The sequence below is a fragment of the Eretmochelys imbricata genome, chromosome 5, assembly GCF_965152235.1.
Source record: "Eretmochelys imbricata isolate rEreImb1 chromosome 5, rEreImb1.hap1, whole genome shotgun sequence".
Taxonomy (NCBI): domain Eukaryota; kingdom Metazoa; phylum Chordata; order Testudines; family Cheloniidae; genus Eretmochelys; species Eretmochelys imbricata.
The window spans coordinates 90,896,955-91,473,670 of NC_135576.1; the positions used below are offsets into that span (position 1 = coordinate 90,896,955).

Here is a 576,716-nt window from a genome sequence, read left to right on the forward strand (position 1 = left end):
CCAGAGTGGATAAGCTGGGAGGCGGAGATTTATGAAGGGCTTTGAAGGGGAGCGTAAGAAGCTAAAGGTAATGCAGTAGTGGAGAGAGAACCAGTGGAGCAATTCAAAGGAGGCGAAAGGAAATATGGTCAGAGTCAGGCAAGATAAATAACGTAGTACTTGTACTTTGTACAGTCTGGAGAGCTGATGGGGGGTATCAAGGAGAAGCTCCCATTGACATCGGGGAATTACTGAATTCTTCATACTTTTGAAAACCAGGCCACTTACTAAGTACCCAAATAGGGTCTGAAGAGCCTAATTTCAGGCACCCATTTTTTTAAAAATCTTGGTTGTGCTCAGAAACTCTATAGTAGACAATATTTACCATTAGATTTCATTGTATCTTTAAAAACATATTGTATAACCATGAACAATATATTTAAGGGCAGCTAGGGGGAAGAGCCTGGGACTGGAAGAGCCAGTTCTGCCAGTGACTTGCTATGTGACCCCAGGAAAGATGTTTAACCTGTGTGTTTGTTCCTCATCCATTAATAATGGTTTTCCGACTTTGAGGTCTACAGATGAAACCTCTAGAGAACTGCAATGTATTAGTATAGTCCGAGCCCTACAGTTAGTTGCCTTAGTGTTTCAAAAAGAAACCCCAGTTTTGATTCATTCATAACTTTCTGTAATTCTGACATACCAGACTGAAATTTTAGACTAGGTCTCTGCCCAATGTGGATTATTTTTTAGAGGTTGAGTGAAAATGGTTACGCTATTTTTGAGTGTAAAGAGAGGTGTGTGTGTGTGTGGGGAAATACATTGTCCCCATTATATAAAATGAAAAATGGGGTCTTTCTGATTAAACAGTTAGAGGTCACAGGCTGAAGTTCTGCAGACAGAGAAGACTGAGTGTTCCAGTGAAAGCTGGCTACATTTTGATCAAATTATGAGCCTTTGAGACCATAGTTTTCAGTAGTTCCAACCTTAATGGTGCTTTTCATCATGATCCACCAACATTCCAGGCGCAGGCCGGCTGCACTGCACATGTCTGTGTGGCTAATTTGGCTGTATAATAAAAAATATGGAAAAATTAAGACAATTGTCCATTAATTCAAAAACTTCTTGCTGTTCTAATTTTGGCCCTGGTGCTACAAATGACCTGAGACCTATTTACTGTAAATTACAATAGGATTGCTTATGTGAGTAAAGTTATGTAAAGTAGTGTTACAGCATTAAAAGTTTAATGATTAAAATAATTTAGTTTATTATTTATAATGTGTGCAGTTTATCTATGATACCAAGGAAATGTCTCTGATTTTAGAACAAAAGTGACGACACTTCCCTTTCACCTCAGACCACAGGGCTCTAATCATGGAGGGCCAGCGTTATCTGATTTGGACTGAACATGAAAAGGCAAGATCCTGTCTGTGGGCCAAATTGTATCCTTGGATGCACACACAGAATTTGTCGTGACTTCAATAGGATACTCATTTGTGTATCGAAAGGCAGAATGCTGTCCTCATGTTTTTGGTTAGATTTCCATGGTGGTATGCGATGAAGGAAAAGTGTATCTCCTTTATGGTTCAGAGATGCCCAGAAATCAGCCACCCAACCACATGCTGAAAATTTCACCTCTGTGCTTCCAGATTTGTATGGAAAGCAGTGCTTCATAATCTCTGATTGTTTTAGTCAAATTACGAAGGAGGGGAAAAGTTCCTTTTTAATTGTCTTGCTTATGTTCCAGTTTTTCATAAACCCAGTCCTTCAAAAGTCTTCTAAGAAATGTTTACTTCAAGTTACTGAGAGGCATAATTTCAGTGCTTCTGTAAGGCACCAGCTTGATATCCCAGGAAACTGCAATCCTTGCTCATGGAACAAGTACACAGTAGGTACGGTGTCAATGCAAGCTTCCCCATGCGGACACACACCCGAATACTGGATTCTTCTCTGAACTCAACCTCTTTTGAAGTTCCCCCATCTCTGATCAGGACATTTTACTATCAGGGAAAGGTCTAGTCAATATGAAACATTTTAAATGCCAGTTTTTATTTTTGAAATAGTGTGGTGTCTGAACAAATAGATGTGAAACAATGAAAAGTTCCAGACAGCTGTGCTAACGTGTATTTTAAAAATTTTTTTAAAGTCAGGATGAAAATGACAAGAGCATTGTTTATTTTTTTTTAAACCTTTCCCCCTCTTTGAAGTCTCACTTCCAGTGATTGTAAAATATTATACAATACTCATTTATCAGAGTCTTGCTCTTTGGGGTCTTTTTGGAAATCTAGTTGAAAAACAAAGATTAAAATATTTAGTTTGTGGGGGGAATACTATGATTTCATTTTATTACGTCTTCATTTGAGCTGTGCTGGCAACAGTGTGAAAGATGCTCATGGAAAATATTCTACTAATGCACAATTATGTTGTCCTAGTAAGGAGAAAATCCAGAGTAACAGCATTTAGTTCAGAAATTACTCTGGATTTACATTGGTCTATGTCAGGATTCCTTCCCCACTCTGAACTCTAGGGTATAGATGTGGGGACCCGCATGAAAGACCCCCTAAGCTTATTCTTACAAGCTTAGGTTAAAAACTTCCCCCAGGTACAAACTTTGCCTTGGCTTTGAATGGTATGCTGCCACCACCAAGCATTTTAAACAAAGAACAGGGAAAGAGACCACTTTGAGACATTTTCTCCCAAAATATCCCCCCAAGCCCTACACCCCCTTTCCTGGGAAAGGCTTGATAAGAATCCTCACCCATTTGTACAGGTGAACACAGATCCAAACCCTTAAATCTTAAGAACAATAAAAAATCCATCAGGTTCTTAAAAGAAGAATTTTAATTAAAGAAAAGGTAAAAGAATCACCTCTGTAAATCAGGATGGAAAATACTTTACAGGGTATTCAGATTCAAAACACAGAGGATCCCCCTCTGGGCAAAACCTCAAAGTTACAGAAAACAGGAATAAACCTCCCTCTTAACACAGGAAAAATTCACATAAAATAAAGAGAGAACAAAAACTTAAACAAAGAGCACAAACAAAAGCCTTTCCGCTCCCCAAGATTTGAAAGTATCTTGTTCCCTTATTGGTCCTTTGGGTCAGGTGCCAGCCAGGTTAGCTGAGCTTCTTAACCCTTTACAGGTAACAGGATGTTGCCTCTGGCCAGGAGGGATTTTATAGCACTGTATACAGAAAGGTGGTTACCCTTCCCTTTATATTTATGACAGTCTAACTGACCGTAGAACTTGTCCTGAAATATTTTAATGTTTATTTCAGGCTGCAGTTATAAACCAGATACTGCCTGGGTTATTGCCTGGATGCAACCGAGGCAGAGTTTGGCCCTGTATTTTTATCACTCCGTGTCAAAGGGACACAATTCTGTTTCCTCCATGAGAAAAGTTCTTGTGGTAAGAATTTCCATGTCAGTCAAAGAATATATTTACTTAACTTTCTGTCATCTTTGCTTTCTCTTTGAGGCCCAAAAGCTGTCTTTTCCCAAAGACAGGGATGGGAGTGTGGTTTTGATAGTACATTACTGAAAAAAGATGGCTTTCTTGTATGAAATCTGTTGCTCTGTTCAGAAGAAATGTAGCCTGAATAGTGGCAGGTCAGGTCAAGTTGCATTTTTCAGCACTTCTGGTGCTTTGTGATTTTAATGGTGCAGGGAATAGAGGTGGCTTCCCCACCCTCTCATTTTAAGGAGCAGAGCCAATGCTGAGCAGCAGTTTGGGAAGCAAGAGAGTTGAGGAGCTACTGCCTAGGATTCCTTAAGGAAGATTACTCTTTGGAGTCTGCATTTGGCTTAATTTGAGGTTGTGAGCACGAGGACTAGGAGTGAGACTGAGAGAGAGGGTACTGGGATTTGTTGAAGAGAGGATTAAGAAGTAAATTTCAAGTCAGCTCTGCATCTGGCAAGACCAGATTTATAGTAGAAAAGAGGAAAAAAGAACTCAGAGCATCTGACTGAATGGGTATCTCACAAGCAGCAAGATTTCACAATCCCATAGTGCAGTTTGTAAATTCTAGCACACCTCTGAAGTTTTAAAGATGCAAAACAGATAGCAAATGTATCCATCAAATTATTCATAGAATATGGTACCTGATTCCAGCTCTCAAGATATTAGAGTAGGGAAAGCAGAGCCCACAAAAGACACCCTGAAGCGCAGACCCCAGGTCTGGAGGTGTCCTGACTACCTCCTCAAGGGGACAACACAACATGTAGGGGAAGAGGCTTATTGTAGGAGAAGGGGTTATGTGGTGTGAAGAGGTCATGAGGGCCTGCTGGAATGAGTGGATGGGAAGGTTCAGAGATTCAGAAAATTTGGGTGAGCTTTGGATCAGCATCAGAGAGCGAGAACAAGTGTGTGAATATGTGAGAGATTTTGGTATTGTCTGGCAGAGAAAAATGTTGACGACACTGGAAATATCTGCCTGGTTTGAAAGGGATTATAGTGACTCTCTGAGCCAGCATGCTGTGGCTCTGCTTACCGTCTCCGACCTCCCAAGAGTTTTTAGAGGGATTTTTGTGAGATTTTTTTTGCACGTGTTTGGTATCCAGCGGACTATGGAGAAGTTCTTATTGTTTGTTTAAAAAGCAGCCAAATGTGCTTGTCAGGCAAGTTTTTGGGGAGTTCTACCATCTGTAGTGAAAATCTTCCACGCTGTAAGCTTTGAAACACGCACACCTTACAGGCTGCTGCTGCTGCTCTTGTTGTTTATTTTATTTATTGACACTGGAGCCAAAACACAATTAGGAGAGCCTTGACTGACTATAATGATCATCACTTTACATGATGCTCTGTCACTCTCTATGTGGCTACTTGGTGAGGAGAAAAAATTTTTTTTGGTCCAGACTGGGGAGTACATGAGAAGTCACACTATCGTTTAGGCATCTTTATTATTGGTGTGACAGTAGCACTTGGAGGCCCAAACCAAGACCGGGATGCCATTGTGCTAGACACCAATGAACAGAGTGTGAGGCAGTAACTATCTTGAAGAGCTTACAATCCAAATACACAAAGTGTATGTGTGTGGGAAACAGAGGCACAGAGAGGTGAATAAACTTGCTCAAAGTCACACAGTGGGGTAGCGACAGAGCTAGGAATGGAACCCAGGTCTCCTAACTAACAACCCAAAGCCCTATATGCTAGGTCACACATCGGGCCTCTTTTTGCAGTAGTGTCCTTGGTTCATAACATTTGTGAAGCTGTTTGTTTATTTTTATATGTGCAAGAGGCAGAGGTGCACAGAGTTAAACTACATACTAATATTTGTCTCTCCTAACTTGCCATATGATCAGGTTAGATGTAGACTGTGTTAAACAGCACTACAGCATGTTGCATGCATTCTATCACATGGAATTGAATTCTATTGAAAGTGAATTTGGGGGGTACTCACCACCATGCATAGATTTCAGCAAGGAGATGATCAGCACGTTACCGGATCAGGCCCAAAGACACAAAGCAGCCTTGTGTGGTACAGAGACGTGCCTGGGTGTCTCTCCTTCTCTCCCCACCTTTGGTTGGTCATAAAAGCCCTGAAAGACTCTTGGTTACAAAGGCATCTCTGCCTGATGGATGCTTCAAATACTGTGATAGAAGCAGCATTGCAGACCATATGGAAAGTGCTCTGTGGACCACTAGTGGTCCCTAGATCACTCCTTAAGAACCTCTGAGGTATTATTTGGTGAACTATGTGGAATAAATTAAATAGACATCCTAATTTAAAGGGACATAGTCAACTTAACACACTTCTCTCTGAAAGTTTTGTAGCTACTGTTACAAGTAATTCCTTAGATCGCTAGAACTTTAAGAGATCAGAAACAAAATGAGGGTTTCTCTTTATTTTTCCTCAGATTGGTTAGTACATTTCAAAGTCAATTTAACTGTTTCCACTTAATTGCCAGTTAATAAATCATTTCCCTATGCTGCTGGGCAGGTTTTTCATACACCAACAGGGGAATGAGATGTAGTTTTAGAAACGGGAGAATGTGATGGTAAAAAAATTTACACAAAAATTGTCAAAGAAACTAAGGGGCAGTACTAGTAACTACTTTTATGAAACTAAGCAGATCACAATTTAACTGTGTCACTTTAAAGCATCTGTACGGAGGGACAAAATTAAGGTTTAGCCTTCAATACTAACTCTGTATTTAATGATTTTTGAGTGTTTGATTTTTCAGCTTCCATGCTTGTTCTTTTTTCATTGAATTTGACTGTTAAATAATTGATTCATGTTAGATGGTCATCCTTTCTACAACAGCAAAGTGGGTGGGGGACCCCAAAGGTAAAGAAATTGTTTGGAATCTGGAAACTATGAAGCTTAGTTTTTGTGTAAACCTAATGAGGGCAGATCCGTTAATAAAAAGTAGGACATGAAAAAATCTGTGGGAAGCACACACAAGGAATCACTGTATTAAATTCTTACTCCTGAACAAAGACTATATTCCCTGAAGTAGATTTGGAATAACAAGTGATTCCATATGATTTTCTGGAAGTGACTTTCTGTTCAAGACCTTCTATCCTGAAATCAATTTCCATGAATGGAGCTGCCCTGCAACTTCTGTTCATTATTAAGGGAAAAAAGGGACATAATCAGGTGCCTGCTTTATCAGTTTGGAATGAATGGCAGAATATTCCAAACAGATTTGATATTTAGAAAGAGACATCTTCCAAGCACTTGGTCTGCTTCTATCTTTTGAGTCCTACCTCTATGCTAATCAAAAAGTAAAGGGCCAAACTTATCTACAGTGAGCACAATGCTCCTTGGTTTCCACTGGGATTTGATGGTGCTCAGAACCATGCAGAATCAAATTCAAACTTAGTAGACGTGTGAAATGGGGTTTCTTTCTAGCATCAATGGACAAAGCAGGAATTTGACTTAACACTATAGGCCAGAGGTGGGTAAACTACGGCCTGTGGGACCCTCCTGCCTGGCCCCTGAGCTCCTGGCCTGGGAGGCTCGCCCCGGCCCCTCCCCTGCTGTTCCCCCCTCCCCTGCAGCCTCAGCTCATTGCCCTGCTGGTGCAATGCTCTGGGCGCCCGCACAGCTGCAGACTGCGGCCTGTCCCGGTGCTCTGTGCTGCACGGTGGTGTGGCTGTCTCCAGCCGGGTAGCGCGACTGCATGTCCTGGTGCTCTGGGTGGCGTGGCTGCAGTGCCACCAGCCACCGGTGCTCCAGGAAGCATGGTAAGGGGGCAGGGAGCAGAGAGGTTGGATAGAGAGCAAGGGAGTTGGGGGTGGGGGGCGGTCAGAGGCAGGGAACAGGGGAGTTGAATGGGGGCAGGGGTCCCAGGGGGGCAGTCAGGAAGGAGGGGGGGTTGGATGGAGCGGTGGGGGGGGGGGAACAGTCACAGGCAGGGGTTCTGGGGGTGGTCAGGGGACAGGGAGAAGGGGTGGTTGGATGGGGCAGGAATCCCAGGGGGCAGTCAGGAATGAGAGGAGGGGTTGGATGGGGCAGTGGAGGGCGGTCAGGGGACAGGGAGACGGGGGTGGTGGATGGGGCAGGAGTCCCGGGGGGGCTGTCAGGGGCGAGAAGCCGGGGGGGTCAGATAGGAGGCGGGGGCCCTGCCACTCCTGGCTGTTTGGGGAGACACAGCCTCCCCTAACCGGCCCTCCATACAATTTTGGAAACCCGATGTGGCCCTCAGTCCAAAAAGTTTGCCCGCCCCTGCTATAGGCAGTCAGGAATTTTTCATCAGAATGATTTTCTGATAGCAAATGCTATTTTTACAAAATCTCAGAAATGTTTCCATTTTCTATTGGGAAAAATGAAATGAAATAGTTTTGTTTCTGGGGCATTTGACCCAAATTCAATGGAATATTTTGGTTTATTGAACTGACCCAAAATGTTTTGATTAAATTGCATTTCAATATTGTGGTAAATTGCCTCATGGGAGTTGTGGTTTGGTCCCCCCATTCTCTTCCATCATCTGGGAGTTCTGACTAGACTACATCTCTCATGATGCAAAGCACTCTTCCCACTGAGTCCGCAGTGTGCTGCATCATTGGAGTCACATTACTGCAAGTGCTTGATGGAGATGTAGTCCAGCCAGGGAGCCAGGACGATAGGTTAGAATGGGGCCTTTAGGCAACCCAAACTACAACTTCCATGAACAGCTGTGCCCCACAAAGGAAAATACCGTAAGTGTTGTCTGTTTCAGGTCAGTTCAACAAACAACCCCTGCAATAAACAAATTCAGTTCTTGAAATTGAAGAATACTAACATATTTTATTTTGATGGAATACACCAAAATGAATTGCGTAGGCATTTCCAAACAGAAATACTTCTGAACTTTGTGTTCCATGAAAATTTTCAGAATTCAGGACTGAAATACCAATTTTGCTCCTCTCTAGTTAGCATTTCTTAACTGACAAATGGAGAAAGATAGTAGCCAAATGTACTGTAGGTTTCTCATATGATAAAATAGTTATTAAGACTGGGTCAATAGTTGCCCAACATTTTTCATGAAAAATGGGTCTAAATCCTTCACTACTGAGTAAACTATTCCACAAATATCTTGCACCCCTGAAATGTTTCTGTTACTGGGATATTCTTGAAAATTGGTCATTTTCAGTAACAAAACCTTGCTTTTACACATGCAAGAAGATTGGAAGAAAATATTTGTATTTGCTTTACCTTCCCAAATTGTTTGGACATATTGCAGCGTGTCAACCACAAATCCAGACTCCACTCCTGTAATCTCAATTTGAGGCCCATGTATACAATGTTACTGTGTGGGTGGTTACGTGTGCAAGTGTGGGCAGGATCAGAACCTTATTTCTAATAAACCTTATTATTAGAAGTTCTTCTGTGAGACCTATGTCACTATTAGTGGATTTCCCTATATTTACAGTGATGTATAAACCTAATAATAAATTTGTAGAATTAAAGTACATGGTGGAAACAGTGGGGATTATTTTAGGCAATAACTATAAAATACTGCTGGTACTGAGCATGCAATTACAATACTTAATTGCTGAGATTAATCCAGTGTTTCTTTAAGAAATGTAGAGAATAAGTTGCTGAAGATAAGGAAATCTAAGCTTGCTTTCTTCTACAGTTATCTGAGAGGTCAGATTTAGCCTGGCTCGTTTGTCCACCAGTGGTCAGTGGTTGTGCTGTTCAGTTGAGTTGGAGAAATACAGCAGCACCAGGTTTTCTTACTGGGATGGCTGCATTATCAACATTGTATATTTGATCAATCAAATATGACAGTTTTCCAGTTTGCAAAAAGAAATAGGAAACAACTCCAGGAGGCTCCCTCTACAATAACACAAATAATGCAGAGAAATGGAGATTTATGCTATGCACAGATTACTGACTGCAGCTGGCTGTCACTTTTACAGTGGGTTTCAGAAGAGGAGAGGTGGAAGGTTCCTGTGGGTTTGCAGTGACCATTAGCATGCAAGAATGGCATCCATTTTCTGTTGCCATTGCCACTTTTGTATTTAAAATGGGGTGGAGTGCTGCACATCTGTGAAAGCCTAGCAAAGGGGAGGGTGGACCTGTTTAAATATTCAGTAAATATCAAAAAAGTCCATTATATTTTTCCTATTTAGGGATTAATCCTGCCCTCTGAAGCACAGGTAGGCAAGGGATGGGGGCAGGGCCTTCAGGGAGACACTACTCGTTGCAGAAGAAGCAGAGACCTATCCCTCCATAGCATGCAAGAGAAGAGGTAGAAAGATGGCTGGTTAGCTTGCTGGCCAGGCTGGGGAGTCAGAAAGAGACACTGTGAGCCTCCTCACCAAGCCACTTAGCAGTAAGCAGCAAGGCTAGTTGATGGTGGAATTTACTCTTGCTCAGAGCAGCAACAAAATGCTGGGCATTCCCTGGCAGACACTGAGCAACTCTCCCTTTGTTGGCATGATTTGCACAGGAGATGGTACACTGGAAAGTAGCATCTGCTCATCAGTTTGTGTTGGTCATAGTTGGATTTGGCCCGTCTGCAGCATAACCCACTTGTGAATGTGTGTTGCAAATTCTCCTCTGTGCCCAAGCCACAGAGGACATGAGTCTGTTACAGCCCCAATTACAGAGGCATGGCTGTTAAGCTCAGGATATAGCTGTTTATGCTTTGGAGGGCCCTGCTTCAGTCTCTGGTGAGGTAGCCAAGATAGTGTCAATTACATAAAATACCATGGACTTCCAGATCCGAAAGCATGAACTCCCTCAGCATCAGCTAAATCTCTCTCTCTCTCTCTCTCTCTCACACACACACACACACACACACACACACACACACACACACACACACACAGATAATGAATATAATGGGTGACATCAACTGGCATATGGGAATATGTCACATTGTGTATAAGTTGTTATGCACTGCAAATATCTTCCTGATTCCAGCTCTTTAACAGTAGAGTGCTTTCAAAAATATAATAGAGGGTCCTAAATTCTCATAGCTGCACAGAGTTTAGCCACAGAGTCACACTGGTTAAAGTCTGTGGGGATTGTGTCGCCAAATTCCATTATCACTTGAAAATGCAGAAGAGAGAGTCAACCCAATTTGCTATTCAGCAATAAGGGACTTAGAGTGTTTTCATAGGACCTCTCACACTGACTTGTTCAGCCCAGGTCTCTGCAAATTTTAGATGTCCCGTTCATATGATCTAATACCACCTACCAAATCCACCACTTTCTGGCTCACCATAACTTTTTCTTATCAATTGTTCCCATCACCTTTCTTTCAACACTATACTCACTTGTGCCTAATAGGACTGGCTGAATAAAGGTAACGTGTTTACAGGTACTTTATCAATGGAAAAACTTGCCAAAAATCATCAGCAAATCATGCCTCAGATGCAGCACCTGTTTGAAACAACTCACTGACTTAGAAATGAATTTGCCATCAATTCACTCGCACCAAGTACTCATGTCACTTTACGCTGCAGTTACACATGAAGGTCAGGTTACCATCCATCACTGGAGAAGTTAAAGTCTAAACATTTGGGAGTCATTCCAACAGAGCCATGTAGCTGGTAGCCACATGTCTAGTTAGCCATGGAAAAGCTAAAAGAGCGGTCTTTCTGATCAAAAAGAGCATTGCTGTACCTTCTGTTACCAGGTGTCAAATGCTGTGAAGCTAAAACTATACTGCAAATTACAGGAAATACTCTAAGATAATTAAAAACAAACTCATTGGAATATTTCTCCATTGTGTGCTTGTCGCACTTCACTCAGCTTGGATGATGAAACTAGATGGATCACGTCTAGCCCTCCCCGCCCCCCCCCAATTACTGAGGGTTCAATAGATCATTATTCCATTTTGGAATTTTTTATTCCAAGGAAATATTTGTGCCCCATAATTGAATACCATCAAATTCTGAAACCAGTCCCCCACCCCTCACCATCACTTCTGTAGCCAAGGGTTCCCTGATCATCTGTGCAACCTTCTGGGGGAAGAAGACCCAGGTGGCCTTCTACTTTGTCCTTTAACTCTGTTCCCCTCTCATTTCCTCAAGAGTGTCTGGCTGGCCTGCCTATCCCCCCCACCCCCAATATCTTTCAAGAGTAGCCAGATAGCACAGTCCCTGTGGTTCTAGGCCTCCTCCCTGTGTAAATTTAGGGTTCAGGTAACTTTTGGGTCAAATAGTATATGCTATGACCCTTTTCCATCCCCCACCTGCAGCAATGGCACCAGAAATGCCTCCTGCCTTTAAGTACACTCGTGGGCTCAGGCAGCTCAGAGTCCACTGGGCTAAAGAATAACGTGTTGCATTATAAACTTCTGAATTGCAAAAATACTTTGTTTATATGGAAGGCATTTCTCTAGCACTCCTCACCACAGTGTATGAGATCCATGTCCCATGGCAATCACATACACTAGCTATCATGGACCAACAGGGCTTATATTTACATATAGCCATCAAGTAGTGGTATGGATGCAAAGATCTAATGCAGTATAAATATGTGCAATAAGAAGTATTGTTACAATCCTCATTAATTTCATAGCAATATCAATGGCATCCAGGCTTATGGCCTCAGCAGAAAATATAAGATAACAGGTGTAGCATCATTTCTTGTCATTCTACAGTGTATAACAAACAAAGCTTCTTCATTTTTACCTTCATTTCTGAATTCAGATCAGATGGCCGGGTCCTTTATGCTTCTATAGTTTCAAACTGCTGTATTTTTGTTCAGAGCCTCTAAAGCACTTTTAACATAAATTTGCTATTATGACTAATTCTTCAGGTGGTTACCAGAGTTGTGTGGTTTTAGTGTGGCTGCCCTCTTTCTTTCCAACATTTATTATAGGACTGTAGAGAGAGAGGTTTTTTTCCCTTAAAAAGCTGCTAGTCTGTTTTAAAAATACACTGTATTCTTTGTGAACATTACTGACCTCATGCTTCTGATATGGGAGGTAATGAGTTAAAGGAAGCAGCCTGAAGTCTGAAACAGTCAATCAAAAATCTGTGAGCTCAATCAGAAAAACATTCACAGAGAGAAGGGGTTTATTTCCAGTCTGAAGTGACGTTCACACCTTGTTTGCTTGGAAACATCTTGCTCTTTCAATGGCACACTTCAGTTGGTAAACAACTATTAAAATTCGGAGCAGATCTGCAAAGCTTGCAGGAAAACCTCAAAACAGCTGCAGTCTCCTTTCAGCAGATGGTAGTTAATAATAGTCTTTGTTCTGCAGGTTCTTCCATTTGCAACTACAAAATACAATAAACCCCACTTTTACCAGACCTTTCAGGCATAGGAAAAGGTGCAGATCTGACCCATGGGGAGCAAGTTGCATGGTAACAAAAAGCTGTTTTTTTAAAAAGGCCATATAGTGAAATTTCCTCCCTAACCCATCTTCTTATTAACCATGTGTATGTTTTTTCAGTAGTCTGAGATAATTTTGCTGCCTAAACATAAATCCTGTATAATTACAGATGGATTAACTGTGGTGTATTACCTTTGTATAGTTTGTTCATCATGCCAGCATTTTCAGGGTGCAGAAGTTGTGCTACAAATCCTGTTGATGTCAGAAAAGGATATCATAGGCAATGCATCTGGGATTTCTGATTGAAAGAACAGTTCTATGTATGGCTCAATCCACTGACTGTGGGAAAGCTTTAAGGTCAGTGAGTTTATGTGAACACTGGTGCACACTAAAATGCTGACAATATTCCATAGCACACATATTGCATATCCCCCACACAGGCAAAAAAGCTGCTTTTGACATTGTCTGGCAGTCACTGAATGTGAGGAATTAAGTGGCTCTCCTTTCTGCTGAGCACCAGTGAATATGCTGTCCTGAAGAGCTGATAATCTAAACAGACAAGACAGACACGGGTGCGGGAAAGGGTAGAACTCACAAGCAGAGTGAACAATGTGATAGCAGCAAATGGCATGTTACTGCCCCAATTTTTTTGTTTGGTGGGCTTGGTCAAAAGGCGATTAACTAAATGGGACGAAAAGGGAAGGGAGAGGGCACATTGAAGGGAAGAGGGATAGTAGGCGGCAGGAACAGGGAAAGGCAAAGAGAGGAAGGGTATGTCTATGTTTCAGCCATGGGGTGTGAATGGGACGCTCGCGTAGGCATACCTGCACTGGCTATGCTCTTGCTACATACAAGCAATTATGTAGCCAGGAGTTTCAGGTGGGTTTGTACAGCCAGAGCTGAAAACAGCAGCACAGCACCCTTGCTTCTATTTTTAGCAGTCTAGCTAGAGAACAGCTAGGACAGGTATGTCTACATGAGCTGCCATCCTCACCCTCTCTGCTAACAGGGACAGAGATGGGGTGAAGCTAAGGTGAAGAGACTGAGGGGGAGGTTTGGCGCAAACAGCCAATCAGTGCAGGGCAGAGAAAGTCCAGTCAAAACAGTAAAAAGTTCTCAATGTCCAAAGGTCCCAGCTTTGGTTGATTCTGTTCCTACTGGCTTGAGTCTTTGGCTGGCTCCTCTCTGCAGGTTTTTCTCTAGGGGTATGTACCTGGGGGGGGGCACTACCTGTGTCCTAGAGCCCCCCGAGTGTGTGTGTGTGTGGGGGGGGTCTCCCCTACACAATTCTGGGCCGGGGATATTGTGGGGAAGCGTGGCCCATTTTGCTCTGTCCCCCACACTGCTGCTGTCCTTTGTTTGGCTGCTTCTGTAGTTGGTAATACAAGCTTCAATCTGTAGCAGGTTCCGCCCAGCAAGTAGCTATCTCCACACTGCCCTCTGGTGTTTTCTGATGGAAGGCCAGGGAAATTCACCAGCAAAGGCTATTGTTTTCAAAGTTTGCTGTTTACCGGCCCTTGATGCTTCCAGCACACTATTCTTATTGCATTCCTCAGCAGGTTGAGCTACTCAGAGCGTCTCATGTCTGTGCTCCACACTCTCTGAATGCCAATTTTAGGCCCTGCTCTTGATCTTCAAAGCCAGCAATAGATCAGGACGCATTTACATCAGAAACTGCCTGACCCATCCATGACGCTCAAGATAGCTGCACTCCTCTGGGACGATGCAGCTGAAAAGAAAACAAGAGGGAAGCCTATGAGAGTCGGAAACAAAATGTTCTTGGCTGAAGAGGCTGGTTTGTGGATTGAGTTACTAGAAAAGATTAGATTGAGCCAAAGTCTCACAGAGGTTAGAACGCCCTGCAAGATCTCCCTGTTTTAGTAAAGCTTTCCCACCGTAACTAAATGGTCAGATGAATAAATATGGCCTAATAGAGAAGGGCAGAGAATAGAATACTCAATGGAGCCTATTTTGGACACTGGTGTGCAGATCCAATTTGCCTAATTGCTGCTTAGATAGCACGGTGGTTGGGTAGGAACACCAAAGAGAGATTTTGTATCTACTTGTATTACTGCTGATTGTGTTGTTTAAAGAGCATTTTAATTAAAATCTGCAGCACAAAAAATAATGTAGGATTAAATTTTTTTTGTTCTCCATTAGAGGGTGCTGCTGTGCAATTATTCCCTGGTGCAGACGGCTACCTTTAAGCATAAGAATCCAAGCTGAAGCACTATTCTTCTGATTGATCTCTCCACGAGTTGTAAATTCTAAACCCTATAATTCTGTATATTAATTGCCTCGGTCTCTCTTTTGTTTATCATCAGGATAAATAAAGTCCCTTTTAATGAGTTTTCATGTGCACCAAATATTGTCTATTTACATTACCGTATGTTTAATATGTATTTTGGAGCATAAGAGTAGTGTTTATATGTTTTGTCTCTGGCAATCTTGTCCCTAAAAATGTTATTACGCAATAAAACAAAATACCGAATACATTAGTGAGCAATAATTTATCCTTTGTGTGGACTGTTAAGGTATGTTGGTTTTCTTTCATGTTGCTGTTTGACATTTCCCAGTCCTTTTACATTTCAGTAAACTTGCTTTGCATTGTGCTGTATTACTAGGGTTTTATTATTTGTTATGTATCTCTACATCAGCTGTGTTTTGAAATCCTCTCAGACCAACATTACTGGATGCATGGTTATACCAAAATAGGAGCTTTCAACTTGGCACCATATGCATTTGTACTAGAGAAGCATTTTTAAATAGTGCTGTCTCATTGAATTTGATTTTTCTGCTTTATGTACCACCTCTATACTGGTCTATATATCTACAATGTTGTATTTATTCCCATGCTAAACAAGCTAATATAAAATACCATGGAACATGGGAAGTCAGTGCTTTCTTGTAATACAGACCGATGTCTATATCCCACCCCCACAGGTGCACGCACTGAAAGTTATTAAATAAGAACATGTGAGATGGGCAGGGTGCTCTCCACCCCAAATGCCAAATGTTGTTCTCAAGACGTAAAGTTGTGAAGAATCTGTGAGTGCATACTGAGCAATTCAATGTAGTGTAAGCCTTAGGGCCAGTCTACACTACTGCGCTACCTCAGTGCAGCTGCATTGCTGTAGTGCATCTGGTGAAGATATGCTATGCTGACAGGAGAGAGCTCTTCCATCGGCATAATTACTTCACTTCAATGAGAGGTGGACACCGCTTTAAATCGATGTAAGTTACGTCACTCGGGGGGGCTTTTTCACACCCCTGTGCAACATAAATTGTATCAATTTAAAGCAATGTCCACATTGCGCTATACGTCAACTTAAATGAAAACAGCAAACAACTGCACACCTCTGTTGTTCGTTTCTGATGACTCACATTCTGTATTCTTGTTGGACTCTAGATGGACTCTAGAGGGTACAGACAATACATCAGAGAAAAAGAGAGTAGAAGTAATTTATAATTTCTTCCATTTTTCAAAAATAATCTCTGCAGGAGGAGGTGCAAACTTCAAGCAGGTTACCATTGGATCCAGTAAGGTATATCATCTTCCCATTAGACTAAAGATGAGCCCAACATGTAAAGGTCAGATCCGGATCCCAACTTTTTGGCAGTGTTTGGATCCAAGGTTGTAGTCTGGACACATCTCTTCATTAAACACGCTGTAAACTAAGAGTTAGAAATCATAGAAACCTACTATAACTGTTAGAGCTCTGAGTCACACTGTGACTAGGAAAAAGGGTTCATCTGAGTTTTTCATCAGTTTTTTGGAAGAAAAAAAATACATGCCTTTTCTGCAGACATACAGTACCTATCCTGCCAAGCACAGAGAAGGGGAACTTTACTCAGTGGGACTAATTGTGAGTAAAATTATTCATGTGCATAAGTATTTCCAGTATAAGTCCCCTATAATTTATCTCAGAAAAAAACATCACAAATTATTGCAAAAATCTATGCAAACTGTAGGAAAAAGTTTGAGAGAAACGAGACATTATCACAAATGTTGGTGAAACTGGGTAAAAAACACCAAAAAACCCCCAAAAAACCAACAACCCAAAACCCCACCCCAAACAAACCCCCCAAATGCAGCAAAATTGTATTTTCTGTTCTATCATGAGAATAAAGCAAATTATGAAAATTTCCATGGAGGGTTGCTAACAATAATTTTGGATTTCATAAGGTCTCAAGAGTCAAGATTTAAAATATAAAAAACACACAATCAGACCCCCCGGACCTGGAAATGAAGAGGAAGGCAATCAATTAAAAATGCTTGAGCAGTCCAGGCTTTCAGAGACAGAAGAAGGGCAGCTAAAAAGCAAAATGAGTTATTGCTATTGCCAAAACAGTTGAGTGGAATAAGTAGGGCTTTTATAACTATACTGGGGAAATCGCAATACTAGTGAGAAAGTCAGTCCATTAGAAGAAAAAAAAAAAGATGGGGGATGACATTAATGTTGACTCAAATGACTGAGGCACTAAACTTGCTTCTGAATCTGCTTCAACAAGGAAAATATAGAAAAGCCAATGGAACAAATAGTAAGTACAGACAAGACCCTGCAAGGATAAGTACTGATTTTAAAAAAAGGCAAAATAATATCTGGAAAAGCTGAATATATACAGGTCAGTTAGTCAGGATGATGTGCATCCTTGGGTATAAAGGGAATTATTTCATGAATTTACTGATAACAGGTTTGTTTCTTTGAAAAATCATGCACAACGCGGAAGGTGCTGACAGACAGAAGAAAAGGAAATGTAATGTCAGTTTTCCAAAAAGGAAAACATCCTGATTGTAGTAGTGGCCACCCCATAAATCTATCTTCTGTCTTTTGTAAAAGCATAGAATAGATTCTGACCCCCATTCAAGGAAAGCATCCATATTTAGGAAAGTACTTAAGCATGAGCGTAAGTCCCATAGAAATCAAGCATGGACATAAGTGCTTTCCCAGATCTGAGCCAGAGAGAGGAAAATAATATCTAGACCCAAGTCCTTGGCAATGGCTGAGGAACACACAGAAGCTCAGGAGGTGTCAGAGACCAAGATGACCATGATGTCAATGTTGTAAATGGACAGACAGAATCAAATTCGTGATCTTAATAATCATGGATTAATATTTCAAAGCGCAGGTGATTAGAAAACCCTTACAGTGACACCAGGGTAGATAAAAAATGCTAATTATTCCTTTGTTTAACAAATCAGTTCATTTTAAGTGCAAAACATGTTTTGATAAACTCTTTACACTTATTTTCTTGTGTAGCTACAACATTTAAGGTAGTTTTATTTAATAAAAAATATAATAAAATGCTGTTTTGGGCACGTTTAATTGAATTTGAATTTCCATCCAACCAGAGTTTGACACACACTGCATCTAAAAAATTAATCTTCATCAGCTAACAAATAAGAATTGAATCGTTCACCATTTTATAACATAACCAAACATGTAAAAATTGAGCTGGAATAAATGTATATTAAGCTATACATTTGCTTAAATAAATGAGTATACACTACATCCTCCAAATTAGCAAAAAAAAATCATATTTAGTGTATATGTAGTTGCAAATCAATGTTTTAATGGTTAATGGCCTGTTTAAAGAGAGAGCTCATATCTGGTGGGAATGTATATATACTCTCTGCACCTTTATTAAAGGGTTTCATAAACAAAGCCTCATTAAAGGGAAGCTCTTCTGCATTCCATCATGCCCCTATCATCCAGTCCTTGGCCTTAAGCTTCTGATACTTAGGCCTTGTCTGCACTACAAAATTAAGTCAACTTAAGTTAGTCAACATACAGCCACTACAGTAATTACTATGGTGGTTCATGTGCACACTATGCCCCCCTCTCAGTGGTGCACGTCCTCCCCAGGAGCTTGTCTATTGACTTAACTGTGCGGAGTATTGTGGGGCACTTAGAGCTGCCCTCAGCCCTGGGGCTGACAGCTTGGGCTGTGAGCGCCATGCTGGGCTGACCGCTTGGGCTATGGGCCCCGGGGTGGGGCACGGGGAAGGGCCTCCAGCTGTCAGCCTCGCACCAGGCTGTCTGCCAACAGACAATGTAAGTAATGCAGTGTCTACACAGACACTGCGTCACCCTAACTACATCGACATAAGCACTACACCACTCGCAGAGGTAGTGTTATTAGGTAGGTGGGGTGGATGACACATGGGTGGGAGCAACACAGTAGTGTAGACACTTACGTCGACCTAACTCTGTAGTGTAGACCAGGCCTCAGTATGGTCCTGATTCAAGAAAGCCCGTATAGTTAGGAAGGGCACTTAGGCCTTGTCTACACTACGAAATTAGGTCAAATTTATAGAAGTCGGTTTTGTAGAAAGCATTTTTATACAGTCGATTGTGTAAAAAGAAAAGGAGTACTTGTGGCACCTTAGAGACTAACCAATTTATCTGAGCATAAGCTTTCGTGAGCTACAGCTCACTTCATCGGATGCATACTGTGGAAAGTATAGAAGATCTCTTTATACGCACAAAGCATGAAAAATGGGTGTTTGCCACTTGTCAAGGTTCCTCCCTCACTCTGAACTCTAGGGTACAGATGTGGGGACCTGCATGAAAAACCTCCTAAGCTTATCTTTACCAGCTTAGGTCAAAACTTCCCCAAGGTACAAAATATTCCACCCTTTGTCCTTGGATTGGCTGCTACCACCACCAAACAAATACTGGTTACTGTGGAAGAGCTGTTTGGAAATGTCTTTCCCCCCAAAATACTTCCCAAAACCTTGCACCCCACTTCCTGGACAAGGTTTGGTAAAAAGCCTCACCAATTTGCCTAGGTGACTACAGACCCAGACCCTTGCATCTTAAGAACAATGCACAATCCTCCCAACACTTGCACCCCCCCTTTCCTGGGAAATGTTGGATAAAAAGCCTCACCAATTTGCATAGGTGACCACAGACCCAAACCCTTGGATCTGAGAACAATGAAAAAACATTCAGTTTTCTTACAAGAAGACTTTTAATAGAAATAGAAGTAAATAGAAGTAAAGAAATCACCTCTGTAAAATCAGGATAGCAGATACCTTACAGGGTAATTAGATTCAAAACATAGAGAACCCCTCTAGGCAAAACCTTAAGTTACAAAAAAGATACACAGACAGAAATAGTTATTCTATTCAGCACAATTCTTTTCTCAGCCATTTAAAGAAATCATAATCTAACGCATACCTAGCTAGATTACTTACTAAAAGTTCTAAGACTCCATTCCTGGTCTATCCCCGGCAGAAACAGCATATAGACAGACAGAGACCCTTTGTTTCTCTCCCTCCTCCCAGCTTTTGAAAGTATCTTGTCTCCTCATTGGTCATTTTGGTCAGGTGCCAGCGAGGTTACCTTTAGCTTCTTAACCCTTTACAGGTGAGAGGAGAATTCCCCTGGCCAGGAGGGATTTCAAATTTATATTCCTTCCCTTTATATTTATGACACCACTACAAAAGGTTTTCTCTCCCCCTACCCCACTCTCCTGCTGGTAATAGCTAATCTAAAGTGATCACTCTCCTTACAATGTGTATGATAATCAAGGTGGGCCATTTCCAGCACAAATCCAGGGTTTAAGAAGAATGTCTGAGGATTTGGGTGGGGGGGATAGGAAAAAACAAGGGGAAATAGGTTACCTTGCATAATAACTTAGCCACTCCCAGTCTCTATTCAACCTAAGTTAATTGTATCCAATTTGCAAATGAATTCCAATTCAACAGTCTCTCGCTGGAGTCTGGTTTTGAAGTTTTTTTGTTGTAATATCGCAACTTTCATGTCTGTAATCGCGTGACCAGAGAGATTGAAGTGTTCTCCGACTGGTTTATGAATGTTATAATTCTTGACATCTGATTTGTGTCCATTTATTCTTTTACGTAGAGACTGTCCAGTTTGACCAATGTACGTGGCAGAGGGGCATTGCTGGCACATGATGGCATAAATCACATTGGTGGATGTGCAGGTGAACGAGCCTCTGATAGTGTGGCTGATGTGATTAGGCCCTGTGATGGTGTCCCCTGAATAGATATGTGGGCACAGTTGGCAACGGGCTTTGTTGCAAGGATAGGTTCCTGGGTTAGTGGTTCTGTTGTGTGGTATGTGGTTGCTGGTGAGTATTTGCTTCAGGTTGGGGGGCTGTCTGTAGGCAAGGACTGGCCTGTCTCCCAAGATTTGTGAGAGTGTTGGGTCATCCTTCAGGATAGGTTGTAGGTCCTTAATAATGCGTTGGAGGGGTTTTAGTTGGGGGCTGAAGGTGACGGCTAGTGGCGTTCTGTTATTTTCTTTGTTAGGCCTGTCCTGTAGTAGGTCCCCACACAAATGCTCTAAGTCCATGTAGTCGGTGGAGCGTGCCCACAGTACTGAGGCAACCGTCGACTTCTGGAGTGTTGCACTGTGGGTAGCTATCCCACATTTCCTGCAGTCTCTGCTGCCCATTTGAATTCTGGGTAGAAATCCCAGTGCCTGATGGGGTTAAAACATTGTCGCGGGTGGTTCTGGGTACATATCGTCAGGCCCCCCCTTCCCTCTCTCCCTCCATGAAAGCAAGGGCAGACAATCGTTTTGCACCTTTTTTCTTGAGTTACCTCTGCGGACGCCATACCACAGCAACCATGGAGCCCGCTCAGCTCACTGTTACTGTATGTCTCCTGGGTTCTGGCAGACACAGTACTGCATTGCTACACAGCAACAGTTTATTGCCTTTTGGCAGCAGACAGTGCAGTATGACTTGTAGCCGTGGTCAATGTAGTCCACGGTGCTCTTTTAACCGCCTTGATGAGGTCAGAGGCGCCTGGGCAAACATGGGAGTGACTCAGCCAGGTCATTACCCTTTTAAGTTTCGTTTCATGGCGATTCAGTCCTACCGGACTTTTAATTTGCAGCCAGCAGAAGATGATGGCCAGCAGTCATACTGCACCGTCTTCTGCTGAGCACTCAGGTGATGACGATGGCTAGCGGTCGTACTGGACAGTCTACTGCCAGCAAGATGTATAAAGATGGATGAAGTGGATCAAAGCAAGAAATAGACCAGATTTGTTTTGTATTCATTTTCTCCTCCCTCCCTCTGTGAAATCAACGGCCTGCTAAACCCAGTTTTGAGTTCTATCCTTGAGGGGGCCATTCTGTTTCTCACAAAGCCACCCCCTTTGTTGATTTTAATTCCCTGTAAGCCAACCCTGTAAGCCATGTTGTCAGTCGCCCCTCCCTCCGCTAGAGCAATAGCAAACAATCGTTTCGTGCCCTTTTCCCTGGATTGCCTGAGCAGGAGCAGACGCCATAGCAAAGCAAGCATGGAGCCCGTTCAGCTCACCCCAGCAGTTATGACCATTGTAAACACCTCGCGCATTATCATGCAGTGTATGCAGAACCAGCACCTAAAAAACCAGGTGAGGAGGCGACGGCAGCGCGGTGATGAGGCCCTGAACACACTTTTCTCTAAAACCGCGTTCCCCTGCAATTTGGAGATCATGGTGTTAATGGGGCAGGCTCATGCCATGGAACGCCAATTCTGGGCTCAGGAAACAAGCACAGAGTGGTGGGACCACATAGTCCTGCAGGTCTGGGATGTTTCCCAGTGGCTCGGAAACTTTTGCATGCGTAAGGACACTTTCATGGAACTTTGTGACTTGCTTTCCCCTGCCCTGAAGCGCAAGAATACCAAGATGAGAGCAGCCCTCACAGTTCACAAACGAGTGGCAATAGCCCTGTGGAAGCTTGCAACGCCAGACAGCTACCGGTCAGCTGGGAATCAATTTGGAGTGGGTAAATCTACTGTGGGGTTTGCTGTGATCCAAGTAGAATCATAGAATCATAGAATATCAGGGTTGGAAGGGACCTCAGGAGGTCATCTAGTCCAACCCCCTGCTCAAAGCAGGACCAATCCCCAATTAAATCATCCCAGCCAGGGCTTTGTCAAGCCTGACCTTAAAAACTTCTAAGGAAGGAGATTCCACCACCTCCCTAGGTAACGCATTCCAGTGTTTCACCACCCTCCTAGTGAAAAAGTTTTTCCTAATATCCAACCTAAACCTCCCCCACTGCAACTTGAGACCATTACTCCTTGTCCTGTCCTCTTCTACCACTGAGAATAGTCTAGAACCATCCTCTCTGGAAGGATGTTGAAAGCATCTATCAAATCCCCCCTCATTCTTCTCTTCTGCAGACTAAACAATCCCAGTTCCCTCAGCCTCTCCTCATAAGTCATGTGTTCCAGACCCCTAATCATTTTTGTTGCCCTTCGCTGGACTCTCTCCAATTTATCCACATCCTTCTTGTAGTGTGGGGCCCAAAACTGGACACAGTACTCCAGATGAGGCCTCACCAATGCCAAATAGAGGGGGACGATCACGTCCCTCGATCTGCTCGCTATGCCCCTACTTATACATCCCAAAATGCCATTGGCCTTCTTGGCAACAAGGGCACACTGCTGACTCATATCCAGTTCTCGTCCACTGTCACCCCTAGGTCCTTTTCCGCAGAATTGCTGCCTAGCCATTCGGTCCTTAGTCTGTAGCGGTGCATTGGGTTCTTCCGTCCTAAGTGCAGGACCCTGCATTTATCCTTATTGAACCTCATCAGATTTCTTTTGGCCCAATCCTCCAATTTGTCTAGGTCCCTCTGTATCCTATCCCTGCCCTCCAGCATATCTGCCACTCCTCCTAGTTTAGTATCATCCGCAAATTTGCTGAGAGTGCAATCTACACCATCCTCCAGACCATTTATGAAGATATTGAACAAAACCGGCCCCAGGACCGACCCCTGGGGCACTCCACTTGACACCGGCTGCCAACTAGACATGGGGCCATTGATCACTACCTGTTGAGCCCAACAATCTAGCCAACTTTCTACCCACCTTATAGTGCATTCATCCAGCCCATACTTCTTTAACTTACTGACAAGAATACTGTGGGAGACCGTGTCAAAAGCTTTGCTAAAGTCAAGAAACAATACATCCACTGCTTTCCCTTCATCCACAGAACCAGTAATCTCATCATAGAAGACGATTAGATAAGTCAGGCATGACCTTCCCTTGGTGAATCCATGCTGACTGTTCCTGATCACTTTCCTCCCATGTAAGTGCTTCAGGATTGATTCCTTGAGGACCTGCTCCATGATTTTTCCGGGGACTGAGGTGAGGCTGACTGGCCTGTAGTTCCCAGGATCCTCGTTCTTCCCTTTTTTAAAGATTGGCACTACATTAGCCTTTTTCCAGTCATCTGGGACTTCCCCCGTTCGCCACAAGTTTTCAAAGATAATGGCCAATGGCTCTGCAATCACAGCCGCCAATTCCTTTAGCACTCTCGGATGCAACTCGTCCGGCCCCATGGACTTGTGCACGTCCAGCTTTTCTAAATAGTCCCTAACCACCTCTTTCTCCACAGAGGGCTGGCCATCTACTCTCCATGCTGTGATGCCCAGCGCAGCAGTCTGGGAGCTGACCTTGTTAGTGAAGACAGAGGCAAAAAAAAAAAAAAAAAAAAAAAAAAGTAGCCAACGCAATCACTGAGCTGCTGCTATCAAAGGTAGTGACTTTGGGAAATGTGCAGGTCATACTAGATAGCTTTGCTGCAATGGGATTCCCTAACTGTGGTGGGGCTATAGACGGAACGCATATCCCTATCTTGGGACCGGACTACGCAGCCAGTACATAAACCGCAAGGGGTACTTTTCAATGGCGCTGCAAGCACTGGTGGATCACAAGGGACGTTTCAGCAACATCAATGTGGGATGGCCAGGAAAGGTTCATGACGCTCGCATATTCAGGAACTCTGGTTTGTTTAAATGGCTGCAGGAAGGGATTTACTTCCCAGAGCAGAAAATAAATGTTGGGGATGTTGAAATGCCAATATTTATCCTTGGGGACCCAGCCTACCCCTTAATGTCCTGGCTCATGAAGCTGTACACAGGCACCCTGGACAGTAGTCAGGAGCTGTTCAACTATAGGCTGAGCAAGTGCAGAATGGTGGTAGAGTGTACATTTGGACGTTCAAAGGGTTGCTGGAGCAGTTTACTGACTCGCTCAGACCTCCGCGAAACCAGTATTCCCATTGTTATTGATGCTTGTTGTGTGCTCCACAATCTTTGTGAGAGTAAGGGGGAGACGTTTATGGCAGAGTGGGAGGTTGATGGAAATCGCCTGGCCGCTGAATACACACAGCCAGACACCAGGGTGGTTAGAAGAGCACAGCAGGAAGCAGTGCGCATCAGAGAAGCTTTGAAAATCAGTTTCATGACTGGCCAGGGTACTGTGTGACACTTCTGTTTGTTTCTCCTTGATGAAAACCCACCCCCTTGATTGACTCTAATTCCCTGTAAGCCACCCGCCCTCCCGCCTTCGATCACAGTTTGCTTGCAAAGGAAATAGAGTCACTATCATTTAAAAAACATGTATTCTTTATTAATTGATTATAAAATTAGGGAGATAACTCACAAGGTAGCCTGGGTGAAGTGTGGGAGGAGGGGGCGGAGGGAAGGAAAAGGCCACTTTAAAACTTGTTGAATGCTAGCCTTCTGTTGCTTGGGCTGTCCACTGGGGTGAAGTGGTTGGGTGCCCAGAGCCTCCCACCCTGCGTTTTTGGGTGTCTGGGTGAGGATGCTATGGAACTTGGGGAGGAGGGAGGGCGGTTAAACAGGGGCTGCAGCGGCAGTCTGTGATCCTGCTGCCGTTCATGAACCTCCACCAGACGTCGGAGCATGTCCGTTTGATCCCGCAGTATCCCCAGCGTTTCCTCATGCCTTCTCTGATCTTCCTGCCACCACCTCTCCTCACATTCATCGGCCACCATCCTGTACTCTGCTATTGTGTCCCTTCACACAGCTCTGTCAGTGCCGGACGACTGCATGAGCTCAGAGAACATGTCATTGTGCGTACCTTTTTTTCACCCCCTTATCTGAGATAGCTTCAGGGATGGAGGAGGGAGGCTTGAAACATTTGCAGCTGCTGGAGGGAAAAAAAGGGAGTGAAGTGTTTAAAAAGATACATTTTACAGAACAATGGCTGTACTCTTTCATGGTGAACAACACTATTCACGTTACGCAGCACATGTGATTTCGGTACAAGGTCGCATTTTGCATCTTATATTGAGTGCCTGTGGCTTTGGTGTTAGAGATCGCACACGCAGGGCCGGGCAACAGAATTCGGCTTGCAGGCAGCCATGGTAAGCCGTAGTCTTTCGGCTTCTGCGACCTTCATAACAGCAGCCCCCTCCTTTCCCATACCAAGCAAAGCCCGTTGAGTTGGCCATTTAGTGCTACGGTTTTCCTGTTAACGTGTAGCAGCAGAAACCAAACAAACCCCCTCCCCCCATCCAATTCTCTGGGATGATTGCTTTTCCCCTCCCCGCACCGCGTGGCTGGTATCAGGGAATTAGATGCTAGCCAAACGCGAACAGCTCAGCACCAAGGGCCCCCCTCCCACCGCGTGGCTACCTGTGGGGAGGATTTCTTTTCAGCCACAGGCAAACAGCCCAGTAGGAACGGACACCTCTGAATGTCCCCTTAATTAAATTCCCCTATTTCAACCAGTTTACCATGAACGATATCAGTCTCCTGAGGATAACACAGAGAGATAAAGAACGGATGTTGCTTGAATGCCAGCAAACACCGGGACCATATGCTGCCAGGCTTTGTCATGCAATGATACCAGATTACTTGCTACTAGCATGGCGTTGTAAAATGTCCTACCATGGAGGACGGAATAAGGCTGCTTTCCCCAGAAACCTTCTGCAAAGGCTTTTAGAGTACCTCCAGGAGAGCTTCATGGAGATGTCCCTGGAGGATTTCCGCTCCATCCCCAGACACGTTAACAGACTTTTCCAGTAGCAGTACTGGCCTCGAATGCATCCCAAGTCCTCAGGGTTACTTAATCATTAAAAAACGTTGGCTTTTATAACATGTATTATATTTAAAAAGGTACACTCACCAGAGGTCCCTTCTCCGGCTTCATTGGGTTGGGAGGGTATTTCAGTCAGGGTGATAAAAAGACCCTAGGGAAAACAGTGTGTTGTTGTGTGCTCTCCCCAAGCTCGTTGTCCTCCTCATCTTCCCCATCTGCAAAATCCTCAGCCATGGTGGAGAGTATCCCATCCTCGGAGTCCACGGACAGGGGTGGGGTAGTGGTGGCGGCCCCCCCGTAGAATTGCATGCACCTCAGCGTAGAAGCGGCATGTCTGGGGCTCTGTCCTGGAGCGTCCGTTTTGATTCTTTGGTTTTCTGGTACGCTTGTCTGAGCTCCTTAAGTTTCACGCGGCACTGTGTTGCGTCCCTGATGTAGCCTCTGTCCCTCATGGCCTCTGAGATTTTTTGAAATGTTTTGGCATTTCATCTTTTGGAACGTAGTTCTGATAGCACGGATTCCTCTCCCCATACAGCAATCAGATCCAGTACCTCCCGTTCGGTCCATGCTGGAGCTCTTTTTCGATTCTGGGACTGCATGGTCACCTGTGCTGATGAGCTCGTCTGGCCAAACAGGAAATGAGATTCAAAAGTTCCCGGGGCTTTTCCTGTACACCTGGCCAGTGCATCTGAGTTCAGAGTGCTGTCCAGAGCGGTCACAATGGTGCACTGTGGGATAGCTCCTGGAGGCTAATACCTTCAAATTGCATCCACACTAACCCTAATTTGAAACGGTGATGTCGATTTCAGTGCTAATCCCCTCGTTGGGGAGGAGTACAGAACTCGGTTTTAAGAGCCCTTTATGTCCAAAAAATGGCTTCGTTGTGTGGACAGGTGCAGGGTTAATTCGGATTTAATGCTACTAAATCCGACATAAACTCGTAGTGTAGACCAGGCCTTAGAGAGAAGCATATGGCTTAAGTGTTTTCCAGAATGGGACCTGTCTTTGAATGCTGACCATAGTCATTTCTAGTATTACAAGGGAGAAACAGGTATGTCTATAATTGTTCAAGTCTGAACTCTGAGGGAATATTTTGCAGCATCTCTTTTAATTAAGATGGGCAATCCTATTTTGTCTATTTCTGAACTCACTTAAGTATCATGGCTTTGCAAGTTTGGCTCAGATTCTAATGTTGTTGGGTTTGATTTCTCCTTTGGATAGACCATAAAAACAAAGACAAATTCTCTGTCAAAGAGAACTGAATCTCTCTCTCTCTCTCTCTCTCTCTCTCTCAGAATAAGACTTTGATACAGTGAGTCTCCTCTCAGTTACACTGGAGTAAATCAGAAGTAACTCAGTTGAAGTCAGTGGGTCTGATCTTACGCTCAGTGAAATCAATGGCAAACTCCCATTGATTCCAATGTTCTAGGATCAGAGCCATAGGATTTATACTGCACCTTGCATTTATCATGCTGCTAAGTGAGATTTTTGTTTTTGTTTTTGCCTTGTATTGTTCTGGTTCTCAGAGTGCTATAATTGTTTGTTTCCTTTTGGTCTGTTGTATTACAACACAGTTGGTTTAGTTTCTTTGTGGTTGTTTCATTTTGCAAAAATGTACTAGGAAAGAAATTTAAAAATACCCACTTTAAAATGATTTCCAGATCAAATCCTTGCTAATTGGCCTGGGAGGAAATGAGAGCACAGTGTCTAAATGGAATGCTTTTTCATAAATCAGCATTATGTGGGAAAGCATGTGGCAGAGGCTGCATAGTCTAATGGTTAAGGCATTGGACTGGGAGCCAGGAGAGCTGGTTCTATTCCCAGCTCTGTCTCTGGCCTGCTTTCTGACTTTGAGCAAGTTACTTTACTCTTCTGTTTTCCCTCTGATCCTTTGCCTGTCATGTCTCTTAAGATTACAGACTTTTTTGGGCAGAGACTTTTAAGCCTTGTTTACGTTAGGGACATATTCACGTTTACCTCTCTTGCTGTTCTGTCCCAAGGCTGGGAACAATTCTAATAGCTACAGTACTTAAAATAGTCTGAGATAGGCTTTTGAATGTTGCTGGTGTTGAGGGCAGGTTTTATCCAATGCAAATGCAATTGCCAGTTTCACCCATGCCACATAGGACAATGTCTTTGAATATTTAGCTTAACATGTTTGTTCACTTGCAAGAGAAAAATCCTCCCCTATTTCCCGTCTTATTTCTGCTTTTTCTTATCCTTTCTGATCTAAGCGCTACTTTCCCTGTGAAAATAAAGGCTTAATTTATACCCCCATGTCCTGGCTTGTATATTCCACATGTAAAATTTAGGATAACAAATGGCTCTGTAATGATAACCAGACTGTAATTCACTGAAGTAGCTCACTGATGTCATACAACCAATGCTCAGCATTTCTTGAGTGGCTGTTTATTAGAGCGACTTAGTAGCTCAAGGGAATGGTAATGGGATATGGAGTCTTTCACCTCTAGATCATTGTGTCTAACCCAGTCCAGGCTGATAGTTACTGGAAGTTGTTGTTGTCTGATTTCTGTTTGGCTGCCAGGGCGTTCTGGTCCTCAGTTCTGTTGAAGCAGCCCCTCCTGTTCATGACTAACAGGAATCAGGTTAAAGGGGGTGTGGTGCTGTAGAGTCCTCCAAGCTCCACAGTGTGATATTTGATGGGGACAACCCGAACTCTGAGTGGTTAAAGGCTCTGTCCCCCATTAACTATTCATTAATGCGGCCTTTAAAGGAAGTGAAGGCCATTGGAAGGGCAGCTCTGCAGGGCAATTGGTTGACTAGGGGTAGGTCTGATTCTGCGTGGTACACTGGTGTGTAAATCAGGTATAACTGCATATAATTTGCTGGATTTACACTACTGTAAAATTGGTGTAAGGAAGAGGAGAATCAATCCTATCAACTAGATTAGTGCCTGGAGGGTGAGGAGAGAGAAAGGGTAACTTCCGATTCCTGCATTTGGATTCCTCATTTTTTTCCTTTCTGTTCTCCCTTTTCTTGCCATCCCTGGAAATGCCTCTCCCTCCACCCCCGCAACTCAACAGGAAACAACACCCACTCTCTCTATTTTTGCCTTCTGAAGTGTGGGCAGGTATACCTGCCCTGTGTGCCTTAGACATCTCAGCACTGCATCACACACTGAGTACTTTTGTTCAGACATCTTTTTAAAGCTCTTTTTAAAAAAAGAAATGCACGCAATATGAAGCCTGAATAGCAGCATTTCTATCATCTGTTGTCATGACACACAGCTGACGTGGGAACACTCCTCAGCAACAAGGCTGATTGTTAGATGGATTTAATTTTGGTGCAGAATTCTGTTAGAAGAGGCTTTCAAAAATATATCTGGGTGGGAGGGTAACAGGTGGGCACAGGTTATGTGTATGAAAGAGGAGGAAGTAGCTGGTTAATTGTTAGTCCTGCCTATGCACCACTCCTTATCCACAAGCCCCTTGGTACCCTCACCATTTGACGGGAGATTTCTGATACCTTCTTTCTCTCTCCCCTACCCCTTTATTTCTGGGGCAGGCACTTGTGGATCACACAATGCAAGGAGCACTGAGCATTGGATACCTGGATAGTACCATGACTTAGCTGTTTAATTTGTGCTCCGCTCAAGTGGTTGCATTACAGACATTTCTTTTCTGACACAGGAAGGTGATGTCACCATTGTCCATTGAAGGTCAGGTGAAAGAAGAAACCACCCGAGAAAGAACCCTGTGTGGACAGATATTAAAATGACGAGTATAATTTGAGAGCATGTTGGATTGGTTTGCTTCTCAGAGGTAATGAGACCAGGCAGCAAAACTTGGGGCTCTTTCCCCAGCTTTCCCAGGGCAAGCCATACATAAAAATCTAGTTTTCAAAGGTGCTTGAGCACTCATGGCTCCCACAGAAGTTGCTTCAGTAGAAGTTATGTATCTTTGAAAATCAGGCTGCTAACCCCTCTTTTCTTCATCCACAAAGCATTCTATATTAAACCTTTGCTTATCTACATTAGTCATCTTTACCAATGATTTTACTCATCTATGCTAGTTCACTCATCTATTTTAATCCTTTCCTAGATCACAGGGATGTTATGAGATAATTAGTCATCAGTTAAAGGCTCAGAATTCCTTGAATGACAAGTACTATGCACTATGAGGGAAAAGTATGGCTTCTGGAAAATGTAATTCAGTAGATGGAACTCTTCTTTCTTCTAAATTGGCCATTTTATTACCTGTGGGATAGTGGCAAATCTGGGGTTTCAGAAGCCCACCGACGATATTGAAATATTTGAAAAGGGTGTAGGGGGAAAATGTTGGTGCTTAACATCATAGGTGCGCCATCTTGGAATGCCCAAACAACAACTTGGGATTCATCTTGGCTGCCCTTCTTCCCCCTCCTCAGGTGTAGTTTCCTGCCCTTTCTACCGAAAGGCAGCAAACCAAGCAAACCACGTGACCTGTAATCTGCCCAGTAACAGCAGGACATATAAGGCCGAGCACATCAGAAGGAAACAGCTGCCCTTCTGAGTAACAGAGTCTGGAGGTGCTGCTGCTTCTGCAACTGTTGGAATGACAGCAGACACCTCAGCTCTCTACCTTGCTTCAGAGGAGTTCGCTGAACACCATGCTCATTCATCTGCTTGCAGGAGGGTAATTCTCATTTGCATTCAGAGAGTGTGTCACACCAGCTACCACTCTTTCACTGAGGACAAACACACACCCATGACATGGCAGGGGGAGTACAAGCCGAGTCATCGCTGGGGTAGAGCTGTCATTGCCTGATCCTGCGGTCCACTCCTTACCTGTGGGTTCCACCTATCTGGACGGAGTCCGGAGCTCTCTGTCATCGTGAGGGTCCTCAGAGCTGCAGGACACGGTAGTGGTCCATTGATCCTGCATCCTCTTACCTGGGTCCTGTCCTAGGGGAGGGAACTTATCCTCAGTCGCAGTCAGCATACTGTCGGTCCTTTACTTACCTTATATCACCTGTTGTGAGGGTCCTTGCTTTACCTGTGTTCCTATTTATTGGGTTTACCTCTGATTTACCTTGTTTAGATCTTTTGATGGTTTAATAAATACCTTGGTTGTTTACACCCTGTCAAGGTTCCTCCCCCACTCTGAACTCTAGGGTACAGATGTGGGGACCTGCATGAAAAACCTCCTAAGCTTATCTTTACCAGCTTAGGTCAAAACTTCCCCAAGGTACAAAGTATTCCACCCGTGGTCCTTGGAATGGCCGCTACCACCACCAAACTAATACTGGTTACTGGGGAAGAGCTGTTTGGACGCGTCTTTCCCCCCAAAATACTTCCCAAAACCCTGCACCCCACTTCCTGGACAAGGTTTGGTAAAAAGCCTCACCAATTTGCCTAGGTGACTACAGACCCAGACCCTTGCATCTTAAGAACAATGAACAATCCTCCCAACACTTGCACCCCCCCCTTTCCTGGGAAATGTTGGATAAAAAGCCTCACCAATTTGCATAGGTGACCACAGACCCAAACCCTTGGATCTGAGAACAATGAAAAAACATTCAGTTTTTTACAAGAAGACTTTTAATAGAAAATAGAAGTAAATAGAAATGAAGAAATCCCCCCTGTAAAATCAGGATGGTAGATATCTTACAGGGTAATTAGATTCAAAAACATAGAGAACCCCTCTAGGCAAAACCTTAAGTTACAAAAAAGATACACAGACAGAAATAGTTATTCTATTCAGCACAATTCTTTTCTCAGCCATTTAAAGAAATCATAATCTAACACATACCTAGCTAGATTACTTACTAAAAGTTCTAAGACTCCATTCCTGGTCTATCCCTGGCCAAGCACAGCATACAGACAGGCACAGACCCTTTGTTTCTCTCCCTCCTCCCAGCTTTTGAAAGTATCTTGTCCCCTCATTGGTCATTTTGGTCAGGTGCCAGCGAGGTTACCTTTAGCTTCTTAACCCTTTACAGGTGAGAGGAGCTTTCCCCTGGCCAGGAGGGATTTCAAAGGGGTTTACCCTTCCCTTTATATTTATGACACACCCACACATCCCTCTTGGTTTACCCTTTTTTTAAGGGGTTAACTACAAACTCCGATGATGGCTGCGGATAGAGGGACGTTCCTCTAGATTGGTTCAAGAAGGGAAGTACAAATATTGGGGGTAAGTGGATTCAGAATAAAATAGGAGCAGAGAAGGGGGAAGAGAGATGTCAGTGGAAGGAGGTAACTTTGCTGATAGCTTGAATCTGAACTCAAAGGGGATGGGATGCTTTCAGAGGTCCTCCTGCAGAGTATTTCTGCTGAGTTAATGTGATCACAAAGCATGTTCATGCCACAGGAAATGTGTCACTTTCCCACTCTTATTTCATATTTCCTTAGTTCAGTCAGGTGAGTTGGCTTTTCCTATCCAATTCCTGCTAATTCTCTAATGATTGAAAAGTTCTCTTTTAACAGTGTTTCTGGTTTGCAACCTAAATGATGGTCTCTCTCTGGTTGGAGGGGTTTTACCCATTATTTAATTGTTTTTATTTACAGGACATCCCTTCATAGGTGCTGAAACTAGGAATGCTTGAAGTGGTTCCCATCATACGCCGGGTTTACAGTTTGGTTCAATGGCTCTCAGCACCCGCACTATACAAATTCTTCCAGCACCTCTGCATCCCTTCCTCTGCTAACTTCCTGTTTCTCTTTTGTTTTCTATTTCTTCTCCTCACCCACTGACTCCTCCTATGTCCCCATCTAGAACTACATCAAAAGCATCAAATATACGTAATCACATGTAATATGAGCTGTTTCTGCTGACTTGTATTAGATCATCATGGTTTACTGGCCCAAGTATGTTATAGTGTAACCATTATTCCTTTAAACAAACTTCCACTGAGTCATTGCCTACCAAAATATTTCACAAATGTGGCCTGATTCAGCAGGCAAGCTCTGTATATATCCCCTGGGAACATGCATATTATTGGCTCTATATGTAGCTGAGCTGTCAGCAGTCACTTTGGCACTGGCTACAGTAACTGTTAATTCCAAGACCACTGGCTGTTGTCTAGTAAAGAGCAGCTTATATGAACCTTCTCTTCCCACTCAACAGTATTTCCATCTGATTCAAGGGAACTGAGACAAATTAGATGACGTTCCTAATGCTAAAATTTACTTCAGCAGAAGATTTAGCTTGTTTTGCAAACAAAGACAAGATTTGTGCATGATATAGAACATTAAGTATAAGGGATGGGGATATAATTAATTTCATGATGCCCATCAGTTGTCTTTCATAAGAAACAGATCTATGTAATAGTAATACAGGGGAAAAATTCTCTAGATTATCCATTCCTTTGGTTTTCACAATGCAATTATTCAGTAAGTTTTATGGGGCAGGGAAAATGTTTTGTGCTTTGTATAGTCCTGAGCACTATACAATAATCATTCGAAACAGGGGGAAAGTTAAACTAACACAGCATTTATTTATTTATTTTTTAGCAAAATCCACTTGGAAGTGCCAAGTAAAGGCATTGACTTCCCCTTCCTCCTAATGAACAGGTTTGAATTAATTTTTCTGAGCCATCTTTAGGCAGGTAACCTGAGTTACCCTACTTCCTCTGTAGGCCGCACTGCCTTTAGCAGATGGTATGTGTTCAGTGATTTTCTGTACACAAATAGCAACCATTTACTTTCACTCAGCATCTTGCACTCAGAATGACCTAACCAAGAAAGAACACAATTAAATCGTTTAGGCAACACATATTCTGTGTATAAGTCTCTTCGGTAACAGTCTGCTCCGAACTGAGCACAAAATGGCTGCCTGTCTTTGAAGACAAAAAAATCTTTGAGATTTAAAAGTGCAGTGTGGGGAAAAGTACCTTTAACAGGCTCTGGCAAGAACATCTGGAACCCGTTATGTTACTCAGAGCCTCATGTTAAGCAATGCTGATCAGTTAGAACAGAAAGAAGCAGACCTTGTCAGACTCCTTGGCTTAGAGTGATTACTGAACATCACAATACAATGCCCAAAAAACAAAGGCATAGCAATTGCATAGTTAAATACATAACTGTGTATATAAAATGATGAATGTTTTTGTGTGTTTGATTTTTTGTAGGGATTTGGGGGTGGGGGTGGGGTGGCAGTGGCTAAACATAATTTTGGAGCCATTACAAGATACTGTATAAATATGGTAATATCTCCTAAATAAGTATACATGAAATACACATTTGCTTATCAGGATCTAACAGTTCCGGAGGAGGCCTTGCAGTCTGTCAGGTGAATTACATAATCACCAGAATTAATGTATTTAACTGGGTAAATAAGATGCTTTTGAGAAATGTCTAAATAAACATTTCCCTGAGAGAGCTCTTCCAACCTCTAGGGTAAATAAATCATGTTTTATACTAAGCCTCCATGAAGATTGTTCTTTTATTTAAAATGTATGCTTGCTAGAGTAAATAGTGTGTTACAAGCATGTGTAGCACACACCTAAATGTGTATTTACTTCCACAAATACTGTCTTTTCAAAATGCCTAATCTCAAACTGCATCAGCCCCTCAGGATTTAATAACCTGTTATGATTTTTCCCCCATTAGAAAAAAATGCAAAAAGAAAACAGATAAAAATTTCAGTCAACAATATTGCCTTCGCAGTTAAGAATGTTCAAGTTGTGACACAAACTGCCAAAAGCCAGGAAATTAAACTGTGAAACCAGCACTCTATCCTTAACTCACCCTGTTGTGCGTTCCCCTATTATTATGCAGAAGAGCTGCTTTTAGTACTGTTGTGAATCTTTGAAACACGGAAATTCTCCGTTCCATTTGGGATGAAATTTTCTGGCTGTTAAATAACCATAGATCTATTACAGTGGGTCATCTTAGTCCATCTCTGTCAATGCATGATTAGTCCCTACTGCACATTTACTAGTGATTTTTCTGGTCTAATTTTAAATGTCCCAAGCGACCTGGCTTCCTTCTTAACTCTAGGTTGCCATTTAGCTGAGTTTTCAGTCCTGAAACTGTACCATAAAGTCATATTTTGTCAAGGCCTTAGTATTGATTTAGTTAATTTCAATAAAAACAAGTCCAACTCACTTCCTACACACAAATAAACTAGTGATTCATTGCTAAACTCTCGCTCTCTCTCTCACTGGTAGTGGTGCTGGCAGGGTAAGAGGAGGGGAGAATGTAAGAAAGCCAGGAAGCATTATTTGCAAAAATATTATGCTGAGCTACATAAATGTTGTAACATGAATATGGCTTAAAACACTGATGCAAATACATTTATTACAGAAGTGTAAGTGAGCACTGCTACTGAATTCAGTCAAGTACCACAACACAAATGGCCTTGCATTGTAAATATCCTATAGACTCTGTATTTTTGAAGTTGTTGCATTTTCCATTTGATTGGAGTACATTGCGTTATCTGCCAATGCCATTTGACATTTCATGTTTTATTTCCTTAACGTTTGACTCTCTTGTAAAATGACCAGGAAGGAACTGGTCCTTGAGCCTTCCAGAGCATAGTGGTTCTTGGAGGCTTCAAGTGGGGTTTTGCTGCTGTTTGGGGCACTGAATTGGGGACCTGAATGGTTTCTCTGAGAACAGGGTGGAGCTGAGCAAAGTTGCAACTTCTGTATGTTTCCTGGTCCTGAAATCTAGCAGCTGCATCACAGATAATTGTTTATTTGAGATTTATGGGGGATTTTCCCTTCATGGATTTGAATTTGAAAAGGAAGTAGAGCCCCAGAATCAGCATCAATATTTTAATACCAAATGCACATATTTATGCACTTTTACATAATGCAAGGAGGAAAGGAAAACTGATTAGTTTAATTAGCTTTTTACCCCTAAATTGGACAGGATTTTATGCCTATTTATCTTGCACTTAACATCTTTCATCAGAGCATCCTAAAGTAATTCACAAACCTTACCTCATGACTTATCCATATGAGATAAGGAACATTATTATTCCCTTTTACAGATGAGGAAACTGAGACACTTACCTGATTGGTCCAAGATCACACAAAGTCATGCCAGAGTCAGCTACATAACTCCGTATCCCCAACTTCCAACCATATATTCTATTACTAGGTCATGATCGACCTGAGATGTCCAAGTCTGAAAAATGGACTCTTCATATCAATTCTCTTCTCTCTGCCTTTCAATGAGGTTCCTTAGTTTTGTTCTTTCTATACTGCTTCACAACACTGTCATCAAAATGCAGACTTAAAATCACTGTATTTTCAGTGCATGGTTAACAGCTCCATTGTGCTATACACTTGTTTGTTAAATGCTGATGCTCAAAAAGAAATAGAATGAGAGCAAAGACATACAGGAGGTAGAATGTTAATTTAGAAAGACAGAGGGGAAATGAGATTAAAATTATAGGTGAAACTGCCAAAAAAGTCTCAAAGTTAATACACTTGCCCAGGGAGCCATTGGTAGTTGTATTAAACTGAGAAAAAGAAGGGCAAGCATCTATGATGGACTGTTTTTTAGTTCACAATTTATTGAATGCCTAGATGGGTTTATCACTTGGTGGCAGTGCTCTCCAGCTCTGCCAGCAGCTATTTCACCTCCATGCTGCCTTTACCCGCTGCTCTAGCTGCAGATATAGCTTTTCTAGCCTGCAGGAAAAGAAGGGGACGGGGGAAGGGAATGATGAATCTAGAGAATCTGAGCCTTATTATCTGTGTAGCATTGTTTTCTTCCTTCAATTTAAACACCATTCCTCCTCTCTGATAGAGCTCAGCTGTGTTAGAGTATTGATTCTTATCTTAGCCCTGTGAGCCCCTCAAAATAAAAGAGGGAAAGAGGGTGTAGTGGCAATGCATAGCATTGTTCACTTTTCAAGACAGTGAGTGCCCCTCTTAGTCAAATAGAAATAGAAAGGGAGAGAGAAAAATATTTTAAAAAGATGCATTCCACCAGGCACCCCTTGTACCCTTCATAGACCATGCTTATTAATGTATTTTCTACTATACTAATATCATGGCGAACAGGCTGGTGGCACTTTTGGGATCCAGCAGATTGGGAAAAAAATGTCTAAGTGCAGGAACTCACTGACCTTCTCAGTCCTGGTTGTGATATGTGTGGAGAGCCAAAACAAGCAGAGGCCAGCATCCAGGTAAGCCCCTCTTGGCTGGAATTTATTAACAGTCCCTCAGATCCCTTCTCATAGACTTTAAGGTCAGAAGGGACCATGATGATCATCTAGTCTGACCTCCTGCACATTGCAGGCCATAGAACTTCACCCACTCCTGAAATAGATCCCTAACCTTTGGCTGAATTACTGAAGTCCCCAAATCATGGTTTAAAGACTTCAAGTTACAGTCTTGAAGTCACCATTTACACTAGTTTAAACCTGCAGGTGATCCATGCCCCATGCTACAGAGGAAGGCGAAAAAACCCCAGGGTCTCTGCCAATCTGACCCGAGGAAAATTCCTTCCCGAGCCCACATATAGCAATCAGTTAGATCCTGAGCATGTGGGCAAGACCTGCCAGGCAGATACCTGGGAAAGAATTCTCTGTAGTAACTCAGAGTCTCCCCATCATCAGAGCATCCTTTTGTGAGTCATCCTTTTGTGATTTTGTGAGTCTGGCAATCATCTCCAGCACTTGAGGATTTTTGCTACTGCTTCTGACAATGTCCATTCAAAGGCTGGGGCAACAGATTGGCACTGAGGACTGTCCTGATCAATGCAGATAGCTGTTCATTAAAACCGCCAGACTCCATGAATGGGCCTCAAATTAGACACTGGTACTTGTTGGAATCAACAAAATCTGGCTGAATGAATGCCTCGACACAGTGTTGGCTCATCTCATTTCAAGAAATTATCATTATAGCATAAGCCCAGAGAGGGAAAGGGAAATGAAGTGGCTATACTATATGAATCCAGCTTCCACTGCAGAAGAGGCCTCACCTGAAGACAAACTTATTGAGTCAAGGGACAAGACCAGTGTATGAATCTTGCAGTTAGATAGACCACTCCCCAGCTCCTGTTGACTTACTCCCTCCTGGTAACACACTATACCATCTGTTAGCCCTTATAACCTGGGCTCACTAATGAGCTAGTAATATATTAGAATATGTAACAGAGCAGTGATGCTTCTGTATATATTTGTTACAGGATGCTCTTGTGTGTTGTTATTTGGTAAGGGGTTGCAGGAAAGTTGAGGAAATGCAGTGTTGTCAACTCTGATGATTTTGTGAGTCTGGCAATATTTGATGCTTTTCTTAAAGCCCCAGTTCTTGGATTCATGTGGTTATGTAAGAATTTAAGTTTTCCCTTTTTAAAAAAAATAAATTTCTAGTCCTCATTGTTGTAGATAAAAACTTGAAAACATGAATCCTAAAGGTTATGGTACCAGAAGACATATAAAGACATCCCCAAAATCTCATGATTTTGGGCATCTTGACTCATAAGTTTTGAATCCTTGGACTTGGCAATATTGGGGATGTCTCCTGAGGCCAAGGGGTAGAAGGAACTTTTTACTTGCTTTGACTTACAAGCTGGATCAGTTCATCTGTCAGTTTGGTTGTTAAATTCAGCCCAGCAGCAGCATTAATCTGTTATTCATATATGATTTTTTAATGCTGGTGGTCTTTATATATTAGCAACAGAGTAATTCTTCTGATCTACTCCATGCTGATTAAGTCTCAACTGGAGTATTGTGTCCAGTTCTGGGTGCCACATTTCCATATGTGGACAAATTGGAGAAAGTCCAGAGAAGAGCAACAAAAATTATTAAAGGTCTAGAAAACATGACCTGTGAGGGAAGATTTAAAAAATTGGGTTTGTTTAGTCTGGAGAAGAGAAGACTGAGAGGGGACATAACAGTTTTCAAGTACATAAAAGGTTGTTACAAGGAGGAGAGAGAAAAATTGTTCTCCTTAACCTCTGAGGATAGGACAAGAAGCCATGGACTTAAATTGCAGCAAGGGCAGTTTAGGTTGGACATTAGGAAAATCTTTCTAACTGTCAGGGTGATCAAGCATTGGAATAAATTGCCTAGGGAGCTTATGGAAACTCTATCAATGGAGATTTTTAAGAGCAGGTTAGACAAACACCTGTCAGGTATGGTCTAGATAATACTTTGTCCTACCATGAGTGCAAGGGCCTGGACTAGATGACCTCTCGAGGTCCCTTCCAGTCCTATGATTCTATGATTATGTTGTAGCGAGATGAACTGTTAGGGCACATAGAGGGTTTTTTTTATTGGTGGGGCTTTATTTTTTATTTTTATTGTTTACATTTAAATAATGAAATAAATAAATTGTTCCTCCCATTTATTGTTAATAAAGTTCTTTAGTGCACACTGCACAAGAAAGCCTAAGAAGCCAGCACTTACATAGGATGATGTGTGAAGACAAAGGAAGAGAACATCAAGGGCACAAACCCCTATTCAAATCTAATTGGCTGTAGCAAAAGAAGTTGATGCAATACAAGGTTATGGGTGTGAGAGATTTTTGTCCCTAATAGCAGCTGCAAAATCTTGACCAACAGAACTGTTTAAATATTAGGCCAACTAACCCTTTATTGCCTTCAGTTAGTCTCAGAAGCAAATACCTCCTGCTGTATACGACTATGCAGAAAACAGCACTCAGAACCAAGTCAATTTATTGAGACCAAAGGTAATGGAACTACAGCAGAACAGGGCAAACACTACAGCTTCCTTGACCGAGTGTGCTTCAGTCATGCAGCAAGTTAGTCCTGAAAGCCTATAAATAAGTCCATGCTGGCACATTGACAGGGAACTGCTGTTATTGGTTAGAAAAAGCCAGACATTACTTTTTCTATCTTCAGCTGACTAGAAAGCAACCCATGGACCTCGTTATGGTTACCTATTCTCCCACCTCCTCCTAATGGGATGCAGTCTACCTGGGATTTACTGAAAAGGCTACTGGTACAACCTGCTAGTTCTCACTTACTAGGCCAAAAGGACTGGGGAGAGCACCTCAGACTGGTACTTTGTGCATTATAGTAGCTCATCATCCAATTCTGGATTCATTTCCATGTCCATGTATGAGGGATTGCTCTGTCTACATCAGAGTCTGCCTCTCTGTCAATGATCCACAACAATAGTTGAGGCTGATCTGGATGCTGTGGCTGACTGGGACTGGTCATTGCAGCAGCCTTGTGGCTGCGGAATTATCCAACGGAGATGAGCCTGAGTCTTGCTATCTTTAGGATTCAGTGTGTCCCTCAGTAATGATGGGTGGAGAATAACTGGTAATCTCTATTTGAAAAAAAAAAAAAAAAACCAAGCAAGAACAACACCACTTAAGGAAGCAGTATAAATAATGGATGAAAGCAGAAGTATGGTCCTCTCTGACAGAAATTATGCTGTTTTTAATTTGTGCTTATGGCACCTAAGTAATGGGCACATGAAAAATGCATGGATAGATAGAACCAGGAATAAAAATCCCCACAGAACCAAATAACACATACTACCTAGATTCTAGTGAACCAAAGGATGAGAAAGAAACATCTCTCTCCTACTTAGTAAGAAAAAATAAACAAACATTTATTAAAGAAGAGAAGAAACTTTTTTTTCCTTTCTAAAATATATAGCATTTCTACAAAACCAGAATATTATGTAGGAAGAGAATTTCAATAGTAAAATCTTCCAGGCCAAGACATTGTTTGTAGAGTGCTCAGCACAATAGGGTCGAATTCTGACTGGGGGATTTGGGGTATTACTTCAATATAACTAATTAATAATATGAATCACAGCCAAATTTAAAATTCCAATTGCTCATTTCAGAATTCGATCAGGGAAGAGTGTCCCTTTAACTTCCCCAAGACTTTGTACAATTGATCGTATTAAAATAACTAATGAAAGTATCACCCTTCATCTCCCCCTGTAATTTAGTTAGGATTAAGCTTGACTTTACAGCATTACCTACTCACAGGAATATCTTAAATACATAGAAATGCTTCAGTCTGTCTTGTGCCAGATGGGTAAAATGCTGAAAAGCAAGAATCTCCAAGAATATTTATAATTTGAGTCCTTCACCATTTTTCAGCTGTAACCTGGTCGTTATCCTCTAGGAGCATAGAGTAGAATTTCAGAGTTATGAACACCTTAGGAATGGAGGTTGTTCATAGCCCTGAAATGTTTGTAATGCTAACCAAAATGTTATGGTTCTTTCAAAAGTTTACAACTGAACATTGACTTAATAAAGCTTTGAAACTTTACTATGTAGAAGAAAAATGCTGCTTTCAACCATCTTAATTTAAATGAGGCAAGCATAGAAACAATTTCCTTACCTTGTCAAATCTTTTTAAAATGGTCCCTGTTTTTTAGTAGTTTATGTATAACATTGCTGTACTGTACAGTATTTCCTTTTTTTTTGTCTCTGCTGCCTGATTGCATACTTCCAGTTCCAAATCAGGTGTGAAGTTGACTGGTCAGTTTGTAACTCTGATGTTCATAACTCTAGGTTCTATTGTATTTTTAAGCCTGGTGAAATAAGGGTTAATGTGATTTTTGACTGAGGTAGTTGAAATTAGTTTCTCCCTGGACTTGGAAGGGAATAAAGTGGAGCTTGTTTTTCTAAAGTAAGGAATGTGTCAGGGTGAATAGATATGACACAGCCATTTGCTAAAGCTATCCACAGAACACAAAAGAATGTCCTATAAGAATCTTTGGGCCAAATCCCCAGTCAGTGTAGATAAGGGCCAGATCCTAGGCTGATGCAAGTCAGCATAATTCAAGAGTCCTGCACATAGGAAGGAAGAATCCCATGCACCGCTACAGGCTGGGGACCAATTGGCTAAGCAGCAGTTCTGCTGAAAAGGACCTGATGGATGAGAAGCTGGTTATGAGTCAACAGTGTGCCCTTGTTGCCAAGAAGGCCAACGGCATATTGGGCTTTATTAGTAGGAGCATTGCCAGAAGATCAAGGGAAGTGATTATTCCATTCTATTCGGCACTGGTGAGGCCACACCTGGAGTATTGTGTCCAGTTTTGGTTCCCCCACTACAGAAGGGATGTGGACAAATTGGAGAGAGTCCAGCAGAGGACAATGAAAATGATTAGGGGGCTGGGGCACATGACTTAGGAAGAGAAGCTGAGGGAACTCGGGTTATTTAGTTTGCAGAAGAGAAGAGTGAGGGGGGATTTGATAGCAGTCTTCAACTACATGAAGGGGGGTTCCAAAGAGGATGGAGCTAGGCTGTTCTCAGTGGTGGCAGATGACAGAACAAGAAGCAATGGTCTCAATTTGCAGTGGGGGAGGTCTAGGTTGGATATTAGGAAACACTATTTCACTAGGAGGGTGGTGAAGCAAGGGAATGGGATACCTAGGGAGGTGGTTGAATCTCCATCCTTAGAGGTTTTTAAGGCCCGCCTTGAAACAAAGCCTTGGCTGGGATGATTTAGTTGGTGTTGGTCCTGCTTTGAGCAGGGGATTGGACTAGATGGCCTCCTGAGGTCTCTTCCAACCCTAATATTCTGTGATTCTATGATTCTATTAAATGAAGTTTGCTTCCTTCTAACTCAGTCTTTCTTTTTCTTGAACCTTTCTGAGACTCTTTGAACTTTCTTCCTTCCTTTTTTGCACATGGGTTGACAGACAAATATAGGAATGCCTTAGCCAGCATATAGGTAAAAGATAAAGGACCAGGGGTTCAGTTGGTATAAATCAGTGTAGCTCCCTGACTTCAAGCATATCATAAAGGCACTAACTGGGCTGCACAATAAACGAGGGATTTGTGAGGGGTCCAGCTACACTGCGGTAGGGCACTTCTCTGCTGTTCCTATTTCCTAGCTCTCCCTGCCCCCAAAACCTCATCATCTGACTCCCTTCTGAGCCATTCACCAGGTGCTGGCAATGTTGCAATATATCTCACACGAGGATTATTGCTGTACTGCCTGCGGCCATAACAAACCTGCAGCAACTGATGGTGGTGCTGCCACAAGAAACCAGAGATCTACTTCATTGCTTCTGAAGGCTGGGAAAGGGCCTTGAGGATTCAGGGACTCAAACCTGAGCCCTCAAACCTGGCGAGTCAGGTACTCTGACCAAAGGCCTGAACATTGTAGACAGGACTGTCTGCTGTCTATATGACACACGTGCATACTCCTCCTCCTCCTCCTCCTCTCTCTCTCTATTTTTGAGGCCATAGTGAGCAGAAAGCTGCATTGAGGGAAAATGTCAAATTCACAGTAAAATTTTATGAGCTGACTAAGTTCTTTGAGAACGTCCCTGAACAGCCAGCACAGATCAAACCTTACTAAGAGTGATATACATCATGCAAACATATAGATGTCAGTATCTTTTGGTCTGAAAAATTTGACAACTAGGTTGCATTTGAATGTCCTTGAATACAGCACACTCCTACTATGTGCTGCAGGAAGCTTGAACTTAAAGATGGAGAACTGTGGTTACAGCAAATCTCAGTTTGACAATAAAATATACAAAACTAAGGAACAGAAAGACAAATACAGCTATCGCTGCAAAACTGGTAACGTTTCCGAAAGAAAGCAGCTTTAGTTTGTCCCCAGGTTTTTGCTTTCATATAAAATTTGAAATACTTGGCCTGTAATGTTAACATCAAGATGTAGTGTAGTTCCTCCCTGTCTGGAGAACAATTTAACTAATACTGCTGTACAATAGAGGCAGTTGGAGGCCTGGAGCAACGTTGCCAGCTCCAAATACTGTTGAACTGGCATGAGGGAGGGTTGACAATCTACTTCTCAGAGGAGATTATGGGATTTGAAGGAGGGGGCAGTGGACTGATTTGCCTTCACCACTAAAAATGTAAGTTGAGGGGCCAATCAGCTGTCTCTAAAGATGTTGGGCTGGCAAGTCCCCTGGGCCTCCCCAGAAGACATCTAAACAATAATACTGGGCCAGTCCTGAACTGGTACAAATCAGAATAGTTCCACTGAAGTCAGTGGAGCTTGCTGATTTTCACTAGTTGAGAATCTGGTTGTGCATGGTGTGGGGTCAAGCCTGTTGGGGCGGGGAAAGAGTCTGTTGGTAGAGAGGGGGAGTCCTAGCCTGAACTGGCCCAAATTCTTGAGCTTTGTTTTCACACCACCCTACTTGGAATGTCCTTGTGCGAGGGGAACAGAACTGTTTTACAAAAACAGGCTTCTGAAGGATGAGATTCAGAGTCTGAGAAGTGCTGGCAGATCATGTACATGTATACACCCATTGAAAAGCATTTGGACTTCTTCCTCTTTTTGTGTTTAAAGTACTTCAATGGGTGTACATGTATACAATGCTCAAATCTGACACATAGATCAAAACACATACTTAAGCAAATGTTCAAAGATCCACAACCTCAGTGTCATAAGAAAACCAACTGGGGCAGAGCTCTTCTTGACCTCAGTGTCATAAGAAAACCAACTAGGAGCAGAGCTCTTCTTGACCTGCTGCTCAAGTTCCTCCAGCACTTGCACCAGGAAATTGTTCCCTACACTTTCCAAAAACTTTCTGGATTGTCTGTGCACTACTGTATTGCTCTCCCAGCAGATATCAGGGTGATTGAAGTCTCCCATGAGAACCAGGGCCTGTGATCTAGTAACTTCCGTGAGTTGCCGGAAGAAAGCCTCATCCACCTCATCCCCCCGGTCCGGTGGTCTGTAGCAGACTCCCACCACGACATCACCCTTGTTGCTCACACTTCTAAACTTAATCCAGAGACTCTCAGGTTTTTCTGCAGTTTCATACTTGAGCTCTGAGCAGTCATACTGCTCCCTTACATACAATGCAACTCCCCCACCTTTTCTGCCCTGCCTGTCCTTCCTGAACAGTTTATATCAATCCATGACAGTACTCCAGTCATGTGAGTTATCCCACCAAATCTCTGTTATTCCAGTAACATCATAATTCCTTGACTGTGCCAGTCACATAATATAGTGATGAGCATTGTAGAAAATCTAAGAACTACAGATCAGGGAATATCAAGAATTTCTGCTCACTGAGTTTTAAACCTTTATTACTAGCCAAGATAAAGATTCTTTCTGCATTATATAGATCCAGCAGGTGAGATATCTCTGCTCCTCCCCCATTTGTGTGCTAGAAATACCAGATGTGCTAGGAAGAAATATGGAAGCTGACCTGGAACTTAGTGGAAATATGGAACTTAGTGAAGGGACATGTCACATAGCAATCAGACTGGTGCCAATTGAGGTGTTGGTTTTTGTGATGTGGCCATCAGTTGGCTATGAACTAGATTTAGAGCCCCAAACCCATTTCACATATAGGCCACTGAGATATTGTGAGGGACTGGAGTCGTATCCATGTGATTGCAGAGGGTATGAACTGTATAAACTGCCAATTCATTCAGGCCTCCTTTCTGGAAACCTCTTTGGCAATAGAAAGCTTAAGGATATTAAATATTTATCATATTGACAAAGGATAAAGGAAGGATTGACTGATGGCTTTTATGGCAGAATCTGACATTCCAATATACCACTGAAAAGAGCAGTTAGGATGTTTGACAATCAAGGTGAACATTTCACAGGTGCCTTGGGGAAAGTAACTTCACTGTCCTGTGTCTTCCTTATGATTAGATTTATTTATATATTTTTCACGTTACAATGTGCCCATTTTAAAGCTTGCGGTGTAAAGACTAAAAGAAACTAAGAAATAAAAATATGTAACCTGCAGCAAAAACAAGCCCCGCCTCACTCATCCTCCTGCTCTCCTGGTAAAAGTTGGCTGAGAGGAGAGGTTAGCCATTCATGTGGCAGACCAATGAGAGAAGCAATTGCACAGGTAAGGCACCTTCACTGAGAATAGTCTGATCATAGCCCCTAGACATTCAAATCTAGCGACTATTAGCATAAGGGCTTCAGCTGTCCTCTGCTATAATGGAAGAACATGGGGTGGGAGGTGGTCTCTCAGATATCCTGGACCCTAACAATATGGAGCATTTTAGACCAATGTTAACACCTTGATTTGCACTCAGACAAGAAGTCAGTGCGATCTTGAGAGCAGTAGTATTCTATGATTCCTGAGACTACAGCCATCAAGCAGGCGGCTGGCTGCATTCTAGACCAGTTGTGACTTTTGAGTGGCCTTCCAGCATAGTCCAGTTTCCAGCGTTTTTGGCGTCTGGCTGGGTGAGAAATACCATGAGGATAGTCTTGTGTGTGTTTGGTATTTGGGGGCTAAATCCACAAAGAGATTTAGGCATTGTAATGCTGTGTGTTGCGGTGCCTAACTCTTCGGTGCCCTGCCACCTAGTGGCCTCCTTAGCCATGAGTTAGTACCCAGGTTCCCGATTCAATGCCTAGGGAGAGTGAGGTGCTGAAGAGCAGGATTCTCAAAAGCCAGCATAGTGAGCAGGGAATCACCTCGGCTAGCCAGTAGGAAATGCTGGGGAGAGAGCTTGGGCCTGCCCCCTGCCCCTGAAAGGAAGTTAGGTGCCTATCTCTAAACAGCATTACCAGCCATGAACCCTTTCCTGGAGTTAAGCACCTAAGTCAGGTCAGCCCTATCTCATGAAAAAACAAAGAAAGAGAGAGACCCCATGCTATAGCCAGTAGTCCAGTGGTTGGAGCTCTCACCTATTTTCAAATCCGTGCTTTGGAGCAGGAACTTGACCTTGGGCTCCTGGATATTCTGACACAAGGCTCCTGGAGATAGATATATACATATACACCCACTCTCGAATCTCAGCGCCCAAATTACCGATCCGGTTGCCCAGTCTTCTGTGTGGGGCCTGAACCAGCAGGCATACTCTGAGAACGCCTACTAGGTTAGGCCCCGCAGGCAAGGTAGGTGGGGGAACACCAGGTTTGAGGATCCTGCTGAGGATTATGTGTAGGTAGGGCACCGAGCATCTTGCTAGTTTCAGGACTTAGTCAGCTTTGTGCATGCCTGCTGGCATAAACATAGGCATCTGGGGGACTTTACCAGCAGGAACGTAGATGCCATGGGAATTTAGGCACCCACAAGGTTAGGCGGCAGCTGAGCAAGGCATTTTGTGGGTCTCACTGTGCCTAAATGTTGAACTAAGGTGTCTAACTTTTAGCAGTTAAGTGCCTAAGTCTCATTGTGGATGTAGCCGTGGGTGCTTCCACTTCTGATTCTGGCTAATACCAAATGCATGGGGGTGGGGTAAGATGCAGAAAATTAACCAAACTTTTATCAAATCACAAAGTCTAATTAAAATTTTGGGTGAAAGGTTGGATCAGTTCTTTGTTTGTCTAAACTGGATTATTCTGTTCCATCTGAACAATTCCTTAATTCGTTCAACCAGATCCTGCTGATGTGATCTCAACACCTATTGAATGGAGTATCTGGGAAACAGCATGGTGTAAGAAACTGGGAGTCTGGAACCATGGAATTCTAAATCTGGCTGTGCCACTAACTTCTGAAGTGGCTTTCCGCAGGTGAACTAACCTTTCTGTGCCTCAATTTGCCAATTCATAGATTTAGATTTAATATTTTAGACTGAAGATTTTAGATGTAATGTTTAAAGGTATATAATATATAAAAAATCATGAAAATAACAATGAGCCAATATGAATGACTAAGAAGGTTACTTTTCTGAAATGCTGACTACCATTATAAGGGTCTCTTCCTCTACAGCTCAGCCACTCCTGTCTGTCCCATGGCAGTCATTGGTAAAGCTTCCGTTCATTAAAAATCAGTTTTCAGGGGAGTTTTGAGTTATCTGCTGCCAAAGACAAGTTTATGAGGCAACACGTTTATATTTATTAAGCCTGTGAAAACACTGATTTTGAGTCCTGTGGTTTTGGGGATCTTTAAGTTTTGGGTTCATTTTAACTCAGTCTAGTTAAGGCAAAGTACAAAATGATACAAAGAGTCCTATGTATTGCTTCTGAGTTACACAAGCTTCCACCCAGAAGATCTACCCAGTGGCAAACTGTCCCAAGTTTTCTTACAAAGCCAGAATAAAATTCAAAATTCAGTCCAAAAAAATTCATTCCTATTTAGCATCAGGTAGCATACGTACCCCTCCTCTTGAAAGTAGGTTCCCATTTTTGCAGGGTATGGGACTGCTTTAACTTCAACATTAGTTCCATATGGAGAAACCTCAAAGGTTTGGGCCTAAGTGTTGTGTAAACGTGGACAACAAGTCATTTATGTCTCCATGTCTTGTTGTGTGTAATTCCCATCCTTACTCATAATACATTATTGTACAAAGGTCCCATCTCTCTCTGTAACATAGATTGCTGGTATTTTAAAAAAACACCCCTCTAAGAATGGTTTTTGTTACTGAGAAGTGACGAGCTGACTGACAGCTGATTGAGTGGTTATCGTTTTGAACTAGCAGGTGTGATTCACTCTGAGAAAACAGCACAGAAACATATGGGGTTTTCTGTATGTGTTTGTTCATCCTGAACTTCTTTTGCGATTAGTTTGGCTGCCTGTCAAGTACATTTTCTCAACCTGACACTGACCTTCTATTTTAAACTCCTTCCCTGATTTGGATGGAGTATGTCCCCAACAGCAAAGCATGCTGATTCTAGTTAAAGCATTTTCAGATGTGCCAGGTATTGCTGAATCCTCCTGGTTGCCCTGTGTGCATACATCTAACTGCACTAAAGACTGAGATCCTGATTAATGGGCCTAAGTGCATCTCTATTTAAAAAAGCATTTATGCATGTACTTAAATTTAAGGATCTACTTAAGTCCCATTGACTAACAATGTGAGTAAAGCACATGAGTTAAATGCATGCTTAAGTGCGTTCCTGAATAGGGATATTTTCTTGAACTGGTGTCCGAATAACTTTTAAATGACCAACTCTTTCCAGAATTAGATGATACCGTAGTAGATGTAATCCACCCCTTTGCAAGCCTGAAAATCTTGTATTCTGCTTCTTTAGACTGCAGCACATCCACAAGCAGTTAACTAAAAGTTTTCATTTCACTTTATAGTTTACAGCTTCCCCCACCCTTTTTTAAATAAGAAATAATTCCAAATAAATAATATAATAACTAAACAAATTCAAGGGGAAAAATGATCAGGTGATGGGTCCACTATGATTGATTATACGATAACTCAGTGTGTTAGTTAAACATGCAGTTTCCTTTCTTTTAGTTAGGTGTTTCCAGTAATTTAAATGAGGCAATTTCAGATCACTTCCAAATCATTTGTGTGCAAATTAAAATAGTTTCTGCTTTTGTTTTGTCCAGGGAGTTAAGAGGGAAGAAGTAGTGGAGGTGCGCTACTCTCCAGATACACATGCCATGGCCACACTCCCAGAATTCTAGTCCACCCTTGCTGCCCTACTTTCCTAATAAACCTGCTTCTCTGTTCCAAATGCATGTGGATCAGCAAAGTGAAATTGGCAAGATCTCTGACAGGCACTTCAAGGAAAACCACCCCAGGAGTATGTATGAAAGTTCACAGGGTAAGAAACACTTCTTGTTTTGACTAAACGATTAATTTTATTGTAAAGCTTTGCATTAAAATTAAAGAGGAAGAATAGTCTCATGGTTAAGCAGTGGACTGGTATTCAGGATAGCCAGGTTCCATCTTCCAGGCTCTGCCATAGACTTTCTACGTGATCTTGGGCAAATCACTTCAGTTGTCCGATTTGTAAAATAGTGACTATCTGACAGGGAGGTATTACTATCTCAAAGGAGTGCTGGGAGGATAGAAAAATTAATGATGGTGAGTTGCTTAGATACTAATGATGGGGGTCCATACTTATGGATAATTGGGATTTCTGAGCCTAATGCTGGAGGAAGCCACCTTGCTAGAAAGTAATGTTGTTATTGACACAGTCAGTGCATGTGAGAACCTTATGGAAGAGAATGTAATACAGTTTAGTGTCAACTTTAATATGTAAAAAATCAATTATCTTTTTTATGATCAGAGGTGCCATTAGACTCTGCTGGACTCTGCTAACTCATGCTTCTGTAATGCAGGAATTGGGTAAAAATCGAGGTTTGAGGTTTTTGGATTCTGTTATGGAGCACAACACCACCAGAAAATCCCCACAAACCAGATGTGTATAAACATATTTACAGCAGTGCAGCATTTGTCAGGCATCCCAGGTCTGCTTCCTTTACATTTATTTATTGTAATTGAATCAGTGGTTTAAAACCCTTGAACTTCATATTCCATTTAAAACTAACTCATTTGCTGGCAAATGGGATGCCTCCTGGAAGAGAGCATACCAATATGGGAGAGAGAGAGAAAAAAAAATAAATAAAAGAAAGGAACAAAAAGCTTTTAACTTGTGCTGTACATGATAATGATAGCCTTCCTTCAAAGAGCACTGGGGCTTTCAAAAATCACAGGAGTGCAGAGAGGTCATTCATAGATATTTGAATTATTAACACATGTTTAACCATTAAAGAAAGATGTATTGATAGAATATCAATGTGATTAATTATTTAGTTACACAAAGTAAAGCATTGAAGAGAAATTAACTATTCACCACCTCTTGGTGAAGCCAAGGCTTGAAGAAATGCATCATAAAAGGGTTTGTTACTATGAGGCTTGTTAATAGCTTCCAGAGCAAAAAACTTTAAAGTACCATGGAAGACGTGTACATGTTATTTGTATTTATCTTGGATACAACGTGGGCCTTCATGATTTGATCTGCAATGAGATGGAATGGAGAAAATTATGAAGAGCCAACTTTGTGTTTGAAGAGCCAACTTTGTGTTTGTGATAGCTATTTCACGTGTGGGGACCTATTAAAAACAAATAGGTTTTTAAAGCAAATTTGTACAGATATTAAAAAAAAAACCCAAATCTATCCAGTAAGACATTTTGCACATGGAGTTTTCCACATCTGTACAAAGCACCTCCTTTGAGGTAGGGAGGTCTTACTGTTGCCAATATGGATTCTGTGGGAAGGGGTAAAAGTCCCTTTGTTAATATGTTCTGGCAGGGGGGAAAATGGTCTGCCACTGAAACTTGTAACTCAGTGTTTGTCAACTGTTACAAAGAAAATCTTAGTGCCTTGCACACTCGTGTTTGAATAAACTCATGTCTGAAATTCCTCAGAAGCGTTGACATAAATATATTAAATTACACTACAGTTTCCTGAGTCCCTGACTAACCATTCATATAATCCAACTAGATTTTTTAAAACACAGTCCCCATCTGTAGTATAAATAGCCTAACATGCTCACTTCTGTATGTAGCTTATACAATATGGGAGGGTTAATAGGAATAGTAAGGGGTAAAGTTCAGAAGGTTTGAAATTTGGCTTTTGTTGTGGATAATTACTACAGATGGGAGGAATATGAAGTTTTCTGAATAATACAGTGGTAAGGGCTGAGCTCATAAATGCTCCCTCACCTATCTTTTATGTTTCAGGCCCTGCTGTGGCAGGGCAATGCTGGCTGGGCACTTGCCCTCCTCTTGACCAGAGAGATGCAAAATAAAGAACACTGATGTATGTATCTCCCCTGGCCTCTGTGGTGAGGAGAGAGAGAAACACCTTTGCCCCATTTCAGACTCTCTCTCTGGCCTCAGAAGGGAGAGTGGAGAAGAGAATCCGCAGTGATGGTATTTGGAGGCTTCCCTTTCCCAGGACTCAGAGAGGGGACTGAAGATCCCTGTCAAGACCCTCTCAACCACAGATGGGCTGAAGCACTGAAAAGCAAAGGGTCACCAGGACGCACCGCTATCCTCCCCCACTACCCCACAACTCCCTTCTCCCTCCATCAAACCTCCCCCTGTTTCTCTGCTGCTGATTTCTGGGTGAAGCCAAGAATTCTCTCATTTCAATTCTGCTGCTGGTGCTGCAGATTAGACAGGAAGACAACCTACCTGCTAGCTGGGAGGGTGTGTTGAGAAAATAGGTAGACTCCCATCAAGGATCCGTTCCATTAAATCCACCCTTAGAAGGCCAAGAGGTGGAGTTGGGCTAGCAAACCATCATCTGAAAATATTGAGAAGGGACAAGGAAGATGTCAAAGGCCATTGCACCTCCCAACCATAGACAGCACCAGATAAGATTAATCCAAGAGCTGCTGGAGAGACAAGGGTCTTGTGTCCTATTCTGGGAAGTGTGGTAGCAGGTTTAGTTGAGTATAAATCTCAAAAATAAAGAGCATCTGAATATGAATATTGAGTTATTCACCCATCCTTACTAAGCTTCCCAACATGAGCTCACCTCAACTATCTGAACTTTCTGCATAATATTTCTGCTTCTATTAAGGTAAAAAATCCTGTGTGAAGAGAGACTATTTTATGGCACTTCTGCTATGGCACTTGTTCTGGCCAGGACTGGGAAGACAGGGACGTGAAAAGAGTGGAGGGTTGGTGGGTTTTTTTTTCAGAGGGGGCGGAAAACACTTTCATTCCAAAATGGCTAATTTTCTCCTTGTGTAAATGTGTGAAAATAATGTTACTCATAGCCAGATGTGCAATTCATCTGGAAAAAAGGAAAATTTGCATGCAAAAAATCAGGAACAGAAAAATCAATAGTTTTATACATCTCCAGTCAGGAATTGTGCATATAATTCTTATGGGCCACAGAAAAAATGGAAAACTAAAAAGCAAAGCAGCATATGGCTTCCAGGCTCTGTGGAGGCTGGAACTGTATTGCAAGGGTTTTTTGGTTTGCCAGCTAGACATTTTCAGTTTGTCAGGCTTGCACATACCATATATTGTAAGTCACACATCAATTCATTAATCCACACTGCCAGTTAAAGGGGACTTGCAGAGGTAAGGTAGCACATTATAGCAGCTTTAGCATTAGGTGCTGAATGCCCTAAACAGCCAAACAAGAAAGAGCATTTGGTACAGCTCCCCAGACTGTTACTTTCAGGCCTACTTTTTGTCTACCATGGGTAATCAGCTCATGTTGTAAGGAGACACTCCAACCTGGATCTAACAGCTACCAAGAGCTTCATGTTCCTATTGGTTTACAGGGTCAGGTGGGTCCTACTTTTTTTCTTTAATACATTGTGTGTTTTTCTTTTTTTATTTGTATTTGATACCAACAGAGAAGGCAGCCAGATTATTAGTATACTTGCTAATTAGTCATGGGTGAATCTCAGAAGCTTCTGGGGTTTGGTTTAGATACTTATCCAAAGCTCACTCATGTTACCAGGATCTTCTGAAGCTCCCTCTTTCTTTGATCTTCCCTCCCTAATGCCTCCCTTTAAGGCACCACGGACAGTGCAATTACGCAACTGTGGCCACATACCTCAACTCATAACTCAACACATATATTAATAAATGTGAAGCTTATAAGGTGCAGAAGAGCTCAGTCAGAGAGCCAATGGGGCAGGCTGGATGGGGGAATGAGGGTGGAGTCAAGGCAGGCTAGCTTGTGGCAACTGCTGAGGGAGATGGGTCTCCTCTGAATCAGACTGGGATAGGGAGAGGCTTGGGAAATGAGTATTGGTCAGGGAGCCAATCATGCTGTAACTGGTTCATATGGAAAATTTTAAGTTTGGTGTCTAGGATTTTTTGAATGGCACCAAGTTTTTGTCACTGTGCAAACTGGTTTACCCTTCAATGGCTCCTTGGCTCACCTTCAGACCACTTCTCAGGCCTTCCCGTATCCAGGACCCCACCCTTTTGAGATCCCCTTCTCCTCCATTCACTCTTATAAGATGGCTTCAAATTTTAACCCAGCTGGTCATGGCACTCACTGCACCCCCTAGTCAGCCTGGACTATCTACTCTGAGGTAGAACCCCTTAGGTTTCAGTAGGCCATCTTGTTGCTGTGAAGGTTAGGAGCCTGCCCTGTTTAGTTCCTTAGCTGTAGCAGAACTTAGGAGCATCAGAGGGTAGGAAGCTCTTGCTGTGAACCACATGCTGCTCAGTTTTAACCGTAACTACTCCCTGACTCCAGCTCCCCTACTCAGGCCTGTCACTCAGAAGTCTTCCCATATTCCTGGATGGTTTTGCATATGTCCTGGGGAAGGAGGCTTATGGCACTGGGATAAAGGACTGGGGACATTTTTGAGCTGTAGTAGGCGGTATGGAAAGCAGGGAGGTTTGTGGGAACTAGCTAGAACTGTGTATGAGGGTGTTCTCCACAATGCTTTGCTACATAACTTTGCGAAACTTGCTGCATACTTTAGGTCTAGTGTACAACACAGTATGCGGGCAGGGGCAGCTCTAGGTTTTTTGCCGCCCCAAACTCAGGTGGGGCTGGGGCTCACAGGCGGCGCTGGAAGCGGAGGAAGTGATTTCACCTTCTCCCAGCGCTTGCAGGGGCTTTACCCCCTCCCTCACCCGGGTGTGCAGAGAAGCCCCGATATAAGGGGTGGCACAAGGCGGCGGCGCAGCCCCGGCTCCCGGCAGGACTCGCCCTCTCCTCCCCAGGTAGCGGCGGGGCCCTGGCCGCTCAACATCCAGGGGGCTGGGGCTTCCCCTTCCCGCTGCAGCCGGGGGCGCGGCGCCCTCGCCCCGTCTAAGTGGCACAGCTCCGAGGGTGCAACTGCCCTGAAAAAAAAGGATGGCCAGAACGCCGCTCCTGGAAATGTGCCACCCCAAGCACGACTTGCTTTGCTGGTGCCTAGAGCCGGTCCTGGATATGGGGGACAGGAGACATCTAGTGTGGAGTCGAGGAGGCTCTAGGCCCATTTGCTCTGACCATCAGCAAGGGTCTTCTAAAAGTTTATTACTTACACTGCACTTTACATCTTTGAAGCACTCTACAAACATTAACTAATTAAGCCTCACAACACCCCTGCGCAGTAGGTATAAGTTACTATCTTTAAGTAAGGAAGGCTCTGGACTCTCTTCCCTGCAGAAGTAGAAGCTGCCATAGGAAATTCTAACCCTGCAGGCTGCAACCCCTTGTCTTTGGCTTTCTCTTGTAAATCTCATTCACAGACTCAATTTAAAACTGAGGAGCTGTGAAAGTCCCTGTACCTCTCCTATGAATTTCTGAGTACTCTAAGATTTGTTACCCATTGCACCTATCGCTAGTGTCAGCATGAAGTTATTAGTCTTCTTTCTGCCCTGTATGGAAGTTCTGTGGTTCTACTCTCTTTCCTTCATTAGCTTCCTCTTTTGTCAAAAATTCAGATTCTAGTGGGCCTGCTGGCAGTGTAATAAGTGCCAACAATATTTTGTAATGGCTTCGGGAAAGTCAGTTATAAAGCACCTTCCAAACCAGAGCATGGGGAAAGACCGATGCATATGTTACTTAGCAATGAAGGAATGAGGGGAAAGCAAGAGAGCATCTGTTTGTTTGGGGTTTGTTTTAGTCTGATCTTGCTTTCAGGGAAATCAATGGTAAAAATCCCATTGACTTTAATGGCCTTTATTACAGGAATCTGAAACCCTTAAATTTTCAAAGAGATGTAAAGGATATGGGTACATTAGTCCCCATGAAGGTCAACGTGCCTAAAGCCTGCACCTCTGTCTGAAAGGTGGCGGTGTTTTATTTATAGAGTGGAATAAATGACTGGAATGGGGAGCACAATCCCAAAATGCATTGCAAGGCAAACTATATGGCTGTGTCAAAGATTATCCCATAACAAGAGAATTTCCTACAAAGCTTGGACCAATTTGTCTGCTTGTGTTGAAGTGCCTGGTAAGTATTTCTGTAAGGAAGCTGCACTAAGAAGAATCAAAAGCACTTGTAGCATTGGCTGCTGAGAAATGAACCTTTGGCTAGCCCATGTCAGAAGTGGAGACCACCCGCTCCTTTACTCCTGATAGGGGAATTCTCTGTAGCACTAATGGCAGCCCCATTAATGGTTCAGATCCCCCGGAATTCAAATTGCTGCTCAATAGAGCCCCTTGAGAGGCTCTGGGTTTAATTTTTATAGTCATTATAGGGCTGTTAATATGCCACATTAAAGAGACTCTTTGTAGCTGAGAAAAGCAGAGTGAGAGAAAACAGAATGACAGCTGTTCTGTCAGTCACTTGCTATTCTATGCAAGGCAGCTGGTTATTATTATCGTTTATTATTTATCATTTAAGCTAGTCACTTCAGCAAAAAAATAAAAAATAAAAAGTCTTACATGGCCACAAAAAAGACAAAACTAGTCTTTGGGGCTTTGGAAACTTTTTTGTGGTCAGATACACATTTAAGTTGATACTTTTAAATAAATCACATTACTTTCTCCTGCTCCCACCTCAGCTGCCATATTAAAGTGATCAAGCTGACCACAGATTTAGTAAATGGAAATATGCAGCCCACTTAGCCTTTAAACCACATACATATCTAAGAGGGATTTCTGAGTTCCAACGTTTATCATGAAACTACTGATTAAGCTTAATCAGCTAGACTTCAGGCTGTGTTTTCAATCCATGATCAAGCATACAAAAACCCAGCCATCTTTCACTGGAAGGAAAAGGAGTATCCATTGCATGTACTAAATATTGAACAAATCTTTTATCAATGCTGAGAGAATCTCAAAAGTTTTATAGAGGTTTTGTTTGAATAAACACAAAACATTCCAGAAACTTGTATGAATTTTTGGAGGCTACACTCTCCCTCATACCTGCCCTTACCAGGTGACCACTTTATTAAGGAACATACTGTAGTGCAGGTGCACAAGGAGGCAGAGTTAGGGTTGTGTGCTTAACCTTAACTAGGGCATTTCCTGACTTTGGCATCCTTAACTGTGTAAACTTAACATTCTCTTCTCTGTTATTTGCATTTAATTACCTAGGCTTTTTAAAGGGAAAAAAGAAGGAATAAAAAAATTCACTTTTCAGAACAAAGACCTTCAGTATTGAAGGACTCCAAAATGTTCTTATCTCCCCGCAAAAAACTGCTGTGAGAGTGTGAAGTTTGTACTAAGCTTCAATTGATGGAGGACATCAGGACCAAGCCACTGAGGAAGAGGAGAAGGCAAACAACTTTGCACTTTCTCCCATGTTGCCCTTTATATCCAGGAAGAGCTCCCTGTAAAAACCTGCATTGTCCTCCTTCGAATCCATCCTTAGAATTCTTCTCTGACAGGATCCCTACAAAATACGTGACAGTGGCTAGACAGCTAGTGTAGTGGTACCACTGCTTATTGTGCTGATCAGCATAGTCCCATTGTTGCCTTGTCCTGCTCCCATCTGTTTGTTGTATGCACCTGCGGGGGGGGGGGGGCGGAAGGGGGTCATCGGGAGAAAATCTCCTATTGACTTATCTTTCTCTTCTTGTTGGGGGTAGAGTACAGGGGTCAACTGGAGAGCGATCTGCAGTCAATCTGGTGGGTCTTTACTAGACCCGCTAAATCGACCGCTGGTGGATCAATCTCAGAGCGTCGATCCCTGCTGTAGTGTAGACCTGCCCTGACAAACTGGGAGGAATTGGTTGAGAATCTGAAGGTGGAAGGCAATTTCATTTGAGGGAAAGAAAGAAGTGAGAGCAACAGAATCAGGAAAATGGTATTGAGAAAAAGCAGCTTTGACAAACTGGTAAGTTAGGTTCCACGGGAAAAAAAATCTAAGAGAAAAAGGAGTTCAGGAGAGCTGTCAGTTTCTCAAAAAGACAGTATTAAGACACAACTGCAAACTTTCCAAATGCAAAGGAAAAACAGGAAGAATAGTAAGAGGCCAATATGGCTTCATCAGGAGCTCTTTATGACCTGCAAATCAAAAAGGAAGCCTACAAAAAGTGGAATCATGGACAATTTGCTAAGGAAGAGTACAAAAGAAGAACAGATAGGGACAAAAATCAAAAAGTCATGTAGGGATGAGATCAGAAAGGCTAAGGTACAAAATGAGTTAAGGCCTAGCAAGGGACATAAAAGGCAATAAGAAGAGGTTTTATAAATACATTAGGAGCAAGAGAAAGACAAAGGAAAGTGTAGGTCCTCTACTTAGCAGGAAAAGAGTGGTAATAACAGATGAGATGAAGAAGAATGAGGTGTTTAATGACTATTCTGCCTCAGTCTTCACTAAAAATTTTGGTATTAATACCACAGTTAATATTAAGAAGAAGGAAGGAACATGGGCCAGAATAGGGAAAGAACAGGTTAAAGAATATTTAGGTAAGTTAGATGTATTCAAGGTAGCAGGGCCTGATGAAATTCATCCTAGGGTATTTAAAGAACTAGTTGAAGCAATCTCTGAACCGTTAGTGGTTATCTTTAAGATCTCATGGAGGGGATGGCTGAGGTCCCAGGTGACTGGAGAAGGGCAAACACAGTACCTATCTTTAAAAAGGGGAACGAAGGGGACCTGAGTAATTTATAGATTCATAATTTAATTTGGCACTGAAGGATCTCCCCCCACACCGCAATGCCACCTAAGACCGGAGCGAGTGAAGGACCCGATGCTGAAGTGCTGCTGAAGACCCAGAGCGTCGCCGGGTGAGTACGGGGGCATGGCGTCTTTTTTTTTATCTCTGCTCCCTGACCCGCCGCCGAAGACCCGGAGCACCGCCAGGTGAGTAAAAATTTAAAATGCACCAAAGAATTAAAAAGGCGCCACTTCTGCTCGGTGGGGGAGCGGCCGCTGCCGCACTCCCCCCCTAGCTACGCTACTGCATATCATGCCGATCCAACCTAATTTCCCTCTTTGGCGGGGTTACTGGTTTAGTGAATAAGGGGAAGCAGTAGACATATATTGATTTTAGTAAGATTTTTGACACAGTCCCACATGACATTCTTATAAGCAAACTATGGAAATGTGTTCTTGATTAAATTACTGTAAGGTGGATGTATAACTGGTTGAAAGACCAAACTCAAAGAGTATTTATTAACGGTTCACTGTCAAACAGGGAAGGTATATCTAGTGTGGTCCCACAGGGGTCAGTCCTGGGTCTGGTACTATTCAATATTTTCATTAATGACTTGGATAATGAACATAATAGAACATAAGAACGGCCATACTGCATCAGACCAAAGGTTCATCTAGCCCAACATCCTGTCTTTTGACAGTGGCCAATGCCAGGTGCTCCAGAGGGCATGAACAGAACAGGTAATCATCAAGTGATCCATTCCCTGTTGCTCATTTCCAGCTTCTGGCAAACAGAGGCTAAGGACACCATCCCTGCCCATCCTGGAATGGAGAGTATGCACATAAAATCTGTGGATGACACCAAGCTCAAAGGGGTTGCAAGAACTTTGTAGAACATGTTAGAATTCAAAACAGCCTTGACAAATTGAAGAATTGGTCTGAAATCAACAAGATGAAATTCAATAAAGACAAGTGCAAAGTACTACATTTAGAGAAGAAAAAATCAAATGCGCAAATACAAAATGTAGAATAACTGTCTAGGCAGTAGTACTGCTGAAAAAGCTCTGGAGATTATAGTGGACTACAAACTGAATATGAGCCAGCAATCTGATGCAATTGCAAAAAAGGCTAATACTATTTTGAGGTCTATTAACAGGAGTAAGACATGGGAGGTAATTATCCTCCTCTCGTCGAACCTGGTGAGGCCTCAGCTGAAGTACTTTGCTTAGTTCTGGGCACCACCATTTAGGAAAGATGAAGACAAATTGGAGAGACTCCAGAGGAAAGCAACTAAAATGATTAAAGATTTAGGAAATATGACCCAGAAAGAACGGTTAAAAAATCTGGGCAAGTGTAGTCTTGAGAAAAGCAGACTGAGGGGGAATCTGATAACAGTCTTCAAATATGTCAAGGGATGTTATAAAGAGGATAGCAATCAATTGTTCTCCTTGTCAATAGGACAAGAAGTAATCTGTTTAATCTGCAGCAAGAGAGATTTAGATTAGGTATTAGAAAAAACTTTTCAACTATATGGATAATTAAACATTAGGAAAGGCTTCTGTGATCATTGCCTTGAGTGGTATACAGCTGAGAATGCCAAACTCAGGACAGACTGGTAAAGATAGGGCAGACACACCCCAAACTGGTGGTTATTCTAACATTAGATTTACCAAACCAGTAACAAAATAGGCTTCTGTATTACCACAGTGGTTAACAAGAAGCTACACACAGTCTCTCTTAGGTAATCCAGCCCTTCTCAGTACCCAGACACCTGGTCTTTATGATGAGAGGTTACTGAAAACCAGATTCATCATAGTAAAATTCTTCCAATCCCAAATGGAAGCCACTTCCCCATGTCAATATATAACTCAGATCCTACCCAAAAAATCACACTTGTAGCCAGTCCTTTGGTAAAAAGAAAAGAAGAGTTATTAAATGGTTAAGGAATCAGATACCTTACAACTGATTTTTAGAGTTTGCAGGTCAGGATCACAGCAGTGATGTTAAATCTGCTAATTTGTGAAAAGTCTCTCTGTTTTACCCAAGCAGATTGGGAGTCATTCAGTTCCTTGTTCAAAGCCTCCTTAGAAAATTACAGTCCAGAGATGAGAAGTAGAAATGAAGACCAAGCAGTGATGTGACAGGTTCCACTTATATACCTTCAGCTCAGGTGTATGGAAAGTTACTGGCCCAAGATGGAGTCCAGGGTCACATGAGTATGGAAAGTTACTGATAAAAGATGAGGAATACTTGTGGCACCTTAGAGACTAACAAATTTATTTGAGTCTCTAAGGTGCCACAAGTACTCCTTTTCTTTTTGCGGATACAGACTAACATGGCTGCTACTCTGAAACCTGATAAAAGATGGTGTTTTAGATCACATGTCCTCATTGCATGTCCTTAGCTCCAGGCTATCTGAGGCATGCAAGAAGACTCATTGAAGAGCTGATTTCCCTTAATGGCCCATCATCACATGGATGACACACCAACCAGTAATGGCTAGTCTGAATGTAAATTTGTCTGAGGGATGTCAGCCAGGAACACAACACATTTGAGATACCAATACATAGCAAATATTCATAACTTCAGAGACAAAGATGCTACATACATACAAACAAGATTATTGTACTTAGATCACAACTTTTCCACTGATATCTTACATGACATACTTTATATAGGGTTTAGTGCAGTTGTGCAACAATGATATAATGTTCATATAAAACATCACAGCTTCCAAAAGAGGTTGTGGAATCCCCATCACTGGAGGTTTTTAAGCATAGGTTAGACAGACACCTGTCAGGTGTGGTCTAGGAATACTTGATCCTGCCTCAGCACAGGGGACTGGACTCGATATCCTCTCAAGTGCCCTTCCAGACCTGCATTTCTACGTTTCTAAGATTCTATTCCCAGCTATAATTCTATGATGTGTTAATTAAGCCTCCAGCACTGTATCTAATGCTGCACCTTGAGAGCATGGTTCTCAAAGACATATCCATTTCCTTTTGTTTATTAAAAAGAGATCATCCATCACTCCTTGTTGTTTTTGTCATTCATTTCCTTGTTTGCTGAACTAACATCATTATTATGCCCATTCCATTTTTCACAAGAAAATAAGAGACTAAATTTTGAAAACACTCTGTCCTTTTGGGTCAATTTCCAACCCCAAATGTATGCATCTGACTCCCATTGACTTCAGTAGGAGTTGTGTCTGCATATCTTAGGGAATAATAGGGCCCTTGTTGTGTCTTTCTGTGTCTGTCTGCGTGTGAAGGAGAGTGTGTGAATGTGGTTATAAAAGTAAATTATCTCAATTAATACAGGGTTGGAGCACATCACATATATTCTGCAGACTGCTGTAACTATTAACATTTTCCACAAGAGTGTGGTAGTAAATAACACACCTTCCTTTTTCTGTGAATTTGTCTTTTTAGGTGGGATTTTAAATATTTATGAATGACTACTAGTGATAGCCTTTTTCCACAGACTTTGCGAATTCTTCCTCTGCTTATCACCTGTAACGGCAGATGCCCAGCTACTGTGCATGCAATAAAGAGGGGAAAATTCAAACATGCAGTTTAGATTTGGGTGATTCCAAATCATCACAGACTGGCTTACTCAGTCCTGGAAGTATCCGATATTTTAACAGATTCTCTATATAAAACATTTTCTTTAGGTTTCAGAATTAATCCATTGCGTTGAAAAGGGTAGAGTTCATGTGTGTTGGGCCAGCAGAAGTAGGTGAGTTTTTACTAGAGAGCTAACACACAAAATCCTAGTGTAGCTAGGAAAAACTGTATGTAGCTGGTCAAAGGGACCCTGAGCAGGGAACCATTCTCCCATGCGTGGAAGGGAGTCTAGGCTTCACCTCAATGGCCAGCTATATTGAGGTAAAACTACAATTCATCCTGTTTATGCTAGGATTTTACAATGTGTTTGTTATGTTGTAAAATCACACCTACTTTTCCTAGATTTAGATGTAGTCTACTGGGGAGTCTGTGCCCTCCACAGATCATCTGAGTCTACTACAGCCCCAGCCAGAGAGCCAGGGCTCTTTAGCTCATGGTGCAGAAGTTTATGCTTTCAGACTTGGAGGTCTCCGTTTCTACCTTTGCCGTGTCAACCAGGATCTTGCCAATTGCATAGGCATGGCCTTGGAACCATTGTTACAAACCATCTGCACGTTTAGGAATGCACTGCTTTACACTTAGTTCTCATTGCAGCCATAATGAAAATAAATCTTTTTTTGTTTTAAATGAAAGCTAAATACTATTATTATGAAAAAAAAATAAAAAATAAAAGCAGCACAATTCTGCAGCATTGGTAGATTCTCCAGCAAATTCTTTGGCTGCATAATTTAGGATCAGTTAAGAAGAGTTAAGCCTCAAGAATTCTGTATTAATTCTGTGGCCTCATAGCCTTTAAGAGTGTCAGGAATCTAGAATTCCTTCCTAAGTTACTGATTTTGTGTGAGGTATCAAGACAGTTGGAGAGCTAGGAAGAACAAGAGCATTGTGCCCTAGGAGAGCATACATACAGCACAACACAAGACTTAGATTGTGTATGTGGTCCACTTAAAGTATGAAGTGACGGGATATTGAAGCTTTTGAGTATATAATACTAAAAGCAGTTCCATTAATCTTGTCCTGAAATGGATAAAATATCAGGTTGCTAAAAAGTTTGGCCTCTCAACAGTGTTATTCCAAGCTAACTCCCTCATACATGCAAGTTGCCAACCAGGTTGTTGTTAAAGGCTTCTCTTCAGTTCCTGGAACCAAGAGGGAGGAAAGCACTGGCTGAGATGAATGTCAGAATGCTCAAAATATATGTTTTGGCCATGATTTACCAGTCAAATACAGACTTCCAGACTCAGCAGAAATAGCCTTGCTGGCCAGTCAGATTCTAAATTTCAGGGTCGGGCAGGTTGATGGAGGACGGCAAATGAAATGAAAATAGCCATGTGTTAAAGGACTGAGAAGCACGTATAGTCTCCAGCCAGTCAGCTTGTCAGGAGCACTCAGCGCTCATCCACTCTCCCTGAAGATGATGTTCTTAAGCCTTTCAGCTCGTAAAAGGCTAGCGAGACTGCGTATCAGGTTAATCACGGCACTGTAAATCACCTCATCTTAAAGGAATGCTTTTGGGTAGGAGTTCATAAGTGAAGGAAATATATTTGATAAGTAAGACACAGCCAGTGATGGAGCCAGATTTTACAAGCAAAGGGGAACAGTGATGCCTCCATATTCAATGGATTCACTCCTCCATCTCCACTGCTGTCGCCTCCTCTTCTTTCTTGTCCTGGTGCAGCAGCAACAACTACCCACAGCAGCACCATCTGCCCCATCACCACAATTCAAATCCTGGCCCAATGTGGAGGCTCAGCTCAGGAGGTAGGGGGCTGGAGAGTGAGCCCGCCCTGTGTTCACCTGGCAGCGGCAGCTCCTGGCCCACGGATCTGGGCCCAGTTCCCCACTCCAGGTGTTGCAACCTGGTGCATGGGGCCATTCTGGTTTCCTCAGGACAAAGAGGCGGCTGGACCAGATTTGAGTGAGTGGTGTTGCAACATGGAGTCACAGTGCCACGCCACCCTTTGCACCATGTTGTAATGCCCAGTGGGGAGCTGGATCCCGCCCCAGAGGACAGGAGCCCCTGCTGCTGGGTGAGCACAGTACAGGTTCACTGCCCAGCCCCATGTGAAAATTTGTGTTGTACACTTCCTTTTGTCAATTGTATAATATGTTTGAAAAGGCACCACACATATACCTAAATGCTGCCGGCAGGGGGAGGTCTCCCCCTCAACCTTTTAGTACCTCTACCACTGGATACAGCTCCTGACATTCATTGCAGAAACACAGTACGATTGCAGGCAATATGGCTATAATAAATACTATGCTAAGGAGCTCATGCTCTAGAAGAGAACAGAAACAGTGTGTACTGGACACTGGCTAGGGACCCAAGAGACTGGGATAATGTTCCAAGTTTGGCCTTTGAGCTGCTGTGTGACTTTGAGCAAGTCACTTCATTTCTTTGTGCCTCTGATTCTCTTCTTACCCTTTGTCTCTCTTGTCTATTTAGAGTGTAAGTTTTCCAGGGGGGGACTGTCTTTTGCCATGTGTTTTTACAGTGCATTGCACGGTGGAGCTATGATTTTTGGGGTCTTTAGACACTATTACTATTTAAATAATAATTACGCACCATTTTTACTGAAACTCTCCAAAATAATTTAGCTGGAGGCAGACACCCAGCATGGAAAATTTCACCCAGGATGGTTAAAATTTGGCAATGTTATAAGCAACTAAAAACAGGGTCTTATTAATGGGAAGTGGAAAGCAACCTTAATGACAAATGAGGCTTCCAGCCCTCCCTCTTCCCAATAATAACAACACGAGGCTGAACATTGACAGAGGAGGGACACATTGTTATCTAAAACTTTTTGAAACCTGGTCATCACCAAAGTTGGAAAAGGAATAATTTAGAACAGTCAATTTATCTAGGAAAACCAATATAAAACTTGTAAGGGAAAATCAGGCTGAATATCACACACACACACACTCTTAACGGAGGCCTCTTAAATTGAGGAATTGTCTCCCAAAAGAGGTGATGGAAGCCCTGTAACTTGAGTAATTTGAAATGAAACTGGACAATATCCTGGACAAAACCCTAACCCCGAAAATATCCTACACTGAGAACATTCCTACACTGGCAGGGGAATGGAAGGGGAAGATCTAAAATGTCTTTTCCATCTTTGACTTCTAGTTATACAGTTGCAGTTTGCAGTGAACCTGAAATAACAGAATTACAAAGGGAAAAATATTGCCATGGCAACAAAATATTTCTATTTAAAGGGAATGAGGTCTCAAAAAAAGTAATGCTAGAATTTAAACAGAAACAGACTTTATAAAATAAGGTACAAAATAACTATTTTTAAAAAATCATAACTTAACCTAACTTGTGATGAAGCACATACCCAGAACTCCCCCCCCATCCAGTTATTCTTAGAGTTTGAAGGAAATATCTTAAAAATGTAGACCAATATTTTACACATCTGGAGACTTAGAGACAGAGAGTAGGCTTCACTGCCTGGGTTCCAGTCTAAGCTGCAGCCTCAAAGCACTGTCTACACAGTATCTTTAGAGTAATAGCATGAGTCCCAATAGCCTGAGTCTATTGACCCAGGCTGAGAGCCTTGCTCCAAAATACATGTAGACATATCCAGAGAGGTTAAGCAACTTGCTCAAGGCCATATGACAACTCAGTGTCAGAGCCGGAAATAGAATTTAAATAATCTTGGCTCCAAGTTCAGTCCACTAGACCATGTTGCCTCTCAGTATACACCTAAACTGTGTAAGTCACTATAAATCATTTCCATTTTTCCTTTACCCTGCTCCATGAAAAACTGCAGTGTATTGAATTATCTGGCCTCTTCTCTAACTACAGTAATCAATGTTCTCTACTAGGGATTCCATTTGAGTTAGCCCTTCTGCTAACTACACCCCAAATTGTAGGGTAAAAATCAACCTCTTGTCTTAATCTCTGATCTCCAATAGCTTTTCCAGCTGCCATTTCAAGAGCAGGAAGCTAGAAAGGAACTCATTTTTCCTCCCCCGTCTCTTATTGGGAGAGTTCTGATCGTTGTTCTCTAAGAGAACATAACCCATTTTCCAGGAAATGACTATTGACATGCATATTTTGTATTGTAAATATATCTGATTCTTTCGCACCACAATCTCTGTGATTCTTTTGACAGAGTGGCTCTTTGGCTGTTGAAGGCTGACTGCCAAAGCTCTAGAGAACGAGATCTTCTTCCAAAAACTCCACTCTTAAAGATAACACAGAAAGAAACATTTAAGCAGATAATTAAAATGATTAATTTTTCTGGAGAATGCTAAGTGCAGCTGTTAGCTCTTAAATTACTCTTTTTTATTTTATTTTTAAAAGAAAAGGCTCAGAGATGAGGCACAACCAAAAACCCTGGATCTGCACGAACAAGATTTTTTTGGGTGTGCAAAAACTTGTCCAAAATGACGTGTCCCTCAACGCAGGTGCACAATTCTGTCTCAACAACTTTAGGACCCTAACCTCTGATATGCTAGGTGACTCTTGCAAAATCTTAAATGCCCTCATCTTCCACTGAAGACAGCAGGAATTAAAAGTGTGGAACACCTCACCAAATTACGCCATTAGTGCCCAGTTGGCACTCCTGAAAACTGGTGTTTGAGACAGGGTGTACAAATTCTGCACCAGGCAAGAAGGAGTTAAACTGCAGCTTTGGGCTCATGTGCCCCCGCCCTGCCACACCTGCAAGGCATGCCAATCTTGGAGAAGGAGCCTTAAAAAGAGAGAAGCTCAATTCAGAAGGTCCCAGCCTGGTGAGGTGGATAGACCTCTTGCCCCCATGCTCTCAGAGAGGACTGTCACAGAGAACCAAGCTTCCTTAGGTTGACTGTGAGAGCAGAGCAGCAGGACAGACAGCTGAAGGATCTAGGTGGGACAGAGAAGCTGAAGCCACTCCTTATTACTGTTAATTTAGTTTCTTTTCCTTTATTACCTTGAGAACTGAATCTAGGAGCTGGGCCCTGGAGCAGACTCTGGCTGAGAATATGAGCCCCATTGAGGAGAAGATGGCTGTGCTGTAGGAAGAGTTACTTACTGCAGGGTTCTTGGGCTGGAACCAGCATAGAGGGAGGTACTGCATTCCCCTACAGCCTTACCAGGAGGACTAGCCAGAAGATCCCAGACACAAGGGACCAGAAAAGACAACTGAGCCTAGGACTATGGGGTGAAAACCCTGGCTAACCCTGCAAGGGGTGAGGCCGAAGATGACTCACCTGGAGGGCCAAATCATAAGGCAAAAGGGGACTACTAGTGGACAAAATGCTGCAACACTGCTTCTAGTCAAAAGGGGGTGCTCTGTCTGGTGAGTCATTTTGTCACAGGGTTATACCGAAAGTTCCCTTAAAATACAGCATTTGCCCTGCAGCAGTGGTCATGGTACCTCAGTGTCTCCTGTTGAAAGTACAAGCTGGGAAAAATCCCAGTGCCCAGGACAAGCCCAAGCGCTAATTGGGCAATTTCCTACCAGACAGACAATAAAGGGGGCAGCTTGACCAGCAATACTGAGTGTCCAGTCAGAGAGAAGGGTCTGGAAGGAAGAGGAGCTGAGCAATAGAACAGACTTGGCTGCTATTCAGAAGGGAGTAGGAATGATCTAGCTGATGTTAGTCATGCAGTAGGAGAAAAGAATGGGACTACGAAAAAGAGCACTTCTGAGCATGAAGCTGAGCTCCTTTTGAACTTGTCTGTCAGTGATCAGAGGTCTGAAGTGACTAAACAAGGGGTAGATTAGATGTTGGCTTTTCAGGTACACTTAAATAGTTCAAAGGCACTTTCTTTTCCAGCCAAGTTGGAGTAAATTTAATAGCAACTTTTAGAGTCTTGCAATCCTAGCACCAATCAGATGCTTCAAAGACAATTATTTTTGCCACAAAGGAGAGTGATAGGTTAATTGGGCAACCAAGTCAGAGTAGGTTTTTTAGTAGAATAAACTATAACTTAATTATTTGCTGTTGCTGCAAAACACAATTTGGGTTGCCTTTAAGAGGGTGGATTTTCTCTAATACTTTTTTTACAGCCTTGTGATTGCATGTATCCAGGGGAAAGCAGATCACTGAAATATTATGACTTCTCCAGATTGAACCGTAACACCTTTAAGACTTGTTAAAAGATTAAGTGACTTTTGCATCCAAATTGGATGATTTAAGATAAAGGATATGGGATCTAGAAAAAATTGAAATTAGACAGAAGGTGGATGACTCCTCCTAGTGGATGGGGCGCATTTTGAGAAATGCTGAAACAATAAGATCCTCTGACTCTGACACATGAGGGAAATTCATCTGTCACTTTCTTGCTCACAGGCCAGAGCTCTTGAAACAGCCCTCCTGAGCTTCACTTTGAGAAGGCTAGAAAAGAAATTCTGCTGCTGGTAAGAATGGAAAACGCATGTGCAGAAATACATAATTGTAATCAAACAAACCTGCTGATCAGGCAGCTTGAGAGGATGTTGCTTTTTTGGGTTAACATTGAGCTTTGAGTCAGGAACATCTGCCTTTTGGTCCCATTATATCCCAGGTTCTTGAGAACTCCTTTGAATCTAATCACTGAGACTATATTGAGATATGTGATGCTTTATTGACCACTTACATTGCATGCATTGCCTTGCCACTACTAACTAAACTCACAAGGTCAAGTCTAATTATGCAGGGACTTGCTGTAAAAACTGAGATGGATTCTGGTAGGGAGGGATTCTTCTTTGATAGTTGCGTGTGCAAGGAGGACTTATTTGCTGCTCTCTGGGGAGTGCAGGTCCTGCATTGGTGCCCCACTGCTGTGCAGGGACATAAAGGCAGGGTCAGAGGAGGAAGACCTTGTGCCCCTGTGGGACACAGTCAAGAGCATGCAAAAAAAGAATGTGGGGACCTGACTCAATGAGAACAGTGTGACAGAATGGTGGTGGTTTTCACACAACTTATTAGTTCCAGAACTTTTGTTTTGATTTTCAGAAATATAGCTAAATTTTCAGTCATCCAATTACTGAACATTTCTCAAGTGTTTCTAGGACTTTTGGAGGAATCATATTTCATCTCTTTTACAGTATGTATGAGAAACTGTTTCTCATCTGGTAAATCATTTCATGTTTTTTAAAATTTTCATTTATCACAGTCTGGAGAGTAAAACTAAACCCTTGAATTATACCCTACACTACAGAGTAGAATGATCACAGCAACACAAGGGTTCTTTGCCTTACCAAAAAAAATCTGGTGCTCCATTTAAAGTATATTTATTAAGTTTTCTTTCGTAACCTGTCTCCCCCGCCTCCCTTTTTTTGAGGGAGTTTCTTTGATTGACTACTGCAATTTGTCATACACCAGTAGAACCAGTGATTATGTTTCCAATGTGTCTACAATGAGAGATTCACCTAAATAAATATACTGTTCTGAATCACACATGATTTGTATTTACCACATTTAATTTAAGAGAGCCATATATTTTAAAGCCAGAAGGGACCAGTATGATCATGTGGTCTGACCTTTCCTACAGACGACAGCTTTTCACTTGCGTAGAGTAAAATAACTTGTGATTGAAGTAAAGCATATGTTTTCGGCAGAAATCTGATCTTAATTTAAAGAGGTCCCGTACATTTGGTTATCTACAATGACCCCAGAGTCCTTCCCAGAGTCACTGCTTTCCAGAAATATAACCCCCCATCCTGTAAGTATGGTCTGCATTCCTTGTTCCTTAATGTATGCCTTTACATTTGACTGTATTAAAACCCATGTTTCATTGCGCCCAGTTTACCTAGAAATCTCACTCTTTACAGAGACCTGTGCTCAATGTTAGTTACCACCCCACCATTCTTTACACCATTTTCAAACTCTATCAGTAATGGCTTTATATTTTCTTCCATAGCATTAGTAAATATATTGAATGGCACTGATACAAGAACCAGCCCCTGTAAGAACTAGCTAGAAACACTATTAATAACCCTCCATTAACACTTACATGGAGATCTATTGTTTAGCCAGTTTTTGATTCATTTAATATGCGCCATATTCCTGTTGTATACTGTTAATGTCTAAAATAAGAACCTCATGCAGTTTTACAGAAATCTAAGTATATAATATCACAGCTATCTTTATCAGCATACTTGGAATCTTGTCAAAGAACGCTATCAAGTTTGTTGAGACCATGTTGATTTCAAAGTCTGGGGCTCAAAGGTGCTAGATGTTGAGTCACTTCTGAAACTCACTGCCTGCATGAATGGAAGCCAGTAGAAAACAGTGCACTTCACAGAAATATTGGGTGAGTTTCATCCCTGATGCAAGCCTATTTAAGTCAATGGAGTTATACTAGTGATGAATTTAACCCTTCAGAACTGCTTTAGTTGAGAGCCATTGGATACTGCAGTGTTCAGAAGGATCTGAATTTTTTCTAAACTATTCAGTATTGCTGTGTTGTAGAAATATGCAGCAATATCCCCTAACTTGAAAAGCATTAAGGAAATCTGGTAAAACAGCATCTTACAGTAAAGGCTCTCATATAGCAGCTGTTTTCAAGTTGAAAAATTCATGTCACACCATATTCATGTCATTCTTACCAACTGTCACTTTTAATGTACTTTTGACATAAAAATCATCTCCTAAAGATAGGCGAGGTTTGAGAGTAGCACTCCAGAGCTGAAGTTAATGGACAGTAAGGTCAATCATATAAAAAGGAATGGTGAAGGCAATTGATTCATTATGAATAATAAAGAAAGATGGACCCAGGGGTTATAATCCTAAAATCATAACATGGATTTTTTTTAATGAGCTCATTACCTGAGAATCTTGCATCTGATGTCTGGTTCCCATGCATGCACACATATTATCACATTAGACATTGACAAATACAATATTTAAATATTATTTGTTTTCTAGGGATTGCTTTAGTGAAGGGTAGGGACACGAGTGGCTTGAGAACTGTCATACTGTGTCTTCTACATTCTGCTTCAAGAATCTTGGTCTGTAGAACATCTTAGTTGGAAACGATGCCAAGTTCTCTGCTATGGAGTGTGGCGTGAACATGGAGTAGTGGAACACAGCCATTACCAGCCTAGGAGAAAACCTCTGTGCTCTTGGAACTCATCCTCAGAGTGTTGGGTAGCGGGATAGGGATAGTGCTGGCCAAGGAGGACCTCCGCCCTTCATTTTCTGAAAGCTCATCTCCAGCAAGCAAAAGGACAAAGCCATTTCACAAGAGCCTTCCATGATACAAAGGCTCTTCCCCATAGCACAGGCAGAGGGACAGAAGTTGTGCCTGAGCAAAAGAACCCCCTTACGCATGCTCCCCTGGCTCCCAAGTTTCACATACGTATTAGGCAGCTTCTAAGACAGGAACTAGGAGATGGCAGAACATCAAGGAAGGTGGATTGCAGTATCCACACTGAAATTTCAGAAAAGCTTCTACATAGACTTTTGTGTAGTGCTGGGGAGGAGCCGGTGGTTGTGGTACATGTAGGTACCAATGACATAGGGAAGGGTAGGAGAGGCATCCTGAAGGCCAAATTTAGGCTGCTAGGAAAGAGACTGAAATCCAGGACCTCTATGGTGGCATTCTCAGAAATGCTTCCGGTTCCACGCGCAGGGCCAGGTAGGCAGGCAGAGCTTCAGAGTCTCAATGCGTGGATGAGACAATGGTGTAGAGAGGAAGGGTTTAGATTTATTAGGAACTGGGGAAACTTTTGGGATAGGGGGAGCCTATACAGGAAGGATGGGCTCCACCTAAACCAAAGTGGATCCAGGCTGCTGGCACTTAACATTAAAAAGGTTGCAGAGCAGTTTTTAAATTAAGAGATGGGGGAAAGCCAATTGCTGCAGAGGTGCACATGGATCATACAGAGACTTCTCTTAGAGGAGAGTCGATTGATAGAGAGTCTCTAGTTTTAGTCAGGAGTGGGGGATGGAAGAGGATAAAGTATGGGCCAGATCAATGAGAAATATTCACATAAAGAATCTGACACATCAGAAAAGGGCAGACAAATAAACAGTGACAAGTTTTTAAAGTGCTTGTACACAAATGCTAGAAGTCTAAATCATAAGATGGGTGAACTTGAGTGCCTCGTGTTAAAGGAGGATATTGATATAATAGGCATCACAGAAACCTGGTGGAGTGAGGACAATCAATGGGACACAATCATTCCGGGGTACAAAATATATTGGAAGGACAGAACAGGTCGTGCGGGGGGTGGGGAGTGGCACTATATGTGAAAGAAAATGTAGAATCAAATGAAATAAAAATCTTAAATGAATCTACATTTTCCATAGAATCTCTATGGACAGTAATTCCATGCTCTAATAAGAGTATAACAGTAGGGCTCTATTATCAACCACCTGACCAGGACAGTGATAGTGATGATGAAATGCTAAGGGAGATTAGAGAAGCTATCAAACTAAAAAACTCAATAATCATGGGGGATTTCAATTATCCCCATATTGACTGAGTACATGTCACCTCAGGATGAAATGCAGAGACAAAATTTCTCGATACTTTAAATGACTGCTTCTTGGAGCAGCTGGTACAGGAACCCACAAGGGGAGAAGCAACTCTCGATCTAGTCCTGAGTGGAGCACAGGATCTGGTCCAAGAGGTAACTATAACAGAACAGCTTGGAAATAGTGACCATAATGTAATAACATTTAACATTCCTGTGGTGGGAGGAACACTTCAACAGCCCAACACTGTGGCATTTAATTTTAGAAAGGGGAACTATGCAAAAATGAGGACGTTAGTTAAATAGAAATTAAAAGGTACAGTGACGAGAGTGAAATCCCTGCAAGCTGCATGGACACTTTTCAAAGACACCATAATAGAGGCTCAACTTAAATGTATACCCCAAACTATAAAACACAGTAAAGAACTAAAAAAGAGCCACTGTGGCTTAACAACCATTTAAAAGAAGCAGTGAGAAATTGTCAAGGTTCCTTCCCCACTCTGAACTCTAGGGTACAGATGTAGGGCATGAAAAAACCCCTAAGCTTATTTTTACCAGCTAAGGTTAAAACTTCCCCAAGGTACAAACTATTTCACCTTTTGCCCTTTGACTTTACTGCTGCCACCACCAAGCGTCTAATAAATATATAACAGGGAAAGAGCCCGCTTGGAAATGTCTTCCCCCCTAAAAAAATCCTCCCAAACTCTACACCCCCTTTCCTGGGGAAGGCTTGATAAAAATCCTCACCAATTTGTACAGGGGAACACAGACCCAAACCCTTGGATCTTAAGAACAATGAAAAATCAATCAGGTTCTTAAAAGAAGAATTTTAATTAAAGAAAAGATAAAAGAATCACCTCTGTAAAATCAGGATGGTAAATACCTTACAGCGTAATCAGATTCAAAACATAAAGAATCCCTCTAGGCAAAACCTTAAGTTACAAAAAGACACAAAAACAGGAATATACATTCCATTCAGCACAGCTTATTTTATCAGCCATTTAAACAAAACAGAATCTAACACATATCTAGCTAGATTATTTACTAAGTTCTAAGACTCCATTCCTGTTCTGTTCACGGCAAAAGCATCACACAAACAGAACGAACCTTTGTTTCTCTCCCCCTCCAGCTTTTAAAGTATCTTGTCTCCTCATTGGTCATTTTGGTCAGGTGCCAGTGAGGTTATCCTAACTTCTTAACCCTTTACAGGTGAAAGGATTTTTCCTCTGGCCAGGAGGGATTTTAAAGGTGTTTACCCTTCCCTTTATATTTATGACAATAAAAAGGCATCTTTTGAAAAGTGGAAGTCAAATCGTAGTGAGGTAAATAGAAAGGAGCATAAACACTGCCAAATTAAATGTAAAAATGTAATAAGAAAAGCCAAAAAGGAGTCTGAAGAACAGCTAGCCAAAACCTCAAAAGGTAATGACAAAATGTTTTTTTAAGTACATCAGAAGCAGGAAGCCTGCTAAACAGCCAGTGGGGCCACTGGACAATCGAGATACAAAAGGAGCACTTAAAGATGATGAAGTCATTGCAAAGAAACTAAACGAATTCTTTGCTTCAGTGGCCTCTTCATGGCTGAGGATGTTAGGGAGATTCCCAGACCTGAGCCGTCTTTTGTAGGTGACAAATCTGAGGAATTGTCACAGATTGAAGTGTCACTAGAGGAGGTTTTGGAATTAATTGAGAAACTTAACAGTAACAAGTCACTGGGACCAGGTGGCATTCACCCAAGAGTTCTGAAAGAACTCAAATGTGAAATTGCGGAACTATTAACTATGGTTTGTAACCTGTCCTTTAAATCAGCTACTGTACCCAATGACTGGATGATATCTAATGTAATGCCAATATTTAAGAAGGGCTCTAGAGGTGATCCTGGCAATTACAGTCCAGTAAGTCTAACATCAGCACCAGGCAAATTAGTTGAAACAATAGTAAAGAATAAAATTGTCAGACACATAGAAGAACATAAATTGTTGCACAAAAGTCAACATGATTTCTGTAAAGGGAGATCATGTCTTACTAATCTATTAGAATTCTTTGAGGGGGGTCAACAAACATGTGGACAAGGGGGATCTAGTGGACACCGTGTACTTAGATTTCCAGAAAGCCTTTGACAAGGTCCCTCACCAAAGGCTCTTACATAAATTAAGTTGTCATGGGATAAGAGGGAAGATCCTTTCATACGTTGAGAACTGGTTAAAAGACAGGGAACAAAGGGTAGAAATAAATGGTAAATTTTCAGAATGGAGAGGGGTAACTAGTGGTGTTCCTCAAGGGTCAGTCCTAGGACCAATCGTATTCAACTTATTCATAAATGATCTGGAGAAAGGGTAAACAGTGAGGTGGCAAAGTTTGCAGATGATACTAAACTGCTCAAGATAGTTAAGACCAAAGCAGACTGTGAAGAACTTCAAAAAGATCTCACAAAACTAAGTGACTGGGCAACAAAATGGCAAATGAAATTTAATGTGGATAATGTAATGTAAAGTAATGCACATTGGAAAAAATAACCCCAATTATACATACAATATGATGGGGGCTAATTTAGCTACAACTAATCAGGAGAAAGATCTTGGAGTCATCATGGATAGTTCTCTGAAGACGTCCACACAACATGCAACAGCAGTCAAAAAAGCAAACAGGAATCATTAAAAAAGGGATAGAGAATAAGATGGTTATTGCCCTTATATAAATCCATAGTACGCCCACATCTTGAATACTGTGTACAGATGTGGTCCCCTCATTTCAAAAAAGGTATACTGGCATTAGAAAAGGTTCAGAAAAAGGCAACTAAAATGATTAAGGGTTTGGAACGAGTCCCATAAGGAGAGATTAAAGAGGCTAGGACTTTTCAGCTTGGAAAAGAGGAGACTAAGGGGGGATATGATAGAGGTATATAAAATCATGAGTGGTGTGGAAAAAGTGAATAAGGAAAAGTTATTTACTTGTTCCCATAATATAAGAACTAGGGGCCACCAAATGAAATCAATGGGCAGCAGGTTTAAGACAAATAAAAGGAAGTTCTTCTTCACACAGCGCACAGTCAACCTGTGGAACTCCTTGCCAGAGGAGGTTGGGAAGGCTAGGACTATAACAGATGGAGATGGTATGATGGGATAACATGATTTTGGCAATTAATTGATCTTTAAATATTCATGGTAAATAGGCCCAATGGCCTGTGATGGGATGTTAGATGGGGTGGGATCTGAGTTACTACAGAGAATTCTTTCCTGGGTATCTGGCTGGTGAATCTTGCCCATATGCTCAGGGTTTAGCTGATCACCATATTTGGGGTCAGGAAGAAATTTTCCTCCAGGCAGATTGGAAGAGGTCCTGGAGGTTTTTTGCCTTCCTCTGTAACATGGGGCACGAGGACTTCACGATTTGAGGACTTCAATAGCTCAGACATAGGTGAGAGGTTTTTTGCAGGAGTGGGTGGGTGAGATTCTGTGGCCTGTGTTGTGCAGGAGGTCAGACTAGATGATCATAATGGTCCCTTCTGACCTTAATATCTATGAATCTATGAATCAATGAACAGGGTTTAAAAGAGAACTGGATAAATTCATGGAGATTAAGTCCATTAATGGCTATTAGCCAGGATGGGTAAGGAATGGTGTCCCTAGCCTCTGTTTGTCAGATGGTGGAGATAGATGGCAGGAGAGAGATCACTTGATCATTATCTGTTAGGTTCACTCCCTCTGGGGCACCTGATATTGGTCACTGTCGGTAGACAGGTTTCAGAGTAACAGCTGTGTTAGTCTGTATTCGCAAAAAGAAAAGGAGTACTTGTGGCACCTTAGAGACTAACCAATAGACAGGATACTGGGCTGGAAGGACCTTTGGTCTGACCCAGTATGGCCATTCTTATGTTCTTATATTCTTCCCCTGGACACTAAGCTGCCTATTGTGATGTAGACAGGATGTTCTAAATTGTCAGTTCTGTGATGTTTATCTTTCTCCTATTGTCCCTGTAAAGCACACCCTTCAGGCCCTTCCCAAAACTCAGCATGATTTTTTGTGTGGGAGTGGGGAAAAAAGAAGTAAAAAGGGGACAATATATTCAGTAATATTAATTATTCAGTAGGAAGAAGGTTAGTCAAAGCAAATAAATTGACAAGGTACAAAATCTCCAAATACTCGGACTTCTCGATCCATGGCTCCAGCAGGGAGTCTGCCAGCAGCTGGAGCTCAGGCTAGAGCCAGAATACTAGAAATTTAGTTAAATCTGTAATAGAGTCATTGAAATATTTTAGGTCACAGAATCTGCATTTGTTGACCAGGTCTAGAATTAACTCAATCTATGCACACAGTAGATGACGTAATAACTGGCCAACACACCGTATTAATAAATTATTGCAGGCAATTCCAAATCTGTTGCGGAAGAAATTTCCAGCTGTTGTATTATCTCACATGTGAGATTCTGAAACAGTCAAATAAAATGAAGACTGGTTTAACTTATATTGTAACATACATGCTCTGAATCATCTTGAATCACCCATTAAGTGAAGATGATCCATATTATATCAGTCTCAGATGAAAATACATGCTGCAAAGAGAACAGTATGAGCTACTTATTGGGGTATGGAATGAAATTCCTCCAGGGAGTGACACTCATCAAACATGATTGATCCAGGGATCTCTTTGTGCCAACTGGCAGAGGGCAAAGGCTACATAAGGGTTATGGGGCTCCCCTGGGTTTGGGCTCTACATATTAGTTTGCCAAAGAATGTCATGTAAGGTCTCTAAAGAAAGCTTGTGTCACGCTGGTCATCACAATCATTGCAAGATGTAAGAATGGAAAAAGTGAAGATATGCCCTCTTCCTTTGGGAACAGCAGGCCTAGTAATTCTGTGAGTGTCAAATGGGTACAGGGCTGGACATTATGGGGAATGCTTGGAGGACTCAGGAGTTGGGTGGTGTCTATCATTAACCAGTGCTTAATTTGTAATGAAAGAGGTGATGGGGCTCAAGCAATTAGGCGCCAGGGCTCAAGCAATTTTTTTACTTTCATAAGAGGTCCTGGGGCTATGAACTGTCAAGCCTAAAGGTGCCGGTGTAACCCACACACCTCCTGGGTGTGGTGTTCTGTCTCATCTAGTGGCAGTGAGACCACTTAGGGAGAGATTAATGAGTCTGCTCTACAGCCTTAGCTAACAGCCACGTGGCTTTTAGCTCATGCAGGAGAGGCTCATGCACTAAGCTTCAGAGGTCCCAGGTTTGCTCTTGCCTGCTGACATCTGGGGTCTGTCGGTGTCACACCAGGCTCAGCCCTGGCACAAATTAAGCACCGTTGCTAACCTGTCGAGAGAAAGCAAGGCCTGCGAAAGCCTGGAATGCAGGGCTTGTGTTGCCAGAGGCTGGTGGAGTCAGGGAGCTGATGCACAGCAGGCACAGACAAGACCTCCTCATGTTAAGGGCAGGAGGTAGCGAGGTACCTCACAAATCTGGGTACCACCAAGGAGCGTCACAATGATAGCCCAAAGTGCTTGTGTATGCTTTGGCTCTCTTTCATTAAAATATGTGAAATTGCATGTAGATAGTCGGGTCCCAATTCAATATATATGATGACCACCATCTTGGCCAACACATCTTGCATAGAATGAGGGGCATGAACTGCTACAGCCTGAGCTAAAAAGACAAGGTTTTGTAGCTGGGGTCTATAACAACTCATGTCCGCTGCGGATCAGTACAGAGGTGGGGACCCATAGCACACATTCACTGCTGGGTTACATATCCATCTATGGAGACTTGTTAATGCCTTCAAGGTCTTAAATGAATTACATTCAATACATTTGTTCTCAGTGTGCTTTTAGATTATAGCATACAAATAAGTATTTGTGTGGCCTACCTAACTACTCCTGAAGTCAAAAGCAAAACTCCCAGTGACTTTGGTGGAGGCCAAGATTTTACGCTAGGAGTTTTGACTGAATACAGTAACTCACCAGGTAATGTAATGGCTGTATCCCTGCTCACTGTATGTCTACCCAGAAATGGATAAATCCTCTCAAAGTATCTTGTTCCATTATTTATTTGATATAAAACTGGGTGGATTCTTTGGGGGCTGTCTCTTCTGCAGTGGTTCACAATTGCCTAGATACTAATGGTACTTGAGGTTAAAATTAGGGTGGTTGAAAATCAATATATTATTCTTAAATCATTATGAAATATTATTTAACATTTGGTAACTAATCGTTTTGGACAAACACACCACCATAAAATGATTATAAATTAAAAAAGTAAATAGTATGACAAAGTTCCTCCTCTGCCTTGGTGGGGTCTTGCACTTATTGGCGAATTTGCTCGCCTCAGAGATTCATGGCAGCCCTCAGTCTGGCCACTTTTGCTAGGGCTCAAATCTGCCATTCACTCAGCTAACTTCATCACTGGCCAGCATGCGGAAAGGGTGGAGAACAATCCCCACAGTCTCTGCTGAACCACCCAGTGGGTCGGGGGATAGGCCAGGGACCTTCCCCTCTGGTGGGACCCACAGTCCAAGTCACCTCCTCTTGTATCAGATAGTGAGTTGAAAGGATGGGGGGGACCTGGGCCCACCATCTACTCCGGGTTCCAGCCCAGGGCCCCGTGGATCGCAGCTGTCTACAGTGTTTCCTGTAACAGCAGCATGACAGCTACAACTCCCTGGGCTACGTCCCCATGGCCTCCTCCCAACACCTTCTTTATCCTTACCGTAGGACCTTCCTCCTGATGAAACTTGTACTCCTCAGTCCTCCAGCAGTACACTGTCTCACTCTCAGCTCCTTGTGAGCCTCTTGCTCCCAGGTCCTCACACGCACCTCACTCATTGAAGTGAGGTCCTTTTTAAACCAGGTGTCTTAATTAGCCTGCCTGCCATAATTGGTTCCAGCAATTTCCTGATTGTTCTGGAACAGCCCATTATTTTACTCAGGGAAAGGGACCTGCTTAATATGGGGCTAATGTATCTACCTTCTAGCACTCTCCTGTAGCCCTCTGGCCTGACCCTGTCACAATAGATATTAGAACAGTATGGTGTCACTGACATAAAACATCACTTTAAAAGGATAGTTTTAATTACTACTAGCAAGGTGGGGGAAAAAAAACTAAAGTATGAATGAAAATGAGAAATTAGAATGTAGAGGAATTAAAAAGAAGTCCAGGACATGTTACCACGGATGCATATATCTGTAAGATCGGTCACTGAAATTGGACTTTCAGGGTAACCATTCGCTGCAGTGAACAGAATGCTTTCTTGCTCTGATAGCTCACAGCTGTTCCATCCGGGATGAACTTCAGTGATTACACTTGAAGGAAGGAGTTAGAGGAGGATGCAACTCCTGTGACTACCAGCCACTGAAGTTCTGTGTGAGCTATTGATTTAGCTAGTGCAAACGGAAGTGACTGTCAGGAAAGAAACGTGAATGAAGACACAGAAAGAACAGTGGAATATTGTACTGCTGTGGAGCATGCCTACGTTTCAGCTGTCCATTTCCTTCTACATAGCTGCGTTCATTCTTCTGTTTAAAACGCAGTTACTGAGTTATTGATTTCCTAGATATGTTTTTAAAAGCATTTAGAATTGGGCAATTAGTTACTGCTTAATGCAGAATGTCAAAACAGAACTATTGACCCAACTAAATGATCAATTGATTCATGATTTCTTTCACGTGGCTTGATGTGGATCAAGTAAAACAAAAAAATACAGCAAAAAGTTAGGATAAGACTTATTAGTTTTGAAAGGAAGTATGTTGGGTATGAAAGTGATTTTCCAGTAATTGCTTGTTTATTAAAGCAACCACTCAAAGAAAAAGCTCACAATAGGGCAATAGCAGTAAGAAATACAGTGCAGTGTAGAGTGTATTTATGGGAACCAGAATACAGTATATTCCTCTAACCAGTGTGTCATAAGACAATTTTAAAACATTATTCTTTCATCCTCACGTAACACAAAAACTTTAAAATAAAAAATAAATAAAATACTATCATCTGTGATAGACACACACTACGGACACGTTCTAGTGAAAATGGTGAATGGTTCAGAATGGTACAAGCAATTTGAAAATAGGCACTATAATGGAAACTATTTCTCACATTGTAACTATAGTGGATAGGAGAAACATCCATTATGATATTCCTGGTTTCTAGCACGCGTTTAGCTCAGAAAGTTAGCATGCTCGTATCTCCATATTTTTCAACTTAGAAACCTTGGGAGGGATTCTGGCCCCTCATCCAGCAACATAAAGGTGATGCTATGACTAGGTGGGAGAATTCCCCAGTGTTGAGCCAATGTAAGTGACCCTAGTCTGCTGCCAATGTAGGGAGCTGTTTACACATGCACTTCTGTGCCTCTAAAATGAATCACATATGCAATTCTTACTGTGCTGACAACTCTAGCTACTGGATTTATGGCTCTGATTGGGTAAATACAAATTGGAGTCTACAACTGAACTGGATGTTGTTTGCATATGCAATCTCCAAAAAAAGACTACCATTTTGAAAATATAATGCACAATGCCTCCCTGACTTGACCAAATTGCCTTCTGTACACATCAAAAGATTAAATAAAAAACCACAACGGTCGAGGTTCTTATTTCACCTCCAGGCTCAGGGCCCTTCGTCCCTGAATATTTGTTGTTCCTCAAAACAGTGAAGATGCACAGCTGCTGTACAAGAAGGCCAAGCAAAATACCATCGGAAATGGTTAATTAAATAATGATGGATGTTGTACATGAACCTTCACCTATTAACCAAAATATTCCACAAATGCTCAAGTAAGGAAATCTGATTTACAGAACATAGTTCAAAGAAACTGAAACCAGAACATGTTTAAACAGCTGGTGAAACAGGAGGTGCTGCTAATCATCCTGTTCACTGCATACTGTTAGTGGATTGAAAAATAAATTTGAAGAGATGATAAACATCTAGTTTAGTGGCATGGTATTAAATCAGGTTCTGGAGCCCCAAGTCTTCATTCACTTACACTGGTGGAAAATTGAATTAATGTTACTAACTTTTGTGATTACAGAAAGAATATCTAGCTAACAACAGGTTGAAAAACAGGCCCATTAAGCTTTGATGCTGTATCCACTGAAGTCAATTCAAGTGTTCTGTTGTCTTTGTGGGCTGCAGTAATACACCTATAATCACCATGCAGAGCAGTCAGGACTGCTTCTCCAAATCATGTCACCTAGGTCACACTGAACTCAATTTCTCTTCAGTCCATATTTACACAAACAGACCATGAACACACTGAAGGTAGCCAGAACAGTTTTCTGGTATTTTGGTAGTAGTACACATGCCACATATAGAGTTCATCAGTGTGTGGATTCCATTAGCATTCACAGTTGTTTGTGATGTGCCTCTTTGTCCTGCCATTTCTGCTGTAAATGTTACCACCTAAACTGATGCTGGTGGTCATAGTGTGTAAGGACAAATATGTAGAGCAGCACTTTAGTAGTCTTGCCATCTGGCTTATCAATACAACTAAATGGCGAATCAGAGGCAGCAATAATCATTTCAAAGAGAGACACTATAGCTCGGAAAACTTGGATTTTTCTGAGCAATTTAGATACAGCTGCAGATTTTCCAGCTGAATTGCAGAAACAGATGGAAGAAGCCTGCACTTTCAAGAAATTCTGTGACTTTTCAATACAAGGTGATTGCTTGGAAAGTTGCTCACTCCACCCACAGCATATATATCTTCATGCTCTTGTATACCACACAATGACTTTAAGCTAAAGTCAATTGCACACCTGTTTATCCCACTCAAGAGAGGAAATAAGCAAGTAAACTTAGAATAAATTGAAATTATGAAAAAAATGCTTTATTGAAATTGCTCAGAATGTTTTCCTCGACTTTCAAGTTGTTTCATTTGTGTTACTTAAGTATTTGAATACTGGCTCCTCCCTGCTTCCAGTATCAAATGCAGAAGTTTTAGAGTGAGAGTATAAAGTAACATGATAAAGTTACAGATTTCAGAAAGAAGGGAGAAAATGAACACTGTGTCCTATTACACTTTAATCTCCTATTATATAAACAGATGTGACATTAAAATCACTTAGCCATAGTCTTAATAGGAAGAAATCACTCATTACATTTTATGCAGCAATACAATGATGAAGACTGTATTATTTATCATTGTTATTATTTGTATCCCTGTAGTGTCTAGGAACCCTAACCATGAACCAGGACCCAATTGTGCTAGGTGCTGTACAAACATGAAACAAAAGGACAGTTCCTTCCTAAGAAGACATGAGGCAACAGCTGGATACAGACAGATGGGAGTACAAGGAAGCCATGAGACAATACTGGTGATCGGCAGTGGCCTCAGCACACCAGCATCCTAACTGTTGTCAAGTTTTTTTAGGCAGAGAGACAAGGGGGAGTTTTCAGGCGGGATATGAAGGAGGATAAGAAGGTAGCATTGTTGATGTTTACAGGGAGTGCCTCCCAACCACATGGGGAAGCATGAAGGAAAGCACAAAGGTGCTTGTTTGAAAATGTATCAGTGGCTGATGGAGGCTGGAATCATGGCTGATGGGAGGCAAGTGTCAACAGCTCAGTAGCAGCTGAAAGATGATAGGTAGGATGGAGATTGACTGTGAAGGGCCTTTAAAGTGAAGACGAGCAGTGGAGGGGTGCAAAGAGAGAGGTGACATGGTTAAAGTGACTGGCTAGGAAAATGATCTTTGTAGCAGCATTCTGTTATGGATATTTTTTTGCCATTTCCTCTTGAAAATATACCAATACTAATAAAAGTGTAACTTGCATGAACAGAGCAACTATCACATTATAGGATGCAAAACTCCCATTGTCCCATGCAAAATAAAAAAGTGCCAGATTTTGATGATCGATCAAGTATCTCCTACATGTCACCATCTTGGAATCAGACCCATAGATAGGACCAAGCATGTTTTCCCAGATATTTTTACCTTTTCTCATCACTATGAATCTATGTATCGACAAAATGGTGAATAACCATTGCCATATTTTAACATCAATATTGAATTGATAAATGACTTTTGAGGGAAAATTCATTAATAGCTCATGAAAGCATGACAAATATCAAAGTAATTTTGTAAGTGGACCTGTACTAGGAAAATTTCCTTTACAAAGTGCTGAGTCTCGTATTTTATTAGGCAAGTTTAGCACAAACTCTAGTCTTTGGCTAGGTAGAAAAAACCTCATGTCTTCTTCCACTTTGACACTAAATATATAGGGCTTACTTTCAATTAGGAATTATTTTTGGGGAAGTTCTATAGCCAATACAGGAGGCCAGACTAGATGATCACCATGATCACTTGGGGCCTTGGAATCTGACTCGAGGGTTAGTAGGACACCATAATATGAAGAACCCAAACTTTTTTTTTATTCCAGATGTCCCAGAGACAGCAGAAGTAATTATGTGCACAATTAAAAATGAACTAAACAAATCCACAAACAGTTCAAAAAATATTGTAGGTAAATCAATTTCAAACTCAAATCTGGCCTAAAGAACACAAAACTAGCATTGTCCCCTATGTCAAAACATGTTTTCTCCACCTATTCAGAGGCATGTCCTCACAGGTTCTCCAATATCACTCTCTATCCAACCATCAGCTAACAATGAACTTCCCAGAAGCTTGGGATTTTTGTCTTAGTGCAGCAGGACCGTAATCCTCCCTATGACTTTTAAAGATACAGATATTTTTTCCATACTGCCATCCAAATGAATGCTTATGCGTAAGTTTGCTGTAATTCACAAGGTTAAAGTAGATGGCTTTGCTAGTTCCTAGAATGGCTGAGGAATGCTAGTCTGCTCTCATTGGGACTGCCAAGACAGGATTTGGAAGTAACTAGCTGGAACCGGGCCAACTACTTTTTCAGTGATATCACAGGTTATTAGAGGGTCTTTCTCAGTTTACGAAAAACATTTATTGGAGAAGCCTTGAGATAAAAATCACTCTCATGTGCAGCAAATAATGGTGGGAAGCTGTTCAGGTTTTTCCATTCTATATGGCAATGGTGGACTCTCACTATTTGGGGATGACTCAAGGAAACAACACCCAATCATTGCAAGACTTTAAAATGCAATACAATATCATAGAGATATAGTCTGATGTATGTGGGGTTTACCTATGTCATGCTTATTAGTGTGAATGGAAGACAGATGTATAACCCCACCTGATTGAGATAAGAATAAGTATAGTTTTTTGCTGAATTTGTTTGGGTTTCTTTTGTTTGTTTTATATTCAGTAATGGAACAGGTGTTAAGTGCTAAGTAAGGGACTTAAATCAAGCAAATTATACATATTCAATCACCCAGTCACTTAAAAAATTTAGATTATAACATATTGCCTAAGAACTAAGAAAATAGGCTTGGACTGATGAATTTAAGTAACTCTAATAAAAACAATAACAAAATAATCTCCTGTCATGATAGGATTCAGATATGACATATTAGTAGGGACTGGTGAATGGAATAATATAAAATGGAAACCAGATCACTCTGAATATTGCTTTAAAAACTGATTTAGTTTAGCCAGAGCAAACTCTTGTGTGGACGCTCTCATTTTGGTTTAAGACTGGTTATATCAATTGAGCTCATGCTTGCCTGTAACTTTAGAGGCATAAATTAAACCAAAGTAAGCCAGGTTTAAACTGATATAAGAGTGTCCACACATGAAGTTGCATTGGCTTAACTAAATTGCTATAAAATCATATCCTTAGTTAAATTGGTGCAACTTTGTGTATAAAGCAGGACTACTTGATGTTAGTTAAACTGCAATAAGCCTGGTTTAAACTGAAATAAGAGTGTCTATACAGCCTTTTGCACTGATTTAACTAACCCAGTTTAAAATCACATCTTTACTTAAATTTGTTTAACTTTCTTATATAGGCAAGCCCTAAGAACAGGGAAATCATCAAGATAAGAAGACTGAAATTGGTTTCCATTGGCTTTGGATTACGAAGTCTATATGCTTAGCAAATTTCTGTATGCCAGGAAAACTGACAGCATATGATACAAGCTGTCAAGGTAGTACTTTCTTCAGGTTCATCAATTATTCCACCAGAACAAGGCATGTACAGTCCTTAGCATGGCAGAAGCTAGCCTAAATGTTCAGAAGTCACTAGAGATTTTAAGTGCCTTAATTTTGGGGAACTCAATTTGAGACACTTTTAGAGAGGCCTGATTTTCAGAAGGTGGATGCTTAGCATTTTCGGAGAATAAAGTTACTTTATTATGGCCAAAGGTGAGTACCCAAAAATGGAGGCACCCCAAATCATGAGTCATTTTTGAAAATGTCGGCATCTAAATGTAATCTCCATTGATGTGTGCATGTGCTTATTGGTCTGAAGGTTTGCATTTGTACTGTACATTTATTCATTTTCAAATGTGTGTGTGTATGCGTGTGAGTGAATGAACCCGTGTTCACACACTACACACTATTGTAATAAATTTTGTACAAGATACGCCTTGCGAGGTATCATTTGAAAACTAATAACTTGCTGGTCGGTAATATGGTGAAAAGTATGTAGCAACATTATATGTAAAGTTATGAACTCCCCCGGTGTGATGTTCTTAGCACATGTTCTAACCCAAGTAGCTCTGATTAGGCAGCAGTTATTAAACAGGTCTGTCCTAAAGAAAGAAATGTGTGTTTACTTATAAGTAGTAAATAGGGTCCTTGGGACAGCAAGAGGGGGTAAACTGGTTTCTCAAAGACAAAGGACAAGCCTTTAGCCAGTTGTCATCAAAGTTGATTGACAATCACCGGTCAAGTGGCTATTCTTTGCCAACGAAGGCAGATAGGAATAGACTGCATTTTAGCAAGCAACAACATGGAACCTCTTTCACCAGGAGATTCCATGTCTCCGTCCTCACAGCTGGAAGGAACTTTATCTATGTGTAACCTTCAGGAAAATGCATTTCAAAGGGTGACTGAAATATAAAAGGGAGGGGCAAAAACACCCCAAGTTATGTTTCCCTATCCATCTCTCTCTCTCTCTCTTTTACCTAAGAAGAGAAAGGAACCAGCCTTTTGACTTTGGGAGGGCTCCTGACATGAAAATTTGGTCAGTGATGTTGCTGGGAACATGGGGTAAGGATTTTAGCTTGAACCAAGTCTAGTTTGTTAAGTGTTAGCTACTAGAACAGGGGTGGGCAAACTTTTGGCCTGAGGGCCACATCGGGTTTCCAAAACTGTATGGAGGGCCCAGTAAGGAAGGCTCTGCCTCCCCAGACAGACCGGCCCCCACCCCCTATCTGACCCCTCCCACTGCCCACCCCCTACTACCCCCCTCAGAAACCCCCATCCATCCAACTCCCCTGCACCTTGTCCCCTGATCGCCCCCTCCTAGGACCCCCTGCCCCTAACCGCCCCCCCAGGACCCTACCCCCTATCCAACCCCCCCTCCTCCCTGTCTCCTGACTACCCCAACCCCTATCCACACCCCCGCCCCCTGACAGGCTCCCTGGAACTCCCACGTCCTATCCACCCCCCCAGATCCCCATCCTCTGATCCCCCCACCCCCAGAAACTTTGCCCTATCCAACTGCTCCCTGTTCCCTGACTGCGAACTGGGACCCCTGGCCCCTTATCCAACCACCCAGCCCCCTTACCATGCCACTCAGAGCAGCATGTCTGGCAGCCGTGCCACCCGGCCAGAGCCAGAAACTCTGCCACGCTGCCCTACATGAGTGCACAGCCCTGCCACCCAGAGCACTGCCCGCAAGATGACATGGGTGCGGGGGAGGGAAGACAGCAGGGGCGGGACTGGGGGCTAGCCTCCCAAGCCAGGAGCTCAGGGGCCAGGCAGGATGGTCCCGCAGGTCGAATGTGGCCCGTGGGCTGTAGTTTGCCCACCTCTGTACTAGAAAGTGTTTTATCTATGTCTCTTGTAACCATTTCTGACTTTAATACCTTATACGTGTACATACTTAAAATCTATGTTTTTGTCGTTAAATAAACTTGTTTTAGTTTTTAATCAAAACTAATTCATTCTTGTGTTTAAACTGAACTGTTTGAGTAACTCCAGTTTAAGTCACAAACTGATGCCTATGGACCCCTTACAGGGGCAACAGACTTCTAATATCTGAACTGCCCAGGACTGGACAGTGCAGACCACATATTTCTGGGAAAATTTGGGACTGGGGGTGTCTTGGGGTCAGGTAGTAACAAGGCTGCAGTAAGTCAGAGTGTGGCTGGTGTGCTGCTAACAAGCTGCTGGGGTCAGAGTTGCTGAAGTAGGGCTGTAGCTATACATAGATACTCAGGGCATGATCTGCATGCTGTTTGGCTGTCTGTGAGTGGCCCAGGTTGGGAGCTACAACAGCAAAGCATTGTGAGGCAAGGTTGCAGGGCAGGTGGGGTGAAACAGCCCCTCACTGGTCTGGATTGCATCCTAGAATGTGACAATATGTAAAATGAGCGTACGGAACAATCACAAAAGTTCAACCCAACAAATACACTGCACCCTCCAACAATAGCCAGTAGTACAGTATTAGCCATATAAATACCAAAGGTGAATCCTGACTCCACTAAAATCAATAGCAAAACTCCCATTGATTTCAGAAGGGCCAGGATTTCTCCCCAGATAGGTAGTTAGACAGAACATATTTGTGAGGATCAGGTTCATTCTCCTCTTGTCAAAGCTCTTTAAGTATCAGGCAGTAAGAAGACAAATTTGACAACTGACTGCTAGTTTGACATCTCTTCTTTTGCTCATCATGAAACTTACATTTCAAGTACTTCAGCTTTTGAGTGACACTCTCTTATTGTTCTCTGAACATTATCATTTTTAACTCTTGCACTACATAGATGTTCTCATTAGGCTGAGTGCTACTGATGTCTCCTGATATATAAAGATGAACATAATGTGTAGTTTACGTAATATTTTGGCACTACACTTCCTACAACATCTAAACAAGTTTAATACACTGTGTCATCCTTGCATATGGTTCTGTTCTCTCTCTTTGTCTCTCAGATTGTATTTTATTATTTTGTTTCTTTTTCCTCACTAACTTTTCTTTTCCATCCTTCTCTGCTCTAATTACTGCCCTGCACCAATCTCTCTCTTGCTTTATCTTTTCTCCACTACCCCACTACTTAGCCTCCTCTCATCCCCTGCAATGGGTGTCCCCTTCTGTCTTTCCTCTCTTGGGACTCTTTTCCCAATGCATCTTTTTAGCATCTCCCCTTTCTTGACATTGAGTTTCTTCCTGTTTTGATTCTCCCCTTAGGGGTTTCTTCCCCCCCTCTCTTTCTTTATTCCCCCTCCTCTAGTTTCTCTTCCCTCTCCAACATACATCCACTCACTTATTTATTTTTTATTTATATACAGACATTTCTATAGCATCTATCTGCATAAGAATGTGCTTAGTTCTTTCCCTCTATTTCTTTTTTTCCATTTTTACCCTAGTCTCTTGGACTGGCTGGACTGGCTGCTGAATCAGGGCACATGAGAGGACGTATGATATACAAACTAGGAGCAAAATTCTCTGCTCCTATATTAACTAAGGATTTCTACTGAGGATCTCCACACTCCATCCTGTGGATGGAAGTCCTGCTGACATCAATAATAGTTGCACATGAGGAGTGTAGTAAATGCCAAAGAGAATCCCATGGTGTGGTCTGTTATATATGTGTGGGGGTGGGGTGGGGGTGTGTGTGTAGATATTTTGCTATTAACTTTATTGAACGGATGCAAAACTTTCTGATAATTGGAAAAAACCCTAATTAGGATTTTTTAAAAAAAACACCAAGACTCTAGTTTTCTACCCATTGTGCGTCTTTTAGTAGAAGAGAAGCATGGGCAGAATAAAATTAAGCTAATAAACAGGGTGAACTATATAGTCACAAATATGCTGAGCACTGCAGTTCCTTGGGTTACATGTTGAGGACTGTTGTAATGGAGACGGCATCAAGGTAGAGACAACAACAAAACAAAACAAAAACACAGGAGGAAGCTTACGGTGCTCAGATGGCACTGAGAGCAAAAATCCATGTCAAAATGATTCCTTTCCCCATGTCCACCTCTGTAGCCCTTCTCTCACCCTGACTGCTTGTGGAGTAATTGTGTGCCTCAGGTTGCAGCAAAGGTGTAGTTCATCTTCCAGTAAACCTTGACAAAAGATGCATGTTTAAAGATACCACTCAATTTTAGTGCTATATATAGCGTACAGACTTCCGGTTACTGTGCTGATATTTTTCATGGCTCAGACTGAGAAGACAAGGCAGATAAAGAGTAAGGAAGTTCAATCAATGAATGGGAAATCTGTCCATGCCAGCTGATACAACAGACAAGGAATAGGAGTACTTGTGGCACCTTAGAGACTAACAAATTTATTTGAGCATAAGCTTTTGTGGGCTACAGTCCACTTCATCAGATGCATAGAATGGAACATATAGTAAGAAGATATATATACATTCAGAGAATATGAAAAGGTGGAAGTTGCCATACTAACTCTAAGAGGCTAATTAATTAAGATGAGCTATTATCAGCAGGAGAAAAAAAACGTTTGTAGTGATAATGAAGATGGCCCATTTCAGACAGTTAGCAAGAAGGTGTGAGGATACTTAACATGGAGAAATAGATTCAATTTGTGTAATGACCCAGACACTCCCAGTCTCTATTCCAGACCTCTATCCCCAGTCTCTATCCCTCACACCTTCTTGTCAAATGTCTGAAATGGGCCATCTTGATTATCACTACAAAAGTTTTTTTTTCTCCTGCTGATAATAGCTCATCTTAATTAATTAGCCTCTTAGAGTTGGTATGGCAACTTCCACCTTTTCATGTCCTCTCTCTCTCTCTCTCTCTCTCTATCTATCTGTCTATCTATCCATCTATATGTTCCATTCTATGCATCCGATGAAGTGGGCTGTAACCCACAAAAGCTTATGCTCAAATAAATTAGTTAGTTTCTAAGGTGCCAAAAGCACTCCTGTTCTTTTTGTGGATACAGACTAATATGACTGCTACGCTGAAAACAGACAAGGAATGTTTTTTCTTTCAGCCAGACTGAGTTACTTAACCTGTCGGAACACCTGAATTTAGCTAATTGTTTAATCCAACATCATTCTAAGGAAAGGTGTAATGATTGTTTTAATTAGCTGAAACAACGGGAAAAATGGGTCTCATTGGGGCTGCATGGATAGAGATTTATTACTGTGTAATGGTGAAATGTATACAGAAACATGCAATGCAGATGAATAATGCTCACTCTTTCTGCATTTATATCATGCTCATCATTGTGATGTCCGAGCATCTTGTTCATATTTCAATTTAGAAAACATAGGGATTAAAATCTTATCTGCTAGGGCATCAGATGGCACTGGGGAATAGTAGTGTGACACAGAGTAAATATGGCACAGGTCAGTCCTGACTGAAAGTATTACTAGAGCTGGTGAACATTTCTGAATACAAAGTTTTTCCTGTTGGAAAAAAAATGATTTTTTTGTGAAAAATTGTCAACATTGTTGAAATCCTTCTCTTTTTGGAAGAACTGTGTACCATTTTTGGTATGTTTCAATAATGCTTTTGAAGTTAATTAAAATTTGAAGAAAAAGAATCACAAAATTTTCCCGCAATGAAAAATGAGTCAGTTTTCAACATTTTGAAAAACAAAGACAATTTCAAACATTTGTATTTTTCAGAACACTAGTTTTTCATTTTTCAACCAGTTCTCATCATTACCCTGGTTACTAAAAATGAACATGTAGCATTGCACCGGCAGAAAGTCTTGCATTAAAACACACAGACCAAGTAACTAACAGTGCATGGAAATACATAACTTTAGCTGTGCAAATTGGGCATGCAAATGCCTGTATTTTATGCTAATGTGGGATGCACCGGGTACATCTGGAGGTACAAATGTAGCAGTGTCTTTTAAAAATGAGGGGCATATGGTCTTGGTTAGCTAATACCATAAGATGATATACTGTAGTTATGTAGAAAAGTAACACATATTCATGTCAGAGATGGTTTAGAATCTGGCTCTATTGCCACCTTTTGACATGGCTGAGATAAGTTAAGTTGTATAAACTTCACTCCTCCTACCAAATCTGTGAGTAACTGTAATGGTTTTGGAAATGGATACTTCTCCAGCTCACAAAGCCTTGCATTTCACGAGGTTTTGGAACTCAAACTGATGCAGCTCATTCGCTGAACTCTGTAGGTGAAATTATTCCCTGCAGTTACAATTCTAGGTGCCCTACTATAGTCGCTTGCAAGGCACAGTACTAGCTTTAAGACACTTAAGGTTTTAACTACATGGGTGAAATGTTGGCCCAGTTGAAAGTTTTGCCATTTACCTCATTGGGGCCAGGATTTCACACGTGGAGTTTTGCTTTTATGCATTTCACTAAACTCAGGTCTGTATCAAAATCAGACTTAAAAAACCCCGAAACTTTGCCACCAGATTTAACATGTGGTCTATGTTCTTCCAATCCAGCTTTTTATTATTAAGCTAATTTCTGCCCATTAGTGAAGGACCATTTCCTTCTATAACAATTAAGGGTACCAACAAAATACCCGTGACCTTTACATTGCCCTCCAGTCATCTTGGAACCTTTATCTCCTTTTGATTTTAGTTTTACTACAATACATCAGTTTCTTTTGGAGTTACAACAGCAATTTTGTTCTCAGGTGTCTCTTCAGAACTTACAGATATTGCAGTGCTTGTATCAGCTTCCAATCTCATATTTATATTATTCATAGCTACATGAATTTGTGCATTTGAGTCCTGTTTAGTCTGTTGTCTTTGACGGTTACCACAGTGACAGCTTGTGGATGACTTTTTAGGACTTTTCAGGAATTCAGGTGTATTTTTCCTTCCCTTTGGTTTCTTAAATGAGACATACTGATGTCTGAGCTAGGATGTTTGTACACGTCTGAGCTAGGATGTTTGTTTGGGGAACATGGCGCTTCCTAATCATGTCAATCGACTCCTCACAGTCCATCTCACCAGGTTCTTGAGGGAAACTGGGCTTTCTGGGCTATACAATTGGATTGACTCACTCTGCTACGTTGAGAAGAGGGCTCTGTGAAATGAAAAGAAGAAGGCAAAAATGTATACATGACCACATATGGAAAAATGGACAGTGCCCACTTTTGATGAAAATTAGGTGTTTTGAAATAACAGCAATATTTTTATATTGTCACTAATGAAGATGGTTCCAAGTCTGGCTTCCTACACTATGTGTGTCTGGTCTGCTTAGACTGCAAACTCTTTGGGGGCAGGGACTCTTTATTACTAGCTGCCTGCACAGTGCTTGGCACAATGGGACCCCAATCTTGGATGGGGTCTCTAGATGCTACTGTAATACAAATAATAAAGAAGAGGAAGTAAATATAATTTTCCTAGCCCACACTGGAAATGAGACATATACCGCCTCGAAAGACTTAACTTCCCCTTTGGAACCTGACAAGCTGGACAATGGGGAGTTGCCAGGACAGGCATTTCTTGAAGGAGCCATTTTGCCTTTTTTTCTCCTCAAAACCAATTCATCAAACAAATATGTCCATTAGATGTAATGGAAGGACTGACCACACATCTGGGAAGCCCTGTAAGCCAACATACTGTAAAGAGGGTTTATCTATCATTAAGAAAATATATAAATAAAAGTCCACCTACAGTAAACAGCCATAACAGGGTAAATCTCACAATCTAAGCAGCATCAGTTCTTGGAAGGGAAACCTCTAAAGAACAACTAGGTCCTGTAAGAAGTGATGCTGGTGATCCAGTAGGTGGCATTCCTTCCAAGCCAGTACTGAACCAAAGCCCTAACAGTATGATGTAATGGAGCCCTTTGCTATAGATGTCTTTTAGATGAGAAACAAAATCAAAACCCGGACACCTGTTGTCCCTAGACTCCTAGCAAATTCCTGTTTGGGTAAATGCATTATTCTACCTACCTAAACTTGCACTGTAATTTCAGTTGGATACCACCCTCTCCTTCATTGTAATCCTGGCAAATGTTGTGTATTGTTGCTGGACCCTGTTCAAAGCAGCTATGTGTCTTCACAGGGGTTGCTGTGTTTTAGTGATGAGTGAAGAGATCCCTAGTAGTTTAAACTTGTGCGAGAGAGATAGTATGGTCCAGTCGTCATGTAGGGGGTGAGAAGGAGCATGATTCCATCTTTCTCAAGTCCTGATTAATTCCTCACACACAGCCCATTTGTATAGACAGGAGTAGAACTGTTTGTGATGCTGCATGGTCCCCGTCACAAATCTTTTTTTTTTGTGTTTTGCTTTCATTTACAACATAGAGGACCCCTCATGTAAGAATTCTTGGATCACTGTATCACAGTCAAATGTGTTCTTCTCTCCAAACAGCTGCCCTATAGAAAAACAAAGTTCAGGTCAGGGGTACAGTTAGGACTGTGTATCTTTTCACTTTCAGTACTGTCCTCCTCAAGTACATTTTGTTTGTGTCTGTGGACCCTAGAATCAGGTCTAGTCATTTTGCCTGTCGCACATCACTCATGCTGTGTATTGGAACTTGAACAAAGTTCCATTTGGCAGCATGGAGTGGGGGTGGCAATACAACTGCCAGATTGTGCTGTGTCTCGTTCCCTTGCAGTGAGTAAACTCTTTACTGTACTTCTAAATGTTGCTTTCCTGACCTATATGTAGGAGGGCTACATTTGATAGGTTTTATCTGTATTTCCTAGAATATACAACTCAATCAATCAACAAAGAACTTACTGGTTGTCCGGGCAATGGTAATATATCACAAAGAGGGGAATGTGAATTTCAAGTGAGGGGGTGTTTCCTCCTTGTCTGCAGCCTTTAATACGGTGTTGCTAAGATGGTACCACCCATGCATAGAATGCATTCCCCATTTGCCAAGCTACCATCATTCAAGTCCCTCCTAGAGTTAGCTCTTCTGCCCCAAGAAATGACCAGATTACAACAACAATAATAAAAATAACCCCTTCCTCCAAGTTATTCCTTCCTCTGTGCTTTTCAGCACATCCTTACCTTTTTGTGTCTGTTTCTTAGGGTTTGTTCACACACAGCCAAGTGTGTTAACTTAAGATGTGATTTAAATCAATTTAGTTAGACTGGTGCAAAGGTCGTGTGTGGACACTTTATTTCAGTTTAAACCAGGCTTATTTGAGTTTAGCTTAAATCAGGTAGGAACAGGTTTAAGGTAAACTGAAATAAGTCACTCTTAAACTGAAAAAAAGAGTGTCCACATGGGGTTTGCACTGGTTTGAGGTCTTATCTGCACACAAACTTGCACCTAACTATATTGGGTTTTAATTCACATCTTCATTATTTTGATGCAAGTTTGTGTGTGGACACTCCTATTTAGAAATAAAAGTGTCTCATTCAATTTTGCTTAAGCCTGTAAAGAAATTAGTCAGGTTAAATCAAAATAGGAATTTTTTTCCACTGTAAATGTGACCACACTCTTTTTGTGAATTACAACCATGTAATATATTTTGGTGTAAGTTTGTGTGTAGACCAGCCCTAGCTAAACTGGTTCAATTAAACTGGTGCAAGTTTTTTGTAGAAAAGATCTCAGATGGAACTGTTTGTAAAATTTGCCTTAAGTAGACAGCTAAGAAAAGCTTTGAAGTAGAACAAAATTGCAAAGAAGTCTTGTTAAAGTAAAAACATGCTCTTCCCCTGACTTTCTTCTATTGTGATCTTCTGGAAGATTCCTGAGACACTTCAAAGGATTCAAACTGAGACATACTAAAAAAAAACCCCTCTTTTGTATAAATGTCTCTGTTGTGATATGGGTAAAGAGGGGGGTTGATTTAGATCCCAGTTCATTTGCATCTTACACCTACATACACAGTAATATGAAAAATGCTAAAATACATTAACCTTAATGAAACATCCTGCAGTACAGTACAGGTATTAGCCTAATACCTCAGGAGATATTGAATACATTGGAGTAATTTTCAGTATAACTCATAGGAATTTGGAGACAACATCAGGTTTCAGATCATAGGGAATTTCAGATAATAAAGGTTTAGACAATCAAGATTGTAGACGAAATGTTTCCAAGTTAGTTGCCAAAAATTAGGCATCTGAATCCATATTTAAGCACTGATGTAGATGGCCTAATTTTCAAAGGTGTTGATACCATCATCTCTCTATTGACTTAGTGGAAGCTGCTGGCTCTCAGCATCATTAAAATTCTTATTTAAGTGCTTAAATATGTAGGTATTTAATTTTAGTCATCCAAGTCTGAAAATAAGTACCTTAGTGTATTCTATATTAATGTTTTGAAACTTTAAACTGGAAATCAGAGTTATAGTCCTACTACAGTGATTGGGGACCATTACTGTAAACAAGGATAGGGGTTTTTAAAGGGAAAATTGGTGCTTTGTGCAAAAAGAATTTGTTTTTCCTAAGTAATTTTTTCTACACACTGTATCATCTCCAAATACTGTATTTCTGTAGCAAGCTCAGAAAGAGACTAATAGATCAGGGAAGGTCTCATGTGTTCTTTTATTTCATGCCTTCCCTCTGCACAGCCAGTATTTCTAGAAGGATCAGGTTATCCCTAGATAATTAGCAATGAGACTGCAGAGGGAACATGATACCCCTCTCAAGCCTTTTCCACCTCCCTCTCCCCTCCCTCCAAACTCACACATGTCTTTGGATCTGGTCACAATCTTAAGAGGTAGCAACCATAGCCCTGAACTATAGTAATGATATCTTGAGTTACGGATTAAATATTGTGACAATAATGATTGTGGCTGTAGTAATGTAAATAATCAGTCTTGAAATCTCTTTCATTGGAGACCATCTAAGTTTCACATCTGAGATATGAATAATCTAAGCATTTATTTTGTAATGGTACATTCAGAGGCAGCTGAGAGTTGCTCTGCCTGACCCTAATTCACACTAATAAATAAGTAATAAGACTTATGAAATATATTTTCCATTTGCACCGAGATTTCCATCTGAGGACCCCAACACATTTTACATACCTTAATGAACTAATGACAGGTTTCAGAGTAGCAGCTGTGTTAGTCTGTATTCGCAAAAAGAAAAGGAGGACTTGTGGCACCTTAGAGACTAACCAATTTATTTGAGCATAAGCTTTCGTGAGCTACAGCTCACTTCATCGGATGCATTCATCCACTGAATGCATCCGATGAAGTGAGCTGTAGCTCACGAAAGCTTATGCTCAAATAAATTGGTTAGTCTCTAAGGTGCCACAAGTCCTCCTTTTCTTTTTAATGAACTAAGCCTCCCGACCTTCCTAGTGAAATGTGTAAGTATTATTCTACCTATTTATAGATGTGTGAAATGGAGACACAGAGATTTACGTGACTTTCAAGCTGACTCAAGAAGTATGTGGAAGAGCTTTGGCCCCCAAGATCCCCATCCTTCATTTCATAGTCTGGAATTCCCTGGTATGAAGGAAAGGCAAGGTGCTCGCGGCTTCCTACTGCCTTGTGTACTTTACCTCAAGAGTTTCACAGATCTGCGCTACCACAGTTTAACACGGGGAGAGATGCAGTCTCTTACGTGAATGAGTCTCAAGCCCTTGAGGGGTCATTTATAAATAAACGTATTTGAAATTATTTTGTTACTGGGTTTAAATCATCCAGCAATAGAATGAAATAATCTCTCGTCATTCAAAGGTGAGGTCATATGAAAAGGGTTTTATTGGCACAAGTATTCAGAAAGTAATTGTTTTCTTTACCTTTCCATATATATATTTGAAACTGTCCAAAAGATTTTATTGGTTCATACTCTTATTGGCTTGCCAGCTAGCATGTATAGTAAGCTTGCCAACTTTCTACAATGAGAAAAATAAAAATATTCCTCAGAAAATCATGATTCTTATCCCATGGGACTAAATGGGGGAGTCACTCAGAAGACTCTAGATCCAAAAATGAGGATTCAATTCTATTTTATTAATAGCATGCAGAGCACTGGAGTAGAGTCATAAAACTTGAGCAAATCCCATGTTAAAGCCAACTGGCTGTTGTCTGTGTAAGAAGTGTTTCTCCCACTAATTTACAAAAAGACACAAGTCTCTATAATATCAGGTGTGAATTTTTGTAGCATGCACAAAACAGGTTCACTACCAATCTCACCTTTTCTCTTTCTATCTTACCCCTGTAGTCTCGAAGACACTTTGTAGGCTTTAGGTGAACAATCATTGAAGGAAACAAAATACTGGAACACAAACGAAGATTCAGATGATGTTGTCTTGACCTTTCGCTAAGGTTATTTAAATTAGATGCCATAAATAAGTGAAGAGTTCAGAGTATGGCTTTTCAGCCAAGAAAGATTTTGTATTTATGTATATAGAAATAAATTCTTCAGTCTGTATTCTATGTCTTCTCTTCTTTTCTTTACTTTTCTTTTCTTGACTCTCATTTGCTTTCTGTCTTTTTTTTTTTTTTTTTGCTGTTTAACTCCTGTGTCACCCCAGCTTACCCATGGGACTGGATAAATGTACATGTCCTCTCAATCAGCTCAGTTGTTCATAATAGAAGTTCAGCTGCTACAAATCTTTGGGCAGACAGTCAGCCGGCATGACCGGGTATAGTTTCATTGAAGTCAATGGCACTCAGTTGGTTTCCACCAGCTGAGGATCTGGCTAATTGTTTTGATCAATGAATTAAATGTAACAACATGGTTGAAAAGGAAAGTATTTTTTGCCACTGAAATGAATAACTGCATTCTTGAACCTTTGAGACCCTGCTTTGCCGTCCCCACCGTTTAAATGAAATTTAACCTCACCAACAGGGAATACAATTTTACTATTGAGATCTTGTTCATTGCTCATCTAACCTTCATCATAAAGATAGGAAATGATCTCAATAAAGAAGAAAAAAAGTGGAAAGAAACAGGTTTGCTGCCACTGCAAAGATTAGAAATTTAGGGCTTTTTTTTTTAAACCACTTTAATGTACAACCCCTCAAATGTGATGGTTAGGAAATTCTATACTTGTGCAGACACAGCTGCACAATTCTTTTCATTCATTCACTTTACTACTTGGTATTTCAAGGATAGTTTTCCCTTATAGTAGAAGAGGAGAAACAATCTGATATGCTGTCAGCAATGCAAGGTGCAATGACATTTTTTTTCTTCACCGCAGAGGAGTCTCCAGCACAAAAGAAACCCACTATGTGCCAGTGCCTATGGCTGGAGCAGTCTCTGCAGTTTGCAGTCTTCTCTGAACAGTGGAGGAAAATGTGGAGTAGCGAGTAGGCAGCTGTTTTGCGGATTCTGTACTTCTACGTGTAAAAAGTCTACTTGCTGGTCTTCTGGGGGGGAACAGGCTAAGAAAATGAAGGAACTTACAGAGCAAGAGACACACTCTGCTTTCTTGCTGATGGAAAGTTTGTCAGTGTGGCCATCTCTCCGGGTTTTATCCTGAATCTCTTTATATTTTGCATTTTTCTTAAGGCCCAAACACATGGAATTATGTTATTACTGTTTCCCCATCTGCAAAATGGAGATAATAGTACTTATCCATCTGTATAAAGTGCTTTGAAATGCACTAAAAGCACTAAATGAATGTAAAGTATTATTACCAATATTCAGGGACTTGAGGGTTGTTTCTATTAGGAGGAGAAATTGCTGATGAAGTCAGGTATTTCTTAGGTGCAAAGAATGTAGAATCCTGTTTCCCTGAACAGTAGGAATTCAACAGCAGCAGCAGACAGTTTCCTTGCTCAATATTCTAAGACTTTTTGTCTTGACAGCACTCTATGCAAAAACCTTTCTCTCTTAGCTTCCCTCACAGTCACTCTCTCTTATCTTTCCATCAAAGTCACACCACAAGTGCTTCTCTGGCTGTCCTTGACTTTCCGCTTCAGTGGTGTTTCTCTTGGGCTGTGTCTGCTCACACGCGCACACAGACTCTTCCTCCGAAGCAACATCCAGCCCTCTGCACTTGCCTTCAGCCTGCCGTGAAACAACTCTGTCCACATAGCTCTGCTTCTGAGGAGCCAGCTTCTGGCTGGCATCCCCGACCTGTGTTATGGGAGGTGGTTCCTATTGTTTCAGCTATCTTATTCCAAAAAGGACTTTAACTGCGTCTTACATTTATCCTGGCTATAGGATAGCTACTGAACAACAGCTTCGATAAGGTTTCACCCAACCCCCAGCATAACAGTTCTTGTTTTACATGAGAATCTCAGCTTTCATATTTTTTTCTAAAGGACATTTCTAGTCCTCCTGGTGGCAGAGGAAAGCTTGAAAATGTAAAGGCTCAAAACACAGAAGGCAAATAAAAATAACCCAACATTTATTATTTTTAAATCTCATGATTTTTAACCAGTCTCATGATATTTTGGGGGCTGACTCATGATTTATGAACCATGGAGACTGACACTATTGTTTTATATTTGTTCCTTCTCATTCGTTGTTTTTTCTTTAATCTGAACTAAAAGTAATCTTGAATGAAATACTATGTTTTTATTCTTTGGGTAAGGAAAGCATAACAGGAAAATCCACATTTGTCAGCATTAAGCTCACACTAATTTGGGGGACAAATTTTAGGATAAGCAGCCATTCATACAATATACACTGTATGCATTTGCCAAGAGGCAAGAGTCTTTGAAGGAGACATACAGTCACAAAAACAGACTGGCTGTGGTGATATGGATGGATGGCTGCTAATGATTCACTTAAACAAGTCCTCAGTCCTGACATTTGTCTCTAGCAGTAAATGTTGACAAACTTGAATTTACTCTCCCTTGTTATGGGAATGTTATATACAGGAAAAGCTGTCTTAAGCAATCACCCAAGGGACCAACGAAAATTGGTTGCTGAGTACAGATAGTCTTTAACTGAAGGTCAAGTCAAATTACAAAGGCAACCATAGAGTACTTTAAAATGGCCATTTAAGATAGGAGGTTGTCTTTAATACAGGTTTCATTGTTTATAATATCACAGAATATGATTATAGTCTGTATTGTTTTGCTTTGTTTTATGTTTTGATGCTCTACATTACAGATGGATAATCTCTTCTGGATGTTGCTACTTATACTTTATACAGAGAAAGTATGTTCCTCTGATTGTAGACTTTTGTTATTTCTGACCTGAGGTGCTCAGATGCTATGGTGTTGTGAACCACGTAAATACCTGGATTGATAGAGAGGTAGGTAGATGAATGCAAATATTATAATACTAAAATCTAGCAGTGATGCAATATTATATCAAAGGCAGCTGGGTGGAATAAACTGGTACATTGTCTCACAAAAAGGAGAGTCATGAGAAGTCCATGTCGAAATCATCTCTTGATATTTCTACTGCTCTTCAAGACACACTTTCTTCTGCATCAGCTGTTCCTGAAGGCCTCACTGAGACAATGCAGGGAAGTTGGGGTTTCCATTATAGTTAAAAAGACTAGCTTCCTGTCCTTATTATCTGTTGGGGCCATGTTCCTTTCACTCAGGACAGTGGGAAAACCAGCAACCTCACAAAAGCCAGCTTCAACTACTACTTTTTGAATTTCAACAGTGACTATCTGAATTTAATATAGCAGAGTATCCAGGGATTGAGTGAGGCCCAGAAAAGGAGAAGGCAACATAAAAATCATTTTTCTTCGCTCTGGAAAGAGTCTGAACCTCTTTTGGAAAGGAGACTGAGTCTGTCAAGTATGAAACAAAAACTTGGCCATCACCTCAACTGTTCTTCAGCTGTCTGGAGGGAAGGCTTAGCTCTTCTGTCCAAATACCAACGTTGGGTCCACTGCTGTTTCAGCCTTACATGTGATTTTCTGGTCTAGCATTCATGATCAACACATTCTCTCTTGCTCTTCTCCCTTCTAACTCTGTGCCCACTGGCTTCCTCAGGCTTACCAAACAAGCTAAGGTACAGTATATAAGGGCAATAGGCATAACCTTCTAAAGTTTGGATAACATTAATCATTTTCCACCCCAGTTACAATGAAATCAGTTAAATAAATGTGCCTAATGTTATTCATCAATATCTTTTAATACTTTGAGTCTAATATAGCGAAGTGTGATTAAATGCCTGTGTAATCTGGTGTTTCTCTTTATACATAGCCTTCCCTGTATTATAGGAAGTGCCACAAACTGTAAAGTATATTAGGTTCATAGAAGCTTCATGAATTTGTTGGGTGGGTCCTAAAGAATGCTCAGCTAAACATCTTTGAAATTCCGTAGATTACCTGCATCCTGTAGACTCATGCAGACCATGCAACAGAGCTCAAATACTTTCCCAGACAACCCTGTTCTATCTGTCTCTCTGTTCTCTCTCTCCAGCTTTCCATCTAAGGGCCCTGACTTCAGTTGGGTACAGGATCAGACCCAGACAGACTGTAGTCTGGCACTATTTAAATAGCTTCAGCAACTTTCTCAAGTAAGTGATTTGCCCTCATGATGATGTGTTTTCATGTAGAGCTTGATTAGTGGGCCTGGGAAGTATGCTGTACATTAAATGCATGAAGGGCAACATCTTCTCTCTGTGTGGCAGAATGTTCTCTTATTATGTGTTGTCTATGTTAAGATCACATTAAAAGATTCTAGGTCTGTTTGTCAGATATTAAGTGTTTGGGAGGCTTTTTTTTTCTTGATTTAATTGTTTTATGCATTTGCAAATGTATAACAGAAGAACACATAAAAGGGATCATATTGTTTTAGAATATGATTTCATGGACTTTAGTCACTGTTCATTATTTTATGGCATCTCAGTGCTGATAGAATAAAATCAGAGTGTGAATTATCTCACATTGTCAAAATCAGAGAGGGTCCTTCCTTTCTTGTTCTGTAATTTTCCACAGGAACTTGCTCTATAGCATGTGGATCTGTTAGCCCTGCTGAGGTTGACATGCTGGAGAGATAATTGTGTGGATAAGCTAGGGCCAAACTTTTCAAATGTTTTTGAAGATAGGCACCTAAATGCGCACGCACATGGCACCTACATAAATGCCTGATTGTCAGACATGCTGAGCACCAGGACTTCAACTGATTTCAAATAAGGGTGCTCTCACTTCTGAAAAATTAGACCATTTTTATGTAGGTGCCTAAAAATGGATTGAGGTACCTAATATTGGGTGGCCAAGTTTGAAATATTTGCCTAAGTGGACACCTTAAAGTGGAGCACAACAGCTTCCAATAGTGCTTCAGTGTTTTTAATGCCCTTGAAATTATGAAGGAACAGAACAGATAGAAACCAAAGCTTGCTCTCTTAAACCACAACCTCACGTTTTTGCATCATTTCTCCCTGCTGTTAACAAAGCACAACCCCTAATCACCCAGATGAATACCCCATTTTAAAAAGGAGAATATCAAACATGCATCATTTAAATAACAAGTCAGGTGAGATGTCTTCATTTACAGCAAATCCTGTGGCAAAGAACAGGAGAGACATGCCTCAATGTACAATGGACCATAAAGCATAAATGCCAATAATCCCTCTTAAGGTGAGAGAGTCTCTAATTTATTTAGCAAAACATCTACACATTTTCCACTCTGGCTGACTGAAATGCCGAGTTTTTGATAGAGTTATAAGGTGTTCCCAAAATGTTCTCCCCAAATTTCTTGATTTATAGCTTTCAAATGTTGGCCTGACTGCAAATGATTGGTTTTATTTTTAAACAGTGTAAACTGCTAAAACATTTCCAAACTGTTCTCCAGTGCCTGAGGTTTTGTAGAAGGCTATGCTAAAGGGACACAGTTCTGATAAAAAAAATACAGAATCATAGAAATGTAGGACTGGAAGGGACATCTACTTAAGGGGTCATCTAGTTTATCCCCTGGCACTGAGGGAGGACCAAGTATACCTAGACCAGCCCTGACCCTAGGCGCAGACTTCCCCTGTTTCCCGTGGGTGCTCGACCCCTCCTCTGCCCCCAGCCTCACCCCCATTCCACCCCTTCCATGAGGACCCGCCCCACCCCCTCCTAGCACTTCCGTGCCCCCATTCCAACTCCTTCCCCAAATCCACACCCCGGCCCTGCTTCTTCCCCTGAGTGCGCCCTGTTCCCACTCCTCCCCGCCCAGAGCATGCTAACACTACCAAACAGGTGTTTGGCAGTGGTTGGGCAGGAAATGCTGAGAGGTAGACGGAGGAGCGCAGACGTGGTGCTCTCAGGGGAAGAAGAGGTGGGGTGGGGGGTGAGGGGAGCTTGGTGCCGGTGGGTGCAGAGCACCCAATAACTTTTCCCTGTGGGTGCTCCAGCCCTGCATCACCAATGGAGTAGGCACCTATGGTCCTGACAGGTGTTTGTCCAACCTGTTCTTAAAAACCTTAAATGATGGGGATTCCACAACTCTCTCAGAAGCCTATACCAGTGCTTAACTACTCTTATAGTAAGAAAGTTTTTCCTAATATCTAGCCTAAGTCTCCCTTGCTGCACGTTAAGCCAATTGCTTCTCATCCCACCTTCAGCAGACACGGAGAACAACTGATCACCATCCTCTTAATATTGAACATATATATAAACAAACATTCCTAGGGTGAGATTCTGTACTTCACCTTCATGGGGAACAGCACAGAATTCACAGCCTGGCAGAGTGGTTCTCTCAGATCCCTTATGTTTCTCCCCTTTTGGATTTTTTGAAATGGCCCCCAGAGTAATTTTGGCACTGGTGAGAAACTGCCTAAGTTATGACAGTCTGTCCTCAGCTGCCTATACCTCCACTCAGAATCCCCTCAGCAACACTAGGTGCTGCAAACTTTCCCCATCCTGCCTCCTAGGCTGGAATCTGCAGAATCAGCCCATAATATGGTAGAAATCTTTAAAAGTACCAATTCCAGTGACATGGAACTGAAAACAAAACATGCTACAGGGAGGTGACGGTATATATATATATATCTATATATATCTATATATAGATATATATATCTTTTTTAATACTGTGAGGCAGATTCTTGGCCCCACCACAGCTGCTTTGCAATGCTCCGGCAGTGCAGAGGAACCATCCCAATGGGATCTGTGGCCCTCAAAGGTGTAGAAGATGAGTCCTTATCAGCAGAGAATGTAGCAGATCACTGTCTACCCACTGTTTAGCCTCCAGCCCAGGGGATGTTCCTGGGAGGAAAGGCATATGGCCAGGACTTCCCTATTCTGTGTCAATCTCCTCTGTGGGAATTGTCCCTTGGGGCTTTGGATAGTATGGTGCCTGGCTGTCCCCAGTATCAGAAGAACATAAAAGTGCCCTAAAGCCATCTTTGCCTCTTCCCTCCTCAGGGTTGTAAGCTGAACATAGCTCACCCAGGCTAAGAAATCTGGCCACTTAGCTTGGTTTTATGCTTTCAAAGCCTCAAATGAATATCAACCAACTGACCAGAGAGCAGTAAAAGCAATTGCAAAAAAGGCTAATATCATTCTGGGTTGTATTAACAGGAGTGCTGTATGTATGTATGTATTAACAGGAGTGCTGTATGTATGTATGTAAGACACCATTCTACTTGGTATGGGTGAGGCCTCAGCTGCTAATTGTCTTCAAATATGTTAAGGGCTGTTATAAAGAGGACTGGGATCAATTATTCCCAATATTCACTGAAGGTAGGACAAGAAATAATGGGCTTAATCTGCTGCAAGGGAGATTTAGTTTAGATATTAGGAAAAACTTTCTATCTATAAGTTCAGATAAGCACTGGAATAGACTTCCCTGGAAGGCTGTGGAATCCTAATCACTGGAAGTTTTTAAGAACAGGTTGGGCAAACTTCTGTCAGGGATGGTCTAGGTTTACTTGGCCCTGCTTCAGCACAGGGAGCTGGACTTGATGACTTCTTGTGGTCCCTTCCAGCCCTACATTTCTACAAGCAGAACATGTAGCATTTCCCATTACGTTGTAGGGCAAATTAGCACAACACAGAATTACCTTTAGGGCTCCACTTTACTCTTTATATTACTGGAGTCTGATAATACACTGATCTGGCATGTTGTATAGTTCATATTACTTCAAAGCACTTTGAAGCTCAAAGCACCATTAGAATGCATACAATGGGACCGCTCAACTCTGTACCTTGAAAATATATGGCTAATGTCACTCTGATGTGTTTACATGTTAGGACAAACTTCTTAGCGGTCATAGTGAATCTGGTGGATCTCAAGAGTCAGGTCTTTTCCCTAAGGGCCACTGGTCTCACGTTACATAAATGTTTTAGAGGTTTTGATCTGTAGACAAATTGCAGACAAAATAATGGATAGTGACCTCAAAGACCTGTTGACAAAAGTCAATGTAGTGGAATTGACTGGAGGTTAAGAATATTCATTACCTAACTCTCTCACAGGTAGATAACTAATGGACCACAGAAGTCTTGACCATTCAGGTGTCAGCTTAAATTATGAACAGGCCAAACTAGTTAAAGCCAAAAGTCATAAGGGGAATTCCTGATGAAATAGGTTTTGATGTGTAAACATAGTCTGAACTGTTTGCAAAATTTCTTCCTTCTAATTTAAGTTCTGCATAGAAATCTTTCCCTCCGTCCTCTCCTCCCAAGTTGACTTGGTACATGGTGAACATCCAAACAGTACTCTCTGAAATGAATTACTAGCAAATGTATTGACAGTATATAATAGTATGTAACCAAAGAGCTCTTTGCGGTGGATCTGAACTTTATACAAGTACCATATTTTCCATTTTAGAGATCATCAGAAGAACATTACAGAATTGGCCATTAAACGTGGATTCTGGTCACTTCTGTTCCTCATACTAGGAAGAAATAATGGCCATTTCTATACTAGGGTCTCTAATGGGGTGTTTTTTGGTGTCAATCTGTCTGAAGTTATTAACTTTGTGGTTGTCTCTTAGAAAAAACATTCAGGAGGTTTGGTGACCGTTATGTGCTGTGCAATCCGGATTTGTTAAATGATAGTACCAATTTCTAGACTATGCCAGGAGTTCTCTAGTGTTTTCATTTACTTTACAAGACAGAGATCCTCTGATGGACAGCTTTCCAACCTAATCCCCTTACCAATTGGTTCTCAAATAATTCATTCTGTGGCCCAAAAGGAAGGGCTCCATGGACCCCTGGCAAGCCACAGAGTGCCATCTGAAAACCTCTGCTTTATACCTCAGGAAGAATGAACACCACCACAAAAACACCCCCCTTGACAAAGCAGAGATGATAGAACACTAGTGATATTCAATAACTTGTAGAAGTTTTAGTAGCACCAATGCGCATAATTTGTATCATTTTGTTCAGTGATCTTGGGTCACTAAGAATCTCTCCTGCATAGAGATAATAACAAAGCAACACTTGCTCCTTGTATCCTCCAACCTCAGATTCTAGCCACGCTTCTGGCAGAAAATTATATTTAGAGAACAACTAGCCCCCTGCCGGCAATACCTGATGATGCTCTCTCTTTTCTGGAGGATGTTGGGCACTTCTTATGGTAACTCTCTCCATGGAAATTCCAAGATGGGCTGCAACTGAGCTGTGGATGAACAGAGAACACAGCCTTTGACATGCTGGGCAACCCTAGGCTGGGACAGCTGCAAGGAGCCAGCTCCTGCCTTTGGCCCCAGCTCTTTCTTTCAAAATAATGTAGGGAAGAAAATTAAATCTTCTGGTTTAAGAATTTCTGAAGCCTTTGGGTCCCCAAGATAATATTCAATGAACACAGTTCAAAGTGGATATGAAGATGTTCCGCGTGAGGGTTCCTGGTAAACAGGATTTTTTTTTTAAAGTTCGAACACAAAATACTCTCCAATTGTTAAAACTTATGACAAATCAAAACAGGAAGTTGTCTGTCCATTATCCAATAGCCATAATCCAAGTTAGAATTTGCCATTTCGCTTGATGAAAGATCTCATTGAAAAGAAATGCTCTGTGAATTTATATCTCTGAATGCCATGGCATTGACTCTCTCTCCCTGGAATATTGCTGAGTCTGTAATTTGTATATTCAGATCATTTGAAGAATTGAGAAGAAAAGATGAGTGTAGCTGAAGTCTGCATCTCTGTTGTTGTGCCAGATGTTTGTGCTTTGAACATGCACTTATGGAAGTTCCTGCAAAAGGCATAAATACAATGAAAGTCAAAATAATGAACTCTGATTCATCATGCTTCAGCCAGACTGAGTCAGAGCCAGGAGATGGAGTTGCTTGTGTCCTCATGTTAAATTAGATCATTGGAACTCAGATAACAACCTTTATGATGCCAAATCTGCCACTTAAACTTCACTGAGCAAATGCTCCTAAATCATGCCACTATCACTAGCTGTGATGGCAAAAATAAAGAAATGTCGCCAAGCAGTCCATCAACAAACCATGAGTGGCCAGTGCAAGCCTGTGGAGCTCCTGGGGCAACCCCTTAGAAGACCTGAAGTCACCACTTTCCTCCAGTTGTGTGGATACAGAGCTGTTATTTTATCTGTGAAAGCCACAGGGTATAGATTAGTGCAAGCAGAGTGCTATCAGGTTTAGCTATTGCAAAATTATCCCTTGGAGCCCCACCATGCAACATGCCCTCCAAGAAACTGATCAGTCCTCCTAAGGAGATCTACATGGATCATCGATTACTCCCCAAAATGCAGGCAGATGGGTGTTTTAAAATGAAATTTACTGATAATAAATGTGTGGCTGGTTGTGTTTGTAGTAGCTACAGAGTGATTGATTTAATCTAGAAACTATAGCAATTGCAAGCAGTTACATTGAATTTATACTGAAAATAACTAAAAAAAAATCCTTGTTTTTAATTATTTTATATATGATAGTTTCAAATGACTTCCATATTTACAGAGTAGATACTCCCAAGGTCATAAAGACACTGAACTTTGTGAAATGACAAACAGGACAGTAATGCCTTAGGATTTACTAAAATCTTAACGGATGATGCTCAGAAATTTCTTTTTGATATGTAATTCCCAAACCTAACAAAAGGCTGATTCCTCAGTAAGCACTATTTCCAGGCAGTGTGGAATGTCTGGCTGTGATTGTCACAGCAGTTAGATGTCAAACTTCTTTGAATTTCAATAGGAGTTGCGTGTCCGATTTCCTTAGACTCTGAAATTTTAGGCTTTTTGTTCAGATAGTTAAAGTTACTGGTGAGGAAAAAAACCAAAAACTAAAAACAATTTTTTTACTCTGCAATAATTAAACATTTTGTCAGAATGGAATTTCCACAATTAAAAAAAAAATCAATGTTGGGATCACAGCCGTCATAAAAAGTTTCAGCCTCAGATTAGAATTTTTTAGAAAGTTACCAGCATATGAGATCATAGTGACAATCCCAATGCAACTTTAACTATAGATTTCAATGTTGGGAAAGTTTGACTAAGAATTATCAATGTGAGAATACTAGGTACCCACAGCATGGAAGTTGGTAGGAAATGCTTCGCTTTGTCACAAGTTTAATAATTGGAGAATATTTTGCATTAGAACTTTTTAAAATACTAACACTATGAAAGTTGTGTGATACCAATGAGTAGTGTTCATTTTTTGTTTTTACTTAGAAGTAGGTAGGTATGTCCAGCATACCACATCCATTTCAGTTACTGCTCTTTTGTCCTCTCCTGGCTTTGCATTATCTCTTCTCCTCTTTTCATTGGCTGTATACTTTGACACTTCTTTTCTTCCTAGGGTGGCCCCAATTTTAACTTTAGCTGCATGGGCCCTATAGACCTTATGGTAGCTAGCTAGTAGCTGGGGTGTAGGAATGCTCTGGCTATGCCTCTTCCCAAACCCAAGCCCTCCTGTGCTCTAGGGATCCTGTAGACAGGGGGCAGTTTGGAGCCAGTGGACTGCTACATTGAGGAGGATCTTATTGTCCTGACATAGCCAGCATGAATTAGCTGCTTAAGTGTCTCTTTTTCCCTCTGAAAGAAGCAGACTGGATATGAATGACGTGGTGCTTGAGGCATAGGGCCCTGGCCATTCCAGTGCATATGTTCTTCCCCCTACACACATTTCTCTTCTTCTTCCCCTCCCTAGCTCCACCCTAGCTGCCACGCCCCATTTTGTGTCTCCTCTTTCCCCCCAAGTGAGCGTATTGAAGATGAATGAGGCAGCACTAAAGCCCAGGGTGATGCCCAACAATGATAGCATCATGAGAGCGGCTGTAGTGGCCTGATGTGAAAGGAGGCAGCTTTAAAACAGCCTTCTATTTGCATACCACTGATCCATTGATTTGTGGCATTTTAAATTCTAATGTTTCTTCCTGGTGCCAAAGGAAAAGCCCGTTACTGCTTAAACAAAGTTTTAGCCTGGCTTTACTTTGGCAAAGACTGTTGAGCTTATTAAAGCTAATTGTTTTTACAGATGCCACATTAAAAAGCAATGTAATGGCATACAATCTGGGCCATGGCATTTCCAGTTGAATGGGGCTTTTGGTTTGCATTACTTGCTGATTATGACATATTGTGATGAATGTTCTTAGCCAGAATCTCCAGGCATTCTCCCACTACATTTCCATTAGGAGAGCCAATGTGGTTAGTCCATCCTACAAAAGTAAAAACACAAAGAGATCAATAGCATTTACATTTTCCTGGTTGTAAGTATACGGACATCTCTATTCATACCGTCATATTTTTTGTAATGGTGGATGGGTTTTTGTGCCCATCCATTACGTCAATGATACTATTAATGTTGTCCTTGCTAGCACTGTGTTGGAACTGTTTATATCAATTTAGGGTATTTATGGGAGTAGTGACATTTATGCTGCCACCAGCATGAGTTTATGTCAGTGTTCATTACATTTCACATCCCATTGTTCTTGTCAGCATTCTCTCTGTCAATGTCACCAATGCATGTGAAAAAAACACATTTTATGCTGGTGTTGCCACATTTAAAAGATGGAGTGATAATAGGGAAACTCTCTACTGCAGGGATTTGGGATCTTTAAGCCACTGCCCTATTCCCCATCCAGCTCCCCCAAAGCTTTGTTTGTTTCACTCCAAGCATAAAACATCCCCCAAGCACGCTCAGGCAGGAATCTAAAACTCAGATCCTTCTTCTTTCCCCCCCAGCCTAGCATCTCCCAATTTCTCCAGTCCCAGACCAGCTTCTGAGAATCTCCTGAATCCCACCCTCACATACTTTACTTCCTTGTTTCCTGATGGTTCCCCTTTTTGCACTGGGGATTCCCCTCAATCTGATGGTGTCACGGGGCATCCCTAGGATCAGCCTCAGCAACAGAGTTCGGGCAGCTGACCACTTCTGCTCCTCTCTATCTCCTGTGCCCTTCTGCCTCATGTCTCTGCAGTCAGCACTGAGTGACCAGATGTCCCAATTTTACAGGGATAGTCCTGATTTTTGGGTCTTTTTCTTATATAGACTCCTATTACCTCCCACTCCCTGTCCCAATTTTTCACACTTGCTGTCTGGTCACCCTAAGTCAGCAGAGGGCAGGAAGTACCATCTGTAAAGGTGGGGTTCCTCTATGCCCACTTGAGGTGTCCTGCAGTGAGAGGGGAAAATCGCATGAGGTTGGGAAGGGATATAGAAATGCCCCTGTCTTCCAAGATAAGTGTCTGCTGAAGTGATTTTTCTGAGACAGAGCTGGTGGAAGAAAACTTCAGGGAATGAGAAATCTTGCCCCCTCACTACACCCTCTCCCCCACAGTGCAAATAAAACAGGTATGTATTCACTTATATTTTTAAACAGCCTGTAGCTACTCATGGTCATCATTAATTGCAACTTAAGTCCTATGTCCAATGGTTTTGCTCAAAACATATCTTTTAAAAGGACATTTTCCTTCCTTAAGTCTGTTGGATATAGTCTTTGTATAACCCACACACCTTTTGGGTGTGGTATTCTGTCCCATCTAGTGGCACCAAGACCACGTAGAGAGCAATTAATGAGTCTGCTCCACAGGCTTAGCTAACAGCCAGTTGGCTTTTAGCTCATGCTGTAGAGCAGTGGTTCTCAAACTTTTGTATTGGTGACCCCTTTCACATAGTAAGCCTCTGAGTGTGACTCCCCCCCCGATAAATTAAAAACATTTTTTATATATTTAACACCATTATAAATGCTGGAGGCAAAGTGGGGTTTGGGGTGGAGGCTGACAGCTTGCGACCCCCCCCCCCACGTAATAAGCTCACAACCCCCTGAGGGGTCCTGATCCCCAGTTTGAGAACCCCTACTGTAGAGGCTCATGCACTAAGCTTCAGAGGTCCCCAGTTCGAACCCGCCCACTGATGAGCAAGGTCTGTTGGCATTACATTTGCACAGGATGGAATTAAAAGGTTAAATTATCACTGAGTATCGCACATGGATTAGTTATCTTAGAACAGGGGTGGGCAAACCATGGCCCGCGGGCCGGATCCGGGCCCTCAGGTCTTTGGATCTGGCCCGTGGGATTGCCACCCCTGTGGTGCCACAGGCCCCGCGTCGCTCCCGGAAGTGGCCGGCACCACATCCCTGCGGCCCCTGGGGGTGGGGGGCCGAGGGCTCTGCGTGCTGCCCTTGCCTGCAGGCACCACCCTCCACAGCTCCCATTGGCCAGGAATGGGGAACCATGGCCAATGCGAGCTTCGGGGGAGGTACCCGCAGGTGAGGGCAGCACGCGGAGCCCTCTGGACCCCCCCTGCTGCCAGGGACCGCAGGGATGTGGTGCCGGCCTCTTCTAGGAGCTGCGCGGTGAGGGGTCAGGGCAGGCAGGGAGCCTGCCTTAGCCCCACTGTGTGCTGCTGCCACCCCGGAGCCACTCCAAGTAAGTGGCACTGGGCCAGACCTCACACCCTGAGCCCCTCCTGCACCCCAAACCCCTGCTGAACCGCTCTTGCACCCCAACCCCCTTCCACACCCCGCACTACTCCTGCACCTCAACCCCCGCCCTGAGCCCCCTGCCGCACCCCTCCTACACCCCAGCCCCCTGACCTGAGCCCCCTCGTACACACGCACCCCTCCTGCACCCCAACCCTTTGCCCTGAGCCCCTTCCTGCACATCACACCCCGCACTCCCTCCCGCATCCCTGCCCCAGCCCTACATTCATGGCCCTGCATGCAATTTCCCCACCTCGGGCCAAAAAGTTTGCCCACCCTGTTTTAGAATATATATGGACTAATCTGTGGACTACAGCCTACCTATTGGCTAGAACAGTGGTGGGCAACTTGCGGCCTGCGGGTCACATGCAACCCATCAGGGTAATCTGATTGCGGGTTGTGAGACATTTTGCTGACGTTGACCATCCACAGGCACAGCCCCTCACAGCTCCCAGTGGCCGCAGTTCTCTGTTCCCAGCCAATAGGAGCTGTGGGAAGCAGTGGTCAGCATACATCTCTGTGGTCTGCCACTTCCCGCAGCTCCCATTGGCCAGGAATGGCAAACTGCGGCCACTGGGAGCTGCGGGGGTCTGTGCCTGCGGACAGTCAATTACCCTGATGGGGGCAGGTTGCCCACCACTAGGCTAGAACATCATAAAATAAAAGAAGTTATACCTTGTTGCAACTGATGTTCTATGCTGTATTTGTGTTTCATTAGTCTACAGCTGGAGATGTGGAGGAGAACCTGAGGACTTACTAGAAGCTGGTTGGAACATTTTCAATGTGGTCATATCTACACTGTAATAAAGCCCATATTCAGGGACCCAATTGCAACACAGTAGTCCACTGACATGGTTAAAACAGTGTGATCATGTACTGTACACCAAGGGTTCATGATAGATTTATATAAAATAATGAATGGCAGCAAGAAAGTAAAGCAGATGATCCTGTTTGCTTTCTCATAATACACGAACAAGGAAACAAAAAACATTGAAAAGGGCTGTAAACCCTCATACTTCATGGCATAGGTCAAACACTGTCTGATGGGCTTACAATGAAACTTCCCCTATGAACAGGTTAGTCCATAGTTGCCCACTACACAGCTTCTTCAGTCTTCCTCTGGCCACTGTCACAGACAGGATATTGGACTACATGGACCTTGGGTCTGGTTTTTTTACTGTCATTCCTGTGTTGTGGGTCTGTCACTTTTGAAATACCATGTAACAGAACCAGAGAGTATTGAGAACCAGGACCAAGGTTTATGGTACTAAACATGATTGTTCCACTGTTAGCTGGCTGCCCGCCCCCCCTCCACCCCCCGCCATCTATTGTCTGCTATTGTAGTGTAAGACTGTAAGCTTTTCTAGGGCAGCAACTTTTTTAAAAAATGACATGTGGGTACAGTGCCTAGCACAATGAGACCTTGATCCTTGATTGTGGCTTCTAGATACTATCACAAAAGTATTAGTAGGCATTTATTAGTAATATTGGGACCTTTTGGGGTGAGCATAGTGGCTTACTGTTACTGGAAAAGACCTCAGTAGAAATTCACCAAGCCCAAAAGTGTGGTTGACAGTAGAGATGACATCATGGCCACATCATAATGGGAATTACACCATCCTGCTATCACCATAGTATCTCTCCCATCCATTATATAGGGGCTCAGACTATGAGAGACACAGAGTACAACTCAGTAGCCATAGACAAAAGGTTTTTAAATTTTTTTTTCAGTCCTGCTCCTTTTCCTTCCCGCTTTGCTGGTATGTACTTTGTACATACATGACAAACTTTGTAGTCATGTCCAGCAAGTTGTAAGACGCTAGGGTAGGTCTATACAGCACTAGAGTTTTTTGCCAGGTCTCCATTAGAGACCAAAACGGAAGTGAGAGCAATACTAGTGTGACGTTCCCTCTAAGCTTTGTTGTGTATTTTAAAAGCCACGGTGATTGGTTTGGATGATAGTAGGTTCAGAGGGACGGTGGCAGCATGAGGGAGAGATTGAAGAATGAAAGACTCATCCAGGCTGTGCTGGGTTAGGATATGTCTAGACTGTAAGGTAAGCCAAGGGTTAGTAGAATTTGAGTTAACAGGCCCTGGGTTTGTTAACCTAGTGCTTGAGCATCTACACTCATTAGTAACACCATGACTGGGGAGGGGGTGCTCAACTTGGGGCTCCAGCATCTGCACTGCATCATGGGGGCTCAAGTCCAACCACCGATCTCCCAGACATCCAAGCACTCTCCCCAAAAAAGAGAGTGGTGCAGTGTGGGAAAACTTGACTGTCCAGAGGACAAAGTCAGCCCAGGGGGTCGTGGAATACTTTTGGCGGCCTCCCAGAGCATGAGTCCAGTGGAACTGAATCTACACTGCACAGGACCTAAGGCTTGAACCTTGTGTCTTGGCTTGACTCGGTCTCAGACCCTCCACTGCTATGGAGTCCTGGGACCCTGGGTCCGAGCCTTGGATGTGTAGACAAAATGTGGGTTAGGCTTGAGCCTGAGTTCGAACCCTGGGCTAACATTGCAGTGTAGACATCCTAAGGGTATGTCTAGACTTCAATAAAAGACCCGCAGCTGGCCTGGTCATCTGACTCCGGCTCATGGGGCTCAGACTGCTGGGCTATAAAATCACAGGATAGACTTTTAGGTTTAGGCTGGAGCCTGAGCTCTGGGACCCCATGAGAGGGGAGGATCCCAGAGCCTGACTCCTCCAGCCCAAACCCACATGCAATTTTACAATTCCATAGCCTGAGCTCCATGAGCCCATGACAGCTGACATGGGCCAGCCGCAGGTGTTTAATTGCAGTGTAGGCATACCCTTGGAATCTGGCATCAGGGGGTAGCCATGTTAGTCTGTATCCACAAAAACAACAAGGAGTCTGGTGGCACCTTAAAGACAAACAGATTTATTTGGGTATAAGCTTTTGTGGGTAAAAAACTACTTCTTCAGATGCATGAGTCTAATTCTTCTAACAAGGGCTGACAGTGTGGAATTGCTCTGCACTCAGCACAGTCTGAGAACACAATTTACTACAGAATCCCACTCCACTTCAAGCACATGCAAAATGAAATAGCTGAATTGATCTCCTCTTTATGATGTTGCTACAATGAATGGAACATCTGAAAGGACTCACTTTTCACCATGTTTACTTTCACAGAATCATTTACCACCACATTGGATTCCTGTTGATTTTCTCGTTCGTTTCCAAAGCCCATCCTTTCTTCCTGATACCATTTGCTCTGTTCTGTGTTTTAGAAAGAGATCGAATGGCATGTAAACCCAACTCCATCGCAGCCTTCATAACTTCATTCCTAGGCATAGTAAGTGTTAATAGTAGGCAATGTATGTGGCAGGCACTAAATTATCCAAGGGAGCGCCTTGTCTACAAGTCCTTTCCACAATTATATAACCACTCAGTAACTACTGAAATTGCAGCTATCACCTAAAGGGTGCTTCTGGGATAGCTCTGGGCAGACTTTAAGGTTATCTTACCTCCCTGAGACCTTTCATTAGTTAGCCCTGGAGCAGTCATCTCCGGTTATTGATCTTTTGTGTGCTCCCACTGAATTTAATTGCAGCTAAATTACAGGAGCTTAACGATTGTATGAAGGGAGATTTTTTTCTTTGTGTGTGTGTGTGTGAGCAAGAGAGAGAGAGAAAGAATGAAATTACTATGGAAAGCCCCCATCAAGAAAATAACATCTAATAATAATACTAACTACTATTCCTGACATAGTCACTGGTCAGGAAAAGGCACAGCAACCTGTTCTCCCTCTACACACACTGGAACTTGGCTTCAGATTTGGCTTTGACACCAACCACCTCCCTTCTGCACAGGCACAGAGCTATAGTCCAGTGCACTAGTCCTCAAACATGGTACCTTGCCACCCCCCGCCCTTACACCTGTCTGAGGGGGGTATGTGGGCAGGGGTAAGGGGGCCAAGGCTGGGGCCACAGTTGGGGGTGGGGGGCAGAGCCAGGAGTGGCGCCTCGGCCAGGTGCCGAGTCTGGCAGCTGGGACCCCATGTGCAGGGCCAGCAGCAGGAGCGCCTGGCCTGGGGAGCTGGGGCCAGGAGCAGAGCTGGGTGATGCTTCCTCCCCACCCTCTGAGGGGGCTGGCCCAGGCCCCAGCCATGCCCTCCAAATGTTCCTTCATGCCCCCCTAGAGGGGTGCACCCCACAGTTTGGGGACCTCTGGTCTAGTGACATGGTTGGAGGCAGAAATGGCAACAGTAATATAATCAGAAGGGTAATTACGACAATCTGTAACCCACTGGCCTTCCCTCCCCCCTTTTTTCTCCTATGATTGCAGAGGTGTTAATGGGCCACTTCACCTTGAATGGTCCCTTAGAATATGTGTTACCTACTTATGCCAAACAATCTGTTCTACCCTGTATTTAGCAGTGACACTCTGAATACCTTTCCCAAACGTGAAGAAGAGCTGTGTTGGTTCTCAACCGTGAACCCTCGGGGGGTCATGACCTAGTTATGTGGGGGGTTGTGAGTTCCGACCCCATACACTGCAAGTTGCGAGCCCCCACCCCTGCGCCGGGCTGTGAGCCCTGACCGCGACACATGGCTGTGAGCCCCAACCCCTGTGTGGAGCTGCGGGGCTATAAGCCCTGACCTGGGCACGCGGCTTTGAGCTGTGAGCCCTGACCCCGGCGCGCGGCTGCGAGTCCCGACCCTGACCTCTGCGCTGGGCTGTGAGCCCCGACCGGGACCAGTGGCTGCAAGCCCTGACCCCAGTGCGCATCTGCGATCCCCGACTCCGGGCTGTGAGCCCCAACCTCGACAGGGATGTGTGGCTTCAAGCCCCAACCCCGGTGTGAGGCTGTGAGCCCCGACCCCGACAGGGACACGTGGCTGTAAGCCCCGACCCCAGTGCCGGGCTCTGAGCCCCAACCCCTGTACCAGACTGCAAGCCCCAACCCCGACGTTGGGCTGCGAGCCCCAACCCCGGCACACGGCTGTGAGCCCTAACCCTGACAGGGAAGCATGGCTGCGAGCTCTGATCCCGACCCTGGCTAGGAGTGAGGCTGTGAGCCCCAGCCAGGTGCGGGGCAGTGAGCCCCGACTCCGACCTCCACATGGGGCTGTGAGCCCTGACTCTGATCCCCCCATGGGGCTGCAAGCCCAGACCCCAACCCTGGCCAGGAGCAGGGCTGCGCGCTTCGGGCAGGTGTGGGGCTGTGATCCCTGAGTCCGACCACCACGCTGGGTTGTGAGTCCTGACCCCAACCAGGAGAGGGGCTGTGAGCCCTGAGCTGGGGCACCCAGGACGCTGTGAGCCCCGACCCCTGTACTGGGGTTGTCAGGTGGAGCCCGGCCATACTGAGGGTTATCAGCCGGGCGCTCCGCCGGGCACAAGGTTGCTAACCCCCAGCCCTGCCACACACAGGGTTGTCAGCCCCGAGCCCCGCCAGCCAGGTGCTTGGTTGTGAACCACCATCATCACCATGTGCCGACCTCAGAGCCCCAAGCTCCTCCAGCCTAGCTCCAGCCCCAACTCCACTCCACCTCCAGCGCTACTCTACCTCCAAAGAAAGGGCGCCATTTTTCCTATGGCTGGCCCTGGTACTGAGACTACATTAGAGGGCTTGATTCGCAGCTGAACAAGTACTTTATTAATTAACAGTCATACACACAAGTGCAAACTTTCTCCTGAAAATAAGGGCCACCTGTACTGCTAAAACCGCTAAAAAACTAAAGTATCTCGAGTCTTACATTAAACTTGGTTTTACCAGTATCATCACCTCGGGTACTGAAAAAATGCAATGTGTCATTGGCTGTGAAGTTTTGTCTGCTGAATCAATGAAACCATGCAAACTGCAGCGACATCCTGAAACTCAACATCCTGAGCTTAAAAATCGAAACGTGGATTTTTTCAAACGCAGAGAAGAAGCAACAAAGGCAGCCAGGCCTGGTGCTGATGGAAGTTTCCGACAGCAAATGTCCTCAGCTCTGGAGGCCTCTTATGTTGTGTCACTACGAACTGCCTGTACCAAAGCGCCACGTACAGTAGGTGAGGAGCTTATTCTGCCAGCAGGCAAAGAGATTGTGGCACTTATGGTTGGCAAGGATACTGCCAAAAAACTGAATATGCTCTCCATGTCTAATGATACCGTGAAACGCAGAATATGTGAGATGTCTGAAGATATCAAAAAACAAGTTGTGTATGAAATTAAACATTCTGCTTTCAGTATGTTCAGCCTGCAACTTGATGAAACGACTCATGTTACTCACTGCGCACACCAGATAGCATTCATACGGTATGTTAATGACGGGAATGTTAAGGAGGAGTTCTTATTCTGTGAACAAATTGAAACAACCACAACAGCACAGGCCATTTTCAATAAGGTGAATGCCTTTTTTCGAAAGCAATGGCATTGAATGGAAAAATCTTTGTGGTATCTGTACCAGTGGTGCTCCAGCAATGATGGGTGCATGGTCTGGTTTTCAGCAGAAGGTAAAGTGTGTCTCACCTAATGTGACTGTCACTCATTGTGGAATCCGTCGTCAAGTCCTAGCTGCAAAGATATTGCCAATATGCCTTAATGCTGTGGTGGATGTTGTTATACGAGCAGTGAACTACATTAGAGCTCATGCTCTGAATAGTCATCTCTTTTGAGAGCTCTGCAATGAAATGGGTGGTGAATATGAAGTTCTGCTTTTCCACACTCAAGTCCGATGGCTTTCTAGGGGATGCAAGTCTTGTCAGCAAGTTAAAGAAGTATGGGCTGGATGAATGCACTATAAGGTGGGTAGAAAGTTGGCTAGATTGTTGGGCTCAACAGGTAGTGATCAATGGCTCCATGTCTAGTTGGCAGCCGGTGTCAAGTGGAGTGCCCCAGGGGTCGGTCCTGGGGCCGGTTTTGTTCAATATCTTCATAAATGATCTGGAGGATGGTGTGGATTGCACTCTCAGCAAATTTGCGGATGATACTAAACTGGGAGGAGTGGTAGATACGCTGGAAGGCAGGGATAGGATACAGAGGGACCTAGACAAATTGGAGGATTGGGCCAAAAGAAATCTGATGAGGTTCAATAAGGATAAGTGCAGGGTCCTGCACTTAGGACGGAAGAACCCAATGCACAGCTACAGACTAGGGACAGAATGGCTAGGCAGCAGTTCTGCGGAAAAGGACCTGGGGTGACAGTGGACGAGAAGCTGGATATGAGTCAGCAGTGTGCCCTTGTTGCCAAGAAGGCCAATGGCATTTTGGGATGTATAAGTAGGGGCACAGCGAGCAGATCGAGGGACGTGATCGTTCCCCTCTATTCGACATTGGTGAGGCCTCATCTGGAGTACTGTGTCCAGTTTTGGGCCCCACACTACAAGAAGGATGTGAATAAATTGGAGAGAGTCCAGCGAAGGGCAACAAAAATTATTAGGGGTCTGGAACACATGACTTATGAGGAGAGACTGAGGGAACTGGGATTGTTTAGTCTGCAGAAGAGAAGAATGAGGGGGGATTTGATAGCTGCTTTCAACTACCTGAGAGGTGGTTCCAGAGAGGATGGTTCTAGACTATTCTCAGTGGTGGAAGAGGACAGGACAAGGAGTAATGGTCTCAAGTTGCAGTGGGGGAGGTTTAGGTTGGATATTAGGAAAAACTTTTTCACTAGGAGGGTGGTGAAACACTGGAATGTGTTACCTAGGGAGGTGGTAGAATCTCCTTCCTTAGAAGTTTTTAAGGTCAGGCTTGACAAAGTCCTGGCTGGGATGATTTAATTGGGGATTGGTCCTGCTTTGAGCAGGGGGTTGGACTAGATGACCTCCTGAGGTCCCTTCCAACCCTGATATTTTATGATTCTATGATTCTGTGCACATTAAAGTGCATTTTTATGCTTTGTGAAGAGATGGCAGAGGTTTTCCTATGAAAACAGAAACACGAGCTGAACAAAATGTTCAGTGACAAGAAATGGCTTCTCCGCTTGGCATACCTAGTTGATATCTTTGGTAGCCTTAATTATCTCAATCTGTCACTTCAGGGAAAACATTCAACATTAATAGACCTGACTAATAAAATCAAAGCCTTCCAGATGAAGTTGGATCTGTGGTGCAGGAAGCTGGACACAGACAGATGTGGCATGTTTCCCGACACTTTCCTGTGAGGAGGAGGAAGTTAACATTGATAGTGCTCTCAAGTCAGCGATCAGTGAACATTTGAGAGCCCTTCAGGAAGAGTTCTCACACTACTTCCCAGCTCTACCAGAAGCACTTTGTTCCCTGGTGAAGAACCCTTTCAGTGTGACAGATGAGCAGTTACCTACTGACAATATTCACACACAGGAACAGTTTGTCGACAGGTCAATGATGATGAAGTGAAAGCAAAATTCACACAGCTGCCTCCAAACCAGTTCTGGTGCTCAGTTGCAAGTGAATACCCACTGGTGTCTGAAATGGCCCTGAGAGTCTTTCTGCCATTTCCCACTACCTACGAATGCGAGAGTGGATTCTCCAGCTGTCTCACAATAAAGATGAAATCTAGAAACCGGCTTGATGTGAAGGATGACATCAGATTTGCCCTTTCTAAAACAACACCAGGAATAAAACCTCGTGTCAAATAAACAGCATCATCCATCTCAGATTTTTGGCTGCTTCAGGTCATTAATTGCTGTCAAGTATTAAAATAAATTCTACTTAAAAATAACTTTTCCACTTATATTTAATTCGATATAAATGTGTTTTAGTCTTAATTTAAAAGCAGTGAGAAAAGGTAAATTATTTTTAAGCAATAGGGTTTAAATTTAGTATTTAACATAGTGTTAAATATCAAAAATGGGTTTTTAATTTCTAAGGTCGCATTCAGAGGCTTGGTGTTCGAAAGAGGTCACCAATACAAAAAGTTTGAGAACCACTGGTGTAGCTCAAAAGCTTGTCTTGTTCTCCAGCAAAAGATGGCCCAATAAAAAATATTACCTCACCCACCTTGTCTCTCTAACTATTGTATATGTCTAACCTACACATATTTTCATAATACTCTCGATTCAAGGGGAAAGGAACCATGTAGGGATAACTACAGCATTTTTCATGAACTAGGATTTCACTCTTCTACCTCTCCCTCTGAAAGAATGTACAATGTGGAGATGCAGTGTATTCTAACTTGTGGAGTAAGGGGTTAGTAGGCAAGTAGTAGATATCACAGACTTGGTCGACTGAAAGTACCCTCTCCACACATGCACATCACACACCATTTGAAAGATTATTATGTGTACTTTAAAAGATACAAGGTGGAGCTGTCAAGTGGTGTCATTAACATAGAAACAGGAATAACAATGATACAATCAACATGTTAAAATGACCACTTTGAAATATCTGCATTCATTTCTGTTAGTTCAATGACTATGTATTATTTCAAGATATAAAATTGGATTTCTTTGTGATCTCAAAGGCATCACAACAACAACGTAGAGGGTAAAACAAAATCTAATAATAAATTTATATAGGTATCATCTAAAAGCAATAGCACTGTTGACATTTGTTGTCATCATTATCATCATCTTGTTCATCATTTTGATCCCGGTTGAGAGTGCATGGGTTACCACAGTCTTCATTGCCTTGGCATGCACACAGTTCTGTGCAGGGAAGAGTGTTCTGAATTTAGACACAGTTGCTTATGCTGGTACAGACACAGATAAGGTCTTGTAGAAGCTCAGATGCCATTAGGCCCTGGAAGAATACAGGAAGTAGTTCATAATCTACATTTTTGCACCCATGTTGCAATGGTGATCCTATATCTAGATTCCCTATGTGCAAAGCCATCCAAATCTTTGTTTACAAAGATGTTCTTTTGTCATGCTCTTCAAAACTGGTGGGAGTTTGGCCAGCGACTTGTTCTTTTTGATAGCTCTAGATTGAGGCACAAGCAATTCAGGTCTCTGTGGGTCTCCTTTTTTTCTTGCTGTAGTCATATAGCACTGCTTCCAACTTCCTTGCTGCAGAAATTGCGGCTTGTCTATCACTATCTCCCAATTTGGCAAGATTTCTGAAGCAGTGAGCTCCCTTTGTTTTGACAACAACATTAAACAGATTTTTTTGCCCAATACCAAATAGAACTGACAAAGAGTCACATCCTGTTAATGAGTGTTCAGAAGAAAGTATGTTGCAGAATTCAGGAGCGAGTGCATCACAATTTGCATGCACATATATGAAGCAACGCTTGTCAGTCGTGCTGCTAATGGTGCCTGTTTCAACCCATGTTATTTGTGTGATCTGTGTTTGGAAAGTAATGAACAGCAAGGACCAAAACATCTGTATCAGGTGACCTCAAACTATGGTTCCTTTGACACGAAGAGACCCAAAAGCCATATTGGCACATCCAGTATGCAGAAACATTCGTGTGTTTGTTTCCTCTTGAGTACTATACAACTCTCGGGTTTCTTCAACACCTCTACTGCTGATGGACTTTGCTACTTCACCACTGGAAAAGCCTCCAGCAAGAAGTACTTTTTGTGCTGGTGCACAGGTGCATTTTGAACCATATATTCAAAGAGAAATTAGACAAGTGACTTCTTGTTGGATGCCACATTTAGAAACTTTTTCTGGGGAGGCACAAGGTACCTACCAATCACCTGAGATTTCTTGAATCCAAACTAACATCCTGTCCCAGGCTGTCTTTCTGCAGTTTTCAGAATTACTGTTGCCATATCTGTCAAAGACTTTGATTACAGAATTAATTTTCTCAAATCCTTTTAGGAACTGCCTCAAGTACTCAGCAGCCAATTCATCGAATGTGTGGAATTTGTCTCTGGCCATCATTTCTATGACAGCCAGGACATGTCTGATATACACTGTGATTTCTTTGTTGTATGCTCTTAGCTCATGGATTCTTTCAGCTTGAGGTTCCAATTGATGCCCGAATTCAGTTTTGTCTGTTCTTCTCATTGTTCCATCAGCTTAGACAGAGGGACATAGGCACAGGTTCTAGTCAGTGACTAAGAACAGTTGCCATTGAAACATCGTTTCTGCATCTTGCTAAGGACAGAGCTCTCCAGAAAACAATTTAGCTGCTGTGATTGTTCCTCACTTGCGAGACTTAAATTTGGTTGTGGCCATGTCAGCACACGTTTTGATGCCAGATTTCTTGACTGGACTGAAGAAGCTATACATCCCATCAGAATCAAATGCACTTCTCACAAATCTCTCCATTTGTTCTTCACCAACATCTGCTGTTTTCAGTAGTTGCATGCAGGCTGGTAGATATGGTGATAATCACCTCTGGATGTGATTCAGGGTCCAATGGGTTTGTCATAGTATTGATGACATGGTTGGTAAGAGCTGTAACATGTTTGTCATTCCTCTTTAGTGCAGAGACAAGGATTTGTTTGTGGACTTTGTCTCCACTACTTCTTGTTAGGCCAGTTCTTTCTCTCATAGCTTTTGCATATTCATAATATGATGCAGTTGTCATCTCTAACACGAGTGTCATCTCTAACACGAATAGTGACTTGTGCACAAGTGTCACTGAATTAAAAAGCTACTTGCTAGTATAGTTCAAAATCTCGTTCTGCATCCACAGGCAATTACAATTTAAAACCTTTTATGAAGAAGATTAAATGAAAGTGTAGGTACAAAAGCTTACAAATGGAGAAGCATTACATTAGGAATTCATGTACATTTACATCTACACACTATGCAGTACAAACTATTGGCTTACAATCTACTGCTCCTGATGCACAACTTTCAGAGAGAGACTGATCGGGTCAGCAAATTTCAACTGAAAATACAGAACACTATTATAATCACTTGAGAGATACTTTGACAATTAAGAACATGATGTGAAAACACTTCATGTTGGTATATTTCAAAATGCTGATATTCCCCATTTTTGCCACATGCTAAACAGCCTCATCATTTCTGAAGAAGAAAAAAAAAAAAAGAAAAGAAATACTTGCCCTGGTAAAACCAATACAAATCTTTTAATACATTGTTGTTTGGTAGCTTTGACTAATAACCACCATGATAAGGTATTGAAATTAACTTAAACAGTAAAACTGTAAAGAGACAAGGTGAGTGAAGAAATATCTTTTATTGGATTAATATCTGTTGGTAAGAGAGACAAGCTTTTGAGCTTACACTGAGCTGTTCTTCAGCTCTGTGTAAACGCAAAAGCATGTCTCCCTCACCAATAGAAGCTGGTCCAATAAAAGATATTACCTCCCCCAACTTGTGTCTCTAATATCCTGGCACCAACATGGCACCAACAATACTGCATAGCAAAAACTGTAGTCATAGGCTTGTAGTATTTCTGGAACTGTGCAAAACTGAAATTTTGGGCACTATTGTTTCATCTTGCCTACAGGCTTACAGCGTCATTGACAGATTCACAGCATACCTCAACTAAACATGCATAAAATACGTTTTCAAATGATATATGATGAGGGTGTGTATAGGGTAGATACATTACATTCCAGAAATATTTGGAGAATTGCTGCATGCTTATAAGGAGAGAATGGAGACAGACAGTGACTGACCTATTTGCATTGTAGTTTATGCCATTTGCTACTTTCTTAGTGGTAGTAGGGGATGGGAACAGGTGCTTTTACCCATTTAAAATGTTTTTGATGAATGTAAGTTCACCTGCCTTTGTCCCATTACATGGCCTGTTGTTAATGCCTTTCATCATTCATAAAGTAAGATTGCTTTTCTGTTTAAAGATCCCCAGCCACCTCCACTCAGAAACTGCCATGACCTCATGTGTGTCATACTAGTGATGGGAAAGGTCACGCACCAACTATGCAGGCACAACACACCCTGTTGTTAAGCAATTTGGGTGCTCTCTGTGAATATATCATAATAGCATGGGAGCATGGTAAACAAACTTCAAATTCTGAATTTCTTTTATGCCTGTCACTGTGACTGTCATCAAAATTAAATGGTACACATGAAGGCTGGAGGCCATTTCACTGTGTCTAAGATGCTTTGGCTTTATTGGTAATAGGGATGTATCATTGAGAACTGGCCATGAGAGGGCTGAAGTAATCATTGGCCACCACCAGCTGGCTCTTTCTTGATCATCTTGCCCACATCAGAGACAAAGTCCCCGTGCTTTGAGCTCTGAAAATCGGACTTCAGGTCAGGAGTGGATACTGTCCAGCCACAGACTGGTTGGCAGTCACCCATAATTAACCTGTTTGCACCAGATCAGTAAAACCCTGTGGAGCTCTTACATGTCTGGAAGAAAACTATATAGTGTGGTCATGGACACGGGGCACTATGGACCCTGCTGTGTAAGTGCATTGTTGTTGTGGTAACTGCATGAATTCTGGACTGATACAACAGTCATTATGGGCCAGATTCTCCCACTCGTATGTCAGTCAATGGGACTGATAATGGAGCAAGGCCCTATGCAAAATAAGGGTAACAGAATTTCATTCCATGTAATTTTATTTGGGGATATTTAATTTTTAGAAGAAAGTTTCCTGATTCCTGTAAACAGCGTGCTATATTCAACCAGCAATGCTGACACTGGGGGAATGTGATGTGAATGGCCAAGCTGAGTTCTGTATGCAAGCAGGCCTTGGGGAAATGGTTACTCAGAAGCCAGCCCATGCTTGAGAGGTTTCTCCACTCTGGAGGATGCCATTATGGAAGTTTAATGTTGTCTCCTTTGGTTGTGTGATGGTCTTCAGCTATAATCGCTTATGAAAAGTCTTCTCATATGCTCTGTGCAGAGATTAGCATTTCTGACCATGAAAGAATATTTGAGGATAAATCACTGCAATAGATCCAATTACTCTTTGGAGTAGTATGAACACCAGGCTGACAACTGTGTTCTAATGTCATCAGTATAGATTTCTCACTCAACCATTATCGTCAAGGGAGCAATTTTTAGACTTTTTTTAATCATCAAAATGAGAATTTTAAATTGTAAAATATTATGGCTTGTTAAATAGGGATGTAAATGTCTGATTTAACAAAGCCAAAACATATTTCATTTTAAAGCCACAGTTGTAATTTACTGTATAATTACCTCCAAATGCAAAATTATATAATAAAAGTTAGGAGAAGATTTTTAAAGCAGTTTTCCACTTTTTTATAACTTCTATTTGCTTTGTGACAGGAATGGTCTATATTTGTACATATGTATATAGTTAGTTAATAGACAATGTGCCAATAAATGACTCTTGAGATTATGTAGCATAATTCCTCAATTTTTTAGGACCAATAAAATTTGTCATCATTAATGAAGTGCTTCATCAAGACTGCATTTCACAAACCAAACACTCTTCCACTCTTAAGTACAGAGAGGAAGCTGAGGATATATAATACTTTGGTGGTAAGTTTTCTGAGTTGTGGTGCTGAAACATGGCCCCTCACTGATAAGATTAAAAAGAAGTTGTGCACAATTCAAATGAAGCATTGCCAAATGATTAAAAGCATCAAATGGTACAAATTCAAGTCAAATGAAGAGCTCCATTTTCTAACTAAACAGGTCCCAGTCTCTCAAAAGGTCACCCAACACTCTTGAAGGGGGTATAGTTATCTGTTCCGAATGCCTACCAACTTCCCTGTGAGAATCATCTTCAACTTTGACCCAAGAGGGATGGAAGAGACACCCCCACCACCCCACCCCAGAAGACTAAAACACAACGTCTGGATGGTGTCAGGCATCCTGCCACATAGCGCACCAGATTCAGCTCAGGACAGAACATCATGGAGGCACATAACATGTTTGGTGGCCTCTACGTTGTTCAGATGACACAGCATGAGAACTAACCAACCAACTAACCAATAAAACTTGTAGTATATTGCAAATGGCTTCCTCTGGCTGCTCTTTACATAGCACTCAACAACATACCTTATTTTTAGGCTCTGATTCTGCAAATGTATACACATGTGCGTAATTTGAAGTCAATGGTGCTATTTACATGCATAAAGTTAAGCACATGCACGAACCTTTGCAGGACCAGGGCCTTAATGCTCAAGTGTAGAGGACTTCAAGGAAGTCAAATTGTCGCCTCATGACAGCAGCGTATGTTACTCATTCCCATATTAAGCTCCACCTTTCTGGGACTTATAACTCTGGCCTTTAGGCTCAGAATACAGGATGTCAGGCCAAATGCTTGTATCTTTTCTAGAAAAAAGAATTTAATACAGCTACACGTTCTTTACCTAAAGCTACAAAATAGCATCATTTTAAATTGAAATTTTGCAGCCATTTATAACAACACTTTGCACTATTATACACCATTTTTTCAAGGAACTCAGAGCGCTTTACAGATATTAAGAGCTAGTTGGTGGTTTTGCACTTTGCCCTGTGTAAGGAGTGATGCATAGCTGCACCATTTGAGGAACACCCCAAGGGAATGAATCATGCCTCAAAGACCTGTTCTACTCACACATAAAAATGGATGAACTCAAACTGTCTAATTTATTTTGGCATGGCTTCTCATTCGCTAAGAAGAAAATATCATCAAGACATAACCAAGATCACTCTTACCATGTTTCTCAGTGCGTTCCATGTAGTTTAATTAGCCACACCTATCAATCTGCTGTGGTTTATGTCTATATATCCCACGCAGCATGTGTATTTCTATAATCTCTCACACAGTTTTTAATTTTTTCTGTCATATTCTCAGCTGTGGTGCCAGTTATATGTGCATTCTCTTGGGTGCCGATTCAAGACAACACTTACGCCTATGCTTAAATCCCATTGACTTAAAGTGGCTTGGCTTCAATGTGCCAAAAGTGTATGTGTGTGTATAATATAATTTCTTAAGATTTTTCTTTTTACCTAATTATTCCTGCTCATTTTAATTGCTCAGTACTGCTCCCAATGTTGCTGATTTGAGGTTAGGAATACCAGCTATGAAAGAAATATTTCTTTGTAAGATTTGGAAGACATGAGGATGAAAGACAACATTTCCTTCTGCATTATTATTCTAGCCTACACTACTCAGTGCTCAAGCTGTGCTCGACCCCAATCTCTTTTCTTTTCTGTTTCCTCCCTTTCCTCCTTCTCCTTTCTTCCCTACTGTGCTAGTAGTAATTTGATGCCTATTGTGCAGGCATATCTCCCACCTCAGTGCATGCTTATCTTTCAAGTGGAGCAGATGTTCCCATATGTGTGCCTTCCTTTCCTCTACTGATGCGTTTTCTATGCAAACAGCAGATTGTATTTCTATTGCCCTTTGTATCTAAAGGGGAAAATATGGTTGCTTGTACTAGGAATTTTTTCAGGCTGATTATCATTGGACAACTGGACATACATTTCTCTCCTGCCTTCTCCCTACCCCACACCCCATCATTAGTTCTGGATCCAGGTGTCTTTTATTGCTCTTTCTTCTCTAGCTCCTGTCTTTTCCTGTGATTCTTACTCCTATTGTTTGCTGAACTATTTTCTACAACTTTTCAGTCTCACAATATTACAAGAACATGCATGAACACAGAAGAGATTTAGCCCATTTTTGTCCCATTTTACTTATTACATTTTCCTCTGTTCCCTGCATGGCCTCCTGCCACTGACAAGTTCTCCCTGCAGTAGGAAGGCTATGTGCAGCACATGAAGCCTAAGGAACAATACTCAAAGGGCCAGATTCTGCCTGGCCCTTAGATAGGTTTGTGGCAGGGAGATAGTGTATGGGCCTGCCATATTTACAGTTCATGTTCTCAGGTGAGCACAAGGGCTTGCTTCCTCAAGTGTGCCCTAAGGTCAGGGCTCTGGCTTCACATTGACCACAAAGCTGTCTGTGCTGCACTGCTTGGGGCAAGTGGTATCATCTTCAATCTCCCTACACACGATGTTGGGGAAGAAATTGTGTCACAATCTCTCCCAGAGCTCCCCAGTGGGTGAAACAGCTCTGCTCTGATCCCTACTTAGCTAAATGCTACAGTTTGCCCTTGAGCTGTTTCAGCTCTACCCCTCCAAACCCACTGTTAAGGCACACATTATAGCTTGAGAAGGCAAAAGACTGATTCCTGACAGCAAAAAGGACTCCTGCTTGTGGACCAATTAGCAAAATTGTCTGAGAAGAAAACAGATTGTTTTCCCTATCAACATGGATGGGCTCAATGGAACTGCTCATGTGAGTAAAGTTAAGCACATGATTAAGCTTTGTAGGACTAGGGCTTTAGTTTCTCACTGTTCTTATTTGTCATTACATTCTGTAACTGTATTATTTATCTCTGTAAAGCATTTTGGGATACAGTTTGCATAAGTACACTGGACAAACTAAAGATGTATTTGAGATTTAGAGACTTCTGTCTAAATTGGAACATGAACCCAATAACATTCACAACTGAGTTAAATTTCCATACCTATAGTATTCCAGTGGGTTCAGAATGACTTCCTCCACCCTTAGCTTTCATCTACTGAATACGATTAGCTGGTATGATCTCAGGACTGGCCACCCCATCTCAAAAAGGATACTGCAGAAGTAAAGGGAGTTCAGAGTAGGGCAAAGAAAATGATTAGGAGCATGGGAAAATAGTCATATAAAGATAAATTGAAAAGATTGTGAGTGTGTACTTTATAAAGGTGACAAGTAAGAGGGGACATGATAAAAGAATGAATGGGTTAGCGAATGTAGATAAGGAACTTCTCTTCTCCCTGTCTCATAACACAAGAACAAGTGGACATTCAATGTCCTTAAAAAGTGCTAAATTCAGAATTGATAAAAGGAAATATTTTCCCATACAAAGTGTAATTAGGCTGTGGAACTCATTGCCACAAGATGTCCTTGAGGGCAAGAATTTAATAAAATTCAAAGACAGATTGGATGTTTCTATGTATAACAAGAGTATCCAGTTATAATAGTTAATGAAACAAGAGATGTTTTGGAAGGGATATAAAACCTCATATTTCAGGGTTTGAGACAATCATGATCTATTAGAGTTTAGAATAAGATTTTAATGGGGACAGATTACCCCACAGCTGCCTTTAGCGGGGTTTTGTGCACCTTCCTCTGAAGCATCCAGAACTAGCGAATGTGAGAGATAGGATGTCGGACTAGATGGACCTCAGGTTTGATCCAGTCTGTTAATTCCTCTGTTCCTATAAAACGGCAGGCATTTAAATATGAAGTGTGAACAGAACACGTTCTGTTTTGCTTTTCTCTCTCTCACTGCGGACTACGCCTCTCACAAGCTATTTATCCACTTAGTCAATAGCCACTTCATACATATTTCAGAATAACACAGTGGTCTTCTCCACCCTTTTTTGCTGACCTCAGCTGAAGGAGAAGCAGAGTTGGTTTTTTTCACAGATTGGGATCCGTCAGTGCAAGGATACCTTAAAATAGTCTCTGGAACATCAAGACTGTATCCTTCTGCAGCTCAAGGACAGGGAACAGAGGTTAAGGTTTTTTTCCTCCCTTTTAGCTAATAGCTGTAGCAGAAATCATCTGAACACCACATCAGATAACAGCCACGGGTATTATGACATATTGCAATGATCTTGTAGATTTTTATTAACTGTGGATTAATGCGGCATTTTATAGCATACTATTATAATCTAGCAAAACCCATCAATAGCTCTGTGACTGCAGAAGAGAGAACATATATGTGCTTCCTTAGGTACTGGTGTTCTACCACTAATTGCAACTATTTCCAAGAAACAGAACTAGAGCATACGGGATTCAGCCACAATAGCCTGAAGTCACCTTTGCATGTGACAATAACAGTCAGGATTTGTGCTGCTCGTTAACTGATTTTTCATGGCTATGGAAAAAACTGTGGAATTCAGGCCGGGTTTTTTGGCTGAATTTGTTTTTGCTGAATTGAAGTAAGCGTCCCTTTGACCATTACTTATACTGCATGACTCAGAGTATGAGTGAGACTGTTATAAACACATCTGTCACAGGTTTCGGAGTAGCAGCCATGTTAGTCTATATCCACAAAAAGAAGAAGAGTACTTGTGGCACCTTAGAGACTAACAAATTTATTTGAGCGTAAGCTTTCGTGAGCTACAGCTCATTTCATCAGATGCATGCAATGGAAAATAAAGTGGGGAGATTTTAGATACACAGAGAACATGAAACAATGGGTGTTACCAAACAGACTGTAACAAGAGTTATCAGGTAAGGTGAACTATTACCTTACCTGATGACTCTTGTTACAGTCTGTATGGTAACACCCATTGTTTCATGTTCTCTGTCTATATAAAATCTCCCCACTTTATTTTCCACTGCATGCATCCGATGAAGTGAGCTGTAGCTCACGAAAGCTTACGCTCAAATAAATTTGTTAGTCTCTAAGGTGCCACAAGTACTTCTTTTCTTTTTACATCTGTCACAGAGGCCACTGAGAGAGCCAATTTTCCCCTGGCGCAGCATCAGATATTGAGGGGAGGCCTCTTGTGGCCCAGTTTCCTCTCTGAAAGAAAAAGGCTCATCAGAAAAGGCAGGCAGATTCCCCCCTCGAGAGCAACAGGAAGCCTTCAGGTATGGTAACTGGATCTCCCACATCCTGTGGGAGTGCTCTAACCATTAGGCTAATGGCTAGAAGGGGGCACCACCTCCTCCTCCTCAGTTTTTTGAGAGAAAGGGCTTCGTCACCACACTCAGGAGAGGGTTCACGGGTGTAAATCCCAAACAGAGGGAGGTGCTTCCCTCCAGCCTGGATTTAGGCACCTAAATTCCTTTGAGGAGTAGGGTGAGGACCCACCCCTCAGCATTTTCTATTGCGCTGGCTTCTGTGGATCCCATTCTTAGGCACCTAACTCCTTACATTGTATAGGGCTTGTTGGTTCCTAACTTAGGGCTGTGAATTCCACTAGGTGGCAGGGCACATAAACCTTAGGCATTGCAAAGGTGAGTCTAAGTCCTCTTTGTAGATCTAGCTCATTGGGCCTAAACTCTCAGAATGGGACCTAAATATCACCAGTAGACAACAGACCCTTGATATTATAACATGCAATACAGATTCTTTCTGAAGCTCTCAATACAGAATGTTTTGATTTTAAGACTGAGATTGTTAGTCAGGTGCCAGTCCACAGTACTTGTATTGGTGTTGTCTGGTGTGTGTAAGAAGTTTGAGCTAGGGTAGTATCCCATAACAGTAAGCTTGTTAATGGTAAAGAGTGAAACTCCTCTGAGGGTCTTTGAAAATAAAAATAGATGGGCTGAATTTTGTCATTGTTAAAAGAATGAAAAATGTCCCATGATTGGAGCAGTTTTGCCTGGCACCATCAGTGCCAATGATTCAGAAATGGACTGCCCCCGACCTGAGCACTCTGCAGGCAGTCAGAAGGAAGTTGCCCTCACCAGCAACGCTCCACCAGCCCCATGCCTGGCCCCAGGAACCCCCACAACTTTCACACCCAGCCACCAGTATCACCCCACCAGTACTTCTATTCAGAACCCACCAGGCCCAGCACTGCTTCCCTGCTTCCAGCAGTCTTGCCAGTCCCCCACACCTTACCAATCCAGCACTACTTAAAAAGCCCCAGGACCACTACCAGTAGTACCCACTAATTCAGCACCCTCCTCACCATCTTCTAGCAACCCCACCAGCACCCCCAGACTGACAATCCAGCAACTCTCACCAACTCTCATAACAGCTCTATCAGCATCCACAAGCCCCAACAACCCATTTCCACCTGCCTTTTCTTGCAATATGTGGCTGAAAAGGATTGTGGGGTTTGGGAAGGTGTGGCATAAAACAACGGGCCCTGAGTGGAAAAAAGGGCTATAGTAGGAGAGGAAGTAAGTCAGAACATTTAAGAAACGCTTTGTCTAGCTATTTTTTAGGTTGTATTTTAACAAAGATTTTCTATTGACCTCACTGAAGTTAAACTCATGTAAACCCTCAGTGTAAGTGAGATTATAATCAAGCCCAGTGAGACAGTTAATCTAAAACCAGTTTAGGGCTAGAAGCAGGGTCAGATATAGCCTCCTGATCCAATTGGTGCATTATACCAGGGAGAGGAGTAGGCCAGGGAGGCTCTGCCTTGCATGCCGCTATGGGCAATCCAGTCCCACATCTCTCTGAGCTCCGGCCCCTGGGCTGGTGGTTAGTGGTATTACCTATCCACTGCTATCTCTGGGCTCTTGGTCTGGTGGGCCTGGTATGATGATGCCAGGAGCAACAATGGTGGAATCTGAGCTTGGTCAGGGCAGGTGAATCGCTTTCAGCATTATCGATGGTGGGTGCCAAACCTGAGTGTTGCTGTGTGTGTTCTGATGGTGCAATTAAAACCATGAACCCATGCTGAAGCAGCCTATGGCTTGAAGTAAAGTGGAATAACAATAGGGTTAATAATTTTTTGCTTCTTCTCAAGTGGAGGCATTAATCAATTGTACAGTACCTTGATGCCACTCAAACTAAAGCTAGGGGCTGGTGTGTGCTGGGGTGGGAGTAGTGTAACAGTGCTTTACAACTACATTTGCTCCCAACCCTCCAGTCCTCCACAGAGTGAAATCCATCTGGATCAGAGAATCTGAGCTAGAACTGGACAGGAAATGGTTCTCCTGTCCTGTGAACATTTTCAAAATTTGAAATAAACTTCCCATTCTGCATCAAAATAAAACTAAGACCTTTTGAATTTTTTTTTTCAAAAAAGGAGAGGGCTCCCAGAATAGCCTGGTGGTTAGTGCATGCACTTGAGACAGGTCAGACCCACTTACAAGTACCTGCTTTCAATCAGGCAGAGCAGAGACTTGAACATGCACTCCCACATTCCAGCTGAGTGCCCTAACCGTCAGGATCTCTCTCTCTCTCTCTCTCTCTCTCTGATTTTGACTAGAAATTTCATCCCTTCTTGTCAAGTGTTGGGAATGGGCAACATCCACCCTAACTGAACTGGCCTCATTAGCACTGACCCCCCCCAATCTCCGGTAAGGCAACTCCCATCTTTTCATGTTATTTATACCTGCTCACTGTATTTTCCACTCCATGCATCTGATGAAGTGGGTTATAGCCCACAAAAGCTTATGCCCAAATAAATTGGTTAGTCTGTAAGGTGCCACAAGGACTCCTTATTGTTTTTATTGATACAGACAAACACGGCTACCAGTCTGAATCCTGGACCTGAGAACTTTTCCTGATGACAGCTTCATCATACTGATATGCTTCCATGAAAAGTTTTAGTTTTGACAAATCTGCATGAAAACACCGTTTTGATGAAGGCACGCCAGTGAATATAATAGGCTTCATCAGTGATCAAAAGGAAGACTACAAAATTTTTTAATTTTCATGTGTGAATCCTTAATGATTGGGGGGCCTAATCAGAGCTGGGATTTTTCCTTTCTGGAAACAGTAATAGACACCTTTGGGTTATTCTATATCATTCAACACATTTGAGTTTGGACAGCATTGATTTCACTGGAAGTGCTCTGGATTTACACCAGCATAACTGAGAGCAGAATTTGGTCCATTAACTTCCAACATACCTTAGGTCTGGTCTACATCTAAAAATTTGATCGACCTAGGTACCTCCCTCAGGGTTGTGAAAACACCCTGTGAACATAGTTAGGTTGGCCTAACCCCCACTGTAAGCGCAGCGAGGTTGATGAAACAGTTCTCCCATTAACCTAGCTGCCTCCTCTGGAAGATGTGGATTAACTACATCAGTGGAAAAACCCTTCTGTTGCTGTAGGAAGTGTCTACACTATGGTGCTACAGCAGCCCAGCTGCAGTACCAGAGCTGTGCTGCTGTAGTCATTGTAGTGTAGACATAATCTTTGCTTTGACTACAGCAGGTGCCTGCATTTTGGCCAATTTCCCACTCTTGAGTAGTTTCAGTGATGGCTAAATAATTGCTTTATAGATTTCATCTATTAAAAATCTATAAGGTTGTTACTGCCTTTAAAAATAAAAAAAAGCAATATATCTTTAAAAATCGTACTAAAACAGAAAACACTACTTCATTCATAACATTTAAGAGACAATTTGTTTATGCATTCCATCATTTTCTTTGCATGCCAGAAACATAAACCCATCTGAGTCTCTTGCTTGGCTCAAAAAGAGAGGTGAGTAGGCCAGGGAAAATTGGTCTCAGCCATATGGTATGGCATGGAAAAATAATTATTTTCCGAGCCAATCTAAGGAGATTAAGCTGGAATTCAGGCTGACAAAGTATAGGCTCAAATGAAGACGGAAGACTGCGTATTAAAATGCTGTTTCTTAGCAGAGACTCTGAGTGGCTGTTTTTTAATAATACTGTCTCTTTTAAAAATATATTTTAACATGATGGAAGAGTGTGCGCTATCCACTGTGTCATTTATGGTAAGTACAAATCAAATTTTCATTGCAAGAGTGGTGTTGACATGTTTTCTCACTAATGAACAATAAAGAGCTCTATAGGAGTTGAGCCTATGTAATGTTACTGAAAGTACTTAATGGTTGTTGCCCATGTTAATTCAAACAAGTCAGATTCTTGCATGCTGTAAGCTGTTTCATTGTTAAATTTTACTATATTAAATTGAGTCACGGTTTCCCATTTGGCCCCTTACTATCTGTCAACGTTATCAATATGTATATTTTTGCTGACATAATTCAAAACGGAATACACTTTATTTTAATTTTTAGAATATTTAGAATTTTTAGTATTTCCTTGTAATACAATAAGTAGGATGCATAAATGTGGTAAGGCTATAATTTCTAGCTCCAACACATTACCCATAGTTTCTTTTTTTAAAAAGTAATAAAAACACTTCTCTTAGTATCTTATCTCAAACTCGCATCTTTCCAAAACAAAATATAATGTTGGGCCTATGCCACGTGGCAGTGTCCTTTTAAAGAATCTTCAGAGTACATTTTCATACTCACCTGGAGAGATGGACTTCCTGGAACATTTTATCTGTTGCGCTATCAGTGTGAGGACAGAGTATAAAAGATACAGTCTTCTTTTAGCCAATTTCTTCTTGTTATAATCACATCATCTTTTAAGGAAAATAAAAAGCCCTTAGTTTCTGTTGACTCACATTCCTAGATTAGCTGCATAATTCAACATCAGTCTGCAAAAAGCCACCTCTCTCTGCAGACAAACACACACACACAGTGACAATCCACTGCAAGGCTGGGTGGCTGTCCTCTATTGTTATAACCTTTCAATAACTTTGGAAAAAGTTAGTATTGAATTAAGTCAGGAAATGACATGAAAGGAAGCCCATGCCCAGCAGCATGTCTGTGATTTCTTTCTTTCTTTCTTTCTTTCTTTCTTTCTTTCTTTCTTTCTTTCTTTCTTTCTTTCTTTCTTTCTGTTTCGGTGGCCAAAGCTATTAAAATAACATCAAGCATATAATTATAAACTTCAGTGAGAGATCTTTGACAATGGAATAGCACCTAAACCAATGAAATGTCATGGTAAAGTGCATATGTGCTCTGAAGTGCCATGAACAGTGGCTGCCTGCCAGCTGTGCAGAGAAAAGAAGACAATGGACCATCAATGAAACCGTTTCATACACTCAGAGTGGCCTCTTCACCTACGAATCATCGCAGACTCACACTCAGGGATAGACAGACAGACATTTTCATCAGACCAGAAGATTGCTCCCCAAAACTAGCAGTATAGTTTTACTGGGGGCAGACTGGGAAATAAAAAAGATTATGTGAAAATTTCACCTGGCAGCGCAGCTATTTACTTACAGATTTGGGTCACAACATTTTTCTCTTTTTATATGTAGGAGGCATTGAGAATATCTGAAACAAGCCAAACATTTTTTCCTTATTGTAGCTTAACATTTCAATATTGCTAGAGCAGCAGTACTTTGCTGTCTCCTTCTCAACAGTGTGACCTATAAGGTTTTCTTTGAATTTACCCGGTTTAACACATCATCAGAAATTCAGTAAAGTGCATAGGCCTATTGGCCCCATTCCTTATACATCTCTCTTCCTCCATCTTCCTGGTGAATTGTATGGATCTGCCCTGAATCTCCCTTGGCACACATGAGATATGAATTACCCCTGTGTGGGGTCTTTGGTGCTTTTGCTTTCCTGTGCAGAAGACATGCAGTTTTTAAACAGCTTTTGGATCTTAATTACTCACATAAAGATGCTTAGGATTGTCACCTGATACAGCAGCAAAAGCCATAGGTAAAAACCTAACAGAAGAGTGACTCCTCAGTTTAGTGTAAAACAACAGCATCAGCTAGACACTTCTTAATGGCTTCATTAATGGGGCACAAGTTTTCTGAAAAATCAACCAAAGCCTGACACCTATGGCAGGAAGTTCAAGCTTCTTGCCCTCACCTTCAAAACCCTTCATAAATCTATTCCTCCCTACCGGTTAGGTTTTTTGTATTATAATGCAACTCCCTCCCACCCCGCTTCCTCCAATCCACCAAGAATGTCAGCCTAGTCTGCCCATTTGTCAGCATCTCACACAAATATCTCCATGGCACTCCTTACACAGAGAACACCCTCTTTGAACTGATTCATAAGGCCATGACCTCCTTCAACTTTCTCCTCAAGACATACTCTGCAACATTGCCTAGAAAAAAAAAAGCCCACTCAATTAATGGTAGCTAGGTTATGGGGCATAAGGGGACAGTTGGCACTGAGTCTATAACAATAAAAAAATTGCATATGTATATATAGTTATAAACATTTTGTATATATTTGACTGTAGATCTCTCTTTCACCCATGATACAAACGTCTCCAGTTCTCTAAGTCTGTAAGCTCCCTGGGGCAGGGGTTATGTCATTTTTTGTGTTTATGCAGTGCTCAACACTGTAAGGTTCCAACACTGACTGGGGCTTTCAAGGCAACTGTAATATAAGGATGAGATTTTCAAAGTGCTCAGCATTGGTCTAACTCTTCTCCAATGGAAGGTGAGTCTAAATCCAGTTACTGACATCTGTATTATAGTGTATCCTTCTGTCCTGTTTCATTTTTGGTCTACTGTGAGCACATAGAGTCTTTCTAGCTCTAGGATTGCTGTCTGCATTTTTAATAGCCCTCCTCAGTTCAGAGTTCCAGAATGCTTCTCACATTTTTCCATACTGTTTCTCACATGAGAATAAGACTAGGGGTTGGAAGGAGAGTGCGTTGATAGGAGGGGTCTGGATTCTCTTTCTGCTGCTGATTGGTAACCGGCACCTTACTGGCTATTTTTATGGTATAGGAGAGATCTCATTTGCTCCAGGTATGACGCTAGTATTCCTGTTTCCCAAACATGTTAAGTTATAACAGTATAGTTAGCACAATCCCCAAAGAGTTTTATATGCATGTGAACTAGTAGATTAATTTCAATGGGGCATAGGCAATAAAACAGCCATAGTTTTACAAGTGTAACGAATTTGATGGGATTTGCCTAGTCCCATTACCAAGACTGCACTCTTTTGCATGTGGATCTCACAACTTGGAACGAGCTGCTGTATCTAATCAGGAAAGCCCAGCAGGGAAGATAGTTGGGTTGCTATGGCCCAAGACAGATGCTTCAGAAGAAGTGGGCAGGAAAATTCGCCCAGCCTCTGCTCTCCCTTAGAAAGGGCTGTCACTCTTTCACTTTCATAAGCAACAAAGTTGTGCCTAAATTTTAAAGCAATACAGTTGTATGAGAGAAAAGGAAAAGACATGTGGCATATAACAATACTATTGACTATGTAAGTAAATTTTCCTCTAATGTGGTCAAATAGCATTTACAGGAGGAACGCACAACTGAACCAACTAGTGACATTCATTGAGCTTTTGATTAGAACCAAACCACTCCTTAAGTTCCACACTCTCTAAAAGGCATTACGAAAATAAATATTCAAAGAGCACATTTGACCTGAGCTACAAATGTTACAGTCACACAGCAAATCGATCTTATGAAAAAGAGTTATCATTTCTGTCTAAAAACTGTTTGCTGGATTTGTATTGAACATGACACATAATTTGTTCATTTCTAAAGTCCTCCATTCAATAAACCAGCAGACATTTTGTGTTCCATGGTTTCATAACATGCTTTTGTGTTTCGGTAACCAGCATGTGAAATCTAAGAACACGGTCTTTAGAAAGAGGCCTGTTTTATATAAAAATTGAGGTGAGCAAAGCGGTTCATACCGAAGTTTCAGTTCACCCAAAACATTAGCTGTTTGGACGAATGTGAGCTAAAGCTACATTTGCTAAGTTTACTTTTTGTTGCATTATGGCTTTATCATATGTGATGGTATGTTGTTAAGCAACTGAATCTGTGACATAACTTTAGAAATTAATGCCAGGAAAAGGCTAAGAACAGGGGTGGGATTTCCCGTTTCTTCTGAGGGTACCCTGGCAAGTTTCTGCGCCACAAGTTATACCACTTTTATTAAAATGCTGGAATTAAACTGCTGTTGTGTGTCCACACTGTGCTCCTTGTGATGCTGGAGCGCATCCACATGAGCAGCTCTTGCAATGGCAAAGACAGCAGTGCATTGCAGTAGCTATCCCACTGTGCAACTGGCCGGAGGGTACTTTGGAAAGGGTTTGCAATGCCTCATGGGGCAGACACAGCATCACATGATGCAGGTTTCCCAATCCTATTGCTCCGTGGGCATCCTACTACATTGCCAGCTGCTTTTCAACTGACGTGGGGAGAGGGTGGAGGAGTGTATGATGGGGATTGTATGTGTGTCTGAAGTGGGGGAGAGAGACAGTGTTTTTGGGGGGACAGAGAATATGTCAGCATGCTGTCTTGTAAGTTCAGACAGCGGCAGAAAGCAACCAGTCCTGAGGCAGTGGGAGGGGGAAACCCGATCAACTCCCGCCTCCCTCCCTGGGCTCTCTGCACAGCAATCTCTCGCTCTCTCACACACACACATATACAGAGACACTGCCTCCACTCCACATTAATGGTTTGCTTTGTGTCTCGGAGCAGATCAGCGCACAAGGGCTGTCAGAAACGGTGCTTTGAAAGGGGAGGGGCGCATGTCTCCAGGGAAGCTGAGTTCAAAACAATGAGCAGAGCGGTCACTTGAGGCATTATGGGACAGCTCCGGAGGCCAATTACAGCACAGAAAGCAATCTAGTGTCTACACGGGCAATAGAGTGCTGGAGCCTCTGCGCAAATAGCCTTACGACTCTCGTCGAGGTGGGTTTTTTGCAGCGCTGCAACTGAGGAGTTTCTGTGCACAAAGTGGCTTGGCAGCGTGTACACGTCTGCAGTTTGAGCGCAAAAAGCTGCTTTACTGCGCAGAAACTTGCCAGTATAGACAAGCCCTTAGGATTTTGGTACTCACAAAGGAAACCAAGGTGAAAGATCCAGCCTGCAAATGTTCTCATCCAGGACAGATGTTCGGAATAATGTCCTTTAGGCACTATTCAAAGGCTCCTCACTGTTTTTCCATATAGTGGCCTTGAAGGTCGTATTGGAAGGATCATCTCAGTGTACGGCAATCCTCTGGAGGCACGGAGGTGGTGAATGGTTCCTACACCATTTGTGTTCTATGTAACTGGCAAAGGGTTTATGGATGGGTAAAAAATGGGGGTGTGGTAAAGGCTTCCCTGCATCCAAGCATTACCTTGAGGCCATTGGCAGGCAGAGTAATTTATATCAGCCTTCAGGCTGGTCTAACTTATGCCAGGAGACTAGCTGGGTGTCCAGACACCCCCAGAAGCCTACATTTGGCTTAAAAGCCACTTTTGCAAAAACCCTTTTTGGGTTGCACTGTATGCTCCTCAAGAATCTGGGCCAAACATTTTTGACTTGATCAAACTTAAAATGATCCCTTCTTCTTCTTTTTTTTTATAAGCAATCCTGTGTAGGAATGGTAATATAGAAAATTTCATACCATGCCATTTATTCTATGCTGCCAGGAATTTTAATGCCTGCTTCCAATTTATGAGTTAGTGTGATTAAATAGCCATGAGAGACACTATAAAGTAACAGCTTCAATAAGCTTTTTTTTTTTTTTGGACCCTTTGTTTGCACTGTCCCTGAATGTCTCTTCCAGAGTGACATTAGCTATTGCTGTAACTCAGATCCATCATTTGTGAACAGTGGAGGGAAGTAACACAAGGGCTGAGGGACAATCTCTTTTTTGCCTACCTAGATCTCTTTCTGTTCTAAGTAGAACTCACTGAAAAATTTCAACCGGTCCTAGTTCTCAGGCTACATCTCTAGCTTTCTACCAGACAAACACACCTGCACTACTGATTGGAAGGTCGAGAGCTAGTCAAGCAATAATTCCTCAGGCCTAATTCCTTATGCCATGTAGTTCCTCAGGATGCCGCCACCAGGTCTGCACTAACCACAGTTGCGTGAGAAAGATATTTAGTAAATAAGACCCTAACCCTGCAAAGTCTTACGCATTTGCTTACATATTTGCAGGAGTTGAACCTAATTTGGAGTAAAAAAAAATTTGGAAGCTGTAAGAAGGGCCCTGAGAGGATACATATCCTTAATGTCAATCTCAATAACTATTTTGCTAACATCTTAAATTGTGAAATACAGAAGTTATGCTATCAGTGGCCACAAGTTTCTTTTAGTTGTATGTCTTAGACTGCGAGATCAAACCTGGTGCCTTGGTAGAGGTGTATTTCTTTAAAAACAGTTCCTTTTATAAATAATCGGAAGGTCCCAGTCCTGCAAAGAGACACATACTTAATTTTACATACGAGTAGAATATTTGATGGAATTACAGACTTGCATTGTTAGGCACATTCATAAATCTTTGGAGGATGAGGGCATAAGGGACAGGAAGGATTGTCTAGTGGTTAAGACACTAGCCTAGGACTCAGGAAGACCTACGTTCAATTTCCTGCTCTATAGATTTCTTGTGTGATCTTGGGCAACTCCCCTTGGCTCAGATTTTTAAAGGGATTTAGGCAATGCTCTGCTTGGTGTTTACCACCTAACCGACTTAGGAGCATAAATCTCATTTTCAAGTGACTAAGGACTTAGGATCCTAAGTCCCATTGACTTTCAATGAGATTTAGGTTGCTAAATCAGTTAAGCATTGCAACACTGAATACCTTAACAATCTGAGCCTTAGTCTCTCTGTGCCTCAGTTCCTTATCGGTAAATGGGGACAATAGTATTTCCCTACCTGAGAGACAGAAAGGAAATATTGGCGACATCATGTCAGTACACATTTTACGTGGTTTCTACCAGCAGCAACCTCTGTATTATATGTTCAGTCCCTATTCTTTTTGTAAGGGTAACAAGTGTGGATATTATTCCAACCCCACTGAAGCATACAACCAAAATGAAACGATGTAATGCTTGGAATGACCTTTCTGTCTAAGCTTTCTCTTCTTGCTGACAGCAATAATTGGATTCACAATCGTAAAATAATATGTAATTGGAATTGATTTTAGCTTTTAATTTGTCTAATACACACCAGGAGCTAGCTGTGCTGTTCAATTCATTTCTTGGCATTTTATTCTCGGATCAGTTTATAAGGATTTTTCTCCATTGCTGTGGAAATACTTCTATGCCTCATTGCCAGCCTCTTCAGAGTTGACATTTTTGCTATTACTAATGATTTAGGTGAAAAACATAAATAATATCATCAGAGTAAAAAGTGCACTTGTTGATGCTATTCCAGCTGTATACACTGCAATTATGAATCATGGATTCCACTGGGTCTTCATGCTTCACAGACAGCCAAGAAAATGCTCATGTTTCTTTGTCTTTGGAATGGTGATTTCACAACATCTTCTACTTATCATTCGAAATTGGATAAAAATCCACCTTTTTTTCCAGGACACAAACTGAGTGGAATCTTGGCCCCATTGAAGTTGATGGAAGTTTTGCCATTGGCATAAATGGGGCAAGGATTTCATCCACTGTCTTGTGGAGAATTCTGTAAACTTTCTGTAACTATCTTTCTCTTCAAGACATTTTGTCCAAACTGCATCAATCCAAGTCTCAGTTGCAACCACAGGCAGTGAAAGTAAATGCGTATATATATATATTTGAAATCACTTAATAGTATGTATCAATAGTATGCTTGGAAAGTATCTTGCTTTACTCTACTGAAGTTTGTATGATTGCAGGGTCAAACTTTAACTGTTGGGATGGGTTTTACTGGTTATTCCAATGAGTATTGCTGAGGTTCAGAATGCCAAGTTTTTTATACCTTAAAACATTTAAGCCTTTCCTTTGAGGAACAAACATCCACAGTTCTGTCTATAAGTCTCCAGTGAACGTTTTTATTGGTCATTTTTTCTTTTCTTGAATCTTCAGATCTTTTCTTTTTCCTTTCCTTTTATGTCCTCTGCTGTGTTTTCTCACTCTCCATGGGAGTAAAAGGCACTTCTGTATATAGGGCTGGTATGAGTCCTAATCACTATTTAAATCCTATTTTCAGGTCTTAAGTGGGAGTTCAGTGGCACATAGGCCTTTTGCTGGCCCTCTTTACAGGGGTAAATTTCACCCTTAAGCAGTTTCTTCTGGCAGCCCCAAGACCAGAGAACAAATAGCAATCTAAACAACTTTTCAATGTTAACATTTTCTCTGTCCCTGTCTGTCTCCTCCTTCAGTTTCTGACTATAAATGAAAATACATTCTTCTGGCCGTGTACAGTATAGCCATTGGTGCCAAAAACCATTCTGCAGCAGAACCCACTCTAGACCCCAAATTTAGGCCCAGATTCAGCCAGGTACTTAAGTATATGCCTAACTTTAAACATGGGTAGTCTCATTGAAGTCAATGGGACTACTCCAATGCTTAAAGTTAGGCACATACTTAAGTACATTGCTGAATCACAGCTTTACTCCCGGATGAGTAGAGGCAACTTCCACTGAAGTATGGCAGCTGAATTTGGCCCTGTGTCACTGTAAGAATCTATCCCTACATCCCACTTTTAGTTTTGACTTCATGACATATCAGAAAGGGCAGAGTAGAGATTGGCAGTTTCAGAAAGGTATTGCATGGTAAAGGATCAATTTTTAATATTAAAGCTGCATTTGACAATACAGGGTTCTAAGACAGACCCCAGGATCCTTTTGCTCATACTTCGAGACACCACAGCACACAAACTTCTGGGGCCCTGGGAACACAGCAAAGTAGACCAGATAACGTCAAGACTGAAGTTAATGAAAATTTTCTCCTTCCATTTTGATCTATTTCATTAATATATACCAGGCACTGGTTTGAAGGCAGCCAAAAGATACGTTTATAAAAAACAAAATGTGCTCCTTCTGCTATTTTTAAAGAAGTGCTTTTCAACTGAAGTAAATAAATAGGATGCTACAATCCACTTGCTTCAGGAAGTCTATTAGTTCATCAGATATTAACTTTTTAGGGGGGCATAACTTACCTCCCATGCTTATAGTATTATGTTGTTCTGGACACCTGATACTATGGTAACAGAGAGACATAGTATCTGTCTATTACTATATACTTGGGCACTATAATTGGCTTTCTAAGGGTGGTACAGTGAGTTACCTTAAGCCACCAGTATTCACTCTCCTCTTCAGGGCAGTTTGCAAGGCCCACTTGTTTTCCATAGATGGGTAAGAATGGGAAGGTTCTGCTAGGAGTCCTTAAACATGTTTTTCTGCTGTTAGATTATTGGTTGATGTGGAAGGGAGATTACAGGAGTGGTCTGTCCAAGACTGTTTAAGAATTCTCAAGGAGCTCCTAGAACAAGGGACAGGTGCTCCTTTTCAATGATTTATATGTATAATCTGAAGAAATACCTAATGAGAAACCACAGCATCTTCTTAGATTCAGGTTAGGAGCTATAGTACCACTGTCACTAAAGAGTGGCAATGATGAATTATTAATGTTGTCCATTGTAGCTGATTTAGTACTCAAATTCACCTTCCTGGCTATGTAAAGAGACAATCTGAAACTCAATAAAAATCCGAAAGGAAATTAGGAAATTTTAAATGCATAAACAATATGAATGGGTTCAAAATTCTGTGATCAACAGAGGTTATGAACTGCACATATAATGGGCTGCATCAAAACTTAACTGAAACTTTCCTGTTACTGAAAAAACAAAATAGGCCAAGCCATCAAGAAATGCAAACTGCTTCAATTGTGGCAGCCATCAGAGCTTCAGAAATCATGGGATGACACTCAGCATGAAATCAACCCAGCTCTATCTCACTGGGCAGATAAAGTTATTATATGGGGTGTTTGCACATGTTTTAGAGTCTTTGGCCATTCATCAGAAGGAGAAAGAGAAGAAACAGGGAAAGCATTTGACCTTTCCAAACACAAGTCCCATAAAGACGACGTTATTTCTGGAACACAGTTCAGACTTTCAAGTTTAAAAACACATGCAAAAAGGGCTCCTTTGGGACTCATAAGGTTTGACACTAGTTTGAGACCAGATGGGCAGAAAGAGGGAGAGTACATTAATTTAACTCCAACTTTTACATTTTCTAGATGAGAAAAGAGCCAAATGCCAAGACGTTAGGCATTGTGTTTATTTCAAAACAGAGCAAATTGTAGATCCAACTGTATTACAGCGTCTGAGGAAAGTGTTATTGGTCCAGTCATTAAGCATGCATTTAAGCATTTTTCTTTTTCTCATCCCCCAAACTTTTTTGAGGCATTTTAATTCTAGATTTGAAGCTCAAGACTGTGAACCAGAACAAGTCAAGTACTGAAAAGTGTGGGCCCCTTACTGAATGAGGGAGGCAACCTAGTGACAGAGGATGTGGAAAAAGCTAATGTACTCAATGCTTTTTTTCCTTTGTCTTCACTAACAAGGTCAGCTCCCAGACTGCTGCGCTGGGCATCACAGCATGGGGAGTAGATGGCCAGCCCTCTGTAGAGAAAGAGGTGGTTAGGGACTATTTAGAAAAGCTGGACGTGCACAAGTCCATGGGGCCGGACGAGTTGCATCCGAGAGCGCTAAAGGAATTGGCGGCTGTGATTGCAGAGCCTTTGGCCATTATCTTTGAAAACTCGTGGCGAACGGGGGAAGTCCCAGATGACTGGAAAAAGGCTAATGTAGTGCCAATCTTTAAAAAAGGGAAGAAGGAGGATCCTGGGAACTACAGGCCAGTCAGCCTCACCTCAGTCCCCGGAAAAATCATGGAGCAGGTCCTCAAGGAATCAATCCTGAAGCACTTACATGAGAGGAAAGTGATCAGGAACAGTCAGCATGGATTCACCAAGGGAAGGTCATGCCTGACTAATCTAATCGCCTTCTATGATGAGATTACTGGTTCTGTGGATGAAGGGAAAGCAGTGGATGTATTGTTTCTTGACTTTAGCAAAGCTTTTGACATGGTCTCCCACAGTATTCTTGTCAGCCAGTTAAAGAAGTATGGGCTAGATGAATGCACTATAAGGTGGGTAGAAAGTTGGCTAGATTGTCGGGCTCAACGGGTAGTGATCAATGGCTCCATGTCTAGTTGGCAACCGGTGTCAAGTGGAGTGCCCCAGGGGTCGGTCCTGGGGCCAGTTTTGTTCAATATCTTCATAAATGATCTGGAGGATGGTGTGGATTGCACTCTTAGCAAATTTGCGGATGATACTAAACTAGGAGGAGTGGTAGATACACTGGAGGGCAGGGATAGGATACAGAGGGACCTAGACAAATTGGAGGATTGGGCCAAAAGAAATCTGATGAGGTTCAATAAGGATAAGTGCAGGGTCCTGCACTTAGGATGGAGGAACCCAATTCACCGCTACAGACTAGGGACCGAATGGCTAGGCAGCAGTTCTGCGGAAAAGGACCTAGGGGTGACAGTGGACGAGAAGCTGGATATGAGCCAGCAGTGTGCCTTTGTTGCCAAGAAGGCCAATGGCATTTTGGGATGTATAAGTAGGGGCATAGCGAGCAGATCGAGGGACGTGATCGTCCCCCTCTATTCGGCATTGGTGAGGCCTCATCTGGAGTACTGTGTCCAGTTTTGGGCCCCACACTACAAGAAGGATGTGGATAAATTGGAGAGAGTCCAGCGAAGGGCAACAAAAATGATTAGGGGTCTGGAACACATGACTTATGAGGAGAGGCTGAGGGAACTGGGATTGTTTAGTCTGCAGAAAAGAAGAATGAGGGGGGATTTGATAGCTGCTTTCAACTACCTGAGAGGTGGTTCCAGAGAGGATGGTTCTAGACTATTCTCAGTGGTAGAAGAGGACAGGACAAGGAGTAATGGTCTCAAGTTGCAGTGGGGGAGGTTTAGGTTGGATATTAGGAAAAACTTTTTCACTAGGAGGGTGGTGAAACACTGGAATGCGTTACCTAGGGAGGTGGTAGAATCTCCTTCCTTAGAAGTTTTTAAGGTCAGGCTTGACAAAGCCCTGGCTGGGATGATTTAATTGGGGATTGGTCCTGCTTTGAGCAGGGGGTTGGACTAGATGACCTCCTGAGGTCCCTTCCAACCCTGATATTCTATGATTCTATGAAGTGGTAGAGCAATACTGAGAAGGGCTCAAAGTAAGGCTGGTCTTTCTTTGCTGGTAAGAGTTATATCATCCATCTCAGTCCAACACAAAATAGGCATTATGAAAGAAGAAGAGCATAAAATGAATAGGAAAGTACATCTTAGATGGCCCAAAGTTCCCAAATACTGGCCTTCAAAGAGATGAATCTATGCCCTTGTATTTCCCTTTTTACATCAGAGAGGGAGAGACTGAAATGAATCTGGGCAATTATGGTCTCATGTCAAAATCTTTTTGGAACCTGCACAATGCCAAATCAGTATGACAATGTATCCAATTTATTAAAACAAGCAGGAAACCACCAATTTAACAAGCCAGAGCAATCACAATGTGTCCACTTAATTACTCTTTTTCATACAACATAAAAAGCACTTAACAATGAGTCTTACAACAACTCAGCAGGTGTCTTTTGAGGGGGAAAAAGAGGAACACCCACCTCAGGCATTGGCAATAATTTTTGAAAACAAGCTGCACTTTTTGCCTCTCTCCATTTAATAAAACTTACTCAGCATCTCACATGAAAGCTTAAGGGACAAGTAATTGCATGGTTTACCTCCTAGGGTCACTCTCATTGTTTTATCACTAGTGAAAGAGCCAAACTGATAATAGCACCTTGAGATATCTAGTTCATTCATGTGCCATGATTTATACGATGTCAGGACCTGCTGATGTATGGATTTCCTGAAGACTCAGGCTAGTCATAAACATTTGGCAGAAGCTTGCAAAATATGCACTATTACTCACTTGGTGAAGTTAATAAAGGCTGATATTCAGAATGAATAAAGTAATCTAGTCCTTGCACATTTTGGGATGGAGGAGCTAACTCAATAGTATTCCACTCACAGAAAGTCTAGCAGAGCAGACAGTGTATACAAGGGCTTATACCAGGAGTGACCAAACTTATTGACCCTCCAAGCCACATATGACAATCTTCAGAAGTTCAAGAGCTGGGGCGCAGGGTTTCAGCCCCATGGGAGGCATCTACCAGGGCTCAGGGCTTCAGACCGCTCCTGCTGAAACCCTGAGATACCCCCCCCCCTTCCCACTGGGAAGAAGCCCTGAGACTCCCCTCCCCTCTGGGCAGAAGCCACTACCCACTACCTCACTGCAAGGCAGAGGTCCCGAGCTCCCCCCTCAGTCTGGTAGGTGGAGAATGGGGGCTCCACAAGCTGCACTTTAACAGTAAAAGAGCCACATGTGGCTTCCGATCCACAGTTTGGCCACTGCTGGCTTACACTAAGGGCAAAGAGAAGGTGATGGTCTAAATCTCTGGACTATAATTGTCAACTGAAAATTTATTACCAGGTTCAATTCCTTTGCAGAATGCAAGATGAGAGATGTTGTGAACTCTTCTGGTATTCATTAAATAATCTATCTAAATTCCCCCTCTCCCCTCACTGCCCCCCATGCATAGTGTCCTCCCAATTACTCTTTGGCTAGCCCTCATCCTCATCTCCTTGAAGCCCCCCACCCCCATTTCTTATGTCCAGAAATAAAAAAAATCATTTTTGCTAGATTTGCTAACATAAAAGGGAAAGTTAACTTAGAAGAATGTATTCACTTTAAGATTTAAATTTATTTAGTTACACTGCATATACCTGTTGCTCAGATGGGTTCTTCCACTAAATTAGACTTGGGGGAATCACATTTTTAAATGGACTGCAATTCAGTCCTTGGTTTAGCAAGTGCACAGTTAGAGAGCAACATGCTAGCATTTATATTTGCAGTTAATTGTAGGTTCTAAATTGGCATCTTTACACACGCAAAAAGCAACACAGGCCTGGAATATTATTCTATGTCACAGATGCAGAATAAGAAATTAAACAGAAAGATTTTTTTATGGAGATTTTGAACCTGATTTTGATATATTTCAGTAAAATACCCAAACTCTGCTAGGCTACCCTTGCTACAATGCAGGATTACAGAACACTTTCACCCTACCAGGAAGACATTTGAGTTCCAACATGCTGGATAGTATACCCACAGCTCGGGAAAAAATCAAATACTTATAATCAAGGAAAGCTGAGTGTTTGTATTTCCATTTGAGCTTTCTTGAGGAAATCATTAACAACACAACACTTACAAAGGAAGACACATTTAAGACGTTCTTTGTAAACGGAATAGTATTAATTTTAGCAATTCCACTGGCCTACACAGTGTTCTTTACTGGTGAACAAAGCCATGGGATTAGGCCAAATATTGTCATGGCAACAGAAAGAAAAAAATCATTCTAAAAGGGTTTCCAATAAGCAAGAACAGCTAGCATTCAGTAAGTAGCCTTCAATAGAAGTTGACATCTGTTATTCATTTGTTGTTTCTAGGTTTGAAGAAAAGCAGGATAACTGGAAATAGTACCATGTTCTGGGAACATATTGAGTGAAAGAGCTCTTGATCCTGTTTTAAATATTGGTCTATTTATCTTTAAAAACATTTAGCATGTATCTTTTTTGTCCATTTACAAACTGGACAAGCTAGGTGGAAGTTGTCTAGATTCACTTATTTTCAAGCAATGGAAGATCAAAGGAAGTTTCTTGTGTTTAATAAGGAGAAACTACCTCTCCAGGTGAGCAAGGAACACCTCTTTTTGGACACAGAGGGGTGAAGGAAGAGAAAAATGACAAGAAAAGAAATGCAATGTGCCAGTGGTAAACATTTAGTATTCTGATTATTATCCCCAATCCAATAAAGCAATTAAGCATTTGCTTACCTCCAAGCATATGAATAGTTCCATTGACTCCAAAGTCAGACTATTCATGTGCTTCAAGGTACGAACAGGCTTAAGTAGAGCTAGAGGACATTTTTTTGTTTGAAAGCTTTTTCCCACTCAAAAATGCAGAGATTCAGGTTAACCTAAACAATTCACTAATTCTAGTCAAATTCACAACAGTTTTGGTCAAAAAACAGAACATCCTGAGACACCCCCTCCAAAAGAAATTTAAACAATTCATTTCAACATTTTCAAAATGAAATGTATCAATTTTTCAATCCAAAACACCATTTTAGTTAAAATTTTATTGTGAATTTGTAGCGGGGGGGGGGGGGGGGGGGAGGATAATACCCATCCATCCCCCATGAAATTTAATATTGGGTTGAATTAACCATTTGGTTAAATCCAAAACAATTTTTAAAAACTTTTTCATATTGATAAAAATATGTGAAAAACATTGGTTTTGAGTCGACCTAAATATTTTTAGGTTTCAGAGTAACAGCCGTGTTACTAAATATTTTTAGTTTGTTTTCTGGTTTCGTGGCCAAACCAAAAAAGTTAGTTTTTTACACAGCTGTAGGCTTAAGAGTTTTGCAGGATCAGGTGCTTTAATAAATCTCCAAATGTCATCTATGAGAAAGGGACTGAAGAGGAAGGAAAATGGGGGACCATGCATAAATCCCCAAGGGACTCCTGGAAGCGTAAGATATGGAGTAGTATTACTGGGCTAAATCCTGAAGTCCCTGACTTAGTTTTCCAGGAGTAAAAACTCTCTTTGATTTCAATGGGTCAGATATTGAAAATGAACAAAGAAGTCAATAGACTTGTAGGATCTGGCCGTCTGAGAATTTTGTTGAATAAGTAAAAACTAAATGAAGACTTCGGAATTTGGTCCATCCCATGAAATGAATGAGTCCATTCAAGATACATATTAATAGTTTTAAAATAAAAATGATTGTGTCCAAAAACCTCTTATATATTATTATTTATATCAATCAAATTCAAGCCCCCATTGTGCAAGACACTGTACAAATTTACGGTGAGACACAGGGCCAGATTTGTAAAGGTATTTAGGAACTTAAAGATGCAGATTGGCACTTAATGGGATTTCTAAAAGTACCTAGGCACCTATCACCATTTTAGGCACTAAAATACCTTTAAAAATCTGGCCCACAGTCCCTGCCCCCATGGAGCCTACAATAGATACTGAATACCTAACATGAGTTGTTGGGTTTTTTGTTTCCGTTCTTCCCCACTTCCGTCAAAGAACCAGAAATTTTGTTTTTGAGTAAAATAAATTCCTTACAGTCTCACTTTCTAGTCTCACTAACTTAGCCCTAAAGACAACCAATAAAAGGTGCCAATAATTGTACATAACTATGTGGTGAAACATCTATTATTAATTGTTACATATTCTTTTTTTATAATATACAGAGATCAATAACTATTATCATGCAAAAATCTCCTATGGCATGTGATAGAGTGATTGATCAGTACAGCGGACTATAAATTGATATTTTTTCATTTGGTTGGCTCCTCTACTAAAATTAACAAAGGCATGGGACAGCCGACAAGGCAGTTAATAAGCCCCTGCAAAATAGCAAACACACACACACACACACGAAAAAAAAAGAAAGAGAGAGCATGAGCCAAACCCAAGGAATTAAAATGCTGATGGATCATGGGAAATAAGATGCAAGTATAAAAAGGTGGAGAGATTCTGCTCCATTTCCCCACCAACACGTTTCAACTGTTTAAATACCATGTTGCATTCAACATTAAACAGACATTTTGTAAGGATCAGTACAATAGGGTTACTTCTCTCCACCATTTTGTAAAGTTTTCATAAGAAGGCAATGGTATATTGATTTTCAACTCAGCTTCAGTCCAGATTTTAATGTTGGTGTTCAATTTTGCACCTGCAGTAACTATACCTTCAAAAAACTGCAGATGCAAGTGGTAGCACGTAGACATTTACCTACATATTTGCAACAATAAGTCCTTGGGATAGATTCCTGGCATGGCATGGGCCACTTTTCTGCTGCACTGAATTTGGTGCTAACCTGGTCTATAAATTATGCAGCCTAATGTTTTAACTTACAGTGGTTCGAGTGTTCCCCTAAGAACCACTATACTGGCCAGGGGTAAATGCAGCATAGAGCACTTCATACACCCCCTTTTCCTTCCAGCCAGGCCCCTGGGCCATACACAAACTCCCCCTGTGCCTGGTGAGGATAAGGTAGATTACAGCGAGCTAACAGCTTTTGACATCTGGGGAATCTTCTATATTAGGGCAGATGCCCTTCCTTTGTGACACAAAAGGGATGGAGCTGGGGGCCAGGATCTGTCCTACTGAGTCTGAATGCTACTATCTGAATGAAAAAGTGTGGACACCATATTTAAGGGTGCACATTTGCACTTGAAAAATTAGAGGCCATTACTAAAAATCAGATCCTATATATACAAAATATTTGTGCTCAATGTGCATTCAATTTTAATGGGTTTTAAAGGTTTACACTCAGTTTGTATGTAAGTAGTCTTGACAATTGATAGTACAAAGCCATGAATAAATGATTGTGTTCACAAAATTGTATGCATAGAAATACAGACAAATATGGCTCATAATTGTTTTTGTGACTCGTCTTATCATTGCAAGGTCAGATTTAAAATATTTCTGGTTTTGACATACTTCTGTTTCACTATTCTGCCTCATTGTATTTGTCAGTGTTTGGCTATATAGCAACTTGACATATAGGAAAAGAACCGTATTAAACAATTATTACTATCAACAAAGACCAAGTTCAAAGGCACTTAGGGTGGAATCCATAAAGCTGTTGCAGCACTGAAGATCAGAACATCTAACTTTTAGGTGCCTAGAAGTTCATAGGAACAACACTGAGATCCACAAAGCTGAGTTAAGTGCATAGGCTGCCTATACATTGAACAGCGAGAGAGCGGCACCTTAGAATGCAAGCCACAAAAGCCAGCATGCTAGGCGACTGCCAGCCTAAAGTAGCCAGTGGGAGATACCGATGTGTAAACCCTTTCCCTTTTTCAGGATTCGTTGCTGAAGGCTGCAAGAAGGCACTGAGCTCTGCTTGAGACATACAAACAGGAACTCATCTCCTAGCTTAGCCACCTATGGATTTTTTTATGGGAATGAGTTAGGCTCCTGTCTTGCTCCACATAAAATGATTGGAGAACGAGATGTCCATCTTATAACTTTTAGGCCAGTAGTTACAGTGGGAGAGCCAGGTTCAATTCCTTCCTCCCTGGCAGAAGAGGAGAAAGATTTGGAACTACAGTCACCCTTCCTCCTCTCAGGAGAGTGCTCTGACCTAACAGATGCTGGGATCCCTGTGTCTCTCCAGTTGAAGCTGTTCCACTGTGGATAAATAAAGACTGAATGGAGCAGGGGAATTGGCCCCAGAGTTTCCTGCCTCCTGTCCTCCCCCCCGCCAAATTTGGGTGCTCTAACTAGTGGATTACAGGATCATCCCCACTCTCTCTATAGATCTGGCCCAACTATTCAGCCACAGTGGAATATCTTCAACAGGAGACCTTGAGGGAGTCCTATGTCAGAATATCAGTGGTTAGAGCTCTCTCCTGAAAGGTGGGAGACCCCAGTTCTAATCCTTTCTCATCTGCTAATGAGGGAAGAATTGAACTTTGGTCTTCTACATCCCAGCTAAGTGCTCTAACCACTTAGCAAAAACTTGTAAACTGGGCAGTACCACCGCTGGGTTGGGCCCCTTGGGCAAGTCACCAGAGAATTTTTACTTTGAAAAATGTAGGCATCGTCTGAGTTTAGGAGCCCACAATGTTCGGTGGGAGTTTTATGGATTTCTATGGGCGACTTAAACACACAACTCTGGGTTTAGGAGCCTAAGTAGCTTTGTGGATTCCACCCTTAGTTTTCACTCAGTCAGAACTCTCATTGATGATCCTTACAGGCAGATGTTGTTTCTAGGACCGAAGCCAATATAGGCCATGCCTATTGTGGACTGACTCCAACTGCACAGTTAAGAGAGGTTGAGGAAAATGTAATATAATGGAAAACTGTAATTTAGAGAGAGTAAAAGTGAACGGTAGTTGTCTTTTTTTTTTAATCTGAAAGATTTCCCAGTTTTAATATGCAGCATAGAGGTGATTACCTTACACTGTGTGCTGTGGAAATCACCTCAGATAGCTATAGATCATATAATAGTGCTTGAAGTGAAATAGGAAGTTGATTTATCTTCATTGTCCATTACTGCAATTCAGTGCAATTTATTTAGGACCACTGTCTCTCACTCTGAGGGAAACAGAGTACAAACACATTAATCTTCGTTGCCTGTATCTTGGATACCAGTAATTGGGATAATTAGTTTGTTACTCTCTGCATGTACAATCTTTTCACAGAAAAGCGGCAAAGAGTCCTGTGGCACCTTATAGACTAACAGACGTATTGGAGCATAACCTTTCGTGGGTGAATACCCATTTCGTCGGATGCATGTAGTGGAAATTCCCAGAGGCAAGTATAAATATGCAAGCAAGAATCAGTCTAGGGATAACAAGGTTAGTTCAATCAGGGAGGATGAGGCCCTCTTCTAGCAGTTGAGGTGTGAACACTAGGGGAGGAAAAACTGCTTTTGTAGTTGGCTAGCCATTCATGCTCTTTGTTTAATCCTGAGCTGACAGTGTCAAATTTGCAAATGAACTGAAGCTTATGCAGTTTCTCTTTGAAGTCTGGTCCTGAAGTTTTTTTTTTTTTTTTTGCTGCAGGATGACTACCTTTTAAAGGACTTCAAAGAGAAACTGCTGAGCTTCAGTTCATTTGCAAATTTGACACCATCAGCTCAGGATTAAACAAAGAGCGTGAATGGCTAGCCAACTACAAAAGCAGTTTCTCGTCACTTAGTGTTCACACCTCAACTGCTAGAAGAGGGCCTCATCCTCCCTGATTGAACTAACCTCGTTATCCCTAGACTGATTCTTGCTTGCATATTTATACCTGCCTCTGGGAATTTCCACTACATGCATCCGACGAAGTGGGTATTCACCCACGAAAGCTTATGCTCCAATACGTCTGTTAGTCTATAAGGTGCCACGGGACTCTGCCGCTTTTACAGATCCAGACTAACACAGCTACCCCTCTGAACCTTTTCATGTGCAATGTGATAGATCTCAGTCTAATCATCTGTAGTGCACTACCTCATGAGCTATTCTGTAAGTGTGTAACAGCTTATTTGTGTCACATACTGTAAGCATGTGAAAGCTTGTTAAGGTTTGGAAATAAGTGACACCATAGGGCCTTCATTTAGGGCCAGATGGGGAGTTTGGTGTCACACCCCCTCTTTGAGGGCTCTGGAATCATGCTCCATATAAGTATTATACCTCCTACATTGCAGAAGGAGCACAGCTACTGTGATTCTCTTTAAAAGGATGCAGCTTATCATGTGACAAAGAATCACAGGAAAAGTCACTTCCTTCTAATGCTGAAGGAGGAATTTGATCAGAATAAAGAAAACCAGTCTTCCCTGAAGCTACTTTGTTCCTGTGTCTGCTTCATTATAGGGTTTTTGCTGAGAACCTTTTCCAAACCCTTCCTCTTCAGCTTTCTGAAATAGTTGTAAAGAAATAGCACACATCTTCACACATCAACTGCTCTCCTGTGCCCCCACAGGGCAAATTTAGCTGGCCTGCCCAAGGGACAGGGATTCCTGGCTGCTCCTTTTCCCTCCCCACCCTGCTCACTTCTCATGTAGTGCTTGTAAAGACTGAGATTAGGACAAATGTTTACTGAAGCTAAAATTCATGGGAGTTTTAACATGGTTTATTGTGACATTTTAGATCATTTATTTTCTGCTCTTTCCAGCTCCTGCTTGATCCTCTGGGTTAGTGGCAGGCATTGGAGGTGCTACTCTGCACTGGTGTTGTCAAAGCAGCAGGTGGAAGACAGGCTATTCAGGGACAAGAGGTCCACCCCAGTCCCTGAGTCCCCTAGAAGTGTTCCCCAGTGATATTCAGCCCCGGATACTGACTACTTATAGAAATCCCTGATCCTTTGCCTCCAAAGGAGCAGTGTTTCTCAGTTTCACCTTAAATCACCTCGGCTGTATAATGCACAGCACTCATAAAAAACAAAAGGTTTATTTAAGAAAGAATAGAGATACCATTAGAAACAAAAGAGTGTGACGGAAACAAATGCTCACAATAGAAAACAAAAATCATAAAATGCAATCTAGGATTTATATTTAATACTTACCTTTCCTAGCTAATAAAGTAGGTTCCCCTCCCCGCAAAGTTAATTCTGTTGCAGAGCTGGCTAGATTCACTGGAACCAGAATCCATTCTTTCATGAAAAACACCCCTGCTCCCCAAGATGTCTCCTCAGTGCATGGATGCAGACTGCCTCTCTCCACTCTGGGTTATCAAATCTCTTGACTTTATTCATACACAGAGTGTTCCCTTGTCTGTTATAATGTTCCTATTTACCTCCAAGTGGTTTTGATTGTTTGCCATTGTCTTTGGTGGTTTTCCATTGTCTGTTCATGATGGGGCAATGGTAGAGAATAGAACTTTGCATTACCTCGTCAGCTGACCAGGGAGGAGTGGCAACTCCCTCCTAAACAGATAGGCCATCACCAAGTAATATCACTCCCTGGTGACTCCTTTTAACCTTAAGACCATAAGGGCATAAAATGAAATATAGTTACATTGTTTCTTAAATATTACCCATACATATATCATACCATGATTATGAACTTTGATAGTTTGCAAGTTTTCAATAGATACATTACATGTTACCCTTTATGGGTAAATACCCTGTATGTATGTGTTTGCTGTAGGGAGTTTGTCAGGTCTGAGACAAGTTGTTTGCAAAGAAGAGGGGACTGCTTGCCAAGGGGCTCGTGTGTCACAAACCCAAGCATCTATCTACTGCCCATAGTAGGCTGAGAACCTACAGAGGCTCACTGCTGCCATCAAAATGAGCAGAGTGGGGAAAGGGACAGAGCAAAGAAGCAGCTGCCTGCAGCCATGAACTGTGAGAACCGGGTAAGTGCTTTTCTCCTCAACACTTTCTTCCCTGGTAGTTGACAGGTTTCAGAGTAACAGCCGTGTTAGTCTGTATTCGCAAAAAGAAAAGGAGTATTTGTGGCACCTTGGAGACTAACCAGTTTATTTGAGCATAAGCTTTCGTGAGCTACAGCTCACTTCATTGGATGCATACTGTGGAAAATACAGAAGATGTTTTTATACACACAAACCATGAAAAAATGGGTGTTTATCACTACAAAAGGTTTCCCCCCCCCCCCCCCCACTCTCCTGCTGGTAATAGCTTATCTAAAGTGATCAGTCTCCTTACAATGTGTATGTAATGGGAGACAGGCCAGTCCTTGCCTACAGACAGCCCCCCAACCTGAAGCGAATACTCACCAGCAACCACATACCACACAACAGAACCACTAACCCAGGAACCTATCCTTGCAACAAAGCCCGTTGCCAACTATTCAGGGGACACCATCACAGGGCCTAATAACATCAGCCACACTGTCAGAGGCTCGTTCACCTGCACATCTACCAATGTGATATATGCCATCATGTGCCAGCAATGCCCCTCTGCCATGTACATTGGTCAAACTGGACAGTCTCTACATAAAAGAATAAATGGACACAAATCAGATGTCAAGAATTATAACATTCATAAACCTGTCAGAGAACACTTCAATCTCTCTGGTCACGCGATTACAGACATGAAAGTTGCGATATTACAACAGAAAAACTTCAAAACCAGACTCCAGCGAGAGACTGCTGAATTGGAATTCATTTGCAAATTAGATACAATTAACTTAGGCTTGAATAGAGACTGGGAGTGGCTAAGTCATTATGCAAGGTAACCTATTTCCCCTTGTTTTTTCCTAGCCCCCCCCCCCAATTCCTCAGAGGTTCTTGTTAAACCCTGAATTTGTGCTGGAAATGGCATTATCACACACATTGTAAGGAGAGTGATCACTTTAGATAAGCTATTACCAGCAGGAGAGTGGGGTGGGGGGAGATAAAACCTTTTGTAGTGATAAACACCCATTTTTTCATGGTTTGTGTGTATAAAAACATCTTCTGTATTTTCTCACAGTATGCATCCGATGAAGTGAGCTGTAGCTCATGAAAGCTTATGCTCAAATAAATTGGTTAGTCTCTAAGGTGCCACAAGTACTCCTTTTCTTTTTCCCTGGTAGTTGTTACAGACTTTGATCATCTGCTCCTGGCCAGTCACAGCTGTTCTCATCAAGGTCCATTCTATCTGGGTCTCAGGTAAGGAAGGACAGGGACTCTTCACCAAGAACCTTTGTGAACATATAGGCAATTTCCACTCTTGAAGTCTTACTGAAATGAAAGGGTGATATCAGACTGTCACAGCAGGAGGGGTTTCCTCAGCTGCTGCAGATCGGTTTAGTCTCTCCCACCCACCTCCACTTGATTTGAAAAAGTAATTTTGTTTTACATGCAACATGAATCAGGTGGAGTGAAGTAGAAATTGACCATTCCTATCTTATGGTGTCACTGGTGCTAGAGGTAATTTCCATTGAACTTTAAGAGCCAGCAAGCAAGATTTAAAGTGAATCACATAGGGAGACTATTTGTAGATAGCAGCTTTATGTGTTAATGTGGCATAAGTAGCACAGACAGGACATTGTGCGCGAATGATCAAGAACCATATCATATAAAGGCATTTCTCTCCATGATGTATCTCACATCACATACAAAAAAGGCTAATTAACCTTGCCAATGTAATAAAATTAGAAACAGGATATTAATAATAATCTGGAGTAAGGGTCACTTCCCCTTATCTGCTATAGCCAACCTTTCTTAAGGCCTTAACCTGAAAGAAGTTGAGCACCTTCAACTCTCATTGCAGTCAAAGAGTGTAGAGGGTGCTTAGCACTTTGCAAGATCAGGCTTTTAGAATGGACTGCATTTCACATTCTAATCTTGGTCTGATCTGCCAACAGGATGAGAAAAACATGTTTTCAGGGACACCAAGGATATCTTATGTAACAGCATATGCTGAGTGACAGTCATTCCACTCCCCCCCCATTCCTACCTTTTAACCTTGCAAGTGTAAAGGATGCAACGGCTTTTGTTTGATTTAAATTAAGCCCCACTGCACTGGTTTCACACCAGGTCTCTAAACAGAACCATTTTAATATTTCATCATTCCCAACTGGCTGTCATTTCACAGTCTGTTGTTTATTCTCTAAGACAGTATGGAAGATTAATAGTTTTACTGTAAAAGGCTCACGATTGTAGTACAAGATCAGTAAAGCTCAACACCAGATTCTCTAATAGTCCCTTGTGAAACTTGAAAACACAGGACAAGAAAATGGGAAACCTGAGGTTAGATGTATACACATTTAGAACTTACACTTTGCCACAGCTCCTTTTCCTTTTATCTGTCTGTCTGCCCAGTCCTCCGTTGTCCTGAGTCCTCCTAATTCTCTTCAACCTTTAGAAACCAAAGAAAGAATCTGACTTGACTGATAGCATTACAGAGGGAACCAATAAATTGCAGACAGTGTTTGTAAAAAGCAGTAAGCTGAACTAATATGCACAGGGTAATAATAAAATAGTCGTTGTAATAATAATAATAATAATTTTCTGATTGAAGGACATCCTTTTTCATAATGTATCTATGTATCAACAGCAATGTTCATCTTAATAGTCTTTTTTTGGAATGACCCTATTTCTGGTTTATAATGATGCCTGGTTATAAAATAGAATAGCAGAGGCAAGAAGAGAAGACAATAAAAATTGCCATTCCTATTCCCTGTAGAAAATGCACAGATTTTGGGCCGGAAATCCCAATAGATCTTGTCTGTAAAATTCTACACGGAATATTGTTAAATGTTCATAAGGAATCTTTTCCATAAAACAAGAGCAGTGGTTTACTGTATGGTTTAAGGGTAGGCCCCACAGACAAAATATAATATGAAATTTTACTAAAAGCAAAAGGAAAACTAAGGCACAAAGAAATGTTTAGGTTTCATTTGATTTTTTTTAAGATTAATTCACCTGAACATTTTTCCAAAAGGCTGACTCTCACTGAGGCTTCTTCAATGTGATGATTACACATTTAGGCATACGATTCAGGATGTACTGCATCTGGTCTTGCTTAACAGGCACAGACTGAAACATGTAAATTAAGCTGTAGTCAAAGACCGGTGAGGTACTTTGCTTCTATCCCTAGCAAAGCAATGAAACAAAGATTAAGAAAACAAAACAGTAAGATCTAGATTTTTAGCATTGCAACCTGTTCTGAGTAAAAGGAAGCATGCAGTTGCACCATCCCTGGAGGCAAACAGTGCAACACTCTGTGAAGAGTCATAATTCCTTTGCTGGTTCTCCCTTTACTCTGGGGAGAAATAATTTGCTACTGGCCACTACCAGTTTAGGTATATGGGGACCTATACCAGCAGCGGAGTACTTCCTGTTTGTATCAGCTCAGCCTTACTGGCATGCACACTGGGGAAAATGGGGTGGAGACAAGGTTCTGCTTATTCCTCACCCTGAAAGGGGGCTGGGGGGAGTAGATGGCCCTACACAGGCAGCTCTTCCTTCATATGCTGTGAACCATAATGTGGGTATCCTGTTTGGAGGATTATGGAAATGCCTTATGCCGCCTTCTTACTCTATGAGCTGTCATAGAGGCAGGTTATAATCCCACTTTAAATACCTATGTATAGTTATATGGCCCCCATTACTGGAGTATCTGAGTGGTTCACCATCTTCACAGATGTATTTATCTTCATGTTTATCTGTGAAGTAGGGAAGTACTATTAGCCCCATTTTACAGATAGGGAATGAAGGCACAAAGAGACTAAGTGACTTGTCCAAGGTCACACAGGAATTCTGTGGTAGAAGAGGGAATTGAACCTTCATCTTTGGAGTCCCAGGATGGAGTGTAAGAGAACCACAAGTAATGAACTGCTGAAGTTTATAAAGAATACATTTTACCAGAAAAATCATGATTGCTTTCTCTCCCAGAATTATATAATTATTGGCCAAAGGGAACATAGTTCAAGTCATATTCTGGGATTTTAGTAAAACATTTCATCATGTGTCTGCAGAAGCCGGGCCCATTCAACAAAATACATTTTAATACAGCCAAATGCAAGGAATGTGGGGATTGTATCCCGGAAAGCAATGACTCTGAAAAGGACTCAGGGACCATAATAAGCAAACAACTCAACAGTGAGATGCTGGGGCAAAAACAACAAATGTGATTGTTGTATGTATAAACAGGGGAGTATTGAGTAGGAGTACAGGTGAGTTAACCTCTGTAAATGGCATCGGTGAGATCAGTACTGGAATATTGCATCTAGTTCAGGTGTTCACATTTTTTAAAAGATACTGAAAAAGTAAACAGTGCAGAGACGAGCCACCAAAAATTATTCAAAGGCTGGAGAGAATGCCTTACAACGAGAAACTTAACAAGCTCAATCACTTTTTCCTATCAAAAAGAAGATTGAGAGGTGATTTGATTACAGTATCTAAATACCCTAACTGGGAGAAAATAGCAGGTACTAAAGGGCTCTTTAATTTAATGGAGAAAGGCATAACACAAACCAGTGGTTGGAAGCTGTAACAAGGTACACATTTTAATGGTGAGGGTGATTAATCACTGGAACACTACCAAGGGAAGTAATTGATTATCCAACCTTTGATGTCTTCACATCAAGACTGGACACCTCCCTGGAAGATCTGCTTTAGCAAAACACAAGTTATTGATCTCAAAATGGGGGCAACTTGATGAAATTTAATGGTTCGTGATATGCAGGAGGTCAGACTAGATGATCTAGTAGTCCTTTCTAGCCTTAAAATCTAAGATTCATAAATTCAATTAATTGTTCTTCTCAAGCTGCACTAATGAGTCAATTTTCAGACGAGAGATGTCCCTGAGCTTTCCACATTGGCTCCACAGCGAACAGCAGAGATTGGGGCATTCTGTGGACAAAGAACAAGCCCTAGGATAAGGAAACCAAGGATCTATTCCTGACTGTCACAAAATTTGCTGTGTGACATTGGGTAAGTTACTTAACCTCTCTGTGCCTCAGTAATTCCATCTGTTAAAACTGAGGCTGCCAATTGGACTTTTGTTCCTAACTCACTTAGGTGCATCTGAAAATCCTACTCTATAATTACTCTAGGTTTTTTTGATAAGAGATTGTCCATTTAAGTTATTTTGTTTCATGAACAATTATGAAAGGGAAGTGTTTTCATTTTAGTCAGGCAAATACTCAGCACCTGAGGAATTTTCTGGGGTTCAGAATGAACTGGCCATTTTCCACCCTTTCTTCTTTCTACCAAGTTCCTTTGTACTTGTATTTCTGCGTAGAGCTGGCAGACTTGTTAAGAGATTCAGTTTCTCTGGGCATCGCAACAAAGACAGACGATCATCAAGTTTGTTAGAAATTAGCGGTTTCCTTTTCATTCAAATTTAATCACCAATGGAGTTTAACTTGCATTTGTGAGGGATGAGGCATTTAAAGATGGCTTTATGGTTACAAAAAACATATAATGATTTTGAAGCTGGAGCCAAAAGGATATCATCAGACAGGAAGAGAACTGTCTCCTTGGTAATATTTAAAATACTTTAAAATCTAAGTGCCTTGAATTGGAGCTTTCATTCCCAGCTCCTGAATGGAATATTTAGCCCTCTAATGTACTGGGAATTATATCTCTAAACATAATCAGCCTAGCAGATAATATAGTTTATTTTTAGATGAGCCTGTGTAATTCTGCACCCTTGTTCATATTGCTTAATTTCACTTCAGTCTCCCCCTCTCATTTATTTAAATAAATAAATCTTGTTTTCTATATAGATCAGGGGACAGCAGATGACTTAGTTATAGTCAAAATCAAAATTTTGAAAAAAAATTTACTGAAAAATAAACACCATTAAATCATTCTATTTGTGTACATATAGTATACACATATGTGCACACATGCACATACACAAACTCAAAATCAACCTTAACTATAGAACTTGCAGTAGACCTGAACATGAATTACATATACACACACACTTTCTAAATATAAATTTTCTGAGACAGTTTATAAAAAAGCAAATATTTCATTCCTTTTAGCTCCGTTAATTCGTTAAACTAAATGTTTTACTGCCATAAATTGTAGAAACTGTATATATGGTATACTTATGAGCACATATATGTGAATGTGTGTCTGTTCCTTTGCTTGTATAAATACACAGGAAGTTTGTCCCATTTCCAGTTTCCTGCAGTTTAACGTTTTAAAAAGCAAATAAGCTAAAAGTCACATAATATTTATTTTAAAAAATGCCTGAAAAAATAATTTATAATGCAGAGATACATGTAATATATGTTACAAATCCAAAATCTCACTCTCTCTATTAATTAACCATAAAACCACCTTCAAATATCTCATTTGATTTGAAGTATAAAGACTCCCATTGACTTCCCTGGGCTTTGGATCAAGCCATTAATGAACTAAAAACAATATTTTTTTAAAAAATGAGATAATATTATATATCTGCAATAATTAAGAATGTACAAGAAAAATATACATAAAAACAATTAAGGTAAAGTCTGATATTATATGGCTAAAGTAATGGGCAGGATATTTTCTCCTCTGACTTCCACTAGTGTAAATGACAAGATATACTGATACAACACCAGAGTAGGGAGGAGAATAAAAAAAATTAGCATCAATTAATGTGTTTTGGGGCTGAAGAAATAAGACTGGTGAGTGTATTACTGAAGCATGGTACACATGCTCACATGGTAAGGATAAGGTTGCGTTCTAATCCATTCTAAAGTCCTAGTCCTGCAATCAGATCCACATGTGTGCAATCTTATGGCTGAACAGAGCTGCACTAAAGAAAGGAATTAGATTAACATGCTTTGTTTTTCAAACAGAGTGAAATATTTTGGCAAGGTTTGAGCAAAAAAAAAAGGGGGAATTGGATTTTTAGTTATTCTTGCATGAAAAAAAGTTATATTCCTCCCTATATATTCTAATAATAAATTCTGCATATGGCTAACACCGAAACACTAGAAAATAAACACATCAAATGTGGGTTGTTTTATAGAGCTTACTGAGATCTACAGAATAAATTAAGTTCTAAGAAAATTGCTTCCGTAGTTTTAAAATATTGAACATTTAAAGTAAGATTTTCGTATATTTGTTCATGATTTTATGGTTTTTTGCAATATATATTTGTTATTAAAAAAATCAGTATCTTCATCAACATCTTCCTTCTCCTCTAAGGAGACTTGTGGTACTGTACTGACATAGAGGAGGTGAGGATGCGGCAAAAACAAAAGACACAAACAGAAAACAAAGATTTTCAAACTGTCCTAACATGAAATGCAGTTCCTAGTGACAATGTCTACAATACAGCTCCCTTCCCAAAATAGAGCCCTGTCTAAGAATTGCTGAGGTTACCAATCAAATCTGACTACTTCTGCTAATTCAGTGATTCTCAAACTTTTTCAAACTGTGGACCATGTGGTAAAATTTTTAACATGGATTGCTTCCCCTCTCAAACTTGATTTAACATCTCTCCTGTGGCAATTCTAGTGCTTCGTTAGATAGTATTAAGAAGTAAAGATTAAAATAAAGTCATCCCATTTGCTACTCAGGCTGCTAATTTTCTCTGAGCTTCACATTTATTAGTACCAAATCTTCCCTTGCTGTGTGCAGCACCTGCTACTCTAATTTCTTTAGGTCACTTTACACTGGTTTTGTCCACTTGTGTTTGCTGTGTTCCCAATTATGGTCTAACCTGTAATTTGGATCATGGTTGAATTTAAACCAAAGAAACAGCACAGACTAGGTAGCCATACAGTGTGCAGATATGTGCTTCATTTTATTATGTAACTTTTTAAAAAAATGTATTTGGTCAAAAAGATTCTTAAAACCCTAAGAGACTCCAGGACTGGGTAACAGATACAATTAACAGGAAGTGTTACCACTTGAGACAGACATATATATTATTATTGTGACAGACTTTGCTCCAGGGACAACCTAGAAGTGCAATAGGAGCCCACTTTGAGGACCACTGTGCTAATTTGTTCCAACAGTTTACATTGTATTGTTTTCTAATGAGCTATGTAAAGGTCTGTAGGGTGGCTCTGTATTTGTTACTCCTAATAAGGGTCATCCTGTTTTCTATTCCAATCAGCTCTTACTTGCTAGTGATGTTCAGAGGAGATAGAGTCAGAGGAATAAATAATAGTGCATAGCAGGCAAACATGAAATGTAGTATTTTTAGTCAGATTCTTGAGCTAACCAGACATTAGTTTTATCTAATTTTAGAGCATGACATAAAGGGAATGCACGTTGCCCTCCCATGATAAGTTTCATCATACCTGTTTATGTATTAAGGTGATACCTAAAATAGATTACCAGTTTTAAAATACCTGCACCCTGGGCATGGGGACACAGGTCAAATGCTGGATAAAAGGGGACTTGAGAAAGTGGTCCAAGTTTGGTCTGGAGGGTTAAGGAAGGCTAGAAGCAGCAGTTGTACCGGTGTCACTATGTAGGATCAGCTTGGAACCAAATGAGCCAGCCAAAGCAGGGTTAGTGGAACGGGGACAGGGTGAGAACTCAAGAGTAGGGCAGGGGACTAGGAACAAGGTGTCAGAAGCAAGGCCGGATTAAGGTTATGAGGGGCCTAAGGCTAATAGGAGGGAAGGGCCAAAGTATGAGTTACATATTGCAATAACAATTATGAAGTCATCAAACATTTATCTACATACATATTTACATATTATTTATTTATGTAAAATTAACAAATTTATTCTAGTCTCACAACACTCAATTCTTCAAACAAATAAATTTCCCCTCCATGACTTCAGCTGTGGCAAAGTCATGAATGATGTCATCATAATTCAAAGACCTGATGATTTCATTCTCAATGCTCAAGAGGGTCAAAGCACTGAGATGCTGTCGAGTCATAGTTGATCAGGGGACATTTTTGACCCTTGTTAGAAGAGAGAAGGAACATTCTCCACTGCAGTTAGTGATCATTAGTGACAAATACAGCTGTAATGCAGCTTCAACATTTGGGAAACATTCTACCACATTGAATTCAGTGATAACGCGGTACATCCAAATCGATTCGCTTTTGTCATCTTTTCTCTCTATATCTGAGAGTGAGGTGAATTCAACAAAATTGAAGAAATTCTTTAGTAAAATCTACTGGGAGATTGTCTGGATACTTCTGACACAGACTTTTGATACCTTCACTGACTTCAGAACTTGAAATGTTAGGCGAAAAATTTGCTGGAACACTGAAAGTTTTGTCAATATTTTCGCAAGCCTCGATCTGATGTTCTAATGAACTCTTCAGTTTGTCAATGACTGCAATAAAGGTATTAATTCTGAAGGCCTCGTTGTCACTGAATGAGAGGGTAGTTGCATTATCCCATGTCTTCTGTCTTTTGTGGCATTTGGCTGACTTATACTCATGGTTAGCAGTCCTTGCAGCCCCCTGAATTTCATACTCATCAAAACTATCCCACATTTGTTGAAGGACAGTTCCAAGACTCCTCATTATGCTTACAGCGGTGGAAAGGTCAATTTGAGCACTTTACAAGCTTAGACTGCACCTTCTGAATGGCTGAAGTATATCATTCCAGATTTACCAATTTCCAAAGTGTGCATTGCATCACTCAGGATCTTCTCTTCTTTTCTTTTCGCTTATTTTTGAGATTCATCAGCCTTGATGCTCTCTGGCACTTCAAGGATATTGGGTATCCCAGAACAACTGCATTCACAACTTCAGCATTGGCACTCCACCATGTCCCTGAGAGTGATTTGGGCACTGGGTATCCCTTTGGTAGTGAATCTCTAAGAATCATCCAATGACTAGTTGATGCAGAGAAAAAAATTGTACAATTCTCGGACAAATCCAAAAAAGAAACTGCTTCAACGCAACAATCCATGGAAGATTGGCCAACAAGGTTGAGTGAGTGCAGCACATGGTATGTAATCAACCAAAGCATTATGCTCATTTGGGTATCAATCCTGCCACTAACTTTCTTTCAGGCATGGTAGCTGCTACCTGATAATATATGTTGCTCACTCATTGCATGATTGGTAATGTATATAGTATTCTTCCAATCACTGAAGCCTTCTCAGAACATTCCCCATTTTTTGTATCAGAAAACAGGCGGTAATAAAAACAGTACACTTTCTTCTTAGAAGGCAAATAGATGAGCTATTCTCGCTTGCCAATCTGTTTGTTAGGCTTCACATATTCAAATACTGATTTGGTCAGATAACTATTCTGACTGGTGTACTCTCGCTTAGGGTATGTCTACACTATGAAATTAGGTCGATTTTATAGAGGTCGATTTTTAGAAATCGATTTTATACAGTCAATTGCATATGACAACACTAAGCACATTAAGTTGGTGGAGTGCGTCCTCACTACCGTGGCTAGCATCGACTTATGGAGCAGAGCACTGTGGGTAGCTATCCCACAGTTCCCACAATCTCTACCGCCCATTGGAATTCTGAGTTAAGCTCCCAATGCCTGATGGGGCAAAAAAATTGTCGCGGGTGGTTTTGGGTACATGTCGTCAGTCACCCTTCCCTCCATGAAAGCAATGGCAGACAATCATTTCGCACCTTTTTTCCGTGCAGATGCCATAACACGGCAAGCATGGAGCCCGCTAAGCTCAGCTCACCATCACAACTGCTGTTGTGTCCTGGGTGCTGCTGTCAGCAGATGGTGCAGTAGGACTGCTAATCGTCGTCATCTGCTGCAACTCTGCTCTCCTGCTTTTGTAAATGAGCTCAGTCTTAATAGCAAATTTCTCCATGTTGTTGTCATCCACCGCTTCCACTGCAACTCTGCTCTCCTGCTTTCCTGGTGCCATGAATCCATCTCGCAGGTCCTCTCGTTGTTCTGTATAAATATCTATTCTCATGGCCTCCATCGTCATCCACCGCTTCCGCTGCAACTCTGCTCTCCTGCTCTCCGGCAGACGCCATACCACGGCAAGCATGGAGCCCGCTCAGCTCACCACTGCTGTTGTGAGCATTGTAAACACCTCGCGCATTATCCTGCAGTATGTGCAGAACCTGCAAAAGCAGGCAAGGAGGTGACAACCGCGCGATCACGATGGTGATGAGGACATGGGCACAGACTTCTCTCAAAGCACAGGCCCAGGCAATTTGGACATCATGATGGTAATGGGGCAGTTTCCTGCCGTGGAATGCCAATGCTGGGTCTGGGAAACAAGCACAGACTGGTGGGACCGCATAGTGTTGTGGGTCTGGGATGATTCCCAGTGGCTGCGAAAATTTTGCATGCATAAGGGCACTTTCATGGAACTTTGTGACTTGCTTTCCCCTGCCCTGAAGCACAAGAATACCAAGATGAGAGCAGCCCTCACAGTTAAGAAGCGAATGGCAATAGCCCTCTGGAAGCTTGCAATGCCAGACAGCTACCGGTCAGCTGGGAATCAATTTGGAGTGGTTAAATCTACTGTGTGGGCTGCTGTGATCCAAGTAGCCAATGCAATCACTGAGCCCTTCCCCTTAATGCCATGGCTCATGAAGCCATACACAGGCATTCTGGACAGTAGTAAGGAGCAGTTCAACTATAGGCTGAGCAAGTGAAGAATGGTGGTAGAATGTGCATTTGGATGTTTAAAAGCTCACTGGCGCAGTTTACTGACTAGGTTAGACCTCAGCAAAACCAATATTCCCATTGTTATTGCTGCTTGCTGTGTGCTCCACAATATCTGTGAGAGTAAGGGGGAGATGTTTATGGCGGGGTCGAAGGTTGAGGCAAATCGCCTGGCAGCCAGACACCAGGGCGATTACTAGAGCACAGCTGGGTGCCCTGCGCATCAGAGAAGCTTTGAAAAACAGTTTCATGACTGGCCAGGCTACGGTGTGACAGTTCTGTTTGTTTCTCCTTGATGAAAACCCGCCCCCTTGGTTGACTCTACTTCCCTGTAAGCCAACCCACCTCCCCCCTTCGATCACTGCTTTCAGAGGCATTAAAGTCATTATTGTTTCAGAATCATGCATTCTTTATTAATCCACCACACAAATAGGGGGAAAACTCACAAGGTAGCCCGGGATGGGTGGTGAGGAGGAAAGCACCAGGTGGGGTGGTGGATGAGGGGAGGAGGGAACGACAAGGCCACACTACAGTTCAAAACTTATTGAATGCCAACCTTCTGTTGCTTGGGCAATCCTCTGGGGTGAAGTGGCTGGGTGCCAGTAGCCTCCCCCTCGCATTCTTGGGCATCTGGGTGAGGAGGATATAGAACTTGGAGGAGGGCAGGCAGTTATACAGGGGCTTCAGCAGCAGTCTGTGCTCCTGCTGCCTTTCCTGCAGCTCCACCAGACGCCTGAGCATGTCAGTTTGCTCTCCCATTAGCCTCAGCATTGCATCCTGCTTCCTCTCATCATGCTCCTCCCTCCTTTCATTGCATTCATTTAACGCTTTCCTGGACTCTGCCATTGTTTGCCTCCATGCATTCTGCTGAGCTCTTTCAGTGTGGGAGGACTGCATGAGCTCTGAGAATATGTCATCGCGAGTGTGTTTTTTTCGCCTTCTAATCTGTGCTAGCCTCTGGGACGGAGATGATGGGGGGAGCATAGAAACATTTGCAGCTGTGGGAGGGGAAAAAAGGGAGAGTAGTATTTAAAAAGATACATTTTAGAGAACAATGGGAAGACTATTTCACACTGAATAAAGCGATTCACATTACATAGCACATGTGCTTTCGGTACAAGGTTGCATTTTGCCTCTTATATTAAGTGCCTGCCGGTTTGGTGTGGGACATCACACTCACTCGGCTGGGCAACAGAATTCGGCTTGCAGGCAGCCATGGTAAGGCAAAGGGTTTCGGCTTCTTCAACCTTCATAACATGTGAGAATGGTTTCAAACAGCAGCACCCTCCTTTCCCATACCAAGCAAAGCCCGTTGGGTTGGCCATTTAAAAGGAGGGGCTGCGGTTTTAGGCTGAATGTGCAGCACAACTCAACCCACCGCCCCAATTCTCTGGGATGATTCACACACACACCCCCACTGCCTGGCTAGTATAAGGGAAGATCTCTGTCAGCCAAACATGAACAGCTCAGCATGAACGGACCTCCCCCCACTGTGTGGCTAACAGCGGGGATGATTTCTTTTCAGCCAAAGGCAAACAGCCCAGCAGAAACGGGCACCTCTGAATGTCCCCTTAGTGTGGTAAAGTGTCCTACCATGGAGGACGGAATGAGGCTGACCTCCCCAGAAACCTTCTGCAAAGGCTTTTAGAGTACCTCCAGGAAAGCTTCATGGAGATGTCCCTGGAGGATTTCCGCTCCATCCCCAGATATGTAAACAGACTTCCCCAGTAGCTATACTGGCCATGAATGCATCCCAAGTCTTCAGGGCAAATTACTCATTAAACACGCTTGCTTTTAAACCCTGTATTATATTTACAAAGGTACATTCACCAGAGGTGCCTTCTCTGGCTTCATGGTTCGGGAGCCCACCTTGGGAGGGTTGGGAGGGTATTGGCTCCAGGTTGATGAACAGTTCCTGGCTGCCAGGGAGAAGGGATTCTCCGCTTGCCTGCTGTGTGCTATCCTCAACCTCCTCCTCCTCATCTTCCTCATCCACAAAATCCTCATTCCTGCTGCGTGATACTCCCCCGTTGCAGGTGTCCACAGACAGTAGTGGGGTAGTGGTAGGGGCCCCCCCCTAGAATTGCATGCAGCTCATCATAGAAGCGGCATATATGGGGCTCTGACCCAGAGCGACCATTTTCCTCCTTTGTTTTTTGATAGGCTTGCCTGAGCTCCTTAATTTTCACGTGGCACTGCTGTAGCCTCTGTCCATCATGCCCTTGGAGATTTTAGCATATATATTGGCATTTCATCTTTTGGAATGGAGTTCTGCCTGCACGAATTCTTCTCCCCATACAGCAGTCAGATCCAGTACCTCCCGTTTGGTCCGTACTGGAGCTCTTTTGCGATTCTGGGACTGCATGGTCTCTTGTGCTGATCAGCTCACCACACTGGCCAAACAGGAAATGAAATTCAAAAGTTCCTAGGGCTTTTCCTGTGTACCTGGCCACTGCATCTGAGTTGAGAGTGCTGTCCAGAGCAGTCACAATGGAGCACTCTGGGATAGCTCCTGGAGGCCAATATCGTCGAATTGCGTCCACACTACCCCAAATTTGACCCAGCAAGGTCGATTTTAGCACTAATCCCCTCACCGGGGAGGAGTACAGAAATCAATTTTAAGAGCCCTTTAAGTCGACAAAACAGGCTTGGTCATATGGACGGGTGCAAGGTTAAATCTACCTAACACTGCTAAATTCGACCTAAACTCTTAGTGTAGACCAGGGCTTAGTCAATGAAAAGTCAGCATCTGGATTCTGGCATTTCTGTGGGCCCTTCTCAGTCCAATATGCAATGAGATCTTGAGAAATCATGTCCCACTCTCCTGGATCATTGGAGAAGGATATTTTTATATTACTGATCACTGGGAAAGTCTTCAAAGGAGTGCTGTGAGACTGCAGCTAGAGAAGTCATGGGAAGCTGCTCCTTTTCAACAGGTGCAGGGGCAGCAGGTTCACTTGGGCTGGTTTGCTTGGACTTCCTCACCACCAGATTTAGTAGGAGGGAAAAAAAAGTTAGGAGAGAAGGAGTACCTTTCAGCACTACATCTTGTCTTTGCCGTCTTTCTTTGGTCTCCTTCAATTTCTGCCGTCCTCGTTCTTTGACATGGTTTCTATTGTCCAGTGTAGACCTACTGTGTACAAAGCTCAGTATTGCTTGGGCCCACAAACACTTACTTAGCCCACAAAGACAAAATCACAACCATCATAAATTGACTTCATAATCTTGATGGATAAATTTGTACAAAGCAGTATCTAATGACACAAAAAAATTCTGATGGCCCTGTTACCATCGCTTTCCTGTTACTTCAATATGGAATGAAAGACCTACAGTAGGGCCAAAGGTTATAGCCTTATTAGCCTATGGGTTAATCTGGCCCTGGTCAGGAGCAGTGGAGGGGACCAGGAATCGGGATCAGGAGCAAGTCATCAGGAACAGTGCAGGAGACCAGGAATCAGGAGCCAGGCCAGATATCAGAAGCAGGGCTAAGGCCAAAACCCAGGAGTAAGGCAAGATATCAGGAATGTTGTCATAAATATAAAGGGAAGGGTAAACCCCTTTGAAATCCCTCCTGGGCAGGGGAAAGCTCCTCTCACCTGTAAAGGGTTAAGAAGCTAAAGGTAACCTCGCTGGCACCTGACCAAAATGACCAATGAGGAGACAAGATACTTTCAAAAGCTGGGAGGAGGGAGAGAAACAAAGGGTCTGTGTGTCTGTCTGTATGCTGGGTCTTGGCCGGGGATAGACCAGGAATGGAGTCTTAGAACTTTTAGTAAGTAATCTAGCTAGGTATGTGTTAGATTATGATTTCTTTAAATGGCTGAGAAAAGAATTGTGCTGAATAGAATAACTATTTCTGTCTGTGTATCTTTTTTGTAACTTAAGGTTTTGCCTAGAGGGGTCCTCTATGTTTTTGAATCTAATTACCCTGTAAGATATCTACCATCCTGATTTTACAGGGGGGATTTCTTTATTTCTATTCACTTCTATTTTTATTAAAAGTCTTCTTGTAAGAAAACTGAATGCTTTTTCATTGTTCTCAGATCCAAGGGTTTGGGTCTGTGGTCACCTATGCAAATTGGTGAGGCTTTTTATCCAACATTTCCCAGGAAAGGGGGGTGCAAGTGTTGGGAGGATTGTTCATTGTTCTTAAGATCCAAGGTCTGGGTCTGTAGTCACCTAGGCAAATTGGTGAGGCTTTTTACCAAACCTTGTCCAGGAAGTGGGGTGCAAGGGTTTGGGAAGTATTTTGGGGGGAAGGACGCGTCCAAACAGCTCTTCCCCAGTAACCAGTATTAGTTTGGTGGTGGTAGCGGCCAGTCCAAGGACAACGGGTGGAATATTTTGTACCTTGGGGAAGTTTTGACCTAAGCTGGTAAAGATAAGCTTAGGAGGTTTTTCATGCAGGTCCCCACATCTGTACCCTAGAGTTCAGAGTGGGGGAGGAACCTTGACAAATGTTCAGAAAGATCTGTTTCCAGCAGCAAACCAGGGGTCCACCTAGTTGCAGAGAGAGCATGCAGGTTTCCCCCCAGGCCTTAAATAGGGTGCCTGGGACAATTACGGAATGTGGTAGGCTCAGTCAGTCAGGACATCCAGTGATGCTTGAACACATGGGACTCATAGGCTGCTGTTCCCTATTTCACCAGATGTGGTGAGATGGACACGGCAGCCACCCAAGAGCCAGCAGACCCTGTTTCCAGACGTGCGGATCCTCACAGTACCTACTGCTCACAAATGTTCTTCTTAACCCTTAAAAGATTTTGGAGGGATTGATGACCACCACTTACATGAACTGATCTTTTTTCTCCAAAGTCATCTACAAACTTGTTAAAAACTGTGGAGATCAAAAACCAGTGGCAGCTCGGAGTTCACATCTGAGGTGGGGTCATGTAACTCCTTTCAACTACATATGCACTCATTTAAAGGCACTTAGAAAATGCCCATCATTCTTTCATGCCATGACTGCTGAGCTGCTCATGAGTGGATGTCTTCCTGAAGTTCTACGGTGGCTGCTTTGGAGCCCTCAGTAGAATGTTGTGCACTAGACAGTCTACAGCACCAGAGTAACTATCATACATGCATATCCAACATATGAAAATTACTCTGGTTGATTAACTAACAGCTGTCAGTGGCACCTGGAACTAGGATGAAGGTATCATTCTATTCTGAAGTTATTTTTCTTATTTATATGAATGGGATGGCCCTCCAAGTCAAAAACATGTGCCCTTTCCCTCCATTTTCTTTTACAAATGAGTGTATGGTAGGGTTTGAGAAGACAAAGAGCAGCTTCCTTGAAAATGGAGGTAAATTGATTCTCAGTGACATTCTCTTTCTCCATTAATCTCCAATCTCTCTTGGATTGAAAATTATGTTTTAGCTAACAGATTATGTGCAGTGTGGATTTACAGAATGTGATTCCAGCAATAGAGAATGAAGCTGCTTCCATTCCTGAATGACATATAGTGCTTCAAAAGAAACAGTGTGATAGTTCGGCCGCTGTGTTAATAGCAGTGCAGGGCTAAAAATTATATTACTATGCCACTGTGCTAAGAAAGGAAAAAGCTACATTGAAGCTCGGAGGGAGTACATCTGATATGGAGAATTTAAAGAATTTTACTTCACAGTGATGGTCAAGCCTGATATGTGCAGTTAGTTACTGCATGGATAGGACTCTTCATTATTGGTTTTTATTTTATTTAGTTTTTGTCCTGGAATTTATTGGTGTTTATTACTACAACAACAAAAACAAGTGAAAATTGATGGAAAAAACTATTAATAATTTTTCTGGATAAATATTGGGGTTTATTTTCATTGATGGAAGGACGGGAAAAACTATTCAGTAAATTAATGCTTTGATTAATGGAATTCAGTGTGGTTTGCTCCAGAACTAAAACAGAACTCAAAACAATGCCACCTCTGAGTTTAAGAAAACAATGTATCTCTAATCCGCAAATAAAACTTTTCGTTTGAATAAATAGTTTCCTGTTGTAGACTTAGAACTATTAGCCTATAAATATTTACATTTAATAATTAGGCCACACCATTTGCAGCACATACATTCAACTTCATCCTATTTTGGTTCTTTTTTTAAACTTTTGAATACTTTTTTGTGTTCTGAAATATATTCTGGTACAGATTTTCACTTTCTTTCCATTTTAGTGTGTCAAATCTTTAAACCAGTATCTGTTAACAACTTGAAATGTGTAAATGGTGGGCATGAGATTCATCAGTACATTCAGATGTGCACGCACTTCAGAGCTTGTGTGCGTGCCTGCTTGTTTATTGTGTGTATCTTCTAGACTAATACATAGCCTTGTTTCAAAGGCAGCTTTGCATATACACACAGACTAATGTATTATGGTAGTACATATATCTCATGTAATATATTGTATTTTCCTAATAAAACAAGTTATTTTTATATATTTGAAGGATACAAAAGTAGGGTGAAAATTGAAAACAAACCTGAATAATTCTTTGTAAAACCTGGGATTTTTTTTGGTAAAAATCGGTTTAAACTGAAAATGAACAGGCTTATGCATGGATTACTGTGAAAGGAATAATGAGACCATCAAAACGCATTCTGTTAATGAATTATGGCCCACCACAGCTCAAATGGGAATAAGGTCGTTCACTGCCATATTCTGAGCAGCCAATTGATAATTTATAAACCCAGCATACAGTCACAGAACTCCTAAGCAAAGTTATTTTCACAGTGATGGTATTTTCGGTGCATTTAATGTCACTTAGAGATACAAAGGGAGAGTGATGACTTTTTAAAACCATGAACAGATAAAGGTTGAACAAAAACATAAGTGTATTAACACTTACATTTCCTCCATTTACACTGAAAATTAATATACACTTTTCATAATTTCTAATTTGTTGCTGCCTAGAAATACAGTGACCATTTACTACTTTGCAAAAACAAACAAATCAAAAAGCCCAGTTCAGTGTATAGGTGGGCCAGTAATAGAAATATTTCCATTATTGTTTCTGGGAACACGCAACTTGTTAATATGACCAAGCCTGTGATTCTGACTTCTGATGCTGCTGATAGTTTTCTATCAAGAATGCTAGCTACTAGGGCAGCAGTTCTCAAACTGTGGGTTGGGACCCCAAAGTGGTCAACTATTTTGTTCCATCAAAGTGGAATAACTATTTTGTTACAACTATTTTGTTGGGAAGCTCTAGTACCTCTGTGCTTTGGAGCAGGGACTTGACATTTGGCCAGGGGAGGGTGTTTGGCTGTGGTGTCAGGAATGTGCCTTTTGATTTCTCCATGAAAAGACCCACATTTATCTGAGTTATAAGCTTTTGAAAAATCTCATTTCACACAGTCTCTTCAGAGACTGGATAGAGTTTGTCAGCTCAATTCTCCAAATATTCCATCTCCATCTGGCTACTATGACAATTAGCAGGCACAGGAGTTGAGGATAGGTAGATTGTGTCTCCCCTAGGCTCTCAATGCTCTTCCTGTGGACATCCAAGCAGTGTGGAGGAGAAGAAACCCACCTGATTTGAACACAAGGGGACAAAAATCAACTGGGAAGTGCGGAGGGAGTAGATTTAGATGAGACAGTGACTGGCTAAGCAAGGAGACAGGGCCTGGCAGCTGGGAGGGGAAGGAGAGGGGAAACAGGCAAGGAAGGAGAGATGACTAAGGTAGGATAAAAAGCCTAGTGGGGAGATAGGGGACTGTCTAGGCAGGGGGACTGGGGTGAACAATATATAGTGAGCCTGGGAGCTGAGGTAGGCAGAAGACTGGGATTCAGACAGATAGCCCCAAGAGGGAGATTGGGACTGGCTCAGCTCAGAGGTTGGGATTGAGACAAGAAGTTGGGATCAGGGGTGGCGGGGGGATTGAGATGAGTTTCTTCAGAGGTCATGAGGGAATAGGACAGGGACAAGCTAGAGGAGACATGGCAGAAGGGGTCAAGTTTGAGGTGGAACAGGGGCAGAAGGGAGCACACTCCCCCCCAGAACCTGGAATGGAACCCAAGATTCCCAAATCTCACTGTTCCTTTGTTGTCAGTAAATATTTGCGTAACCCACTGGCAAAGTACGTGTTCCCTCCCCACTAGTACTGAGCCTCATAGAGGATGCCAACCTACTATTGCTATCAGTACTTCAGTCACTCAAATAGCAGAGATCTGTGCTATGGATCTAAAGGTGCCAAACTTGCTGATGGCCACGTGGATATCAATATGGTGCTACATAATAAAATGTGTGTTTTTCAGTTTGCTTTTTTAAAAACCTAAGTAGTTACAAACTACATTATGAGAAGGAAGTAGAGTGGCGGTTGGTCCACCCTCAGTTCAGGAAGAGAGGAAAAGCACAGGTGCAGATTAACAGAAACTACTGGCAAGAATCTTTTGGTCTCAGGCACATGAAGAGAATGTGTACCCCACAGTGGAATACACAGATGGACCAGCACTCAAAGAACAACTGCTCTTTGAGTAAGGTCTTTCAACCAGGTATGCACCAACCTTATAGGAGTATTATATAGACCACATTTCTCAGGACAGCCCAGACAGTTGAAGGGTGGGACACAAACATACCTTAAGCAGACCGAGGCTTGTGGGGCAGGTTAACAGAGTTCTAGGCAGTTATTAGGGGGAGCAAATATAAAGAAAAACCATATGATGAGGAAAGAGAGCTGCATTACATAAGAATGGCCATACTGGGTCAGACCAAAAGTCCATCTAGCCCAGTATCCTGTCTTCCGAGAGCAGCCAATACAAGGTGCTTCAGAGGGAATGAGCAGAACAGGTAATCATCAAGTGATCTGTTCCCTGTGGCCCATTCCCAGCTTCTGGCAAACAGAGGCATTGGGATGATGGGTGCCTCCTGTACTTCTTTGTATCTGGGGAGCCATGACAGACTTGGAGTAACACAATTGTTACAAATAAATAAATAAATTAAATTAAATCATAGTTTTAATTACCACAACTCTAATAGAGTTCTTCCTCAATTCTAACCTGGCTGTGTCATTTACGGGAGTTTCAGGCAAGCAAAGCTTCACACAAGTGCGTATCTCACCTTGAGTGAATTTCCAGAATAGTCAGGGTCAAGAAAGTCTTTAGGCCATCTAGCCTCTTGGCTGTGTAGGAAGCAGACCTCAATATTGATGCAATAATGGCTATTAAAATTATAATTATTATTGTAATTTTAGGTTATTACAAATTTGCTTGCACCGTTACTAAATTTTGATGCTTGGGGAATATGGTAGCTCATATGTTTTTGCTACTGTTGTTGTTTATTATATGAAACGTTAAAGCTAATTAAGGAAATTCCTAGGAAATCTCTGCTTTCTGTAAACCAGTAACAAGCATCAAAAGTGTCAAAGAGGATGACACTTCCATAGTCATAAAACCATATGTATTACTTCCACATGTATTTACAATTTCTGGGATGCAGCTTTACAATGCTATGCTGGAAGCTATTAATAGCTACCAGCAAATACAGACCTCCTTGAAGCTGATGGGTCCATTAAGCACATTTCATTCAGGCTAAAGGAAGGAGCAATTCAATTTTCTTTTGTGTAGTGACAGCTGAAACAACTGAAGCCACTGCCCAAAAGACTAGACAGCTTGACAAAGCCTGAGCAAAAGCTAAGTCGTGTGCCAAGGAGGTTCCTTGGAGACTGATTGCAAATACAGAGGCTAGGGCATTGATTGGTTTCAGCAGTGTATGTCTGTGTGAAGAGACAGACGGGAGCAGAAAGCCAGCAGACAGTGAAAGAAGTAATTTTGAGTGTGGCCCTGAGGGAGAACAGAAACAGAACTGGCTGCAAAGGAGGACTTGGAAATTGTGAGCAAGGAAACTGCTTGTTGTTTCTTCTTACTGTGTTCAGGGAAATGGAACTTTGTGTAAAATTTTTGTAAATAAACAAGGAAGTAAACAAGGACAGAAATTAAGGATTGCCTCAAAGAAATAACTGACTCATGTCATCCATTTCTCCTTGTAACAGAGACAATCTGACAAGACACTCAATATTGGCTAACCATTTGGGCCAAAGGCAAGAATAACTCCTATTTTGCTCTATTTTCTTGTATAGTATGTTTTGAAAGATGTTTATGAGTGATAATTATTCATGCTTTGTATAGAATATTTGATGGGAGTCTTTAATTGCAGGTTGAAAATGTGCTACAAATGATAAGCTATAACTTTAGGAACCATTTTATCAAAATACAAACAACCAGCAAGAGTAGAGTGACCAGACAGCAAGAGTGAAAAATCGGGAAAGGGGGTGCGGGGTAATAGGCGCCTATATAAGATAAAGTCCCAAATACCGGGACTGTGCCTATAAAATCGGGACATCTGGTCACCCTAAGCAAGAGTGACTTCTCAGAGAACAGGGCGCAGCTTGGTACACACATAATCATTGCCTAATAAAACAAAACAACCTCCTCCCACCACAAGCTGCAAGCTATTTATGTTTTAGAAAAAGCCGGGTAGTGTAAAAGAATGTGAGGATATTCTTTAGAGAAGAGTGATGTTGTCAAAGCTGTAAACTAAGTCATAAAAGTATGTCTCTTTACCTCTCCTTGCAAAGAGAAACACCTTTAGTTTTAAACTTACAAAAAGAATTCTAGAAATATCCTTATTGAAACTGATTTCGATTCTTCAAATGTTAAGGATAATAATTGTGAAAATATTTTACAGAAAATATTTTATAGACTATATTAGATACTTCTAACTTATGTTTCCTCATAACAATTCCTTCATTGTCCCTCAAATGCTTAAGATAGCATATTTGAGTTTGTGGGTTTTTTGGATGTATATTTGCAAATATTTGGTATCTAAATACAAGCCCTTCATATAATAAATTTCCTGATGCCATTGTTCTGTGAATAGTAAGATTTTATGTACACATATAGCTGATTACTAATGTAAGGAGCTCTGAGTATAAAAATGTTTATACTAATTGGGGAATTAATTATCTGGTAATGTTTAAGCAACTCCTTATCAAATTCAGGAAGACAAGAAAAACCTCTCCATGGATTGCTAAAAAGAAAAAGACAATAAATTGAGGACCATTTCAGTTTAAAGTTTCTCTCTTTAAGAATCTCTTAAGATACGGCTGTTTGAGAGAGCTGAAAGACAGATAGGAATAGAAGTATCTAGACTAATTTGAAACAAAATTTCAACTCCTATTCTACCCTGATAAAATTAAAGGATTATTGCAGAAAATTAAGTTAATACAAGAAAAGAGTTTTAACTTTATCTTTAAAGATGCTTTGAGAATTTCCACCAAAAAAAGACAAAAGGAATATAACTATAAAATTAAAGGTACAATCCTGCCTGCATATTGTAGGCTGTAGGATAGTTTCCGTTAAGAAGTAAATAGAAATTAGGATTTGGCCTAAATTAGCCTAAGTGTAGAGGAGTATGAGAATTTAAAGCTGCCAATGTGAGACTGTTGGAGACAGTAAAATGCGGAAATTGAAGTTAGCAAGGACATGAGCCAAGATTATGTTGCTTCTATGTTTGGTTAAAACTGGTTTGAGTAAGGTTTTTAATAATTGTTTTAAGAATTTTGGAATGTTTTATTAAAATGTTATCCATAGACAGTATGGGAAGGATAATTGTGCTGTTAATTTAAATAACGTGTAATATAAAGAGTCAATAAAGAGATGGTGATAATATAATTATGATTATATGGTAATATATGGTTAATGTTAAGTAGTATTATAATGGATTATAAAAGGAGTAGCCTAGCTAAACTGCAGGGGAAGCTCTAACATCTAAAGGGTGCCATTAGGTTCCAGAATTATAAGGCTGTACTTCAGTCTGTTGTCAGTGGACTGATCTCCCACCCATTGATATACTCAAAGATGAAATAGTGTAAGTATAATTATGGTATTGTATAAATGGTAATGGTATGTCTATTTGCTTAACTAATCACTTTCCTTTTAAATAAAGTTTGGTTTTATCATTGAAAGTGTCATCTTATGGTCCTCTACTAAATATATTTTCTGAAACCGACCTAACAAGAACATCCTATGAGGTTGTAGAGCCAATGAAAGGTGACAGCAGCTGGTATTTTAATCCAGCCAAGTCCCTGAAAGAGGTAAGCCTTCCACCTTCAGTGAGACTATGGAAAAGGAAGAGTATAAATTCCTCTGAAACCTTTAAGCGCTCTTACACATGCTTGCTTTCTTATGATCTCAGAACTCTGCTTAGCCTGTTCATCTCACCAAGCAAGCAACAAGACAGCTAAGAAGAACCAAGAAGCCAAAACACAGCATCAGGAAGTTTCAACCTTCAGTCCTAGCACTGCTTCTGTTACATGGCAACATTGCTGAAACCTCAGCAGCAGTGGGGAGATGGAGTTTCTAGAAGCACTGCCAAAGGACTAGATTTAAATTTTTCTTATAACAATGTTAATTGGCTATTAAAATGTTTTTGCAATCTAGGATATTAACAGCTTCTCCTGTTAAACACCAGATTGTTTAGATTGTGTAGTCCTGGAAAGGAGACATAAGATAACCTTGATATACAGAGAAAAAATTGTGGGATTTGATATTCATTAATTTGCCTGTCTAAAGATTGCTCCTTGAATGGTTTCTTTTAAGTGAGTTAATTTTTTTTTCTTCTTTGAGTAAGATTACTTACCTCTGCCAATTTATAAACTGTTTGTGTTATCCATGGTAAACCAAACAGGGTTCACAAATCCTTTAACAAATTCTTTTGCCCATCTATAAACTGTTTTAATTATCTGTGATTCACTGAGACAGGACTCACTACTGATTTTGAGAAAAATATACTTTGGTCTTAATTTACCTAAAGAGGTGTCCCCATTAGTGAAGGAGCAACTCTTAAGGTATAATTTGCATTGAAAGCTTTCCACAGAGACATACCAAAGAGATTGTATCTGAAGTAATCATTTGTATGCTTATGTACTGCTTGGTTTTATTTATTTTTCTTTCTTTCTTCTCCCTTCTTTAATACTAAAATAGTCATTGTTAGGGAAATTATTTTGCTTTTCTTTAATTATGGTGTCCCCTTAGGCATTGCAAGAACCCAGGTGACCAAACATCGCTGAACTGGCATTAGGAGAGACAATTAAGATTTGGTGCCTCTTGTTCCCTGTCTCTCTAGACTAGAATGTATTTATTTTATTTTTTTCATAATTTGGGGGATAAAATTACTTGAAGCGTCTCTCTCTCTCTCTCTCTCTCTTTCACACACACACACACACACACACTAGAGCTTCACCTCTGGCTGGACACTCCCCAGACCGTAGTGTTTGCGGCCAACTTCACTGAAGCCTCCTGACTGTGCACAGACTCTAGACACTGTACATGGCTTGGGTCTTTAGACACACTCTTGGGGTGCAGTTCCTCTGTCTAGCACTCCCTTCTGAGACTCTGTGGACCAACTGCCTAGCCACTGGAACCACTACGGACCCCTCAGACTCCATCATAATTTAAGCACACCCTTTCCCAGAACTCTCCAACAATGTGGGCACTCTGGGTTTACAATTTAACTCTGACAGTGAAAGCAGACAGACAGACAGATTTTGCACAGGAATCTAAACACCATTACTCTTTACTTGTGTAGCGAGGTGCTGTGGTTCCCTGCCACCCCGGAGAAAGACGAGTCCCTCCAGAAACCAGAGTGGGCGGAGCCAGGGAACTCTGAGCCCGCCCCACAAATGGTCTGGCGCTGCCCTGGAAGTCTAAAGGCCCAACCTCAGGGCTCACTGGGGAAGCAGCTGCCAGGGAGGCCAGATGCCTCCAGCCTAGCTCGCGAGTGGGAAAGCCCAGCGGCCTGCGGAAGACCTGAGGACTGGACTGGCCTGCCCCGCGCCAGCTACCCGGAGGAGGTGCTGAGCCTGCCCCGCGCCAGCTATCCCGAGGAACCCATGGTGCTGGACCCCCCCTGAGGACACCACCCTGACCCAGGTACCTCAAGAGGGGGAGTCTGGAAGTAGCCCGGGGGCAGCCGACCCAAGTCTGGCTGCAGCACTGCCAGAACCCATATCCGTGTGTTGCGGACAGGATCCCGACTGACTGAACAGCGGGTCTTCTGCCGCTGCTAGGGCCCCAGGCTGGGACGCAGTGGATTGGGCGGGGCTGCGTTCCCCCTGCCACCCAACTTGTGGGTGGCAGCCTCCCCCTCTCCAAGACCCTTTGGAACCTCGGGCCTGGGCTCACTGTTACTATACTGTTGTCGCTCAGCCCCTGCCTGAGGGCTTGAACACCTGACTCACCAGTGCTCTGCCCTGACCCAGGGCCTGGGCTCACTGTGTTTATTTGGACCTGCACCAAGGCCATAGAGGAAGACTCCCGCAGCCGGACTAATTCCCCATAAGAGCTATTCCCAAAAGGAGTGAGGCGGTGTGGTTCCCTGCCGCCTCGGGGAGAGCTGAGCCCCAGTTAGCCTCTCTACACTTGTCAATAGAGAAGTACATCCGTATGCAAAATAAACACACCTGTTTGCCTTTTCGCTGTCTCGGTTTCCTCACCACTCTGCTCAAGCCCAAAGAACTCTCTAGAGTCTCCTGGAGGGTCCAAGATCCTTCTCTTGCAATTCGTACCTTCTTTTCAGAATCGTGGAGCCTCCAGAAGTCAGCTAGTCTTCTCTGACTTTGGCTGGTTCCTCTGTGAAAGCCAGGACATGACTGCTATAAAAGCAACCCTGTCTCTCCTGTCCAAAACTTTCTGAGTCCCTCAACTTTATATATCCCTATACCAACTCCTGGTTTATTTGTTCTGATGCTGGGGATTTTCCACTCTCTTCTACAGAGAAGCTGGAGGAATTAGCTTCTCCCACTTTAAGTTGATCCATTGCCCCAAGATATTTCCACTTGAATAGATGACCATTAAGGTTTAATGACTGACTATTACCCCTACTCTGGCAGAGATGCGCTAAAGTCCCTGCCAGCATATAGTGGATTTAGGGTGACCAGATTTCCTGCTTTTATAGGGACAGGCCCGATATTTGGGGCTTTTTCTTACATAGGCTCCTATTACCCTCCACCCCCGTCCCGATTTTTCACATTTGCTATCTGGTCACCCCAAGTGGATTCCACATCCACATGGAGGCATTCCATGATACAACAATTTCATAACAACTAAGGCTCTATTTGAATTGCAGGATGATTGTCAAAAAATTATGGCTGAGTTGTGGACAAGCCATGGAAAATCACAGAAAGGTAATAATGGACCTTATTATTTGTGGTAATAAAAAGTCCATTATTACTTTTCTGTGATTTTCTGCTGTTGGCCAGCCAGGGCTGAGAGCGGGAGCTCCCGTTGTTGGCTGCCCAGGGCTGACAATGGAGGCTTCCACTGTCCCACTGTCAGCCCCACACATGAGCAGGGCTCCATGTAGTTTATTTCAATGTAGCAATGCAAGGGTTGCATTCAGCATGCTCCTTTTAAGTGGAGTCTTAAGTGGAGTGACCAGGGAAAAATCCTTTGAAATAGTCTTCTGTATTGCTGTGTAGTCTGGGGAACTCATACTATAACTATCAATCAATATATACTGTTTTTTCAAAATATCTGACTTGGTTAAAAAGGGATCATACGCTTAAAGACACTCCTGTCTGATAACTTTTACCTGCCATTGTTACAATAAACACCTAAAAGCTGAGACTGTAAGTCACCTAGGGAATGGGAATTTGAAGTCCAAATCTCCTGGGTGGCTTTGAAAATCTCAGCTGAAATTACTACATGGTAACTGAAAGATTAACGTGTTTTCTCTCTTCTTTGTTTGTTTCCTTTGCATGCACTTGTCAGTACCCTGTGTACAGCCAAAATCAGTCTCTCACTATAGTCAGTTTCCCAAGTTGTTTGTGTGGGTCTTTCATACAGAAACACAGCTGAGAAAGACATTTAGAACAGGAAAACATGTATATTAAAAAAATCACAAAGATTGGTTAAAAAAAACCCAACAACTCAGTAGCAGCTGTAGTGATTGAAAATGCCTCTAAGTCCATTTTTAGGGGGTTGCATGTTTATTGTGTTTTAATGATTCCAATCCAGACCAAATTTACTCAGTGTACAAGCAACATTTTTACTCACTGCCAGCCCTGTAAACTCGACCTGGGATCTGAAAGTCAAGCTGGATTATTTCTGGATCACATATAATTGCAAAAATATGTATTCTATATTTAACTTAATTCTGTTAGAGAGTGTCAACATAAAGATTTTTTTTAAAGGTGGACATCCTTTACCATATTACTAACAACACCTTAAAATATCATTAAAACTCCTATTGTTGATTTGAGCCATAGTGGAATCCAACTCACTTTTTTTCCACTCCTAGCTGTATTGGCTCTACAATAGCTAACAGATGTAAAGAATAGTAAAATCTTAGTTCTGTATTTACTTCCAAGTCTTATTTTCTTAGAGAGCAGTTCTATGAAGTAGGTGCTGGATCGTGCAACAAATTCCTGGTCGGATGAATCCTGTACTCGCCTAGAGCTTGTTGTAGAATCAGAGCCATAGTAAGTACGGTCTTTACATGGACTGCAATTCAGAGCCCACTGTAGCCAACAGGAGTCTTCCTATTGACGTCAGTGAGTTCTGGACAAGGCCCTAAGTAATTTTTCGGGTCATATTCTGTCTTTGAGAAAACATCAGTGGGTTCTTTATGTATCTTCAATATTCAGCACTCATGAAACACCTGTTCTGTATGAAGAAAACTCACGTCATACAACTACGTAGGTTGGGTTGTAGCGACTCATGCAGCTTGAACACCAAACCATTTCTCACTGTAGTACATCATCCAACCCACCCAATGTGTGACAAAGTTGCGGAGGAGGATAGAAGAGACCAAAAATGTTAGCACCTCTTTTCTCAGACATATTGATATAATTTTAGTTGCCCCAATGTAATTAAAAAAAACAAACCATGATCACCTCAATCTTTTTGTTTTTCTCCTTTACCATCTCGAAAAATGTAATTAAAAAAAGGGAAAAGCCATTCATTCTATCAACCTCACTGGCCAAAAGTAAAAAGGGTTCAAGGAGAAAAGGGAAAACAAAAATCCAAAATTTCAAATATCATTTGGCTTTCAAAAACTGAAAATAAAATTTCAGTTTAATTTTGCTTCAAAGTTTTCAGTAGAAACATTTAGAAGAAAATGACATTTTCCCACAATAAAACAAACAAAATAAACCTATTGTTTTTGATGAAAATCTGTATTTTAGCAGGAAAAACGTTCAGCTGAAAATTTTTGGCCAAATCTAATGGTGAATGAGGATTGATTTCTTGCATGATAACTGTTATTGGAAATATGTTTGAAATGGTACAAAAAATCTGTCAAGGGCTGACAAATCCATAAATAAGAGTAGCAAGAAAATAATTTAACACCATATGTAATCAAGCATAAGGACAAAGCCATGCTATGACTTTTAATCAAGGGGTAATGCACTTTCCGTCTGTCTTCTCACTCCTGAATATGTAATCAGCTAGTATTCTAGCTATTCATTTGTTGTATTTCTCTGTTTGTATTGTTTGCTTATTTGCGTTTGCGTCCTTTTTTTGGTGTGACTGAGACTGCTAGCATTCCTATCATGAAAATAGGGCTTCATTATACACTAGCTGACAATAGGTAGCTTGAGCCTCACCCTACATAAAGATTGTATTATATATTTTAATATAGAAAACAGTGTTCTTCTCATGTCCCTAGCTCGTTTCAAATCTCAGTTACAACCCACTGGTTTACTGTGGAAGAGATTACAACTAGACACAATTCTATCACAGTAGCTCAGTGGCTGCAGGTCAGGACCAAAGAGTACTTGAAATAAGTAACTACGTTGAGGACTATCATGAAGAGGGCATTCACAGTTTCAAACACTACTTCTGATCCCTCCCACTGTCTTCTCCCTCAGGACACTATATGGACTCTTATTTAGGACTCCAGACTTCCACTCAAAGTCTATTGCTAGTCTGTTAACACTTTCCACTCAATTGAACCAGTGGCTTAGTCAGACTTGTGTTGCTATTTATTCAGTTTCTACTCCAATGTCTAGAAAAAGAAAAAGAATTTGAAGTGGATTTGAAACTGAAGGAGACACTGGTAGAATCACACTGGTCAAAAATCCATTCTCCTAGCTGTCCAAAACCAGGGGTTTCATATAAGTTTGAACTGACACCATACTTTCATCTCCCACATACGTAGTTCACTGAAAGAGTGCCCCTTATCATAATTATCCAAGAATAGCCGTGCTTTATCATTGTTCTGTCTTTATTCACACCACAGGGGTTACTAGGGAGTTGATAGCACTGCAACTACTGAACGACTAAGCTATAACTTTGTAAGGTAGCAGGAGTAGAAACGTGAGCAGGAAGTCTTTCCATTCTTCCCTGTGTTAATTGGAAAAGGAGAACATTAGGACTTACCATTGTGTCAGTGAATGTACAGAAGATGTGATCACTAAGGTTCTGACTTTTGGACCCTTACTCAAGGGGCTTACATGCATGAATGCTATTAAATGTGATTAAGGGCTGAAAAATTGGGTTCAAAAAGTACTATAATATAAATAATTCTACCTATCTAATTCAGGTGTAGTAGAATCAGTACAATAATACCTAACCAGGCATCAGCCAACTGACTACTTAATTTGTTGATCATCACAAATATCTGCAGTTTTCACTCATCTGAAGTAAAGCAAATTATTTAGAATGATATCAGAATGCCCACATTAATTTCACCCATCCTGGAACTAGGGTTGAAATCCTGACCCTACTGAACCGATAAAATTTTTGCCATTGACTTCACTGATGCCAGGATTTCACCCTAGAAATGTATGGTAAGTGTTACACTGATCACAATCAACCAGAAACAGTAAAGTACTGAGCAGTAGTAACCATTATTGCTGTAAGTGCCAGAGCATATTTTCTCTTTTTCACTCCAAACCAGGCAGGACTATTCCAACAAACTAATTCTGGTTTGGTGTTAGTGAGAGAACATTTCTATGAAAGACATACAGGTGCCTATATTGGGACTGTGGTGAGTGTGTTTCACATCATGTTTTGTTCTGAAACCCTACCAATGGTTGCAGAGATAGGACACTCCACATATCCTCTGTCACATACTGGACATGTTTGTCACTTTTTTTGTTTAATGATCTTTGAGCCTTTCCTACGTCTCCGAGGATCTCCTTGCTGAGCTAACTCCACCTGGAGTGCACCGATGGACTTGATGTAAGACACTGCATGTGCTCTGGGATGGTTGGTGAGACAAAGACTTGGTACTTTGACCCTGCATTTTGTTTTTCAGATTCAAATTAGCCTCAAATGGTTCATGCATCTCTGTGATGATGGGCCTAATCCAGCTCTCAGTGAAGACAAATGGAGCTGGATTAGCCCTTATAAGAAGAACAATTTATTAGTAGCTTTAATTTAGCAACAAGTGCTCTGTCGTGTTATTCACACAACTTCCCCTGCTCTGTTCCAACTCAAGCACAGAGCATTTCCGATTTGAAGAATTGCTTTCCCATAATTAAATGAAAAAGAGTTAGTTGCAGCCCTCTGCACAAATTACTACCCACTGAATGCAGAATAATGTATTATAAGTAGTACTAGTATATTCTATTTATTGTACAGGCATCGATGTGTATTGGATTTGTTCTATTTTAGAGACAGTGCCATGGTAACTCGTCTCTCTTGACAAAGGCCTTATGTCAGAGCAGAACAGGAGTACGCAGAAACTGAATTTCAGGTAGCCTGTGAAATCAAGGCTGCTAGCACGAGGCTCACCGCAGAATCACCAGAAAAAACAAGCTGGTGGTGTGTTGTGTCCTTTTGAATGTATTGCTCACTGGAGACTCATGGATTAGTTGTATGAGAACAAAGGCAAAGGGGGAATAACATTTTCTCATTCTAAGGCAGAACTGATCAAATCTTTGCTGCATTTGTTTGCAAGATAAGTGTGCATAATTTAACAAATTATGAGTCAAGAAGAGCGATTGTTGACATAGATTAGTTATTAACAAGGTTTTAAAGGGACAATATCCACATAACTTATTTTAAAAATTAATATCCTTAACCAACGTTGCCAATAACATCTGAGGTAATTAACAATGAGAGATGTGTAAAATTAAATATACTTTCCCACCTTTTGGAAAAAGAAAAGGAGTACTTGTGGCACCTTAGAGACTAACCAATTTATTTGAGCATGAGCTTTCGTGAGCTACAGCTCACTTCATCGGATGCATACCGTGGAAACTGCAGCAGACTTTATATACACACAGAGATCATGAAACAATACCTCCTCCCACCCCACTGTCCCACTGGTAATAGCTTATCTAAAGTGATCATCAAGTTGGGCCATTTCCAGCACAAATCCAGGTTTTCTCACCCTCCACCCCGCCACACACAAACTCACTCTCCTACTGGTAATAGCCCATCCAAAGTGGCAACTCTCTATACAATGTGCATGATAATCAAGGTGGGCCATTTCCTGCACAAATCCAGGTTCTCTCACCTCCTCACCCCCCTCCAAAAACCACACACACAAACTCACTATCCTGCTGGTAATAGGTCATCCAAAGTGACCACTCTCCCTACAATGTGCATGATAATCAAGGTGGGCCATTTCCAGCACAAATCCAGGTTTTCTCAGCCCCCCACCCCCATACACACACAAACTCACTCTCCTGCTGGTAATAGCTCATCCAAAGTGACCACTCTCCCTACAATATGCATGGTAATCAAGGTGGGCCTTGTCAGCACAAATCCAGGCTTTCTCACCTCCCCCCCTTTTTTTTTCCCGGGGACACACACACACAAACTCACTCTGCTGCTGGCAATAGCTCATCCAAACTGACCACTCTCCAAGTTTAAATCCAAGTTTAACCAGAACGTCTCGGGGGGGTGGGGGGAGGAGGAAAAAACAGGGGGAAATAGGCTACCTTGCATAATGACTTAGCCACTCCCAGTCTCTAGTTAAGCCTAAATTAACAGTATCCAGTTTGCAAATGAATTCCAATTCAGCAGTTTCTCGCTGGAGTCTGGATTTGAAGTTTTTTTGTTTTAAGATAGCAACCTTCATGTCTGTGATTGCGTGACCAGAGAGATTGAAGTGTTCTCCGACTGGTTTATGAATGTTATAATTCTTGACATCTGATTTGTGTCCATTTATTCTTTTACGTAGAGACTGACCAACCCTCCAACCCTATCCCTCCAACGCATTATTAAGGATCTACAACCTATCCTAAAGGATGACCCAACACTCTCACAAATCTTGGGAGACAGGCCAGTCCTTGCCTACAGACAGCCCCGCAACCTGAAGCAAATACTCACCAACAACCACATACCACACAACAGAACCACTAACCCAGGAACTTATCCTTGCAACAAAGCCCGTTGCCAACTGTGCCCACATATCTATTCAGGGGACACCATCACAGGGCCTAATAACATCAGCCACACTATCAGAGGCTCGTTCACCTGCACATCCACCAATGTGATATATGCCATCATGTGCCAGCAATGCCCCTCTGCCATTTACATTGGTCAAACTGCACAGTCTCTACGTAAAAGAATAAATGGACACAAATCAGATGTCAAGAATTATAACATTCATAAACCAGTCGGAGAACACTTCAATCTCTCTGGTCACGCAATCACAGACATGAAGGTTGCTATCTTAAAACAAAAAAACTTCAAATCCAGACTCCAGCGAGAAACTGCTGAATTGGAATTCATTTGCAAATTGGATACTATTAATTTAGGCTTAAATAGAGACTGGGAGTGGCTAAGTCATTATGCAAGGTAGCCTATTTCCCCTTGTTTTTTCCTCCTCCCCCCAACCCCCAGACGTTCTGGTTAAACTTGGATTTAAACTTAGAGAGTGGTCAGTTTGGATGAGCTATTGCCAGCAGGAGAGTGAGTTTGTGTGTGTGTTCCCGGGAAAAAAAAAAGGGGGGGGGGTGAGAAAGCCTGGATTTGTGCTGGACATGGCCCACCTTGATTACCATGCACATTGTAGGGAGAGTGGTCACTTTGGATGAGCTATTACCAGCAGGATAGTGAGTTTGTGTGTGTGGTTTTTGGAGGGGGGTGAGGGGGTGAGAGAACCTGGATTTGTGCAGGAAATGGCCCACTTTGATTATCATGCACATTGTATAGAGAGTTGCCACTTTGGATGGGCTATTACCAGTAGGAGAGTGAGTTTGTGTGGGGGGGGTGGAGGGTGAGAAAACCTGGATTTGTGCTGGAAATGGCCCAACTTGATGATCACTTTAGATAAGCTATTACCAGCAGGACAGTGGGGTGGGAGGAGGTATTGTTTCATGATCTCTGTGTGTATATAAAGTCTGCTGCAGTTTCCACGGTATGCATCCGATGAAGTGAGCTGTAGCTCACGAAAGCTCATGCTCAAATAAATTGGTTAGTCTCTAAGGTGCCACAAGTACTCCTTTTCTTTTTGCGAATACAGACTAACATGGCTGTTACTCTGAAACCTTTCCCACCTTTGTGTGGTTACAGCACTCAGTTTGGACATCAGTCAGTTTCATTAGTGTTTAAAACACTTTCTACTGACTTTCATTTCTGGTTGTCGTTCACTAGCACAGTTTGGATTTCACAACACTACAAGTGAATATTTACATAAGAATGGCCATAATGGGTCAGACCAATGGCCCATTTAGCTCAGTATCCTCTCTTCTGACAGTAACCAATGCCAGATGCTTCAGAGAGACTGAACAGAACAAGGCATGGGGTTGCATCCCTGAAATCTTGGCTAATGGCTATCAATGGACCCATGCTCCATGAACCTATCTAATTATTTTTTTGAACCCAGTTATACCTTTTGCCTTCAGAACATTCCCATGGCAGCAAGTTCCACTGGTTAACTGTTCATGGTTTACACACTGGACTAGGGCTCAGGAGAGTTGGCTCATGGACTGTTTGTGTGATTTTAGCAGAGTCATTTAAATTTCTCAGTGCCTGAGTTCCCCATCTGTAAAATGGGGATAATAATACTGCCCTTCCCCCACCTTGTGTCTTCTTGTATACGTAAACTGTTAACTCTGCTGAGCAAGGAACTGTATATTTGTACAGCAGTTAGCACAATGAGACTGATCTCAGTTTGGGCCGCTGGGTGTTACTGTCATACAAATAATGAATAATATTTATATACATTTTTTACATGTACCTCCTGCTTCTCAACCAAATTCTAAGTTCTGTGACTACAATTAAACCTCCCTTTCAAATGTGCTTTAGATGGGACAATCAGCCACACCCAGTTCAGTTTGTAGCCCTTTCCTCAGGGCATTGTTTTAACCTCCTCAACACACAATTAAAAGGCAATATGAAATAATACAAAAAAGCAACAATCCTATTCTTAATTGATTGTGGGGTCCTTTGGCCTCTGGTAGTGAACAGGTCTAGATCTTTCAGCTGAGAGGGTCCCCAGGGCCTGCTTGCCCTATCACAGCTTTCTTCTGAAACTATAGGAGGGAGTACTCTCATCTGTCTCCTGGTCCTAGGCTTCCTCAGGGCACCGGGGCCCTCATTTACATCCCCTAGCTGGGAATCAAACTCAAACACTAGATGATATCCAGCTGGGTCAACTGCCTGCTGGGCTTCTCTCTAGACCAGAGAAGGCTGCTCCAAGCCCACCCTGGCCCTCAAAGGGGAAGACTCCTGCATGAGTATTGCACTGTAACAGGGCAAACGTTTTTGAATGTCTACAGTTCACAAGTGAAAGGAAGTTTAATGGCATCAGCCTTGTTCCTGCTACAAAATTGCCACAGAATTCTGCACATCTTTGCTGTGGTTACAAAAAGCAGATATATTATAACTCGTGGGCAAGATTCACCACTGCTAAAGCCCCAAATAGCCTCCTTGTCTCCTAGCAAGAAAGCTGTGCCACATAAGCCAAAACGGAAGTGCACCAAAGCAGCTTGCACAATACCTAGCTCCAGGTAGGGATCTCAGTCCTTCACTTATAAAAACAACATTTACCACCCTTGTGTTGTTTTAAGGGAAAGAATGCAATGTTTACTTAACAGCCTCCCAGGGACCAGAGGCACTGTGTTTGCCTTCCATCTGCTTTCTCTCATTTAAGCAATTTTTAGTCTACTTTGTTAAATTACATTTGTTGACATTGTTTCCAAACACAGTAACCAACACAAAGACATAAATGGAGAGAGAGATGACCTGAACCTATGACGTTTTTGTTTGCAGAGTTATGTTCATAAGTAACAGTTTGGAAGGAATTAGAAAAACAGTCACCTGGTCCATTGAAACCCGTGTGGATGGAGGTAGGGAATATGAGCTTCATATGCTCATCCTATTTTGCCTTTTGAAAGCTCCCACTTCCAGGTTGTGATTGTTTGAAATGGTAATTATAGGATTCGGAATGTCAGCAGAGCGCTTACATGAATAACTGAGTGCAGAAAATATCACTTGAATTGAAAACCAGTTTTAGAAATAGCAATCAAATGCAACAAAAGCAAAATGCGCAAATGTCTTACATGCAGGAATACTGCTGGGCAACCAGGTCTCTGAGTTTCATTGTTACCCACTCTGTTGCTAGGAGACAGAAGGACTATACTTTTAACATCTCTGTAATTGCTGGGGGATCTAGTAATTGGTTTGTGTATGTGCGTGTGTGCCGATTCCCAAAATATCTCAAAAAAGTGACTGATGGCAGTGTAGTGAGTTGAGTAGGATGCTAGAGGAACCTGCAAATTGAGATGATTAAGCCTAGCTCAGCAACATAATTGGAGGTCGAGAGAGTAGGCATCTGGGGCAGCAGGGCTGAATTTGCATCTTTCTGTATGCTCGCACTGTCAGCTTGTTTGGTTACGATGGGCTAACCTCAGAGTGGGATAAATGAGTGAAAGGCGTGGTGGCTGTTTGTGCCTCTGAGTAGTGTTTAAATAGCATATGGAACAATGTAGATTAAATCTGTTCACAACACAAGAGCCAGTCAGTACAATAAAGCCAGGACAGATAGCTCTGTGTTTTAATCTCGCAATCATTAAAGTAACAAAAACCATGCCATGGTATGCTTTATTAACTGTCTTGTAGGAATGCTGTGCCTAGCAGAGGGGTGGATGTACAGGGAGCCTTTCCCTCCCCCCATTCTGTAGATGGCCAGTCACAATTTTGATTCTGGTATTCCCAGTAACCAGGCCTGGATGGAGTGCCAGCAGCCATGCTAGGAACCCTAATGAGGGCCTGGAGGAGTGAGGCTAAGACAAGAATACGAAGCCACCCCTCTCTGCACCAGCTGATGCAGCTGGACTGGTACAAGGGGGCTGAATGCTGCTGCACCCTGTTAGAGAAGGAAACAGATGCTGCTTGTATGGGTACCCCTCCCCAGCATTGCTGGAGGTATTGTGCCAGCTGCAGGCACAAGGTCTCTGAGAACAGCTACAGGTGTGCAGACCCTCTCCAGCACCCCCACTCGGGGCAATAGCATAAAGCAGCTCATCAGATACAGAAGGTGTAGCTACTGAGCTACTTTATCATCAGTGGGAAATCAGTGCCTTCAGAAACAAAGCTACTGTATGAAAGGCCAGCTGAAAATGTCATAACGTGCAACGAGAAGACAATACAGTGTTATCTATCACACGTCAGGACTGCCCTTCCCCTCTGTAAGTCAGGGAGGTATCTGGTGCTCCCAGGCATTCATGGGAGTTTGCAGGGTTTATTAGCATGCACTCCAAGATCAGTGCAGAGAGGGGGTGCTAACAGAGAGCACTCCTTACATTCATGTGACCTCTACTACTACAGTAGTGTTGGCAGTGCACAATGCTGAGGAGTCCCCATGCCCTACTCATCTGAGAGCATGCAGGTTTAAGATGGTCAGAACCACAGGTGTTAGGTAGAGAGCTTGTTCTCACTTGCCTGAGATAAAGTGGCTTCATGTGCAAGGTTGAGTGCTTTCATCTGGCTCAGTGAAAACTTAACTCTTTTCTCCCAGTTTCAAATGCCAAATCTTGATTCTCTCAGGAGACCATATAAAAGAATGTAAGAGCTTTTTATAACACAATTCACCAAAAAGCCACAGCCTGTCTGAGGGTGACATCAAGTCATGGCTCAATCCAAACCTAGCAGAGCTTGTCTAATGCCTGGTGATCCTGTAGCTGATAACCTGCAGGAGCCTCTTCATTCCTTCCATATTCTGTGGTTTGAGTAAAAGTAAAGCATCACATGATGTCCCAATGTGATAGTTACTCTGGTGAAACATGGCAATTTATAACATAACAACTGACAGACATACACACACACAGAGGAATCTGCCCTGATAACAAGCGGCAGGCCTTTTCAATTACCAAACATGAAATTTGTTTTATGAACGATGCTTTAATAACTATAGATCAAATCCAAATTAATGCAATAAATAGTTTGGATCGCAGCAAGAGCTCTGTCTTGTGTCCAGGCTCCTCTCCATGGAGATCCAGTGGACTGCTGAAGAGGAAGTTCCCTTCTAGCAGCAGCCGCTATGTTGCTGCTCTGCAGCTGCCCAGCTTTGCCTCTCCCAAGGAGACAAACAGTGAATCCACTCCTAAACTGCCATAGGATGGCATGGAGGACACTGGGGTAGGACATAGGAGAGAAGGTGGTACTTTCCCAACTTGAGGTGTGAAGTCTAAACTGAAAGACCAAAATCCTGGGACCTCAGACAGGGAGACAGCAAGCATCCACCTGGAGGCTCTGGAACTGACTGACCAGAACCTGAGTTGTTAAGCCCCTGCTACTGGACCCCGTTAGGACTGAAGGAATCCTCACACCCAGAGAAAGCAAATAGGAGGTGGATACTGCATAACACCCCTGGTCCTTTCCCCCCCACCAAGCACCTTCTTTGAGGGGCTGTCATTGAGGCCAGACTGTTACCCCACTGTTACCTCCAGGGCTAAAGGTGTCTCCAGGGTCTGTGTGTGGGGAAGACAGAGGTCAGGATCTATGGAAGCAGGGATATCACTGCAAGACACAGGCCTATGTGTACTGAGGACTGGTCATGCTGGGACGGAGCTTTGCTATGCAGGAATAAAGGGGCATGAGGAAGCTATAGGATTTGACTAGTTTGACTCCCAGTGATGAAAAAAATAGAATTCTGAAGAAAAAGCAGGTGGGTGGACTATATTGCATACTGTTTCCTCTCAAGGGGAGGGAATGTTATTTAGCAAGTAGGGTGCAGGACTTGGTGTCAAGCATTCTGGGTTCAATTTCTGGTTCCATTATTGCATACCTTAAGCTTACTCACTATATTATACTTTTCTGATAATTAATATGAGTGTAATATTACTTATCTACTTATAGAGGTGCTGTGAGAATATGCATCTCCTCAGTAATAAGAAGGGAGAAACATACCAAGAATTAAGAACACTTATCAGCTGAAAGAAAGAGCAAGCAGAAAGCAACAAAGTGGCCATTTGATGGCCACAACTGTTTGGCTCTGCCACATTTAAAGGTCCAGCCCTAGAACTGCATGCTGGGAAATATGTTCCAATTGGAAGACAACCCTGCACTGGGGGAATTAGCAGGGTCCAGACAGTCATGAAGGAAAGTATTCCTACCCAAAGGACTCTATCTCTATGGTCCACACCATCACAAGTGATGTTTGTAAATTGGTTTGAGGTTCTGAACTAAAAGGTACAAAATTGTTCATCCTTATTATTCCAGCCTCAGCAATTCTGATTTTGCAGGACAGCTTGTTTGAAGTCAATGAAGTTATTCTGTGTTTCCAGCAGTGTGACTGAGAAGAGAATCTGAACCCGTGGATTTTTGTTGGTAACTTGTCTTCTGATTTGTTTAATTCTTGGGTTTGTTGATATCACTATTTGCTGTTAGTCTTAGTTGTGTCACCAACCTCCCAAATCAGCCTCTACCCTGGCTGAGTGGCAGATTCAGATCACTTTTCACTCTGTAAATGCTATCTCATACGAAAATATATTTCCCTCTTTTCATCAGAGGAAACAGTAACTTTCTACATGTATTTAAACCAACAGAATTCCATCATCATGTAATGGCAAAGCTGGCTCATCTTTAAGAACAATATAAGCCCAGCCTCCAGAACCACTTTGGACTAGTAGGCGTCAGTCAGGGATAGGTACAGAACATCTTGCACAAGCATAAAATGCTTCTCCCCATAGACCTAGTAACATTGTAGTCTTGAATAAGAGGCACACAAAGTACATTGAAGTGGTTTGGCCCATCTCTGCTTTACTTGCATGTTCTTATTATTGCTTTGAGCTCACAAATTGGAGCAGTAAACATAAAGAAGTTGCCAAAAGATGTTAACATATATTTAGTTGTTTTACACTGTATTTTTAATTAAGGTGGTTTCTAATTGGAACATGACTTTGAGCTCTAATATCTCCTCATCCACCTCTTCCTCTCCCCTGTGTACACATATCATGCACTTTGTTAAGAGCTCATTCAGAATGCGCTCAAGACACAATGAGTTCCTTCTGATTTCAGCAGCCTTACTGGTTCCTTATCTTGGCTCAATTCTATTTTTTTTGTTGATGTGTTGTTGTTGGTATATTTTTATATGCATATCATGGTCAGCCCAAGAAGCTAACATTAGCAATCCCCTCTTTTATTCATTGCCTCACATCTAAAATACTGCAATACTTGAGATCACACACTACCCCACAGTAGCCAAAGGGGCTCCATACAGATACAAGGATCAGTCCATGCTCTACAAGTTGGAGGGTCAAAGCCTTAGATGGCAAACTCTTTGAAACAGTGATTGTGTCATGTCTTTTTATTTGCTATGTTTGCATAGATTCTAAGGCCAGAAAGGACCACTGTGATCTTCTAGTCTTATCTCCTGTATACCACAGGCCCTAGCAATTCCCCAAAACAATTCCTAGAGCAGAGCTTTTAGAAAAACATCCAATCTTGATTTAAAAATTGTCAGTGACAGAGAATCCCCCACAACCCTTGGTAAATTGTTCCAGTGGTTAATTACTCTCACCATTAAAAATGCACATCTTATTTCCTGTCTGAATTTGTCTAGCTTCAACTCCCAGACAATGTTATATTTTCTTGGCTAGATAGAAGAGCTCATTATTAAATATTAGTTCCATGTAGGAACTTAGAAACTGTAAGCAAATCACCTATTAATCTTCTCTTTGTTAAAATAAATAGATTGAGCTCCTTGAGTCAATCACTACAAGGCATGGTTTATAATCCTTTAATCATTCTCATGCCTCTTCTCTGAATGGTCACCAATCAATCAACATCTTTCTTGAATTGCGGGCACCAGAACTGGAAGCAATATTCCAGTAATGGTCACACTGTGTAACCAAATACAGAGGTAAAATAATTTCTCTACTCCTACTTGAGATTCCTATTTAGATTGCATTAGCTCTTTTGGCCACAGTGTCACATTGGGAGCTCATGTTCAGATGATTATTCACCCACACCCCAAATATTTTTCAGAGTCACTGCTCCCAAGGATAAAGTCCCCCATCCTGTTAATATGGCATACATTTTTTGTTCCCAGATGTATACATTTATATTTAGCCATGTTAGTGTTGCCAGTACCCAATTTACCAAGCAATCTAGATTGCTCTGAATCAGTGACCTGTCTTCTTCATTATTTACCACTCCCCCAATTTTTGTGTGAGCTGCAGACTTTATCAATGATGATTTCATGTTTTCTTCCAGGTCATTCATGAAGATGTTAAACAGCTAATGGCCAAGAACTGCGTCTAGAGGTACTCTGCTTGAAACAGACCAGCTCAGTGACGAATCCCGTTAACAGTGAAATTTTGAGACCTATCAGTTAGTCAGTTTTTAATCCATTGAATGTGTGCCATGTTAATTTTATATTTTTCAAGTTTTTTAGTCAAAATGTTGTGTGCTACCAAGTCAGTGTATTATGTCAACATAATTACCTTCATCAATCCAATTTGTAAACTCATCAAAAAAAAGCAAACAAGTTAGTGTGACAGGATCTAGTTTCATCAAACCCATGCTAATTTGCCTTAATTACATTATCCTCCTTTAGTTCATTATTAATCGAGCCCAGTATCAGCCTTTTCATTAGCATGCCTGGGATCGATGTCAGGCTGACAGGCCTATAATTACCAAGGTCATCCTGTTTACCCGTTTCTAAAATTAGCACAACATTCCTTGCAGTCTTCTGGAATTTCCTCAGTATTCCAAGACTTATTGAAAATCAACATTCGTGGTCCAGCGAGCTCCTCAGACAACTTTTTTAAACCTCTCGGAGGAAGTTATCTGGACCTGCTAATTTAAAAATGTCTAGCTTTAGTAGTGCCTGTTTACCATCCTCTAGACACACAGGTGGAATGGACAGGGTATTATCATCACCATATGATGAGATTATGTAATCTGTTTTTTCCCCAAACACAGAACAGAAATATTTATTGAACACCTCTGCCTTTTCGGCATTATTATTGATAATTCTGCCATTTCCATCTAGCAATGAACCAATACCATGGTCAGGATTCTTTTTGTTCCTAATATATTTTAAAAACTCCTTTTTATTGTCCTTAACTCTGCTGGTCATAATTTCTCCTTGTATCTTAAAGCTGCCTTCAAGTCCCCTCCACATCAGGCCCGCTTTTAAACCAGCACTGCTTTCTCATTGGTGGGATTGTGGCTTTTTGGCCATCTGGTAAGATGTTCTTCAATGATTCTCCATTATCGTTGAAATGTTTCTGATTAAAATCATCCTCCCAGTGGGTTTGGCTGTTAATTGTTTTCTGCTTTGTGAAACTGGCCTTATTTAAATATTTTGTGTGTGTGTGTAATTACTCATCTGGACTTTATTTTGCTTGCACATTATAAATATGATCAGGTCATGATCGCTGGTTCCTAAACTACCATTAACTTTTGATTTCTGTGAAAAACAGTTCCTCTTTATTTGTTAGGACAAGTCTAACATAGAATTCTCCTGTGTTGGCTGCAACATTTTTTGAGTTAGGAAATTGTCATCTATAACGTTTAAAAATTCCAAGGATGTTTTAGTATTGGCAGCATGAGACCTCCGGCATATGTCACTCAGATTGAAGTTCCCCATGATCACATTTTCCCTCTTTGTAGATAGGTGCGTAAGGAGATAATCATGCTTTTCTCTAGTGTGATTTTATGTTATATAGCTAGGGTGACCAGAAGTCCTGATAAAATCGGGACTGTCCCGATATTTAGTTGTTTGTCCCATGTCCTGACCGATGTATGGTCAGGATGCCATTTGTCCCGATATTTTGGCGCGGGGCTGGAGTGGATTGGTCACCCTAGCTGGCAGACTCCCATGCAGCTCCTGGGAAGTGGCTGGCAGGACCCTGCAGCCTGTAGGCACTGGGTAGCCAGCGGGGTCTCTGCATGCTGCGCCCACCACCAGCGCCAGCTCTGTCGCGGCCAATGGGAGCTGCAGCTGTAGGGCCTGCGGGGGTGCAGGCGTGGGCAGCGTGCAGAGTCCCCTGGCTGCCCCGACCCTAGAAGCCAGAAGGACCTGCTGGCCAGTTCTCCAGAGCTGCCCCAGGTAAGTGCTGCTGGGATCCCAACCCCACCCCAGGTAGGTCCCTCTGGCTTCTAGGGTCAGGGGCAGCGAGGGGGCTCTGCGTGCTGCCTGCACCATGCAAACCCTGCCCCCACAGCTCCCATTGGCAAGGTTCCAGCCAATGGGAGCAGCAGAGCTGGCACTTGTGGTGGGAGCAGCACATGGAGACCCCGCCCCCGCCCCAGCCACCCCTGACCCTAGGACTCAGAGGGACCTGCCGGCAGCTTCCCGGAAGCTGCCCCAGGTAGGCGCAGCTGGGACCATGCCCCTGCACTTCCTCCCCCTGCCCCAGCCCTCCAGTGAGGAGGCAAGCAGCAGGCAGGGGCCTGCCAGGGGCAATGGAGCATGCATGACATGGTCAGATGCACACTGGGCCACCTGGCCCTGTGCAGCCAGCGTGCCCCTTCCTGTATGGGTATGGGCCAATGCTGCACCACACAGCTCCCTCACCCGACCCTCCAGGATCTGCTATGCCCAATGTCCCCTGGACCCACTATGCTCAGCACGCCTCCCATAGCCCTTCCAATACAACACAAATGCACAGTGCACTGCACACCACCACTGCTGCCCAGCACTCTCCCTGCCCCCCACAGCCCCACCACAACTGCCCAGCACCCCACAGAACCCACCCACTCCCTAGTTCCCCAACACACACAGATCTCCCCCTCCCCCACTACCCTTCCCCACAGCCCCACCACCACAACTACATAGTGCCCCACACAGACCCCCACTACCTAGCACCCCAAAACACACAAATCTCCCCCACTGCCCAACGTCCTCCACCCCCTCACAGCCCAGTGCCCCACCGCCGACCTCCTAGCCACTCATTCCCCTATGACCTGCCCCCTCCCCTGGTCACACTCACTGGCCCTGCTGGGAGGTGAGGTGACTGTCAGCTGGGCTGAGCCAGCAGCGTAGCCAGGGCTGGAACTGGGATCATGCGCCCCTGCCCCATGGCTTCAACCGGGGGCTGGACCGGGGCCCTACGCCCCCACGCCATGGCTTCTGCCGGGAGCTGGAGCTGGGGCCATGAACCCCAAGCAGGGGCTGCAACAGAGGCCATATGCCCCTTCCCCCCCTTGCAGCTTCCTAGGGCTGTGTGTCCCCCTCCCCCATGGCTCTGGTCGGGGCTGTGTGCCTATGGCTGCCTCCACCCCCCCACCATTGTGTCCTGATACTTTACTCTTGTGATCTGGTCACCCTATATATAGCAGACATCAACTAGTACCCCATCTTGTGCTATATCTGTTAGGACATTAATCCATAAGCATTCAAAATCATTTTCCTTTGAGTTATCCGTGACTTGGAAACAGGTAATACCATTTTGACTTACAGTGGCACTCCCCCTCCCCTTTTACCCACCCGATCCTTCCTAAATACCATATAACCATTGATTTGAACATTCCAATTGTGTGAATCATCCCACCAGGTTTCCATAATATCACATAGATTGAATTTATGCTCATAAATGAGCAATTCCAATTCCTCTTGTTTGTTACCCAGGCTTCTAGTATTTGTGAATAGTCAATTTAAGAATTTCTTCTCTTTTTGTCGTTTGGTTCCTTGATTAATTTTGTTCTCAACATCTCAATTTTGTGCTCACTGAGTTCTCAGATCATCCCTCTTTTTACCCTTCCCTTTTGCTATTAATTTAACCCCCACCTGACTGCTCTACCAGCCTGTCCCTGAGGAAATTAGTCCCCCTTCTACTGAGGTGGAAGCCATCCAAACTATACAGCCCTCTCTCCCCAAAGAAGATGGACCAGTGTTCCACAAAACCATAGCCCCGCACCCTTCACCATTTACCTAGCCAGAATCTTCCAGAATCTTCTGCCTTCTGTCTTCCTTTGCTAGAGAGACAGGAAAACTCTCAGAGAAGGTTGCTTGGATGATAACTGCCTAGCACATATTTGGACCCAATGCATAATAAATTTATTTTTATAAGTGATCCTGGAGGATCTAGTTTGTCAGAGTATGATTGGTCCTCTTTTACTTATTCAAATATATTTTTATTATTTCACAGGCTTTTATTATTCTTTGTAACATGAACTTTTCCACTGACCTCAAAAGAAATTATGTCCATTGAAATACTAACAGGAGTAATCAATAAGAAACTGTGAATGATTTTTTAATACAGTTATCAAGATTATTGATCTTACAGGTATTTGAAGCATTTAATACTCAGGATTGACAGTCTTTTTCAGCACAAAATCAATTGTGAAAGTTTCTAAAACAATAACAGCCACAGCAATTGGGTTGAACATCCAATTTTTCCCCTACAACTTTTAAAATAAGTTTATGCTCTCTAAGAAGAAAGAAACTGGAAGTGTAAAGGGGTTTCTGAATACATTATTAATATGTCAAAGACACAGCTGACAATCTTTTGCAAACCATTATTATATAAAGTCACACATAGGTGAGTATTCTTGGCTAGCAGTTTGTGGTGGGGAGATAACAAAAGGCTTTAACAAACCATTACAGTTTGTCCATCACTCACTGAAAATATTGAGATGATCTGCATGCTTGTCAGCCTCTCTAAGGCATACCTATGTGCAGTCAAAACCAAATTTTATCATTACAGTTGTCGGGGCAAAGATGATAACAACAATGCCAGTAATACGAAAACCTTAAGGTAAACCCCTCATTTGTAGGGATACTCTAAGTGCTGTGCATTCAGTAGCAGTGCTCTTAGCCAAGTAGGTGCTACAGAACAACAGCTATGACAATTTCTTGCTTTAGCAGATGGTCCTGGATCAAACCTTCATGATCTTGAGTAAGAACCTCATCCAGTACTGCTGGCAAATCTCCCACTGATCAGGTTCTAAGGGCCCCATGGTCCCCTCCACCTGATTGGCAATAAGCAAGGGTGCAGCTCTTATGCTTTATTAATTCCTACTGCATGCCTGACACCACCATCCTTGAGAGGGGAACTGCATAAGCTGGGCGGCCCGCTGCTACATGGTACCTTGGGTTGCTGTGCTGCTAGAGAGGTGGAGGAGTCCTGTTAGCACAACTGTGTGAACTGTCACATTGGCCTGGTCTATACTAAAGAAATTAAACCAGTGATAACCCTTAGAATGTTTGCAGAATGCTGCATACACATAGAGAAATACCCCAACCAGCGTAATACTCAGCTAGAAGAGGTTATCTTTTAGCAGGGTTAATAACTAGTTAAAGCTTAAGTAGTTCAGTGTCAGTGTGGATACAGGCAAGCTGTAACAATTTAACTAGGCTTCCCACTAGTGTCTCACAGTGCACATGTGTGGCCTTGCAACGTCACCTAGAATGTATGGCCAGGTTTATGTGAAATGGTTTAAGATAGCACTAGTGTGGACGAGGGGAAAAACATAAACCCACTCAGCATGGGGAGTGTGGATACACTGAATCTTTTCCACTTCAAGTGGTTCAGTGTATCCAGTACAATCACAACCAAGTCAGTTCTCTAGTGGAGCCAAGGCCATAATAGCTAGGAGTTTCATTTCAGCAATCAAGATCTGAGAGTATGACATACTCCTGCTCTATCTGCATCCTGCATAGTCACCATGAAATGGTATAATATGACCCTAAGGGTATGTCTTTACAACCTATGGAAGCAAGTTTCCCTAGGCTTCAGAGGCCGAGCTTCAGCCTGAGCCACAACTTCAAAGTCTGTCTAGACAGCTCTTTGTAGAGTGCTAATGGGAGCCTTGCTGGCCCGAGTCTGTCAGCCCACACTAGGAGGCTCGCTTCCCACTGACTGAATGATACATTGACAACTAATTTACTAGCACAGATCTTCATGCTATTTTCATGGCATTAGACCAGTCTTGTGCTGGGCTGCTCTTTACCTGATAATTTCCCTTCAGACTTTTAGAATGACAGCAAGCTCCTGCAATCTCAAGCAGATCTCTTGGCAAAGCCAAACAGTTGTAGCCATACAGTGGCTTTCCTATTGGTATCCTTTAAACCTGAAGGCTTTGTGTAACGCCAACAGACCCCGGTCGTCAGTGGGCGGGATCGAATCTGGGACCTCTGGAGCTTCATGCATGAGCCTCTACCATCTGAGCTTAAAGCCAACTGGCTGGTAGCTAAAGCTGTAGTGCAAACTCATTAATCTCAGAAAGAAAAGGAGGACTTGTTGTTAGTCTCTAAGGTGCCACAAGTACTCCTTTTCTTTTTGTGGATACAGACTAGCACGGCTGCTACTCTGAAACCTGTCATTAAGTTCAGTGTCTCCCTCTCTCTCTAGGTGGTCTCAGTGCCACTAGATGGGAAAGAACACCACACCCAGAAGTTGTGGGGGTTACACTTGGGTAAATCAATAACCTACAGTGGGATCTTCAATTAGGCGGCTGAAGCCATGTTGAATGTATAAACACTGCTTTTATTATATATTACTATTTAGGAGTTTCAGCTACTATACAGGCTGGCCTTGAATTAATGCTACATTTGTTCACATCATTTTAATACTACATTGGGACAAGGAAGAAACCCAAACCCTAATCTTAGCTAGTTTATTAGTGGTGCTGTGGATTATGAGACACATTTTGAGAACATGCACATAAATTGTATCCAGAAAGTACTTTCACCTACTGATAAGCACCTTATTGCAGGACAACATATGCTATATGGATAGCTGTATGACAAACAAGTATTCACATGCACATGTACCCAAATTTTCGAGTGGGTTCACTTTAGGACTTTTTTAATAGCCCTAATTGTGTAAATACAGGTAGCAAATTTCATAAATATTTTGTATGTGATGCTTCTTTCATCTTATAGGAGTATAGTACCTGAATGTTTTTTATCATTATTTTAGACTGTAAATATGTCACATTTCCAAGCACATTTAGCCATTCATTATTTACCACGTTTTTTAAAACAGGATTTAAATAAAAGAAAATACCACACAATGTTTCATTAAAATTGTATACATTTTTAAAGTAATCATCATTGTATCACTTACAGTCTTTCTTTTGGATGACACTGTTTATTGAAAGACATCATTTGTATTAAATACACTGTAGTACAAGAGACTACCCATGTCATGTTGACAGAAGCTGGTCACATGATTCACAAACAAATCTTTTAACACTGATACTCAGGCATCACTTCAAAATCAGCCAAGATGCAATGGATCTTTTAAAGCAATGAATTTCTACAACAAACTGCAAAACAAGAACCACTAAATATCTGCACAGAGACATCACAGTGAAAAAGAAAAAGAAAGGAGAAAGATAGCTGTAAACACCAGGTCACAGTTTTAGTGACAAATATAGAGATTTATATTTATATGTAGGTATCTCCCTCTCTCTCTCTCACTCTCTCTCTCGAGAGTGGTATCTAGAAATACATATATATAAATATATATATGAAGTGTAGGTAGAGAGCAGGGCTGGGGCAAATATTTCATAATAACTTGAATCTTTCTCTATTGGTGATGTAATTAAATATCCATACTGAAGTGATTTACTTGTATATAAAATTCTCAGCTGCTTGTTCAACATTTGTTTTTCTTTAAGTTACAGAACAATACATATAAGCTGCAAGATATAGGCCTCTGAAAAGATTTGATTTGATTGTTGTTCTCTTATGCCTTCCTGTCCATCAGCCTTGCTAGAAGCAGCTTCTGCTATGCTTGCCCAAAGTATTCTGTGTTTATAAAATACATTTCAGCTAATCTTCACTCAGAACTTTTTACAAGCAAACAAAAAAAATCCATAGACCTGGCCTAGAATGCATAGACAAGAAAATAATATACCCATCATTTCCCATTTCTTCTCCTGAGACGTACTTTAAAAATATGGCAAAATAGTCACTTGGTTGCTGTTGTGAAATTCACAGTGTTTTCCCTGCAACATTGTAGACTTTTTTTTTTTTGCTTCATATTTGTGATGAATGTAGCAAAAAATAAAATAAAGTAAATTAACTAAGGCTCTTCAAGGACCTCTTGACTCAGAGCAGCAGTGGTTCATCCCAGCCCTGACAACAAGAAAATACAGCTTCCTGTGCTATCCAAACCTTTATCTTCAGCCAGAAACCCCAACCCCCCTTCCCACCCCCACATTCTTACAACAATATTTGAATTTCTTTTACAGGCTGTACCAACCTGGAGACAGTCTTGTTATTACGTATATGCACTGTAACTTAGTCAGCCAGTGTTTGCTTTATTGGGGTGTTTCTTTTATCTTTAAAGTGTTCTGTGAAAGTCTATATCAAGCGCAACAAAAATATCGCCAAAGAGCAGAGAGAGAGAGAGAGAGAGAGACAGAAGTAATTTATTGAACTGTAGACAATATATAAATATATTGGTTTATAAATTAAAATGAATGAACTCCTATGTAAAAAGAAGTTCCATCATGCATCATGGGGTACGGTTGCTTTACAAATACTGTTCGCTACAGCTGGTTGCTGAGTTCTGCAGCTTTACTGAGGGTAAAGGAGAGAATGTGGGAAATTCCCAATACTAGCTGCTGCTATTCTTACTGCAGGGTTTTGGAGTTCTCACCATGGGTCTACCAGTTGTGTTGCAGTCTGAAAATTCCAGCTCATTCTTGGAATTATTTTGTAACTGAAGAGAAGTGCAAAATGCCATTGGAGCTGTCGTGCTGCTGTTGAACAATACAACAATAATAGCACAAAAACAGAAATTATTTCAAACCAAACTTTCTTCTAGGAAGTTTGAAGCCAATCTGTTCATTTCTCTGTGAGAAATCAATGAATATTAGACACTAACGGAGGGGCTGCTTTTATACAATCATTTGGGAAAAAACGTTGATTGTTAAAAATATCTCTGGCATTTTAGTACTTCCTCCACCCATGCGGAACTGCATTCACATAAAAATCATTAAATCTTATAAACATAGAAAAAGAAATACCAAAGGAAAAAAAGATTTTGGTTATTTAGCGGACTTTATTAATAACACTGTACCCTAATTATCATGTTAGAATATATGTATATGTAAATTTATACATATACACACAATCACACATACTGTATACGTATGTCTGCATATGTATAAATCAAATATTTATAACACACATATACATATATGTATATACCATGTATATATACACACCCTATGTAAACACATATATATAATATATATTATATATATATGATCGGTTTGTAGCATAGTCCAGAAAGATTTTGTAATGAGCCTGATTGTCATATTTTCTCAGTGTACAAGATTTAGCTGAAGTTGCAAGCATGACAAATGTCTGTACATACACTCACCCCTCATTGCCATTTGAACATACTTCTTTTTCTCTTTTCCATTCATTTTGCTACACTTACGCACCTTCTTATGAATAAATGCAAAAATTGGTTTAGCTTTAGTTAATAGCTAATCTACACTAATTATAGCTTTTATGGACTACTGTTCACATGTGTGATATAGGCCAAGTTTATCCATATTTTTGGCTCTGTAGAACATTTGGTCCTTTAAGTTTGACATACTGATGTGCTGTTGCACAGTGTATTCTAACACACTATATTTCCCCCATACATGACTCTAGTATGCTCTTTTAGTAATGAAAAACGGATGCCACTAGATCAAATTGTATTTTTTTCCCTTCATTTTTAGTATACATTCCATCAGTTCTTGCAAAACCTACCTGTTTGCTTTCAGGTTCGGGTCATTGCTCAGAGAGAACAATATCTTGGAGACAAAAAGGATACATTTTTCTAAAGGGCATAAGGAACTATGACAGAATACAACAGGTAGGAATTTTGTACCTCCCTTCCCAAATACACAACCCTTCCCTCCTCACACTAAAAGGGTAGTCTCAGTGGATTTCAACACTTTACATTTTCTTTTCCACTTTCTGTTATATTGAAACTGAATTTCTTAAAAACATAAAACTCAGGCCCTCAGGAGAATGGGTTTCCCTGAATGTTCAATCTTTTTTTAACAGGGCTATTGCTATTCAAACTTCTAAGACAGCCCAGATAAAATCTTAAAGCCTATTTTGTATGAGTCCTCGTCTGGCTTTTTTTTTTTTTTTAATTTCCAGTTTTAGTGGTTCAGAAATAACATCTGGTTTATTAAAGAGATACTGCATATGGCTTTATAGTTACATTATTAAGTTTATTTTTAATGTTTTTTTTCACTGACACAAGGTGGGTTCAACTCCATCACTGCCAAGTCAATTGTTTTATTTCTGAAAATGTTCAAAATCTCTGTGAACTGGCTTTAAAAGCCACTGAAGGAAGAAAGAAAGTGCTTTAATAAATAATATATGCAAGCAAATTATATATTAAAATATTATGGGAACATTTACAAAAATAAAATGCTTAATGTATTAAATAAAATAACCACAACACAAAGATGAAGAACTACTACTACTCTTTGATCTGGCTCATAATATTTTTTTTTTAAAAAAAGGACAATTTTTTTGCAGCAAAGCCCCCTCACAGAGGGTGGCAAATGTTCTTGAGGAACAGGTAAGATTTATTTTCATTTGTAAGAGTTCATAAGAAAAATAATCCTAAATCTAAATTTTAAATCTTCAGCATCTGTTTGAAAAATAAACATAGATGCCCATGCACTTGCCATCAGCACAGTGGCCATGCATATATAGTATGCACACAATGCCTTTCCAACCAGATATAAATAAATTACAGAACAGTGGATGCTGGGAATGACACCACTATATCAACCAGAAATTGGTGCTGAACTCAGTGTCTGTATGCTATGAATGTCAAGTGATAACCGCAGGATCACATCTAGCTGTCTCCAGGGACTTAATTCTATCACCCCTGCCATGGCTCAAACATAATCTACTATTTCCATGTTTTAGATTATTTGCGTAGTATCATATCTGTAACAATGTAAAGACATCTGAATGTAGCTAATGACCTCCATTAGCTCCCTCTAATTAAATATATGTTATACCTTTATGGATTTGCTATTCCTATCAGGGTGTACAACAAGATGAGCAATAGTTTCTACACAAAGGGCATTAATCGACGAAGACCATGCACAATTTTGCTTGCACAGTGAAAAAATGGGAATGGAGAAGGAGAGCAGTAGGAATATGCTGCCTGACAAGCACAGTATCTACAGCTTGCCTCAGCATCTACAACTTGTCCTGTCTGATCAAAGTCCTCAGCTTCAACACTTGACCCTGAAATGCATACTGTACATTAATCAGCCTAGCTTCCGCCTGTATTACCAAAGGCTAGCTGGAGAACACTTTCATACCAGTGCTATCACAATATCCTACTCTAAGAGAAGCCGAGGGATTGTATTTAGCATATCGTAGTGTTGTGTAATCTAGTGCAATGCGGGCAGCATCTTTTTCTTTTTACCATAGACCATTGTACTGGATCTGGTGATGAAAAGTGCTAACCAAGCACACTCTTTAAACAATCCCTTTGCTCCTCAGACAGGCTCCCAGAGGAAAGCACAGAATCCTTTCCTTCCATTATATCATTTCAGTGTTTTTGAGCAGGGTTGGATGCCATCTGATCCCATGGTTCCTCCATATAGTGGAGCACACAGCACTGTTTTCTTTCTATCTGGCTTTATCTCAACTAGAAATAAGCTTCCAATAGAGAACACCAATCTTCTTTTTCCACCCACACGCCGAAGCAAAAAAAGTAGAGGTGAATCAAGAGAAACTCCCAGTATCTGTGCAGCAGAAGTCACAAAGTTCGAGTCAAATATTTTTTTCCCTTTTTTCATCCACATCAAAGGCATGAGTACAACAAGGCATTGTTAGTTGCGGGCAATCTGGAGTGTCTGCTGATATAACAGATCAGGTTTTTAAGGCCTTTGTCTATGCAGAGTTACAATAACGCAGAAGCCAGATTGAATAGAAGGAGAGAGAAAAAATGAGAGAAACAGAAAGAGAAAGAGAAAAGAGATACATTTCAACAATGTCAAAAAAGTCAATACTCTGTCTAAAGATGGAGAAGTGCACGTTGCTTGCCCTTTGAAAGCTTCTCCGCATCTTTGTCATTACTACTGTCAGAGTTAAGAACATATTTTGATGGAGTTCAGCGGCCGTTGAACACATTCATTCACGCAGCCCATAAGAGGAAATGCTAGGAGGCTCTAGCCTAGAATATCCAGGTAAACTGGAGAAGCCTTGGCCAAGTTCTGAAGGAGGGAATGGATTTCTTTGATGTTGAGCCTCATGTGAGGCTCCCGTTGCCAACAGCCCAGCATCAAGTCGTACACTTCCTTTGGGCACGTGCGAGGTCGCTGCAGAACTCGGCCCTGAGTGATGCACTCGATCACCTAGTGAGAGAGCAAAGAAAGAATCAATGGAGCAATAGCTAGGCACTAGCCTGCCTTAGCTGGGCAGCACCGCCGATGGGACTTTGAACGTCCCGGTTGGCAGTGCTGACCAGAGCTGCTAGGGTCCCTGGGTGCTGAGCAAAGCAACCCAGTGCCTTACATGGCATGACCTAGTACTGGGTCACAACCCGAATTCTGAAAAACACTGGCTTAAACCACTTCCAAAGTGACATCAGCTAAACCAGAAAAAGGCAATCTGGAATAAGAGGGTCCTCATGGGGTGTGGCACTGGTATAGCTATAGCAGTTTAAATTCATACTTTGCCTAATACTAGTACAATTTTCCTCTGTAGACAAGCCCTGAGTGTGAGTGAATTTATTTCTTATGAAAGGGGCTAAACTGGCAGCCCTGTAGACTGAAATTCTCTGTCTACAGAACTGGTAAATCACGGGCAACAATGGTATAAGCTTCCCAAATCTGTTCCATCAACCTCTCAAAATCCTAACTTAGAGGGACCAATGCCCTTCACCCTACTTAACAGGGTAATTCATTCTAAGGGTTTAAGTTCAGCTCCCACACCCACACAAGCCTCTGTTGAGACTGAGCACAAGTACCCTAACTATTGGCAATTGTGGTAGGGTTTGTGATACAGACTCCATACCCCTCTCTCACTCGGAACTATCCTCTCCCACATGCTCATAGAGGCATCACAGTGGCAGGTGGTCAGCGACTGGAGATACAAGGGGTCATTCCTGGCAGAGTTTTCCTGAGCTTCAGAGGACTTCCAGATCCCCTCAATTTGTTATAGACTGGGGTGGGACAGCAGCACTGTTCTTGAGTCACACACACTGGTTGATACCTGTAATAGAGACTGCCAGAGGTTGGGCTGAAGATACTCCAGCTCCTTTCCTTTGCACGACTGCAACACTTGTCACCTCAGTTTTTTCTCCATACTCCAGGCAGGTTCCAGCCTACCTCACAACTTTCTCATATTCTACTTGGATAACACCCTTCTCTCTTAGTGGGAAAAATTAAAAAAGCCAGAGAAAAATGGACCCAAAACATGACACTTGCGGTAATACCGTAAGTGTTGACAAGTGTGTAGTGATTTTTATAGTAAATAACATTGCAGCTTGTGTGCTATCCTTTCCAATCAGAGAGTGATTCCCTTGTGGCATCCATATCTTTAGTTAAACTCCACCATCTCAAGCACATTTTGTTATCCACAGTGCATTATACACACCTCATTGTTTGAGAGCTGATACCATGGCTGTTTGCCATAGGTGAAGATTTCCCATAAAACGACCCCCAAGCTCCAGACATCACTTTCTGTGGTGAACTTCCTGTACATGATACTCTCAGGAGGCATCCAACGAATGGGCAACATGGTGTGACCACCAACCTGATGGAAAAGAACAAACTTGTTTAAAATAATTCCTATGGGTTCCTTGTGAAGATGTGCACAATGGATGCCAAACTAAGGGAGTGGATATTGATATTTTGTATTTGTGCCCATTAACTTTAAAGAGCTCGTAAGAAAGAAATTAGCAAGATATTATTTCCTATTATCATAAATTCATCTCTTAATCAATTCAAATAGATGGCAATCACTACCAAGATTGATTTCTCAACATTGTGGTACCTTCAAAGAAATTATTTCTGAATTATATACTGATTTTTTGGACTTATTTAGCACCTTCTATTCAAGGGACTCAAAGCACTACAGAACAAAACCTAACACCACCCTAACACACTCATTTTACAACACAGAGAGACTAAGGTATCATGTAATGAGTTCTGTGCAGACATTGCCCCGTCCTGCACTGAACCCTATTGACTTCAAGTGAGCTCCACAGTGGTCTGTCCATATGGAGCTCATTGTAGAAGTAGGGCCAAAGTGATTCCCAATTCCTTGCCTGATCCACAAGACTTCTCCCTTTCTCCTATGAAGAACTGAACATGACCTGGGAGGGGAGAATTGATATTCACCTATAGAAATCTGCAATTATTCATATATTTGCTTTGACTGTGTTCATGACCTTTTTATGTTTACAGTTCATAGATATTCCAGTGAATAAGCTTTACTATTCTGATACCTGATATTCTGATATTCTGACAAATGAATTTTCCATGAATATTCTAGTGAAGAGTGCATTCCAGTCAACTAGACTTTGAGAATAATGAATTTTTAAGTTGAATATTTGCCAAAATTAGAATGTCAAAATGTATAAACAACAAACTGTGATTTTCAAATTGCATAAATAACTAAGCAACAATGTGAATTTCAGTTTGCAGATTTTACAATTGAATCTGCAATTCAAAACTCATTCTGGTGTTCTTTAACTACATCAGTCACCCAATCAATATCATATCACATATCTAATTATGACCTTCATTCTGCATCCACCCAGAGGTAATTGAAGGACTGGGGATTGACTAATGCCATGTGAATTTTTTAAATATTCACAGTGAATTGCTAATGAATTATTGCAGACCAAAATTTATGCACTGAAGAAATCTACAAATAATTTTCAATAATTAAAATATAAAAGAATTCTGCAGTCTGTTTTTAGATAATTTTCCAAGAGAAAAAGGTGCAAATTTTATTGAATGATTTTTTATTACAAATTATTCACTCTCTTCTAGATAGCCTAATCCCCCACCCCCACTCTTTTGGATTAACTAATCTGCTTAATAAAGATCTGTAACTACTGGAATCAGACCCTGATTCAGCAAAGTACTTAAGCACATGTTGAACTCCTTAGGAGTGCCTTTCTGAATCAAGGCCTGTATGAATATTCACAAAGCATTTTTTATTTTCTTAAACAGTTGCACTTTCTTAACACTAGGATCTTCTTTAACCTTGATTCTTTTTTAAAAAAGTTTTTATTTCCATTTTCCAATTTATTTATTGCCCCTTGATATGACATTTCAACTTGATCATACAAATTAACAAATCCACTCAAGTACCTTTACAAATGTAACCTAGTGAACTATCGTGATTTGACACTGACTGCTAGAAGCTGGGAGATGGATCACTCAGTAAATTGCCCTGTTCTATTCACTCCCTCTGAAGCATCTGGCATTAGCCACTGTTGGAAGACAGGAGACTGGGCTAGATGGACCATTAGTCTAATCCAGTATGACCATTTTATGACATTCTGATTATCTCTGAAATGGAGCTGTTGTAAAAGGCTCCAAGAATATTTTCTTTTTAAAGGATATATAATTTTTGATTAATATATTTTCTCCTGTCCGATTATTTAGTTTATGAAACCACATCAGGACAAATTTTTCACTTTTCAAGATTCCAGTCTTTCAAAAGATCATTCCTCCTTCTGGGACTTTACATAAGTTGTTATAAAAAATATTTTCCTTGTTCTGAAGTCAAAACAGCAAATGATATGTGAGCCTAATAAAAGTTCAGTCAGGGTTCAGATTACTTCTAAAGCAATTGGTAAATCTTTTCTCATGTATTTGTCATGCTTCAGTGTTAGTGCAGCACATCAGAAATACAATCATCACTGTTAGACAGCGCAATCATGCTGCATACATTGCCATAAAAGACCTACACCATTATTGATTCCATAAAAATACACAGAAGTGCCACAACCTACCTAAGCATGTGTTTTATTAATAGGCGCTCTTTTGCTGCCCCCAACCCAGATAATGTGGGTGGAGCATGTCCACAGTTGGTGCTCTCGCACCGACAGAGAGAGCACTGCACCGGGGGTAGCTAGCCCACTGTTCAAATCACCACCTTCTGACACTAGAAGTTCTGGGAATGGATAGCAGTGCATTATGGGGGTGGGGTCACTGCCCCCATGATGCAGTTTTCTCTGTCCCATCAATCCATGAGCTTCTGACGACGTTTTGTGCCGTTTTTCAACTTCCCCTGTAAACTTGGCATTCGCCATCTCTGCCTGAAAGCACAGATCCTGCGCTGCTCTTCAGATTTGTAATAAGCATTATGAACACAACACAGCTGATCCTGCAGTATTTCATGAACTGCAAATCTGAAAATGAATTGGTGGTGCCTGCCCTGTTATGTGCTGCCGAAAGAAACAATTCAAGATCACTGTTGGCATTCATGGAGCAGCTGCACACGGTGGACCATCATTACTGGGCTTGCGAAACAAGCACCAAGTAGTGGGATTTAATTGTGATGCACATATGGGATGATGAGCAGTGGCTGCAGAACTTTTGGATGTGCAAAACCACCTTCCTGGAACTGTCTGCGGAGCTTGCCCCTGCCCTGCGGCACAAGGACACCACAATGAGAGCTGCCCTCGCTGTGGAAAAGCGAGTGGAGATCGCTGTGTGGAAGCTGGCAACTCCAGACTGCTACCGGTCAGTCGCGAATCAGTTTGGAGTTGGGATGTTCACCATGGGTGTTGCGGCGATGCAAGTGTGCAGGGCCATTAATTGCCTCCTGCTACGAAGGACTGTGACTCTGGGTGGTGAATAGTGGATGGATTTGCCGCCATGGGATTCCCTAACTGCGGTGGGGGGATAGATGGCACGCATATCCCAATTTTGACCCCAGGTCATCTTGCGACAGAGTACATCAACAGAAAGGGCTACTTCTCTATGGTATTGCAGATGCTGGTAGATCGCCGGGGTCATTTCACTGACATCAGCATATGGTAGTCAGGGAAGGTGCATGACTAGGGCCCAACCAAATTCACAGCCTATTTTGCTCAATTTCATGGATGTAGGATTTTAAAAATCATAAATTTCATGATTTCAGCTATTTAAATCTGAAATTTCATGGTAACTGTAGGGGTTCTAATCCAAAAAGGGGTTGTGGGGAAGGGGTTGCAAGGTTATTGTAGGGAGGGTTGCGGTGCTGCTACCCTTATTTCTGCGCTGCTGCTGGCGGCGGTGCTGCCTTCAGGGATGGCAGCTGGGAAGCGTGACTGCTGGCTGGGAGCCCAGCTCTGAAGGCAGAGCCACCGCCAACAGCACCGCAGAAGTAAGGATGGCAAAGTATGGTATTGCCACCCTTAGTTCTGTGCTGCTGCCTGCAGAGCTGGGCCCGCAGTCAGCAGCTCCCACTCTCTGGCTGCGCAGCTCTGAAGGCAGCAGTGTGAAGTAAGGGTGGCATGGTATGGGGTATTGCCACCCTTACTTCTGCACTGTTGCTGGCGAGGCGCTGCCTTCAGAGCTGGGCTCCCGGGCACCAGCTGCCACTCTCCGGCCACTCAGCTCTGAAGGCAGCACAGAAGTAAGGGTGGCAATACTGTTACCCACCTAAAATAAGCTTGCGACCCCCCTGCATCTTCCTTTTGGGTCAGGACCTTCAGTTTAAGAAACACTGGTCTCCCCCGTGAAATCGGTATAGTATAGGGTAAAAGCACACAAAAGACCAGTTTTCACGGGGGGAGACCAGATTTCACAGTCCGTGATGAGTTTTTCATGGCTGTGAATTTGGTAGGCCCCTATGCATGACATGCACATCTTCAGGAACACTGGCCTGTATAGAAAGCTGCATGCAGAGACTTTCTTTCCAGACCAGAAGATTCCAACAGAGGTTGTGGAAATGCCCACAGTAATCCAGAATGACCAATGAATGTGCATTTAGCAGATTAAAGGCTCACTGATGCTGCCTTTTTGGCAGGTTAGACCTCAATGAGGAAAATATTCCCATGGTCATAGCAGCCTGTTGTGCTCTGTATAACATTTGTGAAGCCAAGGAGGAAAAGTTTCCCCAGGGTGGAGCATTGAGGTGGATTGCCTGGTGACTGATTTTGAGCAGCCAGACACCAGGGCTATCAGAGGGGCTCAAAGAGGGGCAGGGGTATTCGAATCGGGGATGCTTTGAGGCAGCATTTTGATAATGAGTCCCAATAATGTGTCTTTCTGTAATGCATTCAGCCAAGCATTGTTTACTTGTCACCTTGAATGATCCCTGTAATGATTCCTGCCTGCGCGTTAATTATAGTCTGTCAATTGCCACTGTGTATCAATTTCTGCTGCAACAACTGTGTGTAGGACACAAATAAAGAATCATTTAATTTTTAAGACTAAATTTTTATTAAACAGCAACACACAGATTTCCATTTCTTACACGGGACATGACACTGAGCAGCATTCTCTCAAATGAGGCTCTCACAGCTGTGTGTAAGTCCAGCTGTCATTATGGTACATGTCCTTAGGGGTGGAGTGTAAGGGGTACTGTGACAGGCAGGAAACATGTGAGGAATGTGTGTGGGGAGTTTGGGGAGGGCATGGAATACAGTTCTGTATGGCCTGCAGGGGGAGTCAAGCATGGATGTATTCCGACTGCAGTGCAATCAGGGACCTGAACATCTCTGTTTGGTCCTCCATGAGCTTTATCATCTGCTCCTGCTCCTCTATTATCAACACCTGCCCATTTCCTCTCCTGGCTATCCATTCTGAATTTTTTTATTCAGATATTTATTGTCTCTCTCCATGCTCTGTGCTCACTATCAGCATGATCAGATAATTGCAACACTTCTTGAAACATGTTCACCTCCTTATCTGATGGAGGTGCTCTGCTGGTGTGTAGGAGCTGGCCCTCAAGGGCACATCTGCAGAAGCAAAAACACCCAAACAATACACAGAGTCAATATTGTGAGTGCACTCACAGTCCTGAATCATAAAAGTTACATAAGCCTCTTTCTCACCTTCCCTTGGCAAGTATGCAGTACAGTGAGAGCACTAAATGTGGTGAGGGGGGAAGGTGCAAGAAGGGATAAAGGGTCTGGGTGGTTTCAGAAGGGGATCACTATATGTGCTTAGGGACACTATTGTGAATACTGGCACTGTTTTCCGCAGGCGGGGATGATTGAATCTGATATCTCACTGCTGAGGGTAACCGAGGATGCCAGGGTGCATCTCCTGCATATGTGCGGCTTCAGACTGGGTCTGTATGCCACTTGTCTGTTTGCTGCTTTGGTTCCTGCAGAAATAATTGCCCATTGGTGCGGCAAAGTTTCCTGCAATGGGAAAAATAAAAAAGCAGCTCTGCCAAGGAACCGTCGGCAGAGGATTGCAGAGTATCTTCAGGAAAGTTTTCTGGAGATCTCTATGGAAGATTCCTGGGAAATCCTGATGTGCATTAACAAACTTTTCTGCAGGGTCCCAACTATGTAGCTGCACTGTGGAATGAGAAGCAGATATAAACAGTACCTAGAGTGTTGTTAATTTCTATCCCTTCTCCCAGGTGCACCATCTAACAAAATAAAGGACACCTCTGCCTTATGTCACTGTGCAACATCAAAGCAAAATGAGTACTTACTGGAGCTCCCCTCTCCTGCTTCAGGTGTGCCAGAGCCAGAGTACTGGGATTGGCTAGACCCCTTCAGAGTCAAAAAGAGGTCATCGCTTGTCACGCCTCCGGATGACCCTCTCACCTGTCCCACATCCTCCCCCAACTTGATCTCCTAGTCCACCACTTCGTCATTGGGGTTGACTCTGCTAGCCACTGCCTCCAGTTCCCCCAAAGTATCCATGGGGCTTATGGCAGTGGAGGTGGGGTCGCGGCTGCTGACAGCGTGCAGCTCTTGGTAGAAGCAACATGTCTTCAGTGCTGCACTAGAGTGATGGTCGGCCTCCCTTGCCTTCTGGTATGCCTGCCTCAGCTCCTTAATCTTAGCACGGCATGTCCCTTGTTGCATGTCCCTTTCATGCTCTTTCGCCTCCATGCCATGAGCCATCTGCCTGTAGATATTAAAGTTCCTATGGCTGGAGCAGAGCTGCGACTGCACAGCTTCCTCTTCCCACAGACCCAGCAGATCCAACGAGTCTGGTGTAGTCCCGGCAGGAGCACGTTTTCTGTGGAAAGCCAGCATGGTCAGAGGGGAAGATCCTCTGTGAACTCTCCATGCCAAGCAAACAGGAAGTGGAATTTCAAAATTTCCAGGGCGCATGCCTGTGTACCTGGCTGCAGAGCAGTGGAGTTGAAACTGCTGACCAGAACGGTCATGATGGGCATTGTGGAACACCTTCTGGAGGCCACTTAGGGCAACATAAGCAAGTGCAGTGTCTATACTGACACTGCATCACTCTAACTTGGTCGCAAAATGCTCTATGCTGCTCCTCAAAGTGGTTTTATTATGTTGGCTAGCAGGAGAATTACATCGGTGGGAGGACCATTGCAGTGTGTACACCTCCACTGTTTTGTTGATGAAAACTGACTTCTGTCGACAAAACAGTGTAGTGTAGACAAGGCCTAGGAATCAACATATGCACATACTTCAGTGCACTGCTGAATCAGGGCCCATTCATTTCTGAGTCACAATATACCCATCTGGCAGTATAAGGCTGTTGTAAGGCTCAATTAATTAATACGAATAATCCTTGGCTGAAAAGGCACTATTAAATTAGGGGAAGTATTGTTTTAAGTACAAATATCATTAATATCAAGATATGTGAACAAAGATCTTGCTTCCTAAACTAAACTAATGAAGTAAACAGCTCCACCCTGCCACATTTACTTACTGTAAGAATGATAATTCATTAGAAAGACAAAAATGTTAGTCCCTTAGAAACACACAGTCACTTGCCAGGCCAAAGGGCAAGTGCCAGTAAAACATGATTAGTTGTAAGAGGTTTTTGGTCTCGTTAAATATTAAAGCGGCTCTTTGATCCTCTCATCATACAGCATCCATGATTGCTTTGTTTCAGCAATTTCTTTGACTTGTTCCTTAAAAATTAATGAAAGCTATAAACTGTGAAATATGGTTCTCTTATTTATTATTGTTTATTTATCTTATCAGTGATATGAAGTTTAAAAATCAAATTAAAAAAAGAACTTTCCCACTCTAATCCCCAGGGCTAGATGCCTCAAAACCACAGTATAGTTCTAGTAGGACTGTGCGCTGATTTTATCAGAATCAATCAGGAAAATAAATACCATTGGTACAATTATGATAGATGAGTGTAGTGCAATGACTATTTTGGTGACCAAAACTTGGCTGCCACAACTCTAGCTGTCTGCTTTATCAGTAAAAGTAAGACTGATTCATCAGTGATTACACTCGCAGAGAAGGCACTTCCTGAACTCATGCTATTCTTGCCAAGCTGCATTTGGATCAGATATGACCCAGGCTGTGAGATGTTCAGCACAGCCTCTGAGGAGCTGAGTGCCCTCCACTCCAGTTGGACCAAATCCGGAAAGGTATAGTGCACCTGCAACTCCCACTGAAATCAATGCTCAGCAAGGTACATGTTACCTGTCAGGTTTTGGCCCAGTGGTGCAATATATATACTTACTTCTTTATTAACTATCATGAATTAATGATTCAGCAATAAGTCCCCACTTCAGAAACACATCATGACCTAGGGCAGTACCTAAGTATGTGTTTTAGCACATGCATCAGTGCTTTCCTGAACTGAGACCTAAGAGCTACCACAGCAGCCCTTTATCAGCCCAGTAAGAATCACTGAGTGAGTCGCCATTGCCAAGAGAGCTTTAAGTCTTTATTTTCTTGGTAAGCTGAAGGGCCTTGTTATTGTTACACACTGTAAATGAAAAGAAGTAGAATGAATTTTTGTTATTGTTCCAAAACTATAAAAATATCCACGCTGCTTACAATGTAACAGGATTACTCTGGTGTCCTGCTAACTCCTCTCCTGTCCACAGGGAGAAGTGAGTTGGAGTTTTTCTGGGACTACAGGAGCTATTGAGTGACATCCTTGTCCAGCTCATAGGAACAGAGCAACCTTTGCAGAGGACTCCTGTGTCCTTACTCCTCCCTCTGGTCCTCTATCTGGGTAAGAGAGACTTTGTTTATATTTTTGGGTCTTGACTCAGGCCAATGTAAGCGGACTTCCATTGAGGACTCAGTGCCCTCCGTAGGGGAAAGTTGAGGAAAGGGGGTTGCGTCAGTGAGGGATGCCTACAAATCGCCCTCCTCTGGGAGCCTGTAACTGGCCAACAAACTGGGCAGTGCTGGCTTGGAAAGGAACATAACCAAAGCACCTGACAAATACAATTAATTAGCATAGTCTCAGGTAGGCTCCACTGATGGGGCTTCCCATGGAGGGACGAGGCCCATTTAAAGCTACCCTCCTCTGGTGAAATCCTAAAGGAAAGTGATGGTGAGAGAGCTGCCTAGTGTCCCATGGGGTGAATTGCCCTGGTGTGCAATAGCTCTCACTAGTGCAAGGGTGTTCGCTGTACATCGTGTTATATCAGAAGGGGTGAATTGAGCTCTTTGTATCCAAATTAATATATATATATATATATACACACACACACACATACCAATCAATATGATGCATATAGCTTAAAGTATTCCATTCATTTAATCATTAATAATCATTTACACAATGCAATACACAGTGCATTTCATTTAAGGATCTCAAAGCACCTTACTAACAATTTAAGTCACACAAAATTCCACACCCAAAGAGGTAAACTGGGGTACACAGCAGTGGTGTGACTTGCACACAATCCACAGTGATGGGTACATGACGGACAGATCACACACCCTGGCAGCCGCAGTACATTTTTAACTTACAGTCTTGATTCTACTCTTTGCACTGGTACAGGTTACAGTAATTATCAATCTTTTCCGTGCCATTCAGTAATCTAAGTAAATTTCATTTGCAACTTGTAATCAGAGCAAAAACTTTGTGTTCTGAGAAATAAATATGTGAACGCATCCTCTCTTTTCTGCCCACTCCCCTCACACATCCACACCTCCATGCCACAACACCCTTGGGTAACTCTAAACAAAATGAATTCGAGTTTCCCAAGAAGGATCAATGGGTAAAAATATTAGTATAGGGCCCATTCCTGCAAGGTGCTGAGTACTTCTATGAGGTGTTGAGAGCCCTTGGCTCCTGCCTTAGTAGCAGTAGTTGCAGGTGCTCAGCACCGTGCAGGATTGGGACCGTACTGCCTAAAGTATGATTATAATACTACTGTATATACATCACTTTAAAATAGTCATACATTCTGTAGACTAACATTTCAGGTAAAGACCATCTTTAGTGTTCACTGTAGCTAAGGTTATGACAGGTTTAAAAGCATTACAGTTTTAACTTAATAAGCTATCACTTAAATATCTGTTTTATAGCTGTAGCAGTACCACAAAAATGACAAATTTATGGATAAAATTATGGTGTATTTTCTTGGGGGCTTACTTGAAGACAGTTGCCTTATTATGGTTCATTTTTTATTTGAAATTGCACATCCATATAACCCCAATGAGACTGAAGACCTTGTTTCCAAGTCCTAGTATATGCAACTGAGAAGTCACTGGCACGACAGTGTTCTTATATTACAATTACTAGCATATTGGACTAGAACCTAAATCAAAATCTGCACTGTTTAGCTTCTGCGACATGCTACATACCTAAATATACCAAGCCACTAAACTGTGACGTCCTTCTCGAAAGAATCACCTCCAGAAGGAAATGCTGCCACATTTCAAATATGAAATGTCATATTTTAGACAATGCAATGTCATTCCACTGGTCACCGCTTTCATCACTCACCACTTACACTTTCAACAGGAACTTGGTTCTCCTGGAAGGTGCCAGATAAGCCATTCCTGGAAATTCCAGTCCTTTAATTATCCATAGAACAAATACCAGGCTTCGCACTGCCCCACCAATATGCCTCAACCTTGAACTATAAGGAACACTGCAAGAGTTGTGAAGTTAGTAAACATTTTATGCTTATGCGTTCCTTATCCTTTCTGCTGAGGTTGCCAAATGATGCTTTTTGTAATGCTTTTCTGTACTAGGAACTGAAAGTTGTGACACAGAGGCTACGGAACAGTCTTCACACAGTAAAAACGTTTGGATACTACCTACTTGGGCAGCATTGTTACCAGTTAGCTGTGAAGGGATTTATATCCTACCATGCATAGGTGCTGGAACTAGGGGTGCTGCTGCACCCCTTATCTTGACGATACCAAAAAACCACATCTTTTAAGCCTCCAGTTTGTTCGGCCCAGGGCACAGTTATTGTGAACAGGATGCACCCTCAAGTTGTTATTATTGGTATGACATTACAAAAAGCAATCTTTTAAAACTGGTTGTCTGAAGGACAAAATGGCAGATAAAATTCAATGTTGATAAGTGCAAAGTAATGCACCTTGGAAAAAATAATCCCAATTATACATACAATTTAGAAAGTGTCTAAATTCGCTGTTACTACTCAAGAAAGAGATCTTGGAGTCATTGCAGATAGTTCACTTAAAACATCTGTTCAGTGTACAGCAGCAGTCAAAAACACTAACAGAATGTTAGGAACCATTAGGAAAGGGTTATATAAGATGACAGAAAATATCACAATGCCACTATAGAAATCCATTGTACACTTACCCCTTGCATACTGCCTTCAGTTCGGTCGCCTCATCTCAAAGAAGATATATTAGAATTGGAAAAGGTGCAGAGATGAACAAGGATTAGGGATGTGGAACAGCTTCCACAGGAGAAGAGAATAAAAAAGAGTGGGACTGTTCATCTTAGAAAAGAGAAAACTAAGGGGGGATATGACGGAGGTCTATAAAATCATGACTGGTGTGGAGAAAGAGAACAGGGAAGTGTTATTTACCTCTCCCCATAACACAAGAACTAGGGATCACCTGATGAAATTAATAGGCAGCAGGTTTTAAAACAAAAGGAAGTATTTCTTCACACACAATGCACAATCAACCTGCAGAACTCGTTGCCATGGGATGTTGTGAAGGCCAAAAAGTATAACTGGGTTCAAAAAAGAATTACATAAATTCATGGAGGATAGGTCCATCAATGGCTATTAGCCAAGAGTGTCAGGGACACAACCCCATGCTCCAGGTGTCCCTTAACCTCCAACTGCCAGAATCTGGGACTGGACGACAGGAGTGACTCACTCGAAATTGCCTTTAACTGTCCATTCTCTCTGAAGCATCTGGCATTGCCCGCTGTCAGAAACAGGACACTGGGCTACATGGACCACTGATCTAACCCATTATGGTCATTCTTACGTTCTTATAAGTAGGCAGAATGATGTTACAATTGTGTTCACAGTTCTAAAGCTATTCAGAATTGTTTCCCTTTTTAAGCTTCCCTGCTTTTGTAAAAACAAACTGCTGTATCTATATTCTTTTTAAATCGCATTTCTGTGTTTTCATTAAAATACTATATTGCCATTACCCAATTCATTTTTTAAAGAACAGCATTATACTCACATTTTTTATATTGCATTGTCACTACAACACCTATAGCACAAGGGGGCTCTGAGCTGGTTGAAGTCTCTAAGTGCTACTGCAGTACAAATAATAAATAATGTCAGAAACTATATAGTTGCCATTAATGCTCCAAAATACTGACATTGTTAAATGAAAGGGAAGGAAAAATATTTCTTAAATTATTGGAAGATATATTGGATTTTTAAAAAGAAATTAAACCCCTTCCTGCCCTTCTTTACTCCCGTTCTATCATTTCCCATTCTTTTCCTACCCCTCCATCCCGTGCCCCGCCTTTTCTCCCTAGAGGCCAGCCATACTCTTCTCCCCAGAATAACTACTATATTTTGTTTACGTGTTGATTCTTCTGCACTGCCAGTGATCCACTGGATTTAGGCCCTCATTCTGCATTGGCATCTGTGTGGCTGGACCACAGCACCCATATGAAGCCACATGGATGGCAGTGGGGTTCTGCGTGGGTGCAGCTATTTGCTCACATGGACCACAATGCAGGATGGAGACCTAATTCAGAAAAGCAGTTAACCACATGGTTAGTTAAACTTTGATGAGACTTAAGCACATACATAGGTACTTTGCTGAACAAGGATGAGTTGAGCAGATGCCTAACTGCTTTGCTAAACCGGAGCCTTAGTTTCTCATGAGGCTAGTACTAATAGTCTTTTATTTATTTTGTCTTTTAATCTGAACTATTCACTCAACCCTAATAAAACATCCCAGGCAGTGTGCATCAGGATGGTTATAGTACTGCAGGGGTGGTTTGTGTCACACATCTTTTGGTCTTGTGTCTTATGCCCTCTCCTAAAGCATGCTATAATTGCAAAAAAATGTTTTGCCTGTCATACTTATTGCTTAAACTGTAAACCTCTTGTCTCTTGATGAGCCTATCCTCTTTCCTTCTCACAAAATGTTGGCAAATGTTTCTCTTAGCGCAAGAAAGATCAATAATTGTTGTTTTTTCTTCTTCCATACCCTGACCACGCAGACAAAGTCAAGGTCTCCTCCTGAAATATCATCATTCCTTCCATGTCCACTTGTGGAAGAGTAGTAGGTCACAATCCTGGTTAGAATTACAAACAACATTACTCCACAGTGGCCTTTAACCCTATTTGTACACATCTTTGTTCAATACAAGGCTCATTTGTAAAGCTCTTAATTAATTCTAACAATAATTGTCAGAAATCTGAAATGATGACTGGTCAACAGTTTATTGCACTCCATGAATTCTGTTTTCTACAGAATATCTGCATAACATCAGTTCAAAATCATGTGTCAATACTTTCTCTTAGGACAAAATTCTCCTCTCCATTTTGTGCTGTAGATGGGACATCCTCATTTGAAACAAGTACAGACTAGGGTCTAGGGATTGTCAGTGTGACTAAGTAATCCCTATTGAGGAGTGGAAATAATTTTGCCAATGGGGAGAATAAAGTTGAAGTCCTAAATGGAACAAAAATGTTTATGACCATTTAAATCTCTTAGTGCAAAAAACATCTACCAAAGATATTTTCAATGATTTTTAACCTCCCAGCTTTGCCCTATGTAACCTTAGAGATGTCTTTAACATCAGACCTTCAAGCAGAGGATACACCTGAGGTGAGGTGATCCATTAACAGTGTGATCCCAGGGTATTGTATTGCTTTCTAACAATCTTTCTAAAAGTTCTCCTTTTCAAAAGCAATAATACTTTGGATTCACACTATGATCCTATATACGGTGGTAAAAAAATGGCATCAAATTAAGTTTTGTCAATATGGTTGTGGTGGTGTAACCGAGTGCAGGATTTGGCCCTCTGAGGAAGGAAGAAAGTCCCTATAAAATATGGAGAGTTGAACTTCTGCTCCTAGACCACTGGAGACAAAGCACTGTACATTGTGGAAGGGTGAAATGTTTAGGATAAATGGAGAGAAGAAACGTTTAAACACATCCAGGCCACTCAGAATAACCATTCTTTCCACATTTAGATCCCTCCTGAAAAAAACACTTCTTCCATAATGCCCACGAGCAGAGTTCATTAATAAATATACCTTTAAAAGTAAGTTATTCCCTTTTCTGGATTTCCCAGTGTGTTTCAATCTTATCTATGCCTGCCTTTTATGTCACAGTCCTACAAGCTACTCTGGGCAGGCACAGAAGTCCTGGAGTAACTTGCAAGATCAGGGCCTTAAATTGTAAGCTGAGGGCAGAAGCTGTTTCTTGTACAGCACAAAACATGTGGTAACCTAAACAAATAATAAATCATAACTATAGTGGTAATAATGATATGTAGGGCCTACTCTTCCAAGGGACCAAGATGAGAGCCCTAAATAGTGGCATGAATAGACAGTAACTTTGAAAAAGGCCATGTGTTTCACCCTCCTGACTTAGAAGCAAGTTTCCATATCAGTCACAATAAGGCAGAAGAACTGAAGAAATGTTGAATGAAATGAAAAATGACAGTCCCACAAAGTAATATATATTGGTGCAATGGTCAGTATTTAGATGCCTCAGGGTTGAAGTGTCTGTCAACGAAAAAAAGAGGGATTTTTTTTAAATGACATCCATTTATAGTTTAGACTGTAGATCAGGGTCTAAGCCAAAACTAAATGTAATAACCATATGGTATAAATTACAGGGGAGGGCAGCTTCACCACAATATATAAACAAATTCTTGAGACACCTAGGTTTGTTTTTGGAGATAGAGGGGATTTATGGTGAAAAAGCAGGAAGACTGGATTAATATAACCCAGAAAATGGCTTTTGTATTGAACCATACAGCCTCTTTCTGTTCCTAACATGTCCTATGTTCTGTTAGCCTGTATCACTATGACATGTTGCCACTGATAACGTCAACACCAGCATCATGAGCTTTCAGACACAGACAGTTCTATACTTTTTTAACAAGCAACCACAGTGTCACTTGTACCTTACCAATTCCTCCATAAAAGCATCTGGAGGCCTGCTGGTTATACTTATAACACTACAGTTGAGAATGCTTATCATATAGCAGCCACCAAGCAGTTGAAACAATGCTTGTTAAAATTCAGCTGATCCTCATTAGGGTGAATGAGAGTCTAATAACAACATGTATTTTGCAAATTCAGCCTTTGCAGAGTCTATATTAGGGTCAAAACTCTAAATTATATTTGTTTTTATTTGTGGTTTTGGGTGTAATGTAATTTTATGCTAACTGTGATGTATTGTCAATATCTAAAAGTAACAGTTACTTTACTTCAGACTCTGAGAAGGCTAAGCAAAATGCCAAGCAAATCAGTTTGCATCAGTACAATTTAGAGGGAAATCTTTACTCCCAATGTCAAGTCTGAAAGCTGTCTTCAGAATTCTAGAGATCACAACCTCCCCCATGTTTTCTTTTACAGAAGACCATGTTTTATCAGATTTAATGCAGGTTAACATAGCATGTCTGACTCCATCGGTCATGTCAAGTTACATCATAGAAAAAGAGGGGAGGAAGGTCAAAGAGCTTGGTTCATAGCTTTACTATTCCCCTAGGAGTCACAAAAGCATTTCTATAACCTACACAGCATGGCAGCACTACAGTTTTCAGCTGTAATGCCTCATATGTTCTAGGCCTTGAAATTTAGCTTGATATTCTCAACCTATGTCTCTTAATGGTTAATTTGTGGTATGTCTTACAAAGAGTTTAGCAGAGCAGCCACTAGCTACATGAGGCAACAAAGTGAGACACTCAGGCCCTTAACTGCACAAATCTCTAAAAGATGGGGAATTGAAAAGAGATCTGCTGAGTCTCCATGTCTAGTAATGAAGGGAAAGGAATGGTCTTGTGCTTAAAGTACAGACTGGGGGGTTAGCAACATTACATCCTACTCTTGGCTCTGCCACAGCCTTCCAGTGTGACCTTGAGCATGTCACTTAGGGCCCAATTGCGACCTATAAACAACTGGCTGCATTGAGAATGCAGAAGTGCATCGCCTAAGTAGGCATTCCTGGAGGCAAGCACAATGCTTCATGGGACATAGAGGAAGCACAGCTACTATTACACTCTATGCTCACCATACCCTCTCCCCCATGCATGGTCAGCTCTGCTGGCCTGGTGAAAGAAGGGGAAGTCTTTGCCTGTCCTCCCTGCACACTTTGTCTAGGAATCCTAGGATTACTGACCCCTGTTCAAGCAAGCAAACAAGCAAGTTTCTTTGTGATTCAGTTTCTTGAGATGTAAAATGGAAAATACAAAGGGAAAAATCCCAAGGAAGAATGACCAGAAAAAATCCTAGTTGCCTTACACATATGAAAGTTTTTAACTCCTTATTTGTGTCATGACATTATGGCATGATTTGAAATAGATGTGTTAATTCCAAAATGACATGATCATCAAACATTGAATTCAATGCTTCAGAAATATAGATGCTGATTCTGTTGTTACAAGAGCCAGCCAAATACCATTCATGATTTCTTTCCTGTGAAGTTTAAAACATGCGGGTTAGTCCTGATCAAATTCATACATCTTATTATTCTTTAAACTGTGCTTAAAATATTGTATGTACCATAAGATGACAAAGTGTAGTCCAAACAACTGTAAGTATGTTTTACAGTTTGGGGGCAACATTGGAAATGGAACAGTGCAGAGTTTGGCTCCATGTTTATTTTTCCACTCAGTTTTAGTAATGCAGGCTTCTCCCATCAACTTTCTCATTTTCCGTTTGGCTGATGTTGCATTGTCTTGCATTTTCAATGGCACTGGAATTACCAAGACTGCTTTTGTTTAACACTAACACTGAGCTGAAAATTACATAGAGGACTGTAATGCCAAAACAACTTTTCTTTTGCCTCCAGAGTTGGCCAAATCTTTTCCTCATGAAAATTGGCAGGAAGGATTATTTTAGGAAGAAATCACCCCCAGATTTTCCTCATGGAGATTTCCCCACAGCATATAATTAGAGTGGGTGTTTGGCTTATGGAGTTTAAGACTGTACAATCTCCCCCAAAACTGGCAGACCTATGGGAGTTGCTGGGATACCAGAGCCAACTGTGCAGAGATTCTGGACTCTCATTTCATTCTCTGGCCTCCAGCAATCCTCCCAATTTCCTGACAGTGGTGCTGCATTAGAGCCAAGCTAAGGGCCCTCTCTGACCTCAGCTGACCCTGCTCTTTACCTCTCTCCACCTCTTTCTGTCCCCTTGGAGTGAGATGTTCTTTGGGGGAGCATCTCAGTGACATCTTTTTCCTCCTTCAAATGCAAGGTCTGCATATCTGATTAACCTTAACACTAGCTATGCAAAATGGAAGAGGTTTCTTACTCCCTTCCCATACTGTACACTGTATCAGCATCTGTACACTGTACACTGATCATGATCCACCCTACAGGAATAGGAATTCTATTAAGGAGAATGTCCACTGCTTGTGAAACTTTGTAATTATATAATTCATTCCAAAACTTAGTATTAATACAATGTTTAGGATGATAAATCACACTAAGGTAGGATATGTTAAAGCTGAAAACTCAATATTTAGAACTTCCCTCTTCTGTTTCTGCCTTGAAATATTGACTCCGAGTCTGAACCAAATTACATTACTTCAATTTTACACTAGAGTAATTAGGATCATCAATTAGTCCTTAGTCTCTCTCTCTCTCTCTCTGTAAAATGTGTGTGTCATTTAGTACCATTTTTAGTATAATACAAATGGGGATTTCTTACACAAATTTACATATAGTAAATTACAGCATTTGCAGTCTTCAGACTTGCTTGAATTTTAGATGTCGTTGATATCTACAAAACAAGCCAAGTTTGAAAAAAAACCCTGTTCAGTAATAGTTTGAAAGTTATGAATGTACCAGGCTGTCAAGATGAATTTTTTTTTCATTTTATTTTTAAGATCATCTCAAAACCTAGAGCACTTGAGCGCTGTAGGAATTAGGAAATAACTTGTAAATGCTGGTTGCAGATAATTTCTTGGAGAATTTCACACCAAAAGGAAATTAGATTGCAAGCTTTTTTGGCAGAGACAATCTTTTTGTTCTGTGTTTGTCCAGCACCTAGCACAATGGGGTATGGTTCATGACTAGGTCTCCTAGGTGCTACAGTAATAACAAATAAAAAATAACTAATTTATCTGAGCAACTGTAAAATGTGGGGAGAGTGCTTACAACAGAAATTGCGCTTTAACTTGCTTTCACTATAGTGGTTGGGATAATTCTAATGAAGTTTACATTACTTGTGTCCTTCAGAATATTTTTCAGTTGCTTTAGATGAAAACTTTTGAAATATGTTTCCATACAGTCTGCATTTCCTCTTAAAGTCATGCCACTTTATATTGCTCTTTAGACATGCTTACAGTCCATGTACAGTATTATCTAATGCACTCTATGTTTTTATTAATGTTCTACAGTTCCGCTCATGAGTAATCTTTGTTTTCTTGCCACGTAAGTATTATTTCCACTGTGTATTGGATTTTCACTATGGTATATTCTGGAGTTCTAGCCTATATTTCCCTTTAAAAATAATAATTCAAAGACAAAACAAACAAAAACAACAAACCATTGAAACTGGACTTTGTACAAAACTGGTGATTTTTCCTTATCTCGTCCACCCTATGCCAGCCAACTTATGGCACTGCTTGGGAATGGACACTCCCCCATCTTTGACAGTGTACTAAGGCTGAAAACCCCATTCATTTTGCCTCCTTCAGTGTCAAAGATCAGCTTCTTTCTGAGACACCAGTCAGTCACTCACCCATCCAAGAGACTCCAGTTCCAGCTGTCTTAAATAAAAGCAGATGTACTAGCAAATTATCAAAACAGATAGAAAAATCTCAACATAAAGGCATTTCATCAGATCCTACAGAAAATATCACTAAGAGCAGTGTAGCTGGGACTGAATTGTGACTGGGAGACTCACAGTTCGGTCTCTACTTTCCCCTTGTTCCACAGGGGAAATAAATTGCACCTGCCCTTTTCCTGGCACAGCTTACTTCCCCTCTCCGTTCTTTCTCAGTTGGGCTGGACACCGGGGTGAGATGGAGAACCAAGTCTCAGCCTATGCCCCACCTCTTCCCCCATTCTCTCATTCACCTGCACAGGAGGGAACAGGAACCCCCGTGTTGGCTACTCTCCCCACATTCTGCTGCCTGCAATATGGATAACCCATGCAGGAAAGTAAGGGAGCTCCTTACACCCTCTTGCTTCTATGTTCAGGAATGTAGCCAGGGTCACAATCTAGATTTAAGGGAGACAAAACTTGAGTTACAGAGTATGGATATTTTATCTACAGTACAGAAGAGAAAAGTCATTTTCCTTTCATAGCCTAAAACTGTGCCTGCAAGGCCTGCAGCCTATCTGTACCCCAAACTCCTTTCTCAGTTATTTGGCTCATTCAGTTTATATGAAACCTCTGATACTGTGGTTTTGAACCACCAGCAGTCTCTATTGACAGTCTTGGTATACCACAGAATGAAATATTTTAGGAACCAAGCTGAGGGAAGTTAAAGGTGGAGAAGAGGTGATCCATGAAATGATCTTTCTCTTATGTAGTGACCTAAAGGTCAGAGAACCACTGTACTAAACAAGGTCCTTTTTTGTTCCCAAACATGCCATGCATGGATATTCCAGCTTTCCATCATCCTCTGAAATCAGTTTTAGCTAACTCTTGATTCTACTTTATCTTTCATCTGTTTCACCTTTCACATAATTCCCAATACCAGTTCATGACAGGTGAGCTGAGATGGTCAAAGGAGTCTGATGAGTTAACATGATCGTTGTTTCTGAATGACGTTCATTTAAACAAGATTGGTTGGTTTGATATTTGACCTACTTTTTAACATATCTGCTTTTTAAATTCCATCGAAAACTTTATACAGTGAGACATCATCAATTTGTACAAAGCAGTAGGAGCCCTATTATAAGATTACTGTATTTTGTGAACTAGGAAGCAAAATAATAAAATAATAATAATAATAATAGGATGTAAAAAAGGGTCGTGAATACTCCATTACAAAATGCACCTCATTTTTTTGGACAAGTATAGCTTAGTTTTAACTTTTTGTGATAATATTTCATAGCCTAGTAGTAAATGTACTGTAGTATATTTTGTAAAAGTAATAAACTGTTAATGATATGAGACCTCGCTGTTGCTCTTTGCTATTAAATCTTTGCTGGAAAGTGAAATGAGGCTGCCAGTTTTTGTGTGAGAGTTATTGGGTATGGGAATTAGTGAAGTGAGAATTAACCACCTCAGATTCTACTGCCTGTGTGTAATTTTCTAAAACAAAAACTTTTAACACTCGTCATTTCCTATTGGCCAGAGTTTGAAAAGATGCTCAACAGTACAGTATATGACATAATATACCCAAAGCTTCTGCCCAGTATGAATTAATTCTGACAATTCAGGAGTGTAATGTTCCTTCTAAGGGGCTTCTTAACATGGCACCGACATAGACTCTCCAAACAGGGCAACGACATGGAAGTAGGAAAAGGGAAGCCAATAAGCCAGTGTTTTCCATCTTGGGAGTGGGGGTAAATCAGACTCCTTGAGGGTTCCAGATTAGCCTAGAAGAGGTGTGGGGCAGAGAAGAGGAACAGGGGACAGCAGGACAACACAGAAGGAAAGGAATGTGTTTTCCAGTGTGTATGAATGGCTGTGGTCAGTACTGAGTGCAAAATACTAATGAATAATTTGTAACAATCAGAGCTGCGCACATAAGTGATTTTCGTTTTGGTGGCAATTCCAAAAAAGTGGGGGGTGGGGGAATCATGTTGGGTCAATCACAACATGAACTTTTTCAGAATTTTCAGTGAATTAAAAAGTTTTTAAAAAATCTTTTCACGTGGAACAATGGGTTTCCTTGTGATCTTGAGTATTAAAAACTTTAAAAAAAAATAAAAGTGGAAGGAAATTTCTAAAAAGTTTTTCCAAATTAAAACTCAAAACGTCTTGTTTCAAAAATGTAGAAATGAAACCTTTTAATTTTTTTGGAGTTTTGTTTTTAGATGGGTTTTTTTTTTCTGAAACAATTCAGTGAATCTGATACAAATTCACAGAATGTTTCAGTTGCCCTGCATCTGCATTTTTCATTGAAAAGTAATAAGAAAGGAGCAGTAAGAATGGGGAAAGCTGTGTCTATTCTCTTTCCTCTCTGCAATTGTGCTGATCTGGGTATAGTGACAGGCAGCTTCTTGAAACCCACAGTCTTCTTGTGACAGGTTTCAGAGTAGCAAATTTAGTTTGCAAATTAATTCCAGTTCAGCAGTTTCCCGTTGGAGTCTGTTTTTGAAGCTTTTCTGTTGCAAAATTGCCAAAATTTAAGTCTGTTACTCAGTGACCAGAGAGTCCTCTTGTGATGGCCTCTAATATAATTAGCTAGAGAAGCCACTCGTGGACCCAGGAGTCTGTGTCCTGGTTCCACAGAGCCACCAGTGGTTGCCGTTAGTGGTAAATGAAGACAAGATTGTGGATTTCTTACTCCTACTGGTGAGCACTTACTTATTGGAAGAATCTCACTGAACTCTGCAGAACTGATTACTTTTGTGAGTAAACATATACAAGAGTAAGTAATGATTCTACAATCTGACCTTGGGGAATGAGCAGGGAGCAACAAACAAGAAAAAGGGTTAAAAATAAATAAAAACAGAAATCAATAAAAGAGAAAAAAACAAGATGAGAGAGGAAAAAGAATGGAGAGAAAGGGAGAGGAGAGAAAGCAAATGGGCAGAAAAAAGAAAAAGCATCTCTGTGCTATACCCTGGCACATGAGGACACAGTGGGATGGCCATCCGTCCATCCTTCTATCTACCACACAGAGGGGTGCCAACAGGCTGAGATCCACTGAGCTACACATTGCTGAGCATTGGATCCAACGTAACCCTCTCCTCCATTGTATTCTGTCCTCTTGTGGATAAGGGACGAAGGTGAGGACTTTCAAGTAGTAGTAAGCCAAGATGCACTCTGGGACTTTCAGTGCGCTGGGATACTACAGCATGGCAAGCTGGTGCACTGTAGATTCATGCTTTGGCTTGCCATGCAGTCATTTCCTGTGTAGACAAGTCCTCAGGCTGTGCACAAATATTTACCCCACCTCACATGCTCCCACTAACAGACATACAAAAATACAGTGCAGTGTTCTTGTTCAGGAACAGTGCCAAGGATTATTTATTTATTCTGGAGAGGAGACAAAGAGGAATCGAGTCTCTTCTTTACAAGAGCTCCTATAGGACACAAGTGAAAAATGGCATGCTGACCACAGTCCTGCAGGTCCCCCAAGGGCACTTAACTGCAGGAGACAATGTATTGCAAGGCCAATTTTCCTTGACTCTTTGGAGGATTTTGATGATTGTGAGTCCCTGTCAGAAGGCCCTGCAGGGATTTGTACATTTCAGCCATCTCCAATGGGATTCCTGAGAAAGTTAGCCTGTGTGAAACTCTCACAGACCTCCGGCGAGTGACTCTCAATGTCCACTACGAATGTAAATCCCAGGGGATATGTTGCTGCTGCTGCCGACGTGGGAGGAAGTAACGGACATAGCCTGCGTGTATCTGCAGTGCGCCTGTGTGGAATAGCTGCTGTGTTTGTGTCCGACCCTGTGCAGCAGAGCCACCGCTTTTAAGCAGCTTTTAGTCCTCTCCAAATAGCATGGGCCTCACGTTTACTAACACAGCATTTACAGTCCCTTATCATCATTATTACCTATGTACTGTGTGTTGAAACATCATTATTTAAAATTTACAAATAACAGACTTAACCTTTAATACAAATTATGTTATTTCTGTCTTAATCCTAAATTCTGTGAAAATTGACCCAGGCTACGCACCAAAGTGGAGATCCAGCTCTGTGCAGAGAGCCAGCACAAGGCCACAGCACTTAAATTCTACATAACCTCTTAAATTAAGGCATAGGGAGATTTAAGAGCGCCATATACCTTGTGCTAGTCTTCTGCACGGTGATGAATCTCACTCACTCAATAAAAGTTATTGTTCCTGGCATGCAGCCGAATAGCAATGAATGTGTTACAGTAATAATTAATTAATTAAATAAATAATCATAACAACAGTTATGCGTGCACATAGAGGAGGAACCATTTTAAATAAGTGACAGAACTGCACACTGCAAGTGGGAGCTAGGACTCAGATGACAGAACGAGAACCTTTCCACAGCATTATGAAGCAATGGTGACAGAGGATTCTAATTTCAATATTATTTGAAGGACATTCCGGGTACATAAAGCAGTCTGCAGGAAATCGAGCCTGCTACTGCATCTAGATCTATTTGTTTCATGTAGAAGCGTAAGGAAAAACAGCTAATAATACACTGTACAAATGCAGGGTGGAAGGGTGGGGAGTATTTAATATGTGAATGTATTAACAGAAGCTTCATAATGACTCTCTATTTAACATGCATACTATTTGTACTTTGAGACGTCTCAAACTAGATTGTAATGACAGGACAAAAAAGATGCATCAAGGGTACTAATGGGAGCTAACTACCCTAGGACTGGAAAGTAAATATCCTCCTCATGCCAAAACAGATTTAAACAAACTACTCTTGGACTAATCTATTCAACAAACAAGAGCTGTTCATAACACAAAATTTTCCTGTCATGAGAAATTTTGACATTTTGAAATTACTTTCCATTCTGAACTGGAACAAAAAGTCAAAATATTAATTTTTTTTCACAAAATGAAAAGTTTGAAAAGTTTGGAATTGAAATGCTAGACTGGAAAATTTCAAGATTTTCAATCAAAATGAAGTAACTGGACATTAAAAAGGTACTTTTTGTTTTGAATCAACATTTTGAAAAAAAAATTTTTTTGAATGGCCACCTTGAAATCAAAAATGTGGTTTTGATTTGAAACATCCATTTGAAAAAAAAAATGTAGTTCCAAAAAATAAAAAAATGGTCAGAACAATTCAGATGAAACCACATTTTTCAATGGAAATTTTTTGACCGTTTCTACAACAAACCACATTTTTAAAGCGACAGCAAGAAAATTGGACACCTGGCCACTTCTGCAGTTGTGGAGGTCTCAGTGGAAGCAGTATGATTCTGCAACACAGGAGGCTGGGTCATAATTTGGAGAGATCTCACATGGGGTGCACATCCCTGTATACTAAGGAGCACAGCTCTGGGGGGGACTCCCAGAGTGTTGTAACACGGGTAGTTTGGCAGTGTGGCTTGGGGAGGAGCTGGAATGGGGCTAGTGGATCAGCCACTACACAACTCCACAAGCTATTGTCCCCGAGAAGGAGGAGCACATGGGCCACAGGAGTTAATGCTATTAAGCATCTCTACAGCCTGGTGGGAAAGATGTCTTTCCCTGCTGAACCCATCAGCACGCAGACAAGCTCCTCAAGCTTTGGCTTAAGAAAGGATTTGCCTTATAGAGACTCAAGGGAAAAAAAAATCCTTCCATTCAGTGGGATCAATAATCCATGTCTTAAAACAGCTGGATATTTAATAAAGGACTGAAAGAATACTGTGGGGAATAATCCCGCATTAACAATCGGATGGATTATATGACATAACAAATACAAATAAACAATAATTATTAATTAACAAGACTTTTCCATCTCAAATGTCCTTGGGGCAGATTACTCTAACAATGAAAATAACGGGGAGGATTGGAACTTGATCAATCTATAAAGCAACCCAAGAACACAAATCTTGAGTGGTACCAACTGAGCCATCTAACATGGGTAGAAGGCACTATTTTTATAGATTCAATATTTTAGTAGATATTTATTACAACAGAATTAATTCTTGTAATTAATCTATAAAATTACTTACACTTATACAGCACCTTTCTTCCAGAAATACAACAAAGGGCTTACAAAATTTATACTTCTTTGTAAACTACATATAGATACCACTTCATCCATAACTGAAATGTAACCACTTTAGGGCGAAATGCTGCAGTTGCTTAACAGCGCAAAGAAAACCTGCCAACCACATAGGCCAATAAGTGTCCAGTGGAAAATGGGAGGGGAATTCAGGTTAGAATAACATAATTTATCAAACTGGAATCTGGCCAAGACGCTCGATCTTACACTTCTGCTCTCATGAAAAAGGGCCATGGGATCTTTAATGATTACAAGTGGCCATGATCTCAGTTTTGCATCTCATCTGAAAGCCATGGTCTGCTGCTCTCAATTACCTGGTTGGTTGCCAAGAAAATACAATTTCTTAATCTGAGTTTATTGCTTTACCAGGTAAATTTTGCTGCATTGTCTATGATATTGTCAAATATAACAATATCATTGGGTTTTCTTCATACTTTTGCCCTGTTCCTGCCTACTGGAAAACCAAAGAAATGTCTCCTTTTTTCTAACAGATTGAACTATTTTTGTGGTCTATTTTCAGATGGGGAGGGAGCGGGGGGAGACACAGTAAATACGTAGGATAGAAGGAGCATGTCCGGTGCGCCTGTCCAGCTCCTACCCTCTGTTATTGTGCATGCTAATGTTGGTATTATGGCTAACTGCCATTCAGCTTTGCTTGGATCTAGTTAAAAGCTAGAGAATCCATCTTCTCATTCATTCCAGCTCTGTGCTGCTGGGACACCACAAAACACTGCCTGCTTTTGTGAGAGCATACTACAAAGGCAGGGATGGCACTGCATACTAATTGACACACTTTAATGACTTCTCTCTCTTTCTCTCCCCCATCCCCTCCTGAAATGCCTGCCCCTAGCTGATGAGGTTTGCTACCATGGAAACTGAGTCTCCAAATGCGCAAAACCTGCCATATCAACATTTTGAGCAAATTCCACTGGTGAATCTTAAAAGTAGACGGTTGGAGGAAGGGCACAAAGAAAGGGGGAGGAGTGGGAGGTAGTGGCTGTGGCAGAAGTAGTGGTGTATGTGTGTAGGGGGGGTTGGCTGATATGTATTTATTTCTAGGACATCACACACACCATGACTATAGCATACAGAAACATTCACACATATCCAGAGTACAATAAATGGAAAACTATCAGATTCTTTCAGTGTCACACATATTGTTGTCTTTAAACAGCTGAGTTAAGCTTTTCTCCCCCTATTTATAATTTGGAGCTCGTAGCCTCATATTTTTACAGACACTACATTTCAGAGGGTGACTGCCAGTTTTTGAAAATATACTGCAGACCATTAGTATCATGCTTACAGGACTGGCGGTGGCTAGACTCCCATAAACAAACGGATTTCTATTGTTCTGAGACGCAAACTGAGCCATCATCTTGCAGGGAGAAGGGGGTTAAAGCACTTTTTTTTTAAACTCATGTTCAAAGGACTTTCTTCAACAGCCAAGGTCTGGGGCAACAGGAACCCTAGAGTGTGCTCATTTCTGTCTCCTTGGGATTCCTAAACATATTCGGGGGGTGGGGGGAGGAGGGGGTAGGGTGCTTTCACCTCTTCCTGAATAATTTCCAAAGGCTCTGCTTTCACAGGAAACTTTCCCGTGCTTCCTCTTTATTTGTTAGCTGTCATGAAAGCAATGTGCCATCTCTTTGGATGTAACCTTTTACGTCAGAATTCCACACAACATGACTCATTACTGCATTGAGCCTTCATGGAACATAATGTTGATAAACCTGTTTTGCTCACAAAACAAAACAAGAAAAAATGTTCTTCTAGGGGAATGTTCTTAAGAACTGAGACCAGTTCAGCACTTTTCTAAAGGCAAACCAGAGCTGATTATGTCCCAGGCAACCCCTCTCATGCACAGGGCTTAACAAATGTTTTAGCTCTTTTTTCTGTGTCTGGCATTACTGACAACTCAAACAAACCAGCTTAATGCTGGGAACTCATTTAAGATCCAAGTCAGAATACCTCGTGGAGTTAAGTGGTGTTTAGATTTGAAGCTGACGTACCAAAGGATACACAACAACAGGCCCTGCTTGGCATTCTGAGGAAGCAAAGAGCACAGAGAAGAGAGGGTTCTTACTCTACAGCACCAGGCTGAATACAACAATATTACAATTAGCAGGAAGGAGGTTCTTTGTTATGACAGATATAGAGAGTGCAACCCCATTCCCACTGTGATTCCCCTATTTATCTGGTACCAGCAAAATTAGCCTTTTACTTGGATTTTCACTTTCTGGGTGCTCTTCCATATGCCCCTTTAAACCTGATTTTGCACCCATTGAGGACACTGGAAAAATTCCCACTGGATTAAAAAGTAACAAGATTGGCCCCTCAAAAGACTGCAATACTCCAGGTTTGTCACAGCTATTGATAATACTGTGAAGATTACAGGAAATACAAAGGGAGGGATTTAGAGTCACTTACAGAAATATAACTTAACCTAGTTCCAGGTAACTGTTTTACAAAATCTACAGAATCCATGCACAGCAAAAAACAGAACAAATCAAATGAGAATCATGTTATCAAACAAGAAATTAAATTTGATGGCAGGCAGGAGCACATGCTGTCCCCAAAGTTTAGGCCATAAAACAATTTCCTATTCAATAGCATTATACATGTTTGAATTATTAATTTCTAGGGGGCAGAAATAAAGTGACTTTATTTTTATGTTCCCTCTTCTCTGTTGATAACTGTAGCACCTTTCATATACTAAACAGTGATTTAACTAGTATTTAAGGCTTTATGATATATGAACAAAGAAGGGGAAATATTTTCATAGTCTAATTATCTTTTTTTAAAAACCACATTTTCATCCAGCCCATAAAATGTAACTATGCTGATTTTGATCTGTAACTTGTATATAGGGTGGTCTTCAAATATTTGCAATGTCAGATATTTCAAATCATGGACCATCACATGGCTATTTTTTTTCAAGATGCTATGAAACCAATCCTGCAGCTTTTTCTTATCTAAGAAACCATATTGATTCCTCAGATGAGTGAGTGTGGCATGCCCTTGAAACTGGAAAACATAAAAAAACAACCTCAGCAACACTCTCTTAATAATCCCACATTTCGGAGTCAAGAATAGTAGGTTACAACTGAATCTGTTTTGAAGTCATTTCTGATTATAAAGAGAATGGAGGGTAATATTGATACTGAATTTGTGTGATACAATGTTACACTTAGGAGAGCTCTGGACAAAATTGTGCTTCATCAGAGGCAGTGGGACTGTGACTATGAAAAGTGTAATGTACCCACTGGCACTTTTGGGGTAGGGAGAGAGTATGCATAGGAAGTGGCTACAGCTAAATCTTTTAAGTGTGATGCTAGTGCAATTTTGCTGACCTCCCGGGGGAATGTGTCCAACCAATACATACATGGCCCATCTCGGTATGCTAATGTTAATGACACTACTAATTAGGGGGCTTTACCTGTGTTCTCCAACACCTGCTGCTAAATTACAGATGTCATTTTCCCACCTCTAGTGCATTTATGAGGGCCCTCATAATTTGACCATAAGCATGTGTCTGAGTGAAAATGTGAGAATGCTCACTTAAAAAAGAAAGGCCTTTCTGGCCTCTTGAATAAATATCTTGTTTGACAGACACTGTTAATGCATGAATACTGAAAGCACACACTTGGCTACACATAGCAATGACCTTCAAACAGTCAACTAGAGGTCACCTGGATATGTATTAGGAGCAAGGTTTCTAAAGTCCATCAAGCACGTGAATAAGTGGCCTGGTTTTCAGAAGTGCTCAGCACCAGCTGGTCCAGAATAGAATCTTATCCATCACGTGCCTCATAGTGGGGACATATGGTAGAAAATTCCACATTTTGGGGAAGAAGGAGAAAATGTTGCTCTCGCACACAGAATTAAAATAAAATAGGGCAGCTAGAAGCTGCTCAGGGGGATAGGAAGTTTAGAACAGGTCCAGGGAGATGGATTAGTGGGCAGGTGGTATAGTGGAAGGCAAGTGATAAATGAATAGACATATGATATATATATTTATCACATGCTAGTGCAATTTATCACACGATCACATGGATATTATGTCCACCTAAATGGTACATATATTATATGTATAATATTCAGATATAGTATATCTGTACAAGATGTGCATGAATAAGTAATTAGAATTATATATAATACAGTATATATATTACATTATGAATATAATACATAATGCAATATACTACCATTATATATATTACATTATGAATATAATACCATAATGCAATATAATTACGTACATAGTAAATACACTAAAAGAGCATCATTTCAGTTGCAAAATCGAGCACTGAAAAGTTAGGAAATGCCAGAATTTAGGTTGCCCGTTCAACCCTAACTCAGCCCCATTGTGCATGTGATTATGATACAGTCTCTAATTACATAATCACATACTATATTTTCAAAAGGACTCCAACTTCATTTTGTGCACAGGATGGACAGTGCACAGGAATAGAGAATATCTTCAATATTTCTTGTTATTCTCATCATTCAACATATGGCCCTGTGCCTTACTTACTGTATACCTTATTTTGTCCAAATGTAACCTGTCTGATCACACACCATCCTCATGATTTGATTCTGGAAGCTTCTACTACTTGAGCTACTGAACGAAATACATTAGCTTCTAGCAAGAGAAGGCTTTTATTCTGTGGGGGAGGCCTCTGGAGCCAAAAACTGGGTCTGGGTGGTGGTTGAGGGAGGAGTCCAGCTTGGCTATCTCACCTCCCATTCAGGAGATGGAAGGAGCTCCTGCCCCCTGTGGTGTCCCCAGAAGGAGTGATGGGCTTCATGATCATGTGTTGACACTGGGTTGGAGGGTTGGAGGATTTGAGCATAGCCAATGTCTGGTTCCTCCCTGCTCCATCCTCCCCAGGTGCTCAGGCAGGAGCTGAGCTGCTCCAGGTAGTGTCTGCGGCTGCTGCTTTAGCAGAATTGTGGGCCCAGCCTCAAATTAGGGGTTCATGTTCAGTTATTATTCTGTCATGTGGCCAAAACTTTGCTGATAATACAAGCCACCAAAGGGAAGTGGCAATTTTCAACAGCTAAACCTGAATGGAATGTCATTAGACAAAGAAAATGCACTTCTCTAGCCCCCAGGGTTTCTTCCTACTTAATTTCAAAGACCTGATACAAACCATGAAGATGTTACAACTTCTCAAAATAAGATTGCAAGAATCTTTTATAATGAAAAGTTGTAGGCAACCTAAATATAGGAGTGTCAACCAACTCACTCATAATACTGATTACACATGCATGTGAATACACTCTCACACACAAACACATACATGCACATATAAGTGTTTCACACACGCTAAATGGGCAGGGAAGGTTTATTTCAAACTGAAGCCTAGCATATTAACCAAATAGGTCACTGGAAGTAAAAGTTGTGAAGTAGAGCAATAGAACGAGTAAGTCAATTCTGCCTTTTAATTTCATGGGTTTAATATACTCTGGAAGTAGCAAAGACAGATTTTTTAAATAGAAGAAAGAGCAGTGGAGTGAAGCATTGGATCTTACAAATTATTAGCTGAATGCTAGGAAACTTTGGAATAACAAGCAAACATTTTGTTTTGTTTGTGTTTCATGGGGGGGTGGGAGATTTGCTATTCAGAGGCTAGTCATCTTTGATCTTTAAATAGCAGTCTGGTAATAACTATAATTCAGCCTGCCTATACCCAGCAGTCTCCAGATTCCTTTTAACTTTGGGTAGTTGCTCCGCAAAAGGCAGGGGAGTATCTCTATGTAATTAAAATTACAGCTGCAGAGACCTGCTCACTGGGATTTCAATCCTGGCACAAAAATACCACTACCACCTCGAGGTTTATGAAGCTTGATTCTCAAGTTTCCCAAAGTTCCCCTGTTAAGCTTGCAATGAAGACTGGTCCTAAAACATATACCCAGAGAAATGCAGGAAATCAAGCACCTGATCTGAGTTGGAATTCAAACTGTTCCAAGTCTGAGAACTAAGAAAAATGATAAAATTATGAGGCTGACTTCAAGATAAATGCCTGCATCATGACTTCATACAGGATAGCTTTTCTGGTTGTGGTAGGGAGAGGTGAACTGAGACGAAAACATCAACCTTTTGAATAAGATCAAAAGCAGTCTCAGTTTAATATCTGTTACATCCTCTGCCGGGTGTTTTATCCAGGAGAAGGATTGGTGCCAGGAACATCCCCTAAAATTTTTCACATGGGACACCTACGCACACACAACAGCCTGACACTCCTCTTCCCATCTGAGGCATTTTCCCCGCCATCAGCCTGAACCCCCCACCAGGGTCCATACACCCTTATATCAACCCCATCCCAGGACCCTCAGCCTAGGGAGCCTCCCTGCAATCCCCAGTCCCGGAAGCCCCTGCCTCCTCCACGCTAGTGTGATGGTGACCATCTTGGCCAATACACACGGGATTTGACTGGGGATCTCCAGAGCTAAAAGTATGAATCATCATAAATTGAGCTAGAGAGACAAACTCTGTAGCTACGGCTGCAACAGACTCACAGCCTCTATAGACCAAACCCAGAAGGAGACATGTAACACACTGAACAGTGCATTATGCTGCGCATTACTAGACTAGCTGGATCACTGGTCTGACCCAGTATGGTAATTCCTACATTCCTACCACATGATATTTCAAGAGCTGTGGCAGCATCTCTGTGAGATGAGTGGAAAGAGAACTCTCCCTAGCTGAGCTAGCGGGAATTGTGCCGACCCTGTCTCGGCTGGAAGCCATGCACACCTTTCAGGGAGGGAATGGATGGAAAAAATAAAGTTTAATTCTTCCCCCTGCTTGAAAGAAATGATAAGGTGAAGAAATCAGAAGTGAGATACAGACAGAGCATAAGAAGAGCTTTCCTACCTGTTTTCATCCTTTGACATTTTATATTGAATTTACAATATTTATGATATATCAGGGAGAGTGGAAAAAGATAAGGACTAAACAATGTTTGCTGTGTCTGACACTAATCAGGAAGAACCATAACAATACCATAGATGGCTTCTAGCTACACAATTGGGATCCAGAACTAGATCCCAACTCTCTCAGAGTATCAGGTCCAAGACATAAGAAGCAAGGTCTAGTGTTTGGAGCAGAAGTCAGAGTTGAGAGTCAAACAAGGGTCAGCACTGGATTTGAATACCAGGGCACCAGCTGCTCTGGTGAAAGCTAAGAAATTATTATTCTCCATGAGAATTTGTCTAGCTGTTCAGAGTAGTGGACAGACTGATAAATAGGGAATTTATCTCATGATCTGTCTTTATTTAAGTGGTCTTCCCCAAATTTTAAAATGTCTCACTCAAGTTTCCTTTTTAGAACTAAAGATGGAGCAAACAGATTCAGATAAAATACTTTACCCATTCTTGAAACTGCTCCCAAATATGATCCACACCTGAATCAAATCTTTTTTGAGTTTTAAAACAATGCAGTCAGCCTTTTAAAAATGCACTTCCAGGTACCAGTCAGAGTGTGCAAAATAATCTGACACATCAGGGAAAAAAATACTCAGAAGATTTGCTAGGTGGAACAAGTTTGGCATTTGTACCCAAATATCTGGATGCTAAATGAGCTGAAAATATAATGTGATGCTATTAATCAACAGAAGCCGAATAGATGCTGAACAAGGAGTTAATAAATTCTGTAAGCCAAAATGATCCAGATTTTTTCCTCTTCCTTTTTATTTGTACTGCTTTTTATTTAAAAAACTCCTATGAAATTAAATGTAAAATAATACAAGATTAAGACTGACTCGTTAAAATCACAAAAATTCAGAAAAAGCTATTAATTAAAATTCCAAAAGAAATGTAACTCAGATGCGTTGCATATAGCATTTGTATTCCTTTTTTCTGATTAAATGTGTACATTGATATATTACTGTTCATATCATAGACTATATCTCAGGATCTGCAGTATAACTGAGTAAACACTGCTGTGCATTTCCGATCTTTTTGTGATTTTAACGGTGCAATCTTAAAGTTGCACTAAAGTTTTTTATTGAACTTAATATAGTTGTATCTGTTATACAACCTCACTTTCCCCTTCCTATTTCTTCATCCTACATAATAAAGACAAGAAAGACAGAAAGCAGTAGGTTTAATAATGCATGGGATGGAGGAATAGGCAAAGACACTCAGATCCAAACTCACTATTTAGTTCAGCTCAAAACTACCACACAAACACTTGTTTTTCAAAACTCAGTTTTTCCAAACATGATTAATAGACCATAGTTTTGTCTGTATGCACATGTGAGTGTATGCAAATAGTAGGAGTTGTTACACTGGTCTCCTGCCAGTCATTTTGGGTGAAATTTACCCCTCTGCAGAGGGACAATGTAAGGCCCAGGCAACATATAAAATCCATTCAAGCCTTATTTTGTAGACATAAATTGAGTTTAGGCCTCATGCTGGCCTTCCATTTCATTCTCTGTGCACTGGCTTTCCTATAATACAAATATACTTCTCCCAAAGACTCTCTCAGCGCTAGATTCTCTTCTCCAATAAAGTCCTCCGTGGCAAAAGAGTTTGGCTCTAGAATATGTGAGGAAGTCAAAGTGGATATGGGAAATTCACCTGGCCTAAAAACTCAAAATAAAAAGACTCCCAGAAATCTAACTTTTTTACTGGTGCTTTAAAAGGTAGCAGATAAGACAAGCTATTCTGCCATACTGTGAAATGAAATATTTATATCTGTTCTGATCTCACTTTTTCTTTATGTCTTCTTGTGCTAAAGATTATTTAAAATGTTGCTTGAAAAATCCAAAACACAAACAGTTCATGCATATGATATAATGCCAAGAATTCAGGACCCTGCCTCTCATCTAACCCACGAGCAGAAAAAATCTTCTAAAGAGAGATCATCAACCAGTTACACTGGACTAAATCTCATCATATAAACTACTGCAAAAGAACTTTAAATAGAACAAACTCTGGAAGATAACTCAGCACATCATCTGCCCTTTACAAAATAATGTATGCACCAAAAATCATGTCAGGCATCTGTTAAACCATTTTGCAAAGATTTATTCTTAAGACAACATTGCATTTTACTTTGTGCAGTTAAGCAGAATCCTAAGAAAGGTTGATAGTACAGAGATACGGGCAAATAATATGTAATCAATCATTTATTTGATGTATGTTGTTTCTTTTTCTGTTTGTAAACTGTCTGTGAAACAATTGCAAACTTCAACCTGATTGATTCATTATTCGAGATTTTCAAATATCTTTAGTTAATTATTTTTTTTCTGCATAAAGTTCAACCACCAAAATGAAAGGAAAGCTGGGGTGATTTCCTTGCTCTAATGGAGTCCCCTTTCTCTGGATCCTGTTAAATCAAGCCTTCTAGCAATGAGTTATCCCTGCAGCTTATAAAAATAATTCTAAGGGGAAATTTTATTTTTTCTTTATGGGCCAAATGGAAGGTATTTTCAAAACATTCCCTGGGGGAAGATGTACTCATTTCAAATAATATATTAGCTGAAAACTGTGCTATCCATTAATATACAAAATATAGTTTTCAGAAAGAAAATCTAACCATTTCCAGCAAAGCTGGGTTGTTTTTTGTTTTTTTTTTTGGCCTTATGGGACTGTTGAGGGACTGTCTCCCTTCCTAGTTGGTTGTGGGAAAGTGTTTGTGTTTAAAATGGGAAAACACATGAATATGCTCCCCAGGGCCTCTTCCCCCTCCCTCTGCAAGTGCGTGGGTCCTGCAGCATGGAGATTTTACCACAGGCTGAAGGAGATTTTTTCCCCCCTTAAATGTATCTATTAAACTCACAGTTGTAGACAGAACTAATACCATCAAAAACAAAATTTTGTGATTCACAGGGTTTCTGGGTGAAATTCTGGCCCATTGAAATCAGTGGGAGTTTTGCCATGACTTCAACACTGGCCAGGATTGCCCTATGAGAATATACATGACTCTTTTTGCCTTTTAGCAGGAATTGTAAGGCTACACATCATATTCATTTTCAATATGTAAAGCGAGATCATAGTAAATATTTTGCATTTTAAACTGTTTCAGCTCCAAGGACCACTTATCTTCAAAAGTCTCTTTACTATGTAAAAATAATATGTAGTTTGTTTCCTGGATATAAACGGTGTTGTTAAAGAGATTCACAAAATGTTCATTGGAGCAGGTTACCAACACTCACTATATAATCATGAGTCTCACAATATTTGTATTTCCTAAAGTCCCTATTCCTAGAGTTGTGTGATTATGGGTAGGCCTACATTAAGGTTGCCGATTTTGGTTGGACGTATTCCTGGATATTCCATCATCTGACATAATCTTTAATTAAGATCAATCTTACATTCCTGGAGACTCCAGGACAATCCTTGAGGGTTGGCAACCCCAGCTACACTGCAAAACAAACAAACAAACAAAACCAGCAACAACCACCTGGCAGCAGAAAGTCTCAGAGCCTGGTTCAACTGTCTTGGGCTCACAGAGCTCACACTACAGTGCTAAAAATAGCAGGGTAGATGTTCCCTCTAGGGCTGGAGCCTGGCCTCTAAGATTCACTCTGTTCACATGGGTTCAGAGCTCCCTGAGCTCCAGCCCGATTGAAACATCTACATTATTTTTAGCATCGTAGTATGAGCCCCACAAGCCTGAGTCTGTAGCCTGGGGCCCTGACACTCGCTGTCATGGGTCTTTCTTTGCAGTGTAGATGTACCCTCAGGGAAAATCTTAACTTGCTTTTTTTTTTTTTTAAAGGCATTTCTAGCCCTCATAGTTATGGCTCAAGAAAGAGAAGGGGGGCTGGGGATTCCAAAATATATTCATTTTAAAATCTCATGATTTTTAAGCCAATCCAATGATTTTGGGGGTGCCTGACTCATGACTTTTGAGTGCTTGTGGATGACAATAATGTAGGAACCCCTTGTTAAAAAAATTGGCAGCACACAGCTGTCAAGAAGAACGTTTTCTATAATGGGGCTGAAGATGGTTTGGTCCTATCCACACTATCAATTATACAATTTTAGCACTAACAGGATACATATTGCTGAAAACTCTTGTCAGCCATTGTTCAGTTTCCCACTGTAGAATTGACATGGGGCCTTAGTGTGCTCATGACACAATTCTGAAACGATGGTACAGCCATAACTCTCTGAAAGGAGATTAGTCTCAAACACATTTCTGACTTCATACAATTTGCCATCTCTCTAGCTCAGATGCAATTCATTTTCACGTGGTTCTTGGCCCGGTAATACATATGAGAACGTAGGTTTGAAAACAATTCCAGGAGCAAAACCATATTCAAATCTGTTTTTCCTTACTACTTTCACAAACAGGTTAAAAATATCACAGTAGGTTAAAAAGGAATCCTTCTCAGTCACATCAAGAGTTAAAATACAACTTAAAAGCTAACCAGATCCCTCAGCGAAGGCAGCACTAGCAGAGTTATGCCTCCATAAACATAAAGCAAAAGTTAATCTACTCGGCATGTTAAACTTTTGACCCACACAAACATACTTGGGGGAATAGTTTGATAACTGGAAAGATAATATTTATATCTCATCAGAGAGCAGCACAAAGTTGCATTATTTAATAAAGAAATATTTTAAGGTGCTTCACTTGCATGATCTCTCAGGGCTGGTACCTCTGTGTTAACATTTCAGTTGGCCTGCTCCCACTGAAGTCAATGGCAAAACTGCAATTGACTTCAGTGGTTCAGAATTGGGCTCAATGTTAGTTGAACTTAAACATAGGGGCATAGCTTGGTTGTAAATCAAATTTCATATAGGTTCCTTTGGAATATAAACTACTCATGAACCTGAAGAGAAGCAGTTTTGTGTAGGATGCCACTAAGGGACAAACAGGTAGTAATTTCTGAGGGTAAAACTGAGGACACTGAAGTAGGTAATTAGATATTCTTCTTTAGAGTGTTTCTCTGCAATATGACATTATAAGAAAGAAAGAAAGAAAGAAAGAAAGAAAGAAAGAAAGAAAGAAAGAAAGAAAGAAAGAAAGAAAGCCTCCACTCCACAGGAGCTCACTGTGACTTTTTTCTGTGGATTTGCTCTTCTCCAGTCCACGGGAGGGAAGGGAGGAGCATAAGGGTCATTGATACTTTTTCACATTTTCTTTTGGCTACTGAAAAAGAAGAAACAATCTCAGAACCCTGTTGACACCTACATCTCTTCTAAAACAGTGTATGCAGAGTATTAAAAATAAGCAAAATTGAAGGGCTGAGGTGGGCAGATCCATATTACAAGTCTTTTGGAACACTGAGACCTGGATAGCAGTGTTTTCACTGATTGACTGGCAGTCTGATATGTAAGGACCACTAAATGTTCCAGAACAAGGGGGCAACAGTTGCTCTCCTAAAAGTTGTCACCTGGTAAAGAAAAACAGCAGGACAGGGCCTTCTTAAGGCCCCTGGGCAACTGGGTCGAACAGCAAGAGTTCAAGTAAAACAAAGTATACTTGGGTAGTAGGCCCTATTTACATGCAATTTGGGTACCTGTGACTTATTCTGCCAAGTGTAGTCCCACCAGATAAGAAGCAGGGGTTTGTTACAGGGTCCCTGCTCTTCCAGTGAGTCAAAAATTGTTACAGTGAAGAGAATAAGCCTAGTTTTATACAACACACCCTCTACTTCCTCTGTTAATAGCTTTTTTATACTCATGTATTAATCTACAGAGTCAGAATTGCAGGCTTTTGCTGTGTTACTCGCTGACACAGTTCCTTCACCACCTCCAGCCATCCCCTTTACATATTATATTTCAGTTTAATCATCACTGTTCCTTTTCCACACTTCTTCACTTCTGTTAGCAGAAATGTCCCCATTGTCCTTGGACCAGGAAAAAATGTTTGTTTAGGAAAACTGCTTAGCAACCGCTTTCCCTATTTCAAGAAGAGAGGCTATTTGCATAAAAAAGCCCCCCTGTTGGAGGCTAATGAAGATTCTGTTGAGAGCTGCTCAGTGACCACCTCTCAAAAGAAACCTCCCTTTCCTCCTGATCTCTCTGGATGGCCTTTCTTTGCAGTGTCCACTTCACTTGGAAGGCAATGCCAATTTCCCACAAGGTGCATCAGTGTTCTGCAGTAGTGATGAGCTAATTCCAGTTCCTGACTGTGGTGGAAAGGCTCAGAGAGGTTTGATCCCTCAGGAACGGATTTTATTACCACGCTGTTTCCAGATTTTTTTTCATGCTGTACAACACACAAAGTGAACAACTCTGACTGTTAACCCCCTAAATTCTGTCATTTTCCAGATTGCTAATCCAAATGAATGCTTATGGGAGTAAGTACATACATTCCTGTACAGTGTCTTTCTTTTGATATCGGTATTTATACCTTGCCCATCCCCACAATTACAAAATGCTATAAGTGGTGTGCATGTAGATCTAAGTTTTCTCTGTCTGTACTCTGTCCAGGAACAGGTACCATAGGAGTCACACCTCATAGCAATCTATGTCCACATCTTTACAATGAGAAGTAAATATTGATTGAAAATTTGCTTTGAAAGACCCTGGGTGAAATCCTGGCCCTACTGAAATCAGTGCAAAACTTCCATTGTCTTCAATAAGCAGAATATGAAAACAACTCCCTCTCCTATAAACTAATGTGCAGCAAGTTTTGGTTTGTGGTGAGAAGATTTCTGATCCAAGGCATAGTCCTGTCAGATGCTGAGGGCTTAAATAGGAGTGAAGGCCTTCCAGCACCCCCAAGGAAGTGCTGAGGACCTCCCAGGATCCGGCTCCTATTTACTGGCAGCAGGCAGACTTTCTGATCAGGATTTTCCAAGCCTCTCCAGCTCTAGGGTTCACAGAACTAATTTCAGGTTGTGAATCATTGCTTTGCTCCAATTTAGACCTATGTGTGTGCTTTTGTTTTTTTAAGGATGATTTAATTTTTTAAAAAGATACTCTAAGTAAATGGATATCTGTGCTAAGAATCCCCCAAAAGATAAGTTGACACAGGTGGATGTCCTACACACAGTATACATACTGGGTCTGATTCTTCTCTTATTTGTGTCAATTGGCTGTAGCTTCATTGAATGCTATGGTATTACACTGGTGCAAAACAGAACTGATCAAAACCGGAATCTATGTCCCTTGGGAAATTCTGATTTTGACATTTGTTTTCAAACAAAATTGGAACAAAAAGTAGAAATATCAAAACTTATAGTGGAAGAAAAAAGTTCCAAAATTTTTCAATTTGGGAATGTCACAATGTTTTGACATATTTGATCAAAACAAAATTCTTTTACATTTCCAAACATTATATAAACATTTTGCTTGGGTTGAGCTAACATTAGTCTCTGTACTTGCCCGCAGTGCCTCATTGGAATTGTAGTTTGGGTGTATCATGCCTCCCCCCTTTCCTGGCTACCCTATATCTCCCAAGACTGCTGTCTCTGCATAGCTGAGCCACTGTGGTGCCTCATGGACAACCAGGGAGATTTTCAAAGACACAGAGGGCAGTTAGGCACCCAACTCCAATGGAAAATCAAATACCTGGAAGCAGAATCAGGCCCACTGTATTTGCCACAATTACTTTAGAATTTTATGTTTATTACTCAGCCCTATATTTCACCCTATTTTTCTCTCTGCCGTCCCTCAACTTTTTTTTTAAGAGTCCTTAAGCAGAATATAAGCCCGTAAAGTTAGAGTTTGATTCAAATTTTCAAGTTCATAATGAGCTAGTGGTCTAAGAATTAAGCAAAACAAATTTGTTCATCATGATTTTTAAAAAACTTTCATTTGATGATCTATTTTGTCTAAACCAGGGGCCAAATGCATCCCTGAAGTGAAGTGAAGACAATGGAATTGTCCAGTGAAGACAATGGAATTACACCAAGGATGGATTTTGCTCTACCTGCCTAAACTGTGCCCACAAAATGCATGTTTGTCTGTGCACAAAAACCACTTTGTGCACACAAATGAATAACTGTGCAGGCAGGTAGCACTCAGACACAACACTCCCTATTACATTTGCAGTGGGTCATTTTATGTGCATTTTGCATGTGCCATTTTATGACTGGTTTTGAAAATGTGATGTGTCTTCTAAAATACTGCATATATATCATAATTACTCATTCAAAATCAGTTGTGTATCATATCAGCCTCACAGATGTCTGTCTATGGTTTCTCTTCCTTTTTAAATCAAAGGAATTGTGTGATAGAGTTCTTAAGCTCCTGAAATGACAAGTCACCAACATCATGAAATCCAAAACCCAGATCTCTCAAAATACAATAGGTCAAACTCAGATGATCAACACAAGCCCAGACAGAGATGAGTTTATTATTGTGTTCTCTTACTTTAGCATCCATAATATCTCTGTACATGGAGGATATATGTACTGTAATGGCCTGCCATTGTTAGATATAGCACATTAAAGGCTCTGGGCATGTGACACTCCTTCCTCTAGCCAACTGTGTTCAGTCAGGATTACGAGGCAAAAAGAGAGAAGCTCTCTGCAAAACAGTCTTGGGCTCTCCTCCTAGGATATACTGTGTATGGTCTGTGTCAATGGAGAACAGATGGAAACAGAAATAAAAACTAAGTCTATGAACCTGTTCAACCTATGCAAAGCTGACATGTAAACCAGTATTTGAGAAATTACCACATCTGTGAGTGAACAGAGATCCAAAACCAGATTCAGCCCTGGCACAAGTCAGTGCAGCTCCATGAATGGCAAGGGATCTGTGCCCAAGTGTGCCAGCTCTAAACCTGGCCACCAGGATATGACTCTACTCTGTTGTATATAAACTCCTAATAACAGTCATAGTGGTGACCTCCTGAAAGCTCACATTAATCATCTAAAATCTTCTAGGGCAAATTCTGGTCTTGGTTATACAAGTGTAAAACCAAAGTAACTATATTGACTTTAAGGGAGATACTCCAGATTTACACTAATTTAGCTGGCCCATTATTTACAGTATATAGGATTATCATCAGTTATGTGAAACCATCTGCACACTGGTGTGTATACTCCAGGGCTATCGGAGCCCTCTGTCACACTCTAGCTCTTTGCGCAATGCAATGTGTACGTTGGTCTATGACAGAGGAGCAAAGCTGAAAAGACCTTATAGGGAAGGAGATAATTTCATTTGAGCATTAGATGCTGAAATAGCAGCTAATAAAAAGCCTTCAAACTGTGACAATTCAATACACACACCTACGAAGATGCCTTGGCAAGCTGCTTGACTCACAGCTCTTTCTTGCTTTTCCTCTGTGCAGCCTCCGCCAAACTCACCCCCATGGGTAAACAGCTGTGTACTGACAGTAGGGAGGTGTCTGCCACTACTGCCATTTTCAAACAGAGAGACACTTGTCCCTGGCTGTAAACATTTGTGCTCTGTAATTGGCTAGTTACAGCTCAAATAGATATAAACCCCAACTTTGTCTTTTTTTTAGCATCTTGCTGTCATACATTAATTCTCTTTACAAACATGCACTTTGTCCTGGAAATAGGCTTAGTGAGATCACCCTTGGGTGATTATTTTACTAGCATTATCTTTTACAAATAGTTTGCATGTTGAGTCACCAGAAAGCATATAATGGGCAGTTGCCAGGAACTGAACACTGTACAATGCTAGGATCAGGCTCATATTCTAAGGAATAACTATACATAACTGGGCCAGATTCTGGTCTCCGTTTCACCAGTTTAAAACCAGCTTAACTCCACTGACTTCAAGGGTGTTGCGCTGGATTTAGACCTATATATCTGAGATCAGAATCTGGCCCATTCTTATAGTATTTGCTAAGAATTACAGGACTTTCAAGATTAAGATGACCTGCAAAGGATTTTTTGAATGGGATTTTATTTTTTGTTGTTTTTTCTATGATGTAGAGAGTTGTTGGGTTTTTAAAATCTGTTTGATTTTTACCACAGAAATATCAGGAATGTCAAGTCTGGTCATCTTTATCATTGTGGGAGAACTTTCTTGAGGTCTCAGAAGGGTACTGAGTTCTTGCACATTAACTGAAGGGGTAGGCAGTATTTAATCTTTAACAACGGTGTCCTTTGTCCAATGTGTTCATTTACCATAGGAGTTAAACAGGAGTTAACACAAAACAAATAGACAAAGCAAAACCCCAAATAATTCTATAGTTTTATTTAAAAATCGCTCCCATTTCCACTTGCTCAGCTTTTTGAGTCGTGATATCGTTTCACTAGTTCTCCAGTCACAACTAGGCTAGACAAGACCTGAATGTCAAATGAAAAATATCAAACAAGGGGAAAAAAACAGATTTTTTTTTTCCCAAAAAAGTCTTCCTGGCCCTCTTTAAACATCAAAAGAAACAAAAATGGCCCAAGCCCTGTTTTTTGGCCTTTGCAGATCACTTTTAAGTGACTCACTCAAAGTCAAGCCAGAGAAACCATGTCACCTGACAGATTTATTATTATTAAATATTATTGTTGTTGTTCTTGTTGTATTAAACACTAGATTATACTGTTAGCATGGAGCCTTTGAAGCTCCTCAGTGCTCAAGGGAGGGAGGAATTTGTGACATCCCTTTTCGAGTTTGTCTACACAGCAAAGAAAAACCTGTGGCCAGATCAGGCTTCTGGGGTTCAGGCTGAGAGGCTGTTTTATTGATCTGTAGATTTCCGGGCTTGGGCCAGAGCCCAGGCTATAGGACCTGCGGGGATGGGAGGGTCCTGGAGCTCAGGCTCCAGCTTGAGACTGGAAGTCTACACAGCAATGAAACAGCCCTGTGTCTTGAAACCCTGAGTTGGCTGGCACAGGCCAGCCGCGGGTTGTTCTTTGCTGTGTAGACATACCCTTAGAGTGTTGTATATGCTCCACTACATGGCCAGCCAGATTAGCTGCTATGGCTTTGAATAATTTCTGATCCTTCCCACCCTTTTTTGGGCAGGTGCTCCTGAGAAAGCATGAACAATTCAGTAACAGCTCCTGTTCTCTTTTGAACATGGGTCTGCAGTTCTGACTTGCTCTTTAGTGGGCGTGCAGGTGGGGAAGAGAAGTTCTTACTTCATTCCCTATGCCTTGTATGGTTGCAAAGGGCTAATCACAATCTAGCCTTTAATATTTTATTGATAGATGCCCAAATGAGGAACAAGGCCTGTCTGTGTACTGTGCTGTACAAGTACATATAAAGACAGAGGGTGAAATTCTGATCCCAGCGAAGTCAATGACATAACGCCTATGCTCAATGGATCTCAATGCAGTAAGGATTTCACCAGAGTCACTGTATCAATCCTGCAAAGCTCTGATTAGGTTGGAATGGCATTATATTTAAAACAAATCCATGTTAGCTTATTCCTGAAACTGTGAGAAGCTGACCTTCCTTGCTTATTTTCTTGTTTAGAATAAATAAAACAAAAAAGTATATTAAATGTAAGTACAGAGCAGGTACCTGCAAACTTGAAGTGGATGCATAAAATAGTTTGAAATAGTATCTCTGAGTACAGGAATGAATACGCAGAAAAGTGATTGTAACCATGATCCAATGTCACTACAGCATGTCACAGAGTAGTGCGGATGAGTCAAATGGATGTCAGAAAGAAAAACAGGAAACCCCAAGTCTTAAGGGATGAGAGCGTGAGCAACAAAAAATAGACATCAGCAAAATAAATAAAAGCCCCCAACCATTGTGAAATACAGACTCTTTCAAATCAATGCAAGGACGTGCTGCCATAAATGGAATGTAATTCTGCAGAGTGTCAGCAGAGCTCTTTAAAGCAGGTGACAAACTAATTGCTTGTTAGTCGTCCTATTTTGACTTGGGTGGGTGACGGCACTAGGGAGGAAAAGCCATTGCAATTTCATTGTGTCCTCAGGCTCATTTGGTCTGGCTTTAGAAAACTATTGCAGTTTCATTACACGTTAGCGTTTGTACTAGCGAATTAAATTATCTTGCTCCCCCCCACTCCACCAAGATTCCTGACAGACCCCGATTAATAAATAAATAAATAAAGGCCTGTGCAGCCAATGCCACGCTGCACACACACTAGCCAGTAGCTAACCGTTATTTCTCTCCACAGTCATCTCTGCAGTATCTCTGTATGACTGCACTGACACAGTGCAGAAGGCCATTAGCAATCTGACAGTGTGCAAGGGCTGAGGACCATCGTCATTTAACTAAACAAACATAAAACAATCCTCTCTGATCAAACCTAGAATCTCAGTTGATTGACCAATTGTCTCAGAGTAATACCCACTTGTGTGGATTTTGGCAAGCACCAAATCATTCCTTGCAGTGCATTTTGGAGCAGTATAAATCCCTCCAGTTCGCTGTCGATATAACTGTCAAGCGCAGGGGAAGAATCATCTCCCTACTTCGAATTAAACTTTAACTGTTAAAAAGACTTACCTGACTATAAACAGAGGTCAGAGGCACCCCAACGTCATCTACGGCAGCGTCACTATCCATCCCCGCCACTGCCATAATTCTTTGGGCAGCCCTCTGGCAAATCACTACTGACCTGATCCTTTCAGGACCCCATTATGACTAGCCCCCCCATGTCTCTGGGCAGGGCTGGCCAGAATCTTATTGGGGAACGTAGTCCCTGATCCTTACTAGCAGTGCCAGACGTGCTACCACAGTCTGAAAGGTGAGGTGAGAGGCAGGCCATGACCCTGTTCCTCTTCTGCATTTGCCCACAGACTGCTGGGTGTGGAGCAGTGGAGCTTCTTCTCAGTGTGCAGAAGGAATGACTGCCCAAGCTCAAGGGCAACATCTGTGTGTCCCACCCTAAGCTGATGTAAATTGGCATAGCTCATCGACATCAACAGGGCCATGCTGCTTTATACCAGCTGAGGATCCGGCCCATAGGCAGAATCTCTCCCTACCCTATCCCCCATTCGTTCTGCTGCCATCAACTTTTTGTCTGCCCTTTCAGTCACTCATCCCTCTCCACAGACTTACTTTCCCTCCTCATTCATTCCATACCCACATTTATTATTGCACAACTCACTCTTTTACTTTCACTTTTCCTCCTGACTCATCCAGAATTCCTCCTGTTAACTCCAATTGCTATGTGGGCTGTGCTCTCTGCAGGCCTGGGGCCATCCAGGGTGGGATCTTGCCCTTTGTGTAAACCCCCATTTACTTCAGTGGGAGTTTTGCCTGAGTACAGATATGGCAAGAATATGCACTGTGGGTCAAATTCAGACGTAGTGTAAGTGTGCAAAACTCTATCAAAGTCAATAAAGTTCCACCTAATTGTGCCAAGTCTGGATTTGCCCCATTTGAGGTTGATGGCATTAGATCCATGTTTCCAACCCTTTCCCATCTGCCCTTCTGCAGCTTGGAATCATCAATTTTTGTTCAAGAGCAAGTGTAAAACAAAGGTGCTTATAATAAAAAATGGCATTGAAAATATAGTACACCTTCTAGTTAAGATTGTTGATATGCTTTACAAACATACCTTATCAAGATTCACAATGGTTCTGTAAGGTAAATAAGTTCACTTATACCAATTTTACAGATGGGGTGATCCGAAGCACAGAGTGGTGATTTGCCTGAGTCACAGTAAGTAGTGTTGATATTTTAGATGTAAATAAGAACCTCCACAAATCCTGATTCTCAATCCCCTGCTGTAATCCTCTCTGATATAAAAAAAATACAGTAGAACCCTGTTTATCCAACTTTCCATTATCCGGCTCTCCATAGTAACTGAACATCCAGTGCATACATGTCCAGAAGCAGGCGATCTTTCCTCCGGCCGCTAGACAGCACTGCAGCCTCGCACTTTCCCATTTTCCGGATTATCTGAATTTTTGATCATCTGATCTGGCCCCGGTCCCAATTGGATCTGATAAACAGGGCTCTGCTGTATAGCCAACAACCACTACAGTACATGTTTTTTCAAGTTTTGAAATGATGTCATTTTTATATTACAATGTTCAAATAGCTTGAAATAGCAGATTCCCAAAGACAAAATGTGACAGGAATCTGGTTCATATGTTTACTAAACGCTAGGTTTCACCCACTGAAAAAAGGAAGAAATAAACAACAAAAACAAAAAGATTTGTGGTTCTCAGCTGTTAATTAAAACAACTCAGTAAATATAAATACTACACAGTATTTCCTGTGTGTAGCCTGCCCTGCCCCGCCCCACTCATATGTAAAAACAGTCTCTTCTCAGGCCTCTCACAAACAACTGTGCAGAATCAGCTCTGTCCTCTTATGGAATCAGCAGCTAAATTAAGGTGGAGATGACAGAGATATTTATCACATAACACCAATACTGATCATTAAAGTATACAGTACATTTTATCCATAAGGCTTTCAAAGTCCTTTGCAAATTTGAAAAATTAAACTCTTGAGATAAATTCTGACTCCCATGTATGTCAATGAAAATCATCTTGGACAGCGTATGGACATATATACCAGGATTGCTTCGCCCGCCACTGAAGTGCAACCATCATCAGAGTGAAACAAAGCAAACACAATCAGTTTAAGACAGGAAATGCTTATCGTCAGCTATGAGGCATTTCTTTTTGGATGCTGAGCATATCACCAGTAAAGGGTTCTGCCTTAGTCTTTGTCTCTTTCTGACTGAAATAATTTTCATAGGTACAGTGCTGTTGCCTACAGGTTATATCCATTCAAGCAATCCACCAGTCTTAGACATTTGTAAGAACACATTTTTATAATACCTAAGTGTTGGGCCAAATTTGACCAACTATCATCCCTTTAAAGATACCCTTTCTTTTTTGCAGACTAGTAAACTTGCCAAATTTCTGACCTCTGAAGGATTTTTTAAACCTTTTTAATAAGAAAACTAAAGCAGGCATACATAAACAAAAGGACTCTCCATCAACTCTTGCCAGGAGTTTCCAAATTTACCAAACTTTAAAACTCAGATTCACCGTCCATATCCAATTCTTTAAGGGTCCAGGATGTGCGAATAATCCAGTTTAAAAGTGGCATCAGTATGAGCAATGTGATAAGATGACTGAACAAGACCTCAGTTACTCCTGAAAGTGACAGTTCACTTACCCTATAGTAATCAGTACTGTACACGTCTCTGGACATTCCAAAATCTCCAATCTTCACCAGCAAGTTCTCACCAACCAGGCAATTCCGGGTGGCAAGATCACGATGCACAAAGTGTTGTGATGCCAAGTAAACCATGCCGGATGCAATCTGCTGGGCAATATGCAACATCTGGGACTGGGTCAGCTCAGCTAGAAGGTTGCCTTCTGCCATCAGTACTGCATCTGGTCCATGTGCCCTGCATTGAGCACACAAAAATACGGGCTCATGAAATAAGAGGTCACTTATAAACTTGAGTGACTGTGGAGTTGGCATTAGGGAATCTGAAAATGTAATAGTGGCTTATTTAAAGGTGATGGGCTAAAGTCATGTGTGGTAGGAATGAATTTGTCTCAGTGTTTTTTTCCTTCCCTGTTTTTTCTTTCTTTCAGGGTGAGGAGGAGAGGTGGTTGAATATATTGCTCATGAAAGTAAGGAACTGGGACTAATAACATTACATCCCATCCTAATCTGCTATGCCCCTGCTGTTCCAGCACAGGGGCCTTTCCTGGGCAAAGGCTGCCAGTTATTCTAAATGTATGGCAGCAGGAGAACATCAAAGACAGGATTTATACTTAGGTCTCTAGAGGTGAAAGGCCACTGCAGTAACATCATTTTGCTTCCCTCTTTCTAAAGCCTAATATCCCCTTCCACAGGGAGATGGGACATGACGCACGTGTTTTTATTATAATAATTATTATTATCATTTAATTTAAGGTGAGAGAGCTAACTTTACTCTGGGGAACAAAAAAAAGAAATAAGAGGAATGATTTCAGATTTTCACCCTTAATTTACCATCCACATGAAGTAGTTCCACCAATCCCAGGTGCCTTTTGTTGACTTTCCCATGGGTGGTGAATCCCACCTGATGCACAGGGGACAGTTCACAAAACTCATTCCAGTTGGCACAGCCATGCCAGATCAGAAAGCTGGGTTTCTTTCACTGGTTCTAGGTTAGCTTTGAAGTACAGCAAATCCTTAGCACAAACTGATCAGCCCATTCACATGAGAAATTACAAAGCTCTTTGGGGCAGGGATCATGCCCTTGATAGCTAGTTGTGGCACAACCAAATATACATATATATAATTTCTCTGTTGTAATTACTGACACTGTTTTAGGGCAAGCTTTACTCGCCATTCCCAAACAGTGAATTAAGGCAAGACTAAAGAGGTCAGTGGGCCCTGATCATCCCCCACCCTGATGTGCTTCAACATTCTGAATACCCTTCCTCCAATCTGCCCCATTATTTTATTCCACAGCAGCACCTTCCCTCCACATATGTAGGTTTGACCTTCCAAATGGGCCAACTTCTCCCCTCACTCCTCTTTTTTTTTAAACAACCCTCCCCCACTCAGTGATTTGATTTCCCATAGACCCCATTCCTCACCCCAAGCAAACGCTCTGGATCAATATGGGTTATGTTTAGCCTTAATTCATCCCTGGGAGGAGGGTATAGGAGCTTGGAAAAGGTTTGCAAATTAATCAAAATCCCCAAGATCAAATTATGATACTACCTACCAGAAGCATAATGTAAAAATTGCTGGGAGGGAGAAAAACTTCACAGGTGAAGTGACAGATCTGGAAGCTAAATGAAGGAAGGTTTGTTACATTCCTGGGACTGCAGCTGGCACTACAGAAAAGCTAGCTGCACATGTTTTGCCATGGAGCATGGACAGCTGTGCAACTGGTGGTAGTTAAAGGAGTAAAGGCAGGATGTGAAATCCCAGGCTAAAACCCAAATGTGAATTCATAATGAAAAGTATGGTACATCCTCATCACACAGATTTTTAATAGGCCTCCTCATGAAGGAAGCTGCAGATCTTTACTAATTTAGAAAACTATTTGCCTTTCACCACATATTTCTTTTCTAATTAAACTTCTGCATTTTTTAAATATTGAACCCATCTTGCTTATCTTCCTAGTTAATCATGAAATCCTTATCTCCAGCAATGCACAGCTGTAAGAGACAGTAGCATAGACTCCGGCTGATCTACATCATCCCTCCTATGCCACAACGGTACACACAGGGAAGCTTTTGACCTTCAGGATGCAGTCCTAGTCCTGAAACACGACATTATGCTGCAGGAAGCAGCAGTACTCAGTTTGGTCGTACATTGGTTAAACTCTGGATTCAGTTTCCCCTGACGGCCTTGGGTGGCGCTGCAGGGTAAGAAATAGATGCTCTTTTACAGACTGATTACAACTAACCTTTCATCTGCAGTACAAGCTGTAACAAATGTGAGAGGAATGACAAATTTAAGTTCAGATTAACCAGCTTGTCCCAACGTAATCATTTTATGTTCTAAATACGTCTTATTAATAAAACCGCCCCAATGTAGCACATATACTATCTGCTAAGCTGTATTACTTAAGATATTTCAAAACCAGAGTGCAGGAGTTATAAAACAATATCTAATCAGCAAATACATAAACAAATACATAAATATTTCAAATGATGACTAATAAGCAGCTACAATTCCAGCTTGTTTTAATGTTGAAATTTTACAAACAGGCAGTCAAGACTGGCATCATTTGCAGAGTGGAGGTGGCGTCAATGTCTCAGAAGAAGAGGTTATAGACAGGGTGGGGATAGGCAATGAAGGGCCATAAAAGTGAAGCAAGTAGCTTGCATATCTCCCCCAGAGAAAAAAATCTGATTTATAGTTCATATAGCCAGTCTCTAACTGTGGAACCAAAGGCTCCCGGGGCACTTTATACACTGGGGAAACCCTGTCAGATTTACCAGGGCTATCCCAACAGGGAAATGTGGGCAAGCTGCTGTGGTGGAAGGAGGCAGGATGGTAACATAGCGTCTATGCAGATGGCACTGGCTCCAGTAGATCCCTGGAACTGGTAGGGTCAGAAGGCCTAATGGTGGAACAAGGTGCTGGAAACTATCAGGAAGACTTTACAGAATTTGCTGTCCCCTATGCAAATGTTTTCACTTAAGAGCAAATTCTGTGCTTGTTTATTATTATGTGGGGCAGCACGTACTAGTGTATAGAGTACATGCACAAGGCCAACAGATTCTTGGGCTGGCCCATGAGTTATTTTTGGCAGCACCTATTAATTTATGATAGCAGCTCTACATAGTAAAGAGTTGATTTCAATCTTTGATACCCAGATGCACATCACTGCATATCCTTACAAATCTGCACACTGTGAGGCAAATCAAGAACGAGCAATATTACTCTACCATACTAGATCATTAGTATTATCTAATGCTTCCTTTGTGACAACACACAGGATTCAGCAATTGGCCCCTAATGGAACAATCCTTATTCATAACTGTATTATTATAGATAAAGGGTAAAATTTGCAAAAGCACTGAAATGAGTTATGGGTCAGATTTGCAAAGGTATTTAGGTGCCTAAAGATGCAGACAGGCACCAAGTGGGATTTCAAAAGCACCTCTGTGCACCATTAGGAGCTCATCTGCATCTTCATACACACCTAAATACCTTTGAAAGCTTGTCCTTGTGGGCCTAAGTCGCATTACACTTAATGGACTAAATCACTTTTGAAAAGGGAACGTAGGATCCTAAGTCACTTAGAGAGAGACCTGGGTGTTTTGATTGATCACAGGGTGACTATGAGTCACCAATGTGATCCAAACATGCATCCGGCAAGGCATTTCCAGTAGAGATACAGAGGTATTAATGCCATGGTGCAAGGCATTGGTAAGACCTCCTCTGGAATACTGCGTACAATTCTGGTCACACATTTTCAAGAACAATTCATTTAAACTGTAACAGGTGCAGGGAAGAGCTATTAGGATGATCAGGAAAATGGAGGGCCCATCTTATGAGAGGAGACAGGAAGAGCTTGGCTTGTTTAGTCTAGCAAAACAAAGGCTGAGAAGTGATATGATTACTCTCTATAAATACATCGGTGGTGGGAGGTAAACACCAGGAAGCGTGAAGAGCTATTTAACTTAAAGGTCAATGTTGGCACAAGAACAAATGGGTATAAATTGGGCATGAACAAATTCAGGCTGGAAATTAGAAGAAAGTTTCTAACCATCAGAGGAGTGAAATTCTGGAACAGCCTCCCAATAGGAGTTGTGAGGGCAAACAACTTAATTACTTTTAATAGAGAGGTGGACAAATTTATGAGTGGAATTGTATGGTTGGGTTGCTTGTGATGGCGGGTAGCAGGGCTCAACAGTCCCAGGGCTCCCTTCTGGTTTATGTCTTACATTTCTAAAAGCTCATTCTTCCTGGCTTAAACTGGTCACCTGACAGGGTCAGGAAGGGATTTCATTCACCCCCCCCCCCAATGTATTCTGGAATATTTTGGGGGGGTTATCTCCTTTCTCTGCAGCATCAGAGATGGCCACAGCTGGAGATGGGACACTGGATCGGGAGGGCCAGTCCTCTGAGTCAGCACAGAGCATTTTCTCATCAGGTGTTTGGTTGCCTGGTTTTTGCACCCATACTCAGCGTGTAACTGATTGCTATATGTGGTGTTGGGAAGGAATTTTCTCGGAGGTCAGACCGGAAGTGATCTTGAAGGTTTTCACCTTCCTCTGCAGCATGGAGTGTGGGTCACTTGCCGGTATTAGCTGGGTATATTAATCAATGCCCTTCCATTGCAGAGGCCTTGGGCATTGTTGCACCTCAGTCACACCTATTTTCTGCCTGGGGCACATAATAGTTTAGTCTCCTGGTGGCCCCTTTATGGCCTTAAACTCTATAACTCTATACATTTGAAACACAAAATATTCTTTCTTGTGTCCCCGCCCTTGCCCTCTCCCCCAGCCCCATACTGTGTAGTTAAGAATCAAGGGCAACAAAGAGCAACAGAATGACCTTTTCCAATTTTGAAAAACTTAATCAAGCTTAGGGTGACCTTGCTGGTTAGGATGAGATTCTTGTTTCTTAAAGGGACATTCATAGCTCATCGTGAAATATAGTCGCTGTTTATAAACTGGTGGATATGCAGAGAGTAGCAGCAGAATACAAAGTATGGTACTAAAATCATGTAAATGTTAAAAATGGTTATTATACTCTTCAAAATAAAAGAAATAGTTTGTTTACTGTAACTGAGTTTCACATTCTCAGTTCTACCATCCTCTCCTCGGACCCAATTTAAACCGGTGTAAAGGCACTGAAGCCTTTAGGTCTATATTTGAGTCATAACATCTATCCAGGAACACAAACATAAATAATAAATTCCAGAGATAGGCTGAATCTATGGATCTAGTTCTAGATTAGGTTTGCACTGGGGTTTGAGGTTTGCATTTGAGTTTAAATCAGGGATAATCTTTAAGGTCTGATTTCTGATTCAACAGCACCAAATTCTTGTGAGCTGTTCTCATGAGATTTCAGGCCCAAGAGGTAGAAATTTCATGAAAAAATGCTGTTGCAAATGTCTATTATCTTGTAAGATTTCGCCTACATCCAGTGTGGAACTCTCTAATCAAGAAACAAACCCAAACCCAATTCCTGGATCTAATCTGAAACAGAGCCATAAAATAGCTGTGGATTTTGAGAATAAACTTTCCTCTCTCTTGAAATTCTTGTAATTTTTTTCCATCTCAGATGTGGATCTGAGATTTCAGTTTTGGCTCATCTTTTATAAATTAAGAAATTACATGATGTGATTCTCTACCCTACACTACAAGACACAAGTACAGTAAAGAGTGATTTTTTTGAAATGTACTATTGACTGTCTTTTGCTCCTTAGATCTTTTATGCTCCAATACAAGAGATTTATTTTTGGAGTTTAATGTTTTCTTTCTGTTGTTACTGCATTTTCCTTTCCCCTTTGCTTGCCCCACCTAAAGTATTCTTTTGCAGAAGAAAAACTTGATCAAATGCCTTTCTGCAGCAAAAGAAGCGGTGAGAAATGCTGTAAAAAATACTGCAAGTTTACAATAGAGATTGAAAAGGGGATGGGCTGCAAAATGCAGATCTGGATCCAAACTGCCCCAAAGTTCAGGGGTGTTTCCATCCAGGGTCTTCATTTGGGCCCAGCACTAGAGAGAAATAAGAAACACAAGATAAGTTGGATTTTGCCAAACTTCATTAGGCAAGCTTTGGATTTGCAAAACCAAAGATGATTTGGAATCAGATACCATTTTAGCCAAGACCTCAAAGTTTTATAAACAAGCACCATCTGCAGAATTAGTCGTGGAAAACTATGGCCAAGGGAACTGGAATACAATCCATGTGGTACAATGTAAAAAATGTAAAGAAATGATTTAAAGATACTTCTAAATAGGTAAAACACTTGATGAGGCAAGACATAAAATCACAAAATGTGAATTAACTGGGTGTTTATCAGGTTTTCATTCTTACGGTATGTCTACATTGCAAAGAAAACACGGCACTGAGAGCCTCTGTCAACTGACGTGAGCTCATGGGGCTTGGGCTGCAGGGCTAAAAATAGCAGTGCAGAGGTTCTCACTTGGGCTGGAGCCCTTGCTCTGAGACACTTTCCCTCTCCCCAGGTTTCAGAAACACTGCCCACTATCACCTATGCAGAATGAAACACCTTCATGAATTTACCTGAGGAATTTATTCAGATCTCCGTGCTTCATGTACTCAAAAACCATGATGAGTGGATCACCTTCCACACACACACCATAAAACTTCACAATGTGCTCATGCTGTAGGTTAGTCAGCAATTCTGCCTCTCGATGGAAGTCTTTCCGAGCATTATCACTGGCATCTTTCAGTGTCTGGAGAAGAAATGGAAAGGGATACGTAAAACATAAAGAACGTGGTGGGGGTGGGGGGAGATGAGGGTGCAGTACTATGTCAGGGACAGAGAAAATACATTTTTGGTGTCACTGGTTATAAATATCAGATCTAGATCCAAGTAAAGTACAGATCTGTGATTTTATAGTATTTCCTCTGCTATATTTCATCACATATTTATTATTACAGTAGAACCTCAGAGTTATGAACACCAGAGTTACGAACTGACCAGTCAATCACTCACCTAATTTGGAACTGGAAGTACATAATCAAGAAGCAGCAGAAACCAAAAAAAGAAAGCAAATATAGTACAGTACTGTGTTAAACATAAACTACTAAAAAAATAAAGGAAAAGTTTTAAAAAACATGATTTGGCAAGGTAAGGAAACTGTTTCTGTGCTTGTTTCATTTAAATTAAGATTGTTAAAAGCAACATTTTTCTTCTGCATGATAAAGTTTCAAAGCTATATTAAGTCAATGTGCAATTGTAAAATTTTGAAAGAACAACCATTGTGTTTTGTTCAGAGTTCCGAACATTTCAGAGTTATGAACAACCTCCATTCCTGAGGTGTTCGTAACTCTGAGGTTCTACTGTATTAATTATTTCTATTGCAGTAACTTGTAGAAGCCCCAGTCATGGACCAGGACCCCATTGCTAGGTGCTGGACAAACATAGAACAAAAACACAGTCCCTGACTCGAAGATCTTAGCAGTAGACAAAGGGCCTGAGTTTCTTTTGCTTTACATTAGTGTAAAACCCCAATCTGGAATTGGTGCCTGTGAGTATTGTAAGTTCTTTGAAGTAAGAACTGGTCCTCCTAAAATACTTAGCATAATTGTAGGTGTTTTAATTAATTGTTTTATTGTTGTTTGGCATCAAAATTGAGTTAAGCATTTTGCAGACTTATAGGTGGTCATCTCTCTGCACAACAGCTTAAAAACTAAGGCCCCAATCAAAGACTCAGTTTGAGTTCAATGCATATACTTGCATGCTTAAAGTATAAAGGGCGATGTGGGATGGAAAGAGAAAGGCTGGACACCAGCCTGAAGGTTCTACAAAGTTGGGGGTTTTCTTCCCCATAAATCCCAGGATCTGCAGATTTTGGAGACCACTCCTCTACATCCGCTATGACCCCACAGACATTTCTTACCTGAGAGGAGCATTTCTGAACCTCATTGTGTTTTCTGAGACAAGTGTCCCTCTCCCACAGGTATTACCAGAAGAGGGTGATGTCACAGTTTCAGGGTAACTGCACCTGTATTTCCCCCTCTGTGGTCCCTCAAAGGCACCCACTTAAAAGTTTCTGGCTTCCCTGCCACCACTTCTCTTCAGTGGAGCCCCACATCTCACTCCCTTCTGACTAGGACTGTTAAGACTGCACAGCTCCCTGATCTACCTTGTGATAGCCCAAGCAAGCCAATCTGCCTAGAAGACCAATGCTCGCGCTTTGCTTTCTCTTCATTGAGCTTTGCACTATGTACTGCCAGCAGTTACAAATCACCACATACCTCCTTCTCAGCAAGCACATTTGTTCTTAAGGTGAAAGCATTACTGGGAAAACATACCAAAACAATCAAAAAACCTACGTGCATATTAAAAAGTTTAGCATAGATCACCCTAACTGCAGCATAGAGCTCTAGTAGGTGCTAGTCATTCAAACCCCACAATGGGGCTTTCCCTGTGGTTACAAGTTCATATCACTCTTTAGATCAGAAACCAGAAATGAAGGCCCCGAGTCAGTTTAAGATCAGGCTATTTATACAAGAGTCCCTTCTTTGCCTGTCGGTCTCTGGAGAATCCTTTGAACCTTTCTGGAGGTGTAATAACCTGAGTGATTTGCCTTAATCATCCTCTACTGTTTTCACTAATGGAAGAGCTGTGTTAATCCTCCCTTCACAGAATGTATACAATCCCTGGCTCACAGTGATACACAAGCCATTCATTTACACTTAAGACAATATTGTCCCCCGAAGATATTGCAGATAGTTGCCCTATCTCTCACAGGTGCAATATGGCTTTTAGCTGCTGCACTACCTACCCGTTATACAACATCATTATATGGAGCTAAGTCATCTAATAGCAACATAAACTCAGGTTCCATCTGCTGACACAGAACAGTCACATTATGGGACCAAGTTATAACACATTATGAGATTGTTCAGGACTTTAGAGTAGTACAGAAACAGAGCTAAGGTCCAATCTACAGCAAATAATGGAATTACAGGGGACAACTGCGTCACAATGTGGTTTCCTGTGATGATTTTATCTGTAATGTAGTTGGGCCCTCATTCAACTAATTGTCAATATAACAGCTCTCGAAAAATAATTAATTGTAGAAACAGTTTTTAAAAACAAGCAATTATGAGGACTAATTTAAAAAATAAAATTTGGGGGAAATATGTGCTTCCTCATCACACGTTTCCTTGGGAAGATTGTAAAAATGCTGACAGCTTTGTTCTATCAAGATGGCATATTGTGTGTTTCAGAAACTATTTTTTATCTCCAAGAAGCTGCAAAATTATCCTATGATGAAACAGTTGCTATAGCAACTACACATTTTCCGTCAACCAGCAGAATGAATAATGGCCTGAAACCTGGGTCGACTTGAGAGTTTCTGCTACCATGGGGGTTGCTTGAACTTCTCCCCAACTTGCCCCTCATGTTTCCCCCTATGTAGCATGCACAATAACTTTACTGCATTAGAGAGAGCTAACACTTGTGCATGGAGATACTGGTGGTGAGCAAAAATTAATAAGCAAACAGAATTTACATACAAATGACGCAGAATACTGCATTTGGCTGGTTCTCACTGTAGTGGGGAAACAGAAGAGTCTTAAAGAAATTGAGATAAAGATGAATTCATTATTAGTGACAAAGAGGCCAAATCTCTGCATGCAAAACTTCCCCTGAAGTCAACCGGGGAAGAAGGGATCTTTCCCCACAGACAGCAGAGCTGCTCCATGGCTGTTGCAAAAGCCCCACATCTGCTGCACCTTGAATTGTCACAGATAAGAGTCTGTTCAGTCATGGATCCACTGGCCACACTTTTCCCTTCCCCTAACCCAACCCAAGCCCTCATTCATGAAACATCTTGGAAATTGCCCTTCTGGGTCTGTGCTCCATGCACGGTGCAGAACCTGTTACAATGACTTCTGGTATCCTCCCCCACCCTGCATCACTATGCAGTGGAGCTGTAATGCATGCCCACAAAAGCAGGGGGAACAGGGGGAACAGTGGTTACCCATAAGCAAGGACTGGAGGGTTTGGCTATCATTATAATTATTATTACTACTAATGTTATTAATAACAAAATTCTATAGATATGTTTCCTTCACAGTGCACTGAGCTTTCACCATGAGATTCTTATCACTGTTAATTGGGTTCACCGTCCCTCCCTATGCCATGCAACAAGTTAAGTCGTGTATTTACTACAAAGTCTGGTTTGATTTAAAAACCTCTCTGAACTGGGGAGATCTGATGAGCTGAAAATCCTCACGTTTCTTTTGTGTTGTGTTTGTGGTTCTGTGTATTGTACAGGCAGAATTTCTCTAACTGGAACAAAAGTCTACAACCAAATTGCCATCTATATGATTCAATCCTGAGATCAGAAATAGCAGGAACTTGCGTCATAAAATCAGCTACTCCACTTACGCATGCCTGGCTATGCAAGTGAAGCAGCTGACTCTCTAAGGCTACATTTACACTACGAGCGAGGGGTGTGATTCCCCAGCTCATGTACACATACTTGTGCTAGCTTGTATAAATAGTAGGATAACCACGGTAGCGGCGGCAGAAACACAGCTTAGCCATTCCAAATACAAACCCACCTGAGTCTTAATGAGAGAGCACACAAGGACATGCACACAAACAGAGGAATCACACCACTAGCTCGCAGCCTAAAATATATGTGAGGTGCATCTGAGTTTCTGAGATCAGGATCAAGACTTAAACATCCAGCTGCTCAAAATAATATGAGGCACGTGTGCCCATTCCACCCCCATGGGTTCAGGAGGACCAGGAAGCAGCTGCAGACTTGTGCTCTACAGGAATTCCCTCCATCTGACTCTAGAGGACTCAAGTGAATCCAAGCCTATGCCCATGGATCTAGTCCCATGATAGTGGCTTAGGGAGGGTACTGCAACCCTAAGTCTGCAGTAGTGGTTTGGAGTGGCAATGTGGCATAGAGGGGCATGTGACTGTTCCTCCATCCACTCACCAAACCTGCTGGAACTGCCTTTCAGTGAATAGCCCCCCCATGTACAGAGGGCTCGTACAAGGCTTATGCACCATTTACATCTCACTTAAGTCTTTTGTGCATAGGATCTGGCACACAGAAAGAGATCCTGTACACAGTGCACTGTACAAAAAACCTAGAGGTCAAAATATATGAAACCTAACTGGCTCAAAAAATAGTACTATTTTCAACAGAAGAAGCATGGATATTTGGATGTGTATATGATTTTATCTACAACCAGATTTTTCTGAATCTCTGAGCTCTGAAATCATTTGCTGAATCAATATCAAACTTTAAAATATTTGTCCACCCACAAGGATAGTGCTGTATTTTGAGTCAGACCCAATTCCTTCTATAAGGCACAAGAACAGCTATTTCTTAACATGCATGCACAATGCTGTTATGGTTGCCCAGCAACCAGCAGAAGGCATGTCAAAGATCCAGAGGAGCCTCCAATGAATGAAAAGAAACTGTGACAACAATTTCACACAGGTGAGAAGATGCTCACCCCTGGGCCAACTTCCTCGGTTTCTTTGCTGCCTAAATCCTCCAGAGATAGACATATTTGTCACCAAATATGCACTTCAATTATGATGGTAGAAGCTTTTTCACAGGAACATTTTTAGTTTGTTCTCAGTCCCAAGGGGGTTTTCCTAGGTTTACTGGTTTGAAATCCTTCTAAATTATCCACAACTCTGAAAGGTAGAAATACCATAATTGTACTTTGAACCTTGCCTCAAGATACATTTCCCTCAGAGCCCAATTCTGCTCCCACTTAAATCAATGGGAGTTTTACCATTGACCTCAGTGGGAGCAGGACCTTGCTCTATCATATGCACAGAAGTAAAGGGAATGTAAACTCTAATAGGAACTCGGTAATTGCCATACTGGGTGAAAACTTTGGTCCCCCTAGTCCAACATTTTCTTTGACAGCAGGCAGTTTTGGATAATTCAGATTTAGGAGTAAGAACGCCCAAATGGGCAATTAGGGAATAGCCTGCCCAAAAAAAAATTTCTTCCTAATCGATTCAGTTAGATGGTAGCTTATGCCATGGAACATGGGGCTTAGATTCTTTCCTTGGTTATCAGTCATATGGCTAATAAGCACTACCCCAAGTATAGATTGTGATAAGGCCTTGTACCAGTCCTGGTGCTGTGAACTGACACAATTGTGTCCGTTAATCCATGGAGGCACCTGTCCCTCAAAGTCTTGGGTACTCTTCATTGTGAGCTGCAGTGAGAAAGAGCAGCAAAGAAGGGAGTGGGCAGGCAGCGTTTAAACAGCACCTGAAGTGACTTCCTTTTGGGCTCCATTCGTTCAGGATTGACAAAGGGAGTAAGAAAATGGAAAGGTGCTGATTATGCCACTGCACTGCTAAGTGAGTGAAAAGAGAGGAAATGTGGATTTATTAATCAATTGGTCAGAAAACAATCTCACCTCTTCCACAAAACAATGAATGAAAAGTGCTATATAAGAGCTATGCATTGTTGTTATTATTCACTTATCCTAAGGTTGTAATCTCTAACCCCTCACTTCCTCCCTCCCTCTGATATATCCTTTCAGGGCTACATTTTCTTTTTTTCTATCCATTTTATTAAACTACTGCAAAGACCTGCAAGCTTCCATAGACCCGTGAGCTTAACAAACTCAGAGAATGTTTGCAAGAAATTATTCATTTGACAAATCTAGCCTCCTTTCCTGCTTCCACACTGCAAGTTACTCAAATCTATTTGTTGTTTACATTTACATGAAGAAGATCTGCTGGGATGTTTTACTCTATGGACGGATAATGAATATTCAAAATTTGCACATAGTTGTTTCGTTGTGAATGGTCAAATGGGTCACATGGTATTGTTTCTGTTCCCTAACTCATGGCTCAGCTCTGCAAAAACTTACGTTCATGAATAGTCCCATTGACCTTAATGGGGCTTTTACTTTTCACATTCAAAACCTTGTGTGTTTTGGTAGAACAACGGTGGGGGTATAAGGAGAGGAACTGCCTTTTTCACAAGATGCCCCCAGCAGACTCCAAAATTTGGAGTGGAAATTAGTGAGGATTAGTTAACTATGTTTTCTACTGTACATCCACAGTTGGGATTGGGAACCATCCTCAGGAGCTCCGTCGCTTGGCAGGAGAGTGTCTGTGGAGTAGCCTAGCTACTGTACAGATGCCCCAAGATCAGTGGGGATGTCCCCTTATTCCCCTCTGGAGCACGGGGCTCTGCACAGTTCGGTCCTTTCTGTGATGGTGATAAACTCTTCCTCCCCTCTAAGGGGAGAATAATTCCAGATATCAGCGACTTCATAGTTATTGCTGTTTTTTCCTTAGTTTTCCTCCTCCCATTGGTTTTTCTTTGGAAGGGCAGAATGGAGACCTATAACCAAGAATTCCCCTTCCAGCACTGAAATGCAGTCACTTCTGGATTTCAACATAGCAGCAGCTTAAGAGCACACCACAATTCTACCCAAAAGTTTAGGCCAGGAAGTGATATTGTAAAATTTTGGCAGTTGACTAAGAACCACATGAACCTTTGTGAATAGCTCTTTGTTGACTAGCAGTTATATGTGTAACCTAGTCATGTAGCTGGTTACAGTTTAGGGTTTTTTTAGACATACGAACATGAGTCCCTATGTATTTTTAATGACACTTCTGCCATTATTTTTCACTCCTCGTATTTCAGATAGATCATAAAAGATTTTGCCCCATTGTGACACTGTCATTTCCCCCGCTTTTCTTTATGAAACTCAGCTCTCATTTTATAACCCACAGCAAGATCAAATATCATATTCTCTTGACATTCCATCAGCCTTGTGAGCCCTTGCACATATATCACGGGAGTTACACTGGGCTTACTGAACAGGCAAACAGGATCATTTACAAAAAAAACAGCATTAGTTGAAACCATGAATTAACAATGGAAATCCTAGACTCTCTTACCTTCACCGCCACCAAGATCTTGTCCTGCTCCGGAGAGAGGTTATAGCACTCGGCCAAGAAGACTTTCCCAAAGGCTCCTTCTCCCAGCTCTCTTTTTAGAACAATATTGTGTCGTTTGATGTGCTGAACAACTGTAAAGTGAACATAAAATGCATGTTAGAAGTGAATTTGGGGGAAAGGGTGGGAGGGTGCCCAGATGCATATGTACATTATGGAGGGGGAGGGTTTTCCTGTACAGTACTGTGCATATAGTGGAAAGACTGCCATAGATGTCATTAGAGATCAGCCAGATCACTGTAAGAAATGTGTGTTAATATATTTATAGAGAGGGTACAGTTTATTTGCTTTAAAAGACATGACACTGTGACCCTGGCAGTCATCAGGAGAGGGGTGATCATCAGTAGACTTGGATGACCCCTCTGAATACGAGAGTGAATATTGCTTTTCCACAAGTAAAAAAATGCAGGAAGTAGACCAAGCCTCTCTCATGTCAGTTCCATTTTTATTTCTCTAACGGCAGCTAATCCTTTTCATTCAGCTCCAAAGAAAAATTTGGGGAGGAGGGAGAAAGAGGAAACAAAATAAAGCATTCACATAATCCAAGAAGATAAAGTATGCCCTCTTTTAATTAAATCCAATCTACTCCATGGCTCTCTGCTTATCGCTTGTTCATCTTAAATTAAACTGCCACTTGCTCTGTCTGTTTCACGCTACAGCTGGGATAAGGCAGATATTTCATTCTCACAAATATGATTTACACTGTTGCTCGAAGGTAAAAGAAAAAAATAACACAAGATGGACCAAGGTTTTAGTCAATGTTGCTGATAGAACCTTTCAAATATCTGCTGAAAGAACTCACTACTAATGGACCAATTCATAAAGCCCTTAAGCATATTTTTTTACTCTTTCCTTTTGAACACAAACTTTAATTAAAGAATTTAATATTTAAAAATACTGGACCAGACTTACTGGTATACTCTGGCAACTTTGCACTGTGCTAGCTACATAAAGCAGCTGAAAGACCAGTTTAACTGGTCAATTAAGTTGCGTTTCCAGCTGCTTTGTGTTGCTGGAGCGGCACAAAGCAGCCAAAGTGTGCTGATGAATTAATTTGCCCCATTTATTTGGTTTCACAGACATTGACATTCACCCCTCTGTGGACAACCAGGACAAAGCCTATATACCACTTCAGTCCTAATTAAGACCTGAACAGTAAATGGGACCTAAGTGGTGCATACCTCTTGCAGGCTGTTTGCATAGGGGTGAATCTCATCTAAACTGTACATGTTTATTGAATCAATACATAGGAAAGCTACAGTGAGCTTTGGATAATTTAAGTTTACAGACCAATCTCTGACCCAGTGCCCGCCCATTCAGATGTTATAGAATGGGAGCAAGGTTCTCTAGAAAACAACCTATCTACACAGCCATAGGCTGCTCAGGAACGTGCTCCGATTGATACTAGTGAAAAAACCCACCTGCCCCTGTTCTTCCTCAGTGTTAGAACACTAGGAGAAAGCAGCCACAGCATGAGGGGAAATGGACATATATACCACATACCGCAGATGTTGACCCCTGCATACTGCATACAAATATTGTATTCATATTTCAATTTGATGCTGAAATAATCCAGCATAGAGCCCCAGGGCCTCCTGTGCCTCCTCTGGGGCTTGTCTGCCAGAGATCAGAGCAAGCCTGTGAAGAGTGTCTCCATGAGTGCTGGCTGCAACTCAGTAGGAAGCAAGAGAAGGAGCTCACAGTGGGGAAAAGAGCCTGTGATACTCATGCCCTGGCACTTCAAAAGTCCCAACTCCCATATATAAGGCAAGGAATGCAGGGAACTCCTGGCTACTCCTGCCCCACCACCAATAGGTTCCTACAAGCCAGTGGTGTCCAACCTTTTCTGCCTGAGCGCCAAATATGTTATTTCATAAAGGCAAGGGGCCCCAAATTAAGATTTTAGGACATATTCTCTCGCATGCTCCACTCCATTTGTGGTGCAAAGGGAAGAGAAGCCACTTACAAGTCCCCTGATGGGGATTCCCTCAGTATGGGGGAGACCCCAGTAGGCACAGAATAAGCATATTTGACTCCTTCACCTCCCTTCTGACAGCCCCTAGTGCATGGGTTATGTATAAGGATGATTGGTATGCTCTGCACTCCAGCTAGTCTCAGCTGGCATATGGTCTCTAAGGCACCATAGACAGCTGGGGCAAGTTAGAACAGTCCTTAGGCTGTACTGGAGCAGAGAATCTGGGACCCATAATTGGTTGTTGGTTCTCAGCTGTGACTCTTTTTCCTCCTCTCCTGGATTTCTTGGTGTGGGTGAGGAGAGCCATCCCCTGGGGTCAGGTAGTGCCAGTAAAGCACTCTCTTGGGCTTCCACAGCCTGTCAGGGAAGCAACAACGGAGTAGCCAAAACTACTTTCCTCTCATGCAGTATAGATGATGGCCAACAGGGAAACTGCTGAGCAACCAAAATAGGGAAGGAACAGTAGATGCTCAGATCTCTCTGGGCCCACACCAGGGCTGCTCCTAGAGCTGCGGGGAGGCAGTTGAGGAGGTGGTGTCCCCTCTTTCCGCCTCATATCAACAGGGCTGATTCAGACATTTCAGATTAAAAATCACTGGGTATGGCTCAAGGAGCACACTTCCCATTCATAATCAAATACACATGTTCTTCCTAACAGTCACCCTTGATAGACACCATGTCAGGCCTCTGGGGCCATGCCACAGGTTGGACACTGCTGCCGCAAGCTAGGAATGCCTCCCTGTTTTCTCATGATGGTAGTGCGTTGTACCAAAGGATTCCATTTCTATGAGACTCTGGTCTCAAATCCTTTTATCATTCCAGTCCTTTAAAGTGTGTTGTTACTGTTTGACGTAGATTTTTTTGGTCCTGGTCCTCAAGTGCTGTAAATTGGTATGTTGACACTGAAATTGTTGGAGCTATGACAATTTAAATCATCTGAGGATCTGGCCCTTTATTTTCATGTCCTCCCCAGCATTGGGATTTTTTTAAAAATAAAGGATGATAGAAAGTTATAACAAGAGCCAGGCCCAAATCCTCCCCTGACAGATGCAAATCTGTATTTACTGTCTTACATTCATCTCTATTCATATTATTAAGTATTCACCACAAAATAAATATCGAGTCTGGACTGCAGTCAAGTGTCTTGGAGAGAAGCCCAAATTCAGCAAATGTGGAGCATGTTTCAAATAGAAATTAAGCACCATGCTGAAATAGGGTGCACATTCCTGGGCCACTGGTGCATAACTTAGGCTTTGTGGCTCACAATAAGCCTGAGATGTGCAGCAATTGCCCAAGAGTTCACATCCTGTTAGATCTAATTGCTCTGCTTTCTTTGCCTTTTATTAATTGCTCCCATTCCAATTCATCTACTTCAAACTGGGCAATAATTGATTGAGTAAACAGTCCCTTGCCACTAACAGAAGTCTTCAATTACTGCTCATGATATAGGGATATTTTGGAAATGATGCAGTTCCAAACTCTTCAGTCATTACAATTTTTGTACAGTTCCCAATGGTTGGTATTCAAAAAGGGTGAGGAGAGTTAATAAATTGACATCATATAGGTTGATTGGGGGGTGGTCCAATTGTGGTCAGAGAGACCAGGCCACAGTCCCCTTTGTGATAGTGGATAAGAAGACTCTGAGGAGGCTGGGGAAGGGGTGATCTCAAGGAACATTTCAGTTATTGATAAGAGCCTGGATCTCTCTTCATCTGGGACATTGGGTCTTTTACTCCACACCACTTTTCTTGAATATTAGTATGGCAGTGACTAAGGTAGCATTGGAGGGATTTGAAGCACTCTAAGAGCTACTAGATGAACTAGAAAAGGCTCTTCCAAAGCTTTATCAGCTCAGGAATCTTGCATTTGCCAAATAATGATATTCTTGCCACATTCAGGACTCTGACCAGCTGCTCCATCTTTCATCGGGAAGGGGCTTGAAAATTCCTTATGCCATAGCATTGGTTCCGGGTCAACCATTTCACTTCCTTTTGGGGCTTCCTCTCCCTCTGCCCTGCCACATATCATTATGAAACTGTCTCATTTCCTTTCATGGATGAGAGGGACAGGTCAGATCCACTTACCACATATCATATTTTTTAAAATGAGTGTCTCACCTAGTAACTGTTAGGCAGAGAATGTGGGGGAAATCCTGGCCCCACTGAAGTTAACAGCAAAATATTAAAAGGAACACAGTGAAAGTTATCACAGAGGGATTGCTGATAAACAAATCAGACATTGTTCTTTTCATCTCCATTTGAAACACAGAGAAACATCAGTGTTTGTCCCAGTGGTGAAGAGATTTTATTGTCAAGTTTCTAAGAGGACATCACAATGGAGAGTAAAATAAATAAGAATTGTTAAATATTGCTTTACAGAGAACTCACAGCTACAACAAAATACTCTTATATAAAATAACTATTGGGTAAATAACTTGTCCAATAACAAATTGTCAAATGCAAAACACAGTATCCCATCATTCCAAAGCCCTGTATGTCAACAGCTGCAAAACAGATCTGCACAGAATACGTATTTGCAACTTGTCACATCGTATCTACCACAGTTACCTTTCTGCTCAAAACAGAGTGCTAAATAAATACAAAATGGCAGTGAATGTGACTAAACAGGCACAGATTAAATATAAGAACAACACACATAAATCAAATATATACAATATGATGTGACAGAAATATTAGTTGAGGAAAAATCCAGTTAGCAAATGCAGGGCCCAATCATGCTGCCATTGACTTGGGTGGAAGGAGACTCTAGAAGGAGATATACCAAAAAACTTTAGAGTCAAATTCTGCTCTTAGTGTGGTTACTCAGGAATTAGGTAGGGGTAGGTTTATAAAGGCACAGTTACTCAACTCCCATTGACTTTGAATGGGAGGTATGGCAGTTGTAAATTGGAGTAGGGTGTGGTGAGTTGGAGAAGAAACAGAGAGCTCCCATTGATATCAATAGAGAATTCTGCATGAAAGGACCTATTCTCATCTCCAAGCACATGTTTAACTCTCATTGACAATAGAGAGAATTAGGCCTCTTGCAGTTATTCAGCTAAATATGTTACACTCAAGAAGTCATATTTTAAAAGATGTATGAAGGCCTCACCCTATAAATACTCCCACTGAGCCTGGGGTTTTGTACCTCGGGTAGTCTATTCTTGGTAGTAAGAGTTTACAGAATCCTTACACAGCATCCTTCACACACTGTTATGAAATCCTGGCTTGATTGAAATCATGGACTTGAACTGGGTCAGGATTTCACCCATGCATTGCAGGACACTTTGCAATACAAAATATTAAAATTTAATAACATCTATTTTAACAGTCAAAAGCAACAGCAAATAAAAATGTCTTTTACTTAGGTTTTGCCGAGAGAGAGAGAGAGAGAGAGGTCCTGCTATATAGCTGTATAGATTTTAAGGTCAGAAGGAAGTCATTAGATTATCTAGTCTAACCCCTGTATTACACAGGCCACAGAATTTCTGTCAGTTTCCCCTGTATTGAACCCAATAACTTGCGTTTGACTAAATCATATCTTCTAGAAAGGCATCCAGTCTTGATCTGAAGACACCAAGAAATGGAAAATGCACCACTTCCCTTGGTAGTTTGTTCAATAGCTAATGACCCCTCACTGTTAAAAAATTGTGTGTTGTTTCTAATTTGACTTTGTCTGAATTTAACTTCCATCCATTGGTTCTTATTATGCCTTTCTCTGCTAAAGAGCCCTTTAAGCGGTCAGTATTTTCTCCCTGTGAAGGTACTTCACACATTATGATCAAGTCACCTGTCATTTTCTTTTTTGCTAAGCTAAAAAGGTTGACTTCTTTAAGTCTCTCACCATAAGGCAGTTTCTGCAGCCCTTGCATCATTCTGAAGCTCTTCTTTTTTTCAAAGTATGGGCACCAGAAGTGGATGCAGTATTTCCATATCAGTCTCGCCAAAGCTATATACAAAGGTACAATCACTTCTCTACTCCCATCCACTACTCACATTTTACATTCAAGGATCACATTAGCCCTTTTTGCCACATTGTTGTATTGGGAACTCATGTTAAATCGCTTGTCCTATTTGACCCTTATATCCTTTTTAGAGTCACTGCTTTCCAGGATACAGTCTCTCAAATTCTGCACCAGTGTAAATCTGTAGTTTTCCCAGTGAAATCAATTACATCTGTAATTAAGAACAGAATTTAGCCCTATAATGCTTTAAAATAACAGAGTTTGTTAAATGTTTTAACATATTTGGTGAAGACTATAAGTGGGAAACAATGGCTGATAAGAATGATTTTGTGACAGGCTATGCAATGGTTAGAAAGATATTTTACAAAAACTTTGCAACAACTATTGTTTAATGAGATATTTCAAGGCGCTGCCCTCAACCTTCTTTTGCCATTTGAAGCAGAGTCAGAGTTAGTAGGTATAAGTGACAGGATTGGATTGATTTGATCCAACAGCTTGCCAAACTTGAACAGCATGTGTCACTCACCAACAACATGGTTGGATTTCAGAGATAATCCTGTAATGAGGGGCTACAAAATCACTGTGGATAGGGTAGAGCATTTAACCTGATGACCTCCTGCTTCTGAGGCAGCACCACCTCTAGAGTTCTCACTGCTTTAGGCAAAGTGGAAGACTTAGCTCCACCCACAGTCACTCACACACCAAGTTAGTGTAGCTAAGCACTTTGCTGCACTTGGACATTGACTGGCTGTTTTACCTTTCTTTACAAAGCTAGCAGTGTCTTGAAGCAGAAACCTTAGCTCATCCCTGAGTTTGCATTTCTTTTCTTTCTATTTTTGTCCGCTCCACCTATTTATTATTTATCACCTGCACTAATTATTATTACTGTTAGTGTACTATTATTGTTTAATATTTATATTACCACTCAAGACACCAATCTGGATTGGAGCCCTGTTGTTCAAGGCATTGTACAAACACAGAGGTAAAAACAGTCTTTGTCCCAACAAGATTGCAATCTAATTTGAACCAAGATGCAACCAGGGCATGAGCCGTCACCAATGAAGTAAATGGGACTTTTGCCATTGATTACAATGGGAACCCAATCTAGTCTCCAATGAGCATAGATAATAATAGGAGGTGAGAGAGGCTGAAGGTAATGTTTTCACGGTCACATAGCTGGCTTAACACACAACTTGATGGAGGTATTATTTTGTGAAGAAATAAATAGTATCAGCTGCCCCAATTGACCATCATCTTGGCCCTCCTTAGTTGGCTGATTTCTTGTAGCCGTCACAGCAGAAGTGGGTCTTGGGGAGGGATTTTATGGCTTAGTTGAGGAAGGGTCTTCCATGAGTAATGGGCAGCATGGAAGAAGGTGCAGAGACATTTGTGGGAGAAGTGGACAAACAGGCTAGTGTCAGGACTGCCTCTGATCTGAATTTAAGTCTTTCCAATTGCTTTATTTATAAATAGACTTAAATCTTCCTGTGACCTTTCATTTAGAACCCACAGCTTCTACTGCCTTTACTGGCAGTTATGCTGGCATAGTGATGAAGCACTGCACTCTTTGAGAACGGTTCTTGATTATGGATCTTCACCTCTCAGTTTTTAGTGGGCTAGGCTCTTGACCTCTCTATTCAAGAGCAGACAGCTAAGGTAAAGACATTTACTAGAGTGGCAGTGACATCTCTCTAGGTGAGTGGCATATATCAGTGGCATCTCTCTAGGTGAGACTCAGTGGTTGTTTTCTTTTAAGGTTTATACCTGAGAGGTGTTGGATTAGTTACTGTTTCTTGCATGGGCTGTGTAAGATTTTGCATGTGTTCCTCCTCTGGTATTTATTTCATTTGGTCTATAGGGGCTGCAGGAAGCCGCGGCCAACACATCCCTCGGCCCACGCCGCTTCCTGCAGCCCCGGTTGGCCTGGAACAGCGAACCGCGGCCAGTGGGAGCTGCGATCAGCTGAATCTGTGGAGGCTGCAGGTAAACAAACCATCCTGGCCCGCTGGCAGATTTCCCTGACGGGCCACATGCCAAAGGTTACCGATCCTTGGTCTAATAAATACACTGGCTTCAAACTCTTAACTCTTTTCTCTCTTAGTTTTCAGAAGTGAGGATTCTCTCTTATATGTTTGGTCTCACTAAACACAGGCACCCCCAACTTTGAGGAGCAGGAGATGAAGACAGCTTCATAAATTCAGGAACACTGGGCCAAATTCAAGCCTGGTATAAGTGGGTGCTACTCTACAAGAGTCAGAAAGGCAGCTCCCTTTACAGTATAGTTGTCTCTGCTCTCTTTTTTCTCTTTGGTTTTGAAGGTACAGAGAACTGTTTTATGTACCTCCATATGAAGTAGGACAGCAGGATTTACTTCCAACCTTTAAAGATGACTTACAAAAGAAACTTGAAAACTGAATTTAGGCCCTGATCCAGTGAGGGATTTAAACATACTTAACTTGAAGTCAATCGGACTATGCACGTGCTTAAAATTAAGCGATGCTAAAGTGCTTTTCTGGATTGGCGCCACTGAGCACTATCAGCTAATCTGCTGCTAAACTTCTTTGAGCTATAGCTGCTATGTCTGCTGGCCAGTTCTGAGTTCACTGTTGCAGCCCTATGATGTCTCAATCTAAGAAATCTCAGATGTCAGAAAAGTCACAGTAAAAATCAACCCAGCCCATAGAACCCCAGATTAGTCTCTTACAGGTTACCTGTAAACAATATAATACACCACTACTCCTAATAATCTGTACCTCATTTCCCCGAAGGAACTCTTACAATTCCCATCCAACTAGCTAGGGTTAAATACGTCTCGGTCACTAGGCTGGCTGTTAGGTTAGTCCCTTTGCTGCCGAGTTGCTGCCTCCTATTAGGAAAATATAATATTATTCACACTTCATAACTCCATTTTCTTTGAGGTACTCCAAGCAAACTGTCATTGGATGGGTTGGTGTTTTTTTTACCTGCATTCCTTGTATTTTAACTGGATTATGGCTATTTGATTACTCATTCTTATCATTCTGTCCCTGTCCTTTCCCTGGGATGGATACTGTCACAGGTTGTAGTCAGGCACAGAAGAATGCTGGGAGGCAATGCTGATATTATCTGTTGACATTCTAACATGGGAGGGTGGGTTCTTCCTGAAGAAGAATTACAAGGAGGTTACACAGACAGACGTCATCTCCCTTGGCTAATGGTTGTTTTTCACTGCTTGGCCAGGGAAAAGAGAGCCCCATCAGGCTAACAGTTCCACACCCATCACACCGCAGCCCCTGTGACTGATAAATAATGGCAACTGCAAGGCAAGATCCCCCGCACCCCTCCCCCCCGACATACACTTCAACTGGTTGATCCCTCCCATACACCACAAGTGGGGGGGCTGCCCTTCCACCACCTCTAGTGATCAGTTTCAGGAGGAAGAGCTCCCCACAGTCATTCATCGACATGGAGTAAGAGAGGGAAAGACCTTCCAAAATACATGTGTGTTTCATTAAAAAGAAGACAGCTCAGTTTCCCCTTTTGGAGACAAACTAGGGTCCAACTCTAATGCTAGGACTGTAATAAAGACCTGAGCAGAAGGGATGATTGATGAAACCATAAAAAAAAAAAAAAATGCAGTGCCTGGGATGCAGGTTAAATGAGCTCTTCTCCCCGTCAGCAGTTAAACTCCCAGAGGCGGGTCTTTGTTTCTTTATCGTATTCCATTTTGCTTAGACCGGTTGGTTCATCTTTTCCGGATCATGCAGCCTACTGGAATGGGGAGCCAGGCCCAGCCCTACTGACAGGAGCCATGGGAGCTGCTGCTGTGGGGTGAGTTTCTCATTTTATGTCACTTTAATTGCTGTTTTTCATTTTATTTCATGTTATTCTGCATTTGCAAAAAAGACACACAGGGCTCTACCGATGTGCCCCAAGTAATAGCTTCTTCGGGGCCCTTCACGTACTTTCAGAATGCCACCGCTTACTGAAAACAAAAGCAGCTTCAACCGGCGGCTCGTACAAGGTACACACACACATTACACTCTCGATTATTGCTCTATTGCACCAGGTGAATCTAGCGCACACTGCAAAGCAGGCAGAGATTAATACAGTGTAACGGTTTAATTATCCTAGTGTATATGAAATCATAGGATCTTATCCTGCAACCCTTGCTTGTGTGATCCTGCAGCTGAAATCAAGAGAAGGTTAGCAGGATTGAACATGACTAAGGGTATGGCTACACTACAGTGATTATACTATCATAGTTAGGTCACCAGAGCTACGCCAGCCTAACCCCGTAGTGTAGATGCAGTCTATGCTGACTGAAGGGATTTTTCCATCAATATAGGAACACCACCTCCTTGAGCGACTGCGGCTACATCAATGGGCGTGTTCTTCCATCAGGAGAGCTGCTTCTACAGTGTTGGTAAGTCAGCATAGCTATGCCATTCAGGAGTGTGGGGTTTTTTTCAGGCTCCTGACCGATGCAGCTATGTTGACCTATTTTAATGTACTTACTGATTGCTTGTTTGTGATTTTGAACATACCCAGTAATAAAGATTTCCCTTCCATTTCCATATAAATGTAGTACATGCTCAGTCCTTCTCAATTAAAATAATACAGTGATATGTAAAAATTCAGCTGATGAATATTGCGCCATTGACTGCCGGTGTAGTTTTGTGGCTATGAATATCAGATACTGTAAAATGTTTAACTGTTTGCATAATAAAAACCTATAGGTTCTTTGTGGAAAAGGTGAGTAGATTTCTATGCCTAGGGTGACTTAAACTCATTGGAAGTTCTGAGATTGTTGAAGCAGTGTGGAGGGTCTGAAAAACCTCCCCAAAGCCTGAGCTTAGGCAGGTATGGTGGTGTAACACTGCACTTCCCCCTGACTGTGGAATTTGTGTAAATACACTACTGAGTCCTTGATTAGATCATGACTGGAAACTAAACCAAACTAGCACACAGCAGGATTTTAAAATACCTGAAAAGATTTCAAAGTCTCCATTGATAATATCTGGATAGGTAACTATTTTCATGACAATTCAAAGAGGAAACAAAACTTGGTCACATAGATGAAGACAGGAAACCCAGAGATGCAGTTTGACAAAGGGAATAGAAGGAAATTCCCACAGGTCTCTTTTGAGAAAATTCTAAGCTTTTTCCATTCTCTCCCCCAGCCCCTCAGGTTTAGCATATCGATGTAATACTAACCCTCTTCCCCTATAAAAGAGTTTTGGAAATCTGCTGTTCTCTCTAGCTCTGGCCACTGCTTCCTGAATCTTTGGCTGATGTTCTGATTTCCTGGTCATCAGACTTATAAAATGACTGCTGCCTGCTTCTTTATTTCACACTGAAATGCTTTATACATGGGGCACTTTAAAGACATTATGATTAAAGATTTGAGTGTTGATCCTGCAAAGACACACGTACAAAACTTTATACAGTATGAGTAGTCCACAATGGATACTAAAAGTGAAGTATTGTAGCAGAGGCAAAAGGCTTAGAAGGTCATGTACAGTGGTAAATGAAGTGTCCCACTCAGGTTCTGTGAACTCCAAAGTTGTCTTTTTGATTCATGAGGACATAGGCTTGGAAGGGACCTCCTTGGTCAGACAGTCCTGTCCCTTGCTATGTTAGACAACCCCATCATGATAATCCTGTTCATAAATGTATCAAGCGCCATCTTAAAACCAGTTAGGTTGTTTGCTCCCACTACTCCTATTGGAAGGTTGTTCCAGAACCTCACTTGTCTGGTGGTTAGAAACCTAATTTCCAGCCTAAATTTATTCATGGCTAGTTTATACCCATTTGTTCTTGTGCCAACATCAACCTTTAGCTTCCAAAGCTCTTCTCCCTCCTTGGTGTTTACCCTCATGATATATTTATAGAGAGAAATAATATCCCACGCAGCCTTCATTTTGCTAGCCTCAACAAGCCAAGCTCTTTTAGTCAGCTTTTGTAAGGGGAGGCTCATTAATCACTTATCCGCCACTTTCATTCACCGGGTCCCACAATGGGACTATCCACAGTGTGTGAGGTGTGATTTTGTGTGGGATCAAGCAAATAGTCTACTGGAGTTTTTCTTCAGACATATGATTAATAAGGTTTTTTTTAAATGTCTTTGACATGTATGATACATTTATCCTCCCTTAAAAAAAATGTTATTTTAGAAAAAGAGAATGAAAACAAATGCACCAACAAATGCCAGTTGTGTGGCAGCAGTTATATGTCAGCAGCTAACACATTACAAAAAGGTCCATTGCCTTTTCTGGGAATAGCAGCTCTCCAAAGGATCCAAAGTGCCGGCGACCTCCCACAGCCATGATGCCAACAGCCAACAATATAACCAACCCCTAAGCAGGGCTTTTGAAGCTGAGGCCCATGAGGAAGCTGAGGACATACTCAGTCACTGCCATTATGCTTTCAGCACCTATAAGCATCTCTTTTTTGAGTTGATAATTACAACATCCTGTGCCAAGCAGCTGTCACTAAGGAACAGGAGCTGCCCAAACACACCATAATGCAAGTTTACCGGCTGATTTATCACACTATAAGGAACTCAGTTACACTCTCCTGAAGCATGGGATAGAGAAAGAGAGAGACTGAGAGAAACAGCACTGAGCATTTTGTTCTGGACAGTTCAAAAGAAATGGGAAAATATCAGATTTTTTTATCTATGCATGCCCACCCACAGCTGCAGTCCACTGTTGCTGGAAAAGTGGCGAACACCCAAGGTGTGTATCCACGGAGGCACAGAGGCACAGAGATCCAGCCTCCATGTGGATATGAGACCTCCCTGAATGTCAGCATGCACACGTAACAGGGGGAAACATAAAGAGGAATGGTTGAATGAACTTTACTCGAGCTCTGACTTACTACGCCGGAATAATGGACACCTAAAGAAAAGTGTTACGCACATAGACAAGCTGAGTTGGCAGCTCTGATCAATTATGAACAGTTAATTTTATGGTGATAGCCAGAACACATGTATTATCTTCTATAAAAGCTTCATCGGTGTCACCATAAATCATAGTCACTTCTCTCCCTTTTAAGTTTCATTCCTGGAGAATAGTTGCACTTGAATCTTCTGTAACACTCAGTGTAGACTGAACTGAATGTAAATGCGACTCCTGGGTCTCTTCAAGCGAGCAAAATGTGTGAACCAGGGAAGACCTTCTCCTGCCTATCATCTATATGGCTGCTGTAGTTTTTAATACTTCCACTGCCTCACTACAACTGTTGTACGGCATGACATTGCAGTACACTTAACATTTCTGTAGTCAGGAAGCACAGCAAATGGGTACAGATGTAGGTCTTTCTCTCTTGGTCCTTTTGAATTTGAAACCTTTGCATACAGCAATATGTACCAGCTGGGTTCTTTTACCCTGTATTCAGTTACTTTGTTATGGCATCTTGTGAACCAGTAACTTCATAAACAGTAATAACTAGCTGTTATGTGTAACCAGTTAGGAGTAATGCAAGTCAATTAGGGGAGTTTATCACTAAAGAAAATATAAGGTACTGTAGTTTTTATTGGTACCACTAAAACAGGTGGATTTTTGGTATAATTCACTCTGAACTGGCACTTGCAGCTAAGGAAATGGAATCTGCATATTTATAGCGAACACAGACTGTACAAAGTCAAAACACTGAGGTAAATGAAGCACCTAGTTATTATTCAGTCTAACAGAGAGGTGTCATCATGGTAGATTAATAGAATCATTTACAGAGGTTTATAAGTGATTCAGGGCTCTCCTGTCCCCTTCAGATGTTACCAGGAGTAGAAAGGGGGAGTTTGAAGTTGGCCTCAGGAAAGGCTGCTCCATTTAGCATGCTTTTTGTGGCAGTGCATGATAAAGAATCAGGACGCTTGGTTTTATCTTTTATACTCCAACAACCAGAATGTACCTCAAACTATTTTTAGGCATGCTGTGCGTCTAGTCTGCATAACTTCCTGGAGGAGTTTTAAAGAGAATGGGAAGGAGTTAGACGCTAAAACAACAATTAACAGACCATTTAAAGTGGTCTCTGTAACGTCCTTCCATAAACATATCTTAAAATTGGACTACAATTTAGGGTATTGATATAATCATTGTTTTGGTCATACTGGCCCCCTTAAACATTTCCTTAGACGTGAGAATAGTACCTCGCTGCCTGTTCCAAAAATGCAAAATCCAAAAAAATTTACTAATTTAATTTTCCTTACTGACAAAATATAGAGAAGCTATACGGTTGACTGTGACTGTATAAAAGTCTATGGAAGCCTAGAGAAACACACAGAGCAGGGGATTCGGAGTCATAACTCCGAGATTCTATTACCAACTCTGCCAGTGACTCATATATAGCCTTGGGTGAATCCTTTAATCTTTCTACGTCCCATTTTCCCCATCTGGAAAATGGTGATGATAATAGTTGCTAACTTAGCTGACGGGAGGATGGTAGGGTTTTTTTGAGGGTTAATTAGACAATGTTTATACAGGGCTTTGAAGATATAAGTACTAAGTACTATAATAATATGAAGTTCTTATATAACATTCTGTTTTCAAAACAATGGTTTAAATTCCTTCCTGGGTAAAGTGCCACTAACTTCAATGCCTTCATAGAGAAGTCTGAACATATACTAAGCTACAGTATGTGGTTTCATTCATTTTTATGTTTCTAGATCTTCTGACCTCAGAGAGAAGTTTTAAATGTATTAAAATACATTCAGAAATAAGAACAAATGGAAGAACAAAATGTCTCTGACAAAAGGATTTTACAACACTGTTACCTTTTACGTTTCCATCACTGTTATCTGACACCCGATGGGGCCCAATCCTGTCCTCAATTACATGGGGCAAATCAGGAGTAATTTCCATTGAAATCTGGAGTTATTCCAGATTTACCTCCATGTCTGTGATAGGAGAATCTGGCCCAATATCTTGAAAGTATTAGAAAATTCAGAGTATTATACAAAAAAAACCCCTGCCATGCATCCAAAGAAAATCATGCTAAGTCTGTTACTTTGTTAACTGTGAAACATTATTCTCTTATTCCAGTATTCAGGTGTTGGTTTACAGTCTTTTATATATCATTCTGGGAAGAAATAAACAAGCCTTTGGGGATTAATATTATACATCCAGCACTCCAAAAACTGTTGATATATTTTCTCTTCCATGCCTTTATAAATGTAAACAAGTCAAGATTTCTGAATAGAAGTGCCTGGAATGCTTCTCTTTCACAGTATTCCAACGTGAGGTCTTCAGACTTCAGATTCTGAAAAAGTCCTGTTGTTACGGAAATTGGAGAGATGATAAATTACATTCCAATGCTGGCGATTCACACATTTCTTACAGGTGAGGTGAATCTTCTCAGTGGATGGACCTCTTCCTTTTCTTTCAACAAAATTATTGACCAGAGTTCTCTTAAAAGTAGTCTTGCTTCTCACAAGCAGAGTAGTTATAGGCAATCTGGGGAGAATGTATATATTTTTGTGCTACTGAGAAGAGAGTGATCTGATTCTAAGAACAGATGGGCAAGACTCAGAGCTCCAGCTCAGAATATCCCATAACTCTTCATCTCCAGAACAAGGTCTGGGCTTCTGTGGTTCAGGCCCATCTTTAGTAAGACAGCCTGATCCAATTTCCATTAAAATCAATGAGAACTTTCCATTGACCTCCATGGGAGTTGGATGAGACCCACAATGGCCAGTCTAACAAAGGATCACAAGAGGTGCAGCTTGCTGCAGACAAAATATCCTTATTACCTTGAGAAGTTATTTCTTTGAGCCAAAAGGAAATAATAGAAAGAAGGAATTAACCACATGTTATTGATATATGAGGTTTGTCACTGGTCAGGCAGGAAAGTGAGAAGTCTTTTCAGCACAGGGTTAGGGTCTGCACTGAGAAGTGTCAGTGTGAATTGCTGAAGGCTGATGGGGTTGAAAAAGGGAAGCAGGGGAAAGATTAAATATGGAAAGGGTGAAGTATCATGAACTCTGGATAAAAGGGAAAAGAGGATGACTAAGCCATTCCAGTTCAAAAGAAAGGAAATCTCTGGACCTCAGCAGATTTGTAGCACTATTCAGATTTCCTCCCATTTTCCCACTTAAGCATTTTAGGTACTGTTAATTTAGATTCATTAATCTTGAACAGCCTGTAACAGCTGTTCAGCAACTGGCCAAACATCTGTCTAGAGAAAGCTCCAATCACACCACTCTGATTAAATACTGTCCATAATTCAGCAAGTAATTGTCTATTTTCCTGCATCATAACCAATGCCATAGCTGCTTGTTGCAGCCTTGACCTTCTCTTTTACGCTGGGCAACCATTTGGGGGGGTGGGGGGGTGGTGAGAGGGTGTTGTAGAAAAAAAAGACAAACTTTTGCTAGCTTATTATTCACAACTCCTTAGTGACTATGCTTTATTTTTGACGTGACACATTGCACAACTGTCTGCCTGATGGAAACACTTCTGCGTCCCATTTGGTTATTGATCCTACATCTTCAAAAGTCTGTGACTCTTATTATGGAGGTTTGGGTGGTTCAGTTCCTTCACACCCGCCCACCCCGCTCAGCTGCAGCATGACAACACTTGCTAGTGCACAAGTGGTGGCTGTTGGCTTGGACATTAGATATGGATCTGGAAAGATTACAGAATTTTGCAATAAATTCATCATGATCAAGCAGTAACGGTTAAAGCATTCATTATCCTCGCCAAAGGAATAAGAAAAAACAGGTCTTCACATTTCTGATATCCTGTTGCATCAATGAACAGGCTGCAACAAGCAGAGAAAGTGTGAGCATGTGCTTCAAGGTCTTTTCAGTTGCTATGGTACAGTTTCTTATGGAAAAATCCTTGTTCTGTATGGTGTTTTTCCTGCCTCATTTGGGGATGGCAGAATCGTTCCTTGTGTCACCTGAGAAACCGGGATGTCAGTTTCCACCTATTGGTGAGAAAGAAACTGATCAACAGAAGAATTCAACTGAAAATCTCCTTGGGTAGAACTTTCTGCTTTTGAGGCCAATGGGAATGTCATACCAGAGAGGAATGATGGTTTTGGCTGAGGTGCTGGATTGCAAATCAGGAGATCTGGTTTCAATTCTTGGGTCTACCCCAGATTTCCTGTGTGACCTTGGGCAAGGCATTTAACCTCTACATGCCTCAGTTCCCCATCTATAAAATGGGGACAATAAATCTTCTTTCCCCCATCCTTTGTCTTGTCCATTCAGCCCTGATTCAGCAATTTGTTGCATGCAGGCTCAACAATCTACCAGAGGGCAAAGGACTGCAGGATCAGGGCCTTAGCTTTTAAGCTCTTTGAGGCAGGGACTAGCTGTTAGTATACACTAGTACAATGTCTAGCACAATGAGGTCCTGACCTTGGTTGGGGCCTCAAGGTGCTAATATAATGCAAACAAGGAGTAATAAATAATAATTAATTGTGCTTTCCTCTCCTTTTAAGGAAAAGAATGCCAACACAGACAAGAAGGAAAAAATCCAGCATTACTGAATAGTCAAGCACAAGAAAATATATTTGTCCCTTATAGCATAAGCGTAATCTATTTTCCTCATAGAGTGTACCAAATATATTGCACAGAGACTCAATATAAATACTGCATGTGAGAGTTATGATAATGGTAAAAGGATTTGGAGGGAAGGCATTTTCATTATGAGTCCTAATTTCAGGGATTACTTAAGAACATTTATATTTTGGGCTGACATTTCTCCTGATGAAATTCTACTCCTCCCCCCCATCCAAGTTATTTGTTGTTTGGTTTGGTTTATTTTGAAAATATGGTAAAATTCCATTTTGTTATTTTGTATTTATTGTAATGTAAAAAACAATAGTTATAGCATTTTTTGCTATTGGATAACTCAAAATTAGTTTCCTTAAAACTTCAAACTTGCCACAAGTTTAGGTTGTGATGATGGCAGATGCCTTATCTGAAGAAATTTAGTTTGAAGATAATAAATGTATAAGCACTTGAAAAAGACAGTCCCTCACTACCTTCTAACAACACGCTGGAATGCAGGGAGTTAACCCAGATACACACAGATGTGTGTGCATCCATTCCAATGTGCAATAGTGTGATCGCACTCAGTGGACCAAATTCTCTGCTGGTCTAAATGGGCACAGCTCCATCAACTTCAATGGAGGGTCATCCTTGAAAACCAAAAGATCTGGCCCCGTATGACATCACATGCAAATATATGCAACCGCATTTTTAATGGTTTCCCCTACCTCAACAAAAGAGCAAAGAAATTAAAGGAAAACAAGTGCAATAATGTGACACAATGTTTCATATTTTAAAAAGCAAAAATGTCAGGACATTCAAAGTTATGGTTTTCAGCATTAAGCCCTGTGTAATTTCCCACTGTAAAATGTAGCTTAATTGAAATAGAAATTCTCTGCAGGGAAATCTTGAGTTCAATTACACTTTTTGATTTTCCAGTTGAAAGAATCAAAACAAATTTTTGTATTTTGAATCAACATTTCAAAATGAAATAAGATTTTTGGTTAAAAAGTTGATTCGGAAGAAAGAAATCCATGTCATAATATTTATTTGAAATGAAAATTTCATTTAAAAATGGTGACTCATTTAAATTTTGTTGAAAATGTCAAATTTCCACGTCAACATTTCCAATTTGAAATTTCTGGGAATTTTTTATTTCATGAAAATGGCCAATGTTTTGACTTTTGTTCTGCTTTGAAATGGAAAGTAACTTTGAAATGTTGAAATTTCCCATGAAAGGAAAAGTTTGTGTTTTGAACAGCTTTACTTCTGTGCATTTAAAATCTCAACTGTAACATATAATTAACAAAGAGCTTTGGGATGGGGTTGTGCTGAATATGAAATAATAAAGTCTAGATTATCCTAGTCCTAGATGAATACACAAGGAGAAAAGAAGATACAAGGAGCCTACTTCCTCTATCTCTTTGCATTTTTATGTAGGAATCAAGCACTCAAGACTTCCAGCACATAAGGAGTGGTGCCAAGCCTGAAAAAAGAAGCATGCAGGCAGATCTCTACACCAGCATGGATTTCCACTAACTTCAATCAGAATGAGTTTTTCTCAATTTTATCCAGCAATCACTACCTTTAGACTGCTAATAAGCAGAGAAAATTTCATCTCTAAAGAACTTTGTTTGGAAAGTTATGTGCGACTGCAAAGAGCCTGAGAATGGAAGCCAGAACTCAGCATCAATTGTGCCAGGAATCAATAGCAAAAATTGTTAGCATGATTGGGTAAAAGCAAGAGAAGGGCTTGAACCAAAATCCAAGATTTGGAATACATCTGTACGCTGATAGACTTTGTATCCACATCTGAACAGTGTGACTCAAATACATCTCCAGTGAAAATCTGTTATTCTCCACAAGTGAAAACGGAAGCAGTCAAAAAAAACCCCAGCCCAGATTTTGAAGTTTAGCTTTTCATTACTGGACATATATATCAATATATAAGCCCTGCATGGTCTTCCCTTTCACTGAGACAGTACATGCGCCTGTTATTCCAATAAAATAACAGAACTTTGGTACAGAATAGTAACTTTTGGGTTAACTCCTCTCTTTTGGCTTATGATGAACACTGGGCCTTAGAGTTCCTCATTCAGTGATGCCACTGTTTTACACATACATTAATAAAACAAAGAAAATCTTGCAGCAGCTCTTATCTACATTTCTACTACTGCAGCAAGTCATGAATATTTTCTGAAATCCCAGCTAATTAATTTAAGCATCTGAACCAATGATTTTCCCTTTGTTGTTAAGTTTCTCTTGCTCCATGCCCCGTAAGCAGTCACCATTCTTTACTCACAGACATCTCCAGTGGCATAGCTGTGGGCAGAGGAACCCCTCCACCCCCAAAAAAACACTTAAGAGCATTTTGTTCCTCCGCTGTCCTGTATTTTATTGATCCTCACATACTCCTCAAAGATCAGAGACATTTTATAATCATGACCATAACTGAATGCCAACAGGGATTCAAGGGGACTTCCCTCTTTAACATTTAGAGAGATGATAAACTTCAGTTTAAAAGCTATAAAGCCATATCAACATGTGGCTGAAGCTACAGATATAAGGCCCTGCCACACTGACCTTCATTTCCCTTAATTGTGGCCAGAATTCTGGCTTGGCAGAAAAGTGGCTAGAATTTCCCTCATAACCTGACAAGCGCATTCAAGTATCTGGCTGTCAGGATGAAATGCAGGTGGGAAGGAAAGCAGCAATGAGCAAATTGTTCCAGTGAAATGCAATTAAAAAGACCTTTAATCAAACACTACAGCTGTTAACAAGTCAGGTAATCAAAAGCAATGGTAGCTCTCCCAAATTCTTTTGCTTCTGAACCCCAAATTCTGCAGTCACACTATCAGGGAGGGTAGAAAGCTATTTAGTAACTTCAATTTCCTGAAATTTGGAGTGGCACAGCGGCAAAGTATTGCCTTAATTGGAGACATAATGATATGAAGAGTAATTGACCAATGGGCCTGCCCTTTTGTCTTTCTTATCTTCAATATCCTGCCTTCCCCCCACCCTCTCCTTCCTTCTCTTTGTCTTGAAGAGGAAAATTTGTACACATCATTGTCTCATAGGGTGCCACTTATTGGAGACTTTTCTGGTTATTGCTTGTATACGTGCAAACCATGGGCTTTTGTATTTTTCCTGTAGTTTCCCCTATTGTCTGAGTGTGATTTATGTGTTTCAGCTTTGTGATGTCAGTCCACTTTTGTCCCATCTAATGATTTTTATTAGTGATTGTGCCTAAGAGTTTATATTTATTATGACAATTGCCATGAACATTGGTCACCCATAACAACATGCCAGTTGCCTTAGATAACACCTAGAGATCAAAATTACTCATTCTCTGAATTTGCAGTATTAAAATATATTCCTTATAGTAAAGCATGGGGAAGTACAGTGAATACTGTTAACACAGAGGTAATAGTATCTATTTATCAAAGCTAATTGGTAAACTTTTAAGAGTTTCCATAGTATATCCTTTGTTCTATATTTTCATTATTATGATAACTTATCATTTTAAGAGACTAGATGTATTAATTTCTCTGTATTTATGTGCTATGTTATAAGAACTCAATTTTTAAAATTCATACATTATTAATTTCAGATTTTTTTTTAAAGGTTCCTTTACCGCCTTATTTCATGAGGGGGAAAATAGAGCTCTTGTCCTAGATGAATCAAACCATCCCCTTCTGTGGATTACAATAATGGAATTATGTTGAATAAATCTCATCTCCCCAAAAGAATAATTTTATTCATGGTCACCCTGCAATTTTCCCTATCTAAACAATAATATGTAAAGGGAATTTCAATAATTCAGCGGCATCAGGCTGCAGAACCACTCAGCTGCACAATACTAAATGACTCTTTAATTTATAAAAACTAATTCCAAATAATCTGTTGTCAGAGACAAGCAGAGTTGCCACTGATCAGAGATGCAAAGAAAACAGCACAAGCTCTTTTTGGCTGGAATGGGTTCAAGCAGGTTTTGATATATGACTTTCTTAGCGTGATTAATGATGGTGTGTTTTTCAGACTATTAAAATACTGTGCACAGCTAGAAGTTCAGCTAATGCCTGCAACTGTGATGTGACTTATGAGAATTTGCTAAAATTAAGACTACAGAGTAGTTCAGGATGGAGACTTGGAGGGGATGAGGGACAGTTCATGACTGTGGCCTGAGTATGTTCATATTAAAGTTTCTAAATCAAGGGGTATACAGTATCCATTTCCTCACCACAAAAGCCTGAGCTTCTAGATGAGTGTTCAGTCTAAAAGTCATCCTCTCTTGTATTTTAGACTGCATTTCCTCCAAAATAACTGTCCCTCTCTCTTCTCAATAAGAATGCAACATCTTAGGATAGCAAGAAGCTCATGCAGAAAGACATTTTGTTCTCAATACTTCTCTGATTTTTCTCTCTCTCTCGCTGAGGAAAGTTTCAGGACACTCAGCTAACCTTTGTGTAGTCAGCTGAGGTTTTTTTCTGCTCCACTGGAGATCATGGAACAAGCAAACTGAGTTTCAAGAACTCAGCACTTGAGATGATTTAGCTGACAAACCACACAGATTCTGACTTGTATTTGTATATATTACATACACACACAGGAAACTCAGATACAGCATAGCAAAATGTTCCCTCAAAGACTTTTATGGCTGTTTGGAAGGAAATATACAGCTGATGAGGCCAAGAATTTACTGAGGGTGGGCATGATTTTGCAATAACAACCCTCTTTATATGGTGCAAAATAAGTATCATATTCTCGGGCAAAGCCCCCTTCTCTAAACCACACAAAAAAGCACCGGTAAAATTCCAAGGTTTCTCCATAAACTTACTTTGTATTATTAAAAATAACATCTAGTCCTTTTTACAAAAAGAATTGTATCCTTTTGATGCATCAAATTTGATTAATCTCCAACACATATTCAAGGTTGAGACGACAAAGCTTCCATTACACTGCTGCTGGTGCATTTTGTTCTGTTTTGACGCCCTCCTACATGACTCTGTACATTGCAATCCTTCATGCACATGAAACAAGAGCGTTTACCAGCCCAGCATAGACCTCCCACGGCAGCACAGCATGTAGAGCGAATGTACAGAATGTTTCATGGGGTTAGATTTATTAAGAATCACTGCACAAAACCCCAATATTGTAGGTTTATTTAACTCTGCAGTTTGCTGTTTGAAATGTTCTATTTTATGCACCTTGGGCCTGATTCAAATCACACTGAAATCAGTGGAACAGACAGACTTCTGTTGATTTTAATGGGAAATCAATTTTGGATCAAGCCATTGGAGAGAAGCCACTACTGCAAGGAAAAGTTGCAACTTTGTTCTTTCTCTTTAATTCTAAAAGACCTGCCTTGGTTTGCATTATGTTTATTCATCAGGCTGGCCCAACATCAGGCTTCTCAAGAATGCTGTGGCAAAAATGGGATAAACATAAAAATCATAAGCATAAAATCCTATACAAACTGGTAAGAAATATCCCCAGAAAGCACAACATTAGTTGCAGAGATGATTCCAGCTGGCAAACAAGTTGGCTCAGCTAGATAACACAAAAGACTTTTATTAGGTGGAAGAAGGTCACTTTCCAACAGAATAAGGATTATCAGCAACAGCTGAATTAAAGTTATTTCTCGGTGTACTGCACTGTGATTTCCTACATCTGCGTGCAAAGAAGCAGCGTGACACCTGTGTGATCTCCAGAGACAAAATGGTTCAGATATGAGCAAAGGGAAACGTGCTCTTAGGGCATGGGGGTGGGCACTTGCACACAACCCTTTGAATTACATGGCTTGATGAGGATTAAGTAAAAGTTTCTATCTCACATCTATAAGATTAAAACCAAAGGATACTGAGAATCCTTAGCCACATGTTCTAAAACTACAATGAATGCACCATTCATCAGTTGACACATTCATACTACTTTTCTTGCATCCACGGGCCAGGATTAACCACAAAGCCAAAGGTGGCATGGTCATGGGGTGAGTTAACGGCTAAGCCTTAGGGGCTAGTCCCAAAGCTCACCCTCATCCCTATCCTGCCAGTCTCACCTGGATAGCGCTATAGTAGTTTGGCTTCATTATCTGCAGAGAAGGAGGAATATAGATCATAAGAACATTCATAATTATGTTACATAGGATTACAATAAAAAAGGACATAAACCTTCATGCTTCATAGAATATACTAACCTTTATCAGTTGGGGGTTAGGAAGAAATTTTCTCTATGGGCAGGTTATTTTGTAAATGCTCTCTTCGGGTTTCTTGCACCTTCTTTTGTAGCATCTGGTTGCGGAAACTTTTAGGATACTGGAAGGACTACTCGTTTGATGCAGTAAGGCAATTTGTACATTCCTGTACTGTGTGGAGTCTACACAGCCAAGTATATTACACTACAAGCAGGTGCTGTGCAAGCTTCCCCACAAAACTCTTTCAATGCAGCCCAATCCTGGCCTGCAACCCCACTTTTGTTTCAGTCCCAAACCTCTCTTGAGCACAGACTGCCAATCATAGCAAAAGGTGTTGTATTTTTCTGATGTGAATGGGAATGACACCAATGAACTCCTCTTGCATGGTTCAGTCTGAATACATTGTTCATGTTATTTATTAAATGCAGGGATGGATATTTTTTTATTTTGTTTCTTTTTTGGTTTGGTTTTTTTTTCTGTTCTTTGTTGCTCTATTTGGAACATGTTATCCTTTGGTTAATATTGTTTTCAGTTATTTTTTATTAAGGCAGTCACAGGCCTTCAGGCTTTGGGCACAAAATATGAAAGCACATTCATGTTTGCTGTTCAAAACTCTCTATAATAAGTCAAAATTACACATTGAATCCAAACAACAGAATTTGGGAAAGATCACTCAAGAAAAAGATCTTGAACTATCGTTGTGGATAGTTCTCTGAAAACATTGACTCTATGTACAGCGGCAGTCAAAAAAGCAAACAGAATGGTGGGAATCATTAAGAAATGGACAGATATCATACTGCCTCTATATAAATCCTTGGTACGCCCACATCATGAATACTGCATGCAGATGTGATTGCCCCATCTCAAAAAAATATACTGGAATTGGAAAAGGTTCAGAAAAGGGCAACAAAAATTTTTAGGGATATGGAATGGCTTCCATATGAGGAGAGATTAATAAGACTGGGACTTTTCAACTTGGAAAAGAGATGACTAAGGGGAGATAGGACAGAGTTCTGTAAAATCATGACTGGTGTGGAGAAACTAATAAGCTATTTATTCCTTCTCATAACACAAGAACTAGGGGTCACAAAATGAAATTACTAGGTAGCAGGTTTAAAACAAACAAAAGGAAACATTTTTTCACACAATGCACAGTCAGTCCGCGGAACTCTTTGCCAAAAGATGTTATGAAGGCCAAGACTATAACAGGGTTCATAAAAGAACTAGATAAGTTCATAGACGATAGGTCCATCAATGGCTATAAGCCAGGATAGGCAGGGATGGTGTCCCTAGCCTCTGTTTGCCAGAAGCAAGGAATGGGCGACACGCGATGGATCACTTAATGATTACCTGTTCTGTTCACTCCCTCTGGGGCACCTGGCATTGGCCACTGTCAGAAGACAGGACACTGGGCTAGGGGACCTTTGGTCTGACCCAGTATGGCCGCTCTTATGTTCTTATGATACAGATTCCAAACACCCAAGTTTGAAAATAATTGGATCTGGAGGTTTGATATCGATAAAAGTTCAGATACTCTGTTCCTCCTTCTCAGTGCTGGGTTTAGGAAAGATTTTTAAAGTACGAGGGTGGAGCAAAGCTGGTTTTAATCCACCTTTACATCTCCTTAATTTGGATCTTGATCCTCAGATGCAACAAAAAGCAGTCCCATGGAGGCCTGTCCATTTGAATTTCATTGGGTCCTATTGTCTCACTGAATTATTGGCATTCAACAGCCTTTAGGCTTCCAAGGGCCAGATTTTCAAAGGTGCTAATGAGATTTTCAAAAGCACCAAGCAGATTAGGCATCTCACTTCCATTAATTTCAACAGGAGTTAAGCATCAAATGTTGTTAGGTGCTTTTGAAAATCCTAATAGCCACCTATCTGCATCTTTAGACACCTAAATTCTTTTGAAAACCGTGCTCTATAACAATTTAAGGCTGTGCCATAGAGTCTTGACCTAGGTTATTTGCTATTTCTTTCCCCTGTAGGGGTTTTGTACTTCAATTAAACTGACTCCCTAGGCATCTGCAGATAACAGACTTCAGTCATTGTTGGCATCAGTGTTAACTAAAGACAGGATCCAGTGAATGTTCATTTAATACAAAACCTGTATGTGTGGTGCCTTCATCCACCTAATAGCCTTAGAAAAGTCATACCCTGTCCACGTATGGTGTGTCCTGTTATACACATGGCCACACACCTATACATACTTACCAACCCTAAATGGCCTGGGAACTACTTATCTGGAAAACTGCCTGTCTCTCCCTGTGCAATACAGCCACAGTTGTGGTCAGCAGAAATGCCTGACTCATCTCAGAGGGAAGAAACGGCTTGTAGATTAATAGATTTTATGGCCAGAAGGGACCATTGTGATCATCTAGTCTCACTGGCTGTATACCACAAGCTATAGAACTTCCCCAAACTAATTCCCGGAGCAGATCTTTTAGAAAAACATACAAACTTGATTTAAAAATTGTCAGTGATGAAGAATCTACCATGACTCTTGGCAAATTGTTCCAGTGATTAATTACTCTCACCATTATGCCTTATTTATGCCTTATTTGCCAAATTTATGCCTTATTTGCAGTTTGAATTTGACTAGCTCCAACTCCCAGACACTGTATCATGTTACATTTTTCTCTGCTAGATTAAAGAGCCCATTATTAAATATTTGTTTCCCATGTAGATACTTACAGACAGTAAACAAGTCACCCCTTAATCTTCTCTTTGTTAAAATAAATAGATTGAGCTCTTTGAGTCTATCACTAAATGGTATATTTTTTATTCCTATAATAATTCTTGTGGCTCTTCTCTGAACCCTCTCCAATTTATCAACATCCTTCTTGAATTGTGGGTACCTGAATTGGACACTGTATTCCAACAGAGGTCACACCAATACAAAACACAGAGCGGTAAAATAACCTCTCTATTCCTACTTGAAATTCCCCTGTTTATGCATCCCAGGATTGCATTAGCACCCAGTTTATCAAGCAAACCAGATCACTCTGAATTAGTGACCTATCCTCTTCATTATTATCCACCCCCTCAATTTTTGTGTTACCTGCAAACATTATCAGTGATGGTTTTCTATTTTCTTCCAAGTCACTGCTAAAAATGTTAAATAGCGCAGGGCAAAGAACCTATAGCTCAGTGGTTTGAGCATTGGCCTGCTAAACCCAGGGTTGTGAGTTCAATCCTTGAGGGGGCCATTTAGGAATCTGGGGCAAAAATTGAGGATTGGTCCTGCTTTGAGCAGGGGGTTGGACTAGATGACCTCCTGAGGTCCCTTCCAACCCTGATATTCTATGATTTGAACCTATCCTTGCAGGAAGGCCCTGGAACCAGCTTGATGATGATTCCCCTTTTCAGTAACATTGTGAAACCTATCAGTTAGCTAAATTTAATCCATTGAAGGTGTGCCATGATAATTTTATATCATTCTGATTTTTTAATCAAAATGTTGTGCAGCACAAAGTAAACGCCTCACAGACATCTAAGTATATTATGTCAACATTACTATCTTTATTAACCAAACTTGCAATATCATTAAAAAAAGATATCAGGTTAGTTTGACAGGGCCTAATTTCTGTATATCCATTTAGGTTTGCATTAGTTACTTTACTCTTCTTTGGTTCTTTATTAACTGATCCCCAGATCAGCTGCTCCATTTTCTTACCCAGGATCAGTGTCAGGCTGACAGGTCTATAATTAGCCGGGTCATCCCATTTATCCTTTTTAAAAATTGGCACAACATTAGCTTTCTTACAGACATCTGAATCTTCCCCAGTTCTCCAAGACTTATTGAAAATCAAGATTAATGGTCCAGTAAGATCCTCAGGGCAGTTCTCTTAAAACTCTTGGACGCAAGTTATCCAGACCTGCTGATTTAAAAATGTCTAATTTCAGTAGCTTCTGTTTAAGGTCCTCCAGAGATACTAGTGATACAGAGTGTTATCATCACCATATGAGATTATGTAATCTGTTTTTCCACAAATACAGTACTGCAATATTTATTGAACATTTCTGCCTTTTCTGCATTATTGACAGTTCTCCCATTTCCTTCTTAAATTTGCAACACACACACACACACTTACTTTTTAAAGCTACCTTAACTTCCCCTCTACACCAGACCAGATTTTTAACCAGCACAGCTCTCTTATTGATTATGGAATTCTGAATTTTGGGCATCTAATAAGGTACTCCTAAATGATCCCCAATTATCATTCACGTTTTTTCTTATTAAATTCTTCCTCCTGGTAGATTTGGCTCATAATTGTTTTCAGCTTTGTGAAACTGGCCCTATTAAAGCACCTAGTATATATATATTACTAGTCTGGACTTTGATCTGCTTGCACATTACCCAGACTCCAGCGAGAAACTGTTGAATTGGAATTCATTTGCAAATTGGATACAATTAACTTAGGCTTGAATAGAGACTGGGAGTGGCTAAGTTATTATGCAAGGTAACCTATTTCCCCTTGTTTTCCTACCCCCCCCCCCCTTCCTCAGACATTCTTGTTAAACCCTGGATTTGTGCTGGAAATGGCCCACCTTGATTATCATACACATTGTAAGGAGAGTGATCACTTTACATAAGCTATTACCAGCAGGAAAGTGGGGTGAGGGGAGAGAAAACCTTTTGTAGTGATAAACATCCATTTTTCATGATTTGTGTGTATAAAAACAAACATCTTCTGTATTTTCCACTGAATGCATCCGATGAAGTGAGCTGTAGCTCATGAAAGCTTATGCTCAAATAAATTGATTAGTCTCTAAGGTGCCACAAGTACTCCTTTTCTTTTTGCGAATACAGACTAACACGGCTGTTACTCTGAAACCTGGAATAGACTATGTGTATAAATGTATTTTTAAAATGTGTCAAGGAATGCCTACATCAAAGGACTGGAGCTCCTTTATAAAGAATGTGTACACAAACTGAAATTAATTAATTAATTATATCAATTATGTGGAGGAGTACAGCATTATCATTCTGACTTAAGTACTGTTATGGGCAACGAGAAACTGGAGCGATATCAATAGGATTAATTAGTGTTTGCAAAGTGCTTTGAAGGTGCAAAGTATTCTGTAGGTGCTATATTTTTCTTTTTTTTTTTTTGCTGGCAACACTTTAAAGTTACCTTCCATTTTTTTCTATGACCCTCAGACTGCCCATAATTCAGGAGTGTATCCCAACCAAGCTTCATCTACGTCCTGCCCTGGGATTTATTCACATTTTAGCATAGTCTGGATTCCTCCTGAGGCTGCTGTATAATTGCCTCTTGAAAGCATTTTTCACAGGATCAGCAGAATCTCCTTTGTGCCGATGGGTATCAGAGTCACTGGCCCAAATTCCGTGCTGCAGTATAGCCCAGAAGGCATAGTTCAGAAGAGTTCCTGTTTGGATTCTGGACTGATGCAGCCCCTTGACATGCATCTCCACAGCTGACAAGGAGCTTTTCCATAGCCCAGAAGACTCTAGCCATTCCCCATCCCACTCCAATACTCCCCTTACACATCTTTCTTTCCTTTCTACACTGGAGAAATTCTGACCCTTTCAAGGCCCATTTGCACCCCCCTGTGGTACGGAATCTGCCCCACTCATCTTGATATTAATCATCATACAGTATTTGGCACTTCATTTTCTTTTAGGCATTTGTTTGATAAAAGGCACGAAAACTCTGCATAGCTTGGAAACAATGTCACTTCTACTGTAATTGCGAGAAATACAAGTGTTGTAATCAACATTTGCTGTGGATTATTGTACTAGCAATCAAACATTTTCTCCAAGCTGATCTTTGGAACACTTTTGTCTGAGACCAGGCACATCAAGCAAGCACAGACTTCTTAACTGTGATGCAATCACTGGTAATGAATGGGAGAGAATGTGATGTTTGATATAGTTATGAATCATTTTGGCTATGAGGTTTTTTTCATTTGTTTCTGATTCTCTTACTTTAAGATTTATTAGACTTTTTATGCCAAAAGAAAAATGTCTCAAAGTTGAATTCATTATGTGTTGAAATGTAAACTATATATTTTGGAATTTATTCTTTTCTTATTTTTCACTCATGTTCTCTGTGTCTACATATTATTATTTTTCCTCAGGACCTGCATTTCTGCAAAACTCCCACTGGGGCAAGGAATACCGAACCAGAGGTCTGCTCCTGCTCCCATTAACTTCTATAGGAGCAAGAATCACACCCTGGCTCTTAATAATGAAGTTCTTTTTATAAATTACATTTTTTTCCCTACAGATTTCACAGAGGGAATCTCCCTTTTAATCCACTTAAATTATTTTACAAAATGCTTTCAATATATATTAAAAAATGAACATCTCTTGAATTTCTCAGACACCATGGATTTATTCTTTTCTTATTTTTCACTCATGTTCTCTGTGTCTACATATTATTATTTTTCCTCAGGACCTGCATTTCTGCAAAACTCCCACTCGGGCAAGGAATACCGAACCAGAGGTCTGCTCCTGCTCCCATTAACTTCTATAGGAGCAAGAATCACACCCTGGCTCTTAATAATGAAGTTCTTTTTATAAATTACATTTTTTTCCTACAGATTTCACAGAGGGAATCTCCTTTTTAATCCACTTAAATTATTTTACAAAATGCTTTCAATATATATTAAAAAATGAACATCTCTTGAATTTCTCAGACACCATGGAGTTGGAGACAGGTCATTCAGTCACTGTAACATAGTGTGACTGTATGGTATTATTCGTCAGGTGCATGTCACTGATTTAGCTACATACTTTCAAGTCAAAGTGCTGTACAGATTTTTGACGGAGCTGAATAGTCAAATAACTGAGGCAAATGGCCCAGTTCAATGGTGTCATTGAAGTTACACTTGTTTAACAGTTTTTCTGCCTGTTTTATTGATCCAACAGTGTCCTTGGCTAAGGCCCCAATTCAGAAAACCTCTTAAGCACATCCATCCATTATTCCGCATTACATATGTGCTTAACTTTAAGCATGTACTTGGGTGCTTTGCTGAAGAGGGATGGTTTGCTTAATCAGAGCCTAATTGAGCTGCCAAATTTACTAATGAAGTATCTGCTTCAACTCCAGAGGCTGGCACTCTATATGCATTAGCCATTAGGCTGCACATTTCACGTTAGCTCGTTCCACACTGCTTTGCTAACCAAAATGCATACTTCAGTTCAGATCTTTTTCTTTTAACAAACATCCAAAAGCACGTTTCACTGGTTGAATTTGCATACAATAGGCTGGTCAAGCTACAAAGTTTACAAATTAAGGACCAGAACGTACAATGCTTTTTTTCATGTCCGTCGTCCCATTCACAGCAGTGGGCATCTTGGTGTGAGTAAGCAGTAATCACGCAAATAAGTAGTGCAAGATCACACACTGTTCTGAGTGGTGAAATGTAATTGGACCCAGAACATTTTGCTGAAAATGTAACAACTTTCTGCTTTTCTCTTTTACTAAGTGAAAATAATCAATTTTGTGCAGATCAGCACTGCTTCATGAATGTCAATCTGGATCATAGTGATCTTTTAGGTTCACTTCTACAAAAAAAATGGAAAGGAGATTAATTTCTTTTTGGTTTTGAACTTTCCAGGGGGCAAGGAAAACAAGCTCTTAAAGCTGAAGACTTCAGACTTTGAAAGCATTTATTTCATTTGGATAAAAACTAAAGAAATTAGTGGCCTGCTGAGAACCCAGATGAACAGCAGGTGATAAAGATTCTAATTTCTACCGAATTTATTTTGTGTTACATTTTGTGCGCTGGGCAAAGGAAATATGCAGCCAGATTATTAGCAAAATGTGTAGGACTCAAACTGCGATGGACTAAAATGCAAAAATCTGCTACCCAGCTGAAGAAAAGTGAAGCATAACTACTGGCGTGCGTAACATTTCCTTCATGGAAGTCTGCAGGACAATAAAAAGGTCATGCATCCTGTGTGGTAATGTATCCAACCAAATCAGCTGTATAAAATGCGCAGTTGAATCTGTAAATATCTAGCCTGACCAGTAAAATATATAAATATCTTCTGCATTAAACGCATGATTTGATTGGAAAAAATATAAATATGTTTCCTTCCTTATTATCCCACCATGATAGTTGAGGCTCACTGGAACATCTTGGCTGTCAGTGTCTGAACATGCTAATGTTGGCAGTGTGGTGTTCTCTGTTAAAGATTCCCACCTTTGGAACCACGTTGACCAGTTGAGTCCAAGTCTGACAGGTTCCGCTCATGCAGTGAGGCTTTTCCATTTAATTAGACTTTGACTGAATATGGTTTAGATTTCAGAGTAACAGCCGTGTTAGTCTGTATTCGCAAAAAGAAAAGGAGTACTTGTAGCTCACAAAAGCTTATGCTCAAATAAATTGGTTAGTCTCTAAGGTGCCACAAGTACTCCTTTTCTTATTGTTTAGATTGATTGCTATTTTGTTTTTTTGTTTAGTTGGAGGATTAGGCCAGGATAGGGTGACCAGACAGCAAGTGTGAAACACTGGGACAGGGCTTGGGGGGTAATAGGTGCCTATATAAGACAAAGCCCCAAATATCGGGACTGTCCCTGTCAAATCGGGACATCTGGTCATCCTAGGCCAGGATGACTTTTATGAAGGGCAAAACTGTTTATAAATTTTGAGCTCTGTGTTTCTAATAATTATTATTCTTTGGTGCCTGGACTTGGGGCCTAGCTTGATAAGAAACTGCCTCTCTCTTTGCAACAGCATCAACGCTGTGACCAATGGAGACCCTCAAGCTTCCTTATTTAAAATGGAGAAGACTGCTGGCATCTTATTTTCTACAAGGGGTTCTTGCTTCCCCACTTAGACCAACAGAGTTTGGATTTCTTAACCTGTAAGGGGTGTCAAGAAGCCTGTCTTTTCCTCAGACCTTTAGTGAGCAGGAGGGATGTTGGATATGGTGTAGCTAGACGTGGGAGGTTATTAATGATTATTCATCATTACTACTTTGGGCAGTATTGTTGGCTGCAGGTGGTTTGATCTGGACAGTCCACTCATTGGGGTTTGGTTTTGGTTTCATATTGGTGTGTGTGTTAAGTTTCGTAAACATGCCTAGAGCCATCAGTATGTGTGGGGATCTCTGCAAGAATGGAAGATGAGAACCATAGCAAATAGGTTTGCTGTTGTTATAGGTGCAGGATCGGGCCTAGATGAGACTAAGCATGATTTAGCCTTTGTTCAGTGCCCTAATCATGGAGGAAAAGCCTCAAGGAGGAACTGCAATTCTGAATCACCATTCCTTCTCTGCTCTCCCATTGCTCCAAGAGGGAGTAATTTGCTACAACCCTTTATTTGCTGTAGCATACTCCCCACTTCTTGTGCTGGTGTTCAGCTCTGCTGGCCAGCATGTTTGCTTATCTCCACCTCTCTGTGTGTCCTCCCTGCTCACCACTCGATCAGAATTGTACCAGTCAGGTAGCCCCAGAGTTGCCAACCTCAAACATTCAGCAGCCACGCCACCCAGAACCATGAGACTGGCTTTAAAATCCTGAGATTTAAAAAATAATAAATATTTAGATCTTTTCATTTGCCTTTCTCCACAACCAAGAGGGCTAGAAACTTGCTTTTTTTAACTTAAACCCGAAATGATGACTTGACTCCAGGAGTTAAGGCTTTAAGAAGAAACACCAAAAATCACAAGAGTTGGCAACACTCCTTGCTCTCTCTCCCTGATCCCAGACCCATGGCCCAGGAAGTCCTCACACTGCTTTGCAGGTTTCTGGGAAGAATGTGAGGTAGCAATGTCATGACAAGCCACAAACTGACTTTTAGCAAACTAACAAAATTTGTAACTGGAGGGCACAGAAAACTAAGCAAAATACTTGACTCAACTTTAATAAGATGGTGTGACTTTTTTTTTTTTTAGACATATATCTTAATGAAACTGTCAGTTTTCAAAATGGCATATAGGAGAGTTACTCTCAAAGTTCCTATTTTTTAAAAAAATCACCATCGTACGTGCAATTAGCAATACACTGTAGGACTGGAGCTACAGATTGTAAACTAATTTTTGCTAGTTTTGCAGATTTGCAAAATCAGTAGCAATCAGTTTACAGTAATTATTTCATAGGCCCATTTGCACCCTGCTGTGGTACAGAATCTGCCCCACTCATCTCGATATTAATTATCATATAGTATTAGGCACTTCATTTTCTTATAGGCATTTGTTTGACAAAAGGCATGAAAACTCTGCATTGCTTGGAAACAATGTCATTTCTACTGTAACTGAGAGAAATGCTAGTCTGTTTTAATCAACATTTGTTGTGGATTATTGTACTAGCAATCAATCATTTTCTCATTAATTCATAGCAAGGATGTGGACAGCTTCTTTTGCACTAAAACAAACTGTTCTAGTGTATTTTTCCAGTTTTATCTAGTAGAATCTGAATTAAGGCACTTACAGATAGGATAAATGTTACATTAATGACATTTGAGCTAAGTATCATAACTTATTATTTTTCACTAGAGTCTACCCTAACCCTGCCTTATTTTTCAACATTCTATTATCAAAAGAAGATGATATTTAATTTGTTAATTTCGGTTCAGATTAAACATTTCATTTTAATCTGATGAAGCACAAGCTCGTGTCATTATTTTATTTACAAATAAAAATGCATCCCATTATGTCACTCAGATTTTTGCCTAACATATACATCTAAACTTCCACACTCAGGCATGTGCGCTTCTATGTGCATACAGAGCAGTACACACCTACAAGAGGAAAATGATGATTGAGTGATTAAGAAAGACATCAGAAATATCCTGGTACACCAGGAGCTACCCATATGAAGGACACAGATTTCCTCACATTTTCTAAAGCAAACCTGGCTTTGTGTCTTAGCCAGTGGCACAAATATCCAGGGGATAAACCACACAGGAACTAGTTAACACCCCGGCCAAGAATGTCATTTCGCTATAGTAAGAACGTCTTTAAAAAAATAACTGGAGAAAGGAGGATTGTAACTACGAGCCTGTTGTAACTATAAGGCATTTGAATTAGCTAGTATGGGGTAACTCAAGTCAGTGGAATTACTTCAGATTTACACTGTTCTGACTGAGGCCAAGATTTGGTTCTTTACATAAGAAACCGAGAGCAAAGATCAAATTTTTCACAGTTTCATGGAAGCAACTACAGTGACATCCATGGAATTTTCCTGGGTGTAACTCATGGCAGAATTAGCCTCTTCCAGTCCCAAAGTTTACTTCAGAGCAGGTTCTTATCCAAGCAGTGGAATAATTCTGCCGTAAATCACAACCCTTGCAATCCCATTGATGTTTTATGCATCTCTGGTCCTGAACTTTTGTCCTTCACATTACTATCAACAAGGCAGTGTTATTTACTGTGAGAAGTTCCACCCTTAATCGTTAAAACATAACAGTAATGGTCTGATATATTCCAAGTACTGAGCAGCTCGCTGAGTGACGATTTAACAGATTCGATAGCTATGCACTACTGCATTTACAGGTTGCACCTTTTCAGTCCTATCTCAACAGCTTTGGTGTGTCAGTTTGGTAACTTTAGCAGCCAGGCCTGATTGTTGAATGCTAATCCTGGAAAAGTCCTGGTCTCAATGAAGGGGCCAATGAGATTGAAGCTTACAATGTCTCGCTAGAATTAGTAAAATTCACAAGACACAACAAGTGACCTTTACAGCATGGCTAGCCATTGTGCCTGTGAGGTTTTAGACACTATAGTTGGTGCCATGGGAGGATAATCTCTGGAAGGTTTGCCATCTTTGTGAGTGTCCTACACTGAAGATTACTTCACTTGAATGTCTGGCCTCATTTCTGATAGTGACATTTGAAAGTCCCATTCCCAAGTGAGAAGTCTACAGGCTGCTCCCAGTTCACTGCAACTTCGTTTAAAACAATCTCATACCAAATATCATTTTGTCATGTCCAGGCTCTGAGTGCTCTCACCCTTTTGAAACTAGATATGTCACAGTTACCCAGGTACCTACAAACAAAAACGGCTGACACTTGACTTTAGTTTAAGTAGAAGCAGGTAAACAAGCTTGGTGTGCCTTAAGTTACTCAGTGCATCACAGAATGCAAAAAGAAGTGGAAACCTTCAGGCCTTCTGCAGTGGCTGATCAGCCGAATAAAGGCAGGTCCACCTGGGATAGAGGAGTGGGGAGCAGTTTTCCCAGGCCCCCTGTTTGAGAGGGCCCCCAAACTGAGTGGCGTAACAACCTAGTGCACAGGGTCATGACAGAACAGCAGCAGGGCTTAAATTCAGCTGGAGCTGTCTGAAGCGAAGCTCCATTAAATATTTTTAAATTCTTGGGGCTGACTCCCTGAGTCGTAATGCCTCTGGCGGGGGGCTCCAGGAAATACTCTGAGTATTTAAGTCCTGAGCAGCAGCCAAGTCAAACCAGTTCATAATGCCTGGAGCAGAGAGCTGGGAGCTGGGTCCAGCCCTAACGGACAGGAGATGCTGCTGCAGGATTAGTGCCTCTCCAACCATCACTCCCACACAGCCTGCACGCCCAGTGGTAATTTCTTTGGAAGAATGGAGGCCCTGTGTCAGATATTGTCACAGGCCCTCCAAAATCTGTGTGTGACCCTGAATAGAAGGCAGAGGAACCTGAGGCCACCAGTAGGTGAGTGTTCATGCCATAGCAGGATGGGGGTGTGAGATGGGCAGGAGCCAGAGTAGAGTCCTGTGGGCTTGCTGGACAGCCAGAGGAAACTGGATGTTTAACCACCAGTGGCTGGAATGGGAAATATCACATAGGCATGGATGAGAGCAGGTGGGTCATTTTCAGTTGTCTATCAGTACATTCAGTGAATGTCTACGTAAGCATCCAGAATGAAATCGAGGTCAGGATTTCACCTCCACACTTTTGGGTGCTTATTGAAACTAAACCTCACCAGTTCTGATTTTTCATCTTGAGTGACTGTATCAAAAGAGGAAGGAAGCACTATCATGTTTAGTCTCCTCATTGCCAACTTTTAGATGCTGGTACTTCTCAGGAATAATTTTTTTCAGTGGCAGAAGTGCTGATTTTTTGGTGATGGAATTTCAAATGGGATTTATTATGATTGCTATTTTTATAAACACACACACACTTCTCAGAGTTGGTGTTGAAGCCTGGTGCTCTGTCTACAGGATTAGGTATTTGACAATAGGTTAAATGGAGAACGAAAAAACCAACTCCACTTGCTACTCACTGCAAACATGCTCCTTCAAATTCCATATAAATATAGCATTACTGTTGGAATGTGATTCCACTTAACCCCCAAAAAATGCAGCATAAAAAATATTAATCACATAGGGTCCTGCATGACAATCATTTTCCATCATGACAGTCATTGATGGGGTGTCTAATACTTAAGACGACAGCTGTATTTAGGCTGGATAGGAAGTAAACATAAATGTTAATTATTTTTACTTGAGATGAGAAACCAGATGACATTTTGAGCTGGTATTACCATAAACAGGAAAACTGTATGAGAGCTTACAGCTTATAAAAGCATCAAAAATACAATCAGGAGGAGGTTTGCAGATCGGAGAAGGACAAGTGCAACACTGTAATAAAAAGTGAGTGAATGAGACAGAGAGTGTGTGTGTGAAATTATTCACGGGAAGACCATTTTTGTCTCAGACAATTCAAATATCCTCTTTATTGGACATGCTCAATGTGATAGAAGAGACCAGATTTGTCTTGATTATATTGTGCTACAGTAGTTTATCTGGTTCTCTTTGTTTAAAATAATAAAGCCCCAAATATCTCAAACACTGAGATCATCAACACAGCGTAGCAGAACGTGGAATGACCTGATGTACAGATCTCCACCTTCCTCATCATTCAAATCATATCATGCATAGTAATGTGAAGACATAAACCCTCATTCTCTGCACATTTACACACATGTTTAATTTTATACACCGTGAATAATTTAATCAGAGTCAGTGGTATTACTCACAATGTGCAAAATCAAGTACACATTTAAGGGCACATCTACACAGTGGAGTTATGCATACTGGGATGCGGGATGTTTCAAATAGGCACTCTACTAAAGCATGCTGGGGAACTTCTAGTGTGCCAGCAGGGTCTACACAGAGCAATTAATGCACCACACGTCAGTGCACTTTAGAAATCACCCCTGCATAGTGCACATGGCTGCTCTAGTTAAGATCTGAGTAGAAAAGACCTGAGTCTTTTCAGGATCAGGACCTGAGAGTGTTGACTTACAACTTTTACTGTAGTTAGTGTTGTTCAATTGTGATGCAATGCTCCTACAGCTGAGCTCCAACCTCCTATTCAACTCAAGTGACCTCTTTGTTCTGGAACAGAGCACGTACATTTTTTAAACATTTTTGTTAAAGCCAGAGACTTTGCATGGAGAGAGGGAAAGGCGATAATAAGTGCCTATATAAGAAAAAGCCCCAAATATTGGGACTGTCCCTATAAGATTGGGGCATCTGGTCACCCTACCTGGTCTCCGCCTTTCCACATGTTAAAAAACACACAGCGATTGGAGGAGAGTTACTGTTACATTCTGTAAACTGTGCAAGCTTTAAGGCAAAAGCCTCAGCTTGTGCATCCACACTAAAATTTTTGCTGAATATTTAAATCAATCATGTACATCAATACCCAATGTAGCATTCCTCAATCACACACATGGGGCCCGATCCAAAGCCCAATGAAGTCAATGGGAGTCTTTCCACGGAATTCCTTGGGAAATGGATCAGGCAGCCTATGAATTTAAGGGAAAGCTTATACAAAATCTATTGGGGATGTGAAGTGTACAATGTATTAAGGCTCATAACTTGGTCAAATGAGAATAATTTTTATTGGAACACTTAAAGGCATTTGTCATCAATATGAGCCATTTCTACCACAACTTTCAACCTCTGGCTATTTAAGACTGTTCCAAAAACAAAAACAAAACCAAACAAACAAACAAAGATTGCATTTTTTTATAATGAAGAAAGTAATTTTTTCTCATTCTTCTCATGCTACAAAACCATTTTTTGATGAAGCATTAAAAACCCACTAGGGACCAAGCCACAACAATTTCAGTCCAAAAGGTAAAAGTTTGAGATAGTTACAAATGACTGAAAATTGTGAGTTAGAATGGAAACCGTTAAGAAACTCTGATTATAACAATTACTGCCTCAACTGCTATAATATGTTCATGTCAGTAGTTATCCAAAATATTTGTGGATGACCACAATATATTTCTTATTTGCTGTACTATTATATTTAATGTTTCAATAACAACCTCCCCCAACTTTAAAAATGTTCATGTGCAAAACTAATATTTGTTTTGGAGATCAGTAACAGAAGCCTGGCGTGCTTTTTTAACCGCTCACTTCGTATGCCTCCAACTTGATTGACTGAGAACATATATGTGACAATTAGACTTACTGTTCGTCTGAGGTGAAAACAAAACCTAGTGCTTCATCTTAAATATTAAACACCTTTTTAAAATATAAACTCTGAACTATACAAATAAAGCAGAAGAATAAAATTTGTCACCCTCTGTAATCTCAACACTATTTTAGTATTACTTTTAAATATATGTATATATTTCAAAGTGAATTTACAGTCATAGCCACAACACAAGTAATTTGATATCAGAATGTATATAACAATACAATGCAAATATTGACTTCTGGTTCTGGCCCAAAGCAAGATTAGTCTTTTCTTGAGAATACACGGGCTCAAATTCATATTAGGTGCAAGGGCCAAATCCAAAGGCCATTGAAATCAATGGAAAGTCTCTCAGTGACTTCAGTGAACTTTGGATAAGGCTTTCTGTGTAGCTGTCTTAACTGACTCCTCACAAGGGCTGAATTTGGCCTTTTGGCTTTGACAGATGTAAAGCAGTTCATCCCATGTACCTATGTCCTTAATGATTTGCATACATTTAACCCCCCGCCCACTACCCCTGCAAGTTACATCATTTCCCCGTTAGCTCTGGTAAAGAAACCCAGCTCATGGCTGAGAAAAATAAATGACCAAACTACATATAAACATCTGTACTTACATGTGTCTGGCTTGAGCTGACTGTTGGTGATTCCAAAGTACTGGGGGTTCTCAATGACAGGAATCTTTGTCATTCCAATGATGACAGCATCTGGGCCGCCCTCAGAAGAGGATGGAGTGTTACTCCCATTCGAAATGTGATGGAGGGGACTTGCCGAATCATCATCATTGCTGATAACTGAAGAAGGACCTAGAGTTAGAAACAAAGATTCCCCTGTAACATGACATTTTTTTCCCCTCCCTCAGTCACCTGCTTTGGCTGACCAGTCTGCCCTCACGCACGACTAGCTAGTAGCCTTCTTTTTGCTAGTTGGTGTTTTTGCCTCTGGGGTTTTGTATGTTTGTTGAGGGAGGTGAAGAACATATTTCATATGGGACTTAAAACAAAGGCTTCATTTGGTGACTCCTTTATATGCACAAGGATCATCGTTCCACAGAGGTAACCTCTAAAGCACTCAGATACTATGACTACGAGTGTATTATAAGTACCTATATTGGTAGATAACATAGACTTGATAGGACTACATCCAGTATAGTGGGAGAAATATCAAAAGTCAGTGAACTCTTCTGTTGTTTCCAGCAATAAGCTATAACCTGTATTCATTGCTTGTTTGCATTAGTCCCTACTCAGAACATACACAAGTAAGGCCTTTGAAAACAAAGCTGTGGGATGTTTTCCTTTGTCATGGCCTTATTGTGAGACAGGATATGTGTGTGAGATGCATTCTCCCTGAGGAGGGAGGTTGTCTGAATTCTGAAGGACTAAGAGGGTTAAGCCAACATTCAGAGCCCAGTGGACCTGTAGGATCAAGGCAGGTGCTGGGCAAACACGTAAGGAGGGCAGGTGGAAGGAATCCACCGAACTTCTACCCTATGCATCACTGTGCAAGAACTGTTCCAACCCAATGGAACATTTCATTCACCTTGGCAGCCTGTCAGAACCCAGTATTTGAGCGGCCACTTCTGTTTTGTTCTCTTTGCACTTTATTATTATTATTACAATTAAGCCACAGAAACAGGTGAGATAAAACATGGTCAGATTGATTAATTAATTAATGGTTATGCAAACTGTGCACTTCTCAAGTGGGTTTAAGGGGCTTTGATCTAATATCACAGCCTATGCAAGGTCAGAATAAGTAACCAAAGTAACCCAGGAGCTCTCATCGTTTACAGCTTAATTGCTCTCTTCCCTTTAATTCTGTGCAGGCAACACGAGCTCAGAAAGAAGATGCAAGTCACTGCTAAACCTTGGCAGCACTTTCCCTACTCTTCCCACTGAAGAAACCATTTTCATAATTTTCATTTTCATTGCATAAAACAAACCATTTTCACCTTTATCATTCCATGAGATGGCTCATATATAGGGGATGGATTTGGAGATCCCATTAGGAATTCCACCTTTAAATAATGTGACATGGCTATTTCGAGGGTTCAGCTGCAGGAACATCCCTGTTTCTCTCCCCTCCCCTCCCCCAATTAAAACGCTGAGTCTGGTTTAGTAGTCCATAAAGGAAACCTTTTTATTGTTTGAAAAAGTAGTTTTTCCCTAGCCTGAAACATCAGCGGTAATTTTTCAAATGCCTTTCGCTTTGCTGGGAAGTCACGGTTGACAACTTTAAGCAGTGCATCTAGATCTCTGCAATTTATCTAGTGAAGTATTAATACTGGTGCTGTTTTTTTCATTCCTGATTCCACAGATCCTTAGAAGATGAATACTACTAGCAAAGCTACAAGGATTATGCCTGTTTTTTGGTGAAGATTTTTACATAATGAAGTCCAGAACACAGCAAACAGTTGGGAGAAAACATTTCTTGAAACGGTATATTAGCTACACATATAACGTCACAACATTATTTGATGTGTGTTTGGGTTTGTGTGTGCATCTGTGCTACTATAGAACAGCATGGAAAATGTAGAGAAGAACAAGAAAAGCCTTGCTAAAGTTTTCTAGAAAAAAACGCTCCTTAGTCTCATGTCTCTGAACTTTCTGTGTCTCAAGTTGATGTTACAACTAAGCTGGCAGACAAATAAAAATTTTGCTGGTCAAAAATGCAGTCCTTTTTAGATTAATGTATCTTTAGTGTGAAGGGCCACATCTATTTTATTACAACAGCTTGTAAGCTTTCTTAGACATATAACTTAATAGAGGCACTTCTAAGTCCTCTGCAGCCTCTGATTAGCATGAGAAACAAATCCCTTTGTCATTTGTTCATTCCCCACACGTATACAGGATTGGAAGGAAGGGGTGTACATTACACATCTATAGGAATGTAAGCAGAATAGTTAAAAGGAAAGCAATCTGCTAATCACATCAATTTTGCACTGATCAGGACTCTGGCATCCAGTTTTATATGGTAAACCAGTTTGAATTATTTTTTAAATGCAAGGCATTGTGGTTAAAATGTGGCTGCTTTCTTCGTAAATGAGGTTACTAAACTAAGCCAACTAATTAAACTGGTCTTCTGTGTTATGCCAATTAGATTTCAAATAATTTCTGATTTATTTGAGCAACATCTGAAATATGAGGGTAAATGCTAGACCACAGTGATTTGTTATGGTCCACTTAATTTGTTATTAGTCCACTCAATCAAGGAAACCTTTTTAAACATTCAGTACAGGGAACTGACTGTAAGTTACATCTCCTAATAAGCGCACTATATTTACTAAATAGAAAAAAAGAGAAAACAATGGCCTTTGCTTAATTTTAAAATGCCCATTTCAGTTTTCTACATCTGTTATATAATTAAAACATCCACCATCCAAGAGATGGCAAGTTTTTTTTTACATATCAGGAGACAAATAAACTTACACCAATTCAAACATCCACTTCATCAGGGCCCACTGATAAATGTGAATAAACTGGTACACAAACAGTTTTGTTGCTTGCTTATTTGACAGACTACCCGTTTTACATGAAGTTACATTCCATTTCCGTAATGCACTGACTTAATTACATTACAGTCAAGGGTGAGCATTGCAGCTGACACTTCACTGTACCAGGTTTCGCTGTTGCATTTCCAGAATGCAATTTGAATGTGGCCACTCCAAGCTGGCAAGAAACTGGAATTGCTCTTTCATGAATCATTTATCCAGAGCACAAATCAAAGGGTAATTTCTTAAACAGTGTCTAAGTACTGTCTCATCCTGATTAAATGGTGTCACCTAAAATTACTTGTCAAAGGCAGAATGAGCAGGGCAACCATTTGCCGACACCTATTATTGACTTTGCTTTCTCAAATCCAACATTGGCTTCGTACAGAAAGAAAATTTTAAACAAAATGTCTCCAATGGAAATGAAATTCATTGGCTGTCAATAGCCACCACTTCAAGGGACAGTTGCAGCTTTTAAGAAAACTCCAAAGAAACAGGGGTTTTCTCCATCCCGAAATGTTCTGCCTAATATCCTCACTGGGTTTTTTTAAGAATATATTTCTTGTCTTAAGAAGATGGAAGCCGGAGCCAGATAAGAAACAGCTGTCTGCCTTGGAGACAAATGATGAGAAAATATATCTTACAGGAATGAGCTTCTCTCTCTTTATTCATTGTGTACTGTCTGTGCACAAGAGAAAAAATGTAGCATGGATGCGACCATGTTACCCATTTGCTCTGTGCACATCATTTCCAAGATGTAAGCATGTGGGAAGATTTAGGGAAAATAATTCTTTTCTAAGATGACATTCTGTAGGGGGGCAGGAGGGAAGAAAATGATCCAGATTGTGACTGCTCCTCATGAGACGCATGAGGGTGGGAGGGTACAAGGAGCTTCTCTGCTCCCTGCTGTGTACCCCACAGAAGGACCAGAGACAATCACATTATCAAAAATGGGGAGGGGAGGAAGCAGGGCCCTGGGTCACACCCACACATTCTGCATTGGCAACATGGGTAGAAGGTTGCACCATTCAGTGCAATCCTCTGGTACCCCATGGAGCTTCCTAATGCACAATCGCTCTCCAACTTCTCCTTGGGATAGTGCATTTCTGTGCTGTCCCTTACAGTGGCTAGTGCCTTACAGGAACAATTAGGTCCAGACTGGTAATTTTATCCTGATATTTTTTCTACAGGGTTGTAACTGCATTTTCCTTAGATTTAATATATTTTAAGTATTTTCGATATTTCTGACCAAGATACACACTTTCACGATCACACTATAAGAATAAAGAGATTTTTTTTCTGCTGCTCCATTGTTGTGAAGCAAAAGAGCGGTAGTGGATTTTTTTTATAGGAATTCCACTGGACTGTAGTCACACCATAATTTCTGGCTCTTTTCTTGCTCCATTTCTGACTTCCTGTGGTACTTAGCCTCTGGGCTTTGGAGATATGTCTGGCTATTGACTGCCATTGAACTAATGCATATTACCTTGCCACATGTTAGAAGATGAAAAGAAGTCCAAATTAAATAATGGCCTAAGATTGACTCAGCTGAGCATGCTCAGACAAGAACACTGATGGTAGCACACAGGAGGGGAGAAGCTCACAGAGGCTGAATTAGAAAAACACTGCAACAGATAAATCTCAAAGGCAAGAACATATGGTTTTGGTTTACACCTGGCATGGCCTTGCTGAAAGACATTTTCAGGCTTTGGATCAGATGGTCACAAACAATCCCTTATGTTCATCTACTTCTATCCATTGATTGTGGCTAGAAGACAAATGACATATGTTATGTGCACTTAAGGTAAGTCTACACAGCAATTGAACACCCGTCGTTGGCCCAGGTCAGCTGACTTGGGTTTGTGGGGCGCAGGCTGCAGCACTGTAAAATTGCTCTGTAGACATTCAGGCTTGGGCAGGAGCCCAAGCTGTGGAACTCCGCAAATGGGGAGGGTCTCAGAGCCCAGGCTCCAGCCTGACCCCGAATGTCTGCAGCCCGAGCCCCATTAGCCCAAGTCAGCTGACCCAGGCCAGCTGCGGTCATGTCACAGTGTAGATGTACCCTTGTTGTCTGCTGTGTTTCACAAGTGAGCAGGGATAGTGTGTTCAAAGCCCAGTGCTTCACTGTGTCCCACATGAAAGAGTATAACAGAACCCAGTGTTGACCATTTGGAGTTACATCCCTTTGACTGGTTCCTTACTTTAAAAGATCATTTTGTCTTGACCTCTTTAATATTCACTCTTTGTAGTTCAGTTTGTCTCCTGGCTTCATGCTGAACTGATATAGAATGGCCTACAGAAACAAGTCTGCAATAAGAACTTTTATGTTTTTTATATATATAAACACCAAAAGTAATCTCAATGGGCCACATTCTCTGCTGGTGTAAATGATTGCCATTTCATTGTTGCCTGTTGACACCAATAGAGAATTTGTCTCAATGGGCTTCCTTTATGACCACTACAAGGCAACCAATATTTTTGGCTCTGCAGCTAGAACTGCCTGAATTTTCCATGGATTTCTTTCCTCCTGTGTTCAGGTACTGGATCTCTTTGTCACATACATTAGTGTTCATGTCAGCAGGTGAGATCAAGTGTGAGGAAAAATGTTCTGTGGTGGGTCTGAGCTCCCTTTCTTTTTGGGGAAACTATAAACGTAAGGTAGGGGTGCTCAATGTGCAGGGCATGATCTGCAGAGGGATTGCAAACTAGTCCTTTTCCTTGCAGATAGCTTTGAAAATATTGTCGCATCAGGGACATCTAAAGGAATGAGGCCAGAACACATTATCAAAAAGAATCCAACACACTTAAATGCAGCCAGAGCTCTCCACCGATAGTGCCCGCCTCCCCTAGAGCTGGAGACCAGTGGCTCAAAAAAAACCCAAACAACCCAAGCAAACAAACAAAACTAACCCCACCACTACCACCACCACACCACCCTGCCCCATGCAGGGGTTTTACCCTGAGAAAGGAGAAGAGCTAGAGACTCTATGATGTCTGCTAGGGACTTTGCTTTTGCGACTAATTTGGCATGGAAGATGCTGAGATCCTACAGTGATGGGCAACTGTATGAAACTCTAAGGTAAAAGAGAAATAAAAAGAGAATGCTTTGTTTCAATGGCCATTCCCCAGCTTCTCTCAAATCACCCCACCTGCACCCCAGCTGTTGGGGAGGGGAAGCCTGTTACAATATAAAGCAATTGTCACTAATGTTGACATTTTGTCTTTGTGATATTTAAAAAAAAAAAAATCACAGGTTATTAACAGTCCTCCCTGGAATGCTGAGGGCTATTTTGGAGACCCATGACACTTCCAGCCAGGGGAAGCTTAAACAAAATATCCTAAATCAGAATGTAGGCTACAAGATAACATTGGCTTAACACATTTGAATATCAGATCACTTGTTCATTAGGCTGTCATGACTCTGTCTTCTCCTGTTATCTCTCCTACCTCTCTACTTGATCTTTCAGCATTTGTTTGGAGGATCCTCTTCCTCCCTTCATGGCTTAGCCCTCCCCTACCTGTTATCTTGTTCACCGTACACAGCTCTCAACACCTGCTCTGCCAAGGATGCCAGCCTTTATAGCCTATTTTGTCACATTTTCCAATAGGCACCTTTGTACTTTCTCCCATGCAACCCCCTCACCCCCAATACCTGGAAAGAGCTCTTGTAATAATCTGAAAAAACATACATTAGCCTCCTTTAAATCTCTCCTTAAAACTCCCCTGTGCTGTGATGCCTAATAATTATTAGAGCCAGTAAAGTATGACTTCATGGTTGAAGTCATGTTGTTACAACAGGGATGAATTTCGCCCATACAAGTATTATGAAGCATTCTCATGTGAAGAGAACAATTAATACAAATGAGAGAGAGGCGGTCATGCTTGCAAGTGATCCTTCTGACTCTTATGCTGATGCATCAACTCCATGGTTCCTTCATAAGATCTGGGGTGACTTCTCACCAGATCTTCCACTGGTATTGGCTCATGTTACTTCAAGCCCTTGTTTCCATAGGAAACGTAAGCAATGGCTTGCAGTCAAATCAACCTGTGTAGAGATGTATTAATGGTACTGCATTACCAGACAAGAGCAGGACATGAATGCACGTCACCACTGTAACGTTTAGCTTTTTCTTGCACTGATTTTGTTCCTCTATTGATTCTTCCCTTTTTTGTGTATTTTTAAGTATTTAAATACACGGCTGTCAAAAAGCACTTACTCGAGTTTCTTTTCCCCATGAGACCCATATTTGCTGTAGATTCTATGAAGTGCTTTTTTCTTCCTGATTAACAGGCAAGATTCATGCTTCACAGAGAGCAAAGCCTCAATATTTCCTGTTATTAAACTAGCACGCAAGCTCGCCAAAGCATATACCCCATGGCCGGCAGATTTACTAAACCAGTGTGCAAGCTTCTCACCAGAACATACACCCCATTTTCAGCTGACTTTTTGAATCCCTATCTCACCTTCTACTCCCTCTGTTCCATTATCCTGTAGTCACTGTTCAGCAAGGTTATCCACCCAGGTACTACACTCCCTATTCTGAATGTTCCCTCCACATATTTAAGTTCAACAAGTGCAGGCAAACTCTGAAGCAACAATGATCTCAAATAATGTTTAAGTAATTCTATTACAGTGAATAAGAGAAGAGAGCACAACAGAATACAAAGTAATAGAATTACATCAACATTATTTTATATGATTGCTGTCTTATATGCTGCACTTTGAATACAGGGAATTGAATTAAAAGGCATAAATAGACCAGAAAGAAAACTAGTGTTTAAGATACAAGACAAGTTGAACAGGTCACCCCAAATCAAACCTGTTTAGCACCACCTCAGAGGAGTGCAGCTACTTTCAGTGAATTCAGACACCATTAGAAGAAATCTGTTCAATGTGTGATTTCAGTGGAGCTTTTTCTGTATAGATGCTTAACCTTCTACTGTACTCATGGTACTGCTCAAAGTGCTACTCCATACCATATGGCTACCCCAGCATTTATGAGGCAGTGGCAGGCCTCCTTCCTTGCCCCCCCAGCCTAGGCTTGTATAATTCAGAATGTGTTTCCTATCCCCCTAAATGCCTGATCCACAGAGTATGTGAGTCTCTTACCACTCCCAGCTGGAGAGCCTATTTCTTTAGCTCAAACTATAGAGATTCATGCTTTCAACTCTAGAGATCCCCAATTCAATCTAATGTTGACAAAGCCACCATATTTCCACACAGGAAATAAACATCATGGGACTGCTTTTGTTCTCTGAGTACCAGAGGGAGGTTGCCAGAGCTTTTGCTGTCAGCAGCAGCACCACCGGAGAAGAGCACATCTGAATGGTGTCATTGGCATGTCTGTTGCCACACCCCCAAATTTCACTGGCAAGCAAGCATTTGGAGGCAATATATGTTATCCCTTTTCAAAAGGTGAAGAAAGTGGTGGCAATCAGGAGACAGTATGCATGATTCAATCCTACACAGGCACAATGCCTCCATCCATCACTTCTGAAACAGCGGATGTCCTCTACACTGGCCCCCAACATGCATAGCTCTGAGCCATAATTAGGTTCTAGACACTGGGGTTTGTGGCTCACAAGAGTTAGAGTTGGCAGGTTTATGTATTAACATAACAATTAATTTAATGTTAATTAACAAGTTTGCAGATGACATATTAATTATTGACCTGCTTTGCGCTCAGTAGCATTAAGCTTGCCCTGCATCACAGTTCTTCCAATAGGATGCACAGAGAAAAGCTTTCTAGAGCTGTGCAAAATGTTGACACTCTCATAAAAATTTGATGAATATGCACCTGAGGTTTTTGCACAGCTGGGGAGCTGGTGAACCTCCTTTCACACTTCCATCAGCCTATCTATTCTCCCCCTATCCACCCTCCTTGGAACCTGTCTGATCTAAAGACATCTATCATATAGGAAGAAATGGGCTGCTCCCAGGATTGTTGAGAAGGCTGGGGTGGGATGTTTGAGATCAAGAACCCTGGAATACTGTGTGTAATTCTGGTCTCCCATGTTTAAGAAAACTGAATTCACACTGGAACAGGTGCAGAGAAGGGCTACTAGGATGATCCAAGGAATAGAAATCCTACCTTATAAGAGAAGACTCAAGGAGCTTGGCTTGTTTAGCCTAACCAAAAGAAGGCTGAGGAGAGCTATGATTGCTCTCTATAAATACATCAGAGGGATAAATACCAAGGACGGAAGGAGTTATTTAAATTAAGTGCCAATGTGGACACAAGAACAAATAGATCTAAACTGGCCATCAGCAAGGTTAGGCTCAAAATTAGATGAAAGTTTCCAACCGTCAGAGGAGAAAGGTTCTGGAACAGCCTTCCAAGGGGAGCCGTGGGGGCAAAAAACCTAACTGGCTTCAAGACTGATCTTGATAAGCTTTTGGAGGGAATGGTATAATGAGGCTGCCTATAATGTCACGTAACCGATCTTCAACTGCTAGCAGCAAAAATTCCCAATGGCCGGAGATGGGACACTAGATGGGGAGGGCTCAACGGGTAGTGATCAACAACTCAATGCCTAGGGGTCGGTCCTGGGGCCAATTTTGTTCAACATCTTTAACAATGATCTGGATGATGGGATTAATTGAACACTCAACAAGTTTGCAGATGACACTAAACTGCAGGGATAAGTAGATATGCTGGAGGGTAGGGATAGGGTCCAGAGTGACAGACAAATTGGAGGATTGAGCCAAAATAAATCTGATGAGGTTCAACAAGGACAAGTGCAAAGTCCTGCACTTAGGAAAGAAGAATCCCATGTACCGCTACAGGCTGGGGACCGACTGGCTAAGCAGCAGTTCTTCAGAAAAGGACCTGGGGATTACAGTGGACAAGAAGCTGGATATGAGTCAGCAGTGTGCACTCGTTGCCAAGAAGGCCAATGGCATATTGGGCTGTATTAGTAGGAGCGTTGCCAGCAGATCAAGGGAAGTGATTATTCCCCTCTATTCGGCACTGGTGAGGCCACACCTGGAGTATTGCATCCAGTTTTGGTTCCCCCAAACCAAGGACAAATTGGAGACAGTCCAGTGGAGGGCAATGAAAATGATTAGGAGGCTGGGGCACATGACTTACAAGGAGAGGCTGAGGGAACTGGGGTTATTCAGTCTGCAGAAGAGTAGAGTGAGAGAGGATTTTATGCCAGCCTTCAACTACCTGAAGGGGGTTTCCAAAGAGGATGGAGCTAGGCTGTTCTCAGTGGTGGCAGATGACAGAAGAAGAAACACTGGTCTCAGGTTGCAGTGGGGGAGGCCTAGGTTGGATATTAGGAAACACTATTTCACTAGGAGGGTGGTGAAACACTGGAATCAGTTACCTAGGGAGGTGGTGGAATCTCCACCCTTATTGGTTTTTAAGGCCTGGCTTGACAAAGCCTTGGCTAGGATGATTTAGTTGGTGTTGGTTCTGCTTTGAGCAGCGGTTTGGACTAGATGACCTCCTGAGGTCTCTTCCAACCCTAATATTCTATGAGGGCTCTGAGTAACTACAGAAAATTCTTTCCCAGGTGTCTGGCTGCTAGGTCTTGCTCACATGCTCAGAGTCTAATTGACCACCATATTTGGGGTCAGGAATATATTTTCCCCCAGGTCAGAATGGCAGAAACCTTGGGGGTTTTTCTCCTTCCTCTGCAGCATAGGGCACAGGTCACTTGCAGGTTTAAACTAGTGTAACTGGTGGATTCTCTGTAACTTAAAGTGTTTAAACCATGATTGAGGACTTCAGTTACTCAGCCAGAGGTTAGGGTTCAATTTCAGAAGTGGATAGGTGAGGGTTTGTGGCCTGCAAATGTGCAACAGGTCAGACTAGATGATCACAATGGTCCCTTCTGACCTTAAAATCGATGAGTCTATGAACCAACCTGCAGGACTCAGTTCATGAACCCTACCAGAATCACATAACTCTATTTTCAGCTTTCATTTAGCTGATCCAGTTCTCATTTCATTTTACCTTTTGGCTCAGATAAGAATCAATGTATTTATTACAGTGACATAAGAGGACTAAATTGTGTTTCTCTGTTTTGCTTTGATACAGAAAAAATGCATTACAGTGACAAATTTTAATCTTTCTTATATATAATAATTTAAGTAACAGGTACTATTGAGGGTAATTAAATAAAAGCTATGTTAGTCAGCTTCACAGTATTCAATTTTCAACATTGTTAAGTGTCAAAAGTTCAGTCATGCTGATTTCAATGCAATTTCTCTAAAACACACGTTCTTCATGTCAGAAGTCTTTTTTGTTTCAAATGCTTTGACTCCTCTAAAGAATGAGGAACAAGCAATTTTAGCCATTTCCATTGACATTGACATACACAGACTGTAGCTATTCAAATCTTTTACCAGCTCTTTTGTTGCTGCTCTGAATCCAAAAGAGTCACAGCTGCATATTTGTGTTTGTTTCAGTTTTATTCCCATGTGCTGATGACAAAGGATCCCAGTTCTCTCTCTCTCTCTCTCACTCACACACACACACCCACCCACCCCTCTCTCGGGCATTCCTGAAGTGGAAATACCTGCAAAGGGAGGTGATTAGAACTGGGGCAAACTCTGCCAGGATCTGCACACAGAGTTCACCCCAAATCACTCTAAAAGGCAAGGGGCACTTTGTTCCCTCTCCCAGGCTGAATAAATTGGGTTTTGCCTTTAGAACCCAGTGAATCACCTGGGTCCTACCATCCACATATATGCCCCCTGTCTCTGCACTGGGTCAGGAGCATGCTGGCTAACAAGCAGCATGGCTAGCCCTGGTATCCTACTTGAAGGGAGGTTTTCCCTGGTGCAGAAGCACTGAGGGAAAGATGATAAAGCCTGGATCTGTATTACCTCTTTCTTGTCATTTGTCATTTCTGGTTTGTGGCTAGTGGACCACACTTATACTAGCAGCAGCTCAGATGGTGCGACCTGTACTGGAATATGAAGAATTTGTGGCCCATCTTTATTGGCAGTCAAATGAAACACAGATCTGATCCTAAAGTGTAACAGGGAGATGGTGTAATAATCAATACATATATATGAGTCAGAAAGATGTAAGTATCTGGGGGAGCAGACAATGCTAAAGAAAGAAAGAAAATGATTTATCATTTTTAATACAGATCATCCAGACTATTATAGCCACCTGCAGATTTCAGTACCCAGGGAACTTGGGTAATATAACAATCGTTTTAAAATACGACTCTGCAAAAATATCTGCTATGAGAATAAAAGATCAGATGGAATGTGCTTACTGGAGCCAAACAAAAAGTAATTATTCAGCTAAAATCAAATGCTTATTATTCTTCATTTCATTTTAGTAATATTAATGCAATGATTTCTTACCAATGTACTCTTCCCAACTAATCTGAATGTGAACCTTCCCTTTTCCTCTTCTGCATGTGTGTGTGTGAGAGAGAGAATTTAGGGCTGCCTGGTGAATGAGCTCCTCTATATCCACATGACAGATACAACACAGAGAGCAGCAGCAGCCGCCCAATTTTTGCAAACTGCCTTGCCACCATGTCTTAATAGTCGCCTGATAGAACTGCAGCATTTTATTTGACGTGATTAGCTGGCACGATCACAGATCATCTTCCAAATTCTGTTTAACAAACTATCGGTAACTAAATTTTGAAGAAATGCTTATTGTTAGTTGTGGTGTACTTGTTTTTAGAAATTGAACATATCATTAATAAAGTGATTTCTTTCTGCCTCAATTTATCCTTGACTGAATCATTTCTTAGATTCAAATTCACCATCCACAGGGCATTCCCACATAAACAAAATGACCCCAAACATTATTTCATGCCAAACTATAAAAGAAGCCAGTGGGGGCCAAGTGTGCCAACCATGGTGATCCCTAAATGGATGTGGACATTTGTCCACTGGGATTTGAATTAGGCCTACAACTGAGCATATATAGCAATAAGACATGATGGGAGTAAACTGTAGGATACTTGTGTATTCCTCATATGCACTGTAGGTTTAACTACCTGAGAAGTGCCCTAGTAGTCTATTAATGCACAGCTTATAATGGATTATTGCTAGTAGACTACAGCTCATTCATTTTACAATACATTATTTTAAAAACAGCTCTGAGAAGGTATGTGCAACATATTTATAACAACATCCTTCCATTATGAAAAGTAGTTCCTAGTTAAGTATAAGAAAAATTAGTAGGAAAACATTGTAAAATGTCTTTTATTTAGTCTTTTGACTACATTTATTGTTAATTTTTTCTACCTTTGCTCTCTTTTTCTAGGTTTACTAGACTATTTGCATCCTTTCCCCCTACTCCCCTCTCCCAGAAGCCTTGCTGCCTTTTCACAGTCGTTTGTCACTCAGCAGCGAACTTCAGTTCCGTTTGTTTGATAACATATAAATCTGAAAGCTCCCAATTTAGGTTTTATAATAGAAAGAGCCTAGAAGCGCCACAAACTGCTGTCTGGCACTTTGTGATGTGCAGGCAATTTAAAACTGTCATTTTTTTTTCCTTCTGCCTTTCACTTTCCCTCTCCCCACCACACAGTGTCTAGCTCACTATTCTTCAAATTGATGCATCCCTCTTTGTTCCTCATTTAAAACAGTGGGTGTAGGGATTTATTTTCTCTGTGTGTACATGATGAGGTCCCCACCAAGCACCATTGGGAGTTGGTGCACAGTTGTGACAACATGAAAAAGATTCACCCAGTTACTCAGAATGTAGCTTTGTAGCTCAGTGTCCCAGCCACAGTCTAATTATTCATAATGCACCATTTCTTAATCAAATGTTGTCTCTTTTCCTGCTTGTGAAATGTCTACAAGATTGTGACTTTTTCAAATGTAGTCTTTATAGAAAATTATTCCCAATTTTTCCCCCATTATATTGATAGCTTCTGAACAGTTTGTGTTAGTGGAAATTTGTTAGTTACATAAGTCACATGTCATTTTTTTCTATTTTGTGACACTCAACATTTGCTTTCAGCAAACATTCAAGACTGGGAGCTTAACATTAATTTTTCTATAAGCTTTCACACTCGTGAAGCTCAGCTATTCAAATGCTCACAGAAAGCAAAAAGGAAATGGCTCCAAACCACAGTCAAATGAAATTTCATGTTCAAATTCAAACTAATATTTGCAAAAATTTGTTACTACTATTTATTCAGCTCTGAAAGCATCAACTTATTTTGCACAGGTGAACTAAACAATTAGTTACCAGAGCTGGAATGACTTCTAGCTAGAAGGAATGTGGACTGAATTCTAACCAGAAGCCTCTAAGTAAAAAAATCATCTATCTCCTGAGCCAACCAGTCCCCTGAGCATTCCCTGCTCTTGAAACTGGCTTGTGAAAACAGATCTAACTCTTACACTGGCGGGCAATGACATAGCTAATTATTAGCCAAATCAATAATGATAGACAAATCTAAAAGTGTTCAAAGGTTCAGCTTATTGAAACCAGCCTGAATTTTGAAGACTTTTCCAAAGCCTATCAGAATCTCTTTGGTTTGGAAATCTCACAAGACTCGGATTGCTTGTGACAGTTTAAATAATTGCTGGTTTCAGCTCATGTTGAAATGCTGCAGCATCAGTCTTCAGTGTACTGCATGGGAACAAGTAGAGCAGAGTTTTGCTAAGTAGGTGCAAATAATCCTGCACAATATTTGATGCTTGAACTGTCTAACTGCAAATATCACAGAGCTTACTTGGATATGAAAACCACAGAAAAAAGAATTCCTGATGGTCCTTATATCAAACTATATATTAATGGACCCAAAGCCAGCTCATTCAGGATAATAAGCAGAGCTGAGCAAGCAATTTATTCAGTGCATTTCACTTCTTTTCCTACCTGTGAATTTTCTGTGATTCTCTCAGAATTATTCTTTATTTGAAATTAGCTACTGAATAAACTTTGGCAAATAATTTTTGGTCTTCTGAATGGTACATGAGATAGAAGCTCCTGGGTGATCAGCACATTTGAAAATCAGGCCACTTATTTAGGTGCCAAAATATGGGTTTAAGATCCTAACATTAGGCACCCAGTTTTGAGAGTCCCAGACTAAATCTTTAAGGCCCTAATCAGGAAATCATGTAAGCACGTGCTTGATTTTAGGCATGTAGGTCAGTTCCCTTTCTGAAAAGGGATAAGAACATAAGAATAGCCATACTGGGTAAAACCAATGGTCTTCCAATAGTGGCTAGTGTCAGGTGCTTCAGAGGGAGTGAATAAAACAGGGCAATTTATCAAGGGATCCATCCCCTGTTGTCCAGTCCCAGATGCTGACAGTCAGAGGTTTATGGACACCCAGAGCATGGGGCTGTATCCCTGACCATCTTAGCTAATAGCCATGAATTTACCTAATTCTTTTTTTAATCCAGCTCTATTTTTTGCCTTCACAACATCCTCTGGCAATAAGTTAGACAGATAGGCTGAGAATTGTATGAAGAAGTGCTTCCTTATGTTTATTCTAAACCCGCTGCCTATTAATTTCACTGGGTGAGCCTTGATTTGTGTGTTATGTGAAGAGATAAATAACGCTTCCTTATTCACTTTCTCCACATTCTTCCCCAACATATCGTGTTCATCTATGGGTCTGATAATTATGTTCTTTAGTATAGTCTCAACCTATTAGACTGGTACTGAAGTTAGGCTTACCAGCCTATAATTGCCAGGGTTGACTCTTGAGCCTTTTAAAAAAAATCAGTGTTACATTAGCTATCCTCCAGTTACCTGTTACAGAGGCTTATTTAAGTGATAGGATACATACCACGGTTAGTAGTTCTGCAATTTCATATTTGCGTTCCTTCAGAGCTCTTGGGTTAATACAGTCTGTTCCTGGTGACTTCTTATTGTTTAATTTATCAATTTGTTCCAAAACCTTCTATACTGACACCTCAATCTACAATAGTTCCTCAGATTTGTCATCTTAGAAGACTGGCTCAGCTGTGGGACTCTCCCTCACACCCTTTGCACTGAAAACCAATACAAAGAATTCATTTAGCTTCTCCTCAATGACCTTGTCTTCCTTGAGTGTTCCCTTAGCATCTTGATCATCCAGTGGCCCCACTGATTGTTTGGCAGTCTTCCTGCTTCTGATGTACTTTAAAAAATGCTTGCTGTTGGTTTTATGCTATTTGCTAGTTGCTCTTCAAAATCTTTTTTGGACTGTCTAATTATACTTGACTTGCCGGAGTTTATAGTTCTTCCTATTTTCCTCACTAGGATTTGATTTCTAACTTTTGAAGGATGTATTTTGTCTCTAACAGCCTCTTTTACACGGTTGTTTATCATGGTGGCAATTTTTTTGGTCCTCTTTCTGTTTTTTTTTGTTTGTTTATGCTTAGGGTATACATATAGTTTGAGCTTCAATTATTGTGTTTTTTTCAAAGTTTCTATGCAACTTGCAGGCATTTCATGCTTGTGACTGTTCGTTTTAATTTCTGATTAATTAGCCTCCTCATTTTTGTGTAGTTCCCCTTTTTGAATTTATATGCTACTGAGGTGGGTTTCTTATTTTCTCCCCTACAAGGATGATAAATTTAATTATGTTATGGTCACTATTATTGAATGATTTGGCTTTTTTCACCTCTTGGACCAGATCCTGGGTGTCACTTCAGACTAACTCAAGAAGTGCCTCTCCCCTTGTGGGTTCCAGGACTAGCTGCTCCAAGAAACGGTCATTAATGTTGTCTAGAAATCATAGAATCATAGAACTGGAAGGGACCTCGAGAGGTCATCTAGTCCAGTCCCCTGCACTCAAGGCAGGACTAAGTATTATCTAGACCATCCCTGAGAGGTGTTTGTCCAACTTGCTCTTATGTTATCTCTGCAACCCGTCCTGAGGTGACACGTTACCAGTCAATAGGGAGATAGTGGAAATCCCCCATTATTACTACATTTTCTGTTTTTTAGCCTCTCTAATCTCCCTGAGCATTTTACATTTTACAAACATTTTACGATCAGATGGTTGGTAGTATATTCCTACTGCTATACTCTTAGCTCTGGTCTACACTATAGAGTTAGGGTGATGTAAGGCAGCTTACATTGACCTAACTCTGTAACCATCTACACTAATATGTAGCTCCCACCCACTATGTCGACTTAACTCCACCTCTGCGAGAGGCGTAGCACTTAAGTCGACATAGTAAGGTCAATGCAGTGTCAGTGTAGACCCTATGTTGCTTACATCGACTGTTGCTGCCTTTCAGAAGCCATCCTACAATGCCCCCCACTGACAGTTAAATGGGTGCAAGTCACCTGGTGAGGACGTGCACCACCAACACAAGCAGCGTAGTGTGGACATGCAAAAGCGATTTAATTTCTGCAGTGTCTGTACATCAGTGTAACTTAGGTCAACTTAATTTTGTAGTGTAGACTTACCTTATTATTCTAGCATGGAATTTCTATCAAATGGAGATTCTATGGTACTGTTTGATTCATTTAAAATCTTCACAATATTTGACACTATGCTTCTTTCAGATGTAGTGCCACTCCCATAACAGTGCAACCTACTCTGTTATTTCTATATATTTTGTACATCATATTACAGTGTGCCATTGATTATCATTGTTCCATTAAGTCTGTGATGCCTATTTTATCAATAATCTCATTTAATACAAGGCACTCAAGTTCACCTATCTTAGTACTTAGACTTCTTGCATTTGTATACAAGCACTTATAAAATTTCTTAATATTTAGTTGTCTTCCTTCACGTAATACAATTGAATTGGACTATTTTTTTTTCTTAGACTTTGTCTCTTCAGTTCCTACCTGTACTCTATCAACTTCTATCCTCTCCTCTTTGCTAGGATATAGAGTTTCCTCTTTAAAAAATTCTTCCCTAAGGGATGTGTCTGTCTGAACCATGTGCTCCTCCACATCTGTTCCCCCAGCTCTTAGTCTAAAAACCCTTTTACAACCTTTTTAATTTTACATGCCAGAAATCTGGTTCTGTTTTGGTTTAGGTGGAGCTCATCCTTCCTGAACAGGCTCCTCCTTTCCCAAAAGGTTCCCCAGTTCCTAATAAACCTAAATCCCTCCTCTTTACACCATCATCTCATCCATGCATTGAGACCCTGCATTTCTGCCTACTAACTGACCATGTGCATGGAACTGGAAGCATTTCAGAGAATTCTGGACTTTAATCTCTTTCCTAGCATCCTAAATTTAGCCTCCAGACATCTCTCCTACCTTTCTCTATGTCACTGGTATCTACATGTACCATGACTACCACATCCTCTCCAGCACTGCACATAAGTCTGTCTAGATGTCTTGAGAGGTCCACAGCCTTTGCACCCAGCAGACGATTCACCATGCGGTTCACCCAGTCATCACAAACCCAACTACCTATATTTTAATAATCAAATCCCCCATTACTATTACCTATCTCTTCACAATAACTGGGGTTCCCTCCCCCAGAGGTATATCCTCAGTGTGACATAAGCTGGAAGGAGGGTCTCAACTATGGGTCCCTCAGCTCCAGCTTGATGTTCTACTTCCTGAGACTTCCATCCTCCTCAACAGCACAGAGGCGGTCATTCTGGGGTTGGGACTGCTCTACCGTGTCCCAGAAAGTTTTGTCTATATACCTCTCTGTCTCCTTTAGCTCATCCAGTTCACTCTGGTCTCAAGAGCCTGAACTCAGTTTGTGAGGGCCATGAGCTGCTTGCACTGAACACACACTTATGACACCTGACCACAAGGCAGATAATCACCCATGCTGCACTCAATGCAATAAACTGGAAACTCTGCTGCTGGAATTCTGCCACCAATATTGACACTCTTGTAGAGTTTTTTGTTTATTTGTTCTTTATGTGTGCTTTGTTTGTTTTTTCTTTGGGGCTGGGGGTGGAGTTTTGGCCTAAGTTTAGATAATGTTATTAGATGTATCTGGCTGTCACGCGCGGTCTCTAAACTCCCTTGCAAAACTCCCATTAGCTGCTCCTGTTTGCTAGCTCCCCGGCCACTTACAAGCTGGCTTTCCAAACCGTTTTCTGAAACCAGCAACTAAAATCATACGTGTCAGATCTACCCTTAGATTTTTCTTTAAAACAGTAGCTATCTTTAGTTATTTTATATTTTATACTGAGAGACCACTGGACTGTGGTCAAATTACTATACTCAAACCTGATTTTCCTATCACTTCCACTAGTTATTCACAGATGTAGTTCCACAAGTCCAACAGAGCCACTACTGGTATGCTCTGGTGAAGAGAGAGGAGAATCAGGACCTCTGTTTCCAGAGGCTGGGAAGGACAGCATAAGCAAAGTCACAAATGACTGGAGCCTGATCCTTCTAAGGTAAATAAAATGTATCACACAGCACTGGAGACCTCATTAGTTCATAGTTGTGTGTTTTTATTTTATTTAGGATTTCTGATTAAACCTTACTGTGCTGAAGGTCTCATATCAACTGTCACGAAGTGAGCCATACTAATAAACCAGTTCATATTTGCATTGTTTACAATGAGGATATGATTTATTAAATACCATCCCACTAAAAGAGTTAAAAGCAGCAATAAATGATAATATTTTATCCCAGTTTATGTTAAATTACTTAGCAGTAGTGAAACTGGTTCCTTTTCTGTCTCTGTTGCAGTAGCCATTTCAGTGGCTTCCTGTACAATTGTTCTCCCTAGAGTACTCAGAAACTATAGATTTACTTTCTACATCAGTGATGAGTTCCCTGCATAGAAATTTCTGTCAGCCTGCAACAGCCTCAATTCTGAAAACATTTCCTTGTGTACAGCAATCCTGAATGGCTGCAGAGTTCCACAAGGTAGCCATGGGAATCACCTCTCCATCGTCCCACGGGTGACCTGTATCATCATTACCCTCCAATACTCAAAACTCGCACCGGCAGCTGGTGCTTCTGTGATTTTGCAAGAAACTGAACAGACAAATAAACAACACTTGCTTCAGTGTGGCATTTAGATCATACCCCAGTAAATATTTTTGGTCTCTGTTTAAAAAAAGAATTCTAATGCTTTTTTTGTCTGCAATGTTTGGACAAGTATTCCACCCTATATGCCCCAGGATAAAAAATAAAGTGGGATTGGCTCAGAGAGTCATATTTCTTGTTTCCACAAGCACAGTGCTCACTTACAATGGAGTCATCACACCCTGAAAATGCTCTGCAAAAGCAGATCTGAAAATTATTCCAGCTGATTTGCGGGCATAAGTCGTTGAAATACACCCCACTGGCTGACACCCTGAGGCCCAGGGCTACGACGTCCAGATCCATGTCCTGGTCGTGGGAGCCCTGGGTGTGTGGGACCCCCACAACAAGCTGGTGCTGAGAGCGTGCAGAGTCGGTTGGCGCTCTGCCTGTCTCATGAGACAGCTCATGGTGTCCGACACCATCAGGTGGTCCAGAGACATCTACCTGGAGCACATCACGGGACACCGTCAGTACGAATAAACAAGAATGCTGGTCAGGGAAATAACCCACTTCCCTCCCTGATGAACCAAGGGACGCACCCCACCCATGTACCTATTCGCTACACCAATAGTGACTTGGACTCTAAATACATTCTATGGGTGGCATACCCGAGATCACTTATTCACTGACGCTTTAAAAACTCCCGGACCCCAATCTAGGTCTATGCTGCTTATGTACTACGTATGTATCTTGTGAACCTTGTAACCGATACTTATAATCTCTCATAACTCAAGCCTGACCCCAGATGTACAGTACCTTCCTTCTTAACTTGTGTAAACTTGATTTTAAACATTAACTTTAATAAAAGTTTTTAAATTTGCTTTGTCCCTTCATTTTCACTTAACTTCAGCCTATTTCCATGGGCTGGCCCAGTGCTGTGAGCCACAACACTGAACGATAAGTTCAAAGAATCAAGCCATAATGGTGATCTACTTCACCCCCGCTGTTGCTGTTTGGAGCCAACTTCTCCCCCACCACACCATCTTTCAGCTCCTCTCAGACCCATTCCGACCACATCTCTCCTCACTTCCAAAAAATCTCACTCGTGCTACAGTCAGCTGCCCCAGATGTACTGGTATGATGGCAGCCATAACACGGTCAAGATTCCAATGGCCTCTGATTTTTAACTAGAGATGATCAGAAAACAGAAAGAATGTCCTGAAACATTTTAGAATTATATTGTTTCCATTTTTCAGGGCTCAAAATGGAACAATTTTTCATTTCTCAAAATGTTTTGTGAAATACTTTTACAATTACTCCCATGCTGCTCGATACCTTTGGCAAGAGTCCCATGGCTATGCCAACTTCTCCCACTTGGTTCTCTTGGCTCTGAAAATGTCCTCTTTCTTTCTAAAGAGCTGTACAGCTCCCTCCCTGATCAACTGCCAATATCAACTTCTCCCCAACTTTGTCCAGCATCCTTCCTCTTCTCTGTCTCTTTCAAATTGCTTCTTAGAATGTAAGCTCTTTGCGGCAGGACCATCTCTTCCTGTCATCCTGCACAGCACCTAGCACAATAGGTCATGATCCTGAGTGGGGCCTCTTGGGCTGATGCAAAAAAACATTAAATAATTGTAATACACATTAATGGAATTTTATCTGTTTAAGTATTCCATCACTGCCTCTTCTACCAAAGGTCTGATCATGGCCGTTTCTTAGAAACACATTAATCAAACAGACCACATTCACATGGAAATGCAAATACTGTGTATGTGCACGACTAGATCTGTCGGGGTGATTCCCAGCTTGAGAAGACATAGTCCTACTAGCTCTCAGTAAGCTAGAGCACTAACAGTAGCAGGATAGCCATGGCAGCATGGGCAGTGGCAGGAGAGACTAGCAGCCCCATGTACAAACCCTCCTGGACCCTGTGGGTACATACTTGGGTGGCTAGCCCGAGCTGCTGCCTGCGCTACCATTTTTGCATGGTAGCTTGATGAGAGCTAGAGCAACTGTGTCTCCTCCAACCGGCAATCACATCCCCACCTCCATGTGTAGACATACACATTGACAAGTAGGAACTGGTGAAGAAGATGCTAACATGATCTTAGTCTCAGCCCTTAAAGGTTGGTAATCTAATACAGCAACACAATATTTTTGTAGTGGTATGTGAATTTGATTTATCATAAGAGCATTAGCACTGACAGAAGCAAAAACACAGCGCTAACTTCCCCAACTAGCGCATCTCTGTGCTGACCTGCAATAACAAGCTGCAGAGCCTGACAATCATACCAGACTGTACAAGATCACAAACCTTCTTTTCACTTGCCTCAGTTCAAGATTTAAAACTGTAACGGCTACCTACAAACTCACTATGAGTCTCAGAGGGATAGATTTCAGAAGATGTGCCCATGTATTTCCACATAAACTAGGCATGCAATTCTGTGTGTATGTACACAAATACCATACTTCCACATGCCCACCACATTTTAGTGCATGGACATTGCCACGTAGGCACACACTAGTGACAGAGGCCAACAAACGTATAATGAATTAAAAAAAAAAATTCAAAATTCTAGGATTTTAATCATTTGATTCAATCTTGGAAAAGGGCCAATTTTCACGGATTATTTTACTATGGTACATGAATTTTCTGAGCATTTTTTTAGCCAAGTTATCCTTTGCACCAAACACATTGTTATATTTCATGTACACCATTTTTCATTCAAAAATTGCTTATTAATCCAAATTGCAAATAAAATAGTTTTAGGAGAGAGGAAGGAAGGAAAAATGAAACAAAAAATTGAGTGTGAAGCTGCATGAAAGAAAACAGTGACATGGAAAGAATGTATGTGAAGTGCCCGATTCTCCTACCCCGAACGTAAATCAAGAATCACAAAGGTCTAAATCAGCATAAATGATAGCAGAATCAGACCCACGCTCTTTTTATTAAGCGTGATTATATACTTTTGGTAAACAAAGTTTTATATTGCTGTGCCGGTGAAAGGGAACATCTCAAATATATGATTATACACGAATTATGTTAGAAATGGGTTAAAATAATGGATCTATATTATTCCAAAAATACAGTGCCAAAAGGTAATTAAAGATATTTGTATCACAGTTATAAAGAGTGTCAGTTTCACGTCTACATAATGTTTAAGTGAAAATCCATAAAATCCATCCTTCTTTCTTGCTGAGAAATTAATATAGGATTAAACCCTGAAATTCCTACTTTCTTCATGCCCAGGCAACACTTCTATCCACTTCATTGGGAGTTTTGCCAGAATGGGGATTAAAGACTAGATGATTTGGCGCATAGCACCAGTGATGTATAATCTGTGTCATCTATCCAGCTATCTATGCAGGTTCTTAAAACGGCACTGGCTAGAACTGTAAAGATTAGCAAAAGCCTGATCCTTCACTGCTCTTTCATTCACACAATTACCATGGGCTCCAGTGGGAGTTACGCACATGTGGGAACTATAGAACAGGCCTTTACTAGGGGATGTGGTTTTCACTTGTCTGTGAATTCAAGTTGTGCCCTCAGGTCAATATGTTCTACTCACCTCTCCACTGTAAGGCACACAGGAGCAGAATGAGTAAAGAGGGGTGAAAAAGAAACCCATGACACCAGAGTGATAGGGGTTAAATAGAGGCAATGCAACATGCTGCACCCTCTCTGAAACCCATGCCTCTGCAGTGCTGGGAGCATGCCTGGGCATGTGCTCCTTCAAAAAGCTCTAAATAAGGCTCTGAGTCTGAACACACAGACTTAGGAGGAGGAGGAGGAGGTCTGGGAGGAAGTAGCAATGGCATCAAGGCTTCTTTAGGCTCCTTCCTGGGGGAATGGAATCCAGCAACTAACAGAGAGGAACCAATTATCCCTGGGGATGTGCCAGGTTCTAAAGCGTGGTACATTGCATTCCCCATGACCCCTTGCGTACTCTAGGTTTTGCAGGTTGCTCCCACTACACCATTCCATGCTGTCACTAATCCTGCATTGCTTACAAGAATGCATCAAGAACTCAACAAGTGCTAATTCATGAATGGTTTTCCCTTCCTGTAAGTTTTCTATGGGAAGAAGGGGTCAGATTTAGACCACGGGAGCCCTGCCCACAAAACTGTATCAACTCTTCACATACCAGGGGCCATATTCTCAACTTCTGTATAGTGTTGCAACCCAACTAAAAAGTCAACGGAACTATGTCAGTTTACACCAGCTGAGGATCTTGTCTGAAGAATTTTTCCAGAAGTTCGCAATTTGTTTGCAGAAATCTACTCCTGGGCTGAAAAATTGTCATATAGGAGAATGAAGATAGAGAGATTAACACATCTATCGACATTTTAAAGAGGATAACAAAACAGATGCCACTTTATGTTCCTATAAATAAAGCAAAACTTCATTTCAAGAATGGGACTGATGCAATTTTTTGATATTTTATGTTGCAAGTTATGCCATTTTGGCTTTTTTTGAAACAGCAATTATTGTTAGAAAATGAATTACTGTTCATACTCAGTAATAGTTTTTCATAAAAAACATATTTGTGTTCACCACAATAACTTGCATAGTAATAATCAATATAATAGTAAACATAGATTTACAAATCAGACCAAAGTAGTTATGGTCTTTGAGTTCAACAGTGTCTTCTGAACAGATATATACACTATAATGTATACCATATAAATTCATCACCTAACAGCCCAGAATGGAACTGGTTTACTAGGTCCTTTAATTTGTTTAAACAAACACATTTTAAAATGTGCATAAATCACTATTTTACAAATGAACTGAAAAACTTCTCTAAATGATTTTTTACGCAGCAAAAAAATCAAACTAAAATTAAATTTAAATCCTTTTATAATGTTGTAAAGGTTTTGACTAGTATTGAGTGAACACTGCAAAAAAAGATTAACAGATTCTAAGGCCAGAGAGTACCTTTGTGATCATTTAGTCTGATCTTGTGCATAACACAGGCCACAGAACTTTCCCAAAATAATTCCTGGAGCAGATCTTTTAGGGAAAACATCCAATCTTGATTTAAAAATTGTCAGTAAGGACAAATCCACCACGTATCTTGACAAATTGTTCCAAAGGCTAATTACTCTCAGCATTTACACTTTATTTCCAGTCTGAATGAAACACAAGCTTCAATTTAAAATTAATTTGCTTGATTTTGTTAGCATCCCCTTTGTGTTCAATTTTACAGCCACTTAGCACAAGTGTAAATGATGACAAAGTGCAAGGAAGTGAAGAAAATTTCAGATCAGTAAGTGAGAGTGGATATATTTTATTCAGGAGGGGACACTCACTGATACTGCACAGAGACATCCCTCTCCAGAGCCCGGAGGCAGAGGAAATTAAGGGTACATATACACTGCAATAAAACACCCTCAGCTGGCCCACATCAGCTGATTCAGGCTAGTAGGGCTTGGGCTTTGGGGCTATAAAGTTACAGTGTAGATGTTTAGGCTCACGATGGAGCATGGGCTCTGGGATCCTTTTCCCTTACGGGGTCTCCAGGCTCTAGCCCAAGCCCAGTTGTCTACACTGCAATTTTATAGCCCCACAGCCCGAGCCTGTGAGCCCAAGTCAGCTGATGCAGGCCAGCCATGGGTGTTTCACTGCAGCACAGACATGCTCTTAGTGAGCCAGACAAGGATCAGACTGCAGCCAGGACCACACAGGCAGACACAATCCCTTTGTGTCAATAACTCTGATGACAAAATCATAGACAAATAAATTCTGTTGGTTTATTTTATGAAATGTTGCTTGACACAGCCAGGAGCCTGAGCCATGGCACTGAGGTCACTAAATAAGCCAGACAGGGATCTGACCAGACTCTTTGCAAAAGGAACTTCAATATGCATATGGTGTTCCTTACTGTGGATATCATGGGGCAAAATTATATCTGAAACCTCCATTAAGCAAATACGCCTTACAGAAGCCTAATTTTTGTTGAAATCATAGCTCAGACAAGACCCGTGTGTCCCAGAAAGGAAAAGTTTTAACATTTTTCTGAGATTCCCTTATGCAGTCTAGCTTGCTACACTACCTCTCCTTGAGGCATTCAAACCATTAGTAGTTAGAGGGATGACAGGATAATTCAATCTCCATGCCTATACAGTCCCTGACCTTTCTAGCCAGACTCCCAGTGAGATACCCTTTTCTGGCATGAACACCTGTCCACTTGAGATCATTCATGATCCAAACAATATCACACAGGCTAGCAAAGAGCCATCAGATAACTAGAAGTTTCAGTCACTTCCATCCTTGGTGGAATTCAGACCAGTAAGGCAGAGGTAAAAGTTATAGATCCCTAAACCACACGTCACCTCAAATCACTATATTTGGAAATGGGGTCTCCTAGGAGAGCGGATTTCAACATCTGCAAGTTAAAAGGCTACATAGTCCTGATAAAAAGCAACAATTCAGCCACGATTTCAAAGCATTACATTTTTATGGCAAGAGTACAGGTTTATTCATACAAACATATGAAAAGGAGATAAGGGATGGAAAGCTGGGATCCTCTTCAAAGGGAAAAAATACAATTACACATGAACATTTCTTTCCAGAGAAAGAAACATGATTTTTATGCCATCCTAACAAAATGATTGAGAACTCTTTGCCTAAAATAGGCTATGGGAACTTTCAACGGGGAAACCCATGCTGATGTATGAGAAGCAATGACTGCATTAGTACACACGAAAAGACGACTGGCCTGAGAATATTCCACTTCAAGAAATTTATATGAAATGACTGCCATGTTATTCTATGTAGGAAATGATCTAGGAACTTACTGCAGAGCTATCTGAACTTACCTGATTTTGATTAGTATTCTTTTACACAAATGGACCTTGAATCAGTGATGTCTGCATTTCTTGGTGGGTTTCTTCACTTTTCTTATGACCAATATATTAAAAATTAGAGAAGAAAAAATTAAGAAAATCCTCCTCTTCCTCCCTCCAAAATAAAAGGTAGAGATCATTGATCATCCATTCATATTTTTTTCAGGTTTAGGGCTGGCTGTTAGAAAAAGAGCGAGGACTGACAAATTTATTAATTTAGTCATTATAGGTCTGATTGTCCTGTCGGTTGCACTGATGTATTATTAATTATTTGTACGGCACTAGCCTGGGGAGCCTTAGTCACAGACCAGGATCTCATTGTGCTAGGCCCTGTAAAAAACACAGAGCAAAAAGATGGTCCCTGCCCCGAAGGAGTGCATAATCCAAGTACCGTACCTCTAAATTATATCACAGATGTAACGCCATAGATTGCAGTGAAGTTACTTCTGGTTTAACAAAAGATATAATCAAGAGGGAAATTAGGCCCATAGAACAGGATTTCTCTTCATATATAGTGCACCTGACTGGAAAACCATTCAATATGTTGAGCAATCATGTCCAACAGCCCACAGAAGCCAATGGAAGTCTTCCATTGATTTCACTAGGGACTGGTCCTCTGTTGATATGCCCAGTTGCAAGCCAACGTTCGCAGACCATCAGAGAATAGAATTAAGAGTTTTCCCTTCACGTTTCTATTTTATCACTCGTATTTCAGGCAACATGAACTGGTTTGAAGTTCAGACCCATTAATTCTGTCTAATTTACATTTTGTGTTTATAAAAATATACAGGTCTGAATAGAACATAGTATGTATGTGTGTGTGTGTGCGTGTGTGTCCATGGAATTGTCTCAGCAGTTGCTAGGTGTTTAGTACAAGAGAACCTGAGTGAATCTCCCTCTCATTCCTCTGCATATTGGCTAGGCATAATCCTATAGGGAAGTGCAGACATGGCTCACCCTCTTAGCTACTGAAGAAGGGCAGGAAGGGTTGAAGTAAGCAAGGGGTCCTGACCTCCTCTCGGAAATGGATGAAGTCTCCATGCTGATTCATACAGATCTGTCATTGGCCTCAATGCTCTGGAGAACGAGGCTGTGTTAATAAATCTGCTAACCCTTGCAGGGGTAGATGGAGCTCCTCTTGAACGGAGTTATGCTCCTTACTTTCTTGAGTCATTCCAGAGTATTTCTGAGAAATTGCTCATCTGTCCCCAAGGAGTTTCACCCTTTATATTTAATAGGGGCTATTAGGCGGGTCAGTGAGAAAATATGGCCTGAGGCGTGGATCATGATACTCATCTCTACATCTCCATTTCATCAGAACAAATATGGGAAATTTTATCAGCTCCCTTGATAGAAGGGTATGCCTGCTTTTTGGTTACTCAGGGTCACAACACAGGCATCATATTGAATCCTCTGTTGCTTCTGGATGCACAGACAACAGTAACTCCCATGAGTGATTTGTATCATCTTCATTTGGCAAGAAAGAATGGAAATAGATGATGTGACCTATTCTTCTAGAGATAGGTCTTGCCACACTTATCCATCTTGAGGTTGCATTACTGCAATGCACTCTATCTGAGGTTTTAACTAAGACTGTATTGATTAAGGTTGTTGCTTATAACTGGAATTGTATGTAAAGTTTACGATCATGAAGCATGCAGGCACAATGAAATCATTGGGGGCTATGAGAACAAGGTCTGAATCACCAAAATAAGGTAAAGTAGTGGGTTACAGGGGAGGTACCAGCCTAACAAGCAAGTTAATTTTTTGCAGCTACTTTGCAGCTAGCACAGCAAGTTATTCATACCAAAGGCAGCATCAACTTGTGATCAATCATTAGATCTAACGCAAAATCATTTCCTCTCCTGTTTCAAATTGCCTTTCTATGTTTTGTTTGTTTATTTGTTTGTTGAGGTATTTTGTGAAGTTTAGAAGCAAAGTCTTTATCCATTTCTTGTAATCCTTATAGGATTTTTAAATGCAGCTTTATATTTTGGGATGGATTGCATTTTTTTAAACACTCTGCTCTCTGTTTGTTTGTGCACATCATCAATATTCCATCATCTTGGTCATTAAAGAGTTTATCTGACAATGTGGATGCTAAAAGTTTGAATGGTAAACTTTAAGCAAAACTAATTTTTTTTACTATCATGACTCCAAAATGTTTTCTCAGCTTCAGCGCCCCAGTTCCAATACATTTGCATTAGCAATTTATGTATATTTTATTTACTTTAACAATTAACAAATTTTTGCCTCAAAAGGTCTTTCATCAGAATAATCTGAACATCTGAGCTTAGAAGTTTTTGACTTTTTGGGCCCAATTCGGTAGTCCTATGACACGAAATACTGCCAAACTCAGAACTGCAAGATTTGCTCTGTGTGTGTGTGTATTTGAGCTACAGCTATTAATCCTTGTGATTATTAACACAATGTAGGAATAAAGCATCAGTTACTGTACATGGACAGTGATGATATTTCATTCCTTCCCTATATTCAACAATAGGGAATTAAACCAAAAAAAAAATCTATGAACTTGACAGTTTATTCTTGCACTATGTTCAAAATGAAGAAATTAAATGGCACTAGCAAAAACAATTATTCATATAACATGTACTGGTAAAAATTTTGAATGTGTGTAGTTTATGTTTGTGTCTAATCCCCTCTCTTATAATTTTTCTTTATAAGAACCTGCTTTTTAAAAGAAATAACTATTAAGATATAATTCATATATATATATATAAAAAAGGAATCATTGCTTGTCTTTTTACCGCCATCTTGGATTATTAAACTTTAAATAACTGAAAAAGTTTAAATCTCTTTTTACTACTTATCCTGCTGGTTTACTTTCTTCACTCATCTTGGACAATGTAAATGGTCAGTTTCACTTTTGTTTCTTGTCTGTTTCACTTTTTCATTCTCCTCCCTAGATGGTACATTTCTATTGAGTTTGGGACAAGCCCTACAGCAAAATATTGCATGGCAAAACCCTAACACTTTTCACTCATTTTCACTTCATTAAAACATTTCTATACATATTACATTTTATTACCCCTCTGATCCTCCCTTTTTTAAAAAAAAAAAAAGCCACCGTATATTTTGGATCTAAACTAATATGGACAATATCCCTTTGAATTACAATAGTAGAAAGTTATATATAAAGCCTTTTAAAATATATGAATGGGCCTTTCATCAGGCTCATTTCTTTTGCATGATGAAGCTCCATTATGTTGTCTGCAATAGCACATTTTACATGAGTACTGAGAAAGCATCTGTGTAAAATATGCTATCTGACATAGTCACCATGCCAACTTTAAGAAAAATTAGTCATTTCCCATGACCATATTAAGCTGATTTGGTAAAATGTTCAGGGATCTATAGTCCTTCCCGAAGGGAAATCTGGGACTGTACATTTCACAGACATGAATGACCATTTATCATGAAAAATCTGAATCTGCCAAATTCCAACTCCTGCAATGAAATCCAGGGGGAACTATGAGATGCCTGTGCAAAAAGGGCAAAACTTGGGCTTGAGTTATGACATAATTGTTTCAATCTTCTTAACTTGTTTTTTCTACCTCTATATAGTCTTTCAGGAAACCACTGTGCAACCTCACAGTGACACAATGGCATTCAAATCTTCAAACCATATTATTGATTTTTCTTTCAAAGTTATTTTTTTAAAAAATCAGCATGGTTTCTCCTAGCACCCAAGTAGTCAACATTCTATACATCTATTTTAAAGGACCATATTATCTAAGCAGTCTCCAAAACAGAACCCACCATCTGTGTGATTGTGAAGCACATAAGCTCTGATCCTGTAAACCCATATGTAAATAGGATCCATTTGGGTAGACCCCTCTGCTACGCAAAGCCCAACTGAAGTATTCTCTTGCAGGATCAAGGCCACAGTTATATGTGCAGTTATCTGATCTGAATACACAAGTGTTTGATTGTGTTCACAAATGATATGCACACACACATTTTGTAAGCCATATTTGTAAATTTAGCCCCCCAACTCTTCTTTTTTTAATTTTAAACAGGACTCACCCTACAAGAATGTTTGTGTCACAAGGATTTCTGGGTAATTGTGCTAAATCCATCATTCACAACTAAATAAACACATCCATAGACTGTACTGATTTATAACATCTGGTACCATGTGATAACTGAGGACACACCCTATAGAATTACACGTTTTCCAATAAAATACTGTACATTACTGGGAAAATACCAAGTGCATGCTAAGTATTTATAGAAAGTACAAGACACAATGATAATGAATTATAAAACTTTATTGGCCTGTTAAAAATAAGTCCAGCAAGTACATTTATGTAGTCTGTCCACATTATTAAGATAGTATTTGAAATAAAAACAGGATTGTCAATTATTTACAAGAAATATAAAATCAGCTCTAAACATATGTTGGGAGTGGAAAATCTAAGATTTACAACATGTTGATGGATTACAGCAAATGTATTTTTAAAAGATATGTTAGGATGCCTAGTTGTTGGTAATCATTTGGAGCATTATTTCCCTTGATACATGAGAAAACAGACTTTGGATACAGAGAGGTTACGTTTTCTATACTGAAACTAACATTTAAAAAAAACTAAAGGTGTAGAGTTCTGAACGGCAGAGAGAGAAGTTTCAACTTTACTTAAGAAACCTCTATTCTCATGCTTAATTTGTGATATGAGGGCCTGATTCTGCTCTCACACTGGTGTAAATCAGCAGTCAATCCAATGAAATCAATGGTATTATAATGGTACAAAACTGGTTTAAGTGCGCACACAATCAAACTCAGAGGGTGAAATCCTGGCCCTACTTATGTCAATAGGAAACTCCAGTTGACCTCAGTAGGCCAGGGATTTCACCCAGTTTCCACTAACAGTTCAGTACAACTCCCCCACCACATACACATCTGAAATCCTACCCAGCAGTTCTTGTGCTTCTATATTTTTCAGCAAATGTCTGAACTTTAAAGTAACTCCATTTTCTTGTACAGATGTGAGCACCGTCCAGTTTATTCTGTGATTTAATTAAAACCTAGCAACAGGCTATGAGATGAAATGTAAGAAAATGGTAGCAACTCTAGTCTCTTGCCTTCATTTTCCTTTTAAAGTTTTACCTGGAATTGAGACCATGTCTAGCCCCTTCTGTAAACAGAATGCTGACACTCAGGACTGACCTCTTCAATCAACCCTAATCCCAACTGAGACTCTGCACCTTTAAGCAATGATCTGTACATTTTCTGCACTGAACTCAGTGGGTCAGATTGCCGGCTGGTGTTAGGTGGTATAGTTCCATTAAAATGAATGGAGCAACATACGTTTACACCAACTGAAGATGTGTTCTTGTTAATGCAACTGTAATTATTTTGTACAATACAGAAGCAATTAGTTCTGTTTCTAGCTGTGTATTTTAATTCCCACCACTACCATTATTACTTCAGTCTTAAAAAGTTTAAATTCTTATGGGGAGAGCTGCAAAGTGGCCTCAATTAATCCTCTACAGATGGACCTAAAAATAGCACTTATGTAAGTAAACAGAGTAGTCAAACATCTTATTTCCACCTCACTTAGCCATTTATGTTTACAGAGCAGAGGATGGTTATGGGTATTAAAGTGCTAGCACAGACAGAGGCCACTTTTGAAAGTTTTGTTCTAGACATTTTTGTTGAAGCAAGGCAACGACATATAACACCAGTTTTCTCTACAATGTTGCATCCCGCAACACACCACTTTCCATTTTGAAAAACCACATTATGTGCCCAGCTACTCAGGAACTCTTTCTGATGCTACGAATTCTAAACCTTGCACAATTTGGGGCATACATTGCACTTGGGTGCACCTACCCCCATAGTGTGCCAAAGCCCTCCAGAAAAGCATCCATAGCTATTGGGCGCTGGGATTAACTCTTCAGAATGTGTGCACACCCAGGCAAAGGGACCTGGTAGAGGGCAAGAAAGATGAAGATGGGGCTTTCTGGAGAATGACAGGGAAGGACAGTCGGGGGCTACTGAAGGCTTGAGAGGACAGGGAGAAGTCAGTGAAGTCTTTGAGGGTTGTAGGGAAGGAAGAATGAAGCAGTCTCAAAAAACTGGAACAAGCTTCAGATCAGAGTTGGGTGGGATTTTTCAGACAAATAGTTTATTTGCCAAAAATCCAGTTTAACCCAAACTATTCAGACATTTGGGTTAAATTCGGCAAATAGTTTTGGCCAAAAAAGAATTGAAAATATTTTCCAAAAAAAAAGTTTTGTCAATATTTTTAAAATGAAATGTTTCAACTTTTCATTTTGAAACACTTCATTTATAAATTTAGATAGATTTATTTACAAAAAAGGGTAAAAAAAATAGAAACAAAACATTTTGTTTCAGACTGAATTAAACAGTTTGTTCAGCCTGAAATTGTTTTTTTCCCCGGTGCTTTGTTTCAGCCCCCAAACCAAGAGGTCATTCACCTCTACTTCAGATAAGCTTTTGAGTACTCTCTGATGTGAACATGGACATCAGTTGTGGTTGTCCAACACTACATCTACAGAAGAGGATGGCTATGACCTCAAATAGGTAAAGATGCAACAAAAGAAAATGAACTTGAATCAAAAAGGTGTCAGGACTAAGGTTTTGTTTAATTGCTTCCAATTTACAAGCCTTGAATTAATAGCTTTTGGATATCTACCTCTTGGCATCAGAAAATGAGAGTTAGATGCCCAAATGTAGGCACAAAACTGAGAGCTGGATGGAGGATCCTTTAAACACTGGACCTTTATGTTAGGATCAGAATCAACAGAAACTGCATTCCAATACCTGTAACGGTAAGCACCCATAAAAAGCCTTGTAATCCTTGGGGAAATGCTTTTAGGGGCCATTTGTGCCAGGAGAGAGGACCAGATTCTGGTCAATAACCACAAAGAATTAGAAATAATAAATACAGGAAATATATTAAGTGGAATGGTTTCTAACTAAATGTGGTTCATAGGTTTCCTGGAGAGGTTTCCTTCCCTGATGGGGATGTGCTTCTATCACAAAAGTCTCATTTACTTCTGTGGGAGCAGGAGCAGACCCTTACTTATTAAAAGGACCTGATTGTGCAACCCCTTGTTTACACTGGTGAGCAGTAGTCCCACTGAAGTCACTTGAACTATTTGTGTGAGTAACTGCTCACCAACAGAAGGGTTTTACCATATGTCCTTTAATGCTCTTATCTGCTTGATCTACTAATCCTCATTTTAAAACAAATTATAGCATAAATAAACCTCTTTTAGTGTAATAATACAAATATATTTTTGATTTCCTTTCAGGTCTGGCAAACTTCTAAACTTGTCCTTTAAATGTTTCATGAACTTTTTATTGCTCAGTGAAATAACATAAAAGGTTTTTAGTATCACATGCTGGATGTTCAGTGACTTTTACCATTTTAATGGCTCCTACCTGATTCTTGGTTTGAATCTCACTTTATTTTAAAGAGTTGGGAATTCTGTAATTAGATGAGCTCTTTGTAAACCCACACCATTTGGGCAGATTAGAACCTCTAAAGTGACAGGCAATGTCATTTACAATCAAGCTGAAAAATACCAATTTAGGGTGTATTGCAATCTCCCTGCTTAAAGTTCAGCTCCCTTTAGCTTTAAGAGACTAATGTGTTCATGTAACGGAAAGAAAATATTTTAGAAACAGGTAGCCTAGTTCCATTATTTAAACATTGTCACTGTTAAAAAAAAAAGTAGTAACTAATCACATGCTGTAATCCATAAGGCTCTGTGAATATCTGTATTAAGTAACAGTGCATTTAGTGATTAATGAAAAAGGTACCATACAAAATACTCAACAAGGATATCCTACAGTGATTGATTGCTAGATAGATAGATATCTATATCTGTATATAGATATCAATGGTGCATACATCAGTTCCGATTTGTTAATGTCTTGGTTACATAAAATCCAAAATACTGTGTCAGTACGAGTAGAACTATTTGAAATTCAAACCTATTATTGTTCCTTAAAGTTGAATTGCAAAGTGTTACAAAATAAATCACAAGTAGTGTCAGGTAAGATCCTAAATCACTTATGGAATGTATGTACTAAATTTCAAAACCAAAAATATTTCAAAACCATCTTTTCCTTAACTTAGTTGCCAAATTCTGAGTTTGGCATTTAGTCTTTTCCTTGCCAAAACAGAAAGGGTCAGATCCTTATCTCATTTACATATGAGTAAACACAGACTAACTTAACTGTAACACAATGAATTTTCACGATTGTAATTGAGATTGGAATTTGGCACAGCAGACCAAGCTCTGATACTACATCAGTACTATCCTTTTGTAATTCTGTTAACTTTAGTTCAGTTATCCCTGATTTACACAAGTGTATGAGAGATTAGAATCAGGCCCAGTTACATCAGAAGCAATTTAAATAAAGTTGGAGATGCATGGGCAAACAAGATGTCAGTGCAAAAGTCAATTAAAAAAAATGAGTTAAAAGGATCAGTAGGGTAGAAAAGAATAGGCATCTCCAAAACATATGATTGGAAAGAGCACTTCCTTATGCATTTGGAAGAGAGAAGGCCAATGTTTTCTGATTTTATTTCAAGGAACAAAAGAAAGGTTTAGCTGATATCACTCCAACTGACCAACTGTGAAGAACAGCCCTAATTGTTACCCTCCATCAAATGCTGCTGCCCAAGGAAAGCATGTGTAGGTTGACCTAAGACATTGTGGAATTTGAACATATATTGAATTCCAACTCCACCTTTATCCATTACACAAAAGTGAACAGCAGGAGAGGACACCTCACTAGAGCCTTTTGGCTTGTGGGAAGGAAAGGAAACACCCCAGAACTCCACTCCTCCTATCAGTAAAAAGGGGAAAGAAATAACTCCCTATTTGGGACAAGATGAGTACAAATGTTCCCAAACTCAGAGGCAGACTCCTTCAGGGTGGATGCCAAGGGAAGAGTGAATGATGGGTGTGAAAGATTGGAGGGAATGTAAGAAGACAGTCAAAGAGTTGGGCTGAGAAAGAGGAAGAGATTGGGAAAGAGACTTAAAGGTGAAGGAAGGATCATACACAATGAAGAAAAGAAAGAACAAAGGGAAGATAAGGAAGGAAACAAGCAAAAACAAATGATGCAATACAGAATATTGTAAAGCAGACAAAAGCTAGACACTGAAAAAGAGTACAGCAAACAGACGCACCAATACAGAGAGAGTAGAAATTAAAAATGGGGTGAACGGAAAAGGGAAAGAGAAAGAAAAGCAAATCCAAATAGAGAAAGTAATCTGAAGCCCTTCCTTTTTTTCCAAATATCCTATGTTAAAATAAATAACCAAAACCAACATTTATTATCTAGATAAACCATAAATGGCAGATAGCATGTCCTCAACTTCTAACAGACTATGAGGAAATCAAAGTGACTGTTCATTCATTCAAAACCCACGAATTTGGTGTGTGGAAATGGAAACACCCCATCTTTACAATCATTTATTTCTATAGAGGTTCATCTCAGCTCCCCTTTCTGGGAATCCTCTTAACTCATTTTTTTAATTTCAAAAACATTTTTCATTGATTTTTTTCTTCTTTCTTACCGACGTCACCTTCTGAATAAGAAAGCTCAAGTACTGAACTCAGGATTCGGCAGGTATTTGACATGGAAATTACTTTAAAAAATTATGTTTCAAGTGTAGGCCCTGATCCTAAAAATGCTTATGCATGTGATGTGTGTATGTTTGGTTTGCAGGATCAACACCAAAAGGTGTTAATTTCGCATCTGTATTCTAAGCTCCAGCTCAAACCATCCCAGTCCAGCAAAGGACACAAACACATGCCTAAAGTTAAGCACATAGTTAAGTGATATTCTCAACAAGGATGGGCTTTGCTGAATCAACTTACATGGACTAAGGTCTGATCCTGTAACTCTAACTCATGTAATTCTTGCTCACCAGAATCTTCCCAGTAAAGCCAATGGGACCACTCACAGGAATAAGGATTACAGAATCAGACCTATATGTTTACTGCTTCAAGATTTTAGGCCCCAATTCACTTTAAGTACATCAACAGTCCCACTGAATTCAGTGGGACTACTTACAAGTTTAAAGATAAGCACATGCAAAAGTGTTTGTAGAATCTGGGCCTTAAACATCTGATTTTTTCTTTTTTCATTTTTTAAATGAAAAAACTTTGCAATTCACCTTTAATAAATATTATTTCTCAAAACCAACATCTTTCCAGTTAAGTTCAAACAGAAAAACTTTTTGACAGAGAAAACAATGTAACCAAATTTCATTTAAATACCATTTTGAAGCTACAGTAAAAACAGGATAATAAAAAAGAATCTGATAGCTTATTTCTGGGCGTTCTTGAGTTTGATAGCGGACTGAGGGCTGATTTTGCCCTGATGTCTCCAAAACAACTAATGAGCTGTGTGTACGTCTAGAATCTTCCAAACACAACCCATGTCTAAAAGAGAAGTCCAAAGGATGTGGCAATTCACAGGACAAGAACAATGTCCACTCCCTAGCGTGCAGCTTCAACAAACAAGCTCAACAGCCCCTCTCTCATTTTTTTTCCTTATTTCATTTACCCATCCAGTGGGATCTTATGAAACAAAACAAAACCTAAAAGAAACAAAATAAAATATGAGAAATCATGCTTCACAAAATTCAAGGAAAAATTAACACAAGGAAATAAACAAAGATGAACACTAGATAAAGAAGAAGACAAATACACATGGAATGCATTTCAAAATGTGCAAAATAAATGTTAAATAAAAACTGTACATGGTTTATGGAAAACACATATTTGTGTGGGGGGGTGGAGGGTGAGAAAACCTGGATTTGTGCTGGAAATGGCTTTTAGATAAGCTATTACCAGCAGGACAGTGGGGTGGGTGGAGGTATTGTTTCATATTCTCTGTGTATATATAAAGTCTGCTGCAGTTTCCACGGTATGCATCTGATGAAGTGAGCTGTAGCTCACGAAAGCTCATGCTCAAATAAATTCGTTAGTCTCTAAGGTGCCACAAGTACTCCTTTTCTTTTTACATAATTTGTGGTGTTCTATGGACGTGGTTTTCATCAGTTAATTAAAAATCAAATATTACAATGCATGCTATTTGTATGTTGAACACACAGAATATTCACAATAAGATGCAATACAATACAACTAGTAGATACAGACTATGGGGGTCGGCATATATCACAGGCATAATTATGCTTTGTTTATATGGGTATCCTCCCAGCAGTATGCTCTCGTCCTAAAAAAAGCGGTATCAGAACCAGCACCACAACATTTCTATCAAGTTTTAAATGCCAATCAATGCTGACACACTAAATGTGTAAGGCTATCTGCAGCATAGCACCATGTATTGACTCAGTAGTATTATAGGAACAGAGACTATAAATGGGAACAAGTAGTGATAAACACTGGGGATAGTCCTCTACATTGAGCAGAAGAACCTTAGTCAGACCCGCTGCCAAACAAGGAGTAGATGTGGGTAGAACATGGAAGTTTCTGAGGAATCATGGTCTCAATGGTGATCATCTGCATGCATCCCCTCCCGCCACTCTCTTTTTGCTCTGTTCTGGCTGCTTAGCAAAAGATATTTGGCAATCACACTGCAGTGCTCTTATTAATGCAGCATCAGGTTCCCAGGTGCTCACTACTCTTTACCTTGTGTTTCTATGCACAACACTCTACACCGGCTATGCGCTGGAACAAGCCTTCAGTGTCATGAACATCTTTGATTTACTTTGTTATGAAAGAGAAAATTATAACCGAGGAGAAAGTTACCAATTTTTTCATAATGGATTAACTACCTCTAAAAATCAGCAGGGCACTACATCAATGACTAAATAAAAACTGAGCTTTTTTTTTTAAATCAGATCAATTTTTCCCTCAATCTACCATCAAGCCCACTATGTGAACCTTAATGATGGTTGTCTAAGGCTGAGAGCCTTCAGGAAAACCAGTTTTGGATTGGGATTCAATCCACACACCTAATTCTAAGTCATAAATACTTCTTAGCACAGCATCATCTTACACAGGCTGTTGTTGTCTGACTGCAGTCATTATATACATCACTTTTTATTGTCACCATTGTTTGTTCTAATGACACTAAAAAAAACCCAAGGAAATAATATGAGAATTGGATTTACAAGCACTGTATTCCTGAAAATATATATTTCATCAGGAGGTCTTTTTTAAGAGATCTCGTCTCAGTAAATTCACAATTTTGTGAAGAGATCAAACCTTATCTAGACATCAGCTCACTCCAAACAACCAAAGGTTTAGAGCAAAATCCTGGTCCGATGTGAGTTAATGAAAATTTTGCTATTGACTTCAATAGGAGTTGAATATGACTGTTAGAAAGTAAGTAAAAGTGACTAATTCATTTACAATTCATTTTCTTGCTAATTAAAACCTTTAGTAGATAATATCATGTTTTGTTTGGGTGTAGGTAATAGCACACATGGAAGCCAAATATAGGTGGTTGGGTGCGCTACTTCACGTTTTCAATAGGGTGTGTGCAAAATTCCTTTTCGCTGAAACAATCTATGGGATTTAGCATAAGCCAACAAAAACAAAGAGAGAGAGAGAGAGACTTGGCTAATCCACATGTAAAATATAATTTCAGTACAAGTGTGTATCACTTCTGAGCTGCCCAGTTTCTGCATAGGCACTGTTTTTAACTGTTGTGAGAGGAAGGCTTCAGGCTAGATTGCTGCTGAGAGGATTAGTTACATAAGGTAATGTAGTGCTGAGTGTCTTACCTCCTCCTAAAGGATACTATGTTATTGCTGGACTCAGTGCTTTTATTACAATTTAGATAATTTTAATCCTGACAATTCTCCTGCTTTCCCCCTTTCACATAGATAAAGGATCTTAAATTAAATTACTGTATTAAGGCCATGCTGTGGGTTCCTGAAGAACTCCATAATGCAGAGTTCAAAACAATATAATTGCACATTAATATCACTACACTGTATATTAAAATCACCTCAATTGTTCTGTGATAGATCATTACCTCCATTTCCTTTATTTTTAAATGTTGCTGTTTGCGAGAGTTAACTTGTATATCAGTATTTAAAGTTGCTGGATGATCATCATTGTTATTGAAAGTTTATTGCTAGGACACGCAGAGCATCTGTATGGGCTTTTTCATTGTTAAATCTAAAGTTTCATTTCAAATTATTATATATATATTTGTGTATTATATACATTATATATATAAACAAACTTATCACACGTTACTAACACCAACGTTGATTATTGTACGTGAAAGAATTTCAAAGAGCTAAGTTTTCTTTTCCAGCCTCAAACTTGTTGCTTGCCTATTGCAATTCAGTCATGTTAGGCAATGAAAATGATTGAGAGCCAATTTCATTCCTAGTTTTCATTCAGCAGTACAATTATTATTATTATTATTTGTTAAGTGTGAATAAATGCTTGGTACCGTACTATACACAAATAGACTTGGGGCCTGATTCTCCTCTTAGTTATTCCAGTGTGAATAAGGAGTAACTCCTGTGAAGTCAGCAGAATTACACCAGTGTGAAAGTAGAACCAGACCGATGACCCTGACCTGAGGAGTTTACATTATAAGGTCCTGACTCTACAAAAATTTATGTGCATGCTTAACTTTAAGCACTGGGGTAATCCCCCTAAAGGCAATGGACTACTCCCGGTGCATAAAGCTAAGCTTGTGCTTAAGTATTTGCAGGATGAACACCTAAGGCCTCAGTCTTGCAATTGGATTCACACGGCCAGGCTATTACGCCTTCATGAACTCCCACATGTCAATGTTGCTCCTCATGGGCACAAGAGTTTGAGCATATTGATTCAATTGCAAGGTTGGGGCCTGACAGACAAAGGTCAAACAAAACCTCAGTCGCATGCCAACAGTGATAACTTGGAATATTTTCCCCCAGATAGAAGAGGTGATGGTGTTACACTATCATGGATTATTCATAGGGCTGGCAGGAGAAGAGTTTTAAGAAGATGATTAAATGACAAGAAGATGGGGGCCTGATTCACTGAGACAAGAAGGGCAATCCAGGCAAATGGTGTGACACAGCAGATGGCACAAAGACAGAAGGAGACAAGGAAATAAAGGAAGTGGTGAGGCTGGCATCATTGGTAGAGTGATGGAGGTGCGGTGAAATAGAACACGAAAAAAATAAAAGAGTTGAGATGTAAAGAGAGTTGCAGACACTGAATAGAAACTTTTACGTAAAATGTGGTTTCCACTGAAATAAAAAAAACAAACTTTGCAATTTGATTAGGCAGGGACAATTTGTTCACTAGTCCTCTGTCTGTCAAGTTATTCAGGGTCACCGAGATAGTACTTTTAAAACATTATGGAATGTGGTAGTTAGGAAAGGACATGTCATGTCCTATCTACCAAGTCCTTGACTGGGTTTCTCAGACTTCAAAGGGAGCCAGTTAAGAAAGTTTAGGCAAAACAGTTGACATTCACTGGAATAGTTGCCAGAATACTGGGTCTCAGGTTTAAGACTATTTCAAAACAATCCTTGCTGTTGTATAAGCTGCCATTCAGAAAGTTGTAGTAGAAAATATATATTACAGAGCCAATACTGGAGAGCTCAAAATAAAAGTGGAGGAAGAGGAGAAGTTATCCAGCAACTGGTACAGAAAGAAGACCTTGACCAAATATCAGTCACCCACTTTTAAGACTGTTGTAGAAAGGTAGCTACCTTTGTGTCTCTGTCAGATCACTCGAAGCTGTGGCTAGCTGATCTACAGGACTAGTGAAAAGAACACAATATCAGAGTTCCATATCTTTTCCCAACTGTGGTGTCTTTCTTAGACGCTCTGCCCAACACTGTACTCTCTCAGTGTTTTGCAATGCTGATCACATATGCAGTTTACTCCCAGATGATACAGAAAGCCCAGTGTTCTTAAAATGGAACATGGTAATACTTTTGTTCCAATATTAGTCGCTGATATAGAGGACTTTCATAAATACAGTGGTCAGATTAATGTTCTTTAACAAACATTAACCAGTACATAGAGAAGGTTTTAAAACAAATTGATAAATTAAACAGTAATAAGTCACCAGGTCCAGATGGTATTCACCCAAGAGTTCTGAAGAAACTCAAATATGAAATTGTAGAACTACTAACTGTGGAATGTAACCTATTGCTAAAATCAGCCTCAGTACCAGATGACTGGAGGATAAAAAAAGGCTCCAGAGGTGATTCGGGCAATTACAGGCCAGTAAGCCTAACTTCAGTACCAGGAAAATTGATTGAAATGATAGTGAAGAACAGAATTATCAGACACATAGATGAACACAAATATGTTAGGGAAGAATCAACATGACTTTGTTTAAAGGAAAATCATGCCTCACCAATCTATGTGAATTCTTTGCGGGTGTCAACAAGCATGTGGACAAGGATGATTCATTGGATAAAATATACTTGGACTTTCAGAAAGCCTTTGACAAGGTCCCTCGACAAAGTCTTTTAAGCAAAATAAGCTGTTATGGGATAAGAGGGAAGGTCCTCTCATGGATCAGTAATTGGTTAAAAGATAGGAAACAAAGGGTAGGAATAAATGGTCAGTTTTCACAGTGGAGAGAGGTAAATAGTAGAGTCCCCCAAGGATCTGTACTGGGACCATTGCTGTTCAATGTATTCGTAAATGATCCAGAAAAAGGGATAAACAGTGAGGTAACAAAGTTTACAGGTGATACAAAATTACTCAAGATAGTTAAGTCCAAAGCTGACCGCAAAGAGTTACAAACTGATCTCATAAAACTGGGTGACTGTGCAACAAAATGGCAGATGAAATTCAGTGTTGATAAATGCAAAGTAACTATGCAAAGAAAATATGATCCCCACTATACATACAAAGTGATGGGGTGTAAATTAGCTGCTACCACACAAGAAAGAGATCTTGGGGTCATTATGGACAGTTCTCTGAAAACATCTGCTCAATGTGCAGCAGCAGTCCTTAGGAACCATTAGGAAACGGACAGATAGGACGACAGAAAATATCAAAACACCACATTATATAAATCTATGGTATTTCCACACACTGAATACTGAGCATAGTTCTGGATGCCCCCTCTTAAAAAAGATATATTGGAAAAGGTACAGAGAAGGGCAACAAAAATTATTAGGGGTATGAAACACTTTCCATATGAGGAGGGGTTAAGAAGACTGGAACTGTTTGGCTTAGAAAATAGACGACAAAGGGAGAATATGATAGAGGTCTATAAAATCATGAATGGTGTGGAGAAAGTGAATAAGGAAGTCTTATTTACCCCTTCGCATAACACAAGGACCAGGGGTCACCCCATGAAATTAATAGGCAGCAGGTTTAAAACAAACATAAGGAAATACTTCTTCACACCATGCACAGTCAACCTTTGGAACTCGTTGCCAGGGGGGTGTTGTAAAGGCAAAAAGTAAAACTGGCTTCAAAAAAGTATTAGATAAGTTCATGGAGAATAGGTCCAGCACTGACGATTAGCCAAGATGGACAGGGACGCAAGATCATGCTCTGGGTGTCCCTAACCTTCAAGCTGCCAGGAGTTGGAATGGATGACAGGACTGGATCACTCAATAATAGCCCTGTTCTGTTCATTCTCTCTGAAGCATCTGGCACCTGTCACTGTTGGAAGACAGAATACTGGGCTAGACGGATCCCTAGTCTGACCCAGTGTGGCCATTCTTATGTTCTCATATGCAATATAATATTAAAATTCATGTCTCCTAAGTTATGTACTCTCAGAGGGCATGTTTACACAGCAACTAGACATCTGCAGCTGGCCTGTGCCAGCTGACTCGGACTCACAGGGCTCAGGCTGTGGGGTTATTTCACTGCTGTGTAGACTTCCAGGCTCAGGCTGGGATCCTCCCACCTCACAAGGTCTCAGAGCCCAGGTGCTAGTCCAAGCCCACAAGTCTACACAGAAATAAAAGAGTCCCTTAGTCCGAGTCCCACAAGCCCAAGTCAGTTGGCACGGGCCAGCCATGGGGTTTTCTTTGTTATGTAGACATACCCAAAGAGAGTGCCGTAAAAAAAGCAGGCTGCATATTGTGCTTTCAAGGTGGCATTGTTAAAAGGACCTAATTAGGCCAATACTGGGTATTTTTAAAATCATGCCTTCAGATGATAAAGCACAACTAGCTAGTGGGGAGGGGGGGGGTGCAACTATGATGCAGTCAATTGAAAACCAGCAGTCAGGGGATCTGAGCCCTGTTCTTGATTGTCACTAGTCTCTGAGAGACATTAGTCAAGGTCCCTCAACAAGGTCCCACTTAACCTCTCTGTGCCTCATTTTCCATCTCCATAAATTGTGTAGAATAATGCTGCCACACCTTTTGTAAAGCATTTTTACCTTATGGTTGAGGAGCCTCCTATACAGTAAAAATAAAGTATTATTATACTGTTGTTATTGTTAATTCAGCTCTTCAAGCACTGGAATAAAGCTGATAATTTTGTTTCCAAATCTTTGAGGGCCTGATTTCCCAGTTATGCCCCTAATTTTTACATACATTTTAGCCAGCAAATATCCAATTTAGGCATGCCACTGTGCTATTTTCATATACAAATAAGATGTACAACGGCCAATCACAGGCCCTGAGTGTTACATCAGATTGGCAATTGCATTCTCCTGAGTTTTATAAATTAGAATTCAGTATTTGACAAATCCAAAAATATTATCCATCATAGTCCTACTTTTTATTCACATTAGGGTTTGATAAATGTGCCTTTGAAGCCCTAAACTGCTGGACTTTTAGCCTTTGTCATTAATTTTATTACCTTCTGTGAGGGGTGGACTAGATCCAGATGCCCCCTGCTGGAGGCCACACAGCCTTGCTTCACCCCGCCCCAGAAAAGAGCGGAGGAGAAGTCCTCCAGGCAGCCTAAAGTGGCTTCAGAAAAGCAACCAATCAGAGGGACCGCTGCAGCAGCCAATCAGGGGCCAAAAGGGCCGTATAAAAGGAAGTAGTAGAGGCAGAGCAGTCAGTTGCTGCCCGGAGCTTGAAGGAGGAGGGCTGGATGCCTGGCTGGCTGGCTGGAAGAGCAGCAGGACTGCAGACAGCTCAGTGTAGGCAGGCTAAGCCCAGGGGAGTGAGCACAGAACCTAGCCAGATGTGGGAGGGTATTCTAATGGGCCCTAGTGGTCTTGTTGAAGACTGACCCAGGTGAGGGCTGCCAAAAGGACACCAACTGAGGGTACCACGATGGGCCCCTTTCGGCTGTTAAAGAAGACAGTGCCTCTGGGGAAGAAGCCTTGGAGCTACAGTCCCATACCACAGCCATGAGAAAGAACTAGATGTTGTATACCCCAGAAGGAGGGACAGAGTGTGTGACTTGGCTAGAGGGCTGAGTCATTGAAGACCTGCTGAAAGAGCCATCGACCCTGCAGACACTCATGAGAGGCCAGTGCCACCCTGTTATAAGAACAAAAAGAAAAGCAGGCTCACACCCAACCAGAAAGGAGGCGTCCACAAGAGGCGGGTGCTGCCCCATTCAAAACTGAGTAATTGCAGGCATGTGTCTGCCAGAGAGGGGGCACTCGCAAGAGGCAGGTTCTGACTCCATTCCTTCTTGTGGTCACATGGTCCTCCCCACTGTACACACAAAGAAAACTGAAATTGCAAAAATACACTACTGATATGGTCTGGGCTTATTCTGAAAGGAAAGGTTTCAGTAAAGTAGCAACCTTCTTACACATCAAGAAGCCCCCTTTGCCCCCTCTGAGCAACAAGGATTCTGGTAGTCAATGGCACCATGCACCACGGCAGCTAATTCCGCCATGCTAGTGCTGGGAGTAGCTCTGGTATGTGAATAGTCCAAGATGCATGGGGGTGGTCTCTGCCAATCCTGTACAACCTCAACCATAGTTCTTTTCACTGGCTATAACCCTCTCTAATATATACCACTAGTGACTCAAGATACCTAAAAGGTCAAAGCAGCCAAAAGGAAACTTCCAGGAGTCACATCTTTTAGCATCCTTTTCTTCTTCTACACATTTTAATGTGAGAAAAAGAGAATGTGACCTTTGGTTGACTGGGATGCAGTGAGTGCCATAAAACCCAAGAAGATATTAAATCACAAATTGCTAGTTTTATTTCTACTGAGGTTGAAGAAATGGTGAACTTCTTTGGTCATTTAGGACCTGATGCAAAGCCCACTGAAGCTAATAGACTCCCACTGACTTCAATGGCTTTTGAATCTGTCCTTTACTATCCAAATTCTGCTGCTCAGCTAGTAAGCTTCAAATATAGGTGTTTTGGAACATCAGATTCTCTAAACTTTTGCATAATTTCAGAAATTCTAACCTGCCAACTGAGAAAATAAGCTAGAGCATCCAACACAAAAGCAAGAGCAAAATGTACGGGGTTGAGTGGGGGTGCTGAAACAAAAAATTTCTGAGATTTTAAGCCTGGTTAAAATGGCCACGTTCATTTTCGTCTCTGCCTAAACACAGAGTGTTGCTATTCAGTGCTAACATTCATAGAGAGTATTTGAAAGAAGATACATTTACATTTTTACTTTTAAAGGCAATTAACCATAATGTGACATGTATCTGTGGTCAATTTAAATGAACCATGATTTATATGGAGTGAACTAAAAATTGCTAAGTGAAAGGAAGGAAAGCAAAGGGAATCAAGATGCAGTTGCATCACCTAAAAGGTAAATCTTATCAAATGTGTTAGTTTCTGATTTCAAGTAGAAAATTAAATGAAATAACTCATTCCTACTCTTAGTTGCTATTTGGAACTGTGCCACTGCTTCAAAGAGCAGTGTTGGCTAGTGCTGCAGCAAAGCGAGGACAAAGTGCCACCTCGTCTTTATTGGAAAGCAAGGAGAGCTTGGTGGATGGATTTCTGTAAAATGGTTATTGGCCTGTTTCACCATAACGATGTCTACATAGCAGCAGCGGACAAAGTAGTCTGAGGAAGCCTTTCCTTACTTCCAGGACTGTGTGTGCATTGGGTTCAGGATGGTTTTGTGTTTCAATAAATAGCCTGGGCTCAAACACAAGTGTTTTAAATTCCAAATACAATCATTCGAATTCCCTCCCCACTACCAGGACCTTTTTTTAAAAAAGCACCACCTTTAACAATGTTTCTCTCTCAGGATACTGTAATACAGTGATGATTTCACACTCATACTATTAAGAACACTTATAATACTTTACACTTGCAACATGTACTGCATTTACCAAAGGATGCAAACATTAATTCTCACAACAGCCTGTGAGGCAGGGGCCAAACTAAACCCTCATCACTAAACCAAGCATTCTAGAAGCTGGATCTGAATTTCACATTAGTCCCCATCCCTGGGCTGAACCAAAACCCCAGAACTGAACACCTTTGAATCACAGAGGGTGGAAAGCTGCATGGGGTTCAAACTGTGAAAGTCCAGCCCATTTCTAATGATTATATTCACTTTACTTCTGAGGAAACCAAGGCAGAGAGCCATTAAATGACTTGCTAAATATGGTCTAACATTGAGTAAGAGTATAACTGAGAATAGAAAACAAGAGACTTGCTCTGCCTCTGAAGACAAGCATGGTAGAACAGTACAATATCATAGGTTATAAGACTGAGGGCTAATTAGGGTCAAATTTAAATGACAAATTATACCTTTCCCCTGTAATTCATCAAAACACTGCCAAACTTAAAATGTTTCTTTCCCATCACTACTAGTATTTCTTCTACTGCTTGAGTTTATGGTCAGTAGAGATGGACACGCAGTTTATCATTTCAGGGATACTGCCACCTGTGTGAGATTTGCAAACGGTCTTAATAAAATTGGAGCCATTAACATTACTGTTGTAGGCAGCATTCAATCTATTTAATGGTTTGGGTCATTGATCCACAAGTTCATAAAACTAGCAAGGGTGGGGGTCAAACAAAATTATATGTACTTTAATAAAAGCACCCTATAAAGCTGATCTCAATATAAAATGAATTAGGAGCAAAAGGTAGTAAAATGTGACCCATTTACTCAGCAGATCTGAGAGTGAAAAGTAGGTAAGGTTAATGGTCCCCTGCCCTGCCTACTATGAACACTAAATATCTAAATGTAGTTTACAGAGGCTTCATATGTTAGAAAGAGTCTTTTATTCTATTCCCTTGCATCGACACCTTAAAAGGTGTGTTCCTTTTCTAGGCATAGGCAGAAGGGAAACAAAGCGTGCTCAGCATTCTTAAGGAGCATATAGTGTGTTTCCCAAGAAGAGTCATTACTCACATACCTTCCAGTGCCATGTCCAATAGAAATTCCCTTTTACAGTACTGCTGCTGATATTGTGCTTGTTCTGATTTCTACTGAGAGTCAAGGACATTAAAAACTGCAGCTCAGATCACTTGCTCTCAGAGCTAGACAGTGGGCAGGTTTTGCACAATTTATAATTCAGGCACAGGCAAGAAAGAGGACACGTAAACAACTGATGCTGATGCTGAAGATGAGGCAGTAAACCTCAGATACATCTAAAACACAGACACACACCCCAGCAGAAAGAGACGGTGCAAGGAGCCTACACACCCATGCAGGAACTGCTCACAGTGACAGTCCTTGCTCATGTTCAGTCACAAGACTGCAGAGGTGAAAGTAAGCCGGTACGGTCTGGTACGGCGTTCCGGCAAGAGCCGCTACGCCGTGCCGGACTGGACTGGCTTCCCCAGGCTGGCGCTTTAAAGGGCCCCAGGCTCCTCGCAGCGGCCGGAGCTCCGGGCCCTTTAAAGCCCCGCCCAAGCCCCGCTGCTGGAGCCCTTGGGGTAGCGGCAGCAAGGCTCTGGCCCCGCGCCCTTTAAAGCACCCCCCCTGAACCCTCGGGGCTCCCCGCAGCGGCCAGAACCCCCGGGCCCTTTAAGGCACCACCAGAGTCCCACTGCCGGAGCCCCAGGGGAGCGGCAGCGGGGCTCCGGCGGTGATTTAAAGGGCCTGGAGCTCTGCTTTAAATCACCCCTGAGCCCCGGGGTTCCCTGATGCCTCTGCACCTGGTAGCTCTGGAGGTGATTTAAAGGCCCCAAGGCTGCCAGCCGCAGCCAGAGCCCTTGGGCCTTTAAATCTTGATTTAAAGGGCCTGGGTATTTAAAGACCTTGCCTCTTCCGGTTGAGGCCACGCCCCTGCTAAGGATTCCAGAGGACCAGTAAGTTCTTTAAGTTACTTTCACCCCTGCAAGGCTGGTGAGGTCTAGCACTACTGCAAGAAGTGGGCATTAGGCCCAAAAAGGGCAGGGAGGGCTGTACTGATCAGCAGAACTGGTCCTGTTCAGTGGCAGGAAAACGAGTACATTCTGCACCCAGTCCCAGGGCTGCACACTCTTCTTCCACTCATAAGGACATTTTGTTTCACCAAGACACAATGGCCCTCTGAGCTCTCACTGTGGTTATGCAGTACTATCATGCTACCTCCTACTGCAAATTTGAGGGTATTGCTACAACTAAAAGGTCATCCATCCTGTCTCAGAGATCAGCTTGCTCAGGGAGGTTGTGGAATTCCCATCACTGGAGGTTTTTAAGAACAAGTAAGACAAACATTTAAATACACTTAATCCTGCCTCAGAGGAATGGACTTGATGACCTCTTGAGGTCCCTTCCAACCCTACAATTCTATGATCATGGAAAGTCCCATTGACTCCTGATATTCCACCAGAATACTTTAGGCTTAAGAAAGAATTGTGGTTTTTACGTAGCTTGTACCTGTTTTTACCTTTTCTGTATACTGCCACATTAAATGTATAAGGACTGGGCCTCTGCAGGGGCATATGATAATTTGTAAGGCAGACTGGATGCAGCACATTTCAGAGAAAACACACACACACACACAGACAGAGCTCTCTCTTTCTCACAAACACTTTACTTCTGTTCTTTCTTATTTTGTTGCTTTTCATAATCTAAAATAAAAAAGCAACCCAGATTGAAAGTATCTGATTGCTTCTTGAGATTAGAAAAGACATCATGAGAATTCTGAGAATAAGTATTCATCCAAAACAAGAAAGAGTCAGAGGAATTGAAGCGATGAAATGCTAAAAAGAAGGAAAACCACAGAAAAGGTAAAATAGACATTTAAAGAAATATAGAAATTTTTTAATTGAGAGAACTGAACAGTATGGTATGTAAATGCTATAGAAGACAATGGAAAGAAAAAATCAATTGTTTTAACACTGGTGTGAATTCCCAATTCACAGAAAAGAGCCTAAAAGTTACTCACTGCATAGACATTTCAAAACCAGAACCTCTACAGATTATCCCGCCCTTCATTTGAGTGCCTAAAAAATCAATCAATACTTCAAGGAATGTTCTCCTAGAGCTTTCAGTAGCCTTGAAAAGTCAAAGCTGTTAAGGAAAGGGGCTGCTTACCTTCTGACATCCCAACCATTTGTGTTTAATATGCTCATCGATATGAATGTTAAACACACAGATGCACTACAATACAGATGCAGCTTTGACAGGTGTCACTTTACTTCAGTATAAAAGGAAAATCACAGCACATGAAGGACACAGCGTAATTACCTCTGACTCTCGTGAAAAACAGAGTAATTCCTGTGTTAGAAACTATTCAGTCTTTCCCTACCTGAACAGCTGGGCCAATTCTGCCCTCAATCTGGTGTGTGCAATTTCCACAGAGATCAATGGGAATTCCAGACATACGATATATGGCCTTCAATCTACAATTGCCAACCCAGGACATTCCCAGAAGAGGGAGTGAAGGAGCTGATATTTCTTATTGTGGTACACTCTGAATAGCTATGGAATTACATACCATTACCACATTAATATACAGCAAGATTATCCTTCACGTTGTATTACAATGATCAAAGGAATGTATATTAATACAGTATTTCCAGTTGTGATTGAGTAATTCTCATACTTTCTGTCAATGACATTTTACTATTATAAAGCTATGAAGTCTGAGTGCCACTTATACTTGTAAAATGCACATGCTAATCGCTGATTGCTCCTAACATTTTGCTTGTGACAGCTGCTGGCTCTTCTACTTGTATTTAATTCACTTTTCCTGCCTACAAAAGACCCTTACTGTTCATTCGGCAGTCAATACACTCACCACAAGGATTGGTTTAGGATGGATAAATGCCATTGATTTAGGATGGATAAAGTGTGGTCCAGTGGATTAGGAGTCAGGAGACCTGGATTCTAATCCTAGCTCAGGGCAAATCACTTCTCCTCTATGTTCTTCTGTTTCTCCCGTTTATTTCCACTGTGAGTCCTTTGGGGCAGGGACTGTATCTCACTTTGTGACAATACAGTGCCAAGCACAATGGGATCCTGGTCTTCTTTCCTCTCTTTTCTCCTGACTTCCAGTAGGCAGGAGACTGGCCAGAACAGCCTGGAGAAGCTGATCTGTACTCCTTTTGCTATAGCTCAGCATGATCTATTCATGCAAAATCGCTATTTGATTCACCCACCTCTAATTGCTGTTTTAATATAACCCAGGATTGGGCTTTTTACCCCATAGACTGCCTTCTGATAGAATAATAAAGAAAGAGCTTCTGCCAAGAAAATATTTCACTTTTTTGGAAAAAGGAAAACCCTATTACTTCTCCCTTGCCAGAGATCCTACTGGACCAGCAAGTCTATGAAGACTGAAAGAATCATAGGAGAAGCATAAACTGCAAAGCAGCCTTTCAATACCCCTTATCTAGATTAGCGCCTCCTGTAGGAGAATATGGGGGCTATGGGGAAGGAAGTCTCCATGAGGATCTCCTGGAATACCACTCCTCTCATTCATTGGGGCAAGATTCACATCCCCAGAATAGTCAGCAGGGTTCACCCACAAACCTGGCGGATCTTGGAAGATCCACAGGCAGACAGGGATAACCACATCAAAGCTGTGTGGCTCTGCACTGGCTCTGGCCCCTAATGATCTTCCCCCTTCTCCCAAGGCAGCAAGCAGCTATTTTGAAGCTGCCCCCCACCAGGCACACCACTGAGCTGGGCTGCCCCTAGCCCTCCGGGGAGGGGGGACTCTGTGGAAAGTGTTATACAACTCTAGACTATAAATCAACCCCAGTCTTTGTGCCACAACTTTGTGGTGCCGAAAGCGAAGACAATATGTGTCCACCCCAGCCTGGCCCTTCCTTGTTCACTCCGCTAGTGGTTTCAGTTCTTTGTATGTTGCCTCCTACTACATCATCACTGAACAGTAACCAAATGAACTGAACACAAACTACATCTAACAGGCTATTTGCATCTAAATTACAGCCAAAAAGCCCCTTCTGAAAACTCAGTGAGTTTCTTGTGGGAGAAAAACAGTTTTACTAAATGATACCATGTAATTATAAACTTAATTAACATAAAATAAATTAGAGACTTCATCCTATAATGGATACCTAGGTTTAGCTGCTTATTGCCAACCCTACCAGGGGAGGCTATTAGGAAGTAAGTGTTGAGAGTTAAGGCTATCTTCTTATTTAAAACTAATTACATCCCTGCAGCAGGAGCTATTGGGCTTCTTATCCACACATCTTGACATCGTGAATTCTTTTCAAAACGTCCGTGTTTGTCTGCTGCCATTCATGGGAGAGCGCCAGTGCCAAGATTTGTAACTTTCTGAACGACATGAAAAGCACAAGCGTTAAGCTCTCTGCCTCTGTTAATACATTTGGACCAAACTCCTGTTTCCAGCACGCAGCCAAAGACATCAGCTCCCACAGATCTCCCCGCAGGCAGTCTGGAGGGAAGGGATCTGGAAGGAGTGGAGCTATCACGGGTTGCTACTGCACTACTGCAGGCTCATGGCTGCAGGATCCCCTGTGCCTGGTGCACTTTGTCTCCCCAGGGAGAATGACTTTACATTCTAATTAAAGCCAAAGCAATAATGGAATAACACGTAGGGTGCCGTAGGAATTGGGGGTAGTGATTTGATAGATGGTATGACCCTTTGGGTCAGTAATGAGACAATGTCCTAGGTCCACACCAGCTCCATGAGTTTTTCCAATGAGTATACACGTCAAACCAGATCCTTAAGTCTCTCTATGCCCAGCGCAGCAAAGATGACGTAAGCCATCTCTAAACTGCCCCAATCCTTAGACTGCCAAGCACCAGGCCAATCCTATTTTGCAACAGAGAGCAATTTAAGCATCCCAGAGTTTGCTAATGCGCAGCAGTGCTCAGCTATACCCCCTACACTAGGGGCTGCAAAGGGACATATGGGGATTCCCTTATGTCAGGAGATTCCTCACCTGGCCAGTTATGCTTTATGGCCATATGTGCTGGCATGGCAGAAAGGAGCCATAGTGGAGCCAAGGAGCAGATTCCAATCTGCCCAAATTCATTCCTCCTTCACTTCCTTTCTGAAGAAGGGTTAGCCTTGCTTGGAAAAAGTCAGAGCCAAACCGTGCTGTGAATGGCTGTGTGCTGTTGGCCATAATTGTGTGTGTGGATACAATCTGTGATAGAGGCCAAATGATAGTTGGCATGCCAAAATTTCTCTTGTGCAAACAGAATATTTTAGTGATTTTCCTGTGTGGCATTAGCGCCCAGTCCAGCACTACTGAAGTGAAGGAAGACGTTGTCAAAGACTTCAAGGAACTAGGATCAGGCCATTAAAACTTACCATGTTTTACCACAGAAGTTAGTGAAATTATTACATTATTATTACAGTCAAATCAGAATGACCAATTTACAGATCAGACAAAAAACTGTTCTATTACTGATTATTTAAAGGTGCTCAATATACTATTTGTAAACATATACTGGATTTACAGCTGTCAAATATTTTTCTAAGTCATTTTTTGACTAATTTTGCAGTTTTTCACAAAGTAATGTATGTGACAAATCAATTTTTCTGGTATTGAATCAAATAATAATCAGATTTGGTCAAATAAACTGGTAATGGTAGAACAGATAACATTTGAGATCTTTATGAAAGGGAATTAAGGAAGTTTTATTTTGAGAGATCTTGTGATGCTAGTCCTGTTTGTATTAGGAAAATAGATCATGTTTGCAAACGTGTTAGCTAATGTTTTTAAACACAACATATTTACTAGTCTAGATGTGGCCTCTGGGGATACACCTGGCTTTGCTTACACCCAGCAGATTTATGTTGAGCTGTGCACCAAATTGTAGAGCAAATGAACAAAATTTAGTTGGGATGATTTAGTTTGAGCAGGGGGTTGGACTAGATGACCTCCTGAGGTCCCTTCCAACCCTGATATTCTATGATTCTGTGATTCTATGAAAACCATACAGCAAACTGCAGATACAATCACTCAGTCCAAACCTGTCTATCACATATTGCAAAAAATATATAGTTTATTTCAAACCTGACTAAAAAACCCTGACATCCACAATCAAAAGAATCCCACAGATTCATTACTAAACTTAAAATGCACTGTGAATTATACACGAGTTTAGGTGTATGTGGTTATTTATGCAAAAAACATATAGTGAAATAAAACTAAAACTAGTTGTAATATTGTTTTACGACAGGACAGCTGCTCTAAGATGAAATCATTGAGTAGTCACAGAATCATAGAAGATTAGGGTTGGAAGAGACCTCAGGAGGTCATCTAGTCCAACCCCCTACTCAAAGCAGAACCAACACCAACTAAATCATCCCAGTCAGGGCTTTGTCAAGCTGGGCCTTAAAAAACTCTAAGGGTTGAGATTCCACCACCTCCCTAGGTAACCCATTCCAGTGCTTCACCACCCTCCTAGTGAAATAGTGTTTTCTAATATCCAACTTAGATCTTCGGTACTGCAACTTGAGACCACTGCACCTTGTTCTTTCATCTGCCACCACTGAGAACAGCCGAGCTCCTTCCTCTTTGGAACCCCCCTTTCAGGTAGTTGAAGGCTGCTATCAAATCCCCCTCTTCTGCAGACTAAACAAGGCCAGTTCCCTCAGCCTTTCCTCGTAAGTCATGTGCCCCAGCCCCCTGATAATTTTTGTTGCCCTCCGCTGGTCTCTCTCTAATTTGTCCACATCCTTTCTGTAGTGGGAGGCCCAAAACTGGACACAATACTCCAGATGTGGCCTCAGCAGTGCCAAATAGAGGGGAATAATCATTTCCCTTGATCTGCTGGCAATGCTCCTACTAATGCACTAGTCCATTAGGTATACATAAAAACAATACAGTCTTTGGTCTTTATTCCACAGTTTATGAGACTATATATCCTCTTGTCTCACCTTCATTATCCTAGTCTTACAGCGAAAGCCACATCTGATCTACCAGACAAACTCCTTTTACTTCATCATGAACTGGAATGGAATGCATTAACATTAATCTAATATGAAGGCAGTTGCTTGCTAGTGTAAATTCTATTGTACTTTTTGTTTGTAAAGATTTTTACTTGCTTTAACTTTTTTTTTCCCCAGCTTAATATACAGAATAATATCCTTACTTTTTTAGCTGATCTTCATAATTCACCTTTGATATTCTTAAGGGTCAATAATATGAGGAGTATCACCTCTACTAGTTAATACTTTTATGTTACTGCATTTGGGCTACACCAACACAATGAATAAATGAGTACAGCACAAACATTTATTTTACAGCTGTTTAAAACCATTTGTATTGTTATGCTTCATATTCAGTAATTAAGAGATATGCCTACACTGGAGCTGGAGGTCCAATTTCCAGCTTGGGTAGACATACCCACGCTAGTTCTGACCAAGCTAATGCACTAAAAATAGCAGTGTAGCCACAGCTGCACAATGGTGGGATGGGCTAGCTGCCCTGAGTACAATCCATTGGACCACTGGGGTGGGGAGGGATAGCTCAGTGGTTTGAGTATTGGTCTGCTAAACCCAGGGTTCTGAGTTCAATCCTTGAGGGGGCCATTTAGGGATCTGGGGCAAAAATTGGGGATTGGTCCTGCTTTAAGCAGGGGGTTGGACTAGATGACCTCCTGGGGTCCCTTCCAACCCTGATGTTCTATGATTGTGCAACTGTGGCTACAGTGCTATTTTTAGCACTTTACCGACACTAGCTCTGATTGAGCTAAGACTACCCAAGCAGAAAATTGCACTTCCTGCTCCAGTATAGACATACCCCCAGGATGATTTTGGCCAAGGGCATCTGCGTTACCTTCAGTTATGAATTTGGCTCATAATACTTGAATGATTCCCAGTACAGTTAATAGACTAGAGCCTCAGCCCTGCTCTGTCCCATTTTTTATGCTGCTCCTTGGCATAGGAACATCCCCAGGTAGCCTACAGCCAGTGTACCTGGCTCTGCACTTACTCCTGGTCCTCCCAACATAGTGGACGTTCTGGAGACATGGAGGGAGCAGGTCTGCAGTACTTTGCACTCCTGCAATCCTGGCCAGCAGAATGGCCCCAGACGGGCCATTAACCAGCTCTACAGCTGCTCTTATATGTCAGGAGCCAAGCAGCTGCCCCCAGGATCAAGTAGCACAACATTACCACTAGCCAACCTCTTTGGGACTTGCACCAAGGGTAGCTCAGACAGAGCTGATGGTGAGACATAATGATTATACATAGAAGACTTGCAAGATCAAGCCTGTAAGGCCAAAATTTCAGACACCCGACTAAGCTGTACTTGTAAAGGGACACATGTGCCTGTTGTGTTCAAATGGAAAAGTACATTAGCAAAGGGTAATCTTGAGCATAACTCTTTGATCATTGCATGCAAAAGTGGCATTTCCATGACCAATTGACAGAGACCTATTTTGTGGGCACCACTTGGGGACCAACATCTGAAAATACTGCCCTTAAGCTTAATCAGTAATGAATAAGAAATACATGGGAAGCTAACCCAGTCAGCAATATAGCGCTCTATCCTACTCATGAACATACAGTCTGGATTATATTCTTGCAGACTTTGTATAGCTATACATACAATACCCATTCATGTAACTAAGAAAATCAAGCCATTTCTTCCTTAGAAATTATATTAACATTAAGGTACTGATTCCACATAGAAAAATAGATTTTCTATTACCAACATTTTATGAACAGCATAAAATCAATACAGTGCATATAAAACTTGTTTGAACCATATTAAACATAACGTCAGTAGAATGAATAAAGCAAACTGTGTATTTTCCTTGACTGATTAAGGGTTATGACCCACTGCAAATTTGGATCTGCCTTGTTTAACAGTCATGATTAACTGTGCTCATAACGTCCTAGAATATAGCTGAACTCCAGCAGCTCACTTTGGAAATTATTATGATAACTCAGAATTATGTCAAAACTGAAGAGCCTTAGACTGTCTGGATTTTCCTCGGTCTTTGTGAACACTTCTGCCTTCTCCAAGGAAGCTGAAGGAAGAAATTATTCCTTCATTTTCTTTTCTATTCCTTGTCCAACTTACAATATATTGCACCAAATTCTTTGCTGCTGTAAACACATGAAATGTCACAGAAGTCAACCGAGCAGCAGCCATTTACGCCAGCAGAGGATTTGGCCCATTCACTCATATCTGCTGTATTTGTTCTCAGTATTTGTTCAGCTGTGTTCCTAACTGTTCCACTTCTGTCTCAGAAGAAAATGTATATATATTTTTTCAGCTTGAGTTAAATTTTAGAAGTAATTTCTTAACCATAACATTGAGATTTTAAAAAGCAGATCCATCTTAAGTGTGATCTTAACTCATGTGACAATGAGAATTCTTACTTGTTTTTAGTCAAAATACCACATCTATATTTCACTGGAAATTTTAGATAGGAAATTCCATGGCTAAGAATATATTCTATGACATTCCAAGCAGAAGCATAATTAAGATACTCTGGTGCCACTTATTGCATTTCTCAGACTATGAAAGCTACTGTAGATGGAGACAGGTTTTCATCGCTGTTGGATCACTGTTTCTTTGCCTGGAATTAAACTATTGATTCTGGGTCTACCTTTAGGATTCCAACACAATTGCAAGAAGTGAGACTGGTGAGTTAATAAGTGGCAAACTTCTCACACTGAACCAAATGTCCTAATAGGTTTGGAAAAGTTCAGATAACTATCAGTAGTTGTTCGGGGGTTCCTCCTACCTCAAACTTGCAGCTCTGGAAGCAGAAATGCCCCAAATCTGAACCAAATACTATTCTCAGTATGGAATTAGGAAGTACTGGAATTCTCAGGAGACAGCCCATTCTCATGCACAGTTTCCAATTCAATTTTACAAACTTTAAAAAAATTAAATAGCTCAGATAAGCATCCAGATTTCTCAGGATTTGCTCACTATCAGAATTTCAAAACTGGACATATATTATGCCTATTCAAAAATGCATAATATAGCCTTAAGTCCAAATCTGACTATGATAAAAATATCAATGACTAATTTCAATTCCTCAGAAATTAAATCTTCCAAAATATTGTAGCTTTTGGTGCAGAAAGCTAAGGAGGGATGATCAGAAGAAGAACAAGAAAAAGAATGAATGGTGACCTTGAAAGAGAAGTATCGATTGGGTTCTGTCTTGTGAACAGAGAGGCGAAACTGAAACCGACCATCCTGAATCATTAATGAATTCCAGTAGCACACTCCTAACTCCATTTCTAAATGCATTCAAGTAAAACCTTTCCCCAGACTTCCTCCCATAAACACACACATATACATCACATGAAAGCACACCACATGCTCATCCAAGAAAACTTAAAATGCATCTAGACAGCAACTTGAAAGTGTTCCTTATTTCCTTTTGTAAAATATTATGTTTAGAAAACGTGTCGAACAACCGATGTTTGCAATTACATATCATACTCACTAGTTCCAACTAATGAAGAAGAGGATATGCCAGTCTTTGAACATTTTCATGTGGCTGGGAAACCTTGGAATCAGACATTCCATCTAAAACCTTACAGCTTTTCTTTAAAAAATTGGCTCTCCACTGAAGGGGATACTATGATGAGAAGATGATCCAAACAGTGGCATAAGTTGCATATCAGGAAAGTCAATGGAAGTGAGTGTCATTTGGAGTAGTTTATGCACTAAGAGACTGTGGAAGGGCATGGTGAGGAGCAGGAAAAGGGGTATATTAAGGTACAAGATAAGTTTCCCCTAATTTACCTTACACATTACTACATTCTTTAGGTACCTTTCTGCTACTGTCCCTCAAGTAAACCCTTCAATTCTTCTAAACTCTCCTCTTCTTGCCACTCACACAGATTATTCCCAAATTTTATTCTTTATTTACCTTCCTTTATTCCTAAAGGTAAGTTTAGCTATTAATTGCATTTCATGAACTCCAGAGGAAGTGTCATCTTTTAAATGCTCATTATTGGTTTAACTAATCCTGTTTCATACACTGACCATGTTGCAGAATTACTTCTGTATCAGAAGAACAAAAGAACATACAAATGGCCATGCTGGGTCAGATCAATGGTCTATTGAGCCCAATATCCTGTCTTCAGATAGTGGCTGGTGCCAGATGGTTCAGAGAGAATGAACAGACCAGGGAAATTTTTGCGTGATCCATCCCAAGTCATCCAGTCCCATCTTCTGGCAATCAGAGGCTTAGGGACACCTGGAACATGGGGTTGTAACCCTGGCCATCTTGGCTGATGGCCACTGATGAATCTATCCTCCATGAATTTATCTAATTTTTTTTTTAACAAAGTTATAATTTTTGGCCTTTACAACATCGCCTGGAAATGAGTTCCACAAGTTGACTGTGCATTATGTAAAGAAGTACTTCTTTATGTTAGTTTTAAATCCACTGCCTATTAATTTTGCCAGCTGACCCCTGGTTCTTGTGTTATATGAAAGAGTAAATAACACTTCCTTATTCGCTTTTTCCACACCATTCATGATTTTATAGACCTGTATCATATCTGCCCCTTAGTCATCTCTTTTCTAAGCCGAACAGTCCCAGTTTTGTTAATCTTCACACATATAAAATCTGTTCTATAGTCGTAATCATTTTAGTTGCCCTTCCCTGTACCTTTTCCAATTCTAATATATCTTTTTTGAGACGAGACAACCAGAACTGAACTGAGTATTAAAAGGTGGGCATACCATGCATTTACATAGTGGCATTATGGTATTTTCTGACTTCTTATCTGTCCATTTCCTAATGGTTCCTAACATTCTGTTAGCTTTCTGGACTGCTGCTGCACACTGAGCAGATGTTTTCAGAGAACTATCCACCATGACTCCAAGATCTCTTTCTTGACTAGTAAAAGTTTATTTAGACCCCATCATTTTGTACATATAGTTGGGATTATGTTTTCCAATATGCATTATTTTGCATTTATCAACACTGAATTTTATCAGCCGTTTTGTTGTCTGGTCACACAGTTTAAAGAGATCCCTCTGTAACTCTTTGCAGTCAGCTTTGGACTTAACTATCTTCAGTAATTTTTGTATTGTCTGCAAACTCTGCCATCTCACTGCTTACCCCCTTTTCCAGAATGTTTATGAATACGTTGAACAGCACTGGTCCCAGTATAAGTCCTTAGGGGACCCCGCTATTTACCCCCTCCACTGTGAAAACTATTTATTCCTACCCTTTGTTTCCTATCTTTTAACCAGTTACTGATCCATGAGAAGACCGTCCCTTTACCTTTGCTTACTTTGCTCAACAGCCTTTGATGTGGGACCTTGTCAAAGGCTTTCTGAAAGTCCAAGTACCATATATCCAGTAGATCACCCTTGTCCACATGCTTGCTGACACCTTCAAAGAATTCACATAGATTGATGAGGCGTGATTTCCCTTTACCAAAGCCATGTTGATTCTTCCCCAACATATTGTGTTCATCCATGTGACTGATAATTCTGTTATTTCCTATAGTTTCAACCAATTTGCCTGAAACTGAAGTTAAGCTTACTGGCCAAGATCACTTCTGGAGCCCTTTTTAAAATCGATGTTCCATTAGCTATCCTCCAGTCATCTGGTACAGAGGTTGATTTAAGTGATAGGTTACATATCACAGTTAGTAGTTCTGGTATTGCATATTTGAGTTTCTTCAGAGCTCTTTGGTGAATACCATCTGGGCCTGGTGACTTATTACTGCTTCATTTATCAATCTGTTCCAAAAATTTCCATACTGACATCTCAGTCTGGGCCAGCTCCTCAAATCTATCACCTAAAAGGAATGGTTCAGCTGTGCGAATCTCCTTCACATCCTCTGCAGTGAGGACAAATGCAAAGAATTCATTCATGGGCAGCGCATAATGTAGGCAAGGGAAGGCTGTCCCTACCAAAACAGCCACAGATGGCCCCACCCACGCTCCATCCCAGGCCCCTCCTACCTGCAGTGTGCAGCTACAACTAGGCCCCAACCCAGGCAGTCTGCTCTCTAGGGAGCCTGCTGGGGCTGGGGCCACCCCGGCATTGGGGCCGTGCCGCCCGCCACTGGGGCCGTGCCACCCGCCACGTGCTCTGCGAGGGAGTGAGGTGGCTTGGCCAGGTGCTGGGGCTGGCACTCGGCCGGGGGGGGCCTTCAGGGGTGGGGGGGCCAACCAGCTGGGGGTCAGGCTGGATGGCATGGCCCAGGGCAGCTGGGGCCATGCAGGCCGGCACTCTGGGGTCAGGGGGGCTGGGGCTGTGTTGGCTGGCCCTCCGGTGGTCCAGGGCCGGCAAGGCTGGGGCTGCACTCCCTGGCGCTCTGGTGCTCCGGGGCTAGGAGGCTGGGGCCGCGCTGCCTGGCTCTCCAGCGCTCCAGGGCTGGGGAGGGCTCGGGGGTGCTAACCTGGGGCAGGGGCCAGCGGCCAAAGTGGGAGCTAGGCTCCGGTGAACATGGAAGGGGCGGGGCCTCGGGCAGAAGGCGCTGGGGCTAGGGGCTAGCCTCCCCACACCATAGGTTCACCCACCACCCATGAATTCATTTATTTTCTCCACAACAGCCTTGTGGTCTTCCTTGAGTGCTCCTTTAGTACAATTGTCCAGTGGCCTCATTGATTGTTTGCTTCTGATGTACTTAATTTTTTGTTTGTTCGTTTGTTTTTTGCTGCTAGTTTTTGTATTTTGCTATTTGCTCTTAAATTTTTTGGGTGGGAGGAGGGTCTGCCTATGTTTACACTTGACCTGCCAGAGTTTATATTCCTTTCTATTTTCCTCAGTCAGGTTTCACTTCCAATTTGTAAAGGATGTCTTTTTGTCTCTAACCACCTCTTTTACTCTATTGCTTAGCCATAGTGGCTTTTTTTTTTTTTTTGGTTCACTTATTGATTTTTTTTTTATTTGGGATATATACTGGATATATCTGATAATCTATTTCTACAGAGCAGGCATAATTAGAGGAAAAGAGCCTTCTTGGTCCCAGGAGGCCTTTATTAAACAAATCAGCTACCTGAAGGGACTGGGTCTACAATTATTAAAGAGATTTCAGCAGATTTCTCAAAAACATGGCAATTTTGTTTTCCAACCTTAGGAAGATAGGCAAACAGCCAAATGGCCGTTAATCCAAGGTATTTTCCACAGAAGAGAATCAAATAAAGAAAGGGATATCAGGAAACTATAGATATGAGATGGTTATTCAGTTCATGAGCTGCTATGTAAAGGGAATAAATCCAGGTGCTCTTGCTCCCATTAACACATTGCGGTGCGTTTGTAGAACTCTTCAAATTACATAAGTGAGAGCTTCTAGAGTAACTGGTGTGTGTGGGTGTGTGTGTTTTCTATTTCATATGTCTAGAAATCAGTAATCATTCTTAGAAAACAGCACATTAGAAAAAGGGAATATTTAATTTAACCTCTGCTCCAAGGACAACATAATGCCATTGACAGAGGTGAAAATTAGTACACTGGGTGTCAAATTCAGGGGCTTTTCTACAGTAACATGACACTATAGCACTGTCACCACTTCCAGACTTAATGGTGCAGGATTCATTTAACAAATAGAATCTTAAGTAATATCTGGTACACAAATGGACTGTGTAACTGGAAGTGAAAGCCTGTGATTTCAATTTATACAGTGTAAACCAGTCTGTTTCAAAGCAGAGATTATCCTTTGGCATAAACTCTGAAATATAACAGTTCTGATCTTCATGAAGATTTACAATTTTCACCCTAAAGATAAAACTGCCTAAAGAAATGAAAACATTATGCTGAAAGAACAAGTGAGCTAGAGTATGGTAAGGAAGATTCACTTGCTCTCTTCCTTAAGCACAGTGTAAAAGATGAGCTGAAGATTTGTTATAGTAAATGACCACAATGTCAAAGAATATTGTAAAAACCATACTGGAAGACAGACAAGGTGTATGAGGTAATATCTTTTATTGGACCAACCTTTGTTGGTGAAAGAGGCACACTTTTACACTATCCAGAGCTCTTCTTCAAAAGCTTGTAGCTCAAAAACTTGTCTCTTTCACCAACAGAAAATGATCCAGTAAAAGAATTTTGTCCTTATTCTTGGCTGCACTCAACAGTGTCAATCACCATACCACATCTCCATCTCTCCTTTCTTTTTGATTTGTGCAGCTGCACAACAGTTCTATTCAGCCATTGCTGTACATACAGAAATAACCGTAACGTGGGTGAGCAGGGGAGACCTCATTTTGGTTACCATTATTTTAAATTTACATATTACACACACAGAAACTCACTTTATTCTTTGAAACATCTGCAGCTCACTGCTGTGAAGAAGGCCAGCTGTTGATGGACTTTGTTATTTTATTATACTCTGATGTGTTTGCATTCAGTCTTGCGACCGTGTGCACTGCACAGGTCAAATTTAGTAATCCTTTGTCTCCATGTTATTCACAGAGGTGTCCTGGCTGCTGCTGTGCTGTGTGCATAACTTTTCATATACTGTCTCATCTCCAGGTCTTCTGATCCTGCTGTGGCTGGCGATGTTCACCCCTAGGCCCTGCCTGCCTGCCTTAAATGCCATCATACTTGCCCCAAGCCACGTTGATTAATGCTGAGATGCAGTTTAAAATCTTTCTTATAGCTCTCAGATGCAGAGCAGTCTGTGACCGTCCAGGCTCTCTAAGAAGCACCAGCAAGTGTCAGAGGAGCCCATACCCATCTGAGGGGTAAAGGGGATCCTCCACACCAGTTCTCTGCTACTGGTCCCATGCTAGACTACAGTGGTGCCTACTGCACTGCAGTATGTTGCTTGTTTCGACAACAATGCATGCCAGATCCAACTGTGCTTCCTCTTGGACTAGTGCGTCTTCCAGCTCCACAAAGGTAATAGCCAAGGCTAATCCCTTTCATGCACTACTCTAAATGCACTTCACCCTCCATGCCCTGGGCCTTCCTCTTTTATTTGCTCTCCTCCAGAGTCCTCTCTCCCTCGGTTACACCACTAACAATATTCAACCAGCCTTCTCATACCTGATAAGAGCAGACCCAGCTCTCCCAAAAGACTCAACATTCACACGTGCTGCTGCTCCCTCTGTGGCACAGGTTTACACACCTGCTGTCATTGGGAGCCCCTTGCACACTTAGCAGAGAGTTAGGGCTTGTCTACACTACCCGCCAGATTGGCGGGCAGTGATTGATCCAGCAGGGGTCCATTTATCGCATCTACTATAGACGCGATAAATCGACCGCTGAGTGCTGTCCCGTCGACTCCAGTACTCCACCAGAACGAGGAGAGCAAGCGGAGTCGAAGGTAGAGCATCAGCTGTCGACTTACTGCAGTGAAGACACCGCGGTAAGTAGATCTAAGTACGTCGACTTCAACTACGCTGTTCATGTAGCTGAAGTTGTATATCTTAGATCAACCCTGCGTGGTAGTGTAGACAAGCCCTGAGGCTGTCTGATGCAAAGTAAGAAAAAACCCACTTCATTGTGAACACTCTTGCAGTGGGTTCAAGAGTGTTGTGGTACCCCCAAAATCAGAGTGTATCAGACATGCTGTTCAGGACAAAGTGATCCCAAACACTGTAACGCTCAGTCCATATTTCCTCCACTGCCAGCTGTACACACAGCCTCCTAGCCACATCTTTCTTGTTCCTCTCCTTCTCCTCACCAGTTTGTTCCTCTCTTTGACCTTCTACCACAATGACAAAGCATATGTAAGAATTTTCCAATGCTCTCTTGCCTCCTATCCCTAAAAACCACGCTGCCCTCCTACCTAACAACCCAAAAAAGCACTTGGCTGATATCCCAAAACTGATCATGAATGACAGGCGAACGGATAGATATCTGTGAAACAGTTGTCACTTTTTGGATTAAGTTTCACCGACACATCAGGCTTACATGCAATTTCATTAACTTCAATGGAATCATTCCAGATTTGTATCAGTGTGAGAAGAGAAAAATGTCTGTATTATTATTGGTATGCATGTAGTGAGCAGGGGCCCCAATAAGGAGCATGACCTCCATCGTGCTAGTTACTATACAAGTAAGCACGGGGCATGATATTCTGTGCTGTGTCCGTTGGTGGAGCAGCACAGAACTCATAGCCCAGCAGGAGGGGATCTAAAGTGGCTTTAACATCACTTTTGAATATTCCCAATCCTAAACGTCTCCAGGGGCAGGAGCCGTCTCTGGTGTAATTTAGACAGCTCTGGGGGTTTCTCTAAATTACAGCAGCTTCTACAGGCTGTCCAGCATCTCCATGGAGCTGCATGCTCCTCCAAGCCCCATGCCCAATATGCCCCTATTACAGGACTTGCAAAGGGATCCTCATAAACCAGCCTTACAGATGGCTTCTACAGTGCTTGTGCCAAAGGAATCCTCTGCCAGCCAGAACTGGGGCCGTTAGTGCCCCTTTATACCACTCTGTTCCTTTTCCCAAGTGTAAAAGGAGCCAGTGCAGGGTACTGGGCTTTTCCTCTCCCATTCCCGTCCCTTCCAACTCCTCCCACCTCCCCTTTTCACTTTTTCTCCTCTACTGACCAACACTGCATCCAACTCCCCTCCCCAGCTCCAAATTGCTGTTGTCTACCATCATCCAATTCCTCCCCATCAGCCTTCCTCTTTACTTTCAACTCCTGACTCTCCCTTTTCATCTCCCACACTCATCCATGGCAACTTCAGCTTCCACATTTATGACCCATATGATCTGTTGGCTGCAGGTTGAATGAAGAGGTGAGGGGGAGGAAATCTGCAGCTCTCAGCCTTTCTGTGGCATCCAGACGATCAGCACCAGTTGGGCTCTCAGCCCTGTCCTCCCTGCCCTCCAAGCTCACTGAGCACATGCTATCCAGATTTCTTCTCCTGCAAAACCCTCTTCGTTCTGTCTTCCACCTCATGAGCTCCACTGAAACAGCTCTTGACCTCTTCCTGGCCAAATCTCAGAACCAATACTCCATCCACATCCTCCTTGACTTGTCAGCCACCTTTGACACCAATGAATACGTTCTTCTTGAAATCTTGTCCCCCTGTGGCTTCCATGACATTGTCCTCTCCCTACATGACCTCTCTAAGATACAGCCTTTCCTATCCATCCACACAGGCTTGTCCAGGCTCTCATCATCTTTGTCTCAATTACGGCAACATCCTTTTCTCCAGCCTTGACAAATGTCATCTTGCCCTGCTCATATCCATTCAGAATGCTGCTGCAAAGATCACTTTCTTACCCTGTTATTTTGACCACATCTCTTCGTATCCCTCCCCTTTCTCTATTGCTTCAAATACACGCTGTCTTCACTTTCAAGGCCTTTCACAGCCTCTCTCTCATTCACTGTTGAGATGTTGACTCCTGTTTCCAATCAGCCAATGATGCCTCTCATAATTGGGAGGAGCTTCCCATAAATATCCACAAAGCTACCTCATTATCTTCCATAAAACTCTCCTTTGCCACGATGCCTACAAAAAACTTGACTACGGTTAGGCCGCTGGTGCATGGAGACCATTGCCTATCATGCTGACCAATATGGTCTCAGTGTTTCCCTGTACTCCCCCGCCTGTCTGTATCCATCTGTTGTCTCTTGCTTTATACTTAGATTTCAAGCTCTTTTTGTTATGTGTTTGTACAGTGTCTAGTACAAGGGGGGTCCATTCAGTAATACAAACAACAGAACATTTATCATGCCTGTCCAAAGCTTAATATGACTCATGTTTTAGATCAGGACAGGTATATCTGATTTAGCCCAATTTACTAATTTATCCTTCTTCTCTACAGGAAGGTACTTAAACCATTACTTTAGAGTCAAGCTCAGAAAATACATAAAATTAATTGTCCTGCCAGATTAAGGACCAAAAGCATTGCTGTTGTATATAAGTGCAGATCCATTTAAGTGGATCTCCATCCATCTACACCAGTGGTGAATTTGGCCCTAAATCTTCAGTCATAACAAGTAAATACAATTTTTCAAGTAGAGAAAACCAAACAGGTGACTTTGTTAAATTGGATTCACAGAATTAAAATTCCCTGTATTTCTTTTTTCTTTCTTTTACTACTTTTGTACATATGTTTTGCATACTTAGCAGCTTTTTTAAAAAATGAGACAAAACAATAGGAATGCCTCAGAACCATAATCACATCCTAAACAGTGAATCATGAGGAATAAATACAAAATGAAATAATCCAAAATGACAAAGTTGTTACATAAAAGATTAAAGTATGAAAACACAGGAGAAACAAGAATATATCTGAATAATCAAAGAATCATAGAAATGAGGCCAGATTAAGTACACCTAAATCATCCCTGAAGGTGTTTGTCAATCCTGTTCTTAAAAACTTCCAATGATGAGGGATTCCACAACCTCCCTTGCTAACCTGTTCCAGTCCTTAAGTATCCTTACAATTTAAAAGTTTTTCCTAAAATCCAACTTAAATCTCCCTCAGTCTACATGGAGAACAAGTGATCTTTATTACGGCCTTTATCAGATATCTTTATTACAGCCTTTTATGTATTTGAAGATTTATACCTCCACCAGCCTTCTCTTGTCAAAATTAAACATACCCAATTCATCCAACCTTGTCTTATAGGTTGTATTTTTACAAAACTCTTATAATTTTTGTTGCTCTCCTTGGAACTCTCTCCAATGTGTTTACATCTTTCTTAAGTGTGGTGCCCAAATGTAACGTAAATGTAATAATGTAAAGATCTGTCAAATTATCATTAGAAAATAATCCAGGGCCACATTTTGGAAGAGCTTCTTCAATTGCCTACAATACTTCTGAGAGCACAGGATTTGGTATATACAAATTGCTGAATGTGCGGGCCCAGCTACTTGCATGGATATGAACAGCTCAGTGCACACGTACCTGAATTGTGCACAAAGACCCTGATTCAACAAGGTACTTAGGCATACGCTTAACTTTAAGTACCTGAAAAGCCTCATTAAGTCAACAGCATGGACTTTGCTGAATCAGAGCAATGAAGATAGATTTTTGCACACGTAAACAGACGCATTCAGATATAAGTGCAAAATTCAACGCTCTACATCACCGAAAGTATTTCAGCCAGTAAGCTATTTAAGATTAAGCACCATTCTATTACACCATTCTCATCCAGAACCATGTGTGTTCTTGGCACAATGTCGAGTTAAAGGACAAGACTCGGATTTAGCTGTATTTAGCTGGAGGAGAGGGTTTAGTTTCCTGTGTCATGCTTGTACTACATAAACAATCTCACAGATGGGTATGAAAGATGACATAACCAACCACAATGACTGCTATTATATCATGCTGGTACTATATAAACAATCTCATAGATGGATATGGAAGTTAACATAACCAACCACAATGGCTTTGTCTACTGCATAAGGAATCTATACCACCTCTCCACAAAAGAAGTTAACCCCACCGCGCCCCCCAATCAATATGCTCACAGAGTTTGAGTCTCATATACATTAAGGCCTCTTTACACTGCCAGAGCAGTGTAAAGAGGCTTCAGTATACATGAAAATAAAGCCCACAAACTCTCTATTACCTCTATTCACAGGTATGCAATCAGATATTTCACCATAACACCATCTTTAGAGACTAACAGTCTATTGTGTGCAGTGCATTTAAAAAACATTTAAAATAACCTTATTTCCGTTTTAAACACTAACAAGCCATCAGTTTAATTATGAAGTAATAGTAAACATCAAAGGGGCTGAAGTTCCCATGATAACTGAGGTTACCCTAGTTAAATATCCCTTCCAAAATTTGTTATAAATAATTATAACAACTCTGGATATTCTTGATATAAATGTTCAATCTGTTTTTAAATCTTGCTAAGTTCTTGACCTTAGTGACTTCCAGGTTTTTTGCCACTCATTCCATTTCAGCTGAATACTGATAACCCCTAAGCCTCTGACACGCACCAAGCAATGTCAGTTGACTCTCACTTATATCAGTGCAAATTGAAAGCCAATAGAAGTTAAGGTAGTGTAAAGCTGGTATAAATGAAAGGAGTAGGCAGTGAAGTTTTTAACTGAAATATTTAGGGAGTCATTACTGTAGAAACTGCCATAACTTCATTTCATTTTACTAAGCCTGGAAAGGAGTAAATATATGCTATTTTTTTTAAAAAGTCATAAAAAGGTCACTCTTAAGAGGGATTGATGGCTCATTGCATGAAGGAGTTTGCAAAGCTGTAACCAGCCACAATAGCCACTCAGAGATAACAAATACTGGAGGTACCTATGTTTTGGCTTTTTGGCAAAGAATGTTTTATTGGTGTAAAGAATCAGGAACTTAAAGAACACTAAGGTAAAGCAAAGGAAAACAGATAAAATGCACACTATAGCAAAATGACAGTATTAACAAGAACATATCACCACGGTGTCAAAAGAATCTTAGCCAAAGATATGTGAAGCATAGTAACGAGGGAAATTGGGAGGCAGCATTCTCTATTAGGTAACGCACTGGACTTAGCGTGACCAGACAGCAAATGGGAAAAATCAGGACAGGGGTGGGGTGTAATAGGAGCCTATATAAGAAAAAGACCCAAAAATCGGGACTGTCCCTATAAAATCGGGACATCTGGTCACCCTCACTGGACTGGGAATCAGGAGATGTAGGTTCTATTCCCAGCATTGCAACTGACCGGCTGGGTGATCCTGGGTAAGTCACTTTGACTCTTTCTGCCTCTCTTTCCCCTCCCATCCTGTATCTGTCATATGTACTTAGATTGCAAGCTCTTTGGGGTTGTCTCTCTCACTGTGCATTTATAAAGCACCTAGCACAATGGGGCCCCGTCAAGGTTCCTTCCCCACTCTGAACTCTAGGGTACAGATGTGGCGACCTGCATGAAAGACCCCCTAAGCTTATTCTTACCAGCTTAGGTTAAAAACTTCCTCAAGGTACAAACTTTGCCTTGTCCTTGAACCCTATGCTGCTACCACCAAGCGTGTTAAACAAAGCACAGGGAAAGAGCCCACTTGGAGACATCTTCCCCCCAAAATATCCCCCCAAGCCCTACACCCCCTTTCCTGGGGAAAACTTGATAAAAATCCTCACCAATTTGCATAGGTGAACACAGACCCAAACCCTTGGATCTTAAGAACAATGAAAAATCAATCAGGTTCTTAAAAGAAGAATTTTAATTAAAGAAAAAGTAAAAGAATCACCTCTGTAAAATCAGGATGGTAAATACCTTACAGGGTAATCAGATTCAAAACATAGAGAATCCCTCTAGGCAAAACCTTAAGTTACAAAAAGACGCAAGAACAGGAATATACATTCCATTCAGCACAACCTATTTTACCAGCCATTTAACAAAAGGAAATCTAACGCATTTCTAGCTAGATTACTTACTAACTTAACAGAAGTTCTGAGAAGTTATGAAGAGCATTCCTGATCTGTTCTCGCAAAAGCATCCCACAGACAGATAGACCTTTGTTCCCCCACCCCTTCCAGCTTTGAAAGTAACTTGTCTCCTCATTGGTCATTTTGGTCAGGTGCCAACAAGGTTATCTTAGCTTCTTAACCCTTTACAGGTGAAAGGGTTTTGCCTCTGGCCAGGAGGGATTTTATAGTTCTGTATACAGAAAGGTGATTACCCTTCCCTTTATATTTATGACAGGCCCTCATCTTGAATGGGTCCCTGATGCTTTCATGTAATAATATAAATAATAATACAGAGGAAATGGATGCATGGGGAAAACTCTATATTGAGGAAAAAACAGGAATGACGATTAAGAAATATAGAAAACATAAAAAGAAAATGCAGTGTATGTAGGATTTTTACTTTACAGTGATTCAGAGCTACAAGAGATCACAAGAAATCCTCAGGAGTCTAGCACTGGACAGAAGTCCTGTATTTGCAACTACTGCAAGCTAAGACGTATATTCGATGCTTTAGTTTAGCCCACAAGTAACTACAGTGTAAGAGCAGGTCAGCAAATGAACCACTGGCTCTAAGCCAGCTGGAGACTTTTGAAATGAGGTGCTGCTTTTGGCATATTTTCCCACATGTCACAGTAAAAAGTGAAAAGACTGATAGAGTGGTGCTTTAGCAGTTGAGGGAGGTGATGGAGAGGAAGTTACAATGGATCCTCTACAGATGGATCAGAGAAAACGTAGGTGCATTGGGCAGGTTTTAACCTGGAAAAAGGAACATTTCTGTGAGACTGTTGTGATATTATACAGATGTACTGGGTCTGAAATACCCACTTAATGCTCTTTCACAAGGCTAATGGAAAAATAGCTACTGAAATATACACACTGATAAGTGCAAAAGTAGTAGTGGTATTTCAGGTAGTTAGCTCCACCTGCTAAAACACTAACTGGGGAAGCACAAATACCGGCCTCCAGGCAAAAGCAACAAATAAAATAAATACATTTTTGTTTTATTTTCCTTTTGAAACATATTGTGCAGCAACATCACAAATCAAAGAGATGTCAACTTTTGGAAACAGAAAATAGCGCACAAACATTGATGGGCTCAGGCCAGAAGTCCTTTCCAAGAAACACTCCAGCCACAGCACCAGTTCTAGTGTTTGAGTGCTCCCAAGAGTAACTGAGGACTAATCAATCTCCATTAACTCAATTCATTGACTTCATGAGTGCTTTTTTTTTTATTATCTGAATTAAAATGACAATATCCATTGTCCACAGTTGAAGGTAAATTTCTGATGCATTCTAAAAGGTCCGTTGGTCTATGTGTGTATTGCATGTAGGGGCAGTGTTAAAAATCTGGGGACAGCAAGTGAATGTTAGAAATATATGCACAGACATTCCTAAAGCGTGTTGTGAATGTGCTACATTCATAGATCCCACAAGGCTTAAATATACTATATCATTACATACAATATCTCCTGTCATAAATATAGATGGAAGGGTAGCAACCTTTATGTACGTAGTAGCATAAAATCACTCCTTGGCAGCTGTACTGAATTGCTTTACCTGTAAGGGGCTAAACAGTTCAAATAACCTAGTTGGCACCTGACCAGAAGGACCAATGAGGAAATAAGATACTTTCAAATCTGGGGTGGGGGAAGGATTTGTTGTTGTTCTCTTTGTTGTTCCCTCTCTGGATGGACGGAGAAGCCAAGCAGGTACAATATCTCCTGAAAATATACCTGGAATAATCCATCTAAAATCACAGAAATTGTAAGTAGGGCAAGGAAATGCATTATCTTTTGTTTTGGCTTGTGAATTTTAAATCTTTTATTTACCCTGTAAAGTTACCCTCCATCCTGATTTTGCAGGTGTGAGTCTTATTTTTTTCTTTATAAATAAAGTTCTTCTTTTAAGAACCTGATTGATTTTCAGTGTCCTGAATCCAAAGGGTCGGTCTGTGCTCACATTGCTAAGGCAATTGGTTGGTATATTGTTCTCAAGCCTCCCCAGGAAAGGGGCTGAAGGAGCTTGGGGGGATAGGGATTCCAAGTGACCCTTCCCTGAATTTTTGTGTAAATCACTTGGTGGAGGCAGAAATACCATCCAAGGACAAAGGAAAGGAATTTGTGCCTTGGGGAAGTTTTAACCTAAGCTGGTAGAATATAAGCTTAGGGGGTCTTTCATGCGGGTCCCCACATCTGTATCCCAGAGTTCAGGGGGGGTGGAACCCAGACATCTCCACTTCCACATTTGGGACTAGCTATATCACTGGATACTACAGTATCCAGTTCTTTCTTATTAAAGCCACATCTATTTTATGCTTTTTATAATATAAACAGGTTCCCATCTCTCTTTTACAATGTGTAGCTACCTAATGTGCATTTACAAAGGAGGAGGTCATTTAATATTAATACACAGAAATCAAGGTCTTTTAGCCTCAGATTTAAGGGCTAGTGACAGTTCATACAATAGTTGCATAGCGAGGCAGAACTATAACTCTTTGTGGGCTTGCATATCTTAGGTACTTATATGGCTTGTGTTAACCATAGTATCTGAACATATAACAGTCTGTAATGAGTTTATCCTAGTAACACTCTTGTGAGGTAGGGAAGTACTAGTGTTCCCATTTTATAGGTGGGTAACTGAGACACAGGAGAAACTAACTTGTCCAAGAGCACACTGCAAGTCTGTGGCAATGCACAGAACTGGACCCAACTCTCTCGAGTCTCAGGCTAGTTCCCTAATCACTGGGCTACTTCCTCCCTCATTGTACACAGCACACAATGCTTTACGGACATTAAAAGTAACAGCTGCATCTCTGAGTTCTCATGCATACCTATTTTTCCATTTTCCCAACTGACCATTTAGAGCATGGGGAGGACACCGCCTGTCTAGCTGTCCATAGTGTAAATGCTAATTAAAAGCTTCAGAGAAAGTATTTGGTAATCTGTGGAGGACATGAAGGATATTTCTCTGACATTTTAAAAACACTTCTTACATAGCTTGCCTTACTGCATATTATGCCCTAGGGCATTCAGCTAAGCCAGACAGTTGAAGAAATAACAGTGGCATTAACCTTTGACATTAAGAGTAAAAATAACCCAGAAGAAATAAGACTTCTCTCAGTAGTTACTTTGCCCACTTTATTTCATTATAACATTATGTTTTTTTTAAAAGTGCCAAATAACTTGAACAGACCAGCATAAGGAGATTCCCCCCATATCCCATCACTATTCCTCTTTCCCCGGTCCACTTCCCTTTTCTTTTAATTAATCAATCTCAGAAAGAAATAAAATTTGGTCTCATTTTCCTAGATCAGCTTCTCAGTTCCACAGCGGAGGCATCATTCCTCTCTTGTTTCAGAAATCAGTAAAGTGAGCAGCATTCAATGAGACAGAAAGGGGCAAGGAACAGAAAGAAGAGAGGTTGGGAGAAAATTGCTTGGAAAATAAAAGCAAAAATGAAAGCATGAGATATACGTAGGCCAGACAGCGTGGGTGGCCAAAGAGACAGAGTTGGATTGGTCGTGGTACAAGGAGTTTTCCGAAAAATAAATTCAGGGGTGAGGCCACCATGCTCTTTCCCAAGGTCATAGAGCCCTGTGTCTTCATTTCACCCCACCTCTCTCAGCAACCCCACAGATATTTTCTATCAGCAACAGCTGAATGATTTACAGCACATTAATCCAGCCTATGGGCCAAAGAGACATCAATGCCTGCCTGGACTGCCTGGTTGCAGCTGAAGACAGAATTTGAGTATAATTTTTAAGGTCAATAAATGAGAAGGGCTGAACTGTGTGCAGTCTGAGAGAAGAGGCAGTGCAGAGGTGCACTACTCCAGTGCAGGCAGGAAGACAGACAGAGCACAGTTACTGTGTCACTAACAGGTGTGGCCTGTGCTCAGCCACCCACATAAAACCAGCTTTGTCTACTGATCCAGTAGGAGACAGGGCCCCCTAGCAGTGGATCCGGATTCATGAAATGCCTGCACTCCTTGTATAGGAGGGAAATAAGGGGCTCTCTTGCATGCTCTTTCACACTCAACTAGTAAAGACCTGCGGAAGCTGTGTGTTTCCAGCTTCAGACTATGTAATTAAAAAGCTGAAACTCATTCCAATTTGCAAGTCCAGCATATACCCTTATGCATTTCTTAAGCTCCATATGAAGACATCAATTAGCATAGGGGCCTTGTTTGGCCCCACTCTGCTGTCACTAGCCTAAGACACTAATTCTGTTTTTGTTTTCAACACTTAGGGTTTCTACTTTTCCCAAAATTAAGCATCAGTGCTATTTTTAGCACAATCATTGAATTCCATATTGATGTCTCTTCTGGAGATATGATGGCACTTAGTCAAATGCCAAGGCTGTCCCAGTCATACTGATCGCTAAAGATGGAAAATACGTGTCAATTTGTGTGTCTGAGATAAGGAACGGACTATTAAATTCAGACAAAATCTTATTTGAACCTCTCCCTGGAATTGAAACCAAACCCACACTGAACTTTTTTGGAGTTTCAAGAAGTATGGTTACCTTTTTCCTTCATTTTTAATTTCTGTGAAATTAATTTAATTTTTGTACTTCCCAGTTCCATCCAAGATAGCTACAGAAGTGGTGAATATTTCAACAGTGATTGTTGTACAGCATTTCTTGCTCATCCAGAAACAGGAATTACCAGAAATCTTGCAAGAAAATCCATTCTTTGAGTTCTATCCCAACTTCCAGTGTCAGGAGTTGAAATATTATGAGAATGGGAACATTTCCAGACCAGCCAGAAGCAAAGAGTGTTGAAACTTGTTAATAAAGCCTATTCCCATGGCAGCTCCGGACCAACATTGCCCAAGAAGTCTGGATAGTTCAGGTAAAGTTCAAAAAAGCATCTGAATTTTTTTTTTAATCCAAATTCAATCTCTGAGCTTCTGAGATTCACGCACCACTAGTTTGAAGTAAATTTAAATCAGTGCAACTTTCCTCTGATTTCACTCTCACTACTATAATCAGGACTAGTTTCAGTGAAGTCAATGGAATTACAATGGCATCAAGCAGCTCTAAGGAGATAATTATGTGCATTTTACAGAGTGATCTAAAAAAGTTAATCTCCGAGTCCAAGGTGACTATTTCCTAGTGATGTGAAATTCAATACTGAATGCTTTTACACAGCCACAACAAAAAGGGTACTTCACCGTAATAAGATTGTGGTCTTCTGGTGAAGGAATTGATAAGTATCCAATATGGCCAGGCATTACAGGACTTTATGCACCAATCTAATCTCATTTTCCAGAATCCAGATTGAGAACACGGGATTCCCAGGCTCAGAAACCATGAAAGAAGTTGACCTGCTCAAAGTTTGAATTGTCCTAATTTCTCTGTCAATCAATCAGTACATAGACAGAACAGATATTGGTCATTAAAAGGTGGGATAACAACTGAGGAACAAGAAGGGAAAAATCCAGGCCACACAGGCAGGTATTGTAAAAGCAGCAGAGCAATATCTTGAGCAGCACAAATGTGTGGTCCCCACTGAGACTATTCAAGAGCTTCTGGTATACATTTCTGAAGTGATTTTCGTGAAAGATTTAACAACCTTTAAACAACATGCATTTTATTGTAACCTTTTGGCATTAAACTCTATATAATTAGGCCCAGATTCTGCACCTAAAGAGCACTCAGCACAACTCAGAAGGGGGGGAAGGGGATGCAAAGGTGATTTTAAACCACACCTGGGTCCTCCCCTGAACCTGAGGCCAGTGAGTGCTGGGCCAGTTCCCAGGTACAATTTCAAAGCTGCTGTAAACTGCACCTGCTGCCAACAGCCCAAAAGGGCCATTCTACTAGCTGGGGATCGTAATGGTTTAAAGACACTGAAGCCACAGCCCCATTTCAACCAGCCCTACAATTTTTACCAGTGACCTGGTGTTGCAAAGGAGCTGTTATGGTTTCTCAGTGCCTTTCAAGGCTCTCCTTTTGACAAGGGAAACCTCAAGGGGCTAGATCTGATGGATTTGTGTCTTCTTTGCAACAAAGCACATTTAAATGCACAGGAGAATTGGGGCCTTTTTCAAAAAATTAACTTAAGGCCATAAGAATAGTCATACTGGGTCAGACCAATGGTCGGTATAGCCCAGTATTCGGTCTCTGATGGTAGTCTGTGCTAGATACTTCAGAGGGAATGAGCACAACAGGCAAATTTCAATAATCCACTCCCCATCGTCCAGTCCCAGCTTCTGGCAATCAGAAGCTTAGGAACACCCTGTATTCCTGACTGTCTTGTCTAACAGCCATTGGTGGACTTATCCTCCATGAACTTACCTAATTCTTTTTTGAACTCAGTTCTACTTTTAGCCTTCACAACATCCCCTGGCGCCGAGTTCTACAAGCTGTGTGTTGTGTAAAGAAGTACTTCTTTTTGTTTGTTTTAAATCTGCTGCCTATGAACTTCATTGGGTAAGCCCTGGTTGTTGTGTTACGTGAAGGGGTAAGTAATCCTTCTTTATTCTCTTTCTCCACACCATTTATGATTGTATAGATCGGGTTCATATCCGCCCCTGAGGCGTCTATTTTCTAAGATGACCAGTCCCAGGCTTTTTAATCTCTTCTTGTCAGGAAGCTGTTCCATGCCTCTGATCATTTCTGTTGCCCTTCTCTGTAACTTTTCCAATTCTAATATATCTATTTTGAGATGGGGTGATCAGAACTGAATGCAGTATTCAAGATGTGGGTATACCATGGATTTACAGATTATATAGTGACTTAGTTTCCTTTGCATTTCTTCTTTCCTCCTTCCCCATTTGCTTCCTACATTCCAGGTTTTTTTCCCCATAGTACCTGTTGTCACCATGTCTGATTTTATTGCGATGTTTAATTATGAGCTGTAATCTCTTCTGTCTTCCACATTGCTTTCCATCACATCTTTACCGTCCTTTCCCTGCTTTTTCTGCCTACTGTGCTCTCTGTAATTCCTTAGGGACCAGTTTGTAGCTGGCCCTCACACGGGGGTGCTAGCGTCAGCAGGAGCAAGGACCCTTTCTCGATTGCATGACCTGTGTAAGAGCAGGCCACAATTATGCCACTGCGCAATAGGGCTGCATTAGGACTCGTCTTCCTCTGCAGCTCTGAGGGCACAGTCTATCCTAAAGAGGGCAGAGAGGGGTAGGAATTGGGAGAGGCTGTTGATCAATTCTTCATCTTCCACTCCAGCCCAGACCGCATAGAAAGATGGGTTGTAAGGAATCTGAACTCCCTGCATGCTGGGAACTTGGGGAGGAATTCTACCCCTGGAAGTCCCTCCCTGGGTAGGGTGGATACACACCGCCCCTTACTCCAGACCCTGTGCAATTTGCACTACTGAGCCCCCATTTTCTCTTTGCCCCTACACAGCATGGTGAACTCTTGCACAAGGAGTCCCCTTGGAAGCAGGTGAGTACATGTTCACATGAAGGTTAAGGCTGTGCCATGGGAGATAGCTCAGTGGTTTGAGCATTGGCCTGCTAAACCCAGGGTTGTGAGTTCAATCCTTGAGGGGCCATTTAGGGATCTGGGGCAAAAATTGGGGATTGGCCCTGCTTTGAGCAGGGGGTTGAACTAGATGACCTCCTGAGGTCCCTTCCAACCCTGATATTCTATGATTTCTCTCTCATTCCTTTGCTCTCTTTATCCCCCAGCCCCACACTTCATGCCTTTTGTTCTTAGCAACCTCAATGTGTATGCACGCATCCCCCATATTCTTGCACCCCTGCCCCAATCATCCACTCGTATGCTGCCTTCAGAAGAAAGTGTGTATACATGTGGTTTTAATATATTTTACCTATAACCCCAAACAGAGCACAGAGCATTTCACTGGTGTTATATCCAGCTATACAGTACCTTTGACCATTGAGTCCTTTCTAGCTGCCATAAATCCTCCTTCCATATCCGTCCTTACTACTAAGTAGTGCTGAGCAAAACTCTGCGGCCAAAACTTTTTTCTGTACAAAATGCAACTTCAGCGATGCCAAAACATTTCACGTTTCTATCAGTTTTGCCTAAGTGTGTTAAAAAAATTCAAAAAGTCTAAAATGAAGAAAGTTTCAATTTTTGCAATCTGAAATAACGGTTTTGAAATTTGGTTTATAATTTTACTTTAAAAAATTAAAACCCTCTAAAGTGGTCAAAATTTAAACACCTTTCAGCTTAATTTGACCTGAAATTAATTTTTTTTTAACTCATTCAATTCAACAAAGATTTCAAATACTGGGGTGAGGTTGACCTGAAACCAATTTTTCCCCTATTTTTCAGAATTGCCAGTGAACAAAAAAAATTCCAATATTTGCACGTCTCTACCACTACATTTTAAATTTAATAACTGCATGGAGATCTTGGACAACATTCTGTGATGCCATTTACAATTCCATAGCTTAAAATTCCCAATCACTTAATAATTTCCCTTCTGCCATGTGTTGAGTGTAGTCCACAAGGCTGTTCCTTTTAGGAACCTGCACTTCATTACTTTCTTTATCTAGCTGCACTTTGGCTATGGCTATACTAGCAGACGTAGAGCGCCGGGAGTTAAACCAGCCCTCAGAGACAGCAACAGGGAAAGAACTGCCGTGTGTTCACACGGTCAGCTGCAAGCACAGTGGCATGGCCACATGAGTAGCTCTTGCAATGCCAGAGAGAGCAGTGCATGGGGGTAGCTATCCCAGTGTGCAAGTGGCTGCAACGTGCTTTTCAAATGGGAGGGGTGGAGCGTGACAGGGTGTATGTGGGGGGAGAGACAGTGTTTTGGGGGGTAGAGTGTGTGTCAGCATGCTGTATTGTAAGTTTAGACAGTGGCAGGGGGAAACCCTGACAACAGCCCCCACCCCCCGCTTCTCTCTCTCACACACATACACACATGCACAAACGCCTACATCTGCTGCAGCAGCATCCACAGTAATGGTTTGCTTTGTCCCGGAGCAGATAAGCATGCCGGATGTCAGAAATGGAGCTTTGAAAGGGGATATCTGCATGCCTGCAGCCGAGTTCAAAACAATAACCAGAGTGACCACTTGACTTCAAGGGATTATGGGATGTTTCCAGAGGCCAATCACAGCGCCGTAATGCAACACGTCATCCACACTGACACCCAGGCATTTCAGCTAGGGCGCAGCAAGCTCTATGCTTCTTGTGGAGGTGGATTACCGGGGCGCTCCAGCCGTGGGATCCAGGCGCTCTACGTGCCTTGTCAGTGCAGACACCTCAGGAGTTAGGGCACCCGGGGCTGATTTAATGTGTTCTAACTTGCAAATGTAGCCAAGCTCTTTATCTAACTTGCCATCATAGTACCAGACCCACAAGCTAAAGCAGCAGAAGTGGTGGGCAAAATCAAGAAACACACAGTCTTGAGGAATATGAATTTAACCCAATAAGCCATAATAGTGAAGAGAAGGTGTGATGGGGTGCATACCCCACGCAGGCCCTGAATGGGTTAATGTGGGCCTGAGAGGCCATTTATGCTACCTAGCTGCCCCTGGAGGGTGGGCCACACTTAACTGAACATTAGTCCCAGCTTGGGAAGGAGCTGAGTGGTTACCATAAACAGAGGAAGTTCAGAGCAGAAGGGGGCTGCTAGTAAGGAGAAATGCTACAGTCACTCTCTGTGAAGAGATAGAGTACAGAGATCAGGAAGAGACCCAAAAAGGGAGGTAGAAAATGCCCTCTGGGAAGCAGCCTTAAAAGAAGGCTGAGAAGGAGAAAAGGATAAAGACCAGACAGGCTTCTCCAGGGTTGATTGAGATGGGAGCCTTGAGGAGCTGCCTGCACCCCAGTGTAAGGGGAGGAGCCCTTGGATTGTGGGGTTAATCAAGACATAGAGCAGCAGAGACATGCTGGTAACGAGGTGGCTGCCAGCTAAGCCCCAGTAGGCTGACGGCTTGGTTTTGTATACATTTTTGTTGGACTTTGGTTAAAAAAAAAAAAAAAGAAAAACAAACCGTGGCCCCAGACGGGGCAGGTCTCTGTAAAGTGGTCAAGCAGGACACTTATGGCTAGACTTGACCAAAGGACAGTGGGGGCAACTGAGGCAAAAGGATGCTGCAATGCCACAGGGCATGTTAGGGCAGCAACTTTGCTAGTGGAGGGAGAGCTATGCCTGCATAAAAAGGCTTCTTTATAGCCTTATAGAATGGTTGATGGGCCAGAGATCTGTGTAAAGTCTGTCATATGACATTTTTGCTAGGGATCAGTTCATAACAACAACAGCAACACCACTTTGCACTCTTGCCGTACAATGCTTTGCATCCTCAACTTACAAGCATTAACAAATTAATCTTCCAAAACACCCATAAATGTCACCATCCCCACACTACAGAGGGTGATGCAGCGGCAGATAGTTTGTACAATTTGCCCAAGGCCACTGTGGTGGTCAGTGTCACAGGTGGCATTGGAACAATGGTGTAAAACATCATCCAATCTTTGGTTGATGTCAGCCAGCTCCCTTCCTTTGCTTTTACATATGTGACCCTCAAGGACATCACAGATTTGAGCATGTTAAATTTCTTCCTAAATCTTATTTACGAATCTCATCGCCACCATACATCTTCAGTTAAATCTGCTCCGGTACATTTTAGTTAACAGTCATAGAAATAAATAATACTAAAGCAATTTAAAGACCTGTCATTAAAGGGATTGAATCTCACAGCACCCCTGTAAGGCAGGTATAGTCCGCATTACCACCACCACAGCATAGATGGGAAAACAGAGGGATGGAAAGTTTAAGTGACTTGATGAAGATTGCACAGCAAATCTGTATCAGGCCTGGGAAACAAATCCAGATGTCCTGCCTCTAATTCCCATATTTTGAGCATGGTTCTTCTAAATTATTTGGCATACAAGACAGAAAGTGTCCATAATGGGCTCTTCGAAGGCTTGTTATAGATACATAAAGAGCTTGAAAACCTAATTATGTTTTGTAAATTACAGGTCTTTCCCAAGAAGGAATTACATAAAGCAGCACCTTCCTTGTAATCCTGAGATTCTTCCCTTAGTTCATAGGGAGCACAATTGCTTGATCCAGGGTTGCATTAATATTGGGTAGAATAAAAATAAATTGTATGTCTCCCCTTTTCCCTAACAGTCCTTTAATCCACTTGCTTAGCACATTCTCAACTCTCAAGAACACAAACCAGAGTAAAGGATACAGATTTTATTTTGAAATAAAGATATTTTGAAGTCACATGCTGCTGTCACTCTGCCCTCTACCCCCCGCCATGCACAGAAAAGTGAAATACTTTCAAACGGAGAACACAGTTGAGCATCTGCCACATTCTCTGCTCACAGACAAGTAGGGGATAAGAGACCCCTCTTCCTGGCAATGATGCTCTTTCCACAGGAATGTGCAAAAACTTCTGAGCCTACACATAATTTGTCACATACACAGAATAGAATGACAAAGCAGCCCAACCTGACCCAAATGCCCCATTATTTAAAGTCATAAATCTGATTAGCTGGGCAAATGAGGGTTAAAGACTTCTTACTATAATGGATGGATGATACATTGTGTCAGAGAAGCTGTTACCACAAGTGCTGAATGACAATATTGGTGATTTAAGGCTTCATTTATTCATATGGTTGCACAGTATTTTTTACTCAAACTAAAATATCATAAGATAAATGTGAAACATGTCACAACCAAAGCCAAGTTTCTAGCTGTGCTCTCCTGTATTATCTTTAAACTGAAATACAAAATGTAACAAGAGTTTGTCAGGAAAAGTAATATACTCTGGTGAAAGATAGAAAGTTTAAGACAGTGGATAGTAATATTGTTTAGAAGATTTTTTTTAACTTAAAAGATTGTAAAGAATGCTCAAGGTCTGTATAGAAGGGTTGGTGAAGTTACTCAGGAAAAAAACCACCATGAAATAGATGAGAGAAACATGTTCTTTACCTATATGCAGGCAGACACACAAAATATGAGGTCTTGTTGGACTGATAACTTGTAGTCAAGCTAGTGAAAAAACATAACAAGCCTGACAGACTGTTTGACAAATTTACATACAGAAGCCACTATAATCTACTTGCAAGAGCTTGAAGGTCCAGCATTTAAAAAAATGGATAAATTGAATCAGTTGTTATATAAAGGTCATTGACTTATTTATGAAATTGATGCATATTGTTATTTGTTCAGACTGCAAATGCAGACTTCCATACATGCTCTCATGGGAGTATAAAAATCATTCAAAAATACATTCCCTCTTTAGGATGCATGAGGTATCTTAAGGAATAAAAGTAGCCTTTGGAGAGTGTGGTACCAAGCTCAGACTTGAGAACTGTTCCAGCACGGCTTAAGTACAATAGGAATTTCAGACTCAATTTATTCCCTTTTCTTTGGATTATAGCACAAATCTTAAAGCACTGACAGCAGCTTCACACACACACACACACACACACACACACACAAATATCCCTCGCCTCAAAGGAATTAAACATACACATGCTTCCCTCAAGTTTTGTCAGAATCTATTTGTTGTTTTCTTAAGAGGTTCCCCTTCTCACCCCCTTTCTGGTTCCAATAAAAGTCCCATTTGGCCTTTACCAAAGAGCAATTCTCATAATACTTGGGTCTAACTATTTTTTTCCCCCTCCCCAGAGTTCTTAAAAAGCAAAGAGCATTAGGGACCCCAAGTATTGTCTTTGCAATGTGAACACCTCTTCGGCTTGTTATGTTTCTTACTGCTAACAGCTCCTCCCAGTACAAAAAAAACGCTTAATTTTGGTTCAAATTGGCAATTATTTTTGAATTATTTCTGAATCGAATTATGCTGTTTCAAATGTGACCCTCTGAGTTTTTGCCTATATTCAGGCTTTAATCACCAAATTCCATCAGATTTCTTCCTCCTCTTCCATTCTCTCAGTGTCATGTTGATACTAATTAACCATTCCAAAATTAAAAATGGGTTTATTTCCCAGCTGGTCACCTCACTTGTATTTCTCCTCCAATCGTGCAAGTAGACTGAAAGGAAGCCAGAAGTATTCTTCCATAAATCTCCTCAGTAGGGCTCATGAACTCACTCCAGCCCTCTCTGTTCTAGGACCCTTGTGCTCTTCCAGTTTTAAAAGATGGATATAGTCAGACATACACCTACCACAAGAATTTTCACATCCTCCAGCAAGCATGCAAACCAAGAAGTTGCACAAGACCAATGCACAAATCTCGATGACCCCACTAATAAATATATTCAAGAAATTAACAACAGGTTTCTTCAGCTACACTATAACCCTATGTGTCCAAAGGTCTCGGCCCCATGTTCAGAAAATGTACAGAAGTCTAGGACAAAGGTAATCGCATTTAGAGCCATCACCAAAAGAAATGGCCATTACAACAGAGAACGCACATAGGTTTTATCAGATATAAGTGCATTTACACGTTTAGTATTGTAAGTTCCATACACTTGAAAGTTCAGAGTCGTAGTGGGGAGAGAAGAATATTAACATCTGGCATGCACTGCTGACTATACTGTGTGAGCTTCAAGAACAGAATGCCAAGCAGCCATATCTTTTAATTTTTGAAGTTAATCATCAGGACATTAGGACTCAGCACCTTCCCATAGTCTAAGAGGTAGGACATGACTTGAAGGAGAAATAAGACCAAAGTTGGCAGCTATACTACGACACAATACAAGCCCCAACTTCAACCACAGTTCACTTCACTTATGTGGTTGAGAGGGTTTTTTAGGTTCTCAAGTCTACCGCAGAGCTATCTTACTGTAATCTGAAAAAGTAACAGCATGGCATGAACACCAAAAATGTTCCTGTCCACCATCGCCTCACTCTCAGTTATGTAAAACCCAATGAGAAACCCAAATACAAGTTATTTTATAAAACTCTGCTGACACGGCTAGATATAGACTGAGCAATACATTATGGCTTTAAGCCACTGGCTATGGTGCACAGGGAGTGTTCGGAGAAGAACTAGCCCAGTGGGAGTTCCCAGAAGCTCTGCACATCAGGCAGGCACAAATCACACCTAGGAGATCAGGAGGAACGTGATCACCATGGCAGTCTTTGAAAGTGTTCAGCATGTGCTCCCCTGGGTGTGGGCAGCACTGCTGGACCAGGGGGAAGCCCCAATCTACCCCTTTCTGTCCCTTTATGAGGAGGCTAGCATCACCTTGAGAGCTAGTCTCACAGCATGCTTGGGTTCCTTGACTGTGATTGCCTCCAGCTCTGAGCCAGGGCACAGAGTGAGTTGGATATGAATGATCCTTGCACAGACAAAGCCAGGGAAACTTTAGCCCTGAGTAGAGTAGGTGTATTCTGTTGCACTGGAAATGCTGATACGTGCCATGACTGCAAGTTAAGGCATGAATTTCACTCCTCATGGGGAAATATTGCCATACTCCATGCACCATTTTACTCTGGACTGGTACCTCTGACATTTGGTGGAACATATTATCCCCATTTGCAGATGCTAGCTACATTGGAAAGGATCATTTACTTCTCCTTTCTGCTCTTTATCAAGATTAACTACATGCCTGCTTTGGGTTGTTTTTTTCTGGACTATTGTTTGAGGAAGGGTGGAGAGAATGTTGAATGACGTGGTGATTGAGGAGCTTGCAGTGTGTTCCCTCAAGATAACAGAAAAAGGAGTAAAAACCCTTTGTGTATCCCTGGCCTGTATCATTCAGGAAGTTCTCTCTGGTGAATGCAAAATGCTCACAGAAGCACTTGGGAAGACATTCGTTTGAAAGGATGATTTTGCCGTGTTTAAATACAAATTTTCCACAGCAAATTTAATATTTCCTCTTGGCCCAAATAAAATATGGATTAAAATGCACCATGTAATGTAAATTGACTTTTCCTCATTTGGGGCCAATTCCAATGGCAAACCACCCAATGATTTCAGGAGCAGGAGGTTTGGTTCTATTGTTTACATGACAGCTTCAAATTTTTAATACAGTATGCTGTGACTGGTGCTTATTGTACAAAATAGAATCTCTCCACTGTTACCTTTCTTCCTTGCCCCCGCAAGCCCACAACTAGTCTATCGTCACTTGTCTCCCATCATATGCTTAGACTGCAAGCTCTCTGCTGCAGATACTTTTTTTGTATTACATACACTTACAGCATCTAGCATATTGGGGACCTGATCCCTGATGGCTCCTCTAAGCACTAGTGTAACACAAACTAATAATGATGATAATGGTAATAATTTGAAAAAAAGTGTCTCTGGAGCTTTGGGCTAAGGATAAACCCAAGTTCCTAAATTCAGGTCTAGATGCAAAACTTCAAAGTTGGAAGATACATGGATCAATTCAGGACCATCTTTACTTTGAAGAATGTGGTCCTTTTCTGACACAGACCTTCAAGGACTTGTTTACAGCTAATGATACTATTTCATGATTACAAAGTGTAATCTATCAATTGGTATTTATTTACAGTAAATTAATCCTCAGAGTAAAAGTCCCTACTAGGGACAGACATTTGAGGGAGTATACCCGAAGGAGTAAGCATTTGTGCTTAGGATCCAGAACTGTTTGCTATAGTTTGCTCACTGTTTTGATTAACAAAATGAAAATAAACTCCATGTTGAAGTTGCTGCAGTTTCAAAATTTTACTCAGTGACTCACAAAGAAAGAAGTCCGTACACAAACATGCTCTAGGCAGGTTTGTAGCTAGAAAAGCACTGATGCCATACTGCAGATCAGACAAGATTAGTAACTTATTGACTAATTTTGAAAATAAATGAACTTTTCTCACCTCTCCCAGACGGGAGATATAACTTGCTAGTAAAGAACTTCTTCAGACATTAGTATGGACAAATAGTAACATAATAAATGTGCTATTCCACGAAGACTTTTAGAATCCAAATGCCAGAGATCTCACCATCCTTCCTTACAATTTGGATCCGGCTTTCTTGTTCTCTCCTAATGCAACCCAGCATAAAAGAAAACATACTCCAAACCTTCTTTCAGTCCAATATAACTCTTTCTACCCTTTGAAACTTTACAGCTTTGTCCTTCAGGCTTCACATCCCCAATAACGCCCCTGAGGATTCCAAAGACTGGGAACAGCATGCAGGCATGTGTGGAGGAGGTATATCATCTCAGGCCGTATGTCTGCTGCTTTGCACTGACCACAGTTCTTCTCCATTTAAGTCTCAGCTGCTCTAGGAATTCTCCCCCTGAAGAATCCCAGAGCTGACGGTACATCAGACAGATCTGAATGGCTCAGTGTCAGGGCCCAGTCAGAGCCACAAACCATGAATGAGTTTTTATGGGATCATTAAAAGGCATTGCCAGTGTGGTTGGGGTCCCAGGAAAGATAAAGGGAGATGAGGAGCCTAAGGGATTAGTTATCACCCTCTCCACAGACCCTCAGCCCAAGAACAAAACATGGTCACCCTTTGGTCCACAGTGAAATACTCCCTGATCACCTATCCTCACCAAATGTACAAGTTCTTTTTATAAAACACACCTCCTCTAATATCTCCAGAAATGGGCAGAGGGAGTAGTACTGAAGGTTTAAACAAAAAATAAAAGGTTCAGAATTTCACACTCATCACCCCTCAGACAGGGCTGACTGCCATTTCAAAAAGTACTGTTTCCTATGGCATGGTACTGCAGTGCAAACTCTAATGTGACGGTGAAGCACTTGCAGCAGTACCCCAGTTGTTGCAGCTCTAACAGATACCTGCTTCCAAAATTGTAGTTTGAATTACCAAGTGTGGCTTTAATAATCCTATGCAGATCAGAGCAAATTTCTTTTTTCTGGGGCCAGATTCTGCCATCTTACACTGAGTAACATCTTACCCCATGAATAGTCCCATTGGTCTTGCAGAATAAGGTACTACTAACGGACTTCAGGTGGTGGGGGGGGGGGGGGAAATCAGGCCAGCAGAGAACAGGTGATTGCTTAAAACCATGTGTTTGGATCAGAGTTTGGTTCAAGGCCCTTTATTTCTGTATTTATCCCTCTCTGACCAGCTCCTTGCCTACTGTTCAAAGGCATGGACTGATATGCGATGGCACTCTTTCTAGTTTATCATCGGTACTTCAGGAGCAGAGGCATGTGGTGCGTGTTGGTCAGACCTATGACAACTAAGGTAACTTATAAGAAACAACACCTCTTACCTTTCATCCCAAACTTGGAGTGTCTTCCAAATTTCAGAATAATGAGCATTATCACTAGGCCAGTGCACACTAATGCTGCAATCCCCACCACAACATACACCTAAAAGAGAGGGCAAGAACAGTTCAATCTGTTGCATGACGATGAAATGTCTTCAAAAGCAATCAACATTTATTCAGAATAATCAAACTAGGGAAAGTTTTCTTTAAAAGGGAAAAAAAAGAGACAATCAGATCTAAGAGCACAGAGGGGACCATTATGTAGGCTCTCTCCCACCCTGCAGAGAACAGAGACTGCATGCCATCCACCTCTGCAGCCCTATGGAGCTTTATCAGAACAGATAATACAGCCTGAGGCGCGACTACCTTTGACACAGTGTACCCCTGGGACACAGCCACTGACAAGGAAACCAGAACCAAAGCCACTGTGCAGCACAGAGCCTCTTCACAGATGGCCCCGTCCTCTCACAGACCCCTCAGGATTCTGCAGATTATGAGATGGTCCCGGCTGTCCACAAGTCCCACAAGGGACAGTGTGGGGATAGAGGAGGGGAGGGGCTCTCTGAAGTAATGCTCATGGAGATTTGTTGCCCCAGACCCACACCTACAGGTCTGAACTTCAGCTCCTACTTTGGGCCTTGATGTCCCTAACTGACAGGAACAGAATGGGGGAACTGATTTGAGATCACTCCCACTGGCCCATATCTATTGTTAATAGAATTGAAGGAGGAAAGAAGTTCAGGATTTAAAAAAAAAAAAAAACTATCTCCTGAGCTATTCCTGAATATTTAAATTTTTTTAAAAAAACCCTGTATGTACTGAAGCAATATCTAGTTTGTAGCTCCCGCCCACCCACCACTTTCTAGTCTTCCATAGCTCACAATTCTCCCTCCCATTCATGTATCATGTATGCATGCACAAGGTGCAATTCTTCACTGCCTTCTATCTTGTGAAGTAATTTACACTAAATGTTAAGCAGTCAGAATGACAGTGCTTTACATTCACTTTGTGCAGGTATAAATGATTACACAGAGGTAAGGAAGTAGACAGTCAGGCCCACTGAATTAGCTGTTTCTACTAAAAATCTCCATGTTATCCTTTAATGACAACCCCATGAAAAATGGTGCTAAAATACAGAATTCTAATTTGATTTTTCGTTATAACATGACTTCACTACGAGCGGCAGTTGACTACCGGATTTATAAATCCGGTGAGAGAGCCTTTCAAATTACCTTGAATTTTAAGGATGTGAAAATCTCTTACTTTGTAAATAAAATTACTGTATTTTAGGTCCTACGAAAAACAACAACATGGCACGACAGATCATCTCTAAGAGTTGGTCAGAAAAGTAATGCAAGTTAAGGATCCACTTTATTCAGATGAAAAGTCACTCACTCTCCCCCCCCACACACCCATTTTTTGAAAAGGGCATCTTGAACAATTCTAGCAACAGCTCTGGTACACTGTTAGTTTAGTGTCCCATCACAGCTTCATCAGTTCTATAGTCAGAAAGTCTGCCAAGATTACAAACCAGGAAACAATGTATATACTTACAGTGATGCTATCTTCATTCTCTTTGTTGGAAACATCCGTAGAAGTGATTTGATTACTGTTATTCGTGGTGTCCCCAATATCATTAGGTGTGGTTTCATAATCTTAGGGAGGGGGGAAAAAAGGTTGTCATCATTATTTCAGTTACTATAATACTGCAATGTTTGAAACATTTGAGACTCTTGAGTTCCTTGTAAAAGATTAATTGTTTCTATTGTATCAACTGAGCATTCTGTTGGGAGATCTACAAAGCCAAAAGCTTCATTTGCTCCAGACGTTGTTTTTTAACCGTGTAAGTTTTGCTTATGTAAAACTTCAGAGAATGGATCTACGCTGTAATATATACTACCGAGGGAAGCCAGAGTTAAAGTTAAGGAAGGACTTTTACTATGAACCTGGTTTTGGGTGCTTGTGACTAAAAACCAAAGACTGCCCTCAAGATTGAACTGTTTTAGCCTTATGCTCAGCCAAAGCCCAAAGAAGAGGCTTTTTAAAAAAATTAGTTTGGGGACTTCTGGGGTATGTCTACACTACAGCTGGAACTGAGCCTCCCAGCCCAGATAAACAAACTTGTGCTAGCTTGGCTCAAACTAGCATGCTAAAAATAGCAGTATGGATGTTCCAGCTCCAGCGAAGACTGAGATAAGAACCCAAGCTCACATCCAGGGGGTCAGGTGGGCTTGAGAGCCTGAGCTGTCACACATGCTGCAACATCTATCCTGCTATTTTTAGCACACTCTAGTGCAAGTTGGTCTATCCAGGCTAGGGGTAGAGACAGGGGGACCACTCCTAATTGCAGTGTAGAATTATCCTGTGATTTATTTTTGAGATTTTGGCAAAAGCCCATTTAGCTAGCTTTGAGTTATCAAAGTGTGAAGGGACAGATCGTCTCATGTCAAAAAAATTTAAACACATTATTCTGTGTACTTGGATAACTCAAGAACATTTTAGGTTCCAAATTGCTAACTTGCCATAGACTTAATCCTGAAAAAGTTTTCGCGCCAGACATTTCTTAAATTAATTTCTTCAGATGTGATGGACCACACCCTACTCTTAGTTCCAATGGATAAATCCAGAATAACTCTACTGAAAGAGGACTTTGGCCCAACAAAGTTATAATAATTAGAAAACTGCACAATGGATTTATCAAATGCAGGATTTTCCACCAGCATTATTCCAAGATAACAAGGACTAAATACAAAACAAATGCAAAGCTGCATCTATTTCTAGGATTACATACTAAAATGTGTGTGCACGTGAGAGAGAAACATTCAAATAAAATGTAATCAGTACAGTTGTTGCAATTGTAATTCTAGTGTGATTATTTAAATGTATAGTCAGTCCATCACAATTGTTTTTCCAATTTATATTTTGTTTAAATCAAGAAGAAATGTCAATGCCAAAAGTCTATAAATGGAATTTGAAAGTGGGGTAGGATCATTAGTGCTGTTTCTGTCCTCAAAACTGCCACAAGGGAGGGGAGAATCTGCACTCTAATACACCTATCTTCGCCTGGCGCTCAGTGCCATTTTGGAGAGGTTAGCTGGGAACACTGGCAACATGCTGCATGGGCACTTTCAGTTTTCATGCATGAGCACGTGCACACACACTTCCTTGCTGCAGAGCATCCTGCATCTCATCTATGGCCATTATTTGGGGGCTGGGTTCTTTGGTACTGTAACATCTACATGGCTCTCCCTGTCACCAGCTCAACATCTGGTTATTTTGATATAAAGCAGCCCAGCCAGACCACGTTGACTCTCCTAGGTCTGCACTATAATAGGCCAAAGGCCAGGATTTAGTCCAGCTGTAATAGATAATACCCATTCTGCGTGCAAAGTGGCTCACTTAGGGCTTGGCTACACTTGCGAGTTAGAGCGCATTAAAGCAGCACTGGGTGCCCTAACTCACAACCCGTCCACACTGGCAAGGCACTTAGAGCACCTGGACTCTGCAGCTGGAGCCCTCCTGGTAATCCACCTCCACAAGAAGCAGAACGCTTGGTGCTGTCTCGGCTGAAAAGCCCCAGCAACAGTGTGAACGAGGTGTTGCATAACTGTGCTCTGATTGGCCTCCAGAAACATCCCATAATCCCCTTAAATCAAGTGGCCACTTTTGTCATTGTTTGGAATTGGCTGCAGGAATGCAGATATGCCCTTTCAAAGCTCTGTTTCTGACAGCCGGCTGTTTATCTGCTCTGGAACAAAGCAACTGTTAGTGTGGAATGTTGCTTGAGAGGCAGAGGGAGGGGGATCTGCTGCTGTCTGAACTTACAAGACAGCATGCTGACATGCTCTCCCCCCCCCCCACATAGACACAACACACTCCCTGTCACACTCCACCCCACTCCCCCCATTTGAAAAGCACGTTGCAGCCACTTGCATGCTGGGATGGCTACCACAATACACTGCTCTCTGTGGCCACTGCAAGAGCTGCTAATGTGGCCATGCCAGTGCGCTTGAATCGGACAGTGTGGACACACGGCAGCGCTTTCTCTACTGCGCTCTCCGAGGGCTGGTTTAACTCACAGCACTCTACATCTGCAACTGTAGCCATGCCCTTACAGTGCTTTCAGGAGACTCACTGTAATTTCCTGACTTTAACATTTAAAACCTCAACCATAATGTTGCCTTAAGGTGATTTCCCCTCCATGCCCTTCTCTACAGCTACATATCTGCAGCAGGCATCAAACTGTAGAGAAAGGCAAGGGGACAGCATTCTTCATATTACACCGACTACACCTTGGCCCTGCCTGCATTCCCCATCTGCGCAAGCAATATGGCATTCAAGAGGTGCTGTGGAGGCTGGCAGTTAATGTCACTAACACTTTTGTCCTGCCACATTACAAAGTGGTGGGGGTGTTTGACCTACCCCTTCTGAAAACAGTACCTAAATGTGTTGCTGCATGAAAAGTCTAAGTGTACTTAGGTTCTTGTGGCTATAGCAGCCGGCTTTCTCTAGAAGTGAAATTGTTGGCAATGCCTTTATTATGGAAGCTTTACCCCTTTTATTCTTCTAGTTTTATTGCAGGGGCCACTTTAATTTCTTGGATCTGTTTTCATAATACAAGAACTAATCACAATGGCAAGGTAAAATACACATTCATAGATACCAAAATATATCACAATATGACCATCAGATTTTCAGGGGGACAAATTTTGTCCTTAATTACCTGCGGGTACCCAAGGGCAGAATTTGGCGAGCAATATTTGCCAATAAAGTTTACCCTTCTACATATCAGAAGGCCTGCAAAAGTGTATCTTGAGGGACTTATCAGAAGTATGTATGTTGTTCCATGTGCACTTACATTTACTCTGACTCACCCACTGAGTTGGACTTTGAAACTTTAGGACTTGATTCTTCACTGCCCTGTAACATTTGCAGTCATTTACCAGTGCAAAGTGTCAGCATAAAATGAGCACACTCTTTGCAAACCTAATAGAACCATTTTGTGACACTGCAGTGGGTGGGGTTTTATCTGGCATATTTCCTTGTCTACCCCACAGACATGTTGGGAAGATTAACTATTTAAAGAATTAATGTTTGTGCAGTGCTCTGAACATGTAAAATGGTATGTAAATGCCAAATATTATTGCCAAAAAGGCATCCTGTATTCCAAGTTCTAACCTTTGGATAGTAAGCATTTGTTTTAAAAACATTTAATGGAAAGGCTGGGGACTACCATATGCAGCACAGAGCTAAATCCAGAGGGATGGACCACATCCCACAAAGGGCTTTCTCCACACAAAATCCTCAGCCCCACCCAGCCAGTCTGCCTGGCTCAACCACTAACACAAGGCCCAGGGAGGAGTAGTGTAAGTGTCCCACTTTTCCTCTCATTGGTAGACCTTGATCTGGCAAGCCTATGAAGTGCTGTCTCACTAGTCACCCGCACCAAATCCACAGTCTGACTATCGGAGAGAGAGCTGCAAAAACCTATCACAAATCTCTGAGGTATGCAGGGGTGTGTGGAGATACTCTTAGGGTTTTTTTAACTGAAAATATTTTCCATTCCATCTCCTGGTTAGTCCCTCTACTCCATGTTATTTCAGTAGGGTTAAGAGGTGTCCCTTTTGCATCTTGCTCAACTATCCCTATTATTAGCTTTCAAATTTACATCTACCAATCTGTAGTTTAATATCATCCCCATATGGTGGTCTCTCTCTCTCCCCCCTCCATCACATATCCAAGTGTCAGTATATGCCTACTCCTTCCTGAAGAGCCTAATCCTGTGAGCCACTGAGTACCCAGTCATCCATTGAAGTTAACGGGAGTTGATAGCACTCAGAAACTTACAGGAGGTGTTTAGTACCTTGCAGGAGCAAGCTCTCAGAATCTGACTTTTTGTACAGACTTTTTTCCTTTTACTGCTACTGTGACCCAGGAACCTCTTAGTGCCAACTGGAAAGGGGCAGAGAGGGGATGATAGGGGATTCCTGTTATCCCCTGAGTCTGGTATTTACATTCTAGTAAAGAGGGTCATGTGAGGTCTTTAATTAAAAAAAAAAAAAAAAAGCCTGTCTGGTCATCAATATCATTGTGAAATGTATGTACAGACACTATATAAAGAGTTATGTATATATACTGAAAATTATGTTCATAAGGTATGCAACCAACAAAAGTGAAAACTGATTGTCAGACAAGAGATGTTTATCCTAGCTGTTTATATGTAAGAATGCTAATGGTTGCCCCTGCTAAGTCAAATGCTAACAAAGAGCTGCCAGAGACTTCAGAAAGAAACTAATAAGAAGAGAAAAATAGCCCAGAGGTGAGGGAAGAGACCCCATCTAGAGGTGCACAAAGATTTGCTTGAGCATATTGGAGCGGGAAAAGGATATGCCTAGTCATCCCTCAAGTAGGAAGCAAATGGACAGCAAAATTACTTCATGAAAGTGGGATCTCCCCCAGACTTTGTTGAAAACACTAGCAAAAACTTTGAGTGAGATAAGCTTCTTTAGACAAGCGGGTAACTTGCTAGTTAAATTTAGGGTCCAAAGAGCAAGTTATGATTTTGTTTTATATGTAGCCATTTGTTCCCAATATTCTTATTCATTATTACAGAAATGTCTGTTCTTTGATGATAAACTTATTCTTGTTTTCACTACAGAGCAGAAACTAATCGCAAAGTCATTTCCATGTTAAAACGTTTCTACCAATGACTCTCCCAAAAACTAATTATATAGTATTTCCAATCAGCTCACTTTCACCTCTCTCAATAGCTTATCCCTCTAAGTAGACCTATGAACTATGAATTAAGACAAACAATTTAAAACTACAATGAGTCTCAAAGAAAGCAAGAATTAACAGTCAGTATCTTTTAGTTACTGAAAAATGGTCCAAGGACAGTAACTTTAAAAAGGGGGAAATGGAAATATCAGAATAATATTGGTTTTGGGTGGGACTAGAACTTGCAGGCTCTTCAAGAAGATACTGAAACACATGCATAACTGTGAGCATGTCAGTAGTCCTTACTGAAGTTAATAGGACTGCTCTCATGCAGCAAGTTATGCATGTGCTTGAGTACTTTTACACAATGGGGGCCTAGGAGAATTACAAAGATCAAAACCAACGTACATGTAGGAAAAACTGTCCAAATTACAAAAAACACACCTGCATTAGTTCCTCCTTGGAAAAAAAGGGACGGGAAGCTATGCTTTAATATTTCCAAACCACTTAAAGACAATTTGATGCCCCAATTGCACATTTGCTAAAGTTTAATGACATGGAATGGAACCAAAGCAATAAAATTTAAATCAGCTTAAGGAAACTTAAGTCATGGGCTATTTCATCCAAATAACCGTAAACTGAGCAGGATCCAAACCCACCTAGAACATAAAGGGTAGTTTGGAAGCACTGCTGAAGATGGACTTTCACACTTAGTCAAATACAACAAAGCTATTATATAATAAGTAGCCAACTGTTTTGCAGATTTTTCTCCCAATATTTGGTCCTCAAATTCTTTGTGTTAAAACAAGATTAATCTCCTCCTGATGGTACTTTCTACAACTTAATTGTAGATGGTTAGGACCCAATGCCAACACTATTCAATTTCACAATGGTTACATGTAACTGTTTTTGGTTCATCTTGTAATAGTTTGGCGAGCCATATCAGAAGAGGCTAAAAAACATATTACTATCAGGTTAAAAAGAAATTCTGTAACCTAGGCTAAGGCAATACTTTATTAAGCTTGGATAAAGTTTTCAACAGCACGTAAGTCACACGGACTTTCAATTCATTATTTTTTTTTTTTTTAAAAAAGGTCCCTAACCCATGAAGGACAGCCCAGAGATGTTACAGAATAACTGCAAGTTTACAAACTTCTCTGCTGTTGCGGTACGGATTGGGTCTTCATCAGGGATGGGTTAACACATTTTGTCTAAATCAGCGCCAACTAAAATACCCTGGGTTCAAAAGCATGACTTTCACTCAGATGTTAGCAGGTGCAAGTTCTGACTATACAAGAGAGACTGGAGAAAAGGGGAGTGAGAGGGGAGTAAAAATAGGATGAAAAATGAGCAGAGAGGTGGGATGAAAAACCAATACAGAGACACAGAGGAAAGGAGTAAAGAGGGGAAAAGGAAAAAAAACAAGTTATAGGGGCTCTCACTTGTGCAAATCTCATTTTTAATGGAAATTTTACTCTCTCTGAGATGTAGCACAGGCTTCCCTACAAGCAGTAAAACATGCTTTTTATAAACATTAAATCATCAAAACATTAACTAACTTACAGGAGAAAAGATAATGAACTCAGTCTCCCCCAAAAAACAGAACTTTGAAAGGATCACAAAAACTCCAAATCCAAGAGTTGGGCCACCAATAGCTCTAATCCTCCATCTGGGGATATTTACAACCATTCTATAGCAGTGCATTATGTTTCTCCTAGTCTGAACCAACAGCAGCAGAGAAAGCAGTAGAAAGCTCTATTTGTATCCATTTATCATAAAATAATATAAGGCAGGGAAAGAACTATCAAAATAAAGAATATTTGGTTCAGGTTAAAATAATATTTAAGTTTAACTCAGGATAACAGTTCATCTTTCCGTTTTTGAGTTACTGAATTTGTCATTTCTTTTTTGTACATTGTGAAAAAAAAGAAAATCAAAATATATACCATAAAGTTCAGGATCCAGGATTGGGCCACTACCTGAACAGGAAAAAGAGAACAGAAAGAGTTTGTAAATATCTTGCAATTGTGCATGAAGAGTAATAGTTTTTAGGAATTCTGTTCAGAGCTAAAAGGTTATTAGCCATAGCAATGATATTATATAATATCAATTGTCCACAAATTCAAATAACCGAAATACATTGTACAGGCTTTTTATTCAATTACATTTATAATTATTTTCAGAGACATGCAAAATATCAACATTTGCTTCATATGAAAGATCTGATTGACACCTAGCGCTAACTTGAGTTCTGGCAAAGACAGTTATGGTTCCAGACTGGGCCAAATTGTGCTCTGTTACACGGGTGTAAATCTGAAATAACTACAGTATGTACTATTCCTAAAATCAATGGCAAAACTGTAGTTGATATTAATGGGACCAGAATTGGCCTGTTAACTTCAATGGGAGGGGCAATGACTTGGGCCAGGGTGTATTTGGCCTTGTAATCTATATAGTAAGATTCCAGAATTGTCACTTTCTCCAGATCTTACTCTCAAGCCTAGAACGTCCATTAATCAGTGTGAAGCGATGGAACCAGCTACAAGCATGGTTGAGAACTTTTTTGGTTCAGAATATCACCAGGTTCAACCACCAGTGACATCTGTGGTCTGTTACTGTCCAGTTTTTAAGTTCTCAGCCATTTTTGGCTTGTGTACACCTTACAAATTATACCCATATGACAGCACGGCCTTTCACCTAGTTCTTAACTTAAATCACTATGAGGAAAAACTCCTTTAGAATTGTGATATTGTCAGCTGGCAGCGTATCACAAAAGAATAAGGGTCAAAGTCACTAATAGACTAAGCAGCACAACTTCATTAACTCTACTTGGAATTGCACTGCTAAGGATCCAATTTCATAGCTGATCCCACAGGCAGAACTCTCATTGAAGAGAATGAGAGTCCCACGTGCAGGCTAACTAGATAATCAAGTCCTTAGCCAACTAAAATGGACAAAACGAATCTACATTTTCCAATATACAGTTCTGATGTCGTTTTGTACCTGTTTCTTACTACTGCATATATCTGGGCATGATCCTGCAAATCTTCAGTGCACAGAACTCCTTCTGTTCATATTATAGCATCAATCTATTTTCACTTGAAAAGGTTTTTTTTTTTTTTATTATACACTATCTTTCAAGATGCCCATTTATACTTATCTGATGTTTTCTATTGTATTGTGTAAGTCCGATACAGTAATCTCCTAATTACGTTTTCTCTATATTTACTGTTTGTTCTACATTTAATTAAAATTTTAATTAAATTAAATAAATTTAGTTAAAACATATCTAAACCCTTTAAGTAGGAAGAACAAACTCAGTGGGCATGATTCTGCTCGGATTTACACCATTGTACTTCAGGAGTAACTCCACAGCAGTAGAGAGTTACACTGGTACAAAGCCATCATAAATTAGGATAGGAACATAGTTAATTGATGCTTCTTTTCTTATGCTAAATGCTTGGGAATCTGTGGTGAGAAGTAGGACAGTAGGAGCTGCAAAACATCTACAGAATGCAACAGAGTATCAGGCTCAATTTTTAAAATGCCTTTGCAGACATTTTAATGCTTAGAGAGTTATAATGCAGATTAAGGTGCCCCCATGAGAATGGCCCCTCCAGCTGTAGAAACAAACATCAGGTGCAATGAGCATTTGTTATCTAACCTCAAGCTACTTCTGATGTGGCTTCTCTCTTTGAAAATCTTCATCGATACAATTTTTTCCCCCAATATAAAACATTTGAATTATGTGAAAAAATTCTCAGGAGAGACCCAGTACACTGGCAATTGTATATGTTTGCTATTCACAATCTGAAGGAAACAAAGTATTTGGGCTAACTCATGAGCTCAATAACCTCAATGGCAAAACTTCCATTAGATGTCAGTGGGACTAGGATTTGGCCCTCAGAATTAAATTAACTCCTGGTCCAACTAGGTAGCATTAGAGAAAGGATTAATTTAACCCATTAGATCACAGATTAAATAAAGACTTAATCCCTGCCTGTGAGGTAAAGGCTAGGAAGTAACATATTCCATTCAGTTACCTTTTATACTCACTAAAGCTTTCATCTGAAAACCCAAAAGTTCAGGGAAAGTCACATTTCTGTCTAGCTATCCCCTTCATAAAACTATGATAACAGCTATTATTTTGATATTTCCATTTTTAAGTTATTGTCCTTGGACTGTTTTTCAGTAGCTAAAATATACTGTCAATCCTTTATTATTTGTTTTAGTTATTCCAAGTTATTCCCAGTTAGTGGGATGAGCCAATGAAAGAGGTGAAAATGAGCTGACTGGACTGTATAATTTTTGGGAGAGTCACTGGTGCTTTAACATGGAAATGACATCAGGACTAGTTCCTGCTCGGTGACTGGATTTTTCATGGAATCATCTTCAGACACTTCTGTCTGTGGACGTGGGGTATCTTCTGAAATTAAGAGCTAAAGGTGTTTTCTCCTCCTTGAAAAGGATTTTTCAGACTCTTATGTTCATCTGGAAGCAAACTGAACATTTGCTCTTTAGATTGTCGTGGGGGGGGAGGCAAAGCTAGCTATGAAGTTTCCCAGATAATGGTGCCTTAGGCTGCCCTGATCCTGCAACGAAGAGGTTCAGATTATAAAATCCTCAGAGAAGTGACTGTCCTTGCATGTTTGGAAAGTGCCCAGCACACAGCAAGTGCTACCATAAATAAATAGTCATAAAAATAACTTGATGAAGAATTCAACTGAGAAACTACATGATATAGTGGCCTTTTGAGATTATGTGACTTTTTAGGCAACCTTTTCCTGGAAGCATTACTATGGGACACTCCCTCGCTATTCTAGAACAAACAAAATGCGTTTCAGATGTTACCTCCAGTTAGGATGGCACCTATCTATCTATCTTGGCAAGTAATAAATAAGGAAACTTACGTTAAGCAGCTGAACTAATGACCTTTAATTAGGGTGACCAGATGTCCTGATTTTATAGGGACAGTCCCGATTTTTGGGTCTTTTTCTTATATAGGCTCCTATTACGCCCCCCACCCCATCTCGATTTTTCACACTTGCTGTCTGGTCATCCTACCCTGAAGCAACACCTCCTACTTAAATATCACCTCAAATATAGGGATAGTTGGTGGTTCAGAGCTGTATGAGTTTGAATGGCATTGATCCATCAAGCTGGATACATACACATCATAAGATACATTCTGTAGGCAGAGAAGGGTTCAGATGGATTTCTGCTAACTTGCTCACACAAAGATATCTGTGATGTATATAGATAGCTATAGATATGAGGCCAGGAACCAAAGCTCCAGATCACATAAATTGGCCCTTACTATTTAAAACAAAGGTTCTAGTGAAATATGTGGTTCACAGTGATAATTGTGATACCATTAACGTGCTCCAAGTACAAATTAGCTCTCTACCTTTATGCCTGCATTGTCAGCCAAGTATCACATGAGACTGTCTGTTCTGCAAAGGGCACAACGTAGGCTGAGAAATTCTTGGAATGGATCTTATCTGCATCATGACTGATGCAAGTTTTAAGGTAGAGTATTATGTTGATGATCTCATGCTTGAAAGCGCTTGATGCTTCATTTTTATTTAGTTTAATCATTCATTTTAATTTCTATAGTTTATGGGTAGGGTTTTTTTTTATTTGTCTTTGTTTTTAGCTTCAGCACATTTGCCCGTAAGTGATGTCAGAGTCACAGAATCAGTTCAAAGCTTGATGAAGATACCTTACCCCATTAAACATCAGGGCTGGCATTTAATTTCTATCATGCAGGCATGGAAATGAACATAATGCCTGGGTGTGGGCCTATCTTCATGCTTCATTGTACAGTATGTTGGACAGACAATGAAACTACAGAGTAACGATATAACTGAACAAAAGCCTTTTAAGGGCTCCAAAACTTGTGGTTGTGCTTTAGATAGCAACAATTAAATCTGAGTGAAACATAAGGAGATTCTATTTTTTACCTTTGACTTTATTTCAGCTTCCAGGGCAGAAGAGCTGGGAGTGTAAAAAGGAGGAACCCAGATCAACTCTGTAGGACCTGCTAAAGCCCAGTGTCACAAATAGCATTCTGTAAAAATCTCATAAAGAAAAACTTTTGGGGAGTCTGCCTGGGTAGATGGCTTCTTCCAGTTAAATTTTAAGACTGGTTTGTAGCCACACATTGCATATGTAGTGATTTTTAAGATAGGCACATCCTATCTGTGCTTATGATAGTCTCTTCTACAATGTATTTATGAAACTTAGTTTCCTCAGAGAATGGGGTTATGCATACAGAACACAACATGGATTGTCTCTGAGATTTACAATTTAATTATGAATTAAAAACTGAAGGAATAAACAAACACTGTCTGTATAAATGGAAGGATATGTTAAAGTCTGATTTATAATTAAAAATGCCACTACTGGGAAAGGTGGTTTACATTTTTAACCTGAAGGAGAAAATGTGCCAATAAAAAGGCATTTTGTTCAAAGAAAAAATTCACTTTAAGTTCAAAGTGGCCTTGTTAAACTTATTGGGAAAACTGTTTATTCTTCTAAGCGAATGCAGCCAAGTTAATATCACTTTCCATTTTAAACAGCATGTACGTAAAGTGGACTGTTTTATTGAATTGTTATAATGCACTTTTGGAAGCTGCCAGTAGCTGAAACCATGGTCTGTTCCTGTAACAATTTTATTAAGGAAAGGACTCTAGGGGGAAAAGGGAGGAGAGAAGCTTCTAAGAGCAGCAGGAGTAACTAGAGCTCTCTGTCAGTTCTGTATCTACTCCTACTCAAGCCTGGAAGAGAACAGTCACATACCTCATTGTTTCGGTTAAAACAGTTTGCTAGAAGTACTGAATATGGCATGTATTTTCACTTGTGGTAACTTGTAATGAAGGTGAAGAATGAAAATCTGGAAGACTAACTAGCCAGCTCCTCTATCACTGTGAAATATTACATAGGATTGGACATCACTATTTCAACTGACATGTTATTGCTACTAATGTTTAGGGGAAATGAAATGTACACTAGTGCCCAGATTTTCTGACACAAATGTGCAGTTTCTTGCACAAAAATGCATGCACATTTGCACACCTGATTCCCCTTTGCAATCAGCATAAGTTTTCATACCAATGGGCAGATAGTTGCCTGCCATTTAGCCACACAATTACTGTACATGTATTTTTGAAGATCTGGGAATAAAGCATCAAACCAAGGCAAACAACACATTTTGTGTAATCCCTGCAGTTTATTGGGTACCTCTCATATCCTGACTCTGCCAAGGATGCAATAAAGAGGATTGATACACAGTGGTTATCAACCTATTTATAACTGTGGGCCACACATGTAGCTCTCTGTATGTTATGTGGCCTGCATCCATACATACTACTTGTATAGCCCTGAGGATGTCACATGGGCTGACACTGTGTGCTGACTGGGCCCCAAGCAGCTACCGGGCACAGAACCACTGATATGGAGTATAGCAAACCACAGATAAATGTCCCTCCTGCCTCTTGGTTATTTATTTTCTCTCTTGCTCCCTCTAGTGTCCTAAAGAATGTAGTGGCATCTACATGCGGTACTGCACTGCAGAATTTTCATTAATCTTCTGTTTTCTCTAGACACTTGTACATGGTCTTATGGATACACAGCTTAGGCCTAGTCCTTCCTAAAGGAGAGCACCCTCGATTCATATCAAACTGGCACTCAACATTTGTGGGATCAGAACATATATGTTGGAAAAAATACTTCAGAAAAATAATTTTTAAAAAATTTTGTCTGGGCATGGAGAAAAGACACAGAGTGGGATTCACGAAAGAGAGTTACTATGAGGCTCACTTCATAAAATCTAATTGAAAAACAAAATTCTTAAATGCAAGGAGATTTTTTTTTTTAAGAAGCAATTATCTGTAAACATCTACAACAAATTATTTTAAGAGAAAACTTTACGAGAAAAATAAACTGGCCCGCAGTACTAACTCTACATAATCATCAAGATGCCATTGCTAATATAGTAAAGAAAACTCACCATCTCCAGGCATTGACATGAAATGAGCATCAACCCTTTTTTCATCTTCTCCATACTCATTCTTCGCCAGTAAGGTATAAGCACCATTGTTCAAATGGGTAGGGTTGTCCAACTGAAGGCAGCCATGGTATTCACTTTGATTGCTAACATGTATTTTAGTACAGATGTATTCAGACTCATTCAGTATAGCCCCTTCATAGAACCACTGCAATGAGGGTTTGGGGTTCCCTTTCACAGTGAATGGAATGCACCAGTGGTGGTCCGGGGTTGGAGGTTCAATAAATGTGATATTTGGTGCAACTATATTGAAAAGAAGAGTGAATAACATCAGAATATCCTAAACACATTTTTGCCCTCAAATTCTTGAGGGCATTTTTTAAAATCATTAAAGCTAATAAATTGGAAGCTTTGGAAACTACAGCCTTGCACTTATGAGTGCAGATATTCATAAAGGAAGCCATCAGCTGTGTGTGTGAACTGAATTCAGACATGAAATGGACAATACCTCAATAAAGATTCTTTAAAATGAGATGTGTGAACTGGTTCCAATAAAACAAGAACCAACTTTAATAAATCATGCAGGTTCAGTGAAGGGTTTTTTATTACTCCCTGTTTTTAACCAAAACACTTAAGTACTATTTTAAAAAGGGTATTTAACAGTTGGCCAGAATCAAGTGTACTGGAAATACATTCAGATAGGCATGAAAACTTTTAGATGATTTTCATCATAGAACCATGGAACAGACTTATTAGTTCATTCACTGAATTCCCCTGCTACTGCAGGATCATTTCCTATAGTAATTTTCTAGTACTTTGTCCAGTCCAGTTTTAAATTGTTATGGGCTTCTACTATTTCCCCTGGGAGGCTATTCCACAGCCTTGTACATTATCTCACTGTCAGGAAGTTTTCCTTGATATTCAGACTGAATTTTCCTGTGTTAATTGCATCTAATTACATCTAGTTATATGCCTTTGTACCAATCATATTGGTGCCAATCCAAGATTCCGTGTTTACACCATTCCAGTATTCGTAGCATATATTCTTTCCCTTAGCTATTTCATACCCAATTTGAAGTATGAAATCATAAGGAGTTAATCTATAGCTACTTCTCTAACAAAGATTTTTCTCTAATAAGCATGCTCATTTTTAATAAAATGTGGGGGTGATCTGAACGATCAATATCTGAAGCTTGTAAAAACAGCCTACTTAATTCACTTAAGAAAGATTCATATGAGAGCTTAGAGTTAAGGGGTCAATGTTTTATCCCCTGTGCCTATCCTCTTCTCCTGGACTTGACAGATAAGTAGATTATTTCAAGGCCAAGGACAAACTAATATACGCCTGGGAAAACTAATGTTACAAGCTGATCTTTTTTTAATTTAAAACAAAAAATGTATCAGGGTTATTGCCTTAGATGAAAAGTTTTAAAATCTCAAATTATTAATAACAATTTGACCTCCATCTTTGATGTGTGGGTATTTTTATATGTATACAAAATACACATGCGCCCTTTTCACTTTTACACTGCCATTTGAACATTTTGGACTTCAGAAATTTACTTTTGGGAGTTCAAACTGGAAGTTGATAGGCAGCTATGAGAGCACAGATATGTAAGGGTGCTCCGAGCAAAGTAATAAAGGGACAATACTACACAACAACTGCTGGTTGTGCTGTTCCTCAGCATTAAAGGCAATGCTGTTGAAACAAGAATATCACCTAAACGTATGAACGCCTTGCATGCCCACCAGAAATATATACCCCAAATATTTTGTGCTGATGTAGTTTAGACAGCAGCTGAAATTGTATGCAAGCCTGTTTACGTACAGAACACCACAAGGTCAGCAGAAGCTTGGTCTTCTCCGACAATATTTTCTACTATACATGAAATCCGTATTCCACTGTCCTTAGATGAAACATTCCTTATGGTTAGGGAAGCAGGACTCTTACTTGTATTACTCTACAAAAGAGAAGAAAAAGTATTTGGCTTGAACAGAGTGTAGAACAGGGGTCTCAAACTCAAATGACCATGAGAGCCATATGAGGATTAGTACATTGGCCCGAGGGCCACACCACTGACCACGCCCCCACTCCACCCCTTCCATGAGGCCCTGCCCCACCTCTTGCCACCCCTTCCCTGCCCCATTCCAACCCCTTCCCCGAAATCCGCACCCCAACTCTGCCCCCTCCCTGCCCCCAGGGGGTGCAGGGTGCAGCAGGGGACTCAGGGCAGGGGGGCGGGGTGGGCAGGAGGCTCAAGTGTAGGATGGGTGCGGCAGAGGGCTTAGGGCAGGGGGTCAGGGTGCGGCAGGGGGCTCAGGGCAGGGGGTTCGGCTGCAGGAACGGTTCGGGGGCGGGTCCGGCCCGGTGCACACCGGGGGGCAGGGCAGGCTCCCTGCCTGCCTGCCCTGCCCCCGCGCCAGTCCGGGAAGCGACAGGGGGTACAGGGGTCTGTGTGTTGCCCTGGCTGCTCCTCCAAGTACCTCCCCTGAAGCTCCCATTGGCCGGGAACAGGGAACCTCGGCCAATGGGAGCTTTGGGGGAGGTACCTGGAGGAGCAGCCAGGGCAACACACAGACCCCTGTGCGCCCCCCCCCCCAGGTCCCGGCCGCTTCCCAGAGCGGCGCGGGGGCAAGGCAGGCAGGTGGGGAGCCTGCCCTGCCCCCGGTGCGCACCAGGCCAGAGCCGCTCTTGGTAAACGCTGCGGGGGGCGGGGTGGTGTGTGCAGGGAGCTGGCAGGCTGCAGAAAATAACCTCGCAGGCCGCCATGTGTTTGAGACCTCTGGTGTAGAACAAGAGAGACACTGGAATTAGAGTCTTTCAGTTACCCTTCCTCTTAACCTTATTGCTAGAAAACTGAGTGTTATATTTGCACAACATTTTATTCAACGTTGTAAATCAATGTACTGGGCCTGATTCTGGGGGCCTGTGTTGATTTACACACATATAATACCACTAAGGAAGATGCTGATACATGCCTTCCTTTGACTTCAATGAGATCACATCAGGAATAAATCAGGCCGGTTGAGTTATACCCCTCAGTGGTACTAGTTGAAGGAAAAAGGGAATATTTCTACTCTGTGCACTGCACAACCTCAATTACTCAAACATTTCAAAACATCCCAAACTTTCAGATAACTAGGGGTGAAAGCCAGAACCCCAAGTGCAGATGTCGAAGTCAACCACTTGGCTCCTCTATTCCCTGTCCTGTAATATCCAGTCCCTCCCTTCATCTGCCCTCCTTCCCTTGCTCCATATGGCCATAGTCTACAATCCTCCCAGCTCCCACTCCCTCACTTTGATGGCTGGCTCGCCTTCCCTCTCTCCAGTCCCCTACCATGGCTCTGGATAACGTCTGTTTCCATGTTGAAAAGGCTGATTCCACTGCCTCTGACTTTCTTTTGTTAACTACTTCATGAAATTTCTAACTTTGGACTCACTTTCCCATTCACTGCCTTATTAAACCCCTAGGCCTGAAGCCAGATCCTGGCTTCAGTGGAGCATTGCACATCTACCCCAGCTGAAGATCCGGCCCCTGATCTTTTCCAGTCTCTCTCTCTCTCTCTAATTCCTGATCACCGCTTGTTTTTCTTCAAATTTATTACTTCTTATCTCCTTTCTTCCACCTCATCATTTACTCCTAAGGTTCATCTCTGCTCTTATTTTCTCTTAATCTTGCTCTCTCTCCTCCTATACTCCTCCCAATCAATGCTTTACTGTTACCTCACTCTGGGCTTTACACCTTTACTCACGCTGTGGGCTCAGCATGGTCTCTCACACCTTGACTACCAAGTTCCCTCTCTCCTCCCTCCACTCTCTCTTGAAAGCCTCTTCCTATCTTGAATCTTTCCTACAGTAAGCTGGTCTCTTCCACCACCTGAACTAAAGCCCATGATTCGTCTTATGTGTGCTTGAGCATAGGCAGATAGAAAAAAAAACCCCACAGTTATTGCCTCAGTGTTTTGTAAAGCACTGTGTACATTTACAGCACTAAATAAATCATAAAAATCACCATATGCGCTGCAAAATTAAAGTACATTGTGATGAAGTACAAGTAAACTGGCACTCTTAAAACAAAAAAGTTTTGCTTCTGATCTCTTAAATTGGTTTCTTAAAATGACCTCTGGTTTGTGTCTCTGGTCTTTAATTTCATGTTAAATATAAAGGAACCTTTTTTAAAAAATTAATAAATGAACAGCTAGGACTATTGCTTTAACATCTTAACAACATCCTTTGCTGGGATTCTTCTTAATATGCACTTAAGTGCTGAGCCTGCAATTGAATCTCTACTAAAGGGCTCCAGCACCTGTAGAACCCAAAGACTTCAATGATACTCCCTGAAGTATAAGGATCTGCCCATGAGTGTCACATTTCAAGATCAGGACCTTAAGAGACTGTCTTTTTTACAACACATAGCACAATGGGGCTACAGTAATACAAATAATAAAAGTTAATAAGGGTGAAATCCTAGCTTCATTGAAATCAACAGCAAAACTGTTGACTTCAGTGGAGTCAGGATTTCACCCCAAAGCTAGCAATGTAGCTTTACTCTACCCGTGAGCAGCCCCATTGAAGTAATTGGTGCTCAGCAAGTTCAAGGGGGGCATAGATCAACATTCATATTGCACTCCCCATTAATACCTGGCCTGGGCCCAGGAAGCTAATGATCCAACCAGCAGACCAAATTCGGTGACGAATCCTGGTCATATGCCACATGAGACACATTGCATGTACGCTAAGAAGAAGCAAGTTCAACAGTCCATTCATGGGGATTCAACTGCAGGATCGGGACCTAAGTGCACAGTTAAGAAAACTCCAGTGGCAGTCAATTGGACTATATGCATAAAATGAAGCACATCGGTTGCTGTTTGCAGGATCAGAGCCATTTTCTGGGATCTTTCTTTATAGGAGAGGAAGGAAAGAAGACAGACAGAAGTAGCAGCAGGAGGAGAGCAGAGAACCAGAAACAGACACATGAGGGAGAGGAGAAAAGGAAAACAGAAGAACAAAATATAGAACGGCAGGGATAGTGGTGAACAGTAAAGGAGTTTAAGAAGGTACTCTGTTATACTACTGATGAGACTAGTGTTATTCTATAGGTAAGGCTGAAGCTAGCCTTCCATTACAAGGCACTCAAATTTCACAGGCATAAAATTATGCCAAGATAGAATTTTTCTGGAAAGTTTGAAGTAAATTGAAAAAGGCACTTTGAAGATAGGAGAGTTTTTAAAAAATTAGGTGATTTCACTTCTTGAGCATTATCCTACATTTGTTCTGGTGCATAACTCAAAAAAAAAAAAAAAAAAAAAAAAAGGCTTAGCAGAGATTCCCCCAGTTGTTTTAATCTGTTGGCTTTGGTGAGGACTGGTGCATTTGGCTAGTTTCAGGCAGGTTATTTTAGCTATTAAATTCAGTTTTTCTGTACTTTACAGACCCCCTGTGTTCTTAAATCTGCACAACCCCTAAGGAGATGCTATACATTTTACACAGGTCCATATATATGACCACAATGGAGGAAGTAACAAAGGGTTGAAGAACATGGAAGTGGGGGGCCACCTAGGGAAGTAGAAAGAGCCCATGAACAGCTTGCAAGCTCCTCCTATCACCAAGAAATTTGTAAACATTTTTAAACATCCAAGGCAATCTCTGGGAAAGAAGGACACAAGGTTGTAACTATCTAGGAATTACTTACTGGAGGAGGGAAAAAGACATTGTGAGAGGGGAGAGAGGGAGACAGACCAGCTATGCCAGCCTAACCTTCCTGAGAATACCCTCTAGGGAAATCACTAGCTGTGCTCATAGACCGGGGCAAACTACAGCCCACAGGCCAGATCGGGCCCACAAACCGTTTTAAGCAGTGCATGAGCTCCTGCTCTGGAACTGGGTGGGGGCCGCACCACGCGACTCGGCCCCACTCTGGCTGGGGCGCTGGGTCGGGGGCCGCACTACGCGGCTCCCAGAAGCCGCGGCATGGCCCCACTCTGGCTCCTACATGCTCCAATGGCCCCCTCCAGCACTACAATGCGAGCTGCAGGAGCAGTGCCTGTGGAAGGGCAGTGTGCTGAGCCGCCTGGCCGCGCTTCCACATAGAAGCCAGAGAAGGGACATGCCACTGCTTCCAGGAGCAGCTTGAGGTGAGCGCCACTCACAGCCTGCACCCCTGAGCCTCTCTCAAAGCCCCAACCCTCTGCCCCAGCCCTGATCCCCCTCCCACTCTCCAAACCCCTCGCTCCCAGCCCAGAGCACCCTCCTGCACCCCAAACCTCTCATCCACAAGCTCCACCCCAGAGCCCACACCCCAGCCAGAACCCACAACCCTGCTCCAGCCCTGATCCCCTTCCCACCCTCCGAACCCCTCGGTCCCAGCCCAGAGCCCCTCCTACCCCTCAAACTCCTCATCTCCAACCCCACCCCAGAGCCCACACCCCCCCACACCCCAACCCCAATTCTGTGAGCATTCATGGCCCGCCATACAATTTCTATTCCCCGATATGGCTCTCGAACCAAAAAGTTTGCCCACCCCTGTCATAGACAATCTCTGTTCCCTTTGCACTGCAGGACAGGATCTGAAGACCAGGATCTAACCCTTTGTGTCTAGGGCCATGCACCTCTTAAGGGCCAAAAAAAATAATTTAGGCAGTTTGTACCCCAAGGTAGCAGATGACCCCACTTAAAGCCAAAATCATGAACTCCAGAGCACAATGTAAATAAAGCGGATTTAAGCTGTCAGCAGGAATAGGCTGCACACTTGTTAAAGTCCTTATCAATATCTCCTTCATCAGAAGGAGATGCATTGATTAAATCCTATCTTATGCACAATATGAAACATGGACACAGGAGGGTAGGGACATGAGGGACAGTTAGTTATTTGGGTGACCTTGGATAAGCAAGTCCATACTTAATTGGTTTTCACTATTTCTTATAGTGTAAAGTTAACATTGACTTTTATGGCTTACACTTGGTTTTTGTTGTTTTATAGAAAAAAAACAAACAAACAAGGTGATTCCCCCACAAAAATAATTCATATTTATAACCACAACCCTGGTATAACCACATATTTATGGCCTGTGAATAGTAAATTTACACACACAGCTTTTATCATCAGACTGTCATTTTCTAAATAATGAGTGTTGTGACAATCAAAACTCACCTGACCTTCACTCTCCTGATTCATTTTTGATAGATAGATAATAAGACATAAAATATCATATTGCCTCTATATAAATCCATGGTATGCCCACATCTTGAATACTACATGCAGATGTAATATTCAAGAAAATATATATTGGAATTGGAAAAGGTTCAGAAAAGGGCAACAAAAATTATTAGGGCTAGGGAACAGCTTCCATCTGAGGAGAGATCAATAAGACAGACTTTTCAGCTTGGAAAAAGAGACCACTAAAGGGGGATATGTTAGAGGTCTATAAAATCATGACTGGTGTGGAGAAAGTAAATAAGGAAGTGTTATTTACTCCTTCTCATAAACACAAGAACTAAGGGTCACCAAATGTAATTAATAGGCAGCAGATTTAAAAGAAACAAAAGGAAATATTTCTTCACACAACGCACAGCCACCCTGTGAAACTCTTTGCCAGAGGATGTTGTGAAGGCTAAGACTGTAACAGGGTTCAAAAAAGAACTAGATAAATTAATGGAGGATAGGTCCATCAATGGTTATTAGCCAGGATGGGCAGGGATGGTGCCCCAAGCCTCTATTTGCTGGAAGTTGGGAATGGGTGATTGGGGATGGATCACTTGGTGATTACCTGTTCTGTTCATTCCCTCTGGGGCACCTGGCATTGGCCACTGTCAGAAGACAGGATACTGAGCTAGATGGACCTTTGGTCTGACCCAGTACAGCTGTTCTTATGTTACCAGGACCCTTCCATAGAACCGTAGCGCTATCAATTATAACTGGAGTCACAGAAACTTAAATGAAAGCCACTTTCTCAAAGAAAGGTTTGTCCCAGAACCATTGTCAATGAAGAATACCTGAGGGAAAAATGCAAGGTAAACAAATTTGCCATTTTGTATTTTGATTATGAAAAATAATAAGCTTAACATTCTTCAGCAGGTATATCCTGGATAGCCAGCTTTTTCTAAGTAAAACTTACCTCATGTTTTGAAACAAGATTAGCAACAACCCAGGATACATTGGGAGATGGCACCCCAGTAGCTTCGCAGTACAGTGTGGTGCTCCTTCCTTCCACAACAGTGAGGTTATAGACACTCAAGTTTGCTGAGGGCAAGCCTGTGACACAAGCAAAAGAATATATAAGTGTTTGTGTTTGTCATAGAGATAGGGTAGATATTCAAATGAGCTGTTCAACTCTTTGACAACAGTCTGTATATAATCGAAAACTCTGCTTACTCAGCTAATCAGAGATTCATTGGGGGTAGATGCTATTTGGTCAAAAAATGCAAAGAGCACATTTGGTACTATGTAAGTGAAGTCCTTAAGTGGCGGTAGGAGTGACTGTGTGTTTTCTCCACTCTACCAATCCACCTCCCTAGAAAATTTTAGTTTATTTTCAAGTGCCTTGAGATATTGAAGTGGGAATCATTTTCAAAAGGTAGAAAGGATATTCAGATGCCTAACTCCAATTGTGCCTTTGAAAATCTCACCTTCATTCTTGAGGGAAAATAAGATACAACTTACTTTTCTCATTTGTAGTGGTTGCAATAAAAATCTTCATTTTCCTTTTGCCTAATTAACACTGTGGTGGTATTCCTAGCATACCCTGAGCTATATATACACTAAAGGGAAAAATCTAGCCCATGACATCATGCAGGGTCAGGGGAAAGAGTCCCACAAACAATACAATCGGAGTGGCTCCAGTCCACAAAGAGGTCACGCACACGTGAAACCCAGATCTTCAGAGACAAACTGAGTAGGAGGGGCAGGGGCTATGGGCATGTCAAGGGAAGGAAGGGGCAGAGCCAGAGCAGCTCAAACTGTCCAAATCCTCTGCTCCTCAACTGTTTCAGGGCCATTTCTAAGGTACTTCAGCCACAGGACTGAACTAGCTTCAGGGAAACAGCTACTCTGTGTCATTTGCTAGGAAGCTGCTCTACCTTTTGTCTGGATCAGTCCTGACCCAAAGAATAAGGGAGCTGGAACCTGATGCTTCATCCCTTTCACCTGCATTGAGTGGTGCTCTGGTGTAGGAGAGAATCTAGCTCCACAAACCTATTATGGAGGAGGTTTTCAGAAGACTTCAGCTTCCAGAAGCTCCCTTTTAGGCACCCAAATTAAGTGGTCAGGTTTTTGGTACAGCTCAACACCCAAAACAATGGCAACTGTCAGAACAATAGTAGTTGTCATGTTTTGAGGACTTTTGAAAACCCGAATACTTCATTTAAGAGCATAAACTGGAGTAGGGCTCTTTTGAAAATATGGTCAGCAGCATATTAGGCCAAAAATCAACTTTTCTTCAGGTACGTGAGAAGTGTATTTTTTCTGTCCTTCAAAACTATATTTGTTTGCACTGAAAATAAGCAGTACGCTGAAAACATGGGAGTTTTGTTATGTGAGATTGTGCCATCATCCCCTATAGAAAGATAACTTTAGCTTTGCCCTCACCACGATGCTCAGCTCAGCAGCAATCTTAGACATGTTTTGTTTGCTATTTATCTCAAATATCCCGCACAGCAAAAAACAGCTGTCCTAGCTATGTATTGTTTTGCAGTGAGATTTCTTTTTCCGCAACAAAGCTTCTATCTATATTTTTTTAATTAGGGTGGAGCAGATTCCGTCATGCACCTGCAGGTTTACAAGTTTAGCAAGGTGATTTTTTTTATTATTATTATAAAGCCCCATAGTAAGTCCCTTATATCGGATTTGTGTTAATTAGAGCACATTAATATGTTGGCCAAAAATTCAATAGAAACTTGAAATATCACTTGAAGTTTAATTAGTTCAATAAAAATGAAATGAAAAGTAGTAATAGCAAAGGCAGGACAAATCGTTTTCCAGGCACTGATTTCTTGCCTAATAAGATTTGAGATCATCAGGAGTATACAATAACTGCTTAGGCAATTCTGCTAGTGCTTTAAGTAGTACAGTAATATGATTCTGATTATAGGCATCATGGGTTTCTTCTATTATGCTCACTTTGTAAATCATACATTGAAGTTTATTGAAACAGAGCTGGATGGCTGTATGCCTTGATGCAGTAATCTGTTAGCGAAGGTGGCCATCTGCTTTTGCTTGCCATGACTTCAAACCTCAGCAGTGTCTGTCATCCAGCCAGGCAGGAAACTAAACTAAATCCTAAGGAACATTTAGATATTAATTATGTCGGATAGGGAACATGGAGGAGAAGTAATGAGATAATTTACCCCATGCAGCCACCCTCACACACCAGTTCTTAAAACTATTTGACTCCTGTGGTCATAGCTGATTCTGGGAAAGAATTTTAGCCATCAAGGCATTATTGCCCAGCTTCTTCCTAGCAGTATCTTCTCTGGACAAGACCTGCCTGACATCTCTCATGCCAAATTAAAACTACTCAAAGTGTGTCGCTGTTTGAGTTCACAGAGCTTCTAAAATACACAGTTTCATATGAACCCTATCATATAAGCCCCCCCCAAAATCAAAAATCATTGTTGACCATCTATTGCACTACTTGGATTTCCATTAAAATTTCAAGATGTCTTCTAGTGGTGCTTTTTGATTGTTGAACTGGGTGTGGAGGACCAAGTAGCATTTTAGCTACTCGCTTACTAAAGCATGATGGCTGTGTGCTCTTTCTAACTTTGCTACTGCTGGCTGAATTTGTATTATTTTATATAAAAAAGTGTGGGATGGCACCACTGTTACTATCATGTGCACTATAAAGAACTTGGGAATTGCCATACAGGGTCAGTCCTGAGGTACATCTAGTCCAGTATCCTGTCCCTTACAGTGACTGATCAGACTCATGTTTCAGAGGAAGGTTAAAGAACCCACACTAAGCAAATCGGGGATCATCTTCCCCCAGATCTCATCCTGATCGCTAATAGAGCGAGATTGTTTAAACCATGAAGCATGAGGTTTAATATCCCTTCCTAACTTCTTGTTAGTATTAATTATGATAATTCTGGATATTCATAATGTCCAATCTTATTTTGAATCTTGCTATATTCTCAGCCTCTACAACTGCCAGTAGCAACAAGTTCCACAGTTTAATTAAACATTATAAGAAAAAGTATTTCCTTTCATTAGTTCTGAATTTGCCACCTTTTATTTTAATTGAATATCCTCTTTTGGGGGGTTATGAGACACGGATAACAGGAGTTCCTGATCTTTCTTCGCTTGACCATTTGTTATTTTATACAGTTTTATCATGTCCCCTCTAATTAATCCCAACTATTCATACAAAATGATGGGGTCTAAATTAGGTGAGATCTTGGAGTCATTGTGGATAGTTCTCTGAAAACATCTACTCAGTGTGCAGTGGCAATCAAAAAAAAGCTAACGGAATGTTATGACCGATTAAGAAAGGGATAGATAAGACAGAAAATTTCATAATGCCACTTTATAAATTCATGGTACACCCACATCTTGAATACTGCATGCAGATCTGGAGGCCCCATCTCAAAAAAGATATATTGAAATTGGAAAAGGTACAGAGGAGGGCAATTAAAATGATTAGGGCTATGGAACAGCTTCCATATGAGGAGAAATTTAAAAGATTGGGACTTTTCAGCATGGAAAAGAGACTATTAAGTGAGGATATGATAGAGGTGTATACAATCTTGACTGTGTGGAGAAAGAGAATAAGGAAATATTTATTTACTCCTTCACATAAGACAAGAACTAGGGGTCACCTAATGAAATTAATAGGCAGCAGATTTAAAACAAACAAAAGGAAGTACTTTGTCATACAACACACAGCCAACCTGTCAAAACTCTTTGCCAGGAGATGTTCTGAAGGCCAAAACTATAACGGAGTTCAAAAAAGAACTATGTAAGTTTATGGAGGATAGGTCCATCAATGGCTATTAGCCAAGATGGGCAGGGATGCAACACTGTGTGCTCTGAGTATCCCTAGCCTCTGTTCGCCGAAACTAGGAGTAGACAACAAGGGATGGACCGCTCAATGACTGCCTGTTCTGTTCATTCCTTCTGAAGCACCTGGCATTGGCCACTGTCGGAAGACAGGATACTGGGCTAGAGGGACCACTGATCTGACCCAGTATGGCCATTCTTATGTTCCTTTCTAAGTTAAGCGCTCCCAATCTTTTCAACCTCTCTATGATTTTTTCCAGACCCTTGATCATTCTCCGAACCCCCTCTAATTCTGAAATATCCTTTTCTGAGATGAAGTGACCACTGTCACACACACACACACACACACAGTATTCCAGATGAGGATGTACCATTGAGTAATATAATGGTATTATGTTTTGTCTATTGTTCATCACACCTTTCCTTATGCTTCCTGACATCTCATTTACTTTTGTGACCAGACTTGCACACTGAGCAGAGATTTTTATCCCTGTCCCTTTCCTGAGCTAATACAAGGTTCTAAAGTAACTGTAAGGTGCAGGAGTAGTGCAACTTTTTTCCTTTAATGTACATTTATAAACAATGAATTTTGTTTGCTATCATGTTGCCCATTCACCTAGTTTGGTTAAGTCTCTCTGACGTTCCCCACAATCCTCTCTGGTCACAACAAACAGAAGCCACCAAGGCTCTAAAATATCACAGAAAAGAGCCAAAAAACTCACCTGAAAAGAAATAGTAAAAGTCTCGCTAGCTTAGGGTTTTGTATAGTGACTACCACTATAGCATCTAAGAACACAGAGAAATTTTCACTACTTTTGTAGTTTTGCTAATTGCCGATAGCAAAACATTACAGGAAGATAAAGAAAGGCAGATTAATACAAACAAGGCTCACTGATGGCAAAATGTTGAAAGTGCTCTATACTATATGATAATTTTTATTAAAATATGGGCCCTGATCCCAAAGACTCTTATACATGTGAGAAACGTAATGAATGTGAACAGACCCGTTGAGATCTATGGGATTATTCAGTTTCCTGAAGTTGCTCACATGCAAACATCTTCATCAGGGGTTGCTAAACATAAATTTTAAAATACAAAATGTAGAATAAAAAGTAAAAGTGGGATGTCTAAATTTTCACTGAATTAGCATAAAGTTACATCATCGTAAACTTTTACTCAGAACTAAGCATGCCCTTTCACTGGTCTACATAGGTCTAATTTAATAGATTTCATTTAATAATTAAACTCATTAGTTTTTATTTAAAAACCACACACAGTTTTTCTTTGCCCTTTCTTATCAGTCATACCATGATATATTGTTTCCCTAAACCAAGTGCTTTGTGCCCAAAAATAGTACAGCATCGGTTATAAAGAACATTAGATTGGACTTCCAAGTTGCATAATTAGAATAATTGTGTAACTTGGAATTATGTAATATGTACATAGTAACTAAGCAATCCTAGCTGTAATACTGTACAGCATATGGAAAAGTTGTCTGTGCAATATATTCAAAGTAATAAAACTTTACTTAAACAGGTAGTTCTTGGATTAGAGGTTGTCAAAAAATACCTTCTATTCATCACGAGCACATTTGGACATATTGACTTCAAGTGAGTTGCAGCACTTATGGGAACAGTACTGAGCTCTTCAATCCTATACAAAATCCTTGGATAACAAACCTGAGACACTCATTCATAAAAGGAATAATTTGGCTCCATTAGTGTGCATTTATTACCTGAAGCCACATTACAGAGGGACAGTCAAACTCTGGTGGTACAGTAGAGCCTCAGAGTTATGAGCACCTCGGAAATGGAGGTTGTTCGTAACTCTGAACCATAGGTGCTGACCCCGTGGGTACTCCAGGGCTGGAGCACCCATGGAAAAAAAATAGTGGGTGCTTAGCACCCACTGGCAGCCCTGCGAATCAGCTCCTGCTCCTTCCTCTCCCCCCAGCACCTCCCACCCGCCACGATTAGCTGTTCAGCAGGGGGAAGAGTGAGGGCAGGAAGAGGTGGGGGGGAGGGGACAGGAAGAGGTGGGGGAGGGGCTTGGGGCAGAGCTGAGTAAGTCAGTGCCTATGCTCTGAACAAAATGTTATCGTTGTTTTTTCAAAAGTTAACAACTAAATATTGACTTAATGCAGCTTTGAAACTTTACTATACAGAAGAAAAATGCTGCTTCCCCCCCACCCCAACCTTTTTTTTTTTAGTAGTTTATGTTTAACACAGTACTGTACTGTACTTGCTCTTTCTATTTTTCTTTTTCTTTTTTTTGGGGGGGGGGGGGCGGGGGGGGAGGTCTCTGCTGCTGCCAGGTTCCAAATGAGGTGTGTGGTTGACTGGTCAGTTCGTAACTCTGGTGTTCGTAACACTGAGGTTCTACTGTTCAGTGGTCATGCAGCCCATCTCTCTACAGTGCATAGCTAGCAGTAGTTCAACAAAGGCAAGAACAAATACTTTGGTTGAAATTTTCAAAGATGCATTGGGGATTCTGCTACTCAACTCCCCGTGAAATTAATGGAACTCATGTAGCTAAATCCCTCAGTCAGCCTCAAAAATCATATTAATAGTACTTAGCACTCATGTATGCACACACACAGACATGTCTATGTGTGTAGTGTTTTTAAGGTGAAATCCTGGCCCCACTGAAGTCAATGGTAAAACTTATATTGACTTCAATGGAACCAGGATCTCTCCCTATAAGTGCATATCACATGGTTTGAACAAACTACTAATATTCCAACCTGAACCCACACTCTGTGGCTGACCTCTGTCTCAGTAACAGTTCAGCCATGTTCAGCCCATCACTGAGACAGAGGTCAGTCACAAAGTCTGAGTTCAGATTCAGAGCTACATTTTTCTTGCTATTGAGGTATGAAACCTGAGGAGCTAGCCTGAGGAGTTATGCCGTATCACTGGACAGATTTTCAATTTGACTTATGATATTACTCATGATAATATGGACATTTGTAGCACCACCAAGGATGTAATGATGTTCTATGATAGCAGAAGAGATGTAAACCTGAGCCTGAATTGTCACTCTTGTAAGGACCTGACTCTACAATTTCACTTATTTTTGTTTTTATTTCTTCTATTATGATAAAGTCACCCCCCCAACCTACTTGAGCACAGAAATACAAAAAACAAAAAAAACCCATACATAAAAGTTTCACCTTATTAATATCAACCCACATTCTGTGATCCTTTATGGCAGGGGTCTCAAACACGCGGCCCAAGGAGTTATTTGAGGCAGCCTGCCAAGCTCCCCGTGCCCCCCTGGAGTTATTTCCTGTGGCCGCCAAACTCCCCTCATCCGCCGTCCCCCCCATGCCGCCATAGCGTGCCGCGTCTCTATTCCTCTGCCTACCTCCAGGTGCTTCTCGCCACCAAACAGCTGTTTGGCGGCACTTAGAGCTTTCCAGGAGGGAGGGGGGAGGAGCGGGGAGCTGCGCATTCAGGGGAGGAGGCAGAGAAGAGGCGTAGGGGTAGGGGCGGGGATGGATAGGGCGGGGCCAGGGGCTTTTATACCTTTATATGAAAAGGTGTCAGTGATGCACCCCTTGGGCCAATGTACTAGTCCTCATGTGGCCCTGGGGGCAATTTGAGTTTGAGATCCCTGCTTTATAGAGCAGAACTCCATTGCCAAACTCCCACTGAAGTCAACTGGAGATTTGTTCATTTAAAGTCTGCAGCCCTTAGTTTGAAATCACAGCTGGATGATGTTAGGCAGAAGAACACAAAAACTGTTCTTTTAACTGTTGGTTTCCCTGATGTACCAAGTTTCCTACTAAGTTCAAGATATATGTGCAAACCTCTCTCTCTGAGCCTGGAGCAGTGTTTCTTCATAACTACCCTTCTAGCCAGGGCAGGAGCAGAGATGATGGGCTCTGATAAGACCTTGAAGGACCATCCCCCAGCATACCAAAACAGATGTTTTGCTGGGGAGGGAACTGACATTCAATGCATTTATCACAAGCCAATTTATATCTGACCTTCATTAAGGTCTTTTTAGTCCTTTGCTGGAATCTCCTGAACCATCTTCTCAATACAACTCTCAGTTGCAGACTGGTGAGCTTAATCAGGGGAACAATAATTATATTTAAACTTGTATGACGACATATTTTTAATACCCCCTGCTTTACAGATATTCTCTAGAGTTCAGGGGATACAACGGGCCCAAACCCAGCCTTGCTCACAACACACAAGTTTCCAAAGCAATCTGCGGCTGCTCCCTGCATTCTTCATGCTGGGAGGAGACTTCCCCCACATGTGAGTATAAGGTTTGCTCTTAAGTGCAACACCAGCAACAAATACTTTAATTTGCTATTCATTTTATCCAGCCAATCACGTTTTCTGGAGGATAGATGTGGCGCTGGTCAAGAAATAAGAGAACATGGCTCCTCAAATTACAATGTACCTTTCCTGGCTGAAGATTAGAAAATATAAAGAAAAATATTTCATTCAAAAATTGAACATTTTTGTAGGACAAATTCAGTTAAAATTTGACCAGCTTCCAGAATACAAGCTACAAATCCTGAAAAGATATTTTACTTACATACATACGTACGTACGTACGTACACACACACACACTTTAGGCTTGCATGGGCTTAAAAACAAGGCAAAAGGTGCTTTTTTTTTCTCTCCTGAATTGGGGCATAAATCTGTGAATTGCTGATAATATGACGCACCTGTTGTGTTGCATTTAGCAACCAGCTGCAGCCCAGAAACTGTGAGCTAAATTCAGACATGGGGTAAGTGGGTACATTTCCAATGAAATAAACAGAAATACCATGTGGGAGTCAGCTCTGCTATGCCTCTGTAGCATTGAAAACAGGATACTCCTACAAGATTACGTACAAAGCATTAGTTACACAAAATAGAAAGCATTATTTCCATTCTCCCTCCCTTTGTAGCTGCAAAGTCCCACCTTTAAAGATCCAAAAGATAGAAATATCTCAAAGAGCCTTTCACAGAGCTTCTTCCAAGGAGACAGTTACATCCATTTCACATAAGAGCTTCAGAGCAAAATCAGACAGACCAGAGCACTCAGTGCTGCTATCAGCAGCACCTCACGTCTCCAAAGCAATCAAATGAATTCAATACAGCTGAGCTGTGCAAAGCAGACACAAGCCTTCACAGGTGAATCGAGAGCTCTGCTAACAATTTTAATGGAAGCTAATGAGGGTTGGATTGATGGAGTGCAAATCTCTGGCAAAGGACTTCTTGTACAGCAGTTATTATTTAAAAACACATTTAGTATGGAGCAGTAAATGTTCATTCTGCTCTACCTGCAACATTTCCTATTCCTATAATTAGGAATACTGAAAATGCAGAAGTGAAGTCAAACACTTCAGTATGACAAACATGGAGGTTTTGAACTTTTTAGGTCTCAGGAGGAAGACCAGGCAAGATGTTTGCAATAATAAAGAATAGTCTCACACGCTTGATATCAAGTGTGCATGGTTCTGAAGGCAAAGTCCTGACCCAGCCTCCATTTTGTAAGGAATTAAGAGAGTCATTTCTTTAGCCTATTGGAAAGGACTAGCATCAGTCTTTATTTAGTTACATTACAAGGATGAAATAATAATAATACCTAGCTCTTAAAAAGCACTTTTCATCAGTACATCTCAAAGTGGATAAGTATTATGATCACCATTGTACAGGTGGGGAAACTGAGACACAAGGTTGAAGTGACTTGCCCAAGGTCACCCAGCAGTCCTGTTGCTGAATGAGAAGTAGAACCCTTGTCTCTGAAGTCCCAATCCATTGCTCTACCCAGCAGAACACACTAACTTCCCTGTTTTCCCTAAATATTCCTATTTCTTTGTTCTATGGCTATTACAAAATACTTCCATTTCAAACTAACTTAGAGAGAAAGTCACAATTATAAAATGGAATGTTATTTTTACATTATGAGGGGCAGATTTTTGATAGTGAGTGTACAGATATGTGTGTTTAATTTTGCTCACACACAACCCGATTTAAACAGATATAGAGGTCTGTGCATGAGAATAATCTAGATTTGTACATATGCATCAGAGTTAGTATGTGCACAAGTTAGGTACCTACACTTTTGAAAGTCTGGTTCCTACTCCCTCTCTCCCTCCTGACAAGAAGCTTCATAGATAAATTATGGCAGTCAATTCACTTATTTTCATTTTAAAAGCTCTTAATAATGAAAAATGTTTTAATTAAGTTCAATTGCATAAGAAAACAGTAAGTCAACTTCTGAGTTACAGTGTAAACCCTGTTGCTGTCAAAACTCTCGTACAAACCACTATTCATGCAGATCTTGATCATAGATAAGAACTAAAACTCAGTACCAAGAGAATAAAAATAGTTTGCCAGCGTACATCATGCATAATAGCTATTACTTGGAGCCAAAGTAAATAATACAGAATAGAGGGCGAATGAATATTCTGACAGGTAACAGAGAGAATGTTTATGACCTTTTTAAAAGCCAACTAGTTTTGCTTGTTATGTTCTACTTTTATCAGCCTTATCTGTGAAGTTTGACTGATAATAGAAAAGATTTCAACACCCATTGGATTATGCCTTTTCTTGCTGTTTTGAACTATGCTGTGTTGTGACAGCCTATGAGCCAATGCTTATTTTATTGATTCACTAATATTATTACATTTTTTCTATTATTTAAACAAATAATCATGCCAATCTTTCAATCTGGCTTCATTTTCTCCCTAACATCTAAAATCCATAATGTCTCCCACTCTGTTCCTAACAAAACTTCTAACTTGGTATTTCTCATATTTATTTACCTCCAGAAACGAAATTCAACACAATGGCCATTTCCACAGTCTGGAGAAAAGCCTGCATGAGTCTAATTTATTTAGAACTATCTTAACACTCGCCTATACAAATTACTGGAAAAGGGCTTCCTGAACACAGCAAGAAATGAGCAAACTGGCTTTTAGATCCTAATTGCAAACAAGGAGCAGCACCTTCTGAAATTCTGTCAATTACATAATGCAAGTTAACAAGAGCAAAGCCAAATCTCTGCTGGAAGATTTACAATACTACAAGAGAAAAGAGTCAGCCCCTTCTCCATATGAAAACAAAAATCCTGTTATTGAGACAAATTCTGGGCCCGATCCTGCAGTTCTTAGATAAGCTTCCCTCAACTCACAGGTTGTATCCATACACAAATTGTGATGTCTACTATCACAGTTCAGGGCAACGGCACCTGTATTCCCCTTCTATGATTCCTCGAAGGCACCCACTCTAGGCTCCCAGCTCCTCAGCTGTCACCTCACTTGGGTAGAGAGCTGCATCTCTTCCACTCCTGACGGGTTTTTCTAGGCTGCACAGGATCCTCCTTACACTGTGATATCCCAGCAAGCCAGACTGCCTAAACAGGCCAGCATCTGTGCTTTGCTTTCTCTTCAAAGGCTGTAAACCAGCGGCTCTCAAACTTTTTTACTGGCGACCCCTTTCATATCGCAAGCCTCTGAGTGCAACCCCCCCTAATAAATTAAACGCACTGTTTAATTTATTTAACACCATTACAAATGCTAGAGGCAAGCAGGGTTTGGGGTGGAGGTTGACAGCTCGCGACCCCCCATGTAATGACCTCGCAATCCGCTGAGGGGTCCCAACCCCCAGTTTGAGAACCCCTGCTGTAAACAGATAAATTGCCAGCAGTTATGCCACACAGCTCTTTATAAGCAAGTATATTTATTCTTAAGGTGAAAGCATTACAGAGGAAACATATTGAAACAATAAAAGAACTTATATTCATGTTAAAAGCTTACCAAAGATCATCCCAGTTCCAACCTTGGGCTCTGGCAGGTGTCAGTCCTTCCAACCCCTCCCAGAAAGCTCCCCCATGCAGAAGAACACAATCATAGATAAACCATTCATTTAAAATAATGTTCCTAAAGATACTGCATGGTGTTGCAATGTTTGACCCATATACCCCACAAAGTAGTTACATACAATCCAGGTCCACAATATTACATAAACTCAATACCATAAGTCTTTGAAGGTCACTGCAGGAAATTGCCATATCTGGCACATCTACAACAAATAAATTAGGCTTTTGCTCTCTGAAAATCTGGCCAAGAAACTCTGGCTAGGATACACAACCAGTGACAAGGAAAAAATAACTTGCAGTGAAGTGGCATGATATAGTAAATATGCAACACTGGAAGGATAATCAAAATAAACAGATGGATCAAACACCACACTAGGTGCCATATAAGATCTTTGATTAGGTAGATTGGTCATACAAGACGGAATGATGTTGAGAATCTACGAACAGTGGCAGAAACAGAGGCATTAAATATGAGGGAAAGAAAATTATTTCTTTACTACCTATACAATGCAGACACTGGTAACAGGTGACTCACTGGACAGTTTTAAATTTGTTCATTTCGACACTGACTACAGAAAAATATCCCAAATTTGATCTTTTGATCAGAGGTCAGAAAAAGTACTTTATTGTCAGTAGTTCTTATTGGCTTTCACCATAAATGTGGATTATGGAAGTTCAACTGTAAAGCTAAAATTGAATTGCAACTAGCCTTTAACCAGTCCATTAATGAACTTTTCAATGACATAAATAAGTACAGTGCCACAGAACCTCACAAATTCTCACTTTACTGATCTGCAAACCAGAGAATTCTAACCAAGAAACCATTTATTAGCAGCACACAGTAGCAAGGTGCCCTATTACCAAGACTTATACTACAAAATGCTTACTAGTATACTATGCAGTATTACCATCAATAATTAATTACACCTGCCAGAATAAATTAACAAAGTACTTTGTCAGACAGTGTCCTTAATTTTTATCTAAAATCAAAGTTGTTTGCTTGTTGCTGATTCAGAAAATTAAACAATCTGCAGTAATTAATGTAGTAGTCGTCATTAGGACAAATTAGCAAGGTTGTACTCTGTTAGGTGACAATATAGCTTACAAAGGCCTGAGCACCCACAAAACCTATCAAAGTCAAAAGAAAGGGTAGGGGGTAGTTAATTCATAGGAAGGGGAAGAAAACTGTAAAGAATGGACATTTATTACTCAATCCAAACCAAAGGTTTCATTCTTCCTATAGTTAGATAACAATTAGCCTCTGTTGACTTGTATTTTGTTAGAAAATTAAACAGACTAACTTCTTTGGAAAAATATCTGCAGGGGAAAAAATGAAAGATATGGTTTCTCATTTTCAAAGCAGAAGCCACAGCTACAGTTTATGGAACTGGGTTTTCTGAAAATTAAGTCCACACAAACCTAAGCAATGTAAAATAAGTATCAGAGAGATATTGTTAAAAATAGTAGCTCAATATATGATTTCTTAAAAGAGTTTCAGAATGTAGGTCGTGCTCACATGGATGTTGTGATTTGTCTCCTTTAAGTGTCTGCTACGTTCCTGGGAGATGGCAGACTTAGCATTGATATCATGCTCTGGATTTGTTTGTGTAGTGTCACCCAAGGGTGTAAACTGTAATGCCATATTATGGTACAAATGTTCACTTAGGGCTGAGCTAAGAGTTAAAGAGAAAAACAAGTCTACTCATAATCAAGTATGTTTAAGTTCCATGCACAAACATGAACATCAGACCAGGCACATGAACAATTTGTGGTCCTGTGTTGCTGTTCACACAACCACCCCTTCTTCTCCTCCAAAAAACAGGCCTCTCAAGTACAGCCTCCACACACAGGGTCTCCAACCCCCTTTCCTCCTTCTCCTGCTCTAGTGTAGACCATTTGCAGTGGCCTTTGAAAGGACCACCAGATTGGCCAATGACTCCCCCAATCTTGCAAAGCTCTCTTATGTGGCAGGAGGCACACCTCCCACACACAAGGCACCACAGGCTGAGAAACACACCCAAACTTGCTGCAGTCACTCAATGACTCAGTAAAAGTCCCATGATCCTTAGTGCTGGGAACTCAGAAAACTGTTGAGTTAAGGGAATCTCTAGGTACCAGTGGGGTTCTAGCTAAGGATTATGGGGTCCCTATGCTGGCTCTGACCAGCTGCAGCAGAACAGGGACTGTTTTGGCTTCCAGTGTTTTGTGCCAACACCCCTGCCCTGTGCCTACTGCCCCCAGTCCTCCCAAAGACCTGGAAGATGCAGCAGCTCTCCCTCAGGCCCCTCAAAGCAGAGCAGCCAAGTTCAGCAGCAGCTGAAGGGAAATTTGCTCAGTGCTGGACTGAGATTACAGAGTACTTCAAAGAGATTTGTATTTTGCATCCCATGCTGCTTTTCCCCTGCACTCTTGCCCATCTCTTCCCTTCTTCGTCCACTGACACTGCTGGCAACATGGGAGAGCTACTAAATACCTGCATGCTCTTTGCTCTCCAATCACCAGCGCTCTCTGCTCTGCTTGACACACATTGCCATGACAGGAGCATGTACTCAACAGTATCTATATGAAACAGAGCATTCATCTGATTTCCACCCCGTTTTCCTCCCTGGTTATGGGTTTCAGCCCCAGTTGGGAGTGCTGAAAAGAAGAGCAGTCTGGTGTTGTGAAGCACTCACAGAAAGGTTAGAGCTGCAGAGGGCAGATACAACAGAAGGAAGAAAAAGTTTATTTCTACCTTTTTCCCATCCCCCCTCCAATTCACTCTTCTTTGCCTCTTTCCCCACTCAAATCTATCCACTGTGTGTTGCCTTGCCCTCCTTCCTTCTTTTCCTCCAAGCTTGCTTCATTGTGCTCTCTCTCTCCCCATCAAGAAAAACAAAATGAAACTTACTATCTGTTAGTGAGTTGCAATTTGAGTCAGAAACAATTGTGCTCAGGAGAGGAATCAAGCCCAGCTGCTCCCCCGCCACTAGATCTGAAGCTAAGGAATACTTTTTCCAACTAGTAAGAAGTGAAACTACCTGACAATTGTTCCAGGACCCTGTGGAAGGAAGCAACTGAAGCAAGGAGATGAGAATTATCATACAATTTCTCCTCAAACCGGTGGAAATTGGTATTTTGCCAAATGCTGCAAACTGAAACCTGCAGAGTCTGCTTCATGTAACCCATACAAAGTGGACTCTGCAGGGTTTCCCTCACTCTGTTTGCACACAGTTACTTCGATCTATATGGAAAAATACAGAATTATTTGCTTGTGTGTTTTCTTTTTAAACAGGCACAATTTATAGCCTGAGTTTTGAAAATTCGATGCTAATAACATTCATTTTTAAAGGAAAATAAAGATTCTATTAATCTAGGGATTCTGTGAAAGCTACAAATTACATTTTTAAGGTAGGTAACATTTTGGGTCTGTTCATCTTGAAAGCATCCTTTTCAATTTAATGAATATATATACCATTTCTATATTTAGATATTTTGTTCTGATGCATTTCTGAACAACAGTTTATTTTAAAAGATTAAAAAAAAGCCATTCTAACTCAAACTCACAATATTAATCCACAAGATGTAAAGAGTCAGAGGAACCTTCTCCTGAGACTTCATACAGCGGCAAATATACCATCTTGAAGCCAAGAGCTGAAAGCATGTTTGCTTTTCCTGCCTGGCAGTAACTTAACTTCATAACTGTTTTACTTTAAATTATATTACCGCAGTTGGGGATCTGCATGTCCGAAAGGGGTATCCTCTTGTTGTTGTCATTTATGCAGTAAAAATCCTGAGTCTCTGTGTTAGAAAACTTGGTCTCCTGAAATATCTTGATCCACATAACATCACAGGAACACTTGAATGGATTGTCCACTAGAATCCTACAGCAAAAATGAAATAATTAAAAAAAAAAAATCAGTTGACATTATCTGCCTAGAAACATTGCAGTGTGGTTTTTCGTTTTGTTGAGGTTTGTTTTTAAATGTCACTCCAAATGCAGCCTAGAAGCAAAATACTTTGCTTAATAAAATTATGGAGCCAGATCCTCAATAGTATAAAGGGGTACATCTCCATTGAAGTCAACAGAGCTATAGTCCATTTACTCCAACTGAAGATCTGGTCCATGGTGCTTATCACCGATCTGAGACATCACACACAGGGCCAGATTCTGATCTCAATTTCACCCGTGAAAATCTGGAGTGACTCTATTCACTTCAATGAAATCATTTTGGATTTTTACCAGTTACATGGAGATCAGAATCTGTTCCATAGTGGATTTTGGTCTACTGATTTATAAAGAACACTCCTGAAAAGACTTCATCACTGTATGTGGTGGACTCTTTGTGGACCCATTCAGTCCCATATTATGATTAAAGTTTAACAACTCTAGTTGTAAACAAGAATTTCACACACCTTTAAGAAGAAATCATCCTATGACTCTGGAAGATGACACAGTGAAAGGCTTTAACTAATATCAACCAGAACCTAACTAAAAAAAGGGCTGTAACTCAGTGTATAAACACCACACAGCTATACAGCACACTATATGGAATTTCAATCAGAGTTTAGCCAGCCTATCTGATTCTAATTTCAATACTCATGAAAACCTTAGCCCAGTGTAATGTGATAAGCCTGCATGAAGTATAATGGAGACAATCCAGATGCCTGACTCAGAAATGGTCCAGGATTTCACCTATTCCCCCAGAAGCTCAGGTGAGTTCCAACTGATATGTTTGTCAGGGTTTCTTTGTGACCCCTAAAGACATTTCATTATAAAAAGAGTAATGAAACTCCACAAATGACCATGATGCACATAAGCTATATTCTTGTTGCCCACAAAATCTGTTGCCTTAAGCATTAAAAGCTGCATTCTCATTATTAGGCAGCAATTTAAAATGTCAAATTTGTAGAAAATCAAGACAAACCTATGAGTCAGTTTCCCAGAAATGTAACATGTTTCCCCAAGTTTCACACATAAGGTACATCTACACTGCAGCTGGGAGTGTGCTTCCCGGCTCAGGTAAATAGATATGCATTAGCTCTATTTGAGCTAGCATGCTAAAAATAGCAATGTAGCCAGAGGTAACAGGGGTGTCAACTCAGGGTAAATACCTAGGGTTCTGAGTGGGTTTGTACTCAGATGGCTAGCCCAAGCTGCCATCCATGCTAAAACCATCAACACAGCTATTTTAGCACACTAGCTCAAGCAGAGCTAGCGTGAGTCTGTCTACCTGAGCTGCAACACCTTCTGTGGATAATTTATATTAGCACAAGTCATCCAGTTGATTTCAATGGCACTACTTGTGTGAATAAGAATTTATTTTTAAAAATCTCTGCTTTGGTTAATAATAACCAAGCAACTGTTTTCTTCCATTGTTTTAAATGTGATTTGATTTCCCATGGGAGTCAAACCATGGTGACATTCTGCAGAAAGGGGAGGAATAGAAGCATGATTGTCCCTTCCATGCGCTTACTGGCTCAGTGAGTAGCAATTAAACATTTTCATCTCATTTGCTGTAATTCTGCAGTTGCAGCTACAATTTTGTTTTAAAAGCAGAATCCTTTCAAAGTGGCTTCTCGTTTCCCTTCTTCCCAGAGTTTGGAGAACATCTTCCAGCTCACCCTGGTCTGAAATTTCATTCACTTACACTTTGATTCAAGTGCCTTCTATCAAGAGTACACCCACAAGTCAGATTTAAAGCAAACTTCTCACAAGCTATTTATGGGCAACATTCTATTCTTCAGATCCCGCCTCCAATATTCAGTTTTCCCTCCATTCTCTGGATTCTCACCGATGTCAATCATCTCCTTTACTTGTCAATCTATTTGCCACCCTATTGTCTGATCAACTGAACAACAGTTTTACTGTCCTATTGATACCATGTCTTCCCACTGCTTTTCCAATAGGCACACCCTACCTCTTCCCTAGCTCACTGTCTCTTCCACCTTTCCTACTTTTTCTCTCTCACCTTCATCCATTCTGTCCTCCCCACTTTACCACTACCAGCTCTATATCCTCCTCTCTCCCCACCATCCCTGTTCCCACATGCCTTCTCACCTTTACAAATACCTGTCTTACCTCTACATCCTGTCTCTCTACCTTCTTATGTGGCCCCGCAGCACTGTAGTATCTAACTACCGTAAACATTAATCATTTATCCTTGCAATGTGCTATGAGGTAGGGAAGTAGTATTATTCCATTTTTCCTAACTCTGGCTCACTCTTAACATCCATTTCCTCTGTCCCTGCTCCCAAACTGTTGAATGCCGATGGCATAAATCCCATGATTACATTACAAATGTATTCTCTCCTACTCCACTTCTGCCAGACGCTTTGCCAATAAGCACTACTTTCCTACCCGCATGGAATTGAATTCCCAAAACCCTTCATTGAACTGAATTCCCACAACCCCTCTTGCTTATTTAGAATCTTCAGTTCCCTCCTAGAGTCCAATCTTGAGCCCTCTTCTTCCTTTGCACAGGATCACACTAACATCTTCAAAAAAATCAACATGATCCACTGTGATTTCACTGAACTTGTAAATTACTACCTTTTGCACCTTCAAATCCCTTTCAAAACCCAGTTCAACCATGACACCTATAAGAAATTGGTCACCTGATAACAGAGTGGTCCAGAGGAGGTCAGTATAGCTCATGTGTAAACTGAAGTTATTCAATTTAATACAGTGGAGTAATTTCAGCTATATATTGACATAAATGCCTGCAGAATTTGGTCTTAGAATTGAAGTCAGTACTTTTTCACAGTCACCCTGAGCCAAATCAGGCTATCAGTTACACTTGTGAAATCCAGGGGGCAAAAATGGCTCCATAACTTTTCCTAGTTGTTCAGTAACACTAATAGAACCCCAGACAATATGTTTTTGCTTCAACAGCTTGCTTTGTGCATTAAGATACTGTGCACCAATTTAAACAGCATTATTTTATAGCTGAGATGATATCAGCTACCAAATATAGAGGTGAAAGTGCCAGACGTCAGGTAAAAGTGCCTTTTTTTGGATGGACAGGTGCAGAGAGAGGAATGTAAGGAGTGTTTGGGATTTTAGAAAAAATTACAGATACCTAACAGAACAGATCAAATGGAAGCATTTTGCAACTAGCTATTCTTTCCATTTGAATGCTCAGTGATTACCAAATGATGAAAGAAAATTCCAGTGAATGAAGTTCTGTGGACTGTAGAGTGATTATACTACCTTAATCATCAACAGAACATACCTAAGGGGCATAATCTCATTTTGGTGCCAGGGATTTGTGCACTTCATTTTTCCTATACTGAAATGAGAACATACTACAAAAGATGTCTGAGATTACAACACATTCTTCTTGGCTAATATTTCTGACTTGTCTACTTTATATCTCCAGGGCCCTGATCTTGTACTGAGCTCTGAGAAACCAGAAACCTTCCCATTTCAGAACAACCTGTTCAGCTTACTGGGTTCTGAAAGTCCCTTCTTTAGGCACCTAACATTCCCCACGCATTGTATGGGGAGTCTGGATGCCTACCTTGTGACTGACAATTCCCCTGGCCTGCAGGCTCCTTAAGTGGTTAGGTGTTGCAACACTGAGTGGAGCAAACCCTAAATACCAGGGCCCAAATACTTAACCTCTTCTGTGTGTAAGTTAACCCAACCTATAACCAGGAATACCAATAATTACTACACCAGAAGTATTGTATGGCTCTTTTTTCACTTATGACTAAATATGAGAAAGTTCTATGTTAATACATATACATACATCCTGCTTAAAAGAGCCTAGAATACAGATGCATAGTTTAAACAACCAGAATAAGCAAAATGTATGTTAACCACATGGCTATAGAATATTTGTAATGTAAAATCTATTTCAGTTCAGAACAATTTTGTTTTCAGGAAAAGAAAAACATTGTTGAATGGCCAAACACATAACTGCTGCAAGGCCAGTAAAATACAAGAAAATGAGGAAAACACTTAACATGAAGATCTGCAAGTGGTTAATGTTTTACTATACTGCAGAGAGAAGGTACTTCAGGCTTCCACCTTCATTAATCCAAAAAACAATAGTTTCATGTGAAACTATTTCAGAATAAAACATTTTAAAGCTGATGAGGAAAAGCAAGTTTTATCCACAGATTAATTTGTGTTGCACTGGAGAGAAAGCAAATGTCATGGTGTTTTGCTCCAGTATTGCATTAAATTAATACCTTTTTAAAACAATGTCATCATCCAAAGACAACTTACCTTTTCTAAAGACATGGGATGAAACTCTGGCCCCACTAAAGTCAGTGGCACCCATTGACTTCAGTGGATCAAGCCCTAAAAGCTCTCAGACTGCTATTCTATTTCCAACACACAAATAATCTTCATTTTTAAAAAACCCACTACTTACAGATCAGACAAATTCAGATGGCGGAAAGTCTTCTTATACAAACTCGAGAGCTTGTTTCTGGAGAAATTACTGTGAGAAAACAGAACATTAGATTTTATTAGTATTTCTGGTTTTCATAACCAAAATATAGAAACAGTGTTGTTTTGAAAATTGAGCCCAATCTAACCACCAAGAAAATCTGTGGGTTTCCTTCCACTGAGTTCAACAGGAGATGGATAGGGATCTAAATTCTTCTGATAGCCCAATATGGCTTTGAAGATTCGTAATACAACGTGCACCTTGTTTTGATGGCTAACTTCATAAACAAGTTCAACACTGGACAAAATTTTCACCTTTCAACACTTCTAGCCATGCAGAAAAAACAGTGGATTTCATTTCAAAAGGACCTGTGTAAAGTCCAGATGTTGGTTACATTCCTATTTATCCATAAGCAAAATGGGTGTTTCCCATACCTTCTTTGAGTCTGCACTGCACTCTGCGCTCATCTAACCCCAACCACATGCTAGCACACATCCTCAACATAAGCCTTTTAGTTACTCTTTTCAAACCGTGTGTGCAATAAGAGAGAGATCAAAAGGCAAATTGTAAAATGCTAACATTAGGGGGTTTTATGTCAATTAAGCATTTACTGCTTCCAAATATAATTAACTTAAAGGTTCTTTTCAAGTTTTTTAGGTCAGAGAAATGTTCATCTTAATCAGAAATGCCTCACTCCCAAACCTGTAAAAAAATGTTCTCCACCTTTGCTCCACAAATCAGAAAAGGGGTACTTTTTCTTGTGGTTCTTTCAGTGCACTAATTAATGGTATAGAGAGCAACAGTAAACTGTAACACTGCCAACAGCCCAGTGCAAATTAGTATTATGAGCCAAAATACCATATGCATTTTATACAGTATTACGAAGGCACGAGAGGGGTTCCATAGTTAATGTTGCATTGAAATCTGCACTTAAACCATGGATTAATGTAGTTACACCTTTAACCTTGATTTAATTGGTCATGGTCTGCCTTAGCCCTCCCTAGATTTGATCTTGTCCAGATAAATCAAGGCTAAAGGTGTAATTTGCATCTACACCAGGGAAGATGTTGTGGGTAGGTAAGAATTAGCTACCACATGTTAGCTAACCCTGACCTAACCTTAACTTCTTTCCATGAGCTAGACAAACTCTGTGTTAGGAGACTGGAGGTTAGGTGACCCAGTGCTTTAGGGCCCAGTACTGCAAGCCATGCCTATATGAATAGTACTTAACTCAGTCAAATCAGTGGGCCTGATCCTCCACTGCCTTGCACCTTACATAGCCATTTACACCTGTGAAATGGGGGGGCGGGGGTAACATGCTACCTTACCAAACTGTCACTTTGCACAGGTGTAAATGACTAGGTAAGGTGCAAGGCTGAGGAGAATCTGGCCCACTGATTTAAGTGAGGCTACTCACAGGAGCAAGGATTACGCCATCTTTATGAAACACAATTTTGAAAAATGATAAGAAACTCCATGGGCCTGACTCTCCTTTCGCTTACACCAGCCAAGTAGCTTAAGTGGAGTTACTTCTGACTTATGCCAGTGCACATAAGATCAGAATAAGGCTCACTGTATTTATGGAAAACAATAACAAAAATGCTCAACTGCATTCTTGGTTATGGGCTGACACATTTAGGGCTTTATGACTAGTCTTTTCTTCTGTGCAGTTAAGGGCCTTCAGATTTTTCAAACTGGCATGTAATTCAATTGAAATTCTTGAGCCCTATGTTATATATATCATCTTGAACTATATTATGTCAGTATATTTATTGTTATATATATTTTCCATAAACTGAGCACTTTATATTGATTACTAAAATCTCTGCTTTGGTCCCTTCAATCCACAGTAAGTGAATAGGCATAGACCAGGGTTACTAGATGGTGGGTAAAGACACAGTTGTTTTTTTCTGGAACGGTAATTATAAGTTAACTCCTTAGTTCAATATCATAGTAAAGAATTATTATGGCTAGCATCCACAACAGTAAGTATATATACACATAAGACTTTGTTAACTTAGAGTTAAGGGCCTAGATCCTGAGCTACAGCCAAGCTCTGCTCAACAGCTTGGGAAGTAAAGAGAAGATGAGGGAGGGGAGGCAAAAGTAGGGTTAAACCAGCTTCATGCACTCTACTTCGGATCCGTTTCTCATTTGATCACAAAAACACACACAAAAAACCCTTGTATGGCACATTTAGACTGTGATTAAAAAAAAAAATCAGATCAACTCCCCATTCCCTGTTACTAAACATGTGTTAGCTAATCCCAACCTAACCACAAACTGTTCCCTACTGTAGATACAAGTTAGCACAGTTAACTTTGATTTAGCTGTTCAAGGTCGACTCTAGCGAGGAGCCTGAGGCCAATCTCAACCAGCTATATCAAGATAAAAATTGTTAGCCTGTATTTACACAACGGGGAAAAGGAGAAAGGCTGTAGTTAGGTCAGGGTTAGATATATAGGTAATGTAGATCTCTCTTCTTAATCTAGTCAAGCCCACAGCACTCGGCTACCACGGTGATAGCACACTAAAAACATCAAAGTAGATTTGAATATATAAAATGTATACAATTATGCACATTCTTGGTACATGACAATGGCTTTTTAATGTTTTAGTAAATATTCACTACTTGTGACCTTTATTGCTACATTTAAAGGTATTAATATAATGTAAAGGAAGTGCATTAAACAGGTCTATTAAAAAAAACATTGTTACTGCTGCTGAGTTTATGAATTACAGCATTGCTACAACAGTTCTGTTTAATAGCTTTTAAAGGTGATTGTTGAGTAATTTGAGTCTAAGGTCAATGAGAATACCAGAATTAAACTAGCAAGGCTCTTAATTACATTTAAGTGATATCTATTGGAGCATTTCACTTTCTGTTGTTTACATTATTACTGAACCTTAGTGGTCTGAGCATTGGCCTGCTAAACCCAGGGTTGTGAGTTCAATCCTTGAGGGGGCCATTTAGGGATCTGGGCCAAAATTTTGGGGGGGAGGGATAGCTCGGGGGGGAGGGATAGCTCAGTGGTTTGAGCATTGGCCTGCTAAACCCAGGGTTGTGAGTTCAATCCTTGAGGGGGCCATTTGGTATCTGGGGCAAAAACTGGGGATCGGTCCTGCTTTGACCAGGGGGTTGGACTAGATGACCTCCTGAGGTCCCTTCCAACCCTGGTATTCTATGATCGTACATCAGTTGTTGAAAGGCATTTTGGCTACAAAGGTTTGGCCCAGAAAATAAGTAGATGCCAAAAAGCATTTGAATAGCTGCGTGTTAGTAGATTCATTAGCATCTGATATTATTATATGCTATTATTATTTATGTTGTAAGAATACAGTGTTTATTTTTTAGTGAAGCCTTGTGACTGCATTAAAGATTTCTCCTGTGAGAGGATTACAGCCATAATATTTTCATTAGCAAAATTAAAGTTCTTACAATTAGCATTAATCTTCATAAGAATATTTTTATGTAAAAAAAATCCCAATAAGCTCCAAATGGCTAGACATAAACTTTTGCTTTAAAATGAAATGTAAGATTTTCCTTTGTATTTTGCTGAGAAGGTTACTATTAATTAAACATGACTGATTTCAGTTTTTCACAGTTTTCATTGCCCAGACCACATCTCAGGGTCCACCCTGCTCCCAGTGACGTCAACAGGAGCGTTGCCACTGATTTCAATGGTCCCAGACATTGAAACAACAGGCTTTTTGGGCAGATTTTTTAAAATCATTAAGAAATCATGTAAAGAATAAACAAATGAATTTTTCTACAGAAATAATAAATCCAAAGGCCTAGGCAGAACTACCTTCATACTAATTGCGCTATCACTTTGGCTCATCTATGGTAAACATAACAAGTGGCACTAAGTAATCATTTTCAGTCTTACCCAGCCATTTTATATGTTTGGAAAGACTACTAATCCCTATTGTATCACTGCTCAGAAGGAAATCATAATTTAATGACCAATTGTCACAGGAAAAGCAAGTATATACCCAACCGTAGCTCTTTATATGGTATTTCTATGGTTTTGCATTGGTATGGCTCTGGTCAAAGCAATTTGTTTTATTAATGACTAGATGAAATAATTTAACATGCCTGTAAAATGTGTGTTACATTCTCCCTCTCATAGTTTGGCCACATAAGGGGTAACAGCCTACTACTGCTACCAGCAAATTGAGATATCATATGTTTTTGGTTAAATTACTATTAATTTTATCCTCCTATGACATATTTTTCTTGGAAAACAAAATTGCAGAAAGGGAATTTATTGTAGTATAACCGCACCCAGTCCTGGCCCCAATTCAGCAATCCATCTCTATTACACAAAGCACTCAATCAAGCACCTGCTTAACTTAATACCTGTGCTTAAGTCTCACTGATTCACTCATACACATGCCTAAAGTTAAGAAAGTGCTTAAGAGCTTTGCTGAATAGTGATAGGCTTACGCACTTACTTGAATGCTTTCCTGAACTAGAGTTCATGTAATGTGCTAAACCCCTGCTGCTCATTTCAGCACCTTGAGGAATTGAGACCACAATCCTAAATATGAGAAGTAGGAGTGAGTTCAGCTCTATGTTTCTCAAAGGGCTTGTCTACACTGTGCATAGGTCTGCACCGGGGGCGGGGGGTGTAAATTCTACTCACCAGCATATCGCACACTAACTGGTCCATGTAGCATGTGCTAAAAACCCCTTAGTGTGTGTTAATGTGGTCCCACACAGTATTACATTAATGTTCACCAGGGAACTTTTAGTGTACCACAGCAGAATCCACATGGGCCAGTTAGTGTGTGACATGCTGGTGTGGACTAGAATTTACACCCCTTTAGTGCGGACTAACACACTGTGTAGACAAGCCCAAACTGAGAGGCACCTATCTTCTTCAGGGACATGTAAGCAAACCGACAAAAACAGAAGAAACTGAGCTGGTCATTTTTCTGAGTTGTTTTCACAGAGGACTCTGGACTACTCATCCTTTGCCAAGTCCAAAGCAGAAATGATCCAGCACAACAAAATTAACAGGTTGCCCCCGCACCACTTGCTTATAATACAGTTCCACTTTTATGCCAAAGTTATTAGCAAAAGATCCTTAAACACCTCCTTCTTTAAAACACTTTATACCAGGAGAATGAGAAGAAAGGGAAGGGAAGTAATAAGCTCTGGGTAGTTCTGACCTACAAGACATGAGCTGTTCTGACTCACATGTACTGCAGGTTGGTGTTTTTCAGAAATGCCTGACGGGACACAAACTTTAAGCCTGAATCCACCACGGTTCTGTGAAAACATATAATGTTAAAATTGTTAGTGTTGGTCAGTTAAAATAAAATTGATTAATAAATAATAATAATGGTTAGAATAAGATTTGGGATTACAATTAACCCAAATCATTTGTAATTAATTAAATTGTAACCTCTTTGGGGCAACGACTGTCTTTTTTTAATTCATATTTGTATTGTGCCCAGGGCAATAAGGCCCTGCTCATTGACTGGGGCCTATAAATCCTATTGTAAGAGAAACTACAAATATTAATGTTAAACAAAAATAGTAAATCAGATACTCACAGATTTTTCAGTCCAACATAAAGTCCAACTTCATTGTTATTGATACTTTCTAATTTCCGCTGGTTTGCGATGTAACTATAGAAAAAAAAAGACAGAGAAAGCAAGTGAAGAAAGCAGCTTCATTACCTGTTCCTGTTATTTAGATTGTCTCAGGCACTGTTGATAGGTGAAATATAAAAAGTAATGAAGGTTTCTGACCAACTTCAGTCAACACGGAATCATGTGTCTGCAGAGCTAAATACTTCTTGCCACCTTCCCAAGTATTTAACTAGATGCCTTGTTGCAGAACATTTATGGTAATTTTTACTCAGGGGAAACAATCTTGCACAGAGAGGGAGGTCTTCACACTGAGCAGATAATAAACAAAATTTCTTTATAATGCCACTTTCTCTGAAACCTGCTCTTTTCTGGCTCATTACTTTTGCATAACAAGAAGGCCAGACCCTCAACTGGTATAAATTGTGCACAAGTAGAGTCTGGCCCTAGTTTGTTAATACTAGATACACTTAACATCATCACTCATTAAGCTGTTTTTCTCCCTGCCCCTTAGCTGGAGATTTATTTACACCATACTACAATTGGAAGACAAACAAACTAATCATTCTTGGTTGTATTATGCATACAATGAGCCCCAGCTGAACATAATACAACAGAAGGAGAAAGCATCATGATAGATCAAAAACATCAGCCAACCCCACTATGCACCAGGAACCTCTTTATGTGTCACCAATGTAGCAGATATGAGCATCAAATGACAGTGATGGCTTTGCAGGATTTCTTGGGATAAGAGTAATACAGTGAAGCCATTGTAAAATAATGAAAGAATACAGAGTTCCTTACATAACCTTGTTATCCCACGGATTTTATAAACCAATCTGATTTAAACTCTCGAAACTCATTAGGGGCCAATCCAAAAACAATGAAATAACATATTAAAGATGATGGATAATGAAATCCTCCCATTTGAGAGCCATCAGGCAGATCTTCCCCATTCTCTGTTAAACTGTTTTCAAGCATGACAGGGGATGTCATTTAGAATCTTCCTCTACCTGGAAGCCCCTCAATGCCAACTGGCAGAGGGCACATCATACCTTAACTCACATCAGACCTGACACACTCATTGCCTCAACACACTGTAGTCATGATCTGTATCTAAAAGGCAGCATGTAAGGTGTTATATGCAAATGGATAGTATTATTGTGGGATGTTTATATGGTGGTGTATAAAGAATAATAGATGTGTGCTGGAAAATATGTTCTTAAAATATGGTTGGCAAGCAATGCATAATCCCAGCCTGTTCTAGACAAAGGAATGTTGTTTCACCTGCTTGACTGTGTCTCCATTGTAAATTGAGCAAGGCGAGGCCAGAAACAATGAAAGTACATTTACATATAAGGTAAACAAAGCCATCAAACTGGCAAGTGGGGGAAATGACCACTTAAGAACCACGATGGGGGATGGAAGCTGTACCCCCAGGAAGCCTTCCTGGCTTTTGAAACAGAGACAATGGACTTTGGGAAATACAGGCAGAAATAGAAAGCCATTTTGGCATCCTCACCTGAGGGAGAAAAGAGGCCTTGAAAACTGAGAAAAGTGGGTCTTTCAAACCAGGTGGTGGAACTCTCTGAGAACTGATTGTAGATGAGAAAGTTGCTTAGACACAGATTGTAACTTGCTAAAGTTAAGTTTTAGTCACTAGAAAGCACATTTTGTTTTCTTTGTAACCTTTCATCTCTCTTTCACTCTCATTTGAAATCATTTAAACTCTGTTTGTTAATAAAACTTATTGTTTTATTACAAGAACATTTCTCAGTGCTGTTATATTGAAGAGAAGTGTAAATCTTCAGCTAACCTCACAGGTTGTCATGTGCTCTGTCTCTTTGGAGGCAGAGAACTTAATAAATTCTGTGAGTGTCCAGTGAGAGGGAACTTGGGGGACTGGGGTTCACTGGTTGTTACCAGCATGGACAAGGATTAGACTGGCAGAGGCCTGAAGAGTTTGCTGGTAAGGCAGATGAACTGGTGTGCCAGAGAGCTGACACACAGCTTAGCAGCAGCAAAGCCCATTCTTGGTGAGGCAAAGCAGTAACACAGTGACTCACAGTTCTGGGTGGCCTGAGCAAAACATCACAACCTGCTGCTCAATTCTAGGTGTAGAGAATATGGCTGTGAGGTTTCAGAGCCACGTACCCTATTATGTGGTTAGTGTTCAATCAATAATTAGTACCATAGTTAGACTTGGAGAAGACTGGGGAGAAATGTAAAGGGACAGGAGTTTAGGAAGATGTATGCAGATGCATGGAAGGAGGAACCAGAAAGGACATAGAATCAGGGTAAGAGAGATGGGTCAACAAATTTTAGATGAAGATCAAGCTTGCAACAAAGTTTAGTCTCTACAGACACTTATGTAACTCTACAATACCACAGAACACATCGTAAAAATCAGCCATTCTAATTCTAATCATAAAACTTTCATTTATTCCATCAGCACCTCCCAGTATGAGAATGTGTAGAACTCTGACATAACTGGAACTTAATCAGCACATGTAAATCAGCTTTGGTCCACTAAAGTGAATCCTTTACACCAGCCAAAGATCTGGCCTTAAATGCACAATACATAAAATCAACAGTATAATCTAACAGTATATTTCTTTTACAGAACAAAATGAGGCATGGCTCCTGGAATTAGGCATGGCTGCCGCACTCCCTGGCTTGACATGGTTTTCATCATAAACAGAGTTACAGTTTGGTTCAATGGCTTTCAGTACCCCTACTATACAAATTGTTCCAGCACCCTTGAAATGAGGGGACAAATTTTAGGTTCGATGAGAAGTATGCGGTCAAAAGGAGCCGACTCACACAAACTTAGACTGTAAGCTCTGGGGCAGGGACTGTCTTTGTTCTGTGTTTGTATAACACCTAGGACGATGCGTCCTGTCTATGACTAGGGCTCCTAGGTACTATGGTAATAACAATAATTGCCCCCCGGAGAAGGTCAAGCCACTGCACTTTCCAAGAGAGCTGGGCTATGGCCCTACCCCCCTGCCACCTGAACTGAAAAGAGTGGAGGAGTTGCCACAACTGCATGCATGAGGTTGGAGCTGCAGGACAAATTCAGGCTGTGTTAACCAGAATTCCTGTCAAAGCAACCACTGCAGTACAGTTTCTTTTTACACAACACCCTTAACACAGGTCATCATAGAAAAGCAAATGAAGTCTTATGAAGTCCTAAGAGAGGAAAATAGACAGTTGTATCTTACCACAAACAGATTGTATCTTCTTACTACCCATTTTATCTTTTGCTTAACACTTTATTTGATTAAATCTTTAAAGCTATTTCATAGCTGAGAGAAAGACAGAGATACGGCTACTGTAGCACGTATACTAGGAGGGGAAGTGAGTAAGATAATCCTTTGTTTAAGCCAGAGAGAGGTTTGAGATAAAAGCTCTTATCTGACTGGAAACTATTTTTACCACCTTCACAACTACTCTACCTTGATGCTACTTATCATTTTACATTAATACTCCTAAAAGCTCTGACTTTCAGTGGGCAATGTTGAGAAATGTAATATGTTTGCCTGGCCTTAAGAATACTCATCCTTTCTCTTAAATGAACATTTTTAGTGCAACATACAAGAAAAATATCCATACTCCATGACTGGCTGAAGCCATGTGATAAGACAGAAGCTCCCACTGTACACTGCAGCACAATATAACAATATTGAGGTTTGGAAAGATATTAACCAATCAGAACACATATACCAATTACAGCTCCAAATTGAATCCTCAGCAGTCAGCAACACTTTTCCTTGGATCTACTACTACACCAAATCTCTCTCCTACTTGAATGATTTATCAGTTAACAATAGTTGCTTCCAGACCTCTAATTTCATCTCCCCATGGCCATTATAAGGCCTATTAATTCTGATAAAGACATTCAGAATTGCATTTCATACTGATTTCATACTTCAATCCACATCAAGTTGTTCACCTCAACACAATTCAAATTGTATAATATCACATACTCATACCTCACTATTGTAAGCCCATTTTAAATCTTATGTTCAAAGACTTGTAACTTTTTCAAAGATTTTCCTTTTGAACTGGAACATAACCTACTTCTGCTCAGCACAAAGGTGAAACGTTTGGGAAAAACTGCAGAAAATCAGCAGAACCCATGTCTAAATTATGTGAACATGAAAACAATATATTTTTCATTCTTTAAAATAATTTGGACTCTTTTGTATTTGAACAATTCAGAAAAAAAAAGGATTCATTCTAAATTTTCAAATGTGATATGTTCATATTCCTTTCCTAAGTCTGAAAACATTTGGTTAGCTGAAGTATGTCCCCTTAATTTATTTGATTTATTCCATTTTCTCTGGACAAATGTAATTTAAATTACACCCTCTGTTTGGAGCTGCAAGGATATTTTTTAAAACCAGAAGTGTACTAATATTAATTAATTAGATATGAGGGAATTATACTGTAATTCAGCTCCAGCAGTATTTCTGCTGCCAAAAAATACCTTTTATGGGAAACATACTTCCTAACACGAAAGAAAGAAATAAAGAAAAAAAACCAGCAAGCTTTGGTTCATACTGCTGGGGGAAAGTTTTGAAAACAAAATGAACAAATATTCCCTGGTGAACAGTCAGCGACGAGTTTCTGGGCTACAGGAGAACTTTCACCACAGGTTATTTTTTCTCCAGTCCTTTGGGGAGAAGAGCAGAGCACTCCAGACCTTGAACGAGACTAGATGAACCTCATCATAGACTGGCGGGTCAAATATATTCCTAGTCTGTGCTAGAAGAATGCATTAGCAATAGATAGGTATGAAATGTTAAACCATGCAAAGCTCCCCAATGTTGTATTTTGTTACCAACTTAAATGTCAGACAAGGTTCATCAGAAGGTTTGCTAACGTTTATGAACCTTTTCAGCAAATCTGGGCTGATTTATGAGTATACATGAAAATCATGCAAAATGTGCAGATATGACACACCAGATTAAATTTGGCACTTTCAAATGAATTGCATGTTGAGTTCCTTTGAAGCCAGGACTCTAAAACAAGACTAAGGGGGTGTGAACTCACATAGATTGAAAATGAAGAAATATTTGTATGAACCTTGTATATCAAAATTTTCAAGTTTCAGACTCATCTAGGCAGGGCTGTCCCTAAGGAGGGTGCAGGGCCCAGGGCGGAAGTGACAGATTTGTCACTTCCAGGACCGACCCATCACTTCCAGGACGACCGCGCCGGCCAATCATGACAGCCTGCAGTGCCCCCCAAAGCGTGGGGCCCAGAGCAGTCACCCCCATTCACCATACCCTAGGAACGGCTATGCATCTAGGGCCCAATAATGCAACTCTTACTCAAACAGGGAATCCCTAAGTGCAGGATCAGACTCCTAATTAGATATAATCCCTGGAAGATGCTCCCATACCATGACATTTATCATAGTTTAAATACATGGACAGACAGACAGACAGATAGCAGGTCCTCTACAGATATACAGACTTGATCCTGCTCTAATGTATTTCTAGGAGTGTCTTCTAATTGACAGCAATGTTAGCAACAGAACTAGAATTCACTACACCGACCACCCCATATCTCAAGAAACAAAACCTCTAACCCCCAGCAGAACTTTCTACAATCTCAAAAGGGAGAAAAGACAGAGGCTCAAATAAGCCCACTATGGATTTTGCTATAGCCAATCTAGTTTACTTTGTGGTGTAATGGGCACTGGTACATAACCCTAAACACTTGTCTATATAGTGCCCTTCGTGCCCCTACCAGCAGGGGTGTAAATTCTAATGAGTACCAGCGTGTCGTGCACTAACTGGCCCGAGTAGACCCTGCTGGCATGCACTATATGTGCCTTAGTACATGTTGATGTAGCACTGTTTGAAATGGAACTACATTAATGAACACTAGGGAACTTTTAGTGTGTACCAGCCCGGTCCACAGATGCCAGTTAGTGCACAACACACTAAAATGTGTTAGAATTTACATCCCTGCTGGTGCACATTAAGGCACCGCATAGACAAGCCCTTAGATAGATGAGACTCTTATCTAAATACTCTTCCCATGTATCCCTGTCTATTGTCAGGTTACCATATTTGCACAGAGTACGTAGAAAATTCTGAAAATTAAACTATTTTAAAAAACTAAGGATACAAACAGTGAAATGTGATTAGGCCTTGATATTAGGGATCAACAAATTCTGCCATCAAATACTGTAATACATTATTGACAAAATATTCAAAGCATGCTATTGTTTATATATACATTTTTAAGATTTTGGGCAAATCCTTTATTAGGAAGTGTCGCCTATGGAGCATTCGCTCACTATTTGCTGATACCACTCACAAAAGGACAGATTATGAATATTACAGAACAAAAAAGAACTTTGTGTGTTTGTATATCTTCATCTGAGACACCTGAGCTTTGGAACTCATTCTACTCCCCATACGGTCCAACATAGCCCATGTTTTTTAACCATCAGAGCATACTGCATATCTAATCCCTTTTCCCAGTCTTTTCGAGAGGAAAGGGTGCATTAGGGTTGAGATATATCCATTTACAGTTCATATCTCTGGCTGGCGGAGTTATTCCACCCCCGCTTCTTGATTTTGGGAAGATCCTCTAGTTCTGTCTTTGTTAGTCGACTTGTATTATTAATATAGGACAAAGGTGCCTTAGACCCTGGACTGGCATGATTTATGTTCTGTATTAATCTAAATAAATAAAAGAAAACCCTAAGAAAAACAATGGGATTTTATTGTGCACACCAGTACTGCCAGCCTCAGAAGTTCAAAGATCATGAGTCAGAAACCGCCCCAAAATCATGAGACTGACATAAAAATCATAAGGCTTAAAAAAAAAAAAAAAAAAGATTAAACCACGTACTTTGGTCTGTCTTCTGATGTTTGAACTCCCCCTGCTCGTCCCCACTGTGAGTGTGGCAGCTTTACAGCACTGCCAACTTGACAAATCTTTAGTGAGTACAGTGAGTTTGATCGCCATTACAGGAGCTCTCACTAGAGGACCCTGCTGAGATTGGGGCCCCATTGTGCTCGACTCTGTACAAACACATAGCAAGAGACTGCCCATGACCTGTAGAGCTTACAGGGTAGTGCAACACACAGAAGTGAGTTTGTGACGTAGGAGCCACCACATCACCTCACTGTGGGTCTACCAAACATCTCTTTGGCCTGGTCTACACAACAAAGTTAGGTAGACATAAGCTGCCTTGTGTCCACCTAGTCGTGCATGTGTCTACACTTAAACTGGTCTCCCACTGATGTAAGCTTTCCATTACGCCAACATAGTAATGCCCTCTCCCCAAGCAGCACTGAGCCACAGCAGATGTAGATGTGAGTGCAAATGTAGACAATGCATTACCTATATCAACCCTAACAGTACTCCAGCAGCTATCACACAATGCACAACACTGACCCGTCTAGTCACAATTATGAACTCCACTGCTCAGGGGTCATGGAGACCAGAAACCCCACCCCCCACCTTTAAAATCCTGCAACTTTTTGAAATGCCTTAATTATCCATCTTGGCGAGCACACCTAGCAGCTCTCCTTTGCTGTGTGCAACTGCCCAGCTGACCATGCTAGCTACACACTCCAGATGCGCTCTGGCTTGGAGCAGACAGGAGATATTGGCTCTCCTGGGCCCAAGGGGAAAAGATGCTGTGTAAGCATAGCTACAGACCAGCCATAGAAACATGGACCTCTCTGAGCAATTTGCACAGGGGATGCAGGAGAAGGGATACAACGGAGACCAGTCACAGTGCTCTGTGAAAGCAAAGGAACTACGTCAGGCGTATCAAAAGTCCAGGGAGGCCAAGAGTTGATCTCGCGCTGAGCCATAGACATGCCACCGCCCATGCTCTAGGTCAGTACACACAACGTTGACGCAAGAAGCCAAGTATGCACATGCACAAGCGATATACTAATTGTGGTGGCTTTATGCTGATGTAACTTGCATTAGCAAAAGTCTGTAGTGTAGACAAGCCATTAGATGGGAACAACTTTTAATCCTGGCAGAGTTGGGATGGATTCAAATTGGTGACCTTCAGATGAAAGGCTCTATAGCTCATTAACAATGCCCACAGGCATCTTGTCTCCCAAAAGTGTTAATGTTATATTTTCAGTAATGAGGCTTACTTTTTGGAGAGTTTATTTAATAACATTCTGATCTTTCTGAGCTTGCACAGGCAGGATCTTCCACTCTGTTGGACGGACAGGCAAAATCTCCCACACAGTGCTGTCAGTCACACACAAACTAAATCTGTCACATCTTGTTCTTAAAGGGACCACTCCTATTAGCCAATTACAAAAAATAAAAATGCTACAATAACAAAAAACAAATATTAGCACAACATCTAAATTCATTTTTACATACAAATATTTTGCGATATAAAATCACTCCCAGAATGAGTCAGTGTCCTTATCCTAACTCTTAGTATTAAGAGGGTTTGCACACACATCCTTCAAATCCATACCACAACCCAATCTATTTCAGCTATAGGAGTAACCAGTAAGGTAAGACATTCTGTTACCTTATATGTGGACCACCCCACAGAAGGAGACACAACACACATTGTGAGTGGGTCACACAAGTATTTGTAAGACAGCACTGGGCATTGGGATTCTTGGCTTCTCTATTCCTGGCCCTGGGAGCAGATTGTGGCCCAGTAGTTACAGACAGCACCACCAAATGTAATATTACCTCTGTTTGAGCCATCTGCAGAGGACTGAACCTCTGGAGGTAAAAGCACGGGTTTCTATTGCTTGAACTAAAGAACAGACTCTCTTATCACAGAAGTAGTAGCAGAGTTATTAACCTCTAAATGTGATTAGTTGCGAGAGGATGACACAGAAGCACACACAGTTAGTTTTCGTTACACAAGCACCTAATTTGACATACTCCTTCTGAAAGACTGTGTAAAAAACAGGAAGAGACTTGACTCTATTAGACCTTTGGGTTCCAGTCCCAAGTCAGCCGACAGGTAGTGACCTTGTACAAGCTCTCAGTTATTTTATCTTTGAAATTGGTGAATGATAGCTACCCCCAACCTATGAAATCTCATCTGATAGCAAGGGTTGTGACAGGCACAGAAATATGAAGAGCTGCTGCTAGAACTAATAGTAGATTGTTGTGGCAGTAGAAGCTACCATAGTTTAGGACTAAAGAATCTGTAACAATGGCACTATTCTGAGCATGCAGCCTAATGGCTCTGGCTGTGCACCCGTTTCCAGGATCTGGCTGTACGGTAGTATTAAGCAATATGATCTAAATTATGTTCTAAGATATATGTGGGAATCTGAGGGCAGGATGTGGCCCCAGATCTATTGCCTGCAGCTTGTTTTCATTTTAATAAATAAAACAGTTGCTTTTAAAATAGGTGAAAGAGCAGCTTTAAATTGAATGGTTATCAGCAAATGGGTTGAAATCTAACTTCAATTTAAAAAAACAAACAAACACCCTGACAGCAACTTTTGCTGAGGACTAAGAGGGATACAAAAAAGTGTGACAAAGATGGAAAAGGAGCTAAAATAACCTTTCTGAACATTTGTGAATAACCACTAGAGTTGAGCCCCAAGCCTGAAACCTATTCTGTGTGAATGGACTCCTGAGTCTACACAGAGTCCCATTGACTATGAATGGAATAAATTGTAGGATCTAGGCAGCCTTTTAGTCATAAAAGAGCAAACAGGAGTAAGGTAAGATGTATCACTCTCCCATGCAGCTACACCACAAAACTAGGCTCAGTAACCTGATTAAGAATATAACATTAATTTTATTCAGTTACTTCTTCCTCAGGGTCACCCAGTGTGTTTTATCTTTCTTCTAGACTTTACAGGTAGTAAGCTATGTACTGCAAACTGTGTCCTGTGCAGTGCCAGGCATGCTGTCATAATTAATTCTAAATCAAATAAATAATAACAAATAGATTGGTTTCAAAATATTATACAGTCTGTCTTTAGATATGGTAATAAAACAAATAGAACACCGGAAAATATATAATTACACCCTTGGATTACCAAACTGCAGTTCAGAGACAGGGTCACTTGACCTAAAATAGTTTTGTACAATTGCCTTTCTACCTGCTCACTAGCATATGGAATAGGTTAAGCCAGGGTTGTCTGACCTTGTGAGGCAATGGGTACTTCATCCTCCTGAGTTTGGTGGACAAGGACAAAGTCAAAACAAGAATGAAGTCAGAGAGTTTATTTTTTTCTGTCTCCTTCAAATAAGTGAGGTTTAACATAAGAGTTAGAGGCTTAACGTAAGAAGCACATAACAAAGAGTACCTTAATAAGCAAGAGCAACACTAATCCAGTACTGTTTCTAAAAACTGAGGGATGGGATTGCATGTCTCCACTTCACCTGAAAATCAAGCTCTATGCCACACTCTTCTCTCAGCACTTCTTCCCCCTCCAGTTTGGCACCCCACACTGACCAAAACTAACATTGCACTTCAGTTAATCGCCACAAGCCAAACATGAAATAATAATGCAACACATCAACTATAATTTATCTAAACAGTATCAATTATACCACATTAAAACTGTCAACTTATAAACCATCACTAGAATCTGAGCACCTCCCAATCACTAATGAATTTAGTTTCACAGCACATCTGTGATGTCAGAAAGTTATTTCTCTCCTCAGTCTATAGATGGGGAACTGAAGTACAGAGAAATGAAGTCATTTGCCTAGGGTTACACCAGAAGTGTGTTGTAGAACCAGGAGCTGAACCCAAAATTCCTGCCCTACAGTCCATACCTTAAAACCCCAGGGCCATCAATTGGAATAGAAAAGTGTTGGTAATTCTCATGATGTGGCACACTGCTGGCAACCAGAACCCTGTATTTGAGGCATTTAAACATACTGCACACTTGGCGCAGCATTTGGGTCACATTTCTTGCTCTTCTGAAGCTTTTCTGCTTCTCAGGAGGCAGCGTATGACAAAAACATAGTAGAAAGAGTGCAGCAATAAAAATAGTTACAATATTTTCAAGCATCCTTTGAGGCACCAGGAGGAGCGGCCACCGTTATGTAAGTAAATGCAACATTTAAAAATGGATGCTGTAGACAGAAGTTAAAACCTGAGGACCTTTGTCATTTTCATTCATCCGAGATGGAGTTTTTAATATTCATCCAAGATGGCAGTCTATAACTTAGCAATTAGTAAGAACAGGATTGACTTCCTCTGTGAACTAAAATGTAAAACCAACAGCAGAGAATAACTGACACTGCAGCATATTTAGGATAAAGCTACTTTTAAAAGGTACAACTAGACATATTAGGCCTACAGCCACCCTTGTAGGTGGCAGGAGAGTACTTTTTTCCCTCCCCCAGAAGCATATTAGTGCTAGGAGGGAGGATTCACCCTAGTGAAGGGCAGCACTGGTTCCTGGGAGAGGTGGTGCCCATTCTACAGCTATACCAGCCACCAGGCCCCCAGAAGAAGCAGGGCTTGATTGCAACAGGACAGCCACTCATGTAACTTCTGTCTCCAGAGAATTCTATGAGAACCCTCTGAACCTGGAACATGCCCCCTGATTTGAATGAAGTTCAGCTATGAGAAAACCGAGTCCTATCAAGCCCAAAGGTTTTCCACTTCAGAGCTTGCAAATCCCAGCGCAAGCTCAAGCTGTCTCCAAATATTTGTAAACCCAACAATTGGATCTAACCTAGAGGACTTACACAGCTTTTTAAATACATACACCCTGTGTTGTATTAAAGAGATATTTACATTGGGCCTAATCCTGCAAACACACATGCTTAATTTTGCTACAATGAGTAGTCCCACTGAAGACAAAAAGGGTATTCACAGTAGTAAAATTAAGCGTGTGCATTTGCAGGATCAGGGTCAGTGTGTGCCCATTAATTTTCTCAAACTAATTTTTATACAAGGGATCACATACTTCAGAGCTTGTGTAGGCTGAACTCATTGTACACACAGGGTTCTTCTGCATACCTCCATCCCCTCCCAAGCTCCCTGTGGGCCACAATATTCCCCCTCTATTTCAGAGACTACCTGCAACCTCCCCCATCCCCTCTCTCACACCTGGGACTTGTGTGCCCCCCATTTCCCCCCTCACCCTGAGATAGGGGTTTTTTGTGCCCCCCCAACCTCCACTTGCCAATCTCCCCCTGCCAGGGGTTTTATATGTGCCCACTAGTCTCTCCACCTCCAACACTTGAGTTCCCCATTCTCCCCTCATGCCAGCAGCTCTGTGTGCCCCCCATTCTCTCTCTCCCATCCCACCTTCCTCCCATGCCAGGGGCTCTGTGTTCCCCCTTATCCCCATATCAAGGTTCCCCAATATCCACCCCCACCAGGGTTTGTGTGCTTTCCATTCCCCCATCCTCCCATTCCAGAGTTTACTATTCTCCCCACCCCTTGGCAGGGGTGCTGTGTGCTCTCCTTACCCCCCCTCCCCCGCCACGCCACGATCCTCCATTTCCCCCTCCCCCCAAACCAGGGGCTCTCCATACACTCCCATTACTCCCTTCCCCCACACCAGGAGCTGTCTCCCCCACCCACTTCCCCTGATTCTAGGACCCCTGTGTATCCTCCTTCCCCCCTATACCTGTACTGTCTCCAGTTCCCCAGTTTGTCACCCTCCTCCACACACCAGAGGCTGTGTGCCTGTCTCAATTCCCCAGTTCCCCCTATCCCTTCCCATTCTCCCCTTTCCATCCTCACCCCTGCAAGATAAATCATTCAGGGCCTCAAGATGTTAAACTCTATTGGGAGGACAGGCAGAGATAAGCAGGGATATTGTTATACTGGAAGGTGTTAATGGATGCCATCAACCAGCTGTTTGATCTATTGATCTATTTATGACAGGTTTCAGAGTAACAGCCATGTTAGTCTGTATTCGCAAAAAGAAAAGGAGTACTTGTGGCACCTTAGAGACTAACCAATTTATTTGAGCATGAGCTTTCGTGAGCTACAGCTCACTTCATCGGATGCATTTATGTTAATCAGGTGGCAGGGTCTTCCCCATTCTCCCTCTTCTGGTTTTCCAGTTTCCCTCAAAGTCAGTAGTGTTCTAGCCATTGATGCCTAGAACATCACCAGAAATCCTGGAATTGATCAGATTCAAAGTTCAAAAGTTTTTGCACTACAGAGAGACTTATAAAAGCCACCAAGTTGCTCTCAAGGCTTTTGCAAGCATGGCCAAAAACAATTCAGTCAGAACCCTTTGACAGATTGTCCCATACCAACTATAGGAATCTTCCCTTTTCACTGCTACCTTTAGCACATTAGCTCCAGCAGCACTAGTAGGTGTCTGGCTGCCACAGCACATTCCCAGCTGCTGTGTAAGCATCCCCTTTCCCTTGAGATTCCTGCCTCTTTCTTGCTTCAGAGAGCGCTGAAAGTGCCTTCAATTTGCCACATCAAATTGTTCTGTCACATTGGGGGGGGGGGAGGGATAGCTCAGTGATTTGAGCATTGGCCTGCTAAACCCAGGGTTGTGAGTTCAATCCTTGAGGGGGCCATTTAGGGATCTGGGGCAAAAATTGGGGATTGGTCCTGCTTTGAGCAGGGGGTTGGACTAGCTGACCTCCTGAGGTCCCTTCCAACCCTGATATTCTATGATTCTGCTACCTTACAGGAACAGGTGAGCACAAAGCAGAATGTGCACAGGAACATGCCACCTCCTACAGAGTGCAATAAGCAATTGTTATTTGAAAGCACATAAGGACTACAGCATCCACACACCCCCTTAGGGAGAAAAGGCTCTTACCTAAAGATCTGACAGACTTCACGCTGTGGGCAGGTCTACACTACCACTTAAGTCGATCTAACTTACATCGCCCAGGGGTGTGAAAAAAGCCTCCCTTCTCCCCCAAGCAACACAAGTTTCACACTGTCCACACCGGCGCTATGTCAGCAGGACATGTTTTCCTGCCAACATCACTTATGCTTCTCACCAAGGTGAAGTAATTATGCTGACGGGAGGTCTCTCAGTGGCACAGTGCATCTTCACCAAACATGCTACAGCAATGCAGCTGCATCAGTGCAGCTGTGTTGATGTAAAGCTGTAGTGTAGACTAGCCCTGTGTCAGGGTGTGTTTGGAACCTGAATTAGGCAGCTAAATATTTACCCAGACTTATCCCTTCCAGAAAATCAAAATAAATTGTCCTGATCCTCCAACCTTTTAATTCATAGTGACAGTGTCTTGTTGTCAAGGTTCCTTACCCACTCTGAACTCTAGGGTACAGATGTGGGGACCTGCATGAAAGACCCCCTAAGCTTATTCTTACCAGTTTAGGTTAAAAACTTCCCCAAAGTACAAACTTTGCCTTGTCCTTGAACCGTATGCTGCCACCACTAAGCGTTTTAAATAAAGAACAGGGAAAGAGACCACTTGGAGACATCTTCCCCCAAAATATCCCCCCAAGCCCTACACCCCCTTTCCTGGGGAAGGTTTGATAAGAATCCTCACCAATTTGCATAGGTGAACACAGACCCAAACCTTTGGATATTAAGAACAATGAAAAATCAATCAGGTTCTTAAAAGAAGAATTTTAATTAAAGAAAAGGTAAAAGAATCACCTCTGTAAAATCAGGATGATAAATACCTTACAGGGTAATCAGATTCAAAACAAGTTACAAAAGACACAAAAACAGGAATATATATTCCATCCAGCACAGCTTATTTTACCAGCCATTAAACAAAAGAAAATCTAACGCATTTTCTGGCTAGATTACTTATAGATTACTTACTAACTTTACAGGCGTTGTAAGGCTGCATTCCTGATCTGTTCCCGGCAAAAGCATCATACAGACAGACCAAACCCTTTGTTCCCCCGCCTCTAGATTTGAAAGAATCTTGTCCCCTCATTGGCCATTTTGGGTCAGGTGCCAGCAGGGTTACTTTAGCTTCTTAACCCTTTACAGATTAAAGGGTTTTGCCTCTGGCCAGGAGGGATTTTATAGCACTGCATACAGAAGGGTGGTTACCCTTCCCTTTATATTTATGACACTTGTGTTTCGTGTTGTTATCCAAGGCCCATATACGCCATAGCAAAACTGATCTAACTTCGTCTAGAAGACCATTGCATTCTACCACACTTCAGAATCTGCAGCAGCTACAGATAAACAGGAAAATGCAGGACCCAATCCAATGCTCACTGAAGTCAATGGGAGTCCTCCCACTGGGTCAAGCCCTTATGGAAATAAATATGAAAATAAATAAAGCAATTGATGCAGTAACCCTTCTGATACTTAATTTTATATTAATTTAAATTCACTTTATGTTGTCACTGATTTTTAATTCTTCAGATAAAAAAAAAAGGGGGTCAGAGTTAAAAAAGAATTTTTAAAAGTTAGCCGAATTGTGGGCCTACAACCCTTGAAAATATCTCTTCCCTTCCAAACTCAGAAAAGTCAGGAAATTTAGAGATCAGGCTTCTTCCTTTCATCCTTAGTTCATTCTGCTCAGCCAATATGTTGCCGCACATATGCTCTATACCAGTGGTTCTCAACCTGGAGTCCGGGGACCCCTGGGGGTCCGCCAAGCAGGGCCGGCATTAGACTGGCTGGCACCCAGGACAGAAAGCCGAAGCTGCACTGCATGGGGCTTAGGCTCAGGGCCCCGAGCCTTGCCAACCAGGGCTAAAGCTGAAACTTGACCAACTGAGCTTCATGGGGCCCCCTGTGGCATGGGGCCCTGGGAGTTGTCCTGCTTGCTACCCCCTGACACTGGTCCTAGCTTTTATGTGCAGAAAAACAGTTATTGTGGCACAAGTAGACTGTGGAGTTTTTAATAGGATGGGGGCTGAGGGGGGGGGGTGTTGTGGAGTTTTTAATAGGATGTTGGGAAGGGGAGGCCTCAGAAAGAAAAAGGTTGAGAATCCCTGCTCTATATGCCGGGTCAAATACTTGTCCCATTGAAGTCTCTAGAAGTTTTGCTGCTAACTTCAGTGGAGAGAGAATCTCTAACCACGCATCTCCTTAAAGTTAAGGATATGCTTAAGTGCTTTGTTGGATCAGGGCCAGAGTTATTAACACCTTGCAAATCTGAGCCCCACAGACTATAGAATGTAATAACACAGATTTGCTTCACAAGAGTCTTGCATCCCTGGGTCTGGTTGCAGGGCAAGGATTCTACCCCCACTTATGTCTGGGCATAGCTTGTTTGTTCAGGCCTTGGACAAAGCAGAAATACATCACCCTTTGGAATGATCTACACTAGAAAAATGACCAACTGGTGACAATAGATGTCAGCAACAGATGCAGATGATCAGGTATTGAACATAATTTATGTGCTCGTGTAATCATTTTCAGCTGTTTCAACTGTACTTGTTGACATCCATGATTAGCAATGAGTCATTTTTCTAGATATACTAGGTGTCGTAGATTGCAAATGTATATTTACAATATGGTGTAAATACATCTGTGTATTCTGATTCCATAGTACCATGATAAAAAATCAGGTGAAAAAGTATCTGTACTTAAACAACAAGGAATCCGGTGGCACCTTAAAGACCAACAGATTAGCCTTTAAGGTGCCACCGGACTCCTTCTTGTTTCTGTGGATACAGACTAACACAGCTACCCCCGATATCTGCACATATGTATTTGAGTTTTTTCATTTGTTTTATGCAGACTTAGCTCACATGAAAGGTGCATAGGGCTGAGACACTTTTTCCCAGGCAGGTTTCAGAGTAACAGCCATGTTAGTCTGTCTTCGCAAAAAGAAAAGGAGTACTTGTGGCACCTTAGAGACTAACCAATTTATTTGAGCATGAGCTTTCGTGAGCTACAGCTCACTTCATCGGATGCATACCGTGGAACCTGCTGAAGACATTATATACACACAGAGAACTTGATGATCACTTTAGATAAGCTATTACCAGCAGGACAGTGGGGTGGGAGGAGGTATTGTTTCATGGTCTCTGTGTGTATATAATGTCTTCTGCAGGTTCCACGGTATGCATCCAATGAAGTGAGCTGTAGCTCACGAACGCTCATGCTCAAATAAATTGGTTAGTCTCTAAGGTGCCACAAGTACTCCTTTTCTTTTTTCCCAGGCAGTAGAGTCATGTGATTTTTCAACCACTATATTTTTATTTTTCAAATCTGCTTAAGTAATGACTAATGGATACAATGAACACTGCACCTGCACATTTCACTTTTTAAAGGAACACTTTCAGAATAAAAAAAAAATCTTTGATATCAGTAAAGTATTAAAATAGAAAGAATCTTTAAAATTGATCTTTTTCTCTCCATGTATTCTTTACTTTTTTGCACTTATCTGTGGTAGAACAATAAAATTAGACTAGTTTCAGAGTAACAGCCCTGTTAGTCTGTATTCGCAAAAAGAAAAGGAGTACTTGTGGCACCTTAGAGACTAACCAATTTATTTGAGCATAAGCTTTCGTGAGCTACAGCTCACTTCATCGGATGCATACTGTGGAAACTACAGAAGATGTTTTTATACACACAAATCATGAAAAAATGGGTGTTAATCACTACAAAAGGTTTTCTCTCCCCCCACCCCACTCTCCTGCTGGTAATAGCTTATGTAAAGTGATCACTCTCCTTACAATGTGTATGATAATCAAGGAGGGCCAATTAGACTAGTCATTTGTACTTCCAAGTTCTCATGTTCTCATATACTGCAATGATTGGTTTGCAAACACTGAAGGAGGAAACCTGATATCCAAAATAAGCAGCTTTCTCTGTTACTTAAGAGAATTAATTCACAGAGGAAAAATGATTATCATTAGGTTTTGTAAAATTATTTTTCACAAAACTCAAGTTTGGGGTCTAAACTCCCTGACAGCATCCCCTTAAACTACCAGATAATACAGATAAAAAAACACGTACTATCTGAAAAATATCAACCTTTGGATATTGAGGGCTGGCCCAATGGGCTGCTGTTCTACTGGACTGGAAAAAAGACAGTTTAAATTCCATCCTGGCCCTAATCTTCTCCTCCTCAGGAGCGAAGGAACTGGGAGTGTGGTGGAGATAACATAAACAGGACTCAGTCCTGCAGCTTCTTACTTACGTGAGTAGTTTATGTCGTCCCATTGACTTCATAAAACTATTGGGCAAGTAAGGATTTACAGGATTAGAGATAATGTTTTGTGGGCCCAATCCTGCACAGTGCTGAATGCTTTCTGGAGGGTGCTGAGCTCTGGAATGCAGCACTTCTCTGGAAGCATTCAGCACTTCATAGGAACCTACTCTTAAGGGCCAGCATTGACTAAGTTTCCAAAGGAACTCCATACAGTTCTCACTGACTGGAAGGACAAGGATTAAAACAATGGGCTCATAAGGGTTACATGAGAGACAAAGAAGAACCTCCACAAGAAAAACTAAACTTGTAATAATTTGGTAATTCCTATATCCTAAAAGGCAAATGGATTTTTGAAAATGCTAATTTTCAGTTCATGGTGAGTATTAAAAACAAGATACTCCTACAAGCACATGTTTTACAATGGAATCATGGCTAAATCCTTAACTCCTGGGATGTCAGGGAGTGTCATTACAGTCCATACTCTCTTGAATAATATGCAGCCTGATACCTCCTGTTACTCCCTGTCTCCAAATGATCAGGAAGAACCTTCCATTCCAGCTAAACCATAGCATCCTATAAGGCCAAAGGTGGAAGGAGGGGAGTGGGGTTGAGCATCCTTCAAGACAATTTTACATTATATGTAATTTACAGCAAGAGACTAGAAATACAAAATGACAGAGATTAAAAATATGAACTGTATTTCATGTTAATGTAAGTAGGTTTTTTTCAGCACACACTCAGAAGATGTATTAAATTATTTACTATGTAAATTACATAGTGTGCTGCTTTATTAACAATCCTAGAGAGATTTATATAATTACATTAAAAATATACTTTGTGTTTTTAAATGTACATACACACAATACACTCTATATTCTATAGGGGAAGAGTTGAAAACTCACCTACTATTTTGTTGGCAAGTATTTCATTCTTAAATACACCAGTTAATTCTAAACGTAGTTCAGTTGAATAGTCATAAATCAGCATGTTAATGACATGACTTTAGAGCTGCTAAACTAGGCCAGCAACATGCTGTATTGCAAGGAGATATTGATAGCAAGAGCTACGAACAACCACATACATTGATACCCTAACTAAAGGAAGAATATTAGACCAGATCTTTAAAAATCTAAGAACTCTTAAGAGACTCATTTACCATCCTATTGATATTTTAGCTCAAGTGATTTTGCAGTGAAATATTTCTGTTCCATTGTCCCTGTAGTATATGGATTTTGCTCTCTCCTGCTTTTGCTCCTTAGCTCTTAGTGTGAGCATCAGCTCTGCAATGGCTGATTTTACGATTCTAATTCAGAGTCTCGCTTTGGAGTTTATTTTACCAGTAACACCAAAATTATGAAAGAATCATGTCACAAGTAGGTTACTCTGTTATGGTACAATAATCTCAGCGTGGCTGCATGCTTTTCAGAATGTTTCCAGAACATACCAGTGCCCTAAGTAACAGGATAAAATCAAATCCAATTATAGGCAAAGATTTTTAAGAATACTTCTATTTTATTTATTAAAATATAAATGTGTTTGTGCTCAAATCACTGAGGAAGAAACAACATGGAAGATGATCATGCAGAAACACAGGGTGAAAGAAATTCACCCCTCCCCTCACAAAGCCTGGAGTTTGTGGGCCTGATCAAAAGTGTATGGAAATCAATGGGGGTCTTTCCACTTACTTCCATGGGCTTTGGATCGGGCACTCTGTAAGGAATTAAGTAGGGACTGGGCAGATGGCATTTGCCTCTAAACTGTCACTTGCCTATGGGCTGGAATAGAAAGTCTAGTCCCCCTAAATCTATGCACTCTATTCTGGAATTTCAGGCTGCTGTATCTGGGTGTTTGTGGATCCTCTAGCCCCAGCCCCAGCCCCAGCTATCCCCCCACAAACCTCTCCTTCCTATTTGCAGCCAACCAAGAATCCACCATGCACAGTTGTTCCACCCACAGCTTGCCCCATTCTCCACCCTGTACAGTCCCACCACAGGGATAAAGTCATACACAGGGCCCTCAGCCAGCTCTCTGCATGTGGGTGAGTTTAACCGAATGTAATTTCACGTAAAACCTAATCCTTTAGTCATTGCACACTCAAAATTTCCACTGGCTAAATGTCCCTGTCACGAAGTCCTTGCTCAGTCAAAATTCCCTGTAAGTCAATGGGAGTTTTGCCTAAGAACTCTAGTATCTGTACCCAAATAAGAGCTGGGTGTGTGCAATAATGTAGAGTTGGTGTCAAAAGTTTTTCAGAAAAAGGGGAATGACCAGAAACTAAGGGCCTAATTCTACTCTCACACTTATGTAATTCAATGGAGTTATGCCAGTATAAACCTACCATATATGAGTGGAGAACCAGGCCTGAAGTTTACTGAATACAGTGGAGTTATAGCCCATTATCTTATCCTGTTACCTAAAGCACAGCAGGCTGTGGAGCATTTCAAAACATTTTCTCTTTTTTGACTGTATGAATGTATCATATTAAGATGCATTCCTAGCATGTTTAATGCTTGCTGAGTTTCCACACGGAAATGATAGGAAAGCTATGGTAGTCTGGTTTTTCATTTATGTTTGCATCTTAAGGCCTGTCCATGTTTTGATGTTCAAAAACAGTCTAAATGTTTTCTATCTTAAATATGTGCACTAGTTTGCTGGGAAATCAGTGATTTGAAGTTATTTTTATATACCCAATCACAACAAATGTAACATCAGAAGGTGATATAGTGGAAATGGAAAAGAGATGGACAGACAACTGATGATGCTGATGAAAAAATACAGAAAGGAAAAAATCTACTAACAGAAATCAAAATGTAAAAAGCAAAATATATGTTTTAAGTTGGTCAAATATATTTTTGACCAAAGCTTGCCAAATATATTTACACAGGGTTCTTTTCTCTGTCTTTTCAAATGGAGGAGTTCAAATTCTGAGGAAAAACTGCTAAGTTATTGCTACATTGAAGATATTTGATAATAAGGAAGATGGTAGAGTGGTGGTGCATGGTATGGAAGGATTTTTTCCCTAGAATAACCTATAGAATATTAAACAAACATCTGAAATGATGATTCCTGCTATAGCCTAGAAATCACACTTAATTCTGTTATGTGCATTCAAAAATAAATAGATCTACAAAATGTAGGCCCTGCATTACTCCAGCCCTTCCCTCTGCCATTCACACACACTGGCAAATGCAGCAAGAGGTTTCCATGTAGTTTTTGGCAAAAAGGTCATGGTACCTTGTACACTAAAAATACTGGAGGGAACAACACATCAGTGCCTGGGGAGGGGAGGAACACGATAGCCTTAGAAGTATTTTCCATCTTTAACTTCTACAATTCTATTATCCAAAATCTGGATTCTTGAGTCTTAATCCTGCAGTCCTTTTTCAGATAAAACATCTATTCACTTCACTGAGAAGGTGGCCTGCCTGAGTAGAGAATGTAGGATCAGGCCCCAAGCAGGAACACAACCCGCTACACAGGTCTCAACTGCAGTCTGGCTCTCAATGGCTGAAGTTGAAAAACCTCTTGCACCCACTTGTCAAAGCCCCATAAATAATATCAAGGTACAATACTTGCTTACAACTAGGGGAAAATGAGTGTGGTTCTGCATTCACATGCAGACTCAGCATTGCATCCTTTTTAGCTATCTTACAGAAAAGGAGCATGTGCAAAAGGAGCTTACACACATATTACCCAGTGCAGAGCCAGTCCTCATTCTACTCTACCAGAATGGGTTACTTCCATTTAAAAAAGCAAAGAAAACAAAATGGTCAAATTTTTGACTGGGGAAAGAGTGACCCATCAAAATTTTCTGTTTGCATGAATAATAGGAAGAACATATAAAATTGGGACATGAGAGAGTAAAGAGGCGCCTACTAATTAATTGTCTAGAAGAGAGGTGGAATATGTGTAGTGTAGTAATTCTTTACTGATCTGTAACGATCTGTAAAAGAGAAGGATAAAGTGATAGCTAAATGTACATCACTGCCTCTCCCAAGAAAAATCTGACAGAGAAGAATTTTCTAATAATACATTGGTCTTGTACTAAAATCAGCACTATCTGTGTGCTATACTGCTTTATTATTTAACTTATTCCCAGGAAACTGTACCAAGGGCAATTAAGATTTATAATCTAAATGGTTTCGAAATTATATCTCTGGGAAGTCAAATCTAAATTAAATCATACCAGGCTTTTAGGCTTCCCACGATCACATTTTCCTACTGAGCAAGTGCCTTTCAATGCAGAGAACTTCTCCTCTTACAGATCGTTCAGAATCTTTCCTTAAGCAAAACCTCCTTCCTATTGTTGGTGTCCTCATAACGAAATGACTAAAAATATTGGTTAGAGTTGAGACTTGCAAAACAGATGCTGCAAGGAAAATGTGAGCATCATTTCTGCAAGCCTTAGAGGCAAGCAATACAAAATGTAAGTGGTTCTCTCATATCTACATACTATGGAGATTCTCAGTCTCTTTACCCATACACTCTCTCTCCCTCCCTCCGTCTAGATAGCCAAATTGACATATACACAGACAAAAAATAAAATTATTAATTATATAAATTATCTGATACACACATGTATTATCTGTGTGTATGCACAGAAAGAGAGAATATACACACACAAGCATAATACAGTATTATAACGAAAATTAAATAAAATTAGAGCTAGAGAGACAGATAGAGGGCTTCTTCGCCCAGATCCCCGGTGCCCAGCAGGTTCCCCTCCGCTAGCTCGGGGCTCTCCCGTGGGAGCAGCCAGTGCCCAGCCCCTGCGCCACTCACATGTCGGTGATGTTCTCCCGCTCGGCGCTCCTCTCCAGGACCGGGAAGGACACGATGCCCGGCGCGGGCTCGCTGCACCAGATCCGCGAGGCGCTGCATGTGCAAGGCGCCGGGCAGGCGAGCAAAGCCCTCCAGGAGCCCAGCACCACGCAGCAGAAGCCCCAGAGCCGGGCCAGACCGGGCCCCTGCCACCTCCTCCGCCAGGACACCATGCTGCCCCGATCAATCCAGCGCTGCCCGCTGCCCCGACGGCCTCCTCCAGCGACCGTCCCGGCGTGTGCGGAGCCTCCTGGGCGCTTCAGAGCGGCTGGGACTCGGGCATCCTGCTGCGGGAGGGCTCGGTGCCGGCCCCGGCTGGGCTCACATGGGAGCGCTGGGCCGGGCAGGAGCGACGCCTCCGCTCCCCGCTGCCTGCCCGGGCTCCCCGGGGCCGCTCGGGGCGAGCGCTGGAGGCGGCGGAGCTGGAGGGGAAAGAGAGACCGGTGAGAACGGAGCCGAGACTGGCCCAGCCCGGCCGCCCGCCCGCCCCGGGAGCCCCGCGAGCGCCAGCCCCAGCCCCGGGAGCTCAGCGCGGGCCCCTGACGGGCACCCGGGGCAGGGACCGTTCCCTCCCGGGCAGCTGCCCCTGCAGTGGGGACGCGGCTCCGGCGCCGAGCGCAGCCCGGGCAGCGGCAGTTCCTCGGCTCCCGATGATGCTGCAAAACGCCGGGCGGAGCGGGGAGGGCGCGGGAGCCGGCGAGGTGGGGCAGTGGGTCACCCGGGCGGGCTGGAGGCTGCAGGGGGGCGAGTGGCTCAGGCTCCTACCTGCGGGGGCGCTGCCTGCTCCGGCCGCTGCTGCCTGGGGGAGAGGAATCGGCGCGCTGCTGCTGCCGGGGGGCTCGGAGCTCCTGGCTCTGCCCTTTACGCACAGTCTCCTTCCTCCAGTGGATAATAAAGCAGCCCAGCTCCTGCTCGAGCCCAAGCTCAGGAGCTGCTGGCAAAGTGACGTGGGGCTGACGCAGAGAGGGGCAGAAACTCCATAAAATGAGCCTGAAATCCAAAAAAAAAAAGAAGAAGAAGAAGAAGAAGAAGACAAAAGCAACCAGGGGCGAGGGAGGGATGGAGGGGAGGGGAGAGAGAGGAGGGTGCCTAGAACAAGATGCCAATAGGCAGGCTGGAGTCTATGCACACACAAACAATCACACACACACACACACACACACACACCAGAGAGAGGTCAACCATCAGCACGGTCCCTCTTCTGAACCCTCCAGTCTTTGCTGTGTATGAAATCAAAGCCTGATTCTCGGAACACCAGCAACGCATCCTTCCCATCCCCAGAAAGACACACACAGACGTGATGTGCATGGAAAAGGGAGCCTTTTTCGCCACAGCGTAGGTCTGGCTCCCCGTTGCATTGGTTTGTCTGGATACTTTCTAAGATCAGCATTAGGGCTTTGTACATAGATCGCTCAGCACGGGCTTTCTGTGTCCGACTCACTGGGCATAATAACTAGTTGAGAAACCCTTTTGGACAGCTCAGCGTATTGGTTTCTCCCCTTGCTTTTTGTTAGTCCCGCACAGTGTCATGCACATTCCGTGCGCTTGCAACATTGCAACATTATAGTCACTGGAGAAATATACCGCTTTTCCACCAGCTCTTCCAGCCTAGGTGGTAACTATTAGGCTAATGTAGCATACGCGTTATAGATTTGCACATCTCCACTATCTAGGGGCATATATGCAGATAATACACAAACCTATGCAAAGAGAAAGATTGTTTTTAAAAAGAATGTGAACTTTTATGATCGTATAATAAAATGTAATCGTTTTAAGAGCTCAGGTATGTGATGAATGAGCGACATTAAAATGCCTTGTCTGGGAATTTGCCTTTTCATTAGTGGCTCTGTCGGATTTTTTTTCCGCAGTAATTTGAAAGAAATGGGAAAATCCACCGCAGTGCCTCAGACTTCAGCGAGCTCTGGCGCCACCGCGTGTTCACAACCTGAACACCACAAGCAAAAGAAAACGCGCCCGGAGTCTGCGTGCGGTTTACTACTAATCTTTCCGTGCACGTCCTTTTCTGCTTCCTCTGGGCTCTGCACTACACCGTGCTTCTGATGGTCTTAAAGGGAATTCAGAATTGTGTTACCTGCTTTATTATCGTTTCCCTTTAATGCCGAAATGGAAATAGGGATTAGACGTTCTAATTTATGTGAACAAATAGGCGATGTGTGCACACAAATTAGGTCTCTGTGCAGGCAGACAGGCACTTAACACCTGTGCACACAAATATCTGATTTGCATACGTACCTCACTGATTTGCACATATAAATTAAGTGCAGGGGCACATACCTAACTTTGAAAATCTGGTTCAATATGACTAATCCTGTTGTTACCTCCTCTTCAACACTGGTCTCCTTCAGCCAAGCTCCATTGAAATACATTGACAAAGGCCCGTGAATTCATTGCATCACCTTTAATTGAATTTCTCCTAACTTGGTGTCCAAGCAGTTTGGTACACGGATTTTATGCCATTTTGGAAAAAAAAACTGTCGAAAGCCCTATATTGTCTTAATTTTATATTAACCCAGCATTTTTATATAACCAGCTCAGGACTTCACTATAGAATTAAAAAGGTAGCAGATAAGTTGCAGTGGCATTGTTCCTTTTTTGTTTGTTTTTTGTATGTATCAAGTGGGGATCATAATGTTTAGAAAGCACTTGGCACAGCACTTTTATTAATTGCATGAGCACTCAACTCTGTGTAAATCTGCCCAGGCTTCAGAAAACATCTAATTCTCACTGGGCATGCTCAAAGATTTGGCACTTCCATACAAAAATCCTGTCATCTTATTAGCATAGTCACAGCCATGCTATTAACACTAACTAGTAATATTATACCTCTCTTTAATGGGATGACTGAAGATAAATAGGCATAATTGGAAATATTGCCAACAATGTTATCTGGTTAAATTAAATTTCTTTTGAATGTGTGTAAAGGTTATAAAATTGTTATCCAGATATAAATCTGCCATCAAGAGTACATCCCCATTCTTGCCATGTGCTGAAGTATGACATGGCAAACATGGTAACTATCCTTAAAAGGGGGAACAAAGAAGACCCAGGGACCAGTCAGCCTAACTTCAATACCTGAAAAGGTACTGGAACTAATTATTAAGAAGTCAATTTGTAAACACAAAGAGCATAATAGGGTAATAAGGATTAGCCAACGTGGATTTGTCAAGAACAATATCATGCCAAACCAACCAAATTTCATTCTTTGAGAGAGTTACAGGCCTAGGAGATGCGGGGAAGCTGTAGATGTGATATATCTTGATTTTAGTAAGGCTTTTGACAAGGTGCCATGTGACATTCTCATAAGCAAACTAGGGGAATGTGGTCTAGATTAAATTAGTATATGGTGGATACATAACTGGTTGAGAGACCATACTTAAAAAGTAGTTATGAATGGACAAGATTAGAATTCAAAATGACTTTGAGATTGGAGAATTGGTCCAAAATAAGCAAGGTGTAATTCAATAAGACAAGTACTTCACTTAGGAAGGAAAAATCAAATGCAGAACTTCAAAATGGGGAATAACTGGTGAGGTAGTCATACTGCGGGAAAGGATCTGGGGGTTATAGTGGATCACAAATTGCATGAGTCAACAATGTGAGGCAGTTGAAAAAAAGGCTAATATTCTGAGGTGTATTAACAGGAATGTTCTATATAAAACAAGGCAGGTAATTGTCCCATTCTACTCAGCACTGATGAGGCCACAGCTGGAATACTGTGTCCAATACTAGATGCCACATTTTTAGGAAAGATGTGAACAAACTGGAGAGAGTCAAGAGGAGAGCAACGGAAATGATAAAAGTGTTAGAAAACCTGACCTATGAGTAAAAGTTAAAACAACTGGGCATGTTTAGTCTTGATAAAAAAGAAGAGGGGTGGGAGGTGGAGATTCTGATCACAATCTTCAAAAATGTTAAGGGCTGTTAGAAAGAGGAGTCTGATTGATTATTCTCCATGTCCGCTGAAGGTAGGACAAGCAGAAAATGAATTAATCTGCAGCAAGGCAAATTTAGGTTAGATATTAGGAAAAATTTTCTATCAGAGTAGTTAAGCAATGGAATAGACAATCCTCTGTCAGGGATGGTCTAGATTTACTTGGTCCTGCCTCAGCGTAGGGGGCTGGACTTGATTATATTTCTATGATTCCTATGCTTGGTGACAATTATCTAGGTGCCACAGGGCCAAATGAATTTTTAGCTGTCCCTGATTTCTTGTTTTCTGCAGATAAGAATTTTTTGGGGCCTAATTCTTCTCTCACACTAGTTTTATGCCAGTCTAATACTATCAATTTACATCAGTGTAAATGATAGTATAAATAAGGCTTGGTGGTCCCAAATAATGAGTACTTTCATGAGTACTTTAAAAAAAAAATCCCAATGTATATCTGGAGGAGAAATTATTTATGATTTGTATTACAATAGTGCCCAAGAGTGCTAGTCATGGACCAGGACCCCATTATGCTATGTGTTGTACACATACAGAACAAAAAGATGGTCCCTGACTCTAGAAATTTGCAATCTAAGTATAAAACAAGAGACAACAGATGGATATAGACAGACAGGAGAGTACAAGGAAACAATAATACAGTACTGATGAGCATGATAGGCAGTGGTATCTGCATACCAACATGAATGGAACAATTATTAAAGTATTGTAGAAGTACCCAAAATAAGGATATGTGTAGATCTAACAGATACCTTTGGTAGTATGATTATGAAAAAACCCACTTAGCTGACTATTAAGAAGAAAGGATTGTTCTGCAACCTCTCTGATCCATTCAGCACAGTTGTGGTTCACACACATGATCTCAAGGCAGGAAAAAGCACTGAAACCGCAGCACTCCCCTATACCAGTTGCCTGCCTCCTATATTCCAGTTGCTGTTTTATCGTCATGATATTGCTAATATCACTTTTGGGGGGGAAAAAAGACTTGAGTGGATGAGACTAAATGGTATTGATGATATTAATTCTAGGTCTATAAAAGACTGCTGTTTTATATTGGTACTCTAGTTTTTGCCTTATAAACAGGTGCTCATTTATGAGGCAACACAGTCTTCTATTGTTTTTAAAGCGAGGGGGGGAAAATAGCAGCTTAAATGTCTCCTAAGAGAATGTCTCTTAAGAGACATGCTAAAGAAGGCAGGATCAAGGGAGCAATTTCTGCTTGGGGAGAAAGGAATGAAAAGAGGCAGAACTCCATCCACATCAATAACATCCCTCCAGACCCAACAGTTTCCTAGTAATGTCATGGAGGCAAATTTGACTCTCCTGAGCATCAATGTGGAAAATCTACACTTCAGATAAGTGAAAGCGTGACTTTTTGGACCACTACTTAACAGCTACATATAAGGGCACCAGAGCACATCCATCTTGTTACATTGCAGGCAAAATCTGAACACAGTGAAAGTCCTAAATGTTCTCTTGAAATTACAGGCCTCAGAGATTTAGATTGATCACTAAGGCATTAACTTGTGCCCCCACAAATAAATGATCTTTTCATTATAACACAGAAATTGTAGAAAATATCAGAAGAAATCAAATATACAATGGTGGGAGCTTCCTGACAGTCCTGAAAAAGAATCTTTTTCTTAAAAGAACAATAGTCAAAATGTTCATACCTGACATGTCTGAGCAACTGCACCTGCCATTAGAGTTAATGAGAGTTGTAGGTCCAGAGCACCTCTAAATATCAGGCCACTTTTATTTAGGTTCCTAAACATGGAATCATCCAGCAGGAAGCTGGGAAAGGTAGGTAGGAGGGGGAGTCCTGGCTCTGTCTTTGGCTTTGCACATGAGAGGAGTACAGTGCACTATCCAAAGGGGTGGGTGCAGAACGTTCACTGTCCTTGGGCACTGGGAAGATAGTCGTCAGCAAAATTCTTCCCCCAATTCCCAACACAGGCTAGAGGCTTAATTACTGGGTTTTGTTATTCCAAATGTTCCACTTATTCACTGGTTTGTCTAGCTATTTCATCATTGCTGATTTTTCAAATTTTCTGAATAATAGAAGCATTTTCTTCGTCTGTTTCAAATCACATTCTTCATACTTATTTCCCAAGGAGCAAAGCTGAAGCCTGCCATCTTGTGCTCAAGAAAGTTAACACTCTTTAAAAAAATAATATTTTTTTATTTGGAAGGGAGAAAAGATAGATTATCTGCTGCCCCCTTCCTGTCATCCCAAAATAACTGCATCTATTATGTCCCTACTAAAGAAAGAATGAAATGAGAGCCTAAGGAAATCACAATCAAAATTTATTGGATATTGCACTTTCTTCTTGAACCTTTCTCCTTAATACATTTAAATGCTCCGGTACCCACGGCATATTTTACATTCGCATCAGGCTTCAATGTGATGAAATTTCAGAGGAGGTCCCAATGATGTAATGAAAGAGTGGCACATAATCTAGTCACTCGGCCCATAATCTGGGTCTGTCTGGTGGGGAGATGTATTAATCATAGGTTCCTGGTAATCTTCTACTATATTTGTTTGCAATGTGCTATAAGAGCTGTTGCTTCTCCTCAGTAGACATGCTTTTTTCTACTCTACACCAAAACCTAAACCTTTTGCAAGAGCTAAAGGGAAGAGAGGGGAGCACAGCTCCCTCTTCTCTTCTAAAAATTTATAGAGAACACCTCTCTTCTCCCTGGCTGGCACTCACCAGTGTTTTGAACAGTCTGCAGCCAACTAAACAAAGGGTGAGTTTGAGTTTGGGTACATATAAAATAGGTAGGTTTCAGAGTAGCAGCCGTGTTAGTCTGTATTCGCAAAAAGAAAAGGAGTACTAGTGGCACCTTAGAGACTAACCAATTTATTTGAGCATAAGCTTTCGTGAGCTACAGCTGCTCCCAAAAGCTTATGCTCAAATAAATTGGTTAGTCTCTAAGGTGCCACTAGTACTCCTTTTCTTTTTATAAAATAGCAGTTCGTTTGTAGTTGCACTCTGGACAACTTTAGATTTGCAGATCTGTGAATTCTGTGTCTACTAGTAAAGCATCAAGGAAAAGGAATTCCATACAATTTGGTCAATTTGCTTTAATATTCAGTTCTAATATTATTGTTAAGTGGCACATATTTACATTACATTTAATATTATTATCAATTGCATAGGTCTTGCCTACGTCATGGAAATCAATTTCCCCTTAGAGGATCCAATACTGAGCTAAGCTTTGTTCCCTCTTATCTTTATGCATGTGTGTGTGCACACATACACAAACGTTTCACTATAAAAGATAGGTGAGTCTTTATGTTTGAATTTGGAAATGTGGAAAATGCAAAAAGAATGATTTAAAAGTTTGCAAATCTAGATGATTTTTTTCCTCACCGCTCTGGAATAGACTTCCAAGGTATGTTGAGGAATCGCTATCATTGGACATTTTCAAGAACAGGTTGAACAAACACCTATCAGAGATGGTCTAGGTTTACTTGGTCCTGCCTCAAACCCGGGGGCTGGACTTGATGACTCAAGATATCTTCCATCCCTACATTTCTCTGACTGTATAAAAAGTCCTATAAAGGCTGAGCAGACGATGTTCAGAAACCTTCTTTAAAACAAAACTGGTGTCCAAAAATGGATCTTCAGTGTCTCTACTTAAAAGGATCAGAAATCAACTGAAACGTGGTTTAGCAACATCGCAGAACAACTAGCTCTTACCCATGTACACTGAAATTGCATATTGTGATGACGGGGGGTTTTGCTATGTGTTTTTTTTTTTTATAGGAACTGAGATGAAGTCATTTTAAATAAACCCCTGAAAAACCAGGAACTAATCATGACTTTATGATCCCTTACCCTCCTGGGCAATATTTGATCCAGTAACCTAGAGATGGAAGATTCTATAGCTTATTGCCCAATTTACAGTTCCTGTACATGTGAGAAACATGAAGATGCTTGTCATGGCCAGACAAGTACCTCATTCAAGCTGAGGGCAGGACTCTCCTTTGCTCATAGAACATTCTTATTTCCTTGGAAATTAATGGACCCACTTGGCTGTCCAATTTCATAAAGGAAGAATATTGCTCTTATGGTAGCCTACTCTATTGATGGCTTGGTACACATGGTGACTCTTGTCCATAATCACTGATGCCTTAGCTCCTGAACATGCCCTCTCTTCTCATTCTTATCACAGGTCACCATAGTACACAGATGATCAGTGAAGGATAAAGAAAGAAATGGAAATCTAGAGTGTCACAAATCATTCTCTCAAATGGATCAATTTAGTATGGAGAGGTTCTGAAATCCTAACTGTGACTGTAGTGGAGTTGAAGAAAGCTTTCTTCAACTACAGTGTCCAAGCACTATTTTGGGTAATGGTTGATCTGATTTGCTTCCGTTGGAAAAAAAAGTACTTTGGTGGCAATTTCTGTTTATTTCATGGATAAGTTTAATAATAGTTGGACTGTCGATGGATCTATATCAACAGAGTAATGCTGGGAAGAAGCATCTAAGTTTTATCTGCTTCTGCTTACTGATGTTCTGTAGGTAACTGGGGAGCCTATAACCAACTAAATGAATCCATGCAGCTCATGATTTATAAAAGCAAGGATGGGGATGCTGAAGCTATTGTTAGCAGAGATTGTTGGTATCCTACAGAATAGAAAGTACCAGTTTCTTTAAAAGAAATGGTTGTCTGCCCTTGCCCAAGAAAGCATCACTTGAGGCTGACAAACTTGTCAATTACTTCCTTTTATCGAACCTTTCTTTCTTGGGGAACTATATTGAGAAGTTTGTGGCTAAGCAGCTCTGGTATCATCTGGAAGCTTCTGACATCCATGACACCTTTCAGTTTGATTTCATGACTGGGTATAGTATGGTAAGTGTGCTGATCTCCTTGGTCAATAATTTCCCCCCGACAATGGACAAAGATCAGGTATCCAGGCTGATTATTGTCTATGTCTCAGCAGCCTTCGATACCATTGACCCCAAGATGTTGTGAATTCATCACCAGGTGTGCAGATCCATGTTTCATTGACTCTATTCTTTTCCATCTAAAAGATTGGGTGGCTGGCCCCAAGTAGGTCCAGCTCCCTCTGTGCCAGAGCAGATGTTCCCATTTGGACAATTAAGAGGGTGTACAGGACGATGAGATCAGGAGGAGGATGTCAGGGACAGGACATAGATGTCCATGTCCAGTGGTTAGCATAGGGTGGGGGGGCCAGCAGAGTACAGAACCAGGAGATCAGAAGCCACAAATTAGATACCAGGAACCAGGCCAAGTCAGGAAACCACAGGGTCAGGGGCAAGATACAGGAGCAGACAGCACTAGGTGAGCAGTCTGAAGCCGGACTTGTATGGACATCTTCCTATTCCTCCTTCTGACTTAAGTAGAGGCGAGTGGGCCAGTCAGGAGCTCTAATGTTCCTCCAGCCAAGGCTCAGGTGTGGAGCCTTCTAGCGGAGCTGAGCTTCAAGGAGCGCCGATTCTAGTTGATGCCAGTAAGGCAATGGATGGAGGGATGGAGCATGATGACCCTCCCCAGGAGCCTTGCAGACCCAGGTTGAGACCCATGGTCATAACATCATCCCCTCTCCTAGAGGTATTTGGCAATATTCCTCAGTGCCCCTGAATAATGGCTTATAGGGGGACTGTCTAACTGATCACCAAACCTTAAGACAAAGCGGAGCCATCTGTAGTTTCTATTAAGTTCAGATTAGCCTTGCATCACAAAGGCATTCGCAGGCCTGGGCTGCCACTGCATCTATGAAATTGTCAGCTTCTCCTCAATTGATGAGGGCCCATTGGATGGTACTCCATTGGGGCCCTCCAATGATGCACAGCCAGATAGGCACCTGCAAGAGGGAAGCCCCCTGACAGGGCATGGTGCATGTCCCAGTTTGAACATAGGTGTGGGGGGAATTCTTTTCTCACAGAACCCAGAACAGTCCCCCTTACCAAACCTATGGTGACTCATTTGCCGGGTTCCTTGGGGTTCACACAGGACAAGCAGAAATGGTGTGGTCAGGTTCTCCACATAGGTAGTGCCAGTGCATCATTGCTTTTCTTTGGAGGTGAGCTGTCAATGAGCCAGATCCACCTGCATCAGTTCAGTAGGTGTCAAGAGCACCAACGTAATGGTACACAAACAGGGAGGCTGTAGGGACCCTCTCTTTTCCTCCCTACATTCCCATAACTGATCTTCTATGCAGATGGCAAGATCAATGAAGGTAGTCAGACCCCTGGGCATCTCCACACAGGCCAGCTCATCTTCAGTCTCCTCCCGCAGACCTCTTTGGAATTGATACCACTGCACTGCATCATTTCACTGTGTGCTCAGTGAGACAGCAGAAGTGTGCCCACGTAGAAAGCAATGGTACCCTTCCCCTGTCGGAGTTTCCGTAGAGTAGCCTCACCCAAATGGATACAGTGACAGTTATTGACGATCATTGATACAGATTGGAGGAAGGAGTTCCAATTTGACAGCACTGGACTCTTACTCTCCAGCAGGGAGAAGCCAAGTCCAACAACTCCCCTATCAGCAGACTCACCAAGCCCACCTTGGTCAGGTCAAAGAAGCTCCCGGTTGGTCTGCTCCTCCTACTTAAGACAGAAAGAGGGACAGAAAGTTGTCTGTCCAACTGTTCTCCACCCAGTCTGTTTTGAACTGCTCACTCAGTGCTACCTGCTCTTGTCTTCTGGTTTCCTGATTCTGTCTGGTTCCTAGTATTTACCCTCAGTTCCTGACCTCAGCTCCTCATTCCATTTCTGAACTCTGTCTGGGGTAGGATCTGGGTAAGTTAGGAGAAACTAATTTAGTGAGAGCAGCCTGGGTATGTTAAGAAAAGTCTGAGGGTCAATTCTGGGGAAAGCTGCAGGGAACAGGAAGGTCTGAGACTTTGCTGCACACTGCTGTTCACACTCCCTTAGTCCAATCTGCAGGCCAGTGTAGACATGCCCTCAGAAAATGTGCTTTCCTTGCTATTCCAGTGCCCAGCTAAGACAAGGACCTGGATGGGAGTCAACTGACTGAAGTTCAATGGGGACAATAAAGAGTTGATGCTGGTGGATGGCTTGGAAGCATTTTCAGGATATGGTAGAGTTGATATTTGATCCTTCTATGTATGGAGCATCTCAATAAAGTTCACAGTCTGTGCAGTCTTTAGGTACCTCAATGGCTCCTAAACTCCACTCTTAATTTCCCATACTGCAGTATGAAGCTGCCTGCCTATTTAGTGGCATTTGCTTTACTGAGTATATTACACGTGTGCTCCATAGGCTGAAGGGGCTGTTGATTTGTTTCAGGATGTATTTCAAGGTATTAACTTTGATCTATAAACTATTTAATGTTAATGGTTCTGAATCTGAAGTCCATGCAGGGTTCTTATAGTACTAAGTGCAGCTTACCTTATATGGTGAAGAAAGGGCATTTCATTACTGGGGGTTTCACTACTGAGGTAATTTATTTCATACCTTAGCCCTTTATACAAATTGTGAGCATGCAGCAAGTGTTATGGCATTCATTTTCAATTTTTTCAACTGCCTTCCCCTTCACTGGATTTATGGTAGGGAATAATTTGTTTTGACATATTAAAATTCTGTGACAGATCAGCTCATCATGTGATTGGTTCAATCACACCAAACTCTCAGCATGTCCCATGCTTGTCTGTTCATCCAATGCCATAGTGTTAAGAGAAACGTCCACCAGAGTGCAATATGGTTCACCGGTGTGCTGCATCCTGTCAGGAACCATCAAGAAGGTGCAAAGGGAAAAGATTTTTTACAGTCTTAAGCTAGTGAAAAAGATAGGGAAAATATCTTCTTTTTTCTTATTTTGTTAACACCTGAAAAACTTCAACTTAGTTCAGGAGCTAAGGCATCAGTGATTATGGACAAGAGTCACAATGTGTACCAAGCCATCAATAGAATAGGCTATATTCTTCCTTTATGAAATTGGACAGCCAAGTGGGTCCATTAATTTCAATTCATGACTTTTCTGCAAGTCTATCCAGTGAATTCAAAGGGCTTGAAGAGTGACCTATATTTCTAGAGCAGTGCATGAACATGAGGATATGAAGTACCAAGATGTCAACAAACTGACTTTATTTTTCATTAAAAATGTGATTGATCTAGACAAACAGATCAAATTAATAATTAACTGGTAAAGTTACCTTCCCTTGACTAGCTGCACTGGGCAGAAAATAGGCAGGGCTATGGATGGAAACAGAAAGTTACATGTGGTATCTTTACTCTATTCAGATATTCATATGAATGGAAGCCTCATTTGTGGACAGCGAACTAAACATAACTTTAAGGAGTTTTGTTGCTTGGGCTACAAGGAGAATGTGTTTTTTCATACAATACTAGTCCTGTCAACTTACCTCATCTGTGAACCAGTTTTCAGGTACACTTAAGAAACAGTTGCCCTGAGAAGGACAGGATATTAGCAACTCCAATTAGCATGTAGGTTCATATCTTTCACAAGTAAAGTTATTGTTCAAGACACACAAGCAACCCTGTAATGTAAGCCGAAAAACTGTGTGATAAAGCATGGAAATGGACTTTGAATGAGGCCCAGATAGAATTTAGAGGGTACTTTGAGAAATAAGCAATATTTTTACTTAACCAATAGAAATTTTACATTTGGGGCATTTCTATAATAGAAAGCCAAGAGATCTTTAACGTGTTTTATCAGAATCTAGTTTTTTAAAATGCTCCAGTGTAAGCTGTAGACAGCAGGGAAGGTAAGATGAGAAAATAAGTTATCTTGATAACATTACCATGGGCAGCTAAGATTTCATATTTAGTTGTCTGACAAGAAAATGTGATTTTTGCCAATTTTCGTGGCCTTGTCTCACTCTCAATGAAATGTTCTGCTGGGTTGGTCTACGTTAAATTACATTGGTCTAGGATCTGAACAGAATAACTCTATTTGACTATTGTGACATGGTTTCTCAGCTTTCTCTTTATTTTTTAGTAAGCCTGACTCACTTGTTGCGATAAACTTGTCCTTGTGTTAATATAAATTAAAATGCCTCTGTCAGCATTACAATCAGTCTTTCATTGTGAGTGAGAACTGACACTGACTGACCACCTAACAATGAGATAGACTGGGATACACTTTTCCTGGTGAGAAGTACCTTACTCCTCAAGTAGTGCCATTGATTTCAGTGGGGTGGCTGAGCCCTGGTCTACACTAGGACTTTAGGTCGAATTTAGCAGCGTTAAATCGATGTAAACCTGCACCTGTCCACACGATGAAGCCCTTTATTTCGACTTAAAGGGCTCTTAAAATCGATTTCCTTACTCCACCCCTGACAAGTGGATTAGCGCTTAAATCGGCCTTGCTGGGTCGAATTTGGGGTACTGTGGACACAATTCAACGGTATTGGCCTCCGGGAGCTATCCCAGGGTGCTCCATTGTGACTGCTCTAGACAGCACTCTCAACTCAGATGCACGATTGTTTGCCGTTGCTCTGACGCAGGGAGGGGCGACTGACGACATGGCTTACAGGGTTGGCTTACAGGGAGCTAAAATCAACAAAAGGGGTGGCTTTACATCAAGGAGTATTTCAGGCAGGACTTCACGGAGGGTTCCAATAAGAAATGGTGCACCTAAGTAATTGTTCTTATTGGAACAAGGAGGTTAGTCTGGCCTCTGATTGATACATGGCTAGATTTACCTCGCTGCATCTTCTCTGTGAGTGACTGCAGTGTGACCTAGAGGAATGATCCCTTAGACGGGGGGCGGGAGGGGGGTTTGCAAATTAGTACAAAACAAATCTGGTCTATTTCTTGTTTTGATCCACTCCATCTATCTTTTACATCTTTGGCTGGCAGCAGACGGTGCAGAAGGACTGCAAGCCATCCACATCTCATGGCTGCTCGGCAGAAGATGGTACAATAGGACTGCTAGCCATCCTCATCTCTTGCCTGGCCGGCAGAAGATGATGCAATAGGACTGCTAGCAATCCGTATCACCTGCCTTCTTACCATAAGATGGTTCAATAGGACTGACTGCAGGACTAAAGAGAATGACTTGATCAAGTCACTCCAAATTTAGTCCCTGCGCCCATGTCTGCCCAGGCGCTCCTGATTGACCTCACACAGGCAACCAGGAGCACCTCGGACATGACGATGACGGCTACCAGTCTTATTGCACCATCTGCTGCCAGAAGGCAATGGGTTGCTGCTGCTGTGTAGCAATGCAGTACCGCGTCTGCCAGCACCCAGAAGACATAGGGTGACGGTTACCTGAGCGGGCTCCATGCTTGTTGTGGTATGGCGTCTGCACAGGTAACTCAGGAAAAAAGGCACGAAACGATTGTCTGCCCTTGCTTTCATGGAGGGAGGGAGGGAACGGGGGCCTGATGATATGTACCCAGAACCACCCGCAACAATGTTTTAGCCCCATCAGGCATTGGGATCTCAACCCAGAATTCCAATGGGCAGCGGAGACTGCGGGAACTGTGGGATAGCTACCCACAGTGCTACGCTCCAGAAGTCGACTCTAGCCTCGGTACTGGTGGAAGCGCTCCGCCGAGTTAATGCACTTAATGCACTTAGAGCATTTTCTGTGGGGACACACACACTCGAATATATAAAACCGATTTCTAAAAAACCGACTTCTATAAATTCAACCTAATTTCGTAGTGTAGACATACCCTGAAAGAGTAATATACAAACTTCACATGAGTAAGGGTATCCCAATCTAGCCTAATATATCTTAGTTTCAGGTGAAACTCTAGTATGTGAGCCAGATAGCTCACCACTAATATTCCATGACGAAACTGACCCACACAAGAGCCTAGTTCTCCCCTATGGCTTGCTGTGACTGTGCACATGAATGTTTTTATCTTGGTCCCCCAGTTTGAATCAAGAGAAAATAGCCTAATGTGGCTGGAAAGCAACCATTCCTAGGTCATTCCTTCCTATCTGCATTGAGTCCATTGCTGGTGGGAGGGGAGGGCTGGCCTTTAAAAGACTCCCATTTAACACTACAGTACAATAAGACAGTGAGAACAGTGTTTACACCAAGACAATATATCCTGAGAGACCAGTGACCTCATGGTTAACAGGTTAAAAGCTTTGTTAAACATACATGTGCATTGCCATTGATTGTGGATTTGATGATATTTAAGTGCACTTTTAAAAGCAGCCACTGATGTAGGACACACTGTTTTTCCTCCTCATTGAATACCTGTGTAAAGTGATCTAGCAGACTGTCATTTTATTAATTGTTATAATGAGCCAATTCGAGGCCACAGTGTGGGATCAAAAGCACTGAAACTATGTGAATGCTGGTTGTTGTAGCCTGTTGAAGCTGGCTTCCTTATTCTGCCATTTTGATCTTCTTGAGAATTTCCCTAATTTGGGCAGCATGAGCCCTCACCATGTTTTGAAAATGTGAATTCCAAATGACAATTTTAGATCCTGTTTCAAAGCTTTGGCCTGGAAAGGCTCACTTTTCTTGGAGCAATAAGCAGCCAAGACTGAGCTGGTCATCCAATACAACATTATCACATATGAAAAGCAAGTGTCACCACCCTGAAAAGAATAAATTAAATACTGAGGTATCTAGAAATTTGGACTTTGACTATCAGGATGATATGATTAGTGGAAGGTGATTCATTACACAGTGAGACCTCTTCTTGAAGTCTTGCTTTGACCTAATATTGAAGGTTGTTTTTTCTTTTGTTTTTTCACGGTACTATGTGGATTTTTATTACCTGAAAATTCAATAAACACTTAATTTTAATGATAAAATAGAGTGGAAATTAATGTAATAAGTACTTTAGCATATAGCACAGATCATATATAAATAATGGGACACTGGAAAGGAACTGTGGTTCAGTTATCACTGTTAATAAATAAGTATATAAATCTCATTTGCTTACAATAAGATACATCCATTAGATCCTTCTTCCCGAGCACATTAACCAATATAGGCTGAGCTGACATATTTATGGAGTTAAGAGAATTAGTGTAATAGTTCTATTTGAAAAGACAATGATCTTGTTAGAATTTTATAAAGATATCTAAGATGAACCCAGTCACCTTAAAGTTTTATTCACAGTGACCTAGAAATGCAAATTGTAAGAACACAAGTAAAACTATTTTAAAGTTCAGAAAATACAGACTTCTGCAAGAAAAGTAGCATCCATGAAGACGTGTTCTCATTGGTCTTCCTTTTGGGATTATCTTCCAGTTCTTGGATATCTGGAATGATTCTTGAGTATTCTTGAAGATGTATGAAAATATTTATTAACGACTAGAAAATCATGTAAAAAACAGTTTATCACTTGTCAACTACTGATGTAGTTTCTTCTATCTCTTCAGATACAATGATTATGTTGAATCCACCTCTTCAATAACTGTATATACATGTAATTGATAAAAATCATAGCACAATATCCAAACCAGTAACTTAGGTAAATTGAACAGGATAGGACACTGTCATTCAGGTGTCAGGGCAGAAGATGCAAGAAAGAAGGAGCATGTCCAGAAGAGTGCTGGGCAATTCCTGCTAACTCTGAACAAATTACAAGAGCAAAGGGGATTTCATAAGATGAAGAGGGACTTCAAAGACCTAGGAAGAGAACTGAACACAGGGCTGGTACAAATGATCATATCAGATATCATTCTGCTGCCAAAACCCAAGTGAAGAAAGGAAAAAACTGAAATTGGAGACCATTTCTCAGAGGGTGATATCTAGTAGATTGTGGAATAGTTTCCCAAGAGAAGTGTTGGAAGTGCCAATACTTGGCACGTTTAAAATTAGACTGGATAAAACACTAGAAAAATATAGTGTAGGGAACAATCCTGCTTGGCACAGAGATGACCTACATGGCCCAGTAGTTCTTTCTGAACTCCTGATTTTTATAATTATATCATAAGAAGGCCTTATCGATACAAAAACCTAGCTGTTTGCCATTTTTAAAAAATGAAGTGAATTTTGAGGCTTTGCCTGTTATTATAAAACTGTAGTTAGGTTGATCTAACCCTCAGTGTAGCTAAAGCTAGGCTGACAGAAGAATTCTTCTGTAGAGAGATGGATTAACTACGTCCCTGGAGCAAGGAAAATCAGGGAGCAAATCATGTCTCTCTCACATATTATATTTGACCTATGCTGCTCCTGAGTTAGTGCAGCTGTGTGGCCACCCCTTACATGGAACAGCTTTTTATTGCTCTAACTAGCCCTTCGTACGTATAATGCCCCCAAAATACTACCTGATACTGCTGGGTTTCAGCAACTGGAACTGTGGATTTATCTAACTAGAAAATTGCCCAATTGGCTGTTGCAGACACATAATTCACCATTCGACCTCTGGACCACATCTCAGCTGCGATATGAATGCAATAATGCTGGATTATTTTAAGGTATTGCATAGCTCTTTGAATTTCGCAGATTTACGTAGTTAGCAAAGGCGCGAACAGCCCTATTAACAAAAAACAAACAAAAATAACAGTATGCCAAATGGAGACTAAAGAACAACTCTGAATTGTTCTTAATAGAAGCTTAGGGCATTATAGAAGCTTAATAGAAGCTTACTATGCCTCAGACTATGCTGAGTTTTTAAAGCCATGGTTATAGGCAATGTCAGTAGCCTTTTGTTTGGTAGCAATGGTGCTAACTACTCTGCTCATCACAGACATGTGGAAAGACAATGGGCCTGATTCAGCACAGACTGTCTACACTATAAGTGCTACAACAGCACAGCTTCAGCTATGCCACTGTAGTGTAGATACTTCCTACATTGATAGAAGGGTGTTTTCATCAATGTAGTTAATCCACCTCTCCATGAGGTGGTAAGTAGGATGACAGAATTATTATTATGTCAGTGTACCTACTTTGAAACTGGGAAGCTTAGAACAGCATAGAACTGGAGTAACGGAGTAGTGAATCCAGCCCATCATAAGTATTTCCACTTATTAATTCTATGTTTACTAAAATGTTTTGCACATATATATTTGTTTTCTAATGAGACAAACTACTGAAGTTCTCAGAATATTGACCAGTTCTTAAGAAACTGTAATTGTGATACAACACGGTATAATAAATATCCTAACACCTAAAAGAAATCTAGCTTACATGCCTTGATTCTTCTGTAATGGCACCAGTCATCAAGTGGTACTGTTGCACATAGTCTTCCAAATGTTTTTTCTTAGCATATGAGCAAGTGTTTAGCCTTGAGAAAACACACTGTCCCACTAGTTGATGTAATCCAAGTTCTGTGTAGAGGCAGTGGTCCTTGGTAGAGGGAGCTGTGTGAACTGCAGGAGAGTTTGCTCCCTGCCTTGGTCTCTGACTGCAATCATTTTTTGAGGTAAAGGTTGCTGTCTGGGAACTGTGCATTTGTATTGGGCTGATATTCCTGAAAAAGGGTTTGCCTACACGTTGTTTGTCCACCTCTTCTTACAGACTGGCGTACTTGTGAGAATAAAACAAATTACATTTAAAATATTCCCAGATTCCATGTCACTGATTTCTCCTCCACACAGAAATTGACCACCAAGACCCTGGTCTTCTGCTACTGCTCATCAGAGGCACAACACGGGTGTTAGAATGGAATACTGGTGATGGAAAGAGCGGCACCAATGTTATAATCGAGGGACTATTTTCAGTCACCAAAATGAGTGCTGTAAAGAGAGGTGACACATGCCCTCCCTGCCCCCGAGTTTGCTGCTTGGCTTGTACTGAGCATACTCACACTGACTGAGCATGCTCAGTAACAATGCTGAAGCCAGCTGCCCTCACTCTGCTCCCCACTGTTGGCAGGCACGGGTCATCTCTGAACTGTAAATGTAATTTGCTTTCGCCATGGCGGATCATTCACAAACTAGAGGGGCCAGTTGTGCAACCCACAGTCATTTTTGAGCACACTTACTTATGAGTGCAGTCCCACTGAAGTAAATGAGATTACTCATGTGAGACAGTGATCACCAATTTGAGTAAACATTGCATAACTGGGCTTGAATAAAGAAGATGCCCTTAATTCATATAGACACAAGAAGTGGAGAGAACTTCTAAAGGGATGCTATCAAGGTCAGTGGGCCCAAATTTATGAGCTACTCTGTCTTTTTGTTTGTTCTCATATCTTTTTGCAAAGTCAGTGTGATTTCTTATGGGCACATTCTCTCCTACATAGGAATAATCCATGTAGGGGAAAAGTATCAGGGGGTAGCTGTGTTAGTCTGTATCCACAAAAACAACAGGGGGTCCGGTGGCACCTTAAAGACTAACAGATTTATTTGGGCATAAGCTTTCGTGGGTAAAAAACCCACTTAGCAGACAACTCAGCTAAAACTCATGGAATTGTCTACAAATTCTCTTGGTAGGTGGAAGGTGGGCATGGTTTTGGATTGGATTTGCCTTGGATTTGCTCTCTCCCCTTCCTTTTTCATATGCATCCCACATTCCTAATTATACATCAAAGGTGAAATCCTGGCCATAGTGAAATCAATGGTAAAACACTCATTGACTTAAATGGAGCCAGGATTTCACTCCATATATTTTGCTGAAGCATACAAGGGCTGATCCAAGACCCATTGAAGCCAATGAGAGTTTCTCCATCAACTTCACTGGACTTTGGCTCAGGCCCATATTTCTCAACCAGTTTTTTAAAAAGTTTCTTATACAGTGCATCCAGTCTCCACATAAATGCACAATATGTAAAAGCAGTCCTGTTAAATACCCTTGTGTTTTGAAGCCATTTGGGGCTCAGTAGTTATGCACGTTACAGAATGTGTAATTTGAAGTCACATACTATGTGCATATAGCATTGTTATCACACTGGAGAGCCTAGACCTTGTAACAGTTAAAGAATAAAACAGTACAACTCTCATAATTGCTGGTCAGATTTCTGTCCTGAAAGGACAAAGTTGTGGAAACCCTCACAGTTATGTTATACCAAATACAGCTTGTCTGTGCATGTTGTGATTCTCCTTCTTGGCCTGGAAGCTGACAGGCTCAACTCCCCCATCTGACATCATAATCAATTATTAGGTAGTCACTGTACTCCTAGTATCCTTGAGATGAGTCATTAGTGTAGCACACTCTGGAGCATCCATTCTCCTAAATGATATCACAGATTGCTTCGCAGAGATACAAATTATCGTCATGAAGAAATGCATGAAAGATACCAGGATTCTTTATGTACTGTGAAATTACTACATTTTCAGGAGGGATATTTGTTCTATGAGAGTGATAACAGGCACCATGCTTACTGTGGTAGTCTATACATAGTACACCTACTCACACTAAGAAGTAGCCATTGTTTCCAACTCCAACATCACCAAGAGAATGAATACTTCATGTATACCTCCTGAAATCACCACAGTTTTCTCTTTGTCCCACTGTAGTGTAATATAATGCAGTCACTCGTTTAACAGGAAGAACTGAACACAGCCGACATTTGCCCATGTAGGATCTTATTAATTCAATTTTGTATTTTTAGGCATGTTGTTTAATAGTGAGATCAAATGGATGATTAATATCTTGTTCTGGCCTTCTCTCAGCTAGTTGTTTATGCATAGCCAGTCCCCTAATGTCTGTCATTTCTGCTTTCAGAGCAATGGTCAAAATGGGGCTGGTGTCCTCTATCTGCCTAGAGGAAGAACTTTCAAGCATTTCTGTCTGTGTAATTTCCAGAAGATAAAGAGAACAGAGACCCCCAACCACTGTGACTTGCTCTCAGGAGCTGCTGCAGGTCCCAGATCAGCAGTCCTTCTCCGCCTTTTCTTTCCTCTTCCTTGATTCTCTGCATAGTATACAATAATTCGTGCTCTCTGAACTCCACTAGTCGCACTCAAATAAGGGAAAAAGGAAAAAACTCATCTCTGTTGGCTACTCCATGGGTATTCACTGCAGTAAAAAGTGCCATCTCTCTGTAATTAACAAAAGATTTGCATTTACCTCAGTGACCATCCTGGGTACACAACTAGGTCAAGAGTCTAATTTTTAAAAGGAATGAACACCCCTATAGCTGACCAAGAGTTCCACTCGCAACCTGCCATTTAAGCGGAGTTTATGGCAGTAGTGGAGAGGTGAAGCTGGCCCACAATATCCACAAGTCATTTCCTCAGAATAAAAATTATTTTAATGTTTTAACTTGATGGGTTGATCACAGACAGTTCTTTGCAAGATGGAAAGAAAGGGCAAAAAAATTCAGTGCAAAAAGACCTTCTCTCCTTTCCCTCTTCATCCTTATTTCTTCTTCCATCTCTCTCTTGACTTTTCTACTTAACCAGCAGCTTCTTCCACAACTGAAATCAATCAGCTTCCACCTCTCACTCCCCCAGAACCTTTCACCTAGATGAAATGTTGGCCAGCAGGTTAATGGAAAACACTGTAAGATCACTTAACTGGGTGAAGCCAGTATGGAGTATTTAGCTTAGAGAGCAGTTGTCTCGAAGAAAAAATATCAAAACCATCTATTACTTCCAATAAAATATTTAAATCAGTGTGAAACAGTTTGTTTATTTTTACATAATATGTAGGTGGTTCAGCAAAGCTCATGCTCTATGTAAACCTTTATTCTTGTTAAAAATTTAAAAGGCATGCTTTTAATGTCTTTAACATTAACTTAAGTTGCAGTCGGTCTGTAAAATAATAAGAGAGAGGCTATTAAAAGTATATGAATAATAAAACAGATGCGCTAAGAAAAGCTTAGTATCAGAGCTGCCCCTACTTCCCTTTGATATAACAGGCTTGTTTGGGGACTATTATGCTACTGTCAAGCTTACAAGTGGGAGAAAAGGGAAATTTTAACAACTTATTCTTATTTCTCCCTTTGGTTATAAGGTCTGATACTAGTCTAGGGTATACAGTGTTGGCTGCAGTTTATTTCTGGGGAAGACTAAATAGCACATAAATCCAGATCCTGGTGTCAAACAGCCAACCATAGTAAGATCACCACACTGCATATAGTTTGTGTAGGATCATCCAGAGGTTCCGAGCCAGCATAGCAGCACCTACAGTTTCCCCTCATGTTGCCATGGGATTGTGGCTGAGGAGAAGGAGGAAGTGGCTACTACCCACTGGCCCCTCAGCTGCTGTATTGGCCCTTTAAGACTGTTGGTGGCAGGGGATTGGACCTGACCAAAGGCAGCCCAGGATCGGGGAAACAAAGGTGGCTTAAAGCCACTTTTGCATAGCAATATGTACTCATCAGCTGGACCCGAGTATCTGGATTATGAAGTCTATCCTGGTGCCAGGTCAGATCACAAGGGTTTTAAAGACAACTTTAATGGCCCATAAAGATACTTAGAAAATGTTTAGTTCGAGAAACATATGTACTGTGTCCCCCTCCAGACAGACAGTTCCTACAACTAGTAGAAATATGCTTTAACTTCAGAACCAGTTTGTGAAATAAATCATTAGAACTGGATATAAATCCAAGACTGCACTGTGAACTCATGCAGTTAAGGTGCTGATTTATTTAAAACCAATGCAGTCACCAGCCATTTTGTGACACCGATCCCTGCCTCCTCCCCAAATACACTTTGTTGTTTTTAACATAATTTTAAAATAAAAAGCCAAGTTAAAGGTTTTTCTTCTGGTACATCTGAAGCTGATAATGAAAAATTTGAGGAGCATATAAGCTCTTCTTACCCATCTTCACATTTGCAAATCACTATCAGCTTCTTTCAAATTCTTTACAGAACTATTTGTTTTGTCTTCGGCTGCCAGAAAATACAAACACTGTCAAACAAAGGCATAGGGTGCTTACCCTGAAACGCCTAAAAATATCCAAACAAGCAGCAAACGTAGAAGCAAAAACTTTCTTTTGCAACTAAGGGACATTTGCAAAATCAAAACATTAACTCTCCCCTTAACCCCGCCCCCACTGCACAAGACTGGTTTCCTCTCATGCCTTAAATTATAGAGAGAATTACAGGTGTATGCTTGCACCCAGTATCATCATGTTTGGGGCCACCATCCAGGAGACACTTACTACCAGGGCAATGCTTATTACCATGCTTTGTTCCTGGAATTCACAGAGGCCACTCATGGTAATAAGTGCTACTCTCAGTAATGATTGCTGCATTAGGCCCATTATACACATATGGACTGTTTTATTATATATAGCTGTCTTCTGCTTCTCCTATCAGCCCTTCCAGGGGTAAGAGATGTACAAGTGAATAGTGCAAAAATTATTCACCAGTGTTTGTCTCCAACTCCTTCAGGTTCTATGAAAATGTTTTTTGCTACAGACTTCAAGTTATAAACTACTCCCAAGTTTGTTGTCCAGAACTATCTCAGTCTTCCTCTCACTTTATCTCCATTCATCTATACTGGACGTACATTATTAGGAAATGTACAACTCAGTCTTGAAGTAAACCCTGACACCTGCTCACCTTCATCACAAAAAAAGGGTCAGATCTTCTGTGTATCGTGACAATACTCTGTCCTTACCTCCGTGGGTCCCACGTTTCCTGGCAGATCATAAAATCATAGAATCATAGAATATCAGGGTTGGAAGGGACCTCAGGAGGTCATCTAGTCCAACCCCCTGCTCAAAGCAGGACCGATCCCTGACTAAATGATCCCAGCCAGGGCTTTGTCAAGCCTGACCTTAAAAACTTCTAGGGAAGGAGATTCCACCACCTCCCTAGGTAACGCATTCCAGTGTTTCACAACCCTCATAGTGAAAAAGCTTTTCCTAATATCCAACCTAAATCTCCCCCACTGCAACTTGAGACCATTACTCCTTGTCCTGTCATCTGCTACCACTGAGAACAGTCTAGGGCCATCCTCTTTGGAACCCCCTTTCAGGTAGTTGAAAGCAGCTATCACATCCCCCCCTCATTCTTCTCTTCTGAAGACTAAACAGCCCCAGTTCCCTCAGCCTCGCTTCATAAGATTTCGCTAGCCTCAGAGGCTCACTGTGACCCTCCATGTAACCCTTCTCTCTCTAGAGACAAGGGTCACAGTCTACTGAGCCATTTTCATCATAAGCCAGTGAGGGAGGTGAGGAGAAGTTATCCTTCCTTGCACAGTCTCTGTTGTCTCCCACTCTTAGTGATTAATCAGGGGGCAAAGGTGGGGTGGGAGCCAAGGCCCACCCTCTACTCCGGGCTCCAGCCCAGGGACCCTATTAGTATCAGCTATGGTAGCTGACCTTTTAGAAACATGACATGTACAATTCCCTGGGCTACTTCCCCCACACAGCAGCCCTCACTTCCTCAAGCTCTACTTCACCCTTACCTCAGGGCCTCCTTCCTTGTGCCTGATATGGTGTGTACCACTCAATCTCTCCAACAGCGCAACTTCCTCCCACAGCTCCTGACATGCACACCCACCTGACTAACTGGGAGGCTTTTAACTAGTTTCAGCCAGCCCCTGATTGGTTTCAGGTGTCCCAATCAACCTAGCATTCTCCCTGCCTTCTGGAAAGTTCTTAATTGGCCCCAGGTGTCTTAATTGACCTGGAGCAGCTGCCATTTCACTTATCCTGGTACCAGGGATTTGTTTAGCCTGGAGCTAATATATCTATCTCCCACTACTTTTCTATAGCCATCTGGCCTTGCCCCATCACAGTACATTTGGGATTGTTTAATCTGAGGTAGACACTTTGCTGGTGCAGCAAAGGCAGGGGCCCATCTATGAGTTTACTATAGCTCCTAAAGCTTCCCTAACCCAGCAGTGTATTACATGCCAGGTGCTTGGGCCACTTTCTCTCTCTGTCCCTTCCCACCACCACATACCTTTGTGTTGGGAGCTTCACGTACGGAGACATAGGAGCCAGCTCTGAGGGCTTCTTGCCTGCTGGGGCTATCTCCCAGTGTGGCACTTCTTAGGAGAGGTTTCCACTCCTTTTGTGCTTCCTGAGAGCTGAAAGGGAATGTATTGGGCCAAAGAATCTGCCTGTGAGTGTCTGAAATATTAAAGCTTTATCAAGGCTTGATTCTCAAGCAATCTCATTAGGGTTCCTTTCACAAGTGCAGACATTAACACTTTCATTGAAAAGTGCATTTGAGTACTGTTCCACACCTAGGGTATTCTTAGGAATATTGATGCTGGCTCCTCAAAGGTTACATGTTAGAGAGGTACTCTGAGGTGACACACGAGTCATGTTCCCAAAGTGCAAATGACAAGCAACAATCTGTTATTATTTATTTATTATTAGCAAATTCACAAGTGGTGCAATAAAGATGGGAAAAGGTTCAAAATATAAAATAGGGAGATATACATCTTCACTGTGTTAAGTCAAAAAAAGAAAAATGTCAAAAAGTGTCAAAAGGGCTTAAGTAGACATCACACAGGTTTTAGCCATTCAATAGCTTTGGGTCAGCAGTATGGAGTTTGAAAAGTTCTCGGTTGGCTGCTCTCCTTGTGGTGGTCTTTCAGTAGGTGTGTGGCATACTCAACCGCAGTGCAGCTATCCAGAGGGCTGGTCCTGAGTCCCCAGATGTGATCATTTGCCATATATCTCACCACTCCACATCTGAAACAGCTAAGCTTGTGCTAGGTATAGCATGATGGCTCAGAGCTGAGGGATGAGTCTCTTACAGAGGGACAGGCTCATTCCCATTCTGCTCACTACAATATGACAGCATCCATCATGGAGACGGTCGGTAACATAGTCCAGATTGGTCCCTTATATCTTTGAAAAGTGGCAGTTGTGGGATCTTATGGATTTTGTCATGAAGGTGCTTTGCAATATAATACCTGATGCTAGGAGAAGGGATATTAGAAAGGACTGGGAGCCACTCTGTATTTGTTTGTCTCAGTCTCTGTTGTTACTCTCATTGTTTGATTCAACTGCATATCAACTAGCTTTCTGTGGGGAGAGTTTAAACACACAGGAACTCAATATTCCCCAATAGTATCAGATAGCTAGCACCGAGCTGAATAGTGTTTGTGCATTAGCTGCCTGAGCTGAACCCACAAGCTTGTTAAAGAGGCCATTTCTGCTCATTCATCTTCTGAGTTATGCTGGTGAGATGGTCCTTATAGGTAAGTGTGTGAGCTACAGTTACTCCGACGTATATCAGTTTTGAGTCGTGGGCCAATCATTCTCCATTCAAGAAGACTTTGAGTTCTCGTGAAGCATTAGCATGATTGAGATGAAATATAATGACACTGTCTTTGACGCACTGGGCTTAAGTCTCCACTTCTTGTAATAGCCACTGATGGCGCCATATTTGGGTTCATGTTATCCTCAATATTTTTGAAATCTCTGTTTCTTGATGCTAGGTAGACGTCATCTGCCTTCTTGAATAGCTTTGAGATTGCTGGAGGCAGGTCATTCGTAAATATGTTGAAAAAATGTGAGGCAAGAACAGATCCCTGAGGGAGCCTGTTCTTTTGGGTCCTCCACGTGCTCAGTTTATTTCCTAGCATTGCTTGGAACTGTCTGTTTCAAAGCATCATTTCTGTAGCCAAAACAACAAACTGAGGTAATATCTTTGACATCTTGACCAGCAGGCCAGTGTGCCAGAAGCTATCATATGCTGCTGTCTAGTCAAGAAAAATAGCCCCACTCTTTTCCTTCTGCTAAAAACCATTTTCTATAGGGTGGATAAGACCAAGAATTTGGTCACAGGTGCTCTCATTAGGCCTGAAACCTGCCTGATCATCACTCAGATCCTGCTCTACTATGGGCATGATTCTTTGCAGAATTAGTCACTCCAAAAGTTTGTAAACACAGCTCAGAAGTGATATCAGAGGCAGAGGTGAAAGTAAGCTGGTCCGGACCAGTACGGTGTACCAGCAAGAGCCAGTACGCCGTGTCGGACCGGACTGGCTTCCCCAGGCTGGCACTTTAAAGGGCCTGGGGCTCCAGCTGCTGCAGGGAGCCCCGGGCCCTTTAAAGTGCCCCACGAGCCCCGTTGCCGAAGCCCTGGGGTAGCAGTGGCAGGGCTCCGGCGGTGATTTAAAGGGCCTGGAGCTCCACTGCGGTAGTGGTGGCCAGAGCCCGTGACCCTTTAAATTGCCCCTGAGCCCCAAGGCTCCCAGCCACCTCTGCAGCTGGTAGCTCTGGGGGGTGATTTAAAGGCCCCGGGGCTCCCAGCCACAGCTGGAGCCCTGGGGCCTTTAAATCTTGATTTAAACGGCCCGGATACTTAAAGGCCCCGCCTCTTCAGGTTGAGGCCACGCCCCCTTGTTCAGGACTCCGGAGTCCTGGTAAATCCTTTAAGTTACTTTCACCCCTGATCACAGAGTAGCAAGCTGGAAGAGTATAGTCCTTCCCAAGGTTTGGGATAGCTCTCACCCTAGCTTTACGCCATATCCTAGGCCATTTTGTGTCTTCTTACCAAGATGTAGTAGCATTTCTGATTAAACCTTGTCAAAGCCATGTTTTTCCTGCTTGCATGCAGCTCAGTGCCCTCTCCACTTCCTCAGTGGACAACGGCTGGAAGATGTCCTCCTCACAACAAAAATATAGCAGCATTGCTCCAGCCAACAGTCTATGAGATGGATATGGGCCAATTTATATAAAATAATTAATGAAATCCCCATATCCCATCTCCTACCTGAAGTGAGTCATTTCAATGGCAAATTCATTTTGATAGTGAAGTACCCAAAATAATTTTTTGGCAAGTAAAGTAACTGGCCTCTTTGCCCACTACCTGCTTTGTCCATGAGTAGCCAAACTCTTCACTATATGCTGATACCCTATTTCACTGTCCCAATTGTTTGTCACCCTACATTAAAAAAAAATCAGAAATTTTTACCTGATTATCAGAGATCATGCCCTGCAAAGCCTGAACTGGTGGATTTAAGTTAGAACCAAACCAGAGTCTGGATCAAACGTCCTGATGCTGTGACATTGGTTGGATTTCCAAAAGAGGAAGATCAACTTTTCTGTTGGTTTCAAATGCACTGCCTTTCTCGTAAACATCCCTGGCCTCTGCTTCTTCTCAAGGATATTTTAGCTTCCCTTCAAATTTGTATATTTTAAAATTGTTTTCTTTCACTTTCAAAAGAACAACCGACTCTGGTGAATATGTCACCTACAAAACCCATATTTATAGCAGCATGATTTACTGGGTGATTCCAATTGGTAACGTTACTTGTAAGGACCAGTCCAGCACCTTAAAGTGTCAGGAGGAAAAGCTCACAACTTCTCTTGATATGATTCAAGGGCTGGGAGAATTGCGGTTGTCTTACAGGAATTTTTTTTTTTTTTGTTATCTGAAAAAGTCAAAACAAAGGCAGCAACAAAATAAAAAAGAATAGTTACAAATTATGAGTGGATAGGTTTCACTTTCCATCTTCCGAACATGGGAGAAAAACATGGTGTACCATACAAGTGTGGTATACTGTAACTACAAATTTTAAACTCCATTTTGTTTTAAGTGTAGTTTGTTTTTGATATTTATATATTTCATATTTTTACTGCTTCCTGTTTCTGTTGTAAGCTATGGACAGGCACAGAGTTCAAAATGTCTAATGTTTATGGTGCATATTGTTCATTTGGAATGGGGGGACCCCAAACCACCAAAAAAAAAAAAAAACACTGGCAGGATGAGGTTAAGAACCCTCCCTATCTGCAGACAGCATAACCAGTCCTACCCCTCCTGAGCTGTGAGATGTCCGTTATGGAGAGCCAGGGTCTCAAGCTTCTGTAGCTAGTGAGGACAAGCTCAAGTAGAAAGAGGAAGAGACAGGAAAAGAAGTGGGGAGAAGAGCTTAGGGTTTAGGAATGATGGCTTTCTGTCAGACTGACAGAGGAGCTAGCTCCTGGCATCCTCTAAAGGACTTAGAACTTTCTGGAAAAAAAGGGAGGGAGCTAGAGGCAGAAGTCCTAAGTGCCAAATATTTTTTCATATTTATGGAGTTGGCTTTTTTGTTGATTTGATTTCAGCTACTGCTGCTGGGGTCAAGGACCAATCCAGGCCAATTGAACTAGGACTGTGCATGAGGCAATGTACATCACTGCTGATGAGAGCTGTCCTTGTTAGAGCGTGATCTTCCTGTGTGCGTTCCTCTAGCTCTGTGAGATTGTACAGGCAGTCCCTTCTGTCCCCTTCTCACACAACTGCTCTGATTCAGACATAACTGAGTCACCTTTGGACCATGTCTAATGTTAGAAAACATCAGGAGAAAGCAATAGGCTGAAATTCCAAATATCTGACTCATTCAAAATTAATAATATTTAGTAAAATGTATAGGTACTAACAGTTTGTATTGTCTGACATTCCAATATTAGGGGATTTTCTAATGATTGCTTTACACAGACACATATATACGCACACACACAGTCAAAAGCCATTTTTCATTTACAGTATAGAAGATGCAGGTTGTGTAGCTGTCTGCCTATAAAAAGAAAAGGAGTACTATCAGAGGCTCGTTCACCTGCACATCTACCAATGTGATATATGCCATCATGTGCCAGCAATGCCCCTTTGCCATGTACATTGGCCAAACCGGACAGTCCCTACGTAAAAGAATAAATGGACACAAATCAGACGTCAAGAATTATAACATTCAAAAACCAGTCAGAGAACACTTCAATCTCTCTGGTCACTCGATTACAGACCTAAAAGTTGCAATATTACAAAAAAACTTCAAAAACAGACTCCAATGAGAGACTGCTGAATTGGAATTAATTTGCAAACTGGACACCATTACATTAGGCTTGAATAAAGACTGGGAGTGGATGTGTCATTACACAAAGTAAAACTATTTCCCCACGTTTATTTTTCCCCCTACTGTTCCTCACATGTTCTTGTCAACTGCTGGAAATGGCCCACCTTGATTATCACTACAAAAGGTTTTTTTTTCTTTCCTGCTGGTAATAGCTCACCTTACCTGATCACTCTTGTTACAGTGTGTATGGTAACACCCATTGTTCGATGTTCTCTGTGTATATAAAATCTCCCCACTGTATTTTCCACTGCATGCATCCGATGAAGTGAGCTGTAGCTCACGAAAACTTATGCTCAAATAAATTGGTTAGTCTCTAAGGTGCCACAAGTACCCCTTTTCTTTCTGCGGATACAGACTAACATGGCTGCTACTCTGAAACCTGTCATTATATCTGCCTATAGTATCCTAAGTCACACTGAAAGAGTTGTGCTTGTTGAGTGCAAGGGACTGAGGACCCTACAGACTGGGATTGCTATACTTTTCTTTGTATTACTGTAAGAGCTATAGGTCAGGGAACAAAGTATTAGTTAACGCAAGACATCTGTAATTTAAGATGAGAACTACAGTAAACAGTGTGATCATCATAACAATCTCCAGCCAAATCTAGCCTGGGAGAAATTCAAAACAACAACAAAGGACTTTAATCCTTTCCTGAATTGCATCATACGCTTCTATTTATCTGAGAGTTGTTGATTATATCTGAAACTTACAGCTATAAGAAATTCCAGAAGAGTTTTTAGAGTGTAAGAATGTGATAATAAAGTAGGTTTGTACTCAAAACAATGTATATTTAAACCTAAATGCTAAAAAGCAGTTGAGTGCAGCTTTTGATACTTTTCACAGTAGACACTGACCATTTCCAGTTAAGATGAGAGTATAAAATAAATTACAGTCATGTACTAATAAGGGTGTCTTGCTGCTGAGATAATGTCGATGTGACCTGAACAAGAGGGATAAAAGACAAACTGGGATTGTCTTTAGTAAATCAAATACATGGGCATGGGTAAAGTATTTCCCTTTAATCACGCCACCTATGTATACAGACTGTAAAAGTGCATGAAACTTTAGGTCCTACTAAATTTCCCCACTAATTACAGTGCATGGGGGTCTTAATAAGCCTCCAAAATGAGTTGTAATTGAAAATAATACCTTACTGAATAAAATTTGTTTATAGAATTTCTGACACTTTGCCTGCTCTGTCATATCACATCAGATTTGATTTAAACATCAGATTCATCTGGATGTAGCACCAGATAACAGGATACGAAGAGATCGTAGTCTGAAAGACTGCAGTTGAAAGTTAACAGATTGCATTAGGAATGTATGAAAAATATCCAGGTGAGAGAATCAGAATTATTTGTGTGTTAATGTTGTAGTTTGTTGTGTTTTGGCTGTGGGATAACAAAACCCCAGTAAATATAAAACTAATCAATGGGTTTCCTTGTCTGCCTACTACATGAAATGACTTCTGAGTAATTCACTACATTTCAGGCATGAGCCTATATCATTCATTGTTTATTATTAGTTTAGTACCCAGAGGCCCAGTCAGGATTAGGGCCCCATTGTGCTGGGTGTTGTATAAACAGAGAACTAACAGCTTACACCTTACATTCTAAATAGAAACAAGGCATGACATGATGGCGGGGGAGAGGAACTATAAGATGATACTGCTAGGAGCACAAAGGTGCGGACTAGTTGAATGTACAATTTGGAAACTCCACTGACTTCTAAAGGAGATTTGCCCCAAGTGAAAACTGCAGGATCACAGCCTTCCAATGGTGACAAAATATGTTTTTTAAACTTGTCATAATTTGAACTATGAATCTTTACAATTGTTTAATTATAAGAAATTGAAAGTTGCCAGGAGTTTATATGAGGGTCACATTTGATGTTTCCTTGATGAGATCACAAGTTTAGATTGTTAAAGTTAACAGTGTAGACCAAGCATTTGACTTGGTACTGTGCACCATTTTGATTAAGAAATTAGAGTGATACGAAATTAGCATGGCACACATTAAATGGATTAAAAACTACCTGACAGATCTCAAAATGTAATTGTAAATGGGGAATCATCACTGAGTAGGTGTGTTTCTAGTGGCATTTCACAGAGATCAGTTCTTGGCCCTATGCTATAGCATTTTTATCAATGACCTGGAAGAAAACAAAATAATCTTTGATAAAGTTTGCTTATGACACAAAGATTGGAGAATTGGTATATAATGAAGAGGATAGGTGACTGAAACAGAACGATCTGGATCACTCGGTAAGCTGAGTGTAAGCAAACGTGTTTTAATGCAGTCAAATGTAAAGTCATACACCTAACAACAAGGAATGTAGGAAATATTTACAGAATGGGAGACTATCTTGGGAAGCATTGACTCTGAAGACTTTGGCATCATGGTGGATAATCAGCTGAACTTGAGCACCCAGTGCAATGTGATCCTTGGATATATAAATGGGGGAACCATACCTTAGGCGTATGGACGTTAAATTATCTCTGTATTTGTCACTGGTACAAGCGCTTCTGGAATACTGTATCCAGTTCTCATGTCCACATTCAAGAAGGATGGAAAAGGTTCAGAGAAAAGCCACAAGAATAATTAAAGGAGTAGAAAGCATGCCTCATAGTGATAAACAAAACAGATTGAGCTCCTGGAGTCTAACCAAGAGAGGGCTAAGGGGTGATGTGATTCCAATCAATACATATCTATATGGGGAACAAATATTTAATAATGGGCTCTTCAATTTAAAAGAGACAGGTGTAACATGATCCAATGGCTGGAAACTGAAACTAGACAAATTCAAACTATAAAGAAGGTGTAAATTTTTAGCAGTGAGGGTCATTAACCACTAGAACAACTTACCAATTACTGTGGTGGATTCTACACCAATGAAAATTTCTAAATCTAAATTGGGATATTTTTTCGAAATAGTGTGCTGTTTCTCACAGATATTAATTCATGGCCTGTGTTGTACAGGAGGTCAGACTAGATCATCACAATGATCCCTTCTGGTCTTATAATCTATTTCAGCAGAAGTGTTTCCTTGGCATGAAAGCAAACTTTTAATGAAAATGTCACACTTTTATTGAAAATGTGAATAAGTATCATTGTGGCTATTAGCAAGCTCTACATAGAGTTTTTAAAATTCTATGTTTAGACTGTAATTTTGAGTTTAAAAGCAAAATCAGTTTTAGAACTAACAAGAAGGAAATGGCTCTTCAAAGTGTTTAGATATTCTTAAAGTCATCCTAGTTACTTAACGTACATATAAGTACGTTGTATGAAATCATTTGTGGAAGGTGTTACAGATAGTGATAAATGCTGAGCAAAGAAGACACAATAGTATTTCTTTGGTCTAACTCTTGGTGAGTTTCCTAACTTAATAAAATGCCCCAAGCCACTACCTAGAGACATCACAGACTACTGTTTATGAGGCGTGAAATTCTCCAACTCTGCATCATCTAAATACCAGTTAAGCCTATTTGCAGGGTATAGTATCACAGAGAGCTTATGCAGGTCCTCTGCACGTGAATCCTGGAAAATAAAATGTTAAGATTCTTTTTTACCAATTTGGTGCTTCCTAACACAGTAAGTATGGGCACTTGGTGTTGAATTATGATTGTTACGATGTGCTGAGGTGGGATAAGCTTCTGTAGGGCTTTGTAGATGACTGACCCATTCAAATGTTTGAAACAAAACCTGAAATCAGTCGAAAGCTTACCCTATTTTGGGATTCATCACAAATTCAAAATGCATTACAAATGTTTTGGCAAAACATGGTCAAGTTTGTCAACCTTGTGAGTGACTGGTATTTTTGAACAAACCAGAACCACTTTATGGTTTTTCACAAAAACAATGCAAATTTCAGTTTTACAGGATCTGATGGTAATACTCGAGTAATACTCAATTCAGCATCAGTTGAGTTATGCTTTGAGATTTGGGCTGGTTTGAAACTGAAGCACAAAGCAAAATGCAGACTGCAACTCAAGAAAATATGTGCAGGAAGCCTTGATCGGTGAAATCTTCCGTTTTCATATGGCTCTGTTTCTAGTCCCTTTCAGTGTGCTTCTATGCATTCAGGACCTTTTCTAAATGTAAGAAAAGCTCATGAGTGCCAGAGCTGAAACATAAGAATAATTACTGCTCCTTTTGGTGGAGGAGAAGATTATTATGTTTAACATTTAAAATTAACCTAGTACCACAAGCATACTTTACAGTAACTATGATTTTATTATTCTTTCACATAAATAATGCAACTTCTTTAATTATGCATTTCCTTTAAGAAATCACAGTGGAAACTGAACCTCATAACTAAGAACCATGCTCTGTTTAATTTTTACTACCTCTAAATTAACAATAAACATTTTAAGAAATGAAAACAACTTTATAGGAAAAATAAAAGGTTAACATTTTAGAAATGAAGAATGATTTCAGAAATACTCCCACATGGATCTATCAAGCATACATCACTCTGAAAGCCCATCTCAATAGATACATGCCTCGTTGATCAGAAAAGGAAACTGGCACCACAAAAATAAAGCACTACATACAGTAATAAGAAAGTCTGACTTAACACAGTCATTATTTTGCCATTATACTAAAATAGCATCTAATGCATGTAGTTTATTTTTAAACTTAATAATGCAAACCCTAAATTGCTAGTGATTCAGACCTAGGCATTTAATCTCTTTCTTGACTCTTATAAAAAAGGCTGTATTATTTTCAATTGTCATGGAGTTCACAGAAAAAGTAAAGTTGACCCTTTGCCGTGAAAGATATGGATGTGATCCATGAGCAATCTCATGGGGGAAGGGATGAGAGTGGAGGAGAAAGGTAAGAGTGGGTTGTAGGCTGGAGACAGAGAGCCTGCTCTTGGCTTTTCTAAGGATACGTCTATTTTGCAAAATAAAATAAAAATGTTTTAGGGGTTTAGGGTTGTTTACCTTTCAGTAAAACTAAAGTGCCTACCTTTACCTTGGGATAGCTCATGTGTTAGTCACCCCAAAGTTTAAAAAAAGCATTCTTTTTAGTGCTGAAGACAAGGCTCTATGGCGTGAACTCAAGCTGCTGACTCAAGTTAAAAGCAGAGTTGCTGTCGTCGCTGCTATTTTTAACCCAAATTAGCTAGCTGGTTAGCTAACCTGAGTTCCTAACACAAACACACACTTCTTTTTTTTTTTTTTTTTTTTTTGCAGTGTAGACATACCCAACAGATAATACAGCCCAGACCACTTAAAGCACCAGGTCACTGGAAGGGAAAAGCAAACACAAGAGTTTATGGAGATCTGACTCTCCCAAAGAAATCAGTACTGTATTCTCTGAGATGGGGGAGCACTGGGTCCCAGTTCTCTTAAATTTTGGGGCTCTCTTCTCCTTTCATCCTAGCTACTCTTCAGTGGTTTAATCTGCAGGGCTTATTTCAGAAACCAGAGGCACACAACCACTCAGAAGTGTGGGAGAGGAAAAATATTCAAGAACCTAAGAGAAAGGGAAGTCTTTGAAGTAAACAGTATTATTAAAACACTTGCTCAGGTACAACTTGCTCAGGTTTCAAAGGGGACAGGCTCCATTCTCATCAGTTCTTGAGTATTTTTCTCTCTGGTGGCCCTCTTTACTCTAAAATAGGGCAAGACTGAGAGACTTTAAAGTAAGAGTTAGGTACATGGGGTGTGTAACATGTTGAGACAAAGGCAGATTCTGCATTTGGAAATATTTCTGCCAAACATGGACCTCTTCTGTATGAAAGCAGAACATTTCATGTGCCTGCTGATATATTTTACACTACATTGAAGACTCCAATGAATCATAACGGAAAAGCTACGTGTGATCACTATCTAGAAGCTTCATCACAAATTGTGAGAAAGAGAACAACTGATTCTTTTACAACTTCCTCTGTGGGGAGAGAAAAAAAATGGTGTTTGTAGAAGAGCTGTTTGATACAAAAAGCACCCTAGATATGAGAAAAATAGTCATTTGTAAGTAGATGGAAGTGTGAATATCTGCAGCTTGCCTCTCAGTGCTCTGGATAAGAGACATTCACCCATAAATACAAAATCTACTCCCCAACTGTAGAAATTCCAGAAAGTTTGTTTAAGCTGATTTTATTGCAAATCCAGTTGTGTAAATATATATATATATATATTTTCAGAATTTTTCAACTTAAAACTCCAAAAAGCTACACAATAAGGAAGTATTTGGGGTTTTTTTGGGCACATTCTGAATCATGCTGGTTGATTTTGGTCAGGTAGAGGTGTTTACAAAATGCAATATATCAATCTCCATGGGGAAAAAAATGCAGCCTTATTTATGGTCCAAAAAGAATTGTATCCCTAAGCGAATCCCTCTATCATTCTCCTCCTAGCTCTTGTGACTGTTAATTTAGAAAATTAGTTTTATTTTGCTTCTGTGACAGACAGTTGCTTTGCTAAAGTGTCTCAGTGTCAGTTTTTAGAAAGTCAGTTGCTCACTGACAATAGGAAATGGAATCTAGATGAAAGAACACAATCTGAACCCTAATAACACCTATGGTTCAGTGGGTGGCACTCTACACTTCCTTCTTTCTCAGTCATCCTGACATTTCTCAGGCTTGCTCTGCCTCCTGAGGCTCAGCCTACTTGCTAGGAAGCGTGATGTACTATCATGAAAATATCAGCATTCACTAAATGAATAATATCAGGTATTTCTAAAAATCTATTCTGAGAATTCACTTACACATGCACACACACTTCCTTCCCTCTATCAGTGACTTATTTATGATTACTTCAATTGTGCTCCCATGGCATATTTTATGAGGATTAGCCCCAATGATTGCTCCATTATATTCTTCTTACCTAAATTCCACCTGCAATACCAACTAGATAAAGTAGCCTTCATTTCCTATCCTAACCCATTGCACAGTATTGTTGCCTGCCTTTAAACAGCTTCTCAGTTCCACCTCAAAAGTGGCTCCCTTGCTACTTCTACATCTTTAGAAAAGGTGTGGATGGCACACTCCACTTCACCATTCTCCTAGCCTTGTTGTTGTGCAGGAGGAAAGGGAACCTGGCGCCATCACAATCTGCTCCGACAAGTCCCATCTGCATTGTTCAGCAGTAGCAGTATTATTTTCCTTATATTTTTCTTTTGTTTCTTAGTTTCTATGCTTGCTATTACGTGAACTGAATTTCCATCTTCCAAAAAATGCTACTGCAATATTGCAGATCCATCTAGTTCTAGCTACTGAGGTCCTAACTGCAAACCGAACAAACCAGGTATGCATCCAATGAAGTGAGCTGTAGCTCACGAAAGCTTATGCTCAAATAAATTGGTTAGTCTCTAAGGTGCCACAAGTACTCCTTTTCTTTTTGCGAAACCAGGTAAGTATCAGTTGTGGAGTTGGAAATATTGCTTTAATTACCATCAATCCAAGCACCATAAGAAATATAAGCCTGACAGTTTTCCATGTATGGATCAATATTCTCTCATTTCTGTCTTTCAGCAGATTTCCAGTTTTATATGGCATGACAGTATTTCCCCTGTTCCAAAATGACTCTTCACATTAGGTAACAACCTGGAACTTGGTCATGTGTTTCCAGAAAGTCTAAGCGTATAATGCATGTATTTCTCTTTTTCTAGCAATGCTGTTAACAAATTCCAATAAATTAGTTAAGCTCATTTCCTGAAATCCGTGTCAGTGCCCTGAGACAATTTACTATGTTTTCACTTCTAACCCCAACATCTGAATACCTGCCGTTTTAGAGTCTTCCCTACAAAACATTTTAAAATAACTAGTCTATTATTCTTATAAGATGACTAGTATCCTCACAAGGATCTCTTTAGGGAAAAACTTCTCCCCTGCCCACTAAAATAGTTCAAATTCCTCCTATGTTCTCTCTGCAATAGCTAGTGTAGACATGTTCTCTCCTCCCCCCTTCCCCCCAAAAAAACCCAAATGTGTATTATATTTTAGTAGACTGATCATACAAAAGCATCAGTCTAGGAAGATCCTAAGCACATATTAAAATACTAGAGTATCATAATGATAGGAGAGACCAATATAACAGATTAGTTTTAAATGATGGTAAAATGTAAAGCGGGGACAGGGAAGAAAATGGGAATGAAAGTGATAGCAAATGGGCTGATAACCAAGATTACCAAAGAAAAAAGACTCAGTTCAAAACTATCTGTTGTGTGCCCAGGTTGGGTATGAGATTAAGTGTAATCAATATTTTTATTTAATTTAAATGTATAAAAACACTAGGTGCCTATCTGAATGTTCCAAGCACCTCTGACAAAATACTTAAAAATATAATACAGCAAAAAAGCAGTAGCAGCACCTCCCTGACATATGATTATACTAAATGACAGGCAGCAGAAGATATAAACCAAATTCCCAACTTCCCCTTTACCTCAACCCTAACATTACTGCTTCTTCTATCACACTCCTAAACAGATGGGCCTTGAAGCATGCTCTGAAGGTCAACAGATTCAGGTTGATTAGGGCCAAGGAGGGAACTCCTTCCAAAGGAAAGGGATGCACACAGAGAAGGCCCCATTAGCAGCCCTTTCTCATTTGGACCAAGTGGTTCCAGCTCCAGCACCTCTGATCTCAGCTGTGACAAGATGGCATGAGGTAAGAGGTGGTCTCTCATTTAGGGAGTTCATAAAGGTTGGTCTGCACACAAACGTGCACCACATCGGGAAAGATGTAAATGGTAACTGAAAGTAATTTTGTTGCAAGGCCGTGTGTGTGAACACCATTATTTCAGAATAAAAGCTGCTAAAGGTGATTTAGGTAAAGTTGTTTGGTTTCCGAGTAGCAGCCGTGTTAGTTTGTATTCGCAAAAAGAAAAGGAGTACTTGTAGCACCTTAGAGACTAACAAATTTATTTGAGCATAAGCTTTCGTGAGCTACAGCTCACTTCATCGGAATGCATTCAGTGGAAAATACAGTGGGGAGATTTATATACACAGAGAACATGAAACAATGGGTGTTACCATACACACTGTAAGGAGAGTGATCACTTAAGGTGAGCTATTACCAGCAGGAGAGCGGGGAGGGGGAGTGGGAGGGAACCTTTTGTAGTGATAATCAAGGTGGGCCATTTCCAGCAGTTGACAAGAACATCTGAGGAACAGTACGGGGTGGGTGAGGGAATAAACATGGGAAAATAGTTTTACTTTGTGTAATGACCCATCCATTCCCAGTCTCTATTCAAGACTAAGTTAATTGTATCCAGTTTGCAAATTAATTCCAATTCAGCAGTCTCTCGTTGGAGTCTGTTTCTGAAGTTTTTTTGTTGAAGAATTACAACTTTTAGGTCTGTAATTGAGTGACCAAAGAGATTGAAGTGTTCGCCAACTGGTTTTTGAATGTTATAATTCTTGACGTCTGATTTGTGTCCATTTATTCTTTTACGTAGAGACTGTCCAGTTTGACCAATGTACATCGCAGAGGGGCATTGCTGGCACAAGATGGCATATATCACATTGGTAGATGTGCAGGTGAATGAGCCTCTGGTAGTGTGGCTGATGTGATTAGGCCCTATGATGGTGTCCCCTGAATAGATATGTGGACACAGTTGGCAACAGGCTTTGTTGCAAGGATAGGTTCCTGGGTTAGTGGTTCTGTTGTGTGGTTGCTGGTGAGTATTTGCTTGAGGTTGGGGGGCTGTCTGTAGGCAAGGACTGGCCTGTCTCCTAAGATCTGTGAGAGTGATGGGTCGTTCTTGAGGATAGGTTGTAGATCCTTGATGATGCGTTGAAGAGGTTTTAGTTGGGGGCTGAAGGTGACAGCTAGTGGCGTTCTGTTATTTTCTTTGTTGTAGTAGGTCACTTCTGGGTACTCTTCTGGCTCTGTTTCTTCAATCTGTTTCTTCACTTCAGCAGGTGGGTACTGTAGTTGTAAGAATGCTTGATAGAGATCTTGTAGGTGTTTGTCTCTGTCTGAGGGGTTGGAGCAAATGTGGTTGTATCGTAGAGCTTGGCTGTAGACAATGGATCATGTGGTGTGGTCTGGATGAAAGCTGGAGGCATGTAGGTAGGAATAGCGGTCCGTAGGTTTCCGGTATAGGGTGGTGTTTATGTGACCATCGCTTATTAGCACCGTAGCATCCAGGAAGTGAATCCCTCGTATGGACTGGTCCAGGCTGAGGTTGATGGTGGGATGGAAATTGTTGAAATCATGGTGGAATTCCTCAAGGGCTTCTTTTCCATGGGTCCAGATGACGAAAATGTCAACAATGTAGCGCAAGTAGAGTAGGGGCATTAGGGGACGAGAGCTGAGGAAGCGTTGTTCTAAGTCAGCCATAAAAATGTTGGCATACTGTGGGGCCATGCAGGTACCCATGGCAGTGCCGCTGATTTGAAGGTATACATTGTCCCCAAATGTGAAATAGTTATGGGTGAGGACAAAGTCACGAAGTTTAGCCACCAGGTTTGCCATGACATTATCGGGGATACTGTTCCTGATGGCTTGTAGTCCATCTTTGTGTGGAATGTTGGTGTAGAGGGCTTCTACATCCACAGTGGCCAGGATGGTGTTTTCAGGAAGATCACTGATGGATTGTAGTTTCCTCAGGAAGTCAGTGGTGTCTCGAAGATAGCTGGGAGTGCTGGTAGCGTAGGGCCTGCGGAGGAAGTCTACATAGCCAGACAATCCTGCTGTCACGGTGCCAATGCCTGAGATGATGGGGCGTCCAGGATTTCCAGGTTTATGGATCTTGGGTAGCAGATAGAATACCCCTGGTTGCGGTTCTAGGGGTGTGTCTGTGCGGATTTGTTCTTGTGCTTTTTCAGGGAGTTTCTTGAGCAGATGGTGTAGTTTCTTTTGGTAACCCTTAGTGGGATCAGAGGGTAATGGCTTGTAGAAAGTGGTGTTGGAGAGCTGCCTAGCAGCCTCTTGTTCATATGCCGACCTATTCATGATGACGACAGCACCTCCTTTCTCAGCCTTTTTGATTATGATGTCAGAGTTGTTTCTGAGGCTGTGGATGGCATTGTGTTCTGCACAGCTGAGATTATGGGGCAAGTGATGCTGTTTTTCCACAATTTCAGCCCGTGCACGTCGGCGAAAGCACTCTATGTAGAAGTCCAGTCTGTTGTTTTGACCTTCAGGAGGAGTCCACTCATAATCCTTCTTTTTGTAGTCTTGGTAGGAAGGTCTCTGTGGGTTAGTATGTTGTTCAGAGGTGTGTTGGAAATATTCCTTGAGTCAGAGACATCGAAAATAGGATTCTAGGGTGTATTCCCCACCCACCCCCCACCGCTCTCCTGCTGGTAATACCTCACCTTAAGTGATCACTCTCCTTACAGTGTGTATGGTAACACCCATTGTTTCATGTTCTCTATGTATATAAATCTTCCCACTGTATTTTCCACTGAATGCATCCGAAAGCTTATGCTCAAATACATTTGTTAGTCTCTAAGATGCCACAAGTACTCCTTTTCATTTTTTTGTAAAGTTGGTTTGTTACCAACCCTAGTTACCATCTTTTTAGCTACTTCATTCCAAAATAAGAACATCCACACAGACTTTCACCAAAATAACTAAACTTTTTTTAATTGAAACTTTTGTTATTTGGGTGCATGTTTGCACTTAGATCTGCCACAAGCCCAACACTGGATGAAAGGTAACTTTTAAAAGAGATACATCTCCAACTTTTGAATAACACTTTCTAGTTTATCTTTCCACTTCCCCATGGGTGATCTGTTGTCCATATGTAGCGCCTACTCTCCACTTGGTTACCTCCTTTAATGCCAATCCGCTTACAGGTTTTGATGGACAGGTCTGGGTTCTTTTGGATCCCGCCACCCACTCAGTGGGATGTATCTTCTTTCTTTTTTTCCTATGAAATTATTTGGCGGTGCCTCCACCCCCTTTGCTCCTTCCTGGGAGGGTCACCAGGGTAGCTTGGGCGGAAAATTCTAACTACAGAGTAATCCCCACTTACTTGCCAGATAGTTGGAGACTTTCAAGAAATAACACAAACACATAAAAATATATTCAACACAATAATTATATTAAACAGGAGACAAATACAACATAACAGGATAAAACACTATTTTTAGGGTCACCGGTGCCCACACTGCAAATACCCGTGACTTGATGTAGCAAATGCAAAATTAGTGTCCCGTTGGTACGCATACTTTGCTGCGGCCCTTGATGACCTATAACCACAAAATTCTTTTCTGCAGTGGTTTAGCAGCGTGGCCGACTGGGTTCAGTACAGCCCAAAGGACTCATAAGTGGGAGAAGGTGGTAAATCCATCCACAGGTGTAATATGCAGCAGGTTATAAAATCCTCAAACCCTTACTCCCTGGCTTGAGGACACAGTTCAGGGAGTCGGGGGTCCCCAGAACAAATTCCCTGACTAACTAAACGATGGTGCACTCACAAACTCCATGAATGATCCTCAGGTTCAAAGATGACGCTGGACTCCTCAGTCACTGCAGACGGGGCTGCTCTCTGCTGGCAGGGATCCTCCTCAGACAGGAATCAGGCTGCATCGGTCCCAGGATTTCCCCTCACCACAAAGGGGTGTAGGGCTCAAGGTGTAGGTTACACAACTACACTAACATCCAAACGGTAGCCTCCTAGCCCAGCCTCCAGACACACACTCAGCAAGCAGCTTCCCTGGGCTAGCAGACAGAGCAGAACTGATCATGTGGTGACTGGTCTCACCTAGGGAGCCGGAGGGCGAACTCAGCCTGGCTGGGAAGTTTCCCAGCAAATGCTACAAATTGGGAATCATCAGTGAGGAAGGAAAAAACACAGCTGAGGGATCTACTGTAAGGTCCCTAGAGGCCTGTTCTCAGGGGGAACCATGCATGCAGGCCTGGGACTCACCAGCTCCCCACACAGCCAGTCCTGCCCTTTTCCTGGCTGGCTCCAGACTGACTACCAAATGGCTTCTCCCTGGGAGGGCCTCTCACTCCGTATTGGTTGCTGGGTGGACTCTGAGTCTGCCTTGGGTCCCCCTCCCTACCAGGGACAGTGCGCCTCTCCCTGAGCTGCCAGCAGACAGCATCCCAGGAATCTAGGTAATCTCCTTGGGGGTTACACATATAAAACTTGTTCCTGACTGAGAGAAATCTAACTTCTTTTCATTTATTTACCAAAACCACAGAAGGTGATTATTTGGTAAGTCTTCTATTTTTTTTCCTCCTCTAGCCTTCCACTACATTTCTCAGGAAAGGTGGTGCACAAAACTCTACTGTATATTATTGTCTTCCTGTTCTCTTTGGATTGTCCCTTTTATGGCTTCTGGTTCAGCATTTCATTATGACTCTTGGTTTCTTCATTTAGCAAAGAGTGGAAAGTATATTCTTGAACATGTTTGCTAAATCCTGCTTGTAACTCCATCCAACAGTGTTTATATCCCCTGTCATCTTTTCCTAAAACATTCAGGTAACCTGTTTATGGTCACAAATATGTTGGAGGGAGATTTTATGAGTGGGAAATGGGTATTTACAACAAAATTGCTGACCCAGCCATCATATATATAGATGTCTTCTAACACCCTCACTCCCAAATGCACAAAGCCAATATTTATATATAATAATTTTATATATGTTAAAATATTTTATACAAAATATAAAATAGCCACGAAATACCTAGTGGCAGGAAGAGAACAGGAAAGTGAGAAAGGAAGTGATTTTCAAACCACTGAGTAAATTACAGCTATTCAGCATTAGCTGTTCTCCCCATGTACAGAATGGATTTTAGAAATGAGCCAGGAAATAACAGGGGAAGTCACTTATTAGAGAATTTGGTTGCAGTGACATTCTGCTTATTGGAGCTGGTTGAAGATCTGAACAAACTATCTGTTGAGCGTTATCTGTATGTGATGAAACCTTTATTCAACAAACAGTATTTTGCCTGCCTTTGAACTGGAAAAATACCAGAAAAATCTCAAATAAAATATTTGTTCAGAAAAGTAAAAATTGGTGAACGTTTTAATCAAATACTAATGAACCAGCTCTATGGCTTTTAGTGGATTGGGTTCAAAGTTCCCAGGTACTTAATCATGTCACTTAACTTTCCCTTCTTTGGAGTGGAACGGTTTCCATTGTGCTGATTCCTAGTGCCTTGGAACACATCAGTTACCACCTGCCAGATAAATGATAAATACCATATTCCAAGGGGATTTTCCCGTCCCACTCCGACATGAGCAGTTATCATTATAACATGTGGAAGCGGCTAAGGAGGAATGTTCTGCTCCTGATCTTTCCCTCAGTACATACACTGTAGAGAAGGAAAGGGAATGTACACTGCAAGAATTATGTGTGAATCAGATCAACAAACTTGTTTATAAATGACTCTTCCCTACCAGTAAAGGTGGCACTCCAAAAATTCATTACTGAGCAGAGGAACTGGTATTGGAGGGGCTTTGGAGGCCTCTCCGTCGGTACCTGTCACATTGCACTTAAGCCAGAAAAGTTGGGAGAGTGGCTGTTGCTGTTTATTTTCTAAATAATTAGCAATAAACACGGAAAAACTGCATTAAAAGAAACTATTATAAATGGCTCGATCTGCCTGAATTAATTCCTGCACTCTGCAATAAAGCTCCGAAGGCAGAGCAGTTTTTCTTCCCCTATTCTGTGCCTCTAGTCTGTTTCCTTTGGAGTCCCGCTGGCCTTTGGCTTATTGTCTGGATAGAGATGTGCTGCACTTAATCTTGGACAGCATTTGATATCTCCCCAGCTTCCAACACCCACAGGCTGCACAGTCCCATTTGCATTACACGTGAAAAAAAAGAGACAACAAATTTTCTTACATTAAAATTGTGAGAACCTTTCAAAATATTTGTCAGCCTTGACCTAAAATCCACAGCGTTATTTTATCTAGTTCCAGAGTCAGTTTCCATCTGAATAAGAATAATTTTTAATTAAAACAAACCACACTTTACAATTCTCAGAATGATGTAATGTTCTCTTCTTACTCTGGAAATTACATAAAATGCAGCCGCACATGTGATGTGGAAAAAAGATTAAATGAAAATACGTATTTAGGTCGATCAGAAGTGATAGTATTTTCATGAATGAGACACCTGAGAAAACAATTGATTTAGCTCTACGTACACGGAGACTCTTAGCCTGAGCCCTAGAAGCATGGAACAGAATTTAAAGTTAACTCCAAGACTGGTACCCTGTTTTGTCCCTTTTCACCACTGCATCATTATCAAGGGTGTGGATGCAGTGGTGAAAAGGGGACAAAACAGGGTACCAGTGTTGATAAACAACCAGCCAAGGGAATCTCTGGATGGGTTAAAGCAAGCCATGCTGGCTGTCCCACCTGCTTCTGCCCTACACACTGGTGTAAATGGTGTTCTGGGTGCATGACCACAATATGCTTGCTACAGTGTTCCTGGCCTAGTGGAACGCCTCTAGGGGAGGCTGTTACTGTCAGTGCAAATTCAGACAGCTTCAGGCTGCTCTTACTTGTGCCAGGGGCTGCACCAGCTCCTAGATCAAGAAGATAGAAGAGTGTGAGAAATCCATGTATGCTGCCCCCCTCTTCCCCAGGTGCACCAAATTCAGTTCCAGTGCAGCTGAGGATCTGGCCATCAACTATTTAACACAGCGGTTCTCAAACTGTGGGTCGGGACCCCATTTTAATGGGGTGGCCAGGGCCAGCATTACACTTGCTCAGACCCAGGGCCAAAACTGAAGCCCGAGCTCCAGCCCTACCCAGGGCAGTGGGGCGCAGGCTCTGCCCCTCCATCCCCCTTTCTCCCCCACTGGGGTCATGTAATAACTTTGTTGTCAGAAGAGGGTCATGGTGCAATGAAGTTTAAGAGCTCCTTATTTAACATCACTAAGTATACCTTGCACTTACATTTTTTTATGTTCAGAATGATGCTTTACAAACATTTTCCAGTTCATCTTCACAAGAGAGAAAAGTGTTATTACCCACATTTTGCAGATGAGAAAACTGAGGCAGAGAAGTTTATGGTCTGATCCTGCAAGGTATTGAGTGCTCTCAACTCCCTTTGATTGTAATGAGAGATGTTGGTGCTCAACACCTCCTAGGGCTGGACCCCAGTGTTTTGGCAAGGCTCGTGTACAAAATCAGTGTCACAGCTGATATTAGAATGCAGAACTTGCTGATGCCCTGTCCGATTCCTCAATCACATCTGTCTCTGCAAGAAAAAGAAGGTAGGAGGTAGACTCCACAGCTATACAGTATTAGAGATGAAAGAATGTATTTAAGAGAAAGATTGTAAAATAGTCCCTTTTTTTAAAATATACACTGATCACCATGGTGCATTCTGCATTATTCCTACTATGAAATCATATATGGACTGGACAAAAACAAATGCATTATTAACAACATTAAGCTTATATATTGTAGCACAGGGGAAAACAACCTTTGTGCAGGATTATTTCTGTTGTGGAACTGATTTTTAATAGATTGTCTACTTTTTCTAATGAGTCTGTTACATAATTTGACATGAGGGATATTTATCTAGAATGGATTCATTTTAGCTACTAATAATGAGAGAATAAGAAAGGAGATATCTGAGGGCGATATTATAAAAAAATACCTGAGTGTTGTGCCTAAAACTTGTGCAATTACACACCAACAGGAGTAGGAAATTATACTTATAAAGACATTGGATAAAGCACTGAACTGAGATTTAAACAGGTCTATTCCCCACTCGGCTACTAAGTGATGCTGACCAAGTCATTTCACTTCTCCATGCCTCTGTGTCTCCATCTATAAAATGAGGGTAATGATACTGACCTTCTTTGTAAAGCACTTTGAGATCTAAAGCTGAGACGTGCTATATAAGAGCTAAGTTTTATTCACAGTAGTGGTATCATACATTTTCAATATGTCAATACCATAAAAGTGATTGCATAGTTAATAAGGTCATGCAAATACTTAGCACCAAGGGTGATGCTTACTACTGTGAGTAGCCCCACTGTAGTCAGTGAACTCTCTTAGGCCTCTTTGAAATCCCCACTCATAGAAATTATTTTGAGTTTTTTAAATCCCCATATTTTACTGTTTTTACACTGTTAAGGACAACCAGAAAAAAATACAGTCAACGCTTACCACAAAATTGAAGTAAATTTAAAGAAAATTAAATATCCAATAAGGAACAAGAGGAATAATACAAAGCATACCTAGGGTGGCAGTTCCAAAAGTGCCCAAATGACACAGGAACACTGAAAATGAATGGATGCCAGCACTGACCCAAACTGTATTCCAGAAAAGCACATCCTTCAGTCCCATTGAAATCCCGTTCAAGTTAAGCATGTGCTTAAATGCTTTGCTGAGTAGGGATGGACTATTCAGTTGAGGCTCAGGTGGGCTATTTTATGGAGCCTAAACAGTGTAGTTATAGCAGCATCTGTCCCAAGATATTAGAGTGCCAAGGTATGTGAAGTAATATCTTATATTGGACCGACTTCTGTTGGTGAGAGAGACAAGCTTTTGAACCACACAGAGCTTTTCTTCAGGTCTGAGAAAGGAACTCCCAGCATCACAGCAAAATGCTGATTGTGGTGTCCAGGAAGTTGATGCTAGTGTCGGAGTGTTCCAGAGAGGGTTCAGTGAAAGGTTGGTGGCTGTTGAAGCTGTGGTGGAAATCTATGAGGGAGTTTAGGTCGTCTGTCCAGAGGATGAAAATATAATCGATGTATCTCACATATATCACTAGAGCTTAGTCATTCAAAATGCTGAGTACCCTTAACTCCTACAGGAGATCGGACAGTGTACTACATAATACAGAATGCATCTCAGCCCTAACAGAACTGAACCACTATCTATAGCAGGGGTGAGCAAACTTTTTGGCCTGAGGGCCACATCGGGGTTGCGCAATGGTATGGAGGGCCAGGTAGGGAAGGCTGTGGTTCGGCAAACAGCCTGGCCCCTGCCCCCTATTCGCCCCTCCCGCTTCCTACCCCCTGACTGCCCCCCTCAGAACCCGTGACCCATCCAACCCCCCCCCGCTCCTTTTCCCCTGACCACCCCCTCCCGGGACCCCAATCCCTAACTGCCCCCCAGAACCCCACCCCCTATCCAACCCCCCCTGCTCCCTGTCTACTGACCACCCCCCCGAACCTCCACCCCATCCAACCGCCCCCTGACTACCCCCACCGGGACCTCCTTCCCCTTATCCAACACCCCCCCCCCGCGCCCACTTACCATGCTACTCAGAGTGGCAGGACAGGTTTATTGGAAAGCCTGGGAGGTGGGCAGGCACAAGCTGCGCTGCCCACGCGGCTGCGGGAGAGGAGGGGCAGCGGGGGAGGGGCCAGGGGCTAGACTCCCCGGCTGGGAGCTCAGGGGCCAGGCAGGATGGTCCCGCAGGCCGGATGTTGCCCACCTCTGATCTATAGTCAGATTTTCATCCTAAACCCTGAAATCCTGATGTAAATTCTGTACAGATCTTTGTCGGAATCTCCTACATCACACAATCATTGCAACTACATGTTGCAGGCATTTATGCAGTCTTAAAACTCTTTATGCTGTGCAGCCTGAAAACCCTGGTCAGGAGACAGACACAGAGAGAGAGAAAGAGAGAGAGAGAGAGAGAGAGAGATCTCTACCCAAGAGAGGTGATGGCTTAAATGGGTGCCCTCAAGGGACCATGGAGGGGGAATACAGGTGCATTTACCCTGAAACTGTGACACACACTTCTTCCTGATTCTTTTTTTTACTTTCTGTTATCTCAAGTAATATCTAAGATTCCTATAACTGAAAGAGATTAGAGAAAAATATTGTTTTCAGTTAGACAGTAGCAGATATCTGATTCCTATTTAGAGAGAGTTTATAAAGTACTTTGAGATCTTTCAGGATAAAAGCTTCTACATAAATGTATATTATTAACGATCATCACCATCATGCATGACATGGATTGTCACTCATTTGTGAGAATCAAGAGAACCAGGAAGCTATAGGGATGAGTAAATAAGAACTTGATCCTGCCAGGTGCATAATTCTCGTAACTTCCATTGTCCTCAGTACTAGTTGAGGGCACACAGTATATCATCAACTGGCAGAATTGTGCCCAAGTTTCTAATGCCCATGATAGGGGTTTAGGAAGGGCAGCTTGCCAGGAAGCCATATGTGCCAGATTATAACTGTTAAATATAGGGGGCATAAACCACACCCAAGTCCCTCATCCATGGGAAACATTGCTAAGAATGTGGGGGGAGGTGCTTATCTAAAGAAAGAGCATAGTAGACCTTTATCAACTTGAAGAGTTTCATTGAGACTGTGAGGGGGAGCAAAGGGAGAAGGTAATTGAACACATTTGTTTTAATGATCTGGAATTTTTCCCAAATGAAAGTTAAAAATTGTCCCAGTTTATTTGTCCTAGTTTGTTACATTTAAACCAGTTTTGGTCATTAAGGAATAACAGACCTTATCACCTTTTAGCTAGAAATAGTTGCATAAATGAATGCTGCACATTAGTTAAACTATAAAAGATGTATTTTTCATAGTTTACTCTTACATTTTTATTTTATATTGATGCCTGGTTTAGAAATGTATCTTATGCCTCTTACATAACCTTGTAACTGTGACATTTTCCTATGTAACATCTATACATTAGACTTCTTTTGCTTTTTAACATGTAATGAGGTCAATGAATAACTTGATGCACCATTTGCTGTTTTGTAAATTGTAATGTTTTGATTTATTTTTGAGTGCACATAGTTAATGTGTAGGAATCTTTGGTTCTCATTCCAATGGAGAGTCTTTTATTCTTATGTTCAGTATCTCTCCTTCATACTGATGGGACCTCACATATTACACTGCCCAACACACACTCATCTATAATTCACTATGCAGTTACCATAAACATAATGTTTTAACATATGTATTTCCTATAAGTAACTAAAAATAAACACTAGCAATAGTTAGGGCCCTACCAAATTGACGGCCATGAAAAACTCGTCATGGACCATGAAATCTGGTCTCGCCATATGAAATCTGGTCTTTTGTGTGCTTTTACCCTATACTATACAGATTTCATGGGGGAGACCAGTGTTTCTCAAATTGGGGGGCCTGACCCAAAAGGGAATTGCGGGGGGGGGGTTGCAAGGTTATTTTAGAGGGGTTGTGGTATTGCCACCATTACTTCTCCACTGCCTTCAGAGTTGGGTAGCTGGAGAACGGCAACTGTTGGCCGGGCACCCAGCTCTGAAGATGGCGCCCCATCAGCAGCAGCGCAGCAGTACAGGTGGCAGTACCATACCAGGCCACCTTTACTTCTGCACTGCTGCCTTCAGAGCTGGGCGGCCGGAGGGCAGTGGCTGCTGACCGAGGGCCCAACTCTGCAGGCAGCAACGCAGAACTAAACGTGGCAATACCATACTATTCCATTCTTACTTCTGTGCTGCCTTCAGAGCTGGGCTCCTGGCCAGCAGGTGCCGCTCTCCAGCTGCCCAGCTCTGAAGGCAGCAGCACCGCCTCCAGCAACAGTGCAGAAGTAAGGATAGCAGTATCGCAAACCCTTTACAATAACCTTGAAACCGCCCCCTCCTACTCCTTTTTCTGGGTCAGGACCCCTACAATTACAACACCATGAAATTTCAGATTTAAATAGCTGAAATCATGAAATTTATGATTTTTAAGATCCTATGACCGTGAAATTGACCAAAATGGACCATGAATTTAGTAGGGCCCTAACAATAGTAAATCACAACTGGGGAAACTTATCCCTATCTAATCTCGGTGGTCAATGTGTTATAGTCTATTTAGAAATGACATACAGAGACAGAAAATCTGGATGTTTGCCATTGATTCTTAGAGATTTTTATAAGATAAATAGCAAGTTTACCTTTCAGTTTTGGTAGTTAATCTTATTGATTAAATGAGACTCACTAATGTGCGTAAAGCAAGCAGGATTTAGCCCTCAGTATATGTGTGCTTGCTTAGTAGAGGAGATTAGCAAGAGAGTGATTTTCTCCAAATTTAGAAGGCAAAGATGTGGGAAGTGGGCTGTAGATGACATATAAGGCCTGATTATGATCTCAGACCAGTGTAAAAACCGTCCACTAAGTCAATGGAATTAAACCAGGGCAAGTGAGATCATGTCACACCCATTCTATCTATTGCAGTATCTATTGAAAGTCTTGATTCAGCCCAAGGTTTTTCAATCACCAGTGAAGCACATGGCACAGAACCTGGTGGTGGAAAGTCTGCTTGAGAAATAGTTGTAGGAGCACAATGCACCTGCAGATTCCCACTCTTCTAGGAGGCCCACATCCAGCCAGCATAGACTCAAAGATGGGTACCATTGACTGGGTCTGAGCAGGTGCAGGTCATCCAGAGGATGCACTCATTCAGAACATTCTCTTGGACAACCTCCAACTTGCAAGGCTCACGTGGGTCCTTCCTGGTGGAACCTCCAGGGAGAGATCTAATTCTCTCTGGTGGGAAATACAATATGACACACACCCAAACCTCACTCTTACTGGAGTAGGAGATAAGTGGAGCCCTTAGGGCCTGATTCTCTTATACCATTCATACACCAGTGTGACCCCCATTGACGTTACTGGAGCTATTTCTGATTAAAGTAGTGAACGTGACAGGAGAATCAGACCCACTGATTTTAATTTTGCACAGATCTGATGATATCAAGACAGCAACCCAGCGCAGGGGCCTGGAAATGATGACTTCTTGAGGTCCCTTCCAGGCCTACATTTCTATACTTCTATGATTCTGCTGCCATCAGTGCTCATTTGGGCCATCAGCTGATCTTTCAAGATAATCTAATGTTATTAGAAAAGTTTCTGATCATATATAAAATAAGTAAATGTGAACTTATTATCTATTTACCATGATCATTGCAAATGTACCAGACCTGATTCTGATCTCACTTGCACCAGTTTTGTACATATGTAGCTCCACTGGGTCAAAACTGGTCTCAGTTACCTTATGTAAATCCAGAGTAATTCCATAGAACTCCATAGGTCTATTACAAATTTACATGAGCTAACTGAGAGCACATCTAGGCATCGGCTTCACTGGAATAACACCTGATTTGTATGTGTTGAAACTATATCTAATATATAGTTATAGTGGAGTATAATATGAGGATAAAGTGCCCTGAATGTGGTGTGCAGTACGAAAAATGAAGCTTTATTTTCATGCTCACACCTGAAATGTAAATGCATAACAGCTGTTTAGGTATCTCAGTACTTTTCAGCAATCTCATGTTCTTCACGGTATAAAATATGTAACACATCATAATGGACTCTATGGAAAGCCTGTATTATACAAGTGATTGTAGAGAGCTCTCCATTAATAAATGTAATTTAATTTAAAACAGAGGACCTGGATCTTCCCTTCATAATAATTTTCTTGTGAGTGGGGCCCAAATCTCTCATTGAGTAATCACTGTGAAGAGCTTGGTGGGAGAAATGTGCCCTCTGGCAGTTGGATGTACTACATCCAGAAATCTTTTAAATCCTGAGAGCTTTCAAAGTGTGGGAGCCCTGAGGGCTACAGGATGTAAAACCTTAGTCTGTTTATTATTATGTTTGATTCATACTAGACATGGTGTTTCGTTTTCCCACTTCAGTCCAACTGAAGACAGTATCAGTCTATTTGTTTTGAATAACTGTTCTTTTACAATAGTCCATTTTGGGTTCTGTACTGAACTGAATAGAGAATGTTGGGATATTGAAATGTGATCTGGTAGCTAGAGCAAGGCGTAAGGATTTCTGGGTTCTTCTCTAGTTTCTCTTCTGACTCACTGTGCCACCCTAAGGGAGTCACTGAATATCTCTGAGTCTCAATATACCCATCTGTACAAGGCATGAGAGAGTAGTTTATGAACAGGATAAAGTGTGCTATAGAAATGCAATTTTAAAATCTTTATGCAACTTTGTGGTGTTAACTTTCATGCTCTTTATGCTTTTGCAATGCTTTCCCTTCATTTTGCCTCCCACTGAAACGAAATGTTGAGGTTATTCTTCCAGGGCTGGATAAGATCACATGTTTAATGTGCTGCTGAGAGCAAATTACACAGGATTCTCCAATGACCTGACCAGCATGTTCACAAAGACTGGTACAGAAGAGTTGAGGTTTCAGTGCTCAGTGCTCTAAAAAGAGGCAAAGAAAGCTGGTGTTTAGAGATGAAGCTCTGGGTTCAGGGCTTTGGCAGGAACACCCAAAGCACCTAATGAGGCAAACTAACCAGACCAAAAGTTACCAAAATGAGGTTTCACAGTGATGGACACAGTATAAGAACCTGAAGAGAAGAGAAGAGAAGAGAAGAGAAGAGAAGAGAAGAGAAGAGAAGAGAAGAGAAGGCAAACCTTGCATTAAATAACCTGTTTGCTGAAAAGTGAGAAGTCTTTTCTCAGTAAGGGCCACAGCACTGAGCTTCATCCAAAGCTCACTGAAGACAACTGGAGTCTTTCCACTGACTTCAGTGGGCTTTGGATCTGGCACACTATCTGCAGAGAGGAAATGCAGAGTAACTTCTTTCCATGCAGTTGTGCTCCCAGCAATCCAAAAGGCCTATCCCTGGTATTAGATTACCAGATGCTCAGGTTTTTACTAATCCGTTAGCTATTACAGCTGCATTCCATGGTTTTTATAAGAAGTGCTACAGCTGTGAATCCATAAAGTGCCTCCTGAAGCGATGACTGACTTTGGAGATTACCAGTCCCCTCTCCTTCAGAACAGGATGGAACTTCCCCAGAGGCCTCATATCACTGGAGGAAATCCAGAATAACCTCATACTGTTTAATCCTAGCAAGGCTTTGGGAGAGGGGAGAAGAACAGACAGCTTTCCCGCTGAACTCTGAATTCTTACCCCTCAGGTGTTCCCTGTTCTCCAGAAGGTTTCAGCAATTTGCTGAATAGTTTAGGTTTAGTTTAGGTTAATAGTTTAACAAGAGGCTTGGACAAAAATGTTCTACCTTAGGCTGTGATAAACTGTATGTCCTAGGGGTGCAACATGTGCTTGGCCAGAGAGGTGGAAGAGACAGGGGAATATTATACACACGCGCACACAGACGCATGCACACAAACAAAAACACTTTCTCTTGCTATAAACAAAGAAGGAAGTACCAGCAGTTACCAAACAGAGTTAGACTAAGGAAATAGTTATACTTTGTCCTTGAAAGCCTACCCAGGTAGGTGACAAGGTGGGTGAGGTAGTATCTTTTTTTGGACCAACTTCTGTTGGTGAGAGAGATGAGCTTTCGAACAGAAGTTGGTCCAGTAAAAGATATTACCTCACCCAACTTGTCCCTCTAATATCCTGCTACCAACACTGTTATATTCAGTATACTGCAACAACACTGCTTATTCAATGTATTGGTAGTGTAGTGGAGAATTACATTTCAATAGGAAGGTAATTAGTATCCTTTAGAAAATTCCTGCCATATGATTCAATCCAGTGTATCCCAAAGGCAACAAATTTGATCACTTTGGTGTTTTGATGAGCCCCAGAAATAAAATTCATCCCAGGTAAGGATGATTTAACAGTAACCAGAAAGGGGATGATTCCATCACAGGCAAGACAATCCCCTCAACCATTCCTTCATTTTGGTAGTGGAATTTTAACAAGGGACTTCTGGGAGTCCCCTCCAGCTCTTGCTGGTTGGTATTTGAGAAACTGAATCCAACTGTACTTTCTCTGTTTATGTGAATAATGATCTCTTCTCCCTAACGGCAAAGAAAGGCCCAAATAGACAATGTGTTTCCAGTTACACACCTATCTTCTTATTTAATACAAAGTGGAAATTCCTACTGAGGTGTTGGTCAACTGCCTAGTAAATCTGACTCCACACCTTGTGCATCCATCTCAGGTTGATTTTTATTAAAGGCTAGCCTACAGACAGCACAGGACCAGGATGTACTTGGCCTTTGCATAGGTGGGTGAGGTGTAGGAAGGTGCAAAGATTATTCACTTCTATGTCCCCCCTCCTTCCACCACACATACACACATACTACAATTGCCATTTCTTCACCCTCCTGAGCACAGAGGCTACTAGTTCAAGCTACATCAAAGGAAGAAGAGAAGAGATGAAGTCATAGGCAGGCTGTCAAAAAAATTAATTGCAACACATCATCTCTGCATTTTTACCAGTGGGGATCTCACCTTGCACAATTTGGTTTTCACACCTTGGCCCGTTGGCTGTTTGGCACACGTTTTCAGCATGGGTCACATCTTAAATCATCTTCCTTCGATCTTCAGTTTGTTTTAACTGCTTCCTACTGTACTGCTTTTTTTTTTTTTTATTTGAGGGCTGGGAGGTAGAAGAGTATTCTTAGTTTGTGTGGATGTAATTAAAATCCTGTGATTTGAGGCAGTAATGACTGAGCAGCTTATCAAGTGATTCAGTCTCAAAGCAAACAAACTTACCTGCCTCAAACTCGTTTGTTCATGCAAAAGCGCCGTGCGTAGAGAAATATCCCCCCTATTCCGTATCAAGGTATGTCTACACAACATTTTGGAGCCCTCAGTAGTGAGCTTCCCAGCCCAGGTCAACAGACTTGGGTTAGCAGGGCTTGCATTAGCACTCCAAAAATAACTGTGCAGGCAGCGCTTTGACGTTGTGGCTCCAGATGGCGCTCAGCCTCTGAAGCCCTGCACCCTTCCTAGGCATGAGAGCCTGAGCTCCAGCCCAATTCACAACTTCAAAGGTCTGTCTACACAGCTGTTTTTCCAAGCACTAGCATGAGCCCAACTTCCCCAAATCTGGCAATCCGGGGGCGGGCTCGTTCCCTCGTTTCAAAATGCTGGGTAGACATACCTTAAGTTACCTTAATGATTCACTATAATACCTGAATAAGCTAAATAAATATTTATAAAAATTGTTATACCCTTACTCATGCTGAACTGTTCCCTGCCCCACAAGTAATCCCACTGAACTCAATTGCTCTTCTTGTGAAATAAGGCACTACTTCAAATCATGAGTCCCACACCCATAACAAACATGCAAAGTATCCACAGAAACCATCAGCTCCACCTGTTTCTGTTTGTTTTGAATGGTCTGATTTATATTTAAAATACCTCTATTAGGTATGTTATGTTCTTTCTACAATGTCCAACTTATTCATCAGGAACAAGAGATTTTATTTTTACAAGAGCCACATCTGGGTTGGGTTAAGTGAGGAAGCTTGCGAAAACCAAATGTTGGCCAGAATTCCGTACCTTTAGCACAGAAGGACAAAAAAGAAGACCTACAGCAATTTGTGCTGATTTATTCTTTGATAAGATACTAGTTAACATCCCTTGCTTCATTTTCATACTAAGGAAAAGAACTGTCAAGTTTAATTATCCAGCCTTTAAAAATTGTGCTCCCTCTAACTGGAAGGGGGAAAGGGATGTGTTCTGGAGGGTAGACAGGGTGAGATCACAGAGGTAAATTCCAGAAAAGTAACTGGATGCCAAACTAAAAATAGGAAGAGACAAAACTAAAGAATGTAAGGCCAAGATTTTCCAAAATGGGTGCTTACAACAAGGACTGATTTGTAAAAGATGCAGAGCTTCCATCAACTCCAGTTGACCTCAATGGTTGCTGCTGGGTATTTGAAAAATCAGGCCACTTTGGTAGGGCCAGATGCTATTATCCTTACTCACACTGAGTGAAATCCTGGACCCATCAGTGTCAATGGCAAAAGTAATTGATGTAAATTGTGGCAAGTTTCACGCACTAGTACCTTACTGCACAAGTTGTCCCACTGAAGTCAGCTGCCCATGAAGTAAGGCACTATTCAGTTTGAGTATGATTATTAGAATATAGACTTTCGATAATGGGCCAAATTCATAACTCCATGCAAGTCAGTGGTGTTGGACCAGAGATGTAGTTATCAGAGGGTCACAGTCAAGCTGGAAGGGCATATCAAGTGGGGTCTCGCAGGCTCAGTTCTAGGTCTGGTTCTGTTCAATATCTTCATCAATGATTTAGATAATGGCATAGAGAGTACACTTATAAAGTTTGCGGACGATAGCAAGCTGGGAGAGATTGCAAGTGCTTTGGAGGATAGGATTAAAATTCAAAATTATCTGGACAAACTGGAGAAATGGTCTGAAGTAAATAGGATGAAATTCAATAAGGACAAATACAAAGTATTCCACTTAGGAAGGAACAATCAGTTGCACACATACAAAAAGGGAAATGATTGCCTAGGAAGGAGTACTGCAGAAAGGGATCTGGAGATCTCAGTGGATCAGAGGCTAAATATGAGTCAACAGTGTAACACTGTCGCAAAAAAAGCGATCATTCTGGGATGTATTAGCAGGAGTGTTGTAAGCAAGACACATGAAGTAATTCTTCTGCTCTACTCCGTGTTAATTAGGCCTCAACTGGAGTATTGTGTCCTGTTCTTGCCACATTTTGAGAAAGATGAGAACAAACTGGAAAGAGTTCTGAGAAGAGCAACAAAAATGATTAAAGGCCTAGAAAACATGACCTATGAGGGAAGATTGAAACAATTGGGTTTGTTTAGTCTGGAGAAGAGAAGATTGAGGAGGGACATTATAACTGTTTTCAAGTATATAAAAGGTTGTTACAAGGAGGAGGGGGGGAAATTGTTCTCATTAACTTCTGAAAATAGGACAAGAAGCAATGGGCTTAAATTGCAGCAAGGAAGGTTTAGGTTGGACATTAGGGAAAAACTTCTTAATAGTCAGGGTAGTTAAGCACTGGAATAAATTGCCTAGGAAAGTTGTGGAATCTCCGTCATTGGGGATTTTTAAGAACAGGTTAGACAAACACCTGTCAGGGATGTTCTAGATCATGGGTGGACAACCTGCAGCCTGCAGGCCGCTGCCCGCCAGGGTAATCTGCTGGAGGGCTGCAAGACAGTTTGTTTACATTGACCGTCTGCAGGCAAGGCTGCCCGCAACTCCCAGTGGCCGCATTCACTGCTCCCGGCCAATGGGAGCTGCGGGAAGCAGCACAGGCCGCAGGGACGTGGTGGCCGCCGCTTCCCTCAGCTCCCATTGGCCGGGAACGGCAAACCGCTGCCACTGGGAACTGTGAGCGGCCATGATTGCGGACAGTCAATGTAAACAAACTGTCTCGCAACCTGCCAGCAGATCACCCTGACAGATCGCGTGTGGCCCGTGGGCTGCAGGTTGCCCACCACTGCTCTAGATAATACTTAGTCCTGCCTTGAGTGCAGGGGACTGGACTAGATGACCTCTCAAGGTCCTTTTCAGTCCTATGATTCTATGTAGACATCAAGATAACGCAGGGCCTAGGGGAGCACAGCTCCCTCTCCTCTGTGAAAATATCAGAGATAGATAGATTAGGTAAATAAGGGGGTTGAGGATTATTAAACATTATTTTTGTTTCCATTATTTCTGGAAGGGAGCTGATGCCATACTTTAGCTTCCTGGAGAGCTTTGTGTATCCTCCCAAAGAGAATGTACTTGTACTGTGTGAGTACTTCGGAGTTCACTCAGTCAGCAGCTACAGAATATTAAGAATGTGAACTGGATATAAGACACAGAAAGGGAACTTTCAGCAGGGGGTAGTTTCATCCCAAAGAGCTGCTCTCGCATTGCTTTGTAGTTCTGGTCATGTTACTGGCATGAGAGTCATGTTTATACTGTAAATCCTCATATTATAGTTTAGCTCTGTGTTCCTTTTTAACTTTCAGCTTTCAAATTGCTTCACTGCAGAGGGGATTATGTCATATTTTACCAACCGTGAATATAAAAGCTAATGACTGGGAATGTGCTTATTTTAACTGTTTCTGTTTAGTGCAAGGAAGTCGATATTACAGCCTTGGATATGCTTCTCTGGGGTTCCTCACCTTTAAATGGCGAACACTGTTTATTTTCTGATGGTTTTAGGTTTTGTTCAGAAGACAAAGAGTTCTTCTGTAAAGACTTGAACTCTTGGCTCTTTATATAAAATTGAAGCCTGATTCAATTTCATAGCAAAGTACTCCATTAATTTCAGTGGAGTTACTCCTGATTTACACTAGTGTTAGTGAGTGGAGAATCAGGGTACATCTACATGGCAATTGCACACCAGTGGCTGGCCCAGGTCAGCTGACTTTGGCTCATGGAGCTCAGACTCCAGCCTGAGCCCAACCATCTACACAGCAATTTTACAGTCCCACAGCCCAAGCCATGTTATCCCAAGTCATTTGACCTGGGACAGCCATAACCATGTCTCAGGTCTTTTATTACAGTGTAACCATATCCTCAGGCCCGTGGCCTGTTGCTGCATCACACTGCTTACTGAGTGATTGTAGGGCATTGGTCATTCTCAAACCTTGATAAATCTTTTGTGTGTCTATTTGTTATTATTATTTATATGATTCCATATATATGCAGGACACGTCACAGAACAAATAAATAAATATAGCTTCTCTGCACAAAGGAGCTGACAATCTTAGATGTCAGTCCTGCAGTCAGATGTGTGTAGATCTTGATCTCACACAAAGCCCCACTGAAGTTATAAAACTAAATGTAAAACACTCCTATTTCCATTGAGCAAGCAGACAAAACCCTATGAGACAACCTAATTAAAAAAAATAACATGGAGGTTAACTTAATCTTGCTCTGAGACCATCACTACAGCCCAATCATTGAAGGACACAAGCTCTAAGGGATATAATTTATTCTTTCCCTGCTATTAGCTCAGTTATCCATGCCAATGGAAGGCTCTGGATCAGACTAAAAATGTGTTAATTAGATGAAGGGATGAAGGTCTCTACTCTGTTCTCATGTGATGCTGAGGGTCACCCATACTTGGAAAATATTGTTTCTTTTCTCCTCCCATCCTGAGCTGTCACTTCAGTCTCTACAGAGTGATACTATCAAAATGTTGCCAAATTCAATCCCAGTTGTAAAGTAATTGACATAAATAGGGTGGTTAGGGCAGCATCACTGTCACCTGATTGGAGGAGAAAAGGTGTGACAGCCAAGAGTTACCTATTCACCCCCCTTTCTTCTGCAAGAATATCTGTCCCTTGTCTGGCTCTTCCATTACTGCAGGCCAAGGCAAGGGGTGAAGGAAATGACCCAACAACAATTCCCTTTTCCCTAAGGGGTAGAAAAATCAGATTAATAATACTTAATACATTTGACATAAAATCTGTCTTTTAGAATGTCTTTAAATGCAAGAAAATGCACCAGGTATTTCATAATTTTCTGGGGAAGAACACCTGGACCTCCCATTTTTATATCAACACAGATTTTCCAACCTGGTCAAGTCTAAATTATAATGTTTATAAACAGGTGGGGGTGAGAAGCTGCATGGACACATACTTTTCGTTGGTGGGCTTTGGGCTGCCTGGGCACAAAGAACTTTTTTCAGAAACGTTTCTGCTCCTGTCCTCAGCCTCTTTCTCTTGACACATCCCATCAACACATAACATCAAGACCTGTCACAATGGCCACCTAATATAAAATTTCTGAAGTAAATTGTCACCCATTACAATCTGTAATAAGGCAAGCAAACAGAAAACAAGTACAATTTAAGGACAGCAAACGAACTGATAAATAAGGCACTTTGAAGGTTTATAGTCAAACATCCATTGATTTGGGGAACATACACAATAGGGTTAAGCTGTTGAAAATAAAAGCCAGGAGAGGAGGTGAAATGGAAAGTTCAAGCTGCAGCATGAGTGATCAGTAGATGGCCAATGTGCTAGAATTGCAGAACAAGTGTGAGATGGGTGCTGTTTCATTGCCAGTATGGAGAAGACCTGAGATGTGAAGGGATCCTGCTGCAGACTAAGCTATACATGGACTGTACATAGAGATACACACACATAATAAACATATACACATAAGTAATGTGGATGTGTCAAGTAGGGTTGTGTGGACAGGTTACCTAGTTCTAAATACCCTCTCCTTCCTTCCACCCACCTCCGGTTGCTTTTCTCTTGATTTTTTTGGATGTCAGGCTTATTTTGTGGCATTTCTGCCCCTCTCTGCATTAGCCTCATGTCACTTTGCCAGCAGCTCCTGGGCTTGGGCAGGAGCAGGAGCCTGGGCTGCTTTATTATCATCTGGAGGAAGGAGATGATGGGTAAAGGAAAGAGCCAGGAGCCCCAATCCCTCAGGCAGTAGCAATAGTGACCTGAGTCTTTTCCCACCAGGCAGCAGGTGGCAGAAGCAGGCACAGCTCCAGCTGATAGGAGCTGTCATAGTTTCAGGAATAACTGCATCTTTGACACCGACCCCAGTCTTCCTTTCTAGCATCCACTTAAGGTTAACAGCACCCCGGCCTCTCTCAGTGACACACACCCACATCTCTCCTACTCCAGACTGGGGGTTTAGGCTTGCATTCCCTCTGCACCTCACTGTGATTTGCCTAGCAGGTCTGACAGGGTCCAAATGCTGTGGGGAACCTTTTTCCAGGGGCTATAACAGTGTATACCAGTTACCAACCAGCCTGCACAAAGCAAAATACATTTATTCAGATGCAAAAGCATTACAGAGAAAATATGTTGAAATAATAACAGAACTTACACATGCCAATAAGCTTACCAAAGGTCATGCCCAACTCCAACACAGGGCTCTGGGTTTCCTCTCCTGGTTGCCAGTTGAGTTCACATCAGGTTTCAAATCAAGAACTCAAACCTCCTTGGGACAGTGAAGCCATTTCTTTATGCTGGTGGGGCCTTTGAGCTGTAACCCCCATCAGAGGTTATCACTAATCTGTGGTTCTCTCCCCAGGGGACGCTTCCAAAGGTTGGGCTTCTACACAACTGGTGCATTAATCACTCCCTAGTAATTCCAGCTTCCTTAGTAAAACCACACACAGCCAGGCAGGAACACACCAATATACATCCCCAACATGAGCCCTTTGATGGGGTGGACTAGGCCCAGAGGCCCCCTGCTGGAGGCCTCAAGGCCTTGCCACACCCAATCTCAGAAAAGGAGCAGTAGAGGAGTCCTCCAAGCAGAGATTGTGGGGAAACAGCCAATCAAAGAAGCTGCAGGGTGTAGCCAATCAGGGCCCAGGACGGCCATATAAAAAGGAACTGTAGGCGTAGTAGTAGCAGCTAGTTCTTTGCTGGAGCAGTGTAGATGATGCTCTTAGCTGGTTAAAGGGAACTGCAGCACTATGGATAGCTCTGGCAGGGACTACGGGAGTGAGGAAGAGCTCCTGGCTGGCTGCTGGGCCTGAACTTAAAAGAGCCCTGAGCTAAGGGTGAGGCATTGATAAAGGCTGGGGCCATAGAGAAGTGGCCCAGGGAATTGAAGACAGTTTTGTTAAAGGAACATGGTGCATGGCTGCTATTCTTAGGGTGGGCCTTGGTCCTCCCAATAGGCCGCTGATAAACCCCTGCAAGGGGAAACTCAACTGTTAAGGGGCCCAAGTGGAGAGCTGGAGCTAGAAGCAACCAAGAGGGTGAAACCAACACCTCCAGGGAAGAAGCCCTGGGGGTATGGCTTGATGCCAGGACTGTTTATGGTGTGGACACACCTGACTAGAAGGGGGCATCTCTGAGGTGGGTGCCATGCTGTTACAAGCTGCAAAAATGTGTGAAGGGCAGAACTAAGAGTCCCAATCCCCCTGGCACCAGTGGCTAGGGCAGCACCCCCACAGGTAGGAGTACTGGCCCCCTGCAGCCTCCAGCCCAGGGGTTCTGGGTGACTCACTGCACACCCTGCTGGCTCCTGTGCTCTCCCAACTTCAGCTGGTGTTTTTCGGCATGGTTGGGAGCTGATGAGATGCCTCTGCCTGGGCTGTGCTCAGAGCCAAGTCCCTGCTGCAGGGGCAGCTGCCTGGATGGGGACAGTACTTACTAGGGGCCTGTGTTGGGCTCCTGGGACAGGTGCTGCTACTTCTGGGCAATTTCTCCTCCTGCTCTGATACTTCTGTGGCTAGGCTGGGCCTGTCTGGGCTCCCTCTCTCTGGTATCTGTCTGTCTCTCTCTCTCTCTCTCCCCTCCAGTGCTCACCCACAGCAGCACTGGGGAGCCCGTGCAGGCAGTGGGGAGCAGAGGTCACTCCTGCCTGCCCCAGTGCGCCCATGTGAGCCCAGCTGGGGCTGGCACTGAGCCTGCCTGCAGCAGGATACCAGAGTCCCCTCTGTTCTGAAGCACCCAGGAGGCTCTGCTTATGCCAGGGCAGTTATGGGAGGAGACTGTCTGGGCAGTGCTGGACTGATCAGGGTAGCATGGTGTCCTGGCAGAGGAGGTAGTAGGGGCCTGGCCTTGCCTGGTTTTGGGGCTTCTGGTGCTGGGCTCCGAGAGGGCTTTGCTTGCCCGCCCCATGCCCTCCACCTGCAACTTCACACAGATCTGGTGCAGTGAGCGCTTCCCCATACTGGAGAAGAGTGTGAGAAAATCACCAACATGAGTAGCACAAGGGTGAGCACTGGCTGCTCCTGTGAGGAGAGACCCAAGCTAGTGGGAGGAGAACCTCCTGGGCACCAGGGATCTGGGCAGAAAGGAGGAGAAACCCAGCAAACATGGAGGGCTCTGTCTGTCCAGACAGCTGCCTGGTTGCGCCACAGCGTGTCTGCACGTTTATTATGCAATGGATTCCTCACTGGTTGGTTTTGATCTTATTTCTTAACTAATTCCCTAGTGCCTGGGTCTGTCCATTTAGCTCTGGACATTCCCTGTCCAGGCTGAGAAGGAAAAACCCAGCCCTTTGCTGTACTCTGGCCTCAGTGGTGATCAACCACTGTTAGCTTCTTGTAGGTACACACTGGCATACCCCCTGTGATAAAGTGTGAAACCACAGGATACAGTGCAAAACCATGTTGCTGTCATTTAATAAAGTTGTACTACAGTAGCTTCTGAATGAGATCTTGGGGGCTGTGCACTGTACAAGTGAGAGGAAGTCCATGCCCTCAAAAATTTACAAGTGTGAGATAACACAGACCAAGGGTGGGAGGGAAACCAGAGTGACGAAGGGATTTACCCAATGTCACACAGTGAATCTATAACAAAGCTTTCTGACTCCCAGTCCAGTGCCATATCTGCTAGACCATACTGCCTCCACACAGTGCTAAATTAATGTGTCATGCACGTTTCACTGCCTTTCTTGGCCTCTGTCCATTAACCCACATCTGGGATTTTTTCTCCCCTCCCAATCCTCTAGATGCCTCACTATACATTAATTACCTGAGATGGGTAAGGGAAACAACTGCTTTCCATAGCATTGCCCCCCCTCAAACCTGCAGAGATTTTCCTCAGTACATATTCCCGACCCTGTTAATTGACACACTTACAATGATCCCATCCAACTAAGGGTCACCTAAAGAGAACTGGGCACCAGTTGTGTGGTCCTAAAAATTGAAGAGAGGGAAAGAGACTAAAGGATAAGGCAGTGGCACTGAACCCCTACAAGATCCATAGAATTCTTTTATGGAACTTGGGACACCTGCAGTGCTAGAGGGCCATGGTCCACCCCAGCTCCAGAGTTCCCAGACCTTTGTACAATACATTCACATATACGGCATGATTAGCTCATTGTTACTATTTTAATTGCACAATAATAATCCTAACTTAATGATTCTGTATGTCCACAGAACCGCAGTGGATTCATCTCTAAAATTTGTTTCTCATCTGATGTTTCTGAAATTATCAGTAATGTGAGCACGAGTTTACCTTATGTCTCCTAGGTCAGCTTACTCTGTCTCTTACCTAGTCACTTGCCTTCCCTCCTGAAACAAACTTAGAGATAAGCAAGACTCCCCTGAAAACAAATTGGAAAAAATGGTGTGTGCAGTTCCACCCTCAAAGTGTATGTTAAATATGTGGACAGGGATAGCCTGTTAATTTTGTTTAATATGCTGGCTCATTTCCTGCCCAATCAGCAATATCTGAGCATCGAGGCTCCCCTATAAAAGGGAAACACCCTAATTTCTTCCATTACCTCTTGGGTACATTTCACATCCCCCGGAAGAGATTAATTCTTCCCAGTTTGAGGGACACTGTACCATATTGTCTCCTCCTCTTCCCAGTATTATTTTGCTACAAAAATTTCCCTTCCTGTATTATTATTTTCTGAAGGACATGTATAGAACCAATGATAGATAAGAGTGATGATAATCCAGAGGAGGGTTCCCAGAGAGTATCATTCAATCATTAATAAAACAGTTTACTTTCACCAGATCCGCACCAATGTGCACCCATTTGATGAGAAATGGGACTATTGTATAGAGTAGAAGCTATTAGCTGGGTTCATACTCCTTTATCCTGTTAGCTCATGACATTTTGTCATTATGGCCTGATCCTCTGAGACTATCCAGGATACAATAGTTTACTCAGGCAAAATTAATTGATTTCAGGGGAAGATCAGGCCTATTTAGTGCTACCTGCTGTGTTTTTTACAGTAGGTAGGCAGACATCAGACGTGACACAACATTTATTTGGCAGTACTTTTCGATATGTACCTTGATTAACATCTGTAAAATAAGTAAATGGTCTCATGTATTGAGTCTTTTTGCAGCAGTAATCTGGACAATAAATATGGTTAAAACTGAAATCAGCCATAGTTCTGTCCTAAATAGTGATCTTATGTGCGAAGTTATAAAGAAAATATGGGCCAGCTTCCATTTAGCGTTTTACCCCCCTGCACACCTTCACCTGCGTTAGGTAGAATCCCAGTGTTTGCACCTCTTCAGAGCACAGACATGGAGAATGTTAGCATGGTCAAATGTGCTACATACCCCAAATGGGATTTGTCAGAGCAGTGGCTTGGGCTGAAACTTTGAGTATAAATTTCTCTTTAAATGTTAACGAAAAACTAATACATTTCTCTGACATCAGTGGAATGACTGAGGACTACCATTTCTTAAAGTTTATAGAAAAATGAACCAGGTATAATACATTAAAGCATCATTCTCAGCATGTAATCTTTCAGCCACTCTGCATGCTGAAACACAATTTACTTCAATGGAAGTCCTACACATGGCATGAGATTGCGCACTAGAGGTGCAACACACAAAGGGGAGGCAGGGGCCAAAGGTGATTTTTAAACCCCCATGCTTGGGTTTAGGGGTGGGGGTGATTGGGAGCCAAAACAGTGCATGATATGACTTAGGCAGACCAGGGAACAGCTCTAAATTACTGCAGGCCTGGCTGGGTTGCTTATGGGAAGTTCTGCAACTCAGAGGTACACAGAATCCCTGCAGTAGCATATGCTATGGCCTTGACCCAATGTACCCCACAGACTGGGGCTTGTGAGGGTGCCTGTGCAATGCCTGTGCCAGGGGAATTCTTCTTCCAGCTGTTGAATGGCTTTTACTCCTTAATTTGTAAAATTAACGGTACAGAATAGACTAGGCTGCTGCTAATTGCATGATTGAGTTGACAGAATTTTAAAGATACTCCTGTATCTTTACAATTTAAACCAAACCATGCACATTTCTTACTTTGCCCAGAAAACACTCACCCAATAATTCCTATAGCCAAGTGTTAAGATAGATCAGACTCATACTGGCTTTACTGCAAACTATGGAAATACTCTGGTGACAGATTTCTGTCCTGCAGGTAAAAAAAGCCAGAGAAAATTCCAAATCAGAATCTTAGGAACAGAGGGGATGGTTATGGGTTTTAGATGTTGAAGGGAAAATAAAGCCAAGGTGAAAGATTGACATGTTCATTTGTTTAAGATCTCTACATCTTAGAGAGCTGATGGATAATATAAGCTCTGGATCTTGGACAAACACTATATCATCCACAGTAAGGAAAAGCATTATCCAAAAGGTGTTGAAATTTTGTATTTGTCAAACTTCACATGTACTGAAAATAAAAACTTATGGAAACAAAAGTGCTGCCTTAATTTACAGATGAATGGACATGGAATAACATTTTCATAGAGAGGGAGTTATAGTAGCTTTTGATAACTCTATTTCATTTTATAGGTCTGTTCTGCTCTCCAGAGGTGCTCAGCCCAACTTTCGAGGAAATGTGGATCCAGGCATCCAGCCCCAGGTTAACTATGAAATCAGCTATTTTGTTTTGCCATGCATTGTAAACAGATAAGTTGAATAACTGTCTTGTTAACTTTTAACATTTTAATGAAATTAGCCTCCCTTCTAATTGCTTACAAAACAGAGGTTTGGACAAATGCTTCTATTCAACAATAGGTGTACTTGGGGATTTCAGAAAGGCATCATATTGAGCTAAAATAATCTCTCTTCTAAATCCATTGACTCCAGAGGGATTACACCAGTGATGAATTCTATTTGAGAGCAAATTGCAGGCCTTAATATTTTTTTAAAAAACCTACAAGTTCTTTGCCAATGGTTTGTTTGCATTCTGTCAATCCAGCCCTCATTAGCTTGCATTAAAAACAGTAGCAGAATTCTTAATTCACCTTTTAGGCTTGTGTCTGCATTAGCCAGCTCAGTTGCACTGAGTTCATCTGATTGCTCTGAAAGGGTGAGCTGGAGAGACTGCTGACCCCAGCACTGAGTGCTGTGGTCTGTCTGATCCTGTTCTGAAACTCTCATGTGAAATATGTGGTTACAACCTTAGAAAAAGCTCTGTGAAAGAACAGATTTGAGGTATTTCTGTGTACTAGGTCCAAAAATGGGAGCAAAGGTGGGAATCTCCACTAGGACAGGAGGAGAGGAGAGAAGCAATGAAAAGTATGCTTTTTTTATTTTCAGTACTCTCTTCTTACTAACTAATGAAGTACCAAAGCAGAGACAATAGAACTGGTAGGGATAGACAAGGAAAGAGATTATTTTTAATGCTCTGTATATTGATGTTGGGTCTAGGAAAGTTGTGATTGAATGAGTGATTCTGTAGCTCTAAGGAAATGACAAAAGGAAAATGGGCCAAAGTTCCCTTATAACCATTTCTTTGGAGTTGTAGTAGGAATGAATTTAGCCCATGCATGCTCCTACTTTAATATAGCAAAGAGATCATTGTGATGGCAGTTGCTTATCTTGTTAATTCCAGTGCTCTGGTTTTTGAGGTCTGAAAGCACTTCTTTCTGGTAAGCGGTGCTGTAGGAGGACTGGGGTCTTAGGAGCAATTTGAATGTGACAAGGGTGGGGATAGATGATTTGGCATTGCTGCTGATCAATGTCATTGCAAGTAAAAGCAGATGGCTACCTTCACTAACAGATTAGTTCACTAAGGGCATGCAAATATTTAACTCTGGTACTAAGTACAGTCATCTAGTTCTGCCTTGATCACTGTCATGCATGTGATAAAAATGAATGTGACAAAATAAAATATACTGTACCATTTAATCAGGATCCTACACTACAGCACTATGTAAAGCACTAGTGGTGAATCCCCAGGCAAAGAGCCCGCACAAAGTCTCTGCCCTAAATAAACCTTATGGGCTCATCCCATATTTAAAGCAGTAGACTTTTGTGGTGCATAGGCTTTGTGCTGGCTTTCTGCACAGAGGTGAATTTCACCCTTGAAATTTTGCCTACGTAGGTATTGTGCACTTATACTGATTTCAAGAATCTGGAAAATAATGTATCTTGACTCTCCTATTAATGCCTCCATGCATTTTTATTGAGCTAATTAAGCTTAGTGCTCTTTCAAGTACAGATTGTTTCTTTTATTACTGAATCTTTTGCCAACATTTTAATCTTGTAGAATTCACATGAATCCAATATTAACTTTAGCTTTTATAAGGCTTATACTTAAAAAATTCATACTTTGCCTGTGTTGCATAAGAGCTTCATGCCTCTGATTGAATAATAGAACACTGAATGTGATAAACTGAAAACAAAACATGCCTAGAATTGCCAACAGGTTGTACTCATTTTGAAGTCCAAGTTATCTTTCTATACTGGTGATACAATAAATAATCATAAAAACTCCCTTTTCTAGTTTGTTTAATGCTTATTATCCATACAGTAAAGTTTTGAGGAACTGCAAAAATAAGTCATCCCCTCTGCAGTTGAAGTCAAGTATTTGTTGACCAATAGACTTTAATACTCCATACAAGATATTGGGCCAACTTTTCAAAAGACTTCAGATTGGCCTTCTTTTGTGCAATTACTTGAATATACTTTTTTTTGTGCTCTATCACTTGTGCATGAAAGTGACGTGAATCAAATAGGAAAATTGAAAGTTTGGTCCCAAGTGTCTAATCCAAGTTAAGAATAGGAATGGTTTTTATAATTGTATTCTTAAAACTACTCTTTTAATTGTAAGTGACAAAATCTATCCAAGCCTGATGACCTTCATATTTTTAACAATGGTAAGACATGAAAATTGCCATGTGTGTGCTTTATCTCAGTACTCTGTGGGATGAAACATCAAAGCTATACAGCTTTTTGTTTTAGCATTACACATGTAGTTGCTATAATACATTCCGATAGTCACTTAGTGCTATGGAACTTCAGCCGTATGGATAAGTGGTAGTGGTGGGAAAGAAATTAGGCTGCAATATTTTCAATAATTTATCTAATAGAAGAAAAATACGTTGGACTCAAAAGGCTGTTCAACCTGTTGCAATTCTAACAAACAGTAGTTTTGCAGGACTAAATTCTGCAGTGTAGGGCCCGGCCCCAGATTTGGAAATTGTCCTGAGACATCAGAGCAACTTCTTACAATGGAGGACAATTTACAATCTCTTATTCCAGATTTACCAATATCTTAATCAGTCTGAGATTATTTTGAGGGGAACGGAAGGAAGGGCAACCATGGAAAAAGATGATCCTATAACAGTAATCTGTATGGTCAGTTTACTGCCAACAGTACTCATAAAGTTTTGTGACTGAACAGAGTAATTCATCTGAATGTCTGTCATTTCTATTACATACATGCACTTTACCTATGTAGCTGGCTTGCCCTGTGCAAATCTGAGCAATTATAAACTCACTGTTGTTGAAAGAAGAAGCATCATACTACTGTGACACCCCAGGAGTACCATCTGTCACACTTCAGGCCAGCTGCACCTGTATCCCCCCTATTTGGTCCAGCAAGGGTCTAGGCTTCAGGCTCCCCTGGCCATAACCTCTCTTGAGTGGAGACATTCATCTCACTGCCTTCTGACTCGGGTGTTTCTAGGCTGTACATTCCCTGACTATACTATGATACCCCCCCAATGAGAGACTCTGCCTAAGCAGGCCTGCTTATTTTCTCTCAAACCACACAGAAAAAATAAGTTTTGGAGCCCCTAACAGTACCACTAAGAGTTAAAATGTGATTCCCCACATGCTATTCAAGGAACCATGAAGATTAGATCCACACCCAAGTGTTATATCAGCTATGCATGAAAACGAACATAATTAAATCCAGCCCTGACATTTAATTAAATTTCAGAAGAACTGAATTACTGTGACCAAAGCTATTTAAAAATGGAACAAGGTTAAACATGTATTGATCAGATCTTTATAACAGTAAGAAAAGAAATAGAAAAAGATTTGTAAACCATAGAAGATACTGGCTTAGCTTTTCCTACCTGTTCTTTTTAACAGACTAATTTATGCAGGACAAAACTAAATGAAACACAAAGACTGGTTAGAAATGAAACAATGACATTTTGGAGCTAGATTAAAATTGAGGCATGCTTAAAACTTGAGTTGTCGCAGGCAGGAGAAACAATCGTGTGTCTTTGCCATGTTTGTTTCCATTTAATATGAGACGTGATTCTTGTAATAAAAAAGAATGTGCATCTCTGTCACACTCCTCACTCCTAACAAATGTGTCTAATCCTTAAAATATGGGTTTCATTTCAGCTCGAGGGCATTTCAAACACAGGGCCAAAGTCACATCAGATTTAAGAGGGGGTAACTCTATTGTAAATAGATTTGCAGTCTTTTAACCCAGAGCTGAATTTCTGAACATTGTTTGTGAATGACATTAGGGAAGAAAAGAGACTGAATATTTCAGTACTGAAGTGCCAGTCTATTCATTTTAGTGTCCCAACATTATTAATTCATTTTTATTTGTTTTAAATAGCAGTTACCATAATGAATACGTGTGGTCTTGCTGTGGTTTTCGTATGAACTTCCATAGATATTTCGTTGTAATTTAACAATGATTAATGGACACTTAAGAGATTTTCTTTTAACAACATAGTGGCTGAATATGAGTTATATTTAAAACAATCTTCTAAATCACCCTGACTTGTTACGTTAATATGCAGGGATTTGCCTAAATCAAATACTATATTAGCAAGATGGAAGAATATCTTAGCTATGGGTAGCCCCTGCTCAGTTTCCCACTGTAGCACAGAGGTGCTTTCTAAAAGTGTCTCCAGCAGGTACGGAATCTTGTACTACTTAATGATTCTGACAATAAAAATTCAGGACTAACTCCCAAGATGTGCAACTGCAGTGTTAAGCACACCTGAGGGTGAAGGGCAGCATAGATGGCCTTACTTTCCATATTTCCCCAGTTCTCGTCTTTATGTGGCTCCACCGTTACAGAGTGAGAGTACCTTCCGATAGTTGAAAAAAAAAATTACTGTCCATGCTGTAGGAGAAATTGCTTGACTATAGTGTTTTGTTTGCGAGTGTAAGGTATAAAATATGGTTCTCTATTGGGTGGGGCAAATCACAGCAGTAAAATGGTGTTGCTTGAAATCCCAGACCAGAGACCTGGCTCTAACTCAGTTAATATATTGAGATGGAGAAGTACACTTGGACTCATTTTGTGCATATTCACACACGAAATAATGATATGCAGTCTGACTGGCAATAATGGAGTGACATACAATGGAGATTAGAGGATTTAATTAATTTGCTTGGGAGGTAATTGAAATACTATGTGTTGTTGCTCAGGGGGTGTGGACAATATTTAGCAACTCCTTGAACCTCCCAGGCACTCGGGTAAGTAAATGAGCCAGGCAAGGATCTCTCCACAACTAGTACCTCACACATGCATGTACACGAACATATGTAACTACTTGGGGTGGTAGAGGGGTTATAAATTTCTACTTATTTCTGGTGTCCTCCTCTAGTGTGCTAAGCACTTTCCAAATGTTGCAGAAGGCATGAAGCCTGCACTATGGAACTCACGGTCTAAACATAGACAGGGGAAAGGGGAGCAACAAACTTAAAGCTGTCAGGGGCATCATTTGCTAAGGGGGAAGTTGCTTCCCAACCCTTGGTTCTTCCCCATCCCCACCTGACTTTAGATGAGGTCATTAGAATAGCAAATTCCCCGCCCCCCACCCATTTTTCTGAAGTGATGCCCTGAGTCCTGTTAACAAATGCATAGGACAAACATTATACCCAAATTACTCTGTAAGTGCAACAGTGTCAGTTATCTGGCTTACATCTTTCTCCCTCAATAATGAAGGAACCCAAGTGTTTTTAAATCTGGCATCTTCATACATAGACAAACATAATGTACTTGTGCAAAAGAAATGGGGAAATGTTCTTGTAACTGCCCTCTAGGACTGAGCAATTGCTGATTTTCTGCTTTCTCCCTTTCCCCTTCTCTGAAGTGCTCCCTCACCCTCTCCCTGAGAGGATGGTGGCCCCATTGGTTTATTCAGGTACTCCTCCTCATTATAAAGATTAGGCCATCTAATCAGTGAACAGAAACATGTGATTTAGGTGACTAATCAGAACCATCCCTGGTTATTTATAGCAGACAGGCCATAAACAACGTACAGCCTAAAATTTGTTTGGCAAATCATTTGTGCCAGTGATTGAAAATAGCAAACATCTGAAAGAGTCATAACCTGTTCGGAGATAAGTTGTGAAGATGAAAATAGGAGTCAGCTGGAGAATTTAGCATTTCATATTTAATGCTATACAAAGATTACTTTTAAATCCTGATGAAGAGTCTGCAAAGGTGCATTTTGGGAGGGAGATTTACATTTTGCTAATGAGGAACAAAGTATAGGCACACTGATAATCAGACTAATAGCAACAGCTATTGTTATCAAATTTATATTATACAGTGGCATGGGAGAAGCGATCAACAACAAAGCATTTCTAGTCATGACAATACAATGTACTCCATGCTCTGAAAGAGCCAGAAGAAAATACATTCAGACAGTTGGTTGTGTGAGCAGTGCTGAGCAAGTGAGGATTTTTCTTTCATTTTAATTAATCTTGTAAAGTGAGGGACAGATCTTGGGCTCTGCTATGATCACTTTTTGCCAGTGGATTGGCAAGTGGGTCTGATTCTTCTATTTTTCACCAGTGTAAACTCTGTGTAGTAGAAGAGAATCAGGCCCAAAGTATGGGGATCAAGTTTTCTAGGCATCTGGCCAACACCTTACCAGGAGTTTCTTCACCTTCAAGGAGGCAGGTGTATAACTAAATACTTTGCATGCTGCCACTGTCTCTCTGAAAACCTCATTCAGGGGAGTGACAAAAATACCTTTATATTCAGTCCTCACACACCTTCTGGAGAACAGGAAACACCTGAAGGATAAGAACTGAGAGAATTCAGGGAGAAAGCTGTCCCTGTCCTCATCCCCACCCCCCAAGAGACTTGCTAGGATTAAAAAGTATGAAGTTATCTTGGATCTTCTCCAGCATTATAAGGCCGCTGGGGAGGTTCCATCCTGTTTTGAAGGAGAGGTGAGCGATAATCTCCAGAGTCCATCATCACTTCAGGATACACTTAATGGATTCACAGCTGTAGCACTTCGTATAAAAAACATGGAATGCAGCTGTAATAGCTAATGGATTAGTAAAAACCTGAGCATCTGGTAATCTAATACCAGGGATAGGCCTTTTGAATTGCTGGGTGCACAACTGCATGGCAAGAAACTGCTCTGCTTTTCCTCCTTGCCATGGCCTTTATCTAAATAAGGCTACTCAACATTTCAGATTAATAAATTCTCTAATTCAAGTTTTGTTCTGGTTAGTTCCATGAGGTTTGTCCCTGTGGAAGTTTGGACATTCTGCACCAATTATAACTTGCAAGTGATCTTTAAGGGTAGCCCTCCCTAGAGAATATTAGTCATCAGGTCTGGGCCCATCGGATCTGGGCCCAGAGCTTTAATTCTAAACATTAGTTTTGTTTTATTTCTCTTTATATGCTTAGACATTGGAATCTTTGGCTCATCAGACAGTCTTTCACAGGGCTCAGGCCTACTAGTGGCCTAACAGCAAGGCAGTACAATATACATGAAACCTTTGCATTCCTAGAGGTGCAGCTGTAAATATTTTACATTAATAGAGGCACATCAGGACTGAAAGTACTGAGAAGATTAAAGAGGCATGAAAGGTCACACCATAAAGCTGGATACAGATATGAGTAAAACAAACAGTAACATCCCAATACTAAACAAAACACTGAACAAACAAAAGGCAAATACATTATATAAGTACAGAAGTCAAGATAACCTATTAGAAAATAAAAAATATTCTATACAAGGGTACAGAGACAGGTTTCTGGTTTCCTGATGGAAAGAAGGGGAAGGCAATATCCCAGGTAAAGGCAGTAGAGATTTTGTAGTCTGCAGCCCATGAGTGTTCCCATGTGACCTCTCACATGTTGTAGATCTCAGGACATGGGACAGGCAGTGCCAGAGGGCCACAAAGGTTTGCACAGTGCCTTCTCTCTAGGGAGTTGAGCCCCATTCTATAGAAAATTATCATAAAGGGAAGATCTAGCAACTCTTTTTTCAAATGAAATGGCATTTACTAATGGAGAGTGTCCTATAACCAGATGTACAGTATGGGCTTTCTGTATATTGCAGTGTGGTGCACTGTGTCTTTGCATTGTGAATATGAAACTAGAGTTTAGGCACTTCAGTACTTTGCATATGTTATGCATTTACTTTTTAAAGATCATCATGAAAATAAAAATGTCATTTTTCATACTGTGCACAATATGTCATAAGCAGCCTAGATCAGGCATTTTAGCCTCATTATGCCAAATTGCATATTTTAAACAGAACTTTCCCCTTAATATGTAGCATAGTACTAAAAGGAAAGCTTCATGTGGCATATAGTATGAGTCAAATTTTGACATGGGACTAGGGGTGCACAGTGGGGAAGAAGACTTAAAAGCTTTTGGACAGGAGGTAACCTGTCCCAAGAGTGGAAGTCAGCCCATGCTGATGGGCATGCTCAATGCCCCTCCCTTCCTCCCCAGAAGATGTATCTGATCACAGTGATGGTCCTACCTCCCTGCGATTGTTGGCTGAAGACTGCACCCCAACGAGTACCTCTGGAGGCTGTATGCCTACTTAGACTGTAAACTCTTTGAAACTGTAATCATCTTTTTACTATGAGTTCATGCTGCACCTAGCACAATGGGCCCTGATCCATGATTGGAGATTGTAGGCAAATAATAATAATCTTACCATCATTAGGCATAATGCTACACTACTTCTGCTGTGGGTCCTGCTAAAGGAGCCCCTCTGTACCAATTAGATACACTTTCCCAACTTTTCTGTCAACATTTTATAAAAGTAACCTTCTCAGACATGTAGTGCTCTAACCACAGACTATAAACAAATAGTAAAGGCATTAATAACAAAGGCCAAGAGGTATGTTTTCCATCTGTCCCTATCTTATCCAAATCTCTAGACGTTATGGTAAACACTCAGATTTTCAGTCTTCATCTGCCACTTCTCAGCAGACAGTGATAAACTCATCATGTGGGATTAGTAAGGAGTAAGTCTCCCCAACTGTGATTTATTATTGTTAGTGTATATTTTCAATTACTTGCAGACATCAGAAATGTTAAAACTATGTTTATGGTAACTACATAGTGAATTATAGATGGCTGTGCGTTAGGCAATGTAATATATGAGATCCCATCAGACTGAAGCAGAGATATGTAATGGCAGAATACAAGGGTCTCCATTTCAATGAGACCAAAGGTTTCTACACATTAACTATCTGCACTCAAAATAAATCAGAACATTGCAATTTACAAAATAGAAAATGCTTCACCAAATTATTCATTGACCTAATTACAAATTACAAAGAAAAATGCAGTCCAAGTCTATTTATGATGCATAATAGCCAAAGAATTTGCAGAGAGGTAAAAACCCACTGCATGCTATGGTATTGTGTATAGGAACATACTTGTCTTACTGGATCAGCCCTGAGGTCTGTCTAATCCAGTGTTCCATCTCTGACATTGACTAGTATCAGAAGTTTCCAAGGAAGGTGCAAGAATCTGCAGTAGGCAGATGTGGGATAACCTGCCCCCTTCCCCATGTTATCCTGACGTCTAATAACTAGAAATTGGTTTAAAACCTGAAGCATGAGGTTTAATATCCCTTCCAAAATGTTTATCATTAATTGTTACGACTTTGGATATTCTTGTTATCCAGATAAACATCTAGTCCCCTTTTTAATCTTACTAAATTCTTGTACTTCCTAACTTTCCACAGAATAATTACACATTGTGTGAAAAAGTATTTCCTTTTATCTTTTGTGAATTGGCCACATTTTAATTTCATTGAATGTCCCATTATCAGACAAGGGGAGCAAAATCTCTACCTTTTTTAGACCATTCACTATTTTGTATACTTTTATCATGACTAAGAAGGGTCATCTCCTTTCTAAAGTAAACTATCCGAATCTCTTCAGTTTCTTTCTAAGAAAGACTTTCCATGCCCCTAATCATCTTCATTGTCCTTTTCTGAACCTGCTCTAATTCTGCAATATCCTCTTAAAATTGCAAACACAGTATTCCAGATGAGGCCATACCATTGACTTACATAATGGCATTATGAGGATTTCTGTATTGTCCATCATGCCTTTCCTTATGCATCCGAGCATCTTGTCTGGTTTTATTTTAAACCACAGCTGCATATTGAGCAGAAATCTTTATTAGGCTAACCCACAATGATGCCCAGGTTCCTTTCCTGGGCTGCCATGTCACAGTTAATTTAGAACCCGGTGAGGTGTAGGAGTAGTTTAAAGGCTTAATTGCATTTATTTACAATGAAATTCATCTGCCATGGTACTGCCCATTCACCTAGGTTGTGTATGAATGTGGGCCTAGTGTCTTTGGTCCTCCATTCACAGTTAAATTACAGCTCAACAGAGAAGATCTGCACAGGGAAATGAAAGTGGTGCTCTGCCTGTGCACTGCAGATATTACGTGTAAACCCTCCAGAGCTATTGAAGTGGGGCGGAAAAGGGGCAAGAATGAAAAGTGGGTTTTGCTACCCTTTGAAAAGATGTAGCCAGTGTGCTCTCCATTGCTGTCCCTTTACACTATCCATGGTACTGTGAGGCTGTGCTTTGTCTTTGTCTTCCTAACCTGTCCAATCAAGCCCTCACTACAGACTAACTAGCCTGGCTGCACTGGCCATAACCACCCTGACGCCTCGTGCACTGTCTGTGTGCACTAGCAGGAAGATCAGCATGCATGGTCAGCTCTGCACTGCAGTAATGTGGCCTTCAGTAATTAGTAAAACAGTAATAACAGCACATACTTGTGCTATGAACTTTAAATGCATGATTTACTCTTTCCCTGTTCAGCAAAGCATGTGCTGAACTTTAAACACATGCTCAGTTGCTTTGTTGAATCAGGGCCTAGATGAACTTTACAAACAATAACCTTTAATGAAAATTACAAAATTGAAATGTCTCTTTGTTTTGTTCCACATAGCTCCTCAGACTTCATTATTGATCTTATTCAATAAACATGTTATGCTGAGAACAATCAATGAAGTGTCATTATTCTTGGCTGTAAACGATATCAGAATAATAGGTTGTAGAGATTGGAGACTAGGTTTGTAGATAATAGTTTCTATAGGCTTTATCAAAAGAAAATTTATGACTGGAGAGGAAAATGAAGCCTGAAATAATCTATATGATACATGTAAAATGGTATAAGAGTTTTGGGGTCCAAGACATGGCAATCAAAACAAAGTGTAATAGGTAAAATGCAGGGTGGCAATTAAGAAAGTTTAAACTAAGGGAAAATTTGAAACACAAATAGCTAAAGATATAGGGCCCAGTCTTCACCCAGCCTCTTATTTTGCAGGTGCCTACAGGTTGCATCCCAACCCCTTTGCCACTAGAGGTTAGTGAAGTTTTAAATATAATAATGCAATAAATTTCTCACCTCAGTGTTTTGTTTAATCAATGCAATAGGAAGGTGGTGGAATAGGATCGTGGAAGCTATTGATATAACTTGAACAGTATGGATTTATATCTATTTGGGGCCTGGAATTTTTGTCAAAATGTCAGCAAAATAATTGTAAAAGGTTTATACTAAATATTCATCACACCCCTGCCACCGCACCTTTCTTTCCCATTTTCAACTAACTATGGGGCTGGTCAGAATTTATATTAAAAAACAGACAAAAAACATCTGTGAAAACTCTTGCAATTTCCTCCCTATTTGTTGACAGGCTCTAACTGTTTTAGAGTAAAGTTAGTGCTTAGAAGTAGTGGTGGATAGACAACACTGGAAGTTGCCTGTTCTGTGAGTAAAGAGAGCTTCAGTGTAAGCTTCTTCTACACTGTGACTCAAACCTGATCTAGAGGTGAAAGTTGCATGAGTTAGACAAGAAGAGTCCAGGATGGACGCCTGTCCAATCCTTGGCTTTTATCTCAAGACTGCCAACAATTGTCATGTGCTAGTTGTAATGTGGATACCCTGATTAGTAGGAATTACACACTGGTCACCAACCAACAGCCATCACAAAAGCCTCCAGAGAGACACAGGATAGTACTAACTTTGGTTACTATCAATAACCTAAAAGATATTCTTGTACAGATGACTAATAGGTGAAAGTTTCCATGTTCTGTTAACAACACTCTGAGCCATCCACTCCCTCTGCAATTATAATGGGGGATGTTCTCAGAGGCACAAATAGCAGTTAGGATACTAATGCCCATGGAAAGTCAGTGAGAGTTAATCTCCTCAGTGTCATACGTGCCTTTGAAAATCACACCCATAGTCTGAAAATAGTATATTTTACAATTATTAAGTTGCACATGAACTGTTGAACAATCCAAAATAATACATTTATTACACCACTTATGGATTTATCAGCCAATAATATCGTGTGAAACAGCATCTCACTTTGACCAGATTGCCTTACAGTAGGTGTGGATGCAATATAGGAATCCCTTTCTGGTGTTCATTAATTAAATACAAATCTGAAACCTGTAGATTCAGCAAGTTTGCCTTCGCTGATGTAATTGGTATAGCAGGACAAGAACACCGATTCATTTTACTCAGGTAAAGGTGGAAACATCACAATAAGATTTATTATGTTTTGAAGGTCACAGACTTCTAGTCAAGCACTAGAACACAGAAAAACAATATTTTGACCAACCCAAGTAAATGGGCCTTTATAACTGGCCTGTTTTCACTGGATAGTGCTACAGAAGGTAGCAGCTTAACAAGGAAAGAAAAAAAATAGTTAACAAAACGCAAGGAAAAACCCTGCTGCTGTTCAGACCGATAAACATGTCTATCTTGTATACATAACATGAGTGCCATTGTGCCAAGATAACAAAATGACTTCTAGCTGCAAATATTTAGCACAGTTGCTACTGGGCTTGCCATTGGGACAGGGGGTACCCATCTTGATCACTCATTATGTTAATTATTTGTTCTGCGAGGATAGTGTACTTGCCTCTGTAGAAGACACAAAATGAAGACCATCCATGCTCCAAAGAGCTTACTACCTGCTCCCTACAATAATCATATTCTACTCAGGTCCTTATACCACCTCATCACTGTAGTATTTTATTCTATATAGGTTCTTATACCATGCTTATCACCATAGGATGAGCGCCTTCCAGAAGTGCATTTAACCAGCGTCTATAACATCTGTCACATGTTCTCTCGCTCTTTTTTTTTTTTCTCTCCTCGGGGGAAATTGTGAGGCTTGGTTTTGTTTAATTTTTTACTTATTTTATTTCTACTGTAGTGTGGTATGTGTTTGTCTGTTCTTGAAGGTAAGGGCTAAGTGCACCTTGCACTTCCAGTGGAAAAGGTGAGGTTCGAGGCAGTTCTTAGATCCTAGGGGAATATGTTCCACAGTCTCCCAATAGGTCAAGACAAAGCTCTGTCTCCAGCACACATAAGCTGTACCCTTGTGTAGGACAGCTCTGAGGAGCAGAGATATCCACCATGGTACTCATGCTGGAACTTCAGACAATCATTTAGGTGTCCTGCTCCCAGATCATTGAGTGGCTACCACGGTCCATGATGAAAATGTAGTTGCACGTTTAAATATGTGGCAGTGCCTGTAGGCCTGCCTGGCCACATCTGGGCTTTCATTTAGACAACGTGAGCTGGTCACTTTCCCACCAGCTATAGGACACAGTCCACTTGCCCTGTGTGCGGTGAAAACGTGCCTCCTTCCTGGGATTTCACTTTATTAACAAACAGATGAACACTGAGACAACCTAAAGTCCAGTCCAAGCCTTCACCTTAAGATTGGCTGCTCCTAGAGCTTGGCTTCCTCTCCGCCTTAGACCTAATATTGCTCTCCCAAGGTAGGCTAGCTTTAAATCCTGCTTTCTCTTTGATTCTCTTCAACTGGAGGGCTCTCCTTGCAAGCTTCATATTGCTGGCAAGTATTGCAGGCAGGCCTGGCTTCAATCCATCTCCAGGATGGAGCACTCACACTTTCCTGTCCCAGTCCAGTTGGGGTTTGTCCACTCCACAGGCAAACAAGAGTGAGCACTTGCACTTTACAGAGAAGGCATGTTTTCAGAGATATTGAGCACCTGCATCTCCAATTTAATTCAGCTGGAGTGTTGAGTGCCTATCACTTCTGAAAATCAGGCCCAATGGTGACAGTAGGGGGTTAGTTTTAAAACTTTTAACTGTTGCCTTTTGAAACTGTTAGAATGTGTGTCATTGCCAGGACAGGCGTATAGCTCAGGCCTGTCTTCCTGAGTGTGGCTCTCTCTACTGTCCCAACCACAGCTTTGTATCTCATCATCAACACTGTGACCATATTCACCCAAATTCTGTCCAAGCAGACTGAACACCCTGCCTCTGAAGCCTGGCTCCCTCTACACCCTCCCTTCTGAAAGGACTTTCATATTGATGCTGACTTCTGGAATTTGCTATCATCCTTTTGCTGTGTAGAAGTGCCACATTGTGGTCCCAATTTGTGTGCACACAATCACTGGCATGTGCAATGTCTGGCACTTAGCATACACATTTTAAGCTTTACAGGCCAGATTTTCCCATACAAATGCAGTCACTTTTCATTAGCACAATCTGGTCTGAACAAGTATTGTTTAGCCCCTGTATATGAACTTGTGCATACAAGTTAGTAAGCTAAAAATAGCACAAGCTAGGGATTGTGCTCACACAAAAGGATCCATGTGCAAATGGAGATCAGGTTGAGTCGCTGTTTAAAATCTTGCCCCTTATGACTGAGTTTTTATTACTAACTGTAATTAACTGTAAGTTAATTTTAATTCTCATCAGGTCTTTACAGGGCTCAGCTAAGAATCTGTCAGTTTATCTCTGGCCAAATCAATTGTTTTCTCAGGAGTCCTATCCATAAAAATATTATAGTCCAACCAAAACATGTATCGTTGTTCAATCTTTTTTTTTTTCATTTCACATATGGTGCTACATATTGTGCAATTTCTAAAATAAAAGAGGAACATGTCATTCTGAAATGTACAAAGCAGGACTCGTTTTAATTTAAAATTACTTTTCTGCACCTAGGGAATAGTTGTGGAAATAGATTAAATAATCATTAAGGAGTTTATATCACATCTAACATGTACGTTGGAAGGCTCTGAAAAATGTAGTGTGAGGAAACTTGTCTGTTCTTCATATATGTAAATCAAAAGGGTATGTTCAGCTTCCAACATCCAGAGACTGGGGAAATATCTGAGCCTTGATTCCAATATCTATATTAAACAAGTATAGTTTATCTTCATCCCAAAAGTTAAGCAATGGGACAACAGGACTTCCGAGAAGACAAGCAAGTAGAACAGAATAAGGGCAAGGAACGAGTATTTTTGGTCTCTGGAGCTGTCATATGAAATGCCAGAACTAAGTCAAGTGTGCCCAGCATTTCTCCTTATCTATTTCCAATTATTTAGAAATTAAACTGCATTACATACAATCTCACAGCTTCCCCATGCTTGAGAGACCTCCAAAGTTCCCTGAACACAAGCTTCCTATTTAAGAACAGGAATTAGTTTGTGTAGTGGCACCTTTACTGGTCTGGAAGGGTAACTAACAAGTTAGTTATAGTCACATGTGCAGCTTTCACAAACATGCTAGACAACTGGAAGGCAAACTGCTAACTAGAGATGGCTGGCTTTTTTTTTTTTTTGGTCCAAAATTTATTTTTTTCATTAAAAAATGAAAACTGAACATCTTAAGTGAAAAATGAAAAGTTTTGACCAAAAACTTCCAACCCTCCCCCCCAGAATTGGAGTTTTGGCCAAAAAGATTTGGTTGGGGCGGGGGAGGGAGTTGGTTTTCTGACAAAAGTGTTGAAGACTTTTTTTCAAATGAAGAATGCTTTCAACAATGTTCCTACAAAACTACCATGTAATTTTGGGTGGTCAGGATTTCACCAGACAGAAAATAAAGGTTTAGGGCTACATCCTCAGCTGGTATAAAGTGATGTCAATAGAGCCTGCTGATTTGCACCAGTTGAGGATCTGATCCATCCAGCCTAATTCTCCTGTCTGTTACACTAGTGTAAATGAGGAGTAGCTCCATTGAAATCAATAGTTTCACTAGTGTAAGACTGGTATAAATGAGAATATAATAAAGCCCATTAAACCCTTATGTATCTTCCTCCTTTTTGCTTTCCTTCTAGATCTCCAGACCATTACATAGGGGGGGAAAAAAAGCCTTGAATAATCATGAAGTTTTTTCCCCTAGACACAGGACAAACAAACATACAGCTACAGTAAATTTGGGTTCGGGATCACTTCTAGAAGCTGTCATAACATGCCAAGAGCCTGATCATGCCAACTTTGTGCATTTATTATTCTTACTATTTGTATTACAGTAGCTCTTAGAGGCCTCAGAACAATGGAAGCCCAATATCAACTAGGCACTGTGCAAACACGCAGCCCTGGTCTACACTAGACTTTAGGTCGAATTTAGCAGCGTTAAATCGATGTAAACCTGCACCTGTCCACACGATGAAGTCCTTTATTTCGACTTAGAGGGCTCTTAAAATCGATTTCCTTACTCCACCCCAACAAGTGGATTAGCGTTTAAATCGGCCTTGCTGGGTCGAATTTGGGGTACTGTGGACACAATTTGATGGTATTGGCCTCCGGGAGCTATCCCAGAGTGCTCCATTGTGACTGCTCTGGACAGCACTCTCAACTCAGATGCACAATTGTTTGCCATTGCTCTGATGCAGGGAGGGGCGACTGACGACACAGCTTACAGGGTTGGCTTACAGGGAGCTAAAATCAACAAAAGGGGTGGCTTTACATCAAGGAGTATTTCAGGCAGGACTTCACGGAGGGTTCCAGTAAGAAATGGTGCACCTAAGTTATTGTTCTTATTGGAACAAGGAGGTTAGTCTGACCCCTGTTTGATACATGGCTAGATTTACCTTGCTGCACCTTCTCTGTGAGTGACTGCAGTGTGACTTAGAGGAATGAGTCCCCTAGATGGGGGGCTGGGAGGGGGTGTTGCAAATGAGTATAAAACAAATCTGGTCTATTTCTTGTTTTGATACACTCCATCTATCTTTTACATCTTTGGCTGGCAGCAGATGTTGGAGAAGGACTGCAAGCCATCCACATCTCATGGCTGCTCGGCAGAAGATGGTACAATAGGACTGCTAGCCATCCTCATCTCTTGCCTGCCCGGCAGAAGATGATGCAATAGGACTGCTAGCAATCCGTATCACCTGCCTGCTCACCATAAGATGGTTCAATAAGACTGACTGTAGGACTAAAGAGAATGACTTGATCAAGTCACTCCAAATTTAGTCCCTGCGCCCATGTCTGCCCAGGCGCTCCTGATCGACCTCACACAGGCGACCAGGAGCACCTCGGACATGACGATGACGGCTACCAGTCCTATTGCACCATCTGCTGCCACAAGGCAATGGGTTGCTGCTGCTGTGTAGCAATGTAGTACTGTGTCTGCCAGGAGACATACGGTGACAGTGAGCTGAGCAGGCTCCATGCTTGCCGTGGTATGGCGTCTGCACAGGTAACTCAGGAAAAAAGGCGCAAAACGATTGTCTGCCCTTGCTTTCACGGAGGGAGGGAGGGAACGGGGGCCTGACGATATGTACCCAGAACCACCCGCGACAATGTTTTAGCCCCATCAGGCATTGGGATCTCAACCCAGAATTCCAATGGGCAGCGGAGACTGCGGGAACTGTGGGATAGCTACCCACAGTGCAACGCTCCGGAAGTCGACTCTAGCCTCGGTACTGCAGAAGCACTCTGCCGAGTTAATGCACTTAATGCACTTAGAGCATTTTCTGTGGGGACACACACACTCGAATATATAAAACCGATTTCTAAAAAAACTACTTCTATAAATTCAACCTAATTTCGTAGTGTAGACATACCCACAGTAACAGACAGTTCCTGCCTTAATTGAAGTAAACAAAATACAGACAAAAGCAGCATTACTTTCCCCACTTTACAGGTGGAGAACTGAGGCACAAGAAGTGCCTTGACCTTAATCACACAGGAACTCCATAGCAGAGCTGGGAAATGAACCCTTATGTGCTTAATTGTGATATAGTGCCATCAGACCATCCTTAATCAAAAAAAAATCCTCTTGAATTTACTAGGAGTTTTGCATCTGTAAGGACTGCATGAATGAGCTTTAAGTATAAAAACACCAAAAATCTGTATCAAAAAATTATACGTCAGGAGGTAATAACTATTGGGTTAGACTGTGACTCTCATTCTGCAAAGATGTACTATATGACTCAATAGTAGCCCAGAAGTGTAAGGTGCTGAGCTTCCCCTAGGCTTGAACTTGCAAGTGATGCAGAAATGACTCGATAGTGGCACATCTCAAGTATCTCCCAAGAATTCCAAGCATGGTGCCCAGCTCCTCGCAATCCAAGAACTTCTCCTCAGAGTTCTGCTGTAAGGAGTTCACTTGTTGGCAGATGGTTCATTAGCATTAAAAAGTACAAATCACAGCTCCAGTTGAACCACTCTGACACTGAATGGGGCTACCAGAGCGTAAGGCTTTAATCACTGTGACCGACGCGGGCACAACTAGGTCCAAAGAAAATAATAAACAGCTCCAACTTCCTGTGCAATCTACATGTCCACCACTGCAAAAACTTCTGTTCTCCAATGCTCAGTGCTGTTTTCCAATTGTGCTGCGACTCCTACCACGGCTGTCACGCAAAGCTACTGATGACTAAACAGAGTGGACTTTGGAGCAGTGGACCAGCAAGTAATATAGGCTCTTGAGAAGGAAAGGGACTGTCCAGTGTGTCGGTGGTACAGCTGGTCAAAAAATTTCTGATGGAAAGTTGGATTTTGCAACTAAAGAAAAAAATTACATATAAAGCATCCTCCAAAGTCTTCAGTACTTCATTTTAGTCATAAGCACAGGAAGTTCTTCAGGATGAGGGCTAAATGAGGAACACTTTTACGTTTATAAATGGCCAAAAACTTAAAGGAACATACTTATCCTCTGTGAGCATAGAGGAAATTCCATCCAAAACCCAAGTGGGTTATTGGACGGAATGTACCTGCTCAGCTCTCCTCTACCAGCTCCTATTGGCCCCTGCAGATCAAGTCTCCAGCCTGGGAATTATATTAATTTGCATTGCTTTCCATGTGGGAAAGAACCTTGGGTAGACTAGGCAGCTGCTCAACATGGTCCCCTCCAGTACCTGGGAGGCAGCCAGATCCACAAAGGGACTTAGATGTTGCTATGCTAAATATCACAGCAACTAACTTTTAGGCACCTACAAAAATCACAGGAACAACACTGTGATCCACAAGCTGGCTTCAGCACCTAGGCTCTGTATGAAATAAATGGTGAGAGAGGAGGAGCCTTAGGATGTGATCCACAAAAGCCAGCACTCTAGGCCAGGAGCCTTCTAACCTAGCGGCTCTCAAGCTTTCCAGACTCCTGTATCCCTTTCAGGATTCTGATTTTTTTTGTGAAACCCCTGTTTCATCTCACTTAAAAACTACTTACTTACAAAATCAGACATAAGAATACAAAAGCGTCACAGCCACATTATTACTGAACAATTGCTTACTTTCTCATCTTTACCATATAATTATAAAATAAATCAATTGGAATATAAATATTGTACTTACATTTCAGTGTATAGGATATAGAGCAGGATAAACTAGTCATTGTATGAAATTTTTGTTTGTAGTGACTTCACTAGTGCTTTTTATGTAGCCTGTTGTAAAACTAGGCAAATATACAGATGAGTTGATGTACCCACTGGAAAAGGTTGAGAACCTCGGTTGAGAACCACTGTTCTAACCTACCAATGGGAGATGCCAATGTCAGGGCAGTATGCCGAGCCCCACTCTCTCATGGAGATACGTCTCTATCTCTGCCAATGATTCACAACCAGGAACCCCTCTCCAGAAAAGAATTAGGCATCTGCCTCACTCCATGTAAAAATCCCAGTACTTGCCTGGGATGTAGGAGACTCAGGTTCAGTTCCCCACTCTCTGTCAGGAGTGCTTTACCCACTGAGCTATGGTATATTCTGATGTGGGGCTCCCTCAGTGTCTCCTGTATAAGCAATTTCACTGTGGATAAATAAAGAAAGAGTGACTGGAGCAGGGGGACTGGACCCTGGGTCTCCCACATCCCGGGCAGGTGCCCTAACCACTATGGAATCATTCTCTTTCTCTCCCAATGACTGTGGATAAATAGTCACTGGCCAGAGAGAAAGAGGAAGAATGACTCTCTAGTCCAGTGGTTAGGGTCTGCATGGGATTTAGGTGGATGAATGCCTAGCTTTCCCCAGTTGATGAATCGCTCTGGGATTAGGTTGGAGATAGGCATCTGGACACCTAGTATGAAGCAGTCGTGCATGTGCCCAGAGGAAGAAACATAGGCACTGAGGGAATTTTTACCTGGAAAACTTAGTTGCAGAGTCAGTTTAGGCATGTACAAGGTTCCACAGGAATACTGTGGAACACAGTGGAGTCTAAAACAAGGATTTACCTGCCTAAACCCTTTGTGAACCCCACCCTCAGATACTGTGGGGATGGGTGCCAGTCTAGGAGAGCTCCCCAGAGCCCAAATCCCATGAAACCTCGGCCAAGCAAGCTGCTTAGCGAGATCTCTCCCTTCCATCGGTACAAGAGGCCCTGTATTTGATAATCATTGCATATTCAATCAACATTCAATGTATTAATTCTCTGTGTTTACATAAAGTTAGTTTTGATTGAAGTCCACCCTGTTGCTGAAAGGTATTATAGTTAAGCTTTTGCTGAGCAGGAAGAGCCTCCTTGCAGCAGACCAGGATGGACCAGTGTGGAACGACACCCTAGAAAAGATAATAGGGCCACAGATCCCCACATAAATTATTTTTATTAATTTATCTCCTAGAACTTGGCCTGCCCATTTTCTCTCTCTCTCTACTTTTTTTTCCCCCCTTTCTTTTTTATAACTGTACAGGACTCATGCAAGAGTAAGGACTTTGTTCTACAACTGATAGAATGCAACTGTGATTGTAAAGATGTATAAACTCTATTACAGCCTCTGAGAAGCTCTCTTTTTTTCTTTGCGTACCCCGGTAAATTAAGATATCTGATGTGGCAGTTTTACTCTGAATACTGCCCAGAGTGATTCTAAATGCAATCAGGCCCATTTTAAAGAGCCACTGCACTCTTATTGTCTCATTAGATCAAATACAGATTTATTTATTTTTCTAAAACTAACATGGACATTTAGGCCCTGATTCAGAAAAGTACTTTGCACGTGAAAAGTTCCGTTGGCTTCCATGGGCATAAATTTAAGCAAATGGTTAAGACCTTTGCAGAATCGGTAGCTTCATTCAGATTTATACATCAACTCGTTGTAGACTTTTTTGAAAACTACTAAGAAGCTTTATACACATTTTCAATTCAAATTGGTTTACAGCCAAGGAGACTCCTGCTGAAATCTCTCTCACCTACCCCCTATAAGTTTCTGGAATTTTCCTAGTTCTTCTAATTAAATTAAATCCTAGAGATTCATTGTTAAACTTATGACTGAAATTTAAAACTTACATTTTTTATATAAGTGGAGTGACACTGAATTGACTCAAAATCCTTTCAGGCAGTGCTGGCAAGAGAAAAAAAAAACACCGGTTTCTTTTATATTTGAGGGACATCTGTTCTCTCATCTGCTCCCAGGAGTTCCTTGTTTACCAGCCATGCGAAGCACAGTCTCTCACAGAGATGGAGTATTTTGTTACATATACATTCCCAAAGCATTTTTAGTTGATATTTTCCAGACTGCATACTCTTCATATCCTATTATGTTGTGTTACATCCAAATGAATCTGATGCTCTCAGACATAATCTGATGTGATGTGAAAAGATAAGAGTTTAATTTATCTCCACAATATGCTGCTGGTTATGGAATTCCTGACACTGCCTCAAAGACATTGGGTTTGACTGGGACTTTTTTCCCTCTCAAAGTGGTATACGTTCAGTGGCGGGGACTATGCGTCATTTTGGGAGGGGTAAGACTCTCATAGATGGCAGGCGTGATAGTCACTGGGGTAAAAAATTAGCAATACCTAAAGTTGCATTCACTTTAAACATCCATGTACTTTTAGAATGAATAAAATTAGTACATTTGAAGCTGGTAGAAAGGCTGAATGTCAAAATTTGGATTTTAAAAGTTTTTGCGCAGCTCTAAGTAAAACTTTTGGTTCCTTATTGCAGGTCACTGCTTTATTACCAGATCTCCACATAGCAAAGGTCTCTATCACCCAATTCTAGTTTATAATTCTCCCCCCATTTTAACTGAAAGAGGCCAGTGTAAATGGGGCATCAACAGCCTCACGTTACTCTTCAAATTCCAGTTTCAGGGCCAGTTTCACTGCATACTTTGAGAGTTTAGTGCCATTCCAGCAATGAAGAGCAGCCATCAGCTGATTTAATATGCCAGTTATGCCAGCAACTGGGGATGCAAAGCAGCAAATTATAGCTGATTTGCATCCCCAGAGAGGGATAAGGTAATTTCAGTGAACCAGTGAATCTGGCCCTTTGGCTGGTTAAGCAGTTTCTTACAGCTGTAACCTTCAAGTCAAGCCAATAATCCTCTGATAAAGAGAAACATTGAATGCAATTCAGGCAAATACCAAAGCACTTATAATTCTGGGTTTCTGATAGGATTGGCTTCTTCCAAAAATAACCTTACTTCTCTTTCTTCTTGCATTCAGCATAGTTCAAGATTCCTAACTAGACAAGATGGGAGCTGCAGGAAAGCGTGTAATCCCATTTTAAATGATATCTGTGCTGGATTGGCTGATATTCTGTATCCCCAATCTGGAAATAAAAAGGTTCCTGTTTGTAGCGCATTAACACCCTTGTGATGAATGCTATTTGCCGCCTGACTGACAGCATTGCTTTATTATTTATATATATTTTAAAAGCATTGGGGTGAAATTTACCTCTATGCAAAGGACCAGCACAAGGGCTTGAGCAGCACTTAGATCCTGCTTAAATCCAGCTGTAAGAAATTCTAAAATCGTAAATGGGCCAGATTCGCTCATGTACTGCAACAGTTTTGCACTGTTCTGTGGCTTCGGTGGGACTTAAGTTGTGCATAGTCACTGTGCTGATCCCCCAACAGGGAGGTGGGTTTCACCTGTATACATTAGAGCTAGACAGGTATGGGGGGAAAGCAACTTTTGTGAACACTCATTTATATAAAATCCACAGATTTGTATTGATTTGCAAAACTCCTTTTTATTCATTTTTAGCAAAAGTTCTTATGAGTGGACGAGGGTGGGAGCGGTGTGGTGTGTCTCTGTTCCCCACTGCCTTTGGTTACAAGAAGTTGTATAGAAAGGAAAAGTGCTGAAAGTATAACAAATGCCAAAAAGAGAACAGTTGCCCTGGCCTCTATGATACTCTGACATAGGGCTCTCTCTCAGTCTCTCCTGTTGAATCTGTTCTACTCTGGGTAAATAATTTAAAAAGTCACCAGGCCAGAGAGAGAAAGCAAGTGTGAGAATGACACCGTAACTTGGTAGTTAGAGCACTCATCTGAGAGGTGGTAGACCCAGGCTCTGTGCTCCATTGACTTGAATTACTTATCCCACAGGAGAACAGCTCCAACCGGAGAGATTGAGGTAGCTCCACATCAGTATATCCCATAGCCTCATGGTTAGGGTACTCACCTGAGAAGTCACAGATGCCTCTTCAAATCTCTTCTCCTCATCTGGTGAAGGGAGGATTTAAACCAGCAGTCTCCTGCAGCCCAGGTAAGTGCCTGATCACCAGGCTATAAGTTATGAGGGAGATTCTCCTCCTTCCCCTCTTTCATGTAAGTTTGCTTATAAGGGCCCAGTCTGGTAGGCAAGCTCTGAGCATGCTTACTGAATTGGGCCTCACAGGCAAGTTAGTTGAAGGATCACCTATCTTCCATTTGTTCATGCATAACTCTGAGGCTTATGTATCTGGACACCTGGCATAGGGCTGCAGTGCTCATGCCCAGAGGCAGAAACATCGGCATCTAGGGAATTTTTACTGCAAAAATTTAAACCCCAAATGAGTTTAGGTACCTACAGGGTTCAGGAGCAGCTGAGTCAGGGGGTTGCAAATCCCAGTGTGGCCTGATTCTGGGAATTAGGCTCTTCAGTGATTATTAGACACCTAAGACCTTTTGCGAATCAAGCTCCTAACGTACAACATAATTTGTAGCAGCATTACTGCTAGACAAAAAGTCTTTAAATGTGGCCTTGAAAAACACAGTCCAATGGATCCTGCATCCATTCAAGTTAATAGCAAAACTCCCATCAACTGCATTGAGCCCGTAGTCTGGATCACAATGCCATAGGTTTTTATTTGGGATATTCTTTGGTCTTATTTTGCCATTGTGTTTTTGAACAGCTTTTTCTAACTACCAACGGAGGAATATCCTGCTATTGCTTTATAACTCTGCTTTTCATGGATTTATATAACCCTGCAGACAAAAGCCACGCAAGGCTTTTAAAGAATCCAGCATCACACACTCCTATCACAGCTCAGATGTGGTTCAGAGATTAAATGGTCAATTATGTGCCTACAACAGCCCATTGGGCAATTTTCCAGTTAGATACATCCACAGTCACAGCTGCAGAAACCCAGCCGTGTCAGATAATATTCACTATGCCCATGGAATGTTAAAAGAGTAGGGAAAATCAGCTCATGCTGCAGTAAATAAGAGTGAAACTACGGAAGTGAAATTTTCTACATGCTTTTTCCTACTGAACTTTATATCATTAGTTGTACTCAAAGTTACAGGTGAATATTTTATATTTGCTGCTTTATATGAACTGCCTAGTACTATGCAATGACACCACAACTTGGTGTGTGACATAGTTACTGGAGCTGGTCCAAAATTTTTTAAAAATTTCCATTTAAAATAAATACTATTTTGTCAAAAATAAAATGTTTTGCAGAAACATGTTTCAGTGAAATTTCTCAGGGGGTCCAGGATATGGAGGGGATAGGGGAGAGAGAGAGACCAGCCAACTGACTAAACCTACTAGTGCCCTAAATGGACATGTGGGAAACCCAAGTTCAAATTCCTGCTCTGAACCAGGCAAAGCAGGGGTTTGAACCTGGGTCTCAAACATCCTCCTTTAGTGCTCCAGCCCCTGGGCTATTCTAGGCCTCTTGCTTCTGTGTTCTTTCATGAAAAGTTTCAAAAAGTCTTATTTTTATTCTGCATCAGAACAAAGACAAGTTTCAAAACACTGACATTTTTCACAAAACAATTGTTTTCCAGCCAGCCCTACTCATCACAAGGGGCCTGTCCAAGTCCCATGATGGTCTTTCCATTCACTCCAATGAGCATCTTTCAGTTGAACTGAATGGTAAGTGGATCAGACTCTAAGTCTCTTAGCTTGAAGCTACTGTCTCATCAGGCTGACTATTATTTGTCTCAACAGTACACATTGTATTAATGAACTCCTTATTATCTGCATTATAGTAGCACCCAAAATGTGCTAAGCACTGTACAAACATAGGAAGGAGCAGTTCCTTCTTCAAAGAACTCTGGGTGCTTCTTGTCCAACAGAATTATTATGCACTGATGGGATACGACCATATGGTGCTCCTCCTTGCTAAGCTGGAGTAGAAGCCGAGAATGTCTGTGCTTCTGTCAGGGACAGAAGGTAATCTGTAATTATATTTTGTATAATTTACAAAAATTATAATGAAGGAGGTCATTAATGCTTCTCTCCCATTGTCGCTCCATCTAAATTTATGAGGTGTGTCCTCACCCTTCTGCTCAGCTATTGGAGTAGCATTTGATCCAAAGGTGGAATCTATGTCCACATCCTGTGCCCTAAATTGTATGTGGCAGGAAGACGACTGTTTAGCAGGATACTGCCAAATATACATGCCATTGGATTTAAGACAAAGGAAAAACTACATTTGCAATACAAAGGCTATTAAAATGAGGTGGGGTTGTTTGTTTTTTGGTCATGCTCCTATGCTTGTCCCTTATGTTAAAACTCTCAGAGATCACCCAGGATCCATCACAAAGATCCTCAAGCTGTATAGTAATCCAAAATACCAGGGTCAGTTTTTCACTGGCTTCCCTTCAGTGTTTGAAGCTAGTGGTTTTGTGTTCTCTTGGCTGACAAGAGATTTTATTTGTTTTATGCGTTGCACTCCTGAGCCTCCATAAATAATACCCTTGAAGTCCATTTGCTTCATTTGAAACATTTTAACAAACTATTGACCAAAACATTATCTCCTCAAAGAGAACTATTACACCAGTTCCTTTAAATCCATAAATATATTATGTATGCTCAGACTATATGGATTTATGTGCTTGAGGAAAGCAGGACCTAATGGATGTAATTTATGGTAAATATGTGAGATTTATATACTTATTTATTGATAATGATAATCTATTAATAATTGAATCGCAATTTCATGCCCATTATTTATGCATACTCTTCTCAGTTACTCATATCTACTCTGTATTATACTATGGATATTCTCAGTACATATGTATTTACTAGCAATACATTTTTAGGACAAGGTAAGTTAGGTTTTTTCCCCAATATGAAATCAATTGGGCATCATAGGTTCAAAAGTTTAACTTGAATGTTGTTTGAGGTTTTGCTTGCAGTAGGGGGAGAGAGGTGGAAAAGAGCCAAAGGTGGAAAAAAGGAGACAAAGATGGACAGACAGTTAACAGAATGAAAGTCCCACATGGAGAAGCTGTGACAAAAAGGAAACAGAAGAAAGGAGAGAGAAATTCTAGGGTAAAAATATAAATATGATGGGCTAGATTATCTGCTGTGCTGTACTCCTCCTTTTTTTCTTTTTTTTTTTTTTTCCCCATGGCTAATGTGGTACAAAAACAGCAGAGAATGACCATAAATCTCTCTCTGGGGATATCTTCCTCCTTGGGGCACCCCTAGCAGGCAGAGAGATTGCATGGCTCTTATACCTCCCACTCCACCACCTTTGCTACAGGGAGATAGAAAGAGGAAATGGCCAGAGAGTGATGAGCTCCAACAATCCCAGCTGGTGTATGGTCCTTTGGAGACCATCGCGATCTAGTGCACAGTAGATGAGCTCCCAGGCTGTTCTAACTGGCACCCAGGATTGGAAGCATATGGAGAATCAGGTAGCCATAACCTGCTCCCTGATAGCACTCCTTCAGTGCTGTGCCTAGCAGGAATTGAACACTTCAAAGCATAGGCGTTGGCTTCCTCCAGCCCAGTGCTCAAACCCCCGTTCCTCCCCAGATCCCACCCCCACCTGTCCCCTTCCCTCAAGCCCACACCTCCATCCTGTCTCTTCCCGCCCCCGCTCCACCCAGCCCTGGAGCACCCACGGAGTCAGCACCTATGCTTCAGAGACTCTGGGTTGGTATACGTACTTCCTTTCAATGGTTAGTAAGCTCAAACTAGTTTTGTGAACTTTACAAATCCAAAAAAATACTTCAAAGGTTCACAGATGCCCGAACTCCATATTTAGGGCCTGATTCTCTAGGGAGTTATACCAGTCTGTGCCAGTATAACTCCACTGACATCAACATGACACTGGAGTGAAGTGATGAAGAATCAGGCCCTTAGTTTTAAGCAGCACCACCTTAACTCTTCCCCATTCAGAACATTCCTATGTAACTTGCCTGGAGTACACTAAAAGCCTATCCTTCAAGAACATTCCTTTATGAACATTACAACAATTACACCACTACCATATTTCAAACCTCTTATTTTTTAGCTGATTTACCTTATGTTTTTAATGAGGTGCTAAGTGCGTGTGAGCTGCTCCACTAGTTCTCCCTTTGTGTTTGTTTTAGCGGGATTAGTGTTTTCAGTATTTGTGAAGGGTTCACACATCTCGCTGAATAATTTTAAAAGGAGGAATTCTGTATTAAAAGTGGCAACTCCATGGAGTTTACAGGGATGATACAGCCGCCTGTTTGAGAACGTGCAAACTGAGGAAGCAGATTAAGGCCTGATCTGGGCAACACTGACACCCTTATATTATGTTAAATAGTACCTTATTCCATGAGTCATTCCATGGATGTCATTGGGACTATTAGTGTGATAAGGGTGTCATAATCTGGCCCAAAGATCACACTTACGTTGGTTTTACTCTGGTGTAACTTCACTGAATTCCTGATTTATCTCAGTGTAAGTGAGATGTTCCTTCTCATGAATCCTGATTTTGGTCTCTTTTAGTATCCTGAAATTCTCTTCTTATTGCCTTTAACTCCCCAAAGATCCCAAGCAACCATCAAGCATACTCATTTTAACATCTTTGTGGCCTTCATTATTGATTACATAAATAATGCAACTAGTGGCTTGAGTACTGATTCATTGACATACTTTTAAAATTACACTTCGAAGAGCAATGGTCATCATATTGGGACAGGTGAAGAGTAGGAAGAAATCTTTGTGATTTCCATTAAGTGTATTTTACCTTTATTATATTTTGTCTAATGTATCAAAACTAGAGATAAACCTGAGCCAAAACCACAGAACCAAACATCCCCATACTTTAAGGAAGTTTTAGAAACCAAAACCTGGTTCTGAAGTTTGAGGCTATCACTAGAGAAGTCCAAAGGAAAGCTCTGGGTTCAAACATCCTGCAACTCTGTAGCATTTTAAATCGAGATCTTAACTCAGAACTGAATTTTGCAGCTCAGCACAATCTCTATACAGGTTATTTGGACTAGATCGTTGGTCCTGCTACAGCCCTTTTGCATGTCTTTGATGGCAAAGAGGCACTGTAAACTGATTTAACCAGGCAGTTTGAGGATTGCCTTGGAATAGGGAATTCCTTGCATAATAGAGAGCCGCCCTTTTGCATACTGTGGTATAGGTATGGTGGGGACACAGTAGAGAGAGAACATAGCCAGAGTGTGACTGTGCTCTGATGATTCCCAGCCACGTAATGACGTCTGGGGGAGCCACTACCCAATGGCATAAATTAGAGCTGCCCTGAGGTAGCTCTAATTTAAACCAGAGGCTAACCCTACCCCTTGCAGCCCAGGGATTTGAGGAGCACAAAAGTAGCATGCAGCCACTTTTGCCTTGCCCTCAGGTCATGCACCAAATTGTGCTTGGTGAGCACTGAAAATTTGGCCCATTGTTTTAGCCTTATTATTTTTTTTATCATTTTGTTTAATACATTTGCTTGTAACATTCAAGGTAAACTCTCGGCTTTCAAGGTTATTGGTGAATCTATGACCGTCTCTAACTCCCGAGCCAACTAGCATAAAGGAGATTACGACTGCAATGAATCAAGACTTTGACACTAGAGGTGTCTTGCTATGTTTATAAAATAAAAATAAAAAACACTGGATGCATTCACAGAGAATATTGTCTTGGCTACTCACCTTTAAAAGGCCCAGAAGATCAGGATGTTATTTATTATTATTATTATTTATTATTATTTCTGTAGTACCGAAAGTTTCTAATCAGCATCTGAGCCCCACTGTGCTAGGTTTTGTTCAAATACACAGGAAAATATTGCCCATGCCTAAAAGTTTATGATCAAATTTAAGACAAGATGCAACAAATGAGCATAAAAATCAATAGGGAAAATGGGGGGTGAGTGTAACAGTAACAAGTCTAACTATATACTGAGATTCATGGCCCTGAATCCTGTACCAAAAGTATGTAATTAAATATCAGTAATTATGAATATTACTTCTGCAGCATCCAGCAGTATGGCAAGTGTTGAATAGAGACCATCCAAAGTCATGGGTCAAGTTTTTCCAAAGTGAGCACCTAACAAGAGGCTCCTGAGTCCATATTTAGACATGCTGAGCACCAAGCACCTCCCATAGGGTCCAGGGGGAGCTCCTCAGTGTTCAGCATTTTTGAAAATCAGGGCACTTATTTAGGCACCTCAATATGGATTCAGGAACCAAACTGTGGGCACCCATTGTGGAAAATCTTGGTCGAGCTCCCATCTCATCAAAGAGCAGAATTCCGGAATGTTCTGAGGAGGTTTATAATGAGTTCTTTTGGCCAGTGAGAGAGGGCAGCTGAAGTGATATGAGGACTGGAAGAAATAACATCCAGTGCTAGGTGGATGGACGCTCAACATATGCAGTCTCAAACAGTGATTTCTAGCTGTGAGGATTGCTTCCCCATTGAAGCTCCGCCCTCTTTCAGGGAGCGCTTGAGGAATGGAAGAAACCTTCCCCCTTTGCATGCCCGTTGCAAAAACTAGGGACAACTGGATCTGATTTTCAGAGAAACCAGTGCACTTGCAGGCTGCAACAGGGTTCAGTATCTTTGGAAATCAGGCTTTTGTGGTCTCTGCACTCAGGGAACTACAGGGACTGCTCCTAGCAGGATAAGCTTCTCCCTCCAACTCCAGGAGGCGCGCTGCAAATAACTTCTTCAGTGCACAATAGCAAGCAGTTTTACTGCTCCTGCAGACCCCAGGAACAATCCTCATCATCATCATTGACAATCCCTTGATTCGAGGATGATCTCTACCACAGATTTACATATGGGTCCTGCTGCATATTCTTTAGCACCAGCTACTGGATTCTGATCTGTTTCACAGAGCAATTTTTAACTTCTGATTAAATTTTCAAGGGACATCTTAGGCTTTTTGGCTGAAAACTGAATTTTGTGCTGTTTTCAATGGAACTTATTTTTTTCATTAGCAAACTGAAAACCTATATCAAAAAATGTCAAGGAAAGCAGACACTTTCCACAAAAATGTATATGTAATCAAATCCCCAATTTTCTGTTCAAACTGAAAATTTGCAGCTAGCCCATATATAGCACACACACAAATACAGGGCTCGCTCTTATTGAGTACTTCTGTAACACGTCATCTCAAAGCCGACCAGACTGCTCTGCAGCTCCCACTACACAAAACTGTGCCTTAAAGGCACAGCCAAACCAGAGCAATTAGGCACTTAGTCAGCCAAGGGAGGTAGTCAATAGAGCATCTCTTGGGGGTATTTGAAGAAAAAAATTAGATGATAAAGAGAATAAAACAGGATGCAGCCCTGTAGGCTTAAGGGGCATGGATCCGGTGAACCACAGGAGATTTTGGGGTCTACAGTCTGATTCATTGCTCTAAAGAGGTAAATAAAGAAACAGGAACCATCACCTATCAACACTTCAGAAATCTAATCCACCTGTTAAAGAACAGTACTGTGTGTATTGCTGTGTTTTAGGATTCTGGCTACACCAGTCCTTCCTTTGGGAGAGGGAGAAGGGACAAAATTGAGCAAATTTCCCTCAGCCTAACTCTCTTCCCATCACTGAACTGCCCATCCCTACACACAAATAGATCTTGATCTCTTTGGGGGCCATTAGGATTTCAGCAACTGCTTTCAGTGGGCCCAGCAACCTTCGTATTTGATCAGCTTGGCTCCGAGCAGTATCACTTCAATTAGCATAAATTATTAATTTATTACAGAGCATTTCAAAAGAAGAGAGGAATAATTCAGCTGGACAAAGACATCAGCTGTGAAACTGGGAGCAAGTTCGAAGCTCTTATTTATGGGATATCTGGACTCAAGCCTCAGCAGTTTAAAACACTTGGCGATGGCCCAAATCAAAAGCATGGACTCAAAAACGCCTGCACTTTGAGGTGCTCGAAATCAGGATTTAGGTGTGGGCCGATCTCTAAGTAATTATTTAGATCAGATCTTCAGCTGGTCTTGGCATCAGTGGAGCTATGTTAATTTTTTTTTTTTTTTTTTTTTTACCAACTGAGGACCTAGCCCAAAGTTGTTGTTTTTTTCTACTTTCCACCCTCTGAGAAATTTTTATTTTTATGAGAGGAACATGTAAGTCACAGCCATACTAAGCAGTAGGAAGCACCTAGAATATAAAATAGGCATGGTTTTGCTAAACATCCAAAGCCATTTCATATGATGGAATGAAACTAAAGAAAAACAACACTTAGCAAAAAACAAAGAGGAGAAAGACCAAACACCCTGGAAAAAACAAACTAAATACTTCTCATCCCCCTGCCCACCTCCCCAATTCACTGCAAAAAGCTGATTGTAGTAGGGAAGGCAAATATCCATCTGGGGGAAATGCCTGAAAGTTCACAGCTTTGCTAAGAGGAGTGTGTGGAATTTCACTAAGAGGAGTATGTGTTTTCACCACAAAAGTGTGCATTTGTTGGTAGTACAGAGTGGTTACAGAGTTCCTGGTCTTCCACGGTTACCGGAGAGGAACAGGCTGTGTTTCAGCAGGGAGCTTAAACCTAGGAACTTCTTGGTTAGGGAGTTCTCTATTTGCTGCTTAAATCACGGCTTTTTGTGTCCTCACACTAAATGGTGTTAGAAGTGAGTGAATCCAGTAAGAAAGAGCCCCCCAGACTGCCAGGGAGGTGAATGAGTGGGTATTAAGGAAAAGTGAAAAATCATGGGGTAGACCTGTGAAAGCAGCAGCAGGAAGGAGGCAGACCCTTGTCTCAGGGCAGTAATGGAGCCCTTCACATAAATGATGGTGTTAGAGAAGTTTGATTTTGGCAACTCAGACAGCTGACCAGGCTGGATCTGTAGATTTGAGCAATTCTGGATGGCTTCTGCTTTCAGAGAAAGTACAAGAATACCAGGTCAGTGCCCTAATACTTGCAATAAGTAATGCTGTGGATGATATCCCCTTATGCCCTACCCCTCACTAATAAGGAAAAGAAAGTATATACTAAAGTGAAAGTCTTTTGATGCCCAGTTCATAGGCAGACAGAGTATTATATGTGAAATGGCCAAATTTAATAGAAGGTTCCAGGAACAAGGTTCCAGGAACAAGGGGAAACAGCTGAGACTTTTATTACTGCAGTTCACAGTCTTGCTGAACATTGCAAATGTGGAATATTAAAAGAACTAATAAGAGACAGGATAGTTGTTGGTAGAAAACACACCAGTTTATCAGCACAGCTTCAGTTAGACTCTGATCTCATATTAGCAAAAGCAAGAACGCAAGAAGCCATGAAGAACCAGGAATGTGACTTATATGCCAGCAGCACTGGGGAGACTGCATCAGAAAATACTGACACAGTAAAGAGAAGAGACAAGTGTGAAAGGAACAGACAGTCCCAATTCACAACATAAGAACAGTGCATAACTAGAGAATGGAAGGGGGAAAAAAATCTTAATAGGAGCAAAGGTTAGGAAAGCTGTGAATGTGGCAAGACGCCAAGTCACAGCTCGCAACAACATCCAGCAAGAGAGGCAGAATCTAGGAAATGTCAAAAAATGAGACTTTTTTTATGCATGCAGGCCACCGAGAGTATTGGACTCAATCCAAGAGAAAGTGTTTTCAGATGACAATGAGTCCATACTTATAGGAATTATATCCTCAATAGAACAGGCAACAGGCAACGCCAGCATAAATCTAAACAGTCAAAACCTTATGTTCAAAATTGATACTGGGGCTGCAGTTACTCTAGTTCCAAAAAATATTACAATTTTTTCCAGGCTGGAGATCTGCAAAGACAAAATAAATTTTGTGGGGATACTAACAATAGATTGAGAAACTGGGAAAAGGATGAAAAGTTCTTTATCAAACACGATATGTAACAGACTGACAACTCCCCATCTCTAAGAGAAACAGGAATACATTAATGGCAAAAATCAAACTATATAAGAGATGTATCTACACGTCTTCATAGAGCTCAGAAAGCTGTTAGGGGAGTATAAAATCAAATGGTTGCCATCAACAATTGTCTTTTGCTCTTTCAGCCCCACACTGCATCTCTGTGCTCTTGCTGGGGAAAGTCAAAGAAAAACCTGAGAATGAAAGACGTGGGGGTTATTTTCCAGATAGAAGAACCCACTGACCAGCATGTAGTACCAATGTCTAATGGAAAAATCCCCCTTGCTAAAGAATCTATACATTCACTACATTCACCACTCTGTTTGGAAGTACTGTTTCAATTATCTTTCATTTGAGAAATCATCAGTATGAGAACATTTCCAAAAAAGAATCAATCAGATCATGTTGCATTTGCCTGGCATCTTTGCCATATAGATGATGTGATGATGTATGGCAGAGATAAAAGTGAACAGGATGGGCAACTACATACAATTTTATGCTTCCAACAAGCTGGCCTCACTCCATGAGAAATGTGAGTTTGGAAAGTAGCAGATACAATTTACAGGACAGTGTGAAGGGGTCTACCTGATCCTTTGTGGACCCCTGCTGGAGGCCCTGCAATCCTAGTACACCCCATCCCACGAAAGGAGCAGCAAAGATAGGTCCTACAGGCCTGCCTAGAAAGGCTGCATGGAAGCAGCCAGTCAGAGCCCAGAATGCTCAGATTAAAAAGCTGCAGGCCTTGATCAGATCAGTTTGTGGCTGGGAAAAGATGATTGAGGAAGGAGCTTAACTTGCTGCATTTACTGGCCCTAGAGAGAGAAGACTTAGAACTTTAACCTAAGGTAGTGAGTGGAGGTGAAGGGACCAGGTGGGGAGAAGCCCAGGGAATGTAGCAGCAACTAATTAAAGGAAGCCATATATGGATGCTGTTTATAGAGTCCCTAAATTGGAACCCAGAGTAGTGGGTGGGCCCGGGTTTCCTCACCAGCAAAGCGGCCTAAACCCTGGGAAGGGGGCAAGGCTGCTTTAGAAGCCTAACCAAAGGACTAGATTTAAAGAGCCAAGAGATGGGGCTGAAGATGCAGGTGAGAACAGACAGTTTGGTGAACTCTTTGCTATCCTGGAAGGGGTCCATTTTTTGTGTGTGAGTTGGCCAGAGGGATGAACCAGTGAAGACCTGCCTAGCAAGGTTGGCAACCCACAGGGGTGCCAGGAGTGGGGAAAAGATTACAGTACCACACCTGACTGCCAGGAGGCACTCAGGAAGTGAATGCCCTGTCACAGACATGTACTTAGCAAACAGGGAATTCAGACAGATTCAGGCAAACGGAAGGCATTACTCACTTTACCTGAACCAAAGATGTTTCTGCTGTAAAAAAATTCCTGGGCATGACCGTTCATTGAGGGAAATTCTTACCAAATTTAGCTCATCTATCAAAACCCTTAAGATATCTCCTTAATGGTCACAATAGGTGGATCTAGGATAGCCCACAACAAAAAACACTTTTAATAAAATAAAAACTACTGACGTCTCCACCTGTTTTAGCACAATATTCAATAACCAACAGTGGTAGTAACTGTGGACGCATCTTCATGTAGTTTAGGAGCGGTGTTCTAAGTCTACATTGACCTTGAGCTAGCATTAATTCCAGCATCTCTTCAGCAAATTAGAGATGAGGGGCAGGATTGAAGGAATCAAGTTCCAACAGACATACTACCTTATTGGTAGAATGAAAATGGTTTTCACATGGCTGATGGCCTGCTTCTGAACTGATGGCCTGCTTCTGAAAGATGGTGCATTCTTATCCCCATGGTACTTCAGAAACAGATGCTCTCCAAAATCCATCAGATACATCAAGGTATAAACAAGTGAAGGGATGAGCACAACTATCTGTATGGTGGCCCAGTCTGGGTAAGCAAAGTGAGACCTTATTATAAAGGTATGAGATGAGTAATTAGTGGAGGGAGAAGTGGGGGGAAACCCTGCCAAAACCATTACTCTCTGATAAGTTACCTGACAGACTTGGCAGTGGCTAGCCACAGATTTATTTTTCTGGAAAGGACACGTACATTACTGGAGTCAATTACTTCCTAAATATATTGACTTGGCTGTACTCACAGACTTTCTCAGCACAGGTCATCCAGAAACTAAAGTCAGTATTTCCAAGGCATGGAGTTCCTGAAGTGCACATATTTGATAATAGGTTTCAATTTACCTCCAATTCCTAGCATTTGCACAAGACTTTGATTTTGAACATTGCACTAGTAGTCCACATTACACCCAGAGCAATGGGAAGTGAAGAAAATAGTGCTGACTTTAAGATGACTTCTACAAATTTCAGTGGACCCAAATAAAGCAATCCTGACATATCAGTCAACAGCACTTATCTGACTTGTCTCCAGCAGAACTTCTGATGGGAAGATGACCAAGGATGCCTATGGCACCAAATAGCTAAAACCTAAGTGGCCTTACCTGAAGGAAATTCAAAAATGGATGCTGAAGTAAAAGTTTGGCAGCAACAAAACTTCAGTGTTTGTTAGAACAAAAACACTACCTGAGCTGAGACTGGGGGACAGTGTTTGGCTCAACAGCTGAAATTGTTTGGAAGTTGGCAGAAACTCCCAGATCCAACCTAGTGAAGACTCCAAAAGGCTACCCCAGAGGAAGTCAGGTTTATTTTCAGTATTTTCCAGCACAATAGAGAGAAATCTGGGACCTTCAGGTATTCTGTCAGAAATTAATCTTCTCCACAAGGAATTCTGTGCACAAACTCAGCTGAAGTGAGAATAACGGTCTGGAAGACTGATCAGATCCCCCGACCCCTCAAAGATTTGATCTTTTAGAATACTGCTCAGGACTATTTAAATGCAATTGGTAAAGAGCAATAGTAGTATAAACAATTTTAAGTAATTTGAAGTTTATTTTAAAGTGGGGGGTACATTGGTTTATAATTTAAGTTTTATCTTTTATTATAAAGAAAGAGAGAAGTGGTGTGGTTATAAAGTTCCTGGTTCTACCAGAGGGGAGGACTAGGATGTGTTGCAGCAGTGAGCTTAATAAATGTAGGAACTTCCTGGTTAGGGAGTTCTCTAGTTGGTGCTTATAGCATGGCTCTTTGTGATTTATATCTGCACATTACAGGTAGCACTTGCCAAATTTTTCCATGGATCAAGTTTGCTGCTAATAGAGGACTGAAAATATCTGTCTCCTCTCCACCCCACACCAGTTTCAGAATGCAATATGGAAATTTACTTACAGAATAGTCTTAGGCTAGTCCTGCCCAACTGTAAAAGGGGTAGAAAGAGGAAAGGAGCATCCCCCTTTCTTCTACCCCTCTGGGGGTGAGGGCATATTCCTTGAACTTCCAATAGTTGGGTCTGGCTGAGATGCACTTGGTGGAGTACCCAAAATAGGAATGCAAAGATGGCTGTATGCCACCTTTATACTCTCCACACACTCCTTTTCCTGGGATCTACTGGGAGTTGGTTCAGTCCCCAGCACAAGTTAGAGCAGCCTCAGCGCTGCTCTAATTTATACTAGCTGGTATTAACCCCGGAGGGCTCACCAGAGGCAGTAGTTCTTTAGCCCCTCCCCTGCCCTATGCTGGGATCTGCTAGGGATGGTGGCACAGAGCCAGCCATATCAGCTCTGCTGCACCACATGGGGATATCTCTTTGCACCACCAGAGGAATGCAAGTGGCCATATCAGAGCCAAAGATCTGGCCCCTTGAGTGCAATGATTACTTAAGGCTAGTGCTGACATAATAAGCCTAACCCCAGTCATAATAAATTTAACACAGACATGTTATCAGCTGTGCTGGGATAGTTCATATATTGAGATTATACAAGCACACAGTCACTAATGTCCTGTGATTGAGCAGATATGTTTAATGAAAGATCAAGACAGAAGGATAATACTATAGCCAAGAAAATGAAATGTGTAGAAGAATATTGTTTGATTATATGATGTGGGCTAAACAAGAATTGAGTGTAAATTATATTTACTTCCTAGCTCCTCCAGAAATGGCTAGAGGTCTCCTAAGGCTATGATAGAAACCAATGATCTAACAGAACTACTAGAGTTAAGGCAAATCCAAGTGAAATACTGCCATCAAGTGCCCATTTTACATCATCACAGAACAAATTGCTTCAGCAGCAGCACCAGCCTAAGAATACTTACTGTCTGTATGCAAACAAGCGCAGAAGCATAGCAACTCTGATAACACACACATCTATTCCATACAAGACATAAAACAGTTAGTGTATGGACCAGTTTCTGGTCTCATTTACACAAATGTTAACCTAGTGACTCCACTGCAGTCAGAGCGATAATGATTTACACAGGTGTAACAAGAAAAGGAGTACTTGTGGCACCTTAGAGACTAACCAATTTATTTGAGCATAAGCTTTCGTGAGCTACAGCTCACTTCATCGGATGTTGATCAGGTGTAACTGGTTCTATGTATATGCTTGTGTACATATAAAGTCTATTCCTTTTCTTGATGTCCTAAAAAAAGATTTCAAATCCACTGGCTTGAGTGAGACCTAGAATGCCTAGCCCAAGGCTGCAACCTGTGCCAGTGGAAAGTTCACCCAGTGGGATTGTCCCATTGAAAGGCATCCACAAAGATCTGTACTAATTCAGAGCATCCCCTAAGCAGCAGCTACTAGTGGGGCTCCTATGAAGTTCTGATCACAAATTAAATCAGCTATCCCTAGCAGAACCCCTGCAATGGGTGGAGGTAAAAACATCACCTACACTCCACAAATTATGAATCTCCCTAGGCATAGCTGCCTGCCCACACTGGGAAAGAAGGTGCAACCTATCCCATCAGGGAGGTATCAATCCCTTAACATTTTTCTTTCTTGCTTTATGATCATTCTCATTACCAGCTTGCACAAAATAAGACTAAACATTGGTCCAGTGCCCACATCATCTCTTTAGAACATTAAGCATTATTTTCTCTTTGTATTATTATTTTTTATTTATTTAAAAGCACTCCTAGTACCAAACATGTACAAGTACAGGGTGCTTTACAATTGCTGAATAAACCATGTTCCCTGCCTCAGAGCCTATAGTGCAAAAGAGATGAACAAAACGAAAGATGGGACAATATAGCAGGGAATAGCGTGCACAGAGAGACTATGAGTGAGAAGGAGAAGGGAGGAAGGATTCTTGAATGGAATGGTTTCGAAAGGCAGAGAGAGAGAGTTTTTATGGACAGAAAATATGTGATTGTTCCAAGTCTAGGAAGCAGCATAGTAAAAAATGAGAAGCTGAGAAGGAGAGAAAGGGAACAGAAAAATTGAGAGATTGGGAGAAACATAGGAACTGAGTGGAATAGAAGAAAATGAAATTGGAGATTAAAGCAAGAGCAAGATTATGTAGAGCCTTGCTGGTGAGGACAAAATAAAGTGAGACCCTAATGTAGGCAGGAGGAAGATTGTGTAGGGTCTCCAGGTGCCAGGGACTAAGAGCCCGAATATGATATGGCAAGAGGAAGGAAACCAATAAACCTTTCCAAATGATGTAATCAGAGTCATGGAACAGGAAGATGATTTTTATCATCAGGGACTGGGATAAACTACTGTTAGTGTTTTTTTACTAAATATTTCTATACTGACTGGTATTCGAGGGCTGTTGTGTTGCATGCTTGCACTCTCAGAAAAACAAAATGCAAATCCTTCAGGGCAGGGAATCTAAAAAACTAGAGGGAAAATATGACAAGAGTGCCAGAAAGAGGTTTATGTAAATCAAGGTAAGAGATACGCTTTTTCCATGCCCTGGTTATAGTAATTGGGACAGTGAAGAAAGGCTGAAATTTGGTGTTGATAAAGAGGAAAACAACATGGGATTTAGCAGGAGCCCGGATATCGAAAAGAACTGAGGGTGGAAACTTAACCCTTCTCTTCCCTTCTTTCCTGAGCAGATGAGCCCAATAACGTTTGAATTCAAGTCAAACCTTTGAACTCACAATGGCAGAGTGAATTCAAATTTATGCTAAACAAGTGTATCCATCCATACTCCTGACTCAAATGTTTGTCCCATTATTTAGTCTTTCTTGGTCAGACCATACTGCCACTAACCCTACCAGCTATGAATGCCTATGACTCTTGGTCAAGAACAGCCACTTGCAGCAGGGAGCCAGCTACAGTCCATATAAGAATAATCGACACAGTGGTGTTTGTATCCATTTCGCAAGCCTCCAAGACAACAAAAAGACAAACAGCTGCTGGTAGTACATCTTTAGCTCAAGCAGTAGATCTACGACTTTTCACTTTGATAGTCCTTGGTTCAAGTCCCAGCAGCAACAGACTACACACAGTGGCCAAATTCTTCTCCTGTTTACACTAGAGTAAATACAAAGCAAGTTTGTTTCAGTGGCGTTACTCCAGGTTTACACTGGAAGAACTGAGAGCAGAATTTGGCCCTCAGTCTCTAGAACAGGTGTCGGCAACCTATGGCACACGTGCCAAAGATGGCACGCAAGCCGATTTTTAATGGCGCACTGCTGCCTGCCAGGTCTCAGCCGCCAGCCCCACTCAGCCCCACGCAGTAAATTCCTTCGGAATTTTGAAAGTCACCTTCCTGTTTACTCCGTGACGCGTGCAGTGGTCTCAACACATCTTTCCAGGTAGCCATGCCTGCTCCACACAACAGGCGATTCCCTGCTTGAAGCAATGTCGAGCTGCTGCACCTCCTCAGCATTTGGGAAGAGAAAACTGTCCAGTCCCAACTGCACTCCGGCCATAGGAATTATGATACCTATGGACAGATTTCACG

The 576,716-nt window shown here is 41.3% G+C and overlaps 1 protein-coding gene across 3 annotated transcripts; it reads right to left on the minus strand.

Moving 5' to 3' along the window:
• Positions 1–210,227: 210,227 nt before the first annotated feature.
• On the minus strand, positions 210,228–470,648 carry NTRK2 (neurotrophic receptor tyrosine kinase 2). Of its 3 annotated transcripts, XM_077816385.1 has the most exons (19): positions 470,437–470,648; positions 447,580–447,654; positions 447,221–447,292; positions 441,997–442,065; positions 437,339–437,496; positions 421,925–422,061; positions 415,638–415,770; positions 413,813–414,112; positions 409,204–409,242; positions 400,639–400,739; positions 399,088–399,187; positions 395,277–395,282; positions 315,114–315,155; positions 311,908–312,096; positions 272,230–272,360; positions 264,864–265,036; positions 258,315–258,549; positions 211,657–211,815; positions 210,228–210,413 (listed from the first exon to the last, which is right to left on the minus strand). In XM_077816385.1, the coding sequence occupies exons 1-19, from the start codon at positions 470,646–470,648 to the stop codon at positions 210,228–210,230; spliced, it is 2,517 nt and encodes an 838-aa protein (XP_077672511.1). The 3 variants fall into 3 exon arrangements, with proteins under 3 accessions (XP_077672511.1, XP_077672512.1, XP_077672513.1); XM_077816386.1 differs by lacking the exons at positions 315,114–315,155; positions 395,277–395,282; XM_077816387.1 differs by lacking the exons at positions 315,114–315,155; positions 395,277–395,282; positions 409,204–409,242.
• Positions 470,649–576,716: the final 106,068 nt, after the last annotated feature.

Coding starts and splice junctions, on each gene's coding strand:
- NTRK2 (XM_077816385.1), bottom strand. CDS start 470,648: ATGGTGTCCTGGCGGAGGAGGTGGCAGGGGCCCGGTCTGGCCCGGCTC. Junction 447,293..447,579: donor TATGTTGGACTGAAAAATCT/GTGAGTATCTGA, acceptor ATGTTTTCACAG/AACCGTGGTGGATTCAGGCT. Junction 422,062..437,338: donor CATGCAGATCCCCAACTGCG/GTAATATAATTT, acceptor CTTGTGTCACAG/GCTTGCCCTCAGCAAACTTG.